This window comes from Genypterus blacodes, unplaced genomic scaffold, assembly GCF_046128005.1.
Source record: "Genypterus blacodes isolate CSIRO-AG114 ecotype Tasmania unplaced genomic scaffold, CSIRO-AGI_Gbla_v1 ptg000029l_1, whole genome shotgun sequence".
In the NCBI taxonomy this organism is placed as follows: Eukaryota; Metazoa; Chordata; class Actinopteri; order Ophidiiformes; family Ophidiidae; genus Genypterus; species Genypterus blacodes.
This window is the reverse complement of record NW_027466842.1, coordinates 2151156-2602500: the sequence shown is the minus strand read 5'-3', so window position 1 is coordinate 2602500 and position 451345 is coordinate 2151156. Positions and strand designations below refer to the sequence as shown.

At 44.3% G+C, this 451345-nt stretch overlaps 29 protein-coding genes across 43 annotated transcripts; 20 read left to right on the top strand and 9 right to left on the bottom strand.

The window, feature by feature from the left end:
• Positions 1-24571: 24571 nt before the first annotated feature.
• On the top strand, positions 24572-28973 carry rab6bb (RAB6B, member RAS oncogene family b). Of its 2 annotated transcripts, XM_076144954.1 has the most exons (8): positions 24572-24641; positions 26244-26302; positions 27030-27083; positions 27592-27697; positions 27811-27922; positions 28117-28210; positions 28429-28495; positions 28909-28973. In XM_076144954.1, the coding sequence occupies exons 1-8, from the start codon at positions 24572-24574 to the stop codon at positions 28971-28973; spliced, it is 627 nt and encodes a 208-aa protein (XP_076001069.1). The 2 variants fall into 2 exon arrangements, with proteins under 2 accessions (XP_076001069.1, XP_076001070.1); XM_076144955.1 differs by lacking the exons at positions 27592-27697; positions 27811-27922; positions 28117-28210.
• Positions 28974-31144: 2171 nt separating this feature from the next.
• On the top strand, positions 31145-35630 carry aire (autoimmune regulator). Its single transcript, XM_076144755.1, has 12 exons — positions 31145-31291; positions 31559-31733; positions 32175-32321; positions 32605-32748; positions 32975-33114; positions 33226-33347; positions 33562-33631; positions 33801-33926; positions 34044-34165; positions 34971-35049; positions 35226-35324; positions 35523-35630. The coding sequence occupies exons 1-12, from the start codon at positions 31145-31147 to the stop codon at positions 35601-35603; spliced, it is 1452 nt and encodes a 483-aa protein (XP_076000870.1). The 3' UTR covers positions 35604-35630.
• A 10161-nt stretch (positions 35631-45791) lies between these two features.
• On the top strand, positions 45792-53633 carry LOC142994028 (angiomotin-like 2a). 2 transcript variants are annotated; one of them, XM_076144683.1, is made up of 11 exons: positions 45793-46021; positions 46532-47325; positions 47872-48037; positions 49455-49599; positions 49688-49777; positions 50392-50687; positions 50786-50961; positions 51088-51189; positions 51358-51554; positions 51727-51846; positions 52269-53633. In XM_076144683.1, exons 2-11 carry the CDS (start codon positions 46607-46609, stop codon positions 52346-52348), a joined length of 2091 nt encoding a protein of 696 aa, XP_076000798.1. In that variant the 5' UTR covers positions 45793-46021; positions 46532-46606; the 3' UTR covers positions 52349-53633. The 2 variants fall into 2 exon arrangements, with proteins under 2 accessions (XP_076000799.1, XP_076000798.1); XM_076144684.1 differs by lacking the exons at positions 51727-51846; positions 52269-53633 and having other exon boundaries at positions 45792-46021; positions 51380-51546.
• A 3507-nt stretch (positions 53634-57140) lies between these two features.
• espnlb (espin like b) lies at positions 57141-59713 on the bottom strand. Its single transcript, XM_076144984.1, has 4 exons — positions 59619-59713; positions 59402-59520; positions 59144-59326; positions 57141-59023 (listed from the first exon to the last, which is right to left on the bottom strand). The coding sequence occupies exons 1-4, from the start codon at positions 59686-59688 to the stop codon at positions 57386-57388; spliced, it is 2010 nt and encodes a 669-aa protein (XP_076001099.1). The 5' UTR covers positions 59689-59713; the 3' UTR covers positions 57141-57385.
• Positions 59714-65468: 5755 nt separating this feature from the next.
• Positions 65469-81351, bottom strand: kif1ab (kinesin family member 1Ab). The gene is given in 48 exon segments (XM_076144787.1): positions 65469-65927; positions 66268-66386; positions 66474-66666; positions 66772-66891; positions 67133-67239; positions 67891-67962; positions 68225-68413; positions 68642-68787; positions 68906-68967; positions 69114-69247; positions 69512-69626; positions 69738-69761; positions 69885-69990; positions 70131-70215; positions 70307-70373; positions 70477-70585; positions 70681-70736; positions 70867-70985; positions 71095-71185; positions 71311-71494; positions 71553-71769; positions 72251-72336; positions 72439-72557; positions 72739-72876; positions 72971-73149; positions 73264-73412; positions 73517-73607; positions 73688-73760; positions 73871-74051; positions 74145-74228; positions 74308-74414; positions 74502-74581; positions 74673-74748; positions 74951-75030; positions 75131-75330; positions 76696-76734; positions 76912-77054; positions 77477-77555; positions 77650-77728; positions 77823-77840; positions 77931-77996; positions 78088-78165; positions 78556-78667; positions 78839-79017; positions 79127-79195; positions 79415-79594; positions 79739-79812; positions 81246-81351. Coding segments are annotated over 48 exon segments (5229 nt in total). The 3' UTR covers positions 65469-65878.
• A 4600-nt stretch (positions 81352-85951) lies between these two features.
• agxtb (alanine--glyoxylate and serine--pyruvate aminotransferase b) lies at positions 85952-89819 on the top strand. Its single transcript, XM_076144956.1, has 11 exons — positions 85952-86270; positions 86792-86984; positions 87098-87162; positions 87239-87339; positions 87461-87531; positions 87622-87706; positions 87817-87915; positions 88078-88147; positions 88481-88576; positions 88866-88994; positions 89449-89819. Exons 1-11 carry the CDS (start codon positions 86001-86003, stop codon positions 89554-89556), a joined length of 1287 nt encoding a protein of 428 aa, XP_076001071.1. The 5' UTR covers positions 85952-86000; the 3' UTR covers positions 89557-89819.
• Positions 89820-90465: 646 nt separating this feature from the next.
• On the top strand, positions 90466-92104 carry thap4 (THAP domain containing 4). Its single transcript, XM_076145118.1, has 5 exons — positions 90466-90585; positions 91136-91289; positions 91406-91515; positions 91730-91833; positions 91934-92104. Exons 1-5 carry the CDS (start codon positions 90561-90563, stop codon positions 92048-92050), a joined length of 510 nt encoding a protein of 169 aa, XP_076001233.1. The 5' UTR covers positions 90466-90560; the 3' UTR covers positions 92051-92104.
• A 641-nt stretch (positions 92105-92745) lies between these two features.
• LOC142994334 (bcl-2-related ovarian killer protein homolog A-like) lies at positions 92746-98459 on the bottom strand. Its single transcript, XM_076145117.1, has 5 exons — positions 98197-98459; positions 97394-97737; positions 96080-96208; positions 93965-94128; positions 92746-93820 (listed from the first exon to the last, which is right to left on the bottom strand). Exons 2-5 carry the CDS (start codon positions 97614-97616, stop codon positions 93695-93697), a joined length of 642 nt encoding a protein of 213 aa, XP_076001232.1. The 5' UTR covers positions 97617-97737; positions 98197-98459; the 3' UTR covers positions 92746-93694.
• Positions 98460-102342: 3883 nt separating this feature from the next.
• Positions 102343-105813, top strand: elovl1a (ELOVL fatty acid elongase 1a). Its single transcript, XM_076145012.1, has 8 exons — positions 102343-102635; positions 103442-103522; positions 103635-103825; positions 103979-104059; positions 104189-104245; positions 104351-104456; positions 104652-104791; positions 105271-105813. Exons 2-8 carry the CDS (start codon positions 103462-103464, stop codon positions 105574-105576), a joined length of 942 nt encoding a protein of 313 aa, XP_076001127.1. The 5' UTR covers positions 102343-102635; positions 103442-103461; the 3' UTR covers positions 105577-105813.
• A 337-nt stretch (positions 105814-106150) lies between these two features.
• On the bottom strand, positions 106151-110787 carry cdc20 (cell division cycle 20 homolog). Its single transcript, XM_076145011.1, has 11 exons — positions 110725-110787; positions 110113-110324; positions 109301-109443; positions 109123-109219; positions 108905-109030; positions 108626-108822; positions 108440-108534; positions 108114-108351; positions 107873-107998; positions 107659-107776; positions 106151-107567 (listed from the first exon to the last, which is right to left on the bottom strand). Exons 2-11 carry the CDS (start codon positions 110306-110308, stop codon positions 107389-107391), a joined length of 1515 nt encoding a protein of 504 aa, XP_076001126.1. The 5' UTR covers positions 110309-110324; positions 110725-110787; the 3' UTR covers positions 106151-107388.
• Positions 110788-111425: 638 nt separating this feature from the next.
• LOC142994057 (uncharacterized) lies at positions 111426-115987 on the bottom strand. Its single transcript, XM_076144727.1, has 6 exons — positions 115724-115987; positions 114806-114979; positions 114392-114649; positions 113268-113366; positions 112788-112805; positions 111426-112217 (listed from the first exon to the last, which is right to left on the bottom strand). Exons 1-6 carry the CDS (start codon positions 115782-115784, stop codon positions 112132-112134), a joined length of 696 nt encoding a protein of 231 aa, XP_076000842.1. The 5' UTR covers positions 115785-115987; the 3' UTR covers positions 111426-112131.
• A 412-nt stretch (positions 115988-116399) lies between these two features.
• On the top strand, positions 116400-121402 carry ppp1r7 (protein phosphatase 1, regulatory (inhibitor) subunit 7). Its single transcript, XM_076144726.1, has 10 exons — positions 116400-116539; positions 117250-117342; positions 117467-117522; positions 117653-117718; positions 118078-118208; positions 118526-118688; positions 118788-118904; positions 119011-119115; positions 119218-119304; positions 120007-121402. The coding sequence occupies exons 1-10, from the start codon at positions 116500-116502 to the stop codon at positions 120181-120183; spliced, it is 1035 nt and encodes a 344-aa protein (XP_076000841.1). The 5' UTR covers positions 116400-116499; the 3' UTR covers positions 120184-121402.
• Positions 121403-122783: 1381 nt separating this feature from the next.
• ubxn7 (UBX domain protein 7) lies at positions 122784-128682 on the top strand. The gene is made up of 11 exons (XM_076145066.1): positions 122784-122893; positions 124087-124240; positions 124516-124580; positions 124690-124755; positions 124920-125032; positions 125266-125412; positions 125551-125641; positions 125942-126072; positions 126444-126942; positions 127429-127508; positions 127621-128682. Exons 1-11 carry the CDS (start codon positions 122788-122790, stop codon positions 127780-127782), a joined length of 1614 nt encoding a protein of 537 aa, XP_076001181.1. The 5' UTR covers positions 122784-122787; the 3' UTR covers positions 127783-128682.
• A 2314-nt stretch (positions 128683-130996) lies between these two features.
• On the top strand, positions 130997-135878 carry LOC142994166 (serotransferrin-like). Its single transcript, XM_076144876.1, has 16 exons — positions 130997-131051; positions 131166-131278; positions 131723-131822; positions 131980-132171; positions 132282-132411; positions 132489-132544; positions 132969-133132; positions 133235-133385; positions 133467-133630; positions 133713-133809; positions 134271-134453; positions 134540-134690; positions 134925-134992; positions 135117-135304; positions 135535-135724; positions 135817-135878. The coding sequence occupies exons 1-16, from the start codon at positions 131012-131014 to the stop codon at positions 135861-135863; spliced, it is 2034 nt and encodes a 677-aa protein (XP_076000991.1). The 5' UTR covers positions 130997-131011; the 3' UTR covers positions 135864-135878.
• A 3926-nt stretch (positions 135879-139804) lies between these two features.
• LOC142994164 (serotransferrin-like) lies at positions 139805-151595 on the top strand. 2 transcript variants are annotated; one of them, XM_076144872.1, is made up of 17 exons: positions 139805-139915; positions 139999-140147; positions 140760-140862; positions 140948-141139; positions 141225-141354; positions 141588-141643; positions 141736-141899; positions 142003-142156; positions 142252-142412; positions 142499-142595; positions 142685-142705; positions 143055-143219; positions 143306-143456; positions 150449-150516; positions 150638-150825; positions 151003-151192; positions 151326-151595. In XM_076144872.1, exons 1-17 carry the CDS (start codon positions 139876-139878, stop codon positions 151370-151372), a joined length of 2076 nt encoding a protein of 691 aa, XP_076000987.1. In that variant the 5' UTR covers positions 139805-139875; the 3' UTR covers positions 151373-151595. The 2 variants fall into 2 exon arrangements, with proteins under 2 accessions (XP_076000987.1, XP_076000988.1); XM_076144873.1 differs by lacking the exons at positions 150449-150516; positions 150638-150825; positions 151003-151192; positions 151326-151595 and adding exons at positions 143660-143727; positions 143852-144039; positions 144220-144409; positions 144506-144775.
• Positions 146902-150022, top strand: LOC142994061 (serotransferrin-like). The gene is given in 12 exon segments (XM_076144732.1): positions 146902-147012; positions 147096-147244; positions 147878-147980; positions 148066-148257; positions 148343-148474; positions 148708-148761; positions 148854-149017; positions 149121-149219; positions 149306-149319; positions 149321-149397; positions 149487-149507; positions 149856-150022. Coding segments are annotated over 12 exon segments (1212 nt in total). The 5' UTR covers positions 146902-146972.
• Positions 151596-152774: 1179 nt separating the features above from the next.
• Positions 152775-170272, top strand: eif4g1a (eukaryotic translation initiation factor 4 gamma, 1a). Of its 2 annotated transcripts, none has more exons than XM_076144864.1 (30): positions 152775-153227; positions 154918-155040; positions 155137-155223; positions 156997-157176; positions 157338-157437; positions 159670-159821; positions 160053-160145; positions 160335-160410; positions 160514-161485; positions 161579-161664; positions 161814-162003; positions 162127-162260; positions 162419-162538; positions 163021-163398; positions 163586-163732; positions 163850-164083; positions 164193-164297; positions 164860-165177; positions 165323-165476; positions 165560-165659; positions 166149-166681; positions 166816-166931; positions 167047-167219; positions 167326-167451; positions 167593-167674; positions 167769-167867; positions 167962-168105; positions 168242-168323; positions 168446-168586; positions 168781-170272. In XM_076144864.1, the coding sequence occupies exons 2-30, from the start codon at positions 154966-154968 to the stop codon at positions 168960-168962; spliced, it is 5379 nt and encodes a 1792-aa protein (XP_076000979.1). In that variant the 5' UTR covers positions 152775-153227; positions 154918-154965; the 3' UTR covers positions 168963-170272. The 2 variants fall into 2 exon arrangements, with proteins under 2 accessions (XP_076000979.1, XP_076000978.1); XM_076144863.1 differs by having other exon boundaries at positions 154914-155040.
• A 2583-nt stretch (positions 170273-172855) lies between these two features.
• On the top strand, positions 172856-174541 carry fam131aa (family with sequence similarity 131 member Aa). Its single transcript, XM_076144543.1, has 5 exons — positions 172856-172946; positions 173078-173260; positions 173649-173795; positions 173937-174181; positions 174227-174541. The coding sequence occupies exons 1-5, from the start codon at positions 172856-172858 to the stop codon at positions 174539-174541; spliced, it is 981 nt and encodes a 326-aa protein (XP_076000658.1).
• A 1749-nt stretch (positions 174542-176290) lies between these two features.
• On the bottom strand, positions 176291-200226 carry clcn2a (chloride channel, voltage-sensitive 2a). Of its 2 annotated transcripts, XM_076144871.1 has the most exons (25): positions 199935-200226; positions 190866-191034; positions 188031-188162; positions 187018-187146; positions 186479-186612; positions 186086-186166; positions 184796-184819; positions 184284-184362; positions 184041-184166; positions 183768-183852; positions 183567-183668; positions 183363-183447; positions 183117-183272; positions 182962-183031; positions 182737-182847; positions 181953-182166; positions 181684-181817; positions 181360-181601; positions 180928-181039; positions 180718-180764; positions 179942-180010; positions 179339-179377; positions 179136-179240; positions 178829-178915; positions 176291-178676 (listed from the first exon to the last, which is right to left on the bottom strand). In XM_076144871.1, exons 1-25 carry the CDS (start codon positions 199983-199985, stop codon positions 178155-178157), a joined length of 3105 nt encoding a protein of 1034 aa, XP_076000986.1. In that variant the 5' UTR covers positions 199986-200226; the 3' UTR covers positions 176291-178154. The 2 variants fall into 2 exon arrangements, with proteins under 2 accessions (XP_076000986.1, XP_076000985.1); XM_076144870.1 differs by lacking the exons at positions 186086-186166; positions 186479-186612; positions 187018-187146; ... (1 more) ...; positions 190866-191034; positions 199935-200226 and having other exon boundaries at positions 183363-183465; positions 184284-185038.
• LOC142994165 (zona pellucida sperm-binding protein 4-like) lies at positions 191877-193902 on the top strand. The gene is made up of 8 exons (XM_076144874.1): positions 191877-192167; positions 192252-192439; positions 192710-192807; positions 192888-193045; positions 193125-193317; positions 193395-193542; positions 193630-193705; positions 193777-193902. The coding sequence occupies exons 1-8, from the start codon at positions 191888-191890 to the stop codon at positions 193875-193877; spliced, it is 1242 nt and encodes a 413-aa protein (XP_076000989.1). The 5' UTR covers positions 191877-191887; the 3' UTR covers positions 193878-193902.
• Positions 200227-206085: 5859 nt separating the features above from the next.
• Positions 206086-209324, top strand: thpo (thrombopoietin). 4 transcript variants are annotated; one of them, XM_076145176.1, is made up of 5 exons: positions 206086-206406; positions 206551-206675; positions 206914-207000; positions 207099-207263; positions 207796-209324. In XM_076145176.1, the coding sequence occupies exons 1-5, from the start codon at positions 206394-206396 to the stop codon at positions 207940-207942; spliced, it is 537 nt and encodes a 178-aa protein (XP_076001291.1). In that variant the 5' UTR covers positions 206086-206393; the 3' UTR covers positions 207943-209324. The 4 variants fall into 4 exon arrangements, with proteins under 4 accessions (XP_076001291.1, XP_076001290.1, XP_076001289.1 ...); XM_076145175.1 differs by having other exon boundaries at positions 206914-207009; positions 207799-209324; XM_076145174.1 differs by having other exon boundaries at positions 206914-207009.
• Positions 209325-211074: 1750 nt separating this feature from the next.
• Positions 211075-246841, top strand: greb1l (GREB1 like retinoic acid receptor coactivator). 2 transcript variants are annotated; one of them, XM_076144786.1, is made up of 34 exons: positions 211075-211180; positions 227021-227132; positions 229939-230098; positions 230551-230733; positions 230872-231048; positions 231278-231454; positions 231542-231664; positions 232898-233020; positions 233869-234003; positions 234096-234221; positions 234993-235130; positions 235300-235485; positions 235793-236092; positions 236192-236320; positions 236475-236609; positions 236878-237075; positions 237171-237351; positions 237642-237831; positions 237985-238121; positions 238207-238549; positions 238685-238800; positions 238967-239196; positions 239304-239869; positions 240163-240265; positions 240381-240527; positions 240619-240758; positions 240967-241128; positions 241518-241722; positions 242099-242261; positions 242784-243011; positions 243103-243244; positions 243363-243563; positions 243915-244053; positions 244404-246841. In XM_076144786.1, the coding sequence occupies exons 3-34, from the start codon at positions 229942-229944 to the stop codon at positions 244565-244567; spliced, it is 5844 nt and encodes a 1947-aa protein (XP_076000901.1). In that variant the 5' UTR covers positions 211075-211180; positions 227021-227132; positions 229939-229941; the 3' UTR covers positions 244568-246841. The 2 variants fall into 2 exon arrangements, with proteins under 2 accessions (XP_076000901.1, XP_076000900.1); XM_076144785.1 differs by lacking the exon at positions 211075-211180 and adding an exon at positions 223951-224325.
• Positions 246842-250661: 3820 nt separating this feature from the next.
• abhd3 (abhydrolase domain containing 3, phospholipase) lies at positions 250662-258325 on the bottom strand. The gene is made up of 9 exons (XM_076145084.1): positions 258164-258325; positions 256717-256880; positions 254589-254771; positions 253697-253742; positions 251968-252080; positions 251421-251594; positions 251229-251277; positions 250947-251112; positions 250662-250843 (listed from the first exon to the last, which is right to left on the bottom strand). Exons 1-9 carry the CDS (start codon positions 258323-258325, stop codon positions 250662-250664), a joined length of 1239 nt encoding a protein of 412 aa, XP_076001199.1.
• A 1367-nt stretch (positions 258326-259692) lies between these two features.
• mib1 (MIB E3 ubiquitin protein ligase 1) lies at positions 259693-308148 on the top strand. Of its 4 annotated transcripts, none has more exons than XM_076144869.1 (22): positions 259693-260567; positions 261278-261449; positions 263788-263917; positions 265450-265554; positions 266621-266687; positions 267104-267308; positions 267701-267884; positions 269156-269300; positions 269449-269582; positions 270438-270545; positions 270703-270900; positions 271045-271196; positions 297706-297838; positions 298826-298912; positions 299571-299729; positions 301535-301716; positions 302149-302338; positions 302499-302577; positions 302691-302777; positions 304389-304457; positions 305186-305286; positions 305931-308148. In XM_076144869.1, the coding sequence occupies exons 1-22, from the start codon at positions 260339-260341 to the stop codon at positions 306069-306071; spliced, it is 3057 nt and encodes a 1018-aa protein (XP_076000984.1). In that variant the 5' UTR covers positions 259693-260338; the 3' UTR covers positions 306072-308148. The 4 variants fall into 4 exon arrangements, with proteins under 4 accessions (XP_076000984.1, XP_076000983.1, XP_076000982.1 ...); XM_076144868.1 differs by having other exon boundaries at positions 304386-304457; XM_076144867.1 differs by having other exon boundaries at positions 302691-302852.
• Positions 308149-325116: 16968 nt separating this feature from the next.
• gata6 (GATA binding protein 6) lies at positions 325117-330968 on the top strand. 2 transcript variants are annotated; one of them, XM_076144934.1, is made up of 7 exons: positions 325117-325226; positions 325859-326780; positions 327358-327524; positions 328114-328239; positions 328363-328450; positions 328567-328664; positions 329069-330968. In XM_076144934.1, the coding sequence occupies exons 2-7, from the start codon at positions 325928-325930 to the stop codon at positions 329228-329230; spliced, it is 1494 nt and encodes a 497-aa protein (XP_076001049.1). In that variant the 5' UTR covers positions 325117-325226; positions 325859-325927; the 3' UTR covers positions 329231-330968. The 2 variants fall into 2 exon arrangements, with proteins under 2 accessions (XP_076001049.1, XP_076001050.1); XM_076144935.1 differs by having other exon boundaries at positions 325143-325226; positions 325864-326780.
• A 24297-nt stretch (positions 330969-355265) lies between these two features.
• Positions 355266-373064, top strand: cables1 (Cdk5 and Abl enzyme substrate 1). 2 transcript variants are annotated; one of them, XM_076144662.1, is made up of 10 exons: positions 355266-356159; positions 361827-361898; positions 362721-362813; positions 364307-364384; positions 367515-367620; positions 368095-368251; positions 368389-368492; positions 370375-370481; positions 370574-370781; positions 371281-373064. In XM_076144662.1, exons 1-10 carry the CDS (start codon positions 355546-355548, stop codon positions 371419-371421), a joined length of 1680 nt encoding a protein of 559 aa, XP_076000777.1. In that variant the 5' UTR covers positions 355266-355545; the 3' UTR covers positions 371422-373064. The 2 variants fall into 2 exon arrangements, with proteins under 2 accessions (XP_076000777.1, XP_076000778.1); XM_076144663.1 differs by lacking the exon at positions 361827-361898 and having other exon boundaries at positions 355267-356159.
• A 4188-nt stretch (positions 373065-377252) lies between these two features.
• On the bottom strand, positions 377253-389554 carry npc1 (Niemann-Pick disease, type C1). Its single transcript, XM_076144676.1, has 25 exons — positions 389395-389554; positions 386621-386749; positions 386360-386466; positions 385905-386077; positions 385412-385579; positions 384989-385238; positions 384826-384908; positions 384363-384733; positions 383990-384216; positions 383650-383750; positions 383473-383575; positions 383190-383379; positions 382912-383094; positions 382708-382822; positions 382404-382531; positions 382154-382288; positions 381947-382036; positions 381636-381826; positions 381322-381437; positions 380734-380863; positions 380399-380584; positions 379719-379950; positions 379505-379618; positions 379193-379355; positions 377253-379102 (listed from the first exon to the last, which is right to left on the bottom strand). Exons 1-25 carry the CDS (start codon positions 389470-389472, stop codon positions 379020-379022), a joined length of 3846 nt encoding a protein of 1281 aa, XP_076000791.1. The 5' UTR covers positions 389473-389554; the 3' UTR covers positions 377253-379019.
• Positions 389555-390329: 775 nt separating this feature from the next.
• egfra (epidermal growth factor receptor a (erythroblastic leukemia viral (v-erb-b) oncogene homolog, avian)) lies at positions 390330-422577 on the bottom strand. The gene is made up of 28 exons (XM_076144579.1): positions 422254-422577; positions 405744-405895; positions 405426-405612; positions 405199-405330; positions 405042-405110; positions 404700-404818; positions 404216-404357; positions 403553-403666; positions 403242-403368; positions 403073-403146; positions 402903-402990; positions 402604-402803; positions 402374-402506; positions 401839-401929; positions 401129-401286; positions 400254-400292; positions 399985-400129; positions 399632-399754; positions 399077-399175; positions 397229-397414; positions 396657-396812; positions 396490-396565; positions 395648-395794; positions 395456-395553; positions 395187-395354; positions 392900-392947; positions 392705-392798; positions 390330-392294 (listed from the first exon to the last, which is right to left on the bottom strand). Exons 1-28 carry the CDS (start codon positions 422351-422353, stop codon positions 391948-391950), a joined length of 3612 nt encoding a protein of 1203 aa, XP_076000694.1. The 5' UTR covers positions 422354-422577; the 3' UTR covers positions 390330-391947.
• Positions 422578-427549: 4972 nt separating this feature from the next.
• On the top strand, positions 427550-438163 carry mmp16b (matrix metallopeptidase 16b (membrane-inserted)). The gene is made up of 10 exons (XM_076144913.1): positions 427550-427965; positions 429652-429800; positions 430327-430443; positions 431421-431725; positions 434399-434560; positions 434816-435033; positions 435131-435269; positions 436035-436185; positions 437177-437292; positions 437387-438163. Exons 1-10 carry the CDS (start codon positions 427837-427839, stop codon positions 437746-437748), a joined length of 1848 nt encoding a protein of 615 aa, XP_076001028.1. The 5' UTR covers positions 427550-427836; the 3' UTR covers positions 437749-438163.
• The last annotated feature ends 13182 nt before the right edge of the window (positions 438164-451345 follow it).

Below are 451345 nucleotides of genomic sequence, written 5' to 3'. Positions count from 1 at the left end.
CCTCAGGATATAAGTGATGGATACTTTATCAGTGCTTTTAATTTGCCATAAACCTGCTTTTATGGCTTTGCTCAATTCTGCTCAATCAGTTGTGTATTTTACTTTTATTGATAATGAAAGCTAACTCCATAAAAACTCAACATATTCACTTTCAGCAGAATAACTAGATTGTAAATAGATGCGTTATATCTTATAGCTGTAAATAAATATAAATCATCTTACTCAATTACAAAATAATAAACCTGCCAGGAGATACTTGGATATAAAGAAAGAAGATGACAATAATTATAAGATGCCAGGTTCTATTACCTATAAATGAAATGCTGAGGCTGCTGCCGGAGCAGTGTCTGTGTCTGTTCCCGTGCGGCAGAAAATACCTCAAGTGTTTACCAAATGTGAATGCTGGGAATAGATCACACAGCAGAACTCGCAATATGCTGCAGGGGTGATATCCTGACCTCAGAGCACCTTGGGATCCCCTCAGCTGGAGGTTGCAGCCTGGTAGAGGGACATCTGGGATGCTTTGCTCAACCTGTAACCTCTCGACCCAAATCGGGATAAGCAGAGGAAAATGGATGGAAGTGGAACAGACGAGGGCGAGGAAAAGCTCAAATTTAGTGTATTTAAAAAGCAGTCGTTGTAAACATCGGATTAGTAATACAGTGCAGCCTGGTGGACAGGTGAGGAATTACTATTTACAGTACCACTACCGCATGATTGAACGTCAACATGATGGACATTCCACCAACCACATAACAAACAGAGAGTTAATCAGTGGACTTGAGCCTGGCTCCCATAATTTGCACACAGTGGCATTTTCACTCAGTTTTATGTGGTGTATTTACATTCACATAACACATCACATGGGCTTGAAACCTTTCCACTTTAATGAGAGAGGGAATTGCCGAACAGCAGGTCAGCCACTTTTTGAAAATCTCGATTTGCCATTGGCCAGTTTCTCAAAGGTCATCTCTGTCTGCAGCTCGCCAAAGTTGTGCTGTTTTACCTTCTCTCTCTCCTTTTTTGGGCCAAAGGGCTTGTGTTGAAACATAGATGCAATATCACTAATTGAGCCTCTGCTTCATGCACCTGCAAATAAATAGAGTAGCCCTGGTGTTTTCCACATTTTCAGACCAAACTCATTTGTATTTCAGGACAACATTGAAGAAATTGGCACTTCAGCCAAAAAAAGCACCTCGCAGTGTGTGTGTGTGTGTGTGTGTGTGTGTGTGTGTGTGTGTGTGTGTGTGTGTGTGTGTGTGTGTCTGTCTGTCTGTCTGTCTGCCTGTCTGTCTGTCTGTGTGTGTGTGTGTGTGTGTGTGTGTGTCTGTGTGTGTCTGTGCATTGTGTGCCTATGCCTGAATTGTGTTCTCTGTCATCATCTTGATCTATTTTTCTTGTCTGAATTTGGCCTTTTGTTAACGTGACTGACACACACTGTGCATTGACTGGCAGAGTACAATGTAAGTGTACAAGTACTGTCTGCAAAGCATAGCAGGAAACAGCTGGAGGATTTTCTAACAGGCGGTTAAATAAGGACGCCATCACAATTTCACGACAGTCCTGTGCAGCTCTTTTGGCATTGAAATAGATACGTCTAACTTTACTCAGTTTGTTATAGTATTATCTCTACCTGTGATTAACTGTCTCCATGATTCCCTGACGGTGACAAAATAATTCTTTTCATTTCCATCAACGCAGAGAGGTATGACAGATCACATTGTAGTAATCCCGCTGACAAATTACACTCTGCAAGACATGAAATTAGAATAGCTATAACAAAGTCTGGATTAAAGTCGGCCATCGCCCTGCCTGAGGAGCTTAGACTGATTCAATCAGCATCAAAATTCTTAAAAGAATTACAACCCTTCATTCAATTTCTTCCTTTGCGTTCATGCTTTTCTTCTGTTTCTTGCTTTGCTTGCATTTGTTGCTTATCTAATTCTCTGTATTTACTGCGCTGCCTGCGTTCGACGGAAAAGTGCCAGCTAAATAAAAATGGTGAATTTGTTCAGTCATTGAGAATGGTTGCAGCAGGGGGGATATACTGGAAATTGGATCAGATTGGGTTCTTACTCAGCCTTTACTCTGAGTGAAGGACAGTACACGCCAGTCCTCAAGCTTTACTTCCTCTGAGTTTGGCAGCGACTGTCAGCGACTGTCAGACGGCACACACCGCTCCTCACTATCCACTCACTCGTGGCTCGGTGTGTTACATCCAGGGGGGTTGTCATCTCTGTTTGTACCTCCAAATTCTCCACTTTCAATTTCTGAGAATGCTTTAAATAGGCTTTTCTTAAGTGAAAAGATGTTTCGACACCCTTTTGACCTCGCGCCAAATGGAATAGTAGTTGTAGTGGCGCAGGAAAGTGATAGTTGTTATCATGCATACTTATTATACAAGCAATTTGCAATAGGAAGCAATAGACACCTCTGGAAAAGCGTGTTTCTGTTTTGCATGTAAGCCAGTGTGTGTTTGCTGATGCTTGATGGTGTGTGCGTGTTTCTGTTTGTTCCACTTTTCATGCAAACGCAAAAAAAACACACACCCCGTCTCCAATTAGAAGCATTTTCTGTACGTGCACCCGCTGCGTTTCCCTTGAATTCGGCGGCGTTGATGGCAGCATAGGAGGAGTTTTCTCGCACAGCGATGACTTTCACAGGTGTCGACTTTGCCTGAAGATGCGTTTTAAGTTTTCCTTTTTTGTCGAGCCGGCAACTTTTTCCAGCGCCGCCACTTGTACAGTTCGTAAGCACACACACTTCCACTTGTGCAGCTACACAAGAGACAAATGCGTACTTGTTCACATACTTTCTTTTTTCCTCCCTCCTTCTCTCTCTCCAGGGCCGGTGGAAATAGATCAAAACTGAGCGAGACAGAGTGAGAGGAGGAAGACAAGACAAACTATTAAAACTAAGCAGATGCAGGCAGCCCATCTTCCTCTGACCACGCAGGAGACACAGATGCTGGATGAAGAGAATGCGGTGAATTTGCAGATTCCATCTAGCACGATTGGATTGCTGACAGCAGATTGCCAGCAGGGGGGAAATTGAAATCACTGACCTTTGACCCTAAGGCAATAGAAAATCACAGCAGGGTGACCAGTAGCATTGTAGAGTACAGTATGTCTGTGCTTCATATCAGTTCATAGCTTGATGCATTGCGGTGGTAGCTATCTATACAATTATGCTGCAAACATATAGGGAATAATCTGTCCATTGTGTGTCTTCTGATGACAAAACGTTGTGTTCAAATCTGCTTTGTAGTTTCCATTTGTGCTCCTTTTTAAAGTGGAGCTCAAACATGACATATGAGATTAGCTATTATGGAAACTGAAAGTAGGACAGAGGTAATATCTCACCTCCTTTGGGTAGCCTACATAACAGCGGTGCATGTGTGGCACTTTGTTGTGGCTGATGCAATCCCGGCTAATACACACTGCCTCACGAAAGCAGTAACCTCAGTATTTACGTGTGAATTTAATAAGTAAGTTAATAAGTATTATGCTTACGTACAAGTTCGAGATATTAGTAGTTTAATTGAGTATGTCCATTTTCTCATAGTGGTACTTTTTAGATGCAATACATGTGAGATCAGGTTGAAACTAATCTAGATTCTAAGGTATTTGCTTACACTTTGATGATGAAATACCCAGTTATACCCACTTTATTTTGGATGTTGACTTGACTTGAGGGTTGACACTTATACAGGCTACAGCTATTTTGTGATTTTCTTGCAGGAATATACAGTAACAGCCAAGTTAGAGTTGTACAAGAGTTTGAAAATAACATTGTGATTTATGTTAGAGACAGAAAAACAGACATTTGCCCCAATAAAGGTAAAAATAAAGAAAATGTAGGTAGATCAGCGCTTCAGGCTGAACATAAATCTTTGGCAGGGATTCATATTGGTTTATTAAATTGAATAAAAAATAGTGTTTATGCTGAGCTGAGATGTAATGCGATATGCCAGAATGCATAGAGAAATGGAGACATACACTGTGCATAGAGAAAGAGACTCCTGCACACCATTTCTGTCTCCATTTGCATCGTTGTCTCTGTATCTTTAGACATTCTGGCAGTGGTGGGGTGAACATCATTATAAGAACATTAAAGGTTTCATTCCCAAGTGGAACACCTGCTGATCGATCGCACCGAGATCCAGCAGATTTAGAGACGAAATTATCAAACATTTTTAATTGGGACCTGAGTGCATCTTTGTATCAAAACATGACAAATAGGATTAGACAAAAACGACGTCAGGAAAATGCATTCTGGAAAAACAAGAGGGAGAAAAAACCTATTAGGTTAGAGGTAGATAATGTCGTTAAATTTAGATTATGCAGAGTCGGTTATGTAAATGAGTCTGGTCCCTGCGGGTTGTGCGGTTAGCTCCCCTGTCTCCCTCAGGCTGTCCCTCTGGCTGAGCAGCAGAAGACGTCAGTGAGCGGAGAGACAGTTGGGAGAGGTTCTCTGCTGACCATCTCACCCTCCCCGGGAACATTCACTGAAAGAGCTTCTCCCCTGCACGCTGAAGAACCACAACTACATCTCCTAGAAGGATTTTCTGCACAACCATCATGTCTGTGAAAACGTGGAGCCCTGATGGCTTAATGTTTCAGCCTTCTTGGATTTGTGCAGCTTTGAATCTGGAGCCAGTCTGTTTTGATTGCTTGCCAGCAAACAGTAGCTGGGACGATAAACTCCTCATGTATGCAGACCTGCCCATCTGTTTTTGCTCACATTTGCTAAATGAATTTGCTGGCAAAGAGATGAGCGCAAAGAAGACTGTGGGAGGAGAGGGACTTCGCCTGTGTTTGTGTCGATACAAGAATGGGGTAAGAAGATGAGAAATCAAAGGAGAAGATGGAAGACAGATAAAGACAACTAGCTGGAAAGGGACAAGATAGAAAATTGAAATAAATGGAGCGCAGAAGCGTGAATAAGCAACAATGTAATCAAGATTAAAACTCCTTGCACTGATGTAAAGTTGGCAATATGTGACATGACACGACAGACGTGAGCTAATCACGCCTGTCCTTGCTCGGCCGTGACTTGATCGGTCAAATCTATTGGGACAAACAGGTCTGTCTGATGCATTGTGTGTGTATTTTTGGAGTGTGTGTGTGTGTGTGAGGGAGAGATTTGGAAAGGCAAGGAAGAAAGGGAGGATAGCCACAAAAATATGGCAAGGCAAAAGAGTCAAGAGCAACCAGAACGCCTTTCTGTGCAGCTTAGTGATATGCCAGAGGAGAGAGCTCGCAGAAAAAATAATTGGATTTCATTTTGCTCTCCAAAAAAAAATAAAAAAAGGATAAATAAAAAAAAAGAAAATGATGCATGCCGTCTGGAGTTTCAGCTACAGGTATCATAACGGCTGAGGAACGTCTGAGGCCCTCGAAGAATTCAAACGCTACACAAAGCCCCGCCGAGGGAATGGAAAACTCTTCCTCACCGATAAGGTAAGAAATCCCTTACAGTTACAGTTTCTCCCTCTCCACATATAAACACCACGGCTGTAGGAGGTGTATTGAGTGAAACGGGAATCACACACACGTGGGTGCTGCTTACTGATGTATGTGCTGCTGGAGCCGTATCAGCCAAGGCGAACGAAAGAGAAGCAGACATCTAAAATAACTGGAATAGAGGAAATTTAAAGCCTGATTGAGCTTTAAAATAAACTTGTGGAGGACGGTGGGTCAAGCCTGTCAAAAGAACCTTTGACCTTTAATAACTTGGTTCTCTTATTAGACTCGGCAGGTTTGCAGGTTGAATTTCGGGACCCTGACGCTGAAAAACACCGATGTGATCAGTGAACTCGTGAACTCGCGTTGCGTCATCTCCTACACTCCTGCCAGTCCTACAAACAATGAAATCCCCCGTTACCATGACAGCATTGTTAAAATTCAGCCACAGTCCTCTCGGTTGCACCCTGAGCGATTTCCGTGACGCACAGAAAGCTCGACCTTTGCTTCTCCCTCCGAGTCCTAAGGTCAGAGGCTTCTATTAGACACATTTAAATACATACATGATTAATTAGCTGATTCACATCTCTTTCTTCACTCCCACTGTAGACACGCTGCATTATAAATATTAATGCAAACGCCTGCTAAACATTGACGCTGATGAAAACGCAGAGCCTTTTACCCTCTGCGTAACTGGAGAAAAATAGCTACTTAGAGTTATAGGACCTAAAGTGGCCGCCGAGGGACACGCACACATTTTTACACTCTATTAATCTATGAATTATTAAAGGCTCTTAATAACCCCAGAGGAGATTAGAGCATTCGGTCTTTCAATACAGCAACATGTTTAGAGTGTCCAAAAGTGTGGCGCCCTGTTAGCTGCTTTTTATCAGGAGGCTCCAGCCACAAGAACTGAACACCTGCAGTGGAACAATAACAGCACATCAAAATAGGTCAAAACAGAAGCTGCAGCACCCTTTTCAATGTGGTGCTGTTTAATTCAAAGCGACAAAAATGTGCATATACCTTCCAAATTGCCCTCATTCGTCAGATTAATTTCACTTTCAACTCCCCGTGCTGCAGAGAGAGTTTTCCCAGCTTTTCACAGAGGAAAACTATAAACTCCTGATTCTGTCATAATTACATTGCAGCACGACTGTTAAGACGCAGATTATTTCCACTTTTCTGAGCAGTGATGCCGGTGTCCAAACAGCAGCTGCCGTTCGCTGCGTTGCTTGCTTTGAGATTTTGAATTGTCTGCTCACACACACACACACACACACACACACACACACAGGCACTGCTGACAGCTAACAAGTGTTTCTGTGTGCTGATGATGAAAACAAACAGCTTCCAATCTCGTCAAATGCCAAGTGAACCGAGATGATTCCACTGCCAGCGCCGAGTCTCTTTTGCGAGTGAACACTTCCTATATTTTCTGTAGATTAATAGGCAATCTGTTGTTGCAGTTAGAGGTGTGTGATGATGATAGAAGTAGCTCACACAGGGGGGCTAGAATTTATCTCAGGATCCGTACCAATCTCACAGGAAGAGACAGGAAGTAGTGACATTTCTATACATCTGGAAAGTTCCATCATCGAGACGACACAGAAGGTTTTCAGTCATCCATGACCCTGATGTTTCCCTCGCATTTATCAAGTGGCTTCAATTAAAGTCTGTTGACACTCTTCATTTAGCAGCGTTTCTCCCAAAATTCCTGTTTGTAACCTTTTTCTCGATGCGTTCAGTCACACTCAAAATGGGTTCCAATTACTTTGCAAAGTACTTACGATGTATAAAAACATCATTCCAAGGTGACGACGTTAAAAAAACTGGAAAGCACGGAACGGAAATGGCACAAAACAGCGTCACTCTCAGTTGTGGGAAACAAAATTGCATGAGTGGTACAACAGAAAGGTTAAAGTTAAATGTTGTGAAACGTTGAGAGCACTTATATTTCATGTATTACAATGAAAACAAGATTACGTTTTAAGTAATACTGTATGTGGGAAACAGGGCAGGGTCTAACTGATTAAAGCTCGGCTGTATATGTTCTTAGACGTGTGAAGTGAAGTGAGTAAATGTCGCCTGTGGGGTTAAGAAAGTAGGTTTCGTACTGTTGGTGACAAGATCCTTTAGAGTGCAAGTGCATGCGTGCCAGTCGAGTTTGATAGACGCATCAGAAGTGAAATGAAAGGCTTTGAAATGATGCCGGTACTTATTATAAAGTCAATGGTTCCAGCAAAGTTTAAAGCTGGGGAGAAACGTGCCTGTGGATTGGGAATAAGGTCTAGGTGGGAATTAACATTAAAATGAGCAGGAGGAGGATTTCAGAAGGGACATTTTCCGTGGGAACAGGATGAGAGGAGGGTGGGGAACTCTGTGGAAAAGGAAGAGCCGTAAGTAGCTTCGTAACTCGGCTAATAAATTGATAAACAAACTCCTCACATTTTGGCCGAGCAGGCTTCAGGACGCCGAGCTCAGATGGTGTGAAATAAAACGTTTGGATTCTTGTTGTTGCCGTCAGATCGAGGAAGGAGAAGAAGAATTTTTCACTTTTTTCAGGGCTTTTTTTTTCAAAGATTTCTAGGATATGAAAACAGAGAAAAAATGTCAAACGTGAGCTGGAGATGTTTGAAGCGAGATGTTTGTGCAAAGACGCCACCTTAAGGTCACACATCATTTGTCAACGAAACGAGTGAAACGACGAACGCCGAGAGATGGAGAGGCAATTACAGAGCAAAAGCAAAGAAATGTGTAAATGGAGACTTGTTGTTATTGAACTTTACATCCTTTACAGTGACATTATAAGATGTCAATGTAAATGCCGATATAGATGCTTACATTGGCTTTGTAGTGTATGAGTGACTTAATTAATTTGAGAGAAAATGTAATAATGAAACACAGAAACACACAGCTCGGTGCCATGGTGCCTAATTGGAGACGAGGCAGAAACGGAATCCAACAGACAGACAGAGAAGCTAATTAGAGTGACTTTTACATCATTAAACATTACAATGAAGGTGTTGGTGAGGATAAGTAATAAGTAATAAGAAGAAGATGGAAGGAGAAGAGAAGAGGACTCGCAAAAATCACACAAACACAGTATCACTGATTAAATGATCCATCGATTCAAATCTGTAGCAAAATCTATGGATTAATTCTGGAAATATGTAAGAAAATCCAGTCATATTGCTCCATTATAATGCAATTAGTGTCCCACACGCACACACACGTACACTTTCTGTTGTGTACACACACCCTGCCTGGGTAGGATTAGTGTGTCTTCACTGCAAACACACTGTAGGAGTCAGCAGATGAGACACATTGATCACTACGAATATTTCACCTGTAATTAAATCAGAGAGGACGTGTCTTCATTTGAAACTCGTCATATTTGCGTTTAATTTGCCTGGAAATACATTTTTGATATTACCAGGGAAGAAATGTCTCTGTAATAATAATAATGAGAATGTTAGGTTCGCTACTGTAGCCCTTCTGATCCAGCTGAGACACGACAAACTATGAAATCCCTGCCAAATGTTAGGTAAGACTTTGACATTTTAATGTTGCTATGAGTTTATTTTGGATTCTACTTGCTGCATTCTCACAGAAATTCCACGATGTAACTTTAAATTGGTCTGTGTTGTTGTTTTTTAACATTGCAGCATATGTACATAATACAACCTGCATATTATTTCCTCTAAGACTGAGCAAACTTGACCTAATTTGCATTTATGGTGAAAAACACCGACCATTTAGGGCGTAGTTGTAACAGATGGAGAGCATAGGAGCATCTGACCCGGCTACAGTCAATTACTGTACGACAAACCTGCTGAAATAATGATGTTGTTGTGTAGTTTTCCTTTTTGGGCAAGAATCCTAAATCAAAATGAGAAAAATACAAAAATAAAGGTGTTGATGTACATTTTCACTTTTTGGCAATCACCGACTTCTCTCTCTCAGTGGGCCTGGAGCTGGAATGAGATTGAACCGTGCCTGCGATTCCTGCGGCACTGTGATGTGAATCTGGGATTTTGAGCCTCCGTCCTGTGACGCCACAATCACCAAAGAAGCACTCCTGGGCTTTTTCTCCTGCTCTCAGCGGTGGATGTGAGAGTTCTCTCGCTGGCCTCGTCTGTATCATCAACAAAGCCAAGTTTACAGGACAAACACACTCAAGCGGATGAATTCAACTTGGATTATCTTTCAAATGTCTCAGAACCTGACAGGGACTTGAAAGGGACTGAAGGTTTGCATTCAATAACTCCTTGAAACGACCAATTACAGATTTTACGCGTTCTTTTTTTGAGTAATTGACTGGTCTGGTTTCCTTTTGGTGCTTTAAAGGTCTCTTGGTAATTGTGCTAAAGACTATAAGTGAAATCTGCACGGAAGGAAAAGAACAAAGCCCCTCTGATGAACAATAAAGCGCTATTGATCTGTGCACAGTGTTTTATCACAGTTTTTTAGTTTGTATCCCTCACCTGTAGCCTTTAGTATACAGAGGTGTGTCGTCACGGTGATCATTCTCCAGGCTTTCATACAGCACCCGTTGTCCAGTTGTTTATCACATGCTGACTTGCTCTCCCTAAGGACTGCCAAAGAGGGACGAACTGACTTCAAAGGTTAAAAACGCAGAGGTTTGCCCCTTTTAAGATGATAAAAACCCAGACGAGAGGAGAGGAGAGGAGAGGAGAGGAGAGGAGAGGAGGAACACAAACATCTATTGAATTCACTCCTGGAGTAAATTAGTCTTCCTGTGATATTTTGTGTATAACTGTAATAAGTGCCAAACAAAAGACATAAAAGACGTGGAGAGAAAGAGATGTGATTTAATTTCTCATAACTGGAGTATCGAAATATAAAATGAAAAGGGTCGAGGTCAAAACACTTAAAACGCGGTATATTCAGACGCGCAGGGGAAAAACATTGCGATTGATCCGTCAAATTAGTCTGTAAGTGAAAAGTTTGAGCACGAAGAAGAGTTGAAAAAGAGAGGGGGAGAGAGAGAGAGAGAGAGAGGGAGGGAGGGAGGGAGGGAGGGAGGATAGTAGCTGAATGGAGGGGAGGAGCAGCAGTCAAGGCCTGTGCCAGCCAGCCGCTCTGTTCTCACCTGAGACGACTGTAATTAATTTGGACACTTGGCTGCTGGGTGGCATCAGCACTGTGTGTGTGTGTGTGCGTGTGTGTGTGTGTGTGTGCGTGTGTGCGTGTGTGTGTGCGTGTGCGTGTGCGTGTGCGTGTGCGTGTGTGTGTGTGTGTGCGTGCGCGCGCGCGTGTGTGTGTGTGTGTGTGTGTGCGTGTGCGTGTGCGTGTGCATGCGTGTGCGCGTGTGTGTGCGTGTGTGCGTGTGTGGTCTTTTATCAGCAATGACATATTTCCGCCCTCCTACTGTTTAAGGCGCCCTTTAAGTGGCTATTTGCATTAGCGTGAGTACAGACACACACATAAGCTGGCTGACACATTCACACACACACACACACACACACACACACAGTTAAAACACTGACAGTAACATTCAGGGAGATTTCAGCCACCTCTGCACCTCCCAGCTTGAATTAAATACAAATTCATTAAAAACTCACTGATATCCTTTCAGCGTCCATGGGGGGCGGTGTTGTCTATCTAACCGTAAATCGTAAGAATTACAGCTTCAGCACTAACAGGCTACCGTTCAGTCATAACTATGAATGAAGACGATGTGTGGTCCAACTGATCTGTGTGTGTTTGGGCTGTGAGAGAAGAAGAACTGACCCCTCGGATGAGAAATGAGATATACATTTGTATTCTAGCACACAATGAAGCAGTTATAAAACCCCTGAGCTGCACTGCGATGGATTCTAACTTCTGTTTGTATCCAGGGAAGCTTAACTTGCCCTTTTCCTGGGCTGACATTGTTCACAATCATGAGTTTCCTTGCGCGTCCACAATATTCTGCACTTGGCCTCATTTCAGCAGTGGAGACGCTCCTGCCACCAAGCTCAGCTGCTGTGATACAAAATACAACTTTCACACCGTCTACACACCCGCTCACTTAAAGGTCCTGGGTCGCTTCCGTTTTTCCACGTGGTCCTTTTCACCTCTTCTCCCCTGAGGATATACCGGAACGGAAGCGAAGATATAAAATGAGGACGAAGCATCGATTATTCCATCAGACGCTGCCAAAACATCCGTTATGGCCATCTGAGCGTCCGCGCTGCGTGACCTCTGCGCTTGACCTTTTCGCGTCACAAATCAAAGATTCAGAAAGTGGGTCCAGATCTCAGCTAGTTAGTCATACTCCTTCGTTCGTTCCTTCACAGTGAAGTCACAGGCTCAGAGCAGACTGAAAGGCTTAGACGTGTGTGAGAACATCAGAGTTGAGCGCCCGAGACGAGCCGGTCGGTGGACAGTCGTAGTGCTTCACTTCCTTTCGCCGAGCGGAGGCACGGCGAGCTTAGTTGGAGGGATTCGACCCCTCCCCCCGGGGCGCTCCGGTGGGTATGGAGTTTGAGATAGAGGACATCCTGATCTCAGCATCGCTCCTTAGACCAAAAGGCATTAGGTCTGCTTAAAAAAGGAACAAGGTAAGACGATGCACCAGGAGGCTCTCAAGGACGTACCGGGGAAGCTGCTGACTGAGTGCTGACTGAAGCTTTTGAAGGAAATGTTTGATATCTGAGAGTTGAGAGATGAAAGTTTTGCCTGTCAGTGCATGAATTATGACTTTTTTATTGGCTTTTAATGATTAGGGCCATAGAATGTAACAGATGTGTCCCATACATAAACAAGACCTTCTCTCTAATTCACCCCCTTTGTCCCTGAATGAGGCTTTTTAAAGACATGATAAAGTGAACTTCTCATGACTTCTAAAGCTTTTGAATTGTCAGCCGTGATTATAATAGCGCTGCCCTTTTCCCCGCAGTATATTCTAGGCAATAAAAGCGAAAGTATGTGCACCACGATGAGGAAAGTCGGAGCCCTCAGCTCACGTTCACTCTGTCAGGCCCGTCCAGTACAGAAGGAACTCAGCATGAGTCACGTCGGTGCGCAGTAATGCTCTGTCAGTCCCGAGCAAAAGACTGTACAAATGGTTGCTCTGGGCAAAAAAAAAACCACACTACCCCCGCAACAGTGAATGGAACAGGCCGGGCTCTGATTGAGGCCAACGCTCCCACTCGCTATTAGAGATATCAAGACTGCCCCCTAATGGCTCTATGGTCATTGTGACAAAAGCATAAAAAGGTAATCAAGAGAGAGTGCGGTCATTATTTAGGGCAGGGAGTGGAGGGAAAAAAGAGCAAATTCACTGGGATGTGGGATGGGAGAGGAAAGATGGAAAAATAAAGGGGGGAAGAGAGAGAGAGAGAGAGAGAGAGAGAGAGAGTGTGTGTGTGTATGCGTACTATGGTACTAATTAGTCAACCTTGGGCTGTCTAATAAAGGACAAAGCATTGACAGAGGCAGAATAATGCCTGCAGGGAGGCTGAAACACACATCAACACAGAACGACACTCAAGCACCTCTCTCTCACACACACACATACACACAGGCACATACACACACATTGCAAACACCCCTTTGATTCAATTTAAAGATGTCAGAGCTTCAAGCACGGAAGCAACCCCCCCTTCCCCCCCTTCCCCTTTTGTCACCCATCCATCTGTCCCCCCTCTATCTACCCATCGTGTGCCAGGATGAGGACAGTTGCGGGACACACAACACACGCACACACACACACACACACACACACACACACATGCAATGACATACAACCACACAACCAGACAGCTATTGATCTGTGGACGGTGATCAACTCCCGGGAAAAAAAATATATCAGCCCCTGGAAAAAGAAGTGTGCACCCAAGGTCCACAGCCTTTACTGTTGTTTTTATGGTCCAATCTGACGTTTTGATTTGGTTTTTACAGCGCCACATGTTCACTGCAACACATAACACAAGGTGCATACAAACACTGTCACACACACACACACACACTTCTATAGCTTCACTTGAGATTGTGACTCTTTTTGTCCAGAGTGTCACGATTATTCAGCCTCTTAAATCCTGTTAAGAGGCTGAATAATCACCAGAAAACAACAACGCTGACCTTGCTCTCCTCTTGAATGCGGAAAGTTAAACTAGTTTTTGCATCCCTGCTGCTCAGAGCTGCATTACTATTAAGGTAATGGAGGTGCCAGCAAGTCAAACCGAGCACACGTGACACACACACACACACACAGGGACACAAACCCAGCAGTGTGCAGTAAATGCCCCTGGCTTACCCCCTGAATTTAGAAAGGACCCCATCTATCTTAGTGTCCAGCTGTCCATCCAGTAGTGTGTTCGTGGGTGTGTGTGTGTTTGTGTATGTGTGTGTGTGTGTGTGTGTCCTGAGTGTGTGTGTGTGTGTCCTGAGTGCATGTGTGTGTCCTGACACTAACGTCTACCAAAGGGATGATAATTGGATGTAATGGAAATGAGGCTCATAAAATTTTTCTTCCATTTTCTGTCTTTCCCTCATGCTCTCTCTCTCTCTCTCTCTCTCTCTCTCTCTCTCTCTCTCTCTCTCTCTCTCTCTCCCTCTCTCCCTCCCTCAGGTTCGCTCTCTGACTGACGTCCCAAACGCCCCGCTGTTAATTCCTCACCTCGGGCAGCATCTCAGCATAAATCCTACCCGCCTCCTCCTACAGGACTGCGGCATCACAGCCACAGACGGCGTCTACAAAGCGAAGCTGGAGGACACGCTTTCATCCTCCAATCACGACGTGGGGGAAACCCAACGAGCTGAGCCGAACCGCCTTCCAAATGTGTTAATTTCACCTGTCTGCTCGCCCCTCCTGGATATAACAGCTTTTTAATCCATTTAGGGGCTTTTTGTGTCAAAAACTTTGAGCATTTGTCAACCTGTCAGGCATCATTCGCCCCGCATGAACAAATCTAAATATAGGAGCTCGACTAAATTCAACCCTAAAGTGAGAGAATGGAGGAAATAAACTATATGAAACTCAGATACGATACAATTCACAGCAGCGAACACCAACACCTACAGAACTAGACAGTGGCCGACCAGACATAGACACGTTTTAAAATGGTTTAATGTATCCAGGTAGAGAGAGAGAGAGAGAGAGAGAGAGAGAGAGGCGACAAACCACGTGGGGAGAACTAAATTATAACTTCAGACATGGCTTCCATTTCTCCACCGCTCCCCTCTCTCTCTCTCACCATCCAAGTCTCCCTCCCTCCCTCCCTCCCTCGCTCGCCCTCCCGCCACCCAGGATTCTTCCAATTTACAGCTCACAAGGGGCAGACGCAGGTGATCCACGAGGAACGGAATGGAATCGACATGATGCAACAGGCCAAACGAGGCGCCGCGCTCCATCAAGCGTGATTGTTGGAAGCCGCGTCAATTACCGGTGACAGGTTTGCACGGCTGTTGGCTCTCCGTAACCGGCCGTGTAACAGATTGTTCTGTGTCGTTTGTTCTCTCAGAGCTTCATATTTGCAGACAAAGTGAATCTATTGCCGTTGGTGTTGTTGTTGTTTACAAAAGTGATCATCATAATCAATGTCATAATATGATGTTAAAGCTGCTGTAAATTCAAAACTGATCCTGTATGCCTGGCGCAATACATTTCACACACACACACACACACACACACACACACACACACACACACACACACAAACACACACAGGGGTTTCATATTTCACACGTCCAATCAGCAGCGCAGACTCGGGATAGCATCAATTGCTGCAAGCTGTCACATTTGGCAGAGCAGATTTGAGCCAATGACAGGCACATCCGCATCAACTCTGTTATCTTTGCTGCAGTTTGAACCTCATTTTAACGAGCTCTCGGCACGGACACACGTTTGCGTTTAGAACGATCACAAAACAGCCTTCGTGTCCGTACGACCACGATCGTAAGTCACGAAACAATGAGCTGTGCGCCGCTCGGAGTCGACTCTCCCTGGGGTGTGTTGGAAATGGGTATAAAACCAACAATGTCAGAAAGGGCCGACGATTATCACCTCCGCTGCATATAAAACACGTCTACACACACCATACATCCTTTTATATGATCTGGGAATGGACTTCGCCGAGGAGCACGTCCACTTTGTCCTTGCTTTAATGGCGCCCCGGGTTGATGGAGTCCCAAACTACAGACATCATAATAGTGCCTGAGGTATCATCACACTCTTCTTCCTCTACGCGGCGGCCAGGCAGTGTAACCTGAGGTCACCGGTTCTCCAGCGTGGGGAAGAGGAGGGAGCTTGTGGACCTTGAACGTTTCTCGTTTCACTGTAAATAACATTCAACCGCTCCATATTTGCTCATCGCTTCACAAATGTTCCGTCTGTGTGATAAACAAACAGGCAATTTTACCAACAGTTATTGCCATCATCATGTTTACATAACCAGTACACACCTGTATCTCACTGTTGCTGACTTGATGTTTGAAGAATACACTTATAGTACTGTACAATACTCCATTTTAGTTAACATTCACATGGTGTATTTGAGAGATGGAGAGATACGCTCACCGCTTTCCTCTCTGTTATCAGCCTGACAACCCCTTCTCTGAAAGCTGATGATATTTTATGCATATTCATGATCTCTGCGGTGTGTCCTTCTCTTGACCTCTGCGTGGTATAGTTACACACACACACACACACACACACACACACACACACACACACACACGGGCGTGCAGTAGAGAGCGAGGGAGCGAGAGCGCGAGAGAGCTTTGATCTGAGTAACGTGCTGCCTCTGAGCTTTGGAGAGCCCAAGAAGTCTTTATTTTACCCAATCAAATTCAATTACACGTGTTGTCTGGTGACGCAGCGGGTGGGGTTGGCGGAGGAGGAGGAGGACGGGGAGCAGAGGTGCATGAAAGGAGGATAGATGGATAGATAAGAAGGTGGAAGCCTTTGGAGAGAGAAAATGATTGCAGGGGGGAAACTAGACATGCATAGAAAAAATGTATAAAAGGGAAGAAAACGGGTTAAGGGGCAATTAGGCAATTAAAGAGGGCGAGCAGAAGGTCGGGATAGATCATCTGTCACTCTATATGTCTAACAGAGATCCACGCGTAAACACATTGAGTAGCAGATGTGTAGATGGAGGATAGATGATAAGGTTCTCGCATCGCACGGTGAGCGAAACACAGAGATCAAACGGAATTGATGGAGATACTAGAGGGGAAACCCAGCTGGATGAAAAGGGAATTGGATTTGTAAAGACAGAGATGCTTTGAAGAGTTTCACTGATGCATTTTTAAAACTTCTGTCTCTTATGTTACTACATGGATCACAGTTAAGGTAGCAAAGTAATGGAATACTGTATGTAAGGTTGTGTGGTGGCTGGTCGAGTCGAAGCAGGTGGACGGGGAAGGCAGCGATTTGTTATTTTTGACTTAAATTTAAAGATTCCTATGAGGATTGCAGACATTTTGACTAAAATTGTATTTGCCGGGTGACTTGAAGGACGACATTTGCCAACATTGTGGGATTGTGAGAGGAATAGTGGTTGAATAGATATGTGACAAATGCAAAAATACCTGCAGTGACAAGGAAGGGACAGGGGTGACATGTGACACGAGTTGAATCCAGACAGACACACACACAGACACACACACAGACAGAGAGACAGACAGAGACATTTGTCCATGTAGATATTTCCGTCTCTGTTTCAATCTGGCACATGTTGGTTTTCTGTCACTTCTGATTTCCTGCAGATTGCCGTTCCTGCATGTCTGTATGCTTGAGAGCGTCGGATTAACATTTCCAAGCCTTTTTTTAAACACATTTGATTCAAATAACTGATGGTGCGACGAGGCAACAGATGTCAGCGTGTCTGATACGGCATAGAAGAAAATCAATCCGACAAGAAACACTAAAGAAATTGGGCCAGTCGGGTCGCGTTTTCAATTTCTAGCGTCTTGGAAAGCTGCAATATATTCAGCAGTGAGGAGCCGTAACTCCAGTGGGTTCTATCACCGTCTCTCATTCCCTCTGATACACTTCTACTCCTAATACTGCATCAGTATGCAGATGAATGAATGTGAAACTTCTCCCCAAATATTATGAATGTGTTACAAAATGATTTCCAGCGAGCTCTAATGTGCCGTATTTCCCCCCTATCATTGCATTTCCTTATCTGCGAGTGTATGAGGGACTTTTTAATCTGTGCCCAGAGTGGTAACAGGCAGAATTCTAAATGAACGTAACATGCAGGGGGCTGCTGGGAGTTGATATCATCTGTCTCTTTTCATTAGCTCTAACCTGGGAACTTGTAGACCCAGGACATCATCGTCGTTCAGCCTCCATTGAATCCATTAACTGTAATGTTTGGTCACGTCATGCACTGATGAACACTTTACCTCTCCTCTACAGTGATTTCAGCTCACTAACTTTTGAAAAAGAAAAGCTGTAATAAGACGACTGGATGTTAGGCCAAGTCCGGCAGCAAGATAAAGACCCAAATATCTGTCTTAGCGGTTGGTGAGCAGAGCTAAAAGAAAAGTAAATATTGGGTTTCAATTCTTCAGAGGGAACAGACACGACTCCAAATGAATTTCGACGTTGTTGCGAGTCTTCTGTTGAATGTGTAAGGAGGCGAATACTGTACACGTTTGCTTTAACAACTGATGCAATAATCTGACCCGTTCTCCTTCCACCCAATGGCAAGAAAAGAAGCTTTGTGCATTTCTTAGTGCTGCTTTTATCTGACGAAATCCCACAAATTTGCAATTCCATATCTGAAATCAAGTGTGTAGTCGTGTGGGGAAACCTGTTTTCTTACGCAAATAAAACAAAAACACATAGAAATAGCTTTACCCCATATTCCCATACACATCATTCCTCCCGGCCTGGTCAAGACACAAAAACTCCAGCGTCCAGCGTCCTCGAGAAGAGTTAAGACCTCGGCGAATTTATAGTACCAAATAAATGCTATCGCCACAGTGATGGCGTCAGCGAATGCCAAAGCGGTTATTTTCCCCATGATGCAGTCTTCATCTCAAGTCGGCCCGAGAGCATCAATCTGGCCTTCTATCAACAGACAGCAGCTCGGATTATTTAAGTGTCATCTTTAAAAGCCCAGCCTCAAATCATACCCAGGGAGCGAAGAAGGAAGGAGGAAGATGGTAAATATCTATCTTTGCGATTGTTTGTCGCTCTAACGCTTTGGGGGAATGCGGTTGATTAATTTCTAAAGCACCAATCTATCAAACAATATGCGGGCTGGTGCGCGTGTGGGTGCTTATCACAGATGGGGAATGAGAAGGAGAATTTCTAGATGCAATTTCCCAAAGACACTAGGAACTGCAGGGTGATTGCATAGTGATGGAAGACAATGAAGAAGAAGCACGAACTGTCGGAAGAAACATTTACAATGTGGAAAATGAAGATATTGAAACTTCAGTCAGGTTGATGCCATTCGTTCAGGAGCTGTTGTTTTTTTTCCTGAAGTGGTTGCTATGGTGATTTAATTGGTTGCTGGGGTAAGTTTTGTAACAATAGACTGATTCATTCAACATTCTGTAGAATGCTTCGTCTGGCTTGGTCTAGATATAGTACACTTAATAACAAAGTAATATTTTGCATCAAAAACTAAGATGTGATACCAGGAAAGACATTTTGAATGAACAGCGGTTAGAATTGTGGCATTTATTGGTTGTATTTAAAGAAGAAAAATGGATTTGTGAGTGTTACCGCGGTATGTTTAATCCTGGACATCAGTAGGATGGACAGACAGGGAAGAGGACAATTGGAGAAAAATGGAAGAGGAGGGAAGAGAAGCAACCCCCCAACTCACTCTAGAGAGGATGAAGCTCGGCAGCAGAGGAAATAGTTACCGTGCTAAGTAAATGTCTGTGAGGGGCTCATAGCTGCACTCCGTTAGTAAAGCTAGTAGTCATCATTTGTGGGACAAGGAGGACATCTAGTGGTGTTTCTATGACAAGCAGGACGTTGCTGGTCTCAACATGAGTACAGGTAAGGCAAATAGGAGACCTGGGTAAAGCGATGACAGCATAATATAAAAGTAATCTGGACCAATCTGTGCTCTCATTTGGCGTTTTCCCATCGTTTCTCACATTTCCGAACAAATAAGAAGCCTGATTGTGTATTTGTCTCATCTAGCTGCATCTAGTCTTGCTTTTACAACTGAAATCTATGTCTTTGTTAAACTAATTAATTCAAACTGATCAGAGGCCCCTTTTTGCATCAATTCTGTTAATCTTTTTAGCACACTTCTACAATTCCAATCAACTCAAATTAATTTCAAACGTGTCACAAACTGAATTTCAAGAAGCTTAATCTAGCCCCGTTGCGCAGAGATTAAGTCATCAGTTGGCACCCTGAGTACTTTTAGCTCATTAGAATAAAGAAGTTTTTATTTCGAGGTCTCCAAACGCAGTTAAGCCTCGTTCAGATCTGGCAACCATCAGCATGTCGAATCCACTAAGCAGCCCTGGGTTTATCCCAACCCAGCACGACTCTTTCCCAGCAGCTGAATTAGGTTTTTCCAACAGTTAAAAAAGAAATGGATAGGCCTTTAGGTAAGCTCAAGCACTAACACACAGCATGGAGCTAAACCTGGGAGCGGGGCAGATTCTTTCAGGGGTTATGATCAAAGTGGGAACCCTGAACAAAGATGCACTTGCACATTCAAATTCAAGAGTTGCAAAAGTAGAAGGAAAGTGACGTGTTCACCCAACTTAAGCTCTGTTGTGGTGCCTCCAACCACAACATTTCACTCACTTTGACAGGAAGATCTGATTGACATTCAAACCTTAGCCACCGCCAAATGTTAAGACTTTGTCCATGTCATTTTTAATCTAGCTGTCAATAATGCTATTTGATGTCAATGCTATAATGCATCATATGCATCTGAACTCATGCAAATGGAATCGGATACAGCCAATCCACAAAGCTGCCACAAAATTCTTTAAAAAAAAACGCATTCAGGTCTGGACGTGAGAATTGAGTAGCTGAGTATTAATCTGATGAAGCACATATGTCATTTGCCCATTTGTCTAACTATTGAAGCTGAATGAAACAAAGACAGGCACCTTACATCATCTCTGTCCAATGTCATGTGTCCAGTCCATCCCATTGTGTATAAAGTATCTTATAAGTAAGTTTAACTCAAACCCACAATGTGAAGTTTGTGTCTATTCTCTAAAATACAATATATCCACAAAAAGATGTATTGTTATTTGCTGGATCCTTCTTTGCTTCATTTTCTTCTCTGGGTCCGAATCAGTTTCCCTGTCGGCCTTTCTCTAGAAACAATCTGTGGAATTTGAGTGCCTTTTTGGATTTGCCATAATTTTTGGATTTGCCATCCATTACAATGTCTTTTCCATTTCATGTACTGTATGTATACTATTTTTATTTATTCCTGGTAGTCATTAGGGACTTTCGAACAAAAGGGATTTGTTTCGTCTTCATTATGTTTATTTTCCAAGGATCAATCGCACATTAGACACATTTGCAAAATCAGTTAAATCAGTTACAAAACACACCACTACATTTGATCATTGCTATACACAGGTTTTATTTTGAAGGACGTTTTACTTCCTGTTTGGATGCATAATGCAGATGTGCCCCGACTGTAGCTTTCATATGATCCACATCGGCATTTAATAAAGGATTTTATTCATTTTTATGTTTTTTTTTAACAGTTTTAAACTAAGCATGACTAAGCACAACACATTAATACTGCTGAAACAACTGAGTCAGCCGGTTAAATGCGGATGTGGTTGCAGGTTGAGGAAGATACCAGCAGGTGGCACTACTGCACTTCCATAGCTTTAGTATCAACGTGTGAGTTCTATATACCGGCGGCCATTAGATACTTTCTTGTGGGCCGGATACGATTGAACCGCTGGCCGGATGTGACCCGCTGTATTACATCATTGTATGAAACAGACGATTAATCTTAAAAATAACAACGCGTGCGCATTTGTGTCTTCGCCGTGTGTGTCGATTAAAAATGCTCTCCAGCTTGGTGCAGTGTCACAGCTGAGTGTGTGTGGACTAAACCAAGCTCAGCGCATTCGTTGTGTGTGTGAGAATGTTTGTGAATATATATGTATGTGTGTAAGTGAATTTGTTTGTACACATTTGGTATTTAATATGTAGTTTGTCATAGTTTGTCAATACGCGCCTACCTTTCAGAATGAAACAAAACCTCTTCAAATGTCACCCCCGCCCTCAATGAGTCATGGTTTAACCCGGAACCTATTTAATTCAACCGGAAATTTCCGCGTTTGTTGCCCCACGACGAGATGACGGCAACAGGTAAGAAACAAACGCTCCTGATCCTACAACGAGATGACAGCAACAGGTAGGACCCAAACGCTGCTTGTGTTGCGTAGTTGGGGATTGTTTGCAGGACTTAAGATGGTTCTTTATGGATAGTGTGACTTTGTAAGTAACTTTTATTTGTTTGTTACTTCAAACATACAATGCTGCATATTTGCTTTGTGTGTTTGTGATCTGAGTTTGGTGCAGGAGTGGCTGCTGCTGTGCATGCGCCTTACAAACACAATGGGTTAATGGCTCTTGTCTGTTTCCTGAAAAACTGAATTCACTGTTTTGTGTTTGACCTCCGCTGGACAAATTTTCCTCAACAAATATTTCCTCTGGACAAATTTTAAGGAAATTAAAACATTTTTTATTTGAGGGTTAGGCGTTTAAAATGGAGTAGGCGCCTCCCAAAAATCCAACCCCTCGTCCTCGCTGTGGGAGGTGGAAACAGGCCGAGTCCAGGTTTGAGTCCAGACAGGATGCAGGTGTTTGGTGTCTGGACTCACCTGGAACCAGGCTGGCTAACTGCTAAATTTAGCGCAGGTAAGCTCGTCTTTAGCAATGACCAATCATCTTAATCGTCTACTCTTAGTATTTAACATCTCCCATTTGGTTTCATTACTCGATGCCCATCAGTCTGAAGGTAGAACTTATTTCCTTACAGCCGGTCATGTGTCGTAGGGCGCTGTAGCAACCTCACAAACTCCTGTGGTGTCATATGGTTAACACATCCATCCACCCTGATGGAAGTACCAGGTTCAAATCCTGGCGGGAGTGTTCTGGTTTTTACTGCACCATCCTGCAAAGTTTCTGACCTCTTACTTAGGCTGTGCAGATTTCATGATGTGATTCAACTGAGGAGAGTAGAAGTCCCAAACAATTAATGCATAATCTTCCTAGATGTTTAAAAGCCATTGTCATCTGGGCCTTTAATGCTGCATGTATCCTATAGAAAAGGTAACAATGACTTCACTCACATCATTTGAGTCACAACACCACTTTGCTAGGTTTTCAATTTCACAAATGTATTTTTAAAGCAAACCTTCAGTTCCCTTTTGTTTGTGGAACACCATTTGCATTCCCTAGCACCTGGATTACTTAATGAGATGATGAAACGACGTCTACTGAGGTAAGCCAGTCCACAAATGTCACCAGCTGCTCCAACCAATGGCAGCACGCATCAGCTCAACCAATCACTGCCAACTTTACTACCCCTGCAGGAAAGAAGACTTCCTCGCCAGCTACTTTCAGGTAATTGCAAAGTGACAGCTAAAGACAGGGAGGCAGTAGCTCAGTGGGTAGAGCTTCCGCTTGGGGACCGGAGGGTCGCCGGTTCGAGTCCCTGCCGAGGTGCCCCTGTTCAAGGCACCGAACCCACAATTGCTCCCCCCTCTGCGAAGGGTGGTAAATGTAATGTAAGTCGCTTTGGATAAAAGCGTCTGCCAAATGAACGTAATGTAATGTAAAGACGGTGCATTCAAAGACTTATATGCCATTTTGACAGTTTTCTTCACTGCCCATTCCTCTCTGATGCTCTTCATCATGCTGGGTGTGCCGCTTGTCCTCCAGCTCAGGGATTCCTGTGCAGGTACTGCTGCAGCTCACTGGACTGCACCTCCTCCTTCTCCTCCTCCAGCTGCTTCTTTACCTGTCCAATCACAACATACAGAGTCATGCTTCAGCCAGGTGGCATTATGTATCAAGACTACAGTTTGAAGAGGGTTCCTTAGTGAGGTGGTCTTTCAAAAATACAAAGTCTTAAGGACACATTGTTAAACAATAAAATGGAACCTTGCTCAGGGAATTGAACTACATTTTGCAGGCAATTTAGTTCAGTCAAATTAGGTAGCAGCTAATGTGATGTTTGCTGTGTAACAAGGTCAGAACTACATTTGTGGAATAGTAAAGTGAGTTCAACAAAGTGGTCTCATGCTATCACCATGGTGAAATGATGAACAACAAGGTGGATATGTCACATATTGTAAGAATGTAAATAATGTTAACCATTTTTATGTGACCCTTGCTTGCTCCGGCACTGATCTGATGCAATGGCTCCTCCTTATTTTCCCGTTCTGTCCTTCTTTCTGGCCCTGGACAATATTTAAGGTTTTTGTATCCTGGAATCAAGACTAGACAACCAGGTTTACCACCCTGAGCCCCGCTGGCCCTGTTTTTGAAGTTGAAGTTTCCAGCAGACTCTGGTGGCATGAAGTGCTTGAAGAAAATAAAGACAATTAGGGTTCAGCTGAAAAATGCTGAAAATATAGAAAACATGAACGATATGAACACCAAAAGTCAAAGCAATAATGTCCTGAATATTGTGAACATTTGAAATTTGAATAGTGTCTGTAGGTTGTGGAGCTAGTTAAGTGCCAAAAAAAAACAATATGAGCAATCACAGCAAGAATGCATGAGTACAAGTATTAGCTGTATTTGATTAGTTTAAGTAGTTATTACTTTTATTAAGGTAACGGGACTCATACAGGCACTCCGTGGTTAATGAAGTAGATTACAAACACCGTTATGTGTTGAATTGACAGGTGTGAGAACCTTTAATTCAAACAAACACACACTTGAGTGTATATATTCTTTAAGAGTCAAATAGTCGATTTGAAAGGTGAGGGAAAGAAATAGGTGAGGTCGCGCAGGCGCACAAGCCGTCCAAACTGACAGGAGGATGCTGAGCTGCATTCCCATCATTCTATGAGGAGGAGTATCCCCCTGCGCAGCTACGACTGAGGAAACGCAGCGTATAGACTCAATATATACACAATAAGACAAGTTGAGCTCCTTATCTGCGACCATGTCAGCTGGAGGAGATTTGGGGAACCCCCTGAGGAAATTTAAGCTGGTGTTTTTGGGCGAACAGAGCGGTGAGTCAGGGCTCCGTTATCCTCCCCGATGTCAAACATGCGTATATGCTGAAGGCCATATGTCTGCAATCCGTGTTTATTTTCAGAGTTTTAACTAAATCACGGTGTATGTATCGGCTTGCTTTTGTCATATATGAGGCCCGTGTAGCTCTTGGCGTCATTTATAGTAAATTGCATTAACTATGAAGGGGGAAACGGGGGAGGGGAGGGGGGGAAAGGAGGGGAAACATGCACGTATTTCACCGGGACTCGCCTTGAATTATGTATTCCATGTGTGATCACTCCTTAACTGTAAGAAACAACCTACAGAATAATCCCGTTTTCGCAAATCGTCATTATTCGCATCGTATCCGGCGAAATGAAATGGGATGTTTTCATATGCGGCAGTGACCGACAAAACACGCTTAATCTGCTCGCAGACAAACGCTTTTTATATCAATTACATCGCTGCTTCCTGACTTGAATCATCTTTTATCGTGCTATTCGTCTAAGTGTGTGTCTGTATATACGTGTTTTCCACCACGCGTTGTTTTTTTTAATAGAGGGAACATAATAAACAGTCCCCCATGTGTCAGTTCGGGACACACCCTATAGCCTGCCGATGTCTGTAGCATTCCGAAACCTCGCAGCCGCCGCTTGGCTCTCATATATAATTGGATGAAAACGACTTGGCAGCACCGGTTGTGGCACGACAGACTATATTATATTATATATTCAATAATCCATCTATCCAAAGGACAATGGCAGTGTATGGTTTGATGTGATGGCACAGATTCAGGGAGGGGGGTGACTGATCGATAATGGTTTAGTGCTGTGAAGCTGCCTGGATACGTGTTCAGACAGCAGGCATCTAGAGTGGCAGCAGCGGATCCAATATCCCATAAAATACAGTAACAAAGGCAATAATAGAATAATAGGAATAATTTGGCCTGTTATGACACCTCGGGGTTATGACTACAACCAGAAGGCTGTGTGTCTTATATGGTGCGTGAGGGTGTGTGTGTGTGTGTCATGTCGACTGACCAAAGCTGCCCTGTATCCTGTTAATCTATGGCATATTGTGTAGTGCGTGTGTGTGTGTGTGTGTGTCATCCAGGCGGTGGTGCTCCTTTTTTACAGGCGGATGCTGCAATGTTGCTGTCCGTGGTGCTGAATCGAGGCCTGCTGGGGCCACTGCCCATTGGCAGCACACACAGCCTGCAAACACAAGAGGCTCTGCATGAGTGCTTTAGGGCCTGCTGGAGAAGTCGCTCCCTCACCTCTGTGTAGATCTGATATCATGGCTAAGAGACTGTGCTGATCATCTCGCTTTAGGTTCACCGTACGCCTCTCAGCAGCCATCCTGTCCTCGATTCTAACCAGATCATGAACAACGATGGGGAATCTGTTTTAATACTTGCTCACAGATCATTTTTGTAATATGGCCTTGGATAGAGTAGATAGTGGATAACAGGATCATGGGTTGCACATACGTCATCGTCATTTTCGCTCTGATTTTGTCTCCGATTGCTTTAAGAAATGGTTCAATCACGTGTGTGAAGTGTTTGGTTTGGTTATGGATGTGATGTTAAAAACCCCACACCCATGTGCTCTGTGTTCCAGTGGGGAAAACGTCTCTGATCACTAGGTTCATGTACGACAGCTTTGACAACACGTATCAGGTGAGAACCACAACAGATCCTTAATCTGAAAAACAAAATACAAAACAACAAAAAATGATTAATGAGCTGATTCATTTAAGCCCTATTAGTACTCTCCTTGTTGAAGCCATATGGCCATTTGTAATAATAAGCTATCCTTTCAATAAATGAGCCTATTGAACTATATTCAGAATACATTTACATGTCATTTACTGCTGATGTTTGATCAAAATGATTGACGTCATTTTGTCTTATCTTATCTTTAACATCTGACCTACAACAAATGAATCCATGTTGGATGGATGATTTTGATTTTGGACATAAATGTCACCCCGACACAATAAAGTACAAACTCTATGTAACAAAACTTGCAGATAGATGACTATTATTGATGTAAATGCAGCATTATGCAAATTATGAAATGTTTGTGTGAGAGTATTAAGCTTAAGTCATCTTAATAAGAGGAAGAAAATAAATTATCCTCTTTCTCAGAATCTGGGTACATAACAATTCTTGACTGCTGTGTCCTAAGGGCAACACAAATTAAATTAGTGTTTTTTTTTATTTGAATTTGGCTTTCAATTGTAGTGCTTATTGGCTGTTTTGCTCTTATCAGCCTTTTCCTCTTTTCCCTGCACTCACACAATGACCACTCTGCTTTAAACGACCGACGACACAGAGACACATTTGGTTTTCAGGTCTGCGTGCTACTGATGAGTTTCCTCACCTCGTTCTTTCTTCACCACAGGCAACCATTGGGATCGACTTCCTATCAAAGACAATGTACCTGGAAGACCGAACAGTAGGGACCCTTGATTGTATTTACAAACACAAGCACAGATAAACATTAACATATGAAGGATTGCATTTGTACACATTTCATTTGAGTCAGCATATTTCACAACTCCCCAAGTAGGAACAATTTCATTTTCCACTTGGTTTTGACTAATCTTTGATTTGATTTGTCTAATTACTGCTCCCTTCACAGACTAACAGGATTATTTTAAGGTTATTCCCAGCTGTTATAGCCTTGGTGTCGTGGCTCTTTGAGTTTTAAGCAGTGAAAGCCTTTTCCCAGGATCATCTGCTTTAGCTCGTATTTATACAATTTCTCTTCTTTATGCTCTGTCAGCCTGCATACAGGCTGATACTGGATCATCCCTCTGAAAGAGCACTAAGGCAGTGTGTGGTATTAGTATAGTCAATATGTGTGTGTGTGTGTGTGTGTGTGTGTGTGTGTGTGTTTTTGTGTGTGTTTTTGTGTGTGTGTGTGTGTGTGTGTGTGTGTGTGTGTGTGTGTGTGTGTGTAGGTAAGGCTGCAGCTGTGGGATACTGCTGGACAGGAGCGTTTCAGGAGCCTCATCCCAAGCTACATTCGAGATTCTACAGTAGCAGTGGTCGTCTATGACATTACAAGTGAGCACCAACCTACTATATATATGTAGATATGTACTATGAGTATGTATGTATGTTTGTATTTGTCTGTCCATCATGTGCAATTTAAACCTGTATGATTCTGGCCTCCACAGATGTGAACTCATTCCAGCAGACCTGCAAATGGATTGATGATGTCAGGACAGAGAGAGGAAGTGATGTGATCATCATGCTCGTAGGCAACAAGACAGACCTGGAGGAGAAGAGGTGAGCATGTCTAATGTGATATTAGATATCCTTATGGTTTCAGTAACAACAGTATTCATGCTCTGACCACATTAGTCTTCCACGTGGAGCTATTCTGGTTACTGGGCAGAAATCTCTCACAGAATTATGTGAGTATTGAATGAAGAGCTTATTAAAGGCAGGAATGCTGATTCTGGCATGATTTTTTGCTGTAGGCAAATCACGATCGAGGAGGGAGAGCAGAGAGCCAAAGAGCTCAACGTCATGTTCATCGAGACCAGTGCCAAGACTGGCTGCAATGTCAAACAGGTGATGCCTGCAGTTTCCCCATATTTCACTGTATTTTAGGCCTTAGATGCTTTCTCTGCCACTCTGTTGTCCCCACTGTTCCACTTTATTCAGTCTAGGCTGATCAAACCACAAATGGACCCTGTGGAACTTCTTTGTGACAACTGCTTTTGCTGTTTTAGTCTTACATCCTTTCTTTTCACCTCTTTTCTTCTCTCCTGCTCTACTTCTCCATGTAGCTGTTCCGTCGAGTTGCAGCGGCCTTACCTGGAATGGAAAGCCTGGACGATGCAAACCCTGAAGGCAGTATCCTTTACAGCCACAATGACTCAGTTTGTCGACAGCCACCGCTGCCAAACAACCACGGAAAAGCTTTTTTTAATCCTATAGTAGGTTGTTGGCACTCGTACAATCAGACAGCCTGGCCTACTGTCTACTGAGGCATCAGCCATTATACTTTTTTTTTTGCTTAATACAGTTAAACCTGGAGGGTCGTGTGTGGATGTAAACGTGTAGCACCACCTAGAGGTTGTTTGGGGAGTGACAAGCAAGGTTGATGTGTCATGGAGGGTGGATAACAATTTGTAAACTCATATAATGGCAAAATAGGGAGAAAATTAAGAATCTCTTCATTTATAGAAGATATTAGATTGTGGGGCCTTTTTTTTATATTTGACACTTTCTCATCCCTCTTTTTTCCTTAATTTAGCAATTTCCAGTGATTGACATCAAGCTGGACAAACCAGCAGAACCTACTGTCCCCGAGGGCGGGTGCTCATGTTAATGCACAGCTGCTATTGGACAGCTCCCTTCACACCATAGGCTTGTTGTGTTGCTTACTACTGGTTAGCTTCCAGTTGACTTCTCGAATTGGATATAGGATCTGGGCCTTTATATCTGATTGGACAAATCAAATGTTATCTTTCAGTCTTGTTCAGTTGTAAAATATTGTATACTTTGTCAATATGTAAGTGACCAGAGGATAAAAGTAAAAAAAAAAAGAAAAAAATTCACGGAAACAAAAATGCGTTTTGGAAAATGAAAAAAGTGAGGAAAAATGGAACGACCAATGGAATTCTTTTCGCTGTTCTGTTTTGTATTTTTTATATATAAAAAAATGGAAAGCACCAAAAATGATGCCTAAACAAAGAAGGAGAACTAGCAGGGGGGTCAGCCATTCTTTTCTAAAGATGGCTGAACACATCTGAATGTCTGCAGCACGCATGCACGCTGATCTGATCTTTGACCTTTGACCTGCCCTCCAGGGTCTTCCCGCCCCGGACGAAGGTCGACTATCTTAGAATGTTTTATAGCATCTCTCTATAGCATCTCATTACAAATGTATCTCATTTGGTATTCCCACAAGAGTCAACTTCCAGTAGGTTCACCTAACAGTAGCTGTGAAAATGTGGCACTCTATCTCTCTATGGGTTTAACTTTTATAGAACAAACTGTACTGTGGTTTAAAAAAAAAAAGAAGTAATAAAAATACAACTTACTATCACAACTCCCCTCGCTCCCTACCTCCCTCCCTCCGACCGTTACTTCTCCTCCTCCCTCCTTTCCTCCGTCTATCCCTCCCTCCCTCCAATCTTCCCATCCCTCCATCCCGGTAATACACATATAACGATCCACTGTAATGCACTGCACTGTATATAATAATGTAATATGTATGTTGTGAACGTCCCTCTGTAGAAGTGGTCCTTGTTCACCAGTATGAATAATGTAATAATGTTTAATGATTAATAAATTACAGATTAAAGGGCTTCACTCTCTTAACCATCAACGTTTACCTGGCAGCAGAAAGCTCTTCTCTGTCCGATGTCAGCTTTGATTTTGTTCCTCTTTTATTGCCCGATTCTATTCTGTAAGTTTCACAGAGAGCCTCTCATCTCTGTCTGTTGATCTCTGTCAATTAATTACTGGAAAACACTTCAAAACTTCTTCAAATGTTCCTTTTATGGACAAAGCCAGACAGGAGGAGGGGGAAGTGTACATTTACTTGTTACTTCCTTGATTAACAATATAATATAATTTCAACCCCAGATCAAGACGTGCATGAAATCCCTCAACTGAAAACTGTTAAAAAAGTTATATCTAACTTTTGATTGTTATTTCAAACTCTCCAAAATGGGAGTTACAGGCTTGTTCTCATGTAAGGGTGAATATAATAATATCCTCATATCTACAGTTTCCATTGTTAAGTCTTTGTTTATATTATTTATATATAGTCACATTATATAAGGTTTGTATTTGCTGCTAATGGTTAAATAATTCCATTTAAGTAGACTTTTGAATGCAGGATTACCACATTTACATAAGCAAAGGATTTGGTTTAGGACATAGGTTAACCACCTCACCAGTTGCATTTTAACTCACAATGTGCAGTCAGCTGGTAAATGAATGAGTCACACAGCTCATTTCATGCACAGCTTTACCACCGTCACAATTATCACACCGGTTCCTGAGCTCCTTGCGGTAAATGTCCAGACAGTTAAGGGGAAGTTGAAGTGGAAAGAACCTTTTAAGAAGGAAACTGTCACCGTGACGTGTCAGGTTGTAAGAGCTCAGGTATTCCCCTGGACAGACGAGCTAACACATCATTTAGGCCCCATGAGGGTTGACGGGCAGTTGGTGGAGTAATGTGGATAAAACACGGTGTAGGGATTTAATCAAGATAGTTGCCAGATCTTCATCCTTTTTAGTCTTTATGTGTGCAGCTGCGGTTTGTCAATCACTGATAGAAACATTATATACACGTGTAATGATCAAAATAATTGGATTTAAATTCAATTCAATGTATCAGTATGGAAGAATGCACCTGTACTATATTTGCCTCCACGAGAAGGACACACCTCTTTCATCCACGACATCGCCTGTGTGATGTCACAGCTTCTCAGGCCCAGATTAGTGTGGATCTGCTGCGTTTCAGCAGTGTGCATCCTTCAGTGGATCATGTCCAGAGTGGAAGCTTTTAGAGACACAAATCTTCGTGTCCTGCTGAGGGAGCTGCGGACCGACGTTGCCATGGCAGTGGATGACTCATTCCCTCTGGTCTACGGTCTGGCAGATAAAAACATCATCACTGACCAGCTGCTCAAGGTAAGACAAGGAAAAATAAATGAGGCAAATATAAGAATTTAGAGAGTGACCAACATCCTTGTTCAGCCAAAATGTAAGAAAATAGCCTCAAGAAAAATGTTTGTAGACCAAAACTCAATTCATGTACATTTTATGAAGAGCTGTCTCATCTTCAGACCTTTAAAACAACATACATTTTTAAAGAATATATGTTTTATTCAGACTATCTGTCCCCGTCTGATTCCTGAGAGATGATGCTTCTCTTACTGTCTTCATGAATCTGTGTAGGACACTCTGGAGAGGGAGGGCAGAGAAGGGATACATAAAGCCATGTACCAACTCCTGTCCTGGGTCCTGGAGCGCAGCAGATCCACCATCCAGGCCTTCTGGAGCAACTTAACCAAAGACTACAACCAGGACAGCTACCCAAAGCTTCAGGCACTGCTCACCACCCTGCAGTCTGGTGTGTAACGTCCAGATATGAATAAATTAGTGCATTTTCTATATGTGTGTCTATTTAAAAATGACTTATTTTTAACATGAACATTTAAAGTTGAGTGTGTGTAGTATGTATTACTGGATTTTCCTGTTCACACCTGTGCTTTTAAAGCCTTTAAGTGAAAATTGGTGATTGGATTGTGATCATTTTCCATAAAAACATAATGACAAAAGCTTCATTACTGTAATGTATCATTTACATTATATTATTGTATATTTAATATTAGATTCACAGTTCAATACATGGTGATACTGCGTGATTCCATGAATGCGGCTCATTTCTCTTTTTGTTCTGCTATTTAAACATTACTTAACCAACCTGATCTCAACTCAGATACTTAACACACTTTGACTTTTCAGGGCAATCAGAGTTTTATTTTTCTGTGATATCCACATGTATTGACAGGAAAGGATGTCACAGACACCAGAAGTGAGAGGAGATCCCCTGGAGGCCCCAAGACACCTCACAGGAAGAAGAGGAGCCGAGAGGACAGAGCGACAAACTCCCACTCTCACCATTCCCAGTATCAGGCCAAGACGAGCAACGGTCCAGGTTCTCTCTAACACAACATAGAACATATTTATTTAAGAAATAAGAAGAGGGGAGATGCAGAAATGCAACTAATCCCTCTAACATAACTAAATGAATAATGTAATGAAATTTATTGTGTGTTGTTTGCTTTAGGGGGTAAAATGAAGTTATACAGAGTGAAAAGTGCATCTTCAATCGGGCCGCTACAGCCAGGAAATAGTAATTACAATTCTAATCAATATTAACACACAAACACAACAACACTTCCATTACTATAAACACATTAATCACTCCTCTGCCACAGGTGTGAGGGAAGTGGGCTCCTCGGTCCAGGAAGCAGACGCACTCTCCTCCTCCCTCTCCTCCCCCCTTTCCACCTCCACCGAGCCTCCAGTCAGCAACGGAGCCAAAGAGAAGATTGATCTGGAGCAGGTGTTCGGCTGTGATGGTGAGCCACAGGCTGGAAATCAACATTCTACGTTTCTTTCTTTTTTTGTGCGTGTGTTTTCACAAAGACTGGCAAGGCAACAGAAATTGAGTCAGGAGCTCGCTGAGAGGAAACAGAACATTTCAATAACTCATTACCAGTTCCAGTGCTATTTTCTTTACTGCAGTGGTGACAAATCATATCAGAATTGGCAATTGCTCCTCGAAATGTGTTTGTTATTCTGCAGGGGATGCCAGAAAGTGCATTAAAGCCGGAGTGGATTGTTATTCTTACGCACCATCAGAGGAGACAAGTGGACCATCCGAGTCCAAAGCTGCGAGGACCACTTTTTACCACAAGGGGGAGACAAACACCAGCATGGCAGAGGTTGCAGAACCCAGGCATCCCTCACCATCTTCGCGTGTGTGTTTGGCGTGTGTGTGCGTGTGTGTGTGTGTTCAGATTTGTGTAAGCATATGTGTTTGTGTGTGTTTCCAGGCTCACTCTAATGATGATGAGTGTGCAGTGTGTAGGGACGGGGGGGAGCTGATATGCTGCGACGGCTGCCCTCGAGCTTTTCATCTCACCTGCCTGCACCCTCCGCTCACATCCATACCAAGGTCTGACTGATCAATCAATACCGCTGGTCACCTTTTGTTACTGACACACACACACAGACAGGAGCAGAAGTCCATCACATTCATTCAATCTGACACCTGACCAGTGGTGACATCAGCCATTTAACAAGCTCCTATAATTGTCTCAAATCTCATCTTGTTGTTGTTTCTTTTGTGTATAATTTGTGGGTTTGTGTTAAATGTGTGACACTTGCAGGGGTTCTTGGCAGTGTGATTGGTGCTGTGGCAACAGAGTGAAAAAAGAGAGCATCCTACTTCCTTTGCAAGTTAGTATGAGAGGGAAAATCGCTTAACAGACTAAATTCATTCCAACATAATATAATCTCTGGCAACTGATTTATACGTGACTTTTTTGCGATGGAAGAAGTGTATCCTAAAATATTAATGTCCTGATTACTGCTATAAAATTTACATCTTTAATTCTCTTTATTACAGCCACTCATGGCTCCGCTTGAGCAAACAATCTCAAGTGATGACATTGTAGACGTCTCCCTCTTCTCCTCTCTGTCCTCCTCCTCTTGCTCCACCGTCACAACAGTTCTGAACAGACCCAGAAACCAGGTACAAAAACTGTTCTGTTGGGTGAGATTTGGATGTTTTTAGCTTTTACTGAACCTTCTTGGAATCTGTGCGTGTGTTTCTGTGTGTTTGTGTTTGTGTGTGTGTGTGTGACACCAGTGGTCAGGTGCAGAAATGATCAGTGTGAGGGAGGTCTGTGGTGTGTGCCACCTTGGAGGAGGAGAGTTGACTCACTGCCTTCAGTGTTTACAGACATTCCACATCCACTGCCACTTCTCCAAGTAAGTCGCCCACACAGTTGTTAAGGACAATGATAACATATACAATAACTGTAATCATTTGTTAGTTTGTTGTTATTTACCGTACATACATATATGGTGTGCTTAAAAGTCTTCAAGGCTTTCAAACAACTTTTCCATTAATCCTCTTCTCATCTTCATTCACTCCAAACATATTAGCGCGGCATATTCTGCATACATTCCAGTTTGCAAAGCACTTTCCGTGGGTTACTGTTGATATTGATCAACAAGGTGCATAAATGTCCTCACAATCATCTCTAATGACTAATGGATGCCAAATGGACAATGTATACTGTATAAGAGCATCAATGAGCCTTACCTTTACAAAATGGCTGCATAGATAGAGATGGTATCAAATGCAAAGTCCTTGCAATGACCTCATGTTACAATGACAATACTCATTCTATAGGATCCCTGAGTGATTCTATATGATGCAGCCATGAGAAAGTATTGTTCATGGTATTCATACAGCGGTTTGTCCCACATGTTTTGTCCTCCTTGATCTGTGATGCATTCCCTGTACTATTTATCAAATCTAATTAACTTAGATTGACTAACTTTCAGAAATGTTTGTATTTTTAGAGCGTGTTTTAAAACCTCCAGGTCACAGCACAAGCGTAAATGTAATTAGTTTAGGTCCCCATCTGAAATAGATAAACCCTCTGGCCTCTCTGTAATCCTCCAGAGTGTGTGGGAATAACGTATTGATCGACAGTAACAGAGTACGCTACAGAAAACAATTCCACCCGCTCGCTCTCACACTCTCTCTCTCTCTGCGTTTGCCTAGAGGGAGGTCCATCTGCTCGTCCTGCTCCAGACCCTGGGGCGCCTCGGCGGAGAAGGAGGCTGAATACAGAGGCTCACAGGTGTGTCTGCACATGTACACACAAGTGACACACAGGTCTGCATGTGCTCGGATTGATTCTAACGCATCCAGATGTGTCTCTGTACTCACATGTTATGGTCTCTCTCTCTCTCTCTCTATCCCTCTCTTTCTCTCTCTCTCTCTCTCTCTCTGTTGTGTGTGTGTGTGTGTGTCCAGCTTGCCCCAGAGGTTCAAAGTGTGCACAGTAATGATCAGAGGTTTTCTCTCCCTGAGCCCACCCTCCATAGAGATGAACTGGACTCCATCCTGGGAGACGTGAGTGAAGTAGGGCAGACTTATTGTCTCCTCTTAATTTAGTTTGTATGTGTTTCATATGAGGGCAGTAAACATGGATGTAACAAGTCAATACTATGAGTAATGGATTAGTTTCACCCTCTTGCTTTCATTTCTTTAAAAAGTCGTTTTTAGTAAGTAGTAAATTTACAAAATGATCTATTGTTTGTTTCTTGGCAGGGCTCCTTTGATGGAATTTTGCAGTGGGCGTTCCTTAACGTCTCAAGACCTCATCCCAGCTCTCAGGGATGCTACCAGTGACAGACCTCTCTTACTGACATTTATATATCATAATAATAATAATAATAATAAATTGAATTAAAAAGAACCTTCAGGTTATATCAATCCAAATGTTTGCTTGTTTTCTTACAATTTGTGTAAAGCCACAAATGGTTACCAATTATGGATCATTTTGATTTGATTTGAATTGATTGATTGATTTTCTCACACTTTCCGAACCAAAATAACAGAAAACAAACTAAATTAGTCTCTAAATAGTTAAATAACTTAATGATTTAATGCTAATTTTGATAAACAAAGGTTATCGATAAGTTTTCATTTGACCCCCCCATCCTAATCTGTCTGCCTAACACCTCCCGCCCTCCTCTGTCTCTCTCCTGGCTGAAGCGGGAGAGCAGCTCAGGCCACACTTTCAGCAAATATTACATTTGCATTGTGACTGTTCACTTAAGTTTGTATGTGGTCGTGGTAATCCATTGTTACACTCGCATATTGTGCGTTCCCATGAGTCTAAATGTGTTTATACCCACAGGGCAGGCGATGTTAGATTGGATTGCAGAATAACTGGTTAACGGAGTCAGATGAGAATGTAGTTTAGACTCTAACCCCTTACACTAGTGTGAGACAAAAACAAGAACAGCACCGTAAAACAGCAAATAAAGACACGTACGCCATAAAAGACGCAAGGCAAACATCCACATGTGAGCCAAAGATGATTTTTCATTGTCCCTCTGCTTGTGTGGATTTGGAGAAGCCTCCACATTCACACATCATACCAGATGGTTTCAGTTTGATGAGGTATGCACACTGAGAAATGCCTCCATTTAACAGGAATTCCTTGAAGACTATCACTTAGATGTGGAATGTTGTTTTTGTCATGGGATTCAGGAGTTTTAGCATGACTGCCAGAGGGATGGAGCTCCGCCAGGCAGCGGAGAGATTTTTCACCCCTTGGTATTTGGTTGCCATGGCTCCCTGCTCCTACAGGCCCGAAACAGTCGATGAGAAACATGCTCGTTCCAATGTGTGTGTCTCTGTTTATTAATGAATCTGATTTCTTATTGGTACATGAAACACGCTGCATACTTCAGAGCTCTTGGACCTCACAGGGTTATACAACAGTTTAAGTTTCCTTTGGGACAAATAATGGGACAGAATAATATCTTCAAATCTGACAGGAAAGCAAACAGTAGACTGCAGAATAGTAACAATGGCACACAATCACTCATTTGTGTGTCTATGTCACTGCAGCAACTCACCAGAAATCCTTTCCTGTTCAGGTTACTGTGTTGCTGCCTATTATTGCTTTTGCTTTGTTTGCTTTACTGTCACACAATTGTTCAATTGTTTTCCAGTGCCGCACCACACAAGAGACATACCAGTATGGAAACTGGTTGAATTATCCTGGAGAAAACCATATCTGACCACTAGGTGGCACTGATCTCGGTAGTGTGAGTATTTCACTGAACTATCTACATCACTGAACATTTGTGAATAATAATCCCAAGTAATGATCCCCATATGGTGACTGGGAGTATTTTCCTTTTCAAAACGGTGTGTTGTTTGTGTATTCAAAGGAATCTGTGTGAATATCTGAACCTCTCACTGACACATAAGAATGTTCTCACTGTTCCCATCATAAATGTTTAATAGGTACAGCGAAAACAAATTGTGATCACATGATGTAACCTGGTTATCATGAGCATACCTGTGCTCTTACACTGCTGCCTCCCATTCAGTTTCTTTGGACTGTGATTCAAAATAAATGTTGTTTGGCCACTTCAACTCACCGCAAACATACAAAGCCTCATGTGATCTGGTGTTTGTTCATATCACCTTTGTAAAGGAAAAGGTAAATACTTAGACGCCCTAATCCACAGAGGGTTTAAATGTGTGCGATTGTGTGGTTGCAGTGTTTTCTGTGTGTTTTTTTGCCTTAACTTGCATCACATCTTCTCTCCAGCTATTCATCTCCCATTCCCTTCCTCATTCCTCTGTGCTATAAATGTTGGATGTTTGTGTCATTGTTACTTGACTAATGCTGCTTTAAATTCGTCACGCTGTAAAGTTCTTATTTGAACTGATATTTAAGCTCCACATGAACAGACTAGTGGCGGCTCAGAGGGTTGGCGTCTGTAGTAATGACATCATCTTCTTTTGGATCAACATTTCTAACTACCGCATGTTTCTACCATTGTATTTGAATGTACAACAGTGCCATAACTGAATGTCAACCCCGTCACATCTGTCACATCTGGATCACAGAAAGCCGTCCCTTAGTTTTCCAGTTCCTCTTATCCTGTGAATAAATAAACAAAGGGTGCCGGAAATACGACCTCATTAATGAATCAAAATAAATAATACATTCAACTACGTGAGTTAAAGTGTGCGTGAAACCGTTTAAGAGCCCATTTTGAAAGAATAATAACAGATACTTACTGCATATAAAACCAGTTTTCCAACCAGCTGGATTCCACACACTCACACACACATCCTGTTACGACGCTATTGGTCACACGCATTGGAATTCTTTGAGATTTGCAAAGTAAAATTCCCACGCTTTTGGTATTCGCCATCCTCTCTTCACACTTTCTCGGCACTTAAGAATTGCATGCCGCTTTCTGTCTTTCCAGTAAGTATCCATGCAGGGCCACCATTGCTTTGAGGGGGATAGAGGCAGCACAACTACCTGTCAGGACTCGGTCTTTTTGTATACAACTTTCACGGACAGGAAGCTGCAGGGGCCTTGCATTGTCTTGGTACTTGAGAATTACGTGCCTTCTGATTTATTTACTATGGATAGGGATAAGGGATTGTGCTCTTTTGAAGATTTAAAGGTTAGGAAATTTATAAAAATATTCCCATGACCTTCAAATTTCCTTCCAGTACCAAATCTAATACAACATTTAACATCTATACAAATACTTACAGTTCAGTACAGAATCAATACTGGAACAATACTGAACCTTATAAGCTTAAGGTTGATCTACCAGGCCGCGTTATAATCTGTTGCTATTATTTAATCCGCCCCCCTGTGACATTTGATAGGCGGAGCAATTTTAAAGACTCTAAGCTTTGTTTTATTTTGATTCACTCAAGCAATCAAGATCCAACATTCCAGTGTTACGTAAGAGCAGCCTGAAGTCAACAAGATCTGACTACTTGTTTGCGTTTCTGATCTCGCTGTACTACATTGGAACACATTGTTGGCACACACACACACACACACACACACACTCAGAGTACCACCACCAACAGAGCTGTCACATACTTTTCTCCTTTTACCACCAAACGTCTTTGCCCTGACAAGTTTAAATTTTGATTAAAATGTCAAGGTCATTGTTCCTTTGTTCCTAACAGGGGAAAGTTCCAACATTGATCTCTTTGCTCAGTTTGACAATGAAGCAATCATTTTTCACCATGCAGTCAAGAGTCAACACACTGAGTAACCACAACACAACAAGATTCATTTGACAGGATGCAGTATGCAGCGGTTTTGTCTGTGGACTCCGTCTGCACCTTTCCCTCTGTCTTTTCTTTATGGGTAATACGGTCCACTCTGAAGACAAACATGCAAACCCCTAGTTAAAGAGAAGAAAATTGCTCTGACTCTCCCTCGTTCTCTCCGTGTCCCCCGAGGAGGTCAGATAATGATACGCTGGCAGGCCAGATTGTAGGTTTGCCATTGGTCTGGAACTGTAAACACAGCGGAGGAGCCTCGTTAGGACATTCCAGAAAGGTCCTCAACAGTGGATTCTTGGAAGCGCTCCTCTGGTGTTTGCATTCTTTCTGTGGGACACCAGTGCTAACAGCATTGCCTGTGATGGCTGCCCTGTCCCCAGTGAGAACTATGAGGGGGGGAGATTAAGACAAGAAGATGCTGAGCATGCCTCTCCCTTCATTGAACCAGGCAGGGACAATGCAGGCATAAACCATTATTCCATATGGAAGTTACTAAAGTATTGCTTGGAACTATTATATTTTCGATTTTTCCTATTCAAATATATCCATTGTATAATTATATTCTATCTTCTTCAAACAAAACATGTTAAATCTTTTACAACCTCATCCGAACAGGCATTTTCTCTTTGTCTTTCATCCGTTCATAAGGACAGTGACCACTGTGGCAGTATGAATTTGTACTGGACAGAATGTAATCTGTTGTTATTGGTCTCTCTTTGGTTTTCATTAAACAACATATAACATTAAAAGTACCCTCCTTTCCTAATTCTCAAACTGTAAATGTACCGGCAAATATTAGTGTGTTAGTTAATATTACCATTAGAAATAAAAGCACTTATTGTATGCATACATGAATTATTCATATCCAAATATCTGTATTGACTTATATCTCTGTTAGTGACCTTGTCATCTGCTCCACAGCAGAACTAGTCTTGCATCAGTTGTGTGCCAACGTAATTGGGTTTAAGAATATCTCTCTGACAGATGATTGTGTCACATTTCTGTGGAATCAGAGATAGAAATTTTAAACAAAACTGATAACACAGACAGATAAGGTGGAATATCGAATAGAATGTCACTGATTCTGCCTGTTTTAGAAGAACATCACTTACACATTGCAGACACAGCCGACATGCCGACGCTGAGCCCGTTTTATCTGTCTGGGTTAATGCACAGGCTGACTTTTCATTTCTCCATCTCCATTTTTCTCCCCATTTGTTTTGGCCACATGAATTCTTCTCGGAATAGAATTTTTCCCCTGGCTTATTTGTCCCAGCCTTAAAAATAGTCTGCATAAAATAAGACAATGACCTTCTTTGAGTCAACACAATAAAGCCATTGTGTGTCAGCAGACACATCCAGGCCTTGAGTTGCATCCATTAACATATCTCAGCAGTGAATCAGTGCTTACTGGTAGTAACACCAAAGCTGGAAGATATTTGTCAGATAATGGATTTTACCACATGACACTTTTAGAAATTGTTTGATTTGCACGGCGAGCCAAGCAGAAAAACAAGATGCCATGGAGGAGGCTGACTGTTGTTACAGTGTGTGTTGGAGATAAAGGAGCCATTTATTAGGGACAATGACCTTTTCACTGTCTAAAACATGCAACATGACTGGATTGCGTCAGTGTAACACAGTATATTCTCATAAAAGGAGTAAACTTGGTTCGCCGCGCTCATTTACAGCAGGAAAGTATGAACTACGTAAATATGGTAGTTGAGATTTGTAAAAATATACATGTTTTATCAGCTATTAGCCCCTTAGTTGGAGTGAAGGGCAATCTGATTGCCTCAGTCAGGTGCCTTAACAGCTAATAGTGTGCAGGTAGAGCAAGATAAGATGGAACATATGCAGTACCAGAGACCACGAGGACCAGGATTGGGAACCCCTGGGCTTAGAATACTCGGGTTCTAACACTGTGAGAGCAGTTTGGGAACAGCCCTTTACTTTATCTGTGAGGTGTGTAAAGAAACGGTTGACGAGGGTCCCAACTTTAACCCGTCCAACTCCATTGGATGGACTTGAATGCTGATTGTGGGCTAGAATAGACGAGGCTGCTAAAAATGTCAAAAAATGTAATTTGAGAGTGCGAAGTTAGGCAACATAACGTTTTTCTGGTTTCAGTTCCCTTTTTCGTGCATTTGCTCAATCGAGACGTACGGAGCAATCGTCACTGTGAATGTTCCAGATTTATTACTGCCATTCGTGCAATTCTATACAGTAAACTATAATATCTCATCTCATCTTTCGCTTAAGTAAGAACCGAGGACTCACATTAATCTCTCGCTCATTTCATCCTTCTATCACCTCCAGACTGACCAACCCCACCGCTCATCCTCCACCACCTACCTGCCCAGTTTCTCTTCTCACCCCTCGCTGAACCCTCACACACCCGCACCCAGCCAACATTCTCCTCATTGCTTTAGGTCCACGGAAAGCCCCTGTTAGATTTTCAGAGCTGCTGAACCCACACAGACACAGACACTCTCTCACTCTTTCCCTCACACTGCTGGCCAAAGCAGCCATCAGATCACATGCTATGTGCACGCTCAGCAGCAGAGGAGCACAGCTATTTGCTGGGGGCATGCATGCTGGGGCCCAGATGAATGACTGGCATTCTGGTGACCTCCCAGGCTGGCGGTGGGCTGCTGGGATGGAGGGCTGTTTTAGGACAGGGTGTCACTGCTTGTTGCTGTGTCATTCGTCTGCTCTGCGGTAGGCACGCCGTCTCCAGGGCACTGAGCTGAAATGTTTTCACACCCCAAATGCAGCTCGGGTTGGTATTTGTAATGGACGTCAGAGTGGCGGTGCCGATGTTGTTACACGTTTGCCCCCAAGACCAAGATAAGCAAGATTCCAAGCAGGATCTGGATAAATGTGTGCATGTAGCTCCGGGTAAAATGGGAAGCACTAGATGATTAACTGCCTAAAGATCAAACCTCTGGCGTCTAATAACATGTGGTGAGCAGCTTTTGTGATACATCTTTATGACTTGTCATTACCCTCATTAGTACGCTGCCCTTCAATTTTCAAAATGCATGTAGACTCTTGACCAGATCAGTTGTCAGAAATGCAGTTAACTCAGAGAGCAATGGAAGGAAAGCCGAAATAAGTAATGGGAAGAAAATGGAAAAGTGAATATTACAGTGACACTAAAAAATGTGCCGTCAACTGTGTGTGAGTAATAAGTCTGAGAGCAAAGGCCAAATATTCACAGTTTTGAGACAAAAAGAAAGTTGCCTCTGTCGTGTCAGTATGACAAAATGCAGATTTCATGTGAGAACTTTCCCATACAGTGAAGTCATGGAGGACTATTGATCAAGCACCAAAGCCATCAAAGTCACCAAAAGAGGTGGATAAAGTTGTCAATGTTCCCTGTGAAATATAACAAATCATGTGTGTTTTTTCCAGTCATGCTAACAGGGTTGGGTGCATGTGGTGTCTTTGAAAAGACACCTGTATAGCAGATATGGGGTTGTTTGAGTAGAAATTAAAATCTGATTTGATCATATGATGAGTATTTATTATGATGAATACTAGAAACACGTCAAAACATTTGAACAACATCAGAATTCTCCTGACATAACTGGAGGCCATCAAATGATGAATAGAATCAGGCATAGAATGAGATTGGTCTCTTTCCGCCATGTTTGGAGGTCAAAATACTATATAAACTGTATTCCATAAGACTACACACACACACACATCTGTTCGGTCATCATCACACGCTCAAAACCTTCGACTGTCATGACTCACATCTGACGTCTGTCTCCTGTGAACTCTGGAAATTCCCTTTGAATTCAGTCAGTCAAGCTGCGACTTGCATCAGCTCAGGATAAAAGATAAAGAACTCGGAAGTCATTTCACTTAAGATGCCAAAAAGGGGAAGGTCGTGTTTGCTCTTGCCCCTGACGAATTCAATCTAGAAACCCTGAAATCAAGTGGAATCATTTTAATTACTCTCTACAATAACACAACAAAACCATCAGAAACACGAATACATGGGAAGCTCACTGTCAGTGGTTTCCTGAGAACAGGATACGAGTGCACTGCACCTTGTCCTTGCCTATTGTGTATTGTGTGAATGAGGAAGACGTCGGTGCATGTGAGAGCCACGGAAAGGAATCCATCCCACTGCTTCCAACACTATCAGTTACATTCCTCTCCAATCCAGCCATATCAGATGACCGTGTGTCCTATTCTATCTCATTCTTTCCCACACAGGCCAACACTGGAACATCCACCCTGCAACGTATCTCAGTCTAAAGTAATCTACAGCCTTTATCATGCATGGGAAAGAGAAACACACACACACACACAGAGGGAGAGAGAGAGAGAGAGAGAGACAGTAGAATCTTCTATCTCCTTTCTCCTTCCATGTTTTCTTATGCTGCCCTGTGATGTAGATTGACTTACTATCAGTATGTCGCCTCTTGTTCTCCACGTGACCTTCAGTCTCTTCGTTTGATCAACAGCTTCAATAAGACGCCATTGGTCTCTCATCAACCATTTTGATTAACAATTCACTCATTCATTCATTCATACACTTTATCTCCTTGATTATATTTGCATGTTAAGTGTGTCTGTGATAAATGTGGAACCTGTAAGAGGGGAAATCCAACCGAATTGTGCTGATTCATTTTTAAATTGTAAATTAGACTCCATACTATATTAAGCTAAACTAAAACATGTTGCAACACTATACACACACATGCAAACAAACGGGGACAGAAGGGGTTGGACTTTCTTATTCTGACTTCAAGGCAGAGATGGACAAATTTAGAGTCAGACTTGTTTCCATTTGTGTAACTGGTAGTTTGTCTTCTCTCTTCGTTGCCTCATTTGTGCTCATGTTCCCACCAAACCCCCAAAAGCAATATGATTTCACTGCTTGTTGCGGGAACTCGTCCTCAAATATCCCAAGTGCCTCTCTTCCCGTGCATAAACAATGGATAACTCATTGGATACGGCTTTTGGCGGGTTGAAGGTTCGAGCTTCTGCAGACACTTTGGAATTTTTGTGGCCAGTCATTTAGATGTCCATCTCCTGTAATGGGTTTCTGAAAGTGTTCATAATTTTCAAAGGGTCAACCTCGCATTCCTTCGGAAGTTCACAGGAAGTGTTGTACAATGGAGGACAAAACGGCCAGAGGCGTTGTCCACAAAAAGGAGACTAGGGCAAGGATGCACGCCCACATACACACACATACACACACACACACACACACACACACACACAGCAGAGGAAGTAGTGAGGTGGTGTTAAATGACATGGCTAGACTTTTAAGAAGGTGGATCTGAGGGGCCTAATGCAAACATGTTCCACTTTGCAGACCAGTCACGTCTATTAAAAGCGCCGCCCACAGAGACGCAGTGACTACTTGACTTTAAAGAAAGGGTTAATAAAATACGCAGCGTCCAAAACATTGCCAGGATGTGTGTGTTTGAGTCGCATTGATGCCACACTTTCTTTCCGCATGATCTAGGTCTAATCAAAGAATCAGCCCTCGGGCCCTTGATCACAATCAATGGATGTAATTAGCTCTGCTTTGTTTGCATCAATTTGTATCTGTTGAATTACAGTCAAAGCAACTATGACCCATGTAGAGGCTGTAGTATTCGTGGTTTCTCCTGCTGGCTGTGACACTTTGCCGCACACAGACACCATTAGACTGTTATGACTGAAATCTGTGCTATTTTAAGTCTTAGGTCACTTGTGTGATGCAATGTCCTCTATATAGCATTTAGGTCCGAGCCGGTAATAAATAACTCCATCTTGTCCTTGATCCAAAACAAAAATAAAGCCCTTAAGTTTAGTCATAAAGATTTGATTTCCCCCCCCCCACTGTAGGGTTGAGAGTTTATGTCTTAATAGAAACTGGACCGAGATAAAGGCTTCTCTCCTGTAACGGATACTTTACGTTGTGGTCTGTTGTGATTAAGTGACATGTGCATCACACGGAGCAGAGAGAACCTGTACATTCTTGACGCCAATAACATAAATTTGATTATCTGATTATCACCAAAGCAACTGGACTTGTACTATATCCACACATACTTATCCACCCGGTCATGTAGTAATTGGAGTTACAGTATGTGTGTAATATGTGTAACCTTGTCCCCCTGTGCAAGGGGGGGTGAGGGGGGAAGCACCCATGTTTGGCACCCTGCTGGCTCTGTTCTGCACCATGTAGCGTTCTGGGTACAAAGACCCACTGTGTCTTTGGAAACAGACACACACACAGATACACACACACACAGGCCTCAGATTCCAGGAGGACAGCTGCCACACATCACACACACACACACTTGCAGTATGCACAACCTTAACAACACATTTGCACAGACGTTTTATTTTTTTATTCTTTTATACCTCCAGCATGATGCACTATGCGTTTCTAAATTAACAATCTAAGTGTTTGTGTTACATTGACGGATCTGCTTGTGTTGTGTTATATTTGTAGATCAGTCACGAGAGCCACAGAGAAGTATTTATAAAAGCATTGTGCTGCTGTGGAAAGCGCTAAATAAAAACGTTTGAATTTAGGCACTGCGCTTTTTATTCCCAGAGTCGTAAATTTGTGAATAACTTGTGTGAATAAAGCTTCGTTTCTGTGCTTTTCTCTGGTATAACGTTAGAGCCCCCACCTCCTCCTCCTCCCCCTTCCTCCCTCCCCCCCTCCCGGGTGGTTTTACGCTTTTGATCCCCGAGGGACCTCGCGTTTTACATTCCTGGCATTCCGACCTCAGTCCCTCCTCGGTTACTTATTATCGCCGCCTGCTCGCTCCACAATCCATTTCCACAGCAAAAGCGAGAGCAGCGCGCGCTCCGATCCCGTCCGTGAGGGGGAGGAAAAAGGAAGATGAGACGCGTTTAGAGTACTTGGAAAAGTGTGGGATTAATGTGATATTTTTTTATTTAACGACGACAACAACAACAACAACGTCCGGCTAGGATGCGAGTGTAAACTGGTAAGAGGATCCCTTTGCTTCCTTTGGCACCAACGAGAAACAAAAACTTCACTCGAGTAAAGTAGAATGTAACGTCTGTTTACATCCTAAGGGTGTTTATGTGATTATGTTCTCCTAGTCAAAGAAAGTTATTTACGCCGTTTACGAAGTAGGAATTTTACTATGAATAACCCCCAAAAAAGTCTCTTACAATTGCGACTATGTGCGCTTTTGCTCCCCCGTCAGATTGGAATTTTAAGCGCAAGCATATTAGGCTGCTGTGGAAAAAAGTCTCCACTCTTCTATGTTGTCGCTGTTGTGAAAGTGAACTGAGGTTTAGACCGTTTCAGTGTAAAACTTTAACAAGTTAAAGGGCGATGGCAGAAAATTGAAAATATGTCTATGTTGTGTTCATGTTAATGTTTATAGTTCATGGCAACACAGTAGTATCATAATACTTGAGCGTAGTGATATAATAATAATATGTTATGTTATCAATTATGACTGATTTCTCATTATTCTCTCTTCCAGATTTCTCTGAATACGTTAAAAACAGAAAAGAGTTCAACTGGTCTTAAGAAAGAATAACAACGTTTACGACCCAAAATGTCGTCCACTGAGGAGCCGTCTGGCACGGTCTTACACAGACTCATCCAGGAGCAACTGCGCTACGGAAACCCCACAGACACCCGCACCTTGTTAGCCATCCAGCAGCAGGCCCTGCGTGGAGGCAGTGGAAGCAACAGTGGACCCAGCAGCGGAGGAGATATGGCCAGAAGCCCACAATCTTCTTTGGAGAGCCTCACTCAGGAGGAGACTCAGTTCCCACAGCTCTCAGCGAGGCAGGAGCCCCAGGGCCAGGAGCACCAGGGCGACTACCACCACTCTGAGAGCGGCTTCCAGCTCTACCAGCTGCACGGGGAAGAGCTGCCAACCTACGAGCAGGCCAAAGCACATTCTCAGTATCTGGCCTCTCACTGGGCCCCCAGCATGCAGGTGGCCCCAGGCCCCATCAGGCAGCTACACGAGGGGGCCTTCCATGAAGAGGCGGACCTGATGGAGGTGAAGTGCACCCATGTGCGATCACTCAGTGAGCAACGTATGCAGATGTCTCTGGAAAGATGTGATGCAGGCGTCAAAGCAGAGATCAACAAGAGCACGTCTCACAGCTACCCCGAGCTGCCTTACTACAGCCCCCACAGCCTCCTGAGCTCAGGGCCCAGCCAGGACAAACGCAGCCCCCCACCAGAGTACTCCACCCCCATCCAGGGCCAAGGATTTATCCCTCACCAGGTTCAGGAGCCTGTGCTGGCACAGCAACACAGGTACGCAGGAATTCTACTGACGTGACAGTGTGTGTTTGTGTGTTCTGTGGTGCAGGTTTTATATGACAAACATATTATCAATGTGACACAACCGTGTTATTGTGTTACACACACACATAAACACATACCTAAGGCTGTGAATCACGCCATAGCCCGTGTACGATTCACATTTACTTCTCGACACTTACGAGAGAAGAAGTCCCACCCTGTACGTGTTTGTAATGTTTGGCATTCTGCAACAGGATCGTTCCAGTTGCTGGCGATACCTTGGATGCTTTTACAAAAGTATGTTCCTCATATAGGTTGTTACATTCTTTGAAGCCACTGGAGTCGCCTTATCTAGTTGCTGATAGACAAGAATTCAGGATCGGTGTTTGTGCGACATTTCAGATGACTTGATCACAACTTAAGTGCTACTCTCGCCCTCTTGACCCTCATACTCAACCAAATCTTTTTTTTACAATTAGTTTAAAGTGGACAAAAATCAAAGACATTATCATTCTGACTTCTGACTGTTTTCTTTACACTACTATGTCCCTTTCTTAGGTATTTACAGTCTAGTCAGTCGGCAGATGTGCCTTCCTACACGTTTGCCACCCTGCCCCCTGCTGGTCTGGAGGAGCCCAACCAGGTGGAGCTGCTGCTGATGGAGAACGAGAGGCTGAGGCAAGAGCTGGAGACGCACCGGGAGAAGACGGGCCGCATCCAGAAGGTAAAGGGAACAGAAAGCAGCCTTATTAACCTCTCACAGCCACTGAGCACTGATCGATATGAGATTACCACATACTCCACTGCATCCATGACCCATATTCCTTTAAAGTTTAGATGCGATTCTCAAGTAGGGGAGCGAGTCGGCGATCGTGTGAATTTGTTTCGCATTAGATTTCCTGTTGGCAAACGGAGGGAATTACAGCGAAGCTATTTACTTGCCAAACAAATAACTTCTCAGCCACCTGTCTGGGGAAACACAACCCCAGTCAACAGTTGTCGCTCAGAAATCTTAACTACAGGCACGCTCCCTCATCTGGACGGGGTGGACAGATGAGACGGGCAGCTGCTGCCTCCCCGATACTGGAGGGGCACAAGCAGAGGTCACGCGCAGCTCGGCTACCGTGTTTACACACTTCCCCACTTTGTGTGCCTGACCCGGAGGAGGGCAAGGGTGGCGTGTGTGCTTTAGTTCCAGCCAGGCCATAGATTTTTCAACCCTAATCTAGGGCTTGTCACACTGCGGTCGATTTGGGTTGTGACCTGTACACAGCTGATGGGGGGGAGGGGGTTGTGTGGAGGGGGAGGGGCGCCTGGCAGGTGGTAGGCTGGTGTGTAGAAAGTGAAAGGTCTCTTTTGTATCTCCAACCAGCAGCCCCCACTGCCTACCCGAGGCATTTCTTCTTCTATGACTTGACTTTATTCCTTTAAATCGGCCGAAAACAAACGTATTTCTTCATTTAACAAACTACTTTTGACTTCAACAAGCCTTCGTGAAAAAATCCGCTGAGCGCCAGAGTTACATCACGCGGCCCTCGCCTTGTCTCAGCCTTAAAGAACGATAATTGCCAGTGTTGGAAAGTTTTTCTCCGCCGGGCCGCAGCCCTGAGTAAACATGCCTGTGTGACTGCTGTAATGGTGGGTGTCTCTCTGCCATTTCCACAACCCAGGCACAGGCATGCACACCTTCCCTACACTGGCAGACTTCCCAGGTTGTGCTTTGCGGTGTGTGTGAGTGTGTGTGAGTGTGTGAGTGAGTGTGTGAGTGTGTGCGGGCGGGCACATGCACACTTGTGGACTCACACCTGGAACTAGAGCTATCAGCGCTCAGGAATGTACTGTAGATATAAATCAGCCTCACAGGGAGTGGTGCAGGCTTGAATTCCTCCTGGATTACACACACACACACACACACACAGTCCTATTTATACAGTACACACACACACAGTTATATACAGTATGTACCCATATGTATGTCTATGTACTATAACAACATGAATCAACATTCCATCTCCTCTCCGGTATGCAAAGTAGGTTAACCAAAAATTCCTCTTCTCTTCCCTCTTTCCATTCCCCGGCTCTTTCCTCCGATCCTTCCCAAATCTCCTCTCTGTTCCCTACCACATTTCCTCCCAATTCAGCTGGAGCAGGAGATCCAGCGCATTTCTGAGGCCTACGAGACACTGATGCAGGGCAGCAGTAAGCGAGAGAACCTGGAGCAGACGCTGAGGAGGAGGCTGGTGGCCGAGATCAGGAGGCTTCAGGATTTCAACCGAGACCTCAGAGGTACGACTGGCAAAATGCACATTAAACCATTATAGGAGGCACGTTTTGTCACAAAGCAAAACTCATGATTGTCGTCTTTGCGTTGCAGAAAACCTGGAAAATGCCAGAACACATGTTGCAAAAGAAGTGGTGGCTGCAGACCACAACCAGCAGATCATGGCTAAACTCCTTGAGCAAAGTAAGTCGACACTTATGTCATTTGTTTGGCCGGATTCCTCCCTGCAGCTCCCTGTTGCACCCTCCTTTGTAATCAACCCACTTGATTGGATTGAATTGCAGCAGAGCATGGGGCCCTTTTGTAGCTAAGCGCATGCTGAACGCTGGAATTTCACTTGTGTAACCTCTGCGTATTTGGTAAGCAGGCTTAATAACAGGAAATTCAATCCGTGAGGGGAAACGAACTCGCCGTAGATTAGCGAGCGGCAGTGGCAGCAGTGGAAATGAGGTTCGCCCACCTGTTGTTAGTTTGATTTATAACGTCTGTTGTGGCGTGGAGGTGTTTGTGTGGCCTTGATGAGGAATGCTCTGGGTTATGTGGGTCAAAGGGAGAGGGCAGCTTTCCCCCTTCCTCCTCCTCTTTCCTCCTCTTGGCATTCCATGAGTGCTTCACTAAATGAAGAACATTGGCCCTGATGTGGGAATTCTAGTGCTTGTTAGAGGAGAAGGGAGAAATGTTGGATGACTGCAATGGGGTGATTGTATCTCCTATCAGTTGTAGTTTTAAATGTTAGTGTGAAACATTTGGGACCTGGCCGCATGGCATTAACCTGTCCACCTTTATTTGTGCTTCAGACGAGGAGCAGAACTCCGAGCGGGAACGCGTGGAGCGGGAGCTGCAGCGGTTGCGAGCCTCTGCGGACGAGCAGGGCCTCAGGGCCAAGCGACTGGAGGAGGCCCTGGAGACGGCTCGGGGACGCGGTCGCCAGCTCGAAGAGGAGCTGAGGAGGAAGAGGGCCTATGTGGAGAAGGTGGAGCGGCTCCAGAGTGCGCTGGCTCAGCTGCAGGCCACCTGTGAGAAACGCGAGGGTCTGGAGATGAAGCTGAGAACGAGACTGGAACAAGAGCTGAGAAGTCTTAGGGCCCAGCAGGTAAATGGAGGGAAAATCCATTTTCAATTTTGTTTCCAGGTTGTAGTGTTTACGAGCGTCCATTAAATCCCTCCCCTCTCTTCCCTCCCCCATCACAGAGGCAGTCCCAGCCCCCGGGAGTAACCATGAGCTCGCTACAGGAGCGCCTACGCGAGCGCGAGGAGCGTATCTTGGCTCTGGAGGCGGACATGGTGCGCTGGGAGCAAAAGTATCTGGAGGAGAGCACCATGCGGCAGTTTGCCATGGAGGTGGCGGCCACAGCTGCTGCTCAGAGGTAAGATTCACCAGGGGTTAAACTGAAATCCGGGGACGTAAACATGTTTTTACCGTATGCCTGTTGGAAGTTGCAAAGGTGCCAGCTAGTTAACATACTGTTATGAACTTCTCTTTCCCTTTATAGAGACACAACCATCATTAACCATTCGCCCTGCCACTCCTCTAACAACAGTTTTAATGAGGACCTGCCAGCTGCTGACTACAGGAACCAAGAGATGGAGAACAGGTGATTAGCTGAAATGGAATCCTGTACTTTGCACAATAACAAGTGTCGTGGTTACTGTGATGTCACCTTTGATAATAGTTATAGCCGTTAGGTGTAAGTGACATCATTACGTCATCTCTAATAGTGGAAAGAATCCAATTCTCAATGATGTTTTCTGCTTTGTATTAGGATCCGTGCTCTTTATGCTCAGATCTTGGAAAAGGACGCCGTAATCAAGATCCTCAACCAGCGGCTGCATCAGGACCAGGGCAGAAAGGACGACCGGAGTCCCCGCGCAAACCTCCTTGGCGCCGTGGGTCCGCCCCTCCGACCTGCCTCCTCCACTCCCTCCATCAGCACCACCATCTGCACCACCAAGAGCAGAGGTAAGGAACACACTGCTTTGATTCATTATGGTGCGATAGTAAGATTACATCCTTTAATTTAACCTTTAGATAGAAAAGTTGCTGGTGTATCACGTGGGGCGATGCTACACGGATTTACTCTTTGACGGAGATCGATCGTTAACGCAGATATTTGGTGACTCTTCTCTTCTAGGAAAGAGTCTGTCAGATGATCAGACTTTGCCACCTCGGCAGTTCTCTGCTCAGTCTGAACCTGGAACGCTCGAGAGAACCAAGGCCAAAGAGCCTGCCAGCGGAACTAAGCTCAACAGTGGTGAGTCATCTGTCAGATATGTGCATGTGTGTATGTCTGTGTGTGTGTGTGTACTTGTTTAGAAGAAACAAACTATCTGTACAAGACATAAGGTACGAATGAAGGTACAAGTTATCCATTGACATGAGAGGAGTTGTCGAGCTCGTGGATCATACACATTGATTAACCGTGCTGTGGCTCCGGCAGCCAATCAGATACAGCGCGTCCCGGTCATGGTTCATGTGGCCCGTGTGGAATGTGCACGGTTAGGAAATTATGTGGATGTGTTGACTGAGCACATTAGCCGGAATGGTGTGTTTGACTGTGGAAAATCTCTGTTAACCTTTAGCCACGGACAGTTAAACTCAGTCTAGGAAAGCTTTCCACCGTTTTGCTGTAAAATATAAACGTGTTTGTTCTTTCTCTTTTTTTTGTGTCCTCAGATAAGGCAGCAGCACCTAAGAAGCTGCTGTTCAGAGGCTTGGATGAGCTGGAATCTGAGGCCGTGGAAATCTTCATTTGAAGAACCCAGAGAAAGAGAGAGAGTGTGAAAAAAAAGGGAGAGAGAGGGAGAAAAGAATGAAAACCAGTTAAGCTTCCGTGAATCTGTGAAATGTGCAAAGTAACGTCAGATTAGAGAACGCAAACAACAATGGATGCAAGAGACAAGAATGTTTCAGAAAGAGAGTCTGATGCATGATGATTTCTTTTTTTTAAAGGACTGTTTTTCACATTGTAGAGACGGAGCCGCGCTCTGACTCGCTCGCTCACGCTCAGCCGCTGGCCGGCCCTGCTAGAGAAAATGTGAATCTTCTGAGGTACTTGGACAGTATTGTGGATTGTAACAGGGCAACATGCTCTCCAAGAGCGGATGCCAAAATATTTATATATAATTGCTGCTTTATCATCCCCTTTATCTCCCTTCCCCCCCAAATCCAATGAATTAAGAAGCTTCATATTTATCTTATCTGGTTTCCACATTCCCCAAATATTAACTTAAGCAACTTAAGCCTCTAGCTCTTCTAGACAAATACGCAATACAAGGTTATCTTGGTGAACTCTTGACCCGCATTCCCCTCCTCTCCCAAAAATACGATGTAAATCCGAGTTAACCTTTGCTTCACGTCACGATGAAACTTATTTAAACTCATAGAAGGTGAAAGTGTCGCGGATGGAAGACGGTCTGGACCGCGTCCGGATCCTCTGAGGCCCTGTGCAGCTGGATCTGCACTGGGCAGGAAGAGGAGGAGGAGGAGGATGTGACCGGTTTCAAACAGACCCTGGTGTTGTTTTGATTTTTTAGGAGGGCGACGCGTTATGGTGTTGATTTCATCATCTGTTTTTATTTCTCTCTCATTATATTTCCCCTCATCAAAGTATGCTTGCATGTGTGCATATGTGAGTGTGTGTAACCCCCGCTGTGGTGCGCCTGCCGGTCAGGTCGCCCACACGGGTCAAAGTTGAAAAAACTACACTGTTTTGGTTTTTGTTTACTGTGAGCTTTGAACTAACTAACAAACAGGTTAATTATTATTATTATTATTATTATTATTATTATTATTATATATTTTCTACAGATTGTATTGTATTGTTTTAGATATTCTAGTGCTTTGAGCGGGACGCCAAAGAGTCTATGTATGTTGTAAGTTATGTGAGGACAATCACGGTCATGTCAAGCTGTACACAACCAACCCGAGTGTTGACTTCAAATAGACATTTCTGTGAACTTCAAATTGATATGAAGGTTTTTACAGTTGAATTCATGCAACATTTCATAAAGCAATAAAAGATTCTAATATACAAATGTAGACGTTGCTTTCCTGGAGTGTGATTCTTCAACAAAATGGGCGAAAAAGCCTCTAAACTATACTGATAATTGGTTAAGACGCCTCACTAAACACCATGAATGGCCTCTTCCTATACCTCCTCCGGCCTTGTCACCCTGTCTCTCCTCTCCTCTCCTCTCCTCTCCTCTCCTCTCCTCTCCTCTCCTCTCCTCTCCACTCCACTCCTCTCCTCTCCTCTCGTTGCACCACTCTTCATTAATGAATACCAGAGCCGCATTCTTCTGGGTTCAGCTTTCTCGTGTGGCCCCGCTCTCTTGTTGTCCGCTCGCCGTGAAGAGCGTGCCTGACATAGATCGCATTCTCGCAGGGACACGTAACCTTATACGTGACAAAGACAGGTTTCTCCCAGATTAGCCGCTGATGCCATTTGAACATACTTGCCGCTGTGCACCTTTGCCAACTGTGTTATCTTCTTAAGAGCTCCTGTTCCCTCTGATTTAGCACACACCCAGAGGTCTTTACACACTATTTAGAGACATGCCATCGGATATGAAGACCGATGAGGATGAGTGGAGAATATAAACCAGTATGTTGTGTTTAGTGGGCGCGCGCACACACACACACACACACACACACATCTGCACAACAAAGCCACCAGTGCTGACAATGAGCCTTCAAAACACAGCAGGACAATAGCAACGTTTACTACAGTGAATATTCTGGTGTCATCTGTGTTGAAAGTCCAATCACATGTGCATGTTTGTGTTAAATACAGAGCTCGGTTGTGGTTTGGAGGCCTTCATACGTGCTTGCTAATTTATCAGTAGCAGAGTGGAGGAGCTTGGAAGAGTTGGAAGAGCTTTGGACTTGCGTAGCTTTACGCCGAAGTGTCCTTGAGCAAGGCACTAAAAGCATGTGAAGCTTAAAGAAAGGAGTCAGTACATTAATACGTCTTGTAAAATGTCTGATTCAGTGGTTTTTTACATTTCCGCATCTGATTTATAATCCGACAGCTGTCATTTTAATGCGATTGAATGTTCTTATGAAGCAAATACACAATCTTTAATAGACCATCCATCAACTTTTTATATTTATGGTCAGCTTTATTTGCCAGGTTGGCAACATTTTGTCCATGAGGTTGTGTAACTGACCCCGCCACAATCACACTCATGATAGGCCGCGGTTTCGCTTTGATGCCAAGATGGGGAATATGTTAAAACAGCGAAGCAGGCCCAGACTTGGACAGAGAGGATATTAGCCAGAGAGATAGTATGGATGCTTTTGACGGAGCGGCTTGCATGGGAAAACACAGAGCAGGAACTGGTGGTATGCAACGCCATCAATCTTATTTATGAACTGAGAGCGCTTATCTCGCACACTGACTGACAACATTGTGAAGAAGAGCCAACATTCCTGCGTGAGTGTGAGAGGCGGCTGACATGTTTCGACAGTGGTTCTGTTTCCCAGAATTAATATGAGGGAGAAGGATAGAACGTAAATGGGAGTCAGAGGTCAAATTCCGTTATGCTGTAGAATGTCAGCAAACGTTGGGGGGAAATGAATTTTTCTGCGCTTTTTTTGCAGCCGTCTTCTGTTGCTCAGTCACATGGGAACTTTCACGCTGACCCCAATCGCGAAGAAAGGAATGGGCTTGTTGCTGTGTAAACCATGGAAATGATCTTCTCACACTTTGTGTTTGTGTGCACTACCGAGTTTATTGCCCTTCGCTCATGTTTACAGTTTAACAGCACATTCCTAATAGTAAGCCTCAGCCTTTTGAAGTTTTAGCACATTCAGCACAAATACTGATGGTGTAAGACAATATCAAAGTCAGAAGGCGTTTGGAGCGCAGATTGTCACATTCTTTATTGAGTATTGGGCTAATTACTGGCCACTATAAGGCCAAAGAGCTATAAAGAGAGAAAAACTATAGGCCAAATTCCTGTCACAATGAATTTCTCAACAGGGAATACACACAGAAAGAGTACAGCAGGCATCCACACACACACACGAGGATACACACAATTGTTACACCAGTGTTTGATTTGTTCCGTGTTGAGATATCGATTGACTGGACATCCCCAGGGCAGACATATGCGGCCCTCATTAACAGACTCATGGGACAAATTGTCAACTATCCAGCAAGCCAAGTTGCTCAAAACACCCAGGGGGTCAAAAAATATAAATCAACAAAGCACCATCATGTCTTTTTCTGAACATAAAACCTTGGACATTGATAATACACGTGTCCCCTACAGGGACAGACGTGAGTAACTTGTCACCACCTTCGGCACAAAGACTGCAGTTGTGAGTGTCATGAGCTTGTATCCACGCTGACGACCGTGAATCACACATTCCTGAAGTAACATGAGTAACAAATCAACATTTTACAAGTTACGTGTTGAGTCACTCAAGGGAGTAAGGTTTAGTTTTACATAAATAAGCTTTAGAATTACTCCACTCTTGGTCTGTTTACTATTTTCCTGTTGTTAATCCGTTAAAAATGTAGTAAACATTGGCCTACAGAGCTTTGTTACTGGAAATGTAGAGGTTGGACAGTGTTTAACACCAACTGCTGCCGATGCTTTGACTGACACAACAAACACGAAATGGTTAATGGGAAGAATTCCACAGCACTGTTGAGCATTACACACACCTCACAGATCCCCCGAGATGTCAAACAAGTGGAAAAACAAGAGCAACACTACAATATCTGCTCCACCTCCTGAAAACATGTGTTCTTTGACTTGGAGGGATTATATATCAATGTTAATAGCTTTACAAACACACACACACACTGCTGAAACAACACCCATCACATTTATTCAGTCAACAGAGAGGAGAAATTCTACAACTGCTCCTGTAGTTTGCTGATATCTTGGTAAATACAACAAAGCAAACTCCTGATTAAATACTTTACTTTGTTTATAAGATGAATAACTTTCTTGTGCTGTCAGACGTTTTCAAAACAGTAAAAATCATTATCACCTCCAATGAAAACATTCATGCCGCTGGCTCTCCTTCGCCTGGAGGAGGATGTGTAGTGAACGCGGGCTGAGGGTTGATGCCAACTCGTTCATTCTCTTGACCCCTGACCTTTGTTGATGGTTGGTGGGAAAGCCAGACTGACAGGGAACTGCCGCCAGGAAGCTCATCATTTCTGTCACGGCGCTCGTCACAACTCCACACACAACAAATGACAAATAGACAGTCTGGGGGATGACAGATGAGATGAGATGTTGAAAGGGTCAGTAAACCCTCAGCGCCAAACTGTCTCGGAGAATTACTTTGTTTTTTAAGTGCAGGTGTAATATTTCTCATTCAAGACTGTTTATACCTACAGATGTCACATTAACTGGGCTGAATTAAAAGACAGATATAACACCGCATTTGAATTGGATGCTTTTATATCCTGATATAAACATAAACACTGTCTGGAAATCTTACCAATGTAATTTTCATGAAGTGCACAAACATAAATCATTGCTGCTTCTTGTTGTTTGTTGTCGAGCTGCAGCTTCGCCTCCAGAGCTCTGCTGCCCCCTGCTGGCTGAACATGAGACTTGGGTTTTTGCATTGAGGCTCTTGCTGTTGAGCCGGTCGGTGTTGTGCCTCTGTGCATGCATCTGCAATCAACTAATTTTGCGACAAATGTGCATAAAGAATCACTCTTGATAGAACTTTATTCCGGCCCTATCAATACAACAGCACACACACAACAAAAATACTGTTTAATTTTGTCCAAATGTATCAAATGACTTTAAAGGTTTAGATTAACGCTGAAAATCAAACAACTCTGCCTCCTTCTCTTTCCAGAAAGCAAAGCTACGGTCGATATATTTGCAAATGTCCTCGTTGTTGCAAAGGGAGAAGTCTGTATCAGTGCCAGTCTCATCTGGAGTAACAGTCTGAACTATGACCTGAGGTACTAAGCTGGTAACTGGCAGCAGAGATGACGATGATGATGATGACAGTGATGGACATCGGCGGGGTTTTGAGTCCCTGAAGAAGCTCTCTTTCATGTCGTCAAACCCATCACTCCACTGTCTCCTCCCCGTGCAGATTTCCTGGAGGACGGCCTTGTGGAAGTCTCGGACGGTCTCCCAGGGGACGCTGCCCACATGATCGAAGACCTCGAAGCAGAGAAGGTGCCTCATTTTCCTCTCTTCGGGTGACAGCTCTTGCTCCAAGATGTGGAAGTACCCCAACATGAAGAGGTCAAGGGTCAAGCTATCGTAGGACACCTGAGCGCCATCCACGCCCGACAGGAATTGCTCAGGGGAGTAGGTTACCCGAGCAGGCGCAGCTTGCATGGACAAACAGGAAGTTTGTTGTAGTTTCTTCCTCCATGAGCAGAGCATCTTGTCCACAGCACATCGCTGTTGGCAGAACTGAAACATGGAGGTGATTCTCTGCAGGGGCTGCGTTGAAGCCAGTGACGTGACGTTGGCTCTCACCATCGCTGCCTCCTGTCCCTGTCTCGCCCTCGCTGCTCTCATGGAAATAGCGTACGCAGATTTCTTCCAGTGGCTCAGGAACAGCACCACGATACGTTCTTTCCTCAAGCTCGTGCTCTCCATCACAGGAGGCTTTGGATCATCAGGGTGGCTCACGTCACAGCTGAGCCCCGTGGTGACAATCGAGCCATTTACTACTTCGGGAGCTCCCACCACTATCTGGCTCTTTAACCCCTGACCTCCAGTGACATCCCGTATCTGCGAGTTGTTTACAATCCCAGCAAAGGGATAAATCACCCCAATCTTGCCTTCGAAATTGGATCTGAGGCTTCTCACCGAAACCCCGGACTGTTGGATCTCCCTTTCCACCTTCTCCCTCTGAGCTCTGCTGTAGCTGCTGCTCTCCAAACGTTGGCTAAACGCCGATGCCATGCCTATGTGGGGTATCCTACACCCGCTCGACACCTCCCCGTTCCCTGGCACCACCCCTTGTCCCTGTTGCCCCAAGCTCAGGCCCAGCTCAGCCCCTAAACTATCCCTTACCCCCTTCAACTCCATCATCCCCTCCATCATGTCCTCCATCCTCTCCCTGCCTGCCTGCGTGTTTGTCAAGTTGGCCACAAGAATGGACATATTCTTGACAATCTCAGAGACGCGGCTGAACCAAATGAGGCATCCCTCTTCACATTCCTCTTCATCGGTCCGCTGCAGGAACTCTTTGTTGAGGGAAATACTGACAATGGGATCAGGTAAAATCCCCCTCAGCTGCTCAGTCAGCCTGGTCAGCTCCAGCTCATAAGCCTGGCAGCGCTTCTGGAGCGACACGCTCTCAATCTGATGCTGCAGGTACATCAGATCTTCCTCAGTTAATAGTTCACCAAAGGGCCCCAAAACTGCATCGTGGGCTTTGGAGTACTTCCAACCATCCATTGGTAAGTAGCCATTAGTCATGTCCTGGTAAAACACACGTTGGAGTATTTACCATGACAATTCATCCCACCATCCATATGTATACACATTGGAAACATACACAACACAGTATATTCTTATAGATGAGACGCAAATGATGAATACCTGTCTCCTCCGTTCCTCCTCATCTTGCAGACGGATGTGCAGCTGCCTCACCATCACCTGGCGTTTCCACTCTGCTATGGGGTGGCCCGATTCATCGTGAGTGGGCACCAGGGAGTCGATGTCAGCCAGGATTATGTCGACAGATGGTATCTCATCCAGCTCGTCCAACTCACTGTCAAGCTTCTGTTAACAACAATGGAGTATATCAGAGTAGCACCAGTGTTTAAAGGCTATTTTTGGTCTTGTCCGCTGACCCACCGTTTGTCCAGTGAAGACTGCAGTGAAGCCAGCGTGCCGTAGAGATTTGATAGACTTCATATGAGAGACTAGGCTGAGATCTCTCTCTGGAGGCTTCAGATGGTGGAAGGATGTCACAACTTAAGTAAACAAAGGTCAAAGGTTAACAATAAATAGAAGTGACTGTCTCTAAAGGTTTATGATGCCTTTGTGAGGAAAGATAGCTGCTCATTTTCACCTGAGGAGGCCACCTGTACATGCTGGATGGAGCCTGAGTTGTGTTTCTTTATACTGAGTGATGGAGTCATGGGGAGAGAGTCAGGGTGGCGAGGTAAGGGGAGCACCTCCTTCACTGGCTGCTGGACAGACACACACACACAGAGAGAGAGAGAGAGAGAGAGAGACACGGCAAGGGTTAAACACTGCTGTGAGGTGTGGTTTGCAAGGGTCATAGCCAGGGAATTGATAAAACAATTCCTTATTGTAAATTAAGGTTATTTACTGCATTTCCGAACAGTTTAAAAATTATTGAACTATGAAGTAATTTAAAGAACAAAATTGGACCGAATTACATCTACAAGCACAAGCAATTATCTTTTTTGTGCAGAAGAATCAGACGAATAAAGTTTTATTTGTCATTTTATTTTTTCACATACAACAAAAGTCTCTGTTTTTGTTTTTCTTGTCTCCACTGCGGCGCTCACGCGATTGGTCAAAAAGCAGCAATCGAAGGACCCCTGCTGCTCTGCTGAGCTGCCCTTTTAGCGCCTGTACAAAAATCTTATTAATAATATTAGACGTTTTTGGGTCCGGATAAACGCTCTTGGCTTCGTTGGAGGTGCCGCGCAAGTGTGTTTAATCGCAACTAATACACACACAACTGCCAGGAAGAAGGTATATATCCAACTTTTATTTGTTCACTCTCAAATAATTACCGAGGTCCGGACTTTGGTGACGTCATCGGTGACGAGGGTTTTGTATACGAAATGATTTTGTGCCACGAAATGTACATTGTCATCACAAATCCCACCTTGGTGCACTTCATTTATTAGTGTAGTTTATTTGCATAAATTCAAAATTCAGTTAGAACCATGACATTATTGAAATTATATTGTGCAAGAGGCACTGTACAACTAAGTGACGTAAGACAGAAAAGGATAAATTAAAATTTCATTAAATTGCTGTTTAGCTGCATTGATGAGGTGCATTATGAGTGAGGCTCATCTTTGGTTGTAAATGTAACAAAAAAATAGTAAATTATTTAATTTCCTGTATTGTCACCTTGTTCTCCATGTGGATTCTGCTTGTTCACTTTCTGGAACACAGACACCCCTTTCTGAAATGGACAACAAGAGTAAGAACAATGTGCTGTAGGTTAACAATAACATCAACAAAATGAATAAGGCAGAAGAAACTGAGGACCCCACCAGGGGAGAAATGTGACACAAAACGTCACCCAGCAGTGAAAGTAAACAGTGACAAAGTAATGAGATCCGCCTCAAAGGCCCACACACATGTACAGGACAAAACCCTCAGTGCCTAGCATGTGAAGACAACACGTGGTGAAACAGGACCCTGGCTTCTAATGCACAAAGTGATGGTGAAAGTGTGTGTGTGTGTGTGTGTGTGTTTGAGACATGATATCCTGTTTCATCTAACGTGATGGATTCACAGGCTTTTAAAGCTACTGTACTGTACTGTACATTTCTATAACCTGAAGCCTACATGGACAAATCCATCGAACCTTTTCAACCCATAAAATGTATAACGTTCCTCAAAAAGCCAGATGCTCCTGTGTGGTACATTGCATTCAACTGTACAGTATATACAGTATACTGTACTGTAGCTATAAGATCAAATGTGTGAGTCATCATCAGTTACATTTTTTCTCAATTCCACTTGCCATACACTTGCAATCGATCCTTTACATAAAATGACCCTCAAACCCTAAAAATGAAGTAACTATATGTATTTTGCTCTTATTTGTCTCAAAAATACACTGCTGTTAATGCTATGTAGTATTTTGTTACATCAATATTTACCTTTTCTCTTATACCATTGATTAACATAAAAGCTACATTTCCTTAGATCTGTCATAAGTCATAAGTCATCATAATTCAATACTTACAAAATCGTCCCAAAGCTGCTGGATTTCCAACAATGTGAACAGCAGGTGGATGTTGATGTATTAAAAATAATAGTTGTCTGGTCACTGCCTCTTCACTGTAGAGCCATATAATCAATAGACACAGAGGCAAAGGTGCAGCATCACCTGGACCCAAAACTCATATAGGGGACCTTCATTGTGTTCATAATTAAACAGGTGGGGTAGAGTGACCAACGCGTAGATGTATGAGCCGATAGCACTGTAAATATATGCAGGGGGTGGTGTGTGTGTGTGTGTAGGGAAGGTGTGTGTTGGGAGCACATGCTGAAATAAACTGCTAATTTTGCATTGTATTCTGTGTGGATCTTTTTCTACTCTGGCCATTAATGTATTGACTTATATATTTAAATGTGTATATCTGTATTTATTTTTTTGGTTTCTATGATGCAACCTTGTGTTTGCTTTTGTGTTACACTGTAAAATGTTTTCTGTAGCATCTGTGGCTCATGCTGCAGAGATTTTTGACTGAGATCGAGGAATGGAAGCACAAAAGTCCTAAGAAAACACAAATCTTACCCAAATGACTGTCATGTAATAAAGACCGGTGAATGCTCTGTTGTAACCCCAGTGCTCTGATAACAAACACACGACCCTCACTCAGTACTTTCCCCGTTTATGTCTCTTACTGAGCGATTAGACTCACCTGCTTCAGCCTGGCACACAGCGAGTACATAATCAATAATAGAAGGCTGCACAAAGGGCCTTACACAAGAGACAAGCACACGTGTGTACGCCGTGTCCTAGAGCAATAGTACGAACCGTTACGCAACAGATGTATTCAGGAATTAGATTCCTCAAAGGAAATATCGGGTTGCTCTGTCTTCTCTCCTTCCGTGTCAAATGTGCTGAGTTTGGATGATGCACATGTTTTGCCTTGTAGTATAGCAGTATGCAACAGAGGAGCAAACAGTAGAAGACACATTAAGGCATATGTTTAAGATATTTCTCAGTGATGGAAGGCTCTGGAAAGTTACATCAGAATGAACAATTACACATTAAAGTATTATGATACAATGAGTCTATAAGAACACACAGTATTTCCTGCCTTTGTGCGATATTCAGCTGTTAACAGTTTATTATTGACTTAACACGGCTGTGAATTGCATCTCATATCTGCCCATACCTGATTGAGCTCATAAGAGAGATGGAATATGTTAAGCAGCGTTGAATTCTAGAACCCACAAACCCAAAACGCACATAAAAAGATGAAAGGGAATAAATGAATGCACAATGACAAATTAAGCATACAAAACAAAAACATGTAAGTTTCAACACTCATTTATTTTATTTGCATTACTTTTTTTCTCAACAACTTTTGTTACATGTCCACAGACATGAGAAAGAACTCCAGAACACTCAAGAGATAAACGTGAGCACTGAGATTAAGACGCCTTCACAGGCCGCGACCCCATTCTGTCATGCCACTCAGGGGCCCAGAAGAGTGCAGACCTGGAATCGTCTACCTGGTCCACGGTGACCACGTCAACCACACTGATCTAAAATGCGCAAAACTGACTTAGCACTCTGACACACCGAGGAGACACCGGACAAGTCAGCAGGCCATTTTCTTATTCGTCAATGTTTACAGAGGAAGAGAGTTAATATTGTCTGTGTGACAGGACCCGACACAGAAATCTGGATTTATATACAAGACAGAGCAAAGAAGGCTTCCAGTTAGTCATTACAAGGGCCATAAATGACAATACTTTACAAGCAGCACTTCGGGGGATGGGAAGGGGGGGGGGGGGCTGTCGTCATCAGCAAGCAGTAAGGCAGGAGAGATAGAGGGACAGAGGCGAAGAGAGAAAGAGCGGCAGAAGAGAAGTGGATCTGCATGCTGAGATCCAGCGCTGTGGCAGGTCAAAAAGCAGTCAAATTCAAAATAACTTGCACTCTTATCCTTCAACATTAACCGACTGTGTGTGTTTTTTTTAATATCATACACTCGAATTGTGGAGGCTTGGAAGCAATGCGACGAGTCATCTGCCAAGTTGTAAACAAAAATGGCGGTGGGTTTGATTGTTAAAGCAAAAATGGCACCGTTACAGAAAAGAAACAACTTTCCTTCCAGGATGAGGCCTCATGTTTTTGAACACAAGCTCATCATTTCATTCAATCGCAACATCATCTCAGTAAATCATATAAAAGATGCTGTGCGCGCAAGTATCTACACCAATATTAATAAATATAACATAACATAATCCATCTTTTAGAATGAAAATGTCATAAATAAATCTATTTGTCTTCTGATCCAGCAGGCAACATACAGTAGATTACTCTTAGCATTCTACCAAGCAAAAAGATCAATTGTACCAAGATGATCCAAAACATGGATCTCTAATGATGTAATTCCACCTTAATTCCTCTCCTGACAGAACCATAAATCATTTATTCTCAATGAAGCCACAAGAGGGCACACATACAATCTGAAATACAACAACATCTTGAAGAGTCTGTCTTGCTTATACATCAGTTTTCACTGTGTCTGACTGCATTGCTCAACAGGTTGGCTGGCCTGTGGCGTAGAGTCGCACACCACTGTTGTACTAGCTGACAGGTTCAATCATAATGTGATCATAACCAGTTAGACCGGAAATGAGTGTAAAACAAAGACAGAATGGCTTCGAGACCAAGTCTTTGATATGATAGGATATATAACAATACAGTGGATAATGCAAGGTGGACAGAGACAAAAGAGTGGGATCATATTCATTGAGCTTTTCTGATTCAAACTGATTAAAAACCCTTTTCTGTACTATATTAGTGAAGTTTTGGGTCATCTTGGCACTGTGCAAAATAACACATGTGAAAAACAACTGAACTCCTTTGACATTAAAGTCTAAACAACACCGAGCTTACATACTGTACTGGTTTATGACACAAGCACCAGGCTGTAACATATCTAAAGCTAAGAGGGGGAATTTGGTTTCAAAATGTAATATTTACCGTAAATTTTCATGAGATATACAATAATCCTACACAAAAGACACCCGATATAAAAGCTCAATTTTGGGAACAGAGCCGATTCACGTCAAAAGACATTGATGGTGTCAAAGTGGAACAAACAGAATTGACGAGACGAGAGGCAAAGAAAGGGAGGCACTATCTGGAGAATCTGTGACAACTTCATCCTTTCCTGTTGGCTACTAGAACTGCTCAAAGCAAAATGGACACAGTAGTAAAGTCAACATAAGCACAGACGTCGTCTTCTTGGTCTATTTATCGCCTAAAACTCTCGTTTGAAAACCGTCTTAGCCGAGTGTTGACTGGGATCAGAATATAAAGTGTCTGCTACCACAAGAGCGCAGGGCGGAAAGAGCTGAAACATGAAACCGACGCTTTGGTTATAAATGATACAAGACAATAAAGTGTCGTGCAAAGAAAGAGGTTAGTAGTTCCAAATGAATAAGTGCATGAAACATAGAGCAGCAACAGTAAATTGCATAAATAATGTAAAAATTTAAATTAAAACAAGGCGAGGACGTAAGCGATCTCTCCTGACAGTGGATTATTTTGCCTTAATATAGCCCACTTAAAACATTACAAAAACACACCAATGTCCCTTTTGTTTTGATGTTTTTTTTTATCAAATCCCTCTTGTTGCCTCTCCGGTAAAATGGCAACATCGCTGGCAACATCACTCCACCTGCACGCCATCTGAAACCTCGCTCACATCTGATACAAACGCTCACCAAGCCAGTCCATTCTGAGGTAATGTACACGCCGTTTCAAGGAGAGCGAGCTGGACGTACAGTAACGCTTCACTTAACACACCTGGCTCGACGGATAGAAGGAAGGAAGTAATCTTTATTTGTTCCCCCTCCTCAACGGATGGCGTTACTTGGAAATACATGAATGTTTACTTCAGGGTCGGGCCTTATTTACAGTAAATAATAAGATCGAGCACATTGTAAACATCTTTCTACAGGGGACTGACTAACCGCTAACTAACCTCACAGATGGCCCGAGTTCTACATGTTTAGGAGAACCTAACCCTAATCACGACTAGTCCCAACGCCCAGCATATGTACGAGAATTAACAGGTGTAGGTTAGTTTGTCTTATGCAGTTCTTATAAAGGTCAAGAGGGGAGCGCACCATGCAGGGTCTGAGGTGACTATCGCTCGCAAAAAGAGAGACAGGATGGTTCAGGACTGTTGCTGGGTTTCAGGATGAGCGATGGAGAGTTGTTTGGCTTCATACAGACGCTTATTTAAATGGTTTTATGTATAAGTGTGTGTGTGTAGAGAGAGAGAAAGAGAGAGTGAGAGCAGCTCTTAGATTGTATTGTGTCATTTGTCTGATGTTTTCCACTCGGGGACAGACCGTCTCTCACATCCTCTGAGCCGACTGTATCGACTTTCGCCGGGACAGCTTTGACCTGAACGGACAATCAGAGAAGAGGGAAAGGACAAGTACAGTGTGTCAAAATGTGCAAGATGTATAAAGATCAAAATATCGTGTTTATTGAATTTCAGTCTCCGGCTGCTGCTATTTGTGACAGAAGGTATTTAACTTGATTTGATGTTAGACATTGGTGCAAAATAGTAAGAAAGATTGATGTTTGTGCTGCAAAATGAGACACGAGGGCTTGCAATGCTCTGATCTCGTCTTGGTTGAATCAACCCAAAAAGGAGATGTATCATTGTTTGTCATTATCTCTGTTTGTGTTTGTTGTTTTTACTGTTTTAGATTAAGCTGTAAGGTGAATCCCCACTCACCTGATAGTGCCAGCTAAGAGAGGGTTAAAGGCGTACAGCCAGTCGTGCATCTCTTTGTCGTTGGTAGCTTGAAGCAGGATCCCACGATGTTCGGTGCAAACAGCAAATGTGTTGGGAGTCTGAAGGAAGTAAAACACACTGAGGTTACTTCACACCGAGCACTGATCGGCTTAATGTTTGTCTACTTTCAGATATCTTGTACATACCCGCAGCAAGGTTTGTTTGTCTTCACTGTATTCCACCTTTGCAGATGACAAGTTGATGACAGCTCTCTCTACGCTGTCCCTCTCGCTCCGGTACAGGTACACGTAGGGTCTGCGCACCACCACGAAGCGCTTCACCCACCCGCTCGTGTGGGGCTCCAGGAAGTGAAGGTAGCCTTTCTTTGACACAATGGGGCTGCACAGAATGAAAGCAAAAAGGTGAGTAACTTTTTAATGAATACGTATACGGTAATGTGTGATGGGTATGATGACGAATGATGATGATGATGAAGCGCCTGACCTGACACGAATCTCCTGTATGTCTGGAACAAAGGTGCATCCTCTGAGAGTTTTCTTTCTGTCCACTGGGCTGTAGGGGTCCAAATCTGGGGTTGATGCTCCAGAACTGGGGTCAGTGTGTCTACAAACATAAAGAAAGGAATTATTTAATGTCAACAAAAGCAGAATTGTCCTGAAGCAAGTGGGACAAACTTAAAATAAGAAGTGGTCTACATGTAAATCATCATCATTTGGGCCATAAACCAGGCAAAACTACGGTAATAGAGCTGTGAAATATAAAAGCACAATCATTGTTTATACACTATTCATATATATTTAGTGTGACAGCGAGCAGTGAGCAGATCTTGTCACAAGTTACCCACCTGATGTCATAGTTTCCTTCTACCAGCGAGGGGCAGGTAGAGGACGGAGTGAGCGTGCTCAGTCCAGAGGGAGACTCTCTCATTAGTGACGCAGACATCTCAGAAAGCTAAAACACACACACGCCCGCACAGAGAAGACGAGTACAGACAAAAAGGGACAGATACAGATACGGACAAAACATAGCAACAAACAATTAAACACGTACAAACACTTCAATGGGAAAACTTGTACTTGTTTGGTGATCTGTGTTCTACAAATCCTCATTAAGTCTATGAGCCCCTTGCTGGTTAATATGTTATAGAGGACATGCAGGGGATATATTAGAAGGAGGAAGTAGGCGGAAGCTTTGCAGTCTCTAAAAAGGACAGAAGGACAAAAATGATGGCATGAATGAAAGAAATAGAGTGAGAAATGCAGGTGAAACTGAAACATGTTAAGGGAGAAAATGCAAATAAGGAAAAAACGCAACAGTAGACTTGGGTCAAATATTCTGTAATTGTCCTGAGCTGATCTGTCTGCGACTGTAAGCTGTTTCAAAAACTTGCCAATACTATTTAACCCAGATCTACTGCATACTTAACACGTATAATGAGGGCGAGGGGGCAGATCTGTGCTGAGGAAATAAAAGAGCAATAAATGAAAGGAATGAGAAAGTAGAGTGAGGGAGTGTGGGGCTTGATTTACTTTGTGAAGGGCTACACAATTAGGTCACCAAGGATTTAAAGGGCCGGGTCAGAGGGCCTAGGCTGGGGCTCACCTTGCTCTCACTGGCACTGCTGCTCACCTGGCTGTACTCCCTGTTGAAGGTGTGCATCAGCAGACGCAGACACTGTAAAGAAAGAAGCAGAACTCAATCAAAACAAAACAAAGGGACATTTCTAGACCCGTTCTTTGGTTGGATGAAATATGTTTAACCTATCAGGTCAACTCTAGAGGCCATGAATTCAACAGATTTGATGGTAATTCAATAGCTGTTGGGTCATTTCATTCTGCCATCCGTCGGCCCAAACTATGAAAAGCTGAGACCTAAACCAGGCTGAGGAAGCCTAAGCTGTGGAGACCTGAAAGTGAAGCGGCAGACTGGCAGTCACCTTGGCAGCCAGCTCCCTCTGCCTCTGGTTGGGACTGTCAGGAACAGGGCTGCTGCCAGGACTGTGGCTGAAGACGGGACTCTTTGCAAAATCACTGATGTCGTTGCCCTTGTAGAGCGCATCCTGTCCGGCCTGCAGAGTCGCCTCCAGCTTCTCCCTCAGCAGCAGGTAGTGCCTGGTCTTCTCCACCTGCAAACACAGCCGATACAAACAGGTCAAACAGAGGACAGTGGTCATTTATCTTGGCATATTGTGGCTCACTTGGCGTTTGTTCCAGTAACAAACCTCATATCTATCAACCTTAGCTCTTATATTTTCCAGGTGTCAACTCTGTATTGAATTGACTGGACTATTCTGTGAGGTCCTAGTCATCTCTGCGGCAGCACGAATACCAAACCCCTCAATGTAGAACCTCACCTCCTGTAGCAAGCTGAGTTTCTCCAGCTCCCACTGGTGGTCCAGGATGAGGCTGTCACTGCGAGGCCTCCATCCAGCCAGGTTCTCTTCCCCTCGAACATACGCCACCGAGGTGTCCAGCACACGTCTCCGGCGACGCTGCATGCCTACAGAGGAAGATGCAAACAGATGGTATACATCAAAACACTGACACAAAACTGCAGACGAAATATATTTTTTTCTATAATGTTGATTATTGTAAAAATATTTTAATTTCTATCTGACCTGGACTCCCATTATCAGCTACATGGCAGAGAGTGACTTCATAGACTCCAGTAACACGGTTACTGCAACAGAAAGGGACAAAACTAAGATATAAAGACTTGAAATACATTAACACACACATTGGAGAACTGTGCAACGTAGAGGGCTTAAAGTTCATTATCAGTGTTTGTAAATGCATAAATCTGAAGAGAAGAGATGGTGTGTTTACCTCTCAGAGGGCCTGAAGCAGCCAGTACTGAAGAGGTTTCTGATGGAGCGGGAGGCCGGCAGTTTAGTGTCACGGGAATAAAACACCATACAGAAGTCTTTGGTGATCACTGTCGGCTGAGTGCAGTTCTCCATCTAGATCGATTGTGTGGAATGTGACAAATCAGAATCCAGTCATACGCTTAAATGCATGCCGTACTCCAAAATAGCATAATAGCACAATCTGGATCTGTTACTTGGAGAACATTGATTTGTGCTTTATGCTTGATTCCAATCTGATTATGGTGCGTAGGTGATTAAAAAAAACAGATTTATTGATTTATTAATCAGATTAGAATCAGATTAGAATCAGATTAGAATCAGATTAGAATCAGATTAGAATCAAATAATCATCTTTACCTCTAGATAAGCAGAGAGAGTGATGTAGATCTTTTCTCCGTAGGGAGTGACTCTGTTCAGGAGGAGGGAGTTGTGCATGGAGCTGTCCCATGCCGCCTCAAACCGGTAGAAAGTCCTAAGGTGTTCAAAACAAAAATGTACCATCTATATGTATGTTTCCAAAAGATGAATGACCTGTGAATAAATGTACATTTTGGTTGGAAAATAAAAATTATCAGCGTTATACCTATGGTCAACTCCCAAGGAAACACTGTCAAAGAGCAATAGGCCACAAGTTAGACAAATTTAACCTAAGTGAGTTTTTTTAAGTAGTTAGTATAAAAGAGAGAGAAAACAGTATTCCGTTAAGTCAATCTAGCAGCATAATGCGTACTTGTCGTCGTGTTTTGGCCAGAAGTAGCCAGAGGACAGGATGTTGAGGGAGAGGATGTTGGGGTCTATGATGGTCTCATCGGCCTCTGGTGTGTTTCGAATGCGACCTGGAGCCAAAGAAGATACGGCTCGATTCATCCAGACAAACCACAGAGTGTTAAAATCATGAAGACGGATAACAATGTTTGCATTTGTCCATTTGTTCTCTGTTACAGGCACTGTAACATAAGGACATGCTCTTGCTCACCTATAACCAGCTCTTTCACCTCTTTCCACTCAATGTCATTTCCTGTTTCGTGAGCAATGGTGACTGTGATCCTCCTCTGAATGCCCTGTGGAGCCCAGAAAAAAAGAGAATCAGAATCAGTAACTAGAGCTCGAGTTATGAAGTGATGATGTGTGTGTGCCCTAACGGAAATTCACCTGATGTAGCAGGAAGGTTCCATGGCAAGGCATCCCACCTCTGTGGTCAACAACAGCTGGGATGTAGCTAAAGACGGAGACAACATGGACACATTAAGCCAATAATACTATATGCTTGACAAAGTGACTTGCAACACATAGAAGATTACAACTCAGAAGATACAACTCACTCTCCATTGGCCTCCAGCTCACAGATCTCAAAGAAAACCATGAGGTCATATTTGGCGTGACAAGGTCCTGCCGCGGAACGAGTCAGAGTGCTGAGCTTTGTGGCTGGCACTGGGAGAATAATGACAAAACCAGTCAGGTTAGCGGGTTACAGAGACCACTTCATGCTTTTAATACTATAAAATAAATAGTTGCTAGGAACTAACCTGGTTTGGATAAAGGCATCACCCTGGGGAACTGCCTCCTGGATGGTCTGAGGGGACTGGGAGACCAGGAAAACCACAAAACACAAATCTTTAAATGAGAAGAAACATTTTCCTCCAAACTATATTAGTATAATAGTAAAATATAATTAGTGATCAGCTGGATGAAGATCAAAATTCCTTCCTGACCTGATCAGATCTTTGCAGAGAGGTGGGAAAGGTTGTTTCTGATAGTGTCCAAACACCTCGAAGACGATGGGCTGGGTCTTGATGTACTCCACGAAAGACCTGGTCACCTCCACTGTGATCTGACAAGAGTAAGAGACAACATATTTACTTCATATGGAGGATCAAGCCCTCAAATACACCCTAAAGACCATAACACCGGTGTGAGCATTCAGTGTTTTTGTTACTTACATTCTGTACATGGTAGAAGCCTAGAGGAGGTCCTCTGCCTGTGTTCTTCAGTGGTTCAGTGGAGAATGCTTCATCATGGCGGTGGATGAAGCTGAAACATGTGGGAGGGAATCACGATGAAACTGTGTTGCTTACTAATAGACATTCAAACAGTTTAGAGAGGGTTACATAAACACAAAATTAATACATGCAACGTATTTAGTCATCTTCACTCACTTGAACTGGCAGAAGATGTCGGCATACTCTGCGGAGATGCTGGAGGCCTGCAGGACAGTCACTCTGAAGGTGAAGGTGCTGCCAATCCTCAGGTGAGACAGAGCCTTTTCTTGGGAGATGTCCAGCGGGAGGTCCAGACCCAAACCAAAAGCTTTCCCAGGGCTGCTAGGAGCCTCAGGTGTGGCTACACAAAGGCAAAGACAAGGGCAAATCTATCAAGTACTGCAAATGTCTTTGGCTGCCAAATCCTTTAACGTCAGTCACATCTATCATCAGGTCAGTGTGTGTTTAATTCCCAGGCCTATCCCAAGATATTTTCTCACCTGAACAGGTGTTGTTGTTGACTTCATCAGCAGATATGCCAATCTCAACATTCTGCCCTTCTCCCTCAACAAATCGCAGCTCTTCCTGGGAAGTGTTGGAGTGCGACATGCCACCGGGACATGACTCAGTCTGGAACTAGAACAAGGCAAAGTTCTGTCAGCTAACATCCCATTAACGCTTGACAATTGAATGTAAAATCCCTGATCTGAATGTCAAGATAAGGGACCAGAACACAAAGACAGAGGGAATTTGATATTCCATTGTCCTCCTTTATCCTCCTATTCTTATTCCTATGAATATACAGTATGTGACTTAAAGCTCAACAGCGTCACTTGTGGTCAGAAATGGTAATTGGGAGATAAAGGAGTTTTCCACTATTTCCATAGATTCACTTGAGTTAGTTGCTTTGATGAGAGACAAACAAACTTCACCCAACATATAGTGCTTTTGCTTAGTGACATAAAACTGTGTTGCATGAGGACAAGTACAGAATACTAAATCAGTGATGGATCAATGAACTAGCTGGTTGTATTTGAAGTTGACGTTTCAAACATCATCTGTGGTATAAATGGATCTAAGGTAAATGCGTTACACAGTTATTAAGGTAATGAAGCACCTTCTCAAACTGTTTGTCTTCGAAGGAGATCTTGGCGGTGCCTGACTGCCTCACCCCAGAGCCATAATCAGGGGCTTCTTCATCAGCTACAGAGAGGCAAACAACAGAACATTTGGTTTCATCTTCACAGTAAAAACTAAAAAAAGAACAATTTGTGATCTTTCTTCAACAACATCATTAATTTGCACCTGAGATGGCCTGCACAGCCACTCTAAGGAAGCCCTTCACCTCCCCCTTCTCGCTGACGATGGCTACACGATGTACCAAGGGCACAGGGTACAGCAGGTTACTTAGATACACAAAGGCCCTGAGGGGGAGAGAAGGAGAGGAAAAGATGCAGTGTTTCAGTTTTAACAAGGTATTATTGTGCTGCGAATTGGCTTAAATCGTCAAATCAGCGGAAGAAATACAGAGAGAGACAGATTATAATTGCATCGTATCCTTTTAATCGATTGTAATATACTTTAGGTGTAGTGTTGGTGACTAACCTGCCAACCAGACGGAACCATGGGAATCGATCGTAGAAGGGGTCGCCCCCTGTCAGCGCATGGTCACAGTCCTCCACAGCACTGCTGGGGAGCTCTGCAGCACGGTCATACATCTCCCTCATCAGGTCCAGCCTCTGCCTGCAGGGGGCAGTATAAAAATCATACTTAGGGTCGGCCTACAGATCACTTATCCACACAAATCCACTCTTATTTTATGACCAAATGCAGATACCGCAGTTTCTCCAGAGTCCAGTAGTGTGTGGCTCCATTTTTTTGATCCTGGACTTCTACAGCTACGATGGTCCTCGGGAAAGGTCGCCTCTCCCTCTCCTTTGCCACACAGGGGGGCAACAGGTCAGGGGGTAGTGGAGAGTACAGTGTGTCCGTCAACAGGACGAACTGGAACTGCACCTGTGATTTAAAAAATAGCAACAAAATTTGAGAAGATGAGTGACGGGAAGGGACAACATTGACCCTGTTGTTCAATTCAAGAGTGGAACAGATGTACAGACTGAAACAACTCACCTTCTTCTTGAGCTCTACACTGATGGCATTGGCCTCCTTGAGGAAAATGGCATTTCCCCAAAGCAGATCCCTGAGCGAGGTGAACTGGTAGAAACGCCACTTTCGAAAAGCCCAAAGAGCCAATTCGGTCTCACGGGAAGTCCAGGGCACTGCTGGACAAGATGGTGGATATGAAGAACAAACATTCAAAGTATAGTAATGGAGATAGAAAAACATCATTCAATATTGGAGCTGTTAGTGTCGATTGTTTAACCTTCATCCTCAGGCGCCTCCTCTTCTTCGGGAGACTCCAGGTAGCGGGAGTCCACTTGTTTCTGAAGGGCCTCCAGTTTACTCTCATAATCCTAAAAGGAAGCAGGTTTAGGTTTGACTGGATCAGTACACATTGAAATCTGATGCTTGAACATATTGTGGTTTCCCTCACCAGCCTCTGTTGCTCCAGCAGGTTACTGGCTTCTTCTCTTTCTTTGCGGTACTGATCCTCCAGCTCCTGAAGCCTGAGAAAGATTCAATACAAGACTTTAGTTCTACATGATAATCATATAAATATACCATCCAAAAGTCATCCATATGTTAGCCATAGAACATTGTTGTTTGTGTTTCAGACCTCTGCTCCATTTCCTGCTTCATGTCAATCCCCTGCTTCTCCAGCAGCTCTCTCTGGGCGAAGGCCCAGTCAACGGGCTCCACCGGGGTCTCGGCGCACGGCGTTCTCTCACGCTCCAAACGAGCCTGCTCGGGGTCATTGAAGCGAAACACGTGACTCTTGCCCATGATGATGCGATTCCCTAAAAAGTAAAGAAAACCAGTTAGTTGTACCAGTCAGAAATGTGGCGATATCGTGAAATATAAACACCGACCGCAATGCTTCACACACTTACCAGACCGCAAAACAATAGCGGAGGTCACTCTCTTTCCGTTGACATACGTCTCTGCCTCGTCACACGGCTCCAGGATGACATTTCCTGTTGCAGAAAAGATTTGTAAAACCCTTATACCAAATCCAAACCATTTACTTTATAGATGACAGAATTTAGACTTTACCTTCTCCCTGAGGGCCTGTGGTGCTGCTGAAGGTGCAGTGCTCATCTTGGATAAAATGCCCGCTGAGAACGATGTCTTGACGGGTCTTTGCGTTTTCTCTGCCGACCCTGAAGGGAGAAAAGACCGATGATGATCGATGTACAACAGAAATCCCACTTAGCGGTGATGTCTGAGCTATGATCACCGTTTCTTACTTGGTGAGGCCGTCTTTAATGTAATACAGCAGACACTCAGACATCAGCGGATCCTCGTTGAGGTTCACCAGATGAGGCGTCTGGAAGGAAATAATGACAAATGTGTTTACTGTTTTGTGTAATTGACAGTTGTATGTCACATTTATTGCGCAGCAGCAACTTGTATCTTACCTTTTTGGGGGAGAAGACACCCACAGTGCCCCCATCTTCTCTCATGGCCACACCCATCTCAGCCAGCAGGGCCTCTCTGCAGAGATCATCATACCATTAACATCATAACACACATCATTATGTGCTATGAGCCAATATAATCTTTGCTGAATATGGCTTAGGCTCTAGTGTGAAGGCTTTGTCATTGATTGGCCATAAATGGGATTTTCCTTGTCTACTACAAATTTCAGGGTGTGTGAAGAAACATCAAAGACTAGTTTGGGATGAGTCTGCCCAACCTCTCCATGCGAATGGCCTCAGTACGTCTCAGCTTCTCTTCCCATGTCTCATGGAGCTCAGCGATGATTTTCTCAGTTTCCTGTTGGGGAATTTAATACAGATGTCTGATGACAGCACACACTCAACAGCGTCCATTTAACAAGCTCTACATCCCGTATCCTGTATCCCATCTCTCCTACCTTGAGCCTCTCGATGGCCTCCTCGCTGGCCGGGCTGAAGATGCGGTCGTGCAGGTTGGTGATGGAGCCGGCACGACTGGACAGGACTGAGAGCGAGGGCGAGGGGCTCATTCCTGTCATGGCATTGGACACTGTGGAGAGATCACCCCTTTCATTGGCAACCTGGCGATTGTTCACAAGGTTCTTGTAATCGCTCAGGTCTGCCAGAGAGAGAGGCATCGCATGTAGAGAGCGAGAGACGAGGAGGGAGAGAGGACGGACGGTAGGAGCAGACGACAGGTAATTACGCAACAAAACACGCAAAGAAATGGATATAAAGGGGGGGAAAGGGACAAAAGGGAGGAGTAAAAAGAAGAGAAAGCTCAAATTAAGTATTAACAGCGAGTGAAAATAGCAACTCAAACAGATGGAGCACATGACGACCGGAGCAGCTGCTTTTCTCTGCGTTTCTGGCCGTGTTGGAGGCAATTGGAAGAACGATGCTTGTTGTATTGACGCACATACATACACACACGCACCCTCTCTTATTATACAGTATAAGCTAAGCTGAGATAAGATAAGATAAGATAAGATTCTCACTCAACAAGCTCGAGAAGCAAAACAAAAGTATGAAAAACAGAAGTATAAAGAAGAAGTGTGTACAGGCCACATACAGCCTGGTGGAGGTGTGTTGGTGTGTTGTTTAAGCCATGTAACCAGAGTTTGGGAGCCAGCAGCCTTTACTAGCACAGCACCTGGCAATGCAGGCGTCTACAGATGGGTGACAAATTAAAGGAATAAAACAACATAAAGTGTCTCATTAAGCTCCAGTGCACCTTGACGTGTACTCTGGACGACATCACTGTATTCACGCGTGTGCAAGGTGGCGTGTGCAAGGTCCAAAAAACGTCAACATGCTACGCCCTTTACAGCCAGTAGATTTTAGTTGTATGGCAAATTTGGGATTGTGATCAGCATCATTACACCAAATTATTACTAAATGCCGTTCCGACCTTGCAAACACACTTAATGTTGTTTTTTCCTATAATTCGTCGTCTATTTGTAAAGAAGTGTTTCATTCAGAGTTTCCAGTGATTACAGCTTAAAATGGCGTCCTCCCAGTCAGTCCTTCTGTCTCCGATTGTGAATTGTCACAACACAACCAGTCCAAGTGTGTGACAGAATCTTGCCACTGTCTTACACAGGATCAGAAAGTCATTTTGAAACCTTTTGTTAATATTTTTTAACGAAAAGCAAATCCTATTCCAATTAGAATTGAAAATCAAATGTATATACAGTATATCTTAACAAAGAGAAAGAGAGAGATAAAAACAGGTTATTAACAAGAAAACTACAACTAGTGGGAAGAAAACAAGGAGGCCATTTAGCAAAATTCTTGAGAAAACGATAATACAAGAAGGTTCAACCATAGGGAAGATTTTTGTTCTTCATTAAATAGTTATTGATTGTTTTTTATATGTTTTTTTTATTGTAATTCATGTCTCTGGTGTGAGGGAGGCGTGTGTGCCAGCTTGGGATTCATCTCTTTTAGTTGCAAAGCGCAGGCTGGTGAGAGTTATACACACATTTCAAACCAGCAACAGCAGGGTTGGTGCACCGATACGCTGATAGGACAGGGGGAGAGAGAAGAACATGTGTGAGATACACCCACACAAGTACAAGGGTCATCCTCCGTGCTGAAGGTGGCAAGAGTGTGAGTGTCTGAGTGTGTGAGTGTGTGAGTGTGTGCCTGCATGGGCACGTGTGTCTGTGTGTGTTAAGTTTGCCGCCGTGACACTCACTCTCAATGATGTCGCCCAGGCCCTGAGAGAACAGCAGGTCTTTGAGCCGAGCCACTTCCTCTTTCAGCTCTCGCACCAGACGGTTGTTGGGGTCCTCATTGATCACGGCGTTACAGCGGATCTGTTTGGCGCGATCGGCATACCTAAGTAGACAGAGACCGTTATCAGATCATTTTTTATTCAGAAAGAGGGGGAAGAGGAGAGAGAGAGATCGAGGAAAGAAGGAAGTTTGTATTATTAATGGTATTGTTGTTGTAAAAGTTTGTAGACCCTTAGGTAGAATACAAGTAGATTGGGATTGCAATGATCTCATAGGGATACAGTTTGTACAGGATAATGTCAAACAGCAATGTAGGGTATCTCTTTATGTAGTTTGTAGTAGGCGGAGTTCTCTTTGTTATGACCTCGACCCAACAGGTTCACAGGTTCAAACAGGTTTTTCTATTTTTCTTTTATATTTGACCAAAATGAAGCGATGCGTTTTTGTAAAGGAACTCCACTTCCATTATATTCTAAATGTTGCGTCTTAGAGTGTAGGAGGTTAGTGACGTCACTCCCTTCTCACCTTAGGGTGCTGAGGGTTTCATCATAGTTAATGTCTGCAGGGCTGAGGGCAGCCACCATGGCCGTGCGGGAGTTCCCTCCTAACACACACAAAATCCCAAACATTATACTGTAATGTCATACATATATAACATAATTTAGTCAATGAATATGTGGAATAAGCTGTGCACATACCCAGATTCTCCCTCAGTAACCAAGTCAGTACTGAATCCCTGTATGGAATGAAATTTTCCACTTTCTTCTTTTTCTTGTTCTGTAAGCAAAATATTCACAATGTATTTGCAAATCAAGTGGAAATAAATTCTTAAAATGATACATTAGTAAGGTCAAGTTGTGGTGCTGCTGACCTTGTTTGGTGCTGAGTCCTATAAGGTAAAAGGAGAAATGTTAATGTTTATTATTTCAATAATAGGATATATGAATGATTGACGATCTGCTGTGTGTGAAAGGTTTACCTGTTCAGCGAGAGCTGAGATGACTTTGCCAAGCGTAGTCAGAGATTTGTTGATGTTTGCTCCTTCCTAAAAAAGCAAAAGAATTAAATGTCAGCCTCTCAGCAGAATATAGAGGGAAAAAAACATAAATAAGCTTAAAATAGCAGACTCCTCTCACCTTCAGTCTGGTTCCTTTGGCTCCTGTCGAGTCAGCTCTCTCGCTACCAGCCAAGTCCACCAGACTGATCTTGCTGACCTAATGAAAACATATATTGTTGTAATACTAAATTATTCTGTGTTACAAACATAGACATCCATCGGCGAAAAACATCATTTGCCTAAAAGTGCCAGAGAGGAGAGGAGAGAATTGGCTGTAAAGTGTTATGTGTGCTTATCAATCAATGAAACAGCACTTTCAGCGGATAACATCGCCGCATGATGGGAATCCACAAACACTTAAAAGGTCATAAAACCTTCTGTGCCTCGTTGCAGCTGCATTGTTGCTACTGTGGCACACCAAAGGCACAGAATGAGAAATCTATTAATTTTATTGATTTGTTTGTCTGCTGTGTTTGTTAGCCTGTTCCATGTTGGAAGCTTCCACTAGAAACAAATTCATCAGCTGCTGTAGTTTTGGTTTAAGAACCTTTTCTGATGTGTTCTCTGAGTCCATGTCGTGTTTCTTCTGCGTGAAGATGATGTTGAAGACAGCGTGGGAGCGGCTGCTGGTCTCGTTCATGTTAGTAGCTGCCACCGTCCTGAGGAAGAGCACAATGGAAAGTCACTCATTGAGTCATTGTACTGAATTGTATTGAAGCCATGAAACATCCAGACAGGAAAAATGTTTGGTTTAATCCCATCATCACAACAGAGAGGTTCATGGTCCCATCATCATAACATGTTGGAGTTCCTTTCTAATGTTCTGTTACCTGGCTTTGTTTCCAGAGTCCATCAGGTCCTGGATGTCATTGTAAGAAGTCACAGCTAATTTGGAGAGGTCCTCAACATAAGGTCCCATCAGCGGGTGCTCTCTGACACGCAGGTTCCCTTTGTTCTTGGGGTTCAGCAGGTCACGAACACGCTCGCAGTAGATCTCCATGTAACTCACCTAGGGGATGGGGGGAAAAGGTTTGTACCGACCCAAAATGAACACTTCATGACGCTGTTTTACTGTTTAAATTCCCAAAATATATGAAAGAGAATTGAATACCACTCACCTCCACAGAGTAAGACAAGCGGTTGTCATTATTGCTGTCGCTTATCTTGGTGAAAAGGTCCTCGCAGAGCTAGAAAACAAAGAGCTGATTGTTATTCTCGCAGTCAAAGCTACATCTGTGGAACCCGTTAAAGTAGCAGAATGAAAGTATTAATGTGTGTTTCTGCGGCTAGTCAACAATCTGTTTTCATTATCAGAGTTCTTCAATATGGCATTAGTCATTAAAATGAATATGATGACGAGTGACAGGATGATGTGTAATCATGCTCAGTACTGTATCCTATGTTACCAGAGGTATGATTCCTTCTTGGTCCTGTTCCTGTCGTCCCATCATAGTGTAGCTTTTCCCTGCTCCCGTCTGGCCATATGCAAAAATGCAAACATTATAGCCTTCAAAGGCATGAAGCAGCATCTCCTCCCCGATGTCCTTGTACACCTGCAACTGGGACGCAAAGTTGATGTCCTCAGGCTGCAAACATGCAGCGAGTGAAGAGGGAAAAAAAGAGAAAAGGATCCAGAAGATGTTAGTTTTCTCTTACAGATGAACAGACACAGATCAAAGCGTTGAAGACTCTTTCTGATCAAATACATTTAATGATATACTGAACCTTACCGAGGTGTGTGACCAGTACGAGTGATCGAAGTTGAAGCTCTTGTTTTCTTTTGGCTGTTTTGGGTTCAGGATTGCTAAAATAAAGAAAAGTGGGCAGTTAGAAGCGTTAAAAAAAACAGATCTAGAGGTACAATTATAGTAGACGAAATCTGCAATCTGCAATTTCTTTGATTTATTTCCTTTGATTTCATTCCATTCACCAAAAAGGGTTGAGGGGCAGCAAAGTTCATACCAACTGCTAATATGCGAGTTCCAAGGTATTCATATAATGCTTTAGATGAGTCTTAGGTCTTAGATGAGGCCAAATGTATACAAAACAATGTTTTAAAATGCTCACTTATATGTTCTGGCTACAAAAATCTTTTTTTGTAGTCCTTTTTTCTGTTTCGCTAAAAAAATGTGTATGTATTACAGGGAAATCAGAGAGGTCTTACTAGATTACCAGTTTAATTATTAGTATCAGTAAATGCTTTATTAGAAGTAGCACTCATCACTTTTAGAGGGGAGTGTTGTGCATGAGAACCCCATGTGCCTCAGGAAGCAGAAGCAGATGCTCTTTTGGCTGTAATCTGAATCCACTGCACTGCCCCTTCAGACAAGTTCAACACAACAACCTGCTGTTGTTTTTTGGCAAAGCTGATAAAACATAGTCATCCTGAAAAACACAATGTGACCGTAATGCAGAAACCCAGAATAGTTTCTGCCTTTGTCTTCTTTAAATTGTGATGATGAGATCATCAAAACAGTGAATGGCACAGCGCTCTGACATATCCCCTCTTTCTCTCTAACATACAAACATAGCCATATGCACACACAAACACACACTTGCGTCAGCTGACCCTCATGTCTGGGTTCAGTCAGAACAACGAAGCCTTTCTGATCCGTGCAGCTTGTGTGATGAGGGCAGAGAGCTGCGACGATCACTGCATCCTACATGCTGACAGGCCTGACTGCAGCCTTTGTTTCCTTCCCGAGCCCCCCGAGACGCTACATGTCTCCCTGCCCACTGTCTTGTTGCTGGCAGGCGAGCCGCCCCACTCGACAAATAACTGAAGTGAAACGCCAAACATCGCCTCAAAGTAGGTCACAGAAAGATGATTAAAAGTGAGCCAGAAGATCATGCAATTTGACCTCTAAAAGAGAATCAGAAGAAGAAAAGGAACACATGAAAGCTATTCCCACCGGCCTATTTACAAAGCAAACGGTCAAAGTTGAATTAAATATGCATGTCTTATGCTCAGCTGCAATTACAATTTGCATACATACAATATTTCATGTACTGTTGGATACTGCCTGTTGCATTCCTCCACATTTGTAGTTTCCTTTTGCTCAAATTACAAATATAACAGTGTCTTTAAAAGGACTAAATCCAGTGATCATCCCTCAATCCATCCATCATTCATTCATTTCAATACCATATTTGCAGTGGGTATACCTGACGGTCTACACACATGTAGCAATCCATGCCAACCAAGTAATCACCCTGAACAGCTAAAGAAGTACTCACTTGTGGTATTTCCTGTCATCTGAATGATGCACTTGCTGTCCTTCCCAATCTCTCTGGAGTTGAAGGGTCGGACCCTCACCGCCACCTTGACCGAAGCAGCCGCCATGTTCCAGACGAGCGATTGAGTACAGAAGAGCTGGAGAGCTGTGTGGCGTCACAGACACACACCTGGCACCTGCAAGTGTTTAAAGTCAGTAACACATCTCAGCAAAGCAAAATATAGATTTGTATGTTGCAATATGTTGAAATGATACTGGCATACATGTAGAAGAGACATGTTGGGCTTTAATATTAATAGCAATATTGAAATAGCATTATTAATAAACTCAAAAATAACAACTTCCACTTAACTATTCATTATTATAATTACAACATTTCTTTCTTTCTTTTTTGCTTTCTTTTTTTTATTGAAACAAACATTTAACATGACATATTTTGCAGATCATGTTAATACAGAAGGAGGGGGAAGAGGAGAGAGAGAGATAGAGGGAAAGGAGGAAGGTTGTATTATTGATATTATTGTTGTTGTTAAACTTTATACGTAGACCCTGAGGTAGAATACAAGTAGATTGAAATGGCAATGATCTCATAGGGTAAATACCGTACCCTATGTCATAGGGTATGGCATTTACGGTGTTAATCAGTCACTAGTCTGGCATAGCCTGTAGATCTGTGAAGTAAGAGAGAAATGGTTGCCATCTCTGATAGAACTTATCAGTGTGGCCTCTTATAGTGTACTTGATTTTCTTGAGTTGAAGAAAATACATTGTATCCTTCAGCCATTGCGAAATAGAAGGAGGGGTAGGGGATTTCCAATGCAGAAGCATAATTACAACATTTCTATAGATTTCAATTGTGTTGATTCTCTGTAGAAATGTCCGCAGTAATCTGGCGCACCAGCAGGGGGCACTTCAGGTACCACTGGCAATTCACGTACCACAATTTGAGAACCAGTGCTTTACATGCTGCATATTTGTGTTAAATACCTTCTAAATTAGTATCTTTAAAAGCACAGTGACACAGTAGATGCCACACACTCACACACACTCAATTAAAAAGCTTTAACTTTGTAGGAATGTCGTACATGGTTATAGTTTTCAGTCAGTCAGGCTTCCGGATGAGACATAAAAAAGCCCCTAAAAGGCAGCTGAGTGAATGTGTGGCGCATCATTTGGCAGGAATATCAGCATCCATCCTGTATTCCAAAGTAAAATGGCTGCTTATTCCACCGGAATCATCGCCTCTCCTCCATCTATCAGTGGCAAAGGCCGTGTGATGAAACAGCATATCTCCCATGTTTCAAACCGAAGGGGAAAAATTAAATAATCAAACATCGCTTTGTGTCTACGAGGGTGACTGAGCTGTTTGGCGATGACGCTGTTGCTCATCGGGAAGCTTCAATGATGCTTTTATCTGCTTCTATTATTGATTAGAAAATACATAATTGTAACGATTGGTACGATCTGGCAAACACATCTTCATCCATCATCTATCATCTTAACTCAGCCTAGAAAATACGTTTCCGCCATTTCCATATCTAAAGACCTCTCATCCGTTCATAATGAAGACGAAAACGACACGATGTTGCTTTGTAAAGAGAGAGAGATCGTGTCGCTACTCGTGACATTTTGCTGGAGGAGCTGTATTCATGCCTTAGCCTTGTAAATACAAACCCTCCATCTTACCTCTCCTCTCCAGCCGCACCTCACAGCCAGGCCGCGTAAACAAAAACGGCACCAAACCCTCCAAGACTGCGTCAGAAATCAGGTCAGCGCTCATTCATGTCCCACACCGATATCACACACTTCGCTTTACCAATTTCACACCGTATATTTCACTGACAAACAGCTACACCAGGTGAAATATTCAGATTTTGAACTGTTGGATCTACAGCATCCAGCATCACTGACGCAGCGTTCTTATTCAAAAGGCCCGAAAATCACCAACACACACACGCACATACACACACACACACACAATCGGCACCACCGCTATATCAAAACCATGAAAAAACACTCATCTTACCTCAACAACTCACACTCGACGTCCCCTGCCCATTCAAAGCAGCGCCAGGGTTCCTCCGGTGCTCGATCCTCCCCTGTATTCTATAGATATGTAGTGTATTTGTCAGTCTTTCTATTTTGTCTATGTCCGGGCTACAGCATCCCTCCGCTCGGCGCGTCCATACATGGAGAATCCGCCAGAGATGCACTTGGAACGCGTCAAAGAGAGAGAGAGACAGACAGAGAGAGAGAGAGGGAGGGAGGGAGGGATCAGATGGATTGATAAACAGCAGGATGGGTGCAGCAGGCGGTGCAGGCTGCTCTCCAATGGGCTGCACGTCAGTCAGTAAGTCAGCCTGAGGGGGGAAAATGGAGGCGCTGCTGAGGCTGCTGCTGCTGCTGCTGCTGCTGCTGCTGCTGGACCAAACAGGGATGCTGGGAGACTGTGATGACATCAGCATCAGCATCATCATTACCGCTCGGAGGCAGCAGGCAGGCCACGAGGCAGTGATGGAGAGGAGGTGGGAAGCATAGGTGAAAGCAGGAGATTGGAGGTTTAGGAAGAGGAAATGAGGGCGTGTGTGTGTGTGGTTCAAAGTCACATAATCAGTTTAAGTAAAAGTGACAAATTATGAAGATTTTAGTGATCGTTTTAGAAGAAGAGTGGTGACGTTTTCACATGACCACATAAAGAGCCTTGGATCTCCAATTGTGTTTGGAGTTTGTATTGTCATTGTAAAATTCCGGGAATCAAATCACTATAATGCCTCAAAATGGTAATACGGTCTGTGTCCAAGCATTACATTTACGACCTCAGCTTTTCTTTCTTAATTTCTTCAAATAATGTATATTCATGTCAGATGTGTATATTTTTCAAGAATAAATGCTATAGGGTTTTAGTTTAATGGCGCCCCCTTGAGGTGAACTTGAGAACATAGAAACGAAATATATAACAACCTATTTTGCAATGAAATTGTTTATGTGATTTTGACCCTTCTCCCTCTCGCTCTTTCAGGGCATCCCACAGCAACTCCTCCTCCTCCTCCTCCTCCTCCTCCTCCTCCTCCTCCTGCTCTCTATGGGTAAATACAGGGTGTATTCTCCAGGGCGAAGGCCAGCAGGAGGGTCTGAGTCCAGTTAGTGTAATTATTGACCAAGCTAGACTAAGAGGGAACTCACTTCTTCATGTTTTCCTGTTGTGCCATGACAGCTGTGAGGGGGGAAATGTATGAACCCAACCTATCCTATTTAGCTGTATGATTTTGTGCTCAAGACTATGTTTTTATCCCACTGCCCCTCATTTGTGGGTGAAAGGGAGCTCAAGGTGGAACAGACTCCTCCCTCCCTTGCATTAGACAGCTATCTATTTATACACAAAACATTTGCATCAGATTCATGGTCAGGGGTAGCATGTGAGCCACAGTGTATATAATAACACCTTTGTGCCGGTCACCTTTGTACCTTTTATGGCAGGATTTTGCCATCAAACTGGTCAATTGCTTGTATCAGATATCGTCAACAAAGCTTTGAAGTATGCTTCTTCATCACATCATTGCCAAAGCAGAGTCTGAGATCTCCCCAGGGGACATTTTTAGTTGGCGACATAGTCACAGGTTATGATGCAAGAAGTGGATTGAAACTGTCTTAACCATATCCTGGATATAGTATAGGAGATATCATTGTTTAAAAACAAGAAAACAATAGAGTAGAGGTAGACTATTAATTGTTAGGGCTTTGTTCTCAGTCAGGGAATTTACAATCTTTTGGCCTTTAAGTCTTATCATTATCTGTATACCATAGGTCATATAGAGACCCTAAACCTCCAGAGAGTAAAGTTGTTGTCAACATACCACAAAAGTTCATGTTTTTGTATCTATGCTGAATATCGTGTATATGTTTATTGTAGGTTAATGCAGTAACATGTTGCATGCCATTCAGAGAGAGCAAGGGTTTGTAACAAGGAACAAGGATAATACCAGTAGATTCTGTAATATGTGATGATGTGTGTGTGTGTATGTTAGTGATTGAGCGCGTGTGGGGGGGAGGGTCCTGTTTATTTGCTGGATCAGCCAATCTGCTTTCTCCTAGAAGGAAGCCTCCTCTCCAAACTGGTGGGTGGGCAAAAATCAGCAAACCACCTGCAACTAACCTGAACTGGTTCTAAGCCGCCAAGTCCAAGTCCATGCTTCCTGCTATAGGTTCAAAAGTCAACACTAATGGATCTACACACCAATAATGAGTCACAGACATCGTCCTGGTGGGTCCCAAAGGTGTCAACACACACTGCTGAGCCTGTGTCCTAACAGGGGCAAGACCAAGTATTCAAATTTTTTTCAAACACTGGGCTGGAATTAGTTCTGTGTGTCACTCAGACATTTGAGGATAAGCCACTGTATTCGCTTAGAAATCAAATTATATATAATTATTGAATTGCTTACCCTGTAGGAATTCCCCCTGAAAATCAATACAACTGGGAAAAGAGCTGTGATAAACACATGTGCTCAGATATGATAGTCTCTTTAAAGGTATAAAATAATTCCTATGTCCTTTAACCTGTAGATAAATGGGAATATTAAACACAACACACTTAAAATCTCTGTAGCAAATTGTTATCCATTTTTTACATCATAGTCTGGGGCCCAGTGACGCACGCATATTACCAAGAGGTCAAAGACCTGTTTGTTTAAAGCTTCACTCAAAGCTCAGAGTCAAGCTCAGTCTCTCTGTCTCAGGAACCAGGACAGCAGCTGTGATGCAGCGGACTTTGTTCAGCAGGGGCACGCTGCTCGCCCAGGCAGCAGCAGCCCTCGACGGTGCCCTGGCCCCGAGGACCACCACCCTGTTGCATAGAATGGACCGCTCCATGTCCTCGGTCACCATCCCACCTCCGGCCTGCATGCTACGGCCACTCCAGGCGCCTCTGCGTTACCTATTTGGGCCGGGACCCTCAAACATTCCTCCTCGTGTTTTAGCAGCAGGCGGCAGGCCGATCATTGGGCACCTGCACCCAGAAATGTATGAGGTAAAAAAGCTATGTTTGTGAAGTAACACACAGACACAAAACATTCTAAATAGTTGCAGAATATTATGTTGGATAATGAAGTAAATTGGACTCTTTGTATGCTACATAAAATTTGTTTTTAACATTATTTGAAATCGGCTACAATGGCTACTAACTATTATTTTTAACGGTTTGTTTTTACTTTGTGGCATTGATCCTTGTACTTGAGTAAAGTAAGTTAGTTTCATCAGAGTGAGTTTGAGTTATATGCGTCTCATTGTTGTGCTATTATTTAAATAGCTCATGTAAACATTCACTTGTGTTGAATTATCAGTTATGGCTGTAAGTACAAAAGCTAATGTATATTTTTGCATATATTTGTCTTAACCATACAGAACCGAAGGCTGTTGTTGTTTCTGCCCAAGTGGCATATACTCAAAAATGTTATTACTCTGAAAATTGAGAGTCAAAACATGTCATTGGTGATCATACTTGACAAATCTTCCTTTTTCCTGTTTCTTTCCTTCATGTGTGTGTTTCAGATCATGAATGACATCAAGAAAGGGATCCAGTACGCCTTTCAGACAGAGAACAACATGACGATTTCTATGAGTGGATCTGGGCACGCCGCTATGGAGTGTGCAGTATTCAACACGGTGGAGCCCGGGGAAAATGTGCTCGTTGCCATCAACGGAATCTGGGGAGAGCGAGTTGCAGAAATCGCAGAAAGAATGGGTTCGTCTCTACGCACACAGTCGCCTGGGTCTGCAATTCTCACATGACATTTCTTGGATAAGGACCACGTGTAACTGACCCTGTTTGGTTTGGTTTATTTGTTGTAACTGTAGGTGCCAATGTACACAGAATGGTGAAATCACCAGGAGGATACTTCACTAATACAGAAATCGAACAGGTAAATAGGTGATTTCACAAGAATACTCCAACAGTGTTAATGGTGTGCAAACTCTTTTTTACTTTATTGCTTGCAGGCCGTAGCAAAACACAAGCCTGTTCTGTTCTTCCTAACACACGGAGAGTCTTCTGCTGGACTCTGTCACCCAGTCGATGGCATCGGAGACATTTGCAGAAAGTGAGTTTCCCAGAGTATCAGTGTAAAAAAGTGGAACATTTGTAGTATTTCAAAATTCTCATGAAAACACTTCTTATCTTCTGTCATCTGGTTATCTGTTGTACCACTCCACCTTCCTCAGACATGATTGCCTCTTTCTGGTGGATACCGTTGCATCACTGGGGGCGGCACCGATTTTCATGGATAAACAAAGTACGGCAGTGGTGAAAGTCCTCTGCGTGTTAGTGTTTGTGTGTGTGTGTGTGTGCCACGTCTCATGTGTCCCATACCACCTTTTTCCAGATATTGACATCCTGTACACTGGATCTCAGAAAGCTCTGAATGCACCGCCTGGCACAGCACCTATCTCCTTCAATGATAGAGCATGGTAAATAAGGAACAGTGTGTATGCGATGTGTGTATGTGTGTGTCTGATGTCACCTTTTTTTGCGGAAACTGCATACAAACCATTGTCTGTGTCTCTGTTACCTCATACAGCCACAAGATGTTTAACAGGAAAGTAAAACCAGTATCCTACCTATTTGACATGACACATTTGTCCAATTACTGGGGCTGTGATGGCAAACCTGCCAGAGTGTAAGTCCACTATAACCACCTTACAACTTTTATCTATTAGATCTTATTGTTTTTTTTAGCTACCCCATCACAATGTTGTTGTCTTAAATAAGGTTTTCTAGCAAATTATTACACCACTGTTCTAATTCATCATAAAAAAGACTAATGTGCTCTTGGCGTTAGATACCACCACACTGGCCCTGTGTCTGGATTCTTCGCGCTGAGAGAGAGTCTGTCAATTCTTGCTGAGAAGGTAAAGGGACATTGCACCACTTGCAGCTACTTTGCTGAAAGAAAAGGCATCCTGAATTATCATCTAGCAGCCACTTGTGACTCTTGCACATGTACTATAACCAGTACACAGCAGCAGTGTATCATCACTCCAGTGTTTAAGAGATATCATGTACCTTGATGCAACATGCTGCTATCTGAGTCATATAATCAACCGAACATGCTGCATGACATGTAGCGGTAGATGGCTGTTCTCTGCCTTAAGGTTTATTCTGCAGAATTGTCCAAAACAGTGTCTTTTTTAATCAACATGATGTATCGCACCTGACTTCCTATTATCTTTGTCGCCCTCTAGGGGTTGGAACAGTCCTGGCAACACCACAAAGAAGTTGCAGCCTATCTGTACAAGGGCCTGGAGGATTTAGGTTTGAAGCTCTTCATCTCAGACAAGGTGAGGCTGAGACACACAACAAAGAGGTCTCCAAACTATGACCATATGTTACTACAAACATGCCATATCAAACAACACAATGATTCCCTTTAATTCTCTAATGTTTTTACATTTAGCAAGAAACAAAAAACAATACCAGTAGAAATAGGTACTGACTCGCTAATATGAATTTAAACAAGATCTTTCATTATTCCTGTGTATCATATCTCTTAAGGCTCAAGAATGCTTATGTTACATTCAGTTGACACAGGTTTTTAAAACATTCCTTAAGTCGTTCATTACGTGACAGGATTTGAGGCTTCCCTCTGTCACCACCATCGCCATTCCTGACGGCTACGACTGGAGGGAGATGCTGGTCTACATCATGAAGAACCACCAAATGGAGATGACTGGAGGACTGGGACCTTCAATTGGCATGGTGAGTTGCTACTGGTGTTAACATCCTGGTCAGAAAGTACATCTATCTATCTATTCCTCTACAAATCAAGTTTAGTCACCACTAGACTAACTTAGCCCAAGATATACGCATCAGGCTTACTGTTTTAGGATGGATGTAAACATGTATACAATACGGGTCGGCTGATCGGTCTGATGGGGGGTATAAGTACCTGAGGCGGTACTTATACATATCGCTCCTCTTTCGGAGGAGCGATATGTATAAGTTGCAAGAGCTCTGCGCCCCCCTAGGGGACGCGCACCCCCACTTTGGGAACCACTGAGCTATATTGATGAGATGTTCTGTTGTGTTCTCCATTTCATTATTAGTTTACATGTCTGTATGGTGAACAGATGCCTGAGTTCTTGAGCTGAGTCACTGCACACTCAGTCAGTAAACTGTAATCTGATGTATTTCCCACCACTCTTTTTATTAGGTGATGCGCATTGGATTGATGGGCTACAACTGCGAGAAAGCCAATGCTGACCTGGCACTGGCCGCCCTGGCAGATGCTCTGAAGACCTGCAAAAAGAGCAAGGCGTGAGGGGAGAAAGCCCCACACCCTGCTTGGATACATTTAGGGAGTAGATTAAAAGAAACCTTCACTGTCCCCACAGGTGGACGTCTGAAATGCTGTCTGCATTGCTGCATCGTCTAGAAGAGATTTTATGCAGAAACGTAAAATCATCTATTTTTTATAAAACATGAACCACACATTTGTATAAGGAAGTAACATATACAGTATTGTTTGGTCCATGCTGCCTGCAAGCACTGCAAAATGTCAATAAAGTGCATTATTTAATCAAATGCTTCTCTTGCATCAGTGTATGCGTCAATAAACTCTCTTGTAACTTCCATGAGGTGTTACGCTGTCACATTGACACAATCCAACTTTGAGTCGGAGTCTCCTGTTTGAGAACTACGTTTCCCATGATGCCACAGAGTCAATAAAAGCACCGTCCACAATAAGAACTTCAGAAGAGTCACTTGGCCACATTGTAGTGATTGGCAGCACAATTGCTTCCACCTGACTTCACTTTGCTGTAGACATGCCATGTCCTTTCCAACAAACAGGTAAGGGTTCATTTGAGATGGTTGGTGTGTGACACTTACTTATATTTTTAGGATAAGAACTGAATTTCTTGCTCAAGCGTGAAATGTGTAGTGCTGTGGATTTTTTGGGGGGTAGAGGAACATAAAAAATATTCATTCTCAACCTGGTTGTTGTGGTTAAATTATATCTCTCTTTGAAAAACGTCTTTTGTTTTTAAACGCTTCTCCCTCACTATGTATCAAACTCCTCTTAATGTCAGTGAGGTGTTGCACTCTTGTCACATGAACGCAATCTAACTTTAGCTGTCTCCTTATCGAGAACTACATCTCCCATAATGCCACGGGGTCAGTAAAACCCCCCCCCCCCCCCCCCCCCCCCCCCCCCCCCCCCCCCCCCCCCCACAATTCCTACGTCATTGACGCAGAAGAGTAACTTCACCTTATTGCAGTGCTTTTGCAGCACGATTACAAGCATTTACCCCCCTTACTTCAGGAATGGCGTGTCCTTTTCAACAAACAGGTAACGATTCATTCTTAAATGGCTGCGGAAGCTGTACAGTGTGTGCGTGAACCGTTGACATGTTGGTGGTGACCTTAAATGCCTTATACGTCATTGTACATAAATATAGCACTGTTTTTTGTCTGTTAAATAAAAGATTCATTTGCGGAACTAAAAATGATTAATTATAGTGAAAATAATTCGTAAATACTGAGTCATTCCCTTTCGGTAAATGGTGCATTGGGCGCTCGGTACCGCGTTATTTTGGTTCCGACCTGAGAAGCCTAAAGGTCCGTAGCCAATACGGAAGAAGGAGGCGGAACAAAACAAACCAGAAAGTGAGCAAATTATGCATTTTCATAGTTTATTTGTCTAGGTTAAGGTCAGGGGTTATGAACGTGTAACCTGAACTTAAAACTATGCCTCTATATCCGTGCGAACTACCCTTTTATTCCAGTTTGCATTCTTTGTCCCTGTCTTTGTCTGTGTATCCGCCCTTCTGTTCAGCTCCTGGTATGTGCCATAAAATTTTATCTGTCACCTTAACTGTACCTGTATTCTTTCCCATCAGCTGAGATTAACCCGGCCCTCCAGCCTCTAGACTGGCTCCTTGGTACCTGGGAGTCAGATGAACCTGGTCAGGGCACCTTCCCAACCATAAACCCTTTCCGCTACACGGAAATGCTGCACTTCAGCCATGTGGGTCAACCCATCATTAACTTCATGTAGGTTTGATTGAGGTTTGTGATGTGTCAAATGTTTAAATAACTGTTTAAATGTCCTCTCCTCTGATTGGCGATTTCAATGACAAGTTACATCCTCACTATTACTGTGTCTGCAGGTTCAATGCGTTCCATACAGAGACTAAGAAGCCGCTCCACCGCGAGTGTGGCTTCATTAGGATGCAGCCAGGAACCAACAAAGTGGCTTTTATTATTGCACAGAACTCAGGTATTGACATTCTTTTATGTAGAAAAAACACCAGAAATACATGATGTTGAATTTTAATATTTTTGCTCAGATCAGTGTAAAATATATGATTAAACCTGTGTTTGTCCTATCAAAATGTCCTCTGTGAGAAAGTTCTGTTCACTTCTTTGTTTGTATTGCATGCTGACTCATTCGCACAGCTGTGTTTAATGCCAGTGTGTGTGTTTTTGTGCAGGTCTAGTGGAGATTGAGGAAGGAGAGCTGATAGGCCAGCAGCTGAACCTGCAGAGTCAGGCTGTGGCTAGAATCTCCTTTGCCAAGCAGCCACATGTGCAGCAGGTCAAACCCCGATCATACATCAATAGGAATGATGTCATTCGTAGTTACTGAAATTGTAATATTTCTCCTGGTTTTTTAATAACTCTTTTCTGTCCCACAGGTTTCTAGAGTGTTTAAGCTGCGCCCAGATGGGAAGTTGGAGCAGACCGTTTCCATGGCAACAGATAGCCAGCCACTGATGCAGCACTTGCACATCACTTACCATCCCTCTTCTTGACGCAAGACGTCGGCAGGCCTTTGATACACGAATATCTTGGTCTGGAATAAGAAATGTTGCCAAAAATAGATGCAAAAGAAGATCAAGAACAGCCAGCCATGATTTTGAATTTTGTTCCCTGTTAACTTAATGGCCTTAAATAAAATGCAATATATCCGTAGCCTTTTTATCTTTGAGATGCAAGGCTTATAAAGCACTGATGAACTGAAGTTGAATGCATTACTGCTATATCTCTCTACCTCTATGGCACTACTGAAATATTAAGTACTGTATGTGAGATTGACACAGGGAGATATTTGCTCCTTATTCTATTTTGTTTATGGGTTTAAGATTGGAAGCACTGAATGTCTCACTCATCTCAGAACATGGACTGCAGATGTGTGATGTTACTCTTCTTTACGTGTATTCACTGTTTAATGTAAAGCGCCTTGAGTCCTGTTTTGGAAACGATACAAAGTTTGCCTGTCTTGACTTTGTAATTTATGCTTCATGTTCATCACAAGACTGTTGAGTAACGTGAACTAAACTAAGAATGTTCACTTCATCAACAGTCAATGCATCCCAGTTTTCAATTATTCAACCTGCAGCCTCTCTGTGGCACATGGAAGCGTCCTTCTACACATCTGACTACAGCATAAAGTTCAGTTTCAATAAGATAAAGAGTCGGTTGCTGGGGATTCTGTGGCGTTTATTGTGCAGATAAAAATATTCAGACACACAATGATAATTTAATACTGTGAAAGTGACGACCGACGTGCATACCACACAATCATTCTGATGAGCCTCTGTGGTGCTTTATATACCGGAGTGGCTCCAATTCTTAGTCATAATTACAAAAATAAAATCATAAATAACATATATATACAGCTTAAAAAGAAAGTTCATATCAAAATATGCAACGCCACATTCAGCGGCGTTGCTTCAACCCTTTATCCGCCGACATTCATTTGCCAAAACTGCGTGTGAGCGACACTCAACCCAACATTCACTGTCAATCAGATCAGAACTGAAGCAAAGGTCATATACTATGTGATGTAGTATAAATCAAACCCATGGAGTGTAAGCAGTGATAACACCTGATATTGCTGTCATAACTCACTCCTGAGATAAATACTTTGCCCCTGTGATAAATCTTTTCCCTGCAAGTCACAGTTAAGACCTTCATTCACACAGAAACTCGAGACTGGAGGAGACAGAGCCAGCCAGCTGAGCAGATGCAGCACATCAGCGTTCATTTAACAAAACCACAATAACTGACAGTTAGAGTTTCTCAGACAAACGCAGCATCGGAGCAGCAGACTGCTCTGTCTTTGACATTTGACCCCGCCCCCCCCGGAAAGCTGAACACCATGAAAGCAGAGAGGCCCGGGATACTGCAGAGTAGAATCAGTTCAGGAGATGGAGTGACACAGATGAAGTCATATACGTCTGTGAATATCATTGTGACTACTCTTTGGATGAAGGGCAATCACAAAGAGACTCATCCTTCCCCAAGATAGCAAATGTGATGCTGAAGAAACACGAGAAATGATGACCATTCAACAACAGTCTGGCGTCCATCTCCACTGCAGTGTCATTGCCAAATCTGAGATTTCCATGTCATCCTCAGCAGCGGGTTTTGACGTTGGCTCCCTGTCGTGCTGCTCATTGTTCCTTCATGACGTAGACGTACACTGTGGTGAGGAAGTACTTCAGCGACTCCACGGCTGAGGACAACCAGTTCTGTTCAGGGGTGAGATCCCGCTTCACAACGCATTTACTGATTTCCGCCTGGATAAAAGGAAACACACAAACTGATTAGACACTGCAGACCAGCACACAAAATGCTAAGCCAGAACTGGGCCCTTTAAGTAAGGATACCATCAGATGTCATGCAACTGGTCTCTAACTGGGATTGTTGTTGCTTTCACTCACCCATCCTCCGCGTCTCTTCAGCCAGGCGACCAGGAACTTGCGGACGAACTGACCAAGACTGTCCACTACGATGTGCACTGTGGCGGGATGTCCGTGTCTGATACAATCCACTGCGAGGGCCCCGGCGATTGCGTACATGGATACTATTTTACCCCATGTTATACCTACAGTGGGACAAAGAAATGCTCATTATCAGACAATATAGACGCTATCAATAAACTTCATATCCATCACCACTATGGTTTCAGTAATATCCTCTTCATGTCTGAGTATACAGATGCCAAGTAACATAATATAACAGTCAAGTGGACTTTGTACTGAAATGAACCGTACGTCAACAAAGTGGAGCATTTGCGTTAATGGAACTGATAAGATGGGAGAAGTAAATTAAAAGAGGCTGACGTCGCTATTGCATAAACGCAAACAGAACACTTTCTAATGCAGGAAAGTCAACAAGGTGTTTCGCATGAGAGTGTTATCGCCGAGTGGCTGAGTGATAAACCTGAGAAGAGGAGTTATTCCTTTTAGCTTTATTTACCACTTAGAGTCATTAAGAGAAGAGTTGACCTGTAAACCATTTCCAGAGAAGCAGCAGGGATTGTTACACAGGCAGTGAAGGACCTAATGGCATTAACCTGCTTTAGGCCAGCTTGCCATCGTCACTGTCGTGTCTGACCCCGGGGGCCGCCCAGCTGTAAGGGGATAGAGCTCCGGGCCAACTTAAGTACGATAACTGCCTGTGGAACCTGCGAGAACACGTCATGTCTCACTCCCTAACGAGAAACGGGCCAAGAATAGAGACGGGATTGTCAAGGATAAAGCCGGAGGAGAGGTGGGCGGAAAGAGAAAGAACAGCAGTGGGAGTTCAGACCGAGATAAATGGCGGAGAGGGGAGCCATGTTGATTTTACCGGGTAGGAGACCTCAGTTAGGACTTGGCACTTCTTTACCAAAACTATTGTTATGATCCACAAACAATTGGATTCACTGGAGATTACATTTTATTCTATATAGAGTTGTGGCCTGATAAGGAATCTCAAAGCTAAAAATGTTCCCTCGGATGGAAAAACAAACCAAAATGAGGTTTTGCTATTTATACCCCGATTTCAAACCCTCCCAGCCCAGAAGGGAACCGGGACAGTCTGAGTTCACCAGTTTGTTATTCTTTACAAGGAATCCCACGCCGCTCCAAAGAAATTACACCCCGGTGACGTCAGAGCGAGCACAAGTCCGGGCAGAGCAAAAGCAAAAGCACGACAATTATAGAAAGCTGGTCCAATTTAGGTTTTTACATCTCCTCCTTCAACTGTGACGAAATCTGGTTGCTGCTCAAATCCGTCCCCAGAAAACACACTCGGTGGAGAAATCAATTCCTCCACCAAGAGCAAGCATGAAGGAGGATTTAACCGTCACCCACTCAGCTGTGTTATTCCCTCAACATTCCCTAAGGATTTTTTAAAAAGAAACATTTATACATGAGTCAGGGACGGCACAGTGTGTGTTCGAGACAAGCGAACACACCGGGCACTTAAATGCTGCACTTAGAAGAGGGAACTTTCACAGTCAAGACAGGATAAACATTTCAGACGTGCTTTATGTCACATCTTTACGTAACCATGTTTGAAGAAACGTAAGCCATATAAACCCCTTTGTGTACTCAAGTGTTAGAACTGTGTCTGCAACCAACAATTTGGAACCATTGAAGCTCAAGGAGGCCACTGAGACAATAACAATAACCTTAACACCGGAATATTCAACAGCCTTATCTGCAAATCCGAAAAAGGATTCAGTCACCAAACCCTCCAAACTGTAAGCTGACCAATGCTGTTTAACGTCTCCTAGGCGATGATGTTCCTCTGCTTTATGTGACCGAACACTCCAGCTATGTATAATTCAGGCCCACGCAGTATAACTGAATTAATCCTCCTGACGCACACCTATTTAATCACGCCGACTGCCTTCATCTGTTCGGGCGTAAATCTCTTCCGGTATGACACGTGTGCTTTGGCTGACGGCCACCAGACGCAGCAGATTCCAGAGAAGCACACAGTTGGATAGCGTTAAGCGTGACACGTGGGATTCAGAGTCACCTTCTGGTTAACGGCGTGCCTCATACCTGTGGAGAAGAGCTCCGTGGAGACGCTGATGAAGGCATCCGACACCATGTTCTCCATGGCAACAGAAATGTTGAGCTGCCGCGCCACGTTCTTGTACAAATTTGGCTGCATGCACTCCAGCTCATCACCTAGGTAACAGTGGGAAAGCATGAAACAGCACGTCAGGAAGAATGAAGCTCTGAATGAGCAGAATGATGCAGAAGGAAGAAACCCAGATTTAGCCTGTCAGAGAAATCAAAACATAACAATTTACTGAATATTATCATTATTAATATAAAGTATTCTGATTGCTGATGTCCTCAGATGTCAGGGAGCTTTATGAAGCCACGTATAAAACAACTTTGCTCAAGACTTAATGCTAGAATAAAAAGACGTAAAAAAGGCTCAAACGCTTGCACAAATACTAAATGTTCACTATCAGTTCAAGCATCAATAAGAGTCGTGCCTAAATTGTTGTTCAGTATCAGTTGACTCTTCCAGTTCTCTGTAAGAGGTGGGAGCGTGCCTTTGTTTTGAAAGTGACAAGTCTCGACTTGTTGTTGTTCTTCATTCAGGACCGGCCTGTCTCGACTTGAGCATGAAGTGGGATTTCTCTACGTGACGGGAGATTTTAATTTTAATTTAAAAACCATCGGCATGGCCCCACCCGTTTGTTTTTGTTCCTAAACGTGTAGCAATTCAGCTTGAAGCGAAACAGCAGAGGAGTGATCATGAGTCACAACAGCAGTTTCACACTGATGTCAACCCAAAGTCACATGCGACATTAAGGTTTCACTGACTGATTGCTTTTAAAGCTGTATCTGGATTGACCTCATTAACATTACATAGCTTTATATGGCAAAAGACTAAATCATCAAATCCTGCCATGTAGAAATCTGGACACAGGTGAGGTCTCTTAGATTAATCTGCCTTTTTATTTATTGTTACTTAACTCTGTATCTTTATTTACTTTGTTGGGACTTGGGACACACTGACCCAAATAAGGCTCACCCTGGATTGCAGAACTTTGGTTTACTATCTGAGCAATAAAATATACACAGGCATAGCTGGTTGTATATTTGAACTTTGTTAAGTATCAAGTTTAAAATCATAATGAAGCTGTGGTTGTGACAAGAATCAAAGATGATGAAAACTGCACAGTAATGAGGAAACCCTTACTCTACATGTATTCCCACTCCTGAAGACGGAAGAATTAGGAAATTCAATCTGCAAACTCAAGTTCAAAGTACATAAGGAAGTGACAGCAGTGGCCTTGAATGTGTGTTCAGGTTACACCCGATCACTGGACTGTAAAATTTGTGAGGTATATTTACCAAGACAGAGAAGCACCAAAGATGCCTCAGAGAGCGCTGCACTGGAGGGGAGCAGGTTGAGTTCAGATTTGGACCATCCCAGCCCATTCTGGTTCAGCCTGGACAGGATGTAGTCTCGACACAAAGCTTTGGACTGGGACACCAGCTCTTTCTCTGTCAAAGAACGATCAAAGACATCCAAGACCTCTGCGGCGAAGGCAGAAGACCGCCGCAGCACGTCCATGTTCTCCTGGTGCTGGGGGAAAATCGGGGTCAGGAAGAGTCTGACCTCTTCCAATCAGCTGAATGCGTCCTCTCTTTCTTTCCCAAACAGACAGACATCAACAGTGAAGACGACGTGTCAGCTGTGAAGATAAAAGAAGAAGTCCTCCATTGTTAAAAATCCTGTCATCTCCATTTATGGGAATGTTTCCTGATATGACCAGCAGAGACGCTTTGATGTATATAGGCTGTCAGTGTAATAATCCTTATGATTACTGTAGTTTCCTGCCCTGTCTTTGGTCCTTTTTGGTGGGATGTGGGTGCGTAAAAACGTTCATATTCTATAATCAGACAGGAAACTTACATAAGATTATGTTGGAGGCGTTTTTCAGTCACATGGTTGAATTGTCATATATTGCTACAGCTACAGAGATTACGCAATATCGGGCAGCGACACCACAAGATAAGAGGATCTAAATATTTAGATACCATGGCAACAAGACCAATCTTTCAATTAAAGATAACGTGCTTAAATCTGAGTTTCAAAAAATCTGAGAGTCTGGCTTTTGGGCTATAAACGAGAAGAAAAGAACCACGCTTACCTTAAACATGTTATCCTCAGATATGTATGTCTCTGTCACAGAAATGTGGTTTGATCGAGAATTGGAATCCAGGCTCCGTCTCCGTTTGCGAGAGGAAAAATGGGCGGCAATGTCCGTGCAAACCTGTTTCTACTCTAATAAATGAGCGAGTGAGGCTGTGTGAGTGTTTGCAGGGTGTCGTGGATCTTGTTGCCCCGCTCCTGCTCGGCCCACTTGTTCCCTCGCAGCAGAGCCCAGATTAAGCCTGAGGAGTGGACGCCTACCTGTTGCTCCACCTTCCCACTGGCGCTCCACGTGGGGCGTTGCATTTCTTCTGAAGATACAGCCGGAGGCGGGGTTAACGTCTGCGCCCCAACCTTAAACAGTCCAAATCCTCAGGTCGGCGCACAGCGAGACTCAGAACAGGCGCCTCGAAGCGTTCATTCACAAATAACGCGATTTATAAAACCGACCACACTACTCAGAGCAAATTGAACAGATTAACAAACAATTTAACCCAATTTGCTCCGATAACTGTGTAGTATCCCTCTGAAAATTACAACGATGTACCGAAATACCTTCACTTTTGTGCTTGTAAATCAAAATGTAAGTAATCGTGATTTAAAACAAACACGTTTATTTTTTCTTCAGTGGATTTATTTTGCCAGATAATTATTATACATTTACAACTCTCTGTGTAATAAAAATGGTCTCAAAGTTTATATAACTGACCTGAACAGATAAAAATAGATGTCTCACTGCACACATAAAGCACCGAGAACTGTTCCTGTAGTGTTACTGTTAAATGGTAAAGTTGATTAAATCACTAACTTCTTCACATTTTCATTTTTTTCATTTACCTTACATCAAGGTGTTGCCCGATGTGGTCATTAATGAAAAATATATAACAAAAAATCAACCTGTTGCAGGTACCACTCTTGGCCGCACAGTGTCGCTGTTATTCATTTAAATTGTTAGACCAGACAAAGACACTTCGACAATTGCTCAGCATTGGTTTGCTGAGATGTAACCATTTCTTCCAAAGTTTTTATGTGTCAATGCACGTTTCCTTTTTTTGGAAATCTTCACAAATCCCATCATACAAGACACCACGCCTCTTCTTAGTGTGTGTGCATTATTGCACACTTGCATTACTTGACCTTCACATTTTAATTGGCTTTGTGCCAGGCAGGAAAGTATGGATTGTTGAGAGAGAGAGACCTCCGACTGGGATAATGATTCTCACCAGAAATGATGAGCATATGTGTACACATTTTTAGTAAAGGATGCATTTGAATGCATTGAAAGTGCATGGATATACTATAAATTCAAGAATAATTTCATTTATTCTTATCAATGGCAGGCAGGAGAATTTTGGATGGCATGTGAGCTGCCAGAGGTTTAGCTGGAGGTTAAGCCAAGTGTGACCTCAAACTTGCAACAAAGGGGTTTCAGTAAAGTACAACAGGAGCAGACTGAGATGTTTCATGTTTGTCTACATCTAGATGTATCTGTTACTCTGTATTGACTTTTGCACTGAAGGTTCTGTCAACTTTAAGTCTGCACTTAAATGTGATTTAGTGCCCCTCCAAATAAAAGAACTGACTTGATAGTTATAGATTTTATTAACTCAAAACCGCTTTCAATATAATACAGTTTTATAAACCCATAAATGTTTAGATACCGGATCATCCCCTGTCCATTAAGTCCCAATACTAATAACAGTCAGCTCATATGCCAATTGGTGCTTTTCTTTAATAACCTCTGAATGTATTGTTTTTTTCCATCTTGACCAGGAGACGATGACATGATACATCAGTAATTAGCATCTTAATAGGACACCTCCTTAAGAAAGTGTGTCTGAGAAAAAAATCCCCCCCACTCTTTTCAAAAACATGCAGGGGGTTCCCATCCTTTTGTTCAGGTGAGAAACCTGAAATCAACCCACCAAGTTTCTATTTGGCAGTTTTGATGTGTTTCAATGAATTAAGTACCAAAATACACTAATGACAGGTACCTGGTGTCTAAATTACAGGTCTTGTCTCTTTCTAAATTACACAAGTGAGTGATGGTTACCAGATTCCAACAATGACACTGTTACTCAAATAGTGCATTTATGGCTTTTGGCAGCCATGTGATGGTTGCGCAACAGGCAATCTTATTACAAAACTAAACATGAAAATTGCATGTAAAACTAAACATGATTGAGAACATACAAGTTCACATTCCCCAAAGTTGGTAAATTGAGGGCATTGTATGTGTTGGGGACTGTGGCATTTCTCTGTCCAGGCAAAGAACTATGGTAGTCCAGGGACAAGCGCTTGTTGTTGTCTTGTTTGCGTGTTTCTATCAAACTCATTCTCATTCTGCTGTTGGTCAAAACATTAAGCTAGAGTTATACGGTCACAAGACTAACAAGAACAGTGAGTGTGTTGTCGTATGTATTAATATGGCATCTATATGGAAAACAGCTGACTGTCAGGTTTGCCTGATAGAGACGAAATGATGACAACAACTCACAAACAGCCTGCAAAGGTCGAGAACAGAACTTCCATCTGTGCAGAGTCAAGCCCAAAATCAGATCTGCTTAGTCTGCAGAATGTTTTGATAATGTGCCCGGATACATAGCGGAAATAATTGATAATATTGGATTTATCTCACTACACTACATCTCTGGTTGGAGGCTCACATTTTGAAAATGCTTGTTTGTCCAACTTTTGGCCGGATTCTAATGGATTATTTCTCTTCTACACAAGAATAAATGATCGCCCCCATTTCATTTCCAACACAGTTTGGATCATTGATTTCCAGACGCTTGAACCTCCACCATAGACGATAATAGTAATGATAATTATATTTTAAAATGTTTTTTCTTCACGAAACTCCTTCTGTTTTAAATAATTTGCTCCAGCAGCATATTTTCCTTTGACTTCAATTGTTCTTATCACCTGTAGAAATGTCTGGTATGTCATCAGGGCGTGTTTCCAGCCACATTACATTACGTCAAAACGTCATAATGCCAGTGAGGCAGTAATAAAAGTTTTTACCCAACATACAGTACGATCTCATCATGTGATAAATGTCTTAAAAGTCTTAATCCAAAGTAAATATGGACTAAACTCAGACGATTCAAAAACTAAGGGATTATTATCATTGTAAATATAATTCTCAATTTTGTTAACTTTACTTTTCTAGATAGATACATAATATTGGAGAGTAGAGTAGCTTGTTGGGATGTTGAAAACAAGCCTCAAGCTTCTAGCTCAAACCACCAAAGGGTTGATAAAATAGAATTAATTAGAACTAATTCATTATTCTTCATTCTTCATTCTTCATTACCCAATTCAATATTTTCAGAGTCACAAACTTCTGCCACTTTGTTCTTATTCTCCTCTGCATGTGAAAGAAAGAAGAAGAAGAAAGTTCCAAACTGTCTTACAAAAGTAGAAAGAGTGGTGTCTCCCCCTCTGTCTCTATCTGTCAATCTCTCTCTCTCTCTCTCTCTCTCTTGCTCTCTCTAGCTCGTGCGAGGATTCCTCTCATTCCAGCCAACCTTTCGTTCCGGCGCACAGGCAGACGACTTCAGTGCCGTCCAGGCCTCACGCACGCCCATCATCACTTGTCCTTGGGAAACAGGTAGAACCAGAGCCACCGGAGAGTTGAAGGAGCTCGTCATCTCAGCAGGGGTGGGACTGGAGCCCAGAATCAGTGCCAAAATGCGAGAAGGGATGGGCAACACACAATGCGTTTTTTTCTCTTTTGACAAATGAATTACATTACCCTATATCTGGAATGACCTTTGGCCTAAAGAATGGTGAAATGTGTGTTAAAATATTTTATTAAATGATCAAATGTTTCAGGGTAGAACAGAGTACAACAGTGACACAGTTGAATAAATATATTGAACTACCTCTACATTATAAATTACTTCATTGGAATTGTGATTTATTTTAGCCGTTTTGCTGACTGATCGGTCGTCACTGCTCAACAATGCAACTATTCATGCCTTGAATGGTATGTATTATTTCGACAGCACCTGCAAATCTCCCCTTCACAACCACTGATGTTAACAGGCCAATCACAAACAGACAAAGTCAGGCTAGGAAGGTGGAGTTTCGCGATGAAACAGGGTGTGGTCCTGAAACCAGCAAGCCTGCTGTAGTTCCTCCCAGGTTTAAATTGACTTGAATGACTTCAGCCACAAACTTACCACAGCTGGCCTCTTGCTTTTACTCTGCGTGGCCCCTCACTTCAACCCTGCACTCACTCTCATTCTCTTCATATTTTATATCTGTTTTTTAAAGCTCTCAGCACACGTCTGAGCACAGGTGGAGACTACGAGCGAGGTGCCTGTCAGGGTTTGTTTGCTTTCAGCTGTGATTCTAATCTGGTGGTGAATCCTCTGAATTGATTCTCAGTGCTGCACACAGGAGAGCGACCGGCGGACGTGTGCTCAGTGGGTGAGTCATTGTTTGGCAATTGAACATATTCAGGGATGCTGCTTTATATGCTGAACTCATGCTGGGATTTGTTATATTTACTGCTGTTGTGTGTGCTGCTTTTCAAATGGTAGAACATCTTTCTGATCCAGTTTCTTCTATCATATTCACTTCCCACCAGTATCTAGATTTAGAAAACAAAATAATTTAATTCAGTCTATCTATGTATCCTCCATCAGTTACTTTTGAAGACAAAGAGTTCCGTTCTGACTCACGCTCTGCATATACGTAGATTATCTTGGTTGACTTGGTCGGCCATATGGGCCAACTTGTTTGCCTCACCTGTTTTACTTGCTCTGTTAGTCAGCAAGCGAGTATTTCATTGTGTTAAGTCTGACGGCGGCGTTATGGGACGTTTCACAATCCAACATAAAGCCCTTGAGACTTTGGAGATATGTTGTATCTGATCAGATATATTGACGCCTTCACAATTAAATGCCAATTCCTTTTTTTAATATTGCATTGAATTGGTAACAGTGATTTTTACTTGAAATGTTACACGGTGATCTAGGTCATGAATGTCAGAATTTCCCTTAATGTTTCCAGGACGGTTGTTAATACTGACAGTGTGTGGGTGTTTGATGAGCCCATATGCAGCTGTCTCCTGTTTGTTTAGCCGTGGGGGAGCAGGTGGACAGGTTGCGTTGCTTGGTGGCACCCCAGCCCATAATAATCTCACCTTTTTACCTCCACTTCATCTCCTGCTTCAACACTTGAGTTTCTGACTGGTCTGATTTCTTTTTCTCCTTTTTATTTGACTTTTAAAGGTCACAACAAAGGAGTCATCATGCTGCGGACCATTCAATCATGGATTTCACAATTCTACAGTTTTGTTGACAGGAGAACTGGTGAGTGAAATCTGACTGATTTGTTATGATTTTAACCAACAAAATAAAGGCAAATTAAGTGGTTTTTCTGTGCTGGGACGGCGATTTGACTGTGTGCTTTTGTTGGCTGCAGATGTCCGGATCAAAGAGTACCCAATGATGCAGTGCCCAGTGCAGACAACACTCGCGCTGCTGGGCTATGTGTTCCTCGCGGTGTATGTTGGGCCTCGCCTGATGGCCAACCGTAAACCCTTCCGTCTCAACACAGCCATGATTATATACAACCTTGGTATGGTCTTGCTGAATGCTTACATAGTGTTTGAGGTACGTGTTTTGGCCTGTTGGGGAGATTAAATATGGGTGGTTGAGATAATGCTTCTATTTTGCATGAATTTGGATCCAAAGCGACATTGAGTAGGTGGCTATTCAGGAGGAATTTGATAACATAACAGCCTGTGTGTGTGTTTAAACACCCAGTTTATGATGGCTGGATGGGGAACTACCTATTCTTGGAGATGTGACCTGGTGGACACATCCACCAGCCCAGATGCTCTTAGGGTAAGACAATGAACTTTAATTTGCTGAGATACATAATAGTCTTCTTTAATTCGATTGCTTTTCTAAAAGGTTCTTTATTTAAATCGTACAAATTAACATTGCTTTTATTTTGTCCATTTCTCCCTCCAGATGATTGGAGCGTCTTGGCTTTTTTATTTTTCAAAATACATTGAACTTCTTGACACTGTAAGGATGTTTTCACCTCTCTTCAAATACATTTGTGACAGCTATCTGTTGTCTTATTGTTGTATGTTGCAGATTAAGTTAAGCTTGGCTCTGCTTTTATTTCAGGCTTTCTTTGTGCTGAGGAAGAAACAAAACCAGATAACATTTCTGCACGTGTTCCATCACTCCTTCATGCCCTGGTCTTGGTGGTGGGGCATCACCTTGACACCTGGTGAGACTCGCATTGTTGTAACGTACTTAACTATTGCTATTGTTGCTTAGATGTTTTGCAAATACATAAGACTCATTTTGCTTTAGTTAGATAAAGCTGGAAAAGCAATCGTCTGAATGACACTGTATTATTCTTCATTCAAAGATGTATGTATGTAAATGAAGCGTATGTGAAATGTCTGGCCTCTCTCTTCAGCTGCAGGAATGGGCTGCTTCCATGCCATGGTGAACGCCATGGTCCACGTCATAATGTACACCTACTACGGACTCTCTGCTGCAGGACCTCGCTTCCAGAAATATCTGTGGTGGAAGAAGCACTTGACTGCCATCCAGCTTGTACGTCCATGTTTTTTTCTAATGATATATTTACATGTTCAAATTATTGGTGTATTGGGGGAGAGGCGGGACTAAACACTGACCTTGATTTGTAATTCTCAAGGCAATCGAGGGTCAAGTCATGAGTCTTAAACTTTGACATTTGAATCCCTAAACAACTTGTGCTCTATGTTAAATCTAATGCCAGAATATGAACTTATAGTCAGTCTACTTATGCATACATTTAAAAACTCGCATTGGTACTTTCCTGATAAACTTTATAACTCAAGGAATTTAAAAAATATGAGCACATCTGTTTTCAAAGTGGCTCGAACATTCTTCAGACTGTTGCCTGTCTGAATGGTTCGGACATGGGTCTGGGAAACCAGGAATTGAGAACAGAGTTAATTCATTGCATTTGGGCAAAATATCTGCAGGCCGAAGTCACATGTCAATTTTGAGTTGTCCTTAATTATGTCGTTTTCTCGTTCCCTTTACAGTCGCAGTTTGTTCTGGTGTCTATTCACATCAGCCAGTACTACTTCATGGAAAAGTGTGACTACCAGGTCCCCATGTGGATCCACCTCATCTGGATACACGGCGTCTTCTTCCTCCTCCTCTTCACCCACTTCTGGATACAAGCCTACATCAAGGGTAACCGGCTTCCTTTAGCAGTGGAGAAGAAGGAGAACGGCACCCCCTGTGAAAGCGCTCCTGTAGTGGCCAATGGCAAACACCAGGAGAATGGAAGCGTGCACCATCACTCTAATGGTAAAGCCGCTATGGGCAAAGTGAAGGAAATCTAGCCTGGTGACGCTGGAGAAGGAGGGAGCTACCTTGAATATGTCATTCACACAGTTTATGGTGGTATATTAGAATGAAACAGCTTGAAATATACTGCTCATAAACTGTCTAATTCCTCTGTTAACTAGTGATGTGAATGACATATTCTAGATTGTCAATGAGCTGTTGTTGCCACATTGTGTTTACTAGTTGTTATGGAAACTATTAACTGTGACGCACATTTAAAAAAAGAAAAGAAATTGGTGCTCATCTGTCAGTGATGGTTTTCCTCAACTCGAGCTCGATTCACACACGCTCGACCCACACCGTTGTTTGGCTCGTATGATCTTGTTGCTTGAAGGTTTCACACGATTATCCACTGAAAACGAGCGCATGTAAATATCTGCTACAATGTTTTGGCCAAAACTGGAAGTGTGTGTGTTGTAAATGTCAAATATAGTATAGAATTTTTTTTCCCCCTTGTTATTTATCTAATGCAATAAACTAAATTTTAGATAAATGTCTGTGTTGTTTAGAAAACAGTTATGATGGGCACTTTGTGATAAACATGCCACATCTCACTTTTTCAATACTGAAAATTATAGGATTTTTGTTTATACTGTATATTACAGTGCTAATGCATGTTGTCCTTTCTGCATAACATGTTTACAGTGAAATCACGACACGGTGCAGGGTGTGGATTTCACAGATATGCGTGAGTGATGAACCCACCGTTTTTACTGCTTGTTGATGAATACATGGGCACTGATATTATTCAATATCTTGTTTGGAATCACCTCTTAAACTATTTCACAAAGATAGATTAGTGTGTTTTATAGGTGTGTTTGTGAGTTTTTCATGTTACTATTTAACCCCCCACTCTGTCCAGTTCAAATTTAACCTGTTTTGACATTAAAACAACACAAATGTTATTGTGATTTTTGTTCCTTAATTGTCACCATTATAGAAAAGTTGAATATAGATCATAATGCTGCAACTAATGATGCCGGGGATAAATTGAACTGTTATATTCAGTAGTGAAAACATGACAATTGCCCCATAAGTAGGATTTGTAAGTGTAAACGTGAATCTGTATATACCATCACATACAGCCTTCAAATAATAGGGATTATTTGTCTTGCATTCTACCTATAACCCAAAACACGCATTCAACATTGCAACTGAACCAAAGGACTGTTAATTGGATGAATAGGAGGTGGACTGAGGGCTTTGGGGTGCTTGGCTAATCCTCTTAGGTCAAACACATTCCACTAACAGGAAAAGCCATCAGTGGTCTTCCCCCACTGAGAAACTTGAGCCTGACCAACAAGACATGAAAGTATTGTGGGTAGTCAAATTTATTTGACATTACAAAACATTTTAGGTCACAGCATCTTCACTGTTAAAATGGAGTATAGTGCACGTTTGTGTAACCTTCAAAGGTTACAAGTGGGTGTGTGCAAGATATCTTTACAGATCAAAAAGGTAGCTTCAGTATATTACATGAATATGCCACTAAATACTTCAACGAACACAATTCAATAGACTTGTTTGAGCATGAATGAATGCACATCAAAGTGTGCAGTCTTTAATAAGAATGACAAAGGTGCAGAGTGAATGACAATCACAAGTGATAAATGAACTGAATTTCATAAACAAAACTGTATGCCAAGTAACTTTGTTGTCTAAACAGCCAACGTATTTCTCAAAAAACACTATAGCTTGAAAGCTGACACCATTAAGTAGTAAACTGACTGAGTCTTTATTCTGGATTAAATAAGATATGTACACATCTCCTTACAGCTTAAAATCAATCGGTTAAAAACCCCTGCATATTATCTGATGGACTGGTGAATGACACTGCGGGTGCTGTGTGCCATCCTGTCCTTGGCCTTCTTCTTGACGGGGTCCAGCTCGAAGCTCTTCCACAGACGCGCCGTCTCGTCTCCAGCAATAGTGGCAATGGTAGAAGCGTCTGGGCTCAGAGTCAGACTCAGAACTCGGTCCTCGTGGCCTGAGAGAAAGAGCAATTTTGTTTCGTTTAGACCGACAAATACGAACATGAAGTGCAGATATGCGTTTTGTTTGCGTCGCTACAAACCCACCGTTGTGCTCTGCAACTTTGGAGAGAGATGGGTACTTCCAGATAACCACATTGTTGTGGACATATCCATGGGCAGAAACAAGTTCCTTGTAGTTGGGTGCAAATACCAGGGCGGAGATCTGAGGAGGAGCAGAGTTATTAGTCCTTCTGAGCACACACACACACACTTTTAAAATGATCATCATTAAAATGACCGACTAGAAAGTCGCCGTTACCTGTGACTCAGTGTCAAGTGAAGTAATGCAGGAGCCGCTGTTGACATTCCAGATGCGGATGTGGCGATCACTGGTACCACCCCCAGATGCAAGGATGTTTGGTTGCCATGGACACCATGCCAAAGCCTGAAAAACGTCACAAATTTGATATATTGTCCACACATCCTCATTAAAAGGCTCCAGTTTTGATTTTGGCAAACGGGAAGAGTCGCTTGTACGTATCTGGGACGGGGACGCTCACCTTGACAGCTCCTTGATGCTCACCCCACCTGCGGACCGGCTGGCTGTCATTGCCCAGTCCGCCCTCCTGTATGCGGGGCCACACGCACACCATGTTGTCGTTACCGCCACTGGCCAGGTATCTCCCGTCAGGAGACCACGTCAGGCCGCACACCTCCTGGGAGTGAGCGCTCAGTGTGGTGATGTGGTGGTTCTCCATTCTGACATCGTGATGGTGGACCTGTCCTGATCTGGAGCCGCTGCGAGGGAGAATGAGGAGAGTTGATTCAGAGAAACATTTTGTTTTAAATGGGACGTACCAACACGCTTTAGCTGGAGCTACTGTACCTGGAAAGAAGGTGATCGTTCCAACTCAAGCTACACACTCTGGCTCTGTGGCTGGCCATGTTACGTAGGCGTTTCTGGTTGTCCACATCCCACAGCTGAAAATATAAACGTGCACAAATCAAGACAGGAAGCCTTTCTTTAGAGCACCATTTGTGAGGTGATGTGGACTCGTTAAGCTGCACTTACTTGAACTTTGCAGTCACTTGTGCCGACGGCCAGGTAGCTGCCGTCTTTGGTCCAATTCACAGAGCAGATGTAGTCTTCCTCGCGCTCCATATTCATGAGCAGAGTGATGTCGCCTCCACTGGCGTCCCACAGGTACACGCTGTTGTGGAGGGCCACTGCCAGCATGTTGCGACTGCTCCAGTCCAGCAGATTCAAATCTGCAGGACGGGTCAATTAAATGCGTGTTGGTATTGGGGAAAACCCTCAAGAAATTACTACTCTGCCTGAGAAGATACTCACAGAAATCATTCCTAAGCTCGGGAGCGTCCAAAATTCTGTCAGGAATTGAAGAAATGTATCTCGTCTTCTTGACTGAGGCCGGGGTCGTGGCCTGACTGTAAAGGACTTTGAGGTTGTTCTGATAACCTGCATGCAAGAACAAATCACAATCCAGTTGCTTTGTACACTTTGACAATATGCTGCTTCATACTGTACACGCTGGGACAGAGGCACTGTACCTTCTGGAGCATTGAGTGGCTTTCCTCCAAGGTGCAGAATCTTTGCATCGTCGATGTCGTATCCATTGAGTGAGATGGACAGAGCTTTCTGGTTATCCTTCAAAAAGACAGACAGCTGATAAATAAAAGGTCACTTAAAAATACTAAACCTATAAATGTGCAGGAGCAGAATCCTCACCGATGACGCCGTCGTCTTGAGTGTGTCCGTCGGGTCATTCTCCTTGGTGAGCAGAAAACTGGCCACTTCCATTTGTTTGCCATTTCTGACGGGAATGAATCGATCTGCTCCAACCTTGATAGGCGTCACCTTCTTACTTTTACCTTGTGGATAAAGCACCGATGGTTAAAATCTATAGGACTGAACCAATTTTAAATTTCATCCTCGTCCTTGCAGATACATTATGTGCCATTTGAAAAGAAAATAAATAAACTACAAGCATGTGCAAAATACCGAGACAAACTCCCAAGTAAACCTGACCTGAACAAATCCCAATTCTTTAATAAAAGTTATCAAAATTAGATCTGCTCTGCTGTAACCAAATGGTTCCAACTGCCATTGAGTGGGTTTTTACTGAGCAGTTAGATTTCCATACCAAACCACTACAGGGAAAGCTCAGATCAGATTAAGCGAAACAGAGGAGTATCACCATAGCTACACAAATGTCAACAGTTGGTTCAAACTACAGTTTAACCATCTACAAACTCAACTGCACATTGTTGTAATCACAGAAAATCTATCCTTTGCTTTTGGAAGATGTGACCAAGTAAAACGAATGAAAAGTAAAGTGGGCCAGAGTGTGTGTGTGTGTGTGTGCCTACATCAGTGTGCTTAAGAAACAATATTTGTTAAGCACTGCAAATTACAGTTTTGCTTGTTCCTTGATGTTAAAGCAAAGATGCCACAACTGACCTGCAGATGTTTAGTGTCAGTGTTATCAGGGCTTGTGTTTGCCCGGTGAATACTCATCATCAGTATCTGCATAAAGTTACCTGGTGTTTTGCTTGGCGTTTTGGAGGAACTCTGCGACCCGTTAGCGCGTCTCCCAGGTGACAGGGTGTTGGAGGACATGTTAGAGGAGCAGACTTTTCTCTGCCACCTCGCCATTGGGGCGCTGGTGATGGGCATATCCAATTTAAGGATACTGTGGATATCGTTCTCGAGGCCAAACTGAGCCATTTTGTCCATGTTTAAAACACAAAACCTGTGCGTGAGAGGGGGGAGAGACACGAACACGTTACGTTAGTCGAGGTGAGAAACTCGGATTAAGATGGTGGCTAAACGAGTTTGAGTCCGAAATGAGAGACGGGCCGTTGTTGTTGTTGTTAGCTAAGCGACTTATAGTAACGTTTGTATCCTTAACATCGCGGTGAAAAAGTGAATGAAAGCGTATTTACTTCTCTAGTCTGTATGTAACAAACGTATCCGCTTAGTGTTGCTAAACATATTTTCGAGATATTCAGCGTGAACTCGAACACGTTGAACTCGCGTAAACAAGCTGGTATGCGAGGATAAATATGTCGTAAAGAAAGTGACTACAATTATTGTTTATTAAACTTAAAAGCGACGCTTCCGCAGCTTATATGGCAACTGATTTAACTCACCTCTCTGGGAAACCACAGTCACCGAAGGCTTCTCGCTTTCCGTCTCAATATCCGAATTTAACGCCAACGGGTTTAAATGCCATGATGCGCCGCTGTGATTGGCCCATTCAAACACTGGAGGAATGCGCTGATGTGATTGGTGGAGGGGAACTTCCTAACAGGCCAACGTAACAAGACAAAGGCTCTCTGTTTAGGCCACAGAATAATCATTGTAAAAACGTACAGCGCCCTCTATCGGGACAAAAATGCACCAGCTGAGTTCTGTTGCCTTTTTGCCTCTTAGCTGACAAAAAATATATATGAAAGGGTTCAATAAGAAACCTTGCTTTTGTGTGTAAAACTGTTGTCAATGCTGTTGTCATGGCAAAAATCACATGTTTCCTCTGACAGAAAGCCATACTGTACATACTTATTTATGTAATAGAGTAAATACACAAACTCTAGCACCTAACACAGCTAGGCCAGGGGTAGTATAGCTGTTTGGGAGACCATTATTAGGGGCTTACCATTATTATTATGTATATGTAATCCACTAATATTCCTCACGGAATTATAGAATATACAGCCAAACGATGCAAAACACAAGAAAGCTTCAGATGAAATGATAATAATTGTAATTAGTGATCTTTTTACAGGTATAAAATAAGAAAACCCAGTGGCTGTGGGAGAGGAAGGGCAGTGTTAAATGTATAAAAGAGGAGGAATTAAAAATATCTTTAATGAAACATTTTTAGAAATTTCAACACATCAACAAGCGAACAGAACGCATCATAAAGAAATAGTCATGTTACATTTAGGTCATTTAGATATCTCAAAGCAAGCATCAGCATGGTACATTCAGAGTCCTTGGCCAAACACTATGATAAGTTTGGTGGAAATACAAAATTCCATCAGTTTGATCAAAAGTCTGCTGGGCAATTTGACCTTCTCTCATTTCAACCGTCATAAGTGCTTGAATCCAAAATTTGAAATTGTGCTGAATATTCCCACGCACATTATGTTATTTACATAGATACAATAGCTTAACCTGGAATTCATTTACAATAGAGAACAGTTTTTGATTGCTATTTTGTTCATAAATTCTTTGAAATAGTTTGGTTACTTACATTTGTGAGAGTTTACAAATGCAAATATAAAGTAAATAAGAATATATACTGAAATGTCTATACAATAAAAGGCCCAGTGTAAAGGGTGATACAATCATATTAAAGTGCCTAAATCTATGTGCTCTAGAAAATCACTCATTTAACTCATTCATAACTCTTTCAACTCGTTCATAATTCTCTAACATTCATTACAGTGAAGACGTTGGCAGCAGAAGTTGTTTACACTGATGGACCCACACGGGAGAGAAATGTGTACATTTAACAGATCAGGCTTGAAGGTCAACGTGAACCCATTGATGAATTACAGGGTTTGGTAACCGGAACCTTTCTTTTCGGGAGGCATTTCTGTCATGTACGGAGGATAATGTACAATTGATCCAATAACACCTGCAAGAAAAGGAAGACTAGGTTAGTGAGACAATGGTGACAGATTAACTCTACACCAAAAAACAGACAGCACCCTATCAACTTTACTGGTTCTTTCTTATGCTTTTATCCTCTCTCACAGGCCTTAAACGTAATTTAATAGCCATTTTATTTATCTATCAGAATGAATTTTACAGTTTGTGCCAAGAACAACAACTACTGTGTCATTCCTGTATCACCGGCTGAACTGGAAAATACAAATGTCTAACACAGGAGAGATCGTAAGAGTGAATGTAGATCAGGGGTCTCCCGGTTGTCCATTGAGCCCCAATCCTGCAGGTTCTCTGTCCTGCCTTGTAGTCCGTTGCTTTGGCCTGGTATACCAGGTTCCTGGCAATTTGAAGCGCCATGCCAAAGCAAGTCACTGCATTGTCAAAATAGAAAAACCTGTTGGATTAAAGCTCAAGGGTTGGGTGGTGTGTTTGTAAGTGTGGTTGCAGTTGGAAGTTACATTAACTCTGTCAATCTTCCCCTAACTCTGATAAAGACAAAGAGACTGAAGAGAAAACATTGGCAGCGTTGTTCTCTTACCTCCAGGGACCTGGAGACCTAAGCAGAGAGGGAGAAATACAAAACACATGACCATGCTTTTCCTATAAGAATGAGACTCACTCAAGGCAATCATGTGACCACAAATGAAACAACATGTGATAGAATAAAGCAATGCTGACTTTTATAAAGGTGAATGAGGCATTCAAATCGCACTCAGAAAAAAACAGGAACACATAATCCAATGCAATTCAAATTAACAAGCTTGCAATAAACGTTATCACTGTGAAACTTAGAAGGTGCAATGGATGTGCCTGGAGTGCATAAGTCTGTAAAGCTGTTTACTTGTAAGGTCAAGGAATGCATGTGAGCTGAGACTTTAAAGACCGGGATAGACCATGAAGAATATGTTTCATAATCATATTTTCTTTCCAAGACACAATTTTGATTTCAAGCTGTAAATTAAAACTTAATTTATCATTATGAACAGGGATTTAATAGAATCCCTATTCATTGGCTCACCATGTTTTTTGGCGATGAGGAGGCTGATGGTCCCCAGTCCAGTGAAGGCCAGCAGTGCCAGCATTGGAATCAGAAAATGAGGCGAAGGAATTCCTGGTACTGGAAAAACATTCCAGAAGTGTAACCAATCGGCATGTAAAGTCTACATATTATTGCAAAATGTGTGGGTGGGTGGGTGGGGGGCGGGGGGTGGTATTGGAGTATTGATTTGACCTCTCTCTCTAGTAACTGTAAAACAAACAGAGGTTAGAGGAAAGAGGTCAAACCAACAATGTGACTTTAATAGGAATTGTTTACACACAAAAACTGCAATATCACATCTATAATTATCTAAGATAAGATAATTCCCGAGGGAAATTACTGTGCAACAGTTACAGTACAGTGGAGAATGAAACGAAGAATCACCTCAATGTGTGATATATAATTTGGCTTTCAGTGGCAAGATGTTCACACAGTCTACATTTCTGGATACATTATAAAAGGCCTGCCAGCTCAAAGTCCGAAGAAGAGAAGTTCAGCCTGTCATGATTATCTTTTGGAGTCACATCTCCAAATAGGCATCTGTTAACTTGTTATGTCGGGAAAGGTTGCAAGACCATGTCATATTTAGCAGGTGTGTGTGTTCTGGTGGTCATCAGACACTGTCAAATACGTCCTTTTAATAGAATAGCTAATGAGAAAGTCACTGACAAGTCTTGCTGTGTTGTGATTCCCAAAGAGTGACGATATAAAAAATATAATTGCTCATTAACCTGGTACACTGACTGACTGACCGAGTGAAGGAAAACTGCTTGAATCCTACATCAGCCTGTCTCTGTGGGCCCGCATGTCTGGATAAAGGAGATTGCCAAGTTCATCTGAATCCTCAGGGTGTTTATAAGAATCCACTTATCAGCCGCAGCCACCAAAAGGCCATGCGCCTGAACTGGCACAGAACTAATGATGACTCATCATAATAATTCCACAGCGTGCCCGATCATGCTTGAAGCTAGAAGAAATGTAACCCATCTTGTGATGTTGTTGTCGTAATTGTTAACACACAGTAGATAGCTGTGTTCACACGATAGCAGCATTTGATAAGGAATTTGGTTCACAACTCAAATGAGCAATGGAGAAGAATTTACCTGACTGCTCCTCGGACAGCCTCAACTCTCTCATCAGCCTCAAACATCCCTCCTGAAGGTGCCGACTCCCCTTCCCTGTGTGCTCCACTTCCTTGTCCCACAGCGGTTTGATGTCCAGTGCCTGCGGTATGTGCGCTGTCCATGTGTCAGTCTGCTCCAGAGTCAGGTAGACCTTTTTGTCGTAGAACACACGGTCGGAGCAGTGGAGCCGAGACCCCTCCAGTATGCATTCACGTGAACGGAGGACAGTGTGGTTTTCTAGGGAGTCAAACCTCAGCTGTTAAAATCCTTTTGTGGCTGAGACCATGTCAGATCTCAGGTCAGAATGTTCCACTGATGTACAACAATGTATTAAGACAAGATATCACTTTATCACTATTTACATTCAGTACTGGTACATGATTATAGTCTTACTCATGACTGCAGTCTGGTTAATACTGTTAAGGAGTGCAGAAGCTGACATTGTTTGGATAATGTTTTCGACCTCCTGGCTCATGTCAGACAGTGGGACTCCATTGAAAAGGACCTGCTCGACTACTCTTTGCCCACCGACCACTCCCTGCTGCTGGACCTGTATGACAACAGTATCTGAGGGGAGACAAACAAAATGTACAATCTGAGAGGAACAGGTCGGGTAGTGACAAAGTAACAAAACGTTAGAAATTCCTTCCTCCTGAATGAGCAAAAGTAACAAAGTGGTAAAAGTGGCCAATCCGGAACAAAAAACAGGAACAGGCTTGACCTCACTTTTCAAAAATATAACAGCAGTAAAATATAAGTGAAGGAAAAGTAGAGAAGCCTTGGCAATAAAATGCACTTGGCTCTCAAGTTGATGAATGGCACTGTAAATATTTGAATGCAATGATAGAGGCCATCGTTTCCCTTTACAAATCCTACAAATCATCTGTCTGTCTTCCCTGTTTAATCAGGACCCTCAAAGCTTGGATATGGAACACAGGATGCTCAGCATGTAATAAGAAATAAACTTGACCTGACTTGCCTCATATTATCCTCTGAATACGTGCAGTAAATTCTCCAAACCATGGAGCACATAAAGAATTTGCACATGACAAAGGAAACTGTTGACAGATACCAAAACCACCCTACGCAGACTGCAATTTCTGCGGTTTCCTCATAATAATAAAGGTGAAAGACTTTCAAACACTGGCATTTATGGAGAAGTCAAAGTATTCTAATTAATCTAATCCCTGTCCTCCTATCGGTCGTCTTCGGGAATGGTGCCGATAGAGACCGTATTTAATAATTCTGCAAAGCAGCTTAATATTGCTTTTCAACCCATTTATAATCATAATAATAATTAAACCATCTTACCCATTGGCACAGGAAAAGCCCCTGATAGGCGGAAGAGCAGAAAGATGCCGAACAAATACATCCTTACTAACACAGCCAGACGCGCTTCGTCAGGGAACAGACGAACCCCGCAGAGGGAGAACAAGTTATTCACAGCTTATTTATAACAATCGGTAATAATTTAAGCCATCTAGGTTAGAGATTGCGTGACTTTGCCTAGCAAACACAAACCGAGCGCTCCTCCGCTGCTTCTTTATGGTTTACTTTAAATGCACAACCTTCGGGCTCCTGATTGGTCAATGGGGCAGGCACGCGAACAGGGAGTGTTACAGTGTATGTTATGGTGTAATGTTTTGGTTTATAGGCACATTGGCACACACCTCGTGTTTTTGAGGTGGGATTTTATACAGGATAAGTTATTACTTCTATAGTTTACGGGGACAATAAAGTTGAATCAGTTTGTAATGGTTTGAAGGGGTTGTTACTGAGGTCTGTTGTGTGATCAGGTTTGTCTTTGACTCAAACTGAACTGAAACTTAAATATCACATCACTTATGTCATCAAAACCATAATCTCACTCATAGACCTTAGGCATCACTGGATACAATGTACGACGTTACTATTGTGCAACTGAAATTTCATCCAAATAAGATATTAATACTTTTTTTGAGGGACTTTCGATCTTACTGTGATATTGGATTTATATATGTCGCTCTAGCGCCCTTTTGTGTGGAAAGTAGGTACGACTGAGCCTCCACCGGATTGGCCCAGCGGTTGTTAGGGGTACTGTTTACAACATGGCTTCTCTGGCTGCTGGAGAGCTTCAAGACATGGAAGGTGAGGAGATATATAAAGATACTGCCGCGCTCCGATTAAACCGGCTGGGGAAACTGACACGTGTGAAGGCTAACGGGTGTAGTTGTAATCACTTGAGCGCACATTCTCGTCACCTCGGACATGTTTCCGCTGTTAACTAGTAAACCTCCCTCCAGCCTAAGCTTGTTAGCTTGCTATTTTGCTAACAACAAGCCTCGTTAGCTGGCGTTACGTGAGGAATATCAAAGCGTAGATAAAATAAACCCAGTTTAATGTTATTCAGCTACATTGTCTGGAGTTATTTTTTCGGTTTTCAATTCAATACAGGAATACCGTCTTTATCTGAGTCATTGTAGCGATGTAGCCAGCTACCAGGCTAGTTAGCAGTTTTGAGCTTGTATTATTATTGGTCATCCTAGAGCTGCCCATGCCCCTCCGGCAGTGATTAATGGGTTAAATCATGGAAATAATAAATATTTTCTAGTTAGCAGACATGTATTTCGTCTTGTTGGATTATAGTTGCAGAGGGAGTTTGTTTAATCTGGGGACAGTGGAGGAATAGCTGGGTCCCGCTGACTCCCCGGTGGGGGGCGAGTTGGGCCTTACGTCATACAGATACATGCGTGTGAATCTCAGCTAAATATACCAGCGATGCAACAAATAACAGCCCCTGACAGCTTCCACGAGGTGACATGAAGTTCCTTCCTTCTCTTTTTTTCTGCTGACCGCAGTGGATCGGAGGGGTGAGTCTGAGGAGTCTGGTGATGATGAGACGAGGAGGAAGAGTATCAATGGAGAGATGGACCCCAATCAGCCTGCGACAAGTAAACAGCTCCAGCCTCATCACACATTTTTCATCTGGATACAGCAGCAATTAATGTACCATCTCTTCTATGTCTCGTGAATATCACACAATGTTAGGTTTTAATTATTATTCATTATTATCAGGTAAAGAAGAGTCTCCTGTTGATATGGACACCATAACATTGGACCCAGAAGAAGAGGTGAGAAGAAGAGAAAGATTTCAGTCCTTTACTGTTTGCCTTAAGGCACTGTGATGAAGTTTTGTCCAGTTTTTCTGAAGTGTGAGCTTGTAATCAATTTGTCATCCTAAACATTCTGCTGTCCTTCTAGGATGTCGATCTTGTTCATTGTCGTATTGGAAAAATTGAAGGATTAGAGGTTCTACTGAAGGCAAAAGTAAGTAACTAACTAGAGAGCTTTTTTCTTAGACTTTCTTATGCAGGTTAAGCACTAGCCCAATAGTTAATTGGGACTTTTGCAGTACGACCACAGCCATACTCTAACACCAGCTAGTCCAACCAGATTTGTTTTTTCATTTTAAGGATATTGTATTGTATATGTATATTTATCAACACCCTATCATACAATATTGTATGAATTCACATTAAAGAATAGGTCGACATCTGAATTCATAGTAATTTTATTGTTTTGTAATACCTGACCTATAATATCTAAGGAAAGGATTGATTGTATTGTATCATGATTATTTTTTGTATCTATTAATTGCTTTCTTTGCATCTCTCTGCTTGCTACAGACACTCTCTTTAAGACAGAATCTCATCAAAAAGATTGAAAACCTGGAGAGCTTGAACACACTGCAGGAACTAGATCTCTATGACAATCAGGTCCGCAAATTGGAGAACCTGCACAACCTCACAGAGTTGGAGTGAGTCTGAAGGAAACCGTTTGCTCTCTGGCTGATCTTTCTCAACTTAAGCTCCATTTGCAGATATTGTGCTTAAAGTAATGACAACAGAGGACATCATGTGTGCCACTGTACACAGAATTCCCATCCAAATAGAGCTGAAGTCAAGTTATTTATATCATCACACCATTGCCATTTGTACTGTTCCTCTAAATTCATACAACGTGATATTAGATTGTAGAAATACATTTGATAGTATTTTATTTCCACAACTGACAAGAATCCACATCTCAGTCACAGTTGATCCTAACGGCCATATTTGTTTGACTGATCCACAGGCAGCTTGATATGTCCTTTAACGTCCTAAGGAAGGTGGAGGGTTTGGAACATCTGACTCAACTGAAGAAACTCTTTTTACTTCACAACAAAATTGGCTCTATTGCCAATTTGGAGCAACTCACAGGCTTGGAGATGCTGGAGCTGGGCTCTAACCGCATTCGGGTGAGACGCTAAGGGAGTCTCGGGCTGTCAGAAATTTTCTGTTAAAACTGTTAAAGTAAAAACTTATGTATCTTTGCGTTTTACTTGTTGTGTTCACAGATGATAGAGAACCTGGATACGCTCGGCTCTTTGCAAAGTTTGTTCCTTGGCACCAATAAAATAACAAAGCTTCAGCATCTAGAGGGTTTACACAATCTGACTGTTTTAAGTATTCAGGTAATCACACAGAAGCCCTTCAGAAGTGGCCGTATATACAATTTTTATCGGAGAAACATTACTTGTGAATTTCAACTTTTAACATTTAGTTTTTTCATATTTCCAGAGTAACCGCATCACGAAAATTGAGGGTCTGCAGCACCTCGTCAGCCTCAGGGAGCTCTATCTGAGCCACAATGGCATCGAGGTCATCGAGGGCTTAGAAAACAATGTGAGTTATGCGAAGACAAGAGCCTTTTGTTGAAACGACTGACTTTTCTTACAACGAAAACATGTAACACAAAATTCTCCACATCATTGTTTCCTCCTTCAGAAAAAGCTCACTACCCTGGACATCGCAGCCAATCGGGTAAAGAAAATTGAAAACATCAGCCACCTGACAGAGCTGCAGGAGTTCTGGGTATGGATGAAGTTTATGAAGTATTTATATTATAGCCAGATTCACAAATTGATGAAGTTGAACTAATTTTTAAGAGAGAAACTGGATGATGGATTTGCAATTCTGTTAATATTTATGTGACATTTTGAGGCCGTGCTGTGCCAAAGTTGTGTTGTGACATCTTCCTGCTATATTGACTATTGTAGTATTAATGGGGTTTCACTGCCAACAATTCCAGGTGGGAGCTTTTGTACCGTGGAAAAGCTAATTTATGTTAGTAATTAAATTCCAAAAGTGAAACCCTCATATTTTATAGATTCTGTACAAACAAAGTGAAATATTTCAAGCCTTAATTTGTTTTCATTTTGATGATTCTGGCTTACAGCTCATGAAAACCCCAAATTCAGTATCTCTTTAGAATATTGTTCTAAAGAGATACTGAATTTGGAATATTGTTTCATGAGCCTTTAAATTGTCTCTCAGTCTGGTTCAGTAGGCTACACAATCATGGGGAAGACAATATTCTATTATGCAATATTCTAATTTATTGAGATGCACCTGTACATTAATAGTTTAAATGTGTTTTAAATGATGCATATTGTTTAAATTATTTCTTTGTAAGGACTGAAGTTAATTCCTCAGTTTTATTTGCTGTTCTTCTCTGCTCTCTTCATCCTCCATATGATGTAACACCAACTATATCCTCGTCATGTCTCTCCTCAGATGAACGATAATCAGATAGATAACTGGTCAGATCTGGACGAGTTGAAAAACGCAAAATCTCTGGAGACAGTGTATCTCGAACGGAACCCACTGCAGAAGGATCCACAGTACCGACGAAAGATCATGCTCGCTCTGCCCAGCGTACGCCAGATTGACGCGACGTTCATCCGCTTCTAAATCGCAGCACAACATTTCATTTTGCCAACCTCACAGTGTTCTCCTCCACCGCCTCTGCCCGACCTGCCCCATGAAACTGACTTCATTTTAAAGCACGTTGGCTTCACATGCATTTCCCTTGTTGCACACCCTCCATGCACAAGTATACAGGCCTAAATTCCAACATGGAACTCCCCCATGGCTGACGCTACACTCAAACATACATGGATGCATGTATGCACTCATTCACATCGATCTATGCTATTACGTGAATATGACAGGCGTATTAATCAAGAAGCTGGACACGAACTGTGAAAATAGCAAAAACTACCCTACCTTCTCCAATTCACTCATTTGTCCCCTTCACTTTTTGTTTTGCACGTCAGATACAGAGTTATTCTGTGACCATCACCCATGCAGTGTCCAGAAAAATAAGAAATCAATCCGCACAATCATATTGTTGAATTGACGCTGCAGTTGTAAGTTTGTTCAGTTAAACAGGATAAGACTGGTCTCATTGCACACACAGCAACTGCCAGGCATTTGAATAGCTCAGCCTGACATAAAGGGAAAGTCCTTAATAAAACACAACTTAAATATGGTGATCTACAGGATGCTATATATGCTCTAATTTTATTTTGCTTCAAGACTACCAGATGCTAATATACAACATACAGTCATAAGAAATATCTGGAATGAGGCTTAAAGATGCTATATTGACACCATGCAGACACTATGATGACTATACTGTATACTTAACATCACAAACAGAAGAATAATCTTGAAACGTCATGGATCTGCTGTTGATGAAGGGAAATTCTGGCTGTCAAAATCTTTTCCAGATATTTTACATCACAGTCACAGATTTCCGCTTACAAATCTTTGGGACTCTCGTTCATATTTCCAAATATTAATTGAACAAGGATAACAATGTGAATTGATGTTGAAGTGGTTTTATGACATAATAGGAAAGTGGTGTTCAACTTTCTGGCTATTTTGCGTAAAACATGACATCTAGGATTTAAAATTCCTTAACTCCTGCTATACACATAGCCTTTATTCTGACTTTGCCTAAGAGGATTGTTGATGTATACATTTTGTGGATGTTGACCATATTCTTAGGCAATCAAACAATATGATGGTCACACACAAAAAACCCACACACTGAATGTGGTCTCCTGTATATAACGCTAAAGTGCATTTGATTTACTTCCTGTTAAAATTAAAGCAATGTTGCTTTTGTATGGGACTCATTTCCTGCCTCAGGGGTAAAAGGTCACGCATAGGTCAATTTAAATGCATTAGAATCATTTTACCGCTGCGCTGTTAGATTTTGCATTGTGAATTCTGTGCAATGAGCCACAATTGCTCAAAGCTTTTATTATACAACCGCACATAGAATAATGAAAGTAACAGTACAATATCCAGGTTTGTTATTTATCTAAGAATAGGTGTGCTGAGCGTTCCCTTTACTCCCCGTCATTAGACACATCATATGCTGAAGGGGTTAGTGATCACAATCATGACTCACTTGTGGAAGTTGTATAATTAATGGAGCAGAATGACCTGTGTTAAATTTAAATCAGGGAAACATGTATTCCGCACACTGAGTCTTATGCTCCTAAAAGCTATTCAGGCAACGTTTCAACCTACAACGTTTTCATCAGGCGTGCAAACGTTTGATTGCAATGCACTAATTGTGTTCACATTCTGGGCTGGATGTGCACGGCACCTCTTTATTTGTAACTAATATCTAACTCCATCTATGAATATCACCAAATGTAAGATATTATTTTACTTTATGTATGAACTAAAATTAACAACTCAATTGTGTTTCTGTATGTATTTGTAAATATGGTTGGGACATCTCATTATCTAGCAGTTCCACCCCTGTCCCCGTGTAAAATGAAATCCAAAAACACAAGGTTTTTATAATTTTTTGTTTTTCTGATTAGTTCTCAAAGAAATGAGAAATTGTTGCTTGTCGCTAACTGTTGTTTTGAGTCTTTAGGTTCTGGATTTTGTTGACTGTTTCCAAGCTGAATGTATTATACAAATAATAATAAAATCTCACCTCTTAAATAGCAAGTTTATATAAATGACATACATAAAAGTGCAACAAATCCCATCCTCCTATGTACATGCACAACCTTTTATACCGCTCATATACTTTACTGTTTATTAGTTTGGATAAACAGGCTTATCATTCAATCTAAGCAGAATGCTCCAAATTAGACCCTGGTTAGTATTTTACATATTTACAGTTGTTCCCAAACTTGAAGCGGAAAATGTAGCTTTATTAAAAAAAGATAGATAGATAGATAGATGTACTTAGTGCAATTTCAGTCAAATAAATAAGGTGTAATGTAAACAATCTGCCATCAATCTGCTCTGCACTCTAGTCATATTTTAGCAGTAGTGGACTCTTGTTACAAAATTATCTATATTTAATCAAAAAGTACAACAGCGCTTCCTCAGGGTCAGAATTTATTAATCGAACCTTGATACTTTGTTATGATGTGGAATCACCCTGACGTAAGGACGGCATCACCCACAATGCAACGCAAGCGTTTAGTGACGCACAGGGTCTCGCGCCGAGCGCCAGGCAAAAGAGTGACGGTGCGCATGCGCGGCATTTATGTTGTTGTTTGTGGCGGTAAGATGGCGGCGCTCGGAGACACCTCAGCTCCGGGGGCGAACGGGTTAATACAACAATTCACAGCAATAACAGGTAAATATAACGTTTTATTTGTCCCGTAATTTTTTAAGTCGTTGTGGGGGGTCATAATGAAACAGTTCCCTCGTTCGTCTACAACGAATTTACTGCGCAGAGGAGGAAAAAGGACATAAAGTCTTGCTCTTGCCCCCTGCGCTGTCAATGCTTTGCAGAGGGAAAAGCACAGCCAGTTAGCTGGTAAACTCAAGTAACACACTCTGAAAAATGCTCACAAATCGGTCATCTGAAAATATGATCTACTATAACCACTTTTGAAAATAATCTCTTCTGCTTTGTGGCGATCAACACAATGGGGTCTGGTTTGCCTGTGGTTGCTTTTCTGCTCCTTTTGCATGGCTTGTTTTTTGATAACGTGGAATGGACGTCGGGCACAACATTTTCCTTCTTCACCACTAGCCCAGGCTTCGTGTTACGGACATCCTCGTGTCTGCTGCCTGGCGTTAAGCGGCCGCGGAGGAATACTTTTGTCTCTTCCGGCGTGTTCACAGTTCCAGTTTGTATATGTTGCGCTTAATCACAATGGTCGGTAATCGGTGCTTTAAGTTATTTTAATAGTGAAAAGAGCGAGGCAGTTCAGGGCTGCTTGACTTGAAAAGTGAAACGGACATGCGCAGTGCAACCGGATAGCGATCGTAGTACCTAAACGTTACTCCGCACCGAAGAAGTTACTCCCCTAATTGTGACTCTTTTTACACATAGTAGACGATTATCGCACATTTATTTTTCGTACTTGACCCTTTTGACGAAGTTGTGTTGATGAAGACATTTAGTTATCGCCCCGTTACTCTATGTTTCCAAGCATTTGTTACAATCAGAACATCAACTTGCAGACAGCGAATCAAACCAAATCCCTTTCTTTTCCTTGAGACTGCAGTTAGAGATTATTTCCATTATTGATTCATCTATAAATCGGTCGATTAATAATGTAAATTAAATAAGTAATCCCAAGTATGCCGAATTTCTAGTAACTCAGCTACAATCTGAAACAATTACAATATCATTACAATATAGCCGATCAATGTCAAGTTGACTGGGCTTATTGATGATTTTGCTTAAAGAATATCATCAAGAAAGACTTAAGTTAGCAAATACATCACATATAGATAATGTCAACGGTCACAAACATCTTGACTTACTGTTTTTCTCTGAACATATCTCCCTCGTGTACTACTACTTCTTACTCCTAGGAGCCACAGAGAGTGTTGGACAACATATGTTGGAAGCATGCAACAACAACCTGGAGATGGCAGTGACTATGTTTCTGGATGGAGGCGGGATTGCAGAGGAGCCTAGTACCAGCTCTAGTTCAACAGCTTCAAGTAGCAGAGCTCCCCCTGTAGAGTAAGCTGATATTTATCCTCCCAAACATCTGGTTTGTTCTTCCCATGGCTCCACGTCTTAAAGATATATCCCCTCATTTTGTGGAAAAGCACCCAATAGCCCTTTAAATGTCCTCCAGGCTCACTGTTTGTGGTGTGTAACATCAACCGTGAAGAACTGCCACCAGATTTATGAGTGAATCCTTTTCTATGTCTGTGTCAGTACTTTGACTTGTACTACTTATTTTGCACCTGCTCTTGTTTCTTTAATTAACATATGTGACTGTTTTGTCTCAGTGATGTACGAGCGCCTATTCCACAGAAGCAGGAAATATTAGTGGAACCAGAACCATTGTTTGGAGGTACTATCCTGACTCCACCTTGTGCTATTGGATCTTTAACACAACATTGTTATCGCTGTTTTGGATGAGTGATGATGGAGAGAAAATTGTTTTTCTGTTTTACGTGCAGTACCAAAGAGACGGAGACCAGCGCGATCTATATTTGATGGTTTCCGTGACTTCCAGACAGAAACAAGTAGGTTATATATCTCTCCAACCAGTGTTTTTGACCTTTTAATGATTAGCGTGGTTGCAAATGTAGTTGCTTAGTACCGCACAATTGCAATACACAACCTGCTGTTGTCTTAATAGCTGTGTCTTCACCTGCTGCAGTGACTATCAAAGCTTTTGTTTTCGTAGTCCGGCAGGAGCAAGAACTGCGTAATGGTGGAACGGTGGATAAGAAACTGAGCACCCTGGCTGACCTTTTCCGTCCTCCCATCGAGCTCATGCACAAAGGCAGCTTTGAGACAGTAAGGAGTTAGTTAATTGGCCCTTTGCACTGCACTTCCTTATTCAGTTTGTCTTCATTTTGAACTTTCAGTGATATTTTTGAGGACATATATGTTTTGATGACATGTATGTCTGTTTACTTTCCGAATATGATGCTTTTTTAAAGTTATTTCACCTTCACAATAGATCTGCATATGTTTTCAATCCAGACTTGTCCTCTCAACGATTGATAATTGCTGCTTTGTTCTTATAGGCAAAAGACTGCGGACAACTGGAGAACAAGTGGCTAATGATCAACATTCAAAATGTTCAGGACTTTGCCTGTCAGTGCCTGAACAGGGATGTGTGGAGTAATGACGCAGTAAAGAACATCATCAGAGAGCACTTCATATTCTGGCAGGTATGACAAATCAAAGACTAAAATTGGGATTGCATTGATGCATGGTTATAAATCCACTGATGGAGTTGTGAAATGAATCGGAGAGCTAACGACGAAAATGCAGAATATTAAGAGTAATGAGTGTTTCTTGCGTTGCAGGTATATCATGATAGCGAAGAGGGACAGAGATATATTCAGTTCTACAAGCTGAACAAGTTCCCTTACATCTCCATCCTGGATCCCCGCACTGGTAAGCACCACTGGTGATCTGTTCAAATAGATCCCTCCTGTGTGTACATAGGGGGGATAGTGTAGATGTATCTTTAGCAAACGCGACAATAAGAGTATTGAATTATTAAGTGTGATAGATCCATGTATTCGTACAAGTTATCGGTACAGTACAGTCTCACAATATGAAATGAATTAATGAATAAATGAGATTTAATAGATTACTTTTTCCTTTGCTGTCCTTTTGAAAATGTCCACATTTATTTCAGGTATAAAACTGATCTGTTGATGCCATGTGTTCCCAACATCATTCCTCCTCTAGGTCAAAAAATGGTGGAGTGGAACCAGCTGGATGTGGCGTCGTTCCTGGAGCAGGCAACCGGCTTCCTGGCAGAGCACGGGCAACTGGACGGACCATCCTGCCAGGCGCCCCCTGCAAAACGGGCTCGCTCTGTGCGTCTCTCGTGTCTTGAGTTGGCTTCAATTTGTGCTCTTTTTCTGCTCCTTGCTTTGTGCTCTTTGTCAATTTTCTCTAAACTCTTCCTCCTTCCAAACACTGCATGACAGTCAAGTTACAGACCTTGAATTGATTAGGCTGCACCATCAGAGAGAGAGATTGTGCTGCCATAATGGCCTCATTACTGATAAACATTGTTCAACATTTTCTTACACTCTAAGAGGGCCAGTAGTCGCCCCCTAAAGATTTGCCACTTTGTCAAATAGATCCGCCAACATCCCACAGCTTTGGCTTGTACAATAACTTCCCTCCTCTTTGTGCCCAGTTACTTGTTTTTAACAGCTGTACTCTCTGTTTTATACTCCAGGAAAGTCTGATCGATGCCAGTGAAGACAGTCAGCTGGAAGCAGCCATCCGAGCGTCTCTCCAAGAGACCCACTACGAGTCCTCAAATATCCCCGACGCTCCTGATTCCCCTCGATCGGAGGAAGACTCAGATGCAGAGCCTTTCTCTGACAGTGAGGGTCCCATCTCTGTTGATGGCTCAGACAATGAAACACCAGAACCCCAGGAAGAGAGAAGCTCTGCCAGTAAACACACCTCAGCCCCCGCAGCAGTCGCAACCCAACAGCGTCTTCATCCGGACAGCCCAGCTTCTTGCCACAGAAAGTCCCCGTATAAAGAAAACAATCATAGTCACAAGAAGGAGGAGAGCAAAAAGAACCACCTGGAGCCCTCAGCTGCTCGTCCCCGTATTTATGACACAGATTCTGGAGGAAGCCACTGTACCACAGCAAGCCAAAGCACTGGAACTTCCACATCCAGCACCACCAAAACTTGTGACTTGGACTGCCCTGATGATAATGGTACGGCAATAAACACTTCAGTAAACACTGAATAGGTTGTGCAAGAAGGTGTTTCTGCAGCTTCCGGACTTCTTGCGTACATCATACAGTCAAAGACACGCATCCCGGGGAGGTTACCTATGGTGTTTGTGTTCTTGGAGGAAGAACATATGAATCTCAAGATCACAGGGGTGACGTTGCACACATTTCTGCCAAATGTTTGTGGCAGTTATGTTCTATAATAGGGCAGCAGTGTAAAGATGATAGAGCAGAAGAAGAAGGCCCAAAATGAAACTAAACAACATGGATGTGTAGATGTTAACCATTAGTTAAGGACGAAGCATGTCTGCAGAAGCAATCGTGTTTGAGGACTTATCAGGACACACATCAGCTGTCGATTATCAGTTCATTGCATTTTAACATTTCCTGTAGTTATCAATGGGGAGACATTATGTTCACCGGTTAAGTAGATCTCTAACGCTGTCCATATTCTTTGCTGTCACGCAGGACCCAAGGCCAGGTTGATGCTTCGCTACCCAGATGGACAAAGAGAGCAGATTTCCTTGTCATCTAAAGCAAAACTTATGGTGAGAAGAGACTGAACTTTCTACTGAGTAAAACCAAATCAAATGTTTTCTGATTCTTTCATACCTACTTGTTGATTTCTCACCCATGGTCTTGTTTCTCTGCCCCTTCAAGGCGCTGGTAAGACACGTCCAGTCCAAGGGTTACCCAAACGAACGCTTCGAACTTGTCACTAACTTTCCCAGGAGAAAGCTCGCCCATTTGGACTATGACATCACACTGCAGGAAGCCGGGCTTTGTCCACAGGAGACTGTATTTGTGCAGGAGAGGAACTAGCCATCCCAGACATACACTTGTGCTCATCAGTATCTCTCTGGTCAACCTCACCCCTCCAACGGCAATCTGGGATGATGTTACTGGCCTTGATTGTATAACTCTCAGTTCTACTGGAATTAGGCCCCCCCATCTCCAAGACATCTAATAGTGGATGGACAACTGTTCCCACCATTCCATGATAGTCTGAATACTGATGTCTCTGCTGACAACCTAATCTCTTTTAGTGCTCAATAGTCGGCCAGCAAGGTGTTATGGATACATGTGAACGCTCACGTCACACGTTCTGTTCTGACACCGGCCTCATTTTGTACCGATACACCGAGGGGGCATTAGAACAGAACGCATCCAAGACCAAAATAACGGATCCCTTATTAATGACTAGGCACCAGGCACACGTAAGAAAAAAACGTTGACCTCTCAGAGCTAATGTTAAATACCAGAGTTCATTTTCGAGCTCTTGTTATTTTCCATAAGTCAAGTCAAGGGAGGGCCAACTGTTTGTTTCGATCCAACTGCGGTCTCCTGATCGATCCATTATTGTAATAACCTGGGATGTCTCTTGAGGAAAAGGCCCATAATTCTCAAAAGTCAAGTAAATGTGGCAGATATCCCAGGCACACTGGTGTGGATCTGAGGGGACTGAATGGACCTGCACATTTTTACTCCAGTTTCTGTTGGTTAATTGGAAACGATAGTGAATTCTTTGGTTTTTCTGGATTTTGAGAAATGACTTTTGATACAGATGGGGAATGAATGAAGAGTTTACATCTCATCAGTCGGACCTACACTGTACAGAGATGGCTTAGAGAGACTGATATTTAGTTGTAGTCATTGTTTGCTTTCTTTTTTATATGCTGCCAAGAAAATATCCTGATGTTGAAATATAACCACCAAAACCAAGGGAACCGTTGCTTCGTCTTTTGTTACTTTTTCAATAAATGGCGTCATTTCAAAGGTAAGTAATGAGACAAAGGTAAACGATCCAGAACAAACCACTAGGTAACATTTTAACATGTTTCACCGTCTATTCACCATTGCTCCAATCATGGCAGAAACATTGTTCAGGCGTCCGGCATTTGTGTAGGTTGCTTTTCTTTTCATTTCTTTTACATTTTTATAATTGTACAATTTTCCTTTTTTTTTTTTATTGCATTACCAAATTTTAGTAGTGGGAGACAAGAATGGAACCATGCTAGCGCGTCACAGTTTTTTTATGACATCATCACCCGAACATGTCACGGTTTGTTAACAACATCATGAATGGAACGTTCCTAGCAGCCCCCCCCCCCATAATGACATCATGAGTTATGTCAAAGTCAAGTTGTTAATGGCTCCATTCATGATGTCTGTTGTGTTTGTGGGTTTGCAATAAGAATCATTCCGAGGAGTCGTGGGCAAGAAGCTGCACCGTGGCATCTACCTTCCTCAGCCTGTATTCACACGCGGTTCAGTACACAGCCTTCTCCTGGGGAACAAGCAGCGTGTAATTTTTCCTTGAAGATGGTGAGGAAAGCACGTGAAGGGCCCTGATGTGTGTGTTCAGGGTGGCACATTCCATAAGAAGCGAGTTGACCCCATTTCAGCTTCTAACAGAGCCACCTCGTATCTGAATAGCTCAAAAAGTTGGCGTGGTCGACAAAATTTGAGCCTCTAGACAAATGTGTGTGCACAGCAGGTCAAATGTGAATTTTGTTTTGTGTTTATGAATAATGGTAACATTATATGCAGTTCAGACACAGTTCTGCCTGTCATTATCTTTTTCATTCTGAGGAATCTTTTTGGCGTTATTGGACAAGAGCAAGAAATTGTGTCTAATCTGCACAAAGAACAGCAACAGATCCCCTACAAAACATGCCAAGCGCTTTGATTTCACTCAGGGCTTTGTTACATCAAACCTCATCGCATGTTAACCCTTTTCTCTGCATGGAGAATCATCATGAATGGTGAGCTTATTTGCTTGATTTTGCACATTTTTGTCAGGATAACTTTGTGGACTGCTATTCATCTTCCCCTTTAAACATATCAAGGCACATAATCCAACTGGTATTCCACAACAGACAACACAGAAGTGTAGAAGCCTTTTGGATGAGAGGTGAAACATCTTCAAGTCTTTACCAGCAAGTCCTTTTGCCTTCGATTTTCTTTCATTGGACACATCAAACACAGATTTTTCAATGAATGATAGCTTTGAATATGAATTACTATTACGAATTCTGAATCTGGCTGTCAAGTTTTCCATTTTGTACCTTTCATTTTAATTGTGCATTACCAAATGATAGTAGTGGGAGACAGGAACGAGGGTATAGGTTATAGGTAATGTAGCACTGAGCTCAATGGGATGGGATGGAGTATCATAGGGAGGATGTTGTGTGGCGTAGAAACAACAAAATGGCGCCTTTAGCAAGAGGAGCTGGGGGAGGTGGATGTCCTGAAATACATTGATAAAAACGATGCACACAACATCTATTGTGAAAGTTTTTAGGTTATATTGTTATATTTGGCATTGCCCTTTACCCCACTTCCAACGATGTCAAACTGTTCCGGTTGTTGAGAAAAAAAAAGTGTATGTATTAGGACACCCATTGTGAACGTTTGCCAGTTATATTTCAATATTCTGCAAATCGGAAGAAAGAGGTTGTTTTTGATTCAATCTGCAAATTGATATGTACCATCGCTCTTTTGTTGGGAAGGGGTGACTCAGCAAACACTACCATTATCTCATGATCTCAACCTCGTTGTCATTTTTCAAAGTAAATTACCAAAAGCAATTTTTCACGAGCTGCATTTTCTTTAGCTTCTTACGATGAACCACAGTTGATGTGACTGATGAGACAGAAACCATCCTGAACACTGGTCACTCATCTGTACCTGAAGTGCCTCATGGTCTACGAATGCAACCACTGTTTAGCAGCACTGAAAGGTTTAGAAAAGGCCGATATCAGTCTCACCGTTAAACTTTTGACACCGTGCAAATTGTGATAAACTAAATCAGATTGTTCTTTACATGCTTGAAGGGGGGAGAGAAAATGAACAACAACAAACACGTTCCATTATGGGGACATTTGGGAAATATGATCTCTGCTGGATTCTCAGTTACCACTCAGGCACAATCGCATTGGGACATCTAGAGCAAACCGGTCAGCCCCCACCTGCGCTTCCCTTATAAAAGCCGCCACCGCCTCCTCTCTGCAGTTTTCCTCGACTGACATCAACACTCTGCGTTTCCACAATGATCTTCGGTTCTCTCCTGCCAGTACTTGGGGCCTTTGGTAAAGAAACTCTAATTCAAAGTTCAAATATTCTGCTAGGATTCCTCTGTTAGGTACCAGGGCTGATGCTCCAAAGCAGCATGTGTAGTAATAACCCCCCCTTGGATTCCACAGCAATGGTGAGGTGGTGCGTGAAGTCGCCTGAAGAGCTCATGAAATGTGAAGACATGGAAGTGTTCGTCTGCGTTCTGAAGTCAAACACCTTGGAGTGCCTCAGGGCAATTAAGGTGAGGAGACCACACAAGCGTGCTCAATTTATAGCGCAATGTGTCTTTTAACCCCGAGGTGGCGGTAGCGGTCTGTCGGCCCAGCAAACGCCACAATCCTCTCAACTCAGATTGACTCAAGGTAATGTCAAAATATAAATGACCGATTGCAAAACCACGTTCTCCAAACCAAAGGTAACGTATCTGGATTAAGGTAACGACATGACCTGTGTTCTGGCGCCACCCTCAGGCCACAATTACATGCATGCCCCCTGTATTAAGGAGTAGAAGGGAATTGCGTTTAAGTCATGTTTTGCTGGCATTGTTTTAGTATTGGGACATATTCTAAACCATTGATAATCTGATTGTCAATATATCAATTCTTTATACATCCATAAATGAGCCATGGGCAGTCATGAGATATGATGGCACTGGTTGTTAACGTGGGCTCTTGTTCTCCAACAGGATGGTGAAGCAGATGCCATCACTTTGGATGGAGGAGAAATCTACACAGCTGGACTGGACTACAATCTGCAGCCTATTCTTGCTGAGAACTACGGCAATGGTATGTTTGCGACTCATTTGTGTCTGCCTACGCAGTCAAGGGGACAGATTCATCCTGTAATGAGTCAAAAATGGAACAAGCTGAATGATCATTTGTGTTTTTAGGTCATTATATATTTATCCTTTTTGTTCCTTATTACACGTTTGCATACGATCAGGTTCAGACACTTGTTACTACGCTATTGCTGTGGCAAAGAATGGCACTGAGTTTGGCATCAAAGACCTCAGAGGGAAGAGATCCTGCCACACTGGATTGGGGAAATCTGCAGGCTGGAACATTCCTATTGGAACACTGCTGGCCTTGGGTCTAATTGATTGGAGTGGCAACGGAGGAAGACCTTTGGAAGACGGTGAGCTAATTGCTTAATACAATTCTCAAAGCAAAAATAAACAGCTTTTGCAATTGGTCTTGGTTTTAAAAAGCAAATCTGACATTTTTGCTTTACGGCTGGTTTTACAGCGGTGAGTGAGTTCTTCTCGGCAAGCTGCGTCCCAGGAGCAACAAACGGTTCTAATCTATGTAGTCAATGCAAGGGAGACTGCTCCAAATCCCAGAAGGAGCCTTACTACGGCTACAGCGGAGCCCTCAAGTCAGTATCACCATTTCTTTGCCTTAGCAGATTTTGTTGCAAGCATTGATGAACCTTTGTTTTGGATGACCTGATAGGTGTCTGGCCCACGACGCAGGAGATGTGGCTTTCATCAAGCACCTCACTATTCCTGGTCAGTATCACAAGATTATTTATAGTATATGAAAATCTATTGGCTCATACCTCAATCTCTTCAGCCAAGCAGTTAAACACATTCTACAAATCTGTTTTATGATACTGTAAATAACATTTATTTGTTCATTTGCTGCTGATTTACTATTGTTATGATTATGCACTACAACTCACTGTTGGTTATTGCAAATGTTGTGATATTGCCACATGCTTATAACCCAAATAATTCTTAATACTTTACTTGGTTCATGAAGTATTAATGTTGGTGTTTTGGAAGATTAGAAAAAAATTGAATTTCAAGGTCACCAGTTGCTTGAGTAGGTGCTAGGTATGAATCTGAGTGAATGCATGCGTATCAAGTGCTAAAATCAATGTGGTCAAAGGAAAAGAAGACGATTTAGATAACTACTGTACCCTACTTTCAGATGCTGAAAAAAGCAAATATGAGTTGCTGTGCAAGGACGGAACAAGGCAACCAATTGATAACTACAGGGACTGCCACTTGGCCAAGGTACCGGCTCATGCAGTCGTCACACGCAAGGACCAACGTCTGTCTCAATTAATCTACTCAAGCCTCAAGTTAGTCCAGGTAAACTCAGCCTGTCCACCTACATGCTACCCTTGCTTGCTGTTTACACAGCACAACAAGTGGCATAATTGACTGTTAATTGTGTCTTTGGTGTATCCTCAGAACATTCCCCTCTTCTCATCCAGCAACTATACTGATAAAGATCTGATGTTCAAGGATGATACAGTAGAGCTGGTTCAGATACCCAATAACACAGACTCCTTCCTGTATTTGGGAGCTGAATACACAAGCATCATCCATTCCCTGAAGAAAAGTAATTCTTGGTTTATATACTGTATATATTAGTGTAATCTTCTCTTTCATGTTTGTCTTATGGTTGTAATCATCTTTTCAGACCAGAGCAGTCAAGCAGCTTCAAGTGCCATTAGATGGTGTGCTGTGGGTGATGCTGAGCTGACTAAATGTGATACATGGAGCGAGCAAAGTATGGAGGCTAATCGAACAATGATTGAATGCCAGTCCGCCCCCACAGTGGATGACTGTCTGATGAAAATCTTGGTAAAGCACAGTTTTATATACATGTGGGAATCCTAGACGAGCTTGAAAGTCTCTGTTCTCACTATTCTGCTGCTGTTTCTAGCGTAATGAGGCTGATGCAATGGCAGTGGATGGAGGAGAGGTGTACACAGCTGGAAAGTGTGGTCTGGTCCCTGCTATGGTGGAGCAGTATGATGCAGGTTAGGACTTAGAAGGCAATTGCACACATTCCCCTTATTTTGGTGTTTCTTACAACATTTGTCTGTCTGCCTCTCTCCACAGCAAAGTGCAACCAGTCTGGAGGTAAACAACTGCTAGATGCAGCAGAGCTAAGTGAAAGAAAACAACCAAATATTACAATGCTGATATCAGTAATGCACTTGATCGGTGGTGTGACAGACCTTCAGTATAAATATTAAATGTCACACATTTGGTCTCACAACTGCCAAATATGTATCGGTTATAGTTAATCGACAGGTTTAATTTCATTGAGAAATTTTATGTTAAATTAGAATAATTGATGAATAACTGATGTTATCCAGCTGTTGACCTTTAAGACTCAAGTACACTTTTTTTGCTACATATATTACATTTCCGGTTCCCAGAACCTGAAGCTATATCTAGGCTCAGCATTGTGTAATTGTGTTGTGATATGCACTTTGACTCATTCCCGCTTCAGCCTCAGCTTCCTCTTACTATGCTGTTGCGGTGGTAAAGACGAGCTCTGGTTTGACCTGGAACAAGCTGAAAGGCAAGAGGTCTTGTCACACTGGCGTTGGCAGAACTGCTGGTTGGAACATCCCCATGGGTGAAATCTACCAAACAACCAAGAACTGCAACTTCAGTAAGCAAGCACACAACTGATGTAAAGCTCATCTTGCATACTTTGGACTGTAGTGTACCACCAGCTGTGTCTCCTCCTCTCCTTAGGTACCTATTTCCCTTCTGGCTGTGCCCCTGGATCAGATCCTGCCTCTTCATTCTGTCGTAATTGTGCTGGCAGTGGTGGAGGTTTGGAAGATACAAACAAGTGCAACCCAAATGACACCGAGCAGTACAACGGCTATGCGGGAGCCTTTAGGTGGGGAACACTGGCACAGTTAATGTCTGCACAATAGTTATGTGTTTATTTTAACCAAACATAGTTGAAAATGTTATTGTATATTGCATATTATGCATAGTATGTGTGTTTACAAGCATCAGAAAACATTCATGACGGAGAATTTGTTGACCTTTATTTAAACGTGTTACCTTGGAGTTTATATTTGGATCACAGATTGCATATTACATGTTCATATGCTGTATAATATTCTAGATGCCTGGTTGAGGATGCTGGTGACGTTGCCTTCATCAAACACACAATTGTTCCAGAAAACACTGATGGTAAAACTGCTGCTCTAACCCTTTTCATCTTCCCAACTGGCATATTTTAACTATGACTCGTTTGTTTTGTTTTCCATTAAACTACAATGTTTTCTTTTCACTCTTCTCTCCTCTTCCATCAAAGGTAATGGTCCAGCTTGGGCTGAGGATTTGAAATCTAGGAACTACTCACTGGTCTGCCCCAGTCAGGGAAATTCTACTGTTTCAATCGACAATTATGAATCATGCAACCTGGCTATCGCACCTGCACACGCTGTGGTGACACGCCCGGAAAAGCACGCAGATGTGGTCCGTGTTCTCATGAACCAACAGGTCAGCGTCATCTGATAATGCATATAACATTGCAAAATTTGGTTTGTTGTTGGATGAAATTGCCATCTACTGGCCCAAATGGTCCTGCAAAATCCTGCAGTGGCTTATGGAGTTCATTTGTTCCACCGGGCCAAATCCCTTGATTGATGACTGGGATAAGGATGCATGTATAGATAATGGGTCATATCTAAAAATCATAAATCTTACATGCGTTATGTTCATTTTTAAAGGCCAGATTTGGTGTCGGTAGCACTGTGGAATTCGATCTGTTCAGTTCACCCTCTGGAAAGAATCTCCTCTTCAAGGACTCCACTCGCTGTCTCCAGGAGATTACAGCTGGACAAACCTATGATGAGTTCTTGGGATCTGGTTACATGGATGCCATGAATACACTCAGGCAGTGCAGTGAAACTACTCCAGGTTTGTACCACAATGGCTTCAGTGAACAGGATCAAAATTCAATGGCATGCCACATTTATAAATGTCCTTGCACTCTGTCGTCTCTCCAATAGATCTGGAGAAATCTTGCACTTTCCATTCCTGCCAGCAAAAAAAGTAGAGGGGACCACCGAGCTCAGTCGGCCCTAAGTGATCCCTGCACCATACCCACACTGCACGCAAAAATGATTTTGTTTCTGATTTTCTGTAGAGACCTGTGAGTGTGATAAATTGCACTCCATCTCCACTTCAAAATCAACTAAATGATCAGCCACATGCCCATGTTGTTAACTCTTTTTCCCTGCTTTCTCCAATAAAAATTCTGATTGCAGATTATGGTTTTGATTATTTTTGAGCGATACTGTTTGTTTGTTACCAATATTACTCCCCATCGCCAAAACATCGGATAAAAGATCGACAACTGTTCACATCATTTCACAGTAGTCTGAATACTTAGGTCTCTGCTGACAACCTAATCCCCTTTTGTACTCAACATTTTTGCCAGTAAGGTATTAATGATACCAACTCCCATACCAACCGATACACAGAATTCATTGGAGACCAAAATATCACTTATTGATGATGAGGCAGATGAAAGAAAAACGTTTATCTCTCAGAACTAATGTTAAATTTCAGATTATATTTTCAAGCTCTTTCGATAAGTCAGGTAAAGTGAGAAATGATACAGGGAATTAGTTTATAAATGTCCTGTTTAAGTACAAAAGCATCTGTCTGCCCTACCAACATGCAGTCTCACAATCCACAGCTCCAAAAGTCTAATGAGAACATTGACAGGTGTCATATGATCTTACAAGTATGATTTCACAGATGAGATCTAACTGACCCGTATGGCGTATGGCCTAATTTAGCATTTTCATCTTAAATCAGGGTTTTCATGTTGACTCTGAGGACTGATAAGGGTTGTAATGGTCATATGGAGCAACAGTCAGAGGTGAAGACTCTGATTTGCAGCTGTACAAACAGATGAGGACACTGACTCATTTCACCCCACTGGCTTTGTGGATACTACTTACAGGGCATTCCTTGACCTCTTCCTTTGTGTAACAGACGGGAGGAGGGTGATGGGTAATGTGCTGTTTAAAAAAACCCAGTGCTAAAGGAAGAAGCTCTTTCTGAAGTCAAACAATATAGAATTGTAAAAAGAAAAGCTTAATGTAGGTTGGTGTGGTGTTGTCTATCATTTCATTTGTAATCATATACAATCAGTGGTCAGTTTATTAAAAGCTGTGAAGTAATGATAATTCACTGATGTGTTTGCAGGGCTGCACGTTGCATAAGAAGGGTGTTGACCCCATTTTAGCTTGTTCTCGGAATGCAGTCAATGAAAGTTAATGTATGATCACAGAATTGCCGGATAACTGCAGAGCTATGAGTTTAATGGGTACACCGGTAGTGTAGTCTGTGTTCAGACACAGAATGCCTTTGATTACTTTTATTATTTTTTAGATAATTTATAGGTACGGCTCATATGTTACCGTGCAACTGCAGCCCCGTTGTGTCTGTTCTGCGCAAAGAACAGCAACAATCCCTGCTGAGAAGAAAACACTTCAAAATATTGTGCTTCGCGTTCTTTCTCCCACACAGAGCTTAGGAACAACATCATCTGGTATTAACTGTGTGATTTGGGAGGATAATCATTGACGATAAGCTTATATTCCTTGATATTGGACGGTCAGGATAACTTTGTGAAGTGCAGTCTGTGCCAAAAATAAAGATTGACAATTTGATGGAAGAGAGTAAAAATGTCGACTCATATCAATAGGAAAATATGAGAATAGAAGCATAGACAACTTGTGGCCTAAGGACAACATTGTGTCATTGGCTATATTACCAGCTTTCGATTTTGTAGATACTTTTTCAGAATAGCAGTACACATGTAAAGACGATAAACAGATAATGGAGAAGTTAGCAAATAGGGCATGTAAGGGAGGATTTATCTTTTGGGACTGTGACAATAATAAAGATTGACTCTTGTCAGGGTCAAACTACGGTTGAGGTTTTGTCTGTAATGACAAAATGGAATGTTTGCTTGTTGCGCAACTGATCAGCATTACCTAAGTGCATTTGGCTTTACTCTTTCACAGTTTTATTTACTAAGATGAGATACGTTCATTGAGTTACAGGTTACTAAGAATTTCAAGGTGTGTTGGTTAGTGAATCGCAAACTTTACCACCAAAGTAAGTATCACTTCTAAGCAATCCGATACTGTATATATACACGTGGTCAACGAGGTCAGCAATTATATTATTTTAAGTACTCACACAAAGCACCTGCTATTAATATTATCAGTGACAAGGAACTGCAGATAAAACATTCCATTCAATCACTGCATGACTTGACCCACAGCTGATGAACTCCCTACATGACTCCCACCTCTGTGAACATTGCATAAAGGTCAAACTGCCTGCCTGTATCTTTTGTCTATATCTCCCAGCTACTCGTGCTATTTTTAAGTGAATTCTTATTCCTTCTCAGAAATAAACAACATCTTTATTCATCATCAGATGAATCATTTCTGTGACAGACCTTTGTTAACCATACAATGATGGAAAATCCAACTCCCCCTCAAAGCAAATATTTATTTTTTTATGAGGGATTGGGTAAAATGGGTAATTCCACTTAAATACAGCAGGTGCCTATCAGCAACTGCATTTCAGCGGGTGAAATATAAATGTATTTCTCACTGTATTTCAAGTTGAACCCCATGAATTTCATTTATGGTTTTATTTACTTTTATAATCCTTAATTTGATGTATTCGTGCTCTTTGTTGAAGCATTATTTACTCCCTTGCAAGTCCAATTGCAACTAATTTATAAGAAGTCTGGACAATGGGAGTACAGAGAGCTACAGAAACACAACATGACACACCAGAAAAGACACAATGAAGCAGGAAATGCAACACACTATATTGTTATTTTTATCATTATTGACAGTTATAAAATAAAATGACTGCCCGTGTTTCCACAATACAAATATGAACATCCATTGTGAAAGTTTGCAATTTGAATATTTGGCAAATGAGAAGAAAGTGTTGTTGGTCAATCTGAAAATCAACATGTGCCTTAGCTCTTGTGCTCTTGTGTTGGGTAATGTTGACTCAGCAAACACTACTGCTATGTGGATCTTAACCCGACTGTCATTTTTCAAAGTAAAATACCAAAAGCTGCCTTTTCTTTAGCCTTGCAATGAACTGCAGTTGATGTGACTGATGTGACAGATACCTGAAGTGCCTCATGGTCTACAAATGCAACCTCTGTTTAGCAGCACTGAAAGGTTTAACAAAGGCTGATATGATTCTTGACATCAAACTTTCAAAAATACTTGGAGGACATGGTACATGGAAAGTATAAGTTTGCCTAATTAATTAAGCGATTCTCATCTGAAGTCACACCAACACCAACAGCTTTTGACCTAAGAGATAAATCAACAAACCCTGACTTACAGTAGTTTCCGTCGGGATAACTTTTATCTTATCTTATCTGAAGGGAGGTGTTCATTTATATATCAGAAATTTTAGTAGAAAAGTCTAACATGTTAATTCAATTAAACGTATCCATTTTTGGATAATGTGAGTGAGAGTGTCATTGCTGCAAGGTTATATTTCCCAATACAAAACAACTTGATACATACAAAAATGTTCACGATCTGGAAACAGGACAGAATAAAACGGATACAACCTGTCCTTGATCACTGTACAAATTTTGATAAACACAAACTGTTCTTTACAAGCCGGGGGTGGCATATAAAAGCCAAATGCACTGAAAAAGTAAAACTGCAGAGATAAATGTATATCTGCTCTTGTGTAATATTAGATAGCTACTGTATGCATGATCAAAACAAAACAATATTAAACAATATTAAATAAAATAAAGTTGTTCAGGAAAAGAGCTTGTAAGTTTCCATTATGAGGAAATTTGGGAAACTTTCTTTCTGCAGGAATCGGAGATACTGCTCACGCACAATCGCGTGGGGAAATCGAGCAAACCGGTCAGCCCAACGCCCCGCCACCACCCACCTCACCCCCACCCCCACCCCTTCATGGCCCCTATAAAATCCGCCACTGCCTCTGTACAGTCTGCTCTGCTGTCAAGGAGATTCTGTGGTCGAAAAATGATGCTTCTTGTCCTGCTGTCGCTGATCGGGAGCCTTGGTAAAGATACACAAATTCAAATTCTGCTCGTATTCCTCTGTTAGTAGGAATGTAAAGTAGTAACATTCCCCCTGGATCCACAGGAACGGTGGTTGGAGTCCCCCCCAACCAGGTGAAGTGGTGCGTCAAGTCGGCTGCAGAGTTAAGAAAATGTGTGGATCTGACGAATGTCGCTCCGGGGTTCTCTTGCGTTGAAAGGACAGGCACCTTGGAATGTATCACGGCAATTAAGGTGAGGAAAACACTCCCAATTTAAAAACACATTGGCGCAATTCATTCTTTCAGCCCCTGGGTGGCGGTAACGCTACCTAGAGTGTTCATACAAGGTGTATACAAGGGCATACAAGGTGTTCATCGTTCCTAGAGGAGGAATTGTGTGCAATTCTGTAGAGTACCAGTTTTGATTCCTCCGTTAACACATTTCTTTAGGCTTGTTCGGCTTTGGAGGGGGTATGCACGCTAATGGATACCCTATGTGAGAAGACATTGTTGAATTCCCGTGCTATTGATTGCATTTCCTGGCCTTTAAGCACCCCTAAGCTCAGATAGTCAACAGGCAATGTTGAAATGTGCAGCACCAATTGCAAAAATCAGGTTTCCTCCCACAAAGGTTATGGACCTTTTGGCTATAGGTAACTATATAATCTGTCTTCTGGCGCCACCTTCAGGCCAAATGTATATATGTTTGCCCCCTAGTACTAATACTCTATCTATCTATCTATCTATCTATCTATCTATCTATCTATCTATCTATCTATCTATCTATCTATCTCCTTAAATGAGCTGAGGGAGTCGTGGGATATGATGGCACTGGTTGGTAACTTGGGGTCTTGTTCTCCAACAGGCTGGTGAAGCAGATGCCATCACTTTGGATGGAGGAGATGTTTACACTGCTGGACTGATCAACTACAATCTGCAGCCAATTCTTGCAGAGGACTATGGCGTTGGTATGTTTGTGACTCATTTGTCTCTTGATGCCGTAAAAGGGACGGGTTCATCCTCTAATGCTTGAAAAAATGTGTATATGATCAGGTTCAGAAACTTGCTACTACGCTATTGCTGTGGCAAAGAAGGGCACTGGCTTTGGCCTCAAAGACCTCAGAGGCAAGAGATCCTGCCACACTGGATTGGGGAAATCTGCAGGCTGGAACATTCCCATCGGAACACTGCTGGCCATGGATGCAATTCTGTGGGGAGGCGTTGAAGAAAAACCTTTGGAAGAGGGTGAGCTAAATGCTTAATAGCACAAATAAATTGCTTTTGTTATTGGTCTTGCTTGACATTTTTGCTATACGGTTTGGTTTTGCAGCTGTAAGTGAGTTCTTCTCTGCAAGCTGCGTCCCAGGAGCAACAAGGACTTCCAATCTGTGCAGGCAATGCAGCGGAGACTGCTCCAGATCCCACAGTGAGCCTTACTATGGCTACAGCGGAGCCCTCCAGTCAGTATTACTATTTCTTTTACTGTGAACTTTGATGACCTTTATCATGCTCTACACACTGCCATTCTGAATAAGATGCCCTGTCACGTTTCTCCCTGTTGGCATATGACCTTGTTCCTTCTGATGCTTTCTAGACCTTCAATGTAGTACTATCCTTAGTAGCTCACTATACAGTAGCCTTAGCAAATGTTCTTGCAAGTAATGATCAACCTTTGTTGTGGATGACCTGATAGGTGCCTGATCGACGGCGCAGGAGATGTGGCTTTCATCAACCACCTCACTATTCCTGGTCAGTATCACAAAATGATTTATAGGATATGAAAATCTATTGGCTCATAAAAAAACCCAAACAATTACATAATCACTGTACCCCGTTTTCAGTTGCTGAAAGGAGCAAATATGAGTTGCTGTGCAAGGACGGAACAAGGCAACCAATTGAGAACTACATGAACTGCCACCTGGCCAAGGTACCGGCTCATGCGGTCGTCACACGCAAGGACGACCAGCTGGCTGAGTTGATCCGCACCAGCCTCACCGCAGTCAAGGTAAGTGCAGCCTGTCCACTTACATGCTTGTGCTTAATTTCACGCTTGTTGTTTACACAGCACAACAAGTGGCATTATTGGCTGTTGTGTTGTGAATCCTCAGGGCTTCAACCTCTTCTCATCCAGCAACTATGCACCCAATAAAGACCTGATGTTCAAGGACTCAGCTGAAGCCCTGGTGAAGGTACCCCAAAACACAGATGCCTTCCTGTATTTGGGAGCGGAGTACACATCTATCATCCATTCCCTGAGGAGAGGTAATTCTAGATGTGTGTCTATATATCTGTGTGTGTGTGTGTGTGTATACTGTATGTGTAATCATCTGTTTTTATGGTTGTAATCATCGTTCCAGAGCAAAGCCCAGCAGCTTCAACTGCCATTAGATGGTGTGCTGTGGGTCAGGCTGAGACGAACAAATGTGATACATGGAGCATCAATAGTGTGGGGGATGATGGAACAATGATTGAATGCCTCAGTGCCCCCACAGTGGAAGACTGTCTGAAGAAAATCTTGGTAAAGCACAGTTTTTATTTATCTTTTAAGGGACTCTAAAACAAGCTTAAAAGTATCTGTTCTCATTATTCTGCTGCTGTTTCTAGCGTAAAGAGGCTGATGCAATGACAGTTGATGGAGGAGAGGTGTACACAGCTGGAAAGTGTGGTCTGGTCCCTGCTATGGTGGAGCAGTATGATGCCGGTTTGGGACTTAGAAGACAGAGGAATTTCACACATTCACCTTATTTTGGTGTTTCTTTTCAACATTTGTCTGTCTGACTCTCTCCACAGCAAAGTGCGGCCAGTCTGACGGTAAATACCTGCTAGTGTTTCCATTTTTTCTCTAACAGTGGTGTGACAGACCTTTAGTGTAGATGAAATGGTATCTTTTGTGCATGACGAAGTACAATGTATTAATTTTCAGCAAATTAGGACATCAAGTTACACATTTGGTCTTACAAATGCTATAGTAAACATGTATCAGTCATGGTTAATGGATAAAGAATTTCCTGTTATCCAGCTGTTATTTGGCCTTTAAGACCAACGTTCACCCTTTTTGCTACATATATTACATTTCCGGTTCCCAGAACCTGAAGCTATATCTAGGCTCAGCATTGTGTAATTGTGTTGTGATATGCACTTTGACTCATTCCCGCTTCAGCCTCAGCTTCCTCTTACTATGCTGTTGCGGTGGTAAAGACGACCTCTGGTTTGACCTGGAACAAGCTGAAAGGCAAGAGGTCTTGTCACACTGGCGTTGGCAGAACTGCTGGTTGGAACATCCCCATGGGTGAAATCTACCAAACAACCAAGAACTGCAACTTCAGTAAGCAAGCACACAACTGATGTAAAGCTAATCTTGCATACTTTGGACTGTAGTGTACCACCATCTGTGTCTCCTCCTCTCCTTAGGTACCTATTTCCCTTCTGGCTGTGCCCCTGGATCAGATCCTGCCTCTTCATTCTGTCGTAATTGTGCTGGCAGTGGCAAATCTGTTGGAGACGAAGACAAGTGCCAGGCAAATTCCGCGGAGCAGTACTACGGCTATGCGGGAGCCTTTAGGTGGGGAACACTGGCACAGTTAATGTCTAGATACTTTTTTTTTTTTTTTTTTTTCATATGTATTGGAACCAATTTGTATCTTGTGTTTACATGCATCAGAAAACATTCATGATGTAGAATTAGTTGATATTTGTTTGAATGCATTACCTTTTTTGCGTTTGGATCACAGATTGCATAACTTATGCTAATGTATAATATTCTAGATGCCTGGTTGCTGATGCTGGTGATGTTGCCTTCATCAAACACACAATTGTTCCAGAAAACACTGGTGGTAAAACTGCTGCTCTAACCCTTTTCATCTTCTCAATTGGCATATTTTAACTATGACTCGTTTGTTTTGTTTTCCATTAAACTACAATGTTTTCTTTTCACTCTTCTCTCCTCTTCCATCAAAGGTAATGGTCCAGATTGGGCTCAGGGTTTGAGCCGTGGGGACTTCTCACTGGTCTGCCCCAGTCAGCCTCATGCTACTGTTTCAATTGACAATTATGAATCATGCAACCTGGCTCTTGTGCCTGCACACGCTGTGGTGACACGCCCGGAAAAGCACACAGATGTGGTCCGTGTTCTCATGAACCAACAGGTCAGTGAGGGTTTTGTTTTTTTGGATGATATTGCTCTAGCAACTATCAACTGTGAACCACTGTTTCTGAATATGGGAGCATAACTATCAGGGCACTGTGCCAAATCTGTAATATGACTATGACATGGATGCAAAAAATAAATGAATTCTGAAATGTTTTTTTGTTTTTTTTTTAAACAGACTAGGTTTGGTTGCAGTAGCACTGGGGATTTCAAAATGTTCAGTTCAACCAATGGAAGGAATCTCCTCTTCAAGGACTCCACTCGCTGTCTCAAGGAGATTACAGCTGGACAGACCTATCAGCAGTTCTTGGGATCTGGTTACATGAATGCCATGAGTTCACTCAGGCATTGCAATGATAATACTCCAGGTCTGTATATTCAATGGCATGTCAACTTGTAAATAACCAACTAACTTAAAAATGTTCTTGCTGACTGTAGCCTGCATCTTTCTTTCTTTCCAATAGCTCTGGAGAAATCTTGCACTTTCCATTCCTGCCAGCAAAAAAACTAGAGGGGACCACCGAAGTGGCAGCGCCTCAGTTGGCCCTCAGTGATTCCTGCACCCTACCCATACTGCACTCAAAAATTGTGTTTGTTTTGTTTCTGATATTTCTGTAGAAAGGTGTGTGTGTTTGATACATTGCACTATCTCCACTTCAAAATCATCTATGTGATCAGCCACATTTGTCAACTCTTTCCTACAGTTCTCTCCAATAAAATTATCTTGACAGAAATAGTTTCATTTCTACTATTCAGCTCTGCCAAGGAGGTCACGTTTTCACTTTTCAAGATTAACAAACTGATTAACTGACTGACAGCCCTGAAACAAATCAATTCCATGGCCAAGAGGGTAAAAAACATCCATAGATGAATTTCAAAAGATTTCTTATGGAGGGTGGCCATTTTGGGCGATCTTCTTGTAATGCAAATATTTATCCACTTATTGACTATCAATGGGTGCAAGTTGGGCCTCAAAGACTTGGATTTGACGAACTTTTATTTATATATATATATATATATATATGAGCCAGTGACACATTAATAGAGTTGCTGTACAGTACCAAATGGGGTTAGATGCTACAGATACTTGCACAGCTGATTCAGTGGCAGTCATACAGTTTTGATATCATTCATGGTCTCAAACTTATCTATACAATCTAACAGCCATTTATTTATCTTTGGTCAGACAAATTTGTTTGGGCATGTTAATGTGCTTTGAGTGCCCTTCTAGTCTTATCTTGTAACTTTGAAACTTTTAAGACACTTCTTTCAATGCCATTCATTCTAGCTTTGCTTTCAAAATGTTTGTTAGGCAATGGGCTAATTTAGTAGATGAAATCCACGTGCATCAATCTGATTGATGAACCTTTGCAATATCAAAGTAAATAATCAAAGATATCTTGTCTGACTGCAGCATTGAAGTCACCTGCTAGATCTACAGCTACAGCAGGTGCCTATCAGCAACTGCATTTCAGCAGGTGAAATATAAATGTATTTCAAGTTGAACCCCATGAATTTCATTTATGGTTGTATTTACTTTTATAATCCTTAATTTGATATATTTATGCTCTTTGTTCAAGTCCAATTGCAACTCATTTATAAGAAGTCTGGACAATGGGAGTACAGAGAGCTACAGAAACACAACATGGCACATCAGAAAAGACACAATGAAGCAGGAAATGCAGCACACTATATTGTTATTTTTATTATTATTTGTCAGTTAATAGTTATAAAATAAAATGACTGCCCGTGTTTCCACAATACAAATATGAACATCCATTGTGAAAGTTTGCAATTTGAATATTTGGCAAATGAGAAGAAAGTGTTGTTGGTCAATCTGCAAATCAACATGTACCTTAGCTCTTGTGCTCTTGTGTTGGGTAATGTTGACTCAGCAAACACTACTGTTATGTGGATCTTGACCCGACTGCCATTTTTCAAAGTTAATGACCGAAAGCAGTTTTTCACAAGCTGCTTCTTATTTAGCCTTACAATGAATCACAGTTGATGTGACTGATGTGACAGATACCTGAAGTGTCTCATGGTCTACAAATGCAACCTCTGTTTAGCAGCACTGAAAGGTTTACAAAAAGGCTGATATGATTCTTGACATCAAACTTTCAAAGGCACTTGGAGGACATGGTACATGGAACTGTAAGTTTGCTTAATTATTTAAATGATTCTCATCTGAAGTCACACCAACTGCTAACATCTTTTGACCTAAGAGATAAATCTACAAACCCTGAGTTACAGTAGTTTCCTTCGGGATAACTTTAATCTTATTTTATCTTATCTTATCTTATCTGAAGGGAGTTGTTCATTTATATATCAGAAATTTTAGAAGAAAAGTCTAACATGTTAATTCAATTAAATGTATCAATTGTTGGATAATTTTATTCATCAGAGGGTCATTGCACCAAGGTTATATTTCCCAATACCAAACAACTTGATACATACAAATATGTTCAGGATCTGGAAACAGGACAGAATAAGAGAGATACTGCCTGTCCTTGATCATTGTGCAAATTTTGGGGGGGCATATAAAAGCCAAATGCACTGAAAAGGCACTGCAAAGATAAATGTATATCTGCTCTTGTGTAATATTGTATAGCTACTGTATGCATGATCAAAACAAAACAATATTGAACAATGTAAAATAAAACACATTTTTTCAGGAAAACAGCTTGTAAGTTTCCATTAAGAGGAAATTTGGGAAACTTTCTCTCTGCAGGATTCGGAGATACTGCTCACGCACAATCGCATTGGGAAATCGAGCAAACCGGTCAGTCCACTGACCGTTGGACTGACCCGTTGGACTGACTGGCGGGGCGCCAGCACCCACCTCACCCCCACCCCTTCATGGCCCCTATAAAATCCGCCACTGCCTCTGTACAGTCTGCTCTGCTGTCAAGGAGATTCTGTGGTCGAAAAATGATGCTTCTTGTCCTGCTGTCGCTGATCGGGAGCCTTGGTAAAGATACACAAATTCAAATTCTGCTCGTATTCCTCTGTTAGTAGGAATGTAAAGTAGTAACATTCCCCCTGGATCCACAGGAACGGTGGTTGGAGTCCCCCCCAACCAGGTGAAGTGGTGCGTCAAGTCGGCTGCAGAGTTAAGAAAATGTGTGGATCTGACGAATGCCGCTCCGGGGTTCTCTTGCGTTGAAAAGACAGGCACCTTGGAATGTATCACGGCAATTAAGGTGAGGAAGACACTCCCAATTTAAAAACACATTGGCGCAATTCATTCTTTTAGCCCCTGGGTGGCGGTAACGCTACCTAGAGTGTTCATACAAGGTGTATACAAGGGCATACAAGGTGTTCATCGTTCCTAGAGGATGAATTGTGTGCAATTCTGTAGAGTACCAGTTTTGATTTCTCCGTTAACACATTTCTTTAGGCTTGTTCGGATTTGGAGGGGGTATGCACGCAAATGGATACCCTGTGTGAGAAGACATTGTTGAATTCCCGTGCTATTGATTGCATTTCCTGGCCTACAAATCAGGTTCCCCCCACAAAGGTTATGGACCTTTTCGATATAGGTAACTATATAATCTGTCTTCTGGCGCCACCTTCAGGCTAAATGTAAATGTTTGCCCCCTAGAACTAAGGAGTAGTAAGAAAAGCATTTAAAAAAGCATTTAAGTCGTGTTTTAATGCTTTAATGCATGTGTTTTAATGCATTTTTTTTGTGTTAAACCATTAATTACCAAAGATTGGTCTGATTGACTTCCTGGTTTGTAAAATATGAATTCTGTACATATCCTTAAATGAGCTGAGGGAGTCGTGGGATATGATGGCACTGGTTGGTAACTTGGGGTCTTGTTCTCCAACAGGCTGGTGAAGCAGATGCCATCACTTTGGATGGAGGAGATGTTTACACTGCTGGACTGTTCAACTACAATCTGCAGCCAATTCTTGCAGAGGACTATGGCGTTAGTATGTTTGTGACTCATTTGTCTGTTGATGCCGTAAAAGGGACGGGTTCACCCTCTAATGCTTGAAAAAATGTGTATATGATCAGGTTCAGAAACTTGCTACTACGCTATTGCTGTGGCAAAGAAGGGCACTGGCTTTGGCCTCAAAGACCTCAGAGGCAAGAGATCCTGCCACACTGGATTGGGGAAATCTGCAGGCTGGAACATTCCCATCGGAACACTGCTGGCCATGGATGCAATTCCGTGGGGAAGCGTTGAAGAAAAACCTTTGGAAGAGGGTGAGCTAAATGCTTAATAGCACAAATAAATTGCTTTTGTTATTGGTCTTGCTTGACATTTTTGCTATACGGTTTGGTTTTGCAGCTGTAAGTGAGTTCTTCTCTGCAAGCTGCGTCCCAGGAGCAACAAGGACTTCCAATCTGTGCAGGCAATGCAGCGGAGACTGCTCCAGATCCCACAGTGAGCCTTACTATGGCTACAGCGGAGCCCTCCAGTCAGTATTACTATTTCTTTTACTGTGAACTTTGATGACCTTTATCATGCTCTACACACTGACATTCTGAATAAGAAGCCCCGTCACATTTCTCCCTGTTGGCATATGACCTCGTTCCTTCTGATGCTTTCTGGAACCTCAATGTAGTACTACCATTTATAGTTCAATACAGAGTAGCCTTAGCAAATGTTCTTGCAAGTAATGATCAACCTTTGTTGTGGATGACCTGATTGGTGCCTGATCGACGACGCAGGAGATGTAGCTTTCATCAACCACCTCACTATTCCTGGTCAGTATCACAAGATGATTTATAGGATATGAAAATCTATTGGCTCATAAAAAAACCCAAACAATTACATAATCACTGTACCCCGATTTCAGATGCTGAAAGGAGCAAATATGAGTTGCTGTGCAAGGACGGAACAAGGCAACCAATTGAGAACTACATGAACTGCCACCTGGCCAAGGTACCGGCTGATGCGGTCGTCACACGCAAGGACGACCAGCTGGCTGAGTTGATCCTCATCAGCCTCACCGCAGTCAAGGTAAGTGCAGCCTGTCCACTTACATGCTTGTGCTTAATTTCACGCTTGTTGTTTACACAGCACAACAAGTGGCATTATTGGCTGTTGTGTTGTGAATCCTCAGGGCTTCAACCTCAATAGCATCAATAGTGTGGAGGATGATGGAACAATGATTGAATGCCAGAGTGCCCCCACAGTGGAAGACTGTCTGAAGAAAATCTTGGTAAAGCACAGTTTTTATTTATCTTTTAAGGGACTATAAAACAAGCTTAAAAGTATCTGTTCTCATTATTCTGCTGCTGTTTCTAGCGTAAAGAGGCTGATGACAGTGGATGGAGGAGAGGTGTACACAGCTGGAAAGTGTGGTCTGGTCCCTGCTATGGTGGAGCAGTATGATGCAGGTTTGGGACTTAGAAGACAGAGGAATTTCACACATTCACCTTATTTTGGTGTTTCTTTTCAACATTTGTCTGTCTGACTCTCTCCACAGCAAAGTGCGGCCAATCTGAAGGTAAATACCTGCTTGTGTTTCCATTTTTTCTCTAACAGTGGTGTGACAGACCTTTAGTGTAGATGAAATGGTATCTTTTGTGCATGACAAAGTGCAATGTATTCATTTTCAGCAAATTTAGACATCAAGTTACACATTTGGTCTTACAAATGCTATAGTATAAATGTATTAGTAATGTTTAATGGATGAAGAATTTCCTGTTATCCAGCTGTTATTTGGCCTTTAAGACCAACGTTCACCCTTTTTGCTACATATATTACAGTTCCTGTTACCTGAACCTGAAGCTATATCTAGGCTCAGCATTGTGTAATTGTGTTGTGATATGCACTTTGACTCTTCCCGCTTCAGCCTCAGCCTCCTCTTTCTATGCTGTTGCGGTGGTAAAGACGAGCTCTGGTTTGACCTGGAAGCTGAAAGGCAAGAGGTCTTGTCACACTGGCCTTGGCAGAACTGCTGGTTGGAACGTCCCCATGGGTGAAATCTACCAAACAACCAAGAACTGCAACTTCAGTTAGCAAGCACACAACTGATGTAAAGCTCATCTTGCGTACTTTGGACTGTAGTGTACCACCAGCTGTGTCCCCTCCTCTCCTTAGGTACCTATTTCCCTTCTGGCTGTGCCCCTGGATCAGATCCTGCCTCTTCATTCTGTCGTAATTGTGCTGGCAGTGGCAAATCTGTTGGAGACGAAGACAAGTGCCAGGCAAATGCCGCGGAGCAGTACTACGGCTATGTGGGAGCCTTTAGGTGCGGAACACTGGCACAGTTAATTTTTTTGAATATGTATTTGAACCAATTGAATGTTTACATTTGTATCTTTGTGTTAACATGCATCAGAAAACATTCATGATGTAGAATTAGTTGATATTTGTTTGAATGCATTACCTTTTTTGCGTTTGGATCCCAGATTGCATAACTTATGCAAATGTATAATATTCTAGATGCCTGGTTGAGGATGCTGGTGACGTTGCCTTCATCAGACACACAACTGTTCCAGAAAACACTGGTGGTAAAACTGCTGCTCTAACCCATTCCATCTTCTCAACTGGCATATTTCAACTATGACTCGGTTGTTTTGTTTTCCAGTAAACTACAATTTCTTTTCACTCTTCTCTCCTCTTCCATCAAAGGTAATGGTCCAGATTGGGCTCAGGGTTTGAGCCGTGGGGACTTCTCACTGGTCTGCCCCAGTCAGCCTGATGCTACTGTTTCAATTGACAATTATGAATCATGCAACCTGGCTCTTGTGCCTGCACATGCTGTGGTGACACGCCCGGAAAAGCACACAGATGTGGTCCGTGTTCTCATGAACCAACAGGTCAGTGAGGGTTTTGTTTTTTGGATGATATTGCTCCAGCAACTATCAACTGTGAACCACTGTTTCTGAATATGGGAGCATAACTATCAGGGCACTGTGCCAAATCCTTAATCTGACTATGACATGGATGCAAAAAAATAAATGAATTCTGAAATGTTTTTCTTTTTTTAAAAACAGGCTAGGTTTGGTTGCAGTAGCACTGGGGATTTCAAAATGTTCAGTTCAACCTCTGGAAAGAATCTCCTCTTCCACGACTCCACTCGCTGTCTCCAGCAGATTACAGCTGGACAGACCTATCAGCAGTTCTTGGGATCTGGTTACATGAATGCCATGAGTTCACTCAGGCAGTGCAATGATAATACTCCAGGTCTGTCCCGTTGTGGCTTCAGTGAACATGAACAGGACATACTGTATGCAATGGCATGTCAACTTGTAAATATCCAACTAACTTAAAAATGTTCTTGCTGACTGTGGCCTGCATCTTTCTTTCTTTCCAATAGCTCTGGAGAAATCTTGCACTTTCCATTCCTGCCAGCAAAAAAACTAGAGGTGACCACCGAAGTGGCAGCGCCTCAGTTGGCCCTCAGTGATTCCTTCACCCTACCCATACTGCACTCAAAAATTGTGTTTGTTTTGTTTCTGATATTTCTGTAGAAAGGTGTGTGTGTATGATACATTGCATGATCTCCACTTCAAAATCATCTATGTGATCAGCCACATTTGTCAACTCTTTCCTACAGTTATCTCCAATAAAATTCTCTTGTCAGAAATAGTTTCATTTCTACTATTCAGCTCTGCCAAGGAGGTCACGTTTTCACTTTTCAAGATTAACAAACTGATTAACTGACTGACAACTCTGAAACAAATCAATTCCATGGCCAAGAGGGTAAAGAAATCCATAGATGAATTTCAAAAGATTTCTTATGGAAGATGGCTATTTCGGGCGAACTTCTTGCAATTCAAATATTTATCCCATTATTGACTACCAATGGGTGCAAGTTGGGCCACAAAGACTTGGATTTGTTTAACTCCTATACATACATGAGCCAGTGACACATTAATAGAGTTGCTGTACTGTACCAAATGGGGTTAGATGCTACAGATACTTTTGTAACTGAGCTGTTGCCGATTCAGTGGCAGGCATACGGTTTTGATATCATTCATGGTTTCAAAGTCATCTATACAATCTAACAAATGCCATTTATCTTTGGTCAGACAAATTTGTTTGGGCATTGGTTAATGTGCTTTGAGGGCCCTTCTAGTCTTATCTTGTAACTTTGAAACTTTGTTTTAAGAGACATGCAATGCACTCTAGCTTTGCTTTCAAAACGGCATTGCTCAATGTTTCTTAGGCAATGGGCTTATTTAGTCAATAAGTAAAAATTCATTGTGCATCAATCTGATAACTGAAGTTTCGCTATATCAAAGTAAATAATCAAAGATATCAGGTCTGACAGGCCGACTGCAGCATTGAAGTGACGTGCTAGATTTGGAATCGTTTAAGTCCATACAAGTTGACATAAATTCACTATCCAGTCAGCAACTTTCAATGTATTCACACAGACCGCTGAAATTAAGTCATTTAATTAGCAAACACGTATCTATAACTTGTATGAATGGGAGATCTTTATGTGGTCATAAGCCTTCAGAGACAGTTCCATTTATGTGATAGAATATCAAAGATCTATGTATAAAAATATTGTAAATATGATTGAGTCATGCTTAATTTATCAACATAGCGAAATCAGCCAAATAAACTTTACCCCGATTTTATAGAAAATGTGAGACGGTGAAAATGGAAACGGCCAGACGTTTGTGAGCCAGTAAACAACAAGAAGAAGAATAAGAATAAGCGCGTAATAATTGGATTATTAGGGGTTTTCGAGCGCTCCTCTATCACGTGACCAGGGAAGTGGCCTCAACGTTTCAATTTTCCCGGAAGTGCCCCATGCAACTCCGAGGCGCACCGGCTTTATAGAGCACAAACATCGCACCATGGCCTCGCTGTGAGCCTTCTTCTAACGCCTGCTGTGTATATACCTCACCGGCAATCCGTCACCATCGACGCCTTGATCATGGACCCCCGGTCCAGAGGCTATTTTCGGGGCCATCGGAGTTGTCAATAGTACTCCTGGAGTGCTATATTAAGAGATTTAGAGCGCTGTCACTTTTGCACGCTCCGGGGATTTAAACCACAAGTGACAGTATCAGCACTCGCCCCATCTGCCGGCTAGCTAACTAGCTTGCTAAGTCAATAGCCAAGAAGGGCATCTTCATTCTTCCATTTTTGGGGTAAAAGGACAAGGAACCGCACCACAACTGATTTCACTAACAGAAGACAGTGCGTCAAAGGCTAATTTTCCTGAATTACCGTCTAACTACACGGTTATTATTGACTCCCGGTAAGAACTGGCTCGGTCTCGGATCATGCTAACTTTTAAAGCTGTACCGGCTCGGCTGAGTCGCTAACATTAGCTAGCTGAATAGGCCCGGTGGGTTCATTTAGCCCACAATACGAAGACCGGCAAGACATATGAGTATTTAACGTTGCAATGTATAAAAATACCTGTTAATAGTTCATATAGTAGTATAAGTTATTTGATACAATTGCGATCGATATTTATTGTCGCGACTAATCCTTTTGGTTGTGGATAACCCCTGGTATTGAGGGGTAACGGTAGTTAGCTCAGTGGCTAACAGCTAAATGTCAAGGTTTTACTTCGAAATGGCGGTTTGCGGTCAATGTATTTGTTTATTGATAATGGGACCCCTTAAGCATACACAAGTCCATTTCTTGTCGGGTTAAATATATATGGAAAATACTACGAAAACTCTCGTGGAGCCGGTCGGGCCTGTGTCTGGGTTTGGCCTCGGCACTAGCGTTAACTGCCAACGTCCGAAATGTAATAGCGGTGTAATGTCGGGAATGGATTATTTGTTTTAAAAGGACGTTCAATTGTTTTTAGAACTTCCACCAAATTAAAATGTAAAAAATCTGCCTTGTGTGTGATCATATTTAGTGTGGAGAGAAGTTGAGCCACGTAGCTTAAGTATGCAAAATGTCAATGATATTGGGACACGTAACGCTAGCCCCCCTCTGCTAACTTTAGCGAGGTGAGTATAAGTTGAGGACAAGACAATAATCTGGTTCTGCAGCAGGCCGGTAGATGCTTAGAATCGTGTAGAGTGTCGGTGGCCATCGTATGAAGTGTCTGTTGTAACTAACGAGGAGTCGTGATAGGTTTTACCAGCCGCTGCCGGTCAAACCATATGGTAGCGTAATGTAGAAGAAGCGTGGTACTAGCTCGCAGCTAACGCCAGTCTGTCAGCAGGTGGATGGTTTGTGGCACGTTTTCCCCAAGAAAAGCAATCGATATCTGTTTCTAATTTGACACTTTTATTGAATAGATAGTTCCTTAGATAGACCAGGTAACTGTAAGGATGTTGTCCTTGTGTTATGTTAAGTGGATTGTTTCCAGATGTCGCTAGCGTTAGCAGGAGGGGGGCATGGAGCTATTGGTAACAGTACGTGAACTTTGACCTGAGGTATCCATTTTCCTAAATTCACTCAAAGTCAGGCCAGTCATAATGTATTTGTGGTTGTGTCTTGTAGCCTGGAGGATGGGCATTAAAAACGGTTCTAAAATAAAAATCATTAGTACTTGATGGTTACAAATGAGTAACTAATGGTTTATGTAAGATAAGAAATTAAGGCACCAATTGTAGCCAAAGAATAGAACGACTTGTTAGTGCAATTTAGTAGGCATTGAGAATGAATGGAGTCAGAGAGCACATGAATCTACTGCACAATGTTACAACGCTCATTGTCCATATGACTGCATACCTGTCAATGTGAAGACTGGGAGGAGGAGGACGGTGGCGTTATCTGACACAAAAACCACAGACCACACCCTCCCTGTGCCTATGCTTCAGCGTGATGCTGCGTCCTATCTGACCTGTACGACTGTTAAATGTTTATCTGTTACATCTGTTCACAAGGGAAATAAGCAAAGACTGTGAAGTGACACGGAATTTAAATGAATGGCCTGACGCTGAAGTCTTTTTTCTTATTTGTATTTCTTCCTCAGAAAGGCTGGCAAGGCAGCGCCACCCTAATGCAGAACCACAAAAGCACGTGAAATGAACAAACCACCACAGCCTATATCGGGACCCACCTCTGTCCCACACCCCGCCCCTTCCCCCGGATTGACACAGGTGACGCCCGTCAACCCTCAGGGATCCAAATAAATGTGACAGGTTTTCAGTTTGATAATGACCTTTCCTCCTCCCCCTCTTTTCTACTGTCTCAAGGCTGCCTATGGCCCTGGACAGCCCACTTCTCTCGTGTTTGCCACCCCACAACCTCCACAAATGAACTCTGCGCCGCAGCCAAGACAGGTATTTTCAGTTTTCATCTTCTTGCTTGTTCCCATTGCTGTTTATTGCATGATCTGTTGTTTTGGATGAAAGCTTCCCTTTCCCCGCTCTCGACACGGATTTCTGACCAGGCTGCCTCTACTTCAAGACCATGGGCTCAGTCTGCGTGTGTGTTACAGCCTTTTTGCTCTCCATTTCTCCCTGAATGTCTATCTATCTTGACTTCTTTGCTCTTTTTTGCTGTTCTCCCAGTTTGCTGCAGGGCCCCGCACATTGCACCAACAGGTACTAACACCCCTTAATTTTCCTTACATTCCCCTATATCCTATAGCGTAATGCATGCTAGAAATCCCACATATTGGAGCATTGGATGAGAACATTCCAGTCTTTATCGAGCGTTGCTGACGCCTGACAACGCTGTCATGTTTTGTAGCAGAAATGCACATTTGTCTTTAGGATGCAGTGTCCTTTCAAAGTTGTTGACTAGCATTAGTTTTATAAGCAGATGATCTCCCAATACCTTTGTTTCATCATCCCGCCCACACCCTCGACATTTTTTGCCGCTGTCGTCTGCCTCCCTAGACGTTGCTCTCAATCCACATCTGGCAATGAGAGGTCACACATTTACATATCCGTGTTTTATCCAAAGGTAGACACTTTTACCCAAAGAGTAAAAGTCAAGTCTCCAAGGAAGGTTTGTCTTAGGCAACTGGACTTGCTAGTAGAGGCTTGAAGGGGGGTAGGAGTCGTTGACACTCCTGGCTCGTCGTGACTAATCTGGAGTATCAACGACCCTGACAACGACTCCACAGAGATTGAATCCTGGCAACCCCCCACCAGTCTGTCATAACTGAAGAAGCCTTTGGATGCGAGTCCTGTAGACTAAGATTCAACTTTCCTTGGATACCCCGACCTGGATGACTGACAACCTTCAACAGACATGAAGCTCTAGTGGGAACTTGCATCACTTCAAGCCCCCTCCATTACTGTAGTCATATTTAACCTGACATCACTTTTAAATGTGCTCTTATACTATATTTCATAGTACCTGCAGCATTCTAATCCTGCTTCAAATGATGCCTCAGAATTCTTATGCAGACCTTTACAGACCTTCACGGTGTTGTTCAGATATTGCTGTTTTAGCTAGAGGCTGAGAGAGCCACTGCTGCTCATCACAAGCTTCCATTTTACAACTCTCAAACTTCCATGTTGTCTCTGTCCTCATTTTCACCTTAATCTCACTCCCTCTCTTGCTCTCTGCTCATATGTTGTGCGGCTGAAGGGTGGATACAGAGCATTACAGGTAACGGCTTTACTCTTTGTCGTCCCCCTCTTACCCTTGGCTAAACTCATTGGGGCAGGGGATAGATTCAATTCAGTACAACTTGCACTTGTCTAACCCAAGGACTGAACTTGCTTTACACACCGGTAGTAGCTTTCACTGCCCCCAGCTGTGGGTAGGTACAGACAAGCATGCAGAAGAAAACCAAAGTAATGAATCATTTCTTATTAACACTTTGAGAAAATAACCACTGGAGCTGGGGGTGTGTGTCAGCTCTGTAAATATGATATGCAAACAACATACAACTTTAAAATCCAGCAAGAACAGTCCTGTGTATGCAAATGTAAATTGCTCCCTTTATCATCCCTTTATTCAGAGATTCATCATATTAAAATGCAGAAATAATAGTTTGCAGGAGCCAGATTTAGTTACTTAATAGACACAGGTTTACGTGATTAACTTGACAATTTTGTTCTCCTTTTCCCCTCCCTTCACCTTCGTCTGTCCTGCAGGGTTATTATCAGAACCGAGCAGCAATGGCAACTAGTGCTCCAAGGGTGCAGACAAGTAGTGGCCCACGACCTGTCGGACCCACTCATGTCTATCCACCCAGTTCCCAAATGATGATGATTCCCCAGCAGCAGCTTTCTTTTGCTAGCTCCCCTCAGGGCTACTTCATCCCACCTGGACAGGTTGGTTTGGATTGGATTTCATTCTTTTTTTTTTTTTTACTTGTGCCATCTGATTCACTCCCATCACAACTAGGAGGGGCTGAATTATCCCTCTGTGCGAAGTTAAATTCTTGTTCTTAGTGATTTGATTGATTGATTGTTTGTTTATGGTTCCGCCGCAGTACCGGGCTCCATACATGCCACCTGCTCAGCAGTACCCTGTGACCAGTGGTACAGCGAGCTTCTATCCTGGAACCAGCCCTGCTGAATACCCTGCTTACGGTAAGGGTTCACGCTCGAGACTAACAACTGTTGTTTAGAACTATAAATGTGTTAATAAAATAAGGTTGTCATGCAAACACCTTTAACTCAACTACAAAGATAGAAGCATTTAGTATTAACCCATATCCACGTGTGCCTCTGCTCATATGGTAGTGCTGGGTGTGTCTCAGTTGTGCCTGGCTGTCTGGTGTGTTTTATGTCTCTCTTGGTCAGAGTCACAGCTTTTATGTATGTAGTCGCACAAGGCTGGCTAAATTTCTGCTTGGCCCTGTGTTCTTTCTATCTGCAGTCTCTCCTTACCTGCTTACAGGTTCCATGAAATGGCTTTGAGATTGTAATTTTCGACATGTCGTGGAGCATGTGTCCACACGGAAACACCCGGGATGTTGGGGTGGGAAATTTTGCCCCAAAATGTAAAATTTGATGGAGTTTTAACATAAACCCTCTCAGTGGAAGACGTGCCTGTGAATTACACTTAATGGTTTATTGGAAGAGAAAAATTGACGTTTTGATATCCAAAAATATTTTATACATTTACATTTTTGTACAATAGGATGAGGGACCCAGGTTACAATGTGGTACATGTGATGTTTCATTTCATGGGACCTATTTTAACACCCCGCTTCCTCTGGTTCCCCTCATTAACTCATTCTGCATCTGTCTCTTCCTGCCCTCCCTCCTTCTCTTTCTGCCCTCTCCCGTTCCTCACTCCCTTACTCTCCTCTGCTGCGTTGGTTCAGAGCCCTCTCTAACTGCGAGGGAGAGGCGGGGTGGTGGGGGGAGAGGGAGTGGGCGGGAGAATGGCCGTCTCTCTCTGCACGGTGCTCCTCTCACCTCGCAGCGCTACCCCGGTGAGTAGTATGTGTGCTTGTGTGTTGGTCAGCAGGCTTCAGTGGCAAAACTCTGTGGCACTTCAGTTTCAAATAGTCTTGTCTGTGTAACTATAGTTAATTCAACAACTTCACATCTCTATAGCTAATTACCACATTACGTTTCAACCTGGACGCTGGATTTCGTGCCTCACACATCACAGAGTATCAGCTTGATTGTCTGTATGTGCAGCTGTTAACAACGGCTGTGTCCCTGATCAGCCAGTAAAAACAAGCTATAAAATGTACACACCAAGCAAACCTCTGCAGTCGTCCTCATGGACACATAACAACTTATTATAACTTATAACTTAGACTTGATACTTGTGGATGTACTGATTTCAAGCTGATGCTCTTTTTCAACCGTTTCTCATAATCACAGTTGCAAATGTTAAATCGGTGTTAAACTCTGTCACTGATTTTCCATATGAACAAAAACACACAGACAATTTATTCTGTTCAATGGCAGTTTTTTTTTTTTTTAAACAAAGCATTAGGTCTCTGAAGGTTCTCGGTCATCCAAGGAAAATTACTCTTAGGCAACTGGACTTGCTGGTAAGGACTTGAGGACGTTTCACCTCCAATCGAACAGGCCTCTTCAGTTCTGACAAACTGGTGGGGGTTGAGGGTTCCCTGTTGTTACTGCTGATTGTCATTCAGAGGTCTCAACAACCCTGACTACCACTCAACAAAGATGCTCCTGATAGACAATTGGCTGTATGAATGACCCAGACTACCACTCCCCTGCGAGTCTCCTGATAAGACAATCAGCCATAGTAACTTCCCTGACTACCACTCCACTACGATACTCCTGAAAGACAATTGGCAGTATCGACGACCCTGACTACCACTCCACTGCTATACTCCTGATAGACAATCGCCCGTATTAACGACCCAAAGACTCCACAGAGCTTAAATACTGGGAATCCCCACCAGTGTGTCAGAACTGAAGAAGCCTTACAGGATGAGAGGTGAAATGCTTTCAAGCTTCTACCAGCAACTCCTGTTGCCTAAAGGTACATTTTTTGGTGAAGTGCCATTTTGTCATTTTTGTTGTGTACCGTTAAAAGAGTACCGGTAACTGTATTTCAAACTTGTTCTTGGGGAGGACCCTAGTTCTCAAGTGATAAATTAGTTTTGTTGTTGTGGTGTGTCTGTGTGAGTGAGCGCTTGCTCCCATTTTAGTCCCTACAGGATCAACGTCTTTCTCTGTCCCATTGGCCTCTGAAAATGTATCAAACTTTGTTCCTAATCCTAGGATTACAAAAATCAGAATTCTGTTTTGTAATGAAAGTGTGATGCTACCCTACCCTGCATTTAAATGTTATTTATGATCCCATTTTCTTTCGCCCTCGCCTTACAGCTGGAGCATATTACCCAGCTCAGCCGCAGTACTCGCCAGCTGTCCAGCCTGCACCAGTCATGATCAACCCCGCTCAGCAACAGCAACAAGCCCCGCCTCCTCAGCAACCACCTGCACAGCCACAAGGCCCCCCCAAGAGGGAGCGCAAACCGGTAATTTGTTGCCACAAAAACAGCGTGGCCCTGTTGTCTGGGTTCAAAAAAGTGAATGCAGAGGAAATGTATTGTCTGCTCAATGTGGAACTTTCCTTTTTCACTGCAACAATAATGATGGTATTTATTACAAGGATCAGCTGTAGCTTAGTTGTGAGAGGATTGTTGTGTTGTATTGTTTGCCACATTTTGAATAGAAACCTCACCAACCCCTTTCCTTTGTCCTGATAGATCAGAATACGAGACCCCAATCAGGGTGGGCGTGATATCACAGAGGAGATAATGTCGGGTGGACGTTCCACCACCACACCAACTCCCCCACAGGTAAGTCACCGGTCGTACTGCGAAGGCTAGTTTTTAATGACGAATTCAAACTTTAGTTCAGAGGCAAAAAACCCACTTTATTTATCTTGTAGTTATTTTAAGTTGGAATGGTTTTGGTTTCTGATCAGACTACAACGAGCTAGATTGGAAACTGGTGAACAATTAAATGAACAAAAATTGTTTTTGTAGGCCTCTATCCCTGATGGGAGTCCTGTCCAGACCAACGGTGAAATTATACAGCCTGTCACCACAGTGACAAGAACAGGTGAGTGCATATCTGAGTTGTGGTTTGCATGCAATACAAATGTACTGTATGTGTTTTAGTTTGCATTTGACTTATTGTTTGACTCTCACATTTCACTGCTTAGATGAGAAAATCGAGCCTCTCGCCAGTGCTGAAACACCACCTCCTCCTCCTGCCTCAGCAGACCCAGAGCCTGTGGCTGAGGCCAAACAGGAACTGGACAGCCAGACGCCACCACCTACAGACTTGCCCACACCACCTGAAGCTCCAACAGTGGAAACCGAAATGCCACCTCCACTGACAGAAGAACGACAGTCTCCCTCTCCACTTTCCCAGACAGCACCGTCTCCTCCTCCTGAAGCTGAAGTACCTGACACAGTGGACGCTCCGCTTGGCCCTTCACCACCCCAAGAGGTCCCCAATGATAAACAGGAGGAGGCAGAGGTTGTTCCACCTGAGGAGGTATCAGAAAAAGAAGAGAGCCAAACAGAAGAAGTGAAGAAAGTGGAAAAGGAAGAACAGGTGGCAATCGAGAAGCTGGAGCCTGCAGTTGAGGTCATAGCACCAGTGACCACTCCTGACCTGAAAATTGAAGATGCCAGCCCGCCTACAAAGGCAGCAGCAGAAGCTTCTGCAGAGTCTGTTGAGCAGCCTCCAACCTCCAGTGTTGTGCAGGACCCTGTTGCTCCGGTCATCCAGAATGCTGAACTGGAAGAGGAGCCTGAACCAGAACAGGAACCTGAACCTGCACCTGAACCTGAACCTGAACCTGAACCTGAACCTGAACCCGAACCCGAACCCGAAGCATCACCTGAAGCATCACCTGCTGTAGCGGCAGAGCCTCTTCTGTCCAATGGCCTTCCTCAGGACACTGACGAGCTCTCTGAGGATATTGCTATTTCAGACACTACACCCCTTGCCAAGCCTGATGCCTCGCAATCTCAGGAATCCGCACCTGTGGCTAAAGTGATAACACCAGCCCAGGAAGAGGTCGTGAAGGAGAAGGAAACGACGAGAGAGAAAGAGGGGAATGAGAAAGATGAGGATACACCTGTTGCCCCTGTTAACTGCTCTACAGAGGATACTACTATGCAATGTATGTTGAGTATATACGAGTGGTGCTTCCATTTTACAGTTGAGTTATATTGGTTTTCGTGTCAGATTATAACACCGTTTATGCGTTTCACAGCTGCTACGTCTGTGCCAAAGAAGAGGAGAAACATGAAGGAGCTAAACAAGAAGGCCATTGGTGACCTCCTGGATGCCTTCACAGAGGTATGCATCAAGCTGGATGATGTGTCTGGCGACTCAGTCGGTTTTAAGCATACAGTGCTAAACAGCAGGTTTTAAAACGCCACAGGCTCACAAAAGAGATTGTTTTATTATAATAATAAGAGATCTTGTCCCCTTTTTGTCCTCTCTAGGATCAGGATACAAAGACGGCCTCTGAACCCTCATCCACTCAGAGCGAGCCCGTCCCTGTTGTTCCAGCTGAACCTCCCGCTGAGGTTGCAGATGAGACCTGGGAAGAGAAAGAGGACAAGCAGAATGCAGACCCTGACAAAGCTAAAGCCCCACTTCTGCCAACTGACCCGAAATACCAGTACAAAGGAGGTATGTTGCGGTTACGAAATGCAGTGGTTTAACATTTATGTTTAAATGCCATTTTGACCTACGCTGTGACGTGAAGTATGAAAGTTTCCCACATTAAATTGTCTGCATGCACTCGTCTCTCAGACCAATGGAAGCCAATCGACCCGGAAGATAAGAAGCGGTACGACAGGGAGTTCTTACTGGGCTTCCAGTTTATGAGTGCCAGTATGAACAAACCTGAGGGCCTGCCTATGATCAGCGACGTGGTCCTGGACAAGGTACGTTATTTTGCTCCATTGTGCAGTGGCGCATGATGGACCTTTATTTCATTTGCAGATGGTGTGTGTGCTCGCAAGAATGACCTTGAAATACAATTGTTGTCGCATTGTTTTTGCATTTTTATGGGCACGTACATTGACTCTTAATGTACTTGCAGGTGAATAAGACTCCATTACGGCCTGCGGACCCTGCCAGGATGATAAATGTTGGGCCCGATTTCACTCCCTCATATTTAGGGAACCTTGGGAGCAGATCGGTGGGAGGTCCACGAGGCCCGGTAAGTTACTTTGTGGCCCTTTGATCTAGATGCTCATCAAAGCAAAATCCTCTCCCTCTAAGCATGATTTTTCAACGACGATTCGAATAATGTATGTTGTTGCATATTGTGATCATGATCATAGGAGCTCAAATGTTTTACCTGAATTTTAGAGCAGTCTGTTGTGCAATTGATTTTATAAATATATATTACCAAATATATACCATATATATAACCAAATACAGTTGGGAAAGAATGAAGAATATAATTGGATAGATTTCTTGAATAAATAAGCAATATTTAAGGGGCATAGCAGTTGAATTCTAAGTTTTTTGAAGTTGAAGAGATTTCCATTAATGACTTGATCATGAATATTCAGATGTTTGATATTTATTGGTGTCAGCTGCCTTTGCTGCTTAATCTGCAGTAGTCCAACCGTTTCCTCAGGACTCCTCATTAACTTCTTCGACTAATTTCTCTCATTTTCCCTTCCTTACTTCTAGCCCCCTGGGCCTCGCCGCTCGCAGCAGGGCCAGCGTAAAGAGCCCAGGAAGATCATCATCAGCAGCATGTCCCTCAATGATGATGTGCAGCTTAACAAGGCCGAGAAGGCGTGGAAGCCTTCAGCAAAGAAGGCTCCTGTCAACAACGAAGAGGACGACCCCGAACAAGCCAAGACCAAGGAGCTTTTCAAACGTCTCCGCAGTATTCTCAACAAGCTGACTCCACAGAAGTTCCAGGAGCTGATGAAGCAAGTGACAGACCTGACGATAGACACAGAGGAGAGGCTGAAGGGCGCCATTGACCTCATCTTTGAGAAGGCCATCTCAGAGCCCAACTTCTCTGTGGCCTACGCCAACATGTGCCGCTGCCTCATGGGGGTAAGTCAGTTCAATGTCTCAATCTTGTCCATTTACTTTCTTGCACTTTTTAAAGCGTTTGTCCCAGTGATGACGGCCAGTTTGATTGCTTGTGTTTGCTAGTGATAGTGAACGTTTTTCATGCATGTTCGTTGATACCCTTTTGTAAAGTAGATTTAAGAACATACCATTGCTTTCCCCTCTCCAGTTGAAAGTCCCTACAACAGACAAGCCAGGAGTCACCGTGAACTTTCGTAAGTTGCTGCTCAACCGCTGCCAGAAGGAGTTTGAGAAGGATCAGGACGATGATGCGATATTTGAGAGGAAACAGAAAGAGTTGGAGGCTGCTGAAGAAGTGAGGGTCATTTTGTTGCTGTCACCATTACCACGGCCATTCTTCATTATTTCACCCAACTCATTACTTGACCATAAGCGTCCATTAAAGCTGTGTTAATCTGTGTCTGCCCCTCAGGGAGAACGTGACCGGATGAAGGCGGAACTGGATGAAGCCAGAGACACGGCTCGCCGCCGTTCACTTGGCAACATCAAGTTTATCGGCGAGCTCTTCAAGCTGAAGATGTTGACGGAGGCCATCATGCACGACTGTGTTGTGAAGCTACTCAAGAATCACGATGAAGAGTCACTGGAGTGCCTCTGTCGGCTGCTCTCCACAATTGGGAAGGACCTGGACTTTGAGAAGGCCAAGGTAAAAATAAAAAAAAGTAAAATGCAGAATCTCTTGTGTACCGGCCTACATTCAGGACTAGGTTGTGCAGCAGGGCGTCACAAGGCCACTTGTTTCTTGTCACCCTCAGCCGCGCATGGATCAGTATTTTAACCAGATGGACAAAATCATCAAGGAGAAAAAGACCTCGTCCAGAATTCGTTTCATGCTGCAGGACGTCTTGGACCTCAGAAGGGTAGGAGTGCATCACTTTTTCCTCACTTTTATTTATCCCGCATTGCAGTCTCTAGTCCACAGCGCAGACAATATAAGGATGTATATTTGTATTGAAGCAAGCATTTGATATGACGTGCGCATACTGTTATGGGACATTTTGGAGACAGTTTATTTTACAGAAAGAGGGGGGGGAATGGAGATAGGGAAAAGAAAGAAAGTTGTAGGATTATTTACCTTTTTTTTGAAGGGGGAGAGCCAGAGGGAGAGATATGAGAACTTAGACCCTGAGGTAAAATGCGGTACATTGTTCAGGTTGTGAAAACACAGTAGTATGGGCGCAGAGTCCAGGATGACATCAGTGATGCTGATGCGGTGATCTCATAGGTACAGTTTTTACAGGATGATGTGAAACAGCGGTGTAGGCGGATTGCATCAAAGGCTGTGGTGAGGGGGGGGGGAAAGGGAGAAGGGGACTCTCAAGGGGAGAAACAAAGAGAAGATGTCCCACCCTAAGACCCGACCCATCCCAACAGACATTATAAAGTGACTAAATGCAGTCCCTCTCTGTCTCTGATCTTCAGTGTACCTGGGTGCCTCGTAGAGGAGACCAGGGCCCCAAAACAATCGACCAGATCCATAAGGAGGCAGAGTTGGAAGAGCACAGGGAACATCTGAAGGTGCAACAGCAGCTCCTTAACAAGAACGATGGAGGAAGAGGAGGAGGAGGAGGCGTCGGTGGCGGCGGCGGTGGCAGCAGGATGGCAGGGAACATGGGTGGCAGAAGCGCACACACCCCCGGAGGCGGCCGGACTAACCCACCCCAGGACGAGGGCTGGAACACGGTGCCCATCTCCAAGAGCAGGCCGATTGACACCACACGCCTTACTAAGATCACCAAGGTATGATCGAGTTCCACCACCATTCTCTGCTAAAACCTGCAACAGTCAAAGTTTCACTCAAGAGGCATTAGATAGGTGTTGCAATCTATTTCATTCACTAAACTGTAACCTGATATAACCTTGTTTGTGTTTGCTTCCCCCTTAGCCCGGTGCCCTGGATTTCAACAATCAGCTGTTGGCTCCAGGAGGCAAAGGCATGTGGGGTAGTTGGGGCAAAGGCAGCAGCGGAGGAACTGGAGCTAAATCAGCAACTGGAGGAGGAGGAGGAGGAGGAGGAGGAGGCGGAGGAGGAGAGCAGGGTAAAACATGCTTACAAACTGGGGCTTTATGCTGTCAGTTGTCTTACTGCACGAGAGACTAAACAATGATTTTCTGTGTTTAGAATCTGGTCGTCCAGCTACCAGCACCCTCAACCGCTTTTCAGCCCTGCAGCAGTCGGGTCCATTATTGTCTACAGATCCTGATCGCAGGGTTCCTCAAAGGTATTCAGGAACCCCAAATCTTCTCTCACTTGGTTTGCCACTTTTTCCTACTATTGCCACTATTTCTTAAGTCACAATGATGGAGTGATCCGTAGTGTCTCCCCTCTCTGTCATTTATAGCAGCTTTCAGGTGTGTCTGCCTATCACCCAAACCATATTCATTAAGAAAAAGTAATGTGTAATGTGACCACTGGTTGATCCCCTGAGAACACAAACACAGCACTGCGCCTAGTAAAATGATAAAAAAAAAACAACGTTTTGTAAAATCAGGGTTGTGTTTTGGCATTTAAGAGTTTGCAGAAATGAGAAAGACCTCATTCTGAAGAGTGTTGTCCTCAACCTTTTTTGCAATTGCCACAATGAAGCCCAGATGGAAGACTGCTCTTGTGGCTACAGAAGAAATGTGATAACGGCCTGTTTGGTGCCATGGTCCTGTAGCAATGTCAAAACAGGTTGGAAGGCATTCTACTAAAGTCTCTACCTTTTTAGGTCTAGTACGAGCCGTGAGCGCAGTGGGGACAGCAACAGGAACGATCGCGACAGGGATCGATTCGACCGGTTCGACCGCAGCGAAGGGCGGGAAGGTCGCGACAACCGGAGCAGCCAGAACCCCATCACCAAACGAAGCTTCAGCAGAGAGTCGGAGGAGCGTCGCGGGCAGGGAGGGGACGGTCGGCCCACCATCGAACCCATGCGCCGCGTGGCCAGCATGACCGACGACCGGGACAGGGGCAGCCGGGACAGGGGCAGCAGGGACAGAGTAAGCCGGGATGCAGGAAGCCGAGACAGAGCAACCCGTGACGCAGGAAGCCGGGACAGGGTAACCCGGGACGCTGTAAGCAGGGACAGAGCAACCCGGGACGCAGGAAGTAGGGACAGAGTAACCCGTGACGCAGGAAGCCGGGACAGAGGAACCCGGGACGCTGTGAGCAGGGACAGAGCAACCCGGGACGCAGGAAGCAGGGATAGAGCAACCCGGGACACCGGAAGCCGAGACAGGGTTCCAAGCAAAGATCCCACAGGTATTAAAAAGTAGATGATAAAAGTGAGATGATTTAAGTTGGCATCACACACTGAGTGTGTGTGATCCACTGTATGTACAAACAAACTAACTTACTTTGTTATTCATGACATATTTTGTCACTTTTGTCTGCAGTTAAACGTGACAATGCGCCCACTCCTCCCCCGTCTGAATCTGCCCTGACTGAAGACGAGCTTGAGAAGAAGGCAGATGCCATCATCGAGGAATACCTCCACATCAATGACTTGAAGGTGCTTACTCGCTTCGCTTGTGAATTTCCCTTCAGTGCACATCCTGAGCCAAACGATGGAAGGTGGAAGTGATGATGGAAATGTAAACCAGTGTGCTTGTCTTTTTGTCCTGTAGGAGGCGCTGCAGTGTGTAACCGAGCTCCACAGTAACTCGCTGCTGTATGTATTCGTGCGGAAAGGTGTGGAGTCGACACTTGAGCGCAGCACTATAGCGAGGGAGCGCATGGGCCTGTTACTGCACCAACTAAGTAAAGCAGAGACACTGCCCACACAGCAATACTACAAAGGGTGAGCATTCCAGACTGGACTGTGTTTGACCGTCCTAATTGGTTTTGTTGGGAGAAAGGCAGGTGTCTAAGCACTTTGGTTTCTGTTTTCATTGGGGGGGATGCAGGCTACAGGAGATCCTGGAGGTGGCAGAAGACATGGCCATAGATATACCTCACATCTGGCTCTACCTGGGAGAGCTCATCACTCCCATGCTCCATGAAGGAGGCATCCCTATGGGACAACTCTTCAGGTAAAGCGCCAGAGTGGGACGCACTTTCTATTAAACGCCGTTTCATTTGTTTGAATCTGAAGGTAAATGTTGTTGGTTTGTTAAGGACAAATTCTTAGCTGTGAGACTGAAAGTTAAAAGTGAGTTTATTTGTGTGTCTAGGGAAATCTCTAAGCCTCTCCTGCCTCTGGAGAAGGCTAGTGTGCTGCTGGCACAGATCCTCACCTTGCTCTGCAAAGGAATGGTATGTTGTCCTCAAATCCTTCTAACACATCCATGCGTGCTTCCATGTACTTGGTGTGAGTTTGTGTAGGTTGTAATGTTTCTTTTCCCACTAGACTCCTAAGAAAGTTGGGGCACTGTGGGTGGAGTCTGGGCTCAGTTGGAGTGACTTCTTGCCCAAGGACGAGGACGTCAACAAGTTTGTGACTGAGCAGGTCTGTATGAGAGACGGAACCCGAGACAAAAGGTTGCTCCATATTCTTCAAGCAACAACTTCATTCTCCTGTTTTGTTTTTTTCTGCGTTCCAGAAATTGGAGTTTACAGTTGGGGAGGAGACGGAGTCTGAGGACATAAGTACAAAGAAGGTCCTCAGTGCAGAGGAGCTAAGCAAGCATATGGAGAGATTCCTTCAGGACAAGGCCGACAACCACCGTATCCGAGACTGGGTAGAGGTGCGTGGCAGTGTTTGATATTGTATTGTCTGCTGGTGATTCAACTAAACATTTCACATTTTTAGATTATCTAAGGTTATCTAAGCCAGACTTTATTAATGACTATGTCCATATCTTCTCTCTTTTTTTTGTAAAGGCTAACTTGGATGAAGAGCAGACCGCTGCCAACCAGTTTGTCCGTGCACTGATGACCGCTGTGTGCCAGTCTGCCATCAAATGTAAGTATGACTCATCAGAGGAAATGGACGAGTGACCAAACTGACTTCTTTGGGGTACAAAATTGCCAATTTGAGTGAGATTCAAGGACATGAACATTTAAGAATGGCTTAAATCTTTTCAGGTGACAACCCATACAAGGTGGATGCAGAGCAGATCAACCAGAGGGCCAGTCTGCTGCAGAGGTTCCTGTGTGACGAGCAGAAAGAGCTGCAAGCACTTTATGCTCTCCAGGCCCTGATGGTGCACATGGAGCAGCCAGCAAGTGAGTGAGATGAGCCGCCTGCCATACAGGGAGGGACAAGGATGTTTGTTAGTTTGTCCATCTTGTTTTCTGATGTTAAAAGTATAAAGGGATATTTGAATCAACCCTGTTGATTTGGCGACCTCTTCCTAGCTGCCACAGGGGAGGATTACTTGTGCTATACTTATATTAACCCTCTCATTCTTTGTCTGTAGACCTGCTGCGGATGTTCTTTGACACCTTGTATGACGAAGATGTCATTAAAGAGGAGGCCTTTTACAAATGGGAATCCAGCAAAGACCCTGCAGAGCAAGCGGGCAAAGGTGTGGCCCTGAAATCAGTCACCGCCTTCTTCACTTGGCTCCGTGAGGCAGAGGAGGAGTCTGATAAGGACTAAGGACTGACTTAAGGCTGCCGCTCGCCTCCCCGCCCCGCATCCCCACCCCACCCCCACCCCCCACCCCCCTTTGGCAAAGCATGGGCTTTGTTGGCGGCTGTGGAGAGTCATGGACAATAATGCCGGAGAGGCAGACTCAAATCAATCCTCAATGAGGATACTTTTTTTTTTGTTTTTCTTTGAGGGAAGGACTTAGAAAACAATCATTTCTCTCTCCCCTCCCTCTTTTTGCTTCCTCATTCTTCTCCCCACCTGCTTGTCACAGCAAGTGTCCTCATCAGAGAAACTTGAAAAAACGGGGATTCAGACGGATTGCTTGTTACTTATGTGTGAGGTAATCCACCTTTACTGCGGAAAAACCTTTTTTTGTTGACTATTTTCCAAAATAACCCAAACACGCTGCTCTTTTTATGGTTCTAGATAACTTCTGTTGCCTAACATCCTATCTGAGTCGCAAAGAATAAACAACATGGGCGTGTTTGTGTAGCAGGTTATCTGATAATGCCATAATGTGTGAAATCTGAAACACTGCTCTTATGTCTTTTGTCCCTTACTGGAGTGTGCAGCATGATTGAAGTGTGTTTCTATCGACGATACCATGAGGAGAACAATGATAGACAAATGTACATTGCTAACTAATCTTAATTTGATGGAGTTTTTAAGCAAAGGTTGTCTATTTTCACTTCCTGTTCACTATAAGAGATAGGTGGAGGACTGGTCTTTGACCCCTTGATGTTGACTACCAGGGGGTGATCTCAATGCTTCCTCTAGGCCATCTTTCTCTCTCCTATCCCCAGTAGGCAGCCACAGTGACTGACTTCATCTTTACCTCTTCTGTACTTAAAACTGAGCTTGTTGGTCTCTCTTCCTCCGCTCTGGTTGGGGAGATTCCCTGTAGAGGACACTTAAGACCCAATCATGTTAAAACTTGAAATCTATAGTAATTGACTTGATAAAATATATAACATAAAAAACAGAAATGATCCGAAAGCCTTTTCTACTTTAAGTGGAAACACATTTCAGGAGCGTTCTGTAAATATATAATGTTTTTTTTTTTGTTTTTTTTTCAGTTTTATTTTTCAGAAATAATAAATTGCTGATGAAATGCAGTGTATCCCTTTTCCAGCTGAGGCTGCAGTTGTCCAGATGCAGAGAGGTGCTTTAGATAATCCATTGGTTATTAGTTTTAATGGAATTTTGTAAATATTTTTTTTGCTTTCTTTATTTAAGAAATTGTTGCTTCTTTGCATCGGAAACTGGAAAGATGGGGTTATGGAACATTGCAAATAAAGGACTTATGTTGCTGAGTAGAGATGTGTATGTCTTTTTCCACCATTTCGTCGTCTCGGTGCAGACGTCTTTGTCCCACTCCTCTGAGCCTCAGGTACGCAGGATTTGTTTGATCTATTTATGCTGCCATGTAATTAACATTATACCTGGTGAGGGCAATGAAGTGATGAATAGATTTTATTCGTTGTTGGTTTATGTTCTTTCTACCATGTGTCGTCACGGTTTGGCAAGATATGTCAAATTTGTGAGTGGATTTCAGTGAAACCAGGTGGACATGAAGGACACAATCCAGGCAAAACCCGTCTGTATTTTGGCACCAATTAAAAGAAAAACATGCCCAATTGTTGAACTACATTTGTCCATACATGCCACGCCCCTTTTGACCAGATTACATAACCATTTGCCATTTTGAATTATTGGTAAAAACTCCACGTACCTTATGCAGAGTAGTTTGACTAAACCCGCCCAAAGTTAAGTCTTTGTATTTTGATATTCCTCACCACCACCTCACTGATTTTGCAGTACAATTACATAACAGATGGATATTATCACTCCCTTTGAATTCAAAGTTAATATGCCTGTCATTGTTGGGGGTTGGGGGGTCGTGGTCTAGTCCATCATGAGATGGATTCCTAATCGGACGATCACTCGGCCCAGGCGGAGGAGTGCGCTGTTCCATCAATATTTTACTATAGAGCAACTGTCTTTCAATGTGCTCGAAAAAGCGCTGATGGAAAAGCTGACGATAGTAAGCACCTGACTGAGAAGACCCCAACAGTTGAACAGTTTAAACCCCGGAAAATGGACACACGGATCACAACATTAAGTGTTATCTCGCCGTAAATTATTGATCCAACTGTAGGTTACTGTATCTCCTCAGCTGTGGTGTGGAGGAGGAGGAGGAAGAGGAGGAGGGGGAGACGGGATGACACCGCCTTGCGCTGATGACGCTCACAAGCACGGAGACATTTGGACCCACATACCGAGCAACAAATGGTGCGTCTTCGCTGGCGACCAAATGCTGAACTCCAGATGCGCCCGGCGACGTTGTGGCATCGCTGATCGATCGCAAAAGAAGCCGCGACGAGGGACCGAAACGCGCGGTGTCATCTGTTGATCGAGAGATTGGAGGGAAGAAAACAAAAAAAGCGCATTATCATGTGCCGCCGCGGACCGACAGGTAGGTGCCGAACCCCGGTGCAAAAAGCAACGATCAGAGGCGTCCGGGGGTCTTAATCTGTCCGCCGCGATGTGTGTGTGTGAGACGTACGCGTGCAGAGGTTGCTTGGAAACCCCCCCCTGGGCTCCATCTCCATCAGTTGTCCTTACAATTGCGAGCTACACAGGCCCGCTCCCCCTCCTTCTATGGCGGGGTGATGCTTTATTCAGCCATCATCACCAACAACGTCCAGCTCGCCCCCCTCCTCCCCTGAACGCGCCACAGGCTGGTGTCTCTGTCGCTGTGTTGGAGGTGCCACGCTGCTTCATTTTCCACTTGTTGGACTCGAAGCCTCATTGCAGGAGCAGGAGCTGGAGGTGTTTTTTTGTTTTTCAGACAAGGCCACTCATGGCGTTAATCGTGCAAGAGTGATGACGGAAAAGAACAAGAGCAAATGTGACTTGTGCAGTATATGTCAGCTGTAAAAGTGGTTTGGCACTCTGCGTTATGATATAAGAGCTCTAACCAAGGAAAAATACATGGATTAAAGGGATCAGTGTTTAAAATAGTCTCATTTTAAGGCCCATATACTGAATTAGTGCTCGATGTATAAGATCCATAGTGTTTCAATGAGAGATCCAGACCTGCTCGCCACTGTTGACCTACTGCAGCTGGGAGTCCAGTCTCTTAGCTGCTCCGGTAGCCAATATCCTCAAGAATATGTGCCAAGTCAGCCATGTGCACCAGTGTTAGTGGTCAGGCGACATGTTTCTAGCCTGTTGCATGAGTCACAGCTCTCCAAAGCCTAGTCACAGATTTATCCAAGGTGTCGCTGCCATATGTCAAGTCATTTGCACAAGACCTTAGTTAGGTTAGTATTATCACATTTAATAGGGATCAGCAGCTTTGGGGTGTGTAGCCGTGGAGCTGCTTACCAGCGGCTGATCACACACACACACGCCATATGTTTGTCTTGTCACGTGAGGGTCTGTTACAAGGGAGGCAGTAGCTCAGTGGGTAGAGCTTCCGCTTGGGAACCGTAGCGTCGCCGGTTCGAGCCCCTGCTGAGGTGCCCCTGAGCAAGGCACCGAACCCTCAATTGCTCAGAAGCAGGAGGGAGAGAGATGAAGAGGAGGCAGGAGAGATCCTGTCAGAATGTTATAGATCACAACCCGTATATTTGATACTGTTTTGGACCAACTAGCCCTTTGAACGATGCATTTAGATGCTGCTAGAATGTAAATATTGTCAAATATTACTGTGATACTTGCTTACTGCGTACTTCGCGTTCTAGTAAATCAGTTAGACCATCAAAGCGGCCCTGAGCAGCTGCTTAAGTTGCTCAACATGTACATACACATAACAGAGCTGACTAATTTACTTGTACAGATGAAGTATTGCTGTAATCTAATTCTTGTTGCAGGTGGATTTTGAGGAGGTTGAAATGATTCCAAAGTCCGGAAAATCTCCAGCAGACTCAAGGAAAGGTGTCAGCATCCATGAGTTTGCAGCACTTGCCAGATCCTCCTTAAATGGTAAAGCCCTCTTGAGTTTTTCCTCCATAAGTCTTCTTGTCTTAATGTCTGGAACCTCTTCTCTTCTCTTTCTTCTATTCATACTCCTAGCTGTCCCATCTAACGATGACCTCTGCCTCTCTGTTGTGCAGGTATCTCTCAGGCAGTGAGGGATCATGTCACCAAGCCCACCTCGCTGGCTCAAGGCCGGGTCGCCCACCTCATCGAGTGGAAAGGTTGGCCCAGACCCACAGATCCGTCGCCAGCTGCCCACTCCCACTTCAGCTCCTATTGCCATCTGAGCGAGGGAGAGAAGGAGGCTCGATTCGCTGCAGGTATTAAGCTTAAGTCTCGCCGAGGCATCTTTTTCTTCTCCTCCTCCTCCTCCCGCCTGCCCTGTATCTAATCCCTCACCCCTGCATGTCAGAAAGCACCTAGCCCCGCCCACGCTTCTGTCTCTTGGGTGATGGCTTGGCAGCAGATGGTGGCCTATTAGACGCTCTTGCAAAACGCTTCACTGCCCACCAGTGGTACAAGAGCTCCTGTTGTTTTGCTGTGACTCATCCTTTCTGGTGCCGGTGACAACAAGATTAGAGGGAGGGAGCGAGAGAGAGAGAGAGAGAGAGAGAAGAGTGAGAGAGTCTGAGTAAGGGAGTAAGGGGTGCAGCGTGTGTGTGTGCGTGTGTGTGTGTAATATTCGTTAAGTCATTGTGTACCTGTTAGGTGTGGCTGAGCAGTTTGCCATTGCTGAAGCCAAGCTGCGTGCCTGGGCATCTATAGATGACGACGAGGAAGAAGAGGAAGATTACAATGACGAAGACTCCACACACTCCATTGGACAGACAGGCGCCCTCTCCAGCCCGAGCTCAGGTATCCGCTCAACGCTGCCTTTGCTTTCATTTCAATTCATTTCATTCCACTTGTCATTTTATTTATTTATTTTTTCATCACCACTCACAAAACGCCTCATCTCTCCTCTCCAGGTGTTCTGACCCTCTGCTCCTCCCTCAGACACCGCTACATCCAATCCCATTTCTGGAGCAGGGTGCCAGGCTGGGATTGATAGCGATGGCGGCGATGGCGGCGACGGCGAGACTCCGCCCTCTGTCAGTCCCACAGGCTCTGGTGGCAGCAGCACCAGCAGCAGCAGCAGCCTGTTCTGTGGTGGGCCTGCGTCTCACAATGACCCACATTCATCGCAGAGCAGCTCGCCTGCTTTACCCAGCATCTGCATGAGCCCATTCCTAGAGGAGGAGGTGGAGGAGGAGGAGGAGGAGGAGGAGGAGGAAGAGGATGAGGAGGGGGTGCTGGTCGATCACGGAGAGAAGCCCGAGTCTTTGCCGGAGGTCTGCATCCACCACAAGCCCGAGTACAGGCCTCGGGCCAGGAGCAGCAGGTTCGACTCCTGCTACTCCACCTCCCACTCTGAATCTCCTGAAGAAGAAGAGGAGGAGGACGAGGACAGCAGCGTGTTTCAGGAGGTGCGGGTGTGGCAATGCAGCCCCACAGGCTTCTTCTCCGACCGGGCCTCCTCCGGGGTGGCTTCCTTCGACGAGGAAGAAGAGCGGGATGAGTCGGAAGAGAAGACGGAGGTGGATAAAGAGTATTTGATGTGATGTGTTGTCCAGGCTGTTGATTGGTCCCTGATTTTGACATGATCTGTTCTGCTTTCACTGTAAGCTTTCCTCCGGTTCTATGAAGTCCGGTTCCTCAAGCCTCCTCTCCCCTCCCATCTCCCTCCCTCCTCCAGTGCTGCTGAGAATCAAACCTGATTGTAAAGCTGTTGTTCAAACTGAGTTTTGTACATTTCTGTGACTGGTGTGTTGCTCTTGCATTGGTTTTCTATGGATATTTTGTAGTGTTGTTTTTCTGGGTCATGCTGTGTCGTGCGTGCTGGGCTATGTTTGATACTGAGTATTTGAATGTCTTGCGTATATAAATATACATTTTGGAAAAAACCCAAAACAATGATGTGTGTGTTTTCCATGTACAAACAACACGCAGAGGCGAAGAAACACAACGGCTCAAATGAATTTTTTTTTTCCCAAAGTTTTTGTCTTTTTTGTTTAAATTCAATCCCTCACTGATGTACAAAAACAATTTCATAATCTCTGAAAAATAACAATGGCTGTTGATTTCAAATGCATAATTCTCTTATGTACAAAGCATGTGTGTCGATTTCATTTATGTATTTTCATATTTACAGAGCATATACAGGCCAGTGCCATATAAAGGGAGATACTACAGACTTATTGCTTCACTAGATGCGTTGCAAGTTACTCTCTACGTCTAACTCCTTATCGTACATGGCGAGCGGTACTTCACATTCTATTATGCAAACTAAAGACATTCATAAATCATAACACACGGACGTAAAACAGCCCAAACAATTGCATTGTGGTGATATCGTATAAGATTTGAAATATGGCTCAAAAATTGTTGCATGAGGCTAAAATACTTGAGCTGACAAAAATGTACATCCATTAGAAATGTAACTCAGATTATATCGAGGTCGTAACAAGAACTCACACACACTTACGCTCTACAACACTTTTTTTTTGGGGACTCATGGGGTTAATAACACTGTGCTTCGTACGAGAGTCACATTTCTATTAGAGGCCAGGCTGGATTAATTAATGCACTCTGTCATATAATATAGAAAGACATAACGTTCCTCCAGGTATCTACACGCTGCATGTGTAAGTCGGCGTGAGTGCCTTATGCGTACGTGTGTGTGTGTGTGTGTGTGTGTGTGTGGGTGTATGTGTGTGTGCTCTGTACAATAGCCAGTTCCATCCTCCATTCTGACGTGTCGTTCCCTTCACCATGCCATAGAAATACATTAACACAGCAAATTCACATAGCAGAAGATGTGGAGGCAGTTGTATACATGTGAGTGGTGCCGTCTGTGTTGTTATTATTATTATTATTATTATTATTATAAAATATGCTGAGACTGACCATCTACATTGCCCTTATTCAACCAGCCCATATAAAGCCAAACAAGGCTACATGTGCAGTAAGGTTATAGCAATGGTAAGTACAATGTGCTTCACGAAGACTCGGGAGCCCTGTGGTACTACCAAGCGTGGCCACCAGCTGGACCTTTAGAAGCTGCCTCAATCATCAGTAGGTATAGTAGAACCCAGCAAATACTGGATTACAGGGAGATCAAATAAATAATAGATCAGAGAAGTTCTATCTATCAATCTATCCATCTATTATGATAGAATCCTGATAATGACGCTTTTCGGGAATTTTGGTTCTGACCTTCATTTAAGTCACAACAACAGACAAACACGATTTTCTTAAAGCGGTCACAGTCTATGGGTTCTATTCTAGTGCACATGGATCTATGAGTAAGCAGGATTTGATTGTTGACGATTTGGCACCGACCCCTGAATCTCCTGGCTTCTTCGGAAACGCTTGTTGGGAGGTGGTGTTGTCATAGCAACGCATCGGTAAGCTCAAACCTGCTCGGGAGCGGGCTCGATCATTGTAAACAGGATAAGATCACAGCTTGAAACGCGCACGGTTCAACGACAACAACGCTCAGTTTCAAAGACAAAACAACCAAGTGACAGCTGTGCAATGATGATAGGAGCGTTTCACATTCTGAGCTTAACGCACAATCACAAATGCAGAATTAATAATATCTATACTACTTATGCATTTAATTAGATTTTGTTGCAGTATTGCCACCAGGATCTCTTGCTCCTCTGAACAATTAATGATGGTGGTTTTCCAACTTCCAATATACAGGTATTTACTCTTTTCACTGAACACCGGGGCGCAATTACCCTGCGTAATTGAATCTTTGAAGCTTTTCTAATCAAGTTCTTGCATGCGGGTGAGGAAAACCAAAACATCCTGCTGTGTGTTGCAAGATTAGGACATCCAGTGTAACTACCAAGGATATGTAAGGAAATGTAAATGGCCCCTCTGAGGTAATGATGTGTCTAAGAGCTCATCTGAGTCAGGCCTTCTAAATCCATGACACAGGGGCTTGGAGGTGTGGGCGACCTGGCTGTTCATCATTCAGCAAAGAACCCAACAGTTACAGAAATATGACGATGTGTCACGTATGTTTGGGTGAGGAAGCATGGCTTTGCTGCCTCAGTAACCTGGGCAGCTTACAATCAAAAAAAAAAAGAGGTCAGAATATCAAAAACTTCCTCTGAAGCTTTGTAGAAGATGGACGACGCAAAACAAGAGAATGATCCCAAAGTAAAATCAACAACGGGGGGAAGGAAAATGTAGGTTTATTTGTTGTTGTGGTGAACTGAAAGCGGTGTTTGTTCGTTTTTTCCAAACTGGACTATGAATTATTGAAGAATATGTTCGGTAAAAGCTTTGTACTGAACAAACAGTACACAAACAAGCTCATTTGTCTTTAGTTGCAACTTTTGGTGAAGATCAAACCACATTGGAGGGTTCACCGCTGTGGAAAGAGAGAGAGAGAGAGAGAGAGAGAGAGAGAGAGAGAGAGAGAGATAGATAGATAGATAGATAGACTATCACTCCACTGCTGTCTGCTCAGCTTTGACATGCTATAATATATATAATATTGATATATATTGCTAAATTACCATGACAGCCGTTTACTGCATCGTGTAATATAAATGTATTGCTTATCGGCCAACATAACGTAATCGCCATCATGTCCACCGTAAATTAGTATCTGCCTTCTATATGTCGGGCTGGCACTGGTGAATAGGTAGTTACTTTAGCTCATGATGTGCTCGTTACACTTCCGTTCCTTCCGCTCTTCCCGTTGTGTTGTGTGTGTGTGAATTAAGATCCTCCCTGTGCTGTTTGAACTCCGCGTGTAGACGACACAGATTTGGCACGGAGACGCAAATCAATTGAACTGTTTCCAGATCGGTCGGAGGTTGTCGGGGGATACTTTTTTGGCTTTTGTATCAAACCGCATCTAAGGAAAGGATGCTAGAAAGATTTTATAGACTGGGGGCCAAATGTGTCTCTCTTTCACACACACACACACGCAGACATTTAAACAGAAGATTTTGAACCACAGAAAAGTTGCCGTGTCTACTGGCGCTCACTTGCACTCGCTTGTTCACTCATTCGCTCACTACCATATTACAAACAGTAGATAGCTAGGCTGGAGTAGGCAGGAGTTGGAGGTGAAAGTTGACGTCGAGCGTTCGAAACGTCAACTTTCGCGAGGTGACAGCATGGAACTCTGTGTCCGTCTGACCCCTCTGATCATTCTGATTGGTCCTCAGTGTGGATGTGGCTGCTGTGGGCCTCGGGTTCTGTCTGGTCCTTGTTTAGGGATGGACTTCCCTGTTCTTCCAGTGGCTCTATTTGGTCCAGCTCAGGGCTGTGGGTCGGGGGGTCATAGTCACAGGTCAACTCAGACTCCTCCGTGTGGGAGGGGCTGCACTCAAATGTAAATTCTGATTGGTCCTCTGCGAAGGAAGGGCTTTCCTGAAGGACTAATTCTGATGACTGATCGGTGATTTCGCCCGGGCTGGCCTCAAACTGCAAGTTCGATTCGTCTGAGAAGTCGACGGGAATCTCCTTGTATGGGAGATCTGGTTGGTCCGCCACATCTGGAGGGTTGGGCTCCCGTGGCAACGACAGCCCCCTGTGGCGCATGCACAGCTTGTGGAGTTCTGTTACCTCAGACACGCTTGTGGTGTTCCCACTGTCACGGAAACTGGCTAAAGGGGGGCGCACTTTCACCCCTGTCACCGTCACTGAGCCCTCGATGGCCTTGCGTAGCTGGAGGCGCAGGTCAGCCGCACCCGGGGGAATTTAGGGAGACGAGGGAAAGAAGGAGAGAAGGTGAGCGTAATGGGATAATATATCATCTGTCAGAGGTTTTAGACAGATTTAGGTTCAGATGAATGACAGGATACGCATGTGACACACACCTCTTTGAGAGAGACCACGCCAACAAGGCGTCCCATGCTGGTAACATAGGCGTGATCCAGACCCAGCAGAGAGAATATAGTGTGAGTCTGTGCATGAGGAGAGACACACAATCACACTCATTTAAGAAAGAGAGGGGTTCAATTTCACTTTGCGTCACGATTAAGAGAAGTGCAAAGTGCAATGTGTAAATGCTTTCAACGTGGAATCCTTTTATAAAGAACTCAATGTAAATGTTGGCAAAACCTAAGGTGACATTGTGGAAAGGTCATTTTGACTGAACAGAGACTCGTTTGCCAGCTACTGCACCTTATGCAGGGACGTCTGCTCCACCAGCTGGAAAGGGGCGGGGTCAATCTTGCAGTTCTTGAAGTCCACCGGCTCATCCAGCTGCTGCTCCTCCCACTCTGCGATCTGGGAGGAAGGGGAGTCAAAGTGCTCCTTACAACAACGTTACATCTTTGAACCTTTGAATTGTGTAGCTCGGTGTGTTTTGTCAGTTCAGGTCTCACCTCAGTTGGGGTCATGTTGTCTTCGACCTCTGGACATTCCTGAAAAAGAGAGAGATCCATGATACACACACATCACACAGATAAGTGAGGAAACACAGCAGGGGGGGGGGGGGGGGAATCTGAGGGAGGATGATCAGTGTGTGTTAGTATGCAAATTAATAGGCAAATATAGAACTGTGGATGCTGTGCAGGTGGGGGTTTAACACAAACATGACCACCTCTGTGTTTACATCGAGGAGAAGCTGAGAGGAAACCTTCTGATTGGCCAAACGGTGAACCAAAGCACGTCACATTACACTGCACGTATCACACATTTGCAACACCAATCACAGGACAGCAATAATTTCCACAATCATCACCGTCACATGAACAAGGCAACAAATATCCAGAAACGCACAAACACACAAACACACAAACACGGACAAGGAAGTCACAGGTTTCACAGTAAATGCTGACGGACCATTTCCTTTGTTTCCTTCATGTCAATCTAATGCTTTGGTTGGTAGCTAATACACCACAATGACTTTGGTCCAGGAGTCATTAAACGCTTGTTGCAAGGCAACGGTTACTAAGCAACAGTCTCTGGGCGGCAGACAATCTTACCGACATGGAGATCCTCACTCGTTTGGGCTTGGGCATTCCTTTTTCAGGAGGAGCCGGCCCAGCTGGGCTCTTCCAGCCAGGGAGAGAAAGGATCAACACACACAACATTAACACAGGATCAGCGGACGGGACAGTCTAGCAACATCGGATCCCAGTTTGGATGGTGGCACAATGTTGCTGAAAGGGTCTAATCACAACACCACAGATAAGGGCGGGACACAGAAACCTGCCCAATGTTGATAACACATTGGATGATAGACAGACACGCCAGGTCAGCATTTTTGGTCTCAGTGTCTCAAAGTGTGTGTGACGGCTTCAGGTTTACAGCGGCAACCAAACACTTAACACCGGAGGATTTTACTGATGAGCACAACCGCAAGCAGGCAGGCGCCGCTGATGAGTGACCTCAGTTGGTGTTAGTGTTGTGGAGAGTTTACACTCATATCAATCATCTTACTACACTTCTGCACCTCAACATGCATCACTTACCAGGAGTGTGTGTCTGCCTGCCTCTGCCACACTGCACACATCCTTCCAGAAATGCTAATATATGGCGTGTCCAGTAATGAGGTTGCATGAGAGGCGATGTACGACTTGATGAGGAGCGATGGCAAAGACGTTTCAAACACAAACACAAACACAACCAGCGTGAGGGTAAGAAGGGGAAACCCAGATGCCCACGTCTGTGCGGACGTTTAACACAGGGAGTGGAGAGCTCAGAGCGCTCAGACGCCTGTATATAAAGCACAACACACCCCTCTCTCTGCCTTGCTCACCTCCAGCAGCTCTTTCTCCTGGTCGGTGCAGGAGAGCGTTTGCGAGCCTCGGAGAGAAAACAAACATGGAGAATGAACCATCACATCACCTTTCATTGCTTTCTATCCTGTGGATTTCACTTCTGACCTCATTCCATTCTCTGCATCCCCACCGTTGCCCCTCTTGTGTGTGTGCGTGTGGTGTCTGTGTGTGCATATAAAAGTACATACTATTCGGCGTCTCTGTGTCACTGATGGCCGAGACGGTTTTCAGAGCAGATTTGAGAGGGAGCTGAACGTTGGGCGCCGCCGGGCTGAAGGAGGACGACTCCTCTGTGGAGATCTACGTGGAAAGTGTATTAACAAAGGCAGCCAAACACAAGCACAGACACGCATGCACACAATAAGAAGAGAGAAATGAAAAGTATGAGCGCATGCAACAGCAGCACAGGTAAGGGCACAGACGACAGAGACACAAAGGAGACAGATTAACGTCACGTAGAAATAGGGACATTTACACAGTTTGTAATACAGATCCACTTACCGCAACAGGTCTGTGCCTTTACCTCCTGCTACATGCTTCACACATGCGGTGTGATTACCTTCATCTACTACTACGACCCAGCCCCACCCCCCGACGCCTCACACCTGTTGGGTGCTCACCAGGAAGCGGACCACTTGGCGGGTGTTGGTGTTGGTGTTGGTGGTGGCGTTGATGTGGGCGTGCGTGTGGGCGCAGGGCGAGCTGGGGGTGCTGTCGGGGGTCAGGCTGGGCAGGAGGTCGTGCGTGCCGTTGTCCTGGGCCAGGTCGCGGAGGTGATCCAGCCTCCGCTGTCGCCCCAGCTGCATGGAGAGGAGAGACTGGAGCTGGGATCGCTCGATGGAGCCCAGCAGGATCATGGAGTCTGAATGAGGAGAGTGGGATGGAGGAGTTGGAGCTTGGAGAAGAACACGAGTTGGGATGAAGTTGATTTCTCACGCAGGTACCTCTGCATTCGACCAGGGCCAGGGTTTTGAGCTGACCGGTCAGCAGCATCTCCTGTAGGTCCCTGTAGCACGAGTTCAGAGTGATGAAACGCACGTCTCTCACCATGATGTCCTCCACTCGGATGTTGTACTTCCTGAAATGCGAAGAAGAGGGGGGGGGGATGAGGGCAGCAGGGAAGAAGGGAAAGAAAACAGACGGCAAAGTACGGTGGGGTTGATGGGGAAAGAGGAAGCGGGGACGCAGCTGGGTGGAGACGCGGCGGACTCACTCATGATGTCCCATTCCCAGCTCGGGAAGATACGGGAGCTTCTTGATGCGGATGATGGAATCGTACAGGGAGGGTTGGAGCGACTGGGCCACGGCGTTGGCCAGGATCACGGCGATCATCACGGGGAGGATGTGCGAGATCTGACCGGTCAGCTCAAACACTATGACGGCTGTGGAGACGGTGTGGGTGACGGCCCCGGACAGAGCTGCAGCACCTGTGTGGGGGACGCCGCAAGGAGACAAAGACGGACGATTATTCGGCCGTCTGGTCGCCACGGCGTCTCGCAACCACACACATGGTCAACACGAATGGAAAAGCTGATTATACCTGGTGGGATGTGAAAAATTAAAAGCATACAGGGGTTGATTGATAAGTTCTGAGCCTGGCATACTGCTTAAGGGAGTTTAAGACGAGTGGATCCTCAAAATAATTGAAGATTCAGCCAAGAAAAGGGCTTAAAATAGGGATAAATTCCTTTTGTCCTCTGTGTTGATATGAAAGGCGATCATGTCGACAAACATAATTGCAAAACCCCTGAGTTATATCTTTGCGCGCTCAGAGGTTATCAGTCAGCTCAGTAGTAATCAGATTCCTGGAGTTAAATGATTTTCAAATTAACTTGAGTCCACGTTGCAATATTAAACTTAAGTGGAATTGATTTTCATCAGTCACGCTGTTAGAAGCTGGCGTTTAGTGATACAAATGGGCTTTTGTGTCGCATCAGCAGCAGTTTGAAACATACAGGAAATGCACACACAAACAGATTGAGACCACACGCTCTCACCTACTACAGCATAACCACCGGGAACGATGGGATACACACTGCCGTCAGCGTGTATCCCATCAGGGAACATGGTCGCCATGACTTCTCCCACCAGTCTGCCAAACCCTGCGCCTGTCCGTCACACACACACACGCACGCAGGGAGAGAACAAGGCCTTATCTTTACGTTTGGTTCTGTAGATAACATCAGTGCTACCCGAGCAGAACAAAGTGAGAGTTTAGTCACCGATCAGGAAAACGGGCATGAAGGCTCCGCAGGGAACAGGCATAGTGGTTGCCACGGCCGACATCCAGAACTGAGAGGAGGAAAGACAGCAGTGTGTGAGGAAGTCGCCGTGTGAAGTGAAGCTGCTTTGCGAACAGCGAAACCGAGGGGACTACCTTCATGACGATGAAGAGGATGAGTGTGATGAAGACGTTGACCTGGGGGTGCTTCCAGGCGTGGTGATGGCTGATGTAGTCGAACTCCTCGGAGACGCCCTGGCGGCACCACGTGCGGTTGTCAAACAGGGCGACCAGAGACTCGTGCTGCGTCAGCTGAGAGGGCGGAGCCAAGATTCATCGTCATTTACCAGAAAGACTCCAACGTGTTTCCTTTTATATGCACTTGACTTGTTGTCTCCTCACCTGTCCGGCCATGAACTGGCCGAGGCCCGGAGGGAAGGTGAGGGTGGAGACCAGCAGGGTGACCAGTGCGGGATACACCAGCCGCCTGACAGGGAGAGATGGACTGAGGGGTCATTAATGGGTGCGCCTGTCACGCCGTATGTGTATGAGTTTCATTGTGTGGAGGAGCGTGTATCTGAGCGACACAGGAAGTCTGATACTCACTTCCTCAGCAGGAACTTGTTGATGGTCTTCTGCTTCCTCATGCACTCGACAATCAGCCGGTTCAGGTAGACGAACAGAGCGCCGCCGAACCCACAGGCGATCCTACAGAGCGAAAGAGAGACAGACTCAGGTTGCCGTGTAAATTGGAGCTGAGAACTCAACACACACACATACACTAACACACACAGCAGACGCACTTACCCCAGGATGGCGAACGCCGGCAGCTCCTGAAGGTCAAACGGGAAGTCCAGGCGGAAGCGTGTCTTAAAAAGAGCAGTGATGGTCTCTGAGGGAAGAACAAGCGTGTTATCACTCTGTGTGCACGATACCGTGATGAGATTTCTGACTTTGTCTCTTTCCTCCTTATTGATTTTACTTATTACAAATTTGTGGGTATTACTTCTTTAACATGAGGCAGAAATTGGGTTTTTTCTTTCGTTGTTGCCACACACTCACACACATTCTTCTTCTTACCTTCCTCCTGGTTCCACACTGCCAGCACTCTGAATATGAAAGCGCTGAAGGTGGCGGCAAAGAAACCCCTCCAGTAGTTCCTCACCGCGAAAAATGTCGACGTGACCTCGATACTGAACAGCACCCCTGCAATCGTTAAGGTCAAGGTACAAACGTTAGAAGGTCACAGATGACATAAAAGGGTTTTTAACCGCGAAAGCCAACGACACAAGTTGAAGCTGTTGCGTCGCCGCGTGATCTCACCTCCAATCGGGGCGGCGAAGCAGCAGCCCACACCCACTGCACAAGCGGCCGACAGCATCTCCGTGTTCCTCATCTCGTTCTGTCCGAGCAGAGTCAGATATGTACAGGTAGATGCACACACACACACACTCAGAGACGCACAGGTCCATGCATTTGAGCAAACATGCGTATGAGTATGTGTACAAATATACATACGTATGTGAACACGACATACACAAGCAACTCGTTTCACATGGGAAGCGACGACGTTCTATGCACGTCACGTTTGATGAGATTACATACATGTGGGATAGAAGCTGGCGTCAATTAAAAAACCATCAAATCATGGAATGAGATGTTTGTATAGAACACCAAAGGCAACAAAGATCCATGGCTGGCCGAACAACAGCATCAAAACAAATGAAATGGCATCCATCTGCTACACAGCCTCAGAAATGGACAGCATGGATTATTGATGTGGATGAAATTGGCAATAAAGGGAGGGGGACTGATCTGACTCGGTGCGTTCGTACCTTGCTCCCCTCAAAGGGCTCTTCCTTTAGCGGGAGAAAAAGGGTGGAGAAGACAGAAATATGCATGAGTGCGAGTTTACCTTTCTCTCTCTGGGTGACATCCAGTGGATTCAATCCCTGCCACACAAATGCAAATGTGCAGCGTGAGCACTTTAGCAAACACAGTCTGGATCCTGGGGTGAGCTGAATAAGACCCGAGTGTGTTTAACCTCCTGGCAGGCGACCTCCCTGAGCCCCCACCCCCCCTGGATTATTTCAGTCTTTCTAAATGTGCTGACGGGGGCCGTTTCCTTCCTTCCTTCATCCCGCACATCGCTGCCCCTCTATCTTCCTCCGTGCCGGGTGCGTTGCCGATGTCGGTGAGGTGACAGTAGGCTGTAACTGGAAGCGGGGGGGGGGCGTGTGTGGTCTCACATGAGTGGAGGTGAGTGTGTTTGTCCTGAGGAATGGCAGAAAGTCAAACACAACTTGAAAGACAATTCAACTGTGTGTTTTTCCTGCAGCTTAAACACTCGCGAGGAGATGGGAAAGCCTCCAAGTGGATGTATGGATGTACCAGGATTAGGTTCAGGTTCAGGTTCAGGTTCAGGTTCAGGTTCAGGTTTAGGATTAGGTTCAACCCAGCCTGAATGTGTTTAATCTTACATTTGGGAGTGTTGGTTGCTGGTGTGTGAGGCCGTATTTCATATTGCTTTTTAATGTGCTCTTTGTTTGTGTAGAAGCTGTTCAATACAAATAGGAATCAATGCAGAGTGTTTCATTACATGCCAGAAAATGTGTTTGGAGGGGGAAAATGTCAACAAAAACGAAAAGCCATTAGACTTTAAGCTACAGGCTGGAAAATTTGTCAAAATTGCTAAAATTGTTATCACAGGAATCCATTAATCGAGTGGTAAAAAACGTGTTTAAAGTCATAATCCTTCACTTTTGTTGTTTAAAAAAAACAATTTACCTGCTTGCTTTATTGTATAAATCATCAAATTGTTTTTTTTTCTATTCCCGGGAAAATTACGGGATTTGACGACACTGTTGCAGAGGCTCCTCCAGCCCAGTAGGTGGCAGCATGTGTATATTTTGCCAGTCTAACAGTCTGCCAATCAAAAATGATGTCATAGAGGAGGAAGGGCACACGATAAAGGCAACAAAATATATAATAATAGTGGAAATAGCTCCAATAGACAATTCCATAATGAATAATTTGTGCGATTTATGTTTAATTTAGCATTTTCTTGAAGGTAGCTGTGGTGTGTGTGTGTGTGTGTAAGTTGCGCGAGTGTTTACCCTCCTCACCATGAACGTTCCCCCGAAAAGAGCCGCCATGCATTTGCTCAGCAGCGCGGCACACAGGCTGGCGACGTGCACGAACGGGCCCTGCCAGGGAGGAGAGAGGAAGAGGAGGATGAGGATGAGGAGGGAAGGGAGGAGGATGTCAGGCAGGCAGACACGCTAATAAACACGCCGGGGTTGGAAGCACCGCTGAGCTCAACATGGGGAAGCGTTACTCAAAACGCTTTCCCGCTCACACGTCTTTATTACCCCCCTCTGAATGTGGAAGTGATTCGCCATCAATCATGTTTTACTTGCGCAGCTGCGACTTTAATGACATCATAAGAAACAACTGATTTCCCACCGATGGAAAATCTATCGGAATCCTCGACTCGATCTTTCACGTGTCATTTCTACCTCCTTCCCCAGGGGCATCCCGCTGCCCAGGGCACAGGTCAGGCCGATGACCTTGGCCACGAAGGTCTTGAAGGTCAGGTACTCCTTCAGCACCACTCCCCGCAGGATGGTCTTCATCTCAGGAATACCTGAACCTGAGAGACGAGATGAGAGAGGAGGCAGGTGAGGAGAGGAGGAGAGGCGATCGCACACGAAGGGGGTGACAGGAATGCGTGAGAAGCGGCGGTGGGGGGATGGGAACAGCTGATTGATATTCATACGGTATTTCTGTGTGCATCTCGCCGAGGTATATATTTCACGGATTTCCCGCCGATCCAGCTTTCTCTCTCCCGGATCTAATGATTCCCGCAGGCCGTGGCGGAGACGTGACCATCAAGGAGACGGCGTCCTGGGAAGCCTCCTGACGCATTACGGAGCCAATTACATTATTCCAACAGAGAAATGTGACCCTGATCTATGAGTGCGCGTACGTCTGAATATGCATATGATGTTTACAGAGCGTGTGCGTGTGTGTGTGTGGGGGCATGTGCGTGTCTTACCCACGGCCTGCGGAGCCAGGATCTGTGTGAATCCCGCTGAGAATGTGATGAGCACTACAGGGTAGGTGACCCAGGCGATGTACTGCAGGAGCATGTTGCTGTCCAGGCCACCGTACATCCACTTCTGTGCTGCACACACACACACACACACACACACACACACATATAAGTTGATACACATTAGTATGTATCAATGGCAGAGGTCACATTTAAACCATTTACAGAACATATTTCCTGTTTCTCTCCTCCTCTTCACTTTAACCTCTATTCACCAGTCTATACCTTCATTTCCTCTTTCCTCTCTCTTCCTTTCCTATACACACAACATCTAAAGCTATGAAAACACACAGAGGAAGTTTGCTGACCTTGGCATTTTGAGCTTCTGTCTGAATCCCATAAATCTGACAATACAAAAATAACACAAAGCCACCTTCACCGACATGTTTATGTGCCAATTTGTTTGCGACTGAAATGCCAGTTAGAATCTCATAACGCCACGTTCAAAGTTTGTTCTCAGACAAATGCTTTACTTCTTTATTTGCTGGCATTTTATTGACACGAGAAGACAAAGAAAATCCCCAATAACAGTTCAGAAACAGACACGGGTAAGACTTTCAGAGGCTGGAATCGAAACCTGCGATGCTGTGGTAATCACTAACTCAAAACTTAGACACGTCCCAACGCCCTCAAACTCTTAAACCCAGTTGATTTGCACTGGATAAAGGTGGAAATGACCTCAAGATGGAGACTTTGGAGTGTCTTTATTGACATGACCTACTTTGTTTAGCTGCCGTTGTAGATCTATACCGGTTAGTGGTGGTGTAATGTAATTCCATACGCATTAAATATGAATGATTATTCTGCTCGGCACCACGCTTGACAGCACCAGTTGGCTGCTCATAGCCGCGCATCGATTCATGTTTTATGAATCCGTTCACACCCTCAGAGCTGCACTCCGCCGGCCAAACGATGCACCCGGGGACGCTCTGGCGCTCTGTCTGTCTCTCTCCTACCTTCCTGGCAGAAGGCGATGGCGTAGTCCATGACCCAGCTGACCAGGGCCATGAGCAAACCCAGCAGGATGAGGAAGATCCAGTCCTCCCCGACGCGAGACAGCAGGAACTTCTGACAGCGGGACGCACACACTGTGAGACACAGACAAGAGACAGGGAGAGACAGAGACATGGATGATTCGGGAATGCCGAGACAGATCTGAGACAAAGGAGGGAGTGAAATAGGACGGATTCACTGTGAAAGAAAGAATCTCTCCACCTTCATCTTCCTCAAACATGACAATGGAGAGTCAAAAACAAAGCTAGGTCACAGTTATAAATTCTACCATTACATTATAATCTATAACTCTGGGTTAGGTCAGCTAAAAGAAGCATCGCTGGACTCATTTCATCTCTCTTTGTCTGTGGACGCCGCCGAAGCCTGGAATTCACTTTGATATGCGGAGCGTTGGTAGACGCGTCTGTCCCGGGAGAAAGAACAAAAATGTGCTACTGACACATTTGCCCGATCCATATTTCAGTGGAGATGCCTGGAAACGTCTGCGCGGCGTTAGTCAAGGAGAAAATTGCCAAATGTTTTGACGAATTGAAGACGAGCAAGAGAGCAGGAGGGGAAGAGACGCAGCGATCAATCACCGCTGATCGATAAGTCTGTGTGTTTCAATGATGGATCCGTGATGATGCCTTAATCGAAAGGTCCGACCAGCGGGGGAGACAAACTTTTGAACCGAGTGACAAGCAACAGGAGCGATGGGAGTGTATCAGCCCCCTCTTCCTCTTCCGCGAGTGCCAAGCGAGCTGCCGAGCCTCTGCGTACAAACATGAATGGAGGCCGGCGTTTCCTACACCTTTAGTCCTCCGTCTCTCCACGATGAAACTGAGAAGAGTAGGCTGTTTCAAGCTCCACTGGTGGAACACGCGCCACAGTTTGAGAAACAGGCCATTAATCTGGGACTGCTTAAAGGATTAATAATTGAGAGGCTATGACATGAGCAGAATATTTGCTTGTTCCAGCTCTTTAAAATGGGATAATGTGATGCTATTCCGCTCCTATTTATCTCCTTTTTTATTGCTCTTTTCGCAAAAATGCAAACAAATACTGTCTCTCTCTCTCTCTCTCTCTCTCACACACATACACACACACACCTTGTCTGGCACCTACAAAGCAGTCAGTTTGTGTGTTGCGTCTTGGCTCACATCCACATCCACAGGGTCAATGGCTTTGGTCCTGATTTTATAATTAAATCACACTCAACGCCAGACGCTTCCCTCCACCTCTGCTGGCCCCCGCATTGCATCACCTCGTGCCAGCAGGCTGTGATCGGGAAGAATAAGGGGGAAAAAAAGGAACAGAGCCGAGACGAAAGCGCGTGATTGTCTGTGCCGGAGCTGGGAGTGACATCATCATCAACTCCACGAGTCGATATAAACGCGATCACGCAGAGCTGCAGTGAGCCAGTTCATGCTTTCAAGTCTCTATCGTGATCAGGAATCCAGCTTCTGACTCTCTCTCTCTCTCTCTGTGTGTGTGTGTGTGTGTAGGCTGCCGTGTTCAAAAGCTGTGTCGAGGCAAACACTCATCGTCCCGTCCCCCACAGAGCTGATGTTCCCACACAGACACATGAGAGGAAAACACTACAACTCCCACTTACACCATTCTGAAGATTCTCCTTTAAAGAAAAAGTGGGAGTATGAGCAAGCAGGCTCTTTTTAACATTACCTAACAGGACTGCAGCAGTCTGGCACACACACATACACACTCTCAACACACACACACACAGACACACGCACACACACGCCCAATTACTTTGTGTCCTAATATGAAAGTGATTGTTTCAAATGGCTTCCATTAGAGCCAGAGAGTGATCCAGCGTCTGTATACGCTGCAATCCACCAGGCTTTAATCAGATCACGAGTCACAAGGACAAAGAGGCGGACGGCTCGGTGCCGAAGCCACGTGTGAAAACAAACTCGCTGACTTATTCTGAGATGATCTGTTACGTGTCATCGGGATGATTGTCAGATTTGAAAATGTGCTGCTGCTGCTGTGTTGACAGGCTTGTAAAAACAGCGCAGCATCATTATTCCAAATCACACTCGCAAATATCAATATCAATCTCACAAGCTAGTATTGCTCGTATTGAAGCAATCCTTCTTTAAAATAGGCATGTTAAGACACACAGAGGCACACAGACACACACATACACACACACGCACTCGTCTGAAGGAGAGCTTTCCTCTCTTGCCGCTCCCTTATGTGCACTGATGTGGAAACTCTAGACATCAAACAATGTGACAGGTCAGATCAGACTAATAAAAAAATGCACTCACACACCAACAAGAAACATCTTCACACACACACACACACAGGCACAGATACAGACACACACAGACACACACAGACACACACACGATGAGCCACCAGTCGCCAGCAGAGGGGGCTGTCTTTGTCTGACATTGAGACGGCCACGTTGGCTGGAGGTCGTTGCACAGATCAGTCACATTTAATCGCGTTGGCTCCCTGCTCCCCTGAGTCAGGTGGCCACTCCAGTGGACTTTCAGAAGTCCATGTTTTTAAACAACTTTCATGCTCGCTGGAGCGCTGCAATCTGCTGCATGAGGCTCCTTCATGCTGCCCACTCACCAGATCTCTCCTCGGTTTCTCTCAGAGTGAGACGCAGCTCCGCTCTGCTTTGAGTGTGACCTTGAGGAAACGTTCACGCACCCACAGTGAACTGATACAATGGATCTCTGCAGAGCTTTGATCCACAGCTCACAGCGCTAAAGAGGGTTTAAGGATGTCGAATGAAGTTGAGTTACATGACCGGCACTCACTTTGGCACTTAGCACAAGGATCCTTCTGGTACTCCAGCAGATCTGCAGTGCGGCTGCGGACGCTGGTGTTCCTCCGCAGGCCCGAACCGTCCCGCACTCCTCCATCCCGAAGGCGGGCAGCTTCCTCCTTGGCATACACACCCAACTCCTGGGTGTATCGCCCATACATCTGCACGTATGAGAGAGAGAGAGAGAGAGAGAGAGAGAGAGAGAGAAGGAGAGAGGGGAGAGGGAGAGAGAGATAGTTTATGCAGGCAGTTTGAAAAGTATGATTTTTGTAATTTTACTGTATAAATTGACCTTTTGTATTCATTATTAGGTGGGGAAAGTTTGTGGATAAAAACTGAATTCAATCCTCAACAGTGAATTGCTGCTTATTCCTCTCAAAGCAATGATGAAGACCTTTACTTCCCTTACTTTATTTAAGGGATATTTAGTAAGTAGCTTGTAACCTGAGACTTGAAAAATGAAGGCAAATCTAGTATTTTTTATTAAATAGATGTCTGACAGAACTCATTTGGGTTGAAGCTATGATCACAAGTTCTCTTAAACTTTGGAAGTTAAAGCCGATCAATATGTACACACACACATTCACGTGACCTTTACACCTTTAAAATGTTAAAACCAGCACTTGTAGCAGGGTTTGTCCATTTATTTCTACATTTTCAACCATGATTACGACAAAAAGTAACTTCCATAAACTTTGACAAAGGTTCCAATCTTTGCAGCGATTATAAAAAAAATGCCAAAACTGACATTTTATAGCCAAACAATCCATCTCTCATATTTGACTCTACAGTCACATAATGAGCTGTTTTCAGGCACATGAGCTGACGAGAAACCTCCTGTCAGCGCCTGGTTGATTAACTCTGCAGGGCTGGAACACAATCGACTGCTAATGACGAGAGGTGGAGCTCTGAGCCAAGTGCAGATGATCAATCACGTAATAAAGCCTGCACACGTGTCGGCCCTCTGGGTGTTACTCCTTCAGTTTAGACCCGTGTACAGGTACCAACACCATAATGGGGCTTATGGCGTATCTGTTTGGTGTAATGGTGGTTGTTGTTGTCGTTTTGGCCGGTGATGTTACTGCTCAGCCTCACTGGCCGTCTCTGCAGAAACCCCAACCTCCTGTTCCTCCTAAGCGACATCCCCAGGTCCCCACGCCTCCGCCTCCCCCTCACAAATGCCAGGTAGAGGAGGATGACAAGATCCAGTGCGGGGCTCCGGATGTCACGGCTGAACAGTGTGACCACATCGACTGCTGCTTTGACGGGCAGCAGTGTTACTACGGCAAAGCAGGTGTCTTCTGTCGTGGAGCTCGATGTTAATTATACGATCTGACACTGCCTGGGAGGGAGACGGCTTACAATTTTCTCTTTACAGTGACGGTTCAGTGTACGAGGGACGGGCAGTTTGTGGTGGTGGTGGCTAAGGACGCCACTCTGCCCCACATTGACGTAGAGTCAGTCAGCCTGCTGGAAACCAACCACGCCTCCTGCAGTCCTGCTGGCGTAACGTCAGCCTTTGCCATCTTTCAGTTCCCGGTGACTGCATGTGGTACTAAACTCCAGGTGAGTGTTGGAAGCTCTGTACTCCATAAGAACTGGTTTTTCAGTGTAGTGTGCTCATAGAATGTGAATGAGATGGCGCAAACTCCTGAAATGTGAGTTTAGCAGCAGGTTTAGTTTTGTAACCTGTCCACACTTCCAGCAATTTGCTTCCCCCAAACTGTGGCCCCACATACTGCATATGAAATGTAAAGTACTGCAGAGTGGAGTGTTGCTGCAGAATCGCTGATGTGTCCGTGAATTGTAACATAAACCTGTCATGTTCTACAGCAGGACGAAAAAGGTTACGTGGTGTACGAGAACCACATGTCGTCCTCGTATGAAGTCGGGGTGGGACCCAGAGGATCGATCACCAGGGACAGCCATTTCGAGTAAGTCTAACAAGTTGACTAATGCCTCCAATGGGACTAAACATCAGACTTTCTAAGATGGAACATCCTCTCCCTATCAGGTTACTGTTCCAGTGCAGATACTCTAGCACAGCTGTAGAGGCTCTTGTCATCGAGGTGAACACTCTTCCTCCACCGGCGTCGGTGGCTGCTGCAGGGCCCCTCAGAGTGGAGCTCAGACTGGCCAATGGACGGTGCCACGCAAAGGGATGCATGGAGGGTGAGTGTCGGAGAACTTTCCTGAGGCCGCTGGTGCAGCGACTCGGCCTGTGCGTTGATTGGAACGAATCCCGTTGCAGAGGAAGCGGCGTACGGCTCCTACTACACCGCGGCAGATTACCCAGTCTCCAAAGTCCTGAGGGAGCCGGTGTACGTTGAGGTTCGCATCATGGAGAGGTCGGATCCAAACCTGATCCTGACTCTGGAGCGCTGCTGGGCCACATCCACCCCAAACCCCCACAGCCTGCCACAGTGGGACCTCCTGGTTGACGGGTATGTAGGGATGACACCGTTTAAGCCTGGCTGTGCTGTTTACGCCTTCCTTTGTCTGACCTTCTCTTTGACTACAGGTGTCCATACCATGATGACCAGTATGTAACCACACTGGTGCCTGTGGACGCCTCATCTGGGCTGCTTTGCCCAACCCACTACAAACGCTTCATCATGAAGATGTTTGCGTTTGTTGACCAAAACACCTTTACTCCTCAACAGGACAGGGTAAAGTGCTTCATGCAGCACTCAAACTTCAAACTACAACCTCACTGATTTTGAATTCTACAACAAATATTTCAACTCTGTTCTCAGGTGTTCATCCACTGTGCGACGGCGGTGTGTTACCCGAGCAGCACCACCTCGTGCCAACAGCCGTGCCACCGACAACGTGAGTATTGAGCCGTCTCGTACGCAAAGATGTGCCGATGTAACTGCAGCCTTTGCATCCTTGTCTTGCAGGTCGAGCGGCGGACGTGGCGAGGAAGTCGTCCTCGGGCCACAAATCTGTGGTCTCGAGTGGCGAGGTGCTCCTGACACAAAACGACACTTCAGACAGATGATGGCCCCCCACTGGCAGCTAAATGTAGATGGCTTTTTATTAAAAGCTCATGCTTTAACCCCTAAATCTGTCACTTGTAAGTCTGTATTTGTGATGTGGGATGAGTTCTATAAGCAGCGGTGATCTCTCCTCTTTCCTGATCTCCGCTGAGGGATCAAGTTGCATTACAGCCATGGGTGTCTCGCTGTTAATCTGTACCTGCCATGAGCACAGTTGGGAGCAGTTGAAATGACACGAGGGAACGTCAGGCAAGTGGTAGCGAGGGACAATTTGTGTAACATTCAGTTTGTGCCTCATCCTCACTCGGCTCTGAGCCACGAGCGCGTTGACATGAGCATCACGACGACTCTGGTCTCTCTGCCTGATACGCAGTCCTTCTGGGTTTGTCGCTACTACAGCTGGCAACATCGCTGCTCGCCACACCGCCTTCTGTCCAACCCCCCCACCCCCTCAGCCTTCATTGAGATGAGCATCACGATTCCTCAAGCCTCTCTCTCTCTCTGCTCGCATGAACAGGTGAGCCGCATGGGAAAAGCTGGATGCTCATCTCCCTCCCCTTTTTACACTCCAGCCTGATAACATTCGGCCAAAATGCAGCTAAGCCTCACCGCGCTGGCAGCAACACCAACTCATCCATCGCCATATAGCAAAACGCTAAAGGCAGACGCCGACGGGTACAAGCTGACAAACTTCCTATTAGCAACCGCAGATGTGTCAAGCCCTGAAAAGTGTCAATGTAAACGAGTTAGCATTTGGAGTTAAATACGCTGTCAACTTCATTTTCTCAAGGCGGATTATTAGCTGGAGGAAAAATGAGGTGAATGTTTGTCTTCACTTACTGACTAGGCTTAACTAGATATTCATGCTGAAAATGTGAGATGCAGAAAACAATTTGTTACACCTCATTTAGTATCAGAATGGATCTTGAGGGTTTCTGTGTGAAAGAAGAAAATCTAAACGTATTTTGGTGTTCGGCAGGCTTTGAGTCAAAGGCAATATTCCCTCTTGTGATGGACGGCATCATTTCCCGCCGAAGAATCAGTAGCGCGCTCAAACGTACAACAGCGTGACATTTCCAGATAAATTACATCATTGATTTTTAACACAAACAATTGACAAATGGGACGAAAAACCTAATTTCATCAACGGGCGGAGAGAAGAAAAAGCATCTAGACTGCGAACGCCTCGGGTGAGAGGATCGTTCCACTCACTGCGTTAAAATGAACTAATCTGTGAGCTCGATGAATGGAAGGTGACAAACTTACTGAGCAAACTCTCGTCTCATAAGTTAAGTTCCCTGCGTCTTGGACCTTTTGCGGTGAGGAATCGGGTGGCCATCTGCAGCAAGGCCCCCTGGGATAGCAGCAGGTGGGACCTCGTGTGTTAAACGAGCTGTTCTCCCTGACCAGTTTACCTCCCACGTTACTTACTTCCGCATCTACATGACTCAGCTCGGCAAACAAAAAACTGGGCCACAAACGGACAACGCACCCATCCCACACAGTTCCATCTCCAGTCTCGACCACAGGCCAGACCTTTACAGTTTAAGGTTCAAAGCTTTGTTTGATGTCGGTAGGGCAGATCTAAGTGACAGTGAGATTTGTCCCAACTGACGCTAGTGTGCAGCTGAGTGGATACACATCAGATCAGTCTTAATAAGAGAAGGAGAGAGACCTTTTCTCCAACCACATCACAAACCGAAACCTCCGAAACTTCACCGCTTTGTAATCTAACATTGCAGTTACATGTTGCAGATCGTGTCCATGTCTGTTAATTGTTAAACCCTTTACTTCTCACACAAATGCAACGTTTCAAGAATAAATGTCAGTCTTTGTCTCTGCTGTATCAAAGTGAATGCATCATCTCCACTTGTTAAACACAGAACAATTCGCTTCCCACAACTTAGCATTACCGCCTGAGCTCTTAAGCCAGAACTTAACAAACGCAGGCACTTGTCCGAGTGCCACTTGTCCGCTCGCGCTGGGCCGAGTGAGACCACCCACTTCACTAATTGGTACAACACTCACTTTGCCACCTTTGCCTCTGAGGCTACGTTGCAAGTGTAGCACAACAAACCAGATAAAAGGGCTTTTAATACTCAGCAATGGTGGATAAGTTATTCATCGTGAGAGCACAACAAGGACAAATATTTGACACTAAAGCGAATGACACCTTGCTGTCCAGTTTTGTATAAATCCATATTTATGAAGTGATTTTAATCTCCTTTTTTTGCACCGTGTGACAGTTTGGGGGGGAGAGAGAGAGAGAGGGGAAAGATGGACGTTGTAAAAGCCTTAAACCCCCTCTGATGTGAGACGTGCTATTACAGTAGAGTGATTACTTAAGACTATGTATTGATGAGACCCCGGCGAATAACGGCACCTGCGCTAATCTGAGCCCTCCAGCCTCCTGGGAGAAGATGGGAAAATTGAATTAGAGGAGGAAGTGAGAAATTTGACTCATCCTCCTGTCTGCAGATTTGCATTAATATAGGTGGCGGAGGCTGCTTTTAGAATGGTTACCTCTGAGTCACACAGCTCACACACACACACACACACACACACACACTTATACACACATGCTGATATAAACATTTTTAAAATCTAAGTGCTGTCAAGGAAACATGGAGGCACAGAAATAAACACGGGTACACTCTCATCATATTAGTCCAAAAGCAACATGAGGGGAGTATTGATGTCAAGAGATACTGAGGGATCCAGCTGAGAGTGACACCTCATCACAACCTGACTCCAGGCGGCGAGGCTAATTGTGCACGCGCCACATTCGCCCCGCGGCCCTTTACGCCTGCAACAGGTGTCCGAGCAGCGTTATACCGACAGCACAGCAGTGTCCTTTTAAATTTGGCCCGTCGTAAAAAAACACCCGAACCCGATTTTGTCCTCGTAGACTGCAGCACATTGTTTAAATCGTAGCTCTGCGCGCCTTGGACGACGAACCCCTTCACTCGGTTAACCCCCCCTCCCCCCCCCACACACACACACACACACTCCACCCACCCCCCAGCAGTGTACCATGGGAATGTTCTATTTTAAGCTTCTGATGAATTGCGATTGATTTTTTTTCCCTTCCCTTCTCTGCAGTGGAGCGTTCAGTGGTGTGCATGCAGGTAACAGCACTACTGGGACAGTGACAGGACCTGAAATGGACCAAAGCCAGCCTCCGCATCGGGCACCACCTACGCTATAAAACGCTGACTATGAGGAACTGGACCCTCCTGAAGAGACAGCGTTTTTTTAGGTGTGTGTGTGTGTGTGTGGGGTGGGTATACACAAAGAGAAAGAGGGTAACAGAGAGAGAAAGAGAGAGAGAGATACACTAAACGATACCTTTCTTCACGCCCGTTTACATCGATCCTCCATCTTCTTACTGTTTGGATCACAGCTCACTTAACTTCACCTTATGTATCCATTTTTATTAGCCAATTTTTTATGACCTATGTCCGGTACTTGCGTCTGGTGTGTGCGTTCTCTTTGTCTGCCTCTGTTACTGCTACACTGAGCTTTGTGTGCTGAAAAAAGAGCATAAAAAAGGGGGGATTTTCTAATTCCAGCACAAACTTTTCTGGTGCAGATTTTGACTTAAAAACGTTTTTCAATTAGATTTTGAAAAGAAAAAGGGAAAAAGAGTGGGATACGAGAGTGAGATATGACGTCCAGTGCATAGAAACACACACACACACACTCGTTCAGATATTGATTTGACACTGGTGCATTGTCCTTCCGCTGCTGGACAGACGCGATCATGCTAGGGCTAACATCTGTTCTGGAAGTGTTAACACGGAAGCGTAGGAACGGTACATACTGCCCACACACACACACACACACACACACACACACACACACACACACGTAGGGACATATGGAGCAAACATGCCCACGCTTATGAAAGAAAACACATGCAAGCGCGACCTATGACACACACGATCCTCCCACACCGATGAGAGAAGCTTCTAAGGAACACTTCAGATGGGAGGCAGCAACACTCCCGAGCCGCCATCACGCCTTCTGTCTCTGCTCTCCTCCTTCCTCGCCCTACCTGCTCTACCTGCTCTTACCCCTCAGACCCGGGGGACGTTAGAGGAGGCCGACAGCCATCGCACTTTCAGATGAAACACATAATTAATCGCTCTAACTAAGCTGTTTACTCGTATTCCTCCAAGTCTATTTGGAGCCTCGGTGCGACAATTTCTTTTATTCATTTAATCAAAATGTTAATTGTAAAATATCGACTCTCAGCGACTGTAAAGCTCCGGCAACGCCAGCAGCTTTAAAAACATAAGTGGTATTATTGTTTTGTTCCATCGTCTTGGCAAAGAAATACTCCAGTCTGTCTCAGAAGCTTCTGTTCTATAAAAACAGAGAGGTCAAACGCAAGAAATGTATAAATAGCACTTTTGGTTTGGACAGCTGTGAACGAGGAGATGACATTTGTGCGGCGCTTCTTCCTGCAGGATTTTTGATCAGATCTCTATTGTTCTCTATCTGCTCCAGGCCATCTGCTTCTGTCCTGCTACTGCTGCTTACCTCTGCCAAGAAAAAAAAAACAAGCAAAAGCCACGACTGAGAACCTCTAACTCTCACTGCTGGCAAAGGCAAATGCGTGGAGGGCTCGGAATCCATTTTTAGGCTGCAAATTCCTACGCGAGAAAGTGGATAAGCTCTACAAATACACACACACACACACACAAACACACACACAGCAAAGTTGATTCTATGAAGAAACAAGATGCATGAGGCGAAGTTGCTTACATGCGCAATTATACACTTGCAAACCCACCAACACACACACGAACCACCATCTATTTTTGGATGAGGGAGAGAGAGAGAGAGAGAGAGAGAGGGATGCAGGGAGTGAATGTGAAAGCCATTAATCTGAGGCAACTCTTCAATTGTGGTCAGAGGAGGAGGGGAAGGAAGAGGAGGCAGGCAGACAGCACGATGCAATCCACAGACAACAACCGTCTGCCGTTTCACATCGCTATCGATCTTCGCGGTGAAACCCACAGCCACATCGATCTTCACACCAATAAGAACAGAGAAACACCTCTGTGGCTGCTGGGGCTCTAAACACAGCTGCACCGTGACAGAGTGGCAAACACAGAGGGGGCAAAACACATCTCACACCCTCTGTCAAGAACACATGTGCACGTGCAAGCTCACACATACACACACACACACACACATCTGCCTCCTACTTCCACTTAACACCTACTGGCACAGGAGAGAAAGAGCAGAATTTACTGCAGTGTGATATTCTGTAACATCAACACAGCAGGTTCAGTAGCTCAGTTTACATCCACTGATTTGTTTGACTGCCTGATTGCCTGCAAGCGTCTGTGTGTGTATACGTGTGTGTATATGTGTGTGTATCTGTGTGCGAAGTGCTCCAGGCTGACATGAATGAAGGGGGTAAACTGGTCCACGAAGCAATTAATATTCAGAAAGACTCCACTTGCAGTTCATAAGCAGAAAGGGCCCAAGTGGGGAGAGAGGAGAGGAGAGAGGGGAGAGGAGAGGAGAGGAATAGATGAGGGGCAGAACAGAGGAGATACACGAGATCTCTCTCTCAGTGTGGCTCTCATCTAATAGATCCATCACATTCACAATCACAACTTCATCACGGCTCATTAGGCCACACGTGTAAACGATACCAAGTCTCCCCAAGTGGAACACATCAATCTGACCGAGTTAGATGAGGTCTAAATTTACAGGATTCAGAGATGAAAGTGGGTTGAAGCAGCAGCAGCAGGAGCAGGAGCAGGAGAAGGAGAAGGACAAGGAGAAGGAGAAGGAGAAGGAGAAGGAGAAGGAGAAGGAGCAGCAGGAGCGGCAGGAGCAGCAGGAGGCCCGGGTCCAGAGGATGAAAGTGACGCAACACCTGTGGATCAAGGTGAATGAACAGAGCTGGAGATGAATATTTCATCTTCACACACACACACACACACACACACACCGTACACGTGTACCTGTCTTTGCACATGTATATCTCCTCCGCATCCTCCGCTCTCCACCTTCCACACACACACACACACACTCACCAAAGTTTGCTGGTACTGGAGCGTGCGGTCCTCGGCCTTGTCCTTCACCATTGTCGCGGTATTCCTGATTAGAGATGACCGATGACCGCCGGTTATTAATCTGCAGGGGAGGACTCACCGCGCCGGGCCGCCATCGCGTGTGCGTGTGCGGGCGTAACAGGTTCGATATCACCGCCGGTGGTTGGCGGGAGGCGCGGACCGGATCGCAGCGTGTGCGTGAGCTCGGATGAGCGGTGGCGGCGGCGTGTGTGAGCCGGGTGAGCGGCTGCGGCTCCTGCTGCTGCTGCGGCTGCGGTCGGTCTGTCTGCCGCCTCGGTGCGCTGCCGTGCTGCGGGTTGACTGCAAAACACCAACCTGCCTGCCTCCTCCTCCTCCTCTTCCTCCTCATCCCCACCCCCGTCCACTTTAACTGAGCTTCATCTCTCTCTGGAGTTTGTGTACCCGGGGGGCTTTTGTTCTATGTATCTGTGTGTGTGTTTGGTTATTGAGTGTTACGATTGCTGCGGACAAATGGTGGAATATATAGGAGTTGAACAAGCTAATGGGATTTTTCACTCGTTTTAAAGCCTCGAAATGATTAATAGGCTACTTAATCATAATTGTCCCGGATTAATTATTCTATTTGGTTGGCTAATCCAGCTGTACAGTTTGTGCGTGTGTGTCTGTGTGTGTGTGTGTGTGTGTGTCCCACCAGCTCCACTGCTGCTGTGCCACATGAATCATCACTTTTTTTTCTTTTTTTTGTGCAGAGGATCAAAGTGAATGAAATCTCAACTTTGTTTCAAACTAAATCTAAATGTAAATGCATTTCTTTATATCATTTTTTTATTCTTATTTCATATTTCATCATTTCCTTTTTGCTTCCTGCTCCCATTGTGTTTTTTTATGATGATACTGTATTGTTGCAGTATTGAGTGTCCTGTCATCTAAGCTGCACCATCATCCAGGAAGAGTTACACTGTGTAATTATGCTGTATGGTTGCCATGACAATGCAACTTTCACTGAAATACAATGAACTTAAACTTTGTATGACATTTCCATATATTAACTTAGTAGAAGCAATGACCCCCATCAAAAAACAATCCTCCATTGACTTCAACATTGTGTTACTCTTCTTATACACTAACCACTATTCAATTTAACTTTATTTATATTGAGCCAGATCACAACAAACCTTATCTGGAGGAACTTTACATACAGAGCTGCACCATGAGAGATATCATTCAGAAATACAGATATTTCCAAGGCCGCACCATCAAGACTGTACAACCTGAGACTATGGATCAATTCCCAGCCAGTGAGACAATACCACCAACAGAGAGATGGAGTAAAGGCCAGAGATGTTAGACAGCATCAATAAGACCAAACAGACTCTAGAGACAGAAGAAAAGGGAAGAACACCAAGACAACAAGAAGGGACACAACATCATAGAAGACAATAGGGAAGCTGAGGACAGAGAGCGGAGAAGGACAACATCAAGACGAAAGGGGACGGAAGAATGAAAGCAGCTTGAAAATGGAAACATGAACCAACAGCAACACCGGGAGAGTGAAAATGACAGTATGAGAAGAGAAACCAGAGAAGATCACACCGACACCAATTTGGATAGATGAACCAGGAAGTGTGTATGAAAGAATATCGGAAGAGTCGAACCCCTAAAAGAATCTGATAGCGCCTGTAACAACAACAACAACATGTAGCGACGACGCCAGCGAAAATGAGAGGAGGGGAAGACAAACACAAGGCTGTTTTCACATTAAGGGCAGGATTTGGAACGCAGGAAGCAAACCTGGCAACCTCGTGGTTAAAGCAGCGGCCACAGTAGACACTAACCACTGCCACGGCGCCCCAGCATGCAGTGTGATTGTTATGATCTGATAAACATGGGCGCCAAACTTGCAGAAGCAGCCAGACGCTCCACATCCTCCTGTGTGAATATGAGTGAAACGTGTTGATAAAAGCCAGGCTGAATTTTTTCTGAAACAGTGTGCGTTAAATGCTCCTCACATTAAATACTCCTCCAATCAATCACGCCTGCTGTCGGTCGCCGTGGCGCTCATTAAGTGATGAGGGGGGAATTGCTGCTTCGCTCCATCACAACAACAACCGCTTTCATTATTTATCAGTAAAAGATGGAGCTTCAGGGTTTTTTTAGCTTTTTATTTTGTGGAAATTCTGTCCTGTGTCACCAGATTGGATAAATCGCAGGTTGGACGTGATCCAGAGAAGAATCCAGACAGCTGGGTACCGGTTGGCCTGATGGTGGCGCTGTTATCGTATTACTTTACGATATTATGACTTTTTAACTGTAAGTCACAGCATCAAAATTCTTTTTTTCCTGGATTCCTTGGGTCTATCCGCATCCAGATTTTGAAATTGAAATTGCCACCCATTCACTCATTACACACTCAGATTCACACTCAGATACTAATACAGATACTTTATCTTAAGGAGACTCAGTGTATGTGATGAAACACTCCTGTATGACTGAATTAAAGACGAAAAGCCTCTCATCTCTGCCTCGTTCAATAGAGTACTGGAAAAACATCAAAACCCTCTCACAACATCATGATCATTAGTAAATCATTTATACTGGGCTTTGATTCCTACTTCTTTTTGGAGAACTAACCTGACCCCTGGCAGGCACACGGCCCTCTAAGCAGCTCCTCATTTGCCTAATATGTTGGGGCTGGCACCACCTGGACATCGATTCACGCTTTCTAACGGCCTTGTCATCTTTCTTTCCCTCCATTAAGGGAAAGTTACAGTGAAACCTTCCATAAATATACAAGATATATGCATAAAGGCCTTCTATCCTCCGTCTCAAACTTAAATATCCTGCTCTCTAACTAACCTGCACTTTATTTATGATCGCCTCCTGGTTTATAAAACACCGATTGATTCATGTTTGAATGGCTTTTACTTGGATTAACTTTATGAAGTATTGCGTAAGAATTGTCTGTTTTCACTGTAAGGCGTTTTTAATTGTAAGTTCATTTGATGGAAGGAATTGGCGCTCTGTGAAACACTCTCATCCCAATGATGCATAAGCAATAAGCACTCAGTGCCCTGAAGGGGGGAATATAGGGGAGTAATGAATGATGGGACATTAGTCAATAATAAGATGGAGATTGGCAAAAATGCGCAGTGAAGACACTTTTAAGGCTCTCAGGCTTTCTTAATTCTTCAGTTAAGCAATCGACAGTTAAGTGCCTTGCTCATGGGCACCACTAGTCACTGTTACCCATTCATTGCTCTTTTTATAGCTTCTCTTTGTGTGTGTTTATATCATTTCATATATTGCAGTGTATTAGGATTATATACTACTATTATAATAACTTCCCTTTCTGTGCTCCCTGCATTGTTTGCCAAAGGAGAAGTTCAGGTGTGTGCACTTAAAGCTTTTAGGTTTTCAAACCTTTCTCAAGCCAAATCGAGTAAATAACGCTTTCAGAATGTGTAATGTTTTTAAAAATGGACCAGCAAAGCATCAGCCTGCAAATGAATCTATGCTTTATGGTGGTGACATCCCAACTGGCTGGCTGGATATTGGATGAAACACTATCAAAAGCGCTGATCCTCTACAGGTTAAAAGACAGAATTCCACCGAGAGTCAACGCCTGCCAGATGAAACGCGGCTTTGGTGGATTTGCTGTTTGTGTGGCAACGAGATCAAAGCCGTAGGCGGCAAAGCACCAGAATGAACCGTGGCCTCAGAGATCGCTGGCTTTGTGCAGTGATGGGAGGGATTTCACTGTCAAACGAGTGTTATCTATCACTTTATGCAGGCAATACAGGATCAATGCAAACTGATAGGCAAGCTGCAGTTCAGCACTGGATGGAGGTGGCGGCCACAAGTATCAGGCAGGTGCCAGGGCTCTGGCAGCGGAGGAACTGGGTGCTCTGCAGCCCCGAGCACCAACACACTGACCCACATCTCTCCATCAGGATGCTAGAGAGATGTGCACCACCACCCTCAGCCGGCTGGTTACCAAGATGCATCACCAGTCACAGAGTCTCTGACAAGATGAGCCAACGGACAGTGATTTATATGTATCTCACTACTCTCTTTGTGTGTGTGTGTGCCTGCTGTCAGTGATGTCATCAAGAAAGTTCCTCTAATTTTATATGAATGAGGTCATGGAAATCATTCATTTTTTTTAAAGAATGTAACTTTCTCCCTGCAATCAAATCAGCAAATTTACACAAGAATAGTTGTTGTTGTTGAATTATTGTAATATTCAATTAAATCTACCAATTTTTTTTTTATTTTCCCCCTTTTTTCTTTTTCTACAAGAACCTTAAGTCCTTGAGGATGTTCAACCACCTGTGCTTTGTTTTGCTCCTTTGTTTCTCTAATTTGCGATTAGTTAAGAGACAAAACACTTCAACCTTTTGCTAAAACCATCATAAAGCCATACATGGATAAATAGTCACCCAGTCAGACCTGTAACGCTTTGCCCTTGAGCAAGTTGAATAGCGCGTATAACACAGGCAGGATTCTGACACTTTGGAGAAGCAAAAAGACACTGATCCATCCTGTCAGGACGCAGCATACTCACGGTTCCCCTGAGGCAGCTTTCCGCCTCTATTCGTCTCTCCTCCTCGGGTTATGGGTCCAAAACCGTCAGCTGTGTCCCTCCATCGCGCCTGGACGGAATAAGGACAGAAACAAAGGGACACACAGCTACAGGTTGCAGCTCACGATGATGTGATCGGGCAGCAGACTGATCACACTTCTCTTGAAGCGAGAGAATCCTTCATTTAAAAAATAAATAAAAATAAAAAATGCCCGGAGATTCGGCCTGTTGCTGTTCGCGCAATTCCACACAAAACAAGTCAAAGTTGATAAGGTGGCGCGCAAAATTGTCAGGGGGGTGGCGGAGGTTTTTGCGCCCACGGGAGGTGCGGAGGTGGAGACGCCGGAGCTCTGCGCGAGAGACGCCGCAGGAGAGTGATGCTGCACGGGGTAAAGAAACTCAAACGATCACGGTCTCCTGAGTTGGAAGAGGAGGAGGAGGAGGGGGGCGGGGGGCGGGATACGGCGCCGGGTGTCGTATCCGTGATGCAATGCGGGTACCGTCAGTATCATGGCCTGCAGTTCCGGGCGCTGAGCTCATTGTGCGCGGAGGAGCCGCGGCGCACATTCGTCTCAATTAACCGCGTTCGGGATTATAGCTGCGGAGACGCGTGGAGAGAGGAGATGACATATGTGTGTGTGTGTGTGTGTGCGTGCGTGCGTATGTATGGGGGCTCTCTCGCTCTCGCTCACTCGCTCTCTTTCTCCCTCCCTCTCCTTCTCCTTCTCCTTATATGACAAAGGCACACACACACCCACACCCACTCACACACGCTTGAGGTATAAATAAAGCGTCATGCGTCTTAATAGAGATTCTGAGCATAAATATAAGAGGGCAGCGGCTCAAGTCAGTGTGCAGGTGGGGTGATGGGTGAGCACGTGTCTGAAATGAGAATGGATGGTGCATTCCCAAGTGTTTTCTCTCATCCATGCATTTGACAGCTAGTCCACACACGCACACACACACACACACACACACACACAGTCCTCTCACACCCACAAGGCCCGAATTGAATTGAAGCATGGCCACATCTAACAGCTGCGCCCCCCCCAGGTATAACAGCTCGATGGATGATTGTATGTATCCGCTTGTTCACTTCTCCCCCCCCCCCCCCCCCAAAGATAAATGCTCCCCGCAAGGCTTTAAAAGATCCCTGGATGGTTGATCCAGGAGCCTGTGATTTCACTCTGTCCTTGCTGCAGCCTCAGAGGCCGAACTTTAAACTATAGCATATGCAGTCATCATTCAAATTTAAGTCATAAACACATATTAGTCCAACTATTGGGTTTGTGAAAGGGACATTTCAGAACAACAGCTTGTTGCTTGATAAGCCTTTGGCATGAATAGCATTTTCTAGATACGTGCTAGAGAGCCAGGTGGGGGTAAGATACACACACCTACACACACCCGTGGGTGTGTTGCTCACTTTGATGCCAGTTTCTTTAGTGAGCTTCTATGAACTCAATGGAACCAAAGTAAATAGCCCCCAGTACTAATGACAGGATTCTGTGTCAGCTGTGCAAATCATGTCTTTCACAATAATAAATCATTAACTCGTCCTCTGACTGCTGTGCGAGCCGACTCGTCCCCGGCGGAGACACAAAATAGCCCCGCTACTATCAATGAAAACCCTATAACATTTTGTTTGTGCTCTACAAGCAGGGAAGTTGGAGCACATCCTGCTCTCGGGGTAGATAACACTTTGCACTTCCCACGACTGAGCGAAAAGGTGGGAAATCAAGTCTTGACGAGACAACAAGAACACCCGCGGCTCTTCTTTATGGGAATATAGCGGTGCAGAGGACACAGGGCATTTTCCACCTGGCACAATTCTTAATGGAACAAATGTGGACCCACTGGGAGCGGCCAGGCCTGGCATGGCTTTAAGCAGTGAGTACGGGGCTGAATTATTTAAACTTAGAGTCTTATTTTAGGAGTTTTAGCAGCGGACTGAACCGGCGGATTTATGGCAGCACAGTAAAGTGTTTCATTTTATGTTTGTGTGTGTGTGTGTGTGTGTGTGTGCTCATTCAGGACTCCTGCTGCTCTGCATGGTAGCCTCTGAGGTGTGGGATGTACAGACCAGACCCATAGACTTTGTGTGTAATAGAGACGCCAGGAGAGCTATGAATATCGTGGCAGAGATGGAGGCTGCACTGGTGAGGACAAAATGTATCTGTAGCTGACACAAACTGTCTGCGTTTGTCTCTCTCTCTCTCGCTCTCGCTCTCTCCATCTCCTGCTGGTCCGTCAGTCTGCTGGGGCTATGTGTGTGTGTCAGCTCGTCCTGTCTTCCGGCCATGTAGTCACTAATCACGCTTGTCTTTTTGGTTGTCCACATGTCTGTCTGGTCTTTATCACCTGTCTTATCGTATCGCCGTGTCTCCTACCTGGCAGCGTGTCTGTGATGGCTCAACCACTCTCTCCACACTGGTTCAGCTACCTTGCATCCAGGTTCACAAAGCATCTTGGGGAAACAAATCAGTATGTGATGTACGCATGTAGAAGTCAAAACGTTGTCTCGCTTAACTTCTTTGCGTCTTCTAAAACAGGATGATGTCTTTTTGTGTGTGTCACCACAGCCCCAGGAGCAGAGAGGAGACATTGTCGCGTCGTTGAAGCTTCTTATTGAAGACGTGAAGGTTCTAAAGGCTGCGAGCCAACCAGGATGTACCTCCTCTCTCCTGCATAGGCTGGAGCGCAGCATCAACAACTACCTGCGCATCCTCACACACCTCGAGCTGAGTGTAAGAGGCCTTTGCGGCTTTGCATGCAAACAAGTCAGATGGTCTTTCTGTTTCTCTCACCCTCACACACACACACAAGCAGTACAACACAATTCACACATATCGAGTGAGAACTTGTTGATGTGTTTCTCTCCGGTCTGAATCTGACTCGGAGACATTATCAGCTTCTTCTCATGTGGAAATATCCTGGTTGCCACACACACTGCACACTGCATGTCTCTCTGTATCCGTCCCTGTTAGCTTTGACCTTGTGTGACCCCTGCAAGCCTTCCTTCCTCAGGACAAGTACAAGATAGGAGTGCATAGTTTCCCAGTGAGACATTAGTTCCTAGAAGTCACGCAAAGTGTAAGGGGACATGCCAACTGAGTGGTGATCGTGAGAATGTTATGTTGTTCCTTTAACTCAGCGAAAAGGAGGTTGAGGATGTTCTGTTGTAAACCTTTTTGATTTCCAGCCTCTCCTCGTCATTCATATTTGTACTTGAGCGCCATTCAAACGACCTTACAGTTTTATATTTTCTGTGTGGACCAGCAGGGGCCGGCTGAGAGCCCGGCACTTTCCTGTGTTCCTCAAAGCACCCAGAGCCTGAGCACCATCCTGTGGACCTACAACCGACTACTCTCTGGCAAATTGGAGGGGCTCATGGACAACCTGGCGGACAAATGCACTCCCCAGTGAGAAACAGGACAACTTAAGCAGACTCCTTGTTCCTCACAAATGCGGGGGAGGGATGAGTTCAACTCCGATACGCCACCAGGTTGAAAACAGCAGGAGTGACCTTTGATGAAACCCCTCATGTGTTAGCGATCTGCCTTCATAATGTCCTGCCACTTCAAAGTGACCTTCTCTAGAGTGAAAAGTGGGAATACAGTATTCTCTGCTGGCCATCCAGAGGAATTACAGCCGGAGACGTAGAGGGGAAATGCATGTTTGGGCAGAGAAGCGATGAGCACTTTGGATTAATGCGTCAATAACAGGAGGCCATGAAGGATGATGTAAACAAGTGGAAGGCTGTAGAACGGATACAGGCCTTCAGTGTGCCAAAAGGTCAAAGACAGGTCGTTTTGTTTAATGTGGACTACAGGCAGCTTCTAAATGTCCCTAATATGACTGATGACAGGTTTATATCTGTGCTGTGTCCTGACGTGTTGTTTCCTCTGGGAGACGGCTGCAGCGCGCTCACCTGGCCTGAACTGATAAATCAATTTATGTGTTTGTTTGTTCTTATTCCAGGTTTGTATTCATGTATTCGTTTCAGATTTATTTTGCTCCCTAGCGGTACAAAGTTCTGGCAAAGTGGATGGAAACATAAATCTAAATATATATATATATATAACCCACAATCCATCCAGGTTTCTTTAATTTCATTCCCTTATTTCAGTGTTTGATGTGCTCATACTGAGTGTTAGTGTTTGTTATGCGTATCGAATAATAATAGTTTATAAAATATATTAAATGTAGTGAATAGATTTGTGTTTTTTCTGATTGCACTTTTAGTCATCTCACTACCTGTTTACATTCTTATTCTAAATGTTCTTTATGTGCTCTAGATGTCAGCCTGTTACTCTGTATTTCCTTTTTGTTTAATTCAGGAATACACTTTACTTTGTATATTATTTCTGTATTTTTTGTTTGCGCATGTACTTGTATATTTTTATTGCAAGCATTTGACATGAGAGTGACACATACAGTTATAGGACATTTTGGAGATTGTTTTTTATAAAGAAAGAGTTGGAAAAGGAGAGAGGGATAGAGAGAAGTAAAGAAGGTTGTATAATAAATATTATTGTTACATTTTTCTCGAAGACCCTGAGGTAGAATAGGCAATATGAAGTACAGGTAGACTGAAAGAGAAACAGCAGGAAGCCACGGCGGCTGAAGGTTGTGAGAACATGGCACAGTAGTGTGGATGCAGAGTCCAGGATGGCATCAGTTTGTTTGCGTGTGTACATACAAAACTTTTGCATCATAGGAACTTTTAAAACATTTGATATATATATATATATATATATATAAAGAGATCCCTATACATTTTCAATAAACTATCTATCATGACTCTATAGAGACTGTATGTATATAAATTACACACACACACACACACACACACGCACAAACACACACACACACACACATACACACATACACACACACACATACATACATACATACATACATACATACATATATATATATATACATACATACATACATACATACATACACACACACAACCACACACACACACACACACACACACATACATACATACATACATACATACATACATACATACATACATACATACATACATACATATATACATACATACATGCATACATACATATATACACACATACATACATACATACATACATACATACATACATACATACATACATACACACACACACACACACACACACACACACACACACACACACACACACACATACTTACATACATACATTTTATTTTTTCCATTACGTGGCAAATGTATGCTGTATTAGTCCTGCACTGATTTGTGTTTCGTACCTGTGCTACTTCATCAGTGTATGAATGATTTCATCTCCCGAATGCGTAATTGGTGTCATAACAAATACTCAGACAGTCCAATGGATTACCAATCTAATCAGTAATTTCAAGGTTTCCACTTTCTGCTGTGGCTTTGGTCAGAGACATTAAATATTGATCCATGAGGTGAAAGCCACCAGAGCACATCAGAGCAAACAGTTTCAAACGCTGCCAGGGGACCTTTTATAGAGATCCTGCAACATTTCTGTTTCTGCAAAGTTCACACACACACACACACACACACACACACACACACACACACACACACAAACACACACACACCAAGTCACTGTCAACTAAGAGAGGGACCTTGTACAACTTGAACTAATATGTTATCTATCTATCTATCTATCTATCTATCTATCTATCTATCTATCTATCTATCTATCTATCTATCTATCTATCTATCTATCTATCTATCTATCTATCTATCTATCTATCTATCTATCTATCTATCTATCTATCTAATGATGACGGTGTCTGCATGCGACTCACAGATTTACAAATGTACCTCTGTGCCATTTCTGTCATTCCCCAGCAGAGGGCAGTGTTCATGAATTTATAAACTGAAGCGTAAACGACAACACGCAGGTTTACACGCTTCCACAGGACGCGTGGTATTGATATTGATAATAATGAGGGTGTACGAAACATATACAATACATTCATTATCCTTTATACATCCATAGTTTCCACACTGTATATTATAGTTATATATTGTATGCGTTAATAAATAATTGGATATGATTTAACGTATAGATTGTATGAATGTATTGATTATCGTTTTGTCTGTTTGGAATCCATTTTTTAACTATTGGATGCATTGATTCTGGAATTAGTTTACAATGTTGTGTATTCGTTATTTTCACTTGATTCTTTTCTATCTGTGTGTTCCAGTTTGTCTATGTTGACTTGGGAAAAATGCACCTTTGTTTTGTGCGTTCATATGGGCAGACGTGGTTTGATAGACATGTGGTGTGTGTGTGTGTGTGTGTGTGTGTGTGTGTGTGTGTGTGTGTGTGTGTGTGTGTGTGTGTCAATAAAGTTTTACGTTTCTGCGTTGCTTTCTTTTTGTTCTTTTGTATCTTCCTTTATGTTTTTCTAGGGCCTCAATGGAAGATCGACGCTTTTTAAAAAAAACCTAAATTGAGTTACGTAGCCTTCAGTCATGCCGTGACGTCACTCGGTGGCTCCCCGGCGGTGCTCAGATCAGATAGATCAGCTGTGGCCGCGGCTCGCAGACCGAAACAGCGCCGGCGCCAGACCCGGGGGAAAGCGTCATTTCCACCGATTTTTACCTGATTCTACGTGGACATGGCCGTGTAACGACTGTCCGCGGACAAAGGTAAGCACGCTTGTGATGATGTTTGTCGTGTCTTCACCTGCAAACGTAATTACATGGCACCGGAGGAGGGAAGCGCGGTGGTTGCAGCCAAAGCAGAGCGAAGCCGCTCCGGTGGCGGTGGCTGTGGGCTGCAGCCTGCTGTCAGCGAGCCCCCCTAACAGCTGGTTCAAGTTTTTCGCGACAAAATTACTTTTGACACCGGCAGCTTCTGATTAATGGCGTATACTCGAGCAGTTAGCAAAAGCCCGTTTGTTCTGATATACTGTAAGTGCACTGAAACAATGAATGCATCTCCTTGTTTTCCGTTTTTCCCTTTATTTGCTCAAATACATGGCAACCCATCCTCAAACATGGCAGATAAACAGGCTAATGAAGTTGAATGGCTGGTGACCAGTAGCTGGTCTGTTTTTATTTGTATAACATCTGTATTTAAGTCCTTCTGGGGTCAATATAAAGTAAATACTCATTCATCCCACTAATGCATCACTGTTTACACATTCTGCTTTCAAAACAGCAACAGGCAACTAATTCCTGTGTTGTTTAGTTCAGTTGAATACAGTTAAAGTTGCCTCAGGGCTGGTGTTGAAATCGCCTTCAGCAGCCTATAGATAAAGTCATATCAGATAACAGTGACCAGGAGATGTATTTTGTGGTTCGTCAGTGTAATTACAAGCAAACCAGTCAGTCTTGACTAGATCTAATCTGGCATCCCTCATGTTTCATGTCCCAAAGGTTACATTCCTGATCTCCACCCCCCTTTCTCCTGTACTTCCAAAATGTCATTGTGGAGCTAATGACTATTACATGTTCCTTACAAGATCACGATTACAGCCGGGTGAAGTTGTTGTCACTGGTTCATGTTGTTCTGAGGCAATTTCATAGGCGAGGGCGTGTAGCAATTTATATTAACCTCTGTGATAAAGCGGCGTCTACATTTTTGAGAGATATTGTTGCAGAATGTGTATCAGTTAACTTGACATTCATGTTTTGTTTTAGTTTTTCTGCTGGAATTGTGCATCCTGGCAGAGAGAAATACAACTTTTAAGTCAGACTGGGAGTGCAGTGTTGTGGGTGTATACACTGAGAAGGGACGGTGTGGATTGTGAATTTGCCTGGGTGGCCGGTTTTGCCTTGAGCACGCGCAGCCCTGTCAGGGAGGGCGAGGGCCGGAGGGGTCAGGGGGCTCTGAAACGCTGACCATCTGGCCCTTGGGGGGCTGGTTTCCTCACTGGCTGCCTTTGTTCCCCGCCAACAATTGGGACTTAATCTGCGAGGAGATAAGTACGGCCCCTGTGACACTCGGGACAGGTTTCTCTCTGTAGCCTTGAAGGAGACATCTCTTTCCCGTGGGTTGCTTCTGGCCGTCGTCTAATCTGCTCCAATCATGTTCTTCTTCTACCTTGATTATACCTCGAAGACTCTCTTTGCCTCATTGCATTTGTGCTCGGCAAAAATGAGTAACAAATTGGTGAAAATGTGAGAAAAACAGAGAGTGGATGTTAGTTTGGTGTCTGATTCAGAATTGCTCGCCTTAACTCAACAACAGGCAGAATATCAGATCCATAGCTGTGTGTGATGGCGGCTCATAGATGACTAATAAAGAAGCAGGAAGAAGAATAATTACAGCTCCTTCTCCTTCACACTGAAAAGAAGCCATTGCCGTGCTAAAAATACTGCACTGGGAACACTCAAAATTTTTTCTTATGATGATGTTATTCTCCATTTTTCCCAAAGCTCTCATGCAGGGTTGTTGTTGTTTTTCCAGCACAGGAGACCTGCTGTGAAGCATACAGATGTTTTTTTACTGCACCGTGACATTTTCTGGAGAAAAGCTGTCCCTGGTTTTGAATAGAGCACTATTTCAGATCCATTTGTACTTAATAATGTGGATTAAATGTTTTTTTTCACCTTGGCATCATTTTAATAAGTCTGTCTTCGCCTGGCTGTTTGTGCCTCGCGTTCACTTTCAACTGGAAAATTCATCTCAGCCCAGAGCTCATTAGCATTTTTTATTTCATTCACACATTCTCTCATTATTTTTCTCTGTTATGACAAACCGACGTGTGACTGATCGGCCGTATGTGTGTTTGGTGTCATAACAAAAAAGGCATTAATAACAATTGATTACCTATTCAGTTACATGGGGGCTTTGGCCCTGCAACATACCCTTTTTTCAATATTGATCCAGTAGGCCAGATCGCTCACATGAGCAGCCCTTACGAATCATTCATAAGACCAGAAACACCATGGGGACGTGGGGCTGTTGCTTCTCCTGATGCTTTGGGATAAACTACTTCAGAGCAAATTGTAGGCTTTTGCAGTGCAGATGGCAAGACGGACCAAAACCCCAGTTTGAGATCGGTGCTATTGTTTCACACATTTTCAATGGGATGTGACAGGACCCAGGAAACAGGTGGTCGTCATTCATCAAACCGCTGAGGCAGGAGAGGTCGGAACCTTCTCTCCGAATAATTTTTGTCAGTGCTGAATGCTGGCGTTAAGGCGGGGAATGATAGGCGCCGTTAATGCTGACAGGTCTGATGTTTTGATGTCAGGAATAGGACATTTAAGCAGTTTTTCCTACACTGAATTAGCTCTAAGGTATATGGTGTGAACGATGAAATTCCACATACAAATGATGAATTCAAAGTCATAGTATAGTCAAACTATCCAGTGAGCCTGTGTAAGAAACAGCTGCATTAAGGAACATCTCACTTTCCCCCCCTCCTCCCTCCCCATATGTCTTTTTGCTGTGAATTCTTGTAAACTTTTAACCTGTCCTTTTTATTGAGGGTCAAGAATGCCAGGAACACCATCTCCACTAGTTGCTCTGAGGAGAAAGTAAATGCTCACACCGACTGTAATGGATGGATGAGCCAGACGACATCGCAGCTATCCATCTGCATTTGTCAGGGTTGTATGTTTCTCATTCCAGTGCAGGAAATCACATCTGTGTGTAGTTTGTTGAGGCTCTAGTTGTCAGAGTCAGTTTTATCTTTAGTTTGTCGTCTCATCCAGAGTTTTTAATGACAAGAAGTCAATTATTTAATCTTCAAAATTGTTTTTTTTTTTTTTATTTTCTCTTTGATTTCTAGTGCCGCAAAATGAATCCAAATGTCTGTTTATAAAGTAAAGCTGCACTGTCAGCAACTCCTTGCCTTGCAGTGACCATCCCGCTCTGGCAGCATGAAAGCGTTGGGAGGAAAACCATAGATAAGAGGGTATGGAGAGGGGAGGCTGGGCAGGGGAAGACGTTCAAACAGATGTGGGAGTGATGAAGAAAGAAACAAGGCAGCTGGATGCAGACAGCAAAGAGATTCAGCAAAACACTATGTGTGTGTGTGTGTGTATGTTATGGTGTAGTGTATGTGTGCGCGTTTGCACAGTCCGGAACGGAAAGTGAGGCAAACTGTATGTACTGTATGAAGGTGTATGACACAGCTGACAATTGGATCATTAAAGCCAATCTCACAAAGGCCTGTGCCCCTCCCCCGGCTGAAAGGAGATGTCAAAGGTCTGTGACCTCTTCCATTTATGTGCATTGATCCCGCTGGTGGGGGAGGGGCTTCCTCCTCAAAGCCTCTACCATCAGCTGTTATATCTTAGTTTCACCTGCAGGAAGAGCAACAATTATTTTATTTTATTTTATTTAATTTAATGTAATTTAATTTAATTTAATTTAATTTAATTTAATTTAATTTAATTTTATTTTATTTTATTTTATTTTATTATACAATGTATTTTTTAAAAATATCTCTCCCTCTTATTAAATCACATCAAATTGAGCTGAGAGCTGAGATGTTGTTGGGTTTAACCCCCTCTGATTCGGTTGTTTCTAAATACTGTAGCGGTTAATTAACTATTTAACCTCCATCTGGGGCAAACTGCTCTTGCCTGACCATGAATTTGTGCTTCCGGGTGCGAGTCTCTTTCACGCCTTGGTGTTAATGACCGGCTTAAGAGTGAAGGAGAAAGGGAAAGGTTGTGTGTGTGTGGAGGAAAATTCCTCCCAGCTACAAATGTCTTTCTCTCTCACAGCCCTAGAACTTGGCTTGTAACGTTGCAGAAAATGAATCTTGCCCTCAGGAAAACAGAACAGGCAATCTGTAGGAGTACAGCAGCCAGAAAGGCCTGCACATCCTGCTCTTTGTAGGTTGCGGATCATTGTGTGTCCCCACACGTGTGCCTGTGTTTGTGTATGTGTAGGTGTGTGTGTGTGTGTGTGTGTGTGTGTGTACATTAATGCAGGAGTGGTTAGTCATCTCACTTTCTGTCAGGCGCTGTTTCTGTCACCACTGGATCTCCTGGTTCATAAAACTTTGTGATTCAAGATTCTGCAGCTCCGGTCTGATGAGTATTCAATCTATATGATGTCATCAATCAATAAGGTCCTGTTTGTGCAGATAGAGCACAGTTTGGAAGCATCGTGCAAAAGCCTCTAAATAAAAAGGGAGAATCGGTGTAAAAGGTTCAAAGCTTTTTACCACCATTCTCTCTCTCTCTCACTCTCTCTCTCCCCCTGTCTCTGTCTCTCTCTCTCTCGCTCTCTTCTCCCTGGCAGATATAAATGGAACTTATACTTGTACGTGCCCCCTAAGTTGTTCAATGGAAAGCGTGCCGGGAGTCATGTCAAAGGGTCACATGAAGTGCGAGTGGCTACGTGCTTGTGTGCACGGACGCGGGGGAGTGCACGTGTGTGTGTGTGTGTGTGTGTGTGTGTGGGGCGGGGGGCCTGTCAAGATGAATCAAGGAATTTGAATCTTTTGTCCGGCAGCAGTAATGAGGTTAATAACCCTGACACCTAACTCATTACATCTTGTGGGATTGTGCGACAAAGTGGCCACATCCCATCCCCAATGTTTCTCCTCTCTTCTCTTTCCAAATTTCCATGATTTTGTGGGCTCGGTAACATCAATGCGATCTCATAAAGAGAGAGGCGTGCGTGCGGCCTTCTGGAGTGCACTTAGTAATAACGTGTCCTCATTGTAACCATTGAAACCTGGAACACTTCCAGCGGACAATCCCTCTCACGTCGCGCTGTTGAGGAACACGGTGTTCTCACAGGGTGTACCGCTGTAATTTCCCATGTGCACAGATGCCAGCCGCTGAGGAACGGCACCTGCGGGCCAGAAATTACTCTCCACAGCTTACTTGTTCTTTTTAAAGAGCACAGTGTGTGCCGTTCCGGCGGGTGAATGCTCATGAACGGTCTGAAGACATGTTAATGTTTCATAGCTAGGGTTTTTTTTGCGGCGGGTATATTCTGTGTACCGCTCAAGACAAACAAAGTTAGAATCACTCAGCGTAGCATCTGTTTTCCCATGTATTGATTAACTACGCGTATGTTAATATCTCCTGCGCTCATCCTCTCTGTCTTTTGTCTTGCCGTGATCATTTTCAGCGTCGCTCCATGTGTGATTACATGAAGTGTGAGGACAGAAATACAGAGACAGAAAAAGGAAGAGTACAAACGGCATCAATCAATTGCATCTTGTTCATCATTTTGCAGGGGATTCATTGTGATGTATTTTGATTAATGTTAATTGTTTGACCTTCTCTCGCTCATTCGGTTTAGAATGTGAAAATAAAGTGACACCTTGTTGCGATGTTAAAGTTAAAGAGGCAACAACAACAACAACAACAACAACAGCTGCAATCAGTCAGTTTCCTCACATCATAGCAGCAGCAGCAGCAGAAGCATCGCCTCTACCCACACACAGATGCACCCTCCCCTCTCTTACCTAATATTCTAACACAAGGTCAGAGTGTGTGGATGCTGCCAGTGTGTGTGTGTGTCTGTGGCAGAGGGTTGTGTGTAGCAGCAGCAAGGCTTTTCCATAGGCTGTCACAGATTGTCCAAGGCTACGGTGACCAAGACCCAGCCAGCCCTCTGCTTTAAGGACTGAGCGTTCCTGTCTGACAGTGGAGGTCACTGTCTCTCTCTCTCTCTGTGTGTGTGTGTGTGTGTGTGTGTTAGAGAGAAAGACACACACAGAGACTGTTTTTTTCTCCTCTATTTCTTGCTGCCTATCTTATTTTTTCTGTGTGGACTGAATCAAAGCACACCGGACACAAATAGGCAGCATTCCTCTCTGGGTTGCTAAGTAGATTTGTGCATTGATGTGTCGTTCAAATCAATAACGTTAAAATACAGATTTGCATTTTCTTTCTCTTTGCAATAAGCCAATTAGCCTCGAGCTGCACATTTGTTACCCGTCGCATCAACACACCGCGGCTTAGACTTTGGCTGCGTTGTAGAGGAAAGTGGTCACCTGTGAGTCATGGACCAGGGCACCGTCTCACATCTGCTCTCTTTTCCTGAGAGGATGTGTGTGTGTGTGTTATCTGTCGCTGGCTAGTTTCCCCTTGGCTGCTGCGAACTTCCAGAATCTTTGATAAGAGAAAATCCTAAAATGCTTGAGCAAATGTTAACCTTTGAAGTGCAAGGAATGAGGTCATTTTTTCTCCATGATAAGAGCTCCGGGACCGATTTGAGAAGGGGGGCTCCATGTTTCATCCTGTTCCTTTGTATGAACATAATTAGATATCCACTGTAGTTGAATTTACTTTTTAAATTTAGTTTCTTTGCTTAGTTCAGTTATCAGGTATTGCCATCAAAAAGACCCACGTTCTTTTTAAAACAATATTGGCTGCATAAAATTACATTAATATTCACTGAAAACACACACGCACACACACACACATGCACACACTAAATAAGTAAATAAACCATGCAGATAATTTAAATTGGTTAATAAAATTACCCATGTTTTCATCCAACATTGATAAATCAGATCAAATACAATTTCAAATGAGCTCCTAATCATTCAACACTGCCACAGGAGGATTAGTGTGATAGTAGCTTGAATGAAAGATCTCTCTCTCTCGCTTGCTCGCTCGCTCTCTCCTTCTGTCTCTCTCTCTCTCTACAGACTTATTTACCCCCACATCTCTCTGATACATTGACCCAGGAGTCTTAAATAATGGGCTCGTCAGTCAGTTTCGGAAAGTATCCCGTCTCCTAGAGGGATGAGTCCTGGATGGCACAAGGCCTGAATAGGTTTACTGTCACATTTTCTCATCAGCAAGGTTTGTGTGTGGGGTCAAGCCCTCAACAAAGGATGACCCTGCTTCCATTGTCCCATTAAGACAAAAAGAGTCCTGCTGCTGCTGCCGCCGCTGCTGCTGTGATTCTTGCTGCGGTAAGAAGAAGGACTGATGGGATTTAAGTGTGGGTCCTGTCACCGGGGGCAACCTGGTGCTTATTAATCGGAGAAGTGGGGGGTAATACAGGAGATGTGGCACGAGAGTGAAGGGGGTAACAGTGAGGAGGCGGGGGCTGGGAAGCTGCCGATGCGGCGGTGCCGCCTGGGGTCAGGAAGAGAGGCATGATGGATACAGCTGATCGGCCAGTAAGGAAGTTTAGAGGGAAGGGGAGGAGGCTCCTTCCTCAGGACATTAAGAACCTTCTTTGTCAGGGTGTCACTCAAATGGATTCAAGGTGGCTCGGAGACTTTTTCAGGGAGGAAAAGAAAGGAGAGATCCCATTGTGAGAGGTGGTTTCTCTGTGTGGCGGCCCGAGACACACAACAGACCTCTTTCTTATGTCCTCTCCATGAGCGCTCGGCACTACTGTGGGGCTAAATGAAGTTAGTGTGTCTGAAGCCTGAACCTTTGGGTGGAAATCAGGGCCTTTGTATCGTGCCTTTAATGTAAATTCCTGCTAAAGAAAAGCACTGGAAATGTTTAGTGAGGATTTATTGATAAAGGAGATGTATGCCTCAATTGTGAGTTTAATTGTGGTGACACGCTGTCAATAAGACTTTAGTCAACCAGAAATTCTAAACTGGATTCTTATGTTATCATGAAGTCGATAATCCCCTTTAATAATCTGTAGATCTTCATTGTTTGTACAGAGACAGGTATATTCTAAATATTTGACAGAATAAAAAAATAAATGATTTGTTGAAGACCTCCCGTGACGCTTAGTGGAATAAATTTCCAACTGCCAATAGTCCCATGTCCCTGCCACCTCAGCTTGATGTGGAGGGAGGGTGTAAGCGCAACTCAGGCCAGCCCCATGAAAGGGAACCTGACCCTGCGCTAGTTCTGTCATCTGATAAGAGCCAATGTTTTGATAGTGTTGGCCCTCTTAACATGATCCATGGCTCTCCTTTTACACCCCATAACAAATAGGGCTGTCTAAACAACAATTTATGGCGAGGACAAGGCCTGGTCAACCATCATCAAAGATACATGCAGGGATGAGTCATTAAGGTGGCGACCAGATGTTGCGATGATTGTGGTTGGGAGGTTTTTGTTGTAGTAGGACTGAACAGAAGAAGTGATTGTGTTTTTTGTCCGATTTGACTACATTTGTGATGTTTGATAAGGGGTGACTAACATTTGTTCCAGTCGGATGAAGTAATTATGCAAGAATTTTAAATGCAGAATGTAAAAAAGGTTAAAGTTCTCATGAATGTCTGTCTCCTTCCCTCATGTTGGCCTTTACCATTGACCGCTGTTTGACCACTGCCAGTGACAGGTTTACTGTATGAAATAGAACTCATTGTTGTCTTCTTCAATATGGCTTCTCTGAATAAGTCCATAAACGCATTAGGGTGCTGTGTCTCACTCTGTTGTTCAGACTTTGGGTGAACTGGCGTTCAACCCGCCAGTGTTGTAAAATGCATTGGGTTCACTGACAGGCCTTCCATTTTATTACACAGCCATGAACGGCATTGTAAACTGTTACTCGTCCTTCACTTTCATTCACAGGCGCGGATAAGGACGCACGAGAGCAGAACTTTATGTTTTCTTTTCTCACAGATCAGACATTTTGAGCTTGTTTGGATGTTTTATTCCAGCCTCCAAGTATATAAGTAATTAGTCTAAACCTATGAAACGAGCAAACGAGACATTCAGATATTTAACCCGTCTCTGGATGAGAAATCATTGTTGGCTGGCGATTTTAATTCATAACTCATTCTTGATAATACCATTTCTATTTGTGTGATATCTGTGATGCTGCAAATCATTTAACTCACAATTGTGCTGATGCGCTGCTTTGCTCAGCCATGTCAATAAACAGCTGTGAAAGCATTATTTAGAGTATAAAAAATGCAATATGCTGAAATATTATATTTGGAGCATAGCTGACCAATTATGAGTGAGCTTACAAGGCTTTTCTGACCTCTTGCCTCCTCTCCTAAATGTGCTGCATCAAACATTTGTTGTTGCTTCAGGCCGTCGCCAATAACTGACTCGGGGCTTTTGTCGGTGTGAGATTTAGTTTAAGGTTAAATGCCTTGCCCTTAAACTCATCCTCTGGGGGAGAGTGTGTGGCAAGGTCACCACTCCAATCAACCCAGTGTTAACACAAAGGCCGCTTGTCCCCTAATGAATTAGCCCTACAGTCCCCGAGCGAGTCGCTACGCCGCCCTCCAGCCCCTCGCATGCCTTCCCAGGCCTGCTGTCCTTTCACACGCACCCCCTTGCCCCTAATTTTGAAACGAGTTTTATAACTGGACAGTAAACTTCCAGTGGCTTAATGATGATGACTTCTTCATCTGCCCAAATGCTCCTTTTGTCCAGCGCTCCTCAGCCCCCCTGCAGACCCTGCCCCCGATTCCCTCTGGTCACACCAGGCCTTAAACCCTGGTTCACCCCACTTTATAGTTCCACAGATAATCCTCTTGCACACACACACACACACACACACACACACACACACACACACACACACACACACGTGCACACATGTACTCTCACAAACACACACACACACACAGGCACCCTTGGGCTATTATCTCCGTTGAGCCTCGCTGTCTCTCCTTTTCCAGCTCTTTCTCTCAGTTGCTGCCGACTTCAGCAATGGCATTCAGCAGGAATGTTTGCCTTTGTTTGTGTGGCCCGCCGGAGAAGCACGAATGACCTCAGCTCATCTGCTATCCTCACTAGCACTGATTTGCACTTCAGGGCCCAGCAGGTAGTCCAGAGGTGGGTGGGTGGGTGGGTGCCAGGAGGAGGGGGAGGGGTTGTCGGAGAAGGTAGCGAAGGGCTTTTATAAGGAAATTAGAGCAGAGCGGACTGCCACCCGGATAGTAAACAACAGCGAGAGTCCTCACACCCTTGGCGTCAGGTAGCCCATGGGAAAGTGGGAGGATCGGAGCGTATGGTTGCGGGAACTTTCACATAGTGGCTGTTGTCATTTTGTCTCTTTTCTTTCTGTTTCACTCATTCGTAATCTATCGTACATGCCGGTTAAAGCATATGTGACTGATTTGCAGAGGGGTCTTAATTTGTCCCGCAGTGCCCGAGCCTTGGCCATAACGTTATATTAAGCAATCATTAATGTGAGTGATCCTGTCATGCCAAATAAGGTCGAGCGGTCGAGTCAGGTCAGCTCATAAACGTTACAAGTTTAGATTTTATATATAATTTCCCGACCTGGAGTGAAGTCCAGGCTGTTTAAAGACGGCCCTCATGTGTCGGGCAGCTGCTGAGTCAGCGAAGACACAAAGCAGTGCCGTTCCTCTCAAGAATCTTAAGAGAGGAAGCACCCCTCCCCGAACCCGAGATCTCCCAGAATCCCCCCTCCTCCTCCTCCCCAGCTGGTCACATGACGCGTCTTTCCTCAGGTGGTGGTAGCAGGGATACTTCCCCTTTGTCAGGGCCTTTAGCCATAGCTCAATGCAGCGCTGAAGGATGGGTTCGGGGGGCGGGCAACCATTCAATCCACACTCCTTTGTTTTTTTTGGTCTCTGTGTCTTTTGAGACCAAAGAAGTTGCCCGGGTTTACTCATTATCTCCGTTTTAAAATGGGTTATTTAAGCCCGGCCGTGTCAAAGTCAGGGGCTTTCACATAAATCACACTTGACAGCTCTTTTCCCCCGGTTGAACTTGTGGCTGCGCTGGGATCGGTGCAGATGGATCGTTTCAGAGATTCGACTTGTGTTGTACCTGTTAAGTACAGTGGCAGTTATCACACACACACACACACACACACACACATCCTTTGCAATTGGCTCAGTGAAACGTAATCAGGAAGGAGCGACCACTTAAAGACTCACTCCTGTTTACCATGTGTGGTCTGAATCAGCAATAATGGGGCAAATTTCACAGTCAAACTCAAGCCCAATGTTTAGACAAATGTGGCCGTTTGAGAGCACCGGGTGCCCCCCCATAAGAGCCGGCGGAGGCCCCGATTGGCTGGCTGCGGCGGTTTACAGCTGTCCCTCACACTGACCGGGCCCTAATATAACCATTTGAGCGGAGGTGAGAAAAGCTGCACACATCTTGATTAAAACAACTGTTGACTGTGCCAGCGGTAATGAACTGGAACGTCGGTCACATGGCTCAGTGAAGCAAGAAACTCTGTCCAGTGAAGTGAGACGTCAATCCAGAGATAATGTATTTGCACAATAACAAGTATTGTTTATTTCATACTGTTTTTTGTTTTCGTGCAAAGTCGGGAATTAGTTGTTGTTTTTGTTATTCCAAACAGACAGTAACCCATGGTAACCATAGCTAAGCTAGAGCTTTTAAGAAAGAAAATAAATTAACAAATCCCACAAAAGTTGTTTTTGCACACAGGCTCAAATATGCACGTATGAGTGTTTGATGGATTTGGCAGAGATTTAGTAAGTCAGTGTCAATGTGACCGCAGAGTGAATCCGCCCGGCCTTCAAGTAGATGTGAGTTTGTTTACGCACAACCTCCTGTTTACCTGACAAATTCTTGCCCACTTTACCCTAAAATTCATTAGATCGGCGGGAAAAACGTCACGGACGCTCTAGGACAGCATGCGTCGTACACTGCAGTGTGTTCTTCCCGGTAAAGTCAATGATTAACGCGGGATATTATCATTAGTTACCTGGATTGCAGCCAAAACTGTGTCCTTGCAGCGTTAGATGTGGTTAGACTGGGCAATCTGCCACTGGCGGGTGTTTATCGTTCAAAGTCAGGAGATGTGTTACAGCAACCTGGAATGATACTGTATTTTTCATTAGAATAGAGAAGACTAAAAGGGAAAATTGATTTGAATTTGACTTTTGAGCTCCATTTCCATACTGAATAGTGGCCTCAGTTTCGGGTGGGTCTGGGTTATTTCCTGAAAATGTGTTTCCTCTCCACTTGGCACTGTAATGATAAGGCCCTCACGCTGACGTCGCCAGGACTACAATGACACATAATCCCCAACATCTGCCAGCACCTGTTGATTTGCGGTGCACCTCCGTTTATTTATTTTGACCAGATGAGCCCCTGGTATTTATAGCAGGAGTAAAAAGCCCAGCGAGGGGTCAATCCCAGGCAAGGCTACGGAGACAAAATGCTCAGGCTGACCTGACATTCTTGTCTCCTCATTTTGCCGGGGACAGATTCTCCCGTCTCTCTGAATTGGCCCCTGTCGTAAAAAGACGGGTGTGGCAGGGAAGAAGCCCCGAACTGCGAGAAGCACCAGAGCCAGGGTTGGGATTTAAACATCCCCCCCTCCTCCTCTCCCCCCCTGCTCACGGAACAGAAAGCTTCCTCATGGCACGGCGGGTCTTGGCGGGCTGGGGGGTCACGCGTGGCAGGGGCGGCGCGGCTTTGCGTGGCAGCGGGGACACACACGCGGGCCTCCTCCTTTGTCCCCCCCCCCCCCCTCGCAGCTCCAAGAGCATCTGTCACCACAGGGGGTCAGCAGGGCCAAGATGAATGAGCCCCCGGTGGATTCCCTCCCTCCTTGGCAAATGGCATAGGACAGGGGAGGGCATAGGGGACTTAGGGGGAGGGGTCTGTGTGTATGTATGTGTGTGTGTGTGTGTGTTTGTGTGTGTTTGTTTGCCTGTGAGTGAGTGAGCGAGAGAGAGGGGGAGAGAGAGAGAGAGGGGCTATCTGCTGTGGTGAAGGGAAGAGTTGGACTCAGCAGTGTTTGCCTTACAGTGTGGTGACTGTGGTGTCTTGAGAGAAGAAGAAGCAGAAGAAGAGAGCTTGAGCCTCCACATGCTGCCTGGATATCAACAAACTCGCCGCGTCTCCAAAGGGATTTACTGCCTGAGATGGAATATTTTTGAGGAGTTTCCGTCACGCTGTTGGATTTACTGCGTTTGGAGTTTGGATTTCTGAAGGCTCCTCGCCGGCTCGCACAGGAGTCATGGGAGGTAAAAGGAGAAGCTTGTTTTCCCTTCTTCTTCTTCTTCTTCTTCCCCTTTTTTAAAAGTGTTTGCTGCTGCGTGTGGCACGTAGCATTAATGAGATGGGCCTTTAACACCTCATTTAGAGGACACAGTAAGATGTTAGTCCTTTTTCTCACCCCCCCCCCCTTCGGCCCTCACACCCCCTTTTTTCTCATGTCTGATGGCCAATGTCTCTCTGCACTGCAGGCTTTTCTAATGTTAAAGTGTGCTGAGCTCTCGCCCTCTCACCCTCGCTCCACCACTTTGTACCTGTAAATGTGAATGCATAACAATGAAGTGAAAATAACTAAGATATTTGAAATCCCCTTAACATTTAACCTTTGTTTGCTACTTCAGAAAATCTGGCTTCTATGTGAATTTACGCCCATTCCCTTGTTAATTACATAACATTTCCCATGAGCTCATGTCAAGTTGAACGCCATGCGTAACATCCACAGCTCCCTCATCTTTTTCTCCTTTTTTTTGTACTTTTTTCATTGGGGAATGCAATTTTTTCGTGCCTTGGCTTTGAAGTGAAGACCCGGCTTAGCCAGAATGCGCTCCAACCAGGTTTTTGACTCCTGCCTCTCTCCCTCCATTGTGAGCCCTGTAATGTAATTATGCAGATTAAGGGAGAAACAAAAGAAGGACTGGAGAAAGAAAGAGGCAGAGGGGGGAACAGGAGTGATTGTTAATGGAAGGTTCAGCTCAGTGGGTTGGAGTTAAATATTTAACATTAATGTCCTGGTATCACTCTAAGAGGTTTGAATTTGGATCTTTTTAACCCCAAATTTGTTTCCACGGCCCAGCAATTGCAGAATGATAACAAACAACACGATTTAGATTCTGATTTATGCTATTCTTAATTGTCTGACAGCCATTGATTGACATGATTGATGTAGAATATTCAAAGTTGAATTCATACTTCTGATTTTCTGTTAACGCACAGTACAGAAGACACATTTCCATAGTTTATGTCCTTAAGGTATCATTTAATAGTATGAATGTAAAAAGAAGAGACGATAGAAGAAGATGGTGCTTGTTATTGTTTCAGGTTAATTATCTTTAAATGATACTTAAATAGATTCTGCTTTATATTTGTTATGTGTGAATGTTTGCAGCTCAGCACATGTAGTGGAACTAGCATTCAGGTTGTGCACAGGTGTGTGTATGCGAGTGTGTCGCAAGCCATCGCCTGGAGGCTCTCCCTGCAACGTCATTACTGGAAAGACGGGACCGTATTTAGCAGCCGTGCCTGTGTTTGTGTGTGTGTGTGTGGTTGTGTGTGTGTGTGTGTGTGTGTGTGTGTGTGTGTGTGTGTGTGTGTGTGTGTGTTGGAGTTCAGGTTTTTATGGCTCCTTCATCTTCATCTAAGGGGCCATCTGCATCTCCCTCCGTGTCGTCCAGGCTCTGCTGTGCGAGATAACCATCAAAATATTTCAAGACTCTGCTCCCTGGGTAATTAGCAGAGTGCTTGAGATTCGCATCATCTGTGGAAACGCCCAGTGTGGAGTAGCCAGGACACTACGTTACATTTCAGATTTCCTTTCTGATGTAATCGGAATTTTTTTTATCTCAAATTAAAAATCCCAGTGTGCTCAGTTTCTGTGTTTCTGTGCCTTCGACTGTCACATTGACGCTTTTATTCTGGGATTTGATTAGCTCTCAAAACTGGCTAATCATTCACAAAATAAGTTCCAGTGTGGTTCCAGTTCATGCAAGTTGAACCAGCTTGTGTACACTTGCTTTTTTTTAAAGGACTTGGACCCCATAGCAGCCACCCAATGACATAATGGAAGCTCAAAGAAATGATGACCGGGGTAGATTGCGACCGTCAATGTTTTGAAGGGAACTTTGCCTGAGTGGCTGAACGACTCCTTGACATAAGGGTCAAAGTAACAGGCAAATCCATTCACAATGCTGTGACTGTGTGTTGTGAGGACAATGATAAACTATAACACCCCAGTGTGTTTTATGAAAATAGCTCCTGGGCTGTGGTATCGTATGTCACCTTTTTAGCCCCTTGACGCTGGGTACATATGTCGTGGTTTGACGCAAGCTGTTACAGCCCCCCCTTCATATGTTTGTGTGGTCGTCCTAAAAGCTCTAAGTGCACACATTCATTTTGTGGATGAAGCTTTAAGTGGTGCCAGCATCAGACTCTCTTTCCTACTGGCTCTCTCCATCCTATTATTAAGTTCCCTTTGATTAAATCACCGATGATTTCAGCACACTACAGGGAATCTAATACCTTTTCCAGAATTATGTACTAGCTTCTCGAACCCTAATTTAAACTTTTTACAGTGAAAAGTTCTTTATGATTCCCCAAACAAGCTGGGGAAAAACACCCATTGGCTAAATTCATGTAATGTTTTGGGGACAAACAGGTCTTGAATGCTTGTCGTGTAGCTTGAGGCGTGATGCTCAAAACTGGACCTCATTGTGCTCTCTGAGATTTAAAGGGAAGATATTTGATTTCATGTTTTGAATGAACTTAACTCTGATCATGGTAAGGAGAGATGTCTCTTGTTATCGCTCCTCAACTGTTGGTTTGTACGAATCCCTTCTTCAGATGTGTTTGTTGTATTTATCTTGGGTTATAACGTTTGTTTTTGCATTCATGGCTCATTTTATCACCCACTCCTCAGACCTAATCAGACATCTTCTTTCTCCCCCTCAGGTTGAGAACAGCGACTGGCAGTGAAATGTCTTTGATGAAAGTTCCCTCTGAACGGTAGTGACCCAGCATGTAGAGAAACAAGTCCCTTCACGCCTGGGAACAATCAGACAAGGTAAGAACCCTCACTGTTAATGCTCATCTAGCCCTGTTTTGGCAAATTAGCCAAGACTCCGCTTAACACCCAGCGCCTACTCGCTATTTTCCACATTTTCTCCTTCTGGGATGATCCAGAACTCGAAGCGCGAGGATCACGCTCGCTTGTTCTGACCTGGGGTCACATTCATGCAATCTGTTGATGCCACCCAGGAGCCGAGGAATGGCCTTGACTGACTTAAGTGACCAGCTGACTGGCTAACTGAGAGGCACTTTCAAAGTCCCCACTCACCGGCATCAACACTCATTTTCAACCATTAGTGACATTACACTGCTTCCCCTCAGTGGAGTCCACTCTTTGTGTTTGGCCATCCATCAAGCAGATTTCAGCCACTAACTCACCTGAAACAACCCCTGCCATTAAAATTGACCTTAGCAACCACCTGAGTCACGCCGCGGAAACATCCGTTAAGTGACCTCTGCTACAGTTATGCTTTGTTTTAAGAAGTGCAGGTGATAAAAGGTCACAGGCTGCGTTCACCCCAGGCCCGTGTTAGGTTAATGGCAAATCTGTCCGCTGAGACTTGAGGGTCAGCCAGGCAGCGAACCTCTGGAGTCTCCTTTGAATTCGCAATCGAACAGGCAGCGGCTGCTTAAAACGCCCTCAGGCCCTCTTTTCTTTCTTTTTTCTCTCTCTCTCTCTTTCTGTGGTCAGCCACCTTCCTCCATCAGTTAAGCAACAAATACTGTAGCTTCATTCTGCTAAGCCTCTTATCTTTTTGACAGCACAGTCAGGCTCTGTTAATCTTGTCCTTTGTCTGGGTTTGTCAGATTCCTCCCCAGGAAGGTAAACAGTGGGTCTGGAACCTGTCCAGGCGTGGGCAAAATGAGACCTGAGACTAGAAAGGCACCTCCAACCTGATTCCTCCCCTGGCCTGTATTGACAAAATAAAAAGGTTCAGTGTTGCTGTGTGACCAGCAGCTAAAGACATCATGTGTCTAGAAGAATTTGATAAAGTGATCGACATAGAGGATGAGGTTTCTCTCCCTCGGTTCTAACCTTGGACTTATGTTTCGTTAATAAGCACTCCTCCACACAGCGCTTCCCGATGTAACGCAAGAACTCTGCATACCAATAACGACCCTTAACAAGAATAGGAATGATTGAAGTACAAAGCTTTGATCGTAAACAACTAAATTTGTCCTGCAAGGGGACATCGTCATGAATAAACAAATGCATTTATCAGCTAATTTACTATACGTGCTCCAAGCAATAGATCCAGTCAGCGCTTTCGAACCAAGTTATTTAGTTTAATGATTTCATTTAACTGCAAACTGGATAAGCAATCTTGAGAAAATACACACGGACGTTCGGACATCTATAGAGAAAATGAGCTGTAGGTCTCACTGTTGTCAAATTTAAACAGCTGATTACTCATTAGACATTATTGAATGAACAGATTATTTCTCTTTGATATCATTAACAGTCTTTAAAATCCACCTGAGATACTGTAACTAAGCAGATAAGTGAACAGGCGCTGGATGGCCACTCAACTGTATTTTGATCATCTTACAGGCTAACAAAATAACTAAATTACACAATGTGCAGACAAAGGCACGTGTGTAGATGTAGAGAGCAAATCGAACTTCTAGATGGAGCTGACTAAAAGCTGGGGAGAGACGGTATCCCTGACATACTCGTTTGTTCATTAAGCCATCACCAATCCTCCCGGGAAAATGTTTATGATAGATTTAAAAGTTGTGTTTTGACTCCGGTTCGAAATCCAAGGTAAAAATGCAGTAGCTTGTCTTTTAACGACTCCAACAGCTGCGCTGGATCGTAGTAAAGTCATGGGTGAGGAGTCTTGACGTTCTCCCCAACAGCTGAAGTCTTCAACCTGAGCTTTTACTTGGCCGCCTTGCTGATTAAGGACCACAGCGGTGGTCAGTACAAGCCAAATGTAGTTCAAGGACAAACATGGGAGGCTTTTCAGACCATGGCAGTGTGTCAGGAAATGAGCCAAAGCTCTCTTTTATTTTATTTTCCATCCTCCCATCCCACACAGTTGAATACTGCTGATTACTGGCTTGGAATTAGAACAGATAAAGTACAATGTTTTGACAAATTGAGGGATGAGAGTTTGCATAGGCCCGACGGCCTTGTAATAAACGAACACCGTGATGGAGCGTCGGTCTGTTTTTTGTTTTTCTTTACCTCTTCTGTTTCTCCTTTCTTCTTTCTTCTGGCTCTGTCTCTTTTTGTCCTCCTCTTCCTTAAAGCCACATGCTCGGTCCTCTCTGTCCAGCTGCCACCGGAGAGCCAGACCAACCTCTGGCCCACACGGTCGACCCCAGCAGATGTCCCAGATTGGACAGTGGGGTTGGAGGGGGCACGAGGGCAGAGAAGGCAGAGAAAGAGGCACAAACAGAGAAAAAAGCAATTGGCCTTGGCTATTATGTTTGAGCTGACATGAAGAGACTCTCTGTGTGTGGGTGTTGTGTGTCTGTTTGTGTTCATGTGCATGTTTAGTCTTATTATTTATAGTGGATAGTGGATCTGTTACTGTTGTTATACATCGGATCAAATAAGATCAATAGATAGATAAATACTAATAATGAATATTGCTTCACAATCCTTGCAAGAATTCACATTATATACTGGTTAATGGCACATTTTTAAGAATAACCTTAAACTAGCCTCACAAAGATGCAGTTATCTTATTCTAAAGCTTTACTACACTTTTCTGGGCTCATTATGCACTAATAGATACATTTAGATGAGCTCTAACATCTGTCCTCATTCTCCTTTTCCTTCTCTCCCACAGATAATGGGGAATTCGTACGCCGGGCAGCTGAAGTCTACCCGATTTGAAGAGGCTCTCCATAACTCCATTGAGGCATCACTGCGCTCCAGCAGTGGAGATCCACAGCCAATCTTCACACAGCTCTACCTGGAGCCAGAGCCGTATCCAGTAAAGGTGGAAGGTACGCTGACGTGACAAACATGACCTGGTTTTAACTGTAGTACTGGCAGTTTCAGTAAATCATAATTGATGTATGTATTGGGTGTAGTACAGTGGAATCTAGTGGCTGTCATATTGTGACAAAAATCTGCAGTAATTTAAGCATTTAAGAATAAAAATTTAAGAAACTACAATGTATCAGCTGGAATCAACAATGAATGCCTTTATCTGCTTGACTGTAATTATCCATCATGATGGTGTGTGAGGTAGATCCTTAATTGGTTAAGAGATGGGATGGGGGTTTCTGCCCTGGGTTCTGTCTGTCCGGCCATTTGTTTGTGTCGGTTTTGTGTCTAGTTCAGTAATACCATTATCAATACCCAACGTGTCACATCATCAATAAGTGACACATTTAGTCAAAACGATCCATTAATCCAGCTTTTGTAAAAAATGATCCCATCTCGTGTCCATTAGACATGAAGCCCAAAGTCGACCTGGCGCTCCATGGCCCTGGCGAGCCCCCAGGCCCCGAGCTGCTGAATGGACACTCGTCCAACGACCAGGAGGAGATGGAGGAGGACGACGACTCTGACAGCAGCAGCCCTCCGTTGCCCTACCTACAGGCACCCGCCCCAGACGGCTGCTGCACACTGGACGGTAAAAACCCTTTTAGTTGACTTAAGCTTCTGTGTCTGTCCAAATGAAAGTGATGTTAAACTAAATTACTGCTGTTAAATAAACAAATCACTCAGCTTAACTCTTCTCCAGCTAAAAAAAATACCTCTTCCCCTTCAGGATTCTGTCAGGCCGGCAAGGACCTCCGCCTGGTCTCCATAGCGACGGAGCCCATCGAAGTCCCGGCAGGCTTTGAGCTGGTCGGTGCCAAATCCCCCAGTGTCCCCGAGCACATACTGATGTGTGCTGTGGACCGACGGTTTCTGCCTGATGAGAACGGGAAAAATGCACTTTTAGGTCAGTCTGTTCTCCAAGGTCTGACATGAAAGAGAAGGAGACCCTGGTGAAATTAATACGCTCCCTCGTTATGGTAGCAGCAGCATTCTTTAGATGTATCACCAGAAAAGATGAGATCATTGGCTATTTAGGTCTCCTCAGTGGCCATGGAGGCTTTACCACGCAGAGTCTGAACTGTTTGGCATATTCCAGTTGTTAATAATCAATTCGATTTTTTTTTTACCTCCAGGGTTTTCTGGAAACTGTGTGGGCTGCGGCGAAAAGGGTTTCAGGTACTTCACTGAGTTCTCTAACCACATCAACCTGAAGCTTTCCACACAGCCCAAGAAGCAGAAGCACTTAAAATACTACCTAGTGAAGAATTCTCAGGGTGCTCTGTGCAAAGGTCCCCTCATCTGCTGGAAAGGTCAGAACACAAAGCTCACATCCTCGCATCCACTTGCGTCTTTGCCAGCTTCTCTGTGCTAATCATGCGTCTCTTTTGGATTCTCAGACTGCAAAACCCGCCAGTTCTCCAACAGTGCGTCGACCTCCAAGCCCAGTTCCTCCTCATCGCTTAGCAGTAAGGAAAACGGAGGCACCAGTGGTCACAGCTCCTCTCCTTTCTCCCTCTCAGGTAAGACTGCACACTGCATTTAATATTTAAACATCAATCCTTATTTGTTTTGGTTAGAACTGAGAGTCATACTGCTCTAAAATCTTTTGTTAACATAAAAAAATCTCTGAGCGGTATCTTTAATTTATATGTATTATATATAAAAATAAATAATATTATTTATATTATTAAATCAATAGTTTGACACTGGGAACATTAACATCTTACTATGGTTTGGAAAATAGGTAGCATTATTCCATCCTTCTGTCAAAAATAAAACATTTCATGTAGTGCTTTGTGCTGACAGATTTATGCCGTTGCCATAGAGATTGGTAATGGTGAGACGGCTCTGAAATGCGTCCCGCTGTTGAAAAGAGAATTTACCTATTTCGTTATTATTATTATTAGTTTTATTAACAGTTCACCTCGTGACATTGATGCATAGATGCTTTGGCTTTTTTTTTACCTTGTGATTATAAATAATAGATACCTTTGGTTTTCATTGCTATAGCTGTTTTTGCAGTAATTGCAGTACCTGATTTACTCGGCGTATGATGTGTAATGACTTTATCGTAAGTGTTGTGGCAGTCCTGCCAAACGAAAACCAAATATATATATATATATATATATCTAACATAATAATGGCTTGACAGTTGCGCTGAGTCATGTGGCTATTACACCATTGTGATTGTCTTCAAGGAGACGGTCTCTTCTTTGACCTCTCACAACAAGAACATTTCCTCATTTGATTGGAAAAAGCTCTGTGGCTCGTGTATTGATTTTGTCCAGGAACCTGGAAGCTTTCAGAGCCTGTCAACAGCGATCTCACGTGTTAATGTGTGCAGCTTTTTTGGTGTAACCCATGCCTGCTGCCGCCTTACCGTGACCTTGAAGTGCGACCTGCTCCAAAGAAAAAAAAGCCAGTCACACTCTTGTAGGAACCGGAGGAGGCTACAAGTGTAATCTCCCTCTTTTTTGCCAAATCACTGTTTACCCAGCAGTGTTCAGTGAAAAGTGGTATTGTGCAATAGATATTGGATACACAAATGGGTGTGTAAACATGATAAATGTGTTCGATAGTAGCAAGAAGGCCAGGGCTGGTGACCGATGAAATGACCGGTCAGTGTTTCTGCTGCACTTTGAGATTTGAGCTTTAAAGTCAATCAAAGATGAATAACCAGGGTGAGAGCATAACACGCCAACGTGACAGAGAGTCGTTGAAAATGTTCATAACATCATGCTTTGTATCTCCAGATTCTCCGCCCACCAGAGCAACGCAAACCTCCTCTGTGTTTTTCGGGGGTCAGGACCTTGGCAGAGACTGCAGTTTCCTGAAACCTCTGGCATCCACACCTGTGACCAAGACTCTACCAATAGGTTCGGCTCTTTATAAGTAGTTTAGATGCATTATGTGCTCTGCTTTGTTTTGTTTTATTATTTATCTTATCAAAGAAATCATTAAAGAAACACATTTCAGTCACACTCCCATTTTTGTAAGTGCATCTATTAGCCTTGACGCCAGCTTTATTTGACACACCTATAACCTTTCTCCTTCACATTAACAACACTTGCATATCCTGCCGTTATGCTGAGTGTTGCTTAGCTACAGGTTTGTTACGCGGGTCAGCTTAAGGCTGATGGAGTTGTGGCTGGTCATGGACCCAAGATTAACCCCTGCTTGCGTCGGCGCACACTTACAAACGCACATTATAGGTCAACACGTGCATGAGTGTGCACTTGCATGTACGCACCGATCAATACTGAAGGAAGCAATGTTGTAATGACTTACTAAGGCTTTGCTATCCATTAGCCCCTGTACAAGGTTGTGATATTGACAAGCAAGGGCTACAAATACCAATCAATGTTTTAGTGTATCGCATACACAGTGAATATGAGATTGGAAAAGGCCCAATCAGTTCAATGACAATAGACATTCATCTATAGGAAATCAATATGTCAATGTGGGTGCTGGCTCATATTCACACATTGCTCACTCTTTGCATACAGTAACATCTGGTGGAACGTATTCACCTATTTATGTATTTATAACCTTAGTTCTGCAGTTATTTTGTCTGTAAATATATCTATCTCTAATGTTTATGTTAACGTATGCTTCCGTGTGTGTGTGTGTGTGTGTGTGTGTGTGTGTGTGTGTGTGTGTGTGTGTGTGTGTGTGTGTGCGTGTGTGTGTGTGTGTGTGTGTGTGTGTGTGTGTGTGATTCCAGTTCCCACAGCTCTGAGGGTGAATGGACCAGCTAATGGCCCTACTGTTGATGGTCACCCTCCCTTACTGAACACATCCCAGGTCTCCTTAGGGCCTCCTGGTCCGGGGTACCGCCCTGACTTAGCAGACAGTCCAGGTAAACCCTCCTCCTCTAAAGCACAACACATAGTTAACTATCCAGCCCTTTGCTCCTTTTTTAAATATGTTTTGTGTTTTGGTCGCCTTCAGCCACCTCTGCCATGAACTCCGGCCCTCCCAAGAAGCGTCATCGGAGCTGGCATCCCAGTGCAATGGTGCCCGTCCCACCAACAGCCGTTCCCGTGCCTGCCATCCGGCCGATTGTTTGTTCTCCAGGTCAGTTCCTGAACCCAAAATAATTCCTGCAGGCCTGTGACTCACCGGGGGCGGCTGTTAAAGCCCTTATGTACTCGGAATGACATGAAAATTGCCCCTGTTTTGTACCTACTCCTCTACCTACTTTTAGCTCAAGTCCTGAGTGTGTGTGTGTGTGTGTGTATATGTGTGTGCGTAAGCATGTGTGGCAGTGTCAAGGTGTTTCTGTTCCAGCACAGCCCCTCCCCTCCCTCTTTCTGCGTTTGCAACAAGGATGCCACATCTTTGACATTCTGTGTTGTTAGGGATGATTCACCCAGCATCTCCATGGCGACTGAGCTGTAGAGTGCAGTAGACGAAATGAATGTTTGCATCTGCGTGACCATCAGTTGTGTCAACATAAAATCTGTATTTCACGATAGAAGATAATGCATACAGTATGTTACTTAAAACCTATTAGCAACACATTTACCCTGTGTAAGTAACCCTGGAGCAGGCGTTCAGGATGTGCTGTGCAGACCCTGGGAAAGCAGTGGGTGGGTTGTTGAAAGTCGTTGTGACCCAGGTCTGATTTTAAGTTGCAACAACAGCAGACAGGGCATGTATGATGGGGAATTCATGAGTCCCTAGTGTGCGATCAGTATGATAACGCAGGACGTTTGATTAGACAGGACCATGGGTGAAAAGGAGCATCTTCTATCTATAGTCTATCATCTATTTTGTGTTACATGTGCAAAGCTGATGAGTGTGTTTGTGTCCTGGTCTTGACATGTTATCCCTTATATCCTCCAGGTTCTGTGTTAGGCATGCCCTCTCCTCAGGCTCCAGTTACAGGAGTCATTCAGCCCCAACCGGTCACTGCCGGGGAGACGGTCATCGTCCCTGACAACCTGCTGAACACGTCGGGAGTTCGCCCCGTCATCCTCATCGGTATGAACTCAACCCTCCGCTTCTTCTTGCTATTGAATGCTGCAGAATCACCATCATTCTTTGGCTGTGAAAATGATATTTTCTCTTAGATTCTCTTGCAATCACAGCTTAATGTTGTATTTGTGCTGTAATTGCGTGGTTCAAACTGTATGTTGACCTCTCCTTTCAGGCCATGGCACTTTACCTTATTTCTATGGGAATGTTGGTGATATTGTTGTGAGCCCCCTGCTGGTCAGTTGCTATAAGATAAACCAGCTCACAGAGAAAACCTTGGACACCCTGGGGCTCAACAGGAGCCAGCTACTCAGCGCCGAAACCACGATCCTGCTCACCCTGCAGTATCTTGCACGTTTAGGTAAGGTGCACGCATGCAGAAATCTCAGTTTTTACCTTTTTTTAATTGAAATGTTGACTGTTAGGAGCTATCAAACATAGATTGTAGTGGGGTGGATGACCGTGAGGTGCTGGTGTCTTGTCTCTGCTATTCAAACACAGAAATATCCCTTGCAAAACAAATACATATACAACCTTAGAATATAGCCACAGTTACACACGTAAGCTCATACATTCTGCAACTGTGTGGCAATTGATGTGAACTACTGCATCCTTCTAATGACTCCCTTAAGTGTTAAGAGTTTTCACTTCGCTGTCGTCTCCTCCAGGGTCGGATCAAATTCCTTTGAGGGAAGAGTTCGAGCAGATAGTGCTGAAGGCCATGTTGTGCTGTCCCGGCGGTCCCGCTATTTCCCCGGCCCAGCTGCCATGGCTGGCGCGACTGGAGGCCAGCGTGTCCGGGGGCAGCGTCCAAGTGGTGGTTACCTATAATTCTTTGGGAGAGGGCATCTCTGAGTCGCTACGCTCGCTCGGTGAAGGTCCTCACCAGCAGCAGCGCCTGCCCACCTATGTGGTCATTATATGTGCCTCTAAAATGACCGGCAACGAGTTCTGTGTGCTCGTTCTTGGTGAGTGTTACAGAATCTTGCTGCTACCTGAACAGACAAACCATATACAGTATCTATGTTGTAGTAACAATAGACTAATCTAAAACATGCTGGAAACAGGAAAGTACCAAGCCCGAGCGTTATCTGAAGGTATGCTGACAACAAATGAGTTTCTGAAGGAAATCAGCTATGAACTCATCACGGGGAAAGTCAGCGTCTTGGCATCTCACTTCAAAACCACATCACTAGGTGAGTCCTGAAGCTTTTGCCATTTACACTGACCGTGCATATTGTTTTTTTCATTTAGTTTCATTGTGTCATACAGAATATTTCCCTATATTTGTGTCGCTCCATTGTTTGCCTTGTGTGTCTTTGTCTGATTGTGGTGACATATTGATTTCAGGGGACAATCTGGACAAGCAGCTGGTGCGATACCAGCGTAGGCGAAAGGGCCAGGTCGTCCAGCCCTTCCACGGCGATGTCACCGACCACATCCACTCCCAGGAGGCCGCCAGCATGTTGCCGGCCTCGGTTGCAGGTTAGTCTGAGTTTGTGATAAGAACCTGCTTTCCCAGCCAAAACAATCGGTGGATGTTTGCTTTTTATATAACCAAGGATTTAAAATGTCAAATGTTTTTGATATAGTACCAGCCAGTGAGGTGATACATGTAAAAACCTTTCGTTACTGGTATTTGGCATATATGGGGTCTTATGTAATATTATCTACATCTAAAACATCAGAAACTCTGAAACTATGCTGTGTTGATATAAACCTGCTTTTCTCTCCTGTGTTTTCCTGAAAACAGAGCTGATAAATGAGGTGTTCCAGATCCATCCGCCCCAGCTGAGTGTAGCACGGAGCCTCCTCTCTCAAGTCTGCTCCATTGCCGACTCAGGGACTCAGAACCTCGACTTGGGTCGCTTCAACAAAGTGGACTTTCTCGTTTTGGTCCCGCCATCTCATGTGCTGGTACACCAGACGGCAAAACGCATCCGACAATCAGGTAACATGTCCCCACTGTGAAATACGATTTGGGTGTTATAAGGTCAACCGGACTGGAATCTCACTGTAGCTCGTCGTTCCTTGTTCTTGGCTCAGGCGTGCTGGTGGATCTGGGAATAGAAGACGCCGCCTCAGCCCACCAGAAATCAGATAAGTACGTGGTACGGCTGGACGGCGACGTACACGCCAAGATGGAAGGCTTCATGAGGAAAGTCAAACAGAACCCGTACACGCTGTTTGTCCTCATTCACGACAACTCGCATGTCGACCTCACAAGGTAAGACGCAGGGAACAACAGACACACAAACATTTGACAGGATTTGTAGTCATGTGACAAAGTTGTTACGGCTACAAACACAGCCTTGTCCCATTTAAGGGCGATTCAAGTGAAGGACAGCTGTGAAAAAGTCATAAAACATACACTTAAACTTGAGTTTGAGTCTTGTTCTCTTTGGAGACATCTGTAGTTCATTTGATATTTTTGTCATGTGTACAATTCTGTCCAACTTTACCCACGAGGCTTTCAAACAGCTCCCGCTCTCTTCCTTTCCCCTGCTCTCTTCACAGTGCTCTGTCAGGATCGGTGTGCCACGGCGAGCTGCAGGGCCTCGCCGATAGAGTGGTGAACTGCCAGGAAGTCCTGGAGGCCATGAACCTGCTGGTGCTGCAGGTCAGCTGCTTCCCCTTCACCCTGCAGACCCACCAGTCCCGGATCAGCATCCACAACGAAGTCCACTGGCCCAGCAACGAAAGCCTGGTGAGACTTTTTAACACTGAAGTATCACAGCTGGAGCTATAGGATAATGATCTGTCCTTTTAAAGTTATGATGTTTGTACAGCAGTGGTGATTTCTATTTTCATGCTTACTGACAATAGAAATGAGACACTTTCATTTACTCCTGTCTTCCAGCAGGGGGAGCGGATGCCTAAAGAGTTAGTCTACTTTGGGTTGAGGGACTACAGCAGCTCTTTGCAGTGGGGCGTGGCCAGCCCCATCATGCGCTGTGATGACGCTTTTGAGAAGATGGTCCACACTCTGCTGGAGAGGTGAGTGAGGAGTGATCCCGAAACACATCAGCGAGGTCGTGGGTTTGTGCTTCTTCACGACTGAACCTTCCCGTTTGCATTTCAGACACCCTCACCTGCACAGCATGGTGATCCGCAGCTACCTGCTGATCCAGCAGTACACAGAGGCAATGATGGCCTTGACCTCTTCGCCGTCCCTCCGGGACCATATAACCCCAGAGACTTTGGCCATGGTGGAGGACCTGATCAACGCCCCGGGCAGGGAGGGTTCCCACGGCCGCGGCCACATGCTGCTGGTCCGCGTGCCTTCTCTGCAGCTGGCTATGCTTGCTCGGGAAAGGCTGGAGGATGTGAGGGACAAACTGGGGCTCCAGTTGTGCTTCGCTGTGCTGCTAGGAAGCCCCGCCACCGAACTCAACCTACCTAAAACCTTCGCCACCCGCCTCAGGGTGAGCTAAACGCCTATCTCCTTAACATTTCAGATATTACTATAAAGTTACTGCATATTGAGGGATAATCAAACTATAGATAGCATAAGTAAATTTTGCAGTGATGCAGTGAATATGTGTTGTGTTTTGCTGCAGGCGTGGCGAGGCTGTGACAATGAAGACTGGGTGCCACACACTTATGAGGATCTGGAGGGGCTGCCTTGCATCGTCATCCTCACTGGGAAAGATCCGCTCGGAGAGACTTTTCCCAGGTACCAAAGTGTCATACTTCATAGAACTGTACTCATTCTGTGCATTAATGTACAGTACAGTAGTTCCTTGCCTTTTCATTTGAAATGCCACCATCACACCACAGCAAATCCTACATATTATAGCTTAATCTTTCTTTGTTCTTTCTTTCCTTTCCTTTCCCTTTAGGTCTCTGAAGTACAGTGACCTGCGTCTGATAGACTCCAGCTACCTGACTCGCACAGCCCTGGAGCAGGAGGTGGGTCTGGCCTGCACTTATGTGTCCATGGGTGTGGTCCACGAGCCCAAGAAGACCATGGGTCCCCGGGAAGCAGAGGGAGAGAAGACCACCAGCTTGAATGATGGAGACGAGCTGGAAAGACCTCAGAGTAATGGCAGTGCTGCTACCAGAACCTCTGGTGAGTCTCTTTCTCTCTCTGAAATGCTGGATCCTGTATGGAAGTTAAACAGGTTACCAGTTTCTGCAGAGCATTTTATATCAAATACACTTTCACTCTTCTTTCAGGCTCTTTGGCAGAGAATGGAGTCAGTTCGTCTGATCACGCTGACTCTTGCCAGAAGCCCTCTACTTCATCCTGCCCGCCTGAAGGTGACCTCACCAAGGACAATAGCACAATAACACAAGGGTTCAAACAGGAGTGTGATTCCCCGGGAAGCCAGATCAACTCCAATCCTCCCAAAGCCTCCAAGACCCCACCGTCCCTGTACTCCAGTTCCTCCTCTTCCTCCCCCTCCCCTTCTTCCTCTTCCACCCAGAGGCCCAGTCAGTCAACACAGTGTGGACGCGAATCAAAGCCCGTGCGTCTGTCGCCGCGGACAGTCATCATGTCACGAGCTGCGTACAACCTACTGTCTGGAGAGTCGGGGAGCCAGCTGAGCTCCTTCGCCTTGCTGCCTCACGCAGACGTGGCCTGGAGCATCCCGCTTAGGCCCCTTATCACAAACAGCCTACAGGGGGCAGACCAGAGCACATATTACCGCAAATGGACCATCGCCAGGCAACATCACGCTGATTATGAAGCCCCACCTGTGACACATCCGCGACGCCTGCTGCTCAGTGGTCCTCCACAGGTGAGGCACAAAATGTAGTGAAACGATGAAAAACAGGATGAACCACAAAATGACTGGATTTTGCCTTTTTAAAAAAAATAGAAAATGGGAATTAAAAGGAATTGATATACATTTGCAGCCACATCCTGACCATCATAGCTGTAGTTGGCATTACAGATCTAATAAATGGTCTATATGTCATTGAAACTGTAATAATAGAATCACAGTATATGATGTTTAGTATATTTATAAGTAATTTTGTATAATAGATGTAATAGATGTGCACTATTACAATGATATTGATCCTTTCCTAGGTGGGAAAAACTGGTGCCTACCTGCAGTTTCTCCGTATCCTGTTTCGCATGCTCATCAGACTGTTAGAGGTCGACGTGTACGATGAGGAAGAGGTAGAGGAAGGTGAGTATCATTGGGATTTACTGTTTCATTTATTCGGGCTTTGTGTAATGCAGCATAATTGACCATGTGTTACGATAATATGTTCTAATCCTTTGATGTTCATTCAATGTCTTAGAAACATCAGAAGTTACAACTCCAGTAAACACCCAGTGGCCTGACATAGAGGAAATCCGCAAGCTGCCCTTTGACCCTTTCCCCCGGGACCCTAAGTTCAGGAAGGCCAGCCCTGTTTACTCCGATAAGATGCCAATGTGCTTGAAAGGTCAGCGGAAATACGAGTACACACAATAGAGGCAGTGAACGTGTTTATCTGCAGCTGGAAACACTGACAGTTTGCTGTTTGATCTGTGCAGAACCTAAACAAGAAGGAGAGAACCAAACGCCACCCAAGCAAGAGACCAAATCCATACGCCTGACTAGGTTCGCGGCCCACAATGCCTTTCATCACTGTGAACAGTGTCATCATTACTGTGAGGCCGGCCCTGCCTCACAGGTGAGTGTAATGTACAGATGTACTCTCGATTCACTTAATTGTAGTTTCAAATACTAAACAAAGTGTATTTCCTAACCTGTCAAATACCTGAAAACACACTTAATTGTCCTGCTTGACAGCTTTCCAATCTTTGCAGTCATGCCTTTGTGTTGCTAATGCTTGTGTGTGTGTGTGTGTGTGTGTGTGTGTGTGTGTGTGTGTGTTACAGCTGTCGGAATGCACCTTCCACGCCTTCACGTTCTGCTCCTCCATGCTTGGTGAGGAGGTCCAGCTCCAGTTTGTCATTCCCAAAGCAAAGGAGCAGCACTTTGTCTTCAGCCAGCAGGGCAGCCACCTGGAGAGCATGCGGCTGCCTCGGGTCTCCAACAAGGTGGGTTTACCTTTGCAGCACAGAGCGCCGGTCCTTAATCCAGGTCCTCAGGAGCCACAGCACACCGCACGTTCTGCCTCTCCTGGGTCTGAGTAGCTTGATCAGTGTGTTTATTCAATCAAGAGACGGTGCTTCCCAGATCTTGACTGGATAAGCGCAACTAATTTAGCTCATCAGATGGAGCAGGGATGCAATATGTGCAGCGCTGTGGCTCCTGAAGACCAGGAAGGAGAACTATTGGTATTGGCTGCCCATACACAAGGTGCCATTTGTGTTCCTGTGGGTTTTTGCTTTTCTCTCTCTGTTAAGGTTAGGTTAAAAGTTGAAGCTTATCAGGAATTCATACTTTGAACCTCTCTCTCTCTCTCTCTCTCTCGCTCTCTCCCCAGGACCCTGATCTGTTGAAGAGTCCAATATTCACCCCGACCACAGGGCGCCAAGAGCACGGCCTGCTCAACATTTTCCACGCCATGGAGGGTGCCGCTCACCTGCACATCCTGGTGGTTAAACAGTATGAGATGCCCCACTACAGGAAGTACTGGCCCAATCACATCCTGCTGGTGCTGCCAGAGATGTTCAACAATGCTGGAGTTGGTGAGTGTTTCTCGATAATAAATAAAGTTTGCTTTACCTACTAACCTATCTCTCTGTTAATGTTTAGCCACTCATGACGTATGTTTATTACAGTCAGAGCTATAGGTAAAAGTTCATATTTAATCCTAACCTATGGGAGAGAGCCTGTTACAGCATGTATGGGAGAGAGCCTGTTACAGCATGCATAGAGCAAACTGATACTTGATAACTGATATAAACCTGCCGCACCATTCTGTTAATTTAACTCAGCGCTGTATGTATTTTTAATAAATCAGTATTAAACTTAATAAATCTTACTCTTTGTGGCACCGAGTCTGATACCTTACATGACACTATCTCCCATACAAAGACTAAAAGCTTTTTCTCTCTGTTCAAGGCGCCGCTCGCTTCATGATCAAAGAGCTGTCGTACCACAACCTGGAGCTGGAGAGGAACCGCTTGGAGGAGCAAGGCATCAAAAGGCAAGACGTGTGGCCTTTCATCGTCATGATGGACGACTCCTGCGTGCTGTGGAACACCCACCAACCTCCAGACGGCAGGTAGCAGATCTTTTATGTATTTGCACGTAGTTTGCTCACATGCATCTTTTATGGTTGTACTCATTTATGGAAGTTTGTATATTCCCTTTGGTCTGTAAATAGAGTTTGTGAAACCCAGCTTTTGCTCAGTGATTTTCCTGAGTGAGCTGTTTTGGGTGGGCGTCAACAGTCTGCAAATGAGCCACGCCCCTGATTGGTCATCTCCAAATCCCTGCTGTCTGTAAGGGAGTGTCTGGAAAAAATCACACTTATCATAATGTGGTGTCCAATAGGCTGCACTGCCTTTTCCTCATTGGTGGTTTTCTGAAACAGGATCTAAATTAGATTCTGATGGATTGGAATACCTTTCAAAAACCAAAATTGTGGTTATTCAATGTATGCTTGGACACAACATAAAAATAAGTGTAATTATCAGACGTATCTGCAGAAGTGAAATGGAGAAAATGGGTCCTTTGAACCTTTTCGCTGGACAAATCTTGTCTCGCGTTTGTGTAACCTGTCCTCCTTTTCTCTGTCTTGTAGTGAGACATTAGACAGATGCTCTACGCTCATCAACGTGTCTTTGAAGTCAGTTCTGCTGCATATGGAATCTACACCTAAGATCTCTCTATATGCCATGTGCGGCCCGCGCAAGTGGAGCAGCGGCCTGACTAGCAAGTCTCTCGGCCAGCCCTTCTCTCGATGTCACCTCCACGACTTTGTCATGCTGAACGTGGACCTGACACAGAACGTTCAATATGACCTCAATCGGTACGTTAGTGGAGGAATGTGTCAGTCACTCATTCGTTGATGTATGCAGTGTTTTCATGATCTGTCATTATGATGTTGTGTCTTCTTGCAGTTATAGCTGTGAGGAGGTGGACTTTAATCTGAGGGTGAACAGTAGCGGTCTGCTGCTTTGTCGCTTCAATTACTTCAGTCTGATGAAGAAACATATTCCAGTTGGGGGGAACAAAGCCTTCCTGGTGAAACCTAAACTCATGGTAGGTGTAGTAGGAGTAGTACAGTAGTAGTTCATTTCTATCAAAAACTTCCACAGTGTACCATTTTTCCACTACTTTTCTTTGAAACTCCTTCAAATTGTATTCACTCTCTCTCCAGGAAATTGAAACCCCAACCTCCATCAGCCCATCCCAGTACGTATGTGCGCCTGACAGCGAGCAAACCCTCCTGGACGCCCCGTCCCAGTTCCTGCTGGAAAGGTTCCTGCAGAGCTGCAGCCACAGACTCTTTCCCAAAGCTGTCCAGAACAGAACCAACCCGATTCTGTCCATCGACAGCTATCTAAACATCGGCCCAGAGGTAATAAGAGACAATTAGCACTGTCCCTTCACGCAAGCCTGGATGAAGCTTGCATATGTTTGTTATATGCTCTATACCCACTTATCTACAGAGAATGGATGAATAGGAGGCCTTTCCTCTAGCACCACCCTCAGGTTACAACATCATGCAACCCTAAAGCAAAACTTTACTATACAGTCTTAACAGTCTGAATAGTACCTAATGTGTTTGCTGTAATGTTATCATGTTAAATATTTGTATAGCCTGTTGCTCTCTTATCCCTGTAACGATTCCCTGCAGGGACACTTTCAGTTTCGTAACTTTTCCGCAGGTGTAACCTATACAAAATTTGCTTTTTGTTGTTTGCCGCAGATTTCTGTGTGCTACATCAACTCTCGCCCACACTCCACCAACCTGAATCATCAGGGCCTGGTGTTCAGTGGCCTGCTGCTTTATCTCTGTGACTCCTTTGTTGTCTCTGGACTCCTCAAGAAATTCCGCTTCCTCAAAGGTAATCCCATCATACAGTATTCAGTACTTTGTTATTTCTCTCGCTACTGTTACTGATGTCTTCAACTTCTACTTCAAGCCTGTATTAAATAGTGACACATTGAGATATTATCAAACTAGGCAACAACACTACAGCCAAACCACATTTAGATATAACAAAGCTGCATTATAAGAAAAGCATTACTTTATCATGCTTCGTACACAACCTCTAAGGGCCTCTAGTGAGTCCTTTTAATCCTTTCTGATTTGTATTTGCATGACAAATTGAGTTGCAAAATAGAAAGTGTGTCATATTGAAAATGTCATTTCGTTGGGAGTATCACCAATGTTCTGACCCTCTGGTGTCCACAGGTGCCACCCTGTGTGTCATCTGCCAGGACAGAAGTTCCCTGCGTCAGACCATCGTCCGACTCGAGTTGGAGGACGAATGGCAGTTCCGACTGCGCGACGAGTTTCAGACGGCCAACTGCAGCGATGACAGGCCCCTGTACTTTTTGACCGGGCGCCATGTTTGAACCTTGAAGCAGCCTAGGACCTAATCTACTGCAGAAGACACAATCAGAGAAAGAGGACAGCTTTGATTCCAAACCAGCCAGCAATCATAACACTTACCTTTCCAGTGAAAGGTTGAACAGGATGTGCTGGAGCACAAGACCCCCAAGTGCCAGACGAGTGGACGGACTCCCACTCAATGTGGTTTTGCTGACAGATATCTGTATGACCACAGTGCACTATGCCTGGCTCTGTAGAGGGTCAGTGTATGTTTTAACTCTGTATCCACCCAAGCTTGTGTGCAACTGAAAGAGACTTTTCTGTGAACAAAAATGCACAGCTGAACTTTTGTTTTGTTGTACGGACACTGAACGATAATGTGACTATTCGAAGATTGTGCGTGTACATGGACTTTGATTGCAGTATGTCCTATTGTGGACATACAATATATCTCAGGGTTATTAAAAGTGATCCAAGGGAGGTCAGTTAAATGGGGAAACTAATGGTTTTTCCTCCTTATTCTTCATGTCTTTTTGGCATCAAATCATATTGGTACCATGCTCTGGCTCACCAAAGACATCCTAAGCTGCACCTTGCCTTTTCCTCCTCACTTGCTCTGCCTCTTGAACTCCATGAAGCTTATCGTGTATAATAAAGATAACCCACCACATCCAAGAAATATAATAACCATATAAGTTACCCTGTAATTACAGCTTGCCAGGTGTATTGGGTTTCTGTCATCACTTAAAGGCTTTTAGAAGACTATCATATTCTAAAAATGGGGAACCACTGGGACTCATTTTCTCTTGTGCCTCTATCATATTTATGTGGCATCGATAATCCTGACAAAACTGCATTTAAAATTTCCTTAATTTTCACATTTTCCAAAGAATATTTACTGGACTGCTCTATACACTAAAGGAACTACAAATTGTGTCATTTCCAGAATGTTGGGTGTTTTCATTCAAAGTATCACGGCTTTCAAATGCAAATACCAAGTGGGTCTGTTGCAAAGATATACGACTCATCACGCTTTATTTTTACAACCCATTTTTGTAATGTTTAGCAGAGGAGACTGGTTTACGAGTCAAATTCCTTCAAAGTACATAAGTACAGGTATTTTGCATATGCATAATCAAAACAAACAACGTGTCCTCACTGCCACACATTCAGCTACTGACTGTGCCTGTGACTTCAGCTCCTGTATAGCGTCGTTCTGGAACCACATACCTTAAACTCATAGTACAGATTGTGCTGTATTTTGCTCTAAAAATTTACACAAAAAGGTCACACATTGTCAAAAAGCAGCAGACCAGGTCAATTCATATACTTGAAAGTGGAATGTTTTTATGTGTTTCTGCACAGGGTTGTCCAAAGAATATGCCTTAAGTGATGTTACACACATGTCACTGCTCAAGTGAGTCATTTTTTTTCGGACCAATGAGAATGAAGAATCCATTTAAGTGCGAGGTGAAGATTTGTTTGTCTGATTGAAGGCGCAAGATAAGATAATTGGATTAAGGACTACTGTACTGTTAAAAGGTTTGTTTACATTATTAATATATTATATGAACCCAATAACAAACAACGGTGGGATGCCGATAATTTTCGAGTCTTGTGAAACTTTTGCCATTTTTGTTTTGGTCACAGTGTCTTTCTGCATTTATATGTTTTGCAAAGGCGAGAAGAACCTACCTAAGATGTGTCCTCACCATATGTTTGCATCCCCTTGTGTTCTTGTGTTGGATTTTTGTTAAAAATGAAAATCAGGTCCGATAGGGATTCTTATTTATTTGACAAACATTTTGGACTGATAATCATATTGAAGTGTCATTTTGTTTGATTGCATGCTCAGCCATGCCTAGACCAAGGGAGTGTCACAAACCATCGATGAAGGCTTTGCACAAGACCCAAACGAATGATTCTTATATCTACTGAATGTTATTGGGGTAGAAAATGTGAAATTGCACTATACTACTTGCCAGCAGCAAAAATATTTCCCAATTAACAAAACAATGAAAATGAACTTCCCCCAATCCAACTTTTTTTCCAAATGGTACTGTGGAATGTGTCTTTGTTTGATGATTAGGTGAACACTAATATGCAACTTGCTTCTCACAATCTTCACTGAAGTGTCAACTGTTTTTTCGTTAACATTGTGCAGCCCAGCGGTAGCCTTTGTGTCCGGGTGATCTACCTCATATTTACCATTGTGGTTGCAGGCTGTGAACGTACTACATTGGATCTGTGCTATTGTTGTTGGAAATTTATGAATGTATTAAAATGGCATAAAGTCACGTGGGGGTTTGTTTGTTTGACGTATTTCCTTTTTACATGATTTCTTCCCAGTTTTTGAAAACCCCCTTGCTTGTCCTCCTCTCTAATCTCAACAACTCTGTGAAGTATAACCATGCTGTTTTTTTAATCCCCATTAGTTCTTAGCAATGATTCAGATCGAACATCTTGTTATCAGCAGCAGCGATGTCCTCCTAATGGGCGCCAGGCTCTTCTCTGGCATCGCTGTTAGGGCACAGGGGGCACTGTCGGGTCCGTTGGCATTAGTACTCCAGCTGCTGTGAGGTAATATTAGAACATGCATTTCATCAACCTCCAACCCCCATGCGTGATGCGACATGAGGCTATTTGCAACCAGCTGCAGTCAGGATGTAGAGTGGAGGTACAGGGAGCTGGCATGCTGATTCCTGCACCTTGTAATTGCTCATCTGGGAAAAGTAGACAGATATGCTGCAAGAGGTACAACAGAGGGTTTCTCTCTGAAGACCTCAGCTGCCCCCAGAGTGATTCATTTGTGGCTTACTGGAGGTGCTTGATGTCAAATAAGGACAAAGGGATGAAACAATTGAATGTTTTTGTCTTTGACAGGTGTGAGGATCAGGTTACACACTCGCCTTGAACAGTAGCTCTGTTTGATTAGTTATGATGACAAAGCCTTGGATGTGAGTATGTCTCCTGATGCTTCCTCCTGACATATTTCTTTCAGTTATTCAGTCCTCAGGCGATGTCTTACTTAACGTTAAACTACTTTCAAACACTTGACATGATTAAATACCACTGTGAAGTTATGCACTGTAACAGATGACGTACTGTATATCCCCACATAGGCAAATATTGAAACATTTATGACAAAGGTTCCTGCAGTCTTATCGCACTCTCATACACGCTACTCATCTGCCCCCGCTGTAATCACTCTCCGTCTTCCATAAACCATGTAGCTAAAAGCAAAACCCATCTGTCCGTGGGCTTATTGGGGCTGGGGTGGGGGTGGAAGGTGCGCAGTGTGGAGTGCTGGGGGATTACAGTTTGCCCTTGGTAGAGCGTAACGACTACTGCAACCACACACACACACACACGCTCTATCGGCTACTCTGTGTGTGTGTGTCGAGTGAGTCAATTCCGGTCACCAAAACCCAATTATGTGATGGGAGGGGGGGAGCCAGGGGGTTGGGCGACCCTGCTGTGACACCACGTACATACAGTAAAAACCGCTCCCTGTTGTTAAACGTCGGGTCTGGGTGAAGTCCTCTCTGAGCTGAAGATGACACGTGACCCGCTCATTTGTTTATGACCGTAACGCCCGGACACACGTGTCAGTATGTACATACAATCAGTGGCACTATACGGCGTGGCGGTGGGGGGGTAAGGACGAATCTATGGACCTGTGACCTGTCATTCTACAGCGGGGGTGGGGGTGATAGTGTGTTTTCATAGTGCTTAAAATCTAGCACACTTAGGTTTGGGTGGAAAGAAAGAAAGAAGTGCTGACAAAACACAATTGCAGTCCCATTATTCTACCCCACAGTAGACGGTCAGTGAAGCAATCCAATACACTAACGAAAATGCTTCACAAGCAGAAGAGCTGGAGACCGCAAACACTGTTTAATAATTTATTAAATACAGCATAATACACTGATGTTGATAATGTGCATATAATAGTACTTCTACAATAGAGACCATTTATAATTTTAAAATGTTATTGCTGTATATGTTAAATATTCTTTTCCTCCTTTTCATGTAATCTACAAAATGAAATGCAAAACAACATGACAGAAACACAAACATGTTCTTTTGTGCTACAGGTTATGAGAGGGATGTTAGTTGCACGGATCAGGACAGGATGGAGGTTGACATGCTACTTGATGGACACTGGGCGGGAACGAACTGAAGCTAAAAATTCACCGGGAACAAGAAGTAAGAATCCCTCATGCGGCGCATACTGAAACGGTCAGATTTGTTTTTTGCATCAATGCCAACTCATAAATGGCAGCCTGCTCCTCCATCATCGTTGGCGTAGGATGTAAAAACACTGACAACCAGGTTCCATTAACGATACTATGCACCTTGTAAAGCAAAGTCCACCTTCCAAACAGCCAATCTATACATGGAAAGTATGCAGACCCCTGCCTTTATGTTGTGTTAAACTATGAAATTCACCCAATATCCTGTAATGACAAAGTGAAACAGAATTGCTGAAAGATTTTGCCAAATGCTGAATAAGGAGAACTGCCAAGGTGGGATGTATTAGAGTCCAAAAAGGCCGGAAAATACTGAATTACCATATAAATGTAAGTATTCAGACTCTCTGCAGTGATACTTGAAATTAAGCTCCGGGGCGTTCAATTACCATCAATAATCGCTGAGATGTGTCTGAACATTGTTTGCAGTCCACCTGTGGTCAATTGGCGTGTTTAAGGTCTTGTTATTAACAATGCATTTTAGAGCAAAACCCAAGCCATGAGGTCAAAGGAATGGCCTGTAGAGCTCTGAGACAGGACTGCGTTATGGTACAGAGCTGGGGGAGGCTATAACAAGGCTCCCAAGAAGAACACAGTGGCCTCTGTCATTCTTAAAGGGAAGGAATTTGGCACTGCTATGACTCCTCCTCAGGCTGTCCGCCCAACTAGAGAGGATCTGCAGAGAAGAATGGAAGAAAGTCCAGGAGAGCAACCCTCATCACATCATTCCCAATAAGACTGGAGGCTGCATTTGCTGCCAAAGGTGCTTCAACTAAAATCTAAATAAAGGGTCTGAATACTTGTGTAAATGAGATATTTTAGGTTTTGTTTTTGAATAACTTTTCTAAAAATGCATTTTCACTTTGGTATTATAAAAATGGTAATTTCCTCCATTTTAAATCAAATCTACAACACAAAGTGTGCAAACAAAAGAGGTCTGAACACTTTCCGTACTCACTGTTAATACAGTGTACTCCATTTCTTCCTGTGTGCATTACTTCAGTCACATCACTGTATCTAGCACCCGCAAAACATACACATCAAACTAACTACAAACGTGACAAGATAATCTTTTTTTTTTGGGAATTCCAATCCTGGTTCATTTAGCCTTTGGGATATATTTCCGCAAATCTATTGAAACAAAGTGCCTTGCATTAAGGATTTAGAGGCGTGGTAGCATCAACGAAAACAGTGCATTTTCACATTCCTTGTCATTAATGAATTATTTTCCATAGTAGACGTCTGTAAAAACTATTTGGTGTGCATAAAGGTAGGTTGTGTGAGTAAAAAGTGCATGCAGATGACTTAAAGAAAAGCGACTGTCATGTTAAATGAATGGAAAGATGATGGCTGACAAAACAAGTAAATATGCGTAAATAAGGAAATCCCTGAGGGCTAAAATCCTACAGTTAAAAGAAGTAAAAGATGCTTCATGAGCAAACACGGTTGAATTTTCATGTTAAGTATTTCCTGTTAATGTCAAAAGAACATCATTGCACAAGGCCGATTGCACAATCTTGTAGCAAGCTAAAGCAACTAAACAAGATGGGCACAGATTGAGCTTTTCAATAGAGATCAGCTTGTTCAGCTTGTTTTATAGTAAGCACACATTAACTGCATGGCTACACTGACTTTAAATACCTGGAAAAAATAAATAAGTGGATGATGAATGCTGCACAAACAAATGTTGCATTCAATGGCATGTGCTTTCAGAGGAGAAAGAATGTGTTTTGTTTTTTTTAGCCTGTGGCAGGATGAAGGTTGGGACGGAGACAAGGAGGGAAGGGAATGTCAAAGGAAGGAAGGAATGAGAAAGATGGAGTGCTAAGTAAAACTAAAAGACTCGCGTTTTTATGTCCTCTTGTCAGGAGAGGTCTGTGAGTCGACCGCCTTCTTCGATGACCGCCTTGGCGAACTGCTTGAAGACGCGGTCCATGTAAGTGCTCTGCCGAGGCCACAGGCCCTCCAGGAAACCAATATGGCCTCCGTGACAGGTGATGAGAAGAGCCAGGTTGGGATTCTGCTTCACAACCTCCACTGGAATGGCTGCAGGCAAAACCCAAACTTGAGCCTTTCGGTTGTAAACTACTTTCCATATTCCTGGTGCTTGTTGTGTTAACGTGCAGGTGGCAATGTCATGTATTCTCACCGTGACACGGGGAGAAGACATCGTCGGCGGCGTTCAGGCACAGCATTGGCACCTGCACGGATTTCAACTTGTGGACAGGACTGGCATCATGGTAGTAGTCGTCATTGGTGGGGTAACCGAACATTATGGAGGTGAATCTCTCATCGAACTCTCGGATGGTCTTTGCCTGTACGGATTGAACAAAACAACACAAGGCCAATCCGAAGTATTATTGACATTGTGTCAACTTCGTATTGTACTATTGTTTTAGAATACAAGCGATGGCTAGAAGTCATTCCCTACCTTCATGACGTGATCGATGTCATAACACTTTTCAAGCACTGGTCTATGTCTGTGTGTGAGAGGGAAGTGAAGCAAAAACATACTTATAGGCAAATACATGACGCTTTGTGTATACGGTACAAATTACAGTTAAGCACAATTATAGTAATAGTATGGCCCCCCGCCCCCCCTCCTCCTCCAGTCCCTGAGCACCTGTGCACGGAGGCTTGCAGGCAGCTGGTGAGGTAGGAGTTGAAGAGGAATCGGTCCAGGGGTTTTTCCAGTGAGGCGGTGCACTCAAATACGTCCCAGCCCGCAGAGAAGACCACCACGCCCTTCAGAATGGTTTTCCGGCCCTTGCGCCCCAAGTAGTTAGCCAGCATCATCCTGAGGGATGGATGGCGGAAAGGACAGGGATTGAGAAATGTTCAATTTTTGACTAATCGTGTACTTAATGAGATTGGTGCTGAGTAAAACAGATTCTTTGGCGTAATGTGCAGACAGGTGGAATTAATGAATGATTAAGTGACATTAAAGGAAGTGTTGGATTGGAACTATGCCATTGTCTCAAGAGAAAACCGGACATAGGGCCACGTTTTCTACAAACCAATTACACCAGTTGGTTTAATAAACAGCTCTGTGCTTTTCGCTGATGTGGGATTATTTAAATTTCAAGGGCGTCATCTCTCTATAATGTGGAGCCACCAGTGTGTGAGGCGTCCTGCAACACTTCATATCTGCTCCTGAGACGCTCCATTACCCGCCCATTGATACTCCGGCAGCCATGATTGGAGCAGCTTCGTTTGTCCTTTGGATGTGTTCAATAACAGTCTCCAGATCCTCAGTATTGGCCGCACAATACGTTCTTGGGGTCTGAGGGGGCAGAATGACAACACAATCATTATTTTTTGCCTTTTCTCGCCTGCAATAATTACTGACACTCTTTTAGATTTATTCTTTACCATTACAGTGACTAGATCCCTTTATTTATGCATTATTTGACCTCAATATGATGCATAAAATCAGTGGCAAAAACAAATATGACAATGAGTTGATGGTTGAAAGGTTATCAGCTGTTTCCCGATGTATTTAGTGAAAGTCTTTGTGTACAGAACAGTGTTTAAAAAGGTGCAGCAGTTTCCTAATAGCTGAGCTAAGTTACCATCCCAGCCTATCCTGATACACATTAGGATTGTCTGCACAGCTATTCCTGGCGGTGGTAATTGCACTGAGCGAATGCGTCTTTATCAACTTGAAACAATTTGTCGGGCAGAGCAGCTTATACCGTGTTATAAAACACTCGGGCTCTTACTTGGAGCCCATTTAAAAGCTCTCATTCCTCAGGATGCTGTTGGCTCTCTTCAGCTGTTGCCCTTCATTAAAATTCAAGCAGAGACTCGGGCAAAGTAAATTCCTGTTTCCTTGCCCTGTTACATTGCTTTTGTAATCATGCATGCGTTTCGTTTTGTTTTACTGAATAGCACTAAAATCTACACGGTGCCTTAGGGAATATTAATCTAATGTAGTGTTATATTTAGATAGTTTCAAGTGGTACAAATGCAACAAAAGCGGTCGCTGTTCTTCAGATCAGAGGGGTTTAGGACTTTGTACTCTTTGAGGTAGAGGCCTACAGTAGGGGGCATCTCTCACACAGCAGGGCATTCTAAGTACCAGCCTATTTATATGCCCACTGAGTGGACACAGAAAACAGTGCCAGGAATGTGCAAATGCTCAATCCTTTCTGTAAATTATTCCACAATTCCCATCTGAAATGCTCTGAATATGGACCTGGAACACAAATCTGAGTCAAACTGAGCTTCATTTGACCCTTCGGCATCTCATTTACATTTAGTAGAGGCTGAAATGAACGACAAAGGACATAGAGGAGCCACTGATTCAGATTTGCATCCTGAGAGGAACATTAGATTGATTGCGGGCAATCCTCGCCTATAATAAACCACAATTTGTGCATTGGCAGAGATCTTGGCATTATAGCGGCCTTATGATTAGATCAGAGCGATGCAGATGTCCATAAAGACCACGCCTCTGTTTAAAAGCACAGAGAGGCCAGACATAAAACAGAGCGGGAAAGCTCAGGCTCATAAAGACACTCGGTTGAAACCGGGCGGATGAAGCCTGGTGTGAGGACAGCGCGGGCTCCACGAGGTCATACAGTATTTCTGTGTATTGGCATCAAAACGCAGCAGTCACCAGCAACCCAATCCCTGCTGTGTAACAAGGCTGTCTGTGCTGCGTCTGCTCAGTATGTGTCTGTGTGTGTGTGTGTGTGTGTGCTTTGTACTGGCTGAAGCAATAAAAAGAACAACTCTAGTAGGGATCTATCACTCTGACAAATGAAAGAAAACTGACATCAAAACATATCTTCATCCTTTTTCCCTGAGTGCTTGTCCTTCTTTCTGGGCATGGACACAACAAAGGACAAAGAATAATGTGGCAAGGGTCATTTTTGACAAATCGCAGGTTCTTACCAGTAGTGTTTCGCCAGAAACTCCTCTATTGTTGAACACCACACATCTGGAATACACAAGACAGGTGTTTACACTAATTAACATATTACCCCAAAACGACTGCTTGTATCACTGTTTCACTGTGTGTTCCAAATTCCTTACAAGTGTTCCTGAGTTATATAAGCCGACCCGGGAATATGTTAAGCTACGCAAACAGGCACAGCTGCATAAAAAGCTTTGTGTTTATACTGTACAGGCCTCAGCATCCCTCTACGCTGCACATCTCTCTCTCTCTGTCTCTCTCTCTTTTTCTCTCTCTCTCTCCACTCATCTTTTTTCCAGTGGAGTCAGACCTGCAGTTTCTAACGGTGAAACTCAGCAGCAGGGCGGGGCTTGATGCTGCGCTGTGTGGGGGTGGCGGTTGGAGGGGGGGTGTTGCAGTACTGTATACTCTGTACTGCAGCATAGGCTCTGATTCTGGCCTGAGCTAAGCTTGTATCTGGATATAAGCTATAATTCACTAAGCTGCGCAGACAAGGGTGATGGGTGGGGGAGATGCTGAGTTTGCCTGCTTTTTTTCGCAATCTGGGTGAAAGAATAAGTGTAAAGCATAAAGCAGGGGGGCTGGGGGGGGGGGGGGGACACCACCCTCTGCATCTCTTGACTCTCGTTTTAGTTATTTACAAAAAGCAGCTCTCGACACAGAGCTGAGCTGCCCGCTTCATTCGTACAGTTCTTCACCTTGACGTTACCCCTGGCGACAGGCGCATGTGCACAATAACAGTAATAACAATAAAAATAAGCGTGAATCAAAGCAAAAGCTGAGTTAATAGTGTTTAGAGTGTGACTGTATTCAAAGATGTCACTTTAACATCAAGTGCCCCCTGTGCACAGTGCAGCCAAGGCCACCCACCTATAGCCCAGATCCCGGCTCTGTTGGACCATGTGCAGAATGTAGGACTCCCTGCTGGTGCCGGTGAGGCCCGGGAGAAGGAGGACCGTGGGCCTGGTGGCAGGGTCAGGATGAGAAACGCTGTCATCGTTGTCAAACCAATCCAAAGAGATCTGTCCTCCATCTGCTGCCTTAATAAGCTCGCTGCAGAGACACACGGGACACCGCAACTCTGTAATGAGGTTCATTAGGACCCTCAGCATCTATCCTTCTGCATCTCCGTCTACCTGGTTCAAACGAATGCATTCACTTAAGCACACACAGCACCATGTTGTTATGCAAGATGACTACAGCTCATCATTTCCTCCACAGAGAGGGTCATGCTTCAGTCCCATTTGTTTGCTCTATTTTCACACTGCAGTACTTCATTAAAGGCAGACAACTTTGCAGACGTATCCGATAATTGTCTGTCAACATTTGCATTTCGTACTGATGCAGATTCAGATACAGTTGCTACTTCACATTTTCTCACATAAAAATATACCAAATTCAGGGGATTGGTGGAGGGAAGCTTTCTACTATCCTTGCTGATGGATAACATTATTCTTTCTGGTCGATTTCTTTGCACAATTTATATTTTCTGCTTGATTTCTTTGCAGGTACAATGATTACTCCAGTGTATCAATCACATGCAGTGTCACAGCTAATTTGATATGCCAGTGGGAAAGTCCCTGCACACCTCTCACTGACAGCTGCTTCATTTCCCTTGTGATCATCTTGTCAGTTTGCTCTGCAAGACACAGCAAGTTAAGATAAGGAGGAGGGCATTGCACCAGTGGATCCTTGCGGTCAATCAATTTCTGGGCTACAACCATAGCCTGGCAGATGAGGTCATTCAGGCCCAGTGCTATCCATCTTAAAACCTACACTGCACACACTGCCGTCAGACAACTTGGCTTGGCACAAGCATGAAATTACAGAACCGCCATTAAATATGCACCTGGGGCTAGACCTTAAAGTCACCGAGGGCCAATCCAGAGCTGCCGATTCACCAAGCAGGGGAGGACCTCCCACAGAGACATCCTTTAATCCTTTACTCTGACAACTAGACGAGTGGAATTTCACTCAGACTGCCCACAACAAATAGGACAGCTTGTTTCTCTGTCTCTGTCCTTTGGTCAACCTTGTGTAACTGGATTACAGCGGGAGGTCCTGTCTGTCCCGCAGGAAATGTGATAATATCTTGAGTGATTGTCATTATCAGTTTTGCCGGGTTTGATAACAGACAGCTGGTCTAGGACAGAAACGGTCATTGTGCATTATGGGAAAATATACTGTGTGTCACCCAGACTAGAGTGACATAAGCAGTGTAAATGACCTTGAGAGGGACATCGCAAATAATGTTAGTGACAGTTCAAGGCAAAACATTTGCAGCGGCAACAAAAACAGTAATAACAGTTAAATTTCAAAATGCCAATCAAACATATCTATAGTCCACTATTTATGTTAGCCTACATAAGTAGTTACTACGACGATTCAATAAATGATGTCAGACCAGAATGGAACCCCAGTGGGATCAAGAGGTCAGTATTTATGGTAAGATTGCATGTATGACAAACTCTCTGCAACAACAACAACCATAATTTCAGGTTTTACTAAACTGAGATGGAATACATCCAAAACCTTTTGAACAGGTCCAGAACAGATTTATTCTCAGCTAATACCAATACTGATGATGCCCACACCCTTTGAACCAGGGTTTTAATTAATTTTAATCCACTTAATGTATGCAGGGGGCCAAGCAATGCAATGCCCATTAATCTTCAACAGAATGTACATTATCGGAGCAGCCAGGGTGGCGCAAGCCAGCATCGTGGCACAAAAGACCTCTTTCTTCTCTAATCCTTTAAGTCTTGGCTGAAACAACACTGCAGCTTGTTTCCTATTGTGAGAAAGAAGACAAGTAATAGGCGAAGTCCCGTGGTGGTAAAGCAAGGTTGTAAAGAACGATTATTAATTTATACCGTATGTGGTGCTGAAAAGGACGAAGCAAAACATAAACATGTCACATAAACCACACGATTACTGCAGTAATTCAATAATTCAGTAAATATTGTATGTGAAAGTGGTTGAGTTTCAGTGAACTTACTTCCTATAGGTGACCCCAGGTTTAGCTGTGACAAATGGCCTTAGAAGCGTCTGTATGCGACTCTCCCAGCACCAAAAAGGGGGATAGTAGGTCTCTGACACCACCGGACATTGCTCCCTCAGAAACTGGTAGAACTTCTTACCCCCTGAGATGAGCTGTGGCTTCTACAAGACAGTGAATTGGGTACAAAAAGGTGAATTACCACATTCAGTAAGTGTACAGTGGATCCTGCTCAGGAATTACCAGGGAAAGGCAACTTTCTTTCACTCAAGGGTATATTGACTGTGAAAGTATGTCATTCTCAATGCATACCAGTAACTATAATATATATTTCTAACCTTAGGCGATTACCGAATATGCAAACCAAGTGTAATAATGTAATACTTTCCATAATGCAAATCTCATAACATGGTGGTGGTTATGCTGCTATTGTTCTGTACTGTATTCTTATCTATGCAGCAGGTTTGATTACAGACAGAAACTTTCTTATGCAGATACACAAACTTTGAATAGATACAGATGAAAAGCCAGTTGAAGCCATGATCAGCATTATACCAGCTGTAATGACAGCAAAATTGTTACCGAGGATGACCTATAGCCTACAAAACAAACAATATGAGGTCAGCACATCTGGAATAACATGCACAAAAAGCCTTTAAACAAACAAATTCAATTATGGTTTGGCAGTTGGACTACGATCCCATGAGAATAGCATTCATAATACTTTGCATTGTGTCTTATGAGTTAAATCCTATCATTATTTCTTGTCACGTTATATAATTGTTACGTAGAACAATTGAAATGTTTTACATATTTTGTTATTCTTACTGCACGGTCATGTTCTTCTGACAGGAATTTCTATATTTAATTGATTTTAATTCAATGTAATTTTGAATTATAACAATAAATATTAATAATAAATTATATTTATAATATATTTGAGTTATGATATAGTTATTATTTTACTTTACTTTTTATTTACTTCTGTTGTTTGGGGATTTGCTTACTTAACCGGTAACAAACCAGAGAAATATCAACATTAGGAGCGCTTGCACAAAGAAGATGATATATTAGCGTTGCAATGCATTTACAGTACAGTACACCGGTTACTGTCGTTAGCTTAGCTTAGCCAATGCCGGGCTGAGTGAGCATCAAAACGTAGTAGACTTGGTACAATGTAACAACTTCGCGTAAGTAGCAGTATTGACGTTACATATGGCTTGAATGGCATTCATATCTCCGAGTGAAACGCCTGTTTTCGCCGGTGATCATCACACGTGTGCAACGATAGCGCAGACCGCGACAGATGCAGCGAGGAGTGAATCCTCAGCCAATGCACCACTCCAACGTGACAACAGAGACGATGCTCCTCTATTATAACAACACAAATTAAATGGAATAAAGCGACCGTTCTAAACAGTCGGTCAGGTCATAAAAGGAGTCTTACCTTCGCTACTGAGAGCAAATAGTAGCAGGTATACGCTGCGCTGAAGCCCAGCACCACTGACAGCCCCACACCCGAGCTAAACAAGCCGACTTTCACTTGGTTCTCCAGATAATATGACAGGTCCCTTGTCAAAACGTTGAAATTGAAGTCCAGAGCGATCATTGCAAGGTCCCTGTTTTCCCCAGCACCGTAAGGACAGCGGTCGGCTCGGGTGAAATTCAGCTGTGTGTGTGTGTGTTTGTGTGTGTGTGTGTGTGTATGTGTGTGTGCTGTGATTCCACGGTGAAGGAGACGGTCAAGGGGACCTGATACAGAACGATATATATGGCAGCGGATGGGGGCGCTGTTTGACCGATTATCACCGCTGTCAGCCGCCCTCTGCAGCCTGGACAGCTGACATGCACCCTGCAGAGAGCACTTGACAGGGGAGCATTTTAGGGCAAAGGCCCATAGGTCATTGGGTTGCACTTCCAAAACCTGTTGATCATATAATATTGGCAACATCTGTTAATTATACATGATACTTTGCATTCGGAATATGTTTTCAAGACAAAAACAGGAATGTGCAGTGAAAACCAATGACTATGTGCCCTCTTTTTAGGTTCAATGTCATGTAATCAGTGTGTAAACTCAAGGTGATGATGTGACTCAATGACAGCATGACGGTAGCAGAAAGTCCACCTCCATATCGAGTTTGCCTTCTTTAGAGTGAGATGGTCCTTTTTTTAATTTAAACAAACCCAGTACAAACAACTGAAATGTTTGGCCTACAACATTCTAACAAGAACAACACTTTAAACAAAAGTTACAAAAAAAGTCATTAATAATAATAATAATAATAATAATAATAATGATAATAATAACAGTAATAAAATAAAATAAAATAAAATAAAATAAGATAAGATAAGATAAGATAAGATAAGATAAAATAAAATAAAATAAAATAAAATAAAATAAAATAAAATAAAATACAACCCTATCCTATCCTATCCAATTCAATCCAACCAAATAGGAAACACACAAAAAGACACACACAAAACAAACACAAATTTAAATATAAATAAGAATATAATGTAAACTGTGAACGCTGTGTTTACCCTATGAGATCATTGCAATTTCACTCTACTGGTATTCTACCTCAGGGTCTACGTATAATGTTTAACAACAACAATATTATTAATGGTACAACCTTCCTTCTTCCTCTCTGTCTCTCTCCCTCCTCTTCCCCCTCTTTCTGTATAAAAAATGATCTCCAAAATATCCTACAATTTTATGCAAAATGTAAGGTTAAATGTTTGCTTCAATAAAAACAAATAGGAAAAAAAGTAAGTATAATATAAAGAAATAGAAATTGTTCATCAGTAAGAAGACACAGTAAGACGACAGAGAAACGAAGCTTTACCAGCGTCACGTTAGTTTCAGTATTTTAATTGAGAACACACACACAAACACACACACAAAACCCGGAGCGGCTCCTCTCTGTATTTGCTCCGCCCGGCTTTTGGTCACGTGACCTCGCGATCCAAACAGCGTCTTCGTGTGTCGTCGTTCATCTCCGTAGCTAGTTGTTGCTGCTCTGAGGTCTGAACGATGATTGACAATAATGGCGACTCGTTTATTCTGAGTTGACTCCAGGGAATCCTCTGCCTGGCAAGAGAAACATCACGGGTGGGTCTCGGGACTCAACAACAACTAACCGGAACCAGCAACCGAAAGGACTAAACCCCACCAACAAGGATTTGCTAGCCAGAAAAAGGCTTTATCCTGCTAGCTTTGCATTAGCTAGCAACTCGGATAGCTAGCTTGCTAAGTTGAAGAGGTGGCATTCGTGTGTGTGGAGTGGAGGAGAGGAGAGAGGAGAGTCTGGTGTGTTTTGCTTGCAATGTGGCTACTTTTCAAGAGTAATTTGCATCTAATTTGGCTGGGCAACACCAAAAGGGGACGCTAGCTTGCGGCGAGCTAGTGGAGAAGAGTTGAAGTCTCGGGCTATTCAACAGTCTCCTTAGGTTGCTAGCAGCATAGCAGGCTAAGAGCAGCGTCGTGGCTCGTCCTGGTCTCTTTTCCTGTCGGGACTTGCTCTCACTTGCTGTTTGGGAATTGCCCGACTAGCACGCACCGCTAGCCCACCAACTTGTAAAGATTCGCTGTGGCATTGTGTGAACACCCGCTCCGCAAATGACCACCGGCAGGAATAACCGGGCGATGATGGAAGGAGTCGGGGCGAGAGTGGTTCGCGGACCCGACTGGAAGTGGGGGAAGCAGGATGGCGGAGAGGGACATGTTGGCACCGTGAGGAGTTTCGAAAGTCCAGAGGAGGTGGTGGTTGTGTGGGATAACGGGACGGCTGCCAACTACCGATGTTCCGGTGCATACGACGTGAGGATATTAGACAGTGCTCCTACAGGTAACTCAACTTTTGTTCGCTTTGTTTAGCCGCAGGGTCCACTAAGGCGTCTCAACCATACGCACAACACACAAGATCTATTACTGTCTTACGTTTTTAACTTTTGCTTTAAAACTGTATGTGATGAGACAGACACTTGTTGCTCTCACAATGAGCATCAGACCAGTCTCTTTAAGTAGTGGTTAGTTATGTTTAGTGCGTTGGTGATATAGACAGCAACTCACAATTGTGCAGTTGGCATATAAGCCCCACACTTCTACATTGTTTGTGCACGCCTGTCCATAAATATCAAACCACATACACACACTGCAGGGATTTGTTTGTGTTTGATCACCTACATCTTATGATTCAGTGTTATATTGTTTTCATGGTTCTGTGGTATCCCCTGTAACTTAGAAAGATAATAAGGCACATTACAGCAAAAAGGGCCTTGTTGCTTCAGTGCAGTATTTGTAGTTCTGTGTCACGTGTGGGATTTTGGGTGGATCTCACAAGGTTTAAGAAGTACACAATCCTAAAAGTAAACACAGCTGTGTTTCACCATGACAAATATGGAAGGTTTTACACAAGAGAAGTCACATTTTACTACATATTTGTCATCATTTGTATTGTTTCCACTGTTTTGATTATTTATTTTCAGCAATGGCACTGATAGCAAATATATACTTGTTGATTTAACTGATTTCTTGTCTAATTTTGTCTCGTCTCAGGTATCAAGCATGATGGAACCATGTGTGACACCTGCCGCCAACAGCCCATCATTGGGATCCGCTGGAAATGTGCTGAGTGCACCAACTATGACCTCTGCACAACTTGTTACCATGGAGACAAGCATCACCTGAGACACAGGTTCTACCGGATCACCACTCCAGGCAGTGAGAGGTTAGTTTCCCAGAGATTCCTTATGTTAAATAGGACAAGGGAGCTGGTAAATCCTCATGCTTGGGTGTAAATGGGTTGACCCGTCCTGTTACTCCATTAGTTTTACTCTGTCCTGCATTATGTGTGTGTGTGACATTTGAGAGGCCTTTTCTGTGCCCTGCCACTCAGGCAGACACAACTTACAGTATCTCTACAGCTCCTGGCCCTCAGTTGCCAAGCAACAACACAGCCTCATTTTTAGAACCATTCCAGTGTGGTTTATGTTTTTGCCACAAAGCTGAGCTCTTTAAATATGATATTAATTCTGTCTTCCCATTCAAAGCATTTGTTTGGGCAGATTTGAGGACATCCAGAAATAAGTCTTTGTACTTGTGTGTTTAGGATCACAAAGTTGCAAATGAGAGTGTGTAGAGGGAGTGTGTGATAGATTGATAAGTTGGCACAATATGTTTCTCAAATGTCAGAACCTTGCCTGCTACAAATTTGAGCCTATGGCGAATACTATAATTGCATACGATTATAGAGATACAAACATTGAACACCAATGTTTTGAGAAGTCGAAATATATCCACTTCTGAATGTGTAGTAACTGCACCAGATGGTATTGAAAGAATTGAATGCAGTGAACAATACAGTGGATCTAAAACAACAACTTCACCTTGTAAGCTGACAAATAATTGAAGACAGTTGGCGACGTTTTAGAGATATACACACAAATCGGGGGTTGTTCAGGTGGAAAACAGTTGCTGATTTAATTTAGAGTCATCAACATATAATTTTGACCTGTATATGTTTATGCATACTTGTAAATTGGTCATCCCATATTGGACTGTTCTTTCACAGACTGTCAGTTTTGTGATGATGCTTCATCTATTTCAAGCCATTTTCAACAAAATGCCATTGTAAAGTTTAGTAGATGAACACATGGCCCAACAGCTGGCAGCCTTTTCAACTGAGTAAGACTTCATTTCCCCCGAGACGATCATTGCATGGTCGTGCACAATGGGTGCTGGAGGTCTCCCCTACTCTGACAGCACGGCGGGGTGTTTTGTTACAGCACATTAGATTCTTTCACTAACTGCCGAAGAGGGAGTGGCTAGGGGCCATAAGCTGTTTGCATTGGTTAGACCTCCACTGTCCAGCTGCCATGTCTACCGTCAAGGCTCAGACACCGAGGGCTCAGCTCGATCTTTTATTTACTGTTACTTCTTTCATTGTTTAGGCTTGTGGCTAAGCTGGAATTCCGATTGCAGCTCACAGCATCGTTGTCAATCCCTCTGGCTTTTCTTTTGCATCTGGAAGCAGCTTGATTGTTATGTATGGTTGGAAGGGGCGGGAATTACCTGCAATGTAACATTTCTGGGTGGTATCATGAAGACTCCCTTCCCATTGTTGAGAAATGGTACCTGATACTTAAGCACACGCCTTATATTATAGCTGAAAATACACTTATGGGGTGCTGCAACGAGTCAGACTCTATTTTGACAAGGTGTGTCTGTGATTCTAAGAGCAAGGAAGACAGGTCAATAATGGTGTGTTCACAAATCAGACAAATCTCTCTGCTACTGCGTGTATTGTGAGACCGTTATTATGATTGTTGAGCCCCGCTTGGGAAATTCATTAAATTCCAGGCCTTATTTTGTTGTCTTGCCCATTGTTGACATTTTAATCAAGTAAGTCAATAATTGCTGAGAAACAGGGATGCAGTGGAATACTAATAACTTTTTCTTTTTAACAAATGGTAAAAGTCAATAACCTCAGGTAAAACCTTTTGTCTAGAGCCCGTGTGAGTGTGTGACTGTTTACGTTACTCGCTCCTATGGACTCGTCTCATTCTGAACACGTCCCATGTAACTTGAGTCGGAAAACAAAATGTTACCATAAACCACAGGAATCTCGGTCAGAACAATGCAATTGATGATGGTCACACCAGAATGCTGTGATGGTTTAGTTCCCCTTGCTGTCGACACAATACACATCGCTGGGTGACCACAGTATGACATCCAACCTAATATAGATAATGATATTAAGGAATTGTTAATTAAAAGATGTTGCTCCAGTGTTTACACAGTTCCTTGTGCTTTCCTGCCCCCGGCTCACTTGTATTCTGTTCATAAACTGGGTTCATGCGGCCCAGGATAGTTTGTTGGGTAATTGTGGTTGGGATTATGCTGACGTTGACATGTTTTCCATTTGTTAACACCGGCCTGTCATCAGCCTGTGTCTTGTAGTTTTCTCCCAGGATGGCGTTACGCTGTTGAACACACACAGTCCAACATGTGTACGCTTAGTGAAAAGAATCGTCTCTTCAGTGTGGAACCTGTGTTTCTTTGTGCAGAGTCCTTTTGGAGTCGCGGCGCAAGTCAAAGAAGATCACAGCCAGAGGGATCTTCACAGGCGGCCGGGTCGTGAGAGGAGTGGACTGGCAGTGGGAAGACCAGGATGGAGGCAACGGGCGGAGAGGAAAGGTAAGGTGCTGCCGCCAACGTAGAGCCTGTCTCGCTTCTATTTGTTTATATTAAGTAGTGACCGTGAAATTCAGTGTATCAACAAGGCTGAAGGGCCGGCCTGTCTGTGGCCTAGTTCAGCCAGTGCGTGCAAAGAGTGTGTTGTGTGTGGTGAAAATGTCACTGAGCTTCAAATGATACATGGGTGTATTGTAGGCATAATGACTCCTGTTGACATGGGGGCGAGTTGCTCATAAGGGGTTTCAATTGAATAAACTATACTAATTCCCTGTAGGGCAATTAAAAACAACATGCACAGCAGCGCACACACACCCATGAGAATAGCTACAAATAACTACATTAAGAAAACAAAAAAAAGGCAATTTAACAATCCATAGTTTCAGAAACGATTTTACAATATACTTTTAAACAAAACATTTGGTGCTTTCGTTCAGCCGGTTTCACTTCAACCAGACCACGTCGCCGCGCGTCACCTCAGTCTCAAATTCATCACTGACACGTAACGCCGTGTCTGGCGCCGTGTCATTTGTTTCTATGTAGATTTTTGTACTGCAGCCGAGGCCATAAAGTGCTTGCGTTTTGACTCGGGTCCAGGCCCAAGAGTTTTTCAATTTAAGAGTCCCCCCAGGCAATTTAAGACTTCATTTTACTGTGTTATTTAATGGCATATCTCATTATAGTTTTATGATGCTGTGAGCAATATGCTCTCCAGAACACCACTATTACATGTCCTGCAGCTTAGATGTTCAGTTAGTTTAGCATGAATATTACCTCCCGAGGCTCATTAATCAATTGCCCCTGGAAATGGCCTGAAAATAATAGAACAATTTGAATTCTGTATTTACTTAAGTCACGGCTTTTAATTAAAGAATTAATTTACGGCATACTTTCTTCACGTTGTGCCGATTTTGACGAAGAAGGAATTGTCTCTGACCACTGCAATTGTGAAATTAAACAACAACAACAACAGAAATCTCAGTGCTAATTTCACACTTGTTAACTCTGTCAACTATTTGGTCAAGTTAACGCACACAAACCTAAAGTAAGAGGCTCCAGACCCATTTTTAAAAATTACGTTATGGGTCAGAAGTTTATGTTTTGGGAAAATCCTCATCCTCCAAATGTTGTTCCTGGAAGCTTGGTAACTATTGCCAACTGGTGAAAAAGAACAAACCTTATTGTGCGGAGTTCAATGAGGATTAAGACTAAAATCAAACTGAGATCTGAAACTTAAGCAAATGTGTTGTTTGGGGAATTAAACTTTCTTTGAAGTCACTGAACACTGAGCAGCATACTGAGCTGAAGAAAGTGTAAAGATTTGTTACATCAAATTAAACATCACAGACATTATTGTCCTCGAGAGCTCAATAAACTTGCACACTACTCTCTTTATGGGATTATGATGGAGGGAAAAAAAGACTTAATTTAATGCTTAATTTGCACACAGAGAACGCTTCAATTGTTGTTACATTATGATAGCAAATGTTTCCACATCTGCCTTTTGGGATCTGACCCTGTCTGCTTGTCCACAGGTGACAGAGATCCAGGACTGGAGTGCAGCGAGCCCGCACAGCGCCGCCTACGTGCTGTGGGACAACGGGGCCAAGAACCTGTACAGAGTTGGCTTTGAAGGAATGGTGAGCAAACTTCCAGCCCGACTCCCCCTCCTCCCCCGCACGCTCGTCCAGACACACGCGGAGTCTTAACAAAACGTCAGCTGTCGGTCGGCTTTTGTGTTTGACCGGGGGGCCGAGGCTCTTTATTTCACTGCCAGGCCTTTTGTGAGAGCCACGCAGCCGGCAGGAGCAAGGCGCCATTGTGCAGGCAGCTGGAAAGTGTGTGTGTGTATGGGGGGGATGCATCTGCATGATAAGGGCAATCTGTTCCTCTTTGCTTTTTCGGAAAGAGCGTGATCGTGGAGGTCATTTTAAGGGGGGCGGGCGGGGGGGGGGGGGGGGGGGGGGGGGGGGGGGGGGGGCACCACCCTCTTGGGGTTGTTCATGCTGCAGCTACACACACGCGCCTCAACTGAAAAATGCGTCTTTTTCTATTGGTGGAGACTTCCCCTGGCTTTACGAAAGAGGCCAGTCACATTTCCCGGTTGCATAACGGATATGTCCATTGTTATTCTAATAGCGCGACTTGCTTCTGAGAGGAACATAGATGGCATCTGCCTCAAGACTAAAGAGATCCTGAATGAGACCCCCCATCTTAAATGTTTTCATTTGGCTTTGTCTGTCGTTGAAGACATTGGGCAAATAAATACAAAGGTGATTTGGGTACATTTTAAATATGGCTCGTGGCACCCTTTCCTTTTCCAGCATCATAAGAACAAAATGTTTCCTATTGGCTTGCTACGTTAGAAAAGACCTGAGTTATTAATTTGTTTGAGGTTGTTCTACTTAGTCATCCAGGATACTATCAGTCCAGTGAAAAGTCTGCCCGGCCTCATGAATATCTGCCCTCTAACTGTGCCAGAGTGACTGTACATCTGAGTCACCGTAATCCATATGACTCTGTACTCTCTGTAACATTATAATTGTCCTGTCTCACCTAAAGGGCACTGCTGTTGGTTGTAATATAGGCAGCCACATTACCGCTGCCTGAGCTTGACATGTATGGATTCTCACTTTAATAATTTGTGATCTTCATCTTTAATGGAATTATCCTGGCTAATTATGTAATCCCGATTGTCTCCTTCAGTCTGACCTGAAATGTGTCCAGGATGCCAAAGGAGGCTCATTTTACAGAGACCACTGTCCTGTACTAGGTAAGTAAGTCTTAAGTCTATGATGCGTGTCCATCGTCATTATTGCACCAATTCTGTATCCTATCATTCTGGTGCAGTGAATTCAAGGGCATTAGGGAAGCACCAGTGGTAGTTAGCGTCGTCTGGCCACTAGATGGCAGCACCATATAGTCAGCCGGGTGTATTAAACTCGGCACAGGCTCTGGTCATGCAGTTTTTCCAAACTTTCCTCAAATCAAATGTATCAATTGAGCCTTATTGGCTGGTAACAGATTGTACACTGCACCAAAATCCTTGTATTTTGTGTATTTCTATCATTATCTCTGCACAAACTTTCTGTACATCAAATCCAAACTAAATCCTGATGCATCGACCAAATGCACGGCATTAATTGATGTCCTTTTATTATAATGCTCGACTTAACCTTCATGTGTCAGGAGAGCAGAATGGCAACAGAAATCCCGGAGGACTCCAGATCGGAGATCTGGTCAACATCGACCTTGACCTAGAGATTGTCCAGTCCCTCCAACATGGCCACGGCGGCTGGACTGACGGAATGTTCGAGACCCTCACCACCACTGGAACAGTATGCGGCATCGATGAGGATCATGACATTGTGGTTCAGTACCCCAGTGGGAACAGGTGAGGTCCAAACTGTCAAGTCACAAAGAAACCTGACTAGAATGTAAATGGTTTAGCTCATGAATGTTGTCCTACATGCGTTTGGCATTTTATGTATATAACACGCTCGAAAGATATTTAACTCTTCAATGCATCATGATTATCCTGTTTGATCGTGGTATATAGTATTTGAGAGAAGAGGGTCTCTCAAATCAAGTTAATTTCCCCATGAATGTCTGTGGTGTTCCACCATTAATTCAGATCTTGGTTGTGGATTCTCTTTTAGCAGGAAGTTTTATCCATAGCTTAAAAACCCTCCAATATGCCTTATGACCGCTCAGAAACTGTTCTCAGATAAAGTTTAATGAGAGATGAACTAGTGTTGCTTGAATTTTTAATCTCTCTATCCTCAGGTGGACGTTCAACCCGGCAGTGTTGACAAAGGCCAATGTAGTGCGCAGCGGCGAGGTGGCAGCTGGGGCAGAGGGAGGCAGCTCCCAGTTCCTGGTGGGAGATCTGGTCCAGATTTGTTATGACATCGATCGCATCAAGCTGCTGCAAAGGGGTCACGGAGAGTGGGCCGAGGCGATGCTACCTGTAAGAGTCCGGGATTATTTGCATACCCTTGTGCAACTATAAAGCTGTCAAAACAGTAGGCTAGTGAAGTGGGAGGAGTTTCTTTCCCCCAGGTAGCCAGTGTTCCAGAAGTAACTGTGCTGATTGATTATACATTTTGCTGTAACAACAATTACCAAGCTTCAAATGCATTTGTCCACACTCCTAATGTGCTCAAAAAGATATTGAGCTTTGTAAAACGGTGTAAATCCATTCAAAAGTGGAAAGCAATTCGCTATTGGATTTTGGACAAATTCTGGATCAATCCATTAGCGGTGATGTCGTGTTGTGTTCCCGATTGCTACAACAAATCCTGCATTTGTGACCTTTCTCAGTCACAGCTGAGGCTCATGGGTTGCATAGCGATAGAGCATGTCAGTTAAATTTTTTCTGAAATTAGATTGAAATATTTATAACTACTGACCTCCACATATCTTCACAGCACAACCTTTTACTCAATTATCCATCAGACTTGATAAACTTTGATGTTATTGAAAATGAATCTCTTGTTCCGTCTCATTAAAACTTTTCTTAGCTTATTATGAAGTTTATTCATCGCTGCCCAGTATGCCCAAGGATATGTTACACCACTCTACTGCAATAGCTGGCTTGTCCCTGCCAGACTAGTTCCCCTCAGCAGCTAATGAACCTTAAAACCCCAAGATGGGAAGTAGCTTTGATCACTAACCACGGCTGTTTGCCACTTGCCGCTGCTGCTGCTATTTGCAGTAGTCCTCGTTATTGATGGCGTCCTCCAGGACAGCCTGACATCCAGCTTAACAAAATCCAAGTGCCTCTTTCTCATATAGCCGTGACCGAGATGATATGATTCAAAATTGGAAAGCGTCTTGGTGTGTATAGATGAGGAATAGTTCAGCTAATAGATCTGTATTTTCCTTGTTTCAAGACCATTCCTTTTCTCTCTGCTTTTCTCTATCCGTCTCTCGCGCAAGTGAATGTCCTCTGAATAAGGACAGGATGACTTGAGTCAGTAATATTTTCTTTTGTCCATTGTTTTTTGTTTTGGCAAGCAGCCGGTCTTTGTTTCTGCCCTGTAGGATAATTGGTTTGTTGAGCTGGTGTTTTCTCTTTTTTCCCCCATCTTCCTGTATCTCAGGATTTGCTCTTTCATTCTTTCTCCTATCTTTCCTCATTTTCTGCCTCTATCACTTACTCACACTGTTACACAGCACATAGCCCTTAGAGAGCAGTCCTCTTTATACTAATGAGCTTGTCTCAACATTTATCAACAGACCCTTGGGAAAGTAGGCCGCGTGCAGCAGATCTACTCTGACAGTGACCTGAAGGTTGAGGTTTGTGGAACCTCTTGGACGTACAATCCTGCCGCTGTCACAAAGATTGCTCCCTCCGGCTCTGCTGTCAGCAATGCCTCTGGAGGTACACATAAACACATTAAACACTTACACAAAGAAGAGCTCAGTACTACTTGACAAACAAAGACAGTGGCGTACTTGTTTGGCCCTGGCAGTCCATTGTTTCTGCTTGACTCTTAAACACATCCCTTTTCTCTCCCGGTGTTGCCCAGAGCGTTTGTCCCAGTTGCTGAAGAAACTATTTGAGACACAAGAGTCGGGAGACATCAACGAAGAACTGGTTAAGGCAGCAGCCAATGGAGACCTTGCGAAGGTGGAGGACATCCTGAAAAGACCTGATGTAGATGTAAGTGTTACTACAATCCAGCACAGTTTGGTGGCGTGGACGATGAATCACTTTAAACAACTTTTAAATTATTAACAATGATAGATGGACACAGCAGATTACATGATTTCAACCAAGGCTGGAGAATACAAACATAGCCGCTTTTTGCTTGAAAACCAAAAAACGTTGCCATGAAACGTGTAGAAAATAATATTGAGTACAGTGATGAATCCAACTTTAATATCACTAGCTGTTTTAAGTGTGTAGAGAAGACAGTGAGTCTCTTAGGAAAGGGCCCTGCGATCCTCCCACTCCTGTGCCTCAATCTGAAAGTCGTTAAGCCCGGGTCCAGAAGAGTCACCAAGAGGCATTGGTGTGCATTGCAGCACATGCCTGATTCACTCTCCGAATGAAGTTGAGGATCTGTAAAGGCCAGGGGAAACACCTTTTCACAAGAGGAATGAAAGAAAGAATGAATCCTCTACTCTGTATGGGTTATCAGTAACAGTTATGTTGTCTTATGAATGCGCTGCAGTACTGTCCTCAGTCATGGGGTGTGTGCGAGTGTGTGTGTGCACGTGTCAGTGAATGCTGGCCAGCTGCCCTACTGCCTTTCAGTGGAATTATTTGCTTAAAGCTGAGCTCGGCCAAGTGATCCGCCCGCCAGGACAAGAGATGTCTCGAGACTCCCAAAGGAGTCCGCATTAATATTTATGCTAGAGTTATTGCAGTGCTGCAGTTGTTGATGAAACATGCGCACACAGGAGCGTGTCCACACTTAAATGCGCTTAAATACATGCTCACTAATCACTAGTTCAGTAAAAATGCCTATAATCCCATAATTCATTCTAATTATGTCTCTTCACATCTTTTCAGGTGAATGGGCAGTGTGCTGGACACACTGCTATGCAGGCAGCCAGTCAGAATGGTCATGTGGATGTACTAAAGCTGTTACTAAAGCACAATGTGAACCTGGAGGCTGAGGTTGGTATAGTTAGAGAAATTCCTCTTCCTTCAGCACTTGCGCTCACCCTCATTAAAAATGTATCTCAGTCCATTGTTGTGCATTTCATACTGTGTGGGGAAAATCCAGTCCTACTTTTAGCATTGACTCATCGTGTGTGTATGTCTCTATACTCAGGACAAAGATGGAGACCGGGCTGTGCACCATGCATCCTTTGGTGATGAAGGCTCTGTCATTGAGGTGCTGCAGAGAGGCGGTGCTGACTTGAATGCCAGGAATAAGCGTAGACAAACTCCACTGCACATAGCTGTCAACAAGGGCCATCTGCAAGTGGTCAAAACTCTGCTGGACTTTGGCTGCCACCCAAGCCTCCAGGTACACTTTTATTATCCCTCATCACATATTCTGTTTTGTGTACAATGGATGGAGAAATGTATGGTTAAGTCACTTTATATATAAAATGGCTTAGATGGTTTGAATTCCTGAGTGTAAGTGCGTGACAGGAGGTTTCCGTTTTAGGATTCAGAAGGAGATACACCTCTGCACGACGCCATCAGCAAGAAGAGAGACGACATGCTCTCAGTACTGTTGGAGGCTGGTGCCGATGTCACCATCACCAACAATAATGGCTTTAATGCACTGCATCACGCTGCCCTGCGAGGAAACCCCAGGTATGAGACTCTTCCCCGCTGCTGCCAGCTGTCACCTCTGGTTGGTGTGTACTAGGCAATAGAGCATGTTTAGGTGGAATCTGCTAATGCAGAAGCCTCCTTTGTGCTTCATGCCTGAATTATATACAGACATGCCTAATTTAAGATTTGACCATAACAGCCTTGTACTTGTCTATTGCCCACACACTAAATCATCAATCGCCCTCCATCATGAACAGCTACATGTACATCCCCCACCTGACATTTGGTTCACATGCAGGGGCAGAAATCTGTAGTTTTATGGTATTTGAGGTTATTTTACAAGGTGCTGTATTTATTGTGGGGTGTATTTTCTGCAGTGGTGTGTGGCACACTTGAACATCTTACATATACCTTCTATACCTGTACCTTATTATCAGGATTTCCAGTTTAAGCATCAAACACAGAATCGAACACCTTTTATTAATCATCTCCCTGCCCTAATTATGGTGTTGAATACACCAACCACAATCCTGTGAGACACTGCTTCTTCAAATTATTCCGCTTTATGGGCAAGCAATTCCTTCAGACCTTAAATTAATTATGATCTACAACTGCTTGGCATATTTCTTTCCTGAAATATTATTTTCAGGAAGGCATTGAGCATTGTTCAGTGTGGAGGGGAAATAAGAGAAAGTCTGTAAATAATCCACTGTGTGTTTTTGACATTCAAGGACCAAAACAGGAGATCAGGACAATAACAGTCGCTTTCTTTGTGTAACATATCACAGATAAATATGAAATATAGAAAAGGCAAGGCTAAAATCAGGTATTTGATTGACATTTAGTTTTGCAGTGACACCACAAACATTCAGGTTTTATGTGTAACACCGCTTCATTTTGGGCTCGCCGTGCTGTGTGACTTTGAAGTTTGAAGCAGGCGTATCGACCTCATTCATCTTCCCAACAGATGGTGTGGTTTCAGATTGGCGTTAGTCTACCTTTTGAGGCCCGGAGAGCATCCGTCATATGCTGATTTATTTTTTTATGTGTAGCTAATAGCCCTTGCAGTTAATTTGTTGTTTGTTTTTACTGTTATGCTGGTCCATCCGCCTGTGTTGTTAGCAGAGGCTGGCCTCAAGCGGCTGGCCTGTGCAGCGACAGCAGCAGCGGTTTGCTTCGTCCTTGGCCCGAGCTATTTCTGGCACCACCTGGTTGCTGCTTCACTTGCTGGCTATTTTATCCTTCTTCCCCTTCCACGAGTGTCATAAAGATGGCCGAAAACAACTTCTGTCTGTATCAGGTTGATCATCCCTTGCCTCTTAAGGTAATGGCCATCGATGTTATAAGGTCAGCGCTATAGACTGGAGTGATTTCAACAGTAGTCAACAGCTGCTTCCCTTGCTGAGCTCTTGAAGCATTTACGTGTATATGAGTAAGTGTGTGTTATGCCAGGATAAATGTCATTTCCCTTCACCGGTACTTCTTTCTTTGACATGAGGAACAATGGAATTGAGGTCAGGATGCTGTGCAGCACCTGTCACCTGCAACAAGCCTGGCCAGCCCCAGCCCCTCCCCTCCCCTCTCTGTCAGTGCCTGCAGAGTAGACTCTGGTCTAAAACCTATACCTCTTTCAACTAGGCTTGACCCCGTGTGACCTTCAGTTCGATTGATTGGTTAGTGTGCACTTGTTGGGCCAAGATTTGGGCTTTTTGGTGTACACGCTTGTGCTTCTGCTCTGATGATCCGTGTTTTTCCCTACAGTGTAGGTTTGCTGCTGCCAGATGATTTAGCTGCATATTATTTGCATGTCTAGTTAGTCAGTTTATCAGACTGGTATTTGCTCTCAGTGCTGCATATATGGTTTGAGGCACTTTATTTGACTGAAGGCTGAAGGCTGCCCTGGTTTAGATATATGGATCAGTCAACTGATGGATCATTTTTATTGATTTTTGAATCAAGTAAAGCTGTAGAAAAATCACGAGGAATAAGTATTTTCCAGTTATTCCTAATCTATTTACAAATGGTACCCACTTTTGAGATGGTTAGTATACCTTCTGATTAATTAGGTTTGTCTTCATTTATTTAATGAATATAAATACTGGATTTAGCTGAGCTCAGCTTTCACAGCTGTTACATACTGTATCCGTTTCATCTTGACTTAAATGCTTACCTCATTGTCCTTTCTGCTATTCAATATTTTCTGTAGAATAGAATTTATCCAAGGTTAAGCAACTCTCCAAGTTTCCCGATACAATTAATTCCATCATATATTATTTTTGCACTGTCAAACAGTTTTGCTTAAGATTGACAGAAGATATGCATCATTGTGGACACAGTTTAACTTCTCTGCTGCAGTAGTCTGACACTTATTTGTTGTCAACATTAATTGCAAAATCCAAATCATGAGCTTACTGAGTCAAACTATAAGCTTTGATTATTTGTTTTGACTTGCTTATGATTAACTGTGTAACAGAAAATCAGGTTAGTCAGGTAAGTCTGCCATAGCGTTTGATTTTTCACTTCAGGTTTAATTCTTTGTTATGCTACTTTCAGTAAGACGATCAGGAAAACCGGGCTGAACACAGCATTCACGAGCTTGAACAGCTTAATTTAGAGCTTAATTTAGTCCTGTCTCTGTCTAAGAAGGTGAGAAGTTGCTGCTGTTCATAATATACACCAGATGAACATTTTAGATGTTTCAGGTCTTGGTCCTTCATGTAACAGATTGAAATTTGCTTCCCTTTTTCTTCCTGCTGTTTATCACCCACTGATCAAGCTGAGCGCTTTCAGATGAAGAAGTAATACGTTTGGAATTATTCTCTCTGCCAGCGCACAAGCACTGCTATCAGAGCCCTTGTTGGATTGCGTGTGCATTCCTTGCTTCAGTCCATGCTGTGTCCCTTTGCCTTCAGAGAAACAATGATATATGTTGCCTTCTCCAATCTGCCCATTTACTTTTATTTCACACTTGAGCTCCTGCAATATTGTGGATGCGGTCCTCTAGACTCAGACCAAGTCCTAAAACCCTCAAAAATCTCTCCCTAGGTTGAAGTAAACTACCTTGCCTGGTGTGTTTTAGTGGAGAGGCAGTTGCTTGGAGCGCTTAGCACTTACAAGAAGTCCTACCGTGCAATCGTATTTCCAAAAAGTACCCCTGATGATTGTCAGGAAGAGGCTCTTGGATCAGAAGCAGCTTGCAGCCCCTCAGATGGAGGATATGAAACTGAAACCCTCTCATCTTGGTGGCTGCTTAATGATTGTTGTTATTATTGCTTCCCAATAGTAACATTCAGAATTTCATCCTCCTTTCCCCCTCCCCCTCCTCCTCCTCCTCCTCCTTCTCCCCCTGTCCCCCCCTCCTCCTGTTTAGATTGAGTAACGGCACAGAATGTTCTGGGATACAGTTGCAAGAAGCATGGCTAAAATGACTTGCCCGTAATTTCCAATCAACACTATGACGACAGCACTCCTTGTAAAACGGAGAATAACTCGCTTCCACTGGCGTGTGTTCTGTTACATTTTCTGTCTGTAAGCGATGTTAGTCATCAGCGACAAATGCCTGTTCCGGGGGTTCAAGTAGAGAGTGCATCAGAGTCCCTGGTGCGAATGTGTGTGTGTGTGTAATGAATGTTATGTGTCTGGATGTTGTAAGAGCGCAGGTGGGCTTTCCAGCGGTGAAAAGAAGATTGAGGAGGACACAGAGGAGGAACCCCGTGGGTGACAGATAAATCTAGCAGTTTGGAGTCTCAAATAGTGAGACAAATCAACTCTACCAGTACAGGTGTCCACTAATCCTGGAGCTTTACTATACATCTATCAAATTGTTTATAGGCGTATACAAATTCTCTAATGTGTAAATACATTTATCCAAAAATTAAGCCGTCCCAAGTTTCTCTCGGACATTCATTACAATGTGTGTTCTCGCTGTGTGTTTACTGCAGCTTTAGCCAGCAAGGGGAGCCTGGCTCATCTCTGTGTCTTTCCCTTGGGCTGCTAGAAGCCAGTAGCTGCTACAATACTGTAAACAATACGATTAATAGCCCATGACTCATAAATGGGCTCCAAACAAGCCCTGCAGCGGCAGTCTGTACCTTTTACATGTCGCCCTTTTATAATGTTTGCCCTCCTCCCCTTCTTTAATACCGTGCTCTGCCTTCTTGTAATATGGCAGCACACTGAAGGCCCGATATTGTAATCACCTTCATCCGCGGTGCGCGGGGCACTGCAAGCATGCGTGCTGTGCTCCGAAATGCTGGCAAGTATTCCCAAACTAATGGTTCACTCTGTCAGAACTAATAGGCAGCACCATAATGGTAGTGATTGTAACAGGGATCATAATTAGATAGAAAATAGTGTTGTGAGCCCGTGGAGACGACGCTACAGAACGGGTCAAATGTTTGCATTTCTATGGGTTTAGTGCTACGTTCCCTAGCTCTTCACGGCTGGCAGTGATGGAATTAAGAGTGCCGAATCAGATTAGGTTGCTCAAGTCAGACTATACTGTATAATTGAGTGGGCTACTGGCGCTTACATTAGTACATTTCCATGCTTATTGGTGCAACGGAAGCTGTATCAGAATTCAACAGCCAACTATTTGTACTGATGAAAGCTTCAGCTAAACAAGCACACCATGTTTCACACTATACGGTGTGCTACTTAATTTGTGCAACCTTTTGTGTCTAACAGCGCTATCTCTGTCATGACGAAGCAGCTTGAATCAGGCATTTGTCATATTCATGTAGTGTTGTGAGTGGTCCAAGTGAAGGGGTCAGTTTGACATATGTTTAAGTGCCAGCCAGCTTTTGAAGGCAAAACGAATAGAATTGAAGGGGCGGAGGGGTTTGATCTTCCTGTTCTGTAGCAACAGCAAGTGAACGCGCGAGGCTATAACTGTTTGTGAGGGGTCCGCTCCTGTGATTTGTGTGTTGCACTCCCGTCCTCTAGAGCATCTGGCTCTCATCTTCCCCCCCCTCTTCTTGTCCAGCATCACTAAAGGAGCCACTGGAGAAAGGGGACCAAAGAGTATTTAGTGTGTGTGTGTGGATGTAACTGTATTCAGCCCCTTCTTTTCTCATAATTTCTCTATAGATCTCCCCTTAACACCACCATCATACCCCCCGCTGAGCTGCATTGTCTATCTACGTTATTTTTTCCCCTCCGCCCAAGTAATTGACCGCTATCATCCAGTGACGGTCAGTTCAGGAAGCGTCTTAGCATGACAGCCGCACATTCTCGCAGAGGCATGTGAGCGCCGTGTTTCCGAAATAGCACGCAGCACGTCCACCCTCCCGCTATTTATGTGACGCCGTTGATAATGTGGTCAGCCTATCAATCTCTCCGGGGACAGACGAACAACACTCAGAAAAGGGGACCATAACAATGATTCAAAGCTGGGAATTTCCTCTTTTTATTAGTCAAAAACAAGGCAGGGTTCCTGTGGAACAGTACACGTATTCAGAGAACACTCACACGTTGTAGGTAGGCAAGAATCACAGGCTAGTCGTCATCAAGACAAGCCCCCCGCTGGCCGTTACAGAGAGTGTGTCGCGGGGAGGGAGCACTCCTGTAGTCATCAAAGCATAGCTACAGCTGGTTGAAGGGGACCAAATCCATTCAAGAGGTGATTTGGTTCCATTTTACCAGCTTTAGCAAAGCATTGTGGAATCACAGTCGAGTCGGGCACGGGACCTGTACTGTACTGTAATGATCTGTCTGACACAGCCTGAAATACATGGGGACACATGGAGGGACACAGGAACACAGGAAAGACATTTCAACATAACCTAAAGTGTGTCATACCCTGTACACCCTTTTCTTTTGTTTTTAGATGGACAGCCGTGCGTCTCGCTTTCCCCTCTTTGTCTCCTCGTCTTTGGCATATTCGTTCTATTATTCAAGAACACACACAATAAGTAGCAGCTGATCAACCCGGCCTAACTTTCTCCTTTGCCGCCTCCCAAACAGCCTATTTATCCTCTGCGCTATCTTTTTTAAGTTTTATGCTCGCCCCCCTCCTAGAGAGTGAGAAAAATTGTTCCCTGGGAAAAGGATAATAATAATCTGTGGCAGTGCACTTGAGTCGAATGTCCTGGAGTCATGAAGCAATTACAGGCTCTGACAGATGGGCCCCGCTGCAAGTGCGCTGCCGCCTCGGTCAACGAGACGGCCGGCAGACAAATGCAGACGCATAACCGCATACACAAGCTTTCTCACTCATACTCCTACGGCAGCACTCTGGGGTGTCAAGTCACAACATTAATTTAAAACAGTCATTTAAGTCCTCGGGACTGATTTGTCGCGTGGAAGGTAGTGTTTGAATTGTGACTAAGGGCAGCTTATTTTGTGGCTATTTGAGAGCGACACAGTGCTACACAATTGAAGCATTTGCTACTAAAAAGCCGCCATAAACTGGTATGGTGTGTGTCGGTGTGTGTGTGTGTCCATGTTTTCACTTCCTAATTCTTGTAGTAGTCACGCTTAATCTCAAAAACCTTAAATCATCCCCTCCACTAGAAAGTGAAAAACGTCCCACAATCTGGCGTTGAATACTTTTATAATTTTGTTTGTGCTGCAAAATTTCGAGCTTGTGACTCCGCCGCTTCCCCCCAAAAACGTGATGAGCAGCTCTGCCCATGTTTAATGCGCAGCACTGTGCTATTTATTCTTCAGCTTTCATTTCTTAGTTTTCAGTCACCGCCAATGCTGCTTTGACACCATTTTGTAAGAGGAATTTGCGGCAAAGTCAGCAGTTATAATTATTGACTTTTTTCCTGCCAATGCACAAGTGAGTTTTCTCCGAGTGGCGCGCGACAGCTGAAGGATATAGGGCGCTGCTTGTCGACAGGCTGGAGGTCAACATGGGGCTAGTTTGATATGGCACACCAGAGGCAGGTCTATTTGTAACATACACATGCACACTCATGCTCGCTCACTTACACACACACACACACAATCTCTCCGAGCAGAGTCAGGTGGCCGGGCGGCTCACCTCGTCCACGGGCCATAACAGGGCAAAAGCAGTTGGGACGACAGGCACTGAGCATTTGATAATGTCAGCATCTGCTGCGAGTGTCACTCATAGACAGCAGGTCATTGCTGTTGAAGCAGTGAGGCAAGTGTATGCAGTGCAAAGCCGTGCACCAATGATGTCCTGACTGAAAGACAGACGGACAGACTACTCTGGTTTCCCTCTCCTCAGCTTTTTAAGACACAGGTTATTCTTATTTGTAGTAAGGATCCAGGGAGATAAATCATTGTTCATTTTAAACTTCCCGTTGTCTAGTTTGTGATATCTTCATGTTGATTTATTTTAATTTGACATAATTCAATTAAGCAGCTATGTAAGAATCATTTATTAATTTGTTCCAAGTTTTCTGTAAAGGGATTTTGGAAAGCACTTCCACCTCATAAAATTTGAGCGGCGGTTTTATTTTAGTCTTCATAGACTAAATGTAACGTCACCGAATCACAAAACGGCCCCAAAGGGATTTGTAGGTTACAAACCTTTTTTTTTTTCTTTTTCAATTTAGATATTTTTAACCATTCCCACTTCCCGGTAATGTGGGTGAAACAGAATGCAGATTGTCAGTGTTAAGCATTGCGGCTCAGTTTACTTGTCTCCTCTCATCCATGGCAGGAGTGCTGCTGTACTAAAGCGGCTTGTATATGCCTCTCTGTTGCTCCACTGCAGGTGCAGATGGAGCTCAGCCATCTGCATCTATCAGCATTCAGCCAAATACATCTGATGGAATCATTTTTTTTTGTTAATTTCTGTTTTAGTCCTCGTGTCTAGTTGTCATAAATCACCTATGCGGCTTTGTTGAAATCGCTATTGGAAATTCTCATTTGATTTGATTAAGTTGCCAATAGTGTAATTTGACTATCGCTGAAATGTTTGCCTCAATACAGCAACGTGGAATTTGCATCTGTTAACAGTTTATTTATGTTTCCATCCGCTTCTTCTTTTAGGCCGATCATAAAATGCAGTATAGCTTTACTTATATTAAAGAGGTGTGAAGACCTGTAAACCCCATGCTTAAACTGGTACAGGTCTTATCTCTGATCCATGCATGGGGCAGAGAGGGGATGAAAGGCATTAGAATAGGTGAAAGTGCTTGATATGAATAGCTGGCTATGCGACCCCCCCCCCCCCCCTTTGCTTCATTTCTCCCTGTCCCTATTCTGGTGCCTTTTATTCGTTTGAAGCAGTCTACAATTGGAATCGGCTGACAGGCCAGAGCTGACCCTGATCCCGTATTGTCACTTTTCTGATGGTCTAATCTGACTGCCACGCAGCCCAGCAAAGCTTTTGGCAAGCATAGCAAACGTGAACAATGAGAGCAGGAATCGGGGGGTAGCACGGGGCAGCTGGGGTGGTGCGCGGCGTGGGTGGGAGCAACTGCAGCGGCGTCGGAGGGAGGGGAGTCGTAGTTAAACACACAAGATTGTTAACATGGAAGTCATATAATACGGCACCATGACAGAGCCAGCTTGTGGCAGCAGCAGTCTCAATGCCTCTCTCCGATCTGCCACCTCAGCAACTATTTCCTGCTCTTTCAATTGCATATTTAAAAAGCCCAGCAATAGCGGCAGAGTTTTGGCCCGGTTCACCTTGCCACTCTTCCCTCCTGAGCCACGTAGGTCCACTGAAAAAAGATTATGGTATTAATGGTCAAGAGTAGCTCCAGCATACCACTATGTTTGCTAAACTTAGCGCTAAGTTGCAGCTGGCTGCATTTCAGGGGCTGTAATGCAGTAAAATCAACCAATGATGAAAGGGGCCCTGTTGGTATGGCGATGTCGCAGGCTTCTGTTTGCCCTCAGTTGTTGAAGGTGGCTACAGCATTAAGCTTAATTTGCACTGCTATCTGAGAACGGCCCGGACACGGTTGTCCACTTTATAGTGAATTATGTAATTGTCCTTTGAATTGTTGGCATATCTGGGATGAGAGATTTTTATTGGCCAAGTCAGCTAGTTTGAGAAAGCAGCGAGTTCCCTACAGCGGTTACTGCTGCAGTGAGACTGCCCAGAGACAGTATAGCTAATGTATGAGCCCTACCACTCACATACACACTCTGCCTTTCCCTTTCTCTGCCTCCCGTTGCCTCTTTCTCTGCCTCTCTCTCTCTCTCTCTCTCTCTCACTCTCTTTCTCTCTCTCTCTCTCCCTGCCTGCTATTTTCACACACCACATTAACAGTCTACATAGCATAAGACATGTCAGACGCTGCCCGGCATCATTTTCATAGTACGGGGACGTGCACCTCACCAAGAATACATACTTCTTTACATTCCATAGCTATCATATGTTCATATGGGTACATAAAGAAGTATGTGCACTAAGGAGGTAATCTTAGATATGACATTTTCTCACCTTTCACCAAGGTCAGGGAAGTTATAAGCAGAACATTTTCCTCACCGTTCTCTCTCCCAAGTATGGTAGTCTGCACTGTAAGGTGACTTTGAGTGTAAATTCAGTTCAACACTCAAGGCTTTCCTTTAGTTGCCATGTAAGGCTGAACGGCGAGTCCCCCCGCCCCCGAACATATCAGAACTGTTGCAGTCCATACCATAGTCGACTGTCCCAGTGACCCCCGTTGTCCTCCAGAGAACTGGGAGAAACCATCCGGATCAGGGGGAGGAATCCAGCCTGGGTGTTGCTCCCTCTCTTCCACCTCCCTTTTTTCCACAGCAGTTGTTGTACGGTGGTGTCTTCTCTCTCTCTGTCCGGGGGAAAACTGGGGAGGATGTAAATGTAGGGGGTTGAAAAAAAAACAGCAGGAAAGAAGGGAAGAATTTTCTCCTTGATAGAATGTCCTTGGTTTAAGGTGCCCCCTCTTTTGTCCACCTTGCTTTGTGGGAAGATAGTTTTGCTGTGTCCCGGGAGCAAGAGTGCACCTATAAGCTTACTGGCCGTGCTGACACGCTGGACATTCTCACCTCTTCCCTCCCACTTCTGTCCCAAGCCATCTCCCTCACTACCATCTTGTCCTGCTGTAATTTCACCCCCCACTCCCGGCAGCCCTTCTTCTTCTGCTGCTGCTGCTGCTTGTCACTTCTATCAATATGTGCCCCGCTCTCGCCTGTCCCCCCCCATCCACCACCCCTCCCCACATGTCTCTCTTGTGTCAGCGATGTCCCCGGTGGCTATCTGAAGCGCTTGCTGATGTTTGAAAATGAGGGTGATCCAAGTGGAACAGGAAGCTATTGTGAGCAGGATTTCGGCTTTAGGCGCAGAGGCAGGCCATAGGTCACATGAAGGTGCTAATGCCCACTCAGCACTTGTGGATTGGTCCTGGTTATAACCAACTTTCACTCTCTCTCTCTCTCTCTCTCTCTCTCTCTCTTTCTCTCTTTCTCTCCCCTGTCTCTCTATCTTTCCCCTCTCTCTTTTTCTCTGCCTCTCTCTCTCTCTCTCTCTCTCTCTCTCTCTCTCTCTCTCTCTCTCTCTCTCTCTCTCTCTCTCTCTCTCTCTCTCTCTCTCTCTCTCTCTCATCTGTCTTTGTCTCTCCCTCTGTCCCTCTAACCCCAGGTATATTTGATTTTTTTTCTCTCTTCCTCCTCTTGTTCTTTTCTGATGGAGCTTCACCTGTCTTGTGTTTACAATGAAGGCAGCTGTTCTATTGCAGAGGGGGTGGAATAGATCAATAACCATTTGCATAGTGGCGAGAATTGTTCAGTAGGTCTCTAATGAATCTTTGCCCCCGACCAACACATTCCACAAGTCGACATTGCCCCCAACCACTCTAAGCTGGCCAAGGCGTTGAATATCGAGGCAGCGAGCGCAAAAAGAAAGCGGACCGCGGGGAGATGGCTTAGGTTGTTATGGGTGTTAAGAGAACTGAATAAATGGTAAAATGGTGCAATGTGGTTGCTGAAGAGGGCTTTGGAATAGCAATGAGGGGAGACTGAACTAGAGGTGACAGTTGTTCTCAGGACAAAGATAGGGCAGGGCAGGTGGATAAGCCCGGTCCTAAAGGTGTGACGTCCTGTTTAGGAAATGTCACAGCCACCCGAGAGGGTGAGCAAATACGAGAGAGTGGGGGCGAGGGGGGGGTTGAAATTCCTCCCTTCAGACAGTGCGGTGAAGGTTGGGGAACGTTAACTAGCAAATTAGCTCGGTGGCTTTTGTGTATGTTCTGGTTTGCTGGATAGCGCTGCAGCACTGTGTGCCCTGCATGCCCTGCCTAGCCTATAGTAATCTGTTACAGCGAGAGAGAGAGTGAGCGAGAAAACTGGGTTACTACACTAAGTACTGTGGGTTCAACCATTGACACACATCTACTCAGGCTGCCATTGCTGGCCAGTATCCCCTCCCACCCAGCCTCACCTTCTCCCCCCACCATATCTGTGTTAATACACTTCTCACAGCTGTGCACCGTCAATCCGCTTCCCCCCCCCCCCCGTTCAGAACTCCCAAACTGCTCATCGGTCATTATTCTGATGCTTCGTCATCCCTCTGGTAGCCACATTCCATCCTTCCGTAGGCTTAAAAGTATGGCATGTCCTCAAACTTACCTCCCATCAATTCAAATATGCCAATGACCTCCCCCGCCCTATAGTTTAACCAAAAAAAGTGGTCTAGGTTAAGTCGGCACCAAAAAGAGATTTAAAAAGAGTAAGCAGCGTATGAAAAGTCCAAGGAATTATTGTATCCTTAGTCGTGGCAACAAAAAAAGGCATCTTGGAAGGAGTCAGACGCAGATAGCACATTGTGCATAAGGGAATGCCTCCACACCAGTGTGGGTCTGAGTTAACGAGTCCGTTATTGGATAGCGACGGAACTGCAACCGTGAAGCCTAATGAGCCAAAGAGCTCTGCTGCTGCAGCATGTCCGGCCAGTGCCAGGAACACATGAGAGAGAGAGAGAGGGAGAGACCAAGATGAGCAAGGGAGGGAGGCAGAAGGAACAAGATGAGAGACATAGATTGGAGAGCACAAAAAACGGGGCTTAAATCCATGTGGAGCACAGCAACTCCCTAGCCTCCCTTTCCCTGTTCCACCTCCACCTGCATCCTCTTCCTCTCCACACTTTTTTCCCTCAGTAAAAGCGTTTTTTTCTTCACCTCTTCTAACATGAGAGGAATGCTGGAAAGGAGGGGCAAAAAGCCCAAAGGTGTTCTCTGGTTAAGTTCTGTCCCAGAGCTGCCGCCGCAGAACAGTACATTCCACTCCCCTCTTCCGACTATGCTACTCACAGGCAAGCCATGCAGTTAATAACTGATCGCATCTGAGGAAGAGAGGGAAGAGACGGGACAAGAGACGCCAAGGCCCGCCAGGGGTAAACTCCGTCCGAAAGCAAAGGAAGAGCATATATTACCTGTCAGATCAGTTTCTTATCTGAGCTGCTCCTCCTCTCTTCCCCTCCTCTCCTCCTCTTCCCGTAGTGAAGAGAGCCATAATGACCTAGAGAGCGCTCCAGCTGCTGCAGCCATCGTGTGTGCCGGGTGCACGCCTGACTCGCTGAATCAGCTTCTATGATTGGGGGGAGGGAGGGAGGGGGCGGTGGCGGCGGCAGAGGGGTGGGTTGAGCACCAGAGTCAGGGAAAGGAGGAGGGGGAGGAGAGAGGGAGAGGGAGGGAGGGAGGGAGAGAGAGAGAGAGCGGGGCGCACGCACGCATGCACACACATTCCCACACAAACAGAAGTCATACCTTTAGAAGGGGAAGACGTTGAGCTGACATGAAGAGCTGTCGTTAGGAAAAAGGGAGGCAGAGAGGGAAGAGGAAGAGAATGAGGAGGGGGTGAGGGGGAAAAAAAAAACTCTGCAGCACTCTCCTCTCCATCATGTGCGTTCTGAGGGAGAGAGCTGGGAGGATGCCCTGGTCGGTGGAGGAGGCAGAAAGTGTACCAACCAGCCTCCCACCCTGCCCTTTTTCTTATTCCGTCAACACACAGACACACACACACACACACACAACCCCAGAGGTTTACCCTGCTACTAAAATGTGCTTTTATTATTCCGTGGAACTTAACGCAGCAGCTTAGAAGAGGGAGTTTACTGAATGTTTACTGAATGTTTCAGAGGCGAATTGCAATAAAGGTATCAGAAAAAAGAAAGGTGCCCGTGCCTCTGCGGTAGAAGACAGCTGTACTTTTAATAGCCCCCTGCCATCCATGCAGATTTCATTACCATTGTCAGAAACTAGAGACGGAGGATACAGCGCATGTCTTTTTAAAATTCGTGGCGTTTCCGTTGCTGGTGTGCAGTCTAAACAGTGCATGGAAAGGGTCATTGTTTCACTGGGAGAAGATCAAGGAGTAGATGCTAAAGCAGTTTGGAGGGCAGAGAGACGGGAGGAGAGAGACAGGGAGAGAGAGAGAGGGCGAAGGAGAGAGCACAGGAAGAACACGCTGGCAAGCAAATGAGCAAAGGAGAGCTGAGAAGAGGCCAGCGAGCCGGCGGCGTCCTCCTGACAGCGCGCAGGGCTAAGCTAAGCAGTTAGCACTTTGTGGGAAGCCAAGCATTTGAAACGCGCCCCGGCCCTGTTGCCGGGCTGCTCCTCTGTCTTGTCTCACCACCTCCCTGACCATATTTAGTCAAGCAGTGCAAAAAATAGTTCCCCCACTCTGCTCGCTCCACTCCACACTCCACTCTACTCCTCTCCTTGCCTCCCCCACCCCCCCTCAGCAGCTGTTGGCTACAGGCTCCGGGAAGCCTCCCCTACGGCTCCCTGCCTATCGATTGCACCAGCTTGGAAGGAGAGAGGAGCGTTAGCCCGGTTAGCCCCTGCTACCATTTGCTGGGCTATTTATAGTAGCTCCAAATAAAGTGGTCTCTCCACTGGTTCGACTTGTATATTCTTGATTCCCCCCTCCCGCCCCCACCTTCTTCTTTTTTTTTTTTTACATCCCTCGCCACCAAGACTACTGCTTCTTCTGATACACCCCGCAACACTCTTTATGTCCCTTTGACACCCCGTCTGCTTCCAAACTCAATCACTCTTCTTTTAAAACCGCTTAAACCCGCTTACCTCAAGACTTAGAATAACCGCATATTGGAGGAACAGTGGAGAGAGAGAGAGAGAGAGGGATTGGAAGTGATTGAGTGTGTGAGTGTGTGGTGGGCGTTAGCAGGAAGTATTATTGTTTTCATATTTATTTATTTCTCCTTTTACTGGCAGTGCGGAGAGACGAGTGGCAGCCTCACCTCTGAGGGACGAAAAAGTTTTGGCTGCATTTCGTTCCCTTTTTTCGAGGCTCTCATTAATTTCCAAGTGTCTTTTTCAAGCTTTCCCGAGGCGCGGCCACTGAAGAATCTGTTTAATTAGTTGGTCTCATCACGGGGCACATCTATACTGTATGCCAGAAGTGTCCTCTGTGCCCTCTTCTCCTTTTCAGTCTCTCCTCTTACCCTCCTCCACGTATATACGTCGGCGACGGCACGCAAATCCCTCTTTCGCCCGCCCGCACCTGCATTTTAACTGCAGAATGCCCCGGGATGTGTAAGCCGATGTTTTTTGTTTGCATACCAATATGCTGTTGGATCCTTTAAATTAATCATATGGAAACCCACGCTGTCATGTTTTTAGTGTCAGTCGAGGAGGGAAAACACCCTGAATGCAGCATGAATATGGGACAAGGTGTATTTTATCAGACAGAAATATGTCATGCAATGTTCCAGTGTTTGGTTTGATAAGCCTTTTTAACAAGCTCACTGGCACTCCGCCCCACTCCGCACTTTATCTCTGGGCTTTTTCACGAGTGGAAATAATTCTGCGTCGATTTTTAATACGCAGTTTCTATGCATCAACAGTTGGAATTTATCGCATTTGTATTGCGTTATCCTTATGGGTGTTATAATAATTAAACATTTGCCCGGTAAAATAGATTTTAAAGCTAACGTGCCGGCTCCAGCTTGACCTTAACGTGTCCAGCCAACGCGTAGAATTGGAGCTGCGTAAATGGCAGCTGTGAAGGCCACCTGTTATTTGGGGACCTGCAGTCTCTGCCCCTTACGAACAACTTTAAAGTGAGCCGGCTATAATTTCCTCTCAGCTTGTGTCCTGTGCGTGCATACGGATGGATGTATGTATGTACGCGCAGGCAGCACACCCATGCTCGCGTCATGTTTGGTTGAAATAGTGTGACCTGTAACTATCTGTGCTGACAACGCCCGTCTGTCTTGTGTACCCCCTCTGCGGGTCCAAGCCTGCTTCTTCCAAACCGGCCCAGCCCACAAGTTTAATCTCAATTACATCCCCCGACATCCCATCTGCCCCTGAAACTCCGGCAGCATGGCTTACATCCTCCTGCCATGATGAATTGTGCGGAGCTGAATGTTTAGCTGAGCAGTTAATCGATCAATAAGAAAAGGGTCTCCTAATGGATGTGCTTTGTTTTACTGGATAAAGGGGTGGGACAGGTTGTTCTCTGATATCTCCATTAAAAAGAAAAAAAAGATTAGTGTGATATCAACTGTTTGCATTAATGAGGCTTTATATTGTCTAGAGAAGATGTATTGTGGAGACAAATGTATAATTTAGATAACGGATCACAAGTTACGTTAAGGAATTTATAAGATTTACTCATACATAAACCACTACACAGTTCTGAACATTGAAAAGGTTTAATTGAACTCATTGGAATTCTCCCCGTGGTTAAGATCTAATTGTACACAGGAGTGTTTGTGGGTCTTTCATATGATAAGCAGCCCTCCTATCTCCCATACTACTAACCCCAGAGTCGAGCTCCTCTCAGTTCTGAAAGACAGATTGGAAGATTTTACAAACAGAATGCCGGTGAGCCTCAGAAGGTGGTGAAGCCTTATTTCTTTGAGCCCGCCCAAAGTCTTGGCCGGTCTCTGAGCCCGTCTTAATTCCTTTTCCCTGTGTGCCTGCCCACCAGTCGACATCATAGAGGGATTAGAACTGCTTTTAATGAGTCTTGTTTGTGTGTTTTGAGTAAATCGCACGCTTCTCTTCCATCAGACCTCCTGCTTACTTTATCTCTCTCTAGTCAGTCGCTCTTCACTCCCTTCCCCACACAACCCCCCCTTCTCCCTTCCCTCCTCCCTCTTCATCCCTTTACACTGTGCATCATTTGAAGGGGTTGAGGCTGTTGAGCGCTAGAAGGAATAAAAGTGATTTATGAATGGGCCAACCTACCTGGGTGCTGGAGGGGGAAGCCTGTGGCAGTGGGGCTGTGTGATCCAGCAGCAGCCCATTGTTCCCTCCAGCCTCACTGCAGGAGAAGCTCCTCTGCCTCTCCTGCCTCTGATCTTTTACTGTGCCTTAGTGGTGCTGCATGTTACCGCTAAGTGACTCGCAAAATACACAAATAATGTACCCACTGCAGCGGCTCGCTCGTGTGCCAGTACTGTACATTCACACGCTCACACACACACACACACACCCACCCACAACTGCACAAATACCCACACACACACATATGGATGCATGCGCCTAAACTCCTCTTTGTACACCCGTTCCTGTCTTCCTGTGCCTGTAACCCATATGCATACACATCCATATACAGGCTACATTATTATGCTGTAACTTGATCAACCGCTCATTAGCAATTGTTATTTTGTAGTCATATCGCTAAAGTAAAGAGAAGCGACATATTGTAAGCTGGTAGAGACGATGTGTGACTTCCTCCTTGTTGCCATATGTTCATGTGCAGACACACAGAACATACAGATATTCTCACCACATGGAGTGTTAGTCTTGTTGCATAGTAAAACTAAGACAGGATGTCGCATAGACGTACTGTTTGAGCTATTAGTTTTTTTTTCTCTGCGTTTTATCTGCTGTGTGTATGATGGGGACCTGTTTACAGAGTGATATAGGATCATTCCTGATGGCTGGATGGTGGGGGTGATAAGCTTGGTCAAAGGGAAGGGTGTAGCGTTCACAGACACTCTGCTCTAAATCATTAAAAGATAAGTGATCACAGAGATACGTTAAAATAACCTTTGGAATCCAGATTAACTGCACTTACTCAATTGGTTCGAGCAAACAATTGGAATTTTTTACAACATTTGTTCTCAGATAAACGAAATTGATCCCGTATGTTTATTTTCTTGTTACCAGTTATGGCTGTGTAGTATTAATGTCTGCTATCATCTTCTTCTCATCTCATTCTACTTAAATTACTGGCGGAGGAGGCGGTGGCGGACGTCTTTTATAGATATAGCAGGCTGACCGGCCCCTTTCGCTGAGGCTGGGTGCCAGTTTGCTGGAGCGTGCACTGTGCACTTAATTGAAAAGCCCCCAGTCCTCCAGGCCCTCCCAATGTCCACCCCTCTCCGAGCTGGGACAAGTCCAAAAGATCGGCCAGAGGACAAGCTGATACAAAGCCCCAATCCCCCTGTGACCAATCACGGCGCCCACTCCTCCTCGTAGGGTTGGGCCAACAGTGGCGCCGAGCCAATAGATAAGCTCAACCATGCTGTAATGCTCTGTCTGGCCTGTGGCACGCTCGAACAGGGGGCCCGAGCTGCAACGTTGCTATAGCACATGTTGGGAGAGGGAGGGGTGCAGGGGAAAGGGAAGAACGGATGAGCAGGGGGAGAAAAGAGAAGAAACAACCTATGGATGGATAGAGGGAGGGAGGGAGTGAGGGAGAGGGTAAGGGAGGGTACATCCCTTACTAAAGAACTCAAGGACATAAAGAGCTTTTGGGAAAGTGACTGTAGTGTACAGACAAAGAGAAAAGCTCGCATTGTGAAGGTGCTGTGAGCGGCGACGGAGTGGTTTTTTGCCCACTTGCCAAACCTAGAAAGAGCAGGATTTATTTGTGGCACTTTAAGTGCTTCGGCAATGCAGGTAATAAATATGACAGAGCAAGGTGATAAACTTCCCCCACACAGCTGTCAGACATGTTTAATATTTTGTAGTCCCATTTAAAAACAAATGTAGTTTATCCATTTACTTGATGTATTGGATGAAGTAATGGGATTTATTTGCGGATTTGATGGTACATGAACATTAGTGATGGCATTTTGTTTTGTGTCCTCGTGAACACTAAGAGGCATGCTGAGGAAAACACGTGTCAGGGCCCGACTTTGGGTTAAATGGTGTTCCAGGCACAAATTAGCGCATAAGCCGCGGCGTCGTTCATACTGTGTGTGTGTGTGTGTGTGTGTGTGTGTGTGTGTGTGTGTGTGTGTGTGTGTGTGTGTGTGTGTGTGTGTGTGTGTGTGTGTGTGTGTGTGTGTGTGTGTGTGTGTGTGTGTGTGTGTGTGTGTGTGTGTGTGTGTGTGTGTGTGTCAACGTACCAGTAGGCTGGATTTTTATCTGTCGCACACGTCAACCCACGCGTCATTAAAAGTGTTATCCAGTGTGTGTGATGTCTGCGCTGTTACACTTCCAGCAGGGAATCTGATTTGCATACCTGTATGATGTGTGAACATTACTTGGTGTACCTGCTATCAATAGTTGTATAAATTGTGAACTGCGGGCCAAACCCACATTTAGCATCTTATACATTCTTCGCTTATACATATAAACCAGGCCTACCTGTAGAATGGTCCGGGTTACCTTGGTAACCCTGTACGGACACATTAAAGTTAATGGCTCCCATGTAAATTCGGTATGACAGGTCTGAGAAGATAAGGATTTGCATTTGTGTCTTTGTGTCTTTGTGTGTGTGTGTGTGTGTGTGTGTGTGTGTGTGTGTGTGTGTGTGTGTGTGTGTGTGTGTGTGTGTGTGTGTGTGTGTGTGTGTGTGTGTGTGTGTGTGTGTGTGTGTGTGTGTGTGTGTGTGTGTGTGTGTGTGTGTGTGTGTGCGTGTGTGTGTGCGTCTGTGTCTGTGTCTGTGTGTGTGTGTGTGTGTGGCAGGCAAAGAATACTAAATACAATGAAACATGGCTCACTGTGTTCTCTGGGGTAAAAAGCATTATATTGTTATTATTAGGTGATGTGACACGCATGGGGAAATGGTGGCGCGCCTTCATTGTACCCTTGTAGTGGATGGTGTATTGTATTGTATATTACATTCATGCGATGGCCATACCTCTGCCATTAACAAGTTGGCTGTTGGACTTGTCCTGTGCCGCTGCGGGGCATATGGTCTGTTGTCTCAATGCTTAGAGGAGACAGTTGCTGATACAAGGCCCTTTGATCCCCATTATTTCCCCCCCGCAAATGGTGGATTTTTAATTACAAAAGCGCTCCCTCAGCCATGACTTCTTTCTCTGCTCGTGTGACCGGAGAAGGAAATAATCGACTTTTTATTGAGCTATTTTTTTGCCCTGACTTACCGAACTTAAGGGGCATTTTGTGCTGCCGCTCTTTTGCCGTATGGTTTGACAATGCGGCGCGCGGAACTACGTCTTCACAGCTCACCCCACTGTCATGTCGCATCTTCCTCCAAGGAGATCATCATTAACAGAATTCAATGCACTGCAGTCTATTAATTGATCGAACTTCCATTTTTCCATTTGTTAATAAACACACTCGTGTAACACTTACAGTTGCTTTAAGGTACTCACTGCCACGTTTCGGTAGTGAGGAGCTTGTTTGTTCCTCATAATGGTCTTTCTTACTGGCTGATTCAATACGTACCTCGATAATCTTAGGAACCAGCAAATTCATGCTATGGCACGGCCAGGACCAGAGACTACGCACCTAGCTAACAGCAATGTCGTAATTTGAAACAAGCTACTCACCAGCTGTGTTTTGTCAAGTCATTTGTTCATTTTACTTCATTAAAACTGCAAGGGGTGATTTTGCCCCTTGCCCCTTGGTCATCTCCTACACCGTGTGTGACTGCCGGGCGGAGTCGCACTCGTCGCCTAATTACTTATGGAGAGAATTTCCGATGGCTGTTTTCCATATTGTGTGGTGTGCATTTAATTTGCGCTCGCCAACGATGCCGGTTTTGTGTAAGAAACGACCTGCGCCGGTCACAGCAGGAGTGTGCACGCGTTTGAGGTGTGTGAAGCGTCCCAGAGAGGGGAGGGGGGGGTGATTTAAAGTGGCGGATTTGCCATTAGACTGTAGATCATAAGAGCCTCTCAGGCCGTCTGCCCCGTACGTTGACAGCACGGCAGGCTGCTGAGCGGCCCCCGCCGATCGAAAGTCTTTCCGAGCGGCTGAATTCTCTCACTCTTCCAAGCACCTGGTCAATCCCGCCGCGCTATTTACTGTATCATATCGCCGCGCGGAAAAGACTGTCAGTTAATATCGCCCGGCAGGAGTAAGTCTGATTTTTATGTTCCGCAGAGGACAGTAACTCAGCCGCCGCGAAAGTGCAAGTTCTGAAATAAAATATCGGCCTCGCCATTAAAAAGTCAGGTATCGGTTATGTCTGAATGAAGCTGTGGTAAAAAGCTACAAAAAACATGAAATGATATTGACACGACTGAGAATGTAGCAAAAAGCGACGATGGCCTTTAACACGTAAACGCAAGTTGTGAAATATTCTGCTCTTAAAATTCACGTTTGGGGTTTTCAATGTGGGCGGATCAGTTTTTCTCAACTTGTGTAAAACTGATGAAATAGCAAAAGCGTCCTAACTGAGCTTAAGCTGCTCGCATGGTTTGACTTCATGCTTTCACAGTAAAAAGCCTGGCAGTGGAGCAAACTGATTCCACTGCGAAGAAGATACAAGAAGTGTAAAATGAGTATAAACAGCATTCTTCAAGACACGCGCTGTCTCTGCACCACAGGCTGGGTGACGTCTGTAGCGTTCAGCTTCTGTAGGGGTTTGGGAGCCCCGGATTTGACTTCATCCCTCGCAGCCATTTTGATAGTTACTGGGGCAATAAAAATCTAGGAAATGGGTAAAAAGGTAAAGAGCCCGTGCAGAGCTGAAGTGTGATAGTATGAGTCATCACAGCTCAATATACCCTCACAGCAAAAAGCCTTTCTCTTTTTTTGAAAACCTGCCAGAGATATATTAGGTAGAAGTTAGCAGTTATGCTGTATTTCATGTATACGCATTGACTGTCTGCGACCCACGAGCCGTTACAGGAACAGCAGCTCAGCCCTTCCCACAGTCAGATAATGGTGGCTGCTCGGCACACAGCGGCTTTCAGAAAAACTCCAGTCCGCCTCTGTCGTTTCTTCAGCAGCGCCTTGTCGGCTGATGCATTTTGTTTAGGTTTGAATAATCTTTTTTCCAACTCGGCTCAGGCGGTTGAAGAAACGCGTCACCATTTGATTTACACTGCCGGGGAGAACAGTGAGCTTTAATGACCTCACAGCCACAATTTGATTTCAGCACAGCATATTAATGAACATGGTTACCAAACAGACGCAGCAGGGTAACAATACATATTACATGCACACAATGTGTAAACATCTGAGACGGTGTAGATTTGAATTACAATGACATGTAGTTTTTGTTTTTATCATAGCCGCTGTGGCAAACACGTGAAGAATGATTTGAGCTAGAATTTCCATTCTGTACCTTCTATTTAATGGACTTCGTCTGAAGTCAACCATTGAAAGTGCTATTACCAAACGCTGCCATGTGTTTTCTCCTCTTTCTGCTCGGTTTGAAAGCCTTTAAAGCATATTTATACTTGTAAGTCAGCCTTAGCTTAACTACTTGTGAATCATTTTTATAGAGCCACTGAATTTCACATCACCTTTTAATATATTTATTCAACTGGCTTCAGTTTTCCGTTTGTAATAGACTGCACTGTAATGTAGAAGCGATTACATTATGATGTTCTGAATATCTAGGCATGTACGAAGAGTGATTTTCAATAAGTAGATTGTTGATAAAATGGATAATGACGTGATGGAGTAATTGTTAGAGGTGGCGTGCGATGTGCATGATTTAAGAGTCTCTTTATTCCAATATAATATGTATGTCCTTGCTTTCTTCCCCTCTCGTTTTTCACTTTTTTGGTTAAAGGATGTGTAATATCGCTATTATGACTAGAGCAGGGATGAGAATGAGGCGTTTTCAAGGTGCTGAGGAGAATAAAGTGCAAAGGAAGAAGAGCATGTGGGAAAATAATTGGGTCATCTAGAACCAATGGGACATTAACACGCCATTGGGCTTCTCTCACTGTCTGCCTGCCCCGTCTTCTTAAATTGCTCTGAATCAGGACACCCCGTAATACCAGGTGATTTAATGCTAATTAAAGCCGAGTCATAATTGGCCCCCACCTACTCCACAAATGGACTGAATCCTGTACCTGAGATGTTTGAAAACGCACCCCGGCGACAACCTTCAAGCCGCACAGCGGCCCCACCAAAGCGTTGCTAGAACCATCGCCTAAACATGGTAGAAACGCATCCACGTTTCCACGTTTCCCCTTCACGGTTTATGCAAATAGTCCTTAATAAAAGCATGCTCACTCAGGGGGCTCAGGTACAGCAGACAGGGGAAGGTCACATTGGAGGGGAAATTATTCTCTTCTCAGCATGGTAATGAAGGCTCTCTTTTTTTCTCTTCTCTATAGAGCAGTGCGAGTTAGGTCCTTGTCCACCGCACGAGGCTGCGCCGCTAGCAGGGGTGTTACCTGCACTTATTTACTCCGTCCGCTCCGGCCAATAGCTGTGGGACGACCCTGACAAACACAATCGGTGAACAATTGGGGCACAGAGTGAGGTGATGGGGCAAGATGTTTAAATGCCTTGTCACATCTGTTGCGTTGCGATTTAAGACAGACGAGAGCAAATGCATCCCTTCCCATCCCTTCCCTTCCCTTAGCCTTGCCAGTCATGTTTTCTCACAATCGCACTCCAACAAGCAAACGCATAAACCAGAAATTGTCAAAGGGGCTTGACCGTTACGGATCATTGAAACCCCACACACCTTCATGACTCTCACCTCCCAGCTGTCCCTGCTCGGGTGTTGCTCTGGGTCTGCTTGTCCAGAGTGGGAAGGAGAAAGAGATGCAGGGAGGGGGAGTCATTTTTAAAGCGTATTTTGGGAAACGTATCCACAATTTCAGAGGACCCTAAAGTATTGATCCTGTCCCCATTGAGCTAACACCTCATGTATCGTCTGAGGTATTCTCATTGTTAAGGTGTTTTTTTAATGATGCTGGTATGCGTCTGTTTGTTCTCATTCCTCGTCATTGCAAGGCTGATAATTATTACTGTCAGTTTCATCAAGCATGTTATTCCCCTATGCAGGTGGTCGCTCTTAACATCTAATTTCAGACGCTTAATTCAGATCTCCTTTCATGAGCTCGAAGTCCAGGCTTTGCTTCGTTAACGGGTGACGGTATGCCAAACACGTCCCCTACATCAGAGTAACCATATGTTTGTGCGCAGCCATTAATCTCAGGCTAGATGTTGACTGTTCCCATTTTGCCCTGTCCTACCCAAGTTATTGTCCCTCGACTCTCACTTCCTGTTGTATTAACAGCTACTGACCACCACACAGATGGCTGTCAGCCAGGCGAGGGCAGCAGAAGGGCCCTGTCGACCCCTACACACAAGCGCTCGTGCACGCTCGCGCACACACACACACTTAGTCCGGTGCTGTACGCACACTGACAAACGCCAACACACACAGAACTGAGGGCGTCAGAGATTGTCCCGGTCAATGACAAATTGCAGCCTGAGACACGGGCCCCGGTGTAGCTCTCCAGGGGGACTTATGAGATCTCTCACAGGGTGACCCAGTTCCATCATGTCTTCCCTTCTCCCTTCTCCTCTTTGTTCGCTTTTCCTCTCTCCTCTGCCTGTCCCTTCCCCTCGGTTGCGTGTTTGTCTGCATCCCACAGCCATTGTTTTTGGAGGTTTGATTGTGAGAAAGAGATCCCCATGTCGCTCTAAATATTTCATCCTTTCCCTCTCTTTGCGCTTAACACTTGAGTTGTCTGACTGCAAACTCCCGGGTCAAGTCAGCGCTTCCTGCCCAGTAAAACGTCTGCAGCCTCCTCTCTCTCTCTGTCTCTCTCTCTCTCTCCACCGCTGCTTCTCTCTCCCTCCCTGCCTGTCCATCTCTGTTTATTTTTCTCATACATTTCTCAGCATCCCACACCCCGAGGGCCGTTTCTCTCACACACACCCCCTCAGTCACCGCTAAAATCATTTAAGCAAAGTATTTAAAACAACCAGGAATTATTTCTTTGTTAATTCGTTCTCCTTTTCTTTTTTTTTTCTGCCTTTACAGCAAATAGCTTAACTGCAATGCAGCAATGCCAGCATGGGGCATTAATATTAATGTCCGCCCATTTCGCCCAGCGTGGCAGGAAGCCTGTCAATCCAGGCTCACGATCCCTCAGCAGACACCTGCCCAGGATTCCGTTGCCCAACTCAAACACTAGAAGGTGCCAGTCGACCCCCATAGAATAAAGCTGTGGTCATGTAGCAGGTGCATGTTCATTGGCCAGCCGTTCGTACCGTTTGCATCGGATCTAGATTGCCCAAATGTCAAATATTATGCCAGTAGGAGGAAGGACGGGCGGGAGAAGAACAAAGAAACTGCTGCACTAGAGAAAATAAAGTGCTTTCACATTTGTACTAACTTAATTGTAAGCTAAAACTATTTAACCACAGAGATTATGTTTTATGTTCTTCTTTGGGGCAAGAATCTGATTTGGCCAGGTTTTCCTCCATAATTTGCTTGTTTAAATCTCCAGCGGGAGCACCACAGATGAAATTAATCGAAAGTCCCCCGCGAGATGGTAAATCTACAGTATGCGCGCACGTAGTTCATTGTAATGAAGACGACACATTATGAATGTAAAATAAGGCAGAGTGGGCGCGGTTGCTATCACATTTAAGCAGCGCTCCTCTGCATTAAGTGGTTGGAGATGGCTGCAAGCAATGCAGGTGTGTGTGTGTGTGTGTGTGTGAGTGTGTGTGCGTGTGTAAGCCTGTGTGCAATGTGAAGCAGAGAGAGAGAGAGAGAGAGAGCGAGGGAGCCTGGGATCAGTGTGCTGCGCCGTTCATCACTGCAGCAGTACACCAGCCCTGGATCTCTGTCTGTACAGAGGTGCTGCCTGCCTGCATGCCTATCTGCCCCTCTGTTTCCCTGCCGCTCTGTCTCTCGAGAGGGTATGCAGATGATGGTCTTTCATTGCTCTGGAAGACGAGAGACAGGCTGCAGGTTTACCACACGCCACAGGGAACACACTGCTACACTGACAGACTTGCCAGCACGTTTTTTTTGCATTACTTTCCCCTTTTCCGCTGTAGTCGCTGATTTTCATTGATTGTACAGGCTGTGTGTGTGTGTGTGTGTGTGTGTGTGTGTGCCCTGCCCCACGCTGAACCCCATTTAATCCCTGCACCGTGCTAAACCCTGTTTACCTTTATGATTGTGTACGTCAACGCCCAAGTGCACACACGGTTGTTCAGCCGCATCGAAGCCGGGGCAAAAGTCTCCGCAACCTTTTGCTGCAGATATGACCTGCATGATTATTCGGGGTTAATCAAGGTCTGAGAGCGTTCGCTTTAGCGTCCCTGCTCTCACGCTCACTGATGGTACATTGTGTACCTGCAGTAACTACAGAGCAGATCCGAGCACGTTTCAGGGGTGTCGGTTAAGTTCCTTCAGTTTTCTTTGCGTTTTGCTGGGATTTAAGATACTTTATTAATCGTCAGCACCGGTTCAGTATCGCTGTCCGCCTGGATTGCGTGTTCACAGACCAGGGCGAGAGGTGAGAGGGCGAATGGACTACAAGCACCTCGATGACTCAGTAGGCAGTAGTGCATCATCTTACAAGTTCATTATCTGGAGTTATATCAGTGCTGGGTAATCGCCGCCCAGACTGAAGCTTTTTCCTTTCATTTTCCCTGCTGCATTTGTGTCATCTTTTGTTTTTAATTAAGGCAAAGACACATGTAAGGCGTCTTTCTTACCCCTGTAATTGAAACCTCTTTTTCTTCAGTAACACTGCAGGGACTGTCAGTCAGCTTCACTCCTGAATCCTCACCGTCACAAGCCCCAGTGACTCCCTCCCGGCTTTACTTCTCGTGCGGTTGCCTTTCCGAATCCACCGCCCCTCTCCATGTGGCACACATTCTATAAATGACCTTCAAATGGAACAGATTTGAACACACGAAGCCACTTCTTGTAGACAACACTGTTTAAACAATAGATTCCCCAGCCCCCCCCCCCCTCCCCCCTCCCCGACTGTTTCCTCCCCAAGAGGAGACCTGAGTGAATGCAGCTAAATCTTGTATAATTACCATTTTACCTCCCAATGATAGCCACTTTTGCACATCACCGAGGGAGAATTGGCTTCTCTTTTAACTGAGGAAGTGGCAGGGGGGCTACGCTAAAATAAAACACAGCACTTGTACTGCTTAAAGGCTGGTGTAAATAACACTCTGCATGGGAAAGCAAATCCTCCCTAAGTTGATTTAGTATTCTTGCCCCCATGTGTGAAAATAGGATATGCTCTGCTGTAAAAAGGGGCTGGGTGGGAGAGGGGGGGGATTGTGGTGGAATGTGCTGTACACACCCTGTGATGGGTTTGCTTACAGCAGCATGTGTTTGGCCCCGAGCTCTCACACAATGCATTGATCATTCAACGACAAATAGATTAATTGGCCGCCTGTTAGAACAAGAAGTGACAGCTTTTATCCTTCTTCTCGCTGTGTTTTAGTCCTGAGCATCCACATAACCGCTCGCCTCTCTCTCCCTCCCTCCCTCCTCCCCTCTCCTCCTCTCCTCCTTACAGTGCCATGCGGGTGCTGCTGTCCAAACTGCCGAGGCCCTGGATCGTAGACGAGAAGAAGGATGACGGATACACTGCATTACACCTGGCTGCCCTCAATAACCACGTGGAGGTGGCTGAGCTGCTGGTGCACCAGGTAACATCACAAGCAGATCAGAGCTACCGCAGAGCAGGGCGGGCAGCTTTAGTGATTTTCAACGAGTATCTGATCACTTCCCCCTGACATACAAACACAGTTACACACATACCGGGCTATCCTGTCGCGGCATCAGCCTCAGCTTCCACTCCTGGCTCTTTACCGACTACACATCATTAAGCTACAGACCAGTTAAAGCAGCTGTAACTTTTTGAAGCCGCACAGCTCTCAGGCCCTCCCGGGATGGTGTTCTGCCGCTCGGCCTTATATCCTTCCCTCTTTCTTGTGATCATAGCACCGTGGTCATTTCAATTCTGAGATTGCAGTTTTAACTCACCGAAGACTGACACATGCAGGAGTTTACAGCCAGAGTGAATTGACCAAGTGGGAACTGGGTTAATGACGGCGTGGTGCAAGGCAGCAATGCTGCTGCAACGCTCCAACCTAAGAATGTTGCCTGTGCTTGCTACATTTCGGGGGATGGCCTTATTCCCGAGTCCCTGCAATAGGCTGGTTTGCAGTGATGGCTCAGCTTTCTATTCAGAAATTGCACCACAGTAGAAGGTGCACTGCAGATTCCCAGCCAGCCAGCCAGCCAGCCCGTCTTATTACTTGGGGATTTCACACACTGCCTGATCACACTGCTTATCTCCTCTCCACATCTCCTCAGCTGGAGTGCTCGCAATTGGGAATGACAGTCACACGAAGCGTAATTGCAGTATGCAATTTTTCTGCCCCCGAGGTGATAGTTTGTCAGTCAGCAGGGTTGAAGGAGGGAAAGGTACGGTAATGACGCATATATATAGTGAGAAAAGCTCGCCTCAACCTTCAGTGGAATCAAATATTTACTTGTTTCTGTGTTTATCTTAGTCCGAATTCATCGTCTCTTTGCCGTAATGGTCGATTGTGAATATACTGCATGCAGGAGTCAACGTGTGGTCATTCTGTTTCTCCCCCCCACCCTTTTTTTTGTTCCCACCTCCCCAGGGCAGCGCCAGCTTAGACATCCAGAACGTCAACCAGCAGACGGCCCTGCACCTCGCCGTGGAGCGTCAACACACCCAGATCGTCCGGGTTAGTGGCTCCTCTGCCGTTTTCCTCCTCTCCTCCTCCTTCTTCTTCTCTTGCCTTTCCTTGTCTCACTTCCCACCACTAATTGAAGATCTTATCCGCTGATATCTCTTCATCAGTCCCTCATTCTGGACGTTACCTTTTTAAAGTGGAGTGGGAACATCAAAGCAAGCGGCCACATTTAATTTACACTGGTCGATGCCCCTGCAATTGAATGAGAACCCGTTTCGGGGGAGAGATGCTGTGTAGGGGGAAATGCTTGCTGAGGCGGTGTCTTCGCCCCCGACGCGTTTGGTGTGTAGTGTTAGATTGAGATTGCCACGTTGCCATCTTGTGGACCCAAGCAAAAGTGCAGGCCATAATTAGGGAACATGATGATGAATCGATGCATTGAAAGCGTCAACCTTATAAATCAGCCCCGCAGCGTTTGCATTGTAGCATAAAATTAGGGTTGTTTTATGGTTGTAGGAAGCGTTTATGCGCTTTGACTGCCAGTGTGCCTGTTTTTCACGAGCTTCTCCCCGCACGGGCGTTTGTGCGATTGTTTGACTCCTTAATAAGGCCCCGTTCTGCCCTGTATGCTTTTTTACGTCTTCATTTCTTCATCATGAATGTTACCAGATACCGTACCTATACATGTGACACGTGCTCGTCTCAACAGCTGCTGGTGCGAGCCGAAGCCAAGCTCGACGTGCAGGACAAGGACGGGGACACGCCGCTTCACGAGGCGCTGCGTCACCACACGCTGTCACAATTGCGGCAACTCCAAGACATGCAGGATGTCAGCAAGGTGGAACCCTGGGAACCCTCCAAGAACACGGTACACAAGCACGCAAACACTACACGCCGGGCACTCTCGCGACATTATTGTAATTCATTTGAGTTCATGTTCCCCGACTTTGTACCTCATCACGGCACTGTGGCGTTTATTTACACATAAAACAAAACAACTAGCGCGCCATCACATCAGCAGACTTGAAACATTTCCGTATATCTGCGACTCTAACCGCTCACTCGCAAAGAGCAAAGATAATGGGTTTGATGCAGAGGGGTTATTTTTCATTTTCCAATAGTAACGAGCTGTGCCGTTCGCTTATAGCTTCAACAGACTCGTTATCCACACAGAGAGCAGTTGTTGGAATAGGAAAATTTGCCACCTCATTAGCCAGTGGGCAGCTGGGTTTCAAAGAGAAATCCTCCCAAAACTAGTTTGCTAGAGATATCAGGCCAGATAATGCTGCACATTCCCCCCCAAAAAATTAGATTAATAGAAGGGCCACAGTCACACTTAAGAGCAATCTGTATTGTTTTAACGCAAATTCTGACTGCTGAACAGACTGCTGCATTTATATCGGCTTATTTTCACGGTTAATTCCCGTGCGCGACACTGGAGAGGAATTTTTCGGGCATTAAAAGTGTTTACTGCCACTTAAAACATTTCGCTCTGCTATGTCTGAGACTCGAGGCCTCGCCCCCTTGGCTGCTGCGTTGGAGTAATGTTCAATTCATTCCAAAAGAAGTTGGGAAGGTGTGTTAGACTCCTGCAGTGCCCAGTGGAAGAGGACTAGAACACACAAACCACACCGAGATCTGAATTGAAACCCTCCTCCTCTAGCTTATTCTGCCCTGCACAGATCACTATCGTTCCTTTTACCCTACAGTTATCCGACTGGCGCTGGTTATAGTTTTGCCCCTCAAACCTATGAAGATCCGTTTTTGGTCCAGTGTGCCGGTAAATCTGGATAAATCACACATAAGACAGGAACCTCAGAGCTTCTCAGGTCCTCTGTCGCCTGCATCACTGGACAGTCAAGCCTGCGGTAACTCATCATTCAGACAGCAGCCTCAGCACGGATCTGTCAGCCCGGACCACCGCTGCGTCTTCTTGACCGGCCTGAATGAGATCGCCGCCCCCCCCTGCAGAGGCCGACGGGGGGAGCCTGTCAGACCTGAACCCCTTCGTGTTAAACCCACAGAGCTAATCCATCCAGGAATGAGTAGAAGGCATCAGTGCTCCGGTGACGGCCTTACCTTTTTTCCTGTCCCGGAGGCTCTCTCCCGCCCACGCCTCTCTCTCTCTCTCTGTCCCCCTCTCTCTCTCTCCAAATTGTCCACCTATCCGTTTGCCTCCTCTTTTATCCTCCGCCGCTCTCCCTTGTTCTCCCGGTGGAGGAGCGGAACAGACAGACAGCGGACATAATTGAGATATGTGCAGTTGGGTCGCTCTCCCCCCTCCACGATGAGAATTGAATTAGCCGGCCCGATGGCTCCATCAGCAGAGATGTAAAAGCTGCCGGCTGAAGACAGTCAGACATGGTCGGCCCCAAAGTGCAGCAGGAAGAGCGGCTTTGAGCTGTTCCAGCACTACAGGGAGAGCGAGGGGAGCAGTAAATGGGATTCTGGGTATGGGTGAGGGGAGACACTGCTTGACAGCCCTGTGATTGGTCAGCTTGACATGGATAATCTGAACTTAACGCTCAATACATTTGAATAACATTGTAATTGGGGATTGCTTTCCTGAACACATTGACGAGTTTATGTGGAATCATCACAAATACCCCTGTATCAAATGTCCAGTGCCTGTTGAGTTCATCTGTGTGTGTGTGTGTTTGTGGCTTCCTACAGTTAATCATGGGCCTGGGCACCCAGGGCGCGGAGAAGAAGAGCGCAGCATCCATCGCGTGCTTCCTGGCAGCTAACGGAGCCGACTTGTCCATCCGTAACAAGAAGGGCCAGTCCCCTCTGGACCTCTGCCCTGACCCCAGCCTCTGCAAGGCTCTGGCCAAGTGTCACAAAGAGAAGAGCAGGTAAACACACAGAACCGAGCTTCCATCAGACGCTTTCCTGGTTTCATAGAGCACAGAGTCACATCCGTCCTTTACTCTGACGGGTCGACTGTTTTTGTTTTGTCACCCGTTTTTGTTTGTTCTTCTTCTCCTTTTCACATTTATGTTTTGCTCACGTACACACACACACACAGCTTCTGTAAAAAAACACCTCAAAGAGAAAGGTGAAGAAAGGAGAAACAAGCTCCATCTCAGGAAAAGTGTTTTTTTATTGATTTTTCCTCTATGCTGAAAATTTTCCATGTCGTGCTCTTCATCCTTCCGTTTTCTTTTCTCCCCCTGTCTTTCTCAGTCTGCTGCTATTTCCTTTTGTTCTCCGTTGCTTGTAACCTCTGCCTCCTCTCACAGAAACACAAACACACACACACGGCTTCTCTTCTTTTAATGTTGCAGTGGCCAGGTAGGCACCCGCAGCCCGTCTCAGAACAGCAACATCGAGTCGCTGGAGGAGTGTATGGTGTGTTCGGACATGAAGAGGGACACTCTGTTCGGGCCCTGCGGACATATTGCCACCTGCTCCCTCTGCTCGCCGCGTGTCAAGAAGTGTCTCATTTGCAAGGATCAGGTTCAGTCGAGAACAAAGGTAAAGGCCACACACACACACACACACACAGATACACACACACGCACACACACACACACACGCACGCACGCACTCCTGCTACCTGTCGACCAAACACCCGCGCACACACGACAGAAGGTGATGCGACCCTGCGACTTACATTTCTTCTCTAAACACACAGATAGAGGAGTGTGTGGTCTGCTCTGATAAAAAGGCCGCCGTGCTGTTCCAGCCCTGTGGTCACATGTGCGCTTGTGAGAGTAAGTTACCGCCTCTCTCACTCTGGCACCTGTCACTCAATTTTTGTCGTCTTCAATACACGTACCCGTCTGTTTCTAACCGTCTGCGTCTCTCACCTGTCTCCCCTCCCCAGACTGTGCCAGCCTCATGAAGAAGTGCGTACAGTGCCGGGCTATCGTGGAACGCCGCACGCCCTTCGTTCTCTGTTGTGGGGGGAAAGGTATGGAGGATGATGCCGCTGATGATGATGATGATGATGATGATGATGATGATGATGATGATGATGATGACATTAGTGAGTGAATTTTCCACACGTTCCCTTTTAATTCCCTTTATTTTCCTCCTCTTTTATTCCTTCCTTTTGTAGTCTCTTCCTCTCTCTCTCTAAAGCATCTACCTCGGTGTTTTCTGTTATCTGTTATATTCGCATGCCGGTGCTGCCTTGCTCATGCATTCCCTTCATTATACCTGTGTTTTAGTTTTAGTTCTCTTCTTCCAAGTAGATACTTTCAAACGTCCAACAGTCTTGCTTCCCAAAATCCCCTTTTCCCAGTCTTAAGATGTGGCATGTTGGGGTTAGTGCAGTGCATGTAATTGGATGTTGATTCTAGTTGTTGATTCTGATGCTGAACGCCCTCGTCTGTTATCGACCGCACACGTAACGAGAGAAGTCTTTTTTTTTTTTTTTTTTTTACATAGTTTGAGTTATTTGTCCTCCATAAATAGGAATTCTCCTCGGGATTCAGTTTTCCCTCAGCGAGTCATATAGTTTTTGTCATCGGGACAACGCAATTAGCTTCTTATGATCTATCTGTGCATCTCATTTGCATAACAATTGATGAACTTCTTTGTATGCATTTGCTAAATGACTAGATGGCCCTATTTGGTCATGTTCCAAATGAATTAATAAGAGAACTTCATTTTCCTAAACACACTCTTTTGAAATGGGACTATATTCAGTAGATACAGATATAATATTACCTGCATGCGTCCAGTTAAGAGTCCAACATGACATCAGCCTTACCAAAATATCCTACCTGGACTTCCACACCTGTGAATGTCGTAACTGTCCAACAACCTAGTGATGTTGTGTTTCAAATACATTTATTTTTGGTTTTGCGCTCACAAACCTCATCTTGTCTCTCTAAGTTACACTGATTGCTCATAAGCCTCCTTCAGTGGTGTATCTCAGTGGTTTGTTAATTCTTTCTTGTTTCCACGTTTGTTTTGTTGAGTTAAAAGGGAAATTGTTGTGAGTTCACCAATTTTCGAAAGTCGGGCCAATGCTGACCGCGACCCACGCTCGCAAGTGCGAGAGCGGCGACGACAACACGCAGGACCGCATTGTTAAACACGTGCGCGCACACACACACACACATACACACACTCACGCAAGGGGCAGCAGAAACGATTTCTCTCTTTTTGCGCAATCCCACAAGTCGCACAAGTTCCAGAGATCCTGTCATATAAAGCAAACCTATTACCTTTTACTAAAAAAGAAGTTCCCGTTTCACCAGTTCATCTCTCAGCCGCTGTAATGTAGCTTCAGCCCAGCGAGCACAAGCATCAGACTCTCACGCGCCCGCGATTGAAAAAATTGCAAAATGTGCTTCTTCTTTTTGTTGAAACCATCAATTCTACCTCAGAGGAAACCCTTTCCCTATCCGTCCCAGATCACTGTTTTCCAACTTTCTGGCCTCATGGGGGCGCTCTTTCTCTTCTGAACCTCCCTTTGAGGCTCTAGTGAGTAGTTTTGGTCGCCAGGCCAGCTGCCGTGCTGGTGAGGCTTTCAGGCTCCTGCTATAACAATGTGACTGGTTATTCCCAGCAGGGAGCTCTAACTCTATGGCAGGGGGATCGCAGGATCTTCTCCAGCCCAACAATCTGGCACTAAGTTGGTGTAAGTATACCTCCACCCCTCCCCTCCCTTTGACAGAGCTTCTCTAAGAGCTCCCCCCCACCCCCCTCCACCCCCCTCCACCTCAGTGCTGCCCTGGCCCCTGTCCCCTCCCCTCCCCTCCAAACCCACCCCTTCTCTTTTCACACACGCATCCCGAACACAAGGCGCTGTAATGTATGGAACGCACCTGCCAAGAATCACACTGTCTCAGGCAGATGTTTAGCTGTGACAACCAGCCAGTCCGGAATGGAGTCGCCAACGGGGCCCCCCTCCTCCCCCCCCCCCCCCCCCCCCCCCCCCCCCCCCCCCCCACCGGTCCAGTTAGGCCCCCGATGAGTGCTGGCATTTGCACGCTCGTATCACTTAAACACACACATCCTGTTGATCGCACGATGCCAAAAGCTAAAAGTGTTGCCCGGTGCCAAATTGTTTTATAATCCCAACTGCCAGCCAGATTAATCAGAAATATGCTTCCAAGATCAGGCGGTTCAGAAGGGAACGCCGTGCCATCCTACACTGCTGGCTCACATTTGACCTGACACACCTTAAGTTTCAACACGCATGCGTTTTGTGGACGTTCCTCGTTTACAACATCCAGAATATTTTTCCATATTGTCCAGTTTGTACAGCATATTTCCATCCCATTCAATCTATAGAACGACGATTGAATTCCCTGTTTGTTTTCCCCTCAAACTCTCTCTGTGCTGTTATTTTGTTCCAAAATGAAGCTAGCGGAAACATTCCAGCGCTGCAGCGGGACAAAGACAACACCAACGTCAACGCCGATGTACAGAAGCTCCAGCAGCAGCTCCAGGACATCAAGGAGCAGGTGAGCGGGAGCCGGGAGTCAGAAAAGTAGAGCAGGGGTCAGAAACGTATCGCCCCCTCAGTCCCACACACTCCCCCTCAGCGGTTAGTAGGCCACACCAGTATTTGGTCGCGAAAAACATTTTGTATGGGTGTGTAACGTTTTCCCTGATAAACCACACGAGTCCTCCCACAGTTGTGCAACAGTTGCTACTGTGTGTCGGGTGTGTCGCAGGGAAAAACCACAACATTAATGTGGAACCTCCGACAGAGCGGTGACTTCTCTTAACCTCCTGCAACGCTCCAAACACTTTGGAGGACGTTATGCACCGTTAAAAAAGCACAAATGTGTGCTTAGTTACCTCAGGTGCAGCTCGTTCCTGTGCTTTGTGTACACACGTTTGCAGGAGGAAACAAAAGCTACGGCTGCGTTCACACTGCCAGGTCCACGTGACCTAAAATCTGATTAAATGTCTAAGCAGGACAATACGTGAAATAAATCAAGTAAACCTCCTCCACAGGTCGGTTATTGCAGCGCCGTTGAGGTCAAACTGTTGTCGTAGTGTGTTAGTTCAATCTTGGTACGGTTCCATCATTGAAAGTCTGACGGAGAGACGGTGGATGTTTAACTGCCAACACTGGTTGTGTGTGTGTGTGTGCTTGCAGACCATGTGTCCGGTGTGTCTGGACCGGCTGAAGAACATGATCTTCATGTGCGGCCACGGCACCTGCCAGTTGTGCGGCGACCGCATGAGCGAGTGCCCCATCTGCCGCAAGGCCATCGAACGCCGCATCCTCCTCTACTAGAGACTCTTTTGTGTTCCAGCCCCAACCAACCAACCAACCAACCAACCAACCAACCAACCAACCAACCACCCAACCACCCAACCAACCAACCAACCAACCAACCAACCAACCAACCAACCGCACCCCACAAAACCACACCAGCTGCTGCCATCCTCTGCTCTCTTCCCCCCCCCCCCCCAGTCTGCCAGCCAAGGGCGTCCTCAAATGTCTTACTCTACACACACACACACACACACAAGCGCTCTCTTAACAGTATAATTGCGTTCAAGTGGAATTCTGTTACGGCAAAAGGAAAGAATATGAGTTGACTTTTATCATTTTTGTTCTTCTGTCACTGTCCTAACTGCAGCCAGAAAGGTGCTTTGATTTACAGACGACTCCTTTCTCTCATCCTGTCGCTCGCTATCGCTCTCACACACGCATACATACACACACACATACGTTTTCTACCTTCTCTCTGTTTATACCCGATGTATAAAAATGTAATTTCTGTTATCGAGTCCCACTGGGTAGCTCCTTTGGATATTGACCTAAAGAGACGAGGGTCAACTCTCAATCTCTGGACTTCACCGCGGGACTCGGAGCAAATTCAGAAATCGCAGGAGGAGGAGGAGGAGGAAGAGGTCGATGTCCGTGACCCTGTATGTAAAGTCATCTGGTGCCAGCTGCAGTCCAGTTGTATTTGTAAATTCTTATGCAAACGCGTCGGTATCGGGAAGCTCCATGATGTTAACACTAAGAACTTAAAAAACTTCAGTACAGTATAGTCCAGTTTGTGACACAACACTGTATGTACCAGGTAAAGCTTTTCAGCTAGGGTTTTTTCCGTTCACGTCTGCGTTTCCCGCTCGGCTGTCGTACAACCCCGCCTGTCCTCGTCGTGAGCAGACCGTCGGGCGGTTTTGCACTAGCGCACGTCCTGCAGAATCGTCCGGTTTCGCCAGGTAGCACACTACACCCTTTTTTTAACCATGTTCATGACACTTTACCAAAAAAAAAGAAAGAAGAAAAAGCAGCAAGCATCGTAATCGACGACGGGATTCAAGCCCAACACTAAAGTACCTGTTTCGCCCCTCCTCGCGAATGATTGCGATACCGCTTCAGGACTCAGGAGGCGCTGTCGTTACGATTCTCGAGCGTGGAAAAACCCTCTGTGCCATTTGCTTCCAAACATGTTACCCGTTTGAATAACCTGTATGGGGATACGGTGCTCTGTAGCGTGCGTTACTTTATAAAAAAAAGTGTATTTCCAATCAATTAGAACATGAGGACGAAGTGTAGATTAAATTATTTTGTATCGCTGCCCCTCCCCCCTGCCCTTTCCCCTCCCTCCCCCTAAAAATAGGATTTCTAGGTGTCACTGCCTTGCGAGTACGTAGCCTCAAAGATCTCTCAAACATTCTGCTTTGATATAAATGTTAAGATCTTTATTTTATATTTTGTTTGTTTCGCTTTGTTTTGTTTTTTTGGGGCTCTAGCTTTCTAGCAATCGTAAGCTTAACCTGTTCATTTCGTATTTTTTGTTTGTTTTTTGAGGGGGGGTAAAAAAAACGGTTTTATCGTCAAAAATTGTCAAGTATTTTTTCACCAGTGTTTATGCGGGAGGAACGTCGCCGCGTCGTCGCCGGGACGACGTCGGAGACGGAAACCTCCGCAAAAAGGCAGTTCACTCGTGCAGATCAATCGGCCGGCTCGCTCTGCTATGTGGGAGTTTGCCGGCCGATGTTTGTTTTTTTTTTGTTTTTGTAGAACTGAAATCATCTTTTTTTTTTTTTTCTGGATTCCAATTTGTTTGTTTCTTTTCACTGATCACGATAACACTTTTAAAGCTAGAAGCACTAATACGCTTTATTGTAGTGTATTGTCTTTTTATGGTTGTTCTGAAAAGCCTCATTTGTACCTTTATTTCCTCTACATGTAAGCTGTCTCTGTGGAAACGCTTCAGTAGTCTTTTCTTTGGCATGAATGTTCGACGTATGCAGTACATGTATCATGAAAGCTGGTCACTCTGTATTGCTATTAAGTGCTTTTAAAAACAACCATATAGCAGAAATAAAGTTCTCAACCAACCATGGAACGTAAGAGGTGTTACTTGTTTTTCCTCCCGAGTGTTTTCAACCACCGAATTGTAAATCAGCCCTTTGTTTTGTTTGCTTAGTTTAGATGTTGTCTGCTTCTTATAAGCGGAACATTAGCATTTTGTTGCTTTTCCCCTGCTGTGCGGCGTCTGCCTGACAGAGGAGACAGGGCCACAGAGATGGGAGGTGTGGGGTAATTGAAAATGCTAACACCTAGTAATGACTCAGCATCAGTGTGCGAGTGTGTGTGTGTCAGGTCGGCTATCACACACACACACGGAACGAAAGAAAAGCTTGAGCAGAGAGAGTTTAGAGAGAGACCGTCTCGTCCACCAGAGTGATGCATCTTCCTCAGTGAACGATGTGACGGCGGGACAATCTCGCATGCCGTGAAGGAATTATGACCAAAGGCCATTTATGTTCCACCTCATTGAGTCGTCCATTCATAACCTGGACATCTTTGGGCTCGGCTCACATGCAGCAGCGCTCTGCAGCTCGGCATAACAAGACATTCATCATGCTGTCATCCTTTCACTGTCAGGGGAGACGCTGACACTCTTTTTTACATCCTCTACATCTTTGATTTGGCGTGAGGCCGAGACACTTAACGTTTACTCTGGTGTCACTTGATGTGACGCTTTGTGGCTGACATGCAGTCTGAAACGCAAAAGGTTATAACGTTAACCACCAACAACACCCTGCCACCATTTTCTGACTAAAGGATACAGCTCCAGAGTGAACATCAGGGACATCAGGTCTCTGCCTGTCTGTCACTGCAATGGACCGCAGGCCCAGCCCCGCCACGCCGGTTGCCGGGGGGTGCCGGAGACGCCGCTATCTCTCTCCTGGCCGGCGCCCCGATCCTGGGGAGGATCCCTGACCGCCAGGCCTTCTGGTCCAGCTGCTTGAAGTGACTGCAGTGTTTGCTGACTGTGCTGCAGGGGTTGTTAGTCTCCCACCAGGGGATCAGCTAATCCACGGGCTGCCCCTGCCGTGCGTGAGTGATGGTGGCCCAGCGCCGCAGGCTTGACTGGGCAGCAGCAGATAGAGATGAATTGAGCGCCCCCCCCCCCCCCCCCCCCCCCCCCGCCCCCAATCCCTCCCAACGTCCCCCCAAGAGGAGTGAGACGTGTGGTGGTGGGGGAGCAGAAGAGAGAGCAGGCGTTCACGATCTAGAAAATGACTCTGACCCCTGCTTGAAGTCTCTGCTGTGATCAGTGAGAGGGGTCACGGCGTCAGGCAGCGACATCCATCTGCTGCCAGAGTCGCCGTGGCCGCAGGGGAGGAAAAGTCTGCGTCCCCTCCAGCCACCCGGTCTCTCCCTCAGGCTCTGCCCTTGGCTCTGGTTCTGATGTTGGGCTCTGACACAGAACTGATTGTATTCTCTCCACGATCTCTCTTTTTACAGAGATCAGGAGAATAGTGTTGAAGATGCAGGTTTCAGAGCACATCACAAGGTGGCAGTACATCCAATGACAAAGGGCCTAAATAGGTCATTCCTGCCATATACAAGGCCTGTAAGGCAGAGAAAGCGGCTTTATTCACCCATTCTACCTCAGCGTGGTCAGATGCTTGAATCCTTTAACTTCACTTTAGGTGCCAGCAACAAATACAACAGCCTCAACCGACCGTCTCATACTCATGCAGACCATTTATGATCTCATGTTGTCAAAATGTACAATACAAACATATAGAAACTGTATTTACCCAAGTCCGACCCAGATGCAGACCTGACTAAAAATATTAGAGTCCCAGGAAAAAGCTTTGGAAAATATTTTCAACCAAAATGATGGAGATGGTGATTATTGTTCAAACTTCATAAATTTATTATAAATTCTATTTTTTTTAAACATACCAAATATATCAGGGTACATTTTGAGGAAGTGTGTATAGCATTTTTATTAATATAGAGAATATTTCCATTGGCAATAGTGTAATGATGTCATCGGTTTATGTATATCATATATGAATATGATTTTTTCGGGGGAAAATCAGGGTCAATAAAATTTCCCGAAATTTTCCCGCGGGAAACCCCTAAGATCTGTGCTACCGGACTACAAGTACCAAAAGTCTTTCCTTGTTTTTACCAGACCTCAAAATCTTCATTATTCGTGACTATTTTCCCTGTTTTTAAACGTGGAGCTGCACAGATCGACTTGAGCCACAGATAAGGAAAGGGGGAAATACTTGTTTTTGCATGTATTTGTGCTTTCCTGCCATGTTGGAGGAATTGATCCCTTGCTGTCTAAAGCACGCACACACAAACGCACACACCCTCCTTTCATGTCATCCAGTTCAGAAGTCTTGTTGAATTTATTGTCTGGCTTTATGGCCGGCCTGAGCAAAGTGCACTCTGGCTGTCTGGACTGGTCTCCTCCTAGGAAAGAGGGGGCCCGACTTAGGGACACTTAAGGGACCATTCTCTGGACTTTGGGACGATTGATTGGGGTCGACTGTCAAAATTTGGGGACAAACTCTGCGTCCTTTATTTATTCTCACTTCACTGTTTCCTTCAGCTGAGGTTAAACTGGTTGATATCGAGGTTTTGGGTTTGACGTGTATCATTTATGGCTAAAGGGTTAGACTCCAGGGTGTGAATGTAAGTCAACAACATGTAAGCGCATGTGTCGTGTGTGTGTGTGTGTGTGTGTGTGTGTGTGTGTGTGGATGGGTGGGTTGGTTTACTTGGAACCAGTGCCCCACCTCCACAGTTAAGCCATAAACTCAGTTATACTCTACCACAGATTCCTCCTCTAAACTTATAGGCCCCTGACGTGCTGATTGCTTTATTGATATTGATCAGGGCAAAGTGTCAAACCGGTCTCCCCTCTCTGCGACTGGTTGGCTAATTGTTATGCATGAGGGGGTACAAACACTTTCAAACTAACATCGACGTGTTTGTTACGAGAGGATGGTAATTAGCAATTTAAAATCCACTACAATCTAGTCCTTAAAATCAAATTATGCCAAATCTCTCTCTCAGGTTAATCCTTTAAAAAACATGAATTGATGTCATTTGGCTATTTTGGAATTTGCCATTTTCAGCAAAGTATAATCTGGAATTGGGGAAACCGAGCCTCCACATCAACAAACCAAATATTCGCTGGCTTTTGACCTGGCGGTCGTGGCCTGTTAGGCACTCTGCTTATCATCCCGCCGTGATTGGAGCTGGAAGACTGGAGCCTGCGAGCCACATTTACAGTGCAAATGTTATCGTTCCAATGACACTTTAAACAGTCTTTATCAATATATAGTCATTCAAGGTTTATGAGCTTTGATAAAATGCCACTAGCAAAGCAGGGTCATTACATCCTGTATCTGCGCCGTGTTTTCTGTTTTTTTCATTCTTATTTCATTCTAGGAAAGCGCCGCAATCTTATTATTTATGCTCAGCAGATGATTTTATAGTATAAACACGCAGCCTGCTGAGTGGACACAGCGGTCTGAGTGCAAAAGGTATTGATTTTCTCTCAGGAAGAGCAGCGTGAGGGCAAACTACAGCGCGAGTTTGGCAGAACCTTATCATCCTATTATCTTTAAAACAGTGGGTTATCATAATTGCTTACTTAATAATTCTATAAAACCGTGGAGGTGCAACCTTTGGCTAGGCAGTAAACTGTAAGTGCTTTTGATGCCGAGATTGAAAAGATCCCTGACAAGGTTACAGTGGTGCAACTTATTAGTTTGATGTGGACGATTTGAGCATAACAAAAAGGAGAACAAAATGCAAAAATTACTAATCAATCAATTATAAGCTTTGAGACTTTGTGAATTGTTATTTCTGTGGGATAAAATGCTAATTAGTTTTACGGGTTGTTTTAAAGCAAATTAACTTGTTATCCCACACCTCTGTTGCTTTGGATGTGATCAGGTTCACACCGTGGACACACACACACACACAGACACACACACACTCCTAATCAGCAAGTGTAAACATTGTCACATTTTGCACTCGGTTCGAGCTCACACTCAGCAAACTGGTGGCTTTGTCACGTACGACGACATCAAGTGAGAATTTCGTACGAGCCTGAATTAGGATCAGGAGTTTAAGCCCTCCGTGTGTCTGTGTGTGTGGGTGTTTGTCTCTCTGTGTGTGTGTTTGTGAATTCAGCAAAGAAACAACCAAATCCAGCCAGATCAGTGTTTGCTTTATTGCCCTTGAGCGATACTTGTTTTTGTTTTTCTGTTTGTCAGGGTAAATACAAAAATGCGACAAGTTGTACAACAAAACAAGTGTCCATCTGACGGGTGTTTGCTCGTTCGCTCGCTTGCCGCGGCCAAGCAGCCAGTAACCTTGGAGGGAGCAGACGGGAATGTTGCAGCCCTATCAGAGCTCGGAGGGAAACACTGCAAAGGCCTTTTTTTGTTCAGAGAGAGAGAGAGAGAGAGAGAGAGAGAGAGAAAATCAATATTCCAGAGTCCATCACACACACACAGGCAGGCATTTTGGTGTTCCAGGTGGGCTTCTGCTATGTGAAACGGGCTCGGCGTGACCCCCCGGAGAAATAGTTAATGTCTAACTTCTTTATCTGTCTTTTACAGCCGAGGGTTGTACCCCCAAATCAATACACGATACACAAATATCCCAGGGCTCCGTGTTCCAGACAGAGTGAGCGATGGCGAGGGCTTGAGAGTTGGCCGCCTCAACGCCACCTGGAAAACACACAGGCCTTTTCTTTTTTTCCTTTTTTTTTTGTACCTTCTGTCATGGTCGGCAAGCTTCTGGTCCAAAGCTGAAAGGCCCAGAATCAAGTACTGTCCAATGAGAAGTACTGTTGTTTACTAGTAGTATTTCAATTTAGGGAGAAATTATACTACTACTACTACTACTACTACTACAAAACTACTACTTTTCAGGCGGCAAAGTGATTTGATTATAATTATCTGATTGTTACATGAAAGATCAGGATTGCACATTCAGAATCAGATAATCCTGTAATCCTGTCAATTTTAAGTTTTCATTCCTTCTTGCTGATGCTTTTTCTTTTCTCCTTCTTATTTTCCACTCACTCATACTTTTACTTTGGCTGTTCCAGTACATTCTACTGCTTAAATGCTTATCAATAATAAGATTATCTGTGTTTTGCTTGATGGCCCCGCTTTCTATTTATATGTAATCCAACACCACCTTTACTGAAAATTGAGTTCATTTGTGTCCAGCTCTGTTAGTATCAGGGGGGGTTGAAGGTCCCACAGGCCTGGGAATGAAGCATCTGGGTCGCGATAGCATGCAGGCAATTTTCCAAACTGTTGTTCCAAACCCCTGCATGCACGAGCTGCGTGTTTACAGCGAAGAAAGTGTGAAGTTCTCTCTCCTCTCTGTGTCTACGCTGGCTGTGATTGTGATTGTCGGTATCTGTCTTTGTCTGGCACAACGTTCCTGCAGACCTTGTGGTGAATCAACAGAGCAGCTCCCAGACAGATAAAATGCCACATCAGAGTTTCAGAGGCCTTAAAGAGGTTCCAGTTCCCAACCGGTGGTATGGTGAGAGGACGCACATCTACTTAGGAGGAGGGCAAGCATCCCCCCCAACCCCCCACCCCAGTCCTGTCTGATAGTAGCTAATCTCTGAGGTTGACCCGTCAGTCAGGTCCTGGAGACAGATGACGTGAGGCCCCTGATAGGCTGTCTCCAACCGAGGAGACACCAGCCCGCACGGGCCGCTGGGACACAGAGCAGGACCCACGAGGCGACGGACGGTTGTGTGGAGGTGGACGGAGCGACCAAAGGGAGGCGGCGTTTTACGGAGGAATGTCAAGGCGCTGAGGCGGGTGTGTTTGTGTGTGTGTGTGTGTGTGTGCGGGGTTAGGAGAAAAAAAAGGGGAGGGGAGGGTTTGTCTCCTGATGAGCAGAGAGACAGTTCTCTGCTGGGGATCGTTGCAAAGTTTACTTAACCGCCCCCCCCCCCCCCCCCCCCCCCTTCCCCCACTGGAAGCCCGGGTCACAGAGGGGAGGGAGACCCCCGCTCACCCCACAGCTCAGATCACAGCCCAGAGACGCCGCAGCAGAGTTGGAACAATACAGAGTTTGCTGGTTCAAAACTTGACTTCCTACCTATCACCGGGTTCCTTTCAAATCAATATGGCGTTAAAATCAACTTGCACTGACTTGAAACTAGATTGGGATTCATAATCCATCGAAGTGAACCATCTGTTTGTTTCCTTCTATGGAAAGTTATAGATTGTAGACTGGATGAAGGTGAAGAAGCCGGCCACAACATTACAAAACAAGATGAGTCATGACAAAGTGATCCCTAGTGCCAGTCTGCCCTCAGGTATAACGTCACCAGGTAACTGACACAGGCTATCAGTATTACTTCAGTATGTCAACAAATCCAAAGTAATCCCCAATGAGTGTCATGATAGCTGTGTTTAATGTAAAGATGTTATCACTTTTGACGCGTTGTCCTAATGTCTGTGCTAGGACCCAGCTTTAAGCTCAGGCTCAGCATCCCTACCTAGCAGGTCTGCTGGCCGTGACTGGTGAGATACCGGCAGGGATTTATCGAGCCGGCTTCCGGTTTTCAGATAGGACAGCGACAACACTTATCTCCAGATATTCCCCTTATCAAAAAACAATTTAGAGAGAGAAACAGACATTAACCCAGTTTTTTTTACACTACTGAGTGCTTCAGCTTAGTCTGCTCGGAACAAGGGTCTGTTTGCACTGTGCACACACACACACACCTCCATCCGCTCGGGCAAAAAGGCATTAACATTGCCTTAGTGCTTCCCTTGGTGTCACTGCCATTACGTTTGCATCAAGCTCCTCGGACTTTGAGACGTGATCAATCCTGCCTTGCTCTCCAAGCCGGAGGACTATTGAACACAAACACAAACCAAATACGAGGAAGGAGATGTGTGTGTGTTACACCTAGGAAAATGATGCGTTGGCGGCTGACCTGGATTCAGAGACGGCCCAGCAGGCCGGTCTGAGCAGCTGCTGTGAGAGGTCACAAGAGGAGCTGGAGCTGGTGGGTCACTGCGAGGTTATCCTGACCTGAGCTCCATTTCTGCTGCCTGTATTTATCAAGAACCAAGGGAGGCATTTGTGTGTGTATGTTTGTGTGTTTGTGCTGGTGTGTGCCTGCCTGCCTGCCTGCCTGTGTGTGTGTGTGTGTGTGAGGGAGATGGTGGAGAGCAGGGTGATAACTTCTTAGCAGCTACAAGAGTTTCACAAAGGTGTCTGTGTGTGTGTGAAGCCACAAGGCCGTGCGGGGGAGTCGGGCAGACGGATAGCTCACACTCCTGTTCCTCTGACCCTGGAAGAATAGAAGAGAATAGAATACAGTAGAGTAGAATAGTGCGGCTTTGTGGTGTTCAAGTTGTAGCAAATAAGTCCGAGATTATTGTGCTGATCAGGACACAGAGGTGACTTGTTCCACAATAATCACCTAGAAAACGTTTCATCCTGCTTATTATAGAGCCACTTACCAAAGAAGAAAGAACTTCACACAGTATACTCATTCAAATACATTTATTAGTAATTACTGGCCTCATTGTGTTCCTCTGTAATGCTATGCAAACAACGCTAGCAGAGTCTAAGCAACTCGCTACGTAGCTACACACTGCAGCCTTTTATAGAGTTAATGTTAAATTAAGTGTTTCCATTAGTTGTGAAATGTAACAATGTGGACAGGACTTTTGGTCATGTAGTCATGAAAATTTGAAAAACAAGAAAGTTTGAATTAACAAGAAGGCCATGCTAGTTTGTAGCTAGCTAGGAATGCGGCTAGCGTTGTAATACAAAGTAGCTTGGACAAAACGGCAAGCAAACGCTCTAGTTGCCGGGGTGACCAAGATTGTCCTTTCATCAGACACCTGCTCGCACACCAAACGAATCGCTGGACGCAGAAGCCGATGTGCCCAATAAGCATTTGTCGTATTTGTTCTTTCCGTGGACGATGCCTGTAAAACGGGGCTGCAGGTGCTTGCACCAGGGGCCCAGAGTCTAGGGGCCACGTTAACTATTAACACGGCCATATAACACTGTTACTGATTACCACCTCGCGCTCTTGAGACTCCCGCTGACCCGGGCCACAGGTAGGAATCCCGCTAGGTGTGTGTGTGTTTGCGTGCGTGTGTGTATCTCTGCCATGTGTGGCGTTGGAGAGCGGCCTCCCTCTCGCTCATATTTCTTTCTTCTTCCTCTCCCTCCCTCCTTCCATTCATTCCTCCCTCTCTAGCTTCCTTTCTCTCCCACACCGATTCAACCGCCCCGGGTTCACCTCTCCTCCGAATCTCACCATCGACCTTCACGTTGACCTTTATCCCGGGCGCCCATAAAACGCAGAGGTGTTAAGATGTCTTGTACAGAGCGGAGAGAAACCATGTTTGACATGTTGGTGCCCCGAGTACTTTACTCCGGGGCAAAAGTCTAATGTTTAGAGGACATTGATGAATGACTCATAGCACATGTTCAGCAAGACATGTCAGAGGCCAGGAAATGATGAGGTGCAGTATTGTTGTACACACCTTGATAAGAAATCAGCAAGCTTGTTTTAGACCGTGTGCTCTCCAACATATAGTGCGAGTAAGGAGACTCTTACATTTTTAATATTTATTATTCAAATGTCTCGTCAAACAGATGTGTTGATTTTAAAACTGGTACTTTTGCTGCATCAGAACATGAACAACCGCTATAAGGAGGCTGAACATGATCTGCACGACCTGCCAAGTGTTTCTAGGTGATAGAGGTTTGAAATCACCCACAGGCATCGAGGAAAGTCAACACGTCAACAATTCGGCTTTCTTCTTAAATCATAAGTGCTGCGTGTCCAGTATTCATAGCAACCGCTGCTGCCATGGATACTTGCAGTGTGTTTGTATTTGGCTTAGGTCATACGTTGTCTATAAAAAATATATTTGGATTTTTTTATTTCAGAATTTTTCTTGTGTAAAGTCTCTGTGATTTCTAAACAATCCTGTTTTTTAATAGTACTAATACTTCAATGGACAACTGCACCATTATAGGTCAAACTGTTGCTGATTCATTTATGTAATGTTTGTGTTAAACATTAGAGGCATTGTTTTCTTCCAAAATATGCATCTGCAGTGGCGTCAAATGACATCAATGACGTCCAGATAAAAAGTGGTTGAATCACAACAGCAATATTTTGTCTTACAGTAATCTGCAAAGTAACTATTAGCTGCAGTACTTTTTCATGGCGTCATAGATTACATGAGACCAACTAATTTTCTGCTTATCATTGTGCTTTACAGTGTAATGAAGTTGTGGTTCTGATAGCAGCTATGACAAGATTCTCATTTATTAGCACGTAGGATAATCTCGTCTCCATGAGCGATATCAGTCTGCAGCCCTCACAGACGTCTGCAGCATCTTCAGCTTACCAGTTGGTACACACACACACACACACACACACACACACACACACACACACACACAAACACACATACACTGCCCCGTGGTTTAGCTTTGTGGTGATAATGGCAGGGGTCAGACTGGAGGATGTCCAGTCAAAAGTGTAAATTGTCAAATATTATCTTCAAAAGGAGGTTGATAATTTGTTTTTAACAGAATTATAACTTGAATATTATGAGTTTTGAATTTGACAAAGCAGTTTATATTTTGTGTAGACCATCAATGAGGCATATTTCAAGAGTTCATTTGCAGAAATATTTTTAGGGAATTTTTTTATGTTTGTTCTGCATTCCAGGTCATATCAGTCGTACTTTTTGTTGCTTGTATGTTGTTCTACCATTTTTTAAAAACTGTTATCTGTGCTTGCTTTTCAGAATCACGCAGGGTAATAAACATGCATCAACCACTAATGTGCGGCTCAGATGATGTTGATTCAGTAGCATGCAAACTGTTTTGAAATAGTTAAGTTTGAGGAAAATCGTGTCCATGCTTGTTTGGACTTGGTTTATCCCTTTGTTTTTAAGACTTAATCTGAATATTTTGAATGCAAAATACATTTTGTTCACGTCCAGGTGTTCCATACAGACTTTATGGTTCATATTTATATGATGGACAAACAACGCCGGTCAAGATAGCAGCATTCTTTAGAAATAAATTTGGTATGTGGACGTGACTTTGTCAATCCAGCCTGAGACTGAAGCCAGTTGGAGGCTTAGATGTTGTGTGTCTTTCTTGGCTTCTTTTGTTAAGGCGCACAGTGAAAGTCACAATGCAGGATACTTTACTGTACGTGACGCTGATCACACTGATATACGGGCCAAAGCAGTGGAAAAAGTACAAGAATAAAAGAATAATATTCAATTATTAAGCGAAGAATTGAACATGAACTTTCTTGTGTATGAAACCAAAATGAAGAATTTGTCCCTGCAGAAAGTTTGATTTTATTAATGCCTCAACATGTTCACACTGGTATGAGGGATTACATCAACAATGACATTTTTGACTAATTTGATAGTTTGGGATGCAAATATAGAAACTTTGTCTCTGAAATAAAGAGAATATGAAGAAAGTGGAAAAAATTAGTATTATTAAGTTAAGTACCTACAATGTTGATCAAGTACTTTTCCCCTGATGATCCTATTTTCTTCACAAATCACTGAAACTGTTAATTGTTTGTTAAAAAGGAAGTTGTGCATTTGAAACCAATCTATTACTGAGAACTGTAAAAGGATTGTGACACATTGTTTTTCAAGCAAGCAGCGCATTTTCCACCGCAGGGACACAAACTGGGCTCCGATATTGCACTCCCACCATGGGCAAACAGGCAAACACAGCGAGCCACTGCTCCGCATGGTACAGTACACACCGTTAGAGAGGGCACAAAGGAAGGTGCATGATTGGTGTGTTTGACAGCGATCTGATAAAACCATAATTGGAGCATGTAGAATGCATATGTTTCTCAGTCAAACAAAAGCCACGGTCACGCCATAGAAACTGCCTCTCAATGTTTTCATTGTCTGGCAACTGTGAAAAGTAAAGGAGAGGGCGACAGAAACCTCAGACTGAGTGTGTTTAATGTGTGCGGAAGGGGAGATTTGTGTGCGTGTGCGTGTGTGTGTGTGCGCATGAGTGTGTGTGTGTGTGTGTGTGTGCCACTTGGAGAGTCTCAGACAAGGCACAAATGTTGTACGGTCATGGAAGGACAAGGGCCCTACAAAGTCGGCCATGTCTGCTGCAGTTCTAGTCCCCTTTCAGTGTGGCTCTTATCAGATCTCAGAGCCTTTATTTGCACTACTGAATCAAAAAGCTACAGACGCATTTGAACACATTCTGCTCCGGTCAAAGCCGAGTTGGGCACTTCACTAAAGCCCTCACGCTTATTCTGAAACATTACTGGACATCTTGTTGCAGTTTCTTGTGTCTGTTTAAAAAGTCGGGAACCGTCTCAGCAAAAAGACACAACAAAATCTCCCAAAATAAAAGGATTTGTTCACATTTCAATTCCTGATTTAACTTGTTTTTATACTTTCTTGACATTTTATTTCACCTCTTTCACATCTGCGTATAGAGGATTTTTCATAAATCGTGGAGGACCAAATGACAAGGTCGTCGACATATAGTGACATCGGAGGAAGTGTTTACGATGCTTCTCCAGCCCAGTAGGTGGCAGCATGTAAGAAACTGCTTTCCGCTAATCTGCAGACAACAAACAATGTTTTTCAGGAAGAAGATAAGTTTTGCTGGAAGGTTTTGCAGGAAATGCAAAGAAAAGGGAGAAAAGTATGGATCAAAACTCAATGCCTTTCACATGGAATTATGGGAATTCCTTATCCTACTACTGTCACTTTAAGGAAACCAGGTGCAAAATATGTTGCAACAGGCCTTTAATATATATAATATACCATATAGTGAAGCAGTGAGGACAGAGCATCTGTGTCTCTCTCCAGAAAGAGCCAGGCCCCCCTCGAGTATCAAACCCTCCACCCACTCACCTCCGTCTGCCTCCAGTTTATCAATGACGTCACCTCTGCCAAGGCTGTTTTCTCTCTTGCGGCTCGGGGGGCCTCCAAACAGCTGATTCAGGGAAAGTCACAAAGTGTACCGGAGACCTGACCTTCTCTCCCCGTAAGACAAAACACTTTCGGCGAGGCGGCCTGGCTCCACAGGATGGAGACGATGGGGACGCTTTGGCTTGGAAACAATAACACGGCGTCTGAATCCGCAGAGGAGATGAGGCCAGTTGTTATCCACATAGGGAACACACACACACAGGGACAGAGTGAGAGAGAGAGAGAGAGAGGGAGAGAAAGAGGGTGGACAGAGGAGTGGATTGAGGATACAAACCTGAAATGCAGCAAAATCTCCAGATGATAATGATTTTTGCAGGAGAATTTCCATTTATTTACATGTTTTTATTACTTAATCACCATTTTTCTGAAGTGGTTACGTTGGAATGACATTATAGGCGGGTTTGAATTGTCCACCTCTGCCTTATCGTCCACAGTAGACTAATGGCTTTTTCAGCGCTTAAGCTTTATAGTTGATGGATTGGAGGCTTTATCTGACCGCCAGCTCTTTCCAGGCCGAGTTCCTTGACGTGCTAGGGAGCGAAGTGGCAGAAAACGATCACAGCTGCCTGAGGTGTCACTGATACTCCAACTCTGGACGCTGCAACCATTGAATCCTCACTTGCGCTTTGACCATCCGCATTCCACCGTCTTTACAATTACAACGTCCAGAATACAACGTTTTATTTAATTAGACTTTGCTCCCCTTTAATCCACTTCATCTTTGGTATGACTGAGCAGTGTGTTGTCGTCCTATCGATGCTTTGTTCGAATTTCAACTCCATTAGACCACATTACACCACAAACCTTTTTATCAGATCTTACTGGAAACGACGGTACAACAAATACTCCAGCCTTAATTTAGCCCAGTAAGTACTCACAGGCAGACTTGTTGACCCCAGACTAACTCCGGCCCTTTTCCCTGACTGAGGATATTGTTAGTATTCAAGCCAAATGTGATGAACAAACTCAAAATTGTAGGAATCTGTTTTTTTTTTCTTCTCCATTTCTTATGTCAATCACCTTATTATTCTGGAAACATTTGGAGGTTTTAGGGGCAGTTTTGATCCATTTTCACACCGTTTTGCTTTAAAAAGGATTCTACATAATATCTAAACATAATTATAGACTTATAGCTATTAGACGGCCTCTTATCTGCATCGCTGCGTAGTACAGTAATGCAAGTGTGTCTCCACCACAAAAAGACACACGACGATGGGAATAGCAGGACAATTATGATAGAGTGACGATAAAAGGCTTAATTTTATAATAACATACGGGATACACGACAGAGCGGCAGATAGGAGGAAAGGTCAATAACCCGTGTCAGGCTGGTATGACATCATGACACAAATGTGCTGATAAAGGCAAGTTGCCGAGCCGGGAGAAGCCACAAATCTCCACAATAACACAGATTGTCGTGTCGCCGTCTTTGTCCAGACACAGAAAAACTTGCATCCATCGTTTGAAAACGCACAAACAGGGAGAGACTGTTTTTAGACACACAGACAGGCAGACAGACAGACATATACACACACACACACTCCAGTCAGGCAGGTGAGCAGGGCGTTTCTCTGCGGGCCAGCCAAGGAAGCAAGGACGGTACATATGTCCAGATGACAAAGGTCCCTTTTACACCTGTCACGGCCGTTTAATCATCTACCACTTCAAACAGGAAGGTCTGACGCTCGCGGCCTCCCAGCAGCCTTTGCTCCGAGCTCCGGGCCAAGCTGCCTCTCGCTGTGCAGGAAGGCCCGAGCTGGTGTAAAACTCAACCGCTTCCATAAAATAAGAGTAAATAAGTCGATGTTTTAAAGGCTCCAACAGACATGGAGGTGATAAAGACAGGAAATGACTCCTGGAGGACAAATTCAGTGGTTAAGAGTTATTAAAAATATACTGAAAGAGCAAGCAGAGAGAGGAAGGAAGAAGCCAATACCATAGCCATACTAAATATGATAGAATTAAATCACTTTGTCTTCTAACTGCTGCATTGGGATTCATATCTAATTTTGCTATATTTCTACAGTATTTTTCAAACATATTTAAACTTTTATATGATTTATTTAGCCAACATAAGAAAAGTTGTTTTGTTTGTATATTTGTTTATTGTGGATTTTGTTTCTCCACTTTACGGTAATAATACATCGAATATCTACGCAACAGGTGGTCAAACGTTAAATTAAATGAGTTTAATTGTAATTATAAATCAGGATCACATCAAAGGAAATGGGCACACGCTGAATTTAGATACTGTTAACAGATATCTGATAAAAATGTCTTATCGAACTACTACTACTACTACTACTACGATTGCTAACCTGCTAACCGGAAGTGAATATGACTTAATCAAATTGCTGATTACAACTGATTTAAATATATTTTCTTTTAATGCCAATAAAATTAAACTACACGGCGCCAAATTCAACCAACCCGAAATGAAAATATTTTACAAGATTAAATGTGAAAATAAAAAGGTCAAAAACGACCAATTATCTATTTTATTGCGTCACATTTATGATATTCAAAGTTCGTAATTATATACGCATTTTGAATATATTATCCGCGAAACCAGTAGTATTTACCTTAAAACATAAATAAACGTTTCTTCACTCGCCATATTTATACATATTAGAACATATTTAGCGTTACAGCTGCTTGTTGTTGTTCAGCGTCGCTCCTGCGTGATGTTATCTCCATAAATCGCACATATCCAGCAGCTGTATTGGCTAATCGGAGCAGAGTAGAGCTGGAGTGTTGAAGATAATCATTATCTGTTCAGTACATACGGCAGTGACACCTGAAGAGGGTCAGCCATTATACACACACACACACACACACACACGCAATCAAAGAAACAAACAGAATTCAGATAAACCTCTTCTAATCACTGAAAACTATTTCATACAGACTGAAGCTTTAACTTTTCAATTAATAATCATTTTAGAATATATAATTATTATTACATATTATCATTACTATTACTGCTAGTAGTGATTGTGTAGCAAGAAAATCTGTTGTCGTTGGTGAAATCTTCTTAACGACAAATAATATTTTGTAATAATCCACATAATTATTCTGAGTGAATAACAATAACAACAATTATGATCTTTATTGAGAGTTGTTATTGTACATCTGCTGTGTCAGATTTATAGTTTTCCCTTTGCCTATTTGAAACAAGAGTTAAAATTATCATTTGTCATAGATTGTATAATTGATGTTGTATTGGAAATAAAGAGGCGGTGTTGTCCGCTGTGTCGTGCGGGGGGAGTGGGGTGTGTGTGTGTGTGGGGGGGGGGTCTCTGCGTGGACCGCTGCGTGGATAAACGCGGAGACAGGGCGGCGTCCTGCCACTTCACCTCCCCGGCGTGTCCGAGAAACACTTTGACATCACTGCCCGAGAAACACCTCATTCATCACGGAGAGAGAAAGAGAGAGAGAGAGAGAGAGAGAGAGAGAGAGAGAGGGAGAGGGAGAGAGAGAGAGCAACGGGATCCTGTAATCTCGCACCTCCCTGACAACTGGCCTCCCCGGGGCTCCGTGATGGGAGACAGTAGCCCTGGTTTGGGTTCCTCCCTCTGATACAATCACAGTTCCAAACCCTTTTCCCCCGGTTAAACCGTTGCATGCTGTCAGATCAGATCCCACCAGCAGGTCTGATCACAGTGGCATCAAACCAACAAACAGAAACTATACCAGACGATCACCTGGAGGCCGAGAGACCATCAGGGTTAGCGTGTGTGTGTGTGTGTGGGGTGGGGAGTGGTAAATCTTTGATATACTTTTATAACGACACACACGCATACACACACAGGTCCCTAAGGTTTTTATTCGATTCTCTCATTTACTCTAGCAGCATAAATCACCCATAACTTACTTTAATAACACTAATAACACTGTAGTACAATCAGCAGTAGTACTAATAAGTAACCCACGTAGTACACTGTGGCCTGTCCCTGCGGCTATCAGCACGCAGACACACTGTAAACACACACTTACTTACCCTCTGAATGGCTGAGAGTGTGATCGGGCAGTGAGTGTGTACTTTCCTCGCAGTATACTCGCAGTATATTTGCGGTATTTTGTAAGGGGGCCTCTGTAATCAACGAGTGATTCAATTGACACGTCGATACCTGTGATCGCTTCACTCAGCAGATGCGTATTGAGAGCTGAATGAATCATCTCGCTTCAAAGGGCCGCCTGTTGATGGGTCGTGCTGAGAGTTTGTGCACGGAGCCTTTTAATCCCCCATAATGAAAGAGTCTGACTTAAATAAACTAATTAGCGGGCGGATTCACTCATCATAACAATGAGGAGGAAAGGGTTAAACATTTTTGAATCGAACCAAAACACATAACAGGGGGAGTGTGACTGAATACACGCCTATTTGTGGCAAAGGAAAAAGGGACATTTATATTTAATTTTCATATTGGATAAATTAGGAAAATGCAGTTTGAAATTGCCATAAATAACCCCCCCAAAAAAATATGACGTCATCAGCCTGTACACTGAAATATATCCGTGTATCACATAATAACAGCAAGTTTAGACGAAATGTACATATCATAACATAACATAACAAACGTGTTGCGTTATTAACACGTTATAAATGCGTTATTAATCAAATTTGAGGTACGAAATTAAATTTAGACGGATGTTTGCATAAAGTTTATGTCTTTCCAGCTGTTTGTGCAAGTTATTAGTTAATAAACAGGAATTGCTTTTGATATCATTTGGTCTCTCTTTGTGTGTGCGTATGTGTGTGTGAAGCATTGTCAAGTCTTATGATTTTAAGGAAGAAAAAAAACGTGATTGCATTTCTCTCTCTTGCTCATTAATCCCAACTTTTCCAGGCTGCATTGCGATCCCGAAGGAGTCCCGTGGGTGTGATTGATTGGAGGAGTCCACCATAGGCTGGCACCCCCGGCGCGTTTTCCCTCTCCTCTCTCCCAACCGGCCCGCCGTAACGCTTCACATGATTGGTCCGCCTCCCGCAGCCGTAGCCACCACAAGCGCCTCCTCTCATAAACTCGTCAGACCGCGGGGACGGTTCCCAGTACTCCCAGGGACAAGCAACGGCTCACTATTACCAACTTTTGCGTGCGACCTTATGGCACACAACTAGCAGGTAACGTACACGCTTTGAGAAAGAAAAAATGTTGCTTTTCTGGCTTGTCTAGAGGTGTGTAAACATCTGGAGAGCGCGCCCGGAGCGTAAACCATCATTTGGTGGGGGTATTGTTTTATACGCCGCTGCCTGCCTCTCGGCCCCTTATCTGTTTTTTGGTCTTATCAAGCGGTTATCTCTTTTGCTGTGAAGACATATTGCGTTTTGTTTCCTATCTGCTACGCTGTATGTGTGTGCGTGTACGTGTGTGTGGGAGGACAAGAGTTTGACACGGATGGATCCAGTGCCTCTTAAGAGCGCTTGATGAAAGTATCGTCAGTCAGTCAGTCCTCGGACGGTAGTTTTTAAATTAAGAGCTGGAAACGATGACTTAACAATATTATTATCCGGTTCTTACTTTATTTCCTTTTATTCTGGACGCAAACTTTGCGCTGTATCAAAGTGAAACCGCGCTCCACACCGCGGGATGAGTTGCGTGTTCGCGGAGCAGGTACGAGCCCCGGACTAACTTCTACTCCAGATGTTTTCTTTATTATTTGGAAATGCGTTTTTAAAGTCAAAGTTTGTTCTTCCATGACTTCCTGTGATCCTGACTGTTTCTTCTTCTTCTTCTTCTTCTTCTTTAATCCCAGGGTAGACTACACCCTGACAAGACAAGATTTTTATTATTAACCCCTACGGTGTATGGAAATTGCTCCTGGATGGACCTGGGCGAAAACAGCTGGTCCATGGTCAAGCGAGAAGTGTCCAGCAGCCCAGGGTCACCGGCTGATCAGACCTACCTTACCGGGGACAGCAGGAGGGACGGCCACGCCTCGGATGAGCTGAGGACGCCGGCGCCTCCGAGCGACCTTGATGCACTTGGGCACCGCCGCTCGGACGGCAGATTACACTCCTACGTTCACTTCGGACACCATAACAGCGTCCTGTCCTCTTCGGAGGACATCCCACTGTTCACGGACTTAGACCAGGGCAGCAAACTCGTCCTCACCAGTGGTGCGCACAAGGCGAGCTTGCTTGTGGACCCCACCGACATGTACCAAACTCTGGCCATCGCCGCAGCCCAGAGCCAGACTGGATATGATTCATCCTCTGGTGCTTACATGCACTCCAACCCCAACTCCCCCGTGTACGTGCCCAGTTCGCGGGTCAGTCCCATGATCCCGAGCCTCTCTTACCTGCAAGCCAGCGGTTCTGCCCAGCCCAGCCATGCCGTGTCCAGCCACTCGGTGTGGTCGCAGCCTGCACCGGAAAGCCCCTCATACAGCACCGGGAGCCCGCACACCTCCAGCCGGTTCCACTATCCTCCAAGCCCGCCTATGAATAACGGAACCCCCCGGGACACCGGCTACAGTAACACGCTGAATGTGAGCAGCAGAGACCAGTACGGCCTCTCTCGGCCCCTGAGTGGGACATACGCAAGTCCATACTCCCCTTATGTTGGACCACAGCTGTCCCAGCTGCCCTCGCCTTGGACTGGGGGACCTTTCGATAATACGATGCTGCACTCTTTGCAGAGCAGAGCTGCGCCTTTGATTCGAGGACCAAACGGAGGTAAGAAATGGGGAGACATGGGGCCTGTTGGAGGACAGTGATGGGACATTATTTAGTTCCGCGTACAGAAAATGTGCTTTAAATCAGCATCGCTCTGCTGAAGTGTCAGTGAGCTGTTATCCCCTAATATTTAAAATGGAATGGCCTGTTTTTCCTATATGATGATCAAAAAGTAATGATCTAATTATTGTTACTACTATATTTTACTGTGTGTGTGTGTGTGTGTGTGTGTGTGTGTGTGTGTGTGTGTGTGTGTGTTGCCTGCCTGAGCAGACCATTGGGCCTCCTGCTTGTTTATTTCACACACACAGAATTGGCCTGCTTTAATATACATGCATAATAAATAAAACATAAAAATAAAATACATCTACAACTATATACCAATAATATTGTAACAGCAGTAAATACATCAGACATATATCTGTCTTTTACTTTAATAACTTAATGTGCAGCAGCTCACCTGTGCTTAAATGAAAATCAAAACACTATATAGGTTTCTATAATCATCAGCATCATCATCATCTTCATCATCATCATCACCAGGTCGTTGATTTTGTGTCTCTGTCTCGTCTTTCAGACATCCTGGACGACATGGGAGAGAGCCGAGAGTGCGTCAACTGCGGCTCCATCTCCACGCCGCTGTGGAGGCGCGACGGCACGGGTCACTTTCTCTGCAACGCCTGCGGCCTGTACAGCAAGATGAACGGGCTGAGCCGGCCACTGATCAAGCCGCAGAAACGGACGGTAAGCGGGGCGGCCCATTTCCGCCGTAATTAGTCCCAAAAACAATGACACGGAAGTTATCGGCGAAGATGTAAAATAAACTCTCAGTATATTCAAGTCAGTGTTTATTGTGGTAATTGTAAGAGGTTTTAAAATAATATTAAACAGGTTCAATGATAGAAAGTAATTTAAAAAAGTGTTTTGCCGTGATTGTGATTTTATAGATGTTTCCGCACTGATTTAATTCAGTTCGAAATCAACCGCATGTTAAGTTCACTTCAATCGCTGCGTGTCAAAATGGGCGTCATATTGCAACGGCGTACTCCCTGATTACGTGAAGTGCCAGATTTTAATGGGCGCCACGATAGAACCTGTATTATTGTTAGGAAATAGGCTGCAGATAGCTGACTGGTCTAATGAAGCTGCAGGGGCGGTTTGAAATTTATTATTAAAAGCTTTGGGTCCGAGCCAAAAAGTCAATCAGGTCAAAGCAGCCTGACAAATCTCTGAATATGCACTCACGTCTCTGAAAGTTCTTTTGAATCATTAAGGTTATTTATTTATTTGGTTTTTAATTATAATTTTTTTATTTTATTTCTGCCGTCACCAGTCAACATCCAGAAGAATCGGCCTCTCCTGCGCCAACTGCCAGACCAGCACGACTACCCTGTGGCGTAGGAACGCAGAGGGGGAGCCGGTGTGTAACGCCTGTGGCCTCTACACTAAACTACACGGGGTGAGTCACTCAGTGGATTTCAAATTAATATTACTATTCTTTTAGCAATTGATCAGAAATTCAAAAACGTGATTGCTTTAAAATTTCAATATAGGTATTTATTTTTTTGGATTAATCCCACAGGTGCCTCGGCCTCTCGCCATGAAGAAAGAGGGAATCCAGACCAGAAAAAGGAAACCAAAAACCTTAAATAAAACAAAGGGCTCCTCTGGTGAGTTGTGTTATAATGAGCCTGCGTGATTATTAATATTATTATTACTATTATCAAAATGTTGCTTTCCATGGTACAATCTTGAAACAAATGTCATATTTTTATTTTCTTAATAGGAAATAGCAACACTGTCTCCATGACTCCCACGTCTACATCTTCATCCAATTCTGAAGACTGCTCGAAAACCAGCTCCCCCTCTGCACAGGTGTCAGGGGTAAGAACCTTTAACATAAGAAGTCCAAATGTTTTCGTACATGTATTATTATTACATAAATCTGATTTGACATTGAGGAATTCAACCATAAACCCATTTACTATACATTGAGTGTTTAAGTCTAAGTTAAATAATTTCTATATAAAGATGTATTCTTATATTTAAACTCTGAGAATGAATTAAACTCAGACAAATAAACAAACAGACTGATGCTCATATGGTGATTGAATATTTCATTATCACATCGCAGAACGAACACAGCATTACCCAACCTGTGATGATTTTTCATTTTGTGTAACGGAAGCAGACAAACCTAAAAGAGGAAACACAAAATGAGAAATGTCTGCTTTGCAAACACAGTCAGGATGATTATACACGGTTTCTTCTTCCCTCTGGTGTTGCAGGTCAGTTCTTCTGTGCTGTCCAGCTCGGGGGAGGGAACGGGCTCTGGTTCAGTGGTGAAGTACCCGGGACAGGACGGCCTGTACACCAGCGTGGGTCTGTCCCAGTCGGCGGACGTGGCGTCGGTCAGGGGCGAACCGTGGTGCCCCATGGCCCTTGCTTGAGCATGTAAACCTGGTGGGGAGGGGGGGGGGGAGGAGGACAGCAACCCCCCAGCCCCTCTATCTGGATGTCACATGTGGAAGTATTCTGGGGTGGGAGGGGGGGGGGGTCCTCTGGCAACGTTTCTTCCCTTACTCGCCGCTCCTGAAGATTCAAACAAGAGGGAGGCGAAGGGTGAGACAACCTTCAATCACATTGCAAGCCGTGAAACAAGCATGGATTATTTGGGATTGGTTTCCAGAATGGTGTGGGGTTCAATGCCCGGGATGAGGCCGTGCGATCCACCTGATGGCCCCCTCCCCCCCCACCCTCACCACCCCCCTTCCCGCCGTGGATGGTTCCTGGACCTGCTGTGCACTCGATATCTCTCCCATCCACACGGCGCAACCGCATCTGGTTCTCCAAAAGCAAGGCCCGTCGTGTACATTATGGTCTGGATTTCCTCTGTTGATTGGATACCAGTGCTCGACAAGGCGCCATTATTCTTGAAAAAAAAGGACATTTAGATTTTTTTTTGTTTCCCTTCTTCCTTTCTTCTTCTTTTTCGTCTTCTTTCCGCAACTGGAATCACGCCACAAGTGCCAAGACAACTTTTATGAATCAAAAAACAGAGAAAATATTTATAAATCTTCCATTGTCAAAACATGGCTATGATTGTTAATAAAGATATCAATATAGAGTAGAAGTTAAACCATTCTGATGTCTTCTTTTCTAATTTTCTTTTTGAAGTGGTTGTTAGAAGTTGAGTAGTTTTTGAATCTGCACAGAAGCTCTTACTGTATTTGACTGAAGCTATAGTTTGGTTTAAACAGGGTATCAATGACTATGACAGCGTATGTCATCTAGTTCTTTTGTTTTTGTTTAATTATTTACTAAAACTTTTCAAATAATCAAATCCTTCAGATTCATTTTTTTTTTTATATTGAGACATTGTCATGGTACTGGACTCATTTTCACTGAGGTGGACATGAAGAGAGAGAGAACAGAGCTATAAAAATCTCTTCTTACAGCTTGTTTGAACAAAGCACACCCAGAAATAGCTGTAGGCCCAGATAGACATTTGTGTTACAAGACAAAACTGCAAAACAACTGATGAGACTGTTGGCTGCACTACCTATAACTCACATAAGCTGTATACGTTTCGACAATGCAAGCAATGTATTGTGGCATCATTTTATGTACTAAAATTAGACCTAAAAGAGAGTAAAGTCACTTTGGAACATATTAGTGTTACTTTGCTAGATTATGTTCATCACAATTTAAAGAAACGTGAATATTTCGCCCTATAATGAATCAAAAGAGCAAATTATCATGATGAGATGTTCAATCAGACTCTGTAAAAAGGACCAGTCATACTCGGGAAATGATGAAAATAAAAATATACCCTCAGTGGGTAAAAAGTCAATGGGTGACATTGAAACTGGAGCGTCTGATTCTTCACATTGTGGGTCCTCAAAAATATTTTGAGGCCGAAAATTCCATAAATTTTCTTTGTGAACCTGGCATAAAAATTGTGAATGAAAAGTTAAATTCAAATTTTTATTTGTTTCACATGTTGCTTCATCTGAACAGAGCATGTCTCCTTCTGGACTTATTTATTTTTTTGATTTATCATGTTTATTTTGGCATCATTTTCTTATAATGTTTGATTTTTTTTGTTTTTGTGACCATTGTTTTATTTTCTGAAACATTATAAGAAATGATTTTATTTAAATTCATTCAAATAAATTGCTCTGGTGATGCAAGTGAAGTGGGACAGTCACCCTGTGTGTTTAAGAGCCATGTGGGAAAGGAACTGTGTTCTTGCGCAATAATTCTCAACAATAACGTTACTCAAGCATATCTGTGCATGTGGCAGTGGGAGCAAAAGCTTGAACTCCCTGCTCATCTCCCCGGCTGAGCAAAAGACTGGAGGGAGTTTATTGACTCAGATGTCTTCACGGCTGCGAAGGGAAGCGTACGGAGACCGAAAAAAATAAAATCTCGACGAGGCTCAAGCGAGGCGAGGATTTCCTCCGAAACGTTGCTCCCAGAGTTCATCACTGATAAGAGAAAGATAGTAAAAACCTCATTTTATGGGCAGGTATCCCATCTAAACATTACACTTAACTCTTTTTACTCTTACAGGTTTTGATTTCGGGCCTTCTCTGTCTTTACCTATACATGATACACACTCGGCTTCTGTTCCTTTATTCCCACTGACACTTTTGCTTTCCCAGCCTGATCCACTCTCCTGTGTCCTCTTGAACCAGCAGCTCAAAGTACCTGTCACACTGTTTACTGTACTTAAGCGGATATGACCTGGTGAGTAATACCACCAGTAGACCAAAAGATTTTAAAGATGGTCAGATTTATGTGTGGGCTTAGTGTTATCTATCTGCTCTTTGGCACATTGATCCGCCTGATCTTATTGAACGTGGAGGAATTTGCCGCAGACGCAGCTTGGAGTTATTTTGCTTGTTTTGTGGGTTTTTTTTTGCAGAGGGATTTGGTTGGGAAGATACACACCTCTTCTGTTTTTTAGGGTTTGATGTTTGAGTTGTGCTTGTGCTCATTTGTGAGATGTCAGCAGTTTGTACACTGGAACTCGACCACCAGCTGAAACTCCAGTTGCAATGGCAGATGAATTTACAAAACTGCCTTTAGATATGGAAATGTAAACTTGGAAGAAGGAGCAAATATTTATAGGTTTTTGAATTTATGAGGTGGTCCTGGTTTGGCACTGTCTGACTGGTATCCATGGTGCTGCGAAGGAGGAAATATAAACACAACATCGCACGAATCCTCCCTCTGCTCTCTTTTGGACAGACGTGCAATGTCGAGCTGTGGGTCAAATCCACAAAACAATGATACAAAGAGTGCAAAAAATAGTGCTCCAAGTCCACTTCAAGGTTGCTTTAACCTTACTTGACTATTTGTGTTCTGTCCAACTTCACACTTTTTATTCACTGAAGCTGAAATGATAGCCGAGGTCGCTTGCAGGTGCAGTTTTTTTCTTTTTACAAAAATTACAACACAACGGACAGGCATGTGAGCAGAGGTCACAAGAAGACACTGATTTATCTGAAGAGGTTAGAAGTAAAAACATTAGGAGACACTGATTTAGACACCAGAGTGCGTATGAGGATTAGACTTAGAGTATTAAAATACTGCAGACGGGAACACATACATAGATCATTTTTACTTTGTAGTGTTATTAATTTTACGTAAGGATAGCGCTAATGGCGCTGGTTTACAGTTTGTATTAATGTGGATAGGTGGGTGAGAAAGAGAGAGAGAGAGAGACAGACAGAGACACAGAGAGTATTATGGCTGCCCAGGGTTGAAAGTCCTCCCAAGGTAAACAGGCCGGGCTCACCCAGCAGCCTGCAGGCCTTGGGCTCGTTTCATCGACGGGGCAGCAGCACAGTGGAGCTCAGCGGCTCCCAGAGGAGATGCCCGTTGATCTTTCCATGTTGCCTTTCAAAGAAGAGCCCAGCTGGGTCTGCCTCCGGAAGAGATGGGATCTCTGACTCAGCCCTTTTGGGTTTCCTCGACAGACATGGGGGCAATCTGTGTTTAAAACACACTCTGTGCCATTACGGCTGCTTTTGGAACAGCTCCTGTTCTGTATTGGAAGGAAGAAGAAGAGTTTGGGTCTATAACCACAAGGACCAATTTTATTTCTCTATGATTGTCAGATCTAAGGACAATCACAGTGTGGACCGTAAAATATGATAAGATAGTCATCTGAAACGCAAACTCTTTAAATTTGAAACAAAGCTGAACAGAACAATAAATCAATAGTTCACAGCTTTTTTTTAGTTCTTATAATGCAAAGGTCACTATATTAACCTTAAGAACACATTTAAACACAAATACTGATAAATTAATCACTGCACTCAGACCCACACTATCATTATAAATATTATAAATAATAACTATAATAAATATGAATAATTATAAAGTTTTGTCAACATTGGTTCATGACTTTTGAGCAATCCTACTTATTAAAGGACAAACAAACACACAAACGGATATAGAAGTCCAATCAGCAGGTTTGATTTCCAGTCCCTCTGCTTTGCCTCATAAGCCACCTGAGGCCGTCTAATGTGCTGACGCTGTGGTGTGACAGAGTGTGAAAGAGTGTGTGGAGGTGCGGTGAGACGTGGCCATCGATCTTTATGGCGTTAAGCATCATTACACCCGTGCAGGGACGTGTAAGAAACAAAATTAATCTAAGTACAGTACATTAATGATGAGCCGTGTTCACTCTGCAGGGATTCTTCGCCCAGTCGGTTCGCTTTAGCAAACAATTTCACAACTGCAGAAAAAGGATGAACACAATGTCAGAATAGCATGAAGAAAAGTCACCTCCTCCTCCACCCCGGCCATAAACCTTTACCGAGTGAGTCAGAGGAAGCTGTTACGCAGAAGGGGAACGTTCCGCATATTATTGTTATTATGAAGTGACGATGAGAAATGTGACTCCTCTCCCTCTAATAATAAGCAAACTGTTGCTCTAACCCAAATTACAATCAAACCATTGGTTCCGCACACTGATTACATCACGCAGCTATGTATAGTCAGTGTTACTTATTACACAAACAGTGGGAGTGAGTTCAGGGAAGGTTGGGTGTTGACACTTTTGGTGTAGAGGAGGGTGGGACAGAAGACCTTGGCCCTGTATGTGTGTGTGTGAGTGTGTTGCAAGGCATGGCAGGAAGTTGTAGGAATGGGACAGTACGGGAGGAGATGTGAAGAGCTGCGAGTAAAGGGAAAAAGTGAGAGGGTTTGGCTGAAAATGTCGCGTTAAGCGTCACTGCCAGGCGAGGAGATTGTATCCCTCAAGTTATACGTCAAAATAAGGAAATGTCTCAAGATAGCAGTTTGTTCATTGAGCCATAACTCATTCTGTCATCTGGACTTTATAACATAACTTCTACCTTTTGTCCCTTTAAGCCTTTGTAACAGCTCATTTGAATGAGTCCAGCATGTCCGTTACGAATAAAGCAACAAGTTTCAGCGCATACAAAATATTCTTCTATTTGAATATTGTATCCGCTGGCACAGTAGGCACGGCGTATAAAGCTGTGCTGTGTAACCGCTGGAGACAAAGAAAACAGTGTTAAGGTTAATTCCTGCTCTGCCGGTGAAGAGATTGGTCACGTTCTGTGTTTGTTCAGTCTCTTGTTCCTGCTAAATCTATATAGGTTGCAGGGAAGTTTCTGCAACGGACAAGCTTGGCTGCACTTTCGCATTCACACACACACCAATTCTACGTCTCCACCTTTATATGCTCGTCCACATCCATGTTACCTGCACCTTTAAGTCGCTTTCAACAGCGGTAGTCCTACTCGTGTTGCGTGTGAAGTATGAATGTGACAAAATCGATTTGACTATCAAATGAATCTCCTTTTCCTTTATGAGTACAGTACAATGTCAGTTTTGTCAGGTAGAGCTGTTCCTCTTTAATGGAGAAGGCCGTCGTTGCTGAAACTCTCATATCTGCGTTTTGAAACCACCGGCCACTTAATCATGCAACTTATGTCAGTGTTTTGTGCTGCCGCCGTGCACGCAGCACTCTGAGATTCCTGCGAGTTCAGAGCAAGGTTACTGGTCTCTCTCCTCTCCTACCAGCCCAACAGGCAGCCTTGTGTCCCAGGCATGTCGAGTTCAGTTCACTGCTCCGCTCTCGCGTATGGGAACCTGAGCTTGCCGCCAAATGCAATACTTCCCGGAGTATTTCTGTCAGAGCCCCAGCCGTTGAAAAACAAAACACAGTGAAATCACTCCGGGCCTGTTTTAACATATTAAGACTGTATGCCAACAAACTATATGCTGGGAGCGTAAATTCTCTCCTGATGTTGTATGATAAAATGCCAATCCTGGTTTTACAGGATTTACAGATGAAACTGATTTCAGTTCACTTATTAACCATGTAAGAGTTCATTAATCAGCAGCAATAAGGACCTGCTTGTTTTCCTACTTTAATACATGAGTGTGTAGATGAGCAAAGGAAAAACATTAGAGCACAAATCTCTCACAATTTAAGATTCTTTGGAAATGTTTTGACCTGAATCTGGATCTGAATCTATGACAACACTCGCAGATTTGCAGATTTGCAGAAACTCATGATATTGCGCTGTAAGATGTCTTTCCACCAAACAGAATACAAGACCAAATGACCTGACTTTTACATTTAAAAGTCTGACAACACAAGAAGACAGAAACAGAAATCTAAGAATGCATGTATGAAACAAAGAGTTTGTGCAAATGGTAAAACTGTTATTAGGTGGTTACCAAACTTCAGGCTTCAAAGTTTGAAGCTTAAACAGGTGGTGAAATGAAAATAATGTCTCAGTTTTGTGGGCATTACGTAACTCGTCTTTCTTCAATACATGACATCATAACCAAAACCTTTACTGCTGAGATCTAATGTGAGCGAAACACAACAAGATTAGGTGAGTCAGAGAGGGGTAAGTTTACATTCCCATGTCCCATGTTCTGTGCGTGTGCGTGTGTGTGTGTTTGTGTGTGTGTGTGTGACTTTGATGAAGCGGTAAAGGGAAACCATGCCTTCCTGGCTGGTATCAGCCCTTTGGCTCCGAGGCTCCAGCCTTCTGGAGTATCTGCATGGAGTCACAGCCTTAGTCACTTGGGTCAAGTATGGGCTATGAAGTTTGGTGGGATTCAACCGGCCCCTCCCTCCTACCCAGAATGCAGTGCGGCGTCCCAGACTTTAGACCCACACTCTCTCAGTACGAGGTATGCTTGTGTAAACATCATTTGGCTCACTGAAGTCTTGAAATGCAATAAATTTTCATCTAGAACTCCAGATAGCTGCAAAGCCTCATAGTGGGGATGTGTGTGTGTGTGTGTGTGTGTGTGTGGGGGCGGGGGGGGGGGGACGGACGCAGGATCTGACAGCAGAGCCCAGCGGCTCCTCGCGCCTGCTGATTGGACGATTCTCCTCCGAGACCTCTTATGAACGATCCTGATAATCAAATGAGCATCTAAAATAAATAAAGGGCTGACGCATGGCAGCCGCCCAAAGCAGATACAGCCACTCAGTGAGCGAGCACTCCGTCTCTGACTGGAGATCACGTTTGCACTGTTCTATGTTTTCATTTCACCTCTTCTACATATAGAAACTGCTAATGTAAAAGTCAGTACTCTCAAAGTTCTTCTGAAGTAAGAGGAACAAAGTAAGTCAGTGCAGCCTTATTATGCAACAACAATGAAAATCCCTTAAAATGGAGATAAGGGTTTTTAATGTGAAAGCTCATAGGTCCAGTTTTAAAAAGTTACTATGACATGATGAGAAGTTTTGGTAGCTTTTAATTTTCATCTCCATCTCTGTTTTAAACTCTGTTGATAAACAAAATAGGCGGAGAGACCCAAGGTTCTACAGCAACATTATCTATCATTATCTTGTCTTAAATATAAAAAATTTACATCTGCAAAGCAGCCAACACTTATCTGGCAAACAGTGTAAAAAGTACAGACGAGTACTTCAAACTTGTACTCAAACACAGTGTGTATATGTGAGCTCAGCGTCTGAGCATAACAACAGCGCTGCTTCCTTGTGCTCCCTACAAAGGCTGACCGGCATACCCTTTGGCTGAGGCACCCAATTAATTATAGATGTGACTTTAAAACTTCCTGTTTTTCCCTCCTTAATTAAGCCAATCTGCCCCGCCGCTCTAAAGAGAGGAAATACCTCAAAATAGTTCCCAATTTCAGCACATTCAATTATTTTGTGCTCTGGTGCAGATTGCATCAGTGCTGTTAATGCACAGATCAACAATGTTTGATCACAGGGAAATTATGTCTGTCATTTCTTCCTGTTTCTCCTCAAATAATGTGGGAATTGCGAGCCGAGCGGTGCCCCGCGGTGGGCACGGCCTGTGAGAGGATTAGAACCTACGTGCCCTCAGTCAGGCCCATCCAACATCAATCTCTGACTAAGATGTTTATTATTACACTCGTGCAGTCACCAGCACAGAGCGGAGTGAAAAAGGTCTCTGATTTATGCCTCTGCTGTTACCCTTTCCTGTCCTCATTTATGAAAACAAAATTCCTGTGAATTTCTGCAGTATTAGCACGAAGCAGTTATGAGGACAAAGCTTTCACTTACACTGCACTATTATTAAGCTGAGTCCATGCCCCGATACTGAGGGGTCGGCTTCAGCTATACAGAATAGAGTTGTGCTCAGATTCAGAAATCCTGCAACAGAATTACACATAAACAAATATTAGCAGCAACGCGTTAACGGCATGATGCATGTGAGTAATGCCGTCAAAATGAAGACCAGCGTTCAGTTTGTTGCTCGGTTGCATGTTGGGTTAACAGCTGAGTTGCCAAGTCTGACAATATTAACCTCTGAGAGTAGAATAGAGTAAAGTAGCATAAATAGGAAAACACAAATGAAGCACAAGTATCCCAAAAGTTTGACTTAACTACATCACGTCACAAAATGTACAAGCATGTACTTTGCGTCCCTGGCTGTGCAGCATTGCTGTGCCATGTGAGTGGAGTTTAAAAAGCGTCCACGCAGGCTCACAAAGTGACCTTGACAGCAGACACACTTCATATCTCCCCTTACCCCCCCGCCCCCCCCATACACACACACTCAGTTACACTAAAATCTCCAGCCGGTGTTCAAGAGCACCGTCGACTCGACTGTTATCACAAATGCGCGGCGGTGGTTGAATACCTGCCAGTGTTTTCCAGCAGTGCCCTTTTCAACTTTGAACTGAAACTCACCTCCGGGCCTCACCCTGTGTCTTTCACATGGAAACAGGAAAAAGGAGGAGAAAGTGAGGACTTGAAGTGAGGCATGGAACTGCTACCTTTCTTTTTTTGAAATGGCGAGTTTTCAGAAAATCGCTCCTTTGGCTTAATTTGGAATTGAGCGAATGAATCAGCTGAATCTATTGTTTTCAGATCAGTAAGTGTATGGACAGATAGTTTAATTGCACTTTATTGTAATCTAATATTTAAACAAGCTGAAATATGAACTTCAAACCCTGAATTATGAACAATTCAACCCTCATGTGTACGGTGTGAACTCATTACCCTTGAACATCCTACTGTCTTTCTGCAGAGCCTCTTTGGCGTTGAACCTGCAGTTTGACCCGAGTGGCCCAGGCGGTGCAGCACATCCATGCACGCCGTACTCGTACACTTGCAGAGGGACGTGACCCGGCAGTGTGACTGGGCAGTTATGTAGACGTTCTAAATCAAGCACAGGAAAGGGTTTTTTTATGTGTTGTTGTTGAAAGTGGCAGTATAAAGGTTCATACTTCCAGTGGAGCGTTTGTATCCGTAGTCTTTACACTGAAGCATGCTGAGAGCAGTGTGAAGCTGCAACCGGTTGAAAAGTTAGTGAAAGTACAATAATAACAGTCCTAGCTTGCCAAAAAAATCTGGATTTTGATTTCAGCAGTTGGGTATTTTGATAAAGAAGTATGGGCTGTACTTTCTATTTAATGGTAGTATTTGATTGGTCATGCAATTAAAAATTAAAAATATTGCTGACATTATAAAAAGTATCATCCTTTAATCTGGAAAATAGGACACTGCAGTTAATAAACAAAATTGCGGTTTCACTTCGTCTCCAAGATTTCTCATTCTCATTCCTGGAGTCTGACGAAAGTTAAAACACGCTTGTTATATTTCCTTAATTGAAACAAGGAGGATAAAAGCCTGAAGGAACACTGGAGAAGAATCCGTGTCTGCGCCTGTCTGGGGTGATAAAAAGTTCCTGGGTAAGAATTTGAGGGTAAAATCCTGCATATCCGCTTTAATTTATTTGGGTGATGTGAAGGCTGATGAAGAGGAAGAGGGGGAGGGGGAGGAGTTGCCTCGTGGGTGAGTGTGGTAGGCTGTTGATATGACATCATCAAAAAGGAAACCCAGGCAGCCCTACTAGATGTCCCGTTGGAGGCCCCTCAATAAACAGGCTGGTTATCGCATCACTAACATTTATTTAACCCCTCTGCAGAAGGTGTTCAGTGGGTGTGCAGGGGGGAGGAGGAGGAAGAGGAGGAGGAGGAGGAGGAGAGGCCGTCCCCCTACACAATCTCTCCCTACGCGCGAAAGACGTGAAAGACGCCAACGCGCCCGCCCGCCCGCCTGCCTGCCGTCCATATTCGCCGTCTCCTGAATGCGCCGTCGCCAAAAGTGTTCCAGCCCGCTCTTGAGACATCCCCCCTTATTACTCCCTGGAGCTCCGCTTTCTCTCTCCGTCTCCCACTTCCATCCAGTCCAGTCCTCCCCAAGTTTTGGCCGCCTCTCCGGAAACAAGAGGGCCTGAAAACATGACTTCACTCTGAAGGAGGGGTTGGGGTGGCTTTAGGGTCAAGGAGTGAGAGGGTGAGCGTATGAAAGGATGAGGGGGGAACAGCTCCCATCCTTTTGGATAAACCCCCCCCCCCCACCAACCCCAAACCCACCCCCTGCCCCCCCCCTTTCCCCCCCCACCCACCGACTCCATTCCTTTCCCGTTTGCGATGGGACCGCGCACACAGCTCTCTCCCACACATCTCCACATCCCAGCGCCAGGCCTTGTGTTTTCTTAATTCATTACTTAAAGGAAAGAAATGCGGCCCATACCAAAATAAATACGCCTCTCTTGGATCAGACTATGTGTCATAGTGCGATAGCTCCTCGAAAAGCCTGTTGTTTTAACCGGAGGAGGATGGAACTCTTTGGCTCTGCAGTGCATCTGTCACTCTGCTCTCTGTCTCCGTCACACAGCACAGGCCCGTAGCTCGCACTCTTATCACATGATTTAGACCTAAATACATTATTTAAAGTGGGTGCTTGTAGCCGCAACATAGCAGCGAACCAGATGTGTCACTGCGCACTGACAAACATACAGCAGCAGTAAAGCAGCCAGGCCGGGACACAGCGAAGACATCTTTCTCGCAAAGTCTTTTTTTTTTGTTTATTATTGAGTACAAAAATATGTCTTATTGTCTAAGCAGACGCGAAAGAAGCTGTCAGTCAGTGAGGTTGTATTACTTGTTTCCAGTATAAATCAGCTTATTCCAAGTATTTCCTGGGATCAAGTGTCAACTTTTCTGGGTTCAGCTACAGTGATCTGAATTATTCTTTTCTGTTTTGATGACTGATGAACCTGTTTTGATTTGAAATATTTACGGATCATTTCATTCGCTTCTCCAACTCAACTGATAAGCTTTTGGGCAGTGGATGTGGTTTAAACAGTCTTTAAATGTTTACATCTTCATATTCTGTGTAACTCCCTCCAGACATGCACGCGTGTATATACTGCACCTGTTGAGTTAATGTTTATCGTTTTTGTATAAATTCAAGCTCTTAATAATTAATCTAAATGTTAAATAGGACATATTTGAAGCCCCTTTTCACGTTTTTGCTCAGTGTGCACACTGGTGCTGCAGCAAGGGAGAGTAGAAGAGGACCAGAGGGGTTTTTGCACATTAATGTTTTGCTTTCAAATGAAAGCCCTTAATGTATCAAGTGACCTCTTTCATAAGTGGAATATTTCCTTTTGTTTGTTTTGAGCTTTCGTCAGAAGACTTAAAGATATTATTCCAAATACTGTGTGCATTAAAACTGACCCATGACATTGCCTCGCATGCATTCAAAGTTCTGTAAAAACAGAAATGAACCTGCCTTCATCTTGCTCTCAGCTGGCAGCCATGCGTCATGTTTGAGAGATGAGTCGTTCTTTTCTTCCTTCTTTATTAATTTCTCCCCGTTGGCGTCAGAGGAACCTGAGCACGTGTCTTTAGGAGGGCAGCTATCTTCGTGCTGCGATCACTTCGGGTGAGGTCTGTTAAATGGCCAATTGAATGCTCTGTCAAGCAGAACCTTCCTTTGACCCTAACACACACACACACACACACACACACACACACACACACACACACACATGCCGCACTGGCACAGTCCAGCACAATCCTTTGCTCGAACATCAATAGTTTGTTTATAATTAGCCCTGGCACCTCTTGACTACTTAGAGAGAGTGATTGTTTTTGAAAATGGCCCCTGGGGTCCTGTTGACTGATTGGCCTGACTTGGTGAGCAGAGGGGGAAGGGGGAGGGGGGGTGCAGGGTTGCAGTGGAGGGTCTGTTGCTGGCCCAGTGTTGTAGGCTACATTCCACTCAAGCCGCTCTGGACCCTGGTCTGACAGCCACTCCGATAATAGCCCAGTCAGATAGACTCAGAGGGGCGGCGAGTCTGAGCCCTGTACTGAATCACTCAATTAGTGCAGCAGCAGAAAGAGAAGGAGGAGGAGGAGGTGGAAGAGGAGGAGGAGGAGGAGGAGATTCTGAGAGAGATCTGAAACCTCTCTGTTCTCCAAAACTCACACACAGCAGTACACAAACAGCAAGAGGTCAATTAATAAGCATCAGTGTTTATGCGGAGAAATGCCAGGTGTAAATACAGTTTGTGTGGTCTGGTGGCGTCCTCTTTGTTGGTGGGACCAAATAAGAGTGTGTGTGTGTGGGGGTGGGGGTGTGCAAGCTTTCCTATTGTTGATAAAGAGACTCATAATTTAAGGAAACACTTCACGTCATGACCTCACACGGGCATCTGCTCAGCATCTATCAGCCCTCTATCAATTTAAAGAACGTTATTCCAAAGGACAAAGGCGGGACCGGGACATTGTTTTAAGACACAAAGTAGTCTCTAAAGTTTGAGACGATCGGGTCGTGAGTCAAGACGGACAGTACTCATGGGTGCGGTCTTCCTCTCCTTCTCATTATTAGTATTGAGAATAAATGAATTGCTAGGGAAAAAAAGCTCTGATATTGGATTTTAGAGCTGCAGCTGTATTTTATTCCATCCATGTTTCCCCATCTTTCCTCTCTTATTTGTTGTTCTGTTCCCGCGCAGACCAACCAGCTCGGGCCAGCCTGCCACTGACCCCTCACCTCTGGCTGACCTGTCACCTGCAGACACCCTGTGTTGCTGCCTTTGATCCGCTGTTTGCTCTTATGTACAGTAGAGGTTAACCACACACCTTGAGAGCGTGACGTGGAATTCCATACAATGGGTCTGCGGGGCTGTGTGGTCTGAGGAGTGAGAGGGGGATTAGAGATTAAAGGGCAGCCAGAGTGCCGAGCAAACAGGGGAGAACAATACGGATACCTGCTCCACGTTTAGTCAGCGGATGTTGATGTCAAACTGCCTTTCTTCCTACTAAATATTTAGTTTTGACTGAATGGCTGGCGGCTGTTAGAACTGTGTGTATGTCATATTTTTTTCCCTTTTGATGAATAATTGAAGAATTTGCCATCTTAGCTCCATAACAGTAGTATAATACGGCCTTTTAAACAGAGGTGTTGAGGTGTGGGCCTCAGTTTACACAACCGCATTAATGTGAGGATCACAAGCTCAACACACATCAGCACTCATCTATCAGAAGACAAACATTTTGATACATACTGATCATTTTCACCTGTTGATAGAAGTGTAGGTTGTCATGACGCTACAGTAGACCCATGAAGCAATGACAGGTAAGAAAAGGAACTTCACAGGATAAACATATGTCTGCTAAATGTTCATGCATCAAAATTGAAAATCGACTTTATTAGAGGTATAAGGTTTCCCCCACATTTTAAATAACCTTATATGTCCAATTTTCAAAAGTTTGGACTGAAATAATACAAATTCTGGGATGAAAAGTGGCTTTTTTTTTATGATTTTTGTGGATAATCTATCTTCTACAATGCGTTCTGTCATTGAGCGCTGCATGTATAGTTTTGTGTCGTAATCCCCCCAGAGAGAATGAGTAAAATTACAACATGTAATACTAAATACATACGCACTCATGAGCAAATAAAGCTTTTATCCAAGTTAATCAAACGCATATTCCAATAAGACTTTGGATGGCTCAGAAGCAAGCACAGTAAATATGTCACATATGTCCCTGGGTTTCTCCCCCCGTCGCAGAAGAATGAGGGAAAAACAACACTTAGATCATTGATCATCTAATCTGGGAACTAACTCAACATTTTGCAATATTTTTTCAGCGTTTCAGCGTCGTTTCAAATCCTTGCTCACGCTGAACTCGCGTGCTTGCAAGAACCGAGAACTCCCTCAAGAACATGGTCATATACTCGCTAATTGAAAGTGAAATGCGTGAGTTATGACGCAGCAAAAGGTGCCATTAGTTTTTGTGACAGGAACAAAAACAAAACAGAGCCGTAGATATCATCTGGTGGACATCTCCAACACATTCATTCCCAAATAGAGCTGATTTAAGAAGATTCACAGCCAGCCAGAGCTCCGTGCTGGTGCAGACCCCGAGCCTGGAACGTCTGCCCTGTCTGACCCCTGAGCGCCTTCACATCTGTCTTACTGGTGCCCGAGCAGCAGCAGGCTCCGGCTATCCTCCGCAATAAATCTACATGGAAGTCCTCGCCCCTTCCATCAGACTGCAAAATGCATTTATTATTACACCTCTAAATCAAACACCTTCACCCAGAGCCGCTCCTAAATAATACTCCGGGTGCCGTAAACACCGACGTCCATCTCCTTCTCTTCACGCTTCCTCCTTGTTTCTCCTTTTTTTCCCTTCGCTCCCAGATGGATGCGTTCTCCTCAGGATCGTGACACGTGCCAGATGATCCTCACTACAGGTAACACTGACCTCACACACACTTTGTTTGAAGTATGACCCAGGTCATAACTGAGAAATTGAATGTTCTCAAGTCAGACATTTTTTATACGGTGCTTACTTCTGAAATATAATCAGAATCCCTCCCTGACGACGCAGATGTTGAGAGTGTATCACTGTCTCTCTCTCTCTCCCTGGACTATTGCTGTTGCGCAATTTCATAGAAAATGTGTGGTAAAGACAGCAGGGTGTGAGATTTCTTCTTCTGTGGTAACATCGGAGGTTTCAGGCCGCGGTGATGCATGAGTGAGCGCAATCTCTGGCTTCTCCGTCTCCACGCGCTGGAGCCGCCGGTAAAAAGCCACCCACCAGTCCCGCCAGTAGTTTATGGTCGGCATGCAGTGGGTGTGATGGTGACACTGAAACAGCTGACAGATAGTCAGAGAAGAAGGTTTTTCTCTCCATGTTCCACAGGGCATTACAGTAAAACCCTTTATTGTTTCAACTCTTTGCTCTGTAACATTTTTCATAGTTTCATTGTCTTTTCTGGAATAACAAGCCTGAGCATGAGGTTTCAATTGTCCCACTTTTGATGCGTGTCATCGCTGGGGGTCGCCGGGATCAATTTCAATGTTTTCTGATAAGAGAGCAAATAGACAGAAGAGTGTTTTGAAAATCAGCCTCAGCTAGAAACAAATTATTATGGCGCGGAGAAGCAGCAGGGTTCAAAGGGACTCGCTGATGAGTGTTTCCCTGGAAGAGTCTGATCCTGCTTGTGGACGGCCTGGTGCCTCCATCCATCCCTCTCTCCCTCCCTCCCTTCTTCCCTTCCACTGGAATCTGATGACAAACTAGGTTTAACCTCTCGGCTATGATGCGCTGGGTCCAGTTTCTTATTCCTGCGTGTGGGGGAGTCTCTTCTTCTTCTCCTCTGTTGAGGGATGAATACTACCGGTGGTTTGTGATCCAGGGCAGAGGGCCGGATGGACGTTCCCTTTCTGAGAATGACTCTGCGATTTTTATAATTATAATATAACGATTGGTAGCAGGAACAGCGTGATTTATCCTCCATTTTCTCCATTTTCATCCTCTGCTGTTCCAGAAGTTTGATATTGTGGGTGATTTGTGCGTACGCAGATCTGGCCGCCGGTCTCGTGTCAAGATCTAACTGAAGCCAGTCACTGCACACTGATCTAAATATAGAGTGTGGAGATAAAAACGAGTGAAAGCTCAATTAGCTGCACATCAAAGCCAGGGGGGGGATTTCAATACTTCCCAATGGCATTTCAACTGGTGCCAGGTCTTTCATCTCAGCCCTTGGCCCTTGAGGGTCCAGCACTTAAATGGAGTCAGGAAGTCGTTGGTACTGCTTGGGCATTTTGGGGCTGTGTGAGTGGCTGTGCAAGCACCACAGAAGAAGAAGAAAAAGGGGAAGAAGATAGATCTGTCTTTCTTTTTCTATATAGTAACAATGATTCTTGCGCTGCTATATGTTTCTTAGTATCTTAACTAACTTTTCTGCTTCTGAAAACAACCCGAGCAGAGATCTGACTGTGTATCGCCCTGCTGGGAAAAGCCTGACTACACAAAAAAAACAACACCCAAGCAGCTTTCTGTTGAAGTCACCACACGGTGCCACCGCTCCTCATTTCACACGACAACTCATTCATATTTCCATAGGTGTTTCCTCCCAAAAAACCACTCTGTGGACAAAAGAACCCCAAAAGTGCTGACGTGGCGCTAAGGATGGTGTTTTTGTAAGTGGTTTGGCGTCTCTGTCACAAAGGCTGTCACACGCTGCTATCCATTGGGGGGGAGGGGGGGGGGGAGTTATCTCGGGGACCTATTGTGTGCTGGGAGCTGAGTGAGTGTGTATGTGTGTGAAAGTGTGTGCGTGTTTGTGGTGTCACACCTCTACTGTGTATACAGGAGGTGTGCCCGGCGCTGCTGTCTGGGATCCCAGAGGAAAGTCTTGGCTCCAGGGGGGCCTGTCTTCCCTCTGGCCGCCGGGAGGCAGGACGACAGGCTTTGGAGATGAGAAGGGGGGTGTGTGTGTGTATGTGTGTGTGTATGTGTGTGTATGTGTGTGTGTATGTGTGTGTGTGTGTGTGTGGAAGCAAATGAGCAGAGGAGGAGGCGCAGGGCCGGCTCTTGCCCTCTCTCTGACAGGATCTGGTCAATGTCCTGCCGTGGAGGGTCGCGGCCCAGCTTACGCACACAAACTTATCTCCAGTGCATCTGCCGGGCCGCCTGCGCAGTCAGGCTGTCTCCACGGCGGGCCACGAGCGCTTTCCTGCTCGGGGGTGAGCGAGAGGATGGAGGGAGGATAGAGAGGGAGGAAGGGAGAGGGTGGGGAGAGAGAGAGGGAGAGAGAGAGAGAGGGGGAGAGAGAAAGAGAGAGAGAGAGAGAGAGAGAGAGAGAGGAGCGAGAGGGAGGTGGGGGTCTCAATGTGAAACTGCCCCTGCAGAGGCCTGCCAAGCCGCTGAGCTGTATGGAAAACACGAGCCGCCTCCAGGGTAACGGGACCACTTCTGAATTTCTACAAACAAAAATAGCTCTGATGTCTGGCTGCGACCTCTCTGTTCTCTGGCCCTCGTCGCTCTCTGTGTCTCTGTCACATGAAATTCCCACACAAAGGGCCCAGCTCATGTTCAAACCAAAAGCAGCCCTCCGCAACTTCATTTGCTCTTAACGCTTAACAGAAAAAACACAGCGTTGAAATTTAATAATTGCGTGGAGCCGAGCGTATTCATCATCCCTCCTCTGCTCTCGGGTGGAGTGACCTCTTGGTGACCAACAGCGCGGACCTCGATTGAGGTCCCCTTGGCGAGCCATTTCATCATTTAAACAGCACGAGCTCCAATTCTCATGACCTAATGCGTTGCAGAATGCCTGAAAGCTGCTGCTCGCGTGTTTTCTCTTCTCTCTTTCTCATCAACAGCAGCAGGGATCCATAACAGGAAGAAACTGCTCGCCGCTGTTGTGACAAGGTGGTGAGCTTGCAATTAAGTTTCACAAAGGACGACCGAAACAGGGGTGCAGGGAAGATTGTTTGCGTGTTAATGCAGCGACAACAGCTGAATTATTAATGACAAACGTGTCAGATGTCTGGAGTTGTACTTTCTTTCTACTTTGAACTTTGTCTTGACTTCTTTGCATTATTCTGCTCTGTGGGTCAGTTCCCTTTAAGGAGAACATTCCACATGGCTGTAAAACAGGGCATGACTCTAATCCTGCAGACCCAGGCCCTGCAATAGATCCTCCAGGTATTACATGACAGCACACCTGACAGTCGCACATGCACACCTATAAACCTTACACACACACGCACAGGCACACACACACTACTCCACTCATCTGCTACTCATTGGGTGCACAGTTAAATCAGGACCTTTAACACAAAGGTAAAACCCTGTCGTGGGTGTTTACAAGACAAGAGTTTAGCCGTGTGACCTCCGGCTGGAGAGAGAAGCGAAGGAGGGAGACGTCGGGCGAAGGATTCAACATGGCGTGTTGCTTTTCAACCTTTAACCGCTCTTCGTGTGTTCAGAAACAAACACTGCAGTGCGTTTTTGACCTCTGAAGACCCTCGCATGGGACAATTAAGCTAATGTTTTAAAATACTTTCCCACCTAAATGACTCTTACTGCTGCGATTCTCATGAAATAATTTGTCTGAATTCCATTGCCGACCAATCAGCATGCAGTCCAGTCAGAAGCTAATCAGAGCAAACAGTGAGCTGAAACAATAAAGGAAATAATACACTGATTTATTCAAATCAGCAGTAGTCTTTGTTTTGTTTTTATTACTATAAGTCTGTTTATCTTGATTTGTCATGATACAGATTTTGGTTCAGATTTTTGTTCCAGTCCTACATCACAAACAAAATCCTTGACTAGAAAAAAAAGCTGAATATTTGCTTGTAAAAATGTGATAATAAACAAAGCAAAGATGAGTTCTACAATTGTGAAAGTAAGCAGAAATGTTCTTCGTTTTTTTTATGGGTTTATAAATGTATAAAATACCTCAAACTTAATAAAGAATTTGATGCAATCCTGCTTAATTATAAAATACCTAAAATGAGGATGATGATCATTTGTCTTTAAATTGATCTCAGTTTTGAATTTCCTTAAACTTAAACTTAAATTTCTTTCGCAAATAAAAAAACAAACAATGAATTGAATTAGAAATAAGCAATGTTGTTATAGTTTATTCATCATAACACAGAACATCTGGAGATTAATGTGCCAAACATGTAGTCGACGTTACAGATTTGTTTCTCATTAGCTCGACTGAATATCTCCTGAATAACAAACAAAGACCAGTTCCATCATAAATAACTGAATATCCTCATAGATCAGGTGCTTTATAAGATTATTTCCCTCTTTAAGCGACATTTTAAGGCTCTTCCGACTCTCCTGTAACTGCCGTGTTGTACAGACGGCGAAAAGCATTTAAAACACCTTTAAAGAGAGACAGAATTAGTCTCCTAATCACCACCTCAGTCGCTTCTCTCACCGGAGACATGGAGGACGTTTCCCTGTGCTGTTTAGATGGAAAGAAGCAGAGACAAGAGAGACAACCTCCTTAATGTACATTCTGTTCTGCCTTGGCTGTGATTCTCAAGGTTGCCTGTTGTCTGAGTGTGTGCGTGTGCGTGCGTCTGAGTGTGTGTGTGTGTGTGTGTGTGTGTGTGTGTGTGTGTGTGTGTGTGTCGGTGCCAGGCACAGCGTCTCTTCTGGAGTCAGTGTTGACCCTGCCCTGTGCTCTCCTCCTCCTATGGGCGAGGCTTGGCGGCGCTGCACGTAGCCACACTGTGCTGATAGTAATATGTGCACACACAGATGGGCGTGTGCGCCTGCAGACCAACAGACGCACATCACACAATACACACGCACACAAACGCACACACTCGCATAAACCTAGCATATTCAATAGATTTGATTATTGATATTTTTACAATGTAGCAGAGAACGAACAGCTGTCTATCAAAGCGGTGTGATGGTTTTCTTAATGATGAGGTCACCACGGATCACATTTCTGTTCTGCTTTGAATTCTAATAAAAGTCATTTTCTGCCTCATCTCACTTCCCCATTACCATCACCCAACACTCTTAACCTCTGATTTTTATAAGTAAGACAAATATTCCCATTCCAAATGGTATGTGGAGCTGCATTCCTGTGAATCTTCTACCCTGATTTAAGGAGTGACCCTGATTCTGTTTGGAGGTTTTTTTGCGCGTCCCTCGGTCCGTCCGTGCTCAGCGCCAGAGAACAGTCCGAGTGTTCGCCTGTTACAGCGCCTGATCGTATCTCAGCCACCGGCCTACTTTGCGTCTCTCACCAAATGGGAATAAATGAGTGTTTTCATTCGGAGACACAATGAAAACAGCAAAGTATGCTTACCAAAAACACTGGCTAATACGCGAGACATTCTTGAAGACGCAATCAAGTTGCGGCCGATTTGTTTTCCATGTCTGCGTGTGCAATACGAGACTGTGGAAGGTCAAGAGCGGGGAGACACAAAAAAAGAAGACAAGGACAGACGCACGCAGCTGAAAAGGACACATTGTTGACGATTCACTTTCAGGCTGTAACGTTGATGAAATCTGGAGACTTGAATTTGCATTTTTTTTCGGGGGTATTTTCTCTCCAGAATGCGAGACGTGCAAAAGTGAAACAAGCTCGCATTCCTTTCGCCAACAACACTGCAAAGTGAGTAATAGGAAAGAGGTCAAAGGTCAAAGCGGCAGGAAGAAGTCATTGGACGTGACATGAATTTTTGTAGAGAAGCAGTTTGGATTTTCACTTACGGCCGAAACATGATTAAGTATAGATCCCACCTTACGATTTTACAAGGAAATATGAAAAATAACTGACCTAATGTTCCCAAAAAGGGATTTCCTCATTACTGTGGAATCCTGAGAGATGCCAGGAACATGTCAGGAGTATAAAGGAGGGTTGAATAACTTTACACTGCCTGCCTCAGTTTGACTGAAAGTATGTGCTAATGTGTTTATAGCGTTAGATGGTATTGCTGAACATCTACAACAGTGCGCACTTACCCAGATATCTGATTACCAAACCGTATTTACGAATAATTACTCAGTCGCGGCAGAAAATCGCCCAAGTGCAAACTGAGCAGCAGCAGGTCAGACTTCTACTTAACTAAGAGTAAACAAGCCGTAGTGTGAAAATGCACTTAAATATTGAAAGTAAAAGTATGCGGGAGTTTTATTGTAACAGGAAGAACAAAAGAAAGAATGGGAGCAATAAGAGAGAGGAACGAGAGGGAGAATAGGAGGGAAATGAGGAAAGGAGGAGACAAATGATAGGAAGGAAAGGAGGAAGGAAAGAAGGAAAAGCATTAAGAGAAAGAAGGAGTCGTTGTTTTGTGAGTCATTAAAGCTGCGAGCTTACTGTTTTATCTGCTTCATGGGATTTATGTATAATTCATTTGATGCAGCCGCAGAAAGAAAGAAAGAAAGAAAGAAAGAAAGAGAGAAAGAAAGAAAGAAAGGAGGGAAATGACAGTATTTCCTTCTCAAATACTCAAATACTGCTGAGTTGAAGTACACTCTCCTGAAATACTTAAAGTATGTCCGTATTATACTTGAGCACCGTCCTTAAGTGGCGGTGGTGATTTATATAGCGGGGCCTGTGCCGGGCCTGAGCTGTGGCGTGGGACCTGGTCTGACCCTCAGACTTGTCTTTGTTTGGCAGATGCTCCCCCCTCCCCACCCCCCCACCCCCACCTCCCGCTTTAATCTTGTGAGGAGATAAATCCTTTGATGGACCTGGTCTGACTCGGTTGAAAGTGCTGCCCGGCCATCTCTATAGATCAACATAAATACGGCATGTTTGATGTTTGAGGGGTGGGCGGGGGGGGGAAACTGTGGCACACGGGTGGGCTCTCTCCCTCTCTCTCTCTCTCTCTCTCTCTCTATCTCTCTCCCCCTCTCTCTCTCTCTCTCTATCTCTCTCTCTCTCTCTCTCTCTCTCTCTCCCTCTCTCTCCCCCCGACCTGTAACAGAGTCATCAATCCTGGGCCACAACCGCACACCCCTCCTCTGCACGCCCCCTCCTCCTCCTCCTCATCCTCCTCCTCCTCTAAGCATGGACCCAACCACAACCAACTCTGCCCTCTTGACCACAGAGAGCCAACACTCCAGCAGGATAAGTATATCTGTGTGTCACATACACATACACACACACACACACAGGCGCTCGCTTGCAAGCAGACACAGAGACGACTGTCTGACATACAAACACACATTCCTAATTCATTCATACAGGTTGTTCATTATCTTGAGATGACTTTCTTGTAAACTTTGACTCAGAGGTGGAAAGCACCTCATCAAGTACTGTGTAGAAGAGCTGGTGCTGTATTTGTGTGTGAGCTTGCTTCTTTTTGGAAACATAGACTAATTAGTCAAAGGTGTGTGTCATCTATTCTTCAACCTCACAATTATGCAAGGAAATGTGGTGACAAAAGGATCATTTTTTAGATTTTTCCCTCCTAATTTGATCTAATTTATTGTCAGTTTCATTCTTATCTTTTGAGATTTTAATATTTTTGGGGATGTTTAAGTCCAAATTTTGCACCTCATCATTTTTAATCTGTAATTTCATGTATTTCCTTTTAATTTAAGTCCATTTGACTGCTAACACACTTTCACTTGCATGGAGTATTTGTCCATTTCTCGTCACATTACTTTTACCTTCAGCACATCTTCGCTGCACTCCTGCCTCATCATCACGCCCTGCACAATTACAGACATTGATATTTCTCATCTGTAAATCACTGAGCATATTTACCGTCCCGCTCAAGGCTGGAGAAGCTGAGCAGATCCTTTCCACTGAGTACATCACCGGGTTATATAAGTGTCATCTCAAAGCCTGCGATTAAACTGAGGTGAACTTCAGGGAGCTCTTTAGATTCCACTGATAAGACCCCCGGTCCCATTAAGACCAGCCGTCCCCGTGTGAGTGCTCAGCATCGGCCTCACACACTCGCTCTTATCTAAATCCTTCATCAACACACACCTAATCTGAACACCGCTGCTAATTTTGATAGATTTGATTGTCCAGCGAGGAACATGGAAGCGTTCCGTTTCAGGAATCAAACAATAACAAACCTTGTCACTATCCCAGTGGAGATGTGATGGAGTCTCATGGTTTGTTTATACACTGGGTTATTATAGCTGCTATAGCATATTGTAGTTTTTCTTGCTTGATGCTGTCATGCTGCCCCCTCCCTCCCTCTCTCCCTCTCTCCCTCTCTCCCTCTCTCCCTCTCTCCCTCTCTCCCTCTCTCCCTCCCTCTCTCTCTCCCTCTGTGTGTGCAAACTATGCATGTAAAAGAGTGTGTCCCAGCACGACCAACTAAGGCAAGTGGCGACATTAGCACCCCTGAAATAGCTTGGCAGGCATGTTAATTGCTTCACCCTGCAATGGCTCAAAATGTTATTGATATAAAACTAGGAAAGGGTGAAGCCGTTCCCAGAAGCAGCATTTACAAAAACACCAGCGCTGCGTCATTCACTGGGAGTGTTTGTCACTGACAACTAAGTTCCATGAACGTGGTTCTATAAGAACAATAAATACCTGGATGACTGGAATTTATGTCCCTCCCGTGTGCATTGACCTTTTCCCTTTTTCCTTCCACGTCGTGTCTTCTCACCTCGATCCCATTCTTCTTTCAAACCTCTCCTTTCATTATTACAGCCATAATTATTACTCCACTTTACAATACTGTGTCCATTAAGCGATTATACTATTGTGTTTCTCCCTTGCAGGGGGGTTGGGGGATAATTTATGATGCACGCTGGCATGTTTGTCTTTAATCACTGTGAAAGTAATAGCAGTCATGTGCAGGCAGACTCACAATGAGGTGCTGAGGCACTTCATGTGTAGGAAACTTCACACAAACACAGGAAGCTCAGTGTTTCTCAGAGGGCAGGAGTCTGAGCCGCGGCGCTGCAGGGGCTGATGGGTCGCACAGATTAACTGGGGCCAAAGAACCTGCAGTTCCTATGGCTCATTGTTGCCCAGGCTGTCCATAGAAAGACATAGACGGAAAGATCTGCAGTGTCTGCTGCTGCAAAATCAAGCAGTATGTAGGATTCTGTGTGGCGTTGGTGTCCCATTCCTGCATAATAAACATTGAAGTGCAAAAATGAAACAAAGAAGTGTTTTAGTGAACACAAGTGAATCTAAATCAATCTACATAGGAAGAAAAACAGAGGTGAAACGTCAGCCACGGTGAAATATCACAGCTATAAAAAAAAAACTTTGTGAATGAATCATCAAGAACAACAGAGTGGATGTCATTTACTGTTTTAGAAAAAACTGATTTTTCATGCTAACTTTAGAGAAAAGCACTGTTAATATGATTGATGATTCGTTTTGGAACCTGCTGCTTTGTCAACAACAGTCACTATAGGGAGATGAAGAATGAATCTTGTGCAATTTAATGATGAATCTATTCACCTGTTAATGAAGAAAGTGAAGCATTGTGCAGATTTCAAGACCAACAGAGACATCTAGTGGTGAACACACGTTATGTCATCCTCTCATCAGCTTTACTTACATATTTTAGTTTGAGGAATCTAAAGAAAATTCAGAGAACGAAATTATGATGAGATCAGTATAAATTATTTAACATGTTCCACTATCCTACTTATTAATATGATCAATTATGGTTCGAGAGATGGAATGCAGTTAATTTCACAATAAGGGTGTGAAAAAGTGAAACAATGTGTCAAGTGTTATTTACAGTCACAATTAGAGGACTGCAACTGTGTCCCACTATATGGCATCACACTTGACTGTCCTCCCACACATGCATGATCAAAGATGGTTCACACAAACACTGTCAAAAAAGGGATTTTGAGTGGTTGTCATCAGAGTTATTCCATCCATTTCAGACTAACTCCAGTCACTTGGGACCTGACAGGTGAAATAATCATAACTTAAAATCCTTCCAGTCAGGCAGAGTTGCAACATCTAAACTGACAGAAGCCCAGAAAAGCGTCCAGTCAGCAGGTTTATCTCATGTGAAGTTGGTGAGCTGCAGTTTTCCCCCAGTCAGGCTCAGTTATTGTGACAGCTCTGACCCACACACGCTTCTGAATCTATAATAAATGCAATTTGAACAACACTGGGGGAAAAAATACATATTGAACAAACTCAATGAAAACTGAATAATATTGAGTCATTGTTAACACAAATCAGCTCTGGCCCTCACCTGCAGACTTGCTTCTATCACCTCATAAGTAAAGGAAAAATAAAGTTATGTCCTTAAATTGTTTTGTACTCATCTAGATTACTGTTATTGGCTCTTCTTCTTAACCAAACTGTTGTTTCAAATGGAGCTTTGAGTGAAATGACTGCAGTAGCTCTTTGATTGTTTCTGTCCTGTTTGCCAGAGAATTTCGAGACTTTACAAAGTACACAATGGACGAGATACATTTCAGTTTTAATTCAGTGACAGAAACAATCCAGACCTGTTAGATGATCTGATGAAGCTCTGTTTGCTTTTCCTAAACACAAGAAAGCAGCGTTTAGTTTCTATGCACCACAGATTTGGAGTCTATAGAGTTTGCTTCCCCTCTCTCTATAGGCGCTTTTAAAGCTGTACACTTATATCTGCCTCATTTGCATCTGCATCATCATTTTGTTGTCTTATTCTAACTGTATGTTGTAGTAGCTTTGGGTGGTGTTTTTATACTTTACATGAATCTTTTATGTGTTTTCGATCCTTGTAAAGCTCTATGTAGTGTTCCATACAAAAACCTTTACCTTCCCCTTTGCTTAAACCCTTTGCCTTAGCTGCTGTTGTGATCTGACAAGTGATCTTTAATGTAAGAATAGGAAAGATTAATATCATTAGGTGGAAGTTTTCTTGAATGTTTTAAGCTTAAATGACCAAAATGGAACAAAGTTGGGGGACGGGGCGAACTCAATGATAAGAAACAAACAAGTTGCTTACATTGTCCCATTTGCAGCAATATAATAACAATAATATTGCTGCATGTTGTGACGGCTACCAAAAACCACTAGGTGGCACCTCTAATGAGGTTATTACCAAAAACAGCCCCAGAGGTCTACGTCAAACAGACAGATGGCGCAGTCGCCGCAGAGATGCTGACTTGCATCGCACAGACAAAGATCTATTCCTCCAAACAGACACACAGCCAGGCCTCATTCTGTCAGCACCCATTGATCACCCTGCATGTAAACACACCGTGTCCAGAGTGGGGAGGGGGTGGAGGGGGGGCACAGTGTGGATCATGCGGTTGTTTATGAATGCAGAAGCACATCTCCAACTTCACCGATTGAATTAGGCGTGACTTTTGCTGCAGAAAAGCCAGAAAATGTTGCTGATCGCGGTTAGCAACACACATATCGCGCTGGTGTTTATTCTAAAGTTGATGTGATTTTGGTCTCGATCCTGTCCGGGGAGCCAGAGGAGCAGGCAGGAAAGGAAAAAAACACACATGTATTCCTGAGAGCCCATTGGTCCAAATTTTCCCTGTGCAGCTACAATGCTGCACACACGTGACCTCCCTGTTTTTAGCCAGTTTAACGCATGTACTTAACAGACAGGCCAGCGCCGCTCACCGACACAAGCGCCAACAGCACCGCATCCATGTCACCAAGGTGAGGTCGCTGCTGCTGCTGCTGCGGGGACTCGGATCGGCCGGACGCGGGACCATGGCGGCTGCCACGAGCAGCAACACATCCACAGCCACGCTGCAGATCAAGCACTCCAGCATCGAGCATACGCGGAAACGCATAGACCCGAGGAGGAGGCAAGCGGCGCTGTCTTTCCTCAGTAACATTTCTCTAGATGGACGCCCGGTGCAGGACGACGGAGACAATCAGAATGAAGAGAGCAACTTGGCGGAGAGCAGGACTAGACCGAGCCTGGTTTCCCCGGAGCGCTCAGCGGCCAGCGGGGCTGCCGCCGCCGCCGCTGCCGCCTCCTCCGCCGCCTCTTCTGCCGCCACCGCCGCTGCCGCTGCAGGGGCCACCACGGCCGCACAGGCGCTCGCTATTGCAAACCAGGCTCTCCTCTCCAGCGGCAGGGCGGCGGGTGTTGGGACGGGTCCCGCCGCTGCACAAGCGGGCGCGGACCCGGATGGTGATGCGTTCGCGCCCCCCGCGTTCAGCTCGCCTTTCTCCGCGGTTCCTGCCGCGACTAGAGGGAGGTTGCAGACCTACACTCAGGGAATCCTACCTGCGTCCTACTCCCGCCAGTCCTCCCAGAACTACAGCTTAGAGGGCGGACAGATCGCCAACTCAGCCATAGAGCTGCAGAGATCCAGGTAACTGTGCACCACACAACACTGCCTCCCGTCACTGATCAGTAAAGCAGCAATGTAATAACGTTGTTAGAGTCCAAGCTCGTTTGCAGGATCAGATTGAACCTTGATCTGATCATAGCAAACCCTGGATTGATTGATCCCCCTCAGCAAGAGCTCCTGTGACTGTGACTCTGACACCTGGGACTCATCTGACAAGGTTTCATTTGTTTGCATAGGAAACACAGGCCCAGTAATGTTGTTGAGAAGTAATCAGTGCCAATATGATCTGATAAAACACAACATTAATAATAATAATCTGCAACTGCTGGCTGTCATTCGCTCTCCACAGTAGTAGGTGTGATGGTGATAGTTTATTATACTGGAAGGTGTTTCTAATGTATTGTGCACCCCCCATTCAAGGAAAGGGGGGGAGCCAAATACTGTAAACATCCGGTGTAGCATAATGCAGTGATATAAATATGAGCAGATTTAATGCCAGTATCAATAGAAACATTGAATTTATGTGAGTATTATAAACTCAACAGAGGTTTGAAGGCCATTGAATGCATCAAACCGTGCAAGGATGCATGGATGAACTCTTCAGACCCTTTTGGATACGGCTTACTTGCAATACTTTGAGAAACAATCTTTCTTCTATTATCTGTACACAACACAGACACAAACAAAGATGCAGAATGTGAAACCTTTGCATATTTGCTGTGCAGATGGTTTTTGCATTCTGACTCATTGGTTAGTGAAAGGACAGATACATATGATCACAGGTCCAGCAGCTGTGGAGCTCTAACCCAGTTTCCCCTCAGAGGCGACTCAGCAAACACACCTCATCAGTTTCAGACGCACGCACACGCACTCACGCACACACGTGCACATGCAGAACATGCTTGCTTGCTTGCTTGCTTGCTTGCTTAGTAGGCGTCACATTATTTTTAGTGAATGTTTGTCCATAACACACCTGTTTAACCTCTTTGGTTGTAAACATGCTGTAACTCAACACTCCCATGTGACTACAGACAACACAGGCACGCGTGCTCTTTTATTTGTCTTCCCTCTCTTCACGTTTGAAGGAGAGTTTGGAGGACGTTGTCTCACAGCAGGACAGCTGTCAAAACCAGTCGTCTCCTTGGTCTCTCGCTGTCAGAATCTGCTGTCGGATCGTCTCCATTCCAAGCACTTCTCTCTTCACAGATCCTCTCCTTCCCGCGGCGCCTCCTGTGCAGGAGTTCACAGGAAGTCTTGATTCATGATAAAAAAACACTTTTAAAGCGTCTAGTTCCCCTTCCTGGCTACATGGAAATGGCTTCCAACGTCTTTATAATCTATGGAGTGTTTTTATTGCTGAAAGAGGAACATTAGTGGAGTTACGTAACATTCAAGACACCATGACAACAATAACAGAAACGAGAAACCTAATGTGAACATAATGTGGTTTAAAAAGCATTTATTCTATTAATTGTGCGTGACTAAAATAGACTATTAGACATTTAGTTTCCACCACATTTGGTTTCCAGTCAGCTGCTCTGTTTAGACACAGTATGAAGTTGTCAAACAGTGTGTCCTGCTTTCAGAATGTGGTTGGAGGACATCCACGCAAACACAGTTCTGATTTTGAGTGGTAACCTGTTGATGGAGCGCAGCCATATTCCACCGGCACGCAGACAGACGAGTGTTCTGCACAGTGCCTGGTTTGTTTTCTGAGGGCAGCTGGTGGAAACGTGTCCAGAGGGCTCTGGCTGGGAAAGGCAGGATGCCCAGGCTCTCTGAGAAGCTGCCTGGCTCTTTGCTCTGTGTTTTCTGTCCTCCACTTCCTCTCCCAGGGGCATCGGAGACACACTCTCCCCTCAGACTTTTGGCCTTCAGTCCTGCTCCCATTCAGGAAGTTGCAGAAGCTCTGATGTGCTGCCAGAACAGACTTTCTAAGGCCAAAACTGCTCCAGCCCATATCCTCGTCTCAGTCTAATGCAAGAAAATGATGGACGGTTTCACATGCAGCTTTCGGCGTGAATCAGCACGCCAAGCCGAAGCTGAGTTTTGAATATTTAACACTTTGTACCATTTGTACCTTGAGAGCATACGGCGTTAAACAATCTTCATTTCATCCTTTCCATAGAAAACGTCCCGTCACATCCTCCTCTTAGCTGGATTTCCTTCATCACAAGGCACCGCTAATGCTTTTACTGTATTTAACAAGCTTCTTTTTAGCATGAGCCAGCAGAAGCTGTGGCTGGAAAAGCCGAGGAAGCACAAGCAGTGATAATGTTCCCGTGCAGCTCTGCGCGATGGGGTCACATACTTTTGGTTATGAGGTTGCTTGTTGTTCCCTGTAGTCATAGTTGGCATAATTACAAGATTATATAAGAATGTTTCATTTTCCTGTCCTGGTTCTCTCTGTGCCTGAGCTGTCAACGGATGTTCTAAAAAGCTCACTGCATGTGAAAGGTCTGTAATCAGAACCAGACCAGCAGTTGCAGTTGCCCTACTGCAAAGATAAGACGTAGCATGTGGGGTCAGTGGGGCTGTTATGCCAGTTTGAAATGGAACCATGGGTTCCATTTCCACACTGTAACTCCCTCTGTTACTCATTCAAAGATTGCATCATCTTCCCACAGTCAACATTCTATTTCATTTCCCCCAAACCTACACAAATACCAGTTTTATTTTTTAAACCCTAGCCAGTAATACCACATCTGTATAGGTAAACAAAGGTCTTAACTGGTCTGATTGAATCTGCATCTGTAGATTCTTTGTTTTCACACAGCGACTCTCTCTAACAAAATAGTGGATTATGTCCTGTGGCAAGCAGCCAAAAAGGGACGTGTGTGTCTGTGTCTGTGCGCGTGAGAAACTATTTTATCTCCACATCTGAATAGACTTGAGTTCATGGCATGGCGGTGTTGGACTCGGGACATTTTCATCAGAAGGCTTGGGGTCGAGTCTTGCTGTCACTTCTTAACCACCGAGTTACGCCGGTGATTCTTTGAAGCTTCTGACCCGAGCTTGTTAATGTCAAACGGGATAGAAAGTGACTGTTCAAACCTTCTAAGCTGGCAGCCTCGTGTGTGTGTGTGTGTGTGTGTGTGTGTGAGTGAGTGTGTGTGCGGAGTGAATGAGTGGCCCGGCCCGTGTTATTGTTTCCATGGATTTACTGTGCGATGGCTTTGGAAAACATCTTTTTGCATTAAAAACACGTCCGAGCCGGATCTAACGTCCAATCAAAAGCGCACTCGCATCCCCGCACGCAGTGGAAACATGACCTCCTGCCAGACGGTGTGTTTGAAGGGTCACTGCGTTGTTGGAAGCGGTGATGGAGAAACGCCGAGACATTTAATCCTGCCAGAGATTTTACCTGGAAAAGGAACAAAACGTCAAATGAATACATGAGGCAGATTGCTATGACAGGGTTATTTATAGTGAGATGGAGAATAATCCTCCTTTTGCAGACGTCTGATATATATTCAGAATTAAAGATTACTTTTTAAATGGATGAAAGGATGTAGCGCAAGATTATGATGCTTGTTGCTTCTCACCCAAACGTGGTAAATTCTTTACATTTGGTGTAAAATGTAATCTTGTTTGAACTTGTCCAGCCTTGGCACAGGTATGCATGCGTTCCAATGAGGGCTCTTCCAGTTATCTTAGGTCTTGGAAGTAGCTTGAAAATAAAAGACAGACAAAAGCCTCAGTGTGTTTGAACTCTGGGGCGCATCATGATAGATTTATTTAACGGTGCCAAAAAGTAATTTTGCAATCAATATTCTATTACTTTGGGTTTATTACTCTTGCCTTCTGGGGCAGTTGTACATCCGTTGTACTATATATGATGTGTATATACAATTTATTCCTTTTGACAGCTCAAGATAAAGCTCGAAGCATCTTTTGATCTGTGTCTGGTCCTGTCCAAACATCCTGTTTCAGTCGAAATATGGAAGCAAGATGCCGCGGACGTGTTTTTCTTAAGATATAAATTGTTCTCTGTGTGAAAGTTTCATTTGGCGCGAAGTTGTTACGACGTCTGTGGGAGCCGGGGAAAGAAGCGATGGAGGCACGATCAAAGCCTCTCGTGTTGTAGATCCTCGTCTAAACAGCCAATCCATCTCCCGGCATTGTCACCGGAGTAGGAGGATGTAAGACGGAACATAAATCACATGATCCCACCCGTCTGACCTTCAAGGCAGAGGTCGACCCCTGCATTAAGACCCTTTCAACCCCGCAACCCGGCTGCAGTGGAGACTTTGCTCCCCGTCCCCTTCACTCCTTCAGCGTATTTATTGACTGTGTGTGGCCTTTGTGATGGCCTTAATGTTATTCTCTGCATGTTATGATCATTAGGCCTGTATTAAGCAGTGCACAGGGTGAGATGATGGTCCGGCCCTCCGTCTGGCTCCGCATGTAAACACTCATCTCAGCCCATCTCCCCTGCTCAGCCCATCTTGTGTTGCTTTAAACCACGGGAGACTCTGGAGGACGCAGTCATCTTTTGTTAATCTGTGCGAATGCTCTGTCGTTCATTAACCAGCCGCTCTGAACGCACGGCCGCTGCCAGCAGCAGAGTCGCTGGCTGCGGAGAGGCGTGCCGGGTTAAGTGTCATCAGATCAGTCTCCACTCTGCAGGGACGGAGCATTTTACAGATGAAATTGCAGCTTAGACCCAGAGTGCGTCGGGGGGGTTTGGCCGTTTGTCCTTTTTTAATGTGTTAATTTGCACTGCTTTTAAATGTGCCCACTTGTTATTACGACTAACGACTTGGATTATGTTGTCGTTGTGGTGCCAAACATGCAATTACAGTCCAATTTGGGAGCTCAGGCATACCTATCTTAACTATGACATGTGGGCTTGTTTATGAAACTGGCAGTCGATCACATACAAATGGCCCAGTGGAGTTCGCCTGTTTATTTGTGCGACTAAAGTGTGAAATAAAGGCCATCTGTGATCGAGTGTGTTACACTAAATGCTCCCACAGCCAGCTGCACGAGACTGAGGAGTGATCATTAACCACGCCTACACACCAGAGTGGATTGGCAGCAGTTATAACTCAAGAGTCATCTTTGTAAATAAACAACAGAGAGTTAATTCATCACAGCCTCTGTTTCCACCATCTGGAAACACAAGCTTTACTTATTACCAACAAACACTTCATCACTGGAAAATGAGTGATGGTGCAAATCTCCAGGTTGTGTAAGATCTCAATGTGTTACAAAAGTGCATTTAGTTTCATCTTAAGCTCCACATAAGATAAGATAAGACTTATTTAGGTCAGATCACATGCAATTCACAATGTTATCACACTTCATTTTTTATTTTTGTTGCACCCCTTCTTACATATCACACACACACAAACACATGCATTACAGGGCAGCCATTCTACGGCGCCCCTGGAGCAGTTGGGGGTTCTGTGCCTTGCCCTCGGGCACCTCGGCAGTGCCTTGGAGGCAAACTTGCAACTCTCCATACGGGGACTCGAACCAGTGACCCTCCGGTTCCCCGCTGAGTCCCCTATGGACTGAGCTACTGCCGCCTAGAGATACACAATCGTGGTCATACAACACAGCAGCAACAGCAACACACTATCTTCTCCTGCACTTTTTAAACATTGTTGTGATTTCTCCTGATTCACTGTCCTGTGTGTCTTTGCAATAGTAGAAACACTTTGCCTCTGTGTGTCTTCCCAGACGAAGACTCATCTCTCAGCGCTCTTCGCTCGAAACACTTGAGGACATTGAGGAGAATGCTCCTCTACGCAGGTACACTGCACATCAGGGACTTGGTAATAGGGCTGTCACGATGAATCAATTCTAATCGACTATTCAATTAAGAAAATAATCGATTAATATTTAATGTAATCGATTATTCGGCAAAGAGACAAAAGCAAAGATGACACTGAACAGCTGCACAACAACAGAACATAACTGAGCAGAAACATCAAAGTTGTATTGCAAACTTGAAGAAAGACAGAAACTCTTCTTCCTTTTGGCAACTTTTTCTCAACCCGGTCCCTTAATGTTTGACGCAATTGTGAATTTCTGCAGTACCAGATCAGTGTTTGAAGGGACCCTGGTGGTCTGACCATGAGTGATCACATCCTCTTGTACTGTAGGGGTTTATTTTGATCACATCCTTCGCGTTTACTTCTCTAATATGATCTTATCTGTTCAGCTGTTTACATTTGAAACATTTTGTACCGCTCATTTATTGTTCATTTATTTGGATTGGCAGGGTTTACTGCAAAGTTTCTGCGCTTGTTTCCAAAACTTTGTATCTGCTACATGTTAAATATTTGTTTAATCTGACAGTGGGGATCATTCAGTGTAATAGTTTCAGTGTCAGAGAAATGTAAATTCAAATACTGGATGTCAGGATGAATGCAGAAGAAGTCATTTCTGGAATCCACATATAAGACAGAGAAGCAATCAATTTCTTTTTGAATTCTTTCATTGAAAGTGATTGATTTTCCAGTGACAGCCCTACTTGCTAACTTCTTTGCCTGCTGCTGTTATTCTGTGACGGACACGGTTTCTACTTTTCAATGATGTCGCTGATGTTCTTGCGTTTGCTTTACATTTTAGATGCCGAACCCTATCGGGTTCACCCAGACCAAAGAGCTTCAAGAAGGTCCACTTCATAAAGAACATGAGGCAACACGATATGCGGAATGGAAGGTATGAAAGCAAACAGCACCATCCTTCAGTCAATACAGGTCCTCAGTGGATGATGGCAGGCTGCCCCAGACAATGAACTGCAGTTTGGATGTCTCTCACATTACAAGCCACATCCCAGGCAAGCAGGCCGGGCCTATCGGCGCACGTCTAAACCTTTATTCATAAAACAGGGTTGCCGATTCATTGAGAGGCGATGTGTTCAATGGGAATCCTGCTTTAACATCAAATCTTCTTATATTCTAATCCAATCTATGTCTGATCCAAGTCACACATTTGAAATCACGTCACGAAATGTCTCACACTGCTTAAAATATAATCACACATCTCGTCTCAGTTCACACAAAGATGCATGTGATTTGCATAAATCCCTCACTTCAGACTGATGATGTCACCTCATTGGTGTTAAACCTGCTTTTTTCTTTACAGGTGTGCAGAAAGGTATTAAAGGAAACAATGCTGCTTGTTTCAGCTCAGGAGGATTGTTAGTGTTTCTCAGTCACTTTTTTGTGTCTGGGTGTTTTGTGATGAATCCAGGTTCGGTACTTTTACTTTCAGCATCTTCTCTGTTTGAAGAAGAGGAGTCTGGCCTGTGTGTGTAATGCAGCACAGTAAAGCCAAACTGTTTATTCAGGAGTTGCAGCTTTTGCCAGACGAGTGTTTAAGTTGTGAGCATTGAAGTAAGAGTTTAGTATTGCTGAGCAAAGGTCAGACTACACGATTTTATCTCAAGTCGCAGACGTGTCGTGATAGACTTTAATAGTGGTTGTTAAGTCTTTACAAGTCCAAGTCCACCAACGCAAAGGAGCCGGGGAGAGAGTGTGAGAGGAGGAATCTTCTCCACATTCTGACCTTCTGCCTCTTTTTTGCTTAATTTTTCTTGCACAACATAACACACACACAGTACTTGAACACGAAGTAGGTCCCCCTTATTTGGAGCCACATGGGCCAAATCTCAGTTACTTCTTGTGTGGGGTTCTGCAACTTATCAACAATTCCAGTCATCTGCACCCAGGTGATGTATGTTGTGTGTGTGACATAAGATTAGAGGAAATACTAAAAGTCTAAAATAAATACTGGGGGGCAATTTGGGGGAATTTCTGAAGTCGTGTAGTCTGAACTTGGCTTTAGGCTCACTTAGATTCAGGCCTTCTGCTGACATTTGGTCACTGGAAAATATCTCTGAATACACAGAGGATGTGTGTCAATACGAGCACGAGGCATTCTGGGTATTTCAAAAATAGCAGTTTGTAAGTTATTTTTGAAATGTAGATCTTGGAACAAAAAAAAAAAAAGCCTCATAATTGCTCCGGAAACCTCTTGTGCTACTGTAACAGAAGCCGACGCAGCCAGGACACAAACGCATCACACAGGTTTCACTTTATCCTCTTCATTCTAATGATTTTACTGCTCACAGACTCCAACTTCAACTGCAGTATGGATCCTTTTTTCAAATAGATATTGATTAGCATGTTTGCTATTTTTTGTTTTTATAGGATAGTCCTTATCAGTGGCAGAAGATCCTTCTATAGTGTATTTTCTGTCCTGCCCTATCGAGATTGTAGCCAAACAGGGTATGTATCCTACAGCATGCCGAACTTCCTCTAGCCTGTCCTTCCCTTTTTCCCCTTTACCCCCCCCCTCCTCATCTCTTCTTCCCTTAGTATGGTAAATAATTATAACCGTTGGCTGAAATGGCCTGGAAAGGCTTAAAGGGGACATATTATCCTTTTTGTTGTTTTCCCCTCATGTTGCAATGTAATCTGTGTAGTAGGGACTAAGACACACTAATGCCCTTTACCTCCACACCTGGCTACACACCCATGAAGTACAATGGCCAGCGTTTGTGTTTCACTGGTTGCGGGTGATGCCAAGTCAGAACGGAGAGGGCTTGTTTTCACTCAGTGTGCACAGCAAGGCAAAGAGAGTAGAGTTGCATCATTGTTTTGTTTGTTTTTTTGCAACATTTAAGCATGACATTGTTTCAAAATAGATCCCCTCAATGAAAGTAAGAAAATGGATAATATGTCCCCTTTAATGTGGTGTAACTGCATCCTAGCTGAGACTGTAGCCTGCCGCTTATTGCTCATAACTTTTAATTTTTTTCTCCGTTTCGGCTGGTGGGGCTTTTTGACTCATCCCTTTTTTGTTCCAACCCATTTTTTTTTTGTCTGTCGCAACTGTTGCTGGCTTTGCTTTTTAAAGATTTGTTTTTTAGATGAACCTTGTGTTGGGGGTTTTCGCTCTGCTTAGTCTGAGCAGCTGCAGCATGTAAACTAAAACATTGAGTGGTGACTTTTCTGTTGTGCCCCGGTCTAATTATCCATGACGCTGGCCGACTTGGGTTCTCTGTTGTGTGTACACAGCCATGACAGTTTGTTATTCACAATTTTTGTTTATCCTGTTGACTGGGTTTAGAGATTGAATTTCTTGGCACGATAGTGAGAAAACAACTCTGGCTTATCAGAAGGACTTGCTCAGTGTAATGGGAACCCACGGCGGTTGCCAAACCATCCCACCAGAGTCCCACCTGGGTTGTGTGGCGTTGGCTCGGGGTTGTGATGCCCCTCAGTCACATGAAACGGTTTGTTTTGGAGGAAGTGAAAGAGAAAAGGGGGACAGATAACTACCAGAGAACACACTGGCTCAATCTGTTCGTGGAAACTCTAAAGCCAGCCAAACAGCCTGGGGTCAAAGGTTAACAACCCCCTCCCACCGGAGCTCTCCAATTCGTAGTTTGTCAGTTGAGCTTTGCGAGGCTCAGTTAAGAGTCGATTCTGCCTGAATTCTTTCCCGAACACAAAGTAGTCTGCAGCCGTTTTATCTCCTCAGCTTTTTTCTCTCGCTCTGTTTTGCCCCAATTTACTGTTTGGAGCAGCGTTTCAATTATACAGCTAATTAACTCAGGCCTCCAGAGCATTACGCCAGCAAACCCAGGGATCCTGAACAATGCTGAAGTTAAGACTTAGAATAGTTTTTAAAAAATGTTTGCATACAGAAATTCAAGAGACCAAGCAGCCTGTGTAACGAAGCAAAAGCAAAACGATCCAAATGAGTCCTGCAAGCCTGATAAACACAAACAACAACAACAACAACAACAACAACAAATCTCAGTTTCATGTTTGGTGTAAATATTAAAGTCTGTTTATTCTCTGGCTGTGTCAATGCAGCAATGTTTTGTCCAGCGTGTAGACGGGAGAACATAATAATGATAACAGTAATATGGGTATTGGAGCCGAAGCGATTGTTATTGTAACACATTGTCAATTCGACCTTACAGCGTTTGTGTGAAATGTGAAATAACCAGCAGGTGTGATTTCACAGGCTCTTCCTTGCCTAATTCAAGTCTTACATTCATTTCATTAAGCGAATAACGCGTTCCATCTCTCTTCAGTAGTTAAATGATCTCCTCAAAGACCAAACCATGTGAAATGACAAATGATTGAATTCAGTGATTCCCGTTCCTGCATGTTACTAAACAATTTCAGCTCCTCGTATCATTTCCTTTTGATTTCTCTCTATTCCCACCAGACAGAAGTATAACCTTGTTATTCTCTCAATTGCATCACAGTGAAGCTCCATTTTCCTTAGATTTCCCTCTTTTTATCTAATTTTCCCCGCTCCCTAAGACGTCCCCGTGTCTTTGCTCCGTCTGTCAGCGCTACGTCCCGATCAGCACCCGTCTGCCTGATAACAATGTTTTCATTATAGCAGATTGGCCACAAATGTCATCGAAACACACTGAGGGAGTCATGTGAGGGCCGTCTGTGTCATCATTTGTTCATGCCGGGGCTCAGTTTTGATTTGAAAAGCAGACAGTGTTACTTTAATGTCTCCTCAGAGAGCCAGCAAGGTGTCTTAAAAAATAAACATTAAGTTAGAAGAAGAAATAAATAGCACATTTGGTGAAAACAACCCAGCATCAAGGCCACAATTTCCCTGCTGTAAAGTGGAAACAAATGTGGCTGATGAATAAGTCATGAGTTGGGTTCAGTGTGTCATCCTGGTTTTCTTGTGGTTTTTGGATTGCAAAAGCTGAACCGCTTGGTATGAATCAGCCAGGATGTCAGACTGCTAATCAATAAATATGAATATAGTTAAGAATAATCCGTGTTTTGCTGTCTGGCTTGTTTTTGCTTTGCTTTGCATTTGATATTTTGGTTCCGTCCTCTCCGTAGAATCATTTAAATATTGAATTGTGGATCAATCAAACGTGGATTTTGCTGGCTCGTTCTCAGCAGCAGACGTTAAATATAGAGTTGATTATTTATTTATTAGGCTTTCTTTCCCCCCCGTTGTTTGCTCCACTGACACACTTACACTGCAGCCTTCTGTTCTCTGCTTCAGCAAAGCGCCGGACCGCCTGCAAATCTCCCACTCTAGCACGGCATTTCAGGTATTGGTGATACAGCAAACGGGCATCTGCCGGAATGAAACTGTGCTCCCGTTTCAATCTGTCTCCCGAGGGTGCACTTCATGTCTGATTGCGCTGAGACGCGCCCAAAGAGACAAGCAATTACAGAAACTAGTCCAGCCGATGAGCGCAGATCGATAGAGATCTGTGGTGGGAGATGAAGAGGTGAGCTATAACGGGACATGGAGGGGGGATGAAGGTCAGGGAAGGGGATGGGGCCGGCAGGGGGGGGAGTGGAGCCTGCAGGATGCTTTGTAGTGTGAAAGCTGTAAAGGTTCTCTGCCCAGCAGGGATGTAAAGCCGGAAGGAGTGCGTCAGCGGCACCCATCCGGCGGCGTCAGTGCCAAAGAGATGGTGATTGGGCTGGAGGGAGTGGAGCTGGGAGCCGATGGAAAGGTGAGAAACAGGGCCTTTCTTTCATTCTGTAGAATTTTCTGGAATCAGATATAAGATGGAGGAACTTTCTGCAGTCAATTATGTATGTTTGAATTCTTTAATAGAAAGTTTTAAATATATTATGGGCCTCACTGTTTAGAAATAGAGTCTGAGAGTGCAGGATTTGAACCCAGATCATGTCGAGACCAATTGAGTGAAAATGAGAAGCTGTTCATTCTGTCCTTCACATACTTTGCTATCATAAAGTTCAATAAGCCACGTCTGGAAAATCCCTTCACGGATTAATGTGCAACATGCAGCCAAATTGCTTAGAATACTGCATGGAACTGGTCCATTAATGTTCTCTTATGGCTCACTTGCTTGTGTTATTCTGCACCCTGAGGTCAAAATGGCCGTTAAGGGAATATCAAGGTCCAGCAGTAACATCTGTTTACTACGGGCCGATCTGAAATCTATTCTGTGTTTCCACCACAGACCGTCTCCTACACCCAGTTCCTGTATCCCACCAATGTGCTGGGTGGCCGGAGGAACACCATCGACTCCACCTCGTCCTTCTCTCAGTCCCGTAACGCCAGCCACCGCAGCCTGAGTTTGGGCCGAGCCAACAGCAACCAGAGCAGCTTGGACACGGGTGAGTCCAAAAGTTGTTTTTTTACAAACGCAAAAGCGGATTCAAAATGTCAAATTGTTCGATTAGGTTCTGGTGGATTGTAAAAATGAAATACTAACTTTTGGCTTAACCACTGTTGTTGTTCTTCGTCGTGACAGGGAATGATTTCGGGGACTTTCGCGAGTATGACCCTAATCTGCTGGACGACCCGCAGTGGCCTTGCGGAAAACACAAGAGAGTCCTCATCTTCCCCTCCTACATGGTGAGAAAGCGACGGAGAGAGGAGCATGCCGCCGCTCTCAATAACAGCGGCTGCACTGCGCTGTCCCCTGGAGAGTAGAATGGAAAGGTTGTTTCGGTCCAGGAATTGACTGGCTGAACTACTTCTTTTCCTCTTGACATGTTTTGTTGAAATAGAGTTATCTCACGGTTAGGATTTTTTTTTAATTTATCCAGCGGTTATTATTATCATTATTGACCGCCACGCTCGTTTCTTTCCCACCGCAATCGAGGACAGCAAACACACCGGAAACATTTGTCTACCTCAATAGTCTGGTATGAGAAATCCTCCTGGACCCCCCCCTCACCAGCCCCCAAAGTGTTTTTGCAAAAGCAGCCAGGAGGATCTGTCAGACCTTTCTAATCAGTAAGGTCACCGGGCCTCCCAGCTCCCACTGTGTTTGGCGCCCGGATGGATACACTTACTGTATCCTTGAGCAGCGGGCAGTAGCAATTAAACAGCCAGTCCACACATTGTTGTGTTTGTGCCTCAGCGCTTCATCATTTTCTCACTTTCCCGGAAGAGCTGATACCACTGGTCCGCCCCCTCCCTTACAGAGTTCATCTTCGTACCTTTGTTGCCCTTTCCACTGCTTCAGCGTTTGCAGGTCTGAAGACTTTGCCGCTGCCACATTCTTCCCTCGGGTCTGTTTTTGTTTCAGAGTCTGGCAGAATACACAACAAAGACCTGAAATGTTCAGTCAAGGCCGGGCTGTGTTTTTCTTCTCCTCTTCCTCCAATTGCAAAACCCAGCGTCTCTCAAACAATGGCTATTGTGTTTTACAAGGGGGATTGAAGCAGTCGCAGCGTCTCACTCTGCGGGGACGCAGGAGGATTCAAAGATCTGAGGCTCATCAGGACTTTCGATTTCTTCAAAGTGGAACACAATGGCTTTTTGGGCTCAGCATGCAATTTAGGGACATTTTTATGAATCATGCAGCACCCGTAGAACACAATCATTCCAATTGCTTACTTTAATCATAAACAGACCTTTCATTTGACAGCTTCTTATGGAGATACAGCTTCAAAAATCACATAGGTTTCACCATTATATGCATGTAACACGGTACTTATCCAAGAAGTACAATTATTTATGAGAAAATTGTAGACACATACTCAGAAATGTCAAATCATGCAATGTTCCACAATCAACAGACACAAACAGCACTGCACACTTGCTCGGTGGAAGCAAAACACAATGTCAGTCGTGTGGCAAGGCAGCGTGCCTCAGGTGTCAGGTGACACAGAGTTGCCGTGTGTGAAACTGGCTGTAGCGGTTTTGATTTGCTTCCATGTGAAGTCTGTGCTGTCCTGATTTGTGGCCATTTGTCAGGGCTACAAACAATCATAAGCATGACTTCACCTTCATGCTTCATGATTAGTTGCATGTCTGAAATGATGCACATACGTAATCATGCTCATCCTTATATATAGTCTCTTTGTTATTTTCATAAAAAATAGAAGTGCACTCATTAGAATCCATACAAGTGTGTGCAGAATTTGGAGGAAGACGTGAGACATGGCTTCTTTATTTCTGACAAGAAACAATCTAACTTTAAACAATCCTGCTTTCGTGGTCTATGGCAGATGTCAGAGAAAACAGAAAATAATGAGCTTCACTTGAGAAACCTCTCCATGGAAACACGATGCAGCCATTTAAAGCTCTTTTCAACCAACAGCCCAGTGTATCTTGTGCCTTCTGTGAATTTAAGCCACTCGGATAACAGCAGCACTCTGTGAGCCTCATTGTGACGCGGTGGAATCCAACACTGTTGTGCGAGGATCCAGTCACCTTGCACCATGATTGAAAGCAGCGGAGTTGAAAGTGTGGACCTTCTGACACCGTCTTTGGTTTTCCTTTTCAGACGACAGTCATCGAATATGTCAAACCATCCGACCTCAAGAAGGACATGAACGAAACCTTCAAGGAGAAGTTCCCCCACATCAGGCTGACGCTCAGCAAAATCCGGAGGTGCCTCCACGACTCAAATGTTTAAAGTTGTAATGTTTCTCTCATCAAAACTCATTTCTTCCCTCTTCGCCTTTCATTCTTTCTTTTCTCAGTTTGAAGCGGGAGATAAAGAAGCTCGCCCAGGACGAGTGCGGTTACGAGGAGCCGACGGTGGCGATGGCGTTCGTCTACTTCGAGAAGCTCGTTCTTCAAGGCAAACTCAATAAGCAGAATCGCAAACTCTGCGCCGGAGCCTGTGTCCTCCTGGCGGCCAAGATCGGAGGCGATCTCAAGAAACATGAGGTCAAGCTCCTGATAGATGTGAGTTTCCTGGCTTGATGCCTCAGTGATACTTTTGGTGAAAACCTTCATCTGACTTCTAGCAACAGGTCTGAATGCTGAAAATGTTGGATTTTGCTCACATTCTCTCCCTCAGTCTTGTCAACTACAAATATGTGCTGAATACATCTAACAGAAAATGACAATATAGCACGTTGAGAATTATTTACTATTTAAATTCTGATCCTAATGCGTTCTGCGAGCATTTATACAACAGTTGATCTTTGTATCCAGATAATATGTTCTCCTGTTGATGTGCAGAGTTCCCTGCTGTCCATGGCATCTTGAATTGCAGCATAATTAAAGTGGCTGGGCGTGGTCGTGACTCACTGTGAAATGGTTCCAGGGTGTGTGTGTGTGTGTGTGTGTGTGTGGGGGGGGGGGGGGGGGGGGGGGTGTGTGCTATTAAAAGCCTTCATGCACACAGAGCAGCAAAGCATTGAGCTGCTGTTTAATCTTAACTCCCATGTTTCCCTGCTAGAAACTGGAGGAGAGGTTCAGAGTGAACCGCAGGGAGCTGATAGCCTTCGAGTTCCCAGTTCTCGTGGCCCTGGAGTTCAACTTGCACCTGCCCGAACATGAGATCATGCCGCACTACAGACGCCTGCTGCAGACTTCCTAGCATTGGTGACCCATCAGGGGGAGGACCTCCAGGTTCTCCCTCCTGATCCCACGGTTTCCATCCTCCCACCTGGCTTGACAGATTCCAGGATCTGCTGGCTGCAATTCAACTACATCTCCGTCACTGCAGGTGGCGCTCCTCTTTCCTCCCCGAGACAGGAAACCAGCCAAAGTGACACACTTTTCTAAACTCACTTTTCATCATTGCTGTCTTACTCACAACACATTTTGCTGGATTTGTTAACGAAACAGTTCGATTGTCTGCAAACTGTTCTTTTCTGGTTTGCATGTTTCTCATCTCATCCTCTCTTTGTACATTTTAGACCTCTCTTGTTGATTGAGGGAGTTATAAAAGCTTTTTTGTTGTTTGAATCTGATGTTTTTTTTCAGCGAAAGCAACCACTGATTGTAACATTTTTTTTTTATCATCTTTTTATCATTAATCTACTTCTTGTAAACTTTGTATGATTGGTTGCTTCCTGACCTGCCTAAGATTTAAACAAAGCCTTTTTCCGCGGCTGGTTTTTGGCTGGACTGTTAATCCTTAGAGTGATTCATCTTTTACAAGTCGTCGTTATCGCCATCTTCAAGTGCACTTTTTGATAATTGCGAGATGTTGGGGCAATTTTTTTCTCCCAGACTTTTAATGAGCCTGAGAACTAAACTCTGGTACAAATAAGCTGTGTTCCTAAACACCACACAAGTCATTTGGAATGGACCCGACAGTTTGACTCATGGTTTCCTAACCACCATCCGCATGAGAAGTAATCAACCTAATTGTTTCTACGCAGCCATTTGCAGACTAAATGGGGTTTCCTATTTTCATTACAGCTGAAGTATTCCATTCATTTTCTACCTGTCAAATGCTTGCTACGGACTTGCTATGAAGACCAGACCCACTTTTATCAGTGTCCAATTTTCCTGTGCTCTATGTTAGAGTGTATTGCTGGCACATTTACAGTGCTGTACTGGGACGGGGGGAAGGTTCTGCAGAGTTGTTCACAGAGTGCAAAATGCCATCAACCAATGATCACCGTTTGGTTTTGTTAGAGCAGCAGGACAGCAGCAGGGTGCTCCAGTTTTTAAAAGGAAGTCGGTTTAAAGACCCTGTGTGTCAGTAATAATCCACCCTGCTGTAGTGTCCTTGAGCAACATGATGCTGCTCTGAAGCTGACCTGGCCTCTGACATAAATATAATTCCCCGTTAATAAGTATCACACCAATTAGTGTTAAATTGGAATTAAAGGTGTTGACCAATTTAAAAATAATAATGATAATATTCCAATCGTTGACTTGAAATGTTCCTAGGCTGGATGATGTCGTCTCTGTCAGTACTTCTGAGTACTGAGGGGCCACCAAATCAAACCAGGACCCTAGGCCTACTTGAAAACAGGTATTTAAACGCTGCTCACAGGTATTAATGACATTAAAACGATCACTTGACTAAACCAAATTGTAACGAGGAGGCATGGATTGTGCTGATTTAAAGTGAAAAATACTGAGCTGATGTTTGTTTGCGAGCCCAAAGATTTACGCTGCAGGATGCACACTTAATACCCTGTGAGGAGAAACTCATGGGCGCCACTTTTACCCGTGTGTGAACGTCTGTAAATAAAATGCTTTGCTTGTTGAATCAAAATGAAACCTTGGCATGTTGTTTTCTTCATTGTTGGCTTTATATCCAGTGAATAGGGTGATGGGGTGAAAATCTTTATATCTATTTTTAATGGATTTTTGGTGAATTGCTGAGCTGCAGAAACACAGTTTGTAGAAAGTTTGGCAGCAAATTCATACTCGTATATTTGAGCTGTTCCAAGACAAAGCTCATGTTCAGTGGAGAATCTCTACCAGATGACAACTAAAGCCCTCTGACTAACCTATATATAGTATATGTACCTCAAACCTCTATGTAAGCACCAGGAAATGTAGTTGGTAATTTCCCAACGCTGGTTCTACTCCATTTTAGCTCAGTAATCCTTCCTGATCAGATTGGTAAACTAAGTACAACCTGGATGTCTTAAACACGTCAGCAGCTCTCAGGCCTTTGTCCCTTCTTACGAAATAGGACATGCGATCTTTGCGAATGCACCGCTGAGTTTCTCACTGGACAGCTCTTTTAGGTACAATAAACTAGACGTCACTCCAGAAACATCGCGCTGCTTGCAGGACTGGAACTGAGTTGCACCTGTGGCTCTGATGCAATCTGAGAGGGCAGTTTCTCAATGTGTGTGTGTGTGTGTGTGTGTATGTATGTGTGTGTGTGTGTGTGTGTGTGTGCGTGTGCGTGTGTGTCTGTGCGTGTGTGAGGAGGGAGGGAACCCAAAGTAAACAAGTCCCACAGTCACGCCAGTCTCGTGCTGCCATCAAAACAAACAGGTCGGGTCGAGGGTGGACACGGCATACGTGGCTTAGTCCCCTGCATTGAGGGGCTAATTCCCCTTCACAGCATCATAAAGGGGGGTATTGACAGCCCTTCCTGAGCCCCGCTTACACATAAGTGACCATCATTGTGAAAATATGTGTAGCATCATTTGGGGCGGGCCATATGTCCATTGCCCTCCTCTTTAAAATAACAACATTCAGCTGAAGCGGCATTATTCCTCATTCCTGTCGTTACTGTGACTAAGGGCTTTTACCGGGTTCACCATAAGTTTGTAAACAAGGAAGTTCACATTCAGGTTGTGTGGCATGTCGCAACTGAATGGAACAAAAAAGGGATAATCGAAAATGTTTCCTTCAAACCAGCAGCCATTTTTGAAATGGAACAGCCGGGATTCCTCGCTTTAGACTCGACTGCACAAACAACCTGAACCACAGATCTTACACAAACACATCGACTCTGTGGGCTTTCTCGCTTTGCTTTAAAGCTGCACTTTGAAAATGAACTGTGAGCCCATAAACCAGGCAAGTACAGAATTTGAACTCATAACATTAAGATCATTGTCCAAGTATCCATCCCTGTGAGCCCATTTGCTTCATCAAATTATTTGTCTTGGATAAAAACCTTGCAGTGTTAAGTCACTTTGCAATGTGAACTCGGTCCAAAACAAAGTGCATTCCCAGCTCCCCACCGGTCTTCTCTGCAGTAACTCCACTGTTGTGTTTCATTTAACCCCGGCCCATAGCCAAGAGGGCAAAGCACTGCAGGTGGACCTGAAAATCTGATCCTCTCTTCGTGTTTGAGGTGGCTACCTTATCCCTTTTGTTCCACCCCAAGAGTCCATTTCAGAGAAAACTGAACCGAGTGTAACACAAAACCACTGACGCAAAGCAGGGCATTAAACGCTCCGTATGCTTATTTATTAATGGATCTTTGAAACAACAACAACAACAAAACTAACAATGAGTACTTCCCCTATATTCCCCTAAACATCTGATATTTGCTGACTGATTATGAAAACTAACCTTGTCCCATATGGTTCCTTATGAAACCCATCATTCTTGTGAAATCTCCTGATGTAGCGTAAATGTATTCAACATAATGGAACTCAATTAGTTAAAGTGCATTTCAGTGTTAGCTCACCTGGTGATACTTTCACAATCATCTAAATGCATCGTATTCACAGGATATAAGCAGAGTTATATTTAGCTTCTGGGCTCTGACCTTGTCGCCACCCTCAGGCAAAAACACACGTTTCCCTGCTTCAAAACCATGTAAACTACAGCACAGAGGCAAAAACAAGTGGTGAAGTGGCATCGACTGTGTGTGGGCCACCAAAGGCCACGTCCCACCAGCTGCTGTGCGGTCAGTTCGTCCAGCACATAGGGACAGCGAAAGGACTAAACGAATGCGAGCATCATGTGTCCTGGCCTGGCACCAGCTGCTGAACAGTAACGTCTGAACTGCACCCAACACTACTGGACTGAGATGAGATGAGTCATAAATCCTCAAGATCCACCTAACATGCTCCGGCAGGTTCAGAGAGCTTTGCTGCAGCTGATATTAAATTATGCATATTAAGAACACATGAAGCCAGGCCTGCAGCGGTAAAGCCTCCATGTGAGACGTTATGCTTCTTAATGCACATCTCAGGCAACCAGAGAGCACTGCTGTACCACATCTATACTAAGGCAAATGCACGTGAAGGAGCCTGATAAAAACATAACTTTGCAGCCTGCTTGAGCCATGATGTCGCCCACAAGAGGGAGCAACAAACCTACACACCAAATTCGGCTCCATTATGAGCTGAAATGAGCTGTATCAAACACATGCTGGCAAGAGGACTCACAGCTACTGTCGCTCAAACTCTGACAGACTGGAACCTGTGAAGTGGGGCCTCGAGCAAGGTGAAAGGTCAGTGCAAGCAGAAGTTTACTTATTTAAACAGATAAAAAAAAACCTTATTTCATTTCATGTAAAGCAAAAGGGAAATCGTTTTGTCTTTTCTCCCTTCAGGCAGAAAAATCAATATAAAGAGAAGCAATGAACCTCTAACATGGCAGGGGCTCATGGTGCGTTCAGGTGCACTTAGTAAAGTCAGACCTCCTGCTTGAGTTGTGGTTCAGACAAGGGGAAGTCACAGCTCCCACAATTCTCCTCAGGATTTTTGTGTGTTGGCACTAATCAAACAGCAATTCATTCATTCTGAGGGCCTGTTTTATGAGAAGATTGTTTTAGTTGGAAGTACCCTTAGTTAACAAACTCACAATTATTAGATATGTCACTAAAATGGATTTATGTGGTTGTTATTGCACGTTTTTTGATTCCTTTTTTTGATTCCCCTCCCCCCTCCTTTTCTTTGTTTCCTCTGAATATCAGCTAAATTGCTGTTCTTCTTGCCATAGTATTTTCTTGGATGACTAAAGATTTGATTTGAACGTTATCTACTTCTGCAATTAATAATCATCAAATTATTGAGTTCTGCAGTGATCGACCATCTGAGGCCACAGCCCCTCTGAGCAGACAGGAAGAGAGATCCAATCAGTGCTCAGCCCATTAGAACACATTACATTACCTTTCAGAATAAATCAGCCTGACTGGCTTTGGTCGGGGAGAGAGATTGCATTTTATGAATTACTTTTTATTTGAATGAGTTGTCGAGTTTCCTCTCATGTCCACAATTTGGTATTTGTGACATTGTTTACATGCACTTCTTACAACAGTTTGGATTTTTGGAACCAAGGGTCGGCAAAATATTTGAAATATTGTAGATATAAATACATATCTCCATTTTGATTCGAGTTCTCCTCATTGATTTTCAGTTTCAAAAGGGGGAAGTCACTTCAACGTGTCTGTGGTGTCATTATGGAAGATGTGAGCTGGCCAGGCCACGCATCTTGCATAACCGGACGGACCCACACACACACACTGTACATCCTCCCCTGCAGAGAGCACCTCAGTCCTGCCGGGGAAATGAATATTTTAATCTCTCAAACAGATTCAAAGGACAGCTTCTGCTCTCTCAGCAACACGGATAAATAAGTGATGAGCCGGAGGTTTGTATGTCAACAAGGCTGCCGAGCACACAATCACAACACATGCACAGCGCTCTCTCTCTCTCTCTGTGTGTGTGTGTGTGTGTGTGTGTGTGTGTGTGTGTGTGTGTGTGTGTGTGTGTGTGTGTGTGTGTGTGTGTGTGTGTGTGTGTGTGTGTGTGTGTGTGTGTGTGTGTGTGTGTGTGTGTGTGTGTGTGTGTGTGTGTGTGTGTGTGTGTGTGTGTGTGTGTGTGTGTGTGTGTGTGTGTGTGTGTGTGTGTGTGTGTGTGTGTGTGTGTGTGTGTGTGTGTGTGTGTGTGTGTGTGTGTGTGTGTGTGTGTGTGTGTGTGTGTGTGTGTGTGTGTGTGTGTGTGTGTGTGTGTGAAGGATTTGCAAATTTCTGAGCTGGATTTGCAGTTGGAGTTCATACTTTTTATTTTTATGCAAACATTTTGCATTGCTGACTGTCACAGACTTCCTGGTGTTTCATGCAATGACAGCATATCAGCATTGTGAGTAATTCTTCCAAGACATGAAAAATAAATGAGGTCACTTCCACAACACAGAGCGCCATGAATGAAGCAAAGCGACACCGTGTGGTCAGAATGAACACTTGCTTTGTGTGTGTGTGTGTTTGGGGAGGGGAGGGGGGGGACAGGGACTATTACAGAAGCATGAGTAGTTTCCGATTTCTCTTTATATATTATATAATATCAAAAACAGATGCACAACTGCAAAAACATTAGTAAAGGAGATATTTTTAAGCACAAAAGTGAATTCATCAAAATGGCCAGACGGCTCAAATGTGTACCAACTAGTTTACATATTAAAATGGTTTAAAAACTAAAATATGAAGAAGCTCCATTTAAACTTGGTACAATCGCAGAAGAGATTGATCCAACGCCAATGCACAGCACTGTTAAATACAAATCAGTCACATTCTAGATTTCTCCATTGGTTGGTTTTTGACATTCAAGGTTTCAAACCACAAAAAAGCTTTTCTTCTACTCAGTCACTTGCACTTTCAATAATACCAGAACGCATCACTGCTGAAGAAAAACAGAAGAAAAACAATGCAGCTTAGCTAAAGTTGAACGAGGGGTAGCCTGCTGTTCAGAAGGAAATATTTTCAAACCAATCCAAAAAGGGACAATTTGTGAGGATACTGGAACACTTGGCTAAACAATGTTAAAAGTAAAAAAAAAGCCGAGGGAAGGAAAGCAAAAACACATAATTACAGTTTTTTCAGCCGTCGGCCTAAAATATTCTCTATCAACATATTTTAAATGATTGAGCTTAAAATGAGTCTTCCCCTCCTGCTGTAACGAGTTCTGTACAGTAACTGCAAAAATGTACAATTCAGTATAAATCATCTCCACGGGAACCTTCCAGTGGCATTGACGCTCAAACTGCTAAACTCATCGGCGGCTTTTGTGAAATTAGCCGATAGTGTAAAACCGTTAACAGATAACCAATTTTGAATGCATTTTGCAAGTGACCAGATTATGTAAAAACGCTAAAATAACGTGGGAAGCAGTCAAAGTGTGTAATGTCTCACTAAACTCTCCGGACACGTCGGGTAGTAGCCTGGTGTCGATGCCAGGAGCGAAGGGAGCGTCGCTTAATAAACGACTCTTCATATGAAATGGTTATAAAAGTTTCCCTATGAGGTGCAAAAACATTTTTTTCCTTTTCTGTCTAGGATACATCCAAACTGACCAAAAGAACCCTTTTCGAGTTTTCCCCAAATTAAAACAACTTGGTGTAGCATATGGTCTCTAAAGAGTCTGTAAACTGATGCTGGGCGTGACGATGTCTCTCCCACTTCCACACCGCCAGTGTCGTTTAGTCCCCCCCCCCCCCCCCCGCCCCGCCCCTCCCATGACCCCTACCTCCGATACCAAAGCCAGACTTGTTGTGTAGTGTGAGGAGGAGGAGGAGGACGAAGAGGAGGTAGGGTGACCCGACTGTGGGGTTCAAAGTCTACTGACGAAATCAACAAGTCTGGGGTTGGACAAGGCCTCTGGCACTCCGATTACTGAGCGTTTTCCTGAGTTAATTCCGTGCATAGTAGTGGCGACAATGAGCGTGTAAGTGATCACGGAAACTGCTTGAGCTCACACCCACACAGCCCCTCCAGACGAAGAGTTAGTTCATTGTTCATTATCTCCGGCAGCTGAGCAGCTAGTAGTTTAGGAGACGTTCCCTCTCTGTGCCGACGTACCGCTTGTTAGCAGCAAGGACCTTTGCTTTGTTCACAGAAGGACCTTTGAAAAGAATCAGAACGCAGCATGTGACATAATTATATAACCATAAGTCATTTAGAAACAAGTCATCATGTATGGTGTATATCTCACCTAAGTAGCTGAGCAGGACAGGGAGGAAGATGAGGCCGTGCGTGGCACCAAGCAGCACAATGGACAGGTACATGCGGAAGTAGAAGATCTGGAAGATCTGGGACTTGGAAAAGGCCAAGACCAGGATGCCTCCAAACTTGGTTAATGTGATTCCACTGAATACCTGCCAAACACAGAAAGAGACAAAGAGTGACGTTCTGATGATGATGATTTTGATCTGATCATTTTGATAAACGAGAGCAGCTGACAAAATAAGTCTGGATGCGTTTCTTCAGAATATTCCACAGATTGAACGAAATTTGCACGACTTACTGAGCTGCCCATGTGAGCCAAGGCCTCCTCCGCCCGCTCCACTCTGTTGCCCTTCACGCTGATGGAAAACGCTCGAACGATGTGACTGCAGAACTCCACTGAGATGCCGCAGCACTGGAACACAAGACGGGAAACGACTCAGCGTCTAAACTTCAAGCGCGTCATCTAAAAAAACAGCTAAAACGGCGGCGTGCGTATCTACGTCTCCTCTCACCATGACCAGATTGACGAGCGACACGGCGTTGAGGCTGATGTTCCACAGCCACATGACGCCGAACATGTTGACCAGGATCATGGCGATGGTGATGCTGACCATCAGGGCCGACCACAGCTCGAAGCCCAGCAGCACCGCCGTCACAACGAAAATGGCGGCCAGCGACGCGCCCAGGTTCAGGGCCGTGTCGTACGCGATGGTCAGGTACTGTTCGTAAAACACGTAGAACACGCTGCGAAGAGAGAGAAAAGGCTTTTAAAAGATTAAACACGAGGACAATCGGCTAAATGTGAAAGCTTTTCCGGAGTGTTTTCCAATAGCATAAATCAAACCTTCCTAATTCAGATTGGGTCTTTGGCTCAATGCCTTCCCATCATTCAAAGTTATGGATATACGTGTTTAAATACAATGAAATACAATCAATCTCAGCCACCAGCCATAAATGTTGTTTTCTTTCTCTCTGTGCCCTCACCTGACCTCTCCCTCCCCCAGCGGCCTTGGACTTTGAGTTCAAAACAAGGCAAACTTCTCATCCTGATAAGTTACAATGAAAAGCAGTCCAACTAACTTTACAGTCCCATAAGATCAGACACTAATACCACGCTACAAAACACGGTAATGAGAGAATTTACACGTCGGGCAAAAGCAAAGATGGCAGCGGGCAGTAAGAAGAGATTTACCTGTAGGGAAACACTTTGTGGCCCACAGTCTGAGTGATGTTGTTCGCCAGGATCTGGGCCATTTTCATGGCGTCTATGAAGTCAGCCGAGTCCTTCAGGATGGTGTGGTAGGTCATGAAGTACGTGGCTCCGACCCGTGAGTGCTCAGGATCCAGGTCCACTGCCGTGCTGTATGCTGCATGACCACTAGGGGCAGAAAAGACACGTCGTGAGAGGGGAGAAAGAGAAAGCAAGTTTGGAAACGTGTAAACACTTTCACAGCACCGAGAGAAATGAGAGCAAAAGTCATCAAAGGGAAGTAAATAAAGTCGTGTGATTCAGGTTGAAGCTCTTACCCTTTCCCACACTTGATGTTGGGATTGTCAGAGAGGAACATGGGCAGGAAGTGCATAAAGTCGTCCCCGACAGGCCGCTGCTTCCCACTGGGCGTCATGGGGCGACAGTGGACGCACGACGAGTTCACCACTGGAAAACAATTCAAATTTCTCCCAATTAATTTAACAAGCAGGACTTTAAACCTAACTTTTTTTATTTTTTAACTGTTTGATTTCTATTCATCAAATCAATATCATTCACAATCTTGGCAAGCTGAGAAACACCAATAAATTAAATAATAATTCAAGACTCCTGTGATGAAACTGAGCATCTTGTTTTTATCTAACTTATAATTATTAAATAAATAAAAAAATGTAAATGTGTGCAATAATTATTTATATTAATGATTATGGCCGACTATACAATGTCTAAAATACTACTAATGTTAACTGAATTATCATTAAAACCATTATTTTAGATCCTAATTGTTTTCATTTATAGGTTGACGCAGACAAAAACAGTTCTCTTCTGTTCTGCTAAAGAATAAACGCCGTGTTTCTGCTGGCTGAGCCTCTGCAGTGATTGGGGGCGTGTTGACAGGAGAGCACCTGAGGCGTTGCAGAAGGAGCCGGTGTTGTTGTAGTAGCGGCAGCAGCTGGACTGCGGCTTCACCCAGTCAAAGTAATCATCCAGCCATGAGGAGGGCGTGAAGGCGATGGTGGAGCTGGGAAGACGAGAGAGGAAGAAGCGGTTCATTAAATTCGTGCAGTCACACGTTTGACTTGATTGACTTTGACAGAACAGTCTTTTGTAATCGTCAACTGATCTGAACTAATGTTGACATACATTTGGTTCCCACACCGACTTGCATGCAAAGCCTCATTTAAAAACACAAGATCATCAGCTGATTGCTTATACTGACTAGTTGCTGATGAGTGAGGCGTAGTAGACCTGCTGCACCAGGGAGTCGTTGTTGCAGCCGACCCCTCCACACACAGAGTTTTGTCCTTCTAGGCTGCTGTAGTCGAGACCATCTTCTACCACAAAGTAGACTGGAGCGCCCGTGTGGAGATACTGGCTCAGGTTCTTGAAGTAATGCAACACGTACGAGTCCTGGGGCGGAGAGACGGACCGTCAGAATCATGCTCCACGTGTACGAGACTGCAGTTTAATTCACGTAATACCTCATACATAAGACAAAAATGATCTACATGATTGAATGCACAGACTTACATCAGGCATGGAGAGAGTCTGATCCAATCCAATTTCTACTTTATTCACCACGGCAATGCTGAAGGAGAGTAATCCAACAAACACTGCCACCTTTAAAAACAAAAAAGGGTAACAAAATAGGAAGTAAAACATCAACATCATCAACCACTGGGGATTACGCAAGAGGCAGACGAGCCCGACTGGCAAAGCACAAACTGAGGCACTTACAACGATGGGCCGCACCCACTCTTTAAGGAGGAAGGGGGCGTAAAACTTCTTGAAGAACATGAAGAGGAAGCCGTCCGTCTTCTCCTCCTGACCCTCGGGAAGCTTCACGCAGCAGAATATGTCCAGACGATTGCGCTTTAAAAAAAGAAGAAACGCATGCAGAAAAAGTTTAGCCATTCAATTTGGGGGTTAATTCATGTATGAGATCATCGAAGCCTGGGATCAGAGCCGCCATCAGCCTCCCGCTCACCTCCTGTCTCCTGGCATCCAGGCCCAGCAGGCTGACGAAGCAGCTGATCTGCAACAGGAAGTCAATAAAGACAGCCAGGCCGGCGAACATGGAGAACGTCCTCACTGCGGGCATGTTGGACAGGGCGCCTAAAGGGGGAACAAGTCCACGTCATTACCGGCTGGTGACTCACGTAGTTACCGTGGCAATCCTGTCCACAAAAACATACTGCTGCCGTCATAGCACGGCGACCGTAGATTTCTATGGCTTGTTTTAGAGTATGTAAGAGTGTGTAACGTATGTAAATGAGAGTGAAGGGCCGTACCCAAGAAGAAGGCCACCGTCTCAGAGAAGGAGGAGAGGAACATGCTGGGGGCTACGTCACCGAGGATACGGCCAATCTGGTGGTGTAGCTCCTCCTGGGGAAGGCGCTCATCCCTCTGTTCAGAAAGGAAATCAGAAATACTTGAAATGTGGGAAAAAAAAAACATCGAAAATGGGAGTTTGAGAGAGAATGAGAGGACGGCACCTGGTACGTTTGCACGACAATAAAGATGTTGTCCACACCGACAGCCAGCACCAGGAAGGGGATGACCTCGATCACGATGAGGGTGAGAGGGACGCCGGCGTAACTGAAGATCCCGAGCGAGGAGGACACGGAGGTCAGCACGATCAGGATGCCGGCGATACCCAGGGAGATCTTAGAGTCCACCTGCACGGGGAGGAAACCAGAGGATCACTCGGCCCCTTAGTCACACTAACCTCAAAACACGCTGTCGTCATCCGGGTAATCGCCCTGCTTCTTACCATCAGTCGCCTGAAGCTGTGGATGTGACCCAGGGCCAAGGAGATGTAGACGAACATGATGGCGTAGCTGATCACGATGGTGCTGATGTCGCCGGCGCTCTCCCTGTTGATTTCGTCTTCGATGCTCCTCTCTGCGCTGAAGGCCACAGTCAGGTTGGAGTTGTTGTAGCTCTTCATGAAGCGGATGAATCTGAAACGCAAAACACACACACACGTGTAAAAACACTTGATGAAGACCACGCCGCTCTCGTCAATGGAGTTTGGAAGAAGATTGTTGTCTCACTCCTTCTCCCATGCTAGAGCTTTGCCCAGCTTGACCGCGTCGTTCAGGAAGTTGTTGATGGGGAAGGTGATCACGAGAGCCGTGGCGTCGTTGTAGTTGGTGCCTGCAGTGTGGAAAGACAAACTAAAGGTTATAGCACTGCTGCGAGCAATAAAGGCAAAGTTCAATCCAGCTCACCGTTGTAACCGCCGAGAGCCAGCCAGGGGAAGACGGGGCCGCCGTACGTTCCCAAGCAGGGGTCATGGAGGTAGGTGGTGTCGTTGAGGGACGCCGGAGCGCTGTAGACAGGAAATGCAAGTTCAGTCACTTTGGTAGCTCCGCCCACCCTCTGGCCCTTATGCGCTTAAGTAGAACTGAGGAAGAACGTTTCATGACAACACACGGGGAAGTAGGGCTTTGCTATTTTAAGAAAACACACACGCACTGCTTTCATCCTGTGGCAATGACTCATTATCCAAAAAGATTTGACCTTTCAGTAAGGCATCTACTTACTTACTTATCGGATTCAGATAATCACCTGACACAGTCGAGGAAGTGGGTGTGGTAGTCGGCGTAGACGTAAAAGTCGTCTCCCACTGTGCGGTCCAGCTGCTTGTGGCTGTTCTGGAAGTAGTTGAGGACGCTCAGGATGGTGCAGTTGTTGTTGTACGGCGCAAGCGGAGCCAAACAAATATCCTCCAGGGTGACGTTCTCACCGTCGTATGAGGCGACGAGACCTTCGATGTGAAGCTGCAGGTCCAGCACCTGGATGGCCAAAATACAAAGAAAGCAGAAGATGAAAACGGAAGCAATAAGCCACAGGATGAAATGAAACTTTTCTGGTCTGGTCAATTTGTCTCCATTGAGCCACCATTAAAAAGGAACCAACCCATACTTTCCCTCTAACGCACCTGGTGCAGTAGCTCTTTGTTCAGGACGGCTCCGAACGAGACATCGGGTCCTGGAATATAGGGCGTGTAGGTGGAGCTTATATTGAGAGGAGTGGTTATAATAAGCTGTGCCGTCCGGAAGAAGGGTCCAAAGTGGCTGTCGAAGTAGTTCTTCTCTTGGCGCGCCTGGCTGTTAGGAGACGACCACAGCTCCACCGGGTCGGTGGTGATGTTCATGTACACCAGGCCGCTCGAGGAGGCCGCCACCAAGACCATGGAGCCCAGTATGACCAGGAGGGGGCGCCGCACGCAAAAGGAGCCCCAGGAGCTGAAGAGGAGCCGCAGCCAATTCTCAAAGCGTTCTCCCAGCATTTCGCAGCACGATGCGTTCGCTGAGAAAACAAGAAGATACACGGGGAGTTGGTTTGATTCGTAGCAGCGACAGACGAACCCCAACTATTGGTGTGACGTAGAAACGCTATACCTTGGTTAGGATTATCACCGTTAAGAGACAGCGGGTTGTTGCTGTCCAATATGGGACCATACTCAGACATGATCCTCCTTCTCCTGTGGGCAGAAAGAACAACGTCAGACAAAAACGTATATAAAAAGCTCTATAGGCGCCTGAGCGGCCGCATTTCCTTTACCTGTAACCCCAAGCGACCAGGACAGCCCCGAGGAAGAGGAGCAGGAAGGCCATGTAAGAGATCCACATGATGACAGTCATGGCGTCCATGCCGAAGATGGTCCAGGGAGGGGGGATAGGGGGCGGGACGGGTTTGGGTCCGCAGGCTCCGCTGCAGTCCTGACACGAGCAGGGACCCGACCCGTCCTCCAGTACCTGCGTGCACTTGTACGTCTCGTTGTTCATCGGCGTGAAACCGGACACGGGGACGTCTGCGGCACAAAGCGGCACATGCGATTATTCACCCGCGGGGAACGAGAGATGTCACTAAAGCGCACGACTCGTCCTGTAAATCCGTATGAAATCAAGACGGGGGGAGAGTTTGACAGCCGCGGCTCCGTCAGAGTCGTCGTCTACTATATTAAAGCACGATAACGTATCTCACCTGAGAAAATGGGGTCGATGGGGAAGGGAGACTGGCCGTTGTTGATGTCAAACATGAACCCGATCCAGTTTGTAGCGTTGCAGAACTTTGCGTCCCTTCCACACAGAAGTGACAAGGCCTTCGTGTTGCTGGATGGAGCCTGGACGTCCTTGCAGGCATTGTACATGGCTGAGAAACAACAACAACAACTTTTGAGAACAAAATTCCCGGGTAACATTTAGCATTGAGTAACTTTACTAATCCAAAGATCACTGGAGGGGTTTCTTTCCTTCAACGCTCCATAAGAACTGTATAGTTGTCCCAAACATTGAGCATTTCTGACCTTTAATCACCCACATAATCTTTTTTTATGTGGGGAACTGCTGCAGTCTATTCAGCAGATTTGGAAAGTTTAGTTGCATATGACTTGTGATACATGTCATTCCTCCCCCCCCCCTTATAATATAACAGGTAGGCAAAACTCATTTTCTGGTTTGAAACCGCCTGAACTCACCGCCAGCAAATTTTTGCCCAATATAGTACCGAACCTCCTCAACGTTGGACTTGTTGACTAGTTTCGGGTCTGGGTCTGGGTGGATCTCTGTGGCGTTCATGAAGAGACTCTGCTTGGGGCTGCATGTCAGCTCACAGAACAGGCTCATCAGGTTGGAGAAACAAGCCGGGCACCTGCAGAGAGCAAAGGACAGAGGGCGAAGTTTAAAACCAGGAAAGTACAAAATATAAGGACAAAAGAAAGACACAGAGCACAGATCGGCTTGCTCTGCGGGCCACGATGAGCCATTTTGTCTCCAACTTGTTGTTTGGAACATTGATAGGCAGACAATATGAGCAGCTCCTGTACGGTTCGCTGAGGCAGACGGGGACGTCCACAGACTCAAAGGAACAATACGGCCTTTAACAAGCAAGTCATGTGCTCCCATCAGTTAATGATAGAACTGCAGTGCATACCGAGACAAGAACTGGAACAGCATCTGCAGACTGTCTTTGAGCGTCCGCAGCTGCTGCACATCACAGCACAGACTTCGGTCTCCGTAGTTAAAACCAGGGCAAAGCTCCTGCAAGCAAAACCAAAGAAAAAAGAAAAGGAGGATGTAGTCGCTTTGTCTGGCAGAGTTTCATATCATCTTTCAACAGACACAAGTGAGAGTAGACGCATGATGCAGAGGTTTGGGTTAAAGGTGGGATGGGGAGCGGGAAGGGGCTCTTTACGTTAAGAAGGTCGTATCCCTCCGGCTCCAGTGGGATGGGAGGACCAGTGTAGTTGCAGTTGTATTTCTTCCCGGGTACGTGGGTGGACATTCCACACTCGCTGCGCCACACACAGTGCTGTGCCTGAACCTGAGGGATCACACACGACAGACATGACGATGGTTTGGCTCACATGGTTCACACAGAAAATGTAAATATGTGTGTGCCCCATGCGCCCGCCACCCACACACACACACAATGACAACTGGGGCAAATATCTTGTCTTCTGTCATTTGTGAAGTAAATATCAGGAAATGTAACTTAAGGGACCGACAGACAGACAGACAGACAGACAGACACACAGACAGACACACAGACACACAGACACACAGACACACACACACGCTGATGTTTCATTTCCTAATTTTTTAAACAACGTGTGATCTACACCTGAAAATAAAACTTTCACTTCTGCAAAATACTAATATCTCTTCAGATAGTCTTCTCTCAATTTCTATGAATCCAATATGAGCCTTCTTCTGTGTAGAAATATATATCAAAAAACGGTCTGGACTCAGTTACAGTCTGTGTCCTCACATGTTCTTTACTGTGCGAGCGAGGGAATTGGGGAAGCTAATTCACTTAGTTTACAAATGTTTATGACCCTGGCCCCGTGGTACACTCTGTCCTACTTGTGTGTGAAGGAGTTCAAGGCCGCAGTTCATACTCAAGAATGTAATTCTGCGGCAGATTATGGCCGTAAACTCACAACCTACAATGACAACTGGGGCAAATATCTTGTCTTCTGTCATTTGTGAAGTAAACATCAGGAAATGTAACTTAAGTAACTTATTACCGTCAGACACACACACACACACCACATTACGATCATTTGGCAGACGCTTTTATCCAAAGCGACTTACATTACCACCCTTCGCAGAGGGGGGAGCAATTGAGGGTTCGGTGCCTTGCTCAGGGGCACCTCGGCAGGGGCTCGAACCGGCAACCCTCCGGTTCCCAAGCGGAAGCTCTACCCACTGCCTTCCTACACACTCCCACCCACCCACACCCACACCCACACACACACACACACTTTCCAGTTAAAACATCTGCTGACGTTTCATTTCCTAATTTTTTAAACAACGTGTGATCTACACCTGAAAATAAAACTTTCACTTCTGCAAAATACTAATATCTCTTCAGATAGTCTTCTCTCAATTTCTATGAATCCAATATGAGCCTTCTTCTGTGTAGAAATATATATCAAAAAACGGTCTGGACTCAGTTGACAGTCTGTGTCAAAAGACAAGGTCAAACAAACAGAGAGCTGCAGCCAGATCTCCATGGCGACTGCCTGCAGCGCTCAGTCAATAGTGCTCTAGCTGTCGTTTGCATGTTTCCACTTATATGCAACTCATGTGCATCTTTCTGACTATTCAGCATCTGGGCTCCTCACATGTTCCTTACTGTGCGAGCGAGGGAATTGGGGAAGCTAATTCACTTAGTTTACAAATGTTTATGACCCTGGCCCTGTGGTACACTCTGTCCTACTTGTGTGTGAAGGAGTTCAAGGCCGCAGTTCATACTCAAGAATGTAATTCTGCGGCAGATTATGGCCGTAAACTCACAACCTACAATGACAACTGGGGCAAATATCTTGTCTTCTGTCATTTGTGAAGTAAACATCAGGAAATGTAACTTAAGGGACCGTCACACACACACACACACACACACACACACACACACACACACACACACACACACACACACAGTCAACTTCAAATTAGATTTACCAATTCCATTCCCAAGTCTGTAGCACTACAAACAGGGAAATCCCACTGAGCTCCACCTCCTGCCCTGATTATGATACCTAATCAATACTCTTTAATGATCTCCCTTCCTTTCTATAACTATAAGGAAGCTGATCACTTATTTTGTAACCGCTGTGATAAGCCTGTGTGATATCTTGAAGGAGTAGTTTGGCCTGATATGTATCTGATATGATGCCCCCTAAATGACAAGGCAAGTGTGACAAAAACAAACAGATAAAAGAGGATGTTAGACCCTTGAAACTAAAAAAAGAATTAAATCAGAGCCAACAGAGACAATCACAACAGCAAACACGTGTCTAAATATCCTACTAATGTGTGTATTTATCGCTCTAAACGCCTGCAATGACAGAGAATGTAGGCTGGTTATTGTTTGGTAAGTGTAGGTGATATTAGGTTAAGAAATGAAGATGTTTTAACGTATTTTGTCCATTTATTTAACATATCTATGATGGTAATTGATGGTCATTAAACCCAACACCGACATACATTCATGTTTCCATTCACTTGTGCTTGACGTGCTTGATTTAGGGTTTGGAAATATTATAATCAGCAATATCATACGTCATTTTAAGTATGGCGTGTTTTATTTCTTGGTCATGAAGCTGCATAGAGCAGTTCAAGCTTTATTTTTGCTTTTATTTGACTTCGGACCACTCCTCGAACCACGAACATGAGTCGGTGAGTCAGGCTTTGCTAACGCGACTGAGTCAGACGCAAGCACTGCCTGTACTCTGGAGAGCGTTTCGAAGCTAAACCTGTCATCCTTTAAAGTCTTCCAGCAACTCGCACCGACTGTTACGTTGGAAACTACAAACACACACTCGGAGACTTCATGTTCGTACGCAACATAAGCCGACAATTGGCTAGCCGGCTGAGATAAACATCACCCGAGAGAATAGCAACACAAGAGTAGAGCTGAGTCATGTTTTAATCACAAGATCTTTGACGTCAAGTGGCGCTTACCCATCGGTTGTGTCCCTCTGAGAGTAAAACGAGGAATAAAAGCACTCCCAGGGTGCTTCTAGCTGGTAGGACTCCCATCCCGCTCGATGAAATGAACGAAACCGTCTAGCAGAGCGGCTAAACTTTCTGCATACCTTGTTGACGCGTCTTCTTCTTCCTGGGCGGGTTTTGTAGGGCGGAGATTTAAGCGTTGGCTCACTGCTGCCACCAAGCGGGGCTTAATTGGAATAACATTGCATAATTTCAAAATAAAACATCATTGAGGCCTTCAATTACGTCAAATAACATGTATTCATCTCCTCCGGGGCAAATTGCTGAGGCAGTGGTTCCCTGACCCTGCAGCTCAATAATACAAGCATGTTTAAGTTCATTATTGTATTTCTTTCTTCTTGTTTACCTTTACATTTACATTTAATCGGACCATATGATCGGCCCTACACCTCAGTTTCTTCATCAGTGTATGCACAGATTAAGGCTTTCTTAAAACTGATAGCGATGTCTGTGTAGTGATCAGCTCCAGATGTAATTTATCAACAGAATTGTTGTCCCTTGTAAATTCCAAGGCTGTTATTGGTGAAAACCTCTAAGCCCGGCTCCAAGATGTTTAAAGCTCAATTCATTTCCTTGTCAGTAATTTCACTTGTGATATCAGGTTGAAGTCTAGACTGTCACACCATAAAGTCACCTATAGTGAGGTAAGACAGAAAAGCATCGATGGTATCAGCAGTGATGTAGTTGCTGCTGTCAATCAGCAGTGCTTATCTGGTGATGGCATTTCATTATTATCTTCCTTGAGTGTTTCAGGAAACAAGATGAAAGCCTGAGACGATGAGTGAATCAGTCTGCTCTTATAAAGAACAGAGGCTCTGTGTCCTCGCTGCTGTTCGGTCTTCACTTGGGAAAACTGTTTCCAACACATCACAGTAAATCATACCATAGAAAACCCATTTTTATTTATGTTCACTTTTAATTACATTTTAGGAATGAGTGCATATTCATGCGTGATGTGACAAAACCATGTACTGATAGGATAAATTATATGTGACTATTTTAGGCTATAATGTACAAAGCATAACCACTGTTCTCTGTACATGTACCTGTGTAAAATCTGAAAAAAAGTAGGCTTAAAAGTTGCTACAATAGTATATTCCTTTAAAACTAGGAAATATATTCATATTCAAAAGTTAATGCTCTTGCAAGACTACAAGACTTTAAAGCTATGAGCAGATTTATAGATGTAGTGTCACACCCTGCGTGAAACAACAGCCCAACAAGTACAATTACAAAGACCAGGCAGTCTCCTAGAAGTACATCAGACCTGCACGTTCTCTCTAAATCACATCACGTTTACAGGGAAATACCACTTTCTTTTATTTCCAATAGGTTGCTCTCATGGCCTGTGACAATGCAATCCAGCAATGGTTCTATCACACTTTTGCTCTGGGGAAGTTTTTAAAAATACATGTTTAAGTCGAGTCGATGCACCGAGCTTGTACACCTTGATATGCTGTCAGCAGTGTAACGAAAATGTATAGAGAGCAATCAGGGCCAGTGTTGTAAAAAGAGATTCCTGGGTATACACAGTCTGTGCAATGCCACACTGATAGGAGCGTGTGTATGCTTATAACAATAAGCCACACACAGAAAGAGCTCTGTTGGTTTTTGTTTCCATTTCTTTCTCTACATAGTTACACATCTGTGCGAAATCAAACATGGGGGGAGACACGGAAACACAGTAACACAACACAAATACATTCAGAACTGCCCTAAAGCAGGGAAGTAACAGATTTAAAAAGCTGAAAGTCGCCGTTTCTCCTTTAAACCAACTTTGCACGTTGCGACATTCAGTCTTTATTTTCTCATTGACTCATCCTTCTGGAAGAGTGTCGTCAGTGTCGCTGACACCGTGCCAGTCCGGCGAGCGTTTGCCTCTGATGAGCTCCATTTTCTATTCCTGGCTTTACCATGGAGACGTGGGAAAGCCCTGAGCACATTTGCAGCCGTTCCCAGTCGCAAACCCTTTACTATATAGACAATCGAACCAAAACCCAGCTCACCGATTGTGCCTTTTAATTCTGAATATACATCAAATTGAGTTTATGCCGCATTTTGGAATGAGCTGCCAGTTTCTGTCCTTTGCCATATAACTCACTGCCTCCTTAAAATGGAGGAGTTCACAGCGTTTAATGGCGTTATTCCACTGGCAAATTTGGATCGGGGTGCTTAAGAGTAAAGTACAAAGACAGATTTTCACTTGCTGACAGGGGCTACAACATTTGGATAGAGCGGGTCTGCTCACCGCGCATTTTGTACAAAGTCCTTTGCAGTACTGTGGTAACTCATGATGAGGCCAGTTTTTGCGTGACAAGTATAAGGGCATGCAAACAACACAGGAAGCTGCACGGCATGTCACTTGACCCCTTAAGACTGGATACAACACTTAATGCTAATACATGGTACCACTTCCCTATTCTTCCCCCGCCATCAATGCCCTTAACAGGAAACAGTCACTTCAATCATCTCCTCTGTATATAGATATGGAGAGTCAGATCCTCAGTCGGGGCCCAGGTACTCTACGTTCTCAGCTGCAGGAATGTGTCCGTTGGTGTGTGTCTTGAACGTGGGAGTGAAGTCCTGTTGGTAGTCGGGATTGTCCAAGCTGTGCTGAGGCTGGTACTTCTGTACGCCGTGCGCCAGGCTGTTGGACACGACGGGCGGAGGGATGGCGGGGGAAGGGACCCCGTTGAGGTACTCGGGTCCCGCCGTCCCGTTCTTATAGCAGTTCAGATACTCGGACTCCGTGTCGTCTGAGGAGATGGTGGCGAGGACGCAGCGGGGCGGCCTGGGGTGCTGGTAGATGGGATTCATCATATCCGAGACCCCGTTCTGGTTCATGTAGTCTGTAAAAAAAAAAGCAATTAACTGTAAACACTTAGTAACATTCACTTTAAAACTAAGATTACGATACGTGGGCCTTTCCAAGCATCACACATACACACACTACACCAACTAGCTAATGTTGTTGCGCAATCTTAACAAATGTAAACAATGAATACACATTCTATTTGTTTTACTATGAAGAATTAGTTGAGTGAGAAATGGAAATCAGAAATGTGAACTATGGCGCTATAATTTTTAAGATACCAGGGGTGATACCGCCTTTATCCACTAGGTGTCTCTCTTCCTCATTGAATCAAACAGAGGGAGCAGTGGTGGTTTGGTGAAACAATAACTCGGATGACAAACAAGCAGTCAAACATTAAACGCCAGCGAGGGAGAGGAGGAGGTGGTGAAGGTGAAGGACACTCGCCTGGAGCCGGCAGGAATGCGTCGTCTAAAAGTTTGTCTGTTGGGTCGGGGGCGTACCGAAGAACCAAGCTCCCGTCTCTGCTCGGGTAGCCATTCTGGGACAAAGAGAGAAGAGGATTGAAGGTGTTACACAAACCAACACACGGAGGAAGATTGCTTCATTCCAGATTATTTGAAAGGATTGATTATCTCTTACCAACATGCCATTTCTGCTGTGGCACGTTCCGATGCTACCATTGAGACTCTGCAAAACAGATAACAAAATGTGTGTTAATTTTTCATGATGACATCACAGCAAAGACAAGAGTTGGTGTACTGATGCGTTGCACAAAACAGGAGTTGGTCCTCTGTGCCCCATTTGAGTGTGTGTGTGTCTGCTTTTTTTTTTTAAGAGTCCCAGGGGACAACATGTTCCCTTTAAATCACCACGGTGATGTATTATTGTGTGAACCCGAGGAACCGTACCGCATGTCTGCATAGGAACAGACAGGGATCAACATAAACACGCGGCAAGCAAATTAGTTTTCATTCTTCCGGTGACGAGCTGTGTTGTTTCTGTCAGACTCCAGCGTCAAAACACAGCGGATGGCAAAGTCAAACCAAGAGCATAAAGAGAAGAAGCGGCAACTGTGGCAATGCAATTACTTTCAACAAGAAAAGGAAATTAACTAAGCTGAGAGAGAGAGAGAGAGGGAGAGAGAGAGAGAGAGAGGGGAACATCTGTAATCCTGGTTGGCACTGCAACAGTGATATTACAAAAACAGGTTTATTCTGCTATATATTTCTTTATTCTGCAAAGATTTAAAAAAAAGGTTAATCTGCCTGCAAAGGTAATCAAAGCTGAACGTTCATAAGACTTGTGGAGGCCGGCACCGATCCCAGGTAGGTGAGTCAGACCCACGCAACGGCCTTCACTGGATCTGAGGTCATGCTGGAGTAGATGGCTTCTCCTCATTTTCTAGTATCATCCATCAAAGGGCACCTGGGAGGAAACGTGGGCGAGGAGGATGATGATGATGGAGGCCGTATCGTTCAGGAAGAGGAGGAAATAGTCCCAGCGGTCCCCGTTAAACAGAACGAGGGCAAACGGGGTCAGTCGCGGGGGATCGGGGGACAATTAGACTCGGTTCAGGGTGATTCGTTGCAACTCTCCTCAAAGTTCTTCTTCACCCAGATTCAGTTTCACCCTGACGGCGAGAAAGAGTTGATGTCGAGCAAACAGACAGAACTGGCTGCTCGCTGCTGCTGCTGCTGCTGCTGCTGCTGGAAGGGAAACGCTAATTGCTTCCAACGAGCTAAAAATGAGTCGGCGCTCCCATCCAGACTCGCAGAGTAATGAATAATGCAGAATTCCCATTTCCCAAAACACGGGTAAAGTAGCGCAATTAAACTTTCAAACAGTAAGATCGATTTTGGTACGTTTGGAGCAGCTCTCTTTCTCTTTCTCTTTCTCTCTCTCTCTCTCTCTCTCTCTCTCTCTCTCTCTCTCTCTCTCTCTCTCTCTCTCTCTCTCTCTCTCTCTCTCTCTCTCTCTCTCTCTCTCTCTCTCTCTCTCTCTCTCTCTCTCTCTCTCTCTCTCTCTCTCTCTCTCTCTCTCTCTCTCTCTCTCTCTCTCCTCTCCCTCTGTGTGTTGAAGGTCACACAGGGGTCAGCGAGTCTGGTGTAGGTGCGGTACCTCCTCTGTTCGTTGAGTAATTAAAGTTCACGGAAACATGAAATCTTGCAGTCGTACCAGAAATAGACTGGTTTGTATCATTTCAACAGCTGGTGCAGTTTGTCTCTCTGCAGCCTGGACTGCCCCAAATCATTGCTCGGGTCGGGGGCCTTTTGTCGCAATATATAAATATACTACAAACTACAAACGTATATCAAACCCTATATGTTCCCTTTTATTAGTTTCGCTCTCGATTTGATCTCTGCAAACTTGGCTCACGCTGAGGTTTTCTTTGACTTCATTTGAGTTTTGTTTTTACGTACTTGGCTGAGCTTCTCAAACAGGGATTGATGTGATGTGACAGTTATACGTACGTTCAGCTATCATTTCTAAGTGTTGCACATCTTGTATGTCATAACAAAGTGACGGATTTCTTCATAAAACACGTAAAGTCTGAGGGGACGTAAAACATTTGGACCCCCGTGAATGATGCAGGGACATCTTGGACGGCTCTGTGTGTCGTCGCTCCATCTGATCATCGGCTGAGCACTTTAAACTGTAAACAACAGGCGAAAGCTGGAGGATTGCGTGATTTTGAGAGATACCATAGTGCCCCCTTCAGGTCACTTGATTGTTAATGTTATCGAGGTCGAATCTACAAAACAGAACCGTTACCATAGCAGCTATGACTTTTCCAATAGATGCTTTAAACATCGGAACACAATGCAAGATGAATTATTTCTTCAGTTCAGGCAGAATTTAAGGATCTCAGTGTGTGTGTGTGTGTGTGTCTGTGTGTCTGTGTGTAATGACTTGTAAAGTATCTGACCGTGGAGTGGATCAGCGGCGTGCATGACTTGCTCGGGCTGCTGAAGAAGCCGTGTTGGGGTACCAGGTACTCGTCTGCATCCACAGCGTCCTCCATGTCCTCTCCATTGATCAGGCTGCGGTAGAATCTGGTGTCTGTGGGACTCGGTAGGTGCATACGGTCGTCGCCCTGTGGTGGAAGGAAGAAGGTCACATTGATTCCCACAGTTCATCATCATCAAATCAAATGTTTAGTTAAAGAGATTAGAGCCTGCGTGAGCGAAATGATACCTGAATGACGAGATAACGGGAAGGGTCGCGTGCCATCTTGGTGAACTCGGCTATTAGCTCGCGGAAATGAGGCCGGCTCTCCGCATCGATCATCCAGCCTAATTGGATGGGGAAGATAACATAAAACCTGATTGTGCTCTGAGGGGAAATGAGCAGAAATAAGCAGGGAAAAGCAAAGATTAGAGCGCTTACATTTCACCATGATCATGTAGACGTCTATGGTACAGATTGGAGGCTGAGGCAGTCGCTCGCCTTTCTCCAGCACGCTGGCTATGTCACTAGCCGGGATACCGTCGTACGGTCTGGTCCCAAACGTCATCAGCTCCCAAACAGTCACACCTACGAAAAAGCACAGCATTCACTCTGTCATTCTGTGCTTCTTTCAAAGATATCACACACAAGTCTTTGGATAAACTGGGCCTGAGTACAGAAGTGGCTGGCTGGCAGGATGCGTCCCCGCGTCGGAGGAACTGAAAGAGGAAAAAAGCGTCAAGGAAGCTTTGCTGCCAGGGTCTGCTTGATGGTTTGGCCACATTGAGCAGAAGGCGAGATGGAACCCTGGGGGGGGAGGAGGGGGGAGAGCTGGGGGCTGGCCTGCAGAAGACGTGTGTTGACAGGCGTGCGTGCGTGCGTGTGTGCACGTGAACTCCTACGCTGCTGCAGTGTAGGCGTTTGCTACCTGTGTCCTAAAATCCAGGATGAGCCTCACTCATTTCACGTACTTAAATGATGAAAATACACCGCTTTTTGATCCAAAAACAACAGCGTATCGGATGTTTCCCAACATAAAAACTGACTGTCCTCTTTATTCCTCACTTTCTGGTAGAACGTTTTAATTTAGAGATGGAAAAAAATATATATATTTCTGTATTCAGGAGGAGCAGAAGTCCAGCTGTTTACCACATCTGCACTCACACTAGGTTTCACACACACACACACACACACACACACACACACACACACACACACACACACACACAGGGGGGGGTGAGAGCAGGACACATACAGTACACACAAGGTGAAGCTGAACATACCGTAGCTCCACACGTCGCTCTGGTGTGTGTATGTCCTGTTCAGGATCGACTCAAGAGCCATCCACTTTATCGGCACCTGAGGAACAAGAACGCTCCATTATATGAATATGGATTTTGACTTGTTTGCATTTTCAGTCCAGTTAACTCAAATTCATCTCCAAACCAACCTTTCCTCCATCGGCATGATACTCCTTCTCATCTGCATTGAGCAGCTTGGCCAGGCCGAAGTCGGTGATCTTGACATGTTGGGGAGTTTTCACCAAGACGTTCCTGGCTGCCAAGTCCCGGTGCACCAGGTGGCGCTCCTCCAGGTAGTTCATACCCTGATGTGGAACAAAGGATGAGTTGCAACTTAAAAAAAAAGGCGGAACTGAGCTCAAAGAGACAGAATCGGAAGCTGTTGCATGATCAGACACGAGCGCAGATCTAAAGGCCGTGAAAGACTTCACATCATCACATTATTTGTCAATCCACAGCACTTCTCAGTAATTACAGGGCGCACCGCAGCTTCTAGCAGTCGTAAAAAAACAAAATCAACTTGCTCTGCGGAATTCCCGACACGGAAAGTCTATTTGCTTAACTGTTAAGACCCTGGATGACTGAAACCCTGCATAGCAACAGGGCGCAGGGCTGTTATTTAACGTCAAAGATGATGAAACAGACACCAGACGACTTCAGCAGGGAACAAAGAGGCGACTCCATCTGCTGATCAGGCGTTGTGACTGTGCGTCTCTCTCACCTTGGCGATCTGCACACACCAGTTGAGCAGGTACTGAGAGCCGATGTTGTCTTTGTTCTCCTTGACGTAGTCCAGCAAGCAGCCATAAGGCATCAGTTGGGTGACCAGCTGCACGGTGGATGTCAGGCAGATGCCCAGCAGACGACACACGTGCGGGTGATCTACGCTGGCCATCACGTAAGCCTCCTGTGGTACGAGAGTAAAAGGGAGGAAGGTTTACGGTTAGGTTGGAACGCCACAAGCTTTATGAGTTTATCATGACAGGTTCAGTGCAGCGCCACCAGGTCGGTTACAGAGGACTGATTCATACATGAGATAAGGCTTTTCGTGTGTGGCAGCAAATTGCGGCAAATCCAGACATTCTACATGCAAAATGTTGTGACCGCTGAGTTCAAATTGAAGGAAACAATCCAGGAAAAAAAGCTATTTTGGACTAAATTCAAAAGGCCTTGGATAGCCAATACGAATAGATGCAAATAGACCAAAATAATTCACAGGAAAAAAGGGAATTTGGATTTAAAAGATTGAAAGATATAATGTAACAATGTAATCAAAGTTTTAAAGTCAAAGTGGTTGTTGCAGCGCCACCATCAGTCAGATCCTAACCTCTGTTAACCTGCGGCTACAACTCTCAGACACCAAAGATTATAATACACCCGCTTACTTGCACGCTGGTCTAATAAATGGACTTTTATACGTAAAATACTTTCACCATGATTCAGTGAGTAACCAGTTCGCTGCTGGGAGCTCAGTAATCTTTTCCCCCCTCCTTTAAAAGTGAACTTGCTTCCTCGGAGCCACAGTGTCGGGAGGAAGTTGTGCGTCCACTACAGCTTCCAGATGTAGAATGACTGAGCACCACGGCCGCAAAACCCATTTGGATCCGAGCTGCACATTCAGCCATTTTACAGAGCTGCTTTCTCACTGTGGCTGCAGGGCCGCATTCCTTTCCACAACACCTCAGCCTTGGATTACACACAGACGCCCACACACTCACACACACATCACTTTAATGAATTAATCCCGTTTCCTGCCGCCCCCTGAGAGGGACACTGCATAGATACACCACACATTCTCCATTAGGAGGAAAATAAGCACTCATTAGTTTCAAATAAGGTGTGTGTATCTGTGTATGTGAGTGTGTGAGTGTGAGTGTGAGTGTGAGTGTGAGTGTGAGTGTGAGAGTGTGTGAGTGTGTGTGTGTGTGTGTGTGTGTGTGTGTGTGTGTGTGTGTGTGTGTGTGTGTGTGTGTGTGTGTGTGTGTGTGTGTGTGTGTGTGCGTGCGTGCGTGCGTGCGCGTGTGTGTATGTGCTATGAATTAGAGGAAACATTACACTTTAAATAAACATCTGGTTGGCAGCAACTGTCGCTCACTGTGCAAAACAGAGTGAGGCTTCTACTGGTTCTAACATCTGGATTTCCATTTTATTAACCTTTGTCCTGCAAAACATCTACTTTAACCCTCTATTAGCATACTTCATTAGAAACAGTAGTTTAGTCAAGAAGTGTGAACTAAAACTAACTAACTCTGTATGCTTCTAGGGCAGGGTCACCTTAGGTCAACCCCAATGTACAGTATACATGGAAGGAAATCTGGAAACGGAAATCCATTTTCACCCCCAAAGTGAAAACATGAACAAAGCAGTGCCTCATGTAAATCTTCATCACTCCTCTCTCTGCTCCATCCTCATCCTCATTTCTTTTCCGGTTTAACCTGCTTCCCGACAGGAAATTAAGCAACCCAACCAATCAGTGTCTTGGTGTATGCGACCTACGCAGGACCAGCTGCTTTAACTCTAAACTAACCTGTACCACAGCCAATCCAACAAATAAAAACAAGTCACGTACATCGCAGATTTCTTTGTTTGCTTTGGGTGACGTGGCCTCCCTCAAAACCTTGATGGCCACAGGGATCTTCACGTCCTCTCCCTCTGGAACCCACAGGCCCTGCAGGGGACACACAGATGTTATTCCATAATGCTGATATTAGCACTAAATCTCTTACAGTACAGCAAATATAACTGCTGACCCAAATATGCACACACACAAAAAATGTGTATTATAAATGCTGATAAGTATGTGCATCCATATGCGCGTACTGAGTAGGGAACGTGCACACACACACACACACACACACACACACACACACACACACACACACACACACACACACACACACACACAGAGAAAGAGAGCTTGGACTCAGTGATGCATGATCTACTGAGTTAAAAATGTGACTTTTAATTGAAAAATTGACAACAGATGTAAATGTGGATGAGGTAAAACACTGATGGGTGTTGGTTACATAGGCTTGGCATGTTCAGTGGTCCTGAGCTAAGACACTGCAGTGGAAATTTGAGAAAGGAGGCATTTCTGAGATGCGAACCTGAGACGTGTTCTCACCTTGTAGACTGTGCCGAAAGCTCCGGAGCCCAGAACTTTAATTTTCTTAAATTCGGGTTCCTTCAGGATTCGTAGCAGAGCCTGGTTGGGAGCTTCCCCACTTGGTGTCAAAGGTTCAACCAACTGGAAAAAGGACATCAGTGTCTTAAATGCGGTCTCCGTCTTCTATCACACACTCTATAATAGATAACATTCAATACAAACGATGCAATGCGTGCCCCCCCTGATGAATGAATGATGTCACCCATGGAAATTAAGTTAAAATTTCCATTTCTGTGAAGTACCCCCGTCCAAAATTAGACTGCTCTCGAGGTTTTGATGTCTCCCTATAAACTCACGGTGACTCATCTCACCTCCTTCTCTTGAAGAAGTCTGCGCATTGTCCTCTTCCTCTTGATGTGGCGGCGGCGTAATAACACAAACACAGACAGACCAGCGATGAGCACGGCGAGCAGGCCGCCAACAACACCAGCCGCAATCATGGAAAGACCAGAGTGGCTGGTGGGAAGGACAGGTGGGGACAAATTTAGGAAGGCAGACGAGAAATAGAGCGCAGACTGTGCGTGGATCCACTCAACAAGGAAAGATGATATTAAAGTGTGTATGAGCGTCATTTACACACCTTTTACTTTGGCAGCCACGCAGACCATGTCCAATACATCTGCACACAAACCAAAGCAAAGAATCTGATGTAATTACGCCGTTAGTGCACATCCACACAAACACAATCAAACACGACAACAAACCACAGTCAGTGCACCGAAGCTGTGATGAAGCAATAAGGAAAACGCTTTTCTCTCAGCCGCCATCAAAAAACAATCACACGTCTGCGTGTTCCAACTAATTTGATTTTTCTCCCCGTGCACAAGAGCTCCAGGTTGTAATTGCACAATGGAGGAGACGCCTGTTTTAAACTTTGTAGTAGTTCTTCAAGTCTGCAAAATAGAACATCACACAAACAATGCAGAAAGGATGGAAGCATCAATAGCTGTGATGGATCAATAATGTAATTCTGGAACACCAAAGCAGTTTTGTCCTTCAAAAACAGAAAGTCAGTTATTTACATCTTTGAATCCAGCAGCGTTTTTCCTCCATATTCATCACAAATGCAGCTACATCTTCTTCTGCCTGGCTGAATGTCTGTGAACCATCCAGTGAGCATTACTGCTTTTAGTCAAAGTTTCTATATGTCCTTCCAACATATATTAATTTGCATGTGGGCAAAATCATGTAAAAATATAAGCATGATCCTTTTAATAATCTTATCTTCACCTCTCTGAAACTATCCAACTATCTCATTATTAATCTCATCGCCGAGCGCCTGACTTTGATATCTGTCGTTTGCGGGCAGAAAAATCAGCACTGAAGTCGGCGTGCCAAAAGTAAAGAGACGCTAAAAGCACAACCGACAGCTCCGGCTTGAGATACGACAGTAAAATGATGGGAAGGGAAATATTTGCCGTGTGTTAAAAATCACTCTCACACTCTGGCTCTCACCCTTGGGTGCAGTTTACATGGCATAGCTGGCACACTCTGTTGCTGTCGGCATATTTCCACACCACGGTGTCGTCCTCGCTCGGCACGTCTTGGGGACAGCGAGACACGCAGAACAGTCCATCCTGGTAGTTGGCACATTTAGTGCAGTTACCATTTCCCTGAAAGTAAGAGAGAGAAAAAAGAGGCTTGTCATGTTTACAGCTCAAGATCAGCAGTATATAGTATTCTAGAGCAATGTCTCATAATAATGATTCATCAATGTCAACGTCTAAGTCTGTGGACAAATGTAGATCTAATGCATTTGTGGTATTTCTGTCTCATCCCTCCGTCTCAAACTCTGTGCTTCTACTTTGTTCTGGTGATGCAACAATAATACAATCATTTCCAACAAACCTAAAAGAAAGAACATGAATTTGCACCCTTAAATCCGCTGTGAGGATTATTGGTGTATAAAATGCAAGATGTCTGGCGGCTGCACAGCAGTGGGCCCTTTGATGTGACTGTCAGTGAGGGAAATTGGCAGTACAGACGCTTTGACAAAAAAAGGACTTCCTGCTGCGTGATTGTTCATTTATGGTGTAAAAGATATTGAATCCAGACTGAATGCCTTGTTCTTGATCTTTGATTCTGAGGGATTAATACCGAGACCGATATGCGTGTCGTACACATCTGAAAGCTTCGGGGTGTGTGTGTGGAGATGGTTCACGTACGGGCGCGTTGCAGGTTGCCGTTCCATTCAGAGGCTGACACTCGGGGTGACACTCCACGCACGTTTGATTCACCACCGCCTCCCGCGGCTCCCTGTAAAAAAAACAATAACAAACTTGACTGACTGGCTGCATAATTCATTTCATCTCAAACCTCGACATGTGGAGTGGCATTCTTGATCCCGTCTTTTTGAGGCCAGGAGTTAAATATTAAGCGCGGCCACATTCAATGTTTGACGGAAATCGGCAAAGATAAACAGACATAGACTGGATCTCTCCCTTTGTTACTTCTCTTGTTATGTTTGCCTTAAATCTGCTTGAGATTCCACTTCAAAATACCTTGCGTCTCCATAACAAACCCATTATCTCATCTAATAGATCCTGAACTTCTAAATCCGGAAGTATGTAAGAAAACAGACGATGGAAGGAGTTAACTGTCGAGCTCACTGATCTGATCTCCCGACTGTTTATTTGTCTTAAATAAGGAACGCTGCATTTCAGAGTTGAAAGGTCACAGAGGCCCAGATTCCTCCCTCACCCCTCCAGGATGTTGCAGGAGTCAACGCAGCTCCTGCCACGGCTGAAGTCTCGGCAGGAGAAGCAAAAGTCTGCGCCGGAGCCCCAGCAGCCATCTTTGGTGCACTTTCTGTCACAAGTGTGGTTCCGTTGACCTGAGGAACAATCACAAAAATTGTGAAACCTCAACTTAAATAACAGACTTTGAATATTATATTTTACACGACAAATGAATCGATTTTGTGGCTTTACTGCATGTGGCTGCGTCTGCGTTGTCCTCTATCTTGGCGGTTTGACTGTCTAATTTGAAGAGCCCCTTCCAGTGGCGTTTCTTGGTGTAGCACAGGTTGGGGTTCTTCATAATGATCACGTCTCCGTCGCTGATTTCTTTGAGCGAGCGCAGGCCCAAGTGGCTGATGCCCAGCTGGTAGATCGCCACACTGCGGCTTCCACTAAGGTAGCGAAAGGGAAGAGGAGACAAAAACACAGAATTCCCGTGAACAACACTTCAGCTTAAAAGGAAACAGAGGGCGTCTTGAATGGGAACGTACCGCTTGGTCCTTCCGCGAATGATCTCCAGGTTCTCGAAAGGACTGAGGGAGTCCATGGTGTCCGGCCATGTTTGAATCAACAAGAATCCTGAAGCAACAAGTGGCATGTTAACGGCATCGTCGGAAACTAACACGGACATTTTGTGTGTTCTGCATTCTTCAGGTCTTACCAGAAATTTCCTTCACCGTCTTAAAGATATTGAGCAGCGCAGGATCCATCTTGGGAGTTTTGGTAAAGTTATCCCTAAAAATATGTCATAAAGAACAACGATACAGGTTATCATGACAAACACAGGATCTGTCATAGGTCATCGCTGTGCCAGATGAGTGTAAACGTACCCGTGAATCGACGTGTGGATGATGGCGATGTTCCCATTTATGTTGGTGCAGTTTTTAAATGAATCGATGTTGGTGGCGTTGATGGACAAAGTGTTGGACAGGTTTCCCACTCCAAGTCCGTCACAGACTGCAAGCAAAAGGAAAATACCTATTAGCTTATGAGCGTGTTGCAATTCTTGGGGGGGGGGGACGCATCTTAACCTTGTTCTTAGTCTAAGTGAAGCAGCAGATTAAATGTGTGTGTGTGTGTGTGTGACTGTAAAGTGAAGAACATTCTGTACATTCAGGTTGTACCGGGCCGAGCCACCTACCTTTTGGACACAGTCCATTGCACTCGGCGCACTTCCTTACTCCTCCCTCGTCTTTCTCGTACATGTTGCCGCTGCACAGCCGCACACACGCGTGATCCGTCACAATATAGTTATCTGGAACGATTGCAAAACCGAGACTTACTTTAGAGAAAACACTTTAGAGACTTTAGAGTGCATTTTGATTCTTGCACTCTGGGTCATTTCAATCAAACTTTACGTCACTTATGTGTGTGTTGGCTTATATATTTTAATAAAAACTGGTTTTGAGGTTGTGCCCGCAGTAGGACGTTACAGACAGAGTTATGTATTGGTGCAGGGCGGCGTAAGTTAAACACAGAGAGCAGAGTTGTTGCATTAGCACGTCCTGGAACTCAATCATTTTCTTTTCCTTGTTTACACGGTTTATAATTAAACTGAGAGAAACTGGAACCGCTCAATGTCTAACAACCCCAGCGCACAACCTGGAGCTTGTTTGGCACTCACGCAAAGCTCACAGTTATGCGTCACTTTCAGGTGGAAAAGCATAAGCGACAGTTACAGGGTGTGCTTTTACAGACGGGAATATATTCACTGATACCCCTGACTTCCTGGTAGGAACGTAAATTCCGTCCTAATCTTGGCATAAATCCACGAAACAGCTGTTTTTCCGGGTGTTGTTCTTACGCGGGCAGGTCTTGACACACGTGGCCCCGAAGCTGTACTTCCCATGTGGGTTGGCGACCAGTTGGTGCAGGTTGGGGTCGTAGATCCAGATGCCCGGGCAGGAGTCCTTACACGTGCCAGCATCCCGGACAGCCCGACAAGCCTGTAGTACAAACAACAGTCATCTACTGCGGCGGGACCATAACAGAGCCCCACGCTAACGATAACACAGCATTCCAGCCTTGGTTCAGTCCTCTAAAGCTAACGCGGAGGGAGAGAGGAGGCCGCCGGACGCTGCCAGATTTAATCAGGAGTTATATGTCTCACTGGCACTGAAACCAATAACAATCCTCCTGATCAGAAAACAGATGCCGCGGTCCGACAGCGTTGTTTAGTTTGAGATATCTCATAAAGATGAAATGGAGAAATATGAAGCATTCGGCGCGTTTGTGTTGTTTCGGCCTTCGTCTCCTCCATCGTCTCATTAATCCTGCCTTTCTCTCACCAGACAGTCGGTGGGCCTCGGTCCCGTGCAGCCGGCAGCACAGTGCTCGTTACAGCAGTCACTGGGTGAAGGTCCCTTACATCTCTTGGAGCACTGCTGCGCACAGTTCAGCTTGGTGACTGGAGACGAGGAACAAGAGCACATTAGTGTAACGAATTCTGATTATAAGCCCAAATCTGGAAACCACAGCACAGATGTGTGTGTGTGTGTGTATGTGTGTGTGTGTGTGTGTGTGTGTGTGTGTGTGTGTGTTTGTTTGTGTGTGAGGTTACGCAGTGAAAATGATAGAGCCGGGTCATTTCAAGTGAATGCAAAGTGATTATTCGTTATATTGTAACTTACACGTCTGGCAGTTTTGAGGACCAGAAGCCCAACAGGAAGCATTGAAACAACTGGAGTCACATTTTTTACCTGCAAAAAAACCCAGTTAACATAAGATAAAGTGAACTTTTGAAGTTCTTGTTTGTCTTCTGCCGGGTATAAAGGAGTAATTGCTCACAGACTGGGTTGTTGTTAGGCTGTGGGACCTCCATCTTGGGTTTGCTCTCCCCGTTCACGATATCGAACCACTGTATTGTCTCCACGTTGCATAACTGGTTGGCCCAGAACTTCACTCCTCCTTTGAGAATTTCTATAAATAAGACAAAAGCCACTGTGAATCCACATGAAAAACAGAAAACATACAACGGCAAAGTATCTTTTGTGAGGAATCCCGCCCACACTGACCCGTCAGGCTGATGAGAGGAAGCTCTGTGGTGCCGCGGCCCTTGGCTTTGTCGTAGTTGACCAGCACGGCGAGGGCGTACGCTCCTTCGTAGAGGGAATGACCTCGGATGATGCGCAGGTTCTCGAGAGGGATACTGGACGCCGTGTTGAGGGCGATCAGCACGTAACCGCCCACTTCTTGAATAGACTGCAGGAATAGAAGAAGAAGAAGAGTGTCGAGTGAGGCTGGAAAACTGACTTCAAACAAACAAGGAGACCTTTAAAACAAGAAGAATCCTTCTCCCATCTTCCACTCCAGTGATAGTAGAGACTTCGTACCCTGAGGAAAGAGAGGTTGTGGTGCTCGTCCATGTAGGTCACCTCCAGATTCTCCATGACTACCGTGCAGTTGCTGTAGGCCTTCACCATGCTCGCGTAGTGATCTTCTTTAGAGCCCAGAAGGTTCAAGCGGTTGGTGATGCCCTGGCACACTGTAGAAGAAGAAGACGCAACGTTATTATTATAACACTCGTATGAATGATCCAACACTCAGCAACACACCGCTTATGTAACACACTGGCTCCATTTGTGACTTTCCCTTCGCCAGAGTCTCTGTTTATGAATTTGCTCGGCGCAGTGAAGAACTTGGACGGCTCTCATGTGAAAACAAGACAATCTGGGGGCTGCTCTTGCTACAATAGGAATCCAATCTCTACTTTGCTCGTAAGTCCAAAAGTGAGCTTGGCTGTATTTACACTGGCAGGGGCCCCGGATCTTTCCACTGCTATTCGGACAAGTTAAAACAAAACCACGGCGACCGGCAAACTCTGGGCTGCGTCGCGTCATTGCCGAGAATTTGGTGTGTCACAGATTCCGTGAGATTTCATGAGGAGACGTTAGAGCTTCCAAATCTCGGGACTTAATAAAAGGTCTCAAAAGCTTCATCCTGGTTTAAGGGGTTTCTTAATTAAAGGGCAAGTTCTCCACGTGACTGAATAACAGCTCGGGGAGTTCGAGCAAAACGCTGATCCGTGCGCTTTCTCTCCTCCTCTCTGCCAACAAGAAAGACAATATTGAAAGTTACAAAGGCCTATAATTGTCCACTGATAATACAGGCTGTTGCGCAAGAGTGTTTGGAGAGTATAACAGATAAGGTTTTTTTTTTCTGGGTCAATGATGGAAGCCTTTAATGCAAGAATGTGTGCCTGAAGCAAAGAGGCGGCGCACGTTCTGTCGTCCCTTGAGCTGGTCAGACAGGTTCTGACTGGCACTGCGGAAGAGTCAGCTGTCTCCATGACACCCCTGCACACACACACACACACACCCACACCCACACACACAAAGGCACTACCTGCACTCCTAACAAGAACAGAGATTTTTCTGTACAAATCTGGTGTAAAGTCGCTTGTTTGGGTTTGATTTAAGCGACGCCTCCGCAGAGACAAAGGCTTTATTCCTCCTATCTATTAGGGGCCACCATGCTGGAGTGATGTTGTCTCATAGGTCGCATTCCAAAACATGTCTGCTCTTGATAGCAAAGAAATCCAAAACACACTTAAGACGGAGCAAATTGTAAAGACACACCTTGTGAAATCATATTATACTTTTACAGCCAGCAGCGCATGAAGCAAACGAAGAAAAAGACTAATTTCCGTCCCGCTAACTTAATTGTTACGCCATCGCCAGTATCGTAAACCTTTATTGCCGTTCATTTCCGCTGCCGTCATGCACTTTATACTCTTGCTGTAACAGCGACTTCACCGGAACCAACAACATGATTGTGAGCGTAAGGTCGGTGAGAATGGGGCACCAAACAGCTGTCTCCTCCTCCTCCTCCTCCTCATTAGCCAGTCCCTGAGGGATCTCCCCGGGATGAACCCGACAGTCCAGCGGCCTCGTGCCAGCCCAGGCAGGAGCGGAGGAGCGAGCAAAGCTGACCGTTTTAATTAGAGGAGCCATGTGTGATGCAATTAGTCCCCTAATTATTACTCAGGCTGAGAAACCGAACCCTAATTAACAAAAAGGCTGTCATGACTGTGCAGCTGTGAATATTAATCAATCTAATTTGGACATCCGTAATGAGAGTTTGCTAACAGGGATGCTATATTACGGGTAATTGTCTTGTTGTTTGCCGTATACGTCTCTGTATGTCTTCCAGCTGTTTCCTCCTGGGGTGTTTTTGTTTGTCTGTGGTGTGAGATCAGAGATGAAGATGACTCAAACGTTCCACAAACTACCTCCACCTGTGGCTCAGCTTTGTGCCCGTACAGAAACACAGACACGCAGCAGTATGGCTGCCGTAAACATTCGCCTTTATCCAGCTGCTGATTTCATCACACGCTCTCCAAGTGTTGTAGGTGTTTATGCTCAATGACCTGAAGTTCCACTGCAATAAAGCCACTTCCTCATCAGATTACAACCAGGGAGCGACGCAGCAGATAAACACGGGGACAATTCATATAACTCACTTTATAGGGTTTTTCACACATTTATCTACCAAAATCTACTTCTTTTTTCAATCAAATATGACCTTAACTTTACAAAGCACACGCCTCGAAGTAGTATAAAGGTTTGTGTAACTTGAAAATGCAAACTAGCTCCATCCAAAAGAAAAAAAGGAAAATAAAACATTAACCAGTGAGTCAACAGAGTCCACATCACTGGCAACAACAAAAGTCTGTATTTTTAAACTCCTGCTTTAATTTCAACTCATCAAACTCGTGAAATCAGCCCACTGCGGGTAGGCCAAGTTCAGCTCTACTTCGACGCAAAAGGGTGTGTCTCTGCAGTGATGTAACTGATACTGTGACAAAGACAGATTACCCAGCTTGCTTCACTTCCTCCAGCTGTATTGTCGTCACAAAATGTCCAGGAGGTAACAAGGAGTGGCGCGTCTGGCCTATCTCGTGCTTGCGTATGTGCGAGGGCGTGTGTACCTGCAGGTATGTGTGTGTCTGTGTGTGTGTGTGTGTGTGTGTGTGCAACACTTGTGCTACACAACATTCCCTGGATTTCACTGTACAGACAAAAAAGCTTGACAAAAGCTGTTTAAAACCCGGTCATTAGTCATGGAGGCTTGCTGCAATGTGCGGTTGGATATCACTCTTTTAATGTTTGCTTGCAGACTAGGGCTGGAAGTCAAGGGTGTGTGGGTAGATATTTGTTTCTGGAGGCTATAGGATCTGTGCAAGATCCAGAGAGAGACTAATTAAGATGATTATGTCAGATAATTGGATCATTATTCAGGCCAAAAAACAGTGTTTATTCACAACAGACTATACAATAGATGCATTCCTCTCTGACTTTGAAGTGCTACACTGAAGTGAGTATTCTCATGCTATTCTTTCACTCCACAAAAGGTAAAACCTAGTTTAAGAAGTTTGTTTAAAAGTTAAAAAAATGTTCCCCCAGATTGTGCAGTGAAAAGGTAAAAATCAACTTATAGTAATTCTATTCAATAAGCCTGCGAGCTATGGAATTACAAGCTGGGGTTCCAGTTAAATCTCCAGCCAGCCTGACACAGTTTGCAAAAAGAAACACGGAACATTATCAGCCTATCAAAAGGAAGGAGATTTATTGTAAAAGACTGTTGTGCTGACTTCTATATGTTCTACAGGTGTTTTTGCTATTGTGTCTGGATCAGCGAAAGCAGCGTTGGCACCGGCCTGCGAAACCCGAACTTACGCCTTAAAAAGCGTCCAAAAACTGAAATTGAAAACTTCATTTGCAAGCGCCGCAGTGTGTAAAACCAAAGTGACAACAACAGAGACAGGGGGAGGGAGTTTACAATATAAACATTTAAGACACGTCAGCAGAATATAAGAAACGATCATATAAAGTGTAAAACAACAGAAAATGTCGTCAGTGGACACAAGACTTCTATTTGTCAAACCCGACCCCGTCTAATGATTCGCTTTGCTGTACATTACGCTGTGTGATGCTTTATAGGATACTACGGATGACAGAAAATGTCCCAGCCGCGTTCTCTTCCTCCAGTTCACTACCTGTAATTCAATTACGCCGTGTCCAGAGTCTGATAACTGCATTATCAGAAACCTTATACATAATTAAAGGGAAGTAACGAGCCTAACGGACATTCTTGTTTATTTCTTCCCTCCGAGTCAACAGCGTCCCGGGTAAACTATCTTGCGTAACTCAATCTGCAGAGTTTCTTTCCCCCCCACTAAACTGGCCAATCCACGCAGGGATAAATTGGCTTGATCAGACACGAATCATGGCGTCCGTCGTCTCTCTCTGTGAAGACATATCGTGAGAGGATGTTGATAAGAAGCGGAAAAAACACAATCTGCTTTTATTGGCCTCGGCGTTGAGTCAGGGCTCCTCGGGGTGTGTTGACTTACATTTCCACAGTTTGAGATGCCAGAGACGCATTAATCTCTGAAGACTCACAAATAAAGTTGAAAAAAATACAACAACACTTCCTTCATTCTTTCTGAGCACTGAGCTGATGTTTCCTGTCCCTGAGCTTCCCAATAAGGTCAGATTTGGAGGGAAATAAGGGAATTAATGTGCATTTAAAAAGATAAAACCAATAGTAGTGATAATAATGATAGACAGAATCCTCCCAACATAACGTCACAACAATATTTAGCTGTAAATATGATATATCCTGTGATTTTACTATGAATCTGTATTACAATCCAATATAAGGATACTTAGCTCTTTTACTTTACTCACTTTACTTTCTATCTTGCTTAGGAACATCAATCGCAGAGCAGTCATCTCTACAAACTATTGATATTGTAGTGAGACTTTTATTTTGGCGGGTCACTCAGGTGGTTGCAACGAACGTCAACGCACAGTGAAATTCAGAACCAGACAGGTGACGAGTGGTGACTCAGTGGTGATTAAAATCCAAAGTTGGTGGAGAATTTAAGAGAGACAGCAACCAAATCTGCATGACTCTTTATCTGTGTGAGGAATCACTAATAGTTTCATTCAACCCCCTGAATCATAAGTAGGTCAGCGTGTATCTGTGAGCTTGGACATTGTTTGTAGTTTGACATAAGAGCTCCCTGATATCCTGCTCTCTGTTCAGGGGAAAAGGCAATCTTCCTTTGCGTGGGAGATGCATCAATCCCTTAGAGAAAACATCTTGGGGCCTCTGAAAAGAAAAAAGAGGCCAGCAAAGTCAAGAGGATACCCCCCCACCCCATCCCCTCCCTGGTGAATGCAACAACACACGAGCCCCCTCTGACATCTCAGGAAGTGGCTCTGTGCGTGGTGTTCGCTCCGCACAGCCACCCCGCCACGCTCAACCAGATGGGCAGCGGGCGGGTTTGTTGTATTCAGAAGGAGGGAGGAGGTCCTAGGGGGGAGAGAGAGAGAGAGGACTGTACCTAACAAAGCAGCAAGTGATCAGAGGAGACACACAGAGGTTAGGAATGCGGCCTGAGTTAACCTAGACGTGGACGCTACTTTCCTCGGGGGGGGCCTGCGGGGTCAAACACAGCGGTGGGAGGTTTTCCAGGCCTCGCACTTGTGCCTTGGATGAAAATAGGCGACCTTTTCCCCGCCTGCCGCACACAAAAAAGGGGACAAAAGGTTGGAACGCCCAGTTGCACAACACAAGCAAACGATGCTGCTCCCCCCTATTTACAATGCAGCATCCCACTGAATACATCACACGTTGTATAAACAGTTCAACCGCCGTGACTACTGAGCACGGTCAGTGGAGTTTAGCCTTTTAAAAGCTCCGCAAAGTGACCAAATAAAGAGCAAAAAGGGCTGATGTTTACTCTTCGGTCCTGAAGAGTGCTCTCCACCAGCCAGTGAGACACTCCAGATACCTGCGGCTGAGGTCCATCATAATGTTTACTCTCGGCCGAAAGTGATGGAGAAACACTGGATTTAAGTTCCGCACAAACAGGAACATGTACACTCACTTCGCGCCGTGTTTAGCATTTGTAAAAGCCGACAAATAGATGATGAGAAATTGGAGCAATGTGAATGTGTAGCTCTGGCCAATAGGGGCGCCAGAGAGCAATATTCTTACTTAGCAGTAGCTAGTTCGGCCTACGTGTCAAATATTCAGAGATTTAGTTGATGAAAATTATGTTTACCTCCTAAAATTTAGTGTGAAATATGACGGATGTAAGCATAGAGATAATTCTTCAAAATGTTGCAATTTGGGAAAAGATTTGTTAAGAAATGAGCAACTGATGAGTTTTTTTTGGATTCATGCTAGTCGTCCTTTGAGATGCTGCTGTGAATCATCTACACACTACACGTTTCTCTCCACAGTGAACAATGCATTCATTTCCCAATAATGACTTCCTGGACAGAGGGGTGGAACACACACACACACCCCAAAAGGCATCAATTTCCGGGGTACCAAGTTGATTTATTGGCGTTCGTTCAACACAGCTGCACTCCTGTTTCTGTCTAGCTGTGACCAAATACAACAGACCCCCATACTTTGGCCCTAATAATTAAAGGAATACATATCATTTTCCATATAATGCCCTCACATGCCTTGTTGGAAAGTCCATTAGTGGACCATAAAGGCACCCAACAATCCCCCACTTGTTACCCGAAGCTCACACGACCCCAGACAGCCCGCAACCCCATTTAAATTCCTATAATGCAGCCGCCGTTCTCCTGAAACATTCAACCCACTTCCTCTTTTACATCCAGGCATTCTCCCCATTGAAACCCATCCTAGCCAAGACGACCCTGCCCTCCCCTCCCATCCCATCCCCCCCTTCCTCCCTCCTTCTCCCCTTCCCTGCTAAAACCATACTCCTCTTCAATCCCACAGGAAGCAAGGGAGGAAGGCTGGAGAGGGAGTGGGCGGGCGGGCGGGCGGGCGGACGAGCGAGCGAGCGTGCTGTTGCTAGCTCGCTCCTCTTGCCTTTTCACCCCCCCTCCTCCTGCCCCCCAGCCCCCCTGCCTCCACCAACCGGTTTTGTGAGCCATGACTGAAAAAGAAGAGGGGAGGAAGAGAGAGAAAAACGACAACCACAAGCAGAGAAAAACCCACACATTTCATTTGTCGATCCAAACCGGAGAAAAGCAGCTGTGATTTCTGGAATCCCCCTGTTGGTTTAAGCATTCCGAACTCAGGGCCCAGGTCGGAGCACAGCGGCGCACAGATAACTCTCACTCCCCGGACCTCCTCACCATCATCCAAACACAAAAGATAGAGACTCTTTTGAGGCAGCCTTTCTACACAAGTGCCTTATTTTTAGACCGATTGCTGACCGGCACATTTGTGTTGGTCTAGCTGCTCTTTCACTGCCACCTCACTGGTAACGACCGCATGAAAGACATTTTCTACCAAAGGGCTGGGGTTTTGCCTCTGTTGCTCAGCCTTGACTCACCACTTTTGACCTCTGTGTTACACATCAACCAGACCCCGAAATCCCGTGGATGAGCAGCCTCTTCCTAATCCGCCCTGGCAGTGAGGGCAAGTGTCGGGGACGAGCGGAGCTTAGGGAATTACTTACTACAGCTGGGCCGCTCTAGTAATTATCAACGCCGCGAAAGGGTGTTTAGTTACATTTGGCGTTGTACTTGCGAAAAGTGTGACTGATTCAATTTGCACAGACAATCTCAGGAAGAATTTAGCCACGTCCTCCTGATGACACATCAAACTGAAATGTTTGAAATGCAACGGGGCGCCAAAAGCTTTTTAGGGCCCTGTTATGATCCCCACTATTACGGTGTGAACAACAACATATGACTGAAAAAGCTGCTACTCTGTCCTCACACACACACACACCTCTCACACACACGTACAGCTCTTGTTACAGCTATTGTTAAGGTGTCGGGCGTGATCCTCTTCCTGATAGAAAAGGCGCACCGCATAGGGGTAACAAGCCTCCTAAACAATGCTTTAGCTTTGTTTTAGGTCAATATGAAGGTGGTGGGCGGTTGTTTCAAGGCCGCCGCCTCCTTACTACAGACACAGAAAGGGGCTTTTGGACAAAGTAAGCACTGGCTGCCTCGCATCAGTCATCAAAGGCATCAAAACTTGGCAGATGAGACCCTTTCCTCTCTATCAGCTACATCGCCAGACACATTCAGACTGTGTGTGTGTGTGTCTGTGCGTCTGTGTGTCTGTCAGTCTGCCTGTCTGTGTGAAAGGCACTCCAAACTACAAGCTCTTATCGTGACTGCTTCAGGGACCGGACAGTATAATGTCAAAACCAACGTCCGAAAACCAAACCACGACAATAGTTTTTTCAATTCAATGTCCAAGCCAGGGAGACATTTTACCCACAGAAAAGACGAAGGCCTCCTGTCTCTTACAACCTTTTATGTAATACGTCTTACTTAGCGGTGAGATTTTTGGTTGGTGTTGCAGAAAGACTATAACTAGAAACAGCAGCATAAATGAAAATGACCTAAAACACTGGCCAAGAGTTTCCTGTGTTTGCTCACTGGCACAAAACACAACCTGTATATAAATCCTTCTGCAGATTCTTGGACGCTGTTTCCCAAAATGTTTTTCGCTCAACCGCCAAGCGCCAAGCATTTAGAACCCCGTAGAAAACTCGGGACAGCTCAGATCACTTCATTTCTTGGAAGCTCAACACATCCATAATGCATGAAAAGAACTGAAAAAACGCTGCATCGCCGAGGTGGAATGACAAGGAAGGAGAGAAGGAGAAAAGACAATATCGTCTGTTAGCCGCACATACTCCAAATACTTCCAGCGTGACTGTTTGCAGACGTCTCCCTCCGTGTGTTTCTTCCATCCAGTTTCAGCCTAAACCCCAATTTGGTTTGCGACACTCTTAATCTTCTATAAATCGTATAAATCGCAGCGATAGGCAGATGGATCCAAACATGTGGATTCATATGAAAAAGAGCTCAGACTCTCCTCTGTAATCAGCTCAGGAAGAGTCTGTTGATTTAGTGGATATAGGACCAGAGGGCTAATCTTCACTGCCTGGCACCAGTCCAAGGACACACTCCAGAGTATTCCTGCCATGGAAGCCATCTTCAACCCGAGCTATAAAACTATCAAGTGGCTTGTTGTGAAAATGAAAGGAGTGCAAAGTAGATATTGATCTTTTATCAGTGCAAAGCCTTAAAACATGAGGTATATGATGTGATTTTCATATCTAGCCGTATATACTTTATATATGGAGCGGTTTAGCGGTGAGTCTTGCGATGACGTCAATCAATCCAACCTTTTTATTGGCAGAACGTTGGCAGTGATGCGAGCAGAATTCCTCACTTTTAACCAGGCATCTCAAGCTTTAATTATGTGAACAATAGGTAATGAAGATGTTCCACTCGTGATCCCGCCAGGATATTAATCTGGAGTGCAACGAAGCAGTTAGAACTCAGCACGCAATTACAAAGCAGCAGCTACAAGAGGGCCTGTTGTGTTTAGAGCATAGATTTTTTGTGGGGTGAGACAAAGCTTAACTCGTTCATCTGTGACATTTACAGGTAATGCCGTCATCTCCGGGGTGAGATACATGTCGGGACGCTGATGGAATCCCTGTGAGGTGATGTGCGAGGCGTGTCAAATGCTGGAGCCATGACGAGACCACAGCTGACATCTTCTTTCCTTTCCAATCACAGTGAACCGCCGGCAAAACCCTGCAATCAGAGCTGTTGTGCTCCAGACAGAGCAGATCAGGACCATCTGTCATACGCTCACCAAGGACATGTCATTGGTTTCCTATTGTGGTTTTAGCAAAAATATATTAAAAACCTCAATCATGCATGTATTCTTTAGTTTATCTTACTTAAGGGATACACACATTCTGCTGATACCCTCATTGAAAACATGGCACTGTTTTGCCCTGGTAGCCTTCATGACTTCAAGCCAACAAGGACGCCTTTCTCTCTCACTGTTGACACAGGGCTGTAAAGTCATGTCCACAGAGCATGTTGAGGTCAAGGAAGACAGATAAGCCAGTGTCAAAGAAGACAACCAAGTCCAGGAGAAAGGACCTTTTGTCCAGCGACTTGGGGTTTTACCAATCAAGGCACCATAGATCCTAGTATGATCTACGCAACCGGCACAGGGAGTTGAAACTGAATGTGCATCCGTTTGTCTCATTCATTTCCCCCCTTTCTTTGTGCATGTCGTCTATTCATGCGTGTTCTTGCCCTCTGTGTGTTGGCTGGCTGTTTTGCAGGCTTCGAAATTCCAGTTTGGAAACCCAGGAGGGAAGGAAGGAAGGAAGGAAGTCCAGGTAGGTTCACCACAACGGGCATGTTGTGAGTTGGAAATCTGAGCTTTGCACTGCGAGCTCTGCATCTTGCCTAGGCCGAACCAAGTATGCGAACGGGAGTCTAGACTTAAAACAAACCCGTAGGCATTACAAGTATCACTTCACAAATAACAAGTATTGTCTTTTATTACACCTGTGTGAGTTTCTTGTTTCCAATTATACATTATGTACCAACATGTATCTCTGAGTGCAGGCGTGGACTGAGAAGCAGTGATGTCGTCCTTGAATTATAGTCCATTTGTTTTCATTTAAGGCTTTATTCTGAAGCTGTTCTTGGCTTATGCTTGCCAAACATTTGCTTGTCCTCACACATCATGGGTGTGTCTAACCTGGTGTACCACAATGGGACATCAGCATGTTATAAATATAGAAGACAAATTAAAATCTCCCTGGAGGCGTTTCAACACAAACGCCTACGATATCAACACTATAAAAATGAAGCAAAATAACACGCATGTATCCTCTTAAACACTACGTGGCATATTTATTTCTCCGGCCGTTTTGAGCCTTTGCAATACATAAAGGAACGTTACATAGTTCTTGACTGACAGGCTGCCACACCCAAGCATTGAAGCATGTAAGACCTGAACACAGTAGGCAAAGAAAAACACTCTTCAGTCAAAGGTAGTCAGACGTGCCTGATCAGGAATCCCTGGGTAGAAAAATGACTGCATCAATCCATGAAATGTGTTTTAGCAGTGAAGCGTGTAATGTTATGAGGTATGTTTCATGTTCTCATCAAGCAAAACTGAATAAGCTTTGTCAAAATGTCTGTCACAGGTTTCCTACTGTTGGCAAGGAAATACAACATCCCAAACTCTTGTCTACTCGTGGAAAATAGCTTATGGACCCGCACAGAGTGTTGATCCTTCTAATCAGGATGTTGGAACAGGAAGAACCCCCTGCAAAGAGGATTAGAAATTAAACATCCTGAATTTCAGAAGGTCCTGACAGATGCAGGAATTCATTTACAACAATTGGATAAATTAACTGTAATGTACAGCAAAGTCCAAACCACTCGCAGTGAGTCACGGCTTAAACGTGCCACTTAGTTTACGAGGCCAATGGACCACACAGGAAGAGGCTCAATGTTATTAGGGAAACAAGATTCAGAAATCAGCCTCCACCCTCAAACTAATGCTTTCTTCTGAAATATTCGGGAGATGGTGATTTACTTGTGAAGCTATTGTTCTCTTTCCTTTAGGGGATTCTTCTTGCGCAAGCATTGCTCCTCCGAAAGACCTGTGGGCCAGTGAGGAAGACGCCACGCCTACCGTGGCACTGCAGGATAAAGGCTAGACACTAAAGCTCGGATGCTATCTGCTCTGCCGCCTGAAAAGATTGAAACCTACTTGATAAATGGTTAAGCAACGTAATGAATAGCAAAGCCGAAGAATACCAAACCACCCTGTGCTTCTGATGTCTCTGCATCCTCGACTTTCCTGTTTTTCCCCTCCGCTGTGATTATTCCTTTCATCTGCCAGGTCCATCTCTTTGTCATCGCTCACATTTGCATAGTAACACGAGAATCCATAGAGTTCAGGGCTGAATACAAATACGGCCGACTTATTCATCCCTGCGGGGAGAAAAGGCCGCAGACTGTTTCTATGCAGCACTCCTCCTCCTCTCAACTGTACCGAGCTGCACAAATCTGTGTGTTAGTGCCATGGTTGTCAGCCAAAGTAGAAGCCTCCAGGATGGAAAACGCACTCAGTGCAGATTTTCCATCTTTTCCTTCATTACCACTGCCGAATTACCAGTGCACCATTTCCAGCCTGACAAGACACTAAGAGCATATGAATTGCACTGTCACAGATGAAATTACTGCGAACATGAATTTCATTTGTTGTAGCTGACAACGACATTACAAGACACTGGCTGCACAGTAAATTGTCAAATGGGAACATTAGGATGTTAAAAGTGGGGGGCAGAATGTGGCTGATTTGTTCCCTGCGCTGTAATGAGAGAGATGTGTACAGATGCAAGGATGCCAATAAAGTACAGGGATGTTGTTTTGTCATTTATTTTCAAAGGAATACAAACGCTCTTTGTTATTCTCCTGCATTTTTTTATAGTGTAATATAGTAGAGAGCGCGTTGAACATTGTCAAATAAACTTCAGGTTGAATCATTGAAGTGTGACTACAACAACACTTTGTCACTCAGTGTGTATGGCGGTGCTGCAGCAAGGCAGTGCAGAAGTGGGTCAATGTGTTTTTCTACCGAGTTGAACAACGTCGCAAATAAGAACATGGAAATCTGTACAATGTGTTCCCTTTAAGTTGTGTTTTTAAAAAGGGCGTTTTAATTCCAAAGGGGAAAAGAGTGAAATTGTTGACGGCTCACTGCTGAGCCTGACAGGTATACACAAAACGCAGCCTTAATAACTGCACCGGCGCTCTGGCCTCTTTTCCAGGTAAACACGACACTGCGCTCGATGAGATGGGAAGATAGCGGGAGGCCTTTTTTTTTTTTCCAGGCCGAATTCCTTGGTCTCTTTCCGTTTGGGCCAGCGGATCATGGAAAGGCCATAAATCCAGTGGATGTCTTTGTGGCCATGTACAAACAAAAGGAGACAAATCAGTTCAATGAGTAACTACGTTTCACACGGAGTCACTCATTCCATGCAGTGTCTCTCCGAGTCGATGTGGACAAACTACAGGCGTGTGTTTGCGTCAACAGTAGTTTACTTTAAATGAGGACAAAAGAAGAAGAAGGTCTTTCAATTATTCACACCACTGATGTGATGTATTAAGTATTTATAGGAGACATGAAAACAGGGCAAAGATGTTATTTGTTGTGGTTTGTTTAAATTATAGTACAGACGGAACAGCGGCTGAGCCAGACGTGTAATGAACGGTTGCTACGACCTGCGTTGCTCTGTCATCTCTCGGGCTATACAATAGATTTACTGTAGTCAGATGTACCTTTATGGTAAAAAAGTGAGCCGAGGAACAAATGGGCCTTCACAACCGTGTTCCCTCTCGATGACATACGCGTCTAGGCCCGGGTGTGTCTGGTGCACGGCGCAGATCTGCAGCAGAAGTATCATTGCCGCTGCCAGATAACCTGCCCTCTACAGAGCTACTATTGTCCGTGAGTTGAAACCAAAATCCAGCCTCTCGCCAGCGGATCTGTACCACTCAGACCAAGTGCAGTTTATCAAAGCTGGAAGGGAGAGAGGGAGGGAGGGAGGGGAGGGGAAAGGGAAATTCTCCTCCAGCTCCCACGGCCCCGGCTCCAAAAGCTATATATCCGACAATGGCTGCAGCAGATGGAAGTCTGGGAAGGTCGTCAGAGGTAGTGGAGGTGCTGTGCAGAGCAGCAGCAGAAGTAGCACCGCAGCCACGCTAGACCTAAAAACCAGACGAGGGGATTCTAGGATTACACAAGATCGTGGCCTATATTTCACGAACAACAACCACCCCAGGTCCCAGAGTGTGGGCTTTAATGAAAAATAAAGATACGGTTCTCTGAAAAACCATGGAAAAAGACGTGCGGGGTGAGGAACGCTGGGCTGCTGCTGTATCCCAACACGAGGCAGAGGGGAAAGCACTTACTCAGGATGCTGAAATGCAGCGATACGGAGAATCGAAATTCTTTTTTTTGTCATGATTCAGCTTTGTAGCCGTGAAATAATGCTGACAACATCCATATATTATCTCCCAAACTCATTCTGTCACATGCTAGAGTAACCCAATTACTCAGAGAGAAGCGTAGTGATAAGCCGGTTATCTCGTGCCCACATAAGTTAAGGAACACTCGCATTAGGAGATGATGATGGATTTAGCTGCTGACATGTTTTTGTGATTGGGTTTTATCTTCCGCAGGTTAGAACAGTTCGAGGTGTCCTGATTCCACACATAAGTCTCATATCTGCACTCTGGCGGCTTGTAAAAGGATCAAGAGAGTTTAGAAACATATAAGTATTCATCACCTCTACATTTCAGTTTCACTCCAAAGGTCACAGAGAGAAAGAAACCAATGGAGGCCGTATCATCTTGTTAAAAGAGTTATTACTTGCGACCGCCCGCTGGACATCAGTGATGACTTCGCCCACAAAACGACAGCAGTTAATAAGCACACATGGCAAAGTCAGGACAGGGCAGGTGGGAGAAGACGCTCGCTGCCAAGTGCATCGAGATCTCAGATGAACTTCCAAAGAGGGAGCCCACGGCCTTAATGTCTTCACCATGACACGGACGGAGCCAGAGGTGGGCCCACTGATTACAAAAACGGCTTACTTTTTTGTTTTTCCCCGTGTCTGATTTCCATCCAGTCATTTTTGGACGTATTAGCGTGATCACAGGAACTACGTTTTTCATTTAGTTTCACTGGGAGCGTCTTGTGTTTGACACCGTGTCACTGTGATAAAACGAGCTCTCTTACACTACAGCAACAAATTATAAGCTTCTCTTGCTTTTCATACGATAACGTACGCAGAAGTGATTCTCTTGAAAAAACTACCGCCGCTTCCTCGTGTAAACAGATGACGAGATGTTGTCACTCGTTTCCCCGGCGACACAAACACTTTCACATCAAACCGGCTGTGAATCAAATCAAACTACATTAACGGTCTTTATTAATACCCAGTGCAGTTATTTTCCGTAAATTAAACCTGACAACACAGACAGATTCATTCAGCATCAGAGGTGGCATCAGCATGCCAAACAGCTACACATGGGATTTTCAAAATAAAAGCCGTTATCTGAAAAGAATCTGAAAAGAATCCCAAGGAATATCTGATGTCATTGCTTAGGATGTCATTGCTTAGGAGCAGCATCAATCATCTTTGGGTTTATTATAAGTTAATGGATCAACCATCTGTGACCGGCATGGCAGAGCCTCACAGACACATCACAGCATCTTCTAAACACTTTTCTTCATCAATAACTCACGATTAATTGCTTCTTACTTCATGAGCAACTTCAAAATAATCCACACATGAAAGAATTTCAGAATTTGTTTTCACTTTGGCTTAACCAGGAGATGCCTGAGACTTCTGGGAATATGGCAACTTGTTCACATAAAGAGAATTCTGGACAGAGGAAACATCTGTCTCAGCCTGTGGCTAAAGAACAAAAACTAACAACAACAACAACACTTTCAAACCACTTTTCCCAGCAAACGGAAGACAAATTATACTTCATAAACTGTAACTGTCAGGACCGTAACCCCTTTCCACTGTTTTCTGCTTTTAATAAAATTCCCGAAAATCCTTATTTGCGCCGAGAGTCTCACCACTGTCTGGTTTGTTTAGCAGCCCAGAAATATTTAGGAACTCTGTCTTTCTGGCTCACAAACACATTTGATTTGTTATACTTCTCTGCAAACCTGCGCCGGTTGTTACTTGTTAGTGCGGACGGGAAGATTGCAACTTGCACGTGTTGTCTCTGAGGCATTCTGGGATCACTGTTGGCAGCACAAACACACACACACACACACATATTCACAAGCTCACCGAGCTTATCTGCTCACTAGGAGGAACAACGCTGTAATGACTGTGGACAATTATGAGTCATGAGAAAAGGAAGTTGAAGTCGTTACTGCATAAAGTGATGCTTTTACTCACTTTCCCTCTGGACAGCTGCCCTGGCCAACATTTGAGACGCATGCAGCATCACTTCTGTGTCACATGTACTTATACTTGCCCTTTAAAATCACTTTGTGAAGCTTCAAAGCCTTTTAAAACCCTTAAAATGTACTGAAGTGACAGTCAAAACAGAGCTGCCTTGTCTTAAAGATAATACCTGTGATGACCTTTACTTCAGGGACAGCAAGGAGAATTCGAAAGCTTTGTTTCATCGCTTGTTTTCATTCTTTATGCAGCTTTGTTTATGTTTTAAGTCCATGCTGCACTTCTCACACTTTCTACCTCATACCACGTATGCACATTTCCCACAGAGAAATTGAGTGTCCAGGTTGATCTGACTGGTGAAACCTGTGCGCACACACACGCACATCTGCACCACCTCACAAGTGAGAGAATTTTCAAAGATAGAACCAACCATCAATGTGAGACGCACAGTAAAAGTGTACATTAGAAGATGCATCAAATGTATGTGTCTCTGTGTGTGGCTGGCCCAATTTTAAATGCAGCAACAAATAGGTCAAACACTGAAAATGGAGAGCACACACCATCTGCTCACAAATATGCCACAATTATCACGAAATAAAAGACTAAACACCTCCAGCTGAAGCTCTATAGGGAACAGAGAGTGACAGTAAAGTGCTCAGCCCATCATTTAAACGCACCATCGTGGATTCGGTGTAGATTACTGAGCAAAAGTGCGTTTTTACTGATTTTGGCAAATTTAACAACCGATCTATTCTGTGATCTACGTTGTCTCCGTTCATAACTTAGTAACGTAAACTCTTTCACACACTCTCCGTAGCGTTTTCAGACTTCGGAAAATACAGTGTGAAACTTTCCCCCCCCCACACACACACACACATAAACACACGCTGGATCAAGTTTCTCTGCGTACTTTGGTGGAGTCCGTGATTTCTGCGTGATTTATGTAAACGAGGGACGGAAGACAGAGGGGAAACAAGGAAACAGGGAAAGCGAAAGCCCGCGGTCCCACATTTCAACACAGCCACGTCCATGTACGAGGCTCCGGGACTTACCTTTCTTTTCCGGCAACGCGCTGGAGCCCAGGCACAGCACGGAGGTGAGGCTGATCCACGTTACGAAGCGGGCTGACATGGCGATGCGTTCAATGCTCATTCCATGCTAACAAACTGCAGGTATTCCACTCGGATTGTTCTTCGGGTTTGGTTTGGTTTGGTTTGGAGAGACTTTCCTCTTCTGTGGCAAACTCAAACTTTGACAGCTCCTCCTCCTCCTCCTCCTCCTCCTCTTCCTCCTCCTCCTCCTCTTCTTCGGCCGTGGAGCCCCACCAGCACAGAGCGCCGCCAACATAGGAGCAACTCCTGCTGCTCTATGACGTCACCAAGAGGGAGGACAAACGCCTTTCTTAAGCCTCTCAGGTGCAAACAATGTGCGTTTTATAAGAAAAACACGTATATGAGCAATTATCAACGAGAAAAACTCAAATTAATGTTGTTGTTGAGCGCAACCAAGATGTCACGAATGAGCTAAGAGACACTGCGAAGCTCCAATAAACCTGAAAAGTCACAATTAAGCAAAAGGTCAAGCAGACAAACCTAAAACAGCTGGAGAGTTCCTGGAATAGACGGAAACATCTGGAAAAAGCACTAACAGTTTTTACTAGCTGTGTATTGTTTAGGACTGTCGTTTAAAGAACTGAAATAAAGCAGAACCCAGGTATGGAAATGAGATTACAAACTCAAGAATGATTTATTTTTGACTTTTTAGGGTTAAAAAATATTAAAGAGTAAAAGTTTCGGTGGGAAATATGCTGTGATTCCCAAAACAGTTTTTTTCGTTTGATATTTACCATCTAAGCTACCTGATAATTGTAAAATTGTGAATGTAAAGTTGATAAACTGTCATCTGCAGTCTTCCTCTTGGATCTTTGATGCAGTTTTGATTTATTATAGTGATGCTGATTATTATTAGTCTAATCTAAATTGTACAGCTCACTTTTACAGTTTTGTCATCACCATTTGACTCATCATTAAATATCACAATACCAAAGTCACATTTTCCAGCATGAATTAGAGGGTTAAGTGTGACTCAGTGTTGTTCTTTTATTGATTTAGTTGAATTTGGAAGGTAACACCCTGTTTTTGGTTCATGCACGAGATATTGACTGGAAATTGAGAATCTGCCCCTTTGACAGATTCTGACTGTTGACAATGAGTCTGTAATCAATAGCTGATGTGATTTGAGAGGATGGATCATGAATATCTGCCTCTTTGTCCCTGCCTGTATCGAATCCGTGATCACACTTTTTTGTGCGTATTTGTTTGTTGTTGTTGTCATAATGCTCCGATGATGCTACAATTACTGTATGATTGATTTAGATTGACTCAAATACTTATTATCTGAGATGAAGCCTGGTGATTATCCCCAGCATTATCACAGACTGTCACTGGAGATTTAGAGCTCTCATTACGAGCTCATTTCACAGATTAGGATCTACGTTTTGTCAGGGTTACGCAATTGGACGTAACCCTCCACCACATAACAGGAAGACACTTCAACGGTACAGTACAGCAGACGTTTCATTAAATTCGGGCCATAAAAACACATTTAAGTAGTTAATAAGTACAAACTTGTTGTGTCTCATTTCCGCCGTAACCTTCAGACAGTATTATACTCTTGATATTCCATCTATTTCTTCCCTTTACCCTTTTAAATGTTGCCTGTATGGAATAACCAACCAGCGTGCGCCATTCAGGGTTGAACGAACAAAATGTCTAGACTGTTGACAAAGTGTCTGTCTGATTGCAGCTGAATCTAATTGGATGTCAAACTGCTTAAATGTGTTTGTTGTTGTACACAGATCAGACTCTATGGGGACAGGAGTGATAGAAATCATTTTTCACACTGCTGTTTATTTCATTACCTCAGTCTAATGGCTCAGCAAATCGTCTTTGGTTGTACTGTTGGAGGAAGAGCTTATTGTGTTGGAAGAAATTATGGTCATTCTCCTCGAGGAGAAATTACCTAATGTGCGTGTAACGTTTCACAGGAAACAAAGCAGCGAGCTCTTCCGAAGGCAATGTGGATGTGTTGCAACTGTCAGTTTGGCTGTTGGGGACTCTGTGACATTGAAGTGAGTCAGAGGGAAGAAAGTTAATGGAAGGAAGCTCCATTAAGAGACCGAGTTATTCACATTCCAAGGTTGGGCACTTTTGAAACGGTTCCCTTCTGATAAAAAGGATCAAGGGTGGTCACATGTATTTTGCTTTTAGAGAAAATCAGATTTCAGCCTCGTGCCAGGGTCACATCTTTGCAGCCGACTCATGGGTTGGCGCTCAATGTTTTGCAACCAAGGTTCACCACAGAACGCCGAGCCACAGCGGGGCCAATTAAGCAAAATACACAAAACAAAAGACCCCTCTGCTTCACACCAGCGGCCTTTTCCTCAACCACAGGCTAATGCCTCAATTACCGACAGCTCCACGCCGAGACAAAAGCGAAGCTCCCTCACACACACACACACACACACCCGTGTTGTTACAGGCTTTCATATCGGCATCCGTTGCCGTCCTGAAGATCTGTGGATTTCACCCCGGAGCCTCACACCACATCTGTCTGTCAGCCCGAGCGCAAATACACTAAACAAACACGCTGTAATGGGCCGAACCACTGGGGATCCTAGACGGGGAGGGATTCTGAAGAAGAAAAAAAAGGGTCTGAGAGAGAGAAAGAGAGTAAAAGAGTGAAAGCGGAGTTGTCAGCGACTGGTTGTCAGAGCAAACACTGGTCCCACGACGCAACATTTTCCCATTCCCGTCTCTCATCGCTGTGTGCTGCTATTCACTAAACTCAGGATTTAATAACAAGGGGCGCTGGATCCATCTACCCAAACACACATTATGAACTTGGGGAGTGTGTGTGTGCGTGTGTTAATAAATGCACCACAGATTTTATAGTTGAGTTCTTTTGAGCGCAGTTAAGGCCCGACAATGAAAGACACACCTATTAAGATCGTTTGATTAATTAATGTTTATACAGGGAGTTTTCTTTGGTGGTTCACTGAGGCGTTAACGGGCGACGGCGTTGTTTTCACTGAAGTCTCTCTGATGTGCATGACGGGGCCCAGATGGACCATCAAAAATCTCTGTGACACGTTTGTATTTTGGAAAACATGTATAGGGAAGTACAACCCTCCCTCCCCCTCCACCAATATTGCTGTTATCTTTCCCATCATTGACTCCATGCAGGTGGAGATGAGAATGTGCTGTAGGGTGAAAACATATAGGATCACATAGGATCCACTGACGCTCCAGTAAATACAAAATCAAAACATGCAGAACCTTTTGGAATCTTCCCTAAAATGAATCAAAGATCAATTTATGCTTTCCCCGAGTGATTTCTGTGAATCTCTGCACGGTGTGAAGTACATGTTGTTGTTGCCGTACATGTGATATGTGAAATAAGACAGATTAGCTGCCCACGAGTCTGTAAAACCTTTAATAAGCACTTTGTAAAGCTTATTTTCAGTGCTCTTCTTGAAAGGCCTCGGGCTCTCAGAACAACTGTCAAGCACCAATTAATTAGGTTTTATTAGAGGAGGCGCTGAGATTACCTGGTATCCCACCATCTGCTCGCCTTTAGGCTATTCTCCTTGAGCAAAACTCCAATAGTAAGGGTAATATTCTGATGTAAAAATGTATTATCTACTAATAGTCCCTGAATTGCTTCTTGTTGCAGCAGAGGAACAAAACCTTTGCATTATTGGGTTTTTGTTTTACAGTTTCCTGACAAAGCTCTGGTACTTGGCCCGCGGCCATGTGTCCTTGTCAGAGCATGTGGTCTCCATGGCGGCCCGGCGGGTTACACTGTAAAAACCTCTAGGTAAATGAATGAACCTGTTTTAATCCAATAGGAATCTTTTTCTTCGCTGCGCCAGTCACATCCTGTTTCAAAACATGGAACACAGCAGTCAGTTATGAGTAATGTGAATAATCTCATGTGAGTGGTTCATGCAACTTGGGTTCAAATGACTGTACATACATGCCAACGCCATGCGTCCAACAATCCTCCCCCTCATGGTCTGTTCAGCCATGGTGCCGCTCCTCCGTGCTTCCATAGGAATTATCTACATTTTCTACCCCTCCTTTTTTTAGAATTAACAGGATGAGAAGTCACAGATGGATCATTCTTCGGCAGCTTTTCTGGCTGTGTGTGACAGGCTGCAGAGCTCAACCGATATGCCACCGCTGCTATATTGAGATGAGACAGGGGAGAGAGATTGTCAGCGCCTCTCTTTGAAGATGCACCAGTCCTGTCCAACACGGGAGAAGACTGTGGGTCAGGAGGGCTTCCAGATGGACGGGCAGACCATTGATGTCAACACACTGTGCATAGGATAGGAGGATTGAATGGAAAATATGATATTATTTGTTTGCTGTTGTCGCTTAAGGATTCACACACACACACGCACACGCGCACACGCGCACACACGCACACACGCGCACACACACACACACACACACACACACACATCCTCACTCCCCACTCCCTTCCTGCCACATCAGTTTATTGCTTTATTGCTTTATGTGAGATGGAGTCAGGACTGTGTCACATGAGGTTTGCTCAGTTTTCTCAATGAAACAGCGCCATCCTGTGGTGTGTTCACTTCCTGCACGTCGCCTTGGTATTGCAGGTGTATGCAGACCCACAGTACTGTGTGATGAACATCAGGGTTAATCTCACACATTCACTCAGGATTTTGACGCGTTACGGGGTTCAAAGGTCATTGGAGGTGTAAATTAGATTATATAATATTCTAACACTCATGCATGAGCAAAGTGAACAAATAGATGACACATTAATCTATCAATCAGTTATTCCAGTTGGTGGTCAGATGCGGGCGTCAGATTTGTGTTTATATAGAACTGCAGTATGTATATCTCATTCTTTTAAGGGTTAAAAACATAAAAATACACAAGTGCATCAACAGCAGAATGACTGATCAAATGGCTCTCGAGTTGTTTACATTGGAATCAGGAATTAAAGCTCAAACTGCAGCTCAAGCCTTGATAGATAGATTATAGTCTCTCTCTTTATCTCTTTCTCTCTCCCTCTCTCTCACACACACACCCTCACGCACACGCACGCAGCGCAGAGGAATGCGTGTCATCTCACATGCACACACACTCTGTTGGGCCGCTATTCATGGTGCTGCGCCGTGCGAGAGAATCAAAGCGCAGGCGTGGAGGCGGGAGGGAGTCTCTCTCCTTCTCTCTCTCTCTCTCTCTCTCTCTCTCTCTCTCTCTCTCTCTCTCTCTCTCTCTCCCTCTCTGTATCCTGCGCACACTGGTACTGTACATGGCCATTGATGCTGCTGCTGCTGCTGCTGCCGCTGCTGCTGCTGCTGGATGGACGTGGCCCCCGATGTCAATAAGAATGGCGAGGACAGCGGGTCTAACATGCCGCGTTATCTCAGTCTGACATCGGAACATTTTGTGCGACCATCGGGATTGTTCTTGTTCCGTTTTCGTCCGAATCCGCCTCGAACGTACAGCTTCGCCTGATGGCTTTCATCTGACACAAGAGCCAAAGCAGACGGGCGGCTTCTTCTGATTAACACTCTGGAAAAACGGGTCATTATGACCTTAGTATCCTCCAGTAACATCAAACCAGCGGATTGTTTGTACGCGGCAGCCTTCTGCTTGCATGTTTTGCTTTGGATTTCGTGCGCCGTGTCCGGAGAGGAGCATCACCACTTCAGCGTCGAGGTAAGACAAATGGCCTTCAGGCGGCTCGGCAAATGACCGCGTCCTCTCCTCCACATCACAAGAAATAGCCACGATCAAGCCGCGGAATCGCCATCAAAAACGGCGTTAACACGGAGGGAAATGTGTGCAAAAACGTATACAGCGCATCCCTCAATCGTAAGGTGCAATATGGAAACAGAACGATGCTCATTTTGGGGTTATTACACTGCGGTGCATGGAGCTGAGCTGATCCAGCATCACTGTTACTAAATGTGCAGCACTTAGTGAGGTGTGTTTGCTATCTAGTCATGTTGTTTTCACTCAGATGGTGGTGTTTTATGATAGAGAGAGACTTTCTGGACAGGCCCCCATAAAGTCACTCCTGGTTTGGCATCGTCAGTGTGTCTGGAAGGAATTGAAAATGTACAGTTGCGTGATTCTATTGTGATATATTGTACCTGATTCGTCGCTCCAGCCGCCTGTGTGTGTGGAGGATTTAAATAGCTGGAAAGTCAAACACAACAGATCATTATTCAATTTTACGGCTGGGTGCAATCTGTGGGATCTGTGAGCCTTTGAACAACACAACACACAGGAAACACACCCACAGGAGAGAAGGGAAAAGGGATAAACAAGGCGTTTAGCTCAGCAGAAAGCGGGATATGGAGGCAGGAGAGGAGGGGGAGGGAGGGAGGGATGGACAGAGGAAGCAGCTTGGAGGATTAGCTAGCTGGTGGATCTCAGAGTGTGTGTGTGTGACTGTGTGTGAGTGTGTGTGTGTGTGCGCGGCGATGGGAAGGCAGCTGGCTCGGTGTGAGGACAGCTGTGGACGGCCAGGTCACCTCCAGGCCTTTGGTGTGCAGATTGACTCTGACAGTGACCCTGGATGATACTCAGTCTCTCTTCTGTGTCGAGGTGTCAGAACACCTCAGCGGGGTCAGAGCAACAATCCTGCACACACACACACACACACACACAGACACACGCATGCACGCACGCACGCACGCACGCTTGTAGACACAACACACAAATGGTGAGTGGTTGACAGATCCCAACCTGAGAGACAGAAACAATAGACGATTTGCCACAAGTGCCTCGTTAGGGTTTGTAATAGAAACACAGAAGCTCATTCTCAGCACGGTGTGATTCCCGTTGATAATGAAAAACGATTACAGTGGCGCTTTGTCGCCGCTGCAGCGTCGTGCGAGAGAGGGACAGAATGAAAGCACGGGCACATTCTTACTGCTACGGCGTTTTCTAGGTTTGAGAAATGAGCCGGTGCCTGGAAACGTGCCAGGTTGAATCCCACTTGCAGGGGGAAAACATGGGGAGGAGGGTAAACTCTGCTGTGGTACCCTTGAGCAAGGCATCCTCAAATCCTGCAGTGAAGGAGAGAAGCAAAGACGACTGTATTATTCTAGAGTTTGCATGTGGTGAATGAGGGAAAATAACAATAATACACAGATGGAAATGGTGACATTAACGACCAAAGAGTCATGAAATAATAATAATAATATTACGCAATTTGGATGTAATACAAACAACTAGGGGCGACATTGTGTGTCTGTGTGGAAAAAGGCTTCAACTCTGTCCTCCATGTCGTCTCCTTGTCATCCTTCTCTATTCCTCCCCTCCTCTCTCTCTCTCTCTCTCTCTCTCTCTCTCTCTCTCCCTCTCTCTCTCTCCCTCTCTGCCCTCCTCTAACAGGAATGGCTACAGAGGTATGGCTACCTTCCCCGCACAGAACCAGGCATGTCCGTCCTGCGTTCAGCCCAAACTATGCACTCGGCCATCGCAGCCATGCAGCGAGTCTATGGCCTCAATGTCACAGGGACGTTGGATGAGAGAACCAAGGAGTGAGTCGAACACACGTTCTGTCAACACGCCTATACACACACACACACACACATACCGTACGTGCGGTGCAGCCCCCACCCACCCCTCCCCTCCCCCCAATGCAAATACTCATGCGAGGTATTGATTCATCTCCCTATGCCAAGAGTAAGGGAGGAGCAGAACAAGCGGTGTGTATTTATGTGACCTCTTCCCTCAAACGACCACTGGCGAGCGTTTTTAACACTTTTTTTTCCTTCTCCATTCTGCGTAATGATGCAGTGATGTCACACTGAGGTGAGAACGAAACGTTTCCAATATATCTACACCCTGTCTGTTCTGTTATTGTGGCGTTCACGTGGTTCCAATAAACATGCAACACTGTTTATTATCTCCCCGTCCTCCTCCGTCTCCGTCCTCAACTTACTCGTGGTGTGTATCAGTGTGTGTAGTGTGGAGCGTTTGGGCTCCAAAAACACGCTTCTATTTACAGTAACAATTAATTGTCTTGTCTTTATCTCCTCTCCTCTCCTCTCCTCTCCTCTCAAGTTGGATGCAGAGGCCGCGCTGTGGAGTCCCGGACAAATTCAAAAGTGCTTTGAGGTCTCGTAAACGGCGATACGCGCTGACGGGCCAGAGGTGGCAGCGTACACACATTACCTATAGGTGAGACACTGGAGGTGGTTGTCATAGTGACCATTTAATATAGCAGTGCTTCCAGCGGGGTCTCAGACGTGCTGGTGTTTCCATTCATTTGCTCTCCTCTCCTCTTGTCTCTCATCTCGTCCGCTTTTACCACCTGCGATAGTACGCGCTGTTGTTGTCATAGAGACCGCACAGCCACGTCACAAATGAGGGGGCAGAGGCTCACACAAACACAAGAATACACTCACCATCCCAAATGTCCTAAATTCCAATCCAGACATGCATAAATTGAACCTCCCAGCCCGCATGTGCAGCGAGCGTGTTTGTTTCTGCAGAAAGAAGCCAGATCAGGCTGTGTTTTGAATTCAGTCCTTATTTACATAAATACCAGAACTATTTTGGCTAAGGAGCATTGCGAGGAAAGGATTTCAGCTTAGTCATTTAAGATTGTTCTAAAGTCTTGCGTATAGATTGTTTAATCTTGGCAAAAAGTGTCCAAAAACTCATCTTAACACGGCTGAGCTCCAGTTTTAATGGCTTCTGAGGAGACCTGATAAACGGCTCTCTGGCACAACTGCAAATTGACAGGTTACAGCGGCAATAGACAGATAACACTGTCAATTTATTCAAATCCTTCCTTCCTCCCCCCAAATTTGAATTGATGGGCCACCTCTCCTAATGGAATGTCAATCAGTGCCGAAGCCGGGGCCGCTGCTGCTGACTGCACTTTATTCATGAGAATGAATGTGGAGCCAGAGATTTCCCATCCTCTCTGCCTGCCGGGGACTGATAACGACTGCTGTGTTAAAAGTTCAGTGAAAGCTGCTGGGCTTAAATAAAAGTTAAAAAAAAGTTCTGTCAAGTACAACTTTTTTTTAAGTGTCTCCACATTGGAAAAGTTAAATGTTTCCCCAGATTTAATAGTATGTGAAGTAAAGGGGCTGACAGCTCTCTTCAGCAGTATGTGAGTGTTTTTCCTCGCTGGTTTCTGTTTGCAGCATAAAAAACGTCACGCCAAAAGTCGGCGCCCGAGAGACCCACGATGCCATCCGGCGGGCCTTCGACGTGTGGCAGGGCGTGACCCCCCTACGCTTTGAGGCCGTCCCGTACAGCGCCTTGGAGACCGGCAGGCGCGACGTGGACATCACCATCATCTTCGCCTCGGGTTTTCACGGTGACAGCTCGCCTTTCGACGGGGAGGGGGGATTCCTGGCGCACGCTTATTTCCCCGGCCCGGGCATCGGAGGGGACACACACTTTGACTCAGACGAGCCCTGGACCTTGGGGAACCCCAATCACGATGGTGAGTGTAACGTCTACAGACAAGAATGAGGGGACAAAGTGAGGGAATAGAGGTTCTTCGATTGGGTTTGATTGTGTAACTCAATCCTTTAAAACCATTTGCATCGAACCGTTTCATGTTATCAAAAATCCATACGTGTTGTCTAGCAGCTGGTGAGGTCACAGATAAACATACGGAATAATACGGAGCTGCAGTGAAATGCATTTATCTGCAGACGTTTAGTGTTTGGACTTTGATTATAAGCTCAGTATTTGATGTTGCAGTGGAACGGTGTTTTTGTATTAAGACTTCTACACTCTGTTATGAAACCTGAGCTGAAGCAATTGGAAAATAGACATTAAGCAAAGACAAAGAGAGAGAGAGAGAGAGAGAGAGAGGGATTGTTAAATGTGGAATGTTGGCGAGTGAAGTGTGTGGTGGGAGTGAGGAAAGGATCGAGGAACAGGAACAAAAAAAAAAAACAGTGCAATCGCTTTAGGTGATGAAGATAAGGCCCTGATGGAGAGCGGGGAACGGAAGCACAACACAGATAGCGAGGCGGGTGGTATCACAGACGTTATCGCGGGGGTTAGAGTCTGAACGGTGCTTTTAACCAACAAAACAAAGAGTGCAGGAACCATCTTTGATCACATTCTGTCCCTGTAACGACGCATCAGCCCGTCTGTCAGGATTGGGATGTTTCTCCTCTTCATTGTTTACGTGACAGAATAGGGAACGCTGCTATTTTAAGACGTCGCCTACCGACACGTCAGTATTAGTATAATTTCTGTTCCGCGTGTAGCGACCATTATATAACATCAGAGGTAGAAACGAGTGACCTGAAGAAGAAAAACGCAACAGATAAATATCCATATTACTTCAAGACAGTATATGTTATGTTGCTTATAAAACATTTAGGAGGATTGACAGATGTGAGTGTGTGTGTGTGTGCTGAGTGCTTTCTGGAGTTCTAGCAGCGCAGTGTTGTGTCACGTGAGGCTCGTTTCCGTGGAAGCAGTGTGGGTTGTGGCTCCACAGGGGGTGAAAGCAGATGCCTGTTCTCAGCCGCTTTAATTACCCCCAACCTACCTACAGGGGCGCCGGGCCAGTGGCCTGCCGGAGCGCCGCCAATACCCAAGTGCACCCCCCCCCCCCAACCCCCCCACCCCCCGTCCTCCTCCATTAGCGGGGAGACAGTTACCAGCTCGCATTGTGTTGCTTTCCGACGTACAGTAGCTCGCCTCCACCTTCCTCGCTCCCCTCTGCTGTAATTGTCTCAGACGCCCCCAAAGTACAAATTCAGCTTCTCTGTTTTGCACTGTTGTCCCATTGTTACACGTCCGTGCAGCCATTTTAATGGGGCTTGCGCGTTGACATGTGTGTGTGTGTGTGTAGTCTACCAGGAGGCCCTAATTGGACGTCGTTGGTGAGCTGGAGGACGGGTGGTCTTTGATAAATGGAGATGGGGAGAGGGGGGGAGAGGGTGTAACCTTTTAGCTGCTGGCAGAGGGTCAGTAGTGCTGGCAGGAGCAGTTATGGCGTATTAATGGGCGACTCTCTCTCGGGGACAGCTTCAGTCACAAGCTGGACGGGGAAAAGGAGCGCTGCTTTTCTAAATCAAGTTGACGTTAGGAACAAAGACGAGGACTGAGGCAATTTCTTCTTACATTGCTATTTGTGTGTGTGATTGTTCGGCCTTCTCTCTCTCTCACTCTCTCTCTCCCTCGGTGTGTGTGTGTGTCCTTCTGCTCGCTAAGAACTGCAGCACACACTGGCTCGTCTCCCCTTTGTGGAGGAAGATAATTAATATCCACGCTTGGCAGTTTGCCTCCAGTAAACTGTGAAAGTTCCTCACAAACCGTAACTACTGAGCGAGTGCAAAAACAAAATTCAGCACTAATCACTTGGTTAGATAAGATTTGAGAGAGAGGACGGATTCGTAAGAGAAGAACTCATTCTGGGCCTCTCTGATTCTGAGCACTTGAGTGTATAAGGGGGGGGATGAACATGTCATATTTAGGCGGTGGGTTTTGACCATTTCTGGGAAGATACAGGGAAATGTCAAACATGAGGATAAAGGATCCACATCTACATCTGATCCAAAATTAGAGCAGAGAGTTGCATGCAGGATCTGCCCGCCTATAGGTGGACATCCTGATCCTGATCCAGGGCTTTTCTAAAGCACACACCACACACAGCTTTCTAGGATTGTCGAGGATCATTCTGAAGCTCAAAGCTGTGATTGCAAGATGCCGACATCTTTAAGAGACGACCGATGAGTGGAGAGTGTGTGAGTGGTGTGAAAGAAGCTCTGAGCTGGAGAAAACCTCGATTGAATAGTTAGAACTGATGGAGCCTTTAGGATAGACTTGGAAACAATCTTCAGAGCTGAATAATTTAGCACAGTAATGGCACTTAACCTTTCCAAACAGCTCACTACCTGGATGACACACTCACGAATTGATTAGCAGTCAAATTTGTTTTGTGCTGAATCGGCAGTTTCATCTGTAATGAACATTTATCGTTATTGCACCACAATGCAAAAGAGTTTGATACAAGCCTTATAGATCGTAAACGCTACTGTATATAGAGTGTGTATATGTGTGTGTTCTTTCTGGTGCTTGTATATTCACTGTGCCTCACATGATGGAGTGTGTGTGTTGTTTCCCCACCCCCTCCTCCTCCTCTCACCAGGTAACGACCTGTTCTTGGTTGCGGTTCACGAGCTGGGACACGCTCTGGGTCTGGAACACTCCAACGACCCCACTGCTATCATGGCTCCTTTCTACCAGTACATGGACACAGAGAATTTCAAGCTACCTCACGATGACCTGCAGGGCATCCAGAAAATCTATGGTACGCTTGAACAAAGTAATTTACCCTTTAATTCTTCTTCAATGACATTACAGAGCATGAATGATGTATTTTGAGTGAAACATTGATATAAATTGAATATTTTTACACAAGTGAAATGCATGATTATGTATAAAATATAATGTAAAAATCAAAATAAAGTAAAAGCATGAATAGAAAATGATGAACAATGAATCAAATGATGTTCTGTAGGGAAAAGCTAAATCAAGACGTTTCTGATGTTCTTCGTCCCTGCAGGTCCACCAGATCGAGCCCCCCAGCCTACCAGGCCTCCGCCCACAGCCCCTCCTCCCCGCTTCCACCCTCCCTCGGATCCCCGCAAGCACGACCGCCACGTCCGCCCCCACCGCCCCCCACAGGGCGCCAAACCCTCTAACCCCAACTCCAAACCCAACATCTGCGACGGAGGCTTCAACACGCTGGCCATCTTGCGCCAGGAGCTGTTCGTGTTCAAGGTTTGTGGCCATCCTAAAAAAGAGCAGGGAGGGATGATGATGATGTTGATGATGATGATGATGATGATGATGATGATGATGATGATGATTTCTGTAGGACCAGTGGTTCTGGAGGGTCCGGGACAACTCGGTGGTCCCTGGCTACCCCATGCAGATAAACTACTTCTGGAAAGGTCTGCCTGCCAAAATCGATGCTGTCTATGAAAACAGCGAGGGGAAGTTCGTCTTTTTCAAAGGTAATAATGAAATAAAGAATGAATTAGACAAATGAATGATTGATGAATTAATCCTAAGTGACGTTTTCCTATTTTCTGATGGTGATGTGACAAAAGCATAAAGACAGCAGACTCAATAATCTTCAATCCCACCATGACTAAGTGAATGTGGGTGTGTAATCATAGAAACATGCATCCACCTTTCACTGTGTATGTTTGGATGAGTGTGAGGTTGTTTTGTGCGGCACCAGAGTGAGTGTGTGGGTCCCTTGTCCGTCCATCAAGCAGATTAACATGACATCTGTCACCCAGTGGGATCAGAGAGCCTCATGCTTTATTTATTCACTCGGTGGGACTTACTGTATGTGTGTGCGTGTGTGTGTGCATGCGTGTGTGTGTATGTGTATGTGAATGAGTTCAGCTACTTACTGCAAACACACCACCGCAGCAGCTTTCCTCACTCTGCCTCAGGCACTTATGATCAAACTGAATTAAATGCAACAATAGCTCCAATAAAACACACAACAATGAGTCTCTGTGGAATTGCCTTCATATCATCATTCCGCCGTTTATTGTATTACAGATAACACACACACATTGATTTTCTGCTGTGCATATGTTTCCCAAATTAGGTGATGCATCTAACTTTCAAAATAAAGATAAATACAACATAATAAATAGGCAAAACCTTCACAGAGGGCCTGACTGAGCAAAGAGCTTCGTCGTTCGTCTTCACCTACTAACTTTGTGTGTGTGTGTGTGTGTGTGTGTGTGTTTTTATTTTAGGAAACAGTTTCTGGGTCTTCAAGGACACAACTCTCCAGCCTTCCTACCCTCAGGACATCTCTCTGTTTGGGAGCGGCATGCCCACTCAGAGCATCGAGACAGCCGTCTGGTGGGAGGACGTGGCCAAGACCTACTTCTTCAAAGGAGACAGGTCAGTGCTGAAGGATGATGACGAGCTTGTGTGTGTGTGTGTGTGTGTGTGTGTGTGTGTGTGTGTGTGTGTGTGTGTGAAGGACCCAGACAGGAGGACATCTTATAGAAGGAAGAACAACTGTTATGTATACCTCAGAAGGCTATATGTTCAATCATTATATAAAAGTCATTTTTCATTTTTCATGCAACATCTTGACACTATTTAGTTTTAATTTTAGACCTCGTAGGTGTTCTGTTTTATCGAATTTCTGACTAACAAATCAATCAAATCGTTGACCAAAGTAAAAGTATTAATGGCACAAAGAAGCAAGTTCAGTTTAAGCATGATGTAAGTCAATGTGGAAATAGTCAAATACATTACGGCATAAATGTGGAAAGTTTAACTTACCTGCAGTTGAAATGAAGTAAAGTCATAATCATTCAAACTAAAAGTCCCTCCAAAGCGTCCACAGCAGAGTATCTGGTTGTTTGTGCGTCTTATGTGCAGCGTCTTAGATGTTTAGAGTTTGTCGCTGTGACTAAAACGTCTCAGCTGTCACGATGAATCGTCTTAGAGAGGTCAGGCGCCCACGCGAGCTGACCAAACGCTTTGTCACGCCGCCGTCATCGCTCGATCTGCCGATGCGCGTCGTGACCGACGGGACAGTCGTCACAAACAGGATCTCATCTCTTCATGTGTGACCTGCTAGTGTGTGGTGTAGTCCATTTTGTCCTGTGTTTGTTTGTGCGTTTGTGTCACTGAATGCTTGGACACGGACTAAAATGAGATGAGATTACGTATTTTTGATTTGCACTGAATTTAACCATGAAAAATTAACGCTTCTACGTGATTAACGGTCATTTCCACATTGTAAGAGACCATTTCTGAGATTTGACTTCTTTATAAGCGTCAGTTAAGAGGGAGAAGAGGCTGTGGTTTAGTAGACAAATGTAGGGTGATGTGGTGCTTCAGAATGTTGACAGTAATATCTGGATCTAACCTGTTGTAGATACTGGAGGTACAATGAGGACATGAGGACTATGGACCCTGGCTATCCGAAACCAATCACCATCTGGAAGGGCATCCCTGATTCTCCACAAGGGGCCTTTGTGGATAAGGCCAACGGTACAGAATCTAGTTTAAGAAAACGTTTCTTCTCTCTGATGAAATGGTGTAATGGTGGTGTTAAATGTTTGTATAACAGGATCTCTCCATCCAGGCTTTACCTACTTCTACAAAGGAAAGGAATACTGGAAGTTCAACAACCAATTGCTTCGCGTGGAACCCAGCTACCCCAGGTCCATCTTGCGAGACTTCATGGGCTGCGACGGTCTGCCCGCCGACCCCGACTGGGACTGGACCCCACCGGTGGCGGAGGAGCGGCACTACGACAACGGCGACGTGGACGTCGTCATCAAATTGGACAGCACGGGCGGCACGGAGAAAGCGGTGGCCATTGCTATCCCCTGCGTGCTGGCGCTGTGCATGATGGTCCTCCTCTACACCGTTTTCCAATTCAGGAGGAAGAGCACGCAGCGCCACATACTGTACTGCAAGCGCTCCATGCAGGAGTGGGTCTGAGGGACGGCTCCATAAACAGTCCGGGCAATCGCTCGGCGCCATAAGTACAGTCCTTTGAATCACTGCGGCGGGTGCAGTACGTTAAGGGATTTGCAGTGTTGGCGGATTTTGCGTTCGAACCCCAAACGTGCAAGACGAGCATGGTCAGCAGAACTGGACTGAAAGGCCTCCAGAGGGAGCCACACCTCCCACGTCCTGCTAATATGTACTGTATGCATCTGCTTTCGACTTTCGACTTTCTTCTGTATCTTGGAATGAACTCAACTACACGAGACGGAGTAAAGTTAAGCTAAAGCGGGACCTTCATCTATTCTCATCTCTGCACGCCTCTTGAAAAGCCCCTAGCACTAATTTCAGTGGACAAATTAGATGTAGGCTTCTACTTTACTTCCACTTCTTAACTAACTTGCCCTAATCTGTGCTTTTTATTTCATCTTATTAATTTTTATGGGGGGGGCGGGGGGGATTAAGGGTCCCTGTAAAAGATGATTCGTTGTGTAGAGGACTGATACACAAACCAAATATGATCTTTTCTTCCAAAGAGGATAACTGCTCGGTGTTGTTTCTGACGGGATACTTTTCATCCGCGGATCAAACATTTTTCGGCACGCTCACGTTTACTCTCAAGTCGTCTCCTCGTTCTTCGATCATCCTGTCTTCTCTGTCATCTGTGATGATCTGGTGATCTGTGGCGAGCAGCAGTTGGTTAGAGTTTGGGATTGAAGATTTGTTTGTGGCAGTCCGTCTCCGAAACAGGGGCCGGAAACCTCTGTGCAATATACATTAAATACGAGACTGCCTTAAAACACGGAATGCTACCTTCTCTCTCTCTCTCTCTCTCTCTCTCTCTCTCTCTCTCTCTCTCTCTCTCTCTCTCTTTCTCTCTTTCTCTCTATCTTTCTTTGGCGTCTGCGTCAGTGCATTAATTATCCTCCATAATGCAGCTTCAAAAGGATGAGAGGGACAGTTTTTTGTGTCATCAGAGTATGAAGGTGTGAAAGTGAGGGGTGGGACTGACACATGCACACACTCACACTCACACACACACACACGGTAAATGTACTGTACTGTGGTATCAGTTCTTGGACAGCTGGCGTCTTGCTTTCCTTTTGTTCCTGCCAAGTTTGGACACCAACACTCCAAAACACTTTCAGTCGATAGAATTTAATCGGATTTGCTGGTGTGTGTGTGTGTGTGTGTGTGTGTGTTGTTTCTTTTCGTTCTCGACTTTCGTGCAAAGGTTTGTAACATGATATTTCATAAAGCACAGATTACACAACAAAGAAAGAAGGAAGAAAGAGAGAGAGTGAAAACACCACTTCTTTAAATGATACACACATTTCAAGTCATTGCTGCATCTCTGGTTACTCTGTGTGTGTGTGTGTGTGTGTGTGCGTGTGTGTGTGTGTGTGTGTGTGTGTGTAGGTACATGAACAGTAAGAGCCGTGTGAAGGCGTTCAACAATAGAAATCTTTGGCCGTATGTTTACTGGGACAAACTAGGCTGTTTGATGCACTTTATTTATAATAACCCATCATTCAAAAACTCTTATAAAACTCTATCCTTTTGTTAAGTTGACAAATGACAGCTTAGATGAGATAAACAGATTATATTGCTTTATAATGAGTCTAAAATTAAAGGTAAGTCAAACGTTTATTGTCTTTTACACACATGTAGGTTATATGTTTCAACACACAGTATGCATAACAAGAAATATGACGTAAAGTACATTAAAAGACAACATTCGTGTTTTAATTTAAAGAATAAAGACGGGGCTAAACTGAGTTGGAGTGTTTTGTATCCATCCATGTGTCGTATGATGGCCGTGGTCTTAAAGAAATACTGTATATTGTCTCACAACGGCCTTTGGTTATCTGTCATATAACATATAACAGCGTGGTGGCGTGACGTGTGTCTCTTTACCACGTGACCTGTCAGGCCAGCGTTTTGATATCAAGTCTCTTTTAATTGGTCTCATTAACAACTAACATGAACTGTACAGCGACATAAGCGTCCATTTCATATCACTTCACAACATATCATGGAGAGAAGTGGAGACTTTATTTAATATGTATGAATAAAAGAAAGGCGGACTGTTTGATTCATTGAATGAGGTCATCCAAGTGTGAACCTGCTGAGTCACGATTGGTGGGTTGATATGAGTCGGATGTGGTTTTATCTCATAACAAAGCAACAGTTCTAACACAACACAAGAGCAATGCATGTGGACGGAAAACTAAAAGGGATTCTTTGTACATTTGTGTCTCATTGCGTTCTGGCGCGCGTTCTGAGTGACGGATCAGTACTACAGGGTTCTGCTGAGCCATCGCCATCTTTACAAAGCATCTTAAAATTGATTTGCTTCCTCTCTGTACTTTCTAAACTCGTCCCTTCACACTCCGGAGGGATTCCTTTGCTTTTCGCTGCACATCACTCCATCATTGTTATGATTTAAGCTGGAAGCAAAACCTTTGGCTCAGTGTTGTGTGTGACGTATTAGTTTATGTGTTTTACGCTGCGGGTCCGATGGTGTGACATTAAAAGGTGGCCAGTAAGGCAGGTCAGTACTGTATTTACTGCCGTATTTATTCCTCTGTGCTCTGCACCTCAAATCTTGTTGCATTGCATTGTACTGAGGGCAAGCAGCTGTCAATAAAGTGGGTTTGAAATGCAACAAAGTGATTCTTTTTCTTCTCTTATTGCCTCAGAAAAAAGTCGCACAATATTTCAAAGGTCACATGCTTGTTTACCGCAGAGTTACATCCTTGACACGAGGCTTGACGCTTTTGACATCTCCTTGTTATCTCCAGACACTTGAGTGTTCCTGTCTACTTCAACACAAGCTGCCAGAATTAAGTTTCATTTGGCGCGTCATTAAAGAAGGCAGACAAGCCCATTAGATGGAAGCCATGCAAAGGTGAGGAAGAGGATGAGAGTATTTTGTAATCACTGCAATCAAATCTAATACACCCACACAGACAAGCACACACACACACACACACACACACACACACACACACACAAACAGACACACACACACACACACACACACACACACACACACACACACACACACACACACACAAACAGATCAAGGCTTTATGGAAGTGAAGTAAACACATTTCTCAGCCCAGGTTATATTAAAACAATGTGTCTGATGTTCCAAATAATTCATGAACATTGTGTGTTATATATTGGATAGAATATTGGATGTTTTTTGACCATTTTAGTTTATTGTTGGCACATTTTAGCACACAAGAAAGAACAAAGAAAGGCTTAATGATTCACAAATAACTGGAAATAAGCAAAAGAAAAGAAAATGTTCAGCTTTGCAACAGAGTCAAAGAAGCAGCAACAAGGGACAGACGTTTGTCCTGTTTGAATGATTTTTTAATATTGCAGAAAAGAGGAGATACATTTTTACAGCTCAGCAGCATTGGGAACCTGCATAAACAACTGACATCTTCCGACAGTCACAAACACAGAACTGTTACAGGAGGACTAGAATTGATTAATGCATGATGCTGAGTCCTTCGCAGGGCACATGGAGGGATTGGCCACCTCTCTGAAGCCTGCCGCCCCAGTCAGTCCACTTCCTGTTAAAATACACGGACGGGAGATTGTAAATATGACACAACAGTTCCAGTTTGCTTTCATCCGTTTAGTTTCTGAATGAGTCTGGTACCTTCTAGGAGGTTGTAGAGGAGGCAGTAGTCATTGGAATCGGTGCCTTTACTAGACTTTGAGCCGGTGATAGTCGCCTGAAAATAAGATTAATCACAGTTATGATGCAAGTTACAAGCTTAAATGGTGAGTAACAAGTGTTTACAAATGGTCAATGAGGAAAACCTACCATCACTTTGCAGAAGGTTTCTTTTGGTGAGGCGAAGGTCATCGTAATGGAATTTGCCTTCTGCGTACGTGGGGATCTGTGCCTGATGTTAAGGCTTGTCGGTGAGTCATTTACAATCTGATAAGACGACAACAAATGTAGCGATTCATACAGCGTGACATCCGTTCCATTTGTTCTTGCTTAATATTAAACCCCAAATGGCTTTATCACCTCATACATGCACTTCTCCTCTTGATCGGCACAGGCATCAGTGCTCCAGGCCTTCACCTGGTTCACCATGGAGTTGTGAGGCTCATCACAGTTTAATTTAAACATCCTGAGTGAAGATTTATTATCACAGAAATCGTCAATTAGATTCCTAAAATATTCCATATCTGCGGTATAAAAATAAAACCTTACCATATCACTTTGCATGATACTTTGTCTCCAGTCGTGGCAGGTACCAGCAGCTGCAGGAGTAAAGCAGAGGCGGTAAGCAGAGCTCGGACTCCCATCGTGGCCTTCAGTGAGTTTGAGTCTCAGCCCCTTATTGCGTCGGACTTTAATTTAACTCCTCCCAGCAATACAATCATTTAAAAATATCAGCGACAGGCAGTACAAAACGATTTTGAGATGGAATCTGTAAACAACCGAGAGATGATGATGATTGTTGGTGAAGTTGAAGTCACATTAAGTCACATGAAGCAGTCCAGTGGTGGATAATGTACCACGAATCTGTGCATGAGTCAAAGCAGTGATATCACATTCAAAAATAAAAAAAGTCTTGTGTTAATTCTACTAAAGCATTAAAAGCATGTTTCTGATACTTTTGATAATATAGTTACTTCTCATAACTGATTGCAGACTGCTGCCTTTGAGTCTCTGGTGTATTGATTGTTGTCTGATGTCTGATGTGTCAAGGAAGCAAAAAGCACTCAAGTGTCTGGAGATACAAAGATGAGGTGATATAACAGATGGAGGTGAAATCTGTTAACCCTGCAATGCTGATCAGTCATAGCAGGATGGGTAGAAAATGCAACTGCCTGCATATAAAAATGAAAGCCTCTGAAGAGTTGTGAAAAACGAAATAAGCCAGTCTAACCTAAGTGATCATAAATCCAGTGTCTGTTGGTCTATATTTATACCTGACTCAAAACTGGTTCTAACTGTATATTGACTTATACAATTCATGATTGATTTGTCACATCATTCAAGTTCTGCATTGTGAATTTGAAATTGCTACGATTTTTGCAAGCTGCCATTCAAATACAGGCACACACACACACACACAGAAACTGACTGTGAATCCGAATAACAGTCAAATAGAATCAAGGCATAATAAGTAACAGGGTGAGTGAAAAGCAAAGAGAGCAGAGGCCAGCGGCAGTTTCCATGGTGAGGGTGAAGCACGAGCAACTTTCAGTTATTCATTAAAGGGCTCTGAGGGAATCACCAAGTGCAATTTGATGAAAAAGATGTATAATGTATAATATAGTGAGTGGAACTATGTGCAGAATTAAAAAGTAATATTATATGTCTGACATTGCCTTCTCTGAAAGGGAAGGTAATGAGTTCAGGTCAGTTTAATGAGAGGAACAACATGTGTCCAGCTCAAACATGAACGGATCACATGATGTTTCCATGATCATCACACAATACACCATGTAAATGAAGAATGAAGGGACGTCATAAACAACAGCTTCCTATTGTCAATGTGGCTACAAAGATGTCTGCACATGGACACAGACATGAAATCATGCAGAACATTGGAACAATTGATTCGATCTGATCCAGCTCTTCTTTCTTCTTACGTTGTTGAAATGGCTTTGGTTTACCTGAAACACTCCAGACTTGACCTGGAGTCAATTTTTAGCATTTACATTCACAACATTCCTAAAAGAATCAATAACTATCTCTAGGGCATAAATAACCGGATTCTACACTCTGCATGCCTTGTCTGGAGTCTTCCCATAAGGCTGATAACAGGATTTGGGAGATGAAAGGCACGGAGAATTGATCATGACAGCTAAGAGGGAGACACTGGATCAGTGATTGATGACAGGATGTCTTCATCCTCAGGAGAGCAATTCACATTATTTACAGCATTACATTCACCAAAGACAATACAGTTGATGTGTGTGTGAGTGTGCATGTGTGTGTGGTTACAGTGATGACTTGAATAAGGGCTCCGGTCCATGTCATCATTCTTCCACACTTTTTACACGGTCTTCATTTACATGGTGTGTAGAGAATAAATGATGGCGAGTCAAATGTCAACTGACTGACTGCATTTCAGGCTCTTTGGCTGAAAAAAAGAAAAACAAGGCTGAATCTAAAGAAGTACCTTCCTCGTACATCTCCAGCTGTGTTTGATGGAATAATATTTCCGAACAAATGCGCTTTGCTTTATTCGGAGTGCAGAAGTTTATGAAAACATGTCTCCTGCTCAAACAAGATATAATTAAATGGAGTTCTTTGCTGATAACCTTCTTTGGAAGAATTAATATCCTGAAAATGAATATGTTGCCTCATCTAATGATCTGTTTCAATGTCTCCTGTTACCTAACTTTACAATTCTTTAAAGGACTTTTTATTTATCTGTCTGTATCTAACAGTTTGGGGGCTTGATGTCCCAACGTGCAGCTTTATAATTGGGCTGCTCAGATTAAACTAATGATGAAGTGTTTTTTAAATGATGTAGATTCTCTGTGGGTCAACATGGAGTCGAGAGCCTACAGGCACTACCGGACATTTCTTGACTGTCCATGATAAAGCCACTTTCTATTTTAATTTATTTTCTAATTATCAATCTATGCATAACACACAGTATGACTTATGGCTTTTGACCTCCTTTTACTATACTTGCTTCTATTTAGTTTGTTTCCATTATTACCAATATTGTTCCACACTTTCTCACTTATCATTAATGTTTACATTGATTGGCTGAATGATTTGGGCATGACATCATAGTGATCCTTTCATTTTTTTTTATTCTGTTTACTAGTGTATTTTTTTCCCAATCATTTTACCGTCAACTATTTCTGCAGGTATTTATTTTTCATTGAATAGTAATTGACCTTTTGAGCAGAAAGATGAATAAATGTAATATAATGTGATATGTACTGTATAAACATTAAAAGGTTATGACAATGATCATGAGACAGATAAGTCATCCCCCTAGCAAATCAATTTCAAGGCCCTCATGACAGACCCGTTGTTTTGTGTTTTGTATAAATGTACTCGCCTGTAACTTGTTTCCCCAGCCAATTCTTCGCTCAAGTTCTCTCGTCTTCACATCTCCAAAGGAGGAAGAAAACTACAAAACTGCAACCATGAAAACTCTTCTGCTGGCCTCTGCTCTCTTCTGCGGACTGTTTTGCTTCTCAGCGGCCGTCCCTTCTCCCTACCATGCCTTCTGCCGGGCCTACTGGTAAGACTTGTTCATGTGCTCATTATAGTTAATCTCTTCACTTTTTCATTGAAATGTCACATATACATTACAATAAAAGCTGGAAAGATTTTAGAAGTGAATTTATAATGCAATTCTCTCCTTTCAGGCTCATTGGAGCTCCCTGTGCCGAAGTCAGCACCAAATTAGCGGAACAGATTCAAGCCTATGATACAATAAACGGCTGTGAAGAGTGTCTGTACACGGTAAGAGCCAGTCGTCTCTGTAAATGATGCTAGTTTAAAAGGGTAAATAGAAAGAAATCTTTTAAGAAGAATGAGATTTTCAGTGACACATTGTTGTTTTCTGTGCTGTTTCACCTTGTTAGAAGAAAAATACCCCTCTGTACTTAATGTGTGAGAGCGTCATGATTGTACTTAGAAGAGCTTTTATACTTTTTTACACATTTAATCTTTGCAAGAACTCTTTATTTAGGTTGCACAACAAACTCCTCCATTTTAGCCAGCAGAGGGCGACTTACCTGCTCTGTCTGTTTCCACTTGCTGTGATGTAAACCTCAACGACCATTATCTGTCAAAATAAACTTTCTATATGCTTTATAATAATTTATCCTTACATGCGATGCGCTGTTGCTCCGTTGCAGCTTGTGTCAGCCTCTGCTAAGTCCATCAAAGCCAACCACACTTCCATCGGTGACCTGACTTCTGAGAAGATCACCTTCACCCTGAGCGCCACCACGGCCTCCTTAGGCTGCCGTCTGACTGTGAGTAACAGTGGGAACCTGCAGATAGAATCTCACACACAAATCACTGACATTTATCCATATTTAAGTTATTTTTTAGCTGTTAATCAGGCCCAACGTATTTATTTTGCATCATTCCATACATTTTATTTAACAATATACCTGAAGGGTTATTTTTGTGTGGGCCTCTACTAAGATTATCCTTTCTTATCTTTCTTTTCCAGGGTAGCTCCGTCTCCCAGGATTTCACCAGCCTTCTGGATAATGGCCTCAACTACTGCAACCTCTACACACTGCTGGCAGGTGAGGGCCAAGTTCACCTTTCATCTTGACTGATACACGAAATCAATGGTGTTATTATTCAAGAAGATAATGATAATAATGATGCATATGATATGTATGATCTAATTCCCCTCCATGTGTGTTTTCTCTATCTGTCTAATTCCAGGGAGTGGCCTGAGCTCCAGTCCAGGTTTCATGGAGATGGTCAGTGAATGGGGTTGTTTGGGCTACGGACTCGCCACCTGTAAAGTCTAACAGCCATCAAGAGGATTTAGCTACATTTGTATTCCACTGACTTAGTTGCTTCCAAAAGCTTTCATGTCAACAGCTGTCCCTGGATATACTAATATAAAGTGAATACACACATATGCCTACGCTTTGATGAATCATATCAATAAAAAGGTGATATTGAATTGTTCTCTCTTGTCATATTTTATACTGTGTGTGTATAACAAGACTATATGAGCTTGATGATTGGTTGGTTGAACATATCAAACCTAGAACAATTTCTCTGTTCCAAACTGTTTTATTAATGGGTCAGCTACGATCAATAAAGTTGACATATTAGGACCAAAAAGTTGATTCAAGATTATTTTCTGCATTTATTATTATGATTATCGTTATTATTATAATTAAAAGATTCCGACTATTTAAAACCATTTGATGAACACCAAAAACTAACAGAAAAGTGTACCAAAATTACACCTACAAACACACACTCCATTTCTTGTGAACATATGTTGAATTGTTGCAACATAGGGGTGCATCTCAATAAATTAGAATATCATAATATTCCCCATACATGTCCCTTGTGTAGCTGACTGAACCAGACTGAGAGACAATCTAAAGGCTCCTCAAACCTCAGCAGGCGATTTGAGTTAATGAGCTGATTAGAGTGAGACACTGTGAGTCGACAATAATAAACTTTTTCACAAGTTCATGAGCTGTTAGCCATAATCATCAAAATGAAAACAAATAAAGGCTTGAAATATTTTACTTTGTGTGTAATACATCTAGATTATATGAGAGTTTCACATTTTGAATTGAATTATTGTAATAAATGAACTTTTCCACTATATTCTAATTTATTGAGATGCACCTGAATATGAGATATAAGATACAACTGTACAGAACAAAAAATAAAACAAACTCCATAACCCTTCTACTAATTACTACACACACACGTCGATTTACCTTTAAATGCTATACGGATTCCATTAATCTTAATTAGGAAGACTCTTATGTCTTTGTTTTTGTCTTTCCGGTCTGCACTGAGGCGCTCATGTGATTGGTCAAGAAGCAGCAAAAGAAGGACCTGAGCAGTTCTGCTGAGCTGCCCTATAAGCGCCTGTCCAAATTTCTCACCTAACTTTTGCTTATCTTATTGTAATATTAGAAGCATCATCCTTTGTGAGAGGGGCCTCACACACACACACACACACACACACACACACACACACACACACACACTTAAAAACAAACAGAAATGCAGTAAAGAAACCTTCCATTTCAAAATCCGCCCCCCCCCCCCCCCAAATTACCCCTCCAGGCACGTTCCATCAGAGGACATCAGCTGATTTTCCAGTAAAAACACGTTATAGTCTCAAAAAAGCTGTGACTGACAAGACATGTTCCATTTAACCAAGCATAAGTCCTTTTGATCATGACCGCCATCTAATCAATTTCATGTACTTCCCTCATGAGCTGCCTTATAAGTCTGAGCCTGCTTCAGTCTCAAGCTCTCAGTCCGCAGGTTCAGTCACACTTGAATTGAACAACCAGCACTCAGCACTCAGCACCTCAGCACTCAGCGACCTTCTTCACGATGAAGACTCTGCTGCTGGTATCTGCCCTGATCGCAGGACTGATCAGCTCTTCGTCTGCAGGCGCTTTTCCTGTTCCTGGCCATGCTTTCTGCAAAACTCTCTGGTAAGGCTTGTTAGCCCAGTTTTATTGATCAGCTATGAAAATGACGGATACTTTGTTCTTATCCAGAATAAATGTTTTGCTTTCTTTCTCTAGGTTCTTTGCGACGCCCTGTTCTGAGGTCAGCGCCAAACTGATCAAGCAGATTCAAACCTTTAACCCTACGAATGGCTGTGAAGATTGTCACTATCAGGTAAGAGCCCAGTGTGGCCTGACACGCACTACATTCCACATGTTTACAGGTTAAACTGAAATTATTTATGTTAGTTCTGATGTGTGTGAGGTTTAAGTTTTTGCTTTAAGTATTGTGAGTCTCATCACTTTGTATCACTTCTGCTTCAGCTCATGTCAGGCTCAGACAGATCTGTCTTCGCCTACCACACTACACCTGCAGGTCTCCGAGGTGAAGCCCTGACCTTCAGCTTACAGCCCGACGGCCTGACAAGCTGCCGCGTGTCTGTAAGTCACTCACATTTAAATTGATGATTAAAATAGCTTGACTTTTTTGATCAAAAGAGTGAAGATTATTAATATGGGGTTTTTCTTTATTTTCATCAGGCTCGGTCCGCGTCCATCTCGTTTGCCAGCCCCTCTGATGATGACCTCAACTACTGCAACCTCCGCAACCTGCTGACAGGTGAGCCATCCATTAAGTCATGCATAAAGACACAATTAGAACGTACTTGTTGTCATTATTGACTCACTTTCAGTCATATTTGTTGAAGTATTGAGTGTCTGAATTAATACTAATCTTTATTTCACTGATTTCTGTTTGAATTCCAGCGAGTGAGCTGGACAAAACCCCGGGCTTCATAGAGACGACCAGTGCATGGGCTTGTTTGAGCTACGGATCTGTAATCTGCAAAGTCTGACATGTTAAACTGCAAGTTTAAGTGCACCAAGATTTAGCCCTGATATCATTCATGTGTAATGTTATTATTCTTGATTGCTTATTCTCATTGAACTGTATCATCTATGATAACATGAGCAGTATGCAGGCTATGTTGGTGTAGCAGAATATGAACCCAGATAATGTGAAGCTGATGCATGCATGCGCTTTTTCTTCTTCTTGTAGAGCAAAATGTAGTGTGAGATGTTTTCTTGGAGCTGCCCTGAACTTTAAAATGTACTACTTATAAACTCATCATAAAATGGAGTTGAATACAGAAAGAAAACACAAATCATCACTCCTGCACACTGTTTCCTCCATATTCAGTTTTTTGTCTTTCAGAATTCTTTGCTTCATTTGAGCTGATGAGCTGTAAAGTGATGTGATGTGAAATGAAATGGTCTTATTCAATAAAGCTAAATGCAAAACATAAACTGCATTCTTTAATTAATGTGGTACAATTATTCCAAAAACAACATAAACCAACACAGATTACATTACCTACACTATCAAAGTAATATGGGATTAAATGATATGGTACGTTAGGTGTTTTGGTGGCAGACATAGTGAAGACTCCAAAACCAGAAAACCGTGACTGAACTGCCGGGCTGTTTTTAAAAGTAAAACCTAAACCTGGAGCTGATGCATGTCCACTGGAAAATCAAACTGGACAAGGAGAGAGTGGGATGCGTCTGGCCACAGGAGGAGGATCCAGTCAGTCCTCCATAGAAAGCTCATACATGATCTGAAGAGTAGTAATAAGCAGGTGTAGGGAGTAAGTTACACATGCAAGTCATAAGCAAGTCTCGGGTCCCAAGCAAATCATATCAATTACTATCAATCAATAAATCAAGCAAATCAAAAGTCAAGTCATATATTATCAATATTCTGATAATGGACCCCCGTTTCCATGTTTAAATCAGATTAAAAAACAGTGATCATGAAAGTAATTTACAATATCAACAAATCCATTTGCAACCTGGTCAGTAAAAAAAAAAGATTTCCTTGTTCCTTTTGCACCAAACAATCATAAATTAGTTGTCTAATTTGTGTCATTTCAGTGAGTAGAGGAAGTAGGAGGAGTAGAAGAAGTGGAGGAAAAATGTTTGATAAACACACACACACACACACACACACACACACACACACACTCACACACACACATACACACACAGTAATGGGTTATAATAGATCATGGGTGCATGTGTAGTGTCTAGTTAATGGGTTGTGGAGTTTATTGTTTTATACAGTTTTATATTAAACATTTACATTATAATAAAATGGGTTGTATTTGTTGGTGAAACTATAATTTCTGTTCGTTCTAAGTGATGGAATGACTTTACATAGTTTTTAAATCATCCAGAAATGCAGTAAAGAACATTCCATTTCAAAAAGAACAATGCATACCACTCTTCCTCGCTATGTTTGTTATGCACGTAACCGAACAGAGTTTCCAATTATCAGAGGACATCAGCTGTTTTTACAGTAAAAACATGCTATTGTGTCAAAGAGCTGTGACTCACAAGACATGTTCCAGTTTACCAACCACAAGCTCTATTGAGATAAAAACCATCTAATCAATTTCATCTACTGTCTTCATTAGCAGCCTTATAAGTCTGTGTCTGCTTCAGTGAAAGTCCATCAGTATCAAGATCTCAGTCAACCAGCACCTTAGCACCATCACTGTGCCACAGGAACCGCCGACCTTCTTCATGATGAAGACTCTGCTGCTGATATCTGCTCTGATAGCAGGACTGATCAGCTCTTCGGCTGCAGGCCCTTTTCCTGTTCCTGGCCATGCTTTCTGCAGAACTCTCTGGTAAGGCTTGTTAGTCCACCGTTATTGATCTGCTATGAAAATGACTGATGCTTTGTTGTTATCCAGAATAAATGCGCCTGTGGTTGCTTTCTTTCTCTAGGCTCTTTGCGGCTCCCTGTACTAATGTCAGTGCCAAACTGATCGATCAGATTCAAATCTTTAACCCTACGAGTGGGTGTGAAGATTGTCACTATCAGGTAAGAGCCCGGTGTGGCCTAACACGCTCTACATTCCACATGTTTACAGATTAAAAGGTTATTAACAGATGATTCTCAAAGTTACGATGCGATGTGTTTGGGGTTTAGGTTCTTGGTTTTAGGATTGTGAGGCTCATTGCTGTGTGAAACCAGGACGTTCTCCCAAATTGTGGCTCAATCATGATATTACTGCTTCAAAAGAATGTACAGATGAGAGACTTTTTAATGACAATATATCATTTATGGAGGCTACTTGTGTTGTCTTTTGTTTCAGCTTGTATCAGGCACAGGGCAATCTATCCAAGCCTATCACACTACAATGGAGGGAATCCAAAGTGAAAGGCTGACCTTCACTCTACAGCCCACCGTCCTGACTGGAGGCTGCCGTGTGACTGTAAGTCTCTCACTTCTTCACATCTTAACTTGACCCACAACAGAGCGGCGATTATTAATGTTTTTCTTCATTTTCCTCAGGCTCGATCCACCTCAATCTCATTAGAA

Excerpts from the sequence above, each read along its gene's own strand:
- mib1 (XM_076144865.1), top strand. The coding sequence starts at position 260,339 with ATGACCACCGGCAGGAATAACCGGGCGATGATGGAAGGAGTCGGGGCG. Across the intron at positions 263,918-265,449 it reads GCAACGGGCGGAGAGGAAAG|GTGACAGAGATCCAGGACTG; the intron begins GTAAGGTGCTGC and ends GCTTGTCCACAG. Across the intron at positions 305,287-305,930 it reads TCCAGGACATCAAGGAGCAG|ACCATGTGTCCGGTGTGTCT; the intron begins GTGAGCGGGAGC and ends GTGTGCTTGCAG.
- LOC142994334 (XM_076145117.1), bottom strand. The coding sequence starts at position 97,616 with ATGGACGTGCTGCGGCGGTCTTCTGCCTTCGCCGCAGAGGTCTTGGAT. Across the intron at positions 96,209-97,393 it reads TTTGGTGCTTCTCTGTCTTG|GTGATGAGCTGGAGTGCATG; the intron begins GTAAATATACCT and ends ACTGTTACCTAG. Across the intron at positions 94,129-96,079 it reads CACGGAGCTCTTCTCCACAG|GTATAACATGGGGTAAAATA; the intron begins GTATGAGGCACG and ends GTCCCACTGTAG.
- elovl1a (XM_076145012.1), top strand. The coding sequence starts at position 103,462 with ATGCTGCGGACCATTCAATCATGGATTTCACAATTCTACAGTTTTGTT. Across the intron at positions 103,826-103,978 it reads ATGCTTACATAGTGTTTGAG|TTTATGATGGCTGGATGGGG; the intron begins GTACGTGTTTTG and ends TTAAACACCCAG. Across the intron at positions 104,792-105,270 it reads ACTTGACTGCCATCCAGCTT|TCGCAGTTTGTTCTGGTGTC; the intron begins GTACGTCCATGT and ends TTCCCTTTACAG.
- aire (XM_076144755.1), top strand. The coding sequence starts at position 31,145 with ATGTCCAGAGTGGAAGCTTTTAGAGACACAAATCTTCGTGTCCTGCTG. Across the intron at positions 33,348-33,561 it reads CCGCTCACATCCATACCAAG|GGGTTCTTGGCAGTGTGATT; the intron begins GTCTGACTGATC and ends TGACACTTGCAG. Across the intron at positions 33,632-33,800 it reads GCATCCTACTTCCTTTGCAA|CCACTCATGGCTCCGCTTGA; the intron begins GTTAGTATGAGA and ends TCTTTATTACAG.
- LOC142994028 (XM_076144683.1), top strand. The coding sequence starts at position 46,607 with ATGTCGTCCACTGAGGAGCCGTCTGGCACGGTCTTACACAGACTCATC. Across the intron at positions 48,038-49,454 it reads AGACGGGCCGCATCCAGAAG|CTGGAGCAGGAGATCCAGCG; the intron begins GTAAAGGGAACA and ends CTCCCAATTCAG. Across the intron at positions 51,847-52,268 it reads CGGAACTAAGCTCAACAGTG|ATAAGGCAGCAGCACCTAAG; the intron begins GTGAGTCATCTG and ends TTGTGTCCTCAG.
- LOC142994164 (XM_076144872.1), top strand. The coding sequence starts at position 139,876 with ATGATGCTTCTTGTCCTGCTGTCGCTGATCGGGAGCCTTG. Across the intron at positions 143,457-150,448 it reads GGCTATGCGGGAGCCTTTAG|ATGCCTGGTTGAGGATGCTG; the intron begins GTGGGGAACACT and ends ATAATATTCTAG. Across the intron at positions 150,517-150,637 it reads TGTTCCAGAAAACACTGGTG|GTAATGGTCCAGATTGGGCT; the intron begins GTAAAACTGCTG and ends CTTCCATCAAAG.
- LOC142994057 (XM_076144727.1), bottom strand. The coding sequence starts at position 115,784 with ATGTATTTGTTCGGCATCTTTCTGCTCTTCCGCCTATCAGGGGCTTTT. Across the intron at positions 114,980-115,723 it reads GGCTTTTCCTGTGCCAATGG|ATACTGTTGTCATACAGGTC; the intron begins GTAAGATGGTTT and ends GTCTCCCCTCAG. Across the intron at positions 114,650-114,805 it reads TAACCAGACTGCAGTCATGA|AAAACCACACTGTCCTCCGT; the intron begins GTAAGACTATAA and ends TTGACTCCCTAG.
- ppp1r7 (XM_076144726.1), top strand. The coding sequence starts at position 116,500 with ATGGCTTCTCTGGCTGCTGGAGAGCTTCAAGACATGGAAG. Across the intron at positions 117,343-117,466 it reads CCCCAATCAGCCTGCGACAA|GTAAAGAAGAGTCTCCTGTT; the intron begins GTAAACAGCTCC and ends CATTATTATCAG. Across the intron at positions 118,905-119,010 it reads TGACTGTTTTAAGTATTCAG|AGTAACCGCATCACGAAAAT; the intron begins GTAATCACACAG and ends TCATATTTCCAG.
- clcn2a (XM_076144871.1), bottom strand. The coding sequence starts at position 199,985 with ATGGTGAAGGACAAGGCCGAGGACCGCACGCTCCAGTACCAGCAAACT. Across the intron at positions 184,820-186,085 it reads TTTTCGGGGGAACGTTCATG|GAAGAGCCCTTTGAGGGGAG; the intron begins GTGAGGAGGGTA and ends CTCCCGCTAAAG. Across the intron at positions 180,765-180,927 it reads TGACACAGAGACGCCGAATA|GCTCGCAAACGCTCTCCTGC; the intron begins GTATGTACTTTT and ends TTTCTCTCCGAG.
- egfra (XM_076144579.1), bottom strand. The coding sequence starts at position 422,353 with ATGAGCATTGAACGCATCGCCATGTCAGCCCGCTTCGTAACGTGGATC. Across the intron at positions 404,819-405,041 it reads TCCTCAAAACTGCCAGACGT|TCACCAAGCTGAACTGTGCG; the intron begins GTAAGTTACAAT and ends CCTCGTCTCCAG. Across the intron at positions 392,295-392,704 it reads CGCATTCCTGCCGGCTCCAG|ACTACATGAACCAGAACGGG; the intron begins GCGAGTGTCCTT and ends TTTTTTTTACAG.
- ubxn7 (XM_076145066.1), top strand. The coding sequence starts at position 122,788 with ATGCGCGGCATTTATGTTGTTGTTTGTGGCGGTAAGATGGCGGCGCTC. Across the intron at positions 125,642-125,941 it reads CATCCTGGATCCCCGCACTG|GTCAAAAAATGGTGGAGTGG; the intron begins GTAAGCACCACT and ends TTCCTCCTCTAG. Across the intron at positions 126,073-126,443 it reads CTGCAAAACGGGCTCGCTCT|GAAAGTCTGATCGATGCCAG; the intron begins GTGCGTCTCTCG and ends TTTATACTCCAG.
- eif4g1a (XM_076144864.1), top strand. The coding sequence starts at position 154,966 with ATGAACAAACCACCACAGCCTATATCGGGACCCACCTCTGTCCCACAC. Across the intron at positions 159,822-160,052 it reads CCAAGAGGGAGCGCAAACCG|ATCAGAATACGAGACCCCAA; the intron begins GTAATTTGTTGC and ends TTGTCCTGATAG. Across the intron at positions 163,733-163,849 it reads AGTTGGAGGCTGCTGAAGAA|GGAGAACGTGACCGGATGAA; the intron begins GTGAGGGTCATT and ends TCTGCCCCTCAG.
- npc1 (XM_076144676.1), bottom strand. The coding sequence starts at position 389,472 with ATGGGAGTCCTACCAGCTAGAAGCACCCTGGGAGTGCTTTTATTCCTC. Across the intron at positions 386,467-386,620 it reads AGGGATACGACCTTCTTAAC|GAGCTTTGCCCTGGTTTTAA; the intron begins GTAAAGAGCCCC and ends TTTTGCTTGCAG. Across the intron at positions 383,380-383,472 it reads GCTCTAGCATGGGAGAAGGA|ATTCATCCGCTTCATGAAGA; the intron begins GTGAGACAACAA and ends TTTGCGTTTCAG.
- gata6 (XM_076144934.1), top strand. The coding sequence starts at position 325,928 with ATGGACCTGGGCGAAAACAGCTGGTCCATGGTCAAGCGAGAAGTGTCC. Across the intron at positions 327,525-328,113 it reads TCAAGCCGCAGAAACGGACG|TCAACATCCAGAAGAATCGG; the intron begins GTAAGCGGGGCG and ends TGCCGTCACCAG. Across the intron at positions 328,451-328,566 it reads TAAAACAAAGGGCTCCTCTG|GAAATAGCAACACTGTCTCC; the intron begins GTGAGTTGTGTT and ends TTTTCTTAATAG.
- espnlb (XM_076144984.1), bottom strand. The coding sequence starts at position 59,688 with ATGACTCCATCACTCAGTATAAAGAAACACAACTCAGGCTCCATCCAG. Across the intron at positions 59,521-59,618 it reads TGTACAGGTGGCCTCCTCAG|TTGTGACATCCTTCCACCAT; the intron begins GTGAAAATGAGC and ends TGTTTACTTAAG. Across the intron at positions 59,024-59,143 it reads AGGAGGAACGGAGGAGACAG|GACATGACTAATGGCTACTT; the intron begins GTATTCATCATT and ends GTGTTTTACCAG.
- cdc20 (XM_076145011.1), bottom strand. The coding sequence starts at position 110,308 with ATGGACAAAATGGCTCAGTTTGGCCTCGAGAACGATATCCACAGTATC. Across the intron at positions 109,444-110,112 it reads AACGCCAAGCAAAACACCAG|GTAAAAGTAAGAAGGTGACG; the intron begins GTAACTTTATGC and ends TTTATCCACAAG. Across the intron at positions 109,220-109,300 it reads TCAAGACGACGGCGTCATCG|GATAACCAGAAAGCTCTGTC; the intron begins GTGAGGATTCTG and ends GTCTTTTTGAAG.
- thpo (XM_076145174.1), top strand. Across the intron at positions 207,010-207,098 it reads GAAACAAATCAGTATGTGAT|CCCCAGGAGCAGAGAGGAGA; the intron begins GTACGCATGTAG and ends GTGTCACCACAG. Across the intron at positions 207,264-207,795 it reads TCACACACCTCGAGCTGAGT|CAGGGGCCGGCTGAGAGCCC; the intron begins GTAAGAGGCCTT and ends TGTGTGGACCAG.
- abhd3 (XM_076145084.1), bottom strand. The coding sequence starts at position 258,325 with ATGATCGCTCTGGACTTCAATTTCAACGTTTTGACAAGGGACCTGTCA. Across the intron at positions 251,113-251,228 it reads ACATCGATCACGTCATGAAG|GCAAAGACCATCCGAGAGTT; the intron begins GTAGGGAATGAC and ends CAATCCGTACAG. Across the intron at positions 250,844-250,946 it reads TGTCTTCTCCCCGTGTCACG|CCATTCCAGTGGAGGTTGTG; the intron begins GTGAGAATACAT and ends TTTTGCCTGCAG.
- LOC142994166 (XM_076144876.1), top strand. The coding sequence starts at position 131,012 with ATGATCTTCGGTTCTCTCCTGCCAGTACTTGGGGCCTTTG. Across the intron at positions 132,545-132,968 it reads CAAGCACCTCACTATTCCTG|ATGCTGAAAAAAGCAAATAT; the intron begins GTCAGTATCACA and ends CCCTACTTTCAG. Across the intron at positions 135,725-135,816 it reads GTGCAGTGAAACTACTCCAG|ATCTGGAGAAATCTTGCACT; the intron begins GTTTGTACCACA and ends TCTCTCCAATAG.
- cables1 (XM_076144662.1), top strand. The coding sequence starts at position 355,546 with ATGGCGGCTGCCACGAGCAGCAACACATCCACAGCCACGCTGCAGATC. Across the intron at positions 362,814-364,306 it reads CACGATATGCGGAATGGAAG|GATAGTCCTTATCAGTGGCA; the intron begins GTATGAAAGCAA and ends TTGTTTTTATAG. Across the intron at positions 364,385-367,514 it reads CGAGATTGTAGCCAAACAGG|GGATGTAAAGCCGGAAGGAG; the intron begins GTATGTATCCTA and ends TCTGCCCAGCAG.
- thap4 (XM_076145118.1), top strand. The coding sequence starts at position 90,561 with ATGGCGTGTCCTTTTCAACAAACAG. Across the intron at positions 90,586-91,135 it reads GTGTCCTTTTCAACAAACAG|CTGAGATTAACCCGGCCCTC; the intron begins GTAACGATTCAT and ends CTTTCCCATCAG. Across the intron at positions 91,290-91,405 it reads CAACCCATCATTAACTTCAT|GTTCAATGCGTTCCATACAG; the intron begins GTAGGTTTGATT and ends CTGTGTCTGCAG.
- agxtb (XM_076144956.1), top strand. The coding sequence starts at position 86,001 with ATGCAGCGGACTTTGTTCAGCAGGGGCACGCTGCTCGCCCAGGCAGCA. Across the intron at positions 87,340-87,460 it reads ATCGGAGACATTTGCAGAAA|ACATGATTGCCTCTTTCTGG; the intron begins GTGAGTTTCCCA and ends CACCTTCCTCAG. Across the intron at positions 87,916-88,077 it reads GATGGCAAACCTGCCAGAGT|ATACCACCACACTGGCCCTG; the intron begins GTAAGTCCACTA and ends TCTTGGCGTTAG.
- mmp16b (XM_076144913.1), top strand. The coding sequence starts at position 427,837 with ATGACCTTAGTATCCTCCAGTAACATCAAACCAGCGGATTGTTTGTAC. Across the intron at positions 435,034-435,130 it reads AGGAGCTGTTCGTGTTCAAG|GACCAGTGGTTCTGGAGGGT; the intron begins GTTTGTGGCCAT and ends TGATTTCTGTAG. Across the intron at positions 436,186-437,176 it reads TACTTCTTCAAAGGAGACAG|ATACTGGAGGTACAATGAGG; the intron begins GTCAGTGCTGAA and ends AACCTGTTGTAG.
- LOC142994165 (XM_076144874.1), top strand. The coding sequence starts at position 191,888 with ATGGGGCTTATGGCGTATCTGTTTGGTGTAATGGTGGTTGTTGTTGTC. Across the intron at positions 193,046-193,124 it reads CGCAAAGGGATGCATGGAGG|AGGAAGCGGCGTACGGCTCC; the intron begins GTGAGTGTCGGA and ends ATCCCGTTGCAG. Across the intron at positions 193,318-193,394 it reads TGGGACCTCCTGGTTGACGG|GTGTCCATACCATGATGACC; the intron begins GTATGTAGGGAT and ends CTTTGACTACAG.
- rab6bb (XM_076144954.1), top strand. The coding sequence starts at position 24,572 with ATGTCAGCTGGAGGAGATTTGGGGAACCCCCTGAGGAAATTTAAGCTG. Across the intron at positions 27,698-27,810 it reads GGTCGTCTATGACATTACAA|ATGTGAACTCATTCCAGCAG; the intron begins GTGAGCACCAAC and ends TGGCCTCCACAG. Across the intron at positions 28,211-28,428 it reads CTGGCTGCAATGTCAAACAG|CTGTTCCGTCGAGTTGCAGC; the intron begins GTGATGCCTGCA and ends TTCTCCATGTAG.
- greb1l (XM_076144786.1), top strand. The coding sequence starts at position 229,942 with ATGGGGAATTCGTACGCCGGGCAGCTGAAGTCTACCCGATTTGAAGAG. Across the intron at positions 235,486-235,792 it reads GCAGTATCTTGCACGTTTAG|GGTCGGATCAAATTCCTTTG; the intron begins GTAAGGTGCACG and ends CGTCTCCTCCAG. Across the intron at positions 237,832-237,984 it reads GGCCCAGCAACGAAAGCCTG|CAGGGGGAGCGGATGCCTAA; the intron begins GTGAGACTTTTT and ends CCTGTCTTCCAG.
- fam131aa (XM_076144543.1), top strand. The coding sequence starts at position 172,856 with ATGATTCCAAAGTCCGGAAAATCTCCAGCAGACTCAAGGAAAGGTGTC. Across the intron at positions 173,261-173,648 it reads GGAGGCTCGATTCGCTGCAG|GTGTGGCTGAGCAGTTTGCC; the intron begins GTATTAAGCTTA and ends TGTACCTGTTAG. Across the intron at positions 173,796-173,936 it reads CCTCTCCAGCCCGAGCTCAG|ACACCGCTACATCCAATCCC; the intron begins GTATCCGCTCAA and ends CTCCTCCCTCAG.